The sequence below is a fragment of the Maniola hyperantus genome, chromosome 9, assembly GCF_902806685.2.
Source record: "Maniola hyperantus chromosome 9, iAphHyp1.2, whole genome shotgun sequence".
Classification (NCBI taxonomy): Eukaryota; Metazoa; Arthropoda; class Insecta; order Lepidoptera; family Nymphalidae; genus Maniola; species Maniola hyperantus.
In genome coordinates, this window is record NC_048544.1 from 7,212,149 (window position 1) to 7,752,741 (window position 540,593).

General features: G+C 37.6%; 32 protein-coding genes, 2 long non-coding RNA genes and 1 other non-coding gene across 57 annotated transcripts in view; 17 read left to right on the forward strand and 18 right to left on the reverse strand.

The window, feature by feature from the left end:
* LOC138402809 (uncharacterized) overlaps window positions 1-1,890 on the forward strand; it is a 10,336-nt gene extending 8,446 nt beyond the window's left edge. For all 8 annotated transcript variants that reach the window (XR_011237160.1, XR_011237158.1, XR_011237159.1 and 5 more), the window contains one exon: window positions 1,572-1,890. Coding sequence is in view for 1 of the 8 variants with exons in the window: in XM_069501060.1 (XP_069357161.1) it covers window positions 1,572-1,687 (116 nt within the window). In the remaining 7 variants the exon portion in view is untranslated. The remainder of the gene's footprint in view (window positions 1-1,571) is intronic.
* Window positions 1,891-1,892: 2 nt separating this feature from the next.
* LOC117984963 (phenoloxidase 1-like) lies at window positions 1,893-19,787 on the reverse strand. Its single transcript, XM_034971638.2, has 12 exons — window positions 19,533-19,787; window positions 13,294-13,489; window positions 11,475-11,583; window positions 10,363-10,483; window positions 9,658-9,866; window positions 8,380-8,632; window positions 7,893-8,045; window positions 7,319-7,453; window positions 6,282-6,463; window positions 5,668-5,810; window positions 4,909-5,144; window positions 1,893-3,485 (listed from the first exon to the last, which is right to left on the reverse strand). Exons 1-12 carry the CDS (start codon window positions 19,641-19,643, stop codon window positions 3,255-3,257), a joined length of 2,079 nt encoding a protein of 692 aa, XP_034827529.1. The 5' UTR covers window positions 19,644-19,787; the 3' UTR covers window positions 1,893-3,254.
* Window positions 19,788-22,199: 2,412 nt separating this feature from the next.
* Window positions 22,200-71,334, forward strand: LOC117984992 (very long chain fatty acid elongase AAEL008004-like). 3 transcript variants are annotated; one of them, XM_069501057.1, is made up of 9 exons: window positions 22,200-22,241; window positions 22,485-22,689; window positions 22,968-23,097; window positions 52,602-52,679; window positions 55,950-56,140; window positions 57,823-57,963; window positions 59,816-59,921; window positions 69,702-69,835; window positions 71,087-71,334. In XM_069501057.1, the coding sequence occupies exons 4-9, from the start codon at window positions 52,619-52,621 to the stop codon at window positions 71,255-71,257; spliced, it is 804 nt and encodes a 267-aa protein (XP_069357158.1). In that variant the 5' UTR covers window positions 22,200-22,241; window positions 22,485-22,689; window positions 22,968-23,097; window positions 52,602-52,618; the 3' UTR covers window positions 71,258-71,334. The 3 variants fall into 3 exon arrangements, with proteins under 3 accessions (XP_069357158.1, XP_034827564.1, XP_069357159.1); XM_034971673.2 differs by lacking the exons at window positions 22,200-22,241; window positions 22,485-22,689; window positions 22,968-23,097 and adding an exon at window positions 45,354-45,404; XM_069501058.1 differs by lacking the exons at window positions 22,200-22,241; window positions 22,485-22,689; window positions 22,968-23,097 and adding an exon at window positions 51,184-51,205.
* On the reverse strand, window positions 24,094-33,133 carry LOC117984964 (phenoloxidase 1-like). The gene is made up of 12 exons (XM_034971640.2): window positions 32,886-33,133; window positions 32,240-32,435; window positions 31,637-31,745; window positions 31,437-31,557; window positions 28,423-28,631; window positions 27,929-28,181; window positions 27,632-27,784; window positions 26,962-27,096; window positions 26,668-26,849; window positions 26,041-26,183; window positions 25,501-25,736; window positions 24,094-24,947 (listed from the first exon to the last, which is right to left on the reverse strand). Exons 1-12 carry the CDS (start codon window positions 32,994-32,996, stop codon window positions 24,720-24,722), a joined length of 2,076 nt encoding a protein of 691 aa, XP_034827531.1. The 5' UTR covers window positions 32,997-33,133; the 3' UTR covers window positions 24,094-24,719.
* On the forward strand, window positions 29,620-31,853 carry Dph1 (diphthamide biosynthesis 1). Its single transcript, XM_034971662.2, has 2 exons — window positions 29,620-30,209; window positions 30,416-31,853. Exons 1-2 carry the CDS (start codon window positions 29,969-29,971, stop codon window positions 31,429-31,431), a joined length of 1,257 nt encoding a protein of 418 aa, XP_034827553.1. The 5' UTR covers window positions 29,620-29,968; the 3' UTR covers window positions 31,432-31,853.
* LOC117984988 (sn-1-specific diacylglycerol lipase ABHD11-like) lies at window positions 34,341-36,218 on the reverse strand. Its single transcript, XM_034971669.2, has 3 exons — window positions 35,698-36,218; window positions 34,975-35,342; window positions 34,341-34,627 (listed from the first exon to the last, which is right to left on the reverse strand). Exons 1-3 carry the CDS (start codon window positions 36,121-36,123, stop codon window positions 34,489-34,491), a joined length of 933 nt encoding a protein of 310 aa, XP_034827560.1. The 5' UTR covers window positions 36,124-36,218; the 3' UTR covers window positions 34,341-34,488.
* LOC117984972 (uncharacterized) lies at window positions 38,704-43,268 on the reverse strand. The gene is made up of 5 exons (XM_069500599.1): window positions 42,816-43,268; window positions 42,333-42,700; window positions 40,186-40,498; window positions 39,068-39,438; window positions 38,704-38,880 (listed from the first exon to the last, which is right to left on the reverse strand). Exons 1-5 carry the CDS (start codon window positions 43,248-43,250, stop codon window positions 38,745-38,747), a joined length of 1,623 nt encoding a protein of 540 aa, XP_069356700.1. The 5' UTR covers window positions 43,251-43,268; the 3' UTR covers window positions 38,704-38,744.
* A 1,515-nt stretch (window positions 71,335-72,849) lies between the features above and the next one.
* Window positions 72,850-88,922, forward strand: Es2 (ess-2 splicing factor homolog). The gene is made up of 9 exons (XM_034971655.2): window positions 72,850-72,935; window positions 78,420-78,624; window positions 79,438-79,591; window positions 80,345-80,485; window positions 83,803-83,996; window positions 84,244-84,414; window positions 84,760-84,956; window positions 85,435-85,563; window positions 87,959-88,922. The coding sequence occupies exons 2-9, from the start codon at window positions 78,469-78,471 to the stop codon at window positions 88,281-88,283; spliced, it is 1,467 nt and encodes a 488-aa protein (XP_034827546.1). The 5' UTR covers window positions 72,850-72,935; window positions 78,420-78,468; the 3' UTR covers window positions 88,284-88,922.
* Window positions 88,923-88,977: 55 nt separating this feature from the next.
* Window positions 88,978-97,605, reverse strand: LOC117984981 (uncharacterized). Its single transcript, XM_034971661.2, has 6 exons — window positions 97,425-97,605; window positions 95,860-95,980; window positions 92,773-92,979; window positions 91,139-91,375; window positions 90,634-90,920; window positions 88,978-90,087 (listed from the first exon to the last, which is right to left on the reverse strand). Exons 1-6 carry the CDS (start codon window positions 97,435-97,437, stop codon window positions 89,690-89,692), a joined length of 1,263 nt encoding a protein of 420 aa, XP_034827552.1. The 5' UTR covers window positions 97,438-97,605; the 3' UTR covers window positions 88,978-89,689.
* A 1,554-nt stretch (window positions 97,606-99,159) lies between these two features.
* LOC117985005 (fatty acid synthase-like) lies at window positions 99,160-128,923 on the reverse strand. Its single transcript, XM_034971686.2, has 39 exons — window positions 128,800-128,923; window positions 128,490-128,644; window positions 127,737-127,929; window positions 126,853-126,973; window positions 125,938-126,141; window positions 125,234-125,350; window positions 124,502-124,683; window positions 123,874-124,016; window positions 122,971-123,174; window positions 116,444-116,630; window positions 115,677-115,839; window positions 114,984-115,153; window positions 114,384-114,535; window positions 113,949-114,281; window positions 113,176-113,360; window positions 112,931-113,050; window positions 112,739-112,848; window positions 112,376-112,566; window positions 112,009-112,163; window positions 111,613-111,870; window positions 111,200-111,317; window positions 110,868-111,119; window positions 110,360-110,791; window positions 110,107-110,256; window positions 109,812-109,927; window positions 109,365-109,515; window positions 108,181-108,352; window positions 107,466-107,578; window positions 106,597-106,761; window positions 105,620-105,792; window positions 104,538-104,687; window positions 103,481-103,684; window positions 103,276-103,378; window positions 102,686-102,836; window positions 102,394-102,544; window positions 101,504-101,651; window positions 100,526-100,702; window positions 100,153-100,255; window positions 99,160-99,837 (listed from the first exon to the last, which is right to left on the reverse strand). The coding sequence occupies exons 2-39, from the start codon at window positions 128,637-128,639 to the stop codon at window positions 99,230-99,232; spliced, it is 6,975 nt and encodes a 2,324-aa protein (XP_034827577.1). The 5' UTR covers window positions 128,640-128,644; window positions 128,800-128,923; the 3' UTR covers window positions 99,160-99,229.
* Window positions 128,924-132,694: 3,771 nt separating this feature from the next.
* Window positions 132,695-169,150, reverse strand: LOC117985221 (fatty acid synthase-like). Its single transcript, XM_069501034.1, has 39 exons — window positions 169,003-169,150; window positions 168,600-168,792; window positions 167,336-167,456; window positions 166,460-166,663; window positions 160,556-160,672; window positions 159,361-159,539; window positions 159,031-159,173; window positions 157,982-158,185; window positions 157,158-157,344; window positions 155,253-155,415; window positions 154,591-154,760; window positions 153,378-153,529; window positions 152,338-152,521; window positions 151,994-152,142; window positions 151,723-151,907; window positions 151,101-151,220; window positions 150,698-150,807; window positions 150,340-150,530; window positions 149,838-149,995; window positions 149,337-149,585; window positions 149,112-149,229; window positions 148,687-148,938; window positions 148,175-148,606; window positions 147,936-148,085; window positions 147,376-147,494; window positions 146,270-146,420; window positions 145,139-145,310; window positions 144,716-144,828; window positions 142,889-143,050; window positions 141,670-141,845; window positions 140,469-140,618; window positions 139,801-140,007; window positions 139,503-139,602; window positions 139,240-139,390; window positions 137,914-138,064; window positions 137,244-137,391; window positions 136,932-137,108; window positions 133,765-133,867; window positions 132,695-133,287 (listed from the first exon to the last, which is right to left on the reverse strand). Exons 1-39 carry the CDS (start codon window positions 169,147-169,149, stop codon window positions 132,710-132,712), a joined length of 6,936 nt encoding a protein of 2,311 aa, XP_069357135.1. The 5' UTR covers window position 169,150; the 3' UTR covers window positions 132,695-132,709.
* A 4,407-nt stretch (window positions 169,151-173,557) lies between these two features.
* LOC117984998 (uncharacterized) lies at window positions 173,558-176,416 on the reverse strand. The gene is made up of 3 exons (XM_034971678.2): window positions 176,285-176,416; window positions 175,339-175,401; window positions 173,558-174,256 (listed from the first exon to the last, which is right to left on the reverse strand). Exons 1-3 carry the CDS (start codon window positions 176,318-176,320, stop codon window positions 173,759-173,761), a joined length of 597 nt encoding a protein of 198 aa, XP_034827569.1. The 5' UTR covers window positions 176,321-176,416; the 3' UTR covers window positions 173,558-173,758.
* A 9,604-nt stretch (window positions 176,417-186,020) lies between these two features.
* Window positions 186,021-187,803, reverse strand: LOC117984996 (uncharacterized). Its single transcript, XR_011237076.1, has 3 exons — window positions 187,658-187,803; window positions 187,110-187,254; window positions 186,021-186,711 (listed from the first exon to the last, which is right to left on the reverse strand). It is a non-coding gene; the product is annotated as an uncharacterized lncRNA (long non-coding RNA).
* A 118-nt stretch (window positions 187,804-187,921) lies between these two features.
* On the forward strand, window positions 187,922-189,360 carry LOC117984991 (uncharacterized). Its single transcript, XM_034971672.2, has 4 exons — window positions 187,922-188,082; window positions 188,159-188,208; window positions 188,463-188,494; window positions 188,573-189,360. The coding sequence occupies exons 1-4, from the start codon at window positions 187,990-187,992 to the stop codon at window positions 189,217-189,219; spliced, it is 822 nt and encodes a 273-aa protein (XP_034827563.1). The 5' UTR covers window positions 187,922-187,989; the 3' UTR covers window positions 189,220-189,360.
* Window positions 189,361-189,615: 255 nt separating this feature from the next.
* Window positions 189,616-209,245, forward strand: LOC117984970 (uncharacterized). Its single transcript, XM_069500601.1, has 14 exons — window positions 189,616-189,715; window positions 190,751-190,890; window positions 191,259-191,400; window positions 197,019-197,221; window positions 198,063-198,199; window positions 199,243-199,404; window positions 200,025-200,215; window positions 201,149-201,363; window positions 201,746-201,949; window positions 202,375-202,649; window positions 205,498-205,553; window positions 206,146-206,363; window positions 207,819-207,878; window positions 207,957-209,245. Exons 1-14 carry the CDS (start codon window positions 189,631-189,633, stop codon window positions 209,118-209,120), a joined length of 3,252 nt encoding a protein of 1,083 aa, XP_069356702.1. The 5' UTR covers window positions 189,616-189,630; the 3' UTR covers window positions 209,121-209,245.
* LOC117985355 (T-box transcription factor TBX1-like) lies at window positions 208,128-246,062 on the reverse strand. Its single transcript, XM_034972051.2, has 9 exons — window positions 245,894-246,062; window positions 224,744-224,862; window positions 224,329-224,445; window positions 223,569-223,810; window positions 222,407-222,563; window positions 215,436-215,591; window positions 214,908-214,975; window positions 211,949-212,089; window positions 208,128-211,058 (listed from the first exon to the last, which is right to left on the reverse strand). The coding sequence occupies exons 1-9, from the start codon at window positions 245,943-245,945 to the stop codon at window positions 211,001-211,003; spliced, it is 1,110 nt and encodes a 369-aa protein (XP_034827942.1). The 5' UTR covers window positions 245,946-246,062; the 3' UTR covers window positions 208,128-211,000.
* A 10,086-nt stretch (window positions 246,063-256,148) lies between these two features.
* Lnk (SH2B adapter-like protein Lnk) lies at window positions 256,149-270,092 on the forward strand. Its single transcript, XM_034972318.2, has 5 exons — window positions 256,149-257,086; window positions 258,229-258,460; window positions 259,743-259,936; window positions 260,649-260,837; window positions 265,512-270,092. The coding sequence occupies exons 1-5, from the start codon at window positions 256,355-256,357 to the stop codon at window positions 265,662-265,664; spliced, it is 1,500 nt and encodes a 499-aa protein (XP_034828209.1). The 5' UTR covers window positions 256,149-256,354; the 3' UTR covers window positions 265,665-270,092.
* A 43-nt stretch (window positions 270,093-270,135) lies between these two features.
* Rad1 (Radiation insensitive 1) lies at window positions 270,136-278,112 on the reverse strand. Of its 3 annotated transcripts, XM_069501055.1 has the most exons (8): window positions 278,049-278,112; window positions 277,641-277,778; window positions 275,672-275,842; window positions 274,651-274,788; window positions 273,656-273,759; window positions 272,497-272,728; window positions 271,034-271,165; window positions 270,136-270,380 (listed from the first exon to the last, which is right to left on the reverse strand). In XM_069501055.1, the coding sequence occupies exons 3-8, from the start codon at window positions 275,762-275,764 to the stop codon at window positions 270,264-270,266; spliced, it is 816 nt and encodes a 271-aa protein (XP_069357156.1). In that variant the 5' UTR covers window positions 275,765-275,842; window positions 277,641-277,778; window positions 278,049-278,112; the 3' UTR covers window positions 270,136-270,263. The 3 variants fall into 3 exon arrangements, with proteins under 3 accessions (XP_069357156.1, XP_034828210.1, XP_069357157.1); XM_034972319.2 differs by lacking the exons at window positions 277,641-277,778; window positions 278,049-278,112 and adding an exon at window positions 277,503-277,639; XM_069501056.1 differs by lacking the exons at window positions 277,641-277,778; window positions 278,049-278,112 and adding an exon at window positions 276,979-276,998.
* On the forward strand, window positions 276,754-421,711 carry pasha (partner of drosha). Of its 3 annotated transcripts, none has more exons than XM_069501039.1 (11): window positions 276,754-276,759; window positions 411,519-411,780; window positions 411,916-412,044; window positions 413,006-413,148; window positions 413,685-414,424; window positions 415,455-415,570; window positions 416,137-416,259; window positions 416,622-416,806; window positions 417,697-417,834; window positions 418,355-418,474; window positions 419,058-421,711. In XM_069501039.1, the coding sequence occupies exons 2-11, from the start codon at window positions 411,522-411,524 to the stop codon at window positions 419,337-419,339; spliced, it is 2,235 nt and encodes a 744-aa protein (XP_069357140.1). In that variant the 5' UTR covers window positions 276,754-276,759; window positions 411,519-411,521; the 3' UTR covers window positions 419,340-421,711. The 3 variants fall into 3 exon arrangements, with proteins under 3 accessions (XP_069357140.1, XP_069357141.1, XP_034828316.1); XM_034972425.2 differs by lacking the exon at window positions 276,754-276,759 and adding an exon at window positions 409,067-409,414; XM_069501040.1 differs by lacking the exons at window positions 276,754-276,759; window positions 416,137-416,259 and adding an exon at window positions 409,066-409,414.
* On the forward strand, window positions 279,529-314,572 carry LOC117985222 (uncharacterized). 4 transcript variants are annotated; one of them, XM_069501035.1, is made up of 11 exons: window positions 279,529-279,955; window positions 289,840-289,950; window positions 291,152-291,268; window positions 291,958-292,096; window positions 292,831-292,996; window positions 293,476-293,587; window positions 295,234-295,338; window positions 296,744-296,887; window positions 301,271-301,339; window positions 301,520-302,639; window positions 303,219-314,572. In XM_069501035.1, exons 1-11 carry the CDS (start codon window positions 279,794-279,796, stop codon window positions 303,287-303,289), a joined length of 2,316 nt encoding a protein of 771 aa, XP_069357136.1. In that variant the 5' UTR covers window positions 279,529-279,793; the 3' UTR covers window positions 303,290-314,572. The 4 variants fall into 4 exon arrangements, with proteins under 4 accessions (XP_069357136.1, XP_069357137.1, XP_069357138.1 ...); XM_069501036.1 differs by having other exon boundaries at window positions 301,553-302,639; XM_069501037.1 differs by lacking the exon at window positions 296,744-296,887.
* Osbp (oxysterol binding protein) lies at window positions 315,013-344,630 on the reverse strand. The gene is made up of 14 exons (XM_034972317.2): window positions 344,397-344,630; window positions 342,004-342,192; window positions 341,457-341,730; window positions 340,236-340,404; window positions 328,981-329,102; window positions 328,360-328,437; window positions 327,709-327,819; window positions 327,078-327,189; window positions 325,942-326,128; window positions 324,111-324,198; window positions 322,966-323,139; window positions 322,009-322,197; window positions 320,598-320,740; window positions 315,013-320,219 (listed from the first exon to the last, which is right to left on the reverse strand). Exons 1-14 carry the CDS (start codon window positions 344,537-344,539, stop codon window positions 319,868-319,870), a joined length of 2,331 nt encoding a protein of 776 aa, XP_034828208.1. The 5' UTR covers window positions 344,540-344,630; the 3' UTR covers window positions 315,013-319,867.
* Window positions 345,537-351,800, forward strand: LOC117985100 (apoptosis-inducing factor 3). Of its 2 annotated transcripts, none has more exons than XM_034971779.2 (4): window positions 345,537-345,679; window positions 346,001-346,093; window positions 347,340-347,674; window positions 350,354-351,800. In XM_034971779.2, exons 1-4 carry the CDS (start codon window positions 345,637-345,639, stop codon window positions 351,650-351,652), a joined length of 1,770 nt encoding a protein of 589 aa, XP_034827670.1. In that variant the 5' UTR covers window positions 345,537-345,636; the 3' UTR covers window positions 351,653-351,800. The 2 variants fall into 2 exon arrangements, with proteins under 2 accessions (XP_034827670.1, XP_069357066.1); XM_069500965.1 differs by lacking the exon at window positions 345,537-345,679 and adding an exon at window positions 345,771-345,822.
* Window positions 356,528-357,246, reverse strand: LOC117985101 (large ribosomal subunit protein mL63). The gene is made up of 2 exons (XM_034971780.2): window positions 356,942-357,246; window positions 356,528-356,752 (listed from the first exon to the last, which is right to left on the reverse strand). The coding sequence occupies exons 1-2, from the start codon at window positions 357,113-357,115 to the stop codon at window positions 356,606-356,608; spliced, it is 321 nt and encodes a 106-aa protein (XP_034827671.1). The 5' UTR covers window positions 357,116-357,246; the 3' UTR covers window positions 356,528-356,605.
* Window positions 372,095-376,454, reverse strand: MEP-1. Its single transcript, XM_034972316.2, has 2 exons — window positions 376,222-376,454; window positions 372,095-375,508 (listed from the first exon to the last, which is right to left on the reverse strand). Exons 1-2 carry the CDS (start codon window positions 376,241-376,243, stop codon window positions 372,870-372,872), a joined length of 2,661 nt encoding a protein of 886 aa, XP_034828207.1. The 5' UTR covers window positions 376,244-376,454; the 3' UTR covers window positions 372,095-372,869.
* Window positions 378,913-382,165, reverse strand: unc-45 (unc-45 myosin chaperone). The gene has a single exon (XM_034972315.2). It carries the CDS (start codon window positions 381,986-381,988, stop codon window positions 379,172-379,174), a length of 2,817 nt encoding a protein of 938 aa, XP_034828206.1. The 5' UTR covers window positions 381,989-382,165; the 3' UTR covers window positions 378,913-379,171.
* Window positions 396,124-404,267, forward strand: LOC117985387 (BRCA1-associated protein). The gene is made up of 11 exons (XM_034972084.2): window positions 396,124-396,409; window positions 396,988-397,225; window positions 397,808-397,972; window positions 398,139-398,314; window positions 398,660-398,830; window positions 399,858-399,960; window positions 401,229-401,320; window positions 401,576-401,762; window positions 401,889-402,038; window positions 402,487-402,604; window positions 402,881-404,267. The coding sequence occupies exons 1-11, from the start codon at window positions 396,331-396,333 to the stop codon at window positions 403,031-403,033; spliced, it is 1,632 nt and encodes a 543-aa protein (XP_034827975.1). The 5' UTR covers window positions 396,124-396,330; the 3' UTR covers window positions 403,034-404,267.
* Window positions 421,712-421,743: 32 nt separating the features above from the next.
* Gld (Glucose dehydrogenase) lies at window positions 421,744-456,301 on the reverse strand. Its single transcript, XM_034972419.2, has 11 exons — window positions 456,174-456,301; window positions 437,710-437,859; window positions 434,349-434,469; window positions 433,714-433,859; window positions 432,856-433,114; window positions 432,374-432,635; window positions 430,673-430,908; window positions 429,461-429,704; window positions 423,854-424,118; window positions 423,205-423,345; window positions 421,744-422,370 (listed from the first exon to the last, which is right to left on the reverse strand). The coding sequence occupies exons 2-11, from the start codon at window positions 437,857-437,859 to the stop codon at window positions 422,281-422,283; spliced, it is 1,914 nt and encodes a 637-aa protein (XP_034828310.1). The 5' UTR covers window positions 456,174-456,301; the 3' UTR covers window positions 421,744-422,280.
* On the forward strand, window positions 424,850-429,416 carry LOC138402810 (uncharacterized). The gene is made up of 3 exons (XR_011237161.1): window positions 424,850-427,541; window positions 428,033-428,224; window positions 428,778-429,416. It is a non-coding gene; the product is annotated as an uncharacterized lncRNA (long non-coding RNA).
* A 6,271-nt stretch (window positions 456,302-462,572) lies between the features above and the next one.
* TRNAV-CAC (transfer RNA valine (anticodon CAC)) lies at window positions 462,573-462,645 on the forward strand. Its single transcript has one exon. It is a non-coding gene; the product is annotated as a tRNA-Val (tRNA).
* A 1,835-nt stretch (window positions 462,646-464,480) lies between these two features.
* On the forward strand, window positions 464,481-486,621 carry LOC117985645 (clavesin-1). 4 transcript variants are annotated; one of them, XM_034972420.2, is made up of 8 exons: window positions 464,481-464,539; window positions 464,776-464,828; window positions 468,259-468,397; window positions 470,852-471,005; window positions 473,754-473,912; window positions 475,291-475,384; window positions 475,764-475,980; window positions 486,357-486,621. In XM_034972420.2, the coding sequence occupies exons 3-8, from the start codon at window positions 468,265-468,267 to the stop codon at window positions 486,509-486,511; spliced, it is 912 nt and encodes a 303-aa protein (XP_034828311.1). In that variant the 5' UTR covers window positions 464,481-464,539; window positions 464,776-464,828; window positions 468,259-468,264; the 3' UTR covers window positions 486,512-486,621. The 4 variants fall into 4 exon arrangements, with proteins under 4 accessions (XP_034828311.1, XP_069357153.1, XP_069357152.1 ...); XM_069501051.1 differs by having other exon boundaries at window positions 464,492-464,543; XM_069501052.1 differs by lacking the exon at window positions 464,776-464,828 and having other exon boundaries at window positions 464,482-464,539.
* Window positions 486,622-492,593: 5,972 nt separating this feature from the next.
* On the reverse strand, window positions 492,594-507,802 carry Cpr57A (Cuticular protein 57A). The gene is made up of 4 exons (XM_069501059.1): window positions 507,650-507,802; window positions 495,149-495,338; window positions 494,019-494,219; window positions 492,594-493,412 (listed from the first exon to the last, which is right to left on the reverse strand). The coding sequence occupies exons 2-4, from the start codon at window positions 495,336-495,338 to the stop codon at window positions 493,234-493,236; spliced, it is 570 nt and encodes a 189-aa protein (XP_069357160.1). The 5' UTR covers window positions 507,650-507,802; the 3' UTR covers window positions 492,594-493,233.
* A 1,920-nt stretch (window positions 507,803-509,722) lies between these two features.
* LOC117985646 (clavesin-1-like) lies at window positions 509,723-517,639 on the forward strand. The gene is made up of 7 exons (XM_034972421.2): window positions 509,723-509,795; window positions 513,018-513,156; window positions 513,833-513,986; window positions 514,394-514,501; window positions 515,060-515,207; window positions 516,178-516,394; window positions 517,104-517,639. Exons 2-7 carry the CDS (start codon window positions 513,036-513,038, stop codon window positions 517,256-517,258), a joined length of 903 nt encoding a protein of 300 aa, XP_034828312.1. The 5' UTR covers window positions 509,723-509,795; window positions 513,018-513,035; the 3' UTR covers window positions 517,259-517,639.
* A 2,561-nt stretch (window positions 517,640-520,200) lies between these two features.
* On the forward strand, window positions 520,201-534,201 carry SppL (signal peptide peptidase-like protein). Of its 3 annotated transcripts, none has more exons than XM_069501043.1 (10): window positions 520,201-520,414; window positions 522,167-522,295; window positions 524,880-525,034; window positions 525,946-526,062; window positions 526,151-526,336; window positions 526,558-526,720; window positions 527,690-527,826; window positions 528,273-528,388; window positions 528,844-529,002; window positions 529,401-534,201. In XM_069501043.1, the coding sequence occupies exons 2-10, from the start codon at window positions 522,225-522,227 to the stop codon at window positions 529,473-529,475; spliced, it is 1,179 nt and encodes a 392-aa protein (XP_069357144.1). In that variant the 5' UTR covers window positions 520,201-520,414; window positions 522,167-522,224; the 3' UTR covers window positions 529,476-534,201. The 3 variants fall into 3 exon arrangements, with proteins under 3 accessions (XP_069357144.1, XP_069357143.1, XP_034828044.1); XM_069501042.1 differs by having other exon boundaries at window positions 520,203-520,414; window positions 525,946-526,065; window positions 526,154-526,336; XM_034972153.2 differs by having other exon boundaries at window positions 520,203-520,411; window positions 525,946-526,065; window positions 526,154-526,336.
* Window positions 534,202-534,638: 437 nt separating this feature from the next.
* Window positions 534,639-536,217, reverse strand: LOC117985440 (coiled-coil domain-containing protein 86). The gene is made up of 2 exons (XM_034972158.2): window positions 535,892-536,217; window positions 534,639-535,121 (listed from the first exon to the last, which is right to left on the reverse strand). The coding sequence occupies exons 1-2, from the start codon at window positions 536,041-536,043 to the stop codon at window positions 534,818-534,820; spliced, it is 456 nt and encodes a 151-aa protein (XP_034828049.1). The 5' UTR covers window positions 536,044-536,217; the 3' UTR covers window positions 534,639-534,817.
* A 3,891-nt stretch (window positions 536,218-540,108) lies between these two features.
* The window catches only part of Arpc3A (Actin-related protein 2/3 complex, subunit 3A), a 4,508-nt gene continuing 4,023 nt past the window's right edge, over window positions 540,109-540,593 (forward strand). Inside the window, exons 1-2 of the mRNA XM_034972157.2 lie at window positions 540,109-540,229; window positions 540,371-540,544. Coding sequence (XP_034828048.1) covers window positions 540,224-540,229; window positions 540,371-540,544 — 180 coding nt within the window. The 5' untranslated portion in view covers window positions 540,109-540,223. The remainder of the gene's footprint in view (window positions 540,230-540,370; window positions 540,545-540,593) is intronic.

Here is a 540,593-nt window from a genome sequence, read left to right on the forward strand (position 1 = left end):
TGTATTAAGACTATTCAGTTTAGAAAAAAATTATATTAGAAACCTCAATAATATTTTTAAATTTATCCATAGGTAGATACATCAAACACGTATGTATGGGTTTGATGAAGAAAATTTTTTTGTGTTTCAGTACTGAGTATGGGGAATCCCAAAAATTTAAAGTTTTTTTTTTTCTATGTTTGTCCCAAAATCTTAATGCGGTTCACAGAATACATCTATTATAAATACTATCTGTCCCGGCTTACTCACGTGTGTAGTCGACGTTAGCCCGACTACACACGTGAGTAAGCCGGGACAGATAGTATTTATAATGGAAATCACTCACGGTAGTTTAAACGCTAGAATACATCTACTTACCAAGTTTCAACAGTACTTACCTATAGTTCTTATCTTATAGTTTCGGAAAAAAGTGGCTGTGACATACGGACGGACAGACAGATATGACGAATCTATAAGGGTTCCGTTTTTTGCCATTTGGCTACGGAACCCTAAAAAGGAGCCGGATTTTTTCTTATCCTAGTGTGTGGGGTATCATTGTTTAGAGCTCATTGAGTAGAGTTACAAATAGGTACTTACCTAATTTATCTTTAACTAGCTTATGCTCGCGAGTTCGTCCGCGCGGACTTTACAAATTTCAAACCCCTATTTCACCCCCTTAGGGCCTTTTTTTATATGTAGATTAGGTACTAACTTATTTTTCAGGTAAAAGATTTTTAATAATTTAACTACGGGCGGGATCTTTGACACTTGCTGCGATCACGATTCACGTCATGGTACATGGTAGGTACAGTGAATATAAATTCCTAAGTTTGTTTATTTGAGGACCCCTCACACTTTGAGAACCAATTACTTTTATGACCTGTCTTAAAAACCCGAGTCGGCTTATTTTTACAAAGCTTTTTCGACAGCGCGTACGTGCGTTAACGGCACTCGCTAATGGCTACTTGAGACACATAATTATACATGTAATAGGCACAGGATCACCATCGTAACACATTCTTGTAGTAGGCACATGACATGTGGCATCCTGCGAAAAATAAGGGCAGTTGAAGTGTAAACTAAATTCACTGACTATCCTTTTCCACAGGGAACATAAAAGATTAGTATCACTACCCATATTATAAATACGAAAGTGTGCATGTTTATGGGTTTGTCCTTCAATCACGTCGCAACGGATAGATGGTTTTTTTTGCATGGGTATAGTTAAAAACCTGGCGAGTGACATAGGCTACTTTTTATCCCGGAAAATCAAAGAGCTCCTACGGGATTTTTAAAAACCTAAATCCACGCGAACTAAAGGTATTGCTATCCCTTTCATAATGCTCCCTGAGGGAAAGAGTTGCACTAAATTTAGACTTGTCAGTCTAGTTTAGAGATTGTGTACCACAGAATTAGCTACATTGAGTATAATTGAAGAAGTTTATTTATGCTGATAAATAACACGAGCCGAAAAAGTGTTTATTTGAATACAATTTGATAACTAATGATAGGCCTGAACTATTATTTTAGAAAAATGAAAACTCAATCCTAAATGGCATTTACCTAACAATTGAAATTTATTTGATTTACAGGTAACCAGACTTACATGATATTAGCAAAAACTCCTGAAGGACATTGTTCGCGCCACAGAGTCGAGAGAGATGCTCAGGCACAGACCAGTCAGGCAATCGTCAAAAAGGCTATCTAGATAGCCCGGGCTAAGCGGGGTCCGGACACTGACCCCAACCTAATTAAGTCTGTACAGTACAGCTGGATTATGACAAGTTATTTGAGCTGACTGATGGCATTATTGAGGCGGGCCGTCGGTTGACACGCGAATCAAGCATGAGTGATCGCATAAATGTTAAAATTGGATTTAATTGAAGTTTAAGAATAAAACAATAGGATCAATGCTTAATTATTTATTTATCCATGTTGATAATTATTTAGTTGGGGTCACTTAAATATAGCTTAGTTTAGTTCAATAGTTTAATCACGTCGGTTACACATTACGTACTATATACTTCTATTTATACATTAGCCTAGGTATTTAATTTTTATTATTATTTTATTTTTAATTTACAAGCTTATAGTCATAAACAGTGTGCTTAGTATGACAAATTGTACCCTATTTGCTTAACTTTAAAGCTTAATATAAGTTCGTCTAGATAGATGATTCGATAGGATCTATCTAGGAATTGTGAAATTAAAATCGGTGTTACTGAATTTTTAACTTTAAATAAATAATATTTAGGTTCATTTATCTCCGGCAGAGTTCTACCAACGTGGGTGATATGTTAAATCTCATACTAAGCACTCAGCTGAGAGCGAAGGGGTTCCAATAATATCTATAAAAACGTTTAACTCTCTTCGGCATAACTAATGCATTTTGTAGTATAGAAGCGCACGTGAAGTTGGTAGTTGGCGTCAGGTAAAAATAACTCACGACAGTGAAAAGGATGTCAGCGGATATAATATACTTCTGCTCAGCTATTCATTCGCTAATTAAGTGTCAAACGATGAGTGACAGCCATCAAGCTCATTTGAAATTGGTTGGATCTACATTGCTGCTTCACTGAGTAATATATAAATAATTTTTCGTTGAAATCCTTCAATGGATTAGAAATAAATGTCAAAAGAGCTCTGTGACTATCGTTAACAAGATCATTAATCGTTGGACCTGAGTTAGCGAATCACCCGAAGCGATGACTGGAGGTTGAGGATTGAATCGCGGGGCGGAACGTCCACCGTCTTGTATAACCAAATCGATCGGTAAAGCATGCGCTGCGCAGGTTCAAAGTTAGTCTTTTCCAGACGACAATACCTAATTACTACACACACGGCTTTTACTTCATTCGTTGTGATATTATGCCGCGTACAAATCTGAATGTGTGTGTGAAACGTATGAAGCGAAACCAGGTTCCGCAATGAAATAATTAATTGCAGTCCATATTGTTGCAATGCATATGATACATTGCAGCAAGTGGAACAGGACAGGCCGTGAATGTGGAATCCACAAAATGACTAATTAGGTTCTTAAATGACGCCAGTTATTGATGCAGTTCGTGCGCGTAGAATGTTACAGAGTTTGTCGGAAATAGACGCGTGTAGGTAGAGGTACGAACGATCGGGTTTCGTGAGCACTGCGAATGTTTTTGATAATGAAGAATAATTCGCATGTTACGTTTTACCAATCGGTACGCAGCATTACTCGAGATCGCCAGCGTTAATGAGTGAAAATTATCTCAAACCCCTTCGTCTCCACTCGAAAGCTTTTAGTTTTTAGGGTTTCTTGGATTCTGTTCCGTGATATTTTGAAGACGGATGGTGATGTCAGTCAGTGACATGTTAGGTAGGTTCGCGAAGTCCTGAATATTGGCGGCCGTGGTCGAAGGCCGGTCGAACGGATATCCCATGTTGCGTCTGTCGGGGTACAGTCTGTCCTTCAATCCGCAGAAGCTGGATGCCTCTACACATGACAACTGTTGACCTTCGGGATTGTTTATCTGAAAATGGAAACAGGTTAGTATTCGGTAGTGGGCAACATTTTAGTTCAAGGTTTTGAGGACTGGTTGTAATCCGAAAGGTCGTATATATATAGGTTTATAGGTTTAAAATCCAAAGTTAGTCTATTAATTAATTAATTATTATTGTAGTTCTTATTTTAGCTGCAGTTGGCTGGTATTTGCCTGACTAATAGTATATCATCGTCATGATCAACCCATCGCCGGTTCACAACAGAACTCAGGTTTCCTCTCAGAATGAGAATGGTTTGGCCATAATCTACCACGCTGTCAAGTGCGGTTTGGTAGACGTCACACACCTGAGAACGTGATGGAGACTCAAGCTAGCAGGCTTCCTCATGATGTTTTATTTTACCGTTTAAACACGTGTCACTTAATTTCTAAAATTAAAGATGGGCGTTATTGGCTATTTCTGGCAACGGTTAATCAACAGTTATTTAGTTTCAATACCAATATTGATAACCGTTGCCGAATATCAGTATCAGAGTTGTGTTTCAACTAATTTAATATGCGCAACGCGCAGCGGTTTCCGTTGTAGTAACTAAGCTAGCTGCCGTATCAATAACGGCTGTATAGCTAGCGCGCGCATATTCACTAAAATAAAACCAATTTTACTTTCATGAATATCGTGAAGTAATCACAACCTTAAGTTCATAGCAGCAAAGTTTAATTATAATGATCATTGACATAGGTCAAACTATAGTGGACTCCTGCACGAATAGTTTGCCACAATCCAGTTAACCAAAAACATTTCACGAAGATTGATAAACCAAAGAGGACCTTATCTCTATTACTCTAAGGCTAACTGTATTAAGATTGATAGATCAAAGTGTAATGGACAAGTACTTGTACAGTTAAGCCTTAGCGTAATAGAGATACGGTCGGCTTTGGTTTATCAAGTTCTTAGTTACTAAGCCGGTAGCCAATAACCGCTCCTTCTCAGCTTTCAGTGAGAGAATGAAAGAGAAGGCATAATTATTGCGTTTCTAGTTACCAAAAAACCAAACAATGCATTGTCAGTTGCCCGTTGGCAGCGTTGCGTTGTCAGGTGGTTCGTCATAGCTGATGTTAGCTGATAACCGTTGCTAGCTACGACAATAACGCTACGGTACGCTATAGGCACGGCAGCGGTTTTCAGTTAAGTTAAGCTATAGCGGACACATGTCTATCTAAGATAGCTCTGATAAGTTAGAAATGCGTGCCCGAAATCGAACCATGGACCACCCAACTAGGAGGCCGATATTAATCACTAGGCTATTACCGGTTTTTTGTCGTGCATAACTAGCTACCTAGCTGAAAATACTTAGTTAACTTACGCTGGCCATACACGATCATTTTTACTGGACGCCGTAAACTTGATCGTGTATGGCCAGCATTAATATATACCAAGCAAAAAAAAACTTACGCTGTCAAGATCGTAATTGGAGAGCATGACGAAGAGTTCGTACTGCGCACCGGGCTCCGTGCCCTTCGGTACCAGCATGTGCTGTGGCCAACCACAGCCGCAGAAGTTGAAGCTGGCAAGACTCGGGTTCCTCGCGTCCGAGCCCTGAGCGGAAAGGTCGCGGAACGTCTGCTCGAACGGGATAGTCAACGACGACTGTGTCGACTGGCGGACGATTCTATTCTGACCCGCGTTCACTGCGAAATTCAATATTGGAAATGTGGGTAGGTAACCTAAACAAGCTATCAGTGGGGAGTGGAGACTGTCCATAGAAGTAAAAACTTTGGTTTTTTAGGATTTTTAAATTTCATTTTTGTAGGTAAATATAAATCATTATCATTAATTAGTTGGGTCTATAATCTACATTCCACATCTATCGGCACTCCGAGCACTATTAACATCAGCATGTCGGTGACGCGACCTTGAAGTTTTTACCCATTCCAAGATCGCCCAACGCGCCTATAGAAGTTTTCACTCCGATAAGAGGGTAAATAGGTCACTTAATTGACAAGGTCATAAGCAATTACCTAGGCTTCCAGGGACACATGGCCTTACCGAGACTTGATACCTAACTCAAATTCATCATGATCAACCCATAGCCGGCTCACTACAGAGCATGGGTCAGTGGGTTTGACCATAGTCCACCACGCTGGCCAAGTGCGAATTGGCGAACTTCACTAGCAATTTGCGCAAAATCGGGATTAAAAAGGCTATAATTACATGGCACAACGAATCTGTCCATCTCGATGAACATTTTGCGTTGATCGTTGAGGATCCACGGCAGGTTGCGCTCGTCAAACTTCGGAGACATGAAAATGCGGACCGTGGTGCGTCGCGCGTTACCGGTGTTATTAGCGTCAATCCTGGAAAGAGATAAGGTATAAGAAGATGTTCTTGCCTAAATACACTTATCCTACACCACCTGAGCTCTTTACCCGACACTAGCTGAGCTCTTTTTACCTTACGCCAACTGAGCTCTTTTTATCTCACGCTATCTGAGCTCTTTACATGACGCTGAGCTCTTTTTATCTCAAGTCATCTGAGCTTTGTGAAATCGAAATAAAACTTACACGTATTGTGATGGGTTTGACAAATTCAAATAAACCGCGGCGCCGTGTATGCGCGCTTCACCCATTACAATACAAATCCAAACTTACACGTAGGTACTGAGATGGGTGGAGCGCGCGTGAACGGCGCCGCGGTTGAAGAAGTTGAGCTCGCGGGAAAAATCGAAACAAAACTTACACGTACCTATTGTGATGGGTGAAGCGCGCGTACACGGCGCGCCGCGGTTGGAGAAGCGAGTCCGCGGGACAAATCCAAATAAAACTTACACGTATTGGAACGGGCGATGGTTGAGATGGTTGAAGCGCGCGTACACGGCGCCGCGGTCGGAGAAGTCGAGCCCGCGGGACATGTCCACATCGCTCTGCATCCAGAACGTGTTGAGCGTGTTCGCGTCGCCCGTGGCGCTCTCTACTCTCACTCCTGTTATTTGAACACCTGGGTTCTCCAACTGAAATGGTAAAATGAGATAGCATGACCTCCCCGGCGCAGTGGTGAGTGGTATGATGGTTGTGACCATTGCTGACATGAACGTTGGAGAACGAACATTGATGAAGCTATCTCAACAGGAATGGTCAGGCTGGTAACCTTAGTTTTACGTGTTTTCGAAGACCTCCTTGACACGATGAGGAAGTAGATGCTGTGGTCTCATAAGTGGTCACGGATTATAGATTCCCGGCAGAGGCAACTTAGGAATTTATAATTTCTAATCTGTCGCTGGTCTTGTTTAGTGGGAGAACTTTCTTTTCTTTCATTTAAAATCCGTGTTACCACTCGATAATTGATTGCAAAAAAAATCAGTGACCCTCCTTTTTAGGGTTCCGTAATAACAAGGAACCCTTATAGTTTCGCCATGTCCGTCCGTCCTCGGTTAATCTCAGAGATTATTACTGCTAGAAATCTGTAATTTGGCATGGGTATAAATATTAATCACGCCGACAAAGTGGTGAAGTAAAATTGTAATAAATATTTTTTTTTAGGGTAGCTCCCCTACATGTAAAATGGGAAAGAATTTTTATTTCTTGTCTACCCTATAGTGTAGGGTATCGTTGAATACGTCTTAAAAATACTGTGGGCGTGGGAACATCATTTTTCGATTTCTAGATCCGTTTGTAAAATATGATGTTTTAAAGTGCTAATTTTTATTAGAGTCAAGTGTCCCCCCAGCTTAATCAGCCAAATGGTAGTAGGATTGATGTCGTTCGAATAAATATATATGAAAAAGTGGATATAGTATTCATGTGGATGATAGAAGAAAAAGTATTAGGTAGGTAGGTATGTACCTTCCGGAATCTGCAATAGCTACCTCAGAGCGCGTGTAAGGACGAACGTTGGGAGACTCCTTGAATCGTTGGAAAAGATCGTCAACAAATGCGTGCCAGCGGTAGAAGAACGGATCACGCATGTTTGTCGCCTCGTCAGCCATTACTTGGAACGATTCCTGAAAATATACAGTGCTATTGTAAACTATAGACTATAGTTAGGCCTACTTTTTCACTCATTCACTCTTGACTTGGAGGTACCTTAACCTATCATCGAGTCACTCGATCACCGGGACAGCATAAGATGACTAAGTAGGTAATATTTTATACAGGCATATTATGCCCTCATCATAATCGTCAACCGATACATGTTCACTGCTAGGCATAGGTCTCTTGTAGGGATCTCCACACGCCACAGTCTTGCACCGCCTGAAACCAGCGGTTCCCTGCCGATTCATTTGATGTAGTGTGTCCGCCTAGTGGGGGTAATCCATTCCAACATTGCGCTCTCCGGTGTGAGGTTGCCATTCCAGCACCTTGGGTCCCCAACTTGGGCATATTATGTATCTGGTGATCCAGCTTAAAATTTAGTATAATTTAATGTTTAACTATGATTACCAGATAGCGATTATTCGGATCGTGCATGTACCCAGCGAAACTGTGGCCATTGTTGTGAAGTGAGCCGTAGAAGTCTCGGTTGGGAGACAAAATGCTTGACTCTATGATGTTGCCTAGAGTATCGATGTCCAGAGGCTGTGTGGAACCATTGGGCTAGAAATAAGAATAAAATCAGACCATAATGATATAGGTAGGTACTTAATGTATTAGAATGAGAATTTTTTTATTCACAGGAATTTATTTAAAACCGTGCAGTATCTAGTCAAAATCAAAATCAAAAGATTTTTTGTGATGATGCAGTTTAAGATTGAAGCGGACAAATTTGGTAGGGCAGTTTCATTAAACCCATAACCCTGATCGGTGTCTACGTGGAATGCTAAATCGCATGGTGGCAGGGCTTTGCCAGTAGGTTGGTAACTAGTTAGGTCTGGTCTGGTCCCACTAGGGGAAGATCATCAAAAACACGTAAAACTAAGGTCACACTCACCAGCCTAACCATTCCTGTTGAGATAGCTTCCTCAATGTTCCTTCTCCAACGGTTCATGTCAGCAATGGTCACGACGAGGCCGTCCACGGGGCGGTTGAGGTCCGACCAACGCATGTTCGCTTGCCGGGGCGGCCAGCCGCGCGATGTTGTCAAACTGTCCAATTTCGGGAAATATGCTTCCGCAATAGGTTCATTGAAATCGCTGAACTTCTTTACTCTAGCTAAATTGTTAAGTAAACGTTCTCCATTGTATCTGAGAATGAACAAGTAAAACTTTTAAATAATATTTACCCACAATTTTAATTTGTAACCTGCAGGGCTAGGTAATTGATCCTCTCTCCTTTTGTTTTCATGAGTAAGTATAATCCTGTAATAAGTGATCGTGAAGGTAGAACCAGAAGCTCGGTGACAAAGTCTATAAGTACTCATAATCACTTTGTCGGTGATAAAAGGTCCTGACTTACTGATCAATCAATGCACAGCCTAAAATACCACTGAAGTAAAACTTGAAATTCTGACAGTAAGTAGCTAGTTCCTTTTATGACATGACAAGGCACTCACTAAGAAAGAAGTTTTGAAAATTCCACCCCTAAGGGGGTTAATATGGTATGAAAGTTTGTATGCAAGCCCGGCATTTTTCAAGTTATATCTACGAAAATAGTTTTTTGGGCTTTCGGTTAAATAAATGAAGAAATACCTATTAAGTGTTTCAGGATTTTTGGAAATTCCATCAAATGTACGAAATTGTTTGCTAAATAAAACTATCAACGGGGCCCTAGGGTGAGTAGATAAGTGGTGACAGGGGGAATTGTAAGAAAAACCAGCCAAGTGCGAGTCAGGTTCGCGCAATGAGGGTTCCGTACTACAGTCGTATTTTTTCGACATTTTGCACGTTAATTCAAAAACTATGATGCATAAAAATAAATAAAAATCTGTTTTAGAATGTAAAAGTGAAGATCTTTCATATGATACCCCACTTGATATAGTCACTCACTTCGAAAGTTGAAAATACTAATTATTAGTTCATGACCACAATTTAATTTTTTTTGTGTGATCCAACCCTAAATTCACGGTTTTCAGATTTTTCCCCAAATGTCAGCTATATGATCTACCTACCTGCCAAATTTCATGATTCTAGGTCAACGGGAAGTACCCTGTAGGTTTCTTGACAGACAGACGGACAGACAGACAGACAGACAGACAACAAAGTGATCCTATAAGGGTTCCGTTTTTCCTTTTGAGGTACGGAACCCTAAAAATGAGTAAGTAAGTAGGTACCTGGCAATCACTTGCTGATGCATGTAGAAAAATAGTTCACCACGACGATCTTTTGCAACAATTTCGCGTTGGGTCGACGAGAATGGATAGACAAGATGCCAATGCCAGTGGTGAAGATTTATGCCCATGTCTTCTCTCCAATAAGCCAGCCTGTGCTCAATATCCAAATCCGTAGCTGTGTAATCTCTTGGAATGATGATTGGGATACGCTGTAATTATAATTGTTCATGATAGACAATATTGCGTATACTTAATTAATAATTTTTTAGTAGTTAATAGTAAAGAGGAATAGCCTAGTGGTTAGACGTCGGCCTGTTGTCCGGTGGTCCGAGGTACGATCCCGGGTTAGGCAGCATGGAAGACTGGCTAAACGTGCTTAGTAGATGTTGATGAAACTTGGGACGGCGCTGTGATCAGTGCTATGTTCTTATAAGCTGGTCTCAGGTTTAACTCCCGGTGGTTTTCTTTGGAATCAATGTAAATATTATGTAAATAATTAAGCCCGTGTATTTTTGTAACTACCTACTTACGAGAATCTGCCAAATCACAAACAGACGTTTTTAAAACGGAGCTACCATTGAGTTTATTTGGTTGCTATTCAAATGAGGGTCAATCTATGTTGGTCCCTATGGAAAGCGATAGGGAGCGGGCTAGGGTAACTTTTCTGAAGAAAAAAAACAGTTGATAGGTGAGGTCTTTACTTACTGGAGCTCCTCTGCTGGCAACAGTAGCCGACTCTCGAGCTTTAGCGAAAACTTTTGAATCAATGAACTTAGAAGGAAAAGTTTCAGCGAAGTTTTGGATCGGAATATTTCTAGTATCACGTCTGTAACAAAATGGATTGTTAGGCAAGTATTTTATGTCCTACTAGATGATGCCCTCCTGATTTTTTCTCTTCCTTCCTTATTCGGTACGCTATGTGGCCATGTGGGGTCGGCACAACAATATGTCTTCTTCCCATAAATTAAGGAACCTTTTTCCACTCGCTTCTGTCACCCGTCAACGCATTCGTATCTCACATTGTATATTATTATTTATTATTATTTATTTATTTATTATTTAATTAGAACGGCCATAAAGCCAATTACACTAATTAAACTACGAGTAAAAACTAACATAAACATACTTACAAAAATTGTTAAAATTATAAATTTTAAAAAGCAAAATTATAAATTTTCACAAAAGTGCAAGATCTGACCCATGAGGTCAGCCCATTTGTCAGCAAATATGTCACAGCGAGGGGACTCCTTCAGCAGCGCGTTGAGCGCAGCCAAAGTGCGCGGTATGGGTGACCTGGAGCGCGCTACCGTGCGACTAAACGGACTTACGAAAAATTTGGAGCGGTGGCGGAGATAGATATATCGACCTTTAGAAAGAAATGGCGGTTTTGTGGAGCATTGTCTCTGTCGTTGAGACCGACAAAACGTCACATAAGTATGAGTGACAGAGACAACGCTCTACAAAGCCGAAATTCATTCTAATCCGATGTACCTACCTACATTATTTTCTGCCGCGTACTGTAATGAATTACCTATTCGACAAGAGGGAGGAGGAGTCACTAAATAATTTTAAATACATATCAATAATTTCAGTAGTGAGTTAACATACATATCACCAATTTCGTCACTGGCAGTAAGCGAGACCGTGGCCGAGTGGTCAAGGCATCGGGCGCGAACCCAGAAGATGCAGGTTCGATTCCTGTCGGTTACGCAATTTTTGATATGTATTTAAAATTATTTAGTAATTTCCTTGTGTGTAGGAAAGGTGTAGGTAAAACACTAAAAAATTATAAAAAACAAGAGGGAGTCAGTACGAACCTGTGCATCAATGCGACCGAGTAGCTGTAGTTGAACAGTTGCGGGTTGAGGTTAACTCGGGCAAATACGCAGGTCGAAAGTAGATCTTGTAGCTGGTTTTCCGGTACAGCTGCAAAAAAGTTGTTAATCATGATAAGCTATAACTTAAATATTAGGAGTAGGTACGTAAGCTCTTTTTCATTTGATAAATCAAAGGTAGATAGAATATCTCAAAGGTAACGAACACGAATGTTGGTAGGTATAGGTATATCATCTATCATCTACACATTGATATTATACTTTGGAATTGGATAAAGTACTGTTGTACCAGCCCTAGTGCATTTTAAGGGGGGACAACGAAATACTGGTCATCACTACCCATATTATAAATGCGAAAGTGTGTGTTGTTTGTTGGTTTAATGTTTTTTTTTTTTTTTTTTTTTGTTTATTTGAAAGTAATCAACAGCGTAAATACATAATTATTATTTAAATTTAAATCTAGGTATAACAGAAGGCCAAAAGAGATTACTTAAAATTATAATTAAACTATTTTAACAGAATAGAGTTAGAATAAATGTAGGTATATACAATAATAAAATAAAATTACAACAGTGTGTGTATGATTGTATGTGTGTGTGTATGCGTGTGTGAGTGTGTGCTTATGAGTATGTGTGAGCGTGTGTGCATGTGTGTGTGTGTGTAAATGGGAGTGTATGATTGCATGCATATTTAGATGTTAGCTACTTTTTTTTTTGATTTACGATGATAGTTTCTTAATTCCTTTTTAAATTTATTGTTTGATAGGTAAAATAAGTCAAACTCAGCGAACTGATTGTTATAAGTACGTACCAAGCGTGGAATTATAGAATTTCGCGCATAATTTGAGTTAGATTTGGGAACACAATAAATGTGATTGAAGGACAAACCAACTTTTGTTGGTTTGTCCTTCAATCACGTCGCAACGGAGCAACGGATCAGCGTGATTTTTTGTATGGGTATAGTTTAAGGCTTTTTATTCCGGAAAATCATAAAGTTCCCACGAGATTTTCAAAAACGAAATCCACGCGTACGAAGTCGCGAGCATTAGTTAGTTTTGTAATAAAAAATAGTTATGTAGGGTGATTTTATCGGTATAGGAACTTCACACCCAAAATCTATAGATCCAGGTTATCTCACTGTAAGCAAAAAGCGGTGATAAGCTAGTGGTTAAGACGACGGCCTCCTACTCTAGGAGTCCGGGGTTCGATACCGAATTCCGCTAACTTTTTGGAGATATGTGCGTTTTAAGCAATGAAATATCCCTTATATTTCATTATCCCTTATATATCATAAAATGCACATAACTCCGTTTTAACGGTGAAGGAAAACATCGTGAGGAAACCTGTATGCCTTTGAGATCTCCATGTGCCTACCTATACCTACTCAAAGGTGTGTAAAACTGTAAAATCGCCAATCTGCACTTGGCCAGCGTAGGTAGACTATGATCGAACCCTTCACATTCTGAGAGGAGACCCGTGCTCAGTACCTACTGAGCCAGCGTTGGGTTAATGATGATGATGCAAAAAGAGCTCACAAACTATTCAATTTATTTTAAAAATATTAAAGACTAGCCTTGTCCCGCGACTTGTCCCACGTGATATAAATTTATCGCCCTCGAGGATAATACAGCTATACCTACCTATTACCTAGTACCTACCACAGTTTTACGATCTATTCGTAAAACTGAGTAAATACCCACATACTTAGTGAAATAACTTTCAGAATAGCATCATTAGGTCCGGAGATTACTCTCTACATCTAAACTTACACATTTTTTTCTAAAATTAGTGTAGGTAAATACCTAAAAGCTCAGCAATGACTTCATCTGCCATTTCTTGGTGTGCAGGCAGGAACACGGAGAATTCAGAATCTACGGGCAATCTTTTGGCCTTTGTAAACGCTGGCGTTCTTTTCAGACTTTTCAGTGGAACAACCCGCGTGGCATCTTCACCAAAACGATTGTTGATCTCGATACCATTGTTTTTGTAATTGTCTCCCTGAAAAAATAGGCTTAAGGTAAGATACGGTAAGGTATCTGACCATCTATAAAATACCGAAAGTTTGTTGTGGACTCTTCTCAGTTTTCAGACCAGGACCCGTTTGCAACCCTCGTAGAACTTTGTTTTTAAGTTTAAGTAGGTTATTAATTATTAACATAACATAATTTAAATAATTAATAAGCCGTGATAGCCTAGTGGTTAAGACGTCCTCCTCCTAGTCGAGGGGTCCGGAGTTTGATCCCTGGAATGCACTTTAACAGCTTTTCGGAATTACGTGCATTTAAGCAATTAAAAGTAACACTTGCTTTAAAGGTGAAAGAGAACATCGTGAGGGAACCTGCATGCCTGAGAGTTTTCCATAATGTTCTCAAAGCTATGTGAAGTCTGACCATGAGCACTTGGCCACAGCGTGGTGAACTATGATGGCCTAAACCATGGATATAATGATGCGCCCGCGCACTTGCTTGACAATTTAGGTAGGTAGTAGATATACATAAATATACAAATTTATATACCTAAATGATTTTCCTTAAGACACAATGAAACCAGTAATTAATATTATTATTTTATCATAATATTGTTGACGTATTCAGGATAAATGTAGGTAGGTACAGAAATAGGGAAGAACCTGTTTGCTCACATATATATATCATATCATTTTCGATATGTATCTTTTAAAATGTAAAAAGTAGTTATATAGACATTACTAAAATAGTTGGACATAATATGGTCTCGCAAAGTTTTTTGTAGATATTGATATTATGTTCTTTAATACCTACTGTACAATATTTTTTGTAAGACATTTTATGGCTATTATTTATTGATAGGTGTACTTGGAGGATTCTTGTAGCCAGTAAAACTTCAGCCTTCTATATTAAAGACACTTTAATTTCTATTTCTATTAATAATTAGGATACACGACAAAAGCATGGTTGCACTTAGTGCAGACCACAGACAACGACTGACTTAGAAATTCTGAGTTGCCATAATACAGTTCAACACTCCTCCTCAACCCTGAATTTCTTCAATCTCTTACTTCTACACACTATCTTAGTTTTCTGACATTTTTACCTAACTTTACTTTTACAACTTTCATATTCTGACTTTTTATATCCTTCTGTTATTCTATACTTTTTAATCTTTGACAAAAATATTCTTTGACAATTAAGTTTTGACAATTTAATCTAAAAAACAACCAATAATGTAAACAAATAAAACGATATTTATTCTTTAAATTGAGTAATACTAATAACTATTAATATTTACTAACACTCTTCTATTCCCATACAGGTTCTAAAATAATTAAAAAGATTTTTGTGCAGCGGTTTAGTCAACACATCTGCAACTTGTTCTGAAGTGTTAATATACACCAATACAATAACATTCTGTTCTATTAAGTTTCTAATAAAATGATGCTTTATATCAATGTGTTTTACTCTTTTGCTATTTTCTCTATTTTTAGCTATGTGGATACAAGACTGGTTATCTTCAAAAATAATTATACTTTCACATTGAATTTCAAGATTATTCAAAAGTCCTTTAAACCACACTGATTCCCGTGCTATCATACTTAGAGCCATATATTCTGATTCGGCAGTTGAAAGAGAGACCGTTTTCTGTTTTTGAGTAGACCATTGTACAATATTTCCATATAACAGTAAACAGTAACCTGACACTGATTTTCTATCAACATCAGCTGCCCAGTCAGAATCACAATATCCCTCGGCTACATTCTTACATGGTTTATTCTTATACACTAATCCATAATTTGCCGTCTGCTTTAAGTATCTCAGAACTCTTTTCAGGTAGGTAAAATGTTTATCGGATGCATTGTTCTGATACCTACTAAAATAGCTCACCGCAAAAGACAAATCAGGCCTAGTACAAATAACTAAATATATCAAACACCCAATTAACTCACGGTAAGGCTGGGTACAAGTATAACTTTCTGGTTTTTCTAGTTTCAGTCCAACTTCACAAGGAGTAGCTACACTTTTACAGTCCTTCATGTTAAACTTTGTAAGAACTTTTTCTATATAACTTTTCTGATGAATTTTAATCATACCTTTAGAAAACTCTCTTTCTATTTCTATCCCTAAAAACTTATGAACTTGACCCAAACTAACCATTTCAAATTGTTTTTCTAGTTTAAACTTAAGGTCTTTAATTTTCTCTTCACATGCACTCATAATTAAAATGTCATCCACGTACAGAAACACATACACACTTATCTCACCATTTTCGTTTTGTAATAAGTATAAACAACTATCATAATCTGAGCACTTGAAGTTGTTTGCACACATAAACTCGTGGAATACTTTATTCCAACACCTTGGGCTTTGCTTCAAGCCATAAATTGACTTGTTAAGTTTGCACACTTTTTCACTATTATGCTGACCTGGTAGACTCATGTATATCTCCTCCTTAAGTATGCCATGGAGAAAAGCAGTTTTCACATCCAACTGTTCTATCTTTAGATTGTTATGATTTGCAATTACAAGCAATGACCTTAACGTTGTGAGTCTTCCAACAGGAGCATATGTTTCTTCATATTGTGAAGTCTGGAAACCTTTTGCCACTAACCTGGCTTTGTAGTTATTATCTGATTTCTTTCGAAATACCCATCGACTTTCTATGACTTCCTTATCCTTTGGTCTTTCTACCATAGTCCATGTTTGATGTTTCTCATGTGACTGCAATTCGCTATCCATTGCTTCTTTCCATCTGTCACTTTCTACGCTTTCCACTGCTTCTTGTAATGTCCTTGGTTCATCATTTATAAATTCTTGAGAAATGTATGCAGCATGGAATGTCTCATAGTCTTCTAACCATACTGGTCTTTTTCTTTGTCTCTGTTCCCTTTCTGTATCATTTATTTCTTGATAAGGTTCGGTAGATGTCTTTCCTGTACTTTTTTTCTCAGTACTACTTATTGATTGATCTTGCTGGCTCTTTTCTCTACAAGGCAATGGCAAGTTTGATGGTAAGTCATCTTCTTCTATGTATGTAAAAGTTTCCATGTTACTTCTTGGTTTTTCATTAAATATTACATCTCTACTTCTAATAATTTTCTTCAGCTCGGAATCCCAGAGTCTATATCCATTATCACAGTAGCCAACCATGTAATACTTCTTTGATTTCACATCAAACTTTCCATTTCTGTGCTCCTTGCCAATATGTACATATGCCTCAGTACCAAAGGCTTTTATTTTAGAATAATCTGGACTTCTACCATACCAAATCTCAGCAGGTATGACACCTCTGCTGGTTGGAATTCTGTTAATTATGTAGGTAGCACTGTATACCGCTTCTCCCCATAATTGTTTTTCCAAACTTGTGTCGGCTAATAAAGTTCTTGCCTTTTCTACAACAGTTCTGTTGAATCTTTCTGACTTCCCGTTTTGCTGGGGTGTGTAGCTTATTGTAAATTCAATTTTTATTCCCTTTTCTTCGCAATAGCTTTTAAATTCTATGTTGTCATATTCCTTCCCATTATCGCACCGAAATCTAGATATTTTCTTATCAAATTGGGTTTCTACCAAATTTACATATTTCTTGAAACACTGTAGCACCTCCGTTTTGCTTTCTAACAAATAGACTGTTGTAAAATGGCTGTAATCATCAACAAAACTTAAATATATTTCTTGTTACCATATGTCGCTGGATTAATTGGACCGCACAAATCCGAATGAATAACTTCTAAAATTCTCTTACTTTTGTAATTATATTCTGCAAATGGCAATCTAGTCTGTCTTCCCTTTAAACAAGGTTCACATAATATTTCTTTATTTGAGTTTTCAAAAGATATTAGTTTTCTAGACTTCAATTTTTCTAACTTTCCTTTTGAAGCATGTCCAAGTTTTCTATGCCAATCATTCTGAGTTTCTGAAATGCTATAAGCTTTCTGTGCACATAATTCTTCATCTTTCAAATTTAGGGTTAATCTGTATAACTTATTTATTTTATTACCTTTTAGTATTGTTTTGTTATTCTTGTGAATAGTCAACCTATTATTTTCAAAGGTTATCCCAAATCCGGAGTTTTCAATTTTATTTACTGACAGCAGATTACACCGCAGGTCTGGCACAAACAGCACATTTTTCAATTTAACCTCCTTTGTATAAATAACACCTGACTCATATGCATTTAACACCTCACCGTCCTTGGCAATATTAATTTTAATAGGGGTCTCTAACTTCTCGATCCTACTAAAATATTCTCTTTTGTTAACCAGATGATCCGTAGCCCCAGAATCAACTATAAACTCTATTTTTCTGGAACTTTCCTGTGTTACTAATGCTTCTGAAGATGTCATAAAGGAAACCTCATCTTCTCTTTCCTTCTGAACAATATTAGCTGAGCCTTGTGCTTTTCTAAAACGGCACTGAGCCTTCCGGTGGCCCCGCTTCCCGCAATTATAACAGTTAAATGGGAAACTGCTGGTGCTGCTGCTTGGCGAATTATTAAATTTCTTATTATTCTGTTTCTTTCTTTGATTCAATATAAATGCATCACTCTCCTCTTGAGTTCCAAAACCTATTCTTTTAATTTCTTCATCTAATAATCTTTTCTTAATAAATTCTAACGTAATATCTGAACTATTTAAGGTTTCTATCGCCGTAACTACATATTGGAATGCCGGAGGCATAGCCAATAACATGTAGCAACAGACTTCACTCTCACTAGGTTGAGCGCCCGATTCTTTTAATTCTCTTACCAGTTTTTCAAAAACAATGAAATAGTTTTCAAGACCTTCCACTCCATCATATTTCTGGGTTAACAATCTTTTTCTTGTAATTAACTGTGACGCTATACCTTTCCTTGCAAAAGTATCATCAAGTTTCTTCAATAATTCTTTTGACGTTTTACACTCCTTGATTATTTCCAAATGAGTATCACTAATGCATTGGACCAGAATGTCCATGCATTTTCCTTCCTTCGTAGAATCCGGCTTTTCTTCTGATTCTGACGAAAATACGTAACTGTATAGATTTTGCGCTTGCAATACAATCTTTATTCTAAACAACCAGTTACTATAATTTGAGCCGGCAAATGGCGTGACGCCATACTTGTTCTTTTTGTCGTGTTCCTCCATTTCGCGGCGTGGCGTTCTTTTCTTTTCTTTTTTTTAATTTCTTCTGGCGTGACCTGGGTCCATAACCATGATAGGTGTACTTGGAGGATTCTTGTAGCCAGTAAAACTTCAGCCTTCTATATTAAAGACACTTTAATTTCTATTTCTATTAATAATTAGGATACACGACAAAAGCATGGTTGCACTTAGTGCAGACCACAGACAACGACTGACTTAGAAATTCTGAGTTGCCATAATACAGTTCAACATTTATATCTACCTTGGGATACATAATTGAAGTTTTAGTAAGGATCCCTAATCTTTTCTAGTGATGTTATATATAAATATAGGTCTAAACTCTTGAAAGAATTTTTGAAATCGATCCAGTAGTTTTTGAGTTTATTCGTTACAAACATACAAAAACAGGCCAAGTGCGAGTCAGGCTCGTGCAACGAGGGTTCCGTACTACAGTGGTATTTTTTCGACATTTTGCACGATAAATCAAAAACTATGATGCATAAAAATAAATAAAAATCTGTTTTAGAATACACAGGTGAAGCCCTTTCATATGATACCCCACTTGATATAGTTATCTTACTTCGAAAATTGAAAAACTATTTTTTAGTTCATGACCACAATTCAATTTTGTTTGTGTGATGTAACCACAAATTCACAGTTTTCAGATTTTTCCCCTGATGTCTGCTATAAGACCTACCTACCTGTAAAATTTCATGATTCTAGGTCAACGGGAAGTACCCTGTAGGTTTCTTGACAGACTGACACACAGGCAGACAGACATTCAACAAAGTGATCCTATAAAGGTTCCGTTTTTCCTTTTGAGGTGCGGAACCCTAAAAATACAAATCTTTCCTCTTTATAATATTAGTGTAGGTAGATGTTGAAAAATTACCTAGGTAGTAGATTTCATCAAAGATTAAGAGAAAGAAAAAAACCACAAAAACTTACCAAAAACTGTTCAGTGAGTTGGAAGAGTACTTTCTTGTCGCCCTTTGTTGACACCATAGGTTCGTTTGGGCGATCGAAGAGGAGCATGAAATTTTCAGTAAGGTCAGCCATTTTTAATCCCTATCACCTCCAAATGGAATTAAAAATAAAAATAAATAAGTACTTAAGTAATTCTATTACATAGACCCACTTCACAGGGCCTGTGAAGTGATGTGGTCAGTATTACGATATTCCATATAATTTATACTTATTTTCCTAAGGATCCGAGTGCAAAAATTGCAAATATACCACATACAAAACTGCACATAAACAACGGTGAACATAAACCACAAATGAATTGATAATATTGGCGTGAGAATAAAAATATTAATCATCAATAACAACTCATGTTTACGGAAGTGGCTTTAGGGGTTAGCCGAAAAAAAAACCGGCCAAGTGCGAGTCAGACTCGCGCACCGAGGGTTCCGTACTACAGCCGTACTTATTCGACAATAATAAACAAAAATCTGTTTTAGAATGTACAGTTAAATCCCTTTCATATTGTTGGAACTGGCTGTAAACTAAATTGTTTATATTAAAATATATTCTTATTCTTATTTTTTCTAAAATCCTTTGTTTTACGTTCGATGACTTATTAACTCACTTCAAATATATATCTCAAACAGGACGTCCAAGTTTTTCCTTTTACTGATATTTTTCCTATAAAATCAAAATATCCCAACACATATGAAACCCCACTTGGTATATTAATCTTACTTTGAAAGTTGATAATATTTGTTCATGAACACATTTTAATTTTTTTTTCAGGATGTAACCACAAATTCACAGTTTTCGGATTTTTCCCCTTAAGTGTGCTACCTACCTACTTGCCGAACTTGCATGATTTTATTTCAACGGGAAGTACCCTCTCTCTAAGTTTCTTGACAAGACAGACAGACAGACAACAAAGTGATCCTATAAGGGTTCCGTTTTTCCTTTTGAGGTACGGAACCCTAAAATGAACAAGTATCTAGAGTCTGATTTAGGTACCTTGGTAGTTAGCCTACCTACTTACGAAGTTGTGAACAAGACTATATAGCTATAAGCTATTATATTAATCTGTGCTATAAGCTAGGTATGTAATGTACTATTGAACTACCTCGGCCGGATTTTATAATAATTCGGTAGGAACAATTTCGACAAGTATAGCCGTACAGCCATGATAGCCTAGCGGTGACCACTTTCGCCTCCTGTTCAGTGGAGGTCGGGGGTTCCATCCACTCTAACTTTTTGGAGTTATATGCGTTTTAGGAAATTAAATATCACTGGTTTTAACGGTGAATAAAAACATCGTGAGGAAACCTGCGTGCCTGAGAGTTCTCCATAATGTCCTCAAGTCTGCCAATCCGCACTTGGCCAGCATGGTAGACTATGGCCAAATCTTTCTCATCTGAGAGGAAACCCGTGGTCTGTAGTGACTAGTGAGCCGGCGCGGCGATGGGTTGATCATGACGATGATGATGACCTAATTATGAAGTTATTCAATGTTCAAGAATATAGCTAGGTATTGCGGCCAGATTTTACAAGTCGATAGGAACAACTTCGAGAAGGAGGGTAACATAAGAATTCATCAGGGCTGGAAAGCTACGTCTTCGAATCCGTCGGGCTTCAATGAATGTTTCTTATATCTAGTCCTATGGTAGTGACGTATGGAGTGAAAACGTAAACACTGACAGTTGGCCTCATCAACAAATTAAAAGTCGCCCAGAGCGCTATGAAGTGAGCTATGTTGGGTATCTCTTTCAGGGATAAAATCCGCAACGAGAAAATTTGTAAAACAACAGCGACCGACCCAGCTCAAAGGCTTAGCGAGCTGAATTGGCAGTGACTATGTCTGTCACAGAACCGACGGCCGGTGAGGCCGATGTTCTGATGTGTAGAGTAGAGTACACCCTGTACCGTTACGCGCAGTGTAGGATGATCTCCAGTGCACTGGACCGATGACCTTAAGAAGTTGGTGGGAAGCAGGCTGGTGAGGACAGCGGAGGACCATGTTTGATCGCGCTCTTGAAAAGAGCTAGGTCACGCAGTGGACGCACACAGGCTGATGGATTGGATTGCACAGGGGGCTAAAATCACGAAGTAGAAAATATAAGGGAATCTGTAGGCTATTTTACGTCGTTACGGCGGTTACGCAATCATCCGAGTCCGTGAAAATACGTTCCTTTTTGTTTTGTATGGGAGCTTATGACATACCTATGTCGTAGATAACCGCATGTCTTCTCACGGATGACGGATAGAACTCGGATGACGGAAGTGCAGTGCGTAATCGCCGGGGTGGAATTTTCAAAAATCCTTTCTTACTGTCCACGTCTTAATAGCTATCCACATTCTAAATTTCAGCCAAAATTGTTCAATAGTATGAGGCATGAGCTGTGCGTTGTGAGATCAGCCAGTTAAGTAGTCAGTTTGCTTTCCTTTTATATTATTACAGATTATTATGGAAAGTAGAGGTTCCGTACCTCAAAAAGAAAAAAGAAACCCTTATAAGATCACTTTCTGTCTATTTGTCTGTCCGTTTGTTCTTTTGTCTGTCGTGACTCGTGTCCATTGATGTTGGAATCCCCCTCTACTCGTGTCTGACAAAAAAAACCTAACTTAACAACATCATAGATGGCGCTGTCCATCATTAACTGGAGGCGTAAAAGCTCCAGAATTGTATTTTCATGGGTAAGTCTTTAATAATTATTTCATCGCTACCAACCGCGATTTTTACTCCGAAAATCGCTGAAAATTAAAGATTTGCATATTATAAGTGTAATCATCTCGTGATAAAGTAACAAATTACGTTTCGTAGCGTAATTTAATATTTATTAAATGCATTCTTTTAGGACTCATTTGTAGTGATGTGTGTACATACTTTATCGATAAAATCAAGTTTATCGTTTTAATAATATTTGCATACTTTTGTAGATTTCCAAAATGTCCTGAAATTAGAAATGCCACACATTTCTAAATAATCAGGGCCATAAAACGAAAAAACTGGGAGCCAAAGAAATATTCTCGAAATATGTTCAAAACATTTAGAAAATCCTGTTAACTATATTTTTGGTTTAAAATAAAGAAATTAGAATTAGATGCAGTACCAGTACATTTGAAGGATATCCTAAATAATTAGGTAGGTACTATCAACCAGTATGGACTAAGCACTTTCAAATTGTATGTAGGTAGCCGGTAGGTGTCTACTACTAGATAAGTAGCACATTGCAATTTTCTTGATTTGACCATAGTTAAACAAAAATAGACCAACTATTAATTTGCAGTTTTGAGGAAGTAAATTATTTCTTATGCTTTACAGTTTTTTTTTTTTAATTTTGTTAAAAATGCAAAAATCCCTATGACGATCATAGGGATTTTTGCATGTTTAAAAGCATGACAAATAAAATTTTATTTCAGGTTATAAAGAAACTAAATCACGTCAGAGCTGGCTAATAGTGAAACCAAAACGAGTCGAACTTTATGTACCTTAGAAGCCTTGGGTCTGCTGATTGTGAATAGATACTAGGCTACCCAGGCTGGCTGCCAGGTAGGTATAAACTTTGTAACAACTAATCACTAATCCAACTCCTCAATGTCATGTTGCAAGAGTAGGTAAGTAGTTAGGTAAAGACTGTTATTGAGGATAATTTTTTATTCAATTATAAACTTTTAGACGTTCTTACTTTTGAATCGTCAAATGCATCTATTTTTGGTCAGTAATAAGAAAAATAGAACTTACCAGGGCCACTGTAGTTCATCGTGAGTCTTATAGCTTTTTAATTTTATTACTTGTTTTTTTTAACAGATTGTAAAGAGAGTCGCAAGACCGTGGCGTGTGGAAATCCTATCCTAGAGAGTATCGAGCAGCTATAATATGCCAGCTGATCTCAACTTAGATCTGATTTGTTTCACGTATAAAGACGATCCTAAAACAAGTCACATTTCTTATCTACCTACATTTGAAGCGGTGGGAAGTAGAACCAACAAACTGTTTGCCTATCTTCTTTCTACTCAATAAATTGATTTAAATTAATTAAAATGTGTTTCCTTTTATACTAAGTACTAGCTGATGCCCGCGACTTCGTCTGCGAGGATTAGTACCTTTTCTTTGTTACTTCTCCGTCCTTTCAAATATATCTATGCCAAAAATCAAGTCGATTGGTTGTTTAGTTAGGGCGTGAAGGAAGGACAAACACACTTTCGCATTTATAAATAAAAAATATTCGAAGAGATTTACTGTTTTTTAATGAATGTGTTCCGTCATCTGAACATAGAGAATTAATTTAGCTGTAATATCGATATCCTTAAAAAATTCGTCGTCCCAACCGTAGATGGGTGCACACAGTGACAAGTTGACGCACGCACACTTGAATGAATTGACAATCATTTGGAGCTTAGTATCCATCGTAATCATTCATCTAAAGAGACACCATTACATAGACCAAGAGCTAACTTCTGCAACTTGCTAGTGAACACTGGACACGTCAAAAGAACCTTGTTGGAATTTGTAACATGGATGAAAAAAGAAAATACCTATATTTTTTTATTTGCTTTATTAAACTTAAGATATATTACAGAGTCACGTTGTACATAAAATTAGCTCTAAAAATTATATACCTATGTAACTACAACACTTACAAATGCATTAGACTTTAGCCTATCAGCCTTTCACACAGTTAATCCTAGAGATAGTAGCATATTATAGCTATTTGATAATATTTATTTTAAGTTCTTATAGCTTGAACTTTTTTAACATATTATAATAACAGTAATTCATTGAAAAAACTATTTTTTACCCTCTTTGTTAAGGAGTTACCATTGTTGTTTTAAGAGACGGCGAACAGATGGCTTTTTAAGGTTATTACAGTTACAGTCTACAAAAAGTACAAAGTGCACAAGGTTATTTTTAAAAATCACTATAATTTTACATTATTTATGGCTTTATTACGTATCTCGATTGCAATCATAGCAATCATTAATTCAGTATCATATACCTATTGGCCGACCTTGATGCATTGTCTATGGTTTTACAGCCTACAGGTTCACCAACTTAAAAAGATAACAAGCCATAATTAAATATTTGCGTTTGGACTTAATGACCTTCTTTAATAATATACAGTACCGATTTGTTTACCTTCCCATGTTTACAACGTTTGCTTATTTTTTGTATTAGTTTGTTGCATTTTTGGGATTCATTTCGGTGACATTCTGCAAGCGAATGGTGATATCCTGGCGGAACATATTGGGCAGGGTAAAATCGTCGATGTTGGTTGCGGTGCTGGAAGGTCTGTCGAAAGGATAGCCCATGCTGCGCCTGTCCGGGTATAGCTTATCCTTCAAACCGCAGAAGCTGGATGCTTCAACGCAGCTCAATGTGGAGCCATCTGGATTATTTACCTAATAACGGGAAAGAAATTATCGAGGGTGGTAAGATCAAGTTATGATGATAAATCATAAATTGAAGTGATTGGAGAGTATTAAGTGAAAGTGAAAAATGGTGGTGATAATAAAATATATTTCTATTAGCTTTATTACAATTTTATTATTTGTTACACATTTAAAATATAATTAGTATATATCCTGTATCAAAACCAATAACCATGTGAGTTTATAAACAAGAAGTGACATTTAGTTGCAGCTCTAAAAACATAAAATAATCACTCTCTCAGCTTTAATTTTTTGTTTGGAATTAGCAGAGGAATGGCTATGACTATATGAAATATAATAAAGTCGAAGACAACTAAAACCCATGCGTTAAAAGTCTATGTCGACCCTAGCTTCTTTCGCTTGCACAAGATATTTTCCACCGAGCAATAAATATCACGGCATGCGTGAATAAAGAGCGACGCTTTATAAATGTACTGATATGTAAGGAGAGGCATGGTTATCTACCTATACTTGTTTAATTGCAAACGCTTTTAACGAAATAAAAAGTAATTTGTGAACTTACGCTGTCAAGATCGTAGTTGGAGAGCATGACGAAGAGATCGTACTGTGTACCAGGCTCCGTGCCCTTCGGTACCAGCATGTGCTGCGGCCAACCACAGCCGCAGTAGTTGAAGCTGGTCAGGTCAGTCTGGCGCGGGTCATTGCCCTGCTGTGACAGGTCGCGGAATGTCTGCTCGAATGGGATGGTCACGGATGACTGCGTCGATTGACGGACGATAGTGTTTTGGCCGGCGTTTACTGTCATATAAAATTGAAACTGTAAGTCTACTTACAATCGTCATTGCCTATATTTTGTACGGAAGTATAACATGATACCTATATGTGGTTTACTAATTAGGCCAACTAAGATGAAAAGCTCTACACTAGAAGTGATATTATAATTTTATAGAGAACTTTATTCACCCTTCCACCAAATAAGACAGAACACCACAGCCAGTAACTGCCTCTATGCTAGATAGCAATGTTTAGTGACAATAATTGACCAAAATATTTACATTTTCTGCGCATGTGTTGGTGAGCAATAAAATGTAAAAATAATTACGTGGAATGACGAATTTGTCCATTTCAATGAACATCTTGCGCTGATCGGATAGCACCCAGGGTAGGTTGCGTTCATCGAACTTGGGCGCCAAGAATATGCGCACGGTCGTGCGCCGAGCGTCGCCGGTATTGTTCACATCAATACTGAAAAATAACATACTTAAATGAAAAGCGACACAGAAAACAAACTTCTCTTCAGTTTTTAAGTATTCGACTAGGTCCGGAATGCTTAGCTCAAACGACTCGCGCACATCAATATTTCCATACTTTGGGATATTGATGGAAGTGAAAACGCCAAAACTAATAATTTAAATCTGTAAGTGTGTATGTCTGTTACACTTTCACTAAATGAATTTAGAAGAAATTTGCTACAGATATACCTAGCTTGCATTTTGGAGACGGAAGTAGGTTAATTTTTCTACCCGTAAATCAAAGAGTTAAGATATCAGGAGAGGTTTTTAACAATTGAAATCCACACAAAATATAGTTATTTATATCGTACATGCACAACTGCACTTTCAGCTCAAAACAAAAATTAGCTGAAGGTAGAGCATGGATAATAATTATTAATCATCGTTAACGTTTAAGTGAAGTAACGCGGTTAACGTTTAAGTTTGGTGTTACTTACACATATTGGTATGGACGATGGTTGAGGTGGGTGAAACGAGCATAGACGGGACCCCTGTTGGAGAAGTCAAGACCACGCGAAAGGTCCACATCACTCTGCATCCAGAACGTGTTGAGAATATTCTGGTCACCTGTGCTGCTTTCAACTCGCACGGACGTTATTTGGACCCCTGGATTTTCCAACTAAAATAATAATAATTAGGCTTTCTTAGTAATTGTTGTGTCTGAAGAGTCAAATTTAAATGTACGTAAAAAAAGTTTAAAGGGTAACGTTAATCATAAGGGTTTGAGATACCTCAGATCGCGTGTATGGTCGTACGTGAGTAGACTCCTTGAACCTCTGGAAGAGGTCATCAATGAAGGCATGCCAGCGGTAGAAGAAAGGATCGCGCATCGTTGTTGCTTCGTCAGCCATAACACTGAAGCTTTCCTGTGACAAACAAATACATATTACTTTTTTTCTAATAAATAAATACTAAATAATATACATTTAATATATTTTGGTGATGATAATTTGATAATTTTAATTCTATTCTTATTGTATATCAAATTTCAACCTTTTATTGGGGCTAATTCTGAGCACAACCTAATTTTAGAGTATTCGCATGCTCTTCTTACTAATGTAATATGAAAAGGACAGACACAGTTTGACAGTTTTAAATTTAATTTTTAGATCGTAAAACCCGTGATTTTAGCACGCACTCGCGAACCTACTGTTTAAATTTGTATTGTGCACTAAAATTTAGAGTCTTTAAGTGTGAAAGTCATGTTTCGTTCCTTTTTTAGCATTAGTTAAAAGAAAAGAATGCAGATACTCTAAATTTAGTTTAGAGAGAGACTAGAGAATCGGGGCCTGTGTATCTTTAATCCTTATAATTTTATTATAAGTATATTAAGCTTTAAGCACATATGACATATCATCAATTAATTTACATAAAACCTGTAAAAAAGAAATCAGAACTCACGAGGTAGCGATGATTAGGATCATGCATATATGCAGCGAAGCTGTGTCCATTGTTATGCAATGCACCATATAATTGTGGATTGGGAGACAAGATGCTAGATTCTATTATGTTTCCCAGTGTATCAATGTCTAAGGGTTGCGTTGTTCCATCGGCCTGAAAAAATTAAAAACACAACAAGTTATAACTAATTTTTCATTAATTTTAAAACACTATAATTGAGTAGGTTACTAGTATTGAAATGATAATTTAATTGTTACTTGTCTTGGAGTTCTCTTTTGTAATTATTAAATCACTTACTCTTTGCACCATTCCAGTGGCAATAGCTTCTTCAACGTTCCTTCTCCACCGTTGCATATCAGCGACAGTAATATTGAGACCATCAACGGGCCGGTTGAGGTCTTGCCAGCGCATGTTTGCTTGCCGTGGAGGCCATCCGCGCGATGTTGTTAGACTGTCTAGTTTCGGGAAATAGCCTTCAACGATTGGTTCATTCCAATTACTGAATTTCTTGACTCTAGGTAAAGAGTTGTTGAGACGTTCGCTGTTATATCTGTAAAGAAAAACAAATAAATACACGTTAAAAGATAAAATGAAAATACTATAGAGAGTTTACAAGTTGGCACCATAAAAATTTATTAATTAAACAAAGAAGTTTTTACAGGTAACGTTACATAAATATCAAGATAACGCTTTATGCTTTAGGTCAGATTGCTACTAGCCCAAGCCCAAAATCTGGCTAAACATAATTAATTATTCGTAAAATGGTTAATATGTTACACGAAACGAATTACCTGGCAATAATTTGTTGGTGCATGTAGAAAAATAATTCTCCTCGTCGGTCTTTCTCAACAATTCGACGTTGTCTAGCGGAGAAGGGATAAACCAGATGCCAGTGCCAATGGTGAAGATTAACGCCAATATCTTCCCGGAAATAAGCTAATCTGTGCTCAATATCCAAGTCCGTTGCAGTGTAATCTCTCGGAATGATGATAGGAATACGCTATAACAAACATTTATGATGATTTACTTAACAAATTGGTTTGTTATTATGTATTTTATGTATTAGTTCTCGTAAGTAAGTATGTTTAAGTGTACCTATGTTTGATCAATAAATAAAATAATAATAACTATAAAGCGAAAGCGAATCATAAGCGTGGCCGATGGACACCGAACGCTCGCTTGCCCTCGCTATTGTAAAATCAGCGAATCGGTAGGGGAGACCGAGGATGTTTGTGAGAAGGTTGTTAAGAAGTAGACCGTAGACCATCTCGACCTATCGCACACCTAGTTACTTAGTTTAAAATAGTAGGTAAACAATGAATCCGCTAACCGTAACCAAAAGCTTAATTTGCTATATCCGCTGAAAAAGATCTGTTTCAGAAGATTATAGCAAATTATTTTTAGTTCATTGTATACCTACTATTTTAAACTAATTATGGATTTCCGCAAAATAACGCTTTTAGTACTAGTTGGTATGTTTTATGCTATAGAAACCCCCATAGCAAAATACTATACTCTATACCTATAGCATATAATTTGATAATTGCTAAGCTATTAGCATACGTAAATAAAATAATATTTAAAAAAAATTATATCAAATACAAATATATCAAATGGTTTATTGTTATTTGCTACAAAATCCGGGGATACCTAACTACAGATACTATTTTTTTTAAACTTGCCGCTTTCACTCTCAACTTTCATTGGCTTTCAGTATACTCAGTAGACTGTAGTGTAAAGGCTTCTTCTTCTTCTCTTAATATATGGCTTTTTTCAGTGCCATGTCAGCACAATGCACTTTGCCAGTCTCAAGTAGCTTGAAGGAGACACAGAGGAGATTGGCAGTGTAAAGGCTACACCTCCATGTACAGCCTGACAGATGTGAAACATTATGATAGCGACGATTGTAATGCATATTGTATTCGTATTACCAACTTCATGTTTTTGTGCTCTGTGGTCTTGTAAAATTGCTATATAGTCTGTAATTGCGTTTCATTACATGCACTTTGCACAAGAATTAAAACTGAATTTTAAAGATGAATAAATATGATTTTGTTAAAAAAAACATTTAAATTTTAAAGAAAAGTAATAAAAATAAAAATGTTAAATTAATATTATTCAATGTAAAAGATATTTTTCTAAATAACAATTGAACAATCTACGAAAAACCTATGCGAAAAATGAATACTTACGAAACGTATCTTCATGCGAAAAGTCACGTAGGCCCTCAAAATTATTCGCGCGTGTTGTTTACATATTATAAAAATATAACCTGCGACGATACGTATACATTTAAATGAATGAATTAATAGTATTCATAACAATGTGTCAGTAAAAATGGAGGATTTAGAACTGAATCCTAACGTAATTGTGGTTCGAGCTAAGCCAGAAGGTCAAAGGAAAACTTTTAAACCTAATATTCGTTCAATAAATAAAATTCCCGACGATTTGCTGAATGATCCTCTAATTAACAGAGCGTGTGAAGCATTACCACAGAATTACAATTTCGAAATACATAAAACGATATGGAGGATAAGATCTTTAAAATCGAAACGAGTGGCTCTTCAATTGCCAGAAGGTTGGGTTTGTTTACATCCATAGTTCTTAGTTTATTGTTTATCCTTAAGAGCTCGACTTCATAGTCGTTCGTGTACCTAGGCAAAACGAATGCTTTTTACCCGACTGCATTAAAGCCCAAAGGAGGGTTATGTGTTTGTTAACGTAATAAGTATGTGTCAAGGTTCTCAGATGTTCAAACTTATTTAAAAGATTGGTTTTTTTCAGGTTTGACGATGTTCGCAACTACATTGTGTGATATTATTGAGACATTTACTGAAGCAGATACTGTGATAATGGGCGACGTTACTTATGGAGCTTGCTGCATAGATGACTTCACTGCAGTTGCACTTGGGGTTGATTTGCTGGTGCACTACGGGCACTCCTGCCTTATTCCCATAGATCAAACAAGTAGTATAAAGGTGCTGTATATATTTGTAGATATTAAAATTGACCCGTCACACTTCTTAGACACAATTAAGCTAAATTTCCCCAAGAGAACACATCTGGCTATAGTTAGTACAATTCAGTTTGTAACAACTTTGCATTCTGTGGCAAAAGTTCTTCGTACTGAAGAATATACTGTTACAGTTCCACAGTCAAAGCCTTTGTCGCCAGGGGAGATACTTGGCTGCACTGCACCTAAACTATCGTCTGATGCTATAGTCTACCTAGGTGATGGAAGATTTCATTTAGAAGCTATAATGATTGCAAATCCAAATATTCCTGCCTATAAATATGATCCATATGAGAAGAAGTTTACATCGGAACAATATGAACATGAGCTAATGCAAAATAATAGAAAGAAACAAATTAAAATGACAGAGAATGCCCAAACGTTTGGATTAATTCTTGGTACATTAGGAAGACAAGGAAGTACTAAAGTTTTAGCAAATCTAGAGAAGCAAATAGAGAACTCTGAAAAGAAATATTTAAAAATATTGCTGTCGGAAATATTTCCCAGCAAATTAGCACTATTTAACTTGGACGCTTTTGTCCAAGTTGCATGTCCTAGACTTTCGATTGACTGGGGCACTGCATTCTATAAACCTTTGCTCACACCATATGAGTTCTCAGTGTCTCTTGGGAATAGTAAATGGTTGAAAGAGGATGGCACATATCCTATGGATTTCTATTCAAATGACAGCTTAGGGCCTTGGACACCTAATTATAAGCCTGTCTTCTGTTCAGGAACAGACCAAAAATGTGAAAACTGTTGTGGTGGTAAGGAAAAAGAGAAATGACTTACAGGACCTCCTTGTGCTGACACAGCTGCAGTCTCTCTTGCTTGACCAAATACTTGAGAGTCCATAAATTTAGATGGGAAGGTCTCTGCAAAGTTCTGGATGGGTACATTTTTTGTGTCATTTCTGAAACAAAAATGATGATTTAATGAAAAATACAGTGTTTGTATAATAATTATTTTAAGCACTTTTTTACCAAACTAACCTGTGCATAAGTGCAACAGAATAACTGTAGTTAAACAATTGTGGGTTAAGATTCACACGAGCAAACACACATGTTGATAGGAAGTCTTGAAGTTCATTCTCCGGTACAGCTGTAAAAAATAACTTGTTGTTTAGAAAATCCCTTTATTGTAAATTGTAATGATACAATTTTATTTATTACATAGTTATTTAGACAATTAAATAATATCGGAAATTGGTGTACGTATAAAATTAGTTTTTTTGTCATTCCATAACCACTGATAATTGAAGCCAAAACCAGGGTTAGGTAAGTTAAGTCTTCTCACTGTTGTCTCAAATTTGCACACTTTTATACAAAGCAAGCGATTTTATTTGGATAACAAAACTGACACTGAACTAAAACTTTCTCACTAACAATAAATTGATATTTTACATTTTAAACAATTAAGATGAATTCACATTAAACTATCAAACAACTTTACAAAACGAAATACGAATCCATGCACAAAGGGCACCTAGGACACAAAACAGTAATTGATAGGCATGTGCACAGTATAACATGAATCCACCTTTATTTTTATACTAAGGCATGGCAAAAACTACATGTTTATATAATACACTTTACATAAAAGTTCATCAATGACTTCATCTGCCATTTCTTGGTGTGCAGGGATCAGTGTTGAGAAATCGGCATCATGTGGTAATTGCCGCGCTAGAGTGAATTGGGGCAACGACGGCAACTCCTTCAATGGAATAATTTCATTCGCCATATCTCCAAATCTATTGTTGATTTCAATGCCATTGTTCATGTAGTCTTCACCCTAGGATTTAAGTTAGGTATATATTAATTACTACATAATTACAATTTAAAATCTTCTGAACTGATTTTGATGAAACTTGAATAGACCATAATATTGGCTAAGTATATTATTATTTTGTAAGCGTCAAAAAAATATCAATCAATCAGTCAATCAGCGTGTTCGCGTCCTTTGCTAGATATAGGCTTTCCCTAAAGCGCGCCGACACAAGTATAGTCCTCCGCTTTCCTCATCCACCCACTTGCGCCCCGCCAATACCACCACCGCCAAGCCATCTTCATATAATTTACTTTGTGGCTACCTTTTTATGTCCAAGTAACTGGTGGTCGTCCCATGGTCTATTTGCCAGTATGCAGTCTCCATTCAAAACACTTACATAATATCTATCTAATAAAATAAAAGCTTGAATGTTTAAGGCTTAAAATTAAAATAGAACTTTGAAATTTAACTCACCAGGTATTGTTCAGTGACTTGGAAAAGTGAATTGTTGTCGCCCTTAGGTGAAACCATAGGTTCGCCTGGGCGATCAAACAGCAATTTGAGACTGTTCTCCACATTAGCCATTGTGAAATCTCCTACGAATCTTATACCAACTTTTTTCCTAAAACGTAATAGGTAACCCCTATTTCTACTTCACAGTGGTGAAGTGAATACTTGTATACCTACTTCACAATGACTGTGAAGTGGGAATGAGATTACTCATGACCAAGATATTATATACTGGTTTCCTACAAATAGTTACGAGTGCAACATTGTATGTTTCAGAGCACAAAACCACAAAACGAAATGATAAGATTGCTATGAGAAATTTGTTTTATTTTCACACTTCCTAATAGTTCAAGGATGTGGTTACTATGATAAATATTTTTTAATTATTACATAGGTAGGTTAGATTTATTTGGAAGTTTTAGAAATATTTGATACAACAACTCTATATAGTTCATTTCATTGCAAGTAAACCAGACCTCCTTTACTTCCCACTCGTTTTCCTTAGCTTACTTAAAAGATAAATCGCAGAAACCTCGAAAAAACCCATAAGCGATTTGCACGTCGCTTTAAACCTGGAGTTAAATTTTTCTCTTGTATCATGATTTAATTGTTAGTTCACAGTAACAAGGTTGTATGAGCTGCGTATAGTGCACCTGTTTTCAGCATGAAGTTAGTTGTTTGCCTTGTAAGTAAAATAAGGAAAACTAAAGTAGATATACCTACATGACAACACCAAATGTTATATCATTTACAAACATTTATAAATAAGCACAAATAATATTTGTTATATATTTTCCTGGGCTTGACAAATGTTAGGTACTTAGTTAATATTTAAGTTTTATTGTAATATTTTCATTAAAAAATATATGTATATTTAAGCCAAAATAAGCTCATTTTTAGGGTTCCGTACCTCAAAAGGAAAAACGGAACCCATATAGGATCACTTTGTTGTCTGTCTGTCAAGAAACCTACAGGGTACTCCCGTTGACCTAGAATGGCAGGCAGGTAGATCTTATAGCTGACATTTAGGGAAAAATCTGAAAACCGTGAATTTGTGGTTACATCACACAAAAAAAATTAAATTGTGGTCATGAACTAATAAATTAGTATTTTCAATTTTCTAAGTAAGATAACTATATCAAGTGGGGTATCATATTAAAGGTCTTCACCTGAGTATTCTAAAACAGATTTTTATTTATTTTTATATTTCATAATTTTTGAATTATCCTGCAAAATGTTGAAAAAATACGACTGTAGTACGGAACCCTCATTGCGCGAGCCTGACTCGCACTTCACCAGTTTTATATTATTTTATTTACAAAGTAACCTTAGTTTTGCTAAAAAGGAACTTGACTTCAATAGCTGTAGATTATCTATAAAATACTGTTCAATTATTATATTATTAAAAATCATAAAAAATATCATTTATCATCTCATATATTTAATTAATTCATATTTGGTAAAATTAAATTTCAACACCTAATAAATTTTCCTAATAATAACTACTTAAATATTTCATAAAATTGGCTAATCAGAACATGAATGAGCTAAGTTTATTATCACTACACTATTTTTCTGTAAGGAAACTACATGCAACATGAAGGAATTTCTCAGGTTTCTGACTGTGTACCCAATGGCCTGCTCCTTCAATAAATTGTACTTCAGCTAGTGGAAAGTATTCTTGAATTTCAGCCAGATCATTTTTTCTAAAAATAAGAAGTGTTCATTAGTTTTTATCAGTCATAATCCATACTAATATTATAAATGCCAAAGTGTGTCTGTCTTTCTGTCTGCTAGCTTTTCACGGCCCATCTGTTCAACCAATTTTAATGAAATTTGGTACAGAAATAGCTTGCATCCCAGGAAAGGACATAGGCTACTTTTTATCCCGAAAAATCAAAGAGCTCCCACAAGATTTTTAAAAACATAAATCCACGCGAACATATTCGCGGGTATCACTTAGTCACTTATAAAATGGATTTTTTAGAACACTTAGCGACTGATGTAAGGTTGGGATTGAAATAATTTAAAAAAAAATAATGTTATTTCATACCCAATATAATCAGACAATGAACCTCCTATGAAGAGTGTTGGCCCACTGTACTGAAGACCTTTCAAACTTGATGGAAAACTTGCAATATTTTGCTGGAAATTATCCTTCAGTGCCTGTATATTTACTCTCCATGAGTAAGACCCAGTATTGGTTTGTATCAAGTTAGTAATAAGGAAATTCCTTAGGTTTACGTCAGGAGTAACCGCTTTTAATTGTTCATCAGCTAGCTTTCTCGCTTTCGACATGGCAATGCCTGATCTGATAGAGACAGCTGCCATTGCATCAAAGATATTCACCATTGAAAATATTTGTGGGCTTGTCTTCACTGGTGATATGTCTACAACAATCAGGCTTGATACCAGATCCGACTAGAACAGAAACAAATCTTTTTATCATCAACATCATCCATAAAACAGTGCTATCTGACTGTTTGTTTAGATATATTTTAATTGCTTACTTATTAATAAGGGAAGATAATAATTGAATCAAAGATATAATAAGGTAAAGGGTTGAAATTCTAACTAGAATAGGTACAATACCTACTGTTTTAATATGATGTGACAAAACTGTTACATATCTCTGTTTTAATAAATCATTTATAATTAAAATACTTGCCTACTTATTTAATTTTATATTCAATACATAGTAGTAGGTACCTACTTAATTAAATATATTGTAAAAAGAAACAGTTTTAGTAAAATATGAGAACTATGTACAACTTACACAGAGCAATGACAAAACCATGGCAGTGCGACCACCCATACTATGCCCTAGAAGAGAGATTTTAGATATCTCTAGTTTCTTTAGCAGTTTCATCACATCGTGGGCCATATGTAGATACGTGTGCTGAGGAGAATGCTTACTGTCGCCATGGTTACGAGCATCTATGCTAATCACTTTCCTCCCGGTTGATTTATGTATAGCTTTGCTCATACTGTTCCAGTTATTCTTTGATCCCAATAATCCATGTAATATTACTACAGGAGGTTGTGCAGAAATCTCATCATCAGTACTTTCATAAGAAGAATACGCTAAGTCCACAGTTTCTGCATAGCTGGAAGTTGTGCTCACGTATTGTGGAAACGAAATTGATAGTATTTTTGGGCATATTTGACAAATACTTGTTGTATAGAGCTTTTTAAGTAGCATAATTTTGTTTTCAAAATAAAGTTTTGTAGGTTATAATTTTGACATTTCGAATCATTTCGAATGACTACCACCGACGGGACCAGAAATAAAAGGCTACTAATCAGTAATCACAGACTAATAACCACAGATCACTATATACTAGTCTCACGAATCTATACTTATGATCATAGATTATCTACTATATTACTTATGAAGTTATGATACCTACTAATCTCTACCAATTTCGTGACTAGCGTAGCGTAGATAGAATAATAAAGGTAGATTGAAGTACTGTGTAACCGCGTATGAGAATGCGATATCATGACGTAACGATGAATAACACGACAATTTACCATTGTTTAGTAGTCAATATTTTTATTAACCGATCAACAATTTTTGTATTAAACGTTTTTTATGTGAAATCCATCCATCCATCCATCAGCCTGTTTGCGTCCACTGCTGGACATAGGCCTTTCCAAGAGCGCGCCACCAAACACGGTCCTCCGCCTTCCTCATCCAACCGCTCCCCACCACCTTCTTCAGGTCATCGGTCCAGCGGGCGGGGGGTCGTCCTACACTGCGCTTACCGGTACGCGGTCTCCACTCCAGAACACGTCTGCCCCATCGGCCATCGGTTCTGCGACAGACATGGCCTGCCCATTGCCACTTCAGCGCGCTAATCCTTTGAGCTATGTCGGTCGCTTTTGTTCTTCTGCGAATTTCCTCGTTCCGGATTTTATCCCTGAGAGTGATACCCAACATAGCTCGCTCCATAGCACGCTGAGCGACTTTTAGTTTGTGGACGAGGCCAACTGTCAGTGTCCACGTTTCCGCTCCATACGTCATCATTACAATTATGTGAAAACAAGTAAATAACTAATGAGAAATACAATTACGCCACGAATTCTCATGGTTTGTTTTGCAACTAAAGTTGCATTCCTTGGATGTATTCTTGAAAAAAACCGCTTACACGATAAGGGACAAAAAATAGGTTAGCTGCGTCTCTGTTTATCACATTAGTAACTTTATCTGTGCTCTCTTTTTAGTGTGAATGAAATAGCAAACGTTCCTGTATCTAACTTTATTACTCTATCTACGGTGATTAGTCTAGACTCTAAGCTTTCGGGTCTGTTGACGTCGTAGTAGGTACCTACATGGTGAGTACATGCAAGTCATAGAGGATGTCACAATCATTCATCCAAGATGCAAGTCATGTTCTTTGGGTCTGTCAGTTTCAAATAAATGTCAAGTCTCAACTGTCATACTGCGAAAGAAGAAGAAGAAGGGACTGAAAAAGCGCTGTTTTGAATATCAGTATGGCAGCTCCAAACTTAGTACGACCCGAATAACCTAATTTGATACCTACTTTAGAAATGACCGCGCATTTCCAGTCTCTTCGTTAGCCAGTGGTTAGCCAGAAGCTCAGCCATCTTGCACATGACGTCTATGACTTGTCTATGGCTAAGGAGTAAGGCGCGAGACGGGTAACATTGGTATAGTAGCGGGGTTTTTAGGATGCCTCTAGATTTTTATTGCCCAAATGTGGAAATAATAATATTATGATTTAGAAAACTTCAAGAATTAAAGGGGGGTATCACTCCATCCCGCCGCACCACTGGCTACTAGGTTTTGATTTTTTTTTTCAGTTTTACCACTTAGCCCATAGACAGTTTATTAAAACTACCTACTCTTAAATTAAGTACAAAACATTTATTTTTCACTTGCGGGAAATGCGGTCCTCGCATATATCTGGATTGTTAAAGTGGTCTTATTACTACACTACCTGGTGAGCTTTCAAGTGTAAAGTTTCAACTTGCGAAGAGGCATACCGCATACCTCTACGCAAGTTAAAACAAGGCAATAAGGCAATAGCGAAACCAGGAAACGAAGAAGACTAATTAGTTATTAAGGTAGGTATGCGCACAGGCTATATCTGTATGTAGGTATGGCACATGCATCGCGATTTTTCTCAAAACGTAGGACTGCGGGGTAGAGGCGGATTAAATGTAGAGAGCGCCCTAACGGCTAACAGCTAAAATTTTACTAACTAATTTCAAAAGAACGAGGAATCGTCTTTTTGCATAGCATTGGTTGTTGGTGATTATACTATTTATATGTAAACGAGAGAAGAACATAATGTCATGAGTCATGACACTTTGCTATATTAAAGAAGAGGCTATTTCGGTCACTCGGTTACATAAGATAATGATACTTAGTATAGGGTCAGGAAGGTCAGGTAATGGAACTCTATATGATGACGCGCCCTGGGCTGGCGGGGGAAGGAAGGAATGAAAATCCGAAAGGGGAAAGGGGAATATTAGTATAACCGTACTATTATATTATTCTGTGGTATAACTAATATTAGTTTGCAATGTTTATCATAATTTTTTTTGACTACCAACAAAATAATTACATGCATCCACGGAACCCTCAGCGAGTTGCGACTCGCACTTGACCGTTTTTTTTTTTTATTTTAACAGAATAGAACCGAAAAAATGCATACAGTTCAAACACATAACCCTCCTTTGGGCTTCGCCGCAGTCGGGTAATAACAGATAAACTTCTTTAAATTTAATGTCACATTTTATTTATTTTGTATCAAAAATTATAACTTTTACTACTAGTTACCTAATTACAATAAATCAAGTAGTTAAAAATTCTTTTACTAGTCTGAGAAATTCAACAGGACTTTCGGCGTGCACATTGTGACCAACACCTTTCACATATTTAAGGTTGGCATTAGGAAATATTTTTTTAATACCCGTGAGATCGCTAGGCCTGGAAAATAATAATAAATAGGTAAATATTAAACCAATGGAGCGTATTTAGACCATCGAAAATGAAATACCTGTAACACCTACCTAATTATTAAAAAACGCAACATATCGCGACCTCTGTAGGTACCTACTATAGGAACTACAGAAGTACAGAGTGGATAAGCTTTATTCATGTGACAAAAACTTACGGAATATAATTAGATTGATCACCCCCAATAAACAAAGTTGGCCCCATATACTGTTTCTCAGTCATCTCGTTGGGAAAACTTGCAATGTCAGTAAAATGTTGTTTCAGCACATCTATGTTACACAGCCAACCAATTGACTTGTCTTGCTTCACGCCTATGTTCATTAGAATAAATCCAGTGGAATCAGCATCCATTATGCCTGAAGCGACTAACTTCTCTTTAGCGACAGATCTAGCGTTGACGACATTGGTAATGTTTCTGAAATCAACTGTTTTCATCGCATCTATAAGTTTTGGGAAGAAGTTGTTAAGAATGCGCGCGGTTGACACTGGGGATATGTCGACCACTAATAACTTTGATATCTTAGAGGGCTGAAATTTGAACAAAAGGAATTATTAGAACGCTTAACGGGTTGCGAAGCTGAAATGGCAATGGGTATATCGGTTTATCGAACACCTAGTTCGAAAAACCGATAGACGTTGGGTTCCCAAGGTGCTAGAATGGCGACATCGCACAGGAAAGCCCAGCATTGGAAGAACCCTCTCCTCCCCCCACTAGGTGGACAGGCAACATCAAAGTAGACTGTACAGGGAACCTCTGGATTCAGGCGGCGCAATACCATAACGTGTGGAAGTCCCTATAAGAGACCTACATAATATTATGTCCAGTTGTGGATGTCTAACGGTTGATAATGATGATGATGATGAACTATTTGAACAACTAATTGCTAGTTAGATCATTATTTTTATGTATAAAAAACTTATTAACTTATTAGTAATTTTGTAATAGGGAAGTCGGTATTGGTGTTAGTATTAGCAGAGAATTAGGTACTTTCTGCATGTGGAAATTTTCTTGTAGGTAACTAATAAATAATATAACTTATAGTCTTCCATAAAGTACCTACTCATACCTAAATCTTGTTTTATAATAATGTCACTGTCCAGTGATTTATTGCAAAATTACCTACTAAAGTGAAATTTACTTGGTAGATGCATCTGACGATTCAAAAATACTTGTAAAAGTTTAATTCAATAAAAATATACTTTTTACTTATTTAAATACCTATTTATTTATTTATTTTATTTAAAAGCTAAAGTAGGTAAAAAACAGCGCCCGACCTCAGACAGTGCTAAAACCATGCCAGTTCTGCCTCCCATACTGTGGCCAATAATTGCAGCCTGTTCTATGGATAGTCGAGTTATTAGACTAGACACGTCAGAAGCAAGATCTGGGTAAGTGTGGCTGTTGGCATGAGGACTTTCCCCGTGATTCCTCACGTCCACGGCAATTACAGTCTTTTGAGTTGCGGCATTGATTTTCTTGGACATACTTTCCCAGTTTTTCTTAGACCCCAGTAGGCCATGGATAACGATGACAGGCTCCGCACTGCTCTCTAGTGTTCCATGAATTTTATGTGCTAAATCAACAGCACTTCGTACATTGTTTTTTTTTATTTTAAGACATGACACTAGATTCAATTTTTTTTCTAGACATTTCATATCTAATCAATTAATCAAATATAAAAATATTCATGCCGAAATATTTTGTAAATATTACGTGTTTATTATCAAATTATTTTGTGAAGTTATGATATGATATTATTCTGTAAGCAAAAACAAAGAACCTAGGTACTCAGTCCGTAAAAAATGACCCCTCACGCGCCGTTTTTAACTTTTTGTGTCAAAGTACAATTTTAGTCCTTAAAAGTGAACCGTACTTTTGACATGACAGTTGACCCATAGAGTTAAAATGGCGCGTGAGGAGTTATTTTTTACGCATTATATACTCAACCACAGTCCACAACATTTTAAAGATAATTGACAACAATTCAGCCGCGCTGAAGCATTGTTGAACGTCTTTTTACTTTTAATTTTTACGTTGACATATCCCCACCCAAGGCCCCACCGCATAGCCCTTAAAATACTGACTTCTTACGTGCGTGATATTGCGGACGGGTGCGGACCAGCCCGCTCTGACGCATCATGGTGGTTCCCATGGGAAGAGTATCTAGTCCGTAGTAGCGCAGACACGCCTTCGTCGTCGTCCGAGCCGTGTCAGCAAGGCAGCCTGCGACTGGCCTGAGGGGTTATACAAAGATACTAGTGTTTCATTATAACCTCCCTGGGCCACCAGCCTGCTCAAGAGCGCTGCTCTTCACCGAGTGGAGACTGAGTCACCTGACGACCCTGGCAGTGGTGAACACCGACCGGCGAGAACTACTTAGTGCACGTTCGGGGCATCCCGAACATTATGTGCGCGGTGCCTGGCTGTCCGTAGTCGTCGGCCGTGCGTAGCTTACCTACCTATATCCGCTCAATCACGCACCGTGGGAAGCCAGTAGAGGCTAGATAACTAATAACTATGTAGAATAAAACTATTACTGTGAATAAAGCTTTATTTATTTGTCCTTAAGAATGCCATGGCGATTTCTAAAAAAGTTTTAGGGTCTTCCACGTGCAAATGATGTCCGACTTGCGGTATAAAAGACACGACAGCGCGGGGAAACATTTCACGGATTCCGGACAAATCGTCAGGGCTGAAAAAGAGTCAATGGAGTTCTATTTATAATAATTTTTGGCCAATATATATATTTTTATTTTTAGTATATTTTGAACCTGATGTTGTGCAGGAGTACCTTAATCTCTATCTCTCTCTTATTTATATATAAAAAACAAAAATGTTTCTACGATGTGCCTCAAACCGGTTACATTAGAATGGCAATAATGCGAAGATGGTTTTAGACCAATAAAAATGCATTAGGCAGTTTTTTTAGCGTAGGTACGTAATAGCACGCCGGGTATCTGCTAGTGTTGACATAAACCGCAAGGACAGAGTTAAGAAATCTAAAATAATAATAATATGACAGACTATCTGCCGATTTTATAAATTTATTTAAAAGTACGAGTATTTCGGAAAATAAAACGATGAGGTAATTTAGGCACTTTGATAATTAATTTTTAACTTAAAAGTTTATATTCATATTTATTTAAACGTTAATAGGCTTGACCAGAAAAATAAGTGCGATCTATTGGAATGCGCTATCGGCTATCGGTACGCATCGGAACATTTTCGCGTAAATAAGTTACGAAACAATTTACCTAGGTACTTACTTTCCGATTGATTCTCAGGGTTTTTTTGATCTACTAGAAGAATATAAGTAACATTATTTGCCTTATCTACAACCTAAACCTCATAGTAATATTATATTTACGGTGAGACTAATTTTTAAAATATAAAATTATGTTATGTATTTGTGAATGCTTACGGAAGATATTCTGATAGCTGCCCGCCGATGAATAACGTAGGGCCGTAAAACGTTTTTTTCCTCAAGATTTCTGGAAACGATGCTATGTATTTAAAATGTTTTATCAAAACGTCTATATTGCATGCCCATCCGACTTTATGATCTGATTTTATTTTTATATTCGATAATATTGCCTTTAGTAGAAGATCATCTTTTATACATTTTTTTAGCTGTTTTGTAGCTTCTGTTTTTGCATCACTTATTTTTTTGGATTTTGTGAAATCTATTTCCTTCATAGCCACGAGGACTTCTGGTAAGAAATCTGTTAAATGTCGAGCGGCCGATATTGGCGAAATGTCCACGACCAAGAGACCGGCTATTTTGTTGGGCTATAAAGAAAACAAATCTTAAGAAAATAAGAAATTATAGAACAGAGTTACACAAAGTAGTTTATTATAAAGAATAAGAAAAAGAAGTATTTGAAAGGTTTAAAGGTATACTTACTGCTGTAAGAGAGACACCCATTACAGCTTTGCCGCCCATGCTGTGTCCGACAAGGCTAGCTCGCTTTATAGACAATTTATCTAGCAGTTTCAGGATATCAGCCACAAGGTCTTCGTACTTGTGTGAGTTAACGTGTGGACTATCACCATGATTTCTTAAGTCAATAGATACTACTGCTTTCTTCATAACATTTACCATTGTCTTGCCGATACTGTCCCAATGCTTTTTGGACCCTAGAAAACCATGGACTAATAATATTGTGGGCTCTTCGGGATATGTAGCAGGTTCTCCATAAATTTTATATGACAAGTTAACTGCAGTCTTAGTTGGATTTTCTGGAATCACTTTGAAGTTTGCTTTATATCGGATATTGCTAGTAAATATGGGTTCAATTTTAATCAAAAGTGCATATTTGTTTAATTTTGAGGTTATCATGTTGTGACAAAATAAATGACATTTAAATTAAATTAAATACCACCTTGGATGTAGGAATCATGGATGTAACAAATAATAATTCTTGGTCTTCCTATATGGTAAGGACATCTATGGAGGCATTTTCTCGTCGCATGACTAAAAGTTTAAGCTGGTAGGTATAGCTGGTATGGGATTGTGCACTAAGTAAGTAATAATATGAAGCAAAATCTTCCCCCGGAAGATTATTGGTGACGTAATTTAGAATATTGCCTACTAAGTAAATGTGGTAAACTTTTTTCTTGCTGGTTCTTCTCAGTAGGAAAGGCATTCCGAACCAGTGATGGATGTATTTGACGATTCAAAAGTAGGTACCAACTTGTAAATGTTTATTGGATTAAAAAATTATTCTATTGTATTCTATTCCAGTCCGTGCCGTTGCGTTGCGTTCCATTCTATTATATTCTATTCCAACAAGCGTACCACCCTACACCCTACACCTACTTAACCGACAGCAAATTGCACTAGCTAGCTATCATCCTGTTGTCATGGCGGTTGCCTATGCAGCAAACATTGGAAAGGTTCTCAAGGCGTACCTAGGAGTTCGCCCGAAGCAGTCAGTTAGTTACCGTAATCGAAAGCGGCCTGGAGTACCTAATAGTCCGTTATTTTGTAGAGTCTAAACTCTAGTCTAGATACTGTTTTTCTAATGGGTAGGTGCTAATACTATTCGTCGCTAAGTTCTAACACCACGTATCTAATTTTTGGCGCTTTTAACATTTTGAAGCCATTGCTAGAGAATCGAGAGCCGCATTCTTTCGGCCAGCTAGAATCTTAAAGAAATTAAAAATCAACTGCACGGTATCCGTAACCTTACGAGCACTTACCAACTCAATGGCCCGATTGCTCAGCACTAACTTTTAATATTACTCTCTCTATGAATCAATCAATCAATCATCATCAATCAATACTTATAATAAAACTGTAACAGGTCAAATTCTGTACATTGAAGATATTTTGAAAATTTTTTTTCGAGGGCACTCTATAATCGAAACAACCCAAAACTGTAATTTTTTTCATTTTTGTCTGTCTGTCTGTCTGTCTGTATCACGGCCGCGCATCACGCTGAAACTACTGAATGGATTCCAATGAAAATTGGTACGATTTGAGGTCATACTATGAGGAAGAATATAGGATACTTTTTATCCCGAAATTCAGCATGGTTCCCGTAGGAGAGGGGACGAAAGTTAAAATGTATACTGAGTTGTAATTCATTAACGCGTAGTCCGATTTCATTCATTCTTTTTTTGTTAGAAAGGGGATATTTTAAAGATTGTTCCGTAAATATTTCAAGGTCATCGGTTTTTAACCGACTGTCAAAAAGGAGGTGGTTCTTTTTTCTACATCGATTTTTTCGAGGTTTCTGGACCGATTTGCAAAATTTTTTTTTAAATCAACAAAAAAAGTTTACGTCGTGGTCACATAAAAAATTCTGGATTCAACTCCTTAATCCTGATGCTGCAGGGTTACTGCCCGCCTGGGTTATCAAGATTCAGGAAGTGTTCATAGTGAATTCATATTGTAGGTACCAAGCAACGACAACAATCCCGAAAAATCAAAGAGTTCCCGCGGGATTTTAAAAAACGTAAATCCACGCGGACGAAGTCGCAGGAATCAGCTAGTTTCTAAACTATGTACCTATGTAAACTCTGTCTCGGTATGCGATTTGGCGTCCCCGTAAGCATACCGAGGATATTTCTTAGTAAATCAATGAGAAAAAAATCAATAACAACCTAAACCTCTGGAAACAGCAATTTTTGTTGCTCTCCTGTAAAGTTGCTAAGTTACTTAAGTTGTTAAATAATAATGACTTGGTGTTAGAACTCAAACAACGTAATAATTCATATACGAGCAGTGGGCTATTTAATATTATTATTCTGTGTAGTTTCGACGGATCTCCGATACCTATTTTCGATCTCATACATATTAATTTCTCCATAGTCATCTATGTTTCAATATCCAGTATGAGTTTCATATTATTATGTACCTGCGTATGCTTAGTAGGCAAGTGTTTAAATTTTAAATAAACAACTGCCTCGGAGGTTGTTTCGACGCCGAAGCAAGACGCTCAATCTTGAAACTTGTAGTGTGTGGTGCGTACGTCAACATTCAAGACAGGTAAATCGAGTATTCAAAATATATTCTTTAAAAATTACCGCATAAAAGTGACAGTGATTTAAAATTTGTGTTAAATTATAAAAGTGAGATTATAATATTAGAGTGCGTCTATAAAGTGCGTCTTAAAATAAAAATGTTACGTCTCAGCTAACTCTATCTTAGGAATTTATTTATACGATTTCCAATAAGTATAAGAGATTTTAAATTCAGCACCTATTTTTCTTGGTACAGCAGGCTTACAGTAAAACTTCGTTTATCGTATCGTTATTTGAAATAATAACTACGGCTAAATTTATATTAGATGCCCATGAAACAGTTAAAAATATTCATAAATTTCAGTTTACAGATAAAAAATCATCGCTAGCGAAAATTTTGCTAGTCAAATAAGTAGGTAGGTACTTGCCGGTGTATAATATATGGCTAAAAAAGTGACTAGAAAATTAATAATATTAAGTTTGCCAGTAGGTACCTACTGTACATTTCAATTTTATAAAAACCAATTTTTCTTCTATAATGAGCTTCTTACCTACTTTGAAATTGCCTAATTGTTTATCTTTAATTGAGAAGATTTTTTAAATAGTATGTAATTAAGAATCCTTAACAATAACAAGTGATACCTATTATCGCCATTAAAAAACAAAAAAATCACACTCCCCAAAATTATAGGCGTACTGCTTTTCTTTTTAGAGCTTTGGGTGACCTTAGCTTTTTTTTGATGTCGGTTCCCCGTTTCTGAGCCACTCTATCAAATCTCGGATTAGTGAAAGATCATAGGTAGTTTCATCGTCCGTCACAATCGCGCTTTCCCGGCATTTCCCGGCATTTTTCAGCCGGGTGATGCACCCTCTTTTCTTTTAAGTATATATATGCTCTATAGGTAGGTAGGTCTATTGGTGAAAACTTGGTAATTTTCGTTCAACACTTCTTAGGGTTCTTTACCCGAAGGGTGCCAACGGGACCCTAATTACTAAGTCTCCCTTCGTGTCATCATGATCAACCCTTCGCCGGCTCACTACAGAGTACGGGTCTCCTCTCAGAGTGATAATGGTTTTGGCCATAGTCTACCACGCTGGCCAAGTGCGGATTGATAGACTTCACACACCTTTGAGAACATTATGGAGAACTCTCAGGCATGCAGGTTTCCTCGCGATGTTTTCCTTAACAATTAAAGCAAGTATTATTTAATTAGGTACTTAAAACGCACATAACTCTGAAAAGTTAGAGGTGCGTGCCTAGGATCGAAGTCGAACCCCCTACCTCCGATTAGGAAGCGGACGTCCCCTAACCACTAGGCTATCACAATTATTTTCTTCGGGTGCGAAACCCTAAAAATGTATAAGTATAATATTAATAAAAAATTCTGAACAAATAACATTATAATTTTCAAGTATTTATTTACTAAAAACATGATACTAGGTTCAATTTAAGTTGTGAATAATGTTTTACCAACCATAATTTTTTTTTAATAATAATAAAAAAGCCTTTTATTACTGAAAATATAAATTTACAATATTATTTCATTTACAATTTTATGTAGTTAGAAACATGGTTTTAGGTAGGTATACATAATTTAATTAGTATTAAAAAAACAAGCAAAAATGTACCCATTAACAGGCGTGTAAATACGGCAAACACATTTATGGCATCATGATTAACCCATCGCAGCTCACTATAGCGCACGGGTCCGGAGTCTCCTTACAAATTGAGAAGGGTTTGGCCATAGTCTACCGCACTGGCCAAGTGTAGATTACCAGACTTCACACACCTTTGAGAACACTGTGGAGAACTCTCAATTATGCAGTTTTCATCACGATGTTTTGATAATCGCACATAACTCCGAAAAGTTGGAGGTGCGTTATAGGTAGGTACCCGAGATCCGAACAGGAGCTAGACTAAATAAATTTAAATCAGTAGGTACATATCAAAAATTGTGGATCGGCAGGAATCAACCCGCGTCTCCAGGGACCGCGCCCGACGCTCTGCCACTAAGCTACGGCTCGCTTGCTGCCAGTGACAAAAGTGATAACATGTATTTTCACCTAGTATTGAAGCAATTATTTAGAAATTTCCTTGAAATGTAGGTAAAACCCTATAAAAATTATAAAATACTAGCTGATGCCTGCGACTTCGTTCCTGTGGAAATCCCGTGGGAACTCTTTGATTTTCCGGGATAAAAAGTAGCCTATGTCACTCTCCAGGTCTTTATCCCATGCAAAAAATCACGTCAATCCGTTGCACCGTTGCGAAATGATTGAAGTACAAACCAACAAACAAACACACTTTCACATTTATAATAAGGGTACTGATAGGAGCTATACTAGCCTATCACCGCTTAGGTTTACCTACCTACCTACTTTACATTAAGTTCGGTCACCGACACCTTGCATGTCATGGGATCCCGCAATGTAACGCTCGCTTCTCTCAATGATTACATACCTACCTACTTGTATAGTATAGTAGTAATTAACGCTAATGTAAAGCTTTCCTTATTGATATTATATACTTACCTACTGCCAGCATTATACGGCACGTTGACCAAATGCACCTATAATACGCGACAGGGGGAGATGCCAATCGGGGAGGGAACGCCCCGCACACCCTCATAGCCTCTGCGCTAACCCGGTGCGGGCGAGCGCGGGTGACGTGCGGGTGTGCAGGGCATCCCCCCGCCTCATACCCCGATTGCCATTTCAACTTGTTGTGTATAGTGACAAACCAACATGCTTTTCTTTTATGCACGTGTACGCGCGACTTCACCCGACTGCATTAAGGTTTTTTAAAATTCTGTGGAAACTTTGATTTTCCGAGATAATGACGTCCGTAATTTCGTCGTGGAAAATATTCGATTTTTTGGACAAAAAGTAGCCATGACCGTCCCCGGGATGCAACGCTGTAGAGTACTGCCCATACTGTGCAAAGCCAGGGCAAGATAGTTAATATCAACAAAATAATATGAACTGCAGTTCAACAAATAATATTAATTAAATCTCCGTCGGGGGATAAAATAGGTAGGTACGTACCTATAGTATGCGACAGATTGAGATGGCAATCGGGTAGGAGACTTCTCGCACACCCGCACAGCCCCGCGCTAATCCCTTGCGGGCGAGCGCGGGTAACGTGCGGGGCGTCCCCCCGCCTCATACCCTGATTGCCATCTCGACCTATCGCGACTATAGTTCATGCTGCTGCGGTTGTTTCTTTTAATGAAATGTCTAGTTGCCTAATTCCTTTGTTATTCGGTTGCTTCACGAAAAATTTGGCTAAGTAGGTAGGTACCTACAGTTGGAAATCTTAGCATAATATATTTAATCAGTGTTTTAGAATGTACAGGTAAAGCCCTTTCATTGATACCCCATTTGGTATAGTAGGCACCTACTTAATCTTACTTTTAAAGTTGAAAATAAGTACTAATGATTTCTTCATAAGCACATTTTAATTTTATTTTGTGATAAATTCACAAATTCACGGTTTTCGGATTTCCGAAATCTTAGTTTATATTTATAATATTATAATGTTATAATGGATTAAAAAATAACTTATAAAGGATACGTTATAGATACGTTACGGATAAAACTTATAAATGATACGTTACTTATTTTAACAGAATATTTTAAAAATCTATCTCATTCTCTCGCAAGCTAAATCCTTCAGATGTATAGATTTGTCTTTTTGTAAAGTCGGTTATTCGTTTCATCGAGCTTCAAATGCAACGCATAAAGAAGTTTTCATTTAAAAAATATTTCTATTTATTTCATTTCTAAATATGTACAGTGTTTCTTGTAGGCTAAAGGTGCGACAGGTCCAGATGGCAATTGGGGAGGGAACGCCCCGCACACCCGCACAACCCACGCGCGAATCCGGTACGGGCGAGTGTAGGTGACGTGCGGGTGTGCGACGCGTCCCCCGCCTCATACCCCGACCCATCTCGACCTGTCGCGGACTTATACCCTTGCACTGCACCCTGTTCGATAAGCCTCGGTTCTACTCAGAAGCTCAGCTGAGCAAGATACGCGCCGAGTTTCACCTAGGTACTTACCTACCTACTTACTGAAAAGTGGGTTCAGCCACGTTCATTGTTCCATTCGGCGCGTAATTGTTTGGAAATGGCCAAATACATACTCAATTTATGTTCCGGACTTACCAAATCCGTTGGACTTCATCCGATCGTTTGTTAAGGCCATCACAAAGGATAGGTAACTTTCCAGTACAGAATCTCCAATTAGGATGTCCTGCAGTAGGATGGACCGGAAACTAAATAATAATATAAGTATTCTTAATAAGTCATTTAGTAAAATCCCTCTTAAGGGTGGTAAAATAGGGGACGAAAGTTTGTAAAGGAAAGTTTTATTTATTGTTTTATTATATGAAAGTACCTACGGTAGAAGTTACGTACGTGAAAATGGGCATTTAGGTACTAAGTACTAGCTTTAAACATCGATGGCTTTAAATAATAAAAACCTTTATAAGTTACTAGCTGACCCTGCGAACTTCGTTTCGCCTAACAGTCGATTCAAATTTTTTAATTTTTTTAAAAATATCAATTCACTATCAGAAATTCTAAAATCCCCACGATTTAGGACTTCAGTACTTTGCAGCATCAGAATTGAGGAGTTAGGATCCGAAGTTCAATGATGTAGCCTATGCTTGGTACCTAAAATAATTTTGCATCATCCGCAGTTCCTGAAACATTATAGTTTAGGAGTGCTGTACCCTACATCATCAGGGTTGAGGAGTTGAGACTTGAAGTCTGAGAATAAAGTCGTTTCTTGGTACCTACAATATGAATTCACTATGAACACTTCCTGAATCTTGATAACTCAGGCGGGCAGTAACCCTGCAGCATCAGGATTAAGGAGTTGAATCCAGAATTTTTTATGTGACCACCACGAAAAATTTTTTTGTTGATTTAAAAAAAAAATTGCAAATCGGTCCAGAAACCTCGAAAAAATCGATGTAGAAAAAAGAACCACCTCATTTTTGACAGTCGGTTAAAAACCGATTACCTTGAAATATTTACGGAACAATTTTTAAAATATCCCCTTTCTAACAAAAAAAGAATGAATGAAATCGGACTACGCGTTAATGAATTACAACTCAGTATACATTTTAACTTTCATCCCCTCTCCTACGGGAACCATGCTGAATTTCGGGATAAAAAGTATCCTATATTCTTCCTCATAGTATGACCTCAAATCGTACCAAGTTTCATTGGAATCCATTCAGTAGTTTCAGCGTGATGCGCGGCCGTGATACAGACAGACAGACAGACAGACAGACAGACAGACAGATAGACAGACAGACAGACAAAAATGAAAAAAATTACAGTTTTGTGTTCAGTATCGATTATAGAGTGCCCTCGAAAAAAAAATTTCAAAATATCTTCAATGTACAGAATTTGACCTGTTACAGTTTTATTACAAGTACAAGTATATTGATTTTGGAAAATACCCATTAAGTGTGGTAAAATAGGGGATGAAAGTTTGTATGGCAAAGTTTTAATTGTTGTCATTGTTAACTTGAAATTTGGAAGGTAGGTTCTTTTTTAGGGGCAAGTTATAGCTAAGAAAAGATTTTGTGAAAATCCTCACGTATAGGAGTTGGAAGATTGTATGAAAGTCGTAGGTAAGAAAACCTACCTACAGTAGCTGGCGAGAATTATTGTACATCGATGAGATTAACTCATGTACAAATTATATGTGTGAGACTGAATGCAGGTAAATGAAGCCTTTTGCAGCGGGCAAATTTCGAATCTCATAAGAAACCAGAAAATTTTCGCGGATGAAGTCACGGGCAACTAAAAGGTAAGCCGGGGCTGGTCAACTAGTAAACAATACTACAGTTTCTTGAGTTCGTGTTTAAAATGATAATGCGGATTTTTATCGCAACCCAGCCGTTTGTTTTGATAGCGTGCTGTTGTTACTCAAGACGTTGTTATTAACTTGTTTTCGTGGGCTTCACAATATTTCTATTAGGTGTTTAGCAACAATTGAAATATGCCTTCTCATTTGCATATTTTTCTATTTTTACGCATCAAAATCCATTGGTCTGTTTTAGTCTTTCGCAAAGAAGAGAAGGCCAGAAGTAGATATACTTAAGTAGATACTTATTAATTTATAAATCCATTCTAATATTATAAATGCGAAAATGTATTTGTCCGACGGTCTGTCTGCTAGTTTTTCACGGCCTAACCGATAGATAGCTCAGTCCTAGGGACGGACAGTCGTACTTACTATAGTCGTACTATACTTAGGCTAATTTTGTACCGAAAAATCAGAGTCCCGGAATTTTTCAGAACCCAAATCCACGCGGACGAAGTCGCGGGCATTATCTAGTATTTAAAAAGTTGACCCACCTCGATTTCCTATCGGTGATCTTACCTTTTGTGTTAACTCTATAACATAAAAGGAAAGCTAACTGACTGACTGACTGATCTATCAACGCACAGCTCAAACTATTGAACGGATTGGGCTGAAATGTGGCATGCAGATAGTTATTATGACGTGAGTTTGAAAATTCAACCCCAAAGGGGGTAAAATAAGAGTTTGAAATTTGTGTAGACTACGCGGATGAAGTCGCGGGGATAAGCTAGTAAATTAAAATATTACAATTAAATCAATAAGGCTTTATAAGGGAGTTATAAAGTTGCCATACCCCTTCCAAGTCAGCCCGCTATCATCTTAGCTTAGACTGCATCATCACTTACCACCAGGTGAGATTGCAGTTAGTGGCTAACTTATAATTTACAAGTTGCTTTCCAAGTTAATTTGGATAAGTGTCATCCGTGAGTTTCCGCGGGAAGAACTTTAAAAACCCCAGCAACCAAATTGTTTTACACGACCTGCCCATATAAAGCAGTGTAATGTTTTCAGGGTTCATGTAGATACCTATGTATGTGTACACTGTACACTGTACATACTATGCGAATTTCTTTATTCCATCATAGCTTCTAAATGCCTGAACAGATTTGGATTGTATGTAATATCGTTAGAATCCTTATATCATCTATATATATAATTTTAAAAAAAATCAATATGGTGGCTGTATGGTGCCATTTGCAAAAGTAAAAATTTAACTTTTTAGTTCTTTCTTCATACTTTTTTTACGTTTTTGGCGGGCCAGTTATGTAGGTAATTTTTTTTAAAGTTACGACTTGTTAGTCTTTTAGGTAAGTATAACCAATTGTTATTTTTGTTTCAGAGGAAGGGGTCAGCGAAATGGGGACACTAATAGCAAACGTAACGAACTATTATAACTACCTAAACGATGACTTAGCGGGTAAGAACATTTGATTGTACCAAATACGACTATATCGAGGCCTATTAATATTAATTTATGAAATACTATGTGTTGCGTCAAAGGTCAAACTTGCTTTGAATTTCAAATATTCGTTAACCCGTTTATTGAAATAACGTAGTACGTAATAATAATAATATTATAATAATTGTTATAAATATGATAGAATCTGGCGTAATACAACATTCTAGGCCATAAATCTTCGGCTTCTGTCAGGCGGATTTTCGAGTTATCTTATTTTTAAGATAAGAGCAGTTACGCACTCATCCGATCCGAGTCCGTAAAAATACGGATATTAAAAACTTGGACCGAACTGGGATATTGCTTACGCACTAATCCGATCTCTGATCGAAATCGTAACTATTCAGTAGGTAGGTACACATCTTTAATATATTACGTTATATGTATGTCCGATTTGAATCCGCGGCAAATCAGAGATATTTTCACGGATGTCGGAGAGAACTCGGATGACGGATGTCAGAGCTAGTGAGTAGGTAAGCCACCATACAAATTGTTCTTGACTACTTCGGAACATATTTTCACGGATTCGGGCCGGATGCAATCGCCCGCCGAAATGCAATTTTAGAAAACGGACTTTTGACTTGGCAGTAATGAATCATATAGGTACATTTGTGACTTATCAAAATAATATGAAGACCTACACACGTAACCTACGAAGCCTCTGCTTGGCCACTACTTAAGAAGGCTGCAGCTGCTATTACGTAATCATATATCTGTGAAAATTATATTATGATCAAAGATTACCTAGGTAGGTGCCTTTTTATGGATATCGTGGCATAAAGGCGATGGCACTATTTGATCATACGAGTACTATTACGATGATTATTACCATTATAGCGTTAATGTACCTCATAAGGTACCTACCAGCCGTACTCCTTAAAGGTTGGACTGAGGTAACTTTGAAATACATAGTAGGTAGGTACTAGGTATCCTTAAGTAGGTACCTACTTATATTTCGAATAATTAGATACCTATTTTTACATTTCGCTCCCATGGCAGCCGATACAGTTTGATAAAAGTCAGTTCAGTTGGTATTTTATCACACGCAGCGGTCAACCGCATACGATAACATTATAGTAACAATATTTCTTGAATTCCCCATTGTTAAAACTCCAAAATACAAGAAGTATTATGTAGTTTATATGTAGGATAAGTACCTACCTATTTTAAGTATAACTCTATGATGGCCATGACTTTAGGTTTTTAGGGTTCCGTACCTTAAAAGGAAAAAAGAAACCTTATAGGATTACTGCGTTTCTGTATGTCTGTTTGTCTGACTGACTGTCTGACGTGTCTGTCAAGAAACCTAAAGGGTACTTCCCGTTGACCTAAAATTATGAAATTTTGTGGGTAGCTAGGTCTTATAGCACACTGCACACGTAAAATGTAAATGGAAAACTATGAATTTGTTGTTACATCACACACACACATACATGTGGATTGCTTTAGCAATAAGTCCGCCTTTGCAGCCTTTTGTATACCTAGTTCTTCTGTATCTTATATTGTTATCTGTATAAATGTTGTATGTGCAATAATGAATCCATACTAATATTATTAATGCGAAAGTGTGTCTGTCTGTCTGCTAGCTTTTCACGGCCCAACAGCTTAACCGATTTTGATGCAATTTGATACAGAGTTAGCTTACATCCCGGGGAAGGACATAGGCTACTTTTTATCCCGAAAAATGAAAGAGTTCCCATGGGATTTTTAAAAAACCTAAATCAACGCGGATGAAGTCACGGGCATCATCTAGTTTTAAATAAACAAAAAATAAAGACAATCAAAAGTTAACTTAAAATGTAATTGGTTGCCTGTGGTTGCCGAGACCACTCTGACCCGACCCGAATGCCGAAAACTAAGTTCGAAATTAAAATCAGGTTTCAATGTTTGCCAAGTCAAGTACAAGTCATACAAGTCACAACTAATGCAATCTCACAATGAAAGCATAATTATGAGCAATAGTAAACTACTTAATTAAAAGCAGAATTGCTGAAAAATAGTTAAAAACACGGTTTACTGAGGAAACAGTGCAAGATATGAAGAATAATATAAATGCGAAAAGTGTGTCTGTCTGTCTGTCTGTCTGATAGAAAGAAAGAAAGAAGACGTTTATTTACAAAACTGTGCCACACATCCACGCTTTTACGCGATAGATTTTTACGGGTCAACTGTTTTTAACCGCTATAGCCGGGATAATTGGGGATAGCTTGCATATACGTAGGCTATATTTGTGCCGGAAAATTAAAGAGTTCCCACGGGGTTAAAAGCTTAAATCCCCGTGGATGAAGTCGCGGGCAATTTGGGACAGACAGATTGCATCTTTGTGACGGATAGGAAACTTTTTATAAGTACCTACCGGAAAATCAAAAAGTTCCCAAGGGGTTTAAAAAATACTAAATTCACGCGGTCGAAGTCGCGGACATCATCTAGATTCTAGTTAGTCATGAGTCTTTACCTTCCTTTTATAATATATATATAATACGTTATACCTACCTAATACTAGGGCTTACTTAGAGAGGCTGCCCGGTCCATGTAACCATGTTCAATTTCCATAAACTACATCATATTATGTACAAAGTATTATGGATACCCAGTTTGGGTGTTTGTATATTGCTAAGTAGATATGAATCATGTAGGTAATTTCTTCATCACCGAATGATTTTATTAAATTATTCAATCTATGTATAGCTATTCAGCGCAGTTGGCAGGTCTAGAATTAATTTTATTAAGATTATTCGCACCACGCAATGATACGGTTATGGTAATTTTATAAAATTCCAATCTTGCTTTTAAAATATATTCTATATATAATATTTCCTTAAATACACATTCTTCTTGAAAATATGTTCTGAACTAGCTCATGGCCCCGAATTCGTTCACGTGAATTCGCAAATTTCATACCACTATTTCACCCTCTAATGGCTTCTAATTGCTTAGGGGTTGAATTTTCAAAAATCCTTTCTTAGCGAATGCCTACGTCATATCTATCTGCATGCCTTTCGGCTCGATCCATCCAGTGGTTTGAGCTGTGCGTTGATAGATCAGTCAGTCAGTTAGTCAGTCAGCTTTTCCTTTTATATTATGTATATATAGAAGATACGTTACAGATAAAGAAAGGATAAACTGGCTGACTGACTTAACCTGTACTTTCATTAAAGGCGATTTTCCGTTATTTAGCCAAAATAGAAATGGTGAAGATGGTGAAAAAATTTCACAGAGTTTGTTTTTCAGATCCTCGAACGAATAGTTTTCTTCTGGTCTACAGTCCGGTTCCGGTGCTGACTATCATGTTTCTGTACCACCAGTTCGTGCGATACTGGGGTCCCGCTTTCATGGCCAACCGACCAGCTTACAAACTGAAGAACGTCATCATACTCTATAACATTGTGCAGATCTTCTTATCAGGACTTTTAGCAGTACAGGTAGGCAAGGCTGACATCTATTTTCTTATTGCTTATAATGTGCTTAACTGCAAAAAGTACCCAGTGTTTGAGCTAACGCCAAAAAAGAAAGAATTTTCAAATACTGTCTGCAGAAAATAATGCCTAGGTAGGATCAAACTAATAAAGTAAAATGAAATGATATTAGTATAAAAAAACTTAATAATGATGCAGGCAATAGTAGAGACGTACTAAGTAATAGCTAAAAATAATAAGTTAGGTAGGAACCAGGTACCAGTCATCGCAATTCACACCACTCTTCCTCATCAATCTAGATTCTAGAGCATTGATCAGACCAAAATGAAATCGTGGGGCGTAGCCTAACCTGAGCAAATAAGTAGAAATTCGACTCGCATTTAGTTTTACAGAAACGAACTCACATTATATCAATGAAGTACCTACAGTAGTTATTTCACTACGAACAGTTTCTGAATCTTGATAACTTAGGCGGGCAGTAACCCTGTAGTATCAGGATTGAGGAGTTGGATCCAGAAATTTTTATTATTATTAATTAAATGATAGTGGGGTATTATTTAAAAATGATACGCCACTAAAGTGATCTTATTTTAAAAGTTGAAAATACTAATTATTTGTGCATGAACATTTTAATTTTTTTTGTGATGTTACTACAAATTCACGATTTTCGGATTTTTCCCTTTACGTGTGCTATAAGACCTATACCTACCTGCCAAATTTTATGATTCTAGGTCAACGGGAAGTACCTTATAGGTTTCTTGACCGACAGACAGTCAACGAAGTGATCCCATAAGGGTTCCTTTTTCCTTTTGAGGTACGGAGCCCTAAAAATAAATTACTACCCTTTATTCAGCGAAATAAAATAGCATTTAAAAAATACAAACAGATAGAGTACCTACCATAGTCCCCGGGGAACCAATGAGCCAACCAAAGTATATGGTTCCCCGAGACCCCGGTACCCACTTCTTGAAACTAACATAATATCTATTTTGGCTGAACAGGACGCGCGGCCTCAGCTTGATGCGGCAGTCAGTCGACTGCATAGAGTAAAGTAGGTACTGTCGACTGCAGCGCTGGATTTTAGGCATGACTTCTAGTGATATAACGGGCCGATCGGGAGCGAGGCAGTACCTACTTGTATAGTGATTGTAGTAACTCATGTATGAGTCTTTAATTATAGTGTGTAAATATCGGCTCGACCATCTCACTGTCCACGTCTTCACTGTGCGGGTCCGAGCCATAGATAATATACTAATACGGGTATCCGAGCTCAACTGACTCCCTCCAGTACGATAACCCCACCCACGCACACTGCGTGGGGTGTAGACTCGAGACCACAGTGTCTTGAATGTAGTATATGTGTTAGTATGAATGTAAGTTTGTATGTATTATTTGCCTGTATGCTACAGTGATAATTCTGTATGGCCAATTAGTCCGGAAGCATCGTTGCTATATTGTATCGAAGTGTAATACGGGATTAGGGAATTATTTGCACTTATTTAATAACGCCCTCCAGCACGATGGACCGACGATATAATGAGGCTGGCGGGAAGTAGCTGGATGAGGAAGGCTGAGGACCGGGTGTGGTGGCGCTCTTTAGGGAAGGCCTATGTCCAACAGTGGACATCCACAGGCTGATGATGATGATGATGATGATGATTCAATAACGAAAGTTTTCTTTTTGCCAGTGCCTAAGATGGCTGTACCTGCCTGGCTACTACAGTCTATGGTGTCAGAAAATAAACTATGAAGACACCGAAGTGGAGAGAATGGTTATCGACTACGTGTGGCTATACTATTTTATAAAGATCGTCGATTTACTTGATACGGTAAGTAACATTTAGTTTTTTCTTCTTTTATAAAATAGGTAAATATACCCATGGCCGTAGCCAGGAATTGATTTCAGGGGGGGGTTATATCAGGGCCTCAGCCGCAAATCCTTTTTCATCAGAAAAAAAACTTTTGCTCGACTTGTTGGAGTTAGTGAAAGTAGGTACCTACTCACTTGGTTTTTGGAATTTTACCTTTCGATTTGTCAGTAAGTTAGAACCCAACGATAAACAGGAGCGCGAGCGCAGCAAGCGCAATTTTTTTTGTTTCAGTTGGTACAGAAAAAGTGAAAGGGAAATGAGCCCAGTCACAACAATTTTTTTTTGTTTTAAAGCTCTCTTAATGAGAAAAGTAGAGTGCGATGAATTCTCTATCGATACATACTTACTGGTATTATGAATGCGAGTGTTTTTCTGTCTGTCTATCTGATACGTTTTCACGATCCATCTTCTTGACCAAAAGGTACTATTGAGAGATAACTTTCATCCCGAAAACGGACATAGGCTTCTTTTTCGGAAAATCAAAGACAGAACTCCTTCGGTATTTTTAAAAACCTTGGTAAATCAATGCGGATGAAGTTGCGAGCATCAATCAAAATAAAATAAAAGCGCGAGCGAAGCGAGCGCGGAATTTTTAAACAAAAATCTATGTCACTATGAAAGTGTATCCATCTTTTACCTTTTCAAGACCCATCTTCTTAACCAAAATGTGGTAGGTACTATTCAATGATAGCTTGCACCCCTGGAAGCGGACGTAGGCTTAATTACCACTCGAGCGAAGTCGGAGCGGGTCAGCTAGTATCTAATCACATAAACATACGACAACACACAAAGATAGATTCATTAACTTGCACCTACTTATTTAGGTTCAGTAACTTCAGCAGTTCTTTGGTTCAATAAAACAATAAAATCCCGCGCAAATCAAAAAAATCGGCCAAGTGCGAGTCAGGCTCGCGCATTGAGGGTTCCGTACTACTGTCGTATTTTTTCGACATTTTGCACGATAATTCAAAAACTATGATGCATAAAAATAAATAAAAACACAGACAGGCAGACAGACAGACAGACAACAAAGTGATCCTATAAGGGTTCCGTTTTTCCTTTTGAGGTACGGAACCCTAAAAATCAATAGGTATATAAATTAGTAGGTAGTGTACCTACCTACCTACTTAGTGGTACGGGACATTGAATGTATAAAACTTCCCAAAATATATTATTATTCTGTATAAATGTGATTGTTCTTGTTTATTTACATACATTACTAACCAACAAGAATGTAGTGTAACACGAATTTGTAACTTTTATTTATAATTTATTTAAATTAGACACGGCCACAGATAAGTGATATTTATATATACGGCCTAGCCATATAGATTAGGGGGTCACAACAAATTTGGTAACCATCACCGATATGGATTTTATTGGGTTCGAAGGAACTCTCTAGTATGGGCAAATCCTTCTCACACTGAGAGGAGACCCATGCTCTGTAGTGACCGGGCGATGGGTGGACCATGATGATGATGATGATGAAACCTAGTCAGCTGTTAAATTATCCTAGATGTAGTAGATAAGTAGGTAGATACGTAGTACATACTACTACCAGGTAAGAATTAGGAATAATACGCGACCAGTCGAGATGGCAATCGGAGCAGTCCCCGAGCGAACGCGGTGCGGGAATGCGCCGGTGACGTGCGGGTGTGCGAAGTATCCCCCTGCGTCATACCCCGACTGCCATCTCGACCTGTCGCGTACTGTATGTGCTAGCCTAGTAACTATTCAAATACCTACATAAAACTTTTTAAAGTGCTTATAGTAGGTACTTTAAAATTAAAAAATGGTGTTTACTTTACAGGTATTCTTCGTACTCCGTAAGAAGTTTAGCCAGGTATCATTCTTGCACGTCTATCACCACCTGGGGATGTGCTTGCTGGGCTACATCGGCACCAAGTATGTGCCGGGTAAGTTATACTTATCACTTAAGTTAACTTTAAGGTAAACTACGGATAGATGCCACAGTGGGATAGACGCCACACTTTCAAAAAACCTTTCCCAAAATCGCAACATAGAATTAATAGTTTAAATAAGTAGCTTAGGCACCACACACCTAAGTTCTCGTAGGGTCGTCTTGCAGAACAGATGCGTTTGGCTTCTGCGTGTGATCATCTCCGCAGCGAACGCGACTAACGCTTGATAAACTCAAACATAAGTAATTCACTATTTCATAACATTATAAATACTCCATTCTGTTTTTTTTATGTCAACACTGAACACACTGATTCATAAAGTATGTACCTACAAACCTAGGTGTTAATCTCTCTTTAGTATTTAACTTAAAAAAATAAGTACTTACATCTGTCCCTATCAAAAAGGATAGACGCCTCGATTTTTCGCGGGATAGATGCCTTTAGGGGCATCTATCCCCCATACTATTTTAAAAAGAATCACTAACTGAGTTAGTACAGTAGCTACGGGTAACTTTAGAAAAGTGTCGCTTTTTGAAAAAGTGGGCTGGGTCATCTATGCGTACTTTACCCTAGGTTTTATTGTGCTCGCTCGCGTGGAATATTGACCTTGATTAATTTTTGATTGAAAGCAAAAATGCTGTTTTGGGTGCCACAGATCTACGTACAAAACTGTTTTTTTAATTCTCTACTAGCCCACGACTTCGTACGTGTGGATTTAGATTTTTAAAAATCCTATGGGAACTCTTTGATTTCCCGAGATAAAAAGTAGCATATGTCACTCTCCAGGTCAGGTTGTATACCCATGCAAATAATCACGTCGATCCGTTGCTCTGTTGCGACGTGATTGAAGGACAAACCAACAAACCAACAAACGAACACACTTTCGCATTAATATTAAGGGTACTGAGGTACTGATAGGCACACGCTTGACCACGATCATACCTGATGGGAAGTGATGATGTGGACTAGGATGAGACGGTATGCCTAAAACGTGCCTAAGTATTCATTCTTGTTTTAAAAATACCCGATATTGATAGAATTGCTTGACGATTGCTTAAACACGCGTGAATCGTGATATCGGAAAATAAACCTAATAAACATTATTATTTATACAAGCAAATAATTGAGAAACCTCTTAATTGGCTTCTAAAACTGACTGCCATAATAAATAACGGGTTTAAACCATGCGGATAAAAATAAACGAGCCACGACCACTAACTATTTAAAATGTCAGTCATAGACCAATATGAGTAATATGGGTAGCAAATAGCAATAAGCGTCGTTTCTATAATGTAAATAAAAGTAGCGCTCGCTTCGCTCGCAATGACGTTGTTTTCGTTAATTTATGGGGCAGCAAACCTTATCGGCTTGCCTTTTTTAACTATGGGCTACAATACAATGCTGAAAAGAATAGGTAATAAATTCAGCCAATCACAACAATTTGGATTTTAATTTTTAATTCGAGTAGGTATACGAGATTATAACTGATGCAGCTTTTCCGGAACCGACCGTCTGATGGTAGATTTTAATAGCCCAGAAAGAAAACTGGTCACCCTGACTCCAGGCAGATCTATCCTACCGTTAGATATGTAGGTAGGAAGCGAAACTACGAAACCGAAGTGTAGTAAAGGCGGGAGATGGCGACGATATCTGTAGCGAAACAAAACAAAGTTCCCAGTAGGTGTTGAATGAAGTCACGAAACGAATATTCCGGCGCGGTCGCGTCGGTAGCGGTAGCCCATTTAAAAAAGTTGATTGATTTTGATTTTGATTTGATGATTTTTTTATTTTTTTTATTCCGATACAACTTAGCCCTTGACTGCAATTTCACCTTGTGGTAAGTGATGATGCAGTCTAAGATGGAAGCGGGCTAACCTGGAAAGAGTAAGTATGGCAGTACTTTACTAAGCCTTTGGTTTCTACACGGTATCGTACCGGAACGCGAAATCGTTTGGCGGCATGGCTTTTCCATTAGGGTGGTAACTAGCCACGGTCGAAGGCTCCCACCTGATAAAAGACTGAGACATTTCAGTCAGCAACATAATATCTTTATTACTACTTATGTCAGTTTATATAAAAATATAACAAGAACCTATGCAAGTGAAGTTCACAGTAAAAATTTAATGGAGATCGCTTTGAATAAACCAATTAACATTTTAAACATAGATCGTTTCCCTCTGTGTTGGGGACAATAATAATATGCAGAGAAACTTTCAGCTTTTATGAATTAATGAAGGTCTGGCACGCGCTGGCTCTTAGTCCATATAGGATGCTCCATACTAATATTATAAATGCGAAAGTGTGTCTGTCTGTCTGTCTGTCTGCTAGCTTTTCACGGCCAAACCGTTCAACCGACATTGATGAAATTTGGTACAGAGTTAGCTAGCTTATATCCCGGGGAAGGACATAGGCCACTTTTTGTCCCGGAAAATTAAAGAGTTCCCACGGGATTTTAAAAAAACCTAAATCCACGCGGACAAAGTCGCGAGCATCATCTAATGCTTAGTAAAATAAATTATAAATCCTAATCATAATAATATTATAAATGTTTAAGTGTGTATGTTTGGATGTTTGTTACTTAATCACGCAAAAACTACTTGACGCGGATTTGGCTGAAATTTGGAGAGATAGATTACTTATACCCTGGAGAGTGACGCTACTTTTTATCCCGGAAAATCAAAGAGTTCCCGCGGGATTTTTAAAAACGTAAATCCACGCGGACGAAGTCGCGGGCATCAGCTAGTACTTAATATTTTTTTAAATTACCAATGGATAGTAAGTAGACATTAAATTTTGTAATGAAAAAGTCAATGGTACCTATTAGGTATGTATATCATACCTACAGGGTTCCATAATAATATTATGTCACGATCCCGTTAAGGGGTAATAGTAGGACTATCTATCAAACGAGTAGATTAGTACTTAATTGATTTCTTTCAAACAAGTCTATGGTATTCTTCTTCTCTAGGCCCAAGAGTAGGTACTTAAAAGTAAGTAATTTTTAACATAAGTTCACGGGGCTAAGGTTGTTGCCAACTCAAGGCTTAAACAAACTGTCTTTTGATTGCATTGCTTGTTTACTTACTCACCAGTCACCATATTAGGGAATCGAGATTCAAGTAGTTTATATTATGATAGGTAGATACTACCAGTGGCGTGCACAGGAGTTCAAGCCAGGGTATGCGTTTAGGTATAAACTTATTTTACGGCCGGTTATAATGAAAAATAAGCATTGATTTATTACAATGAGGGTAAGCAGTGCGTGTAGCCTCTACGTTTTTGTAACGACACATCAAACAAATCATCCGTAGGTAATATCAGAGTAGGTAGTATAATGTTCTTACCAAAGAGAGAAACAGTTAAAGTTCCTACTTACCTACTTATTCATTTCAGTTTCTTCCTAATATCTATAATTAATATAAATTAAAAAACCGCCCAAGTGCGAGTCAGACTCGCGCACCGAGGGTTTCGTATACTGTACTTAGGTATTTTTTTGACATTTTGCAGGATAAATCAAAAACTATTAGGTATGCACAAAACAAATAAAAATCAGTTTTAGAATGTACCTATACAGATAAATTAAACCGTTTCATTATGATACCCCACTTGGTATAGTTATCACTTATCTTACACTAGCTGATCCCCGCGGCTTCGCCCGCGTAGATTTAGGTTTTTAAAGATCCCGTATAGCCTATGTCACTCAGGAATAATGTAGCTTTCTACTGGTGAAAGAATTTTTAAAATCGGTTCAGTAGTTCTAAAGATTACCCCCTACAAACAAACTTAACGACATTACCTCTTTATATAATACTAGCTGATCCCCGCGGCTTCGCCCGCGTAGATTTAGGTTTTTAAAGATCCCGTATAGCCTATGTCACTCAGGAATAATGTAGCTTTCTACTGGTGAAAGAATTTTTAAAATCGGTTCAGTAGTTCTAAAGATTACCCCCTACAAACAAACTTAACGACATTACCTCTTTTATATAATACAACGGGCCGTGCAGCAGAAATCGTAATATTTTAATTTCGCCATAACTTCAAAACCAAACGTCCAATTTTAATCATTCAAAGACCAAATATTATCTCCATAAACTGTTCTTAGTGATGAAATCATTTATTTTGATAAGGATTAATAGCATGAGTAAAATAAACGCGTTTAAATGTAGTCCAAAAAAAATTCAAGATTTTTAAATAAAAAAATGGTTGCTGTGCCTCACTCGACATAGATGGGTATAGTGTGTCGCGGACTTTTTTGTAGATATTTATAAGATCTACAATTAATTAGAACATTTTATGGTTCTATCTTTTATAGTTTAGGCAGCGTACGCAAAATAAGTAACTTTTCTGGTTGATTTTTTACACCTTGTGTCCGAAAAACCCAAATATCTTACGGAACCCTATTTTTTTCCAAAATAAAATATAGCCTATGTTACTCGTGGATAATGTAGCTTTCGAATGGTGAAAGAATTTTTAAAATCGGTCCAGTAGTTTTTGAGCCTATTCAGTACAAACAAACAAACATACAAACAAAGTTTTCCTCTTTATAATATTAGTGTAGATGTAGATTACATATTAAAAAAAATGCCCGGTTTTTAGGGTCCCGTACCGCAAAAAGAAAAACGAAACCCTATAGGGTACTTCACGTTGAGTTAGAATCATGAAATTTGGCAGGTGGTTAGGCAGGTCTAATAGCAGACCTAAGGGGAAAAATTTGAAAACCGTGAATGTAGGGCTACATCACACAAAAAAAAATTAAATTGTGGTCATGAACTAATATAGTATTTTCAATTTTCGAAGTAAGATAACTAAGTATATCAAACAGATTTTTATTTATTTTTAAGCATCATAGTTTTTGAATTATCGTGCAAAATGTCGAACAAATACGACTGTAGTATGGAACCCTCGGTGCGCGAGCCTGACTCGCACTTGGCCAGTTTTTTTGAGCTAATCTTGGTGTTCGCGGGTGTCCGGCTAATAAGTAATTAGGATGAGTGGTCTGTGGTATATAGCAACCTGTAGGGTTTAAAATATTCTAACAATGCTAATTACTATTTTCCTTGAAGTTTTTTCTTCCTTTGCTCTTCTGGTTTTTAATTTTTTATTATACTGTAAAAATAAATTTAATGATCTTTCTTAACCTGACGTATTTATAATACATAGTATAAGATGCTTAATAAAATTGAAAATTCTAGTACAAAAGTGATTGTAAAATAGGTAGAAGTACCTACTTAAGTACGTAATAAATAAACAATAAAGAATATTTATCTACCTTGATAAAAAATTATAAACATAAACTAATTTGTATGCTAACTATAATATTATGGTAATTTCTGTATCAAAATAAGTCGGTAGTAACTCTACCTTCTAATACCTACCTACTGTATAATAATATGTAGGTACCTAGGTAGGTACCTACATATTATTATACAAAATTTGTTCTAATAAGTAATTAAGTTAGAATTAAAAAATGTAAGCAGGTAATTCTAATGGTTTGCTATTTTATCTGTAGTCTTCCTAATACTTACGAGCTATTGCCAAAATAAAATTGATTTAAGTATTTTCTGTAATCAGTCGATCAATTGCCTAGTAGGTAATAGGTATAGGTACCTAGTTAGCGAGGTCTTTAGAAGTTTCCTAAACTGTCGTCGGTGTGCGTCGGTCCTTGGCGTAGGTACTTATAAGTGACAGCGACAGGTCGAGATGGTAATCGGGGTATGAGGCGGGCGGACGCGGACGCCCCGCACACCCGCACGTCACCAGTTTAGCGCGGGGGCTGCCCTATTTTGACTAAAATTTAATAAATTGTATAGATTTTTGACAAAACGTTAAGCTTATTTCACACTACGAGATATAAATTAGAATATAGTCCGATCAAAATAGACATTCAAGGTTACAATAATAATTTGCATAGGGCTAAAAATTCGTTTCAATTTTTAGCCCTATAATAATAATAATAATTTAGAACGAGTTTTCTACTTGCTACCTATCTAAATTGCTTCGGACAAAGCCTTCGTATAATTATAGCACTTCACTTACAGGTAAGTTCGTTTAATCATTAATAATTACGAGTATATCCCGTAGTGTGAAATAAGCTTTATACTCAGAAACTGTCGATTGTTTATTATTTGGCCGTTAGACATTCCACTCTTACACAAAGATAAAAGTTAAGAACAAAAAATTAGACCAAACAATTAGTTGGCTTGGAAAGGGGTAACTTCTTGGCTTTTGGCCTATAGGAAATTTTCTACCACTGACACATCTAAATAGGTAGGTACTAGTGATGTAACGAATGTCATATTTAGGACATTTGCGGATGCGAATGCGAATATCTGCTGCCAACATTAGCGAATGCGAATGCGAATGCGAATACCTATTGAGTTTTTGTTTGAATTTGGCGCCATTTGTCTATGGCTTGGTGACCTTGGCAGCAGTTCCGTTACCAAAATATGATAAAGAGATGACTCATAATGTGATTATGAGGTTAAGTTTTTATTACATTAAAACATAAGAAATTAATGGATTTTGTTCTCAAATCAAAAAAAATACTCTCAAAACATTCGCAGTAATTTCGCGAATGCGAATGAGAATATGCAAAAATATGCGAATATCCGCGAATGCGAGTGCGAATATTCGTTACATCACTAGTAGGTACCTATACCTATAGAAACATTACTAATCTAATAATTATATCAGTCTGTCGTATACGTAGGCCGATTGATAGGTATTTGGCCTTTGGAATTCGCTGGTATTTAGCTGCTGACTATTTAAACCGGTACCGATATTTTGTTACAGTAATTTTCCGCATAAACGAAATAGGGTATTTGGCAGCATGTAAAATTAGGATCTATTGATGGCGTCCGTATTGAATATGAATTTTGGAAACCAACTACCTACCTACTTATTTAGTCAGTTAAAAAGTTGTATATTTGCAATATAGGTATATCTTAACTTTTACGAAACTATTAGATTTTTTAATATATTTTTTTCGCGTTTTTTTGTGGTAAGTACCTACCTATCATAATATCAGTAATCATCATTACTATCACCTGTCTTTGTTTTTACCAGCTGCAGCGTTCTGGTTACACACTGTGGAACGTAAAATATACATTTTCTATAGAGTCCTTAGACATTAGTGATTAACGTAGAACCGTAGAACAGTTTTTAAAAACCTATCAAATACCTAAATTTTGTATTAATAATTATCTACACTTACATAATTATATTCGTATCTATATAGTTCACAGATTTTGTGGGGAAGAAACCTAAGGAAAATTGCAGTGCACGCTAGCTCTCTATGTCATTGATTGACATGCCCTAAACATTAAAGCATAGCTCATAATATAGGTATTATTTTTCATCAAGTTATAAGATTTTTTAGTACCTAGATTTTTTCGCGTTTTTTTTTGTGGTATCATATCAGTAGGTAATCATCAGTAATATCATCTGTATTCGTTTTTGCTAGCGTTCTGGTTGCATCCTGTATAAGCCAGAGTCGGAAAACACAATTTAGTTTTTTTAACCGACTTCAAAAAAAGGAGGAGGTTCTCAATTCGTCGGAATCTTTTTTTTTTTTTTTTTTTTATGTATGTTCCCCGATTACTCGAAAACGCCTGGACCGATTTTGAAAATTCTTTTTTTGTTTGAAAGGGTATACTTCAAAGTTGGTCCCATTTCAATTTGGTGAAGATCTGATGAACATCTTCGAAGATAGATACTGGAACTCCTCAACGGATAAGAGTAAATTGCTCGCGATCAGTGTAAAAGCTTAGTAAACAGTAGATTTTTAACCAGTCATAGCATAATTCCATGGGGCCACTAAAAATTGTGAAATAAAAAAATTTTACAAAAAAAATAAAAACCGACTTCGTTACACAAACACTAAAAATTGAAAAATAATTTAATTTATTACCGATTATATTATGTATACAAGAGTTAATATAGTTCCATAATAATATTTTTTGGGGTCGGTGCCAATGAGGTGCCATTGTGGAGTCCCATAAAAATATGAAGTCTAGACGATTCGCGCAGCTAAAGCTAATTGGCACCGGCACCAAAAAGTATTATTATGGAACTATATTAACTCTTGTATACATAATATAATCGGTAATAAATTAAATTATTTTTCAATTTTTAGTGTTTGTGTAACGAAGTCGGTTTTTATTTTTTTTGTAAAAATTTTTTTTGGTTTAAAACATGCTTATATACCTACCTACCAAATAAAAAAATCAAAACACTAATGCCCACCCTGGATTTCGCTTTTTTATTTTTCTTCAGTTCTTTTATGGGTGAGTTATTGAATACTCTCTATTTGACTGTCTGAGTGGCAGTTTATACTAGACCGTGCTCGAACTGTGCCATGGTCACAGAATATAATAATTGCCATGGTGCCGTACCATCAAGGGTAACTGTCAAAAATTTGTAGTTACCTAAGCATAGTCTGCGACAGGTTGAGATGGCAATCGGTGTATGAACCGGGGCGACGCCCGCACACCCGCACGTCACCCGCGCTATCCCGCCCGGGTGCGGGTGTGCGGGGTGTCCCACCCCGAATGCCATATCGACCTGTCGCGTACTATAGACCTACGTACTCACCTACTTGCGTAACTTTTCGCGATGGTTTCATCTTATCAACTCAAAATGGTAAAGTTAAAGCATCATTGACTGGACTACAAGACTGGATTACCTACTTTGTGATGAAATATGTTGTATTGTATCGCCAGTGTCAGTTGACCTGTTTTCACTGTTACATTGCCTTCACCTGAATCTAGATGCATTTTTATCGATTACAGACGTTTGCACTTGACCATAATGTCAACTGATGGCTCTTGGCCCCCTTAGCACCAAATTACTAGATTGCTATGTGATTAAAGTGGCCTACCGCCACAGTAAACAACTAGTAGGTACAGTTGAAATAAAACTAGCTTTTGCCCACGACTTCATACATACCTATAGTACGCGTCAGGTTGACAGTTGGGGTGGGGACGCCCCGCACAGTCCCCACGCTAACGCGGTGCGGGTTAGCGTGGGTGACGTGCGATCTGCGGGGCATCCCCCCGCCTCATACCTCGATAGCCATCTCGACCTGTTGCTGTAATATATAGCCTATGTAAGGCCGCGATTACAGCTGTACCAGTACAGGTGCATCCGCGGCCTTACATCCGGATGAAGTACTTAGTTTTCTAATGGTGAAAAAAACCGGCCAAGTGCGAGTCCAGACTCGTGCACTGAGGGTTCCGTACTACAATCGTATTTTATCGTCATTTTGCGCGGTAATTCAAAAACTATGATGCATAAATATAAATAAAAATCTGTTTAAAGAATGCACAAGTGAAGACCTCTCATAATATGATACCCCACTTGATATAGTTATCTTACTTCGAAAATTGAAAATAGTAATTATTAGTTCATGATCACAATTTAATTTTTTTTGTGTGAAGTAACCACAAATTCACGGTTTTCAGATTTTTCCCCGAATGTCAGCTATAAGACCTACCTACCTGCCTCATGATTCTAGGTCAACGGGAAGTACCCTGTAGGTTTCTTGACAGAGCGACTTCTTGATCCTATAAGGGTTCCGTTTTTCCTTTTGAGGTACGGAACCCTAAAAATTATTAGAATCATGATCAACCCATTACCGGCCCACTACTGAGCTGGGTCTTCTCTCAGAGTGAGAAGGGTTTAGACCAGTACAAGAATTTTAAGTATTTAGGTGCATTTATGCCACGATATCTATTGACTACCTACATGACTAATTGGTGCCAATTTGTTTTGCAGGTGGGCATGGCATCATGTTGGGCTTCATCAACTCCCTGGTGCATGCAGTCATGTATTCGTATTACCTGATTTCCATCGTTCGACCCGAATGGGTGAGGATATGGTGGAAGAAGTACATTACACAGCTTCAAATCGTGAGTACTTTACATTTTACCTACTGGTTCAATTGACTGTTCACTGCCACCCCCAACTTATTAACATTGTATGCAGCCTAAAGAGATACGACTTATTTCGATTTTAGGTACACTGTGCTATCCGAAAGTAGGTAGGTACCTTACTGAACGTGAGTGTGACTGATTGACAGTCAATACACGGCCTATTTAAACAGCCTAATTTGCAAGACAAGACTTTAAATAACATAGGTAGGTCTAGGTACCTACCTAAATCCACGTGGGCATGTAGATGCGCAGCGGTGTCGCTACGATGCAATTCGGCTGCTCGATTGCGGAAGAATGACAGCTACAATGTCACGATCGCAATCACCTCTGATTGATTTACGCTTACTCACTTTTGGTTACAATACATTGTTGCAACAAGAATAGCATAAATTCAGCCAATCACAACAATTGAGATTATAATAATAATTAATGCAGGTTTTACGAAATCAACCTACGGTGCCGTACCTCTGTGTTTTTAGTATTGGTTCTAGTTACTACACGGTCAGTGCGTTGGTACTGGCTTAGAGCATGGTGTTCCACCGCACTAACCTTTCCCGTCTCGTATGGTCCCAAGTCCGTTCCGCGCGCGTTGCGGCGCCGCGACAGTGCGCATCATGTAGCACGGTACAGTGATTCCTATTTAAGATGACGAAGCGGCACAGTTCAGACGCCGAACCGCCGATGTAACGCATCGTGTTGCGTTACTCTAAATCACAGTACAATGCCATACTATGCGTTTGACGCCGCCGCACCGCACATGCAACGGACTTGATATGGAACCAAGAGAAACGAGGCGGCGAGAGGTGATGCTGTAGGTATATTCTCTGCCGGAGCGACGACATATCTATATAAAAACAGGAAAAGCTGACTGACTGACTGATCTATCAACGCATAGCTAAAACTACTCGACGGATCAGGCAGAAATTTGGCATGCAGATAGCTATTATGACGTAAAAATCCGCTAAGAAAGGATTTTTAAAAATTCCACCTCTAAGGGGGTAAAATAGAGGTTTTTTTGTGCAGTCCAAGTCGCGAGCAATGAACATAAGCTAGTTAAGCTATATATCAGTACGTGTGTGGCATCCAATACTTAGTTGAATTATTAATTACTTTATTGCGGTGCCGCACGGCGCACTGCAACGCACCGGAAACGCATCAAGTGACCTCAGTCTATCTAGTTAGGAATAAATTTAACACATTAGTAATGAAATGACGCATTTGTTACAGTTGCAGTTCCTGCTTTTGATTCTCCACTTCGGCCACATAATATTCGAGCCCTCGTGCGGATATCCCAAATGGGTATCATTCGTATTTTTGCCACATAACATATTCATACTGTTTCTATTTTCCGACTTTTACATCAAAGAGTACATTTTAAAGAAAAAGAAGCAGCAATAAATAACAAATGTATTATCATTTATCTCTCCTAGTTAATTACGATTTAAACTTTAGTGTAATAAAGCAATTAATTTATTTCTTGATATTTTCTTTATGCTGTCATAGCACCACACTTTAAAATATCGATCCTATAGTCTTATTACTAGGATTTAGATTTAGCTAGGATTCAAACCCAACTACTCCTAGACGAGGATCTAGATTAGGGCTGCCATAATTGCTGAAAGGACGACCGGCGGGGTGATTACGTAAAACGTTGCAGTAGCGACAGCAACGCGACAGCAGTAGCAATGCGAGAGTTCATTTGCTGTCTCTCTTCTTCTTTTTATTATTTTGCTTTGTGGCTATTGCTGTCTCTCTCTCTAGCCGGACGTTTGACAGCAATGATCGCTAGATTTACGCCTGTGGCAAGCCTTGTCGCATATTGGCGAAGTAAATTGTGCCGTGGTGGCACTACCAAAAGCCACTAAGCAAGAAACAACAACAAGCCTTGTCGCGAGATAGGTACGTAATCACCCCGCCGGACATCCATCCATATTATGCATAAGCATACTGATACTGTAAGTTCGAAAGTGTCAATCTGTCTGTCTGCATTTGAAAACGACTTGTTATCCCGGAATATTAATAACGAGTTCCCACGTGATTAAAAAAAACTAAATCCATGTGGACGAAGTTGCGGATATTAACCAGCGTTAAAATTAAATAAAAGCGCGAATGTCACGACATAACATTTGAATAATAATATTATGTAGTTTAATCGTGACATCGATGCTAAGGACTGTTAGAAGTAGCCCTATTGTGACACTTACTGTTAGAGTGAGATAGCTAAATGCATTTAAGCTCTTGTTAGAACGTGACAAAATGATTATGTTTTGTCCTTATCACCGTGGCCACTTTTTTTTGTTTGTCAAAATGTATTTGTACGTGAGTATTTGACAAACAACGTGAAGTGTAGAAGGAATGACATTTCACAAGTAAGAAAATCTGCTTGAGCGAGAGGGACTGAGGGGCCACGCTAGTTGCAAATCTGACATATCTGTGCATCGATGTAACAATAAAAGTTTATTATAATATAACCATAGAATAATAGAATAAGTACTTACCCAAAGTACTATATAGTCCTTGTTCTGAGGTAACAATCATTGCCGATATGCTCAAAAAGGCTAGAACCCAGAGCCGTAAAACCAGTTAAATCATTGCTGATTCAAAAAAGCTAGAACCCAGAGCCGTAACACCAATTTAAAAAAATGCCGATCTAGGCTCAAAAGACTAGAACCCAGGGCCGTAAAACCAGTTAAAAAAAAAAAAAAAAAAAAAAATATCACTGCCGATTCAAGAGGGGTAGAACCCAGAGCCGTAAAACCAATTTAAAAAAATTGCCGATCTAGTCACGATCTAGGCTCAAAAAGGCTAGAACCCAGAGCCGTAAAACCAGTTGAAAAAAATCATTGCCGATCATTGTCTTACATCTAATATCTGTGATCATTGCTGTAGTAACCCCTCTGTAACCGTGCATTGTACACCTATATTCATACTCTGTGCCTATATTCAATGTACTCTGTGGTGCATTGTAACGTTGTAGGCCTTAAAGGAGTGTTATCCAGGGCCGTAAATAAATTAAAAAAAAAAAAAAAAAAAAAAAAAAATTGTAACGTTGTCAAAAACAAATAAAAGCTTTATTATGGTTTTATTAGAATCCAAGGAGCGTTCTTTGGTTGACGCACGTATTAGAGTGATTTCGGTGTTTTTTGGCGTTTTTACTGTGAATTTCACACTATAAATAGTTGTTATTTGGTATTTATGTGAATACTAACCGTATTGGTGCTAGTAAGTAGGAAGATATGTGCTAACTAGCCTGCGAAATGAACATACATCCACCCAGTGAACCTCCCGATCCGGGAGTTTCAAATCCTACATCCCGCAAACGTCAAGGAGAGGATGGACCTGTTCCTTCCGCCTCTAAAAAAACCATAACGGACCCTACACAGACGAACCCTTCTGTCCAAAATTTCTATGTTCACCCCTCCTTCTCCGAAGGCCCCAAGTCGTACTCCATTGATGACAAGGGACCGTTTATCGTCCAAGTCGCGCGTGAAGTTGAAGACCCATCCTCAGGTGCCTCATTGAGGGCCATTACTTTTGGCCAATTCCTACACAAACACAAAATTGGCTCAATAATCCATGATGGCGTTAAAAATATCGGCCGCAATAAGGTTACAGTGGAGTTTTCGACCGCTGCTGCAGCCAATAACTTCTTGACCAATCCCATTCTATCCATGTGCAAATTCAAAGCCCACATACCATCATACAATGTAACCAGAATGGGTTTGGTCAAGGGAGTCCCTGTGGACTGGTCGATGGGCGAGCTCGTTGACTCAATGGAGCTACCCCCAGGCTGTGGGGAAGTAGTAAAAGCCAGACGATTAAATCGAAAAGTACTAACCGATAACACTACGACATGGGTGCCTACTCAATCCGTGGTGTTAACCTTTAGGGGGCAAATGCTGCCCTCTAAAGTTTACTCTTACCACACGTCCCTGCCCGTTGATACTTATAAACTGCCGACGATACAGTGCCTGAACTGCTGTCGGTTTGGGCACACCAAAACTATCTGCAGGTCAAAGCCCAGGTGCTACAAATGCACTCAACCCCACACTGGTGACTCCTGTGAAGCTGACAAAGAGTCAGCCACTTGCCTCTACTGCTCTGGTAAACATTTTTCCACTGATAAAGCCTGCCCGGAATTTTCCAGACAGCAGTCAATAAAAACCGTCATGTCCCAAGACAACATCTCATACATGGAAGCGGCATCCCAGTTCCCTCCTGTCAGACGCTCTTATGCAGAGATGACAAAGGAGATGCTTTCCCCTCCCGCTTTCTCACCCCTCAAGACCCCCTCCCGTCCCTCGCATCAGACTTCAAACAAGTCATACAGGCAAACCATTATCCGCCCCCCTCGTCCCCGAGCTCCTCTAGCAAGGGGATATGACAAACGAGCTCACCAAAATATTGTTGCTGACCCTTCTTCATCCCTTCCTAATGGCAGCGTTATAAACAATACCAACTCTCCTTCTGGAAATCTCCCAATGTTGGAGCAAATCACCTCCCTTCTCTTGACCCTTCTTTCGCCATGTAGTGAAATACCCCTACCGCCCAACGTTGCCAACAACTTATCCCAACTGTTTAAGATCCTCCAAAACGGCCCCAATAATCCTATTGCAATGGAACAGTAAGAGCTTACGTCCCAAAAAACATGAATTATTATCTCTTATCAACCTGCATAATCCTGCCATCGTTGCCATCTCGGAGACATGGTTGTTGCCTGGTTCTCGGTTCCGGGTGCCCGGCTTCACCTGTTTAAGGGATGACAGGAATGATGGGTATGCAGGCAGTGCCGTCTTTGTCCGGCACTCCATCTCCTATTCCCAAATCCCTCTTCCCGCCCACAGCGATCAGATTAATGCTGTCGCTGTCCGTGCACTAAACATCTCTTTTGTATCTCTGTATATTCCTCATCCTTCCCCCTCCATTCTCCCTGAGTTACAGTCTATTCTTTCTTCTGTTCCTAGTCCTATCATTGCCATGGGTGACCTTAACACTCACCACACCATGTGGGGGTGCTACGGCTGTGATGGGTTTGCCTCGCTATTGATTGACATTCTTGATGATGTAGGTCTCTGCATCCTCAATGATGGCTCTCCAACCCGCAGGGTATTCCCTAATCAGAATCCAAAAACTGCCGTGGATCTTTCTCTCTGTTCGCCTAACCTTGCCTCTCAAATTTCTTGGAAAATCCTCCCGTCGACACACGGCAGCGACCACTTTCCCATTGTCCTTTCACTAAACAATAGATCCCTCCCCCAACCTAACCATGACCCTCTTCTAAAATATAACCTTAAAAAAAGCTAAACTGGGCAGCTTATGCTCAATCCGTGGATTGCATGATAGACTCTCTCCCAGGGTTGGAAGGTGATGAAAGTGCTTTGACTTGCTACAACCTATTTGTAACATCTCTCAAATCTTCGGCCGATTCCCATATTCCTAAAAAACATCCACCCAAAAATCATCTGCTTTCCTCTCCCTGGTGGGATGAGGAATGCAGAGATTTATTTGGACAAAGAACTGCTGCTGAGGAATTATACTCAAACTGCATGACCCAAGACAACTTTTGTAAGTACCAAAGACTTGATGCCAAAGTTAAAAGATTAGTTATTAAAAAGAAAAAATCAAGCTGGATCCGTTTTTGTGAAAATCTTAGCCCTCGTTCCCCTTCCACAATTGTCTGGACAAATGTTAGAAGATTCCGTCGCTCCCTAAACCATTCTGATCCAACTTCTAACAATCCTTCTGATTGGCTCAACAACTTTGCTGACAAACTGGCTCCACCTTATGTTCCCTATGTGGATTCATTTCCAAATTCAGCGCCAGCTCCAATTACAGATGAAATGGATGCCCCCTTTTCTTTTTCTGAGCTTCAAACAGCTCTTAACGGCCTCAGAGATTCAACTCCAGGGGAAGATGGCGTTCCATATTCCTTTTTGACCAACCTAGATGACAAAGCTAAATATTATTTCCTTAACATAATAAATAAATGTTTTGAAATCGGTATTATCCCGGACTCTTGGAAATCCCAAATAGTTATCCCCATCCTAAAACCCGGAAAAAATCCTTTAGATCCAAATTCTTACAGACCCATAGCTTTGTCATCTACTTTGGCAAAAATAGTAGAACATCTCCTTAAAAACCGATTGGAATGGCTAATAGAAAGCAGAAATATTCTTCCCTCCTCCCAATTTGGGTTTCGGAAGGGCTTGAGTACTACAGACAGTCTCAGCATACTGACAACAGACATTCGGTTAGCCTTTACAAAGGGAGAGTACCTCGTGGGTATATTTCTAGATATTGCTTCTGCATATGACAATGTTTTACTTCCGGTGCTCAGGCAAAAATTGCAAAATCTGAGTATCCCTCCGAGGTTAATCCATCTCATATGTAATCTGCTGTTCTGCAGATCCATTCTGGTCAAGCATCAGTCTACCTACCTTCCCCCCAGACTTGTCTGGAAAGGCCTCCCACAAGGCTCAGTCCTCAGCCCTCTGCTATACAGCATATATACCCATGATCTCGAATTGTCGGTCAACAGTTTTTGTAACATCTTACAATATGCTGATGATATTGTCCTCTATCACAGCTCAGGCAGTGTAGAGGAAATATCCTGTCGTATCAACTCTGCTTTGTTTTACCTAGGCCAATGGCTGTCTGGCCATGGCTTGTCTCTGTCTGTGGGCAAATGCCAGGCAGTAGTGTTTTCAAGGAAAAGGTCCCTTCCCACCTTCCACTTTTCATTTGAGGATCAACCAATCTATCTTGCAGACAAATCTAAATTTTTGGGTATTTATCTAGACAACAGACTGACTGGACTTGCCCACTCTGAACACGTGTTGAAAAAATGCGAAAAGGGTATTAACGTTATACGCGCAGTAGCGGGAGTATGGTGGGGTGCCCACCCTTATTCTTTAAAATTATTGTATAACGCTCTAGTACGAAGCCACATGGACTATTGTATGTTTGTTTTAGATCCCTTCAATAAATCAGCTGTGGATAAACTTAATAAAGTCCAATATAAGTGCCTTAGAATTATTCTAGGTGCTATGAAAACTTCCCCTACCAATGCCCTGCAAGTGGAATGTGTTGATCCTCCTCTAACCATTCGTCGCCAATACCTCTGTGACCGCTTTGTCAGCAAGATGTTACAGCTGTCATCTCACCCCCTTTGGCCTCGACTAACCAAACTATCCAAATTTCCTCAATCCCGCAACACTTCTTCATATTTGTTGGACAGCTTTTTAAAATATACCAGCCTTCCCCATCCCATATCAACTTTTCCTATAAATCCATTATTTTCTACCCCCTACAAAGCTCTGGTATTCAACCCTCCCATCATTACAGATATTGGTTTGACTAAAGGGTCTCCAGATACTAATGCCAAACTTCAAACCATTATTCATCAAAATTGGCCAAATCACCTTCTCATCTATACTGATGCATCAAAGCTGTCTCCTAGCGGATGTGTCGGTGCGGCTTGCTGGATCCCTAGATACAAAATAATTTTGAAATTCAAATGTCCCCCCGAAACTTCGGTGTTCACAGGAGAGGCCACTGCTTTATTGGAAGCAATCCTGTATGCACTATCCCATAACATACAACAAACAGTTATTTTGACTGACTCTTTAAGTTGCCTAATGTCTATTAAGGAAAATCCTTTCCGTAGTAAATCAAGATCTTCCATCGTTTTACAGATCAGGGAAGCTCTGTTTTCATGTAATCAAAAAGGATTATCTATCTTGCTGGTCTGGATCCCGGGTCATTCAGGTATCCCTGGAAATGAGACTGCTGACTCTTGTGCAAAAACAGCTATAGAATCTGGTTCTCTGGAACACTTCAAAAATTCGCCACAAGATTTAAGTGCCCTAGCAAAATCCTACATGGATAAATCCTGGAATATGTGTTGGAATAAATCAAAATTAATCAAGGGTAAATTTTATGCATCCATCCAGCCAAACATCCCAAGACGACCGTGGTTTTTTTCGCCATAGATATGCGAATCGTTGGATCTCCTCTACTATCTCCCGCTTACGTCTCGGTCACTCTTGTACACCTGTCCACCTGGCTAAACTTCGGATAAGGGATAACTCACTCTGCGAGTGTGGCTTACATGAAGGCACTGTTTCTCACATCCTCTTCAACTGTCCCAAACTTCTCCATCCTCTCTATGATGTCCTCCCTCACAAAGTCCCTCGTCCTATAAATGTTGAATGTTTATTAATGTTTGTGTTTAGTCCATATTGTAGATTTTTATGTAAATATATAGAATATAATAAAATTAAATTGTAAATATTATTGTGTTTGTCTCCAACTAATGTTTTAAATCTAATAGACAACTAATCATTTGTGTTTTTTTTTCTAGGTTAAGGACTAACAAACTAACAAACTACCAAAAAAAAAAAAAATTTTAACTATTTTGTAGATATTCAAAATTTAACTGTACAACAGCTCTCACCGAACAATCTCCTTCGTGCCTTCTCCATAAACGTGACACTGGCGAAACACTCTGTGCCCAGCTGGCACACCTAAAAGCCAATAATTGGGAATTGAATTGAATTGAATGGTTTTATTATAAACTCAAGATTGTAAAGTTAAACAAATGAAGTGAAATGACCCAAAAAAATAATGAATCGCGTCCAGGCGTAGGGGCGTTGCAAAATATGCAGCTACTGAAGAAGGAAAGTACTGTTTTCAAAGTTCCTAAAGTGCCTTCCCAGAGAGTGATTAAAAAAGCCAAAGTTCTAGACGAGGAAGACTATGTAGAGGTAAATAACACATTTTAATGCTATTATTATTCTTACTAAGTAATAGGTAGGTAGTCTTAGCGTACCTATCACGATATTGAGTCAAACCATTGTAGAACCACTAGTCCAGGATTTTGTTCCAACTTTGATTTCCAACTTATTATAGTATTTTATTTATATTTATGAACTCAATTTTTTCAAATTTTTTCTTTCATTTGACATCCCACTCGATACAAAAGCAAAAAAAAAATTAAAGACCCCCACTTTATTGGACGTAACATCCATCAGATTGATTTTGTTTATATAAAACTAGCTGATGCCCGCGACTTCGTCTGCGAGGATTTAGGCTTTTAAAAATCCCGTGCGAACTCTTTAATATTCCGGGATAAAAAGTAGCCTATGTCACTCTCCAGGTCTATATCTATACCCATGCAAAAAATTACGTCAATCGGTTGCTCCGTTTCGACGTGATTAAAGGACAAACCAATAAACCGAAAAACCAACAAACAAACGCTTTCGCATTTATAATATGGGTACTGATGTAGCCTATATCACCCGGACCATACCAACGAATCAATTGACACCTCATTCATCAAAATGGGGCCAGTAGTTTAGCCGCTACAGTGGAATACACAGATACAAACTGGTTTCAATAAATTATTTTACCTACAACAATATTCAACCCCTTTAACTCAAAATATAACGTTATTAATATTTTGTAATTGTCTTTTTTTTATTACACAAAATATAAAGGATTATATTCTATTGTATTAGGCCATTTTTGGTTTTTCGGACGATATCGCTGTACACTTAATTAACATTTGGAACTTGCAGGGTATTGCTAAAATAATACAAAGAGACTTCTTTCCGGACTTGGAAAAACTGAAGGCACAAAATGATTTTCTGGAGGCACAAGAAAATAGAGATTATGCAAGACTTAGGGAACTCACAAGGAAGTACAGTGGAAGTCGGCCACCTACAGAACCATGTTAGTGGAGTTAATCCCGGTTTTTATAATTTCCCTGGGTCATGTACAATATGTTAGTGAAAACTTTGTGAATAGGTTGCACTTAATGCTTATATAATGAAATCATAAATAGGTACTAGTCTCGATGGTTTACTAATGTAATTTATGAGAACGCAATGTATCATGAACAACAACACTCCAATCAAAATTCATGGAAAAATGTTGAACATTTCTCCTAAAATAGATATTTTTACAGACACCATTTTGAATTTCTTTTGTTATTGGATCAAATTCTTTCAAAGTTTATACCTACCTATCTGGAGTTTGCTGTGATCATAAAAAAATGAATCTTGACAAAATTTAAAAAAAAACGGCCTAGTGCGAGTCTGACTCATACACAGAGGGTTCATACTATAGTCGTATTTTTTCGTCATTTTGCACGATAAATCAAGAATGCATGAAAATAAATAAAAATCTGTTTTAGAATGTACCTACAGGTAAAACCCTTTTCATATGATTTCCCAACTGGTATATTAATCATCTTTTGAATCCGAAAACCGTGAATTTGTTTTGAGAGGATGGATAGACAGACAGACACAACAAAGTGATCCTTTAAGGGTTCCTCTTTTCTTTTGAGGAACCATAAAAATTACCACCGGGCACCAAGTAATGAGTGTGTTACAAAAATAAACCACAATATTTCACTTCTTTGGTATGTACCCAAGAGATGACATCCAAACATTTTTTTAAATAAAAGTTATTATCACATTTCAGACAACTCACCAGCAACATTTGATACCCCAGGAGTGGACAGACCATATTCTCCATCTGTAGAAGACTGTCAACCTGGCTCAGCCACTGCTGACAATAATGTAACAGAAAAACCTAAAGATATCACAGAAAACCATACATTAGGTAACTAACTACCATATATAGATATTAATCAGTAAAAATACTTCACTACCCACATTACAAATGTGAAAGCGTTTTTGTTGGTTTGTCCTTCAATCACGCGGCAAAGGAGCAAGGGATCGACGTGATTTTTGCATGCATATGGTTAAATGCCTGGAGAGTGACTTAGGCTCCTTTTTATCCTGCAGGCCTAGCATGGGCCGGGAAATTTTCTCCCCGAGGAAAGGATAAAATTTTTATCCCCTCCGATAGTTATTTCCACTCTCCGAGCATGGGCACAGGGTTGGATATAATTATCCCCGGTGATAAGGCGGGGAAAGACTAGTCCTCGGTTAATGTCAAAGTGTTATTATTTTTTATCTGTGCTTTTGATTTTGCTCGTTTTCGTTACTCGTAACTCGTCTGTGGCTGCTTTTTATTTTAAAAGAGCTAGAAGCCGGAGCCGTAAAATAGTTTAAAAAACATTCACAGAAGATTATGCACGTAAGTATTGTTATTGTTTGTGTTTACCTAACCTAACTCCACTTTTGAATTATCCAAATTAAAAAATAATCGAATAGTTGAAATTCCTAGCTATCACAGTAAGTATCACAAAGACAATTTGTGTTAGTCAGTACACAAAATTGAAGTGATAATATATTGATATTGTTAGCGACAAAGAAATGCATAAATTGTTGTTTTATTTGCAGACATGGAAATATGTACTTGAAGAAGGGCACTGGCCACTGACTGACAAGTATGATGAGGCAGCTCGGGATGTAGGACCACCGGGAAATGTCTCAATAGTGCCGTCGGTCACATATATGAGCACATAAGTGTTCAATATTAATTATCACTGTTGGGCATAAATGCTCAACAGGAATTGGACCTGAAGACTCCATAATGGGCCAGCCAGAGAGATGCGTGTATTAATTTAGTTCTATTAAATGTGTGTCTTTTATAACAAACTCAAAATAACTTTAGGTACCTACCTATTGGAATAGGTAAGTTAGGTACACATCTTATCAACATAAAATATTTTCATTATTGTTTGAGATGATGATAAAACTAACAGTTTAGCATACTGCACTGAGAAGAGTTCAATATCACTTAAAATTGGTTAAGCTGGTATGGTTTGAGCTATTAAACTAACCTAATTTCTTTATAAGCATGTCAAGCCAATGTTTTTTATCTTATGGCAGGAAATCTTTGAAGTGTCGGTGGTGGACTATGGTGAGACTGTCGTTTCACCCACTTTGTACACAGTGGGTACTTTATAAAACCAATAGCCCCGAGTAGTTTTCCTATAAATGCCAATAAATAAATAAAAAGTAAGTAGAGGATATGTACATTTTTGTAATTTGTAAATAGTTATGAATATAGGAAGTTATTCTATGGCAGTGTGGTTTGATTGAACATTAAAATTGTTACTTCCTTTTCTTAAGGATAATAGCACTACTTTTAGATCTGTTATGTTAACATCAGAGATTTGTGTACATCCAAATAAGCATTGTTTTAATTGGTATTCCTAATATTATGCCTAAGAGTTTGTGTTTGTTACTCAATCACACAGAAAGAGTACTTAAAGCAAAATTATTTTTTGAAGAAACTTATTTTTTGTTATAGCAGCAATAGAAATAAGTACAAAATTTCAACTTTAACCTGTTACGTTTCAGGAGACAGACAGATGGAGAGCTGAGACTGTAATAGGGTCCCATTGGTACCCTACAGAACCCTAGTAGTAGTAGTAGATATAAGGATGGGTTTGCACAAGGTGGTTTTAGGTAATAGGTACTTAAAGAAATATATTTTAATGCAAATATGTATTTATTATTCCATCCCTTTTTCCCTTTTATTGTCGGGCAACAGTTAGCAGTCTGGTTTGATCCATAGATATGTGAGATTTCTTTATTTGTTACATTTTCTAGTCTGTCCTTTGGTTGTTCCATTGGAATTCTGAAACATACAATTTATACATTAATGATTTTCAATAATAATAAATTAAGAGTAAGAGGATATACTGAAATGGTCTATAAAGTATAATAGGCTAACATATTTACTCTTACAAAACACTTATGATGAACCATTATAATTTGTAAAGTGTTATTGTGTTTGTGTATCATTATGTATTTAACTATGATATAGGTGTGTATTTTAATTTAAGAATTGTTTTGTTAAATTAGACTCCTGCCTATTTTGTTCAAATAAATGATTTTATTATAATGAGTCATTGTGTTATTTTATATTTCCAATAATCCATACTAATATTATAAATGCGAAAGTGTGTCTGCCTGTCTGTCTGCTAGCTTTTCACAGCCCAACAGTCTAACCGATTTAGATGAAATTTAGTACCTACAGAGTTAGCTTACATCCCGAGGATGGACACCGGCTACTTTTTATTCTGGAAAATCAAATAGTTCTCACAGGATTTTCAAAACCTAAATCCACACAGATGAAGTCGCGGGCAATAGTCATCCCATGACCTTGACTTGTATCTCACTGGTAACTACCATCTGCCAAGAGTCTTATAGATGTGAGGACGTAGAATAAATAGATAATAGCCGCATGTAGGACCTATTTGTAGGTACCTACTACCTACCTAAGTAGGTACCTATTCGTTTGCACAAGATGGTTTTAGGTAATAGGTAAGTACTTAGGTACTTACTTTTATGAATCCATCCATCGAATTAATCGGCTTTAGTGCTTCATTAAGCTGCTCGCACAAGTACAGCACATAATATTTGTCCATCCGAAACAAGTGTCGGAACTCAGCGTCGGGAAATTCAAAGGGATTACTTCCATCACTAATTACGTGCTCATGTTATTTTCGTTCTAAATTCTCTATTTCAAACTAATAAAAAAAGCGCGAGACATGTTTTTTGATCTTTTAATAATTGAGTTAAAGTTCTATGAGCATTATACCCACCTCAAATCTCGAGGATAAAATTATCCCTCTCAAATGTCAAAAAAGGACAGTTTATCTTCTTTTATTTGGCCCCATGCTATAGACGGTGGATAAATAGTCCCCCGAGTCCCCGTGAAATGTCAAACGGGGATAAACTTCTCCTCTCCCCTGTTGCCGTGCTCTGAGGGGTGGAGAAGTTAATGTTATCTCCTGTGCAGTGGATAAAATCGGGGGATATAATTTTTATTTTCGGCCCATGCTAGCCGTGCTGGCCAATTAACAAGTCCCACTTCCATACCCCTTCCAAGTTGGCCTGCTACCATCTTAGACTGCAGCATCACTTACCACCAGGTGAGATTGCAGTCAAGGGATAACTTGCATCTGAATAAAAAAATAATTAAAAACAAATTACTAATAAACAGCTATCAACCAACAGATTCATACCTTGCAAGTCACACAAGTGAAGACAACGCGAGCTACGACCGTGTGATAGCACTTGAGGACAAGAAACGAGCTACCAAGCTTGTGTCTCAGCTGCAGTCAGAAATTTCCTCCGCAGCCCTCGCAGATTCTGCACTCGCGTTACCCTCCATAGAACAACAGGCGGACCAAACTGAAAGACCAGAAGAGGTAAGGGTACACTTCTAAATCATTTGTAGGTACTCACCCCTGCCCGAATATCCTTTTCGTTTTCTTCTTCTTCTTTGGGGCTACGCAACACATATTATACTACTTAGTGTGCTGATTATGTAAATGTCATTTTCAAATTAAAAATGAAAATGACTGGGTATGTTGTCTAATTGGTTCTAATTAGGCATATAAACTGAAACAACCTCAAGAAGTTGCACTTGCACACACCCGGCCAACATTTTTGCAGTTTGATACTTGGCGATATCGCGCGAAGAACTTTATAATGTACGTACCGGACGGCGCGGCGCAACCCATGACGCCCAAACCGGAGCTGCAGCACCACAACACTCGCCTGCGCGCGCAGCCCTTCGACTACGCCAAGAATAAGGAGACCATCAGCGCCTTGGCCAGGAGTCAAGTTAGTATGTTTTGGCTTGTACTTCTAGCTATAATTATTTTACTGTGTGAAAGTTTGTGAGTAATTTTGATGATCGCCACAATGACTGAAATTGGCTGAAATTTACTGAAATTGGCTCAAATACTAAACTAATAACATGTCAAGGAAATCAAAGAGCTCCCACGAGAAGTTGAAATACCTATATCCAGTATACTAAATAGGTTAGAATGAATATAGGTATAGTACCTATTCAGATGAGTTTGTGTACCTCGAGAGATTCAGGGATTCAAGTTTTCAGGGATTGTGGGTTGTTATTGCATACGGATTGTAAAATTCTTTGATGATAATAATTCGATTTATTCCCAGGATGCGAGTATTAAAGGCAAGATAGGTGTGGACGGAGTGAGCATTACGTGCGAAAAGGGTGCGGGTGCGGAGTACTTGCCCGTGGGCACGCCGTCGCCGCGGCCGGGCGCCGGGCCCGACTGCTCGCCGCTCATGACGTGGGGCGAGATCGAAGGCACGCCTTTCCGACTCGACGGCGGAGACACGCCGCTGCCGGCGTGAGTAACAGTTCACTTTAGAACGTGCGAGAAGGTTGCGGGTGTGGTGTACACACCGTCGCGGGTGTGGAGTACACACCGTCGCGTCACTGCGGCCGGGCGTCGAGCCCGACTGCTCGCCGCTCGCATTGTCATCTAGTTCTAATTTAGTATGCACTAGCTGATGCCCGCGACTTCGTACGCGTGGATTTAGGTTTTTAAAAATCCCGTGGGAACTCTTTCATTTTCCGGGATAAAAGTAGCCTACATATGTCACTCTCCAGGTCTTAAACTATACTCATGCAAAAAAATAACGTCAATCCGTTGCTCCGTTGCGACGTGATTGAAGGACAAACCAACAAACAAACACTTTCGCATTTAAAATAAGGGTACTGAATACTGATATAATATGGGTAGTGATAATATAAATTACATACATAGTAGACTAGGATATCACCGCTCAACCGAAAAGGCAATAAAACAAAGTAATTCCCCGTAGGTTGGGCGCGGGCGCCGCGTACCACATGCTGGAGGGTGGCGCGCGCGAGCGCATCGGCCTGCAGCTGGCCGAGCAGGTGGCCAAGCGCCGCAGACCCACCACGCCGCGAGTCACAACACCCTCACATAGGTGAGTTCTTTTTAGTATTCCGTACCTCAAAAGGAAAAAAGGAACTCTTATAGGATCACTTTGTTGTCTGTCTGTCGTGGCTGTCAAAAAACCTATATGGTACTTCCCGTTGACCTAGAATCTTAACATTTGGCAGGTAGGTAGGTCTTACATTCAAGGGGAAAAATCCGAAAACCGTGAATTTGTAATTATATCAGTGGGGTATCATATGAAAGGGCTTCTTCCTCGCTCTGGGTTGGTTTCCGCACTTAAACGTTTCTGTCTGTTGTGCGTGATGAAAGGGCTTTACTTGTACATTCTAAAACAAATTTTTATTTATTTTTAGGCATAATAGTATTTGATTTATCGTGCAAAATGGCGATAAAATACGATTGTAGTACGGAATCCTCAGTGCGCCAGTCAGACTCGCACTTTTTTATTATCACAGCAGATATGTATTCGATCCAATGACAAAAAAAATCAAAATGGTGTCTTTAAAATTATCTATTTTAGGAGAAATGTTCAACATTTTCCATTGAATTTTGTTTTCAGAGTGTTGTTATACCTGGATTGACATTGGTTACTTTTTAACCCGTAAAATCTAAGAGTTCCCTCGTGATTTTTTAAAACTTAAATCCACGCAGACAATGTCGCGGGCATCATCTAGTAGATAATTTGAAAGAAGATGCGTCGTGTGTGGTACTAAAATGGACTCCACTCAGCATTTCTTGTTATTTATTTCTTATAATTTATTTATTTTGTACCAAAACGTATTCGCCGATTCTGTTGTCTTTCTCTAAACTGAGAACATCTTTTTTTAATATTGCTTAAAAAGGACGGAACATGAAGTTTACATTTAAAGACTTAAAATTTTAGTGCGCCCTACCAATTTAAACAATAGGCTCGCGACTGGCAATTTAAATTTAAAACTGTCAAACTGTGTCTGTCCTTTTCATATTACATTAGTAAAAAGAGGATGCGAATACTCGTTGTGTTGTGTTGTGTAAGTTGTGCTCAGAATCAGTACCATTGACTGTTTTTATCTCCAGCAATACTGCGATAAACATATTACAGTACCAATGCTAGAGAAAGAGTAGGTACTACAGACCATTAAACTTTTTAATTCTTAAGTGACATGATTAAATTATCGAAATAAATAGACACACAAATGACAGATTATCTCTTAAAGAGATTTCTACCAGAAGCTCTAGAATGCTAGAATGCTATTGCATTTGCTAACTGTGATGGGAACACACGCGTAGTGCTGGTCTACCTTGTTTTTCTTTTAAATATTTTTACGGCCCTGGCTCTATAAGTCTGAATGGGTATTTACTTTTAATGTTTAGAATATGGAAGAAACTTGTGTATGAATTATAATTTTATTATAAGTCTGTAGATGTCATTGGGCCGATGACTTTATATAGAATGTCTTTTTTATATATAGCAGTAATAGTATAGGCCCTAACGCATATGAGCCGCGCTGAGCGACGCGGCGCGGCGAATATGGTATCACTGAAGTGATCTTTTAAAGGCAACCCAAGTGTATGTATGATAGCAAACATGAGGAAACATTAAAAATACAAGAGGTAGTTTTTTAGTTAAGGACTTAAAAAACTACAAAAGTGTTTCTAAGTTTTACCTAGTTTCTTTTAACATTAAAAAAATATTGGAATTAAAAGGAAATGTTGTCAGTTCAAGAACAAAGATTTTGGCACTAACATCTGCCATGGAAGTAAGAACATTTCAATAAGGTGACAGCTCAATTTTTAAAGTAAAACCTATAATTTTATTTGCTCAGTAATGTACGCGGCAGAAAATATTTTACATCGACCTTTAGAAAGAGATAGCGGTTTCGTAGAGCGTTGTCAGTGTCGTTGAGAACGACAAAACGTCACATAGGTATTAGTGACACAGACAATGCTCTACAAAGCCAAAGTCTCATTCTAAAGGTCGATGTACAATATTTTTTGCCGGCTTAGAAAGTGTGTCTGTTTTTGTACTAGCTTTGCAAGGCTCATCTGTTTAACCGTTTTTAACTTTTGGTACAAGAGATAGATTACATAGGAAGGACATAGGCTACTTTTTGTTTCGGAAAATTTAAGAGTTCCCATAGGACACTTAAAAACCTTAATCCACGTGAAAAAAGTTATGATTATCATCTATATGGTACAGTAATAGCTTGCATTTTGGAGACGGGCATAGGCTACTTTTTATCTCGGAAATTGTTCTCACGGAATTTAAAAAATTAAATCCACGCGGATGAAGTGGCGAGCATCATCTAGTAATGTATATAGCCTGACCAGGAATATAAAATATAATAATTAAATAAATATTTTATTTTTCTGGTCAGGCTTTAATAAATATAATGTAAATGTGCTGATGTTGCAATATGGCTATATCAATTTACACTTTAAAGTTTCAGAACAAACACCGAGCGTCTGGCGAGCATGTCGCCGGCAGCTAGGAAGTTGGCGGCGAAACATTTGCTATCTCCTAGACTAAAGTTAACTCCCAACGACATGGGGATTTCCCACACGACTCCTAAACGGACCCCCATGCTGAAAACGCCCTTAGTTGCGACCCCTAAACCTTCCGACTGCGTCAAAACGTCACATCCCTCAAGCTCCGGCAATGTGAATAATAGTACGAATTTGACAGAAAACAACAATATCACAGATAACCTATTGCAAATTAATGTCGTGAAAAGAACGAGGCTAAAAGCCCAAGATTTCTTTAAGTGATTGTTATTTAATTATCTTATAAAAATATAAACTAAATGGGATTCAAAACCTGTCTTTTACTGTCGTAATTTTTTATCTGTAAGTATATGCTAACTAAGGTGATTACGGATTTAACGGAGCATAAGCCTGACCTGCAAGTGATGATGTGACGTAAGATAGAGGGCTTAGATAGACGAGAGAGGATAGATTAGACGCTTTTTCACTCTTTACTTGAAGGTTACCTATATTGAAACTGTTGATGGAAGGGCGTTCCATATCGTAGCGGTTTGGTTTAAAAATGAAGCATACAGCTACAAATGTGTCTGTAGAATTTCGACTACTAAGGGCCGGTAGAGTATAATCAAACTATTATCAACTTTACTTTCGTTTAATTAATATCGAAAATACGACGGTGTTCCCACTAGATTTTAACATGGGGTTATTCAAGGGCCGGAACAAGTAACAACAAATTCCTGAAAGGCCAGCAAAGTGTTGGCGGTCCCTCTGGTGCTGCAAATTATGGGCAGCAGTAATTACTTACCATCAGGTGACCCACCTGCTAGTTTGCTCGCTATTTTTATAAAAAAAGCAATGGTATATTCGGCCCTGTAAAGCAAATTTTAATGAGCTAGGAACTGTTGTAATTTAAGTGTTTGGCACGATTGAATCGAAATTATCATAGCTGTTATGAAAAGTAGAGAAATAAAAACATTGATTATCAGTACCTAAGTTTTATTAATAAAATAAAATTTATGTCAGAAACATTTCAGAAATACTTAGGGTCTATACAGACGGACTGCATTTGGACTATAAGCTATCATCAAGCATCCTGACTGCTATTTTTTAGTCAGTTTGCAGTCGAAATGCTGTCCGTCCGTATATATACACTTACATAACTGAATCGATTTTAGAATTAAACTTAATATTATGATATGCAATACTAGTATAGCTAAATACACATACAGTGTAATAGTTTTTAAAGCGTTTTTTTTCTGAGCGTTATAATAATAATAATAATTTCGTAGGTATATTAAGTAGATGCATCTACGTTTACCTATAGGTATGGTATGGAACAATGGACGTAGGTTCAAAAGAAATATTTATAATTTTCTAGCTCTACGTCGCACCTATAGTACGCGATAGGTCGAGATGCCATCGGGGTATGAGGTGGGGGACGACCCGCACACCCGTACGTCACCCGCGCTATCCCGCCCTGGGTTAACGCGGGGGCTGTGCGGGTGTGCGGGTGTCCCCACCCCGATTGCCATCACGACCTGCCTGCCTGCCTCAAAATCACGAGTGAACAGTGGGGCTAGGTGGGGGATTAAAAAACGTTATTTCTTGTACGATGGTACGGAACCCTTCGTGCGCGAGTCTGATTCGTACTTAACCGCTTTTTTTCTTAGGTATAGTTAGGTAACTTAACTTCACCATATTATAGACAATAGTTCTTTGTATAACGGGGGCGGCGGCTGATGATAGTAGTAAGAGTTAGGTCTAGGCTCCTCGTGATCTATCGGATCTTCCACAAAGATATTCACGTAAGACTTTATCACACCAAATCTAAAGAAAGCCATGTATGGGAAATATTTCATCAAGAGTAAACTGAATTTGAAATGCAGATTGAAATATATGCGGCCTAAGTATGATGTGTACAGATTGGCTATCGTCGTTTTGAGTCTTAGCTTATATTTCGCCCCGAAAGAAAGCCTTTTGTAGGGCGGCACCGTCTCTAATCTATCATAGTCGTGGAGGTAGAGCAAACGCAGTGGATTGTTGGGCAGATCGAATGGAGCTTTCGATATAAAGCTTGTAGTGTCCACACCTGAAAATAATATTTATTTGTAAACAGTAGTCAAGTAAGCTCAGTGTACTTCAGTGTATATCAGTTATCATACCTAACATATAACCCTCTCGGTGCGAGCGCAACTTCGTATGACTAGGGGGCCGGTGCTCGATTCCGGGCATGCACCTCTGACTTTTCAGAGTTAGGTATAGTCCGTGACAGATCGAGATGGCAATCGGGGTATGAGGCGGAGGACGCCCCCCACACCTGCGCTCGCCCGCACCAGGATAGCGCGGCTGCTGTGCGGGTGTGCGGGGAGTACCTACCCTCCCCGATTGCCATCTCGACCGGTTGCGTACTATAGTATGTGTATTTTAAGCAATTACTTAAATATCGCTTTAACGGTGAAGGAAAACATCGTGAGGAAACCTGCATGTCTGAGAGTTCTCCTTTATGCTCTCAAAGACGTGTGAAGTCTGCCAAATGCCAATTCGCGTTTCGCACTTGGCCAGCGTGGTGGACTTTGGCCAAACTCTTCTCAATATGAGAGGAGATTGATTGATGATTCGTGATATGGTCACTTACCAATGTCTTCTGATTTCCCTTTCAACTGTTCCCGAATTTTATCTTGCAAGTTCATCCTCTCCGCTTCAGTGTAGACAAATCCGGGCACATCGCCCAAGTGTTTTGCCCAGTATATCATGGAATCGAGATGAACGGTCGGGTTGACACACCACATGCCGTCTAGCATCACCCGAGCCATGTGCTCGAAGTATTCAGGCACGTTTTCCAAGCATGGGGTGAACACTCTACGCAGGAGAATCTGACACACTTCCCGAGTCTCTTCGATATTCCTTCGGCATATGTTGTACCTGGTCAGAAGTACACAACTAAGTATTTGACTAAATATAGGAATATACTAATAAAGCATTTCTTTTTAGAATGTCTTGGCTACTTCATTTTTGTCTCTACCAAAATTAAAAATACTAATTCATCCCAAAAAAAATTTTTTTCGTACGCCTCAGACACGTAAGCCTCAGTAAGCGTAGGAGAAATACTGGCTTATAACGTATTTTGAAATATATTTTACCTGTCTTCCAAACCGATGGCATGTCCAATGACGCTCCAGAAATGATTGTATGCCTCCCAATCGCCATCCTCATTCTCTCGTATTCCGAATTTTTCGGGCTTGAGCACGGCAAAGCCAACGAAGCCAAACTGCGTTAAAGCCAGGTCTCGCTGCGAGACGATACCCTGGCCTTTCAGGTTGGCTGAAAGGCTGGCTTTGATGTGACGAGCACGTACTGCCAGTAGAGATCTCCACGATCTAGTACACGTAAAAATCCTTTTCAAAAACTAATGTCTAACGCCAGTAAAAAAGCATATTTTTTGTTATTTATTTACGTATATTGAAGTCGGGTGAGAGTGTCTGCGTCAGTTACGTCGTAGGTATGTTCATCCGACTTCAACATAGGAAAATTGTTTGCGAAATACAAAAATAGAAATTATTTTGTGGTAGGTATTTTGTAGTGGCGTTTGAAGTTCCATAACTTGACGGAAAGTACCCCTTCAGCGTCAGTATTGAGGAGTTGAAATTTTGACTTCAATAATAGAGTCGGTGCTTGGTAACGACATTATCAGTTCACCATCTGCATTCTGCAGTTTCTTAAGTCCCACAGCTTAGGAGTCCCAGCAGCATCGAAATTGAATACTTGGTACTTGGTTGAATACCTACAACATTAATTCACCACAACAGTTCCTGAATGTTCATAGTTTAGGACTGGGCTGTATCCTGCAGCATCAGGGTTGAAGAGTTGAAGGAGTTAATCACTATCAACAGTTCTTGAATCCCCATAACTTAGGCGGGCAGGACACCAAGATTTCGATTCCGAAATTTTTATAGTAATATCTGGCAAACTTCTTTTATTGATTAAAAAAAATTAAACTTGCGAATCGGTCCGGGAATCTCTGAGGTTTCGATATACGTACGAGTACCATTGAAAAAAATCCGGGCTACATTAGACTTTACAGTTTAAAGATAAAATGTAGCCAAATTAGGCGCAAATCTTTCTAATATTACCTAACTTTTTGTTTCGCAAGGTGTCAAGTAAACCTGTTCATAATGTCTATGACCGCAAACTAAATATAGAATAGTTTGTAGGTACCCACTAACAACTTGATTATAGTTCTAGTGTGTAAGGATGACTACGTAATGTATAGTACGCGACAGTTTGAGATAGCAATCGGGGTGGGGGCGACCCCCACACCCACACAATCCCCGCGCTAACCCAGTGCTGGCGAGCGCGGGTGACGTGTGGGTGTGCGGGGCGTCCCCTCGCCTCATACCCCGTTTGCCATCTCGACCTGTCGCGAACTATAAGATACCTAATAATATAGCTACGCCCGGGCCCGAGGCTTCGTGAATCGTGATAATATAAGTGCCTCGGTATTAGGTAGGGTATCTCGGATATCGATGTATTGTACACTGATATCAGTGCATTGGCCATTGGCAGTGTCATGACTCAAGTCACTCAAATTACCTCCCTATTGATAAGTAGGTACATAGGTAGGCTTGTTCTAGCAAGGTTTTTAACACAAAGCTCCTAATTTGTAATGTATACTAACGGTACTCGTAACTTTGTTGACCTATCTAATATTTCTTATAGGTATCATTGTCCTGTAAACCTGGAAACTAGGGCTCAAATAAAAAACACAGCTACTTACATGCTACCAGGTATCAGATCATTCTCGAACCAAGAGACTGTGTGTAATAAGGTGGAGAGATATCTTCTATATGCCGTGTATGTGGAGTTGGAGCGATGGGAGCCGATCAGCACACGCAGTATGGAGGGAATCGCGAACACCGCGACTAGGCCCAGAAGCATCGTTGACGTCATTTGGAAGCAATTGTCCCAGTAAAAGCGTCGGGCCCTATAAAGGTAAACATTGATATAACAACAACCCCTGAGACCTGAGAGCCTGCAAGAAACTTTGTAAACTTTTCGTAGGTAAAAATACTTACCTGCGAAAGGTTAGGTAGGTACTCATTAAATTTTTTTAACTACTAAGTTATAGTACCTACCTACCGTGCTTAAACGTATTTGGTACTTTACAGATTAACTGTCATCGTAGATTATCATATTTAACGATGTTAACTGTAGCCATGTTTGAGCATTGTGATTTCAATAACTTGGTCTTGAATATCTTCATATTTTTGTTAACTTTAAAACATAAAACCGGCAGTGTAGGGTTCCGTAGTCACAATCCTCGAAAAACAGATATAACTCCTTAACCTGTGAACTCTACTTAGCCATGATAGTTTTCCTTTAAAATTTATTATATATACTACTGCTGTGAATTTTTTACGTTCCTATATACTACCATTTGGCTGATAGGGGGGGGGGGGGGCACTTGACTCTAATAAAAACACTTTAAAACATATTTTACAAACGGATCTAAAAATCGAAAAATGATGTTCCCACACCCACAGTATTTTTAAAAGACCTATTCAACGATACCCCACACTACGGGGTATCGTTGAATAGGTCGTCGGGGACGAGAAAAAAGAATTTTTTTTTCTCGTCTAGCTAGTAGCTCCCCCTACTTTACATGTAAGGGGAGCTACCCTAAAAAAATATCATAATTTTATTTCACCACTTTATCGGCGTGATTAATATTTATACCCGTGCCAAATTACAGATTTCTAGCACTAAAAGTCTCTGAGATTAATAATAATAATAATAATAATCTGATCTGGCTCACGAGGTTTCCGACATGTGGCATGTGGAGTCCACTGAAATCATCCCAATCGTCATATCTGCGAATGGGTTGATCCCAGTCAGCCTCGCTCAACATCTGAGGCGACTGGGGTTCCGTGGCAGTTCGCTCGCAGCCAGGATGCAAAAAGCGGTCTTGCTGGACTCGGCTAGGATAGTCCGCCGATTTCTTCACCTGTAGCCCTGACCCCCGGCCGTTTGGTCTCCCCTGCCGGGGTGTAATCCTCCGCCCGGTACAAATATGTATGTATGTAATGTTTATGTAGGTTTATTTATTTTTATGTATGTAAGTAGGTATATTATAAACTTTTTTGGCTTTTATATGTATCTATTTTGTACACGGGCGTGAGAGCACATAATATATAATAATAATAGTTTTTTATTGTCAGGCATAAAACCCATAAACACATTTAAAAATTACAATAAAATAAAATACAATTTACATTACAAAGCATACATAAAGATACCTTACAACTAACTGAAATGGTTAAAAAACTCATTTCAGATGTCACAGGTCACATGTATTACTTTCTGTTCTTATCCTGGTGTACAGATAGCCAATAACTAAAAATAGGGCTGGGCATCCCTTCACAAACGACCTTGAGTATTGCATTGTTAGAGCTCCGAAGTCTTTCCCAAAAGGATGCCACGCGAGCTCAACCGAGGAAGGACGGACGAACGGACATGGCGAAACTATAAGGATTCCTTGTTTACTAAGGAACCCTAAAAAGTAGCTAGGTATGTCATAATCGAAATCATCGATTATTATGATTGTGGTCGATCGATAACCATAATCAATTCTAACAATACCTACTGTGTATACTGTCGCGTACTATAATATGTATAAAGTATTATATATTTTTACTAGGTAGGTTGGATCTATGATGTATACCTATTTCATAATAATATAAGTAGGTACTGTCATGTGTCATACCTACTAACGTAATAAGTAACTCATAAGTATAATTCATAATATTATTATATCTACTTATAAAAATTTATTATAATTGTAGATTACCGTCCTTCTTAGTTTATTTAAGTACCTACGCTATCAAATTTATTTATGCCTTCACTAACCTTTAGATTATAATAATAACAACAGGTAGGCAACCTATTCAAGTTTGTAGCCTGACCAATTAGCACCAGTAGATATCAGTTTTTCTACTCGTATAATATATGAATAGAATATTATAGGTAGGCATTATATTAATACTACAAATATATCACTAGTCACGCTTTTTTATATAATTAAATAGGTATGTTACGCTCAAAGACCGAACACGTTCATTGAGCGAAAAAAAACCGGTCAAGTGCGAGTTGGACTCGCACACTAAGGGTTCCGTATCATCGTACAGGATATAACGCTTTTTGTTTTCGGATTTCCCCCTTTTCTTACGCTTGGAAGTAGGTAACCCTATAGATTTTGATTCCCTTGACAGGTATTGATAGACACGACCGACACACAGACAACAAAATGATCCTAGGGTTCCTTTGTCTTTGGTAAAATGATACGGAACCCTAAAAAAAACTCACAACTCATTAGAGATTGATATTAAAAAAACCGGCCAAGTGCGAGTCAGGCTCGCGTACCGAGAGGGTTCCGTACTACAGTCGTATTCTTTCGACATTTTGCACGATAATTCAAAAACTATGATGCATAAAAATAAGTAGAAATCTGTTTTAGAATGCACTGATAAAGCCCTTTCATATGATACCCCACATGATATAGTTATCTTACTTCGAAAACTGAAAATTTGTTAAATAAAAATTAATTAGTTCCTGACCACTATTTATTTATTTTTGTGTGATCTAACCTTAAATTCACAGTTTTTAGATTTTTCCCCTAAAGCCAGCTATAAGATCTACCTACCTGCCAAATTTCATGTTTCTAAGTCAACGGGAAGTACCCTGTAGGTTTCTTGACAGACCGACAGACAGACAACAAAGTGATCCTATAAGGGTTCCGTTTTTCCTTTTGAGTCACGGAGCCCTAAAAATAAAAAATGAAATAGGTATTACGTAGGTAGCTACTTACTTATTGTATTGTTTTTCATCGTACCATTCTGGTATTCTCATTTCTAGATCTTCGGGTTTTTTACTGTCAGATGGTTGCTTGAATGCTTCATCGGAGAACAGATTCTCAATGAACTCGTCCACTGAAATTAAAGTAGGCATTTTAATTACTTGCTATAACCAACTTACAACTGCTGAGTTTCTTGGCGGCTCTTCTTAGTAGAATCTTCTTTCCGAACCGGTGGCAGAGTCGCAGTGTCCTTACATGAATAATAAAGATTTTGATTCGTGACTATGGCGCGGAATTCTTGTTTTGCCAAAATTCAAGATATTTTCCCGTAGTAGATAGAAGGGGCCGCGCCGCAAACAGACATACATATACAGGTGTAATCAGAACGCTGCAGCGTTCTGGTTACACCGCGCGAAATTGAAACAACAAAGCAGAATAAAAATGAAAATAATAATTTTCAAACTTGCTGAGATTTTACTTCCTGTTTTTTTTTTTGCATATGCTACCTACAGTACGCGACAGTATAGTATAGCCACCGAGAGAATAGCTATCGGGGAGGGAACGCCCCGCACACCCGCACATCCCCCGCGCTTCACGGGTGCGGGTGACGTGCGGGTGTGCAAGGCGTCCCCCTTCCTGATACTACTACTACTGTCCCATCTCTAGTCAATGATAGTGTATAAATAGCACCTAATTATCGTGTATAGTAATTAAGTTTCTTGCTGTAGATAATATTTGCAGACTCTTAAACTTATCATAATATGTCATGTACCTATGTCCTATGTATGTACATATGTTTGTCAGTTATCAGCAATGTAAAGTCTGTCAATAGTGCCAATACGCACTTGCCAGGACTTGATGGCCTTCCCATTCTAAAAGGAGACCCGTGCTCAGTAGTGGGCCAGCAATAGGTCGATCATGATGATTAAACTACTAATTTTATCACATACATAGACAAGCGAATTACGTGAAAGATAAAATTCATATTTTGTGTTTAATTTAAAAGATAATAAAACAAAAACAATCCTGATTGATTATATTTATTACATTAGGTAGAGGAAGTTTATATTCGTTAAAAAATTTAGTCGGATGAGGCATTATTATTATTATCAACACCTATAGATTTCATAGGTCCCTACGTAGACAGATCCCAACAAAGTTTTTAAAATTTTTGTCTGTGTGTGCACTCATCACGCTTAAACTAGGTAGGTACTTAGGTACTAAGTTGATTTGAACTCGGCATACCTACCTACGTATTACGTAGTTATACTAATCTTGTTTTTGGGATATAAGTATACTAATAAGTATTAGTATACTTATATCCCAAAAAACTAATAAAATAAAAGTTATAAAAATAGAAATACCTATTAGGTATCATCCAAATTATAAATAACATAAGCTTATATAATGTATAACTGCATACATAAAAATATTAGGTAGGTTAACCGTACAAAATAGAAGAAAATCAAGAAAACAAGCAGTGAAAGTAGTATTGAGGACAATAAACTGCACTGTATATTGGCGATCCCTACTTAGGTATATGTAACAGAGTCAAAAATAAATCTCTCTAAACTCACCGTTTAAATTCATTGCAAATTTTCAATCACGCTCTCATAAATAAGTATAATGTGGAAACCTTGTTATACCTATTATACTCTCTGAGAGAAAACCGGTATTTTAATCCACATTCATAATAGCGCACAACGTAATACCCCGACCGGTACATGCGTTCACAAACAACTGTTTTCTATTGAGGCTATCCGCTATTGCCATTGCCCATTTGCCATATTTTCCGCTAGGTAGGTACACCACAGATTATCGACTAAACAGAGACGACGCTTATGCCATCTATTGGTGACTTTACCAAAGTTTAGCAGCTATGGTTGGTACATTCATAGTATCCTAGTATACTGCCTCGTTGGTGTAGTAGGTAGTTAGCATCTTCGATTGCGGGTGACGAGGTCCTGGGTTCGATTCCCGGGTCCCTGTCGGTTCAAAAATAGTATTTTTCTGCTAAACTAGCCCGCAGTAATGAAGCCCGGTGGTGCTGCTGAAGCACCACCGGGCTTCATAACCGGGGGTGAACCCCCGTACCTCAGAGAACACGTGAAGCCATTGGTCCTGCGTCTGATCTCTTTCCAGTCGTGTCCAATGAGTTATGAGAGTGAGGGAATAGAGAGTTCATCTGTGTTTGCGCACACACATGTGTACACATAATATCTTCCGCGCAGTTCTCTACGGAGTACCCAGTATGGTAAGATTGGCCACCGTGGCCGAAGTTAGGTCGGGACTTAGGACATAATTACTATTATTAGTATTCTAGGTATGTAAAATCCTTTTGGGGTTTATTTCAATTTAAAACTTTGAAACTTCATTCAGCTCAGCTTGCCTGATTTATTACTTACTAGATGTTGCCCGCGACTTCGTCCGCTTGAATTTAGGTTTTTAAAAATCCCGTGGGAACTCGTTTTTTTCCGGGATAAAAAGTTGCCCATGTCAATTTCTGGGACGAAAGCTGCCTCTGAACCAAATTTCATATCAATCAATGAAAGTAGGCTATGCCGTCCCCGGGATGTAAAGCTAACTCTGTAACAAATTTTGTCAAAATCGGTTTAACCGTTGGGCATTGAAAAGCTAGCAGACAAACAGACACACTTTCGCATTTATAATATTAGTATGGATTCGTAAAACAGTCAGCGCCCGCCAGGAAGTTATCCTTGGTGATAACGTTGACCCTTTGACTTGGTGACTAAGTTGCTTTATAATAGCAACTTTAGCGCTGAGTTTGAACTTCGGCAGGACCCATGTTTCTTTAAATATCCTATAGGTATATGCGTAACAAAAGTCTATAATTGTTCCGCTTTGAAGCTCCAATAGTTTCTAAATAAAACGTCTGTGACATTGCTCCGTTTCTCACATCCACACTAATATTATAAAGAGGAAAGATTTGTATGTTTGTAATCAATAAACTCTGAAACTACTGAACCGATTTTAATAATTCTTTCACCATTAGAAAGCTATGTTATTCAGAAGTAACATACATACTAATATTATAAATGCGAAAGTGTGTCTGTCTGTCTGTTTGTTTGCTAGCTTTTCACGGCCAACAGTTTAATCGATTTTGATGAAATTTGGTACAGAGTTAGCTTACATCCCGGGGCCTTCCGGAGACATAGGCTACTTTTTATCCCGGAAAATTAAAGCATTCCCACGGGATTAATAAAACTATATCCACGCGGACGAAGTTGCGGGCATCAAAGTCGTGGGCTACAGCTAGTTTAACTTTAAGTACTAAACAATAAAAAACTGATTATGCTTGAATAAAAATATTTATTTTGTATACATATTATTTAGATAGCATTAGTATACAATAACCATTCATTTAAAATAGATAATCATCAACATTGTCAGTAGTGGTCATGAAGGAGTCTGCGTTTATAATATAAGTTTCGCACAAGTTTCTCTTATCGAAGTCCTCTATCAGATCGTTGTCTAGATGTCGGTTAACAATGGCAGCGCAACGCAAATCTTGTGCTGCGTACGCCAGAGGAGCTTTCAGTTCGTACTCTATCACTTGTTCTTGCGAGTAACTTTGTAAAGAAAGGGAGTTAACGTTATTAGATGAAGATAACCATGGCCGTATAGATATAAGGAGGGAGCGCAGAGGACGTGGCTCTGAATGATAACGTCGTATCTGCACTATCCTTGCGTAAGCAGCTTCGATGAGTTCTCGTGCATACTGAATCGAGTAGTCTATACGTCCACGCAGCTTCTGGACACAGAAATATACTTTTTGTTTCCATGAAGAGATTCTCTTTAGCTCATCCTCTAGATCTTCTGGATTATCATCATTAATAATCAAATTATACATGTGGCGTGCCACTGCAACTTGCAGAGCTTCTTCAGTTTCGAAGTTAGCAAGCTTTTCTTCAAATTTCGCGAGAATTTCATCCGGTGAGCCACCAATGCAGAATACTTTACCAGTTAAACCTGCGAAGTAAAAGATAAATATTGTTTTATTTGCTCGAATATAAGAGTACAATAAAGATTTAGTGATTTAGAATTTTTGATATTGGGATTTGGTTTTGGTACCTACGTATTTTCTGAATTTTATTCTGTTCACTAAACATCAAAAACAGAAAATTTTTTTACATTTTACAAACGAATTTACATTGTAACTAAAGCATTGTTTATACGAAGCCATCGCTAGCTGCCAGCTAGCTGAGAGAGACTTTGTATAATAAACCATACTTAATACATTTGTTATGCCAATCCCATGTTATGTCTTATGTCAAATTGTCTTACCATGATCTTCAAGGATTGCTGCCATTTCCAACGCTACCAAAACTCCACTTTCATATCCAAGAAGATAAAAGCGTTCCTTCAGTTGAGTCCTTTTTAGAAGAATCTAAAAGAATATACCCACACAATTTAAATATAAGATTGATGAATTTCTAATTCGAACCGCTTGGATATAGAACGCCCTTCCTGCATCAGTTTTACTCTTTCAATTTTAGTATGGCTACCTGCCAATCATGCTTTCTTATTATGACATGAGATCCGTTCTTAGTAATTAGCCGGCGATGGGTAAGTGATGATGAAGTACTAAACTACTGCAAAAACATTTATCTTTGCAAGTTTCGGATATCTACCAATACGATGCCAAGTGCCAACTGACCTTAGCGTATCTTTGCGCCATTTCTTGTATAGTCTCATGTGGTCTGTCGACGCCTGGCTGCAGTACGAGTGCCGGTAACTTGAGTCGCTCACCAAGTTCGCGGAATCGTACGTGTAGTCCTTCGAGACCCGGTACTATACACAGGAATGTTTGGCTTACGTCAAATTCGTCATCCCTCTGAAAATTTTGATAATTTAATAACAGAAACAACAAAATAAATAAAATATCAGAAACAACAATAAAAAACCGGCCAAGTGCGAGATAGGCTCGCACAACGAGGGTTCCGTACAAAAGTCGTATTTTTTCAACATTTTGCACGATAATTCAAAAACTATGATGCATAAAAATAAATAAAAACCTGTTTTAGAATGTACAAATGAAGACCTTTCATATGATACCCCACTTGATATAATAGTTATCTTACTTCGAAAATTGAAAATACTAATTATTAGTTTATGACCACAATTTTTTTTGTGCAATGTAACCACAAATTCACGGTTTTCAGATTTTTCCCCTAATGCCAGCTATAAGACCTACCTACCTGCCATATTTCATGATTCTAGGTCAACGGGAAGTACCCTGTAGGTTTCTTGACTGACAGACAGACAGACAGACAACAAAGTGATCCTATAAGGGTTCCGTTTTTCCTTTTTGAGGTACGGAACCCTAAAAATAACATAAACAACAGAAAATAAAATAACAGAAACACTAAAAAATAAAATAACAGAAACAACAGAAAAATAAAGTAACAGAAACAACAACAAAAACATCCCACTAGCAGCGGAGTAGGACCCAAGCTGCCAGTAGTCAGGGCTGCAGAGTGAGGAACCTTTTCATAGGGCGTGCCGTCTCAAGAACCACTTGCTTCTGTATCTTACCGTTGATCCAACAGTTAAGCCATAGTTTTAAGAAGTTGGTCGAAACTATTCGCAGTAATTCCGTGAACTGAATAATTACAATTTATTCATTATTACTTACCATTGTAGCACTTGTTGTAAGTGTCGGCACAAATACCATTTCAGTTGTAGCTAGGAGTTCATCTGGGTCGATGTGAGAGAAAAATGTGTCCAAATCTTTGGTTTCAGTAAACACTTTTGTTAATGTCTTGTCTTCTAATTCCCGTATTCTGCAAGAGTTTTAGATTGTTTATTTTTTGCATGAATTTCTCCGTGCCAACTGCCCATATCTATATTTATAACTATTGTTTTATCAGGAGCTTTTTCTGCTATTTATGGTTATTTTTATAAAATCAACGTTTTACACGACACACTCTTTACAAGCTTTTTTGTTCGTATCTTGTGGTTCTGGTCATTCCTTCGAAATTGGTAATTAATTTTTAGCTACTTTCAAATTTAAATTTTACAAGGTTCAGTTGACGACAGATAATAATGGTATCTCCACCAACAGAGAGTCCCATTAGGACCTCTGCCGTTGGAGATATAAATGGCATGACAGTGGAGTTTGGACTCATTTCATGAGTACTTTTTAAGAACACGTATTAAACAGTAAAAACATATTCTGATACTAAGAAGTATTTACCTAATGTGCCTATAAGTTTTTTAATGTCATAGAGAATGAAAATCTAAATATTAAAATCTAGTGTCCACATCAATCATTTATCGATAAGTTTTTTCAAAATTTCTGAAACGAAACCTCAAGCTTTATTTATACTTTATTATTTCTTTTTAAGTTAAATAAAAAGTTTTGATTTAAAAACTGTTTTTTACATTTTACTTATATTTTTCTAACATGATGTAGATGTAGGTACAAATTACAAATTATGTTTGCTAGAGTTATACGTAGGTACATACAATTGTATGGAAGTTAAGTATCTAATAAGCGTCTCCTGGACTAATTGAAATACTTACTTTTTAAGTGTTAATAATGGAATGATAGTATCTTCCAGTAATATATTATAAACATCGCGCAAATAAGCTCGAACAATTTTAGATTTTGATTCATCCATTCCCAGATCTTTTAGTGTTAAATCTTGCGGCGTGCCTTTATTGACTGATATATCTATTAGAATTGAACAAAAAAAATCATCATGTCTTAACAGATATCAAAGATCAAAATTAATTTTCTGATAAACAATTTGTTGGTATTAGGTAAATAACTACCTATCAAAATGAGTGAAAGATACAAAAAATAACTTTTTACCTGCTACGTAAGCAACTTCTTCTAATAAATTGCTATTAGATTTTTTTATATCATGCGCTGCTATTACGCGCTGTTTATAGCACAATGATTTTTCTATGGCATCAATATCACGACTCACAGAAAAGTATTCTTTATCTTCAACATTGTCATTCTGTAAAAAAAATGCGATGCCTTAAACATTCTTTGTTGGCTATAATAAAAGTGATGACGGCCTACAGCTGAGATATGTACATGTACCACCTCGCAGTAATTCGCCGCCAACGTAGGGAAGTATGACACGACACGACTGAGGATTCCAATTATTTTTATTTATAATAATTATTGATTGGTAAAATTGCCAACGTATGCATTTAGGAAATGCACAAATTAATAAAATTATTTATCAAAGCTAACTAAGTAAGTAAGGCTGGTTAGACTATCTCGCGTCGGTGTAATTATACTATTATATAATTTCTAATAATTTCTATGCTCTATGGTATGAGCGAAAATGGATTTTCATACGCCATGTAGATAATAATTATATGAACGTGTTTTGATTAAAATGTCTTTGGCTGTTGCATATTTTTCGATACAAATAAAAACGGACTTACCAATGTTAAAGGTAGTAATTTGATGGTAGTAAATTGGTCGTGAGGTTTTGTTATTTTTATGTGATCGCCAGTCTCTTTCCTAGCATCGATTAACGCGAAATACCTGAAAAGTTGGATTGAGTATCATAGTAGAAATCTACTGCTCTCTTTATAGTGTAGATACTAGATGGTGATTGATTTCCTAAACAGCGATTATAATATTTACCTTATAGACCAATTCGAACTGCGTGTGGCCAAAGTCAAATTTTCTAAGCATTTTGAAATATTTTCATTTTGCTCATTAGAATTCAAAATACAATATATTCCTTCGACGTTTTCTGGTGTCTTGCTATTCAATAAATTGAAAATGTTTTCATTCCACGTATTCCCATAAGATATTGTACATTGAACTCCTCGTTCCTCCCAGGACCTGTAAAACGATCTGGATGACACAATTGTTGGTTTTTAGGGTTTTGTGCCTCAAAAGGGAACAGTAACCCTTACAGGATTACTTTGTTGTCTGTCTGTCCGTCTGTCGTGTCTGTCAAGAAAACCTATAGGGTACTTCCCGTTGACCTTGAGTCATGAAATTTGGCAGGTAGGTAGGTCTTATAGCACAAGTATAGGAAAAAATCCAACCGTGAATTTCTCGTGGTTGCGTCACAAAAAAAAATGTTGTATTTGATGTAAAAGTTAGTTTAATAAATCACATATAGGTAGCGCAGTTGCAGTTGCAATGCAGTTACGATTTCGCCGAAATTTGGTAGGTACAGAGATACTATAGCTTGATCCCGGATATGGATAAAAATACTTTTTATCCCAGAAAATCAAAGTTCCACGGGATTTTTAAAAATCGCAACTTACGCGGACGAAATCGCAGGTGTCATCAGTAACTCAATAATTTCTTACTAAAATATCGTAAATGTCAGCTTCCGAACACCTTCAAATCAGGTTACAATGGCAAACGCAATTTAACACCGTTAATGGCCCCGATTCTCTAGTCTCTGTCTAAACTAAATTTAGAGTATCTGCATCCCTTTCTTTTTACTAATGCTAAAAAAGGAACGGAACATGACTTTCACATTTAAAGACTCTAAATTTTAGTGCACAATACAAATTTAAACAGTAGGTTCGCGAGTGCGTGCTAAAATCACGGGTTTTACCATCTAAAAATTAAATTTAGAAATGTCAAACTGCTTCTGTCCTTTTCATATTACAATAGTAAGAAGAGGGTGCGAATACTCTAAAATTAGGTTGTGCTTAGAATCGGTGCCATTACTTACCTTAGTTTAAACAAAAGACTGTTTGATTTTTTGGAGCAATGCAGTACTAATTTTCTAGCACCTCTGCTTATCAACCTTTCCGCTAATTGCATCCCCAAAGCATCGTTCTCTGACAACAGCAGGTGCAATCGATCAGCCGAGCAATTTATTCTGAATTAAAAGAAATTGTAAATAAACATTTGTATTTTAAGAGCCCGCTTCATCGAAGCAACAACTCGTTGGCGCGTGGAGCCTAAAATAGTGTTTCCATAGATGATGGAAAAAACGTTATCGTGTGTCACCCTTTCCCTCTAACCGCATCTCACCCCGAGAGAGGCCTGGCGAGTGAATTTTGCTTGATAATTGAGATACAAGATTTTTTAGATAAAAACGAAAAGTGAAAATTTCAAATCGACGTTTGGAATTACGCCTATTTTTGGAAAATTACATACAACACAAATAAACTCGGTGCTGCAAATTTGCATGAGCGGCGCGGCGGTAATCACTTAACATCAGATGACCCGCCTGCTCGTTTGCTCGCTATTTCTGTTTACAAAAAACGTTGTTTTTTTGTGTTGTATGTTCATTTCATGAAAACTTTTCGAAATCATATAATCATTACAGATCAGATGCTATACAGGGTGTAACCAGAACGCTGGCAAAAACGAAGACGTGATAGTACTGATGATTAGTGATATGATACCATAAAAAACGCGAAAAAAAATTAAAAATCCTCTATTTTGTAAAATTTCACGATATATTGCAAATAAAACATCTGACTGACGCTAGAGGTCAACGAACGTTCCGTATGTACTATGTAGGCCACTCGGAGTCAATGCCACGTCGTAGGCGGGGCATTGACCCGAGTTTTGCATGCATTGCGGGTTTGAAAAATACTAAATCACTAAAACTACAAAACGAGGCAAATGGTTATTAGTATTGGATTGTGTTTAGGTAGTATAACAATAACGGTAAGTATTTGCTAGCGTTCTGGTTACAACCTTTAGTGTCGCTACACTCGCAGGCGCACTTTTTATTTTGAAGCGCAATGTGTGAATGTATTGTACATTCTATCTCTTGTGAACATGGCTATAAAGTCTTACTTATGCTGTGTGTAAGACATATCTTCTTCTAAATGAAGCAGCACTCGGCCAAGATGTTTGCTGCCGGCTTGCAGGCGTAGAGCACGTGACGCGTCACCTGCTGAGTACACCACGCGGGACAGTGGTCGGACGTAGCCACGCGCAATTCCTTCGCTCACCATTACTTGCAGTCTCTAATATCGATATTGAAAGTATAATCAGCAGTAATTATTGTTATTACTTCTTCGAAATATATTTTCTTCTGCTAGAGTTATTGAATTTACTGTTTATAGCCTCGAAACTCCAGTAACCGCCGTTCCCACTTGTCGTTTGTCGTTTATCGCTTGATGTTCTAGTGGCAGTGCATTTTGATACAATAATCGGTTTCCGACAAGTGTGAATAGCTTCATAAAAAATTCATTTCTGCCACTGGAACATCCATAGGGCGATTGCGGGAAAACCAAATGTAACCAAATCGTCCATGTGTAGGTACTAATTAGATTAATATACGGAAAATAGCGAATACGTACCCGATTACTACGATTAAAACTAGATTTTTTCAGTTTAGTAATCTAGTAAGTAGTAGAGCTTGTAGAGCTTGTTGCACAAATCATCATCATCATCATCAATCGATAGATGTCCACTGCGGGACATAGGTATCTCCGGGACATCTTGTTGGGACTTCCACACGCCACGGTCTTGCGCCACCTGAATCCAGCGGCTCCCTGCGACTCGTCTGATGTCGTCTGTCCACCTAGTGGGGGGTTTTCCAACGCTGTGCCTTCCGGTGCGAGGTCGCCTTCCAGCACCTTGAGACCCCAACGTCTATCGGTTTTTTAAACTATGAGCCCTACCCATTGCCACTTTAGCTTCGCAACCCGTTGAGCTATGTCGGTTACTCTAGCTGTCCTACGGATCTCATAATTTCTGATTTGATCAGGTTTTACAGAACTAGTATCTATTTAACCTTAACCAATCTTCCATCATGAAGTACTTACTTTTAAGTCTTCTACATTTTGCGGTTCAAATAGTGACGAAAACTGCAGTGTACTGAAAGAGACAGCTGCCAACAAGTTAAACATCCCAAAGTTGTAATTTTCACTGTCCAATAGAAGGGATGTATCAACTACAGATCCAAATGCTTTGCAGCAATTTAATGAAGCCTGTAAATTGTAAAACAGCAACTAAATATGTATTTAATAATAAAATATGTACTATTAATATTTAAGTTAGAATCTTGGGAATGAGTTGCTTAACGACAGCTTTGATACTTCCGATACTTCCAATAAGTTAAAGTAATTTTCTGAAATGGTGATAGTTAGAAGGAAAACCCGGCTAAGTTACGTTTGTTGTGGTCTCAGACCACGGCGCGTTTGGAACCCTCGCATAGCTTTAGTTTTGAATTTGCATATTTAATTATCACCATAATCATTATCTACCATCATTATCTTACAAATTCAACGATTGAAAATCACAAAGTGTAGGTAGCTACATTGGTATTTAGTTTGAATAAATGCTTTGAGTTTGAGTATATTTAGCTCACTAGTCTACACAATTGTGGATTAGTTCAGCTGCTCGATTGCGGGTAAACTGCATCAATCATTATTACAATTACAATAGTTGTGATTGGCTGAATATTTATGGTTTTCTTGTTGCAACGATACATTGTAGCGAATAGTGAGCGAGCATAAACCAATCAGAGATGCTTGCGATCGTGACATTGTAGCTACCATTCTACCGCAATCTAAATTGTTGATCGTACATGATAATATCACGGTTCAATGGTAGTTTGTCTGTTGGTTTATAAATAATTTGAATATAAAATTAATAAAAAATTAAAGATTGGTATCAAAACTTTACGACTTACGCTTCTTAAGTCTCCTTTGACTGAATTGATAACAATGTCGCAACCTCTTCCATTGGTAGCTTTACGAACCATATCTCTAAAACTGCTGTCTCGAGAGTAACCGATATGATCCTCTAAAAAAAAAATTAAGATGATACATTAAACTTCTCAAATCTTTTTTTGAAATACAAATAGCGAGCAAACGAGCCGCCGCCCGCCCAAGGACATTCTTAGCACCCACAGTTAGCACCAGAGAAACCGCCAATGCGTTGCTGGCCTAACACTAGGCGAATCACCGGAGCGGACAGCGCGGCGTGTTCTGAAACCGCTTGGCAACGTTCAAGTTCTGGGATAAATTTGAATTGAATAAATATAGAGGAGTCCTGTTCAAAACCAAAATTTTGCAGGTTCTCTGTAGTACTTAAAGACATATTACCATTTAAAAATTATGTGCTAACTTTATTATTAAATAATTCGTTTCATTCGTTTTATTTTAGCTTGTCTCAAAATTTTATTTGATCGAGTGAAGTACATCCTATCGTGTAACAAATTAGCGCATTCTTTAGACAATGTCTTTAGGTATATTGTATACTTTTTACAAGGCCGTTATTTAATAGTAGGTAAATACTTCAAATATTTGATCTAGCAAACCAGTTTTCTCCGCTTAGCCTCCGGTGACTCGCCTTAACAACGTTCAAACCAAATATTCTTTATCATTATTAAAGGAAATACCAACCTTTAAGTTCTGGGAACAATCTGAGCAAAAACTTTTTTTTCCTTATATTGCTCACGGTAGTATAAATATCGCAGTTATGTGCTATGGCGATAGAGATGATTGCTTGGCCCAAAGCTCCCGTACCTCCATGCACAAGTATACTGTTATCACGGTAAAAACGACTCTTGAAGCACTGTAAAGATAATTAATAGATATACTTTAAAGCTAAAAATCCGGTCAAATGCGAGTTGGACTAACGCACAAAGGGTTTCGTACCATCGTAAATGAAATAACGCTTTTTAAGGTTCCTTACCTCAAAAGAAAAAACCAAGTGCGAGTCAGGCTCGCGCAATGAGGGTTCCGTACTACAGTCGTATTTTTTCGACATTTTGCAGGATAATTCAAAAACTATGATACCTACATAAAAATAAATAAAAATCTGTTTTAGAATGCACAGGTGAAGACCTTACATATTATGATACCCCACTTGATATAAGTAGTTATCTTACTTAGAAAATTGAAAACAATATTATTAGTTCATGACCACAATTTAATTTTCACATAATTTTTGTGTGACATCACAACATACATTTGTGGTTACATAACCACAAATTCACAGTTTTCAGATTTTTCCCCGAATGTCAGCTATAAGATCTATCTACCTGCCAAATTTCATGATTCTAGGTCAACGGGAAGTACCCTGTAGGTTTCTTGACAGGCAGATAGACAGACAACAAAGTGATCCTATAAGGGTTCCGTTTTTCCTTTTGAGGAACGGAACCCTAATAATCACGGTTTTCGGATTTTTTCCTTTATTTGTGCTATAGGTAAGGCAGTGCCACAGTTCACGGCAGTTATAAAACTTCTAACAAAACGTGAAGGATTCCCTAACCTACACTGGCAGGCGTTAAATGTTACCTACATTTGACGCTTCGCTATGAAACGACTAGGCTTTTGGTTAAAAATGAAAAAAAACGTGCTTCAGGATTTTTTGACATTTTCCCCCAAGAGGGTTAAATAGGAGATCAAAGTTTGTATGAATGTCCGTCATTTCTCAAGTTATAATGCTATAAGTTATATAAGTAAGTAGGCTTTCAGTCACAAATAAATAATTTAGGATTTTAGAAAATTTCACCCCCTCGCCGATTTTTGAAATTCCACTCAAACGAAACAGAGGCTGGCCAGCTAGTAAAAAATATAATTACCAGACAATAGAATGCCAGGCAATAAGCTAGAGGAACAGTAGCAGCATCCTCTAGAGTCCAATGTTCGGGTACAGGCCACACTAGTTCAGGCTTTGCTACGACGCGGGAACGGATTGATTCTTCTTGCACGATACCCATTACACGTTCTTTTCTAAAAAAATAAATGGTCTAGATTTTAGTATCCATATTTTAAATTTATACTGCTATGGCCTGTGGGCGGTCCCTTGCACGAGCGTACCAGGTTATCTGCCAGCAGGGAGAAGTTGTGAATGCTCGATAGGCGCATAATATCTGCCCTAAAGCAGTGTTGGCATTAATCGATTCATTTTTAATCGATTAGTTAGTTTGATTAATTTTAATCAGGTCAAATCAATCGTGATCAAACTTAATCCTGATTAAGTTAATCGCGATTAATCTTTTTGTAAATTTACAAAAACATGGTCATACCTTTCAGTAGTGCCACTGAAGCTATATTCAACTAGCTTTCTATCATTTTTGTTTTCTGTTGCTGCCACTCCTAATACTTTTTTCACATAAGCATCGTTCAAACTAGCGTAGTGTACCTAAAATGGTATTATACGTTCTGTTATAGGTACTTTTGATGTAAAAAAGATAGCTCAAAAAATGTACAGTCAAACCACAAACAACGTGAATGGCCAACCGTATCACAACACCTACGAGTAGCTGTTAACGAATGCTTCTTCAATCTCAATCAAATTGGTATAATGTTCATATTTCATACCTTTATTGGAATGCCTGGATGACTAGACTCTGTCGCTTCTATCCAACGCATTGAGTCTATATCACCTAATCGTGTCATTTCCAGCGCCATTTCTTTGCCTTTTACTATTTTTCCTTGGATTGGTAAGTAATATTCGCCACCCCAAATTCCCTAAAAATAAATACCAAAAAAAATTGAATGCTTCTATTTCAATTTTATTAAAATTACACTTAAAAGTTAAATAAAATCACAAAATTACATACAAAATACTTACGTGGTCTAAAATACTAACAGTCAAGTCTGTAAACGGCATTTGACTTAAACTTTGTTCTTCGACAAGTTTGTGATTGATAATCACAAGATTAATTTTACGATGATCTTTATTTCTCCACTTTTTAACAATATCTTTCAAACCATCAAAAGCTGGATACGACGTCAATATTACAAGTCTATGTTTTGACGGAAGTGTGGACAGTTGAGCATCAAGTTTAGTAAGGTCAGCTGGTGAAAACATAGTTACAGCACTAGTCCCGGCCGTTACATCAGAAGGGTGCCATATATCTAATTCCAGACGTGAAGCACCAATGGTATGGGCGCACATAGTGCGATACAGTAGAGAAGGACGAACGGTCGACAAATCTGCACACATCTCTTTATTGATCAGCAAAGTATCTCGATCGAGTAACCGGTGTAGCACTTGGCACATCTATTAGAAAACAACACATTGATAAATATAGTCAAATTTTCACGTTTTAAGAAATTAAATATTAAAGATGACTTACATTATCATCGGAAGCTAAATTTGTTATCATTAGCGCATCTATCTCTTTGAAGAAATCATCAGATTTTTTCGCTAAGTCATCCCGACAAATTTCGAATAAATTGATCTTTATTTCAGGTATATCATGAATAATTTTTCCAATGTTTGCGAAATTTCCTTGATTTTTATATTCAACAATATTTGCAATATTGATCTCCTGTTTATTTAAATTTTCTGCTAATATTTGCAAAAGTATATACAATGTAGAATTTTCCTGTAAAGAAGCAATGGTAATGATATAAGTTCTCTCCATAATTGTGACAAAAATAAATCTTATTTATTTATTGTACTTACATCGAAATTGTTGGTAGAGACATGAGGAACAAATTTTAGTGTTTTTAAAGCAATTTGCTCTTTGTTCACTGATGGCAGGTCATAGAATTTGATGTTTTCAACCAAGACACCACCACACCTGAACAGAATAAAACAGTTTACCAAAAAAAAATTGTCCTTAAATTTAAACTTGACCAAAATGATTAAGATAAGAGATTCTTCTTTCCTCGACATCTAAGGTGCTTAACTTATGCTCGTTGTAGATCCGACAATAAACCACTGGGTGGGAATTTAACCTACGACCTCTCGCATTTCAGTCCACCCTCTAAACTGTTTCCTATTGTTTTGAAATGTTATGTAACCATCAAAATAAATCTTACCAAAATAAACCCTAGTCTATTTGAATGCAAGAAATGTAAAAACAAAATAAATACCTGGTTCTGTCCAACACCTCACACAGATGAGCTGACATGACATTGGCATTATCTACCACTAAAGTTTGATCTCTGGTATGCTTCTCAACATCTATTACGATTCTTCGAATAAAATTAGGTTGTGAGACGCTTTCATGAATGCGCTTAAGTGCATTTAGTTGGATCATGCCATCAATGAGTGTCACCCAATTGTTTTCCCACAAAAGATGAGCTTTATTCAATGATAAATTAGCCTTGTAAATACTTCGAAATTCATTCCTAAAAAGTAGGTATTAAGATTAAAATCGTACAATGGTACAATAGTAAATACCTAATAAGGATTTTATATATTTTATAAGATTATGTAGTTGGTATAAAAACTCAAGAATATCATGTGATGGCACATTTAACACTTACGAGTAATTATAGTCTCTAGCGCTCAATAATTGGTAAATATCCTCTGATTTCAGCAATAGAACTTCCTCAGACTGCAATTCTTCCTCTGATGATATGTGTTTGTCTATTTCACTAACAATAAAACCGGTTGCAACTTTAATGTTGTCATCTAAAACCTAAAATATTTGTAGAAAGTTATTTCAATTCAGCTGTATTTTGCGTTAATATTAGTCTGCGTCTACGTCTTCAGCCTTATCGCAAATCAAATCGCTGAAGAAAATTTCCGCGGCAAGTTTTCATTTTTCCGCTTGCTAAATGACGCTAGATACTATGTCACTGGCCTAAGTCTCCATTTCAGCTTCACTGTTTAGGTTTAGTGAAAGGTTACCTCGAATTGGCCTCTCCCCCTATGCACAGTTATGTTCAGGCGCAGCTGTCTTTGATCATGAAGTACAGGTTCTGAGTGCAGGTACACATCGCGAAATTCCACGGAGAGTTGCTTCTTGGGCACTCCCAAGACCATGGCCAATGTATCCCAAACGGCTACTAAAGTGGCAGCGAAAGGATACGTGTTCTTCTCTAAAATTATTTTTAAACATATATTTCTCCAAAAAATATAAATAAAAAACTCGCAAAAATAAATATGTGGTATTTCCGTGCGTCCTGGGAAAATATAATATACTTATTGGAAAATTAAACATGTGTAGGTAGACGCGTTTCTTTTAAAATTACTGTTTAAAGCGCCTGTTACCTCTTATCACATGCCCTTTCAAGTATCGATGGTCGTCATCATGGATGGATAGGACATGAGTGCATGCTGCTGCAGTTTTTCTGTTCGCTGATACATACAATGGTACATTCCTGAAATCATTTATTTTGAGAACAACTTTGCATTAAATATTTATGATGTGATTATTTATATGCTAACTTTGGATTAACTTACCATGCTTCATTATGTGCCCATTCCAATAAATGTGACAGCATGGGTGTTCCAGTGGAAACTGGAAACTCTACTTTCGGATATAGCGCTTGTATTTGTGGATTATATCCTTCCATATAGAGACTGCAAACATGAAAGAACGAATAAAACCCAATCGTTGATTAAGTTCGTCGAGCAAACAACATCTTAGCAAAATGTCCAAATTAAATCTACACGTGTTAAAGTTTTCTTAATTAAAAAAATCTTACTTTCCAATAGCTTCTAACAAGAACTGTGCATTGTCGGGATGGCCACGTCTTGTCAGTGGTACATGTTTGCAGGATTCAGGCAGAGAACGCTTGAGAATAGCCTGTAATAGACCATGAGGAGCTATCTCTACTACCACTGCATTTGCTGGGATGAGCCTTGATGTCTCTTCAAAAAGCACTGAGTTCTGCAACAAAATTAACCTATTCAGGGGTTAAAGAAATGAGTAAGATCAGTACTTACGTAACTTTTGAACTTAGAAATGTAAAATTTGTTATAGGTACTTATAAAGCTCCTGTTTATAAATAAAAGTCAATTTTATTGATATTTTTAGAAAGATATTCGCTAAAGGGGCGAGACGTTAAACAAGAAACGAATTTAACCGTCTTGGATTAAAATTTAAAATTCCATGCTTCCAGATCCACCAGTTTCGGCTGTGTGTTGCCACTCAGTTAGTCAGGACTCCGGCGCAGAGGGCAAGGGGAGGAAACGTTACCCGAAACTAACATTATTGCGTAAAGTATTATGCTCTTGAGATATTGCGATGGTATATTCCATCGGGCGTACGGCTAGTCTAATCCATACTAATTCATTATAGTGTCTGTCTTTAATCTTTTTAACGGTCTGTTTAATAAATTTGATACAGAAATTGTATCCCGGAAAGGATATACAATGGCTGCTTTTTTCCCGGAAAATCAAAGAATTTCCACAAGGTTTTAGAAACCTTAATCCACTCGGATGAGGCATAAGCTAGTTTAAAATAATTAAAACTTACAAGTAAGTTATTCGTGTGGTATTCCGCCGAGGAGTATTTTGCTTTCGGGTTATTCCATTCCTCTTGGGGCACTGAAGTAGACACCCAGCGTTCACTGCGTTCTTTGGGTGACTTAATAACTTCACCCAAATATTGGAGTAATCCTGGACCTGCTTCAGCTATGTATCGCGAATGATACGCAATATTCGAGCACGGCACTTCTTTCGCAAAAATTTCTTTCGCAGTTAGTTGAGCCACGAATTCTTTCATGATATCAGCGGGTCCAGAAATTGTACTGGAATCGGGGCCATTGTGGCAAGCTACTTCAATCTCAGGTGGACACATTTTAGATATCTGTAACAAAATGATCATTTTTTGTTATCTTCTGTTGGATAGTTATAAAATATTACGTACTGACCCAAATGAAAACTGAAAAAAACGAATATACATATATACCTGTTGGTAACCAACTCCGACAGCCGCCATTGATCCACGTATGAAAGGCGTCTGCACGGAGACCAGACCGCGGCTGTAAGCAGACAGTATCATTTCCTCCGCGGTAAAGCACCCGTCTGCGTAAGCGCAGCCTAGCTCACCCACACTGTGTCCTGTACAAAACGACAAGTTCATGAAAATATTATGCTAGGGCCCACTCGCACTAAATTCGTTAAACTGGTTTAGTTTAATTTTTAATACTTACTGTAAATTAACAAGTTTATTCCAGGATTGACAAGAAAAATTCAGGGATAGAAAGTTTAACATAAAAATGTTTAAAAGATTTGTGCAAATCGTGATAATTTTATAAAAAGGGCTTTAAATTAATATTACTAATATCACCACTATTGAACTTAATAATATCGTAGAGCTTTTAATGCAAGAACAGTTGCCATCTACGAGTATAATGTATATGCACATAAAAACAAAATTAAAATCTGTTCATTCGTTTAGGAACTACGATGCCACAGACAGATACACAAACACACGTCAAATTTATAGCACTGCGTCAAATTTATAGTTTTTGGGTCGGGGGTTAAAAACAATAATTATTGTACCTACCGATAATTTTGTCGGGTACAATTTCCAATGCACGTAAAACATCGGTTAGTCCAATTTGAATAGCAGCGATGCCGACAAAGGAGTTGAGAATGTTGTCAAATATAGTTTTGTCTGGAGATGTAATTATGTGAATAATGTCCACTCCTTTGGGTTCCAAAACACGTCGGCATCTGTTAGTGTGGAAAAAGAGAAATTAATTATAAAAAAGGTCAAGTGCGAGTCAGACTCGCACAGAAAGGTTGCGTACCATCGTACAAGATATATAACACTTTTACGTGCAACACTGCAAGTTAATTTCGGACAGCGCTATCTATGTGTGGTTTAGGAAACTAATTCAGTTTTCGGATTTTTTTCCGTGTCACACACACACACACATATTTTGTTCCTCTACTTGTGCCAATATCTTCTGTGGTTGTGCTATAAGACATATCTATAGTCCGCGACAGGTTAAGATGGCAATCGGGGTATGAGGCGGGGGGACGCCCCGCGCACGTGCACGTCAACCGCGCTCGTCCGCACCGGGTTAGCGCGGGGGATGTCGGCCTGTCGCATACTATACCTGCCATTCTACGTCCACGGGAAGTAAGTAGGTTTTGTATTCCCTTGACAGACACGACAGACAAACGACGAAGGTTTCCTTTTTTCCTTTAGAATGTAGCAGAAATTAAAAAGATATCAAGGCTAAATACTTACTTTTCAATGGCCGCAGCAAACACAGGAATTCTCATGAGCTGTGCGCCCATACCGGCCCACTGGGAACCCATTCCGCTGTATACGAACCACAGAGGCCGTGTAGCATCGTCATAATAGTTTGCCTTTTCGCTTAGACTTACAGTTTCGTTCTTTTCATTTGTGTCTTCAATAAACATGAAAAGTAAATTAAGAATTATTGTATCACATGACTATACGGTAACTAAACTAAACAAAAAGAAGTAAATATTATGAGTACAAAATGACTTCTCACGCGCTGTTTTAACTTGATGTGGCAATTGGCATGTCAAAAGTACGATTTTAGTCCTCATTTTAAAAGTAAACCGTACTTCTAAAGGTAAACCGTACATGACAGTTGACCCAGAGTTAAAATGGCGCGTGAGAAGTCATTTAGTACGGTATATAACGTAACAGCGCTATACTAACTTCTTTCCATGGAAAGAGTATAATTATATGTACTAATTGATATAATAGAGCGGACAGGTTATAATACCGACTGTAACCGCAGAACGCTAACAAAAAAATGCCCCATCTACGACGCGGTATTGACTCCGAGTAGCCTACTTACGGAACGTTCGTTGACCTCTAGCGTCAGTCAGATGTTTTTTACGATATATCGTGAATTTTTACAAAATATAGGTTTTTTTTTGTGGTATCATATCAGTACTCATCAGTAGGTGATAGCACCTGTCTTCGTTTTTGCGTTCTGGTTACACCCTGTATTATTCTAAGCATCTGCTCAAGCTCACCAAGAAGAATGAATCCTCTCCCTAAATGACCTGCAATCCTGGCCTTCTGAATGTTGTGGAGCAATGCTATTTCCTCGGCATCAACGGGACGAGATTTTAAATCGTGAAGTATTTTATTCACCGACGATTCCTGTCGGCCTGATAGGAAAACTAAACGAGGAATATTGGCTTTGTACCGTGAAAGATCCTAAAATATAAAAAACACACAAAACTTTAATCTAAATATATAAAAGGAATAGGTGACTGACTGACTGACTGACTGACTGATCTATCAACGCACAGTTCAAACTACTGGACGGATCGGGCTGAAATTTGGCATGCAGATAGCTATTATGACGTACGCATCCGCTAAGAAAGGATTTTTGAAAATTCAACTCCTAAGGGGGTGAAATAGGGGTTTGAAATTTGTGTAGTCCACGCTGACGAAGTCGCGAGCATAAGCTAGTTTATCATTAAAAGAACCGGCCAGTTGTGAGTCAGACTCGCGCACCGAAGGTTCCGTACATTTTTTCGGCATTTTCCACGATAAGTCAAAAACTATTATGCATAAAAATAAATATAAAGCTGTTTTAGAATGTACAGGTAAATCTCTTCCATATGATACCCCACTCGTTATATTAATCGTACTTTGAAGATTGAAAATACTAATTATTTGTTCATGAACACATTTTTTTTGTGATGAAACCACAAATTCATGGTTTTCGGATTTTTCCCTTACGTGTGCTATAAGACCTACCTACCCTATCTGTCAAATTTTATGACTGTAGGTCAACGAGAAGTACCCTATAGGTTTCTCGACAGACATGACAGACAGACAGACAGACAGACAACGGAGTGATCCTATAAGAGTTACTTTTTCCTTTTGAGGTATGGAACCTTAACAATAAGCTTTCCTCTCTCTCTCTCTCTCTCTCTCTCTCTCTCTCTCTCTCTCTACGTCGTCTTCCTCATTTCTGAGAGCGCACAGTTCAAACTACTGGACGGATCGGGCTGAAATTTGGCATGCAGATAGCTATTATGACGTACGCATCCGCTAAGAAAGGATTTTTGAAAATTCAACTCCTAAGGGGGTGAAATAGGGGTTTGAAATTTGTGTAGTCCACGCGGACGAAGTCGCGAGCATAAGCTAGTTTATCATTAAAAGAACCGGCCAGTTGTGAGTCAGACTCGCGCACCGAAGGTTCCGTACATTTTTTCGGCATTTTCCACGATAAGTCAAAAACTATTATGCATAAAAATAAATATAAAGCTGTTTTAGAATGTACAGGTAAATCTCTTCCATATGATACCCCACTCGTTATATTAATCGTACTTTGAAGATTGAAAATACTAATTATTTGTTCATGAACACATTTTTTTTGTGATGAAACCACAAATTCATGGTTTTCGGATTTTTCCCTTACGTGTGCTATAAGACCTACCTACCCTATCTGTCAAATTTTATGACTGTAGGTCAACGAGAAGTACCCTATAGGTTTCTCGACAGACATGACAGACAGACAGACAGACAGACAACGGAGTGATCCTATAAGAGTTACTTTTTCCTTTTGAGGTATGGAACCTTAACAATAAGCTTTCCTCTCTCTCTCTCTCTTTCTCTCTCTCTCTCTCTCTCTCTCTCTCTCTACGTCGTCTTCCTCATTTCTGAGAGCCATAACCTCTTTCCATTACTAACATTAGTAAGAGTTTCCTTGGGATAATAGGGGGGCTATTATTAGCTGATATTAGTGATAATAACCAGGACCGACGCGACGGCTGAACGCGCTTCATGAGGCAAGGAGGAAAAGAAAAGGTCAATTTCGGCATTTTGCAAGTCGATTGCTTGTCTATGTAGTTACTCACCGACTTCGATCAACTTTCTACAAATTCTATCAAATACCTACAAATACTATACAAATACAAATTTCAAATTTTTGAAAATTAAACTCCTAAGTGGGTAAAATAGGGATTTTACCCACTTAGAGGAGTTTAATTTTCAAAAATCCTTTAGTAGCGAATGCCTATGTTATAATAGCTATCTGCATGCCAAATTTCAGCGGGGTCCGTCCAGTAGTTTGAGCTGTGGGTGCTGCTGAGCTGACTGACTGATCTATCAGATCAGTCAGTCAGCTTTTCTTTTATATATTTAAGATTTATCAATAATATACTTAATGATTTTATGTGTAAATAAAATAGAATTGTGCACTAATAACTTTTTAATTAATTTAAATAATTGTTACAACTTAACAACTTGTATATGCCAACGTAAGCGTCCAGAGATCACACTTGAAAAGTAGAAGGCATTGAGCCATAGGCACAGTGCTATAACAATGAGTACGGGTAACATTAGTAAGAGGCTTCAAATTTTACATCTAACACTCCCACTAAATTTAAGCCTTAAACAACAAAATAAACTGTAACAAAAATTAAACAACAGAATGACACATTTAAAATTTTAAGTATTAAGTGTTACCAAGCCAATCTTTTCTCTTAACAATCAAAACTTGTCTCTACTCAAAGTTTTAGTAAAAATATCAGCGTACCTACTGATTACTACTGCAAACATACTTTAATTCAATTACTTTATCATATTACTTTTCTTTTACAAAATGATACTTAATATCGATGTGTTTGCATCTTTTATGAAGATTAGCATTTCTTATAACACTTACAGCACTCTGATTATCTAAATTTAGGCACAATGTCTGTTGTTTATATTCACCAATATCACTTAATAACTGTTCAAATGGCTTCTTTGGTAGCTGCACAGGCTGCCATGAATTCAGCCTCTGTTGTCGATAGAGCTACAGTTTGCTGACGTTGGCTGGACCAAGTTACTGCTGCTCCGTTCTTTATGAATACATAGCCCGTGATTGAGCATCTGGTGTCAACATCATTGGCATAGTCTGCATCTCAGTAACCCAGTATTTCTTGCATTTCTCTATTTGCATTCCGACAAAATTACTAACTGAGCTTGTTTTTATTTCAAAAATTGTTTGCAAGTCACTGATAAGCTGATTTAATACAGACTTATTCGTAGAAAACAATAGGCCGTCATCCACATATAAACATAAATAGCATTTTGTTCCATTTACATTGCCCATATAAACACATTGGTCGGCTTTGCTATTGACAAGCCCACATGTTACTTTTGCAGGTTAGACCTACTGGTGGAGACATAAATATATTCTCTTCTAATTCTCCATAGAGAAAAGCAGTTTTAACATCCAATTGAATAATTTCTAGATTATATTCAACAGCTAAAGACAATAATAAACGGATTGAGTCATACCTGACTGTCGGAGCAAAAGTTTCCTTGTAATCTATACCTTCAGTTTGTGCATAACCTTTGGCACAAAGTCGTGACTTGAAGCGTGGACCCGTTGGCTCGTCTTTGATTCAGAAGACCCATTTACATCCAATTACCTTGGTGTCTGATGGTTTTTCTACCAATGTCCAGGTTTCGTTCTTCTCATGAGCCTCAAGTTCTTCACTGATAGATTTTCTCCATTTATCTGCATCGCTTGAACTCAATGCATCACTATTATGTTTCAGGAGCTGTACAGAATAAAACATCTTCACTGTAGCACAGGTAAGTATTCTCTGGTTTCCTGGTACTTATTTTATTTCTAGGTCTCAATGTAATGTGTGAAACCAGCGGAGACTCTATACTAGACTCACTACTTTCATCAGGTAAGTACTCGCTTTCCGATTTATTTTCAGTAACTGTGTCTTGCGAGCTGTCCGAGGAATCCTCTTCACTATCACAAGAATCACTCTTCTGGTAAGTTTCTGTTGCATTCAACTCCACGGGCACATAATTTATTTTGACAGTAGATTCTAGGAAAGTAGCATCTCTACTTTTAATCACGGTCTTGGAGTTGGGTACAATAAACCTGTAACCTTTGGTATTATCACAATATCCAATGAAAATCATCTTCTGAGCTTTAGAATCCCATTTCTTTAGTTTTTCTTTAGGTAAGTGAACCATGGCTTCAATATCAAACGTTTTCATGTGACTTACATATGGTTTTCTACTTGATTTCTGAATTCCTTTACTTTTTCTACAACTTGTGTTTTGTTTTGTATAAATTGACAAAAATCTTCTTAGATTACATTCAAAAATGTTAAGAAATATCTACTACCACCCAGTGATTTGGTTTTCATAAGACCACAGACATCTGAGTGTATGATAGTCATGTTTGCTTTCCTTCCTTGCATGTTGCACATGCAAAACTAACTTTCTTTTCTGATAAGCAAACACCTACTGTATTTTCTTTCGTTTTTCTTTAGGTAAGTGAACCATAGCTTTACATCCAAACGTTTTCAGTATTTTGATCCGATGATTTAACTGGTTTTCTACTTGATTTCTGAATTCCTTTACTTTTTCTACAACTTGTGTTTTATTTCATTTAAATTGACAAAAATCTTCTTAGATTACATCCAAAAATGTTAAGAAATATCTACTACCACCCAGTGATTTGGTTTCCATAGGACCACAGACATCTGAGTGTATGATAGTCATGTTTGCTTTCCTTCCTTGCATGTTGCACATGCAAAACTAACTTTCTTTTCTGATAAGCAAACACCTACTGTATTTTCTTTCGTTTTTCTTTAGGTAAGTGAACCATAGCTTCACATCCAAACGTTTTCAGTATTTTGATGCGATGATTTAACTGGTTTTCTACTTGATTTCTGAATTCCTTGACTTTTTCTACAACTTGTGTTTTATTTCATATAAATTGACAAAAATCTTCTTAGATTACATCCAAAAATGTTAAGAAATATCTACTACCACCCAGTGATTTGGTTTCCATAGGACCACAGACATCTGAGTGTATGATAGTCATGTTTGCTTTCCTTCCTTGCATGTTGCACATGCAAAACTAACTTTCTTTTCTGATAAGCAAACACCTACTGTATTTTCTTTCATCTTTTCCAGACTATTTAAGTTCAAATGACTCATTAAATGGTGCCACAGGTAAGTATCTTGCTCGTCAACTTCAGACATGCATGCATAGCCCTTAGGGGTATTCAGCCGGTGCATGTTGTTGATTAAGCTGGCAGTTGCCACTCTCTTATTTTGGCTATACAAAATAACACAGTCCTTATTATTAAATATTACTAGGCCACCATAATTATTTGACTTACTGATAGTAAATTTGTAGCAGGTTCCGGCACATACAAGACATCTTTAAATAAAATTTTGTTTCCTTCGCCTTTGTCATTGCTAACCTCTAAGCAAATTTCTCCTGAACTCATAACAGGTAAGATTTTTCTTTCATTTTTTCAGACTATTTAAGTTCAAATGACCCATCCGTTGGTGCCACAGGTAAGTATCTTGCTTGTCAACGTCAGACATGCATGCATAGCCCTTAGGGGTATTCAGCCGGTGCATGTTGTTGATTAAGCTGGCAGTTGCCACTTTCTTATTTTAGTTATTCAAAATAACACACAGAAATAATAAAATAGCAAATTACAAAATGTTACTTGGCCACATGAGTCATTAAATGGTGCCACAGGTAAGTATCTTGCTTGTCAACGTCAGACATGCATGCATAGCCCTTAGGGGTATTCAGCCGGTGCATGTTGTTGATTAAGCTGGCCGTTGCCACTCTCTTATTTTAGTTATTCAAAATAACACTCGGAAATAATAAAATAGCAAATTATAAAATGTTACTTGGCCACCATTGTGATTTGACTTACTGATAGTAAATTTGTACGAAATTTCGGCACATAAAAGACATCTAAGACTAAAATTTTGTCATTGCTAACCTCTAAGCACCTCTGACATCTTACAAATGTTTAGACTTTACGGAGTCTGCCGATATTTGCATACCTGAGCTCTCATTTGCTATCATCATAGGCTTATAGTATTCAGGCAGACCGGAGAGTAGCGATGTTCCCAACCACTCATTATCCACTTTTAAGCCTATATTTCTTAGCTTATGAGCTGTCGTGATGATCTTGCTTACGTATTCCTTTACGTTTTGGCATCGGTCAAGTGTCGTAGTGCACAAGTCACGCAGCAGACCTACTCGGCGTGTCAGCCCGGAGTCGTCAATGGCACGTGATAATTTATCCCAGACCTCTTTGGCTGTCTTCGCTTCTTGAATGTGTACGTTATCAATTGTATCAACCAATGTGAGTGGATTAGCCGAAGACATTTTTGTGAAAACTTATAATAAAAGTTGTGGGGGCGTGGCACACGTTGACGCGAGGTTATGTTCCCGACAATGTTCACTTTGATTCTACTATCCAGGGCTTTCCGGGCCCTTAACCTAATGATTTTATGTGTAAATAAAATAGAATTGTGCACTAATAACTTTTTAATTAATTTAAATAATTGTTACAACTTAACAACTTGTATATGCCAACGTAAGCGTCCAGAGATCACACTTGAAAAGTAGAAGGCATTGAGCCATAGGCACAGTGCTATAACAATGAGTACGGGTAACATTAGTAAGAGGCTTCAAATTTTACATCTAACAATACTGATTAGAATATTAGAGGTGTGCCTAAAATAAAAACAAAATATAATATCCTACCTTAGGTTTGTAATGACCATTTAAAAGGACATGAGCATTCACTCCACTCACGGAGAGACAGTTTACAGCGGTGTAAGATCGTCCAAAAGTCGTATGGTCAGTAACGATGCGCATGCGGCCATCGCGAAGAGCCGCTATGTCTTTTCTAGGCGAGTCACAATTTAAATTGCCTGCTAGCTGCCCAGAGTGATATCCTAAAATAACCTGTTGAGAAAGTAACCACTATTATACACCATCGTTTTTTAATTGCCCTAAATTATGTTATCAAAATATTGTGGCTGATTCCGTTGTACACAATCTCTAAACTAAACTAAAATGACACGTCTAAATCTATTTCTATCCCTTTCATAATGTTGCTTGAGGAAAAGGATAGCACTAGATTTAGACCTGTTAATTTAGTTTAGTTTAGAGACAGCGTACAAGAGAATCGGCCCCATTGTTAGCGTATAAGTCACACGCAACTTTAAGGTCACAGCTCATTAGTCTTCCTGCACCCGACCTGCACCGCCTCGATTCACGCATTTAGTATTCTTAACCGACTTCAAAAAAGAGGAGGTTCTCAATTCGTCGGAATCTTTTTTATAATTCACGTATGTTCCCCGATTACTTGAAGACGCCAGGACTGATTTCGAAAATTCTGTTTTTGTTTGAAAGGGTAAGAGTAATTTCCAAGGTAGTCCCATATAAACTGATGAACTTGAGTAAATTGCCTGTATGTAACAGATGTACCTGCTACCTACCTAACTAAATCTATCTATTTTTTTCTCAATAAATTACCTTTTTATTATGTATATCGTCGTTAAGTATTAATAATAAAGTAATTTGCTTGTCTAGTTTTCGATAAAGAAATATCTAACTAGAACCTGTATTTTTAACAAAGTATGTTGATAGGTATCTGTTTACCTTTGTAATAGCAGATATTCCCGATGCAGCTTCTCCATATCCTATATTTGACATTACACTGCCCACCAAAAGTGGATCATTTCTGTTATCACAAAACACTTTTTCAAAAGCTTCAAGTTCTGCTTTATCAGCTTCCGGTACAGCTGTAAAAAAAATATTAGTTTATTTAGTAGACGGTGACCTTGGCCTTACTTATTATTTTAAGAAAAATCTAATAATTAAAAAAATATATAATAACTGGATGATGCCCACGACTTCGTCTGCGTGGAGTTAGGTTTTTTAAAATCCAGTGGAAATCTTTGATTTTCCGGGATAAAAGTTGCCTATATCAATTTCAATGATGCAAGCTACCTCTGTACCTAATTTCATACACATCGGTTAATGTCGGATAAAATCGGATGGGCCTTTAAGAAGTTAAGTTCCCTGTGGGAACTCTTTGATTTTCCAGTAAGTTGCCTATATCAATTTCTTCCGGGATAAAATGTAGCCTATGTCCTACCTCGGGATGTAAGCTTACTCTGTACCAAATTTCATCAAAATCGGTTAAACTGCTGGGCCGTGAAAAGCTAGCAGACATACAGACAGACAGTCATACTTTTGAATTTATAATATTAGTATGGATTACAACCTGAACCAAAAGCTTCTACATATTCAACGGCTTGTGGCGGTATCTGTGCTTCTTCATAGAAATTACTTATAAAGTTGGCCATGTTTTCAGGATCCCGATAGAAACCATACTTTGGTCCTCTTGTTTCGTCTTGCGGAATAGATGTAAATTCACATTTTATGTGTACGACTTCGGCGTAAATTCTGGAATAATAATGTATTTATATGAATTTCTATGATATTATGCTATTAGTCCAGCAGCCGCCAAGGGATTTTTTTCTGATTAATAACAACATGATTCTTCGTCTATAGGTTCGATCGTTCGAGACGCCCAACTTTAATTCTGTAAAAAGTCTCTATACAGGTAGCTATTGTACTGCGCAGGTGCTTAACTTGTAAATTTGGTGGGTAGTTAAAATTGTCTGAATAACACTTAGTATTTTTTGAACATTGAGATAATTGGATAATAAACCCGGAAAAACAATTGTCCTACAAAATAAATGGTATGACTCTTGCCGAAATTTGGGCAAGGCCCTGGACGGTGCCTGTTCACTCTTGCCTTGAAGGTAGGTACATATTTAGGTTATACACGGATGCTGGAAGAACATTCCACGTCTTAGCGGTTTGTATCAGAAAGGTTAAACAAAAATGTTTCGTATGAGTAGATTGGATGTCGTCCACATAATCCTTTCACGGTTTCTCGCTGTTCTGTGGCAAAACAGACTTTGTAACTGTACTTGTACAGGTAACTTACCTCAGGGCATCTTTAGCTTTTTGAAGAAATAGGACGTTGATAGCTTCAGATTTAGCACACCCGGCAGCTTCAGTATCAAATGATTTGGTCTTACCGTCCATACTTAACTTCATGAGTCTAAAAGAAAATAATTATTTTGATAACACTGAAATAACTAGTTTGAGTCAGCGGTGATAGCCTGGTGGTAAAGACGTCAGCTTTCTATTCGGGAGGTGGGGTACGCACTCCTAACTTCCGGATTTTTGTGCGTTTTCTTTGTGCAACAGTGAAAGAAAATATCTCGAAGAAACCTGCATGCGCTTGAGTTCTCCATTTCTGAATTTGATATTTATTTTAGAACCCAAATACAGTATTTTTTTTTAAATTCCGATACCAGGTGAGATCAGATCAGAGAGTAGTAAGTGATGATACAGTCTAAAATGGAAATGGGCTTGGAAGGGGTATGGAAGTTTCATCAAACCCGTACCCCTGATCGGTTTCTACGCGGCATCGTGCCGAAACGCTAAATCGCCTGGCGGCACAGCTTTTGCCGGTAGGTTGGTAACTAGCGACGGCCGAAGCTTCTTGCAAGACCAGACTAGAGACACTTTAGAAATTATAAATTCCTAAATTATTCCCGCCGGGAATTGAACCCGGGATTTCCACTTATAAGACCAAAGGGCTCACCACTGCGCCAGGGAGATCGTTGAAGTTTTGTTTCGTACCTTCCGTAATGAATAGAGGACTGTGGATGCAAACAAAGACACGACCCTCCGACGATGGCAGCCTCGCACTCGCCGCGGCTGATGGCGCGGTAGGCCTGCTCCAACGCTCCGGTGGAGCTGCAGCAGGCCTCGTCAATTGACATTGAAGGGCCTTTGGCGTTCAACCAGTAAGAGATGCGGTTAGCAAACATGGATTTACTGCATCTGTAATGTATAGGATATTATTGTAACTTTTTACGTAATACTGTAGACAACAGTTTAAAAAAAACAGTCAAGTGCGAGTCGGACTCGCACTTGGAGGTTTGGATTGCCTTATTGGGTCTTGACAGATACGACACACAGATAGACAGACAACGAAATGATCTTATGAGGGATCCTTTTTTCTCCTTTTCTCGTAGGAACACATCTGTTCCTACGGAACCCTAAAACACGACTGCCCTGCCAAAATCTTAAATATTTTTCCAAAAAAGTTATAGCCAGTGTCACTCGGGATGATACGAGTAAAAGGGTTCTAACCATAACGATATCCAATACATCCAAATCTGTTCAGGAATTTAGAAGTTATGGTGGAATAAAGAAACCCATATACATACATGAAACCTGAAAACATTACACTCCATTTTTTGGGCAGCTTTGGATTTGAGTATTGAGTGTCACACGGGCACTGCGTTGCCGCTCCGGTAGAGTATGGCGTTGCACCACCACACCCCTCCCCACCTCGTCTCTGGTCCTACACTTGTTGCGCGTGCGGTGCGGCGCGCCGCACGAGTTGCAACTTGCAACGCAGCGCATCATGTGGCATGGTACAATGATTTCTAATATTATACTCGTAAGATGACGCAGCGGCACAGCTCAGGTGCGCCGCACCGCCAACTCAGCGCATCGTGTCGCTTCATTCTAAATGGCCATACGTACCCTGCAATACCGAAACCTGTCCTGGAACCTGCTACATAAAAGCAAGCTTTGTCGGTTTCAGAAAAACAACTTCCAATGTAGACTCCTATTTTCTTTCCTGAAAGTTCTTCGGGACATACACCTGGATACAGAAAAATAATGTTACCTGCATATTTTTTTATAATACCGACCTAGAGCGAGTCAGACTTGCCAAAGGGCCTTGTGCCCAACGGGTAAAACGGGACCCTATTACTAAGACTTTACCGTCCGTCCGTCTGTCTATCCGTCTGTCACCAGGCTGTGTCTCATGAACCGTAATAGTTAGAAAGTTTAAATTTTCACGGATGATGTAATTCTGTTGATGCTATAACAGCAAATACTAAAAAGCAGAGTAAGATAAATATTTAAGGGGGCTTCCATACAACAAACCTCGATTTTTTTGCTCGATATTAATAACAGCAGCAGGTAGACGCTAGAAATACTCACATAATATATTTAGTTATATATTCACTTTAAAAATAAATAAATAAATTAAAATAAAATAAATATTTTATGGGGCTCCCATTCAACAGATATGTTTTTTTGCCGTTTTTATAGATAACTAACTGCCCCGGCGAACTTCGTACCGCCTAACAGTCCATTCAAATTTTTAAAATTTTTCTCTCCGTAAGAACCACCCTCGTACTTCAAGAAATAAAAAAAAGAATTAGCGAAATCGGTTCAGCTGTTCTCGAGATTTGCGATTAGCAACACATTCAGCGATTCATTTTTATATATAGAGATGGTACGGATTACGGAACCGTTCAGGCGCGAGTCCAACTCGCACTTGGCTAGTTTTTTTTTTAAACTTTATTGCACAACCAATGAGTTATATAAATCAATCAATATTTGTGAAATATTCTCACCAGCATCATAAATAGCCTGATACGATTGCTCTAACATCTTGCGGGCCATAGGGTCCATGTTATTGCCGAGACGGTAGTGGACTTTGAAAAATTGAGCATCAAATAGCTTAAGTCCAGGTACTTTGCCCGTGTATTGAGCTACTTCGGGATGGTCATACTTCCAGCGAGAGTTTTCCTTATTCACTGGGTTAATCTATGAACATAGCGCTATCTAAGTATATGACAAAGCTGCAACTGGATGATTTCTATACATTAAAATATATATTTTAAAAATTGTAATCGGTAAAAGCATTAGATACTAGCCATTTTTTTAGAAATTCAATAGAGTTTCAGTGGGGCCGATTCTCTTGTACACAATCTCTAAACTAAACTAAATTAACAGGTCTAAATCTAGTGCTACCGTTTTCCGCAAGCAACATTTTGAAAGAGATAGCAATAGATCTATACGTATCATTTTAGTTTAGTTAAGAGATTGTGTACAACGGAATTAGCCACATTATCATTCAAAATATACCAAAACGAAGTTTATATGTGTGTACTTATTGTAATTTAACAATTCATATTTGTCTCGGTATACATAAATAAGCACACCCCCTGCGAAGGCGAACATTGAAAATACTGTTTTATCGATAGCAGCTAGGTAAATTTTCTGAATATATGTAAATCTTTGGTGAAGTATCCCTGACTTTGTTTTCGAAATCAACCGTTATAGGTAGATAGAATAGTCAAGAGTAGATAGATTAGATCACATACCTTGTTATAAAGAATATTTGATAAGTCCTTCACACTATGGGACTCTGGATATAGACCCGATATTCCAGATATAACAACTTTCTTGCCAAATGTACTGTCTACTGGGTTTCTTTCCTCCCACGAGTGTAAGTTTTTTGGCGTAGGTGCCATTTCTTCTGCAACGACATGAAACATGAAATTATGTATTTTCTTTAATGAATTAGAATAAATTCTATAATTCACTGTTCATAATCGATTTTTTTATCCACATTTCATTTATTTCAATTACAAAAATCAATTTACCTACCTACTAAATAAAAAATACTTCTACCTGTTAACTGAGACTTCAGGCTTGCTTAACTAACTTGTTATAAAAATGGGCCCATACTAAAACTTTGTAGCTAGCGTAACAATATAAATAAACTCGTAATAGATTCAAATATATTCAAATTTTTAATGAATCATTTACGAGTACATCTAACCTTTTAATTTATAAACATTTTTACAATAAATAATGGAAATGCGGGGATATTAGTTTTAGCAGAGAGAATTGGTCAACAAGTTATTTTGTAAAGCTCTAAACACTTACTTATTATTCTATTTTAGGTTTTAGGTACGTATTCAGTTGCTTTTTTCAGTATATAAGTGCCTATTACAATTCCAATATATAGGTATAAAAAACTTAAAGTGTTTACTTTAAGTTTTTTGTTGGATGGATTAACATTAAATTTTTATTTTATCAATTGTGTTTTAAGTAAAATTGTTATAAGTATCATAAATAACGTAAAGCAAGGATAAAAAATCTCAGAAATGTGAAGTGAGATACGGAACACTAAAAAGGAATTAGTTGAAGCTATAAAAAATTTAAATAACCATTTTAAAACCTAGCTTTTAAAATTTTATAAACTAGCTGGTGCCCGCGGCTTCGTCCGCGTGGATTTAGGTTCAAAATCCCTTGGGAACTCTTTGGTTTTCCGGGATAAAAGTAGCTTACTCACTCTCCAGTCGAAGGTCTTTAACTATATCCACGCAAAATAATCACGTCGATCCGTTGCACCCCTCGCGCCTCTCTATAAGTCTCTACCCGCCTTCTCCACTCCTGTCCCGGTGGCAAGTAACCAGTGATGAGCAAGTAATATACCGATTTCAAAGCATAATCAACTCAAATAGGAATGTTAGTAGGATTTGGCCACTAATTGTGTATGTAAAAGTTTATTTCTTATTTTTGTAAATCTTTCTATTTCTAATTTGCCCGCGTATTCATCCCCCTGGGTTTCGATTTATAAATCTCTTCCCGAAAAATACTTACGTAATTTTCCGGGACAAAAGAATCCGTCTCGGATGAAAGCTAGTATTTTTGTGCATTTCGTCAGACAGTTCATCGGTTGAGCCGTGAAAAGGTAAACAACAAAACACCTTCCCATTCATCATAATATTAATATGGATGGCATAGATAAGTTATGAATGGATCTGGATTGTCGGGATAGCAATTCTGTGGGCGGTTCTGTGACAAAAAAATGTATACCTAGCACAGTAGTAGGAATCTGCATTTCAGTCTTCATCCGCGTATATTTAAAATGTCCTACATGTTAAATGTGAGAAAATAGTACCTATACTTAGGTAGGTACGTGTATGGAATGCATTATGGAGATTTTATTGTAATAGGCAAATGGTCACAGTTGAACTTTGCATAAACACTTGTATTTTAATTTCCTACTTGCGTAATTTTTCAGAGTTCTGTGTGAAATACAAACACAATAAATAAGTAATAATGTATTTTTAAATCGATGATATATCGATAACAGCGATGGTAATAATTGATGAATGACATGATGAGTGGTTAAAACTTCGACCTCTTATTCGGGAGACAGGGGTGTCGACCCTGGGCTTGCACCTCTAATTCAGAGCTATGTGCGTTTTAAGTAATTAAAATCACTTGCTTTTAACGGTGAATGAAAACATCGTAAGGTAACCATAATGTTCTCAAAGGTGTGTTAAGTCTGCCAACCTGTACTGGGCCAGCGTGGTGGACTATGGTCTGACCCTTCTCATTCTGAGAAGACACTCATTCTGAGAAGACACTCATTCTAAGAAGACACCCATGCTCAGTAGTAGGCTGGTGATGGGTTGATCATGATGATGATGATTTCTAAATCTCGCTGGGCTACACAGCAGTAAAGCTGATGTAGGTACAATCTTTATTGCTGTGTAGCCCAGCGAAGTAGCTGGCAGGAAGTATTGTACGTCGACCTTTAGAAAGAGATTTCGGCTTCGTTGAACGTTATGCCTCTGTCACTCATAGCTATGTGACGTTTTGTCGGTCTCAACGACAGAGACAACGTTCTACGAAACCGCTATCTCTTTCTAAAGGTCAATGTACAAAATTTCCTGGCGGGTGCAATCATGCTCGATTGCGGTAGGATGACAGTTACAATGTCACGATCGCAATCAGCTCTGATTGGTTGATGCTCGCTCACTATTGGCTACAATCTATTGTTACAACAAGAATACCATAAATTCAGCTAATCACAACAATTGCGATTGTAATAATGATTAATGAAGTTTTCCCGCAATCCAGCTACTGGTGTACGTTTCATGGTGCTGACTGCTATTGGTCTTTTTCACGAGTGAATGATGAGTCATTGAGTCTTCTTGTAATTTGGGCTTCTAAATTTTTTCTTTTATCATGACGATTTCGGTCATCAGCCGGTGAATCATAATTTAGAATACCAAAATGATTTTGCGAATCTATAGACGTATTTGTAGGTACCTAATCTTCTTTAAAAGCTGACTGACTGACTGATCTATCAACGCACACCTCTAACTACTGAACCGATCAGGCTGAAATTTAGCACGCAGATAGCTATTATGACGTAGACATCTGCTAAGAAAGGATTTTTGAAAATTGAACTCCTAAGGGGGTAAAACAGGGGTTTGAAATGTATGTACCTACTCACGCGGACGAAGTCGCGGGGACAAGCTAGTAGCTCAATAAAATGTAGTTTTAAAGTAGGGGAAATAACTCAAACATAAATTCAATTCTATATATTTATTATGGGGACGATCCTTAGATCCTACTGTTAATTTAAGTTCTGTAAACTACGATAAAAATCAGTTATACTTTTATTTAAACCTGAGTCTTTTTACGTAAGTAGATATACACTTGTAAATGAAAGAATTTAATCATAATATATAAACATAAATATTCAAATATTAGTTGACCTTACTTTTAAAATGTAACCTCATATTGGTTACCGTTTTAATTATTGCTAACGACAACGTATTGTTTCTTGTAAGGTAATCTGTACCTACGTGCGTTTGCATTTATATTTTTTGACTTTGCTGTGGCATGATTATTATTACATTACGATTTAATTAATAAAAATAAATGGGTAAGTCTTATTAGAATGTAGATTTGAAAATGAGTCGTAGTACCTATGTAAATAGTAGAGCGTAGCGAAACCAATAATTAATCTATATAGGTAAATAGGTATAATATTTAGAGCTTTTAATCTATGGTACTATAAACTTGGTTCTTTAAAACACCTCGGTAAAAGATGGCGGCCTCTAAACAGCTGTTCTATTTGGAGGCCATATTTAATACGAATGGAGGTAATGCTTTACTTCCGTCCTAAACAAGATCTGAGTTACAGTCAAGGCGCTCCTAAAGAAGTTTCCCTTCAACAATTTTCAAAATAAAGTACTTTCACGGAATTATGGAGCAACATCGCCAAAACATTTTCATCCCCTATATCTAACTTTTCGGAGTTATGTAGGTCTTAAGCAATTAAATATCAATTGCTTTAACGGTGCAGGAAAACATCGTGAATAAACATGCGTGAGAGTTCTTCATAATGTTCTCAAAGGCGTATAAAGTCTGCCAATCCCCACATGGCCATCATGATGGACAATGGCCTAAACCCTTCTTCTTCTCAGAGGAGACTCATTCTCACTAGTGGGCTATGGATTAAGACTCGAGGTGATGATGTTTCCTGTTGTATACTTAATCACGTACTTAGTATAAAATATTGTATCATGTAGGTAGTTCAGGAATAAAGCAGTCATTATCGAGCAGCTGGTCGTTTTACTAAATGGAAAAATAATAATGACTCCAAAACCGCATTTTTTATTAAATCCTTACATCACATAGTCACATAATATTGAATTGTTTTAATGTTAAAATATACTTAATTAATGTAATAATATTATTCTTCTACTAATTTTAACTAACAATGCCATTCTCACTCATCTTTGATTATAAAACAATCAGGATAACTGATGTAAGTTTCGCACAAGTTTTTGTTTGCAAAGTCTTTTAGTAGATCATTGTCTAGGTGGCGGTTTACAATTGAAGCACAACGTAAATCTTGTGCTGTAAAAGCCAAAGGCGTTTCCAGAGCGTACTCCACAACTGGTTGTTGCGAATGATATTGTAGGGAAGCTTTGTTTGACGCAGGTGACCATGGTCGAATAGATATTAGGAGAGAACGAAGCAGACGCGGGTCTGAATTATAGCGTCGTACTTGTAGTATTCTCCCGTAGGCCGCTTCAATACACTCTTGTACATACTGAATCGAGTGGTCAAAGCGTCCCAGAAATTTTTGCACACACAAAGATATTTTTTCTGTCCAAGTACAGTTGCTCTTTAGCACGCACTCCAGGTCTCCCAAGTTGTCATCTTTGATCAACAAAGCAAACATGTGCCGTATCACTGCAATTTGCAATGATTCTTCTGTTTCAAACTCAGCTAATTTTTCTTCAAATGTAGCTTGAACATCTTTTGGTGAACCACCGAGACAGAATATTGTTCCAGTTAAACCTGCAAATGAATTTATTGTACTCTACTTGCCTTTAGCCTTCAGCAACTCCCGCATGTAATTCATGCCATGCTGTATTTACGGACTTTTGATCCAAGTTATACAAGTACTAGACAATGCCCGCGACTTCGTCCGCGTGGATTTAAGTTTTTAAAAATCCCGTGGGAACTCTTTATTTTCCGGGATATAAAGTTGCCTAGCTCCTTCCCAGGGATGCAAGCTATCTCTGTACCAAATTTCGTCAAAATCGGTTGAACGGATGGGCCTTGAAAGGCCAGACAGACAGACACACTTTTGCATTTATAATATTAGTATGGATTATGTCTGATATATTTTCGAACTGTTACCAACGTTTATCGGTTTTACAAACTATACTTTTACAAACTATATTGCCACTTCAACTTTGTGATTCGTTGAGCTATGTTATAAATTTAATTATCAATATAATCAAATACATTTTAATTAAATAATTAATTCACCATGCTCTTCAAGAATTGCAGCCATTTCAAGCGCTACCAAAACTCCACTTTCATATCCAAGAAGATAAAATCGTCCCTTCTGATGAGTCTTGTGTTGAAGAATCTATAAGAAAAATAAATATCTTATCATAAGAACTGGCATACGTCCTATATATATACTTTACACGCATTTCTGTAGCGTCTTAGGACGATATTTTGTATTCAAATCTCGAAATTTCTCGAAAAGGCTGAAGTTTTGTATTTAGACAATGTTTTACTTTCCAACTTTATCTAGCTAGGTGCCTAGTTTCCTATATTATGCAATTCAGGCATAACACCAATAAAACCTGACGATGCCTATATGCCCATCCAACATATGCTTTATATTACGTAGGTATATATATCAAATTATACCCGATACCATCAGATGAATATTTCCGGAGCTGGAGGACGGAACTCCTTTCGAATGGTGAAAGAATTCTTAATTTGGATGAGTAGTTTCAGAGATTACCTCCTACATTCAAACTTAGAAACCTTACAATAAACTGAAGTCTGTCGGATCCTTGCCCGAGCCTGTTCTCACGAGTGTCTTTGGGCTTCCTGGACTTTATTTCAGCCCTTTTCAAAACGGACTGAGACCGCGCCTATTATTTGGCATCGGCTTTGAGGCAATAGGCTACTTGACTCATATCTACTTTCGTCCAATAAATGATTATTTATTATAGTATTTTGCTTAAGACAACGAAATATATCAATAACAATTATTAAAAACGCAGGATGGATATATAAATCCAATTTAAAAAAATACAGTTTTTATTTTTATTTGAAACGCAGAAAACGCTGTCAGCCATGATGTGACGTCATTAAATATATAAACAAAGAAATGTCATCCCTATGTCACGCGGGGACTAACGTAGTATCCATATATATAAAATTTAAAGTCCTGACTAACTTATATATCAACGCACAGCCTAAACATCTAAACAGCTGGTCCTAGATACATGAAATTTAGTGGGTGTGTTCTTTGTAGGTAAAGAGAAGGTATCCACTAGGAAAAGATTTTTTGAAATTCCACCCCTGAGTGGGTTAATGGGGGTTTGAAATTTATGCAGTCCACGCGGGCGAAGTCACGAGCATAAGCTAGTTTTTATATATTTCTAAAAACTCATAGTAAACGTAAAAAAATATCGTTTCCTCTTTATAAATTGAATAAGTTATTAAGTAAGACTTACAACAAAGTGATCTTTGCAAAAATAAATTTGGGTTGAAGTCGTTAGTCATATAGGATCCCTTTAAGCAAGTCTTCGCGTGTTACGTATATTTATTTCACTGGGCACTCTAATCCACAACTTTCCTGTGGTCTTTATCGATGCGTTTTTACATTCTCGGATGATACAATAACGATATTTACTATATTTTTCATGTAAACTAGTATAGAAGTCATGTTTATTAAACTTTGGGAGGTTATGCTGTTGTTTACAAATGGATGACGTCAGAGCACAGATAATCTATAGGCCAAACATGGCCGACAGTGTTTTCAGCTGTCTAAGAAAAATATATTTTTAAATTTAAGTTTTACGGTTTTTAGGGCGCAAAAAAATATAGTGTTAATTTTTTTGATCTAATAGGACAAATATTAACCATTTAAGACCAACTTAAAAAAAGTGTCAACTAGCCTATTGGATTCATCTCTATGTTGGTGCTTGGTGTAAAATTTGGTGATTTGGGTGTCCAGTGGGTGGGGTATCGTATCCGGTAGTCGGGGTGTCATGTCCGATGCGTCGTCCTCTTCGTCGCCTACGTTGGGAGATGCCTACTTTGGGAGGCGCCGTTCCTATTGGACTCTTAGGAGCTCACAGGAGTGGGGACATCCTTGCGGTGGTCTCGCTTGTAGTGGGGCTGTACCGTGGCTGTGTTGACAGGCATTTATGTCTGCGCGAGCGAACACAGTGCATGTGAGATGGTGGATGAACTCCTCCACGGTTGGTGTCCGGGTGTGCCTGTGAATTACGTAATACTACTACTTGCTACTTGACACTTTTTTTAAGTTGGTCTTAAATGGTTAATATTTGTCCTATTATATCAAAAAAATTAACAATATATTTTTTTGCGCCCTAATAACCGTAAAACTTTAATTTAAAAATATATTTTTCTTAGACAGGTGAAAACACTGGTCGGCCATGTTTGGCCGATAGATTATCTGTGCTCTGACGTCATGCATTTGTAAACAACAGCATAACCTCCCAAAGTTTAATAAACATGACTTCTATACTAGTTTACATGAAAAATATAGTAATTATCATTATTGTATCATCCGAGAAAGTAAAAAACGCATCGATAAAGACCACAGGAAAGTTGTGGATTAGAGTGCCCAGTGAAATAAATATACGTAACACGCAAAGACTTGCTTAAAGGGATCCTATATGACTAACGACTTCAACCCAAATTTATTTTTGCAAAGATCACTTTGTTGTAAGTCTTACTTAATAACTTATTCAATTTATAAAGAGAAAACGATATTTTTTTACGTTTACTATGAGTTTTTAGAAATATATAAAAACTAGCTTATGCACGTGACTTCGCCCGCGTGGACTTTATAAATTTCAAACCTCCATTTAACCCACTCAGGGGTGGAATTATGCTTTCCTAGTGGATACCTTCTCTTTACCTACAAAGAACACACCCACCAAATTTCATGTATCTAGGACCAGCTGTTTAGGCTGTGCGTTGATATATAAGTTAGTCAGGACTCTAAATTTTATATATATGGATACTACGTTAGTCCCCGCGTGACATAGGGATGACATTTCTTTGTTTACATATTTAATGACGTCACATCATGGCTGACAGCGTTTTCTGCGTTTCAAATAAAAATTAAAACTGTATTTTTTAAATTGGATTTATATATCCATCCTGCGTTTTTAATAATTGTTATTGATATATTTCGTTGTCTTAAGCAAAATACTATAATAAATAATCATTTATTGGACGAAATTAGATATGAGTCAAGTAGCCTATTACGTACGTATCCCCGAGCTCCTACGATAAGGCGAAGGCATCTGTTCTGCTGGACCTGGAGTTGCTTCTTCTGATACACAGCGTCAAATAACATGACTAAATTGTTGTATAGTAAAACAAGATGAGTGATATCAATATCCTCAAAACTCACGAAAGAGTATGCAACTGACCTTAACGTATCTTTGCGCTATTTCTTGAATAGTCTCATTTGGATTGTCGACGCCTGGCTGCAGTACGAGTGCGGGTAACTTGAGCCGCTCACTAAGTTTACGGAATCGCATGTGTAATCCTTCGACACCCGGTACTATACACAGGAACGTAGGTCCAACGTTGTATTCATCGCCTCTCTGCAACATTTATTTCATTTTTGTCTGTCATTAATTGATACCTTTACATAGCTATTATACATGAAATAAAAGACAGTTGTCATAATTTTAATTGTGGCTGTAATCAATAAACACAGCATCAATAAAATTGCTTACCAAATCAGCACTTATAGTTAAGGTTGGCAATATTACTATGTCCGTGGTAGCTAGGATGGTATCTTGTTCAACGTATGAGAAGAAAGTTTTTAAGTCTTTTGTTTCAGCTAAATCTTTCCTTAACACTCCATCTTCTAACTCTCGTATTCTGTAAGATTTTTGGATGCTACGATTAATCTATATAATTTCATAAGTTTTGATCAAGTATCTATTGAAGATCCATGAGACCATATTGTTCATTATTAAATGGCAACATTTTCTTTAATATTATCTATTCCATGATAACATATAACATCTACATAAGGTATTATCATCATCATGATCAACTACTAAGCACGGGTCTCCCCTCAGAATGAGAAACGTTATTATAGGGTAGGTATACGTATTTTTAGAATCTTATAAAAATCAATCAATAATTATTAAACTGAACGTACCACTTTATTAATTATATCTGTAAAAATTAATAAATATATTCATTCAATTATTATAAATACTATCTGTCCCGGCTTACTCACGTGTGTAGTCGACGTTAGCTTGAAAAAGGACCCCGGATGGGTTCGAAACTAGTCGGGCTAACGTCGACTACACACGTGAGTAAGCCGGGACAGATAGTATTTATAATGGAAATCACTCACGGTAGTTTAAACGCTAAAATTCAATTATTACTCACTTTTTGATAGTTAATAATGCTATTATATTCTCGTCCAGTAATACATTGTACTCTTCACACAAATTAGTCCGAATAATATGTGATTTTGCAACATTCATTCCCAAGTCTTTCAGTGTTACTTCTTGTGAAACATCATGCGGTATTTCTATATCTAATAAAAAAATCTGTTAGTAGTATTATATCTATACGAGACAAATTAGAAGTAATTTTGAACAATTAAAAAACGGGCCAAGTGCGAGTCAGACTTGCGCATCGAGGGTTCCGTACTACAGTCTTATTTTTTCGACATTTTATAAGTACGATAAAACAAAAATTTTCATAGATGTCTCTTGAATACTAACTTGAATATTTCACATAGGTCGCCACGAAAGAGCAAAAATACTATCTATGCCACAGATCTATGCCTTTTAGAATTTATGTCATGTCAATCAATGGCATATTTAGTATTTACGTACCTAAGGGCGATTATAGGTTACAGATCGATTGAGATAACTGACGATAATGATTTTAATGATTCTTAGATTTTCTTTATGAAGTTGAGGTCAGAATTGGCCGAGGAATCAAGTACTCGTTGGTAAGTGTTTAAATAGCTACTCTTTGGTTGTTTTATTTCTTCTCAGAGTAACTGCAGCTGATGTACACGTAGTAGTACATACAAATTCTTTGGATGTACTTCACACGAGGGCGTGTGCTGCTAAGGACAGGCGTGTCGGAGATACTCGGCAGTAATCGGGACGTTGTCTAGTGACGTTGATCGAGTTTGCGCATTATGACACAATCTGGGTTACCAATCTGGGTCCAGGGTTCGATTCCTGGCAGGGGTTTGGAATTTTATAATTTCTAAATTTCAGGTCTGGTCTGGTGGGAGGCTTCGGCCGTGGCTAGTTACCACCCTACCGGCAAAGCCGTGCCTCCGAGCGATTTAGCGTTCCGGTACGATGCCGTGTAGAAACCAAAGGGCTATGGGTTTAATAAAAACTGCCATACCCCTTCCAGGTTAGCCCGCTATCATCTTAGACTGCATCATCACTTACCATCAGGTGAGATTGCAGTCAAGGGCTAACTTGTATCTGAATTAAAAAAAAAACCAAGGAGACGTAAGAAAAACAATATGGTTTGAAGATGGTAAGAGAAACGACTTGTGTACTTGTATAGAATCGCATCCCGCGTTCCTATTAAGCCAACATAATAACCCTATAGATAAACGCCCAATAGAAGGAAATAAGATGATCCTAGTGCTCTCTGCCGACATATAAATATAAATAAATGAATAAATGTTAATAATAGGAAAAATGGAAAGGTAAGTAGGTACCTACTATAATTTACCTGCTAAATCAGCCACTTGTTGTAATAAGTTGCAACTAGTATTTGGTGTAACATGCACTTCAACAAAGCGGTGCTGAGAGGATACCGCTTTTTCAATAGCATCAACCGCATTATTTATTGAAATAAAGCCTTTATCAAATTTGTTTTTAATCTGTTTCAAATAATAAAAAATATGAGTAAATAATAGATGTACAGAAAACTTCACTATAAAACCTGACCTTAAGTTAAATATTATAAATTGCAGGTCAGTCTTTTCTACTTACTTCTTTCAGTGATGGTAATTTGATAATCGTAAAAACTTCATGAGGTTTTGTGAGGTTTATTCGCTCAACATCTTTTCTAATATCAATTACTGCGAAATACCTGCACATAAAATTACTATTATCAGAAAAGTCAAAAGACTAACAAAGCAGTCAAAACACGATTAATTAATAGGCTAGTCAATTTCCAGTGGGATCGATGGGGACTTTTCACAATTCATTTATAATGGTGTTCCCGATTTTGTACCTATTTTTAGCTCCATGAGAATTATTGTAAGCATTTTGACTGGACTATAAATACCTTAGAGCTGTATTCGATGTTCGAATCGTAGAATTCAAAATTTCCAAGCTTTGTAGAACATTTTCATTTCGTACATTCGAATTTAAAACGCAATATATTCCTTCAACTTCGTCAATGCTCTTATTATTAATTAATAAGTCAAAAATGTTTTTACTCCAAACATTTCCGTATGACACTGCACATTGAACGCCTTGTTTCTCCCAGGTCCTGAAAATAAACCATCCATTAAATTAAAATCCATGCTTAGAGGTATGATTCCGAACCACGCTGCACGCAACAGTGCTGCCGCAACAGTGCTGTCACCAGCTGTCACAGTGCTGTCGCGGCACTACTGTGGCCCTACCGCGGTTGTTTGACAGCTACAATGTCACGATCGCAATCATCTCTGATTGGTTAATGCTCGCTCACTATTGGCCACAATGCATTGTTGCAACAAGAATCGCACAAATTCAGCCAATTAGAACAATTGAGATTGTAATAATGATTGATGCAGGTTTTAGACAATCGCCCCGCAGCAGGTCCCCATACCATCTCTATAAGCTTATAAATATGACATTACATTCCGAGCTAGGCAGCAATGTTCAGCTACATTGATGCCGCGACATTGCTGCCTAGCTCGGAATGTAATATTAGGATAGGATAGGATAGTAATATTATAATAACTTTACCTCAGTTTATACAATATGCTGTTAGTCTTACTGAGACAATGCACTACAAGTTTTTCAGCGCCGCGGCTTATCAGCCTATCGGCCAATCGCATTCCCAAAACCTCATTGTCTAACAACAGAAGCTGCAATCTATTAGCAGAGCAGTTTATTCTGAAACACACAAATTCAACTCAACGTAATTTAGACTTAATTAGGACATTGTTAAAATTCCGGAAATACGAGTTTTTTAAATTCAGGATAGGCAAACGCTTGATCATAATCTCACCTGATGGAAAGTGATGATGTGGCCTAAGATGGGACGCGTTTACCCAGAAGATGCCTATTCACTCTTGTTTTATTTGTGATACCCGGATTGTAAATGGATATATACAGGGTGTAACTAGAACGCTGGAAAAAACTTTGCTTTATTGTTATACTACCTAAACACAATCCAATATCAATAACCATTTTCCTCATATTTTAGTTTTTCTGATTTAGTATTTTTCAAACCCGCAATGTATAGCGGACAAAATTCGGGTCAATGCCCTGCCTACGATGCGGCACTGTCTCCGCAACTACTTACGCAACGTTCGTTGTCCTCTAGCGTCAGTCAGGTAAACATCTGCAATTGCAATATATCGTAAACTTTTACAAAATTATAGGATTTTTTAATATTTTTTTCGCGTTTTTTTTTGTGGTGTCATATCAGTAGTCATCAGTACTATCACCTGTCTTCGTTTTTTCCAGCGTTTTGGTTTCATTCTGTATATATTATGTTGCCAATTAGGACTTCCTAAAACATATCAAATTAACCTAAACTTGATGAAATTGCTGCCATCCATTATATCAATGGGATCATAATATTAAGGAACAACTAATAATACTGTTCTCGATTAGTTTAACATTCGTTCGATCATTATCAAATGAGCGTATCTAGCATATTATATTATAATCTCTATCATCATTAAATACCTAAATAGATGCACATCAAGGGATGATTTATGCCGACACGTGGTGGGCACGAGCCGTGCCACGTATGAGGCGCGGACGAGGCACGGATTCAAAACGTCACGAACATTTTATATGAAGCAGTTTATTCTTCATTTAAAATGATTTCATAATATGAAGATTTATGCCAACTGATTTTAAATGATGTTTATGCACGCGGCGGGCGCATGAAATTACAGTCGAAGGTAATACAAAATTTGTGAATAGTGCATACTTAGTGTCGGTGCAGCACAACGTATTATCTTGCAGGTGAAGCAGCACTCTGCCGTAATGCTTGCTGCCCGCTTGCAGTCGCAGCGCGCGTGTCGCCTCCCCAGCCGGGTACACCACGCGGGTAAGTGGTCGAACGTAGCCACGCGCGATTCCTTCGCTCACCATTACTTGCAGCTTCTGATTATTTTAAAATCGGTATATTAGTTAATTAATGCTCAAAAAGGGGTTTAGAGCGCATGGAGGGGACAGAATTTTTTACTTCATTATAATGAATCAAAAACTAAGTATTAGTTAATATGGTAAAAATAAATAAAAATTTGTTTTAGAATGTACAGGTGAAGCCCTTTCATATGATACCCCTTTTGGTATAGTAATCTTACTTTGAAAGTTGAAAATACTAATTATTTTGTTCATGCACACATTTTTTTTGAGATGTAACCACAAATTCAGTTCTCGGATTGTTTCCCTTACGTGTGCTATAAGACCTACCTACCTGCCAAATTTCATTATTATAGGTCAACGGGAAGTAACCTATAGGTTTCTTGACAAAAAAACAGTTAGACAGACGTACAGACAGATAACGAAGTGGTCCTGTAAGAGTTCCTTTTTCCTTTTGAGGTACGGAACCCTAAAAACTATCCTAAATGTAAACCCGGAGTATTAGCTATACATGTGTCAACTGTCGAGTTACGTTCAATCCGTTCAATCCCATTTAGTAGATTGTCAAAAATTGAAAAAAAATATTGTCTTAAGTTCTTTATCGATAATATACCACGTTATGGTCTTCTGATTCAAATTTTCATAATACATTAATGTACAAATATGGTCCAGCTGTTAAAGTTTTAAAGCAAGACGTATAACATGGTAATAATAATCAAAAAATTGATCCTCACGCGCCATTTTGTGTTTTTTGACAAATTTCATGTCAAAAGCACAATTTTAGTCCTTATTTTAAAGGTGAACCGTGGCCCTACCGCGGTTGTTTGACAGCTACAATGTCACGATAGCAATCATCTCTGATTGGTTAATGCTCGCTCACTATTGGCTACAATGCATTGTTGCAACAAGAATGGCACAAATTCAGCCAATCACAACAATTGAGATTGTAATAATGATTGATGCAGGTTTTAGACAATCGCCCTACTGTACTTTTTACATGACAGTTGAGCCATAGAGTTAAAATGGCGCGTGAAGATTCATTTCTTACGGAAAATACTTACATTTAAATCCATTGCGTTTTGAGGTTCGAATAACGTGGAAAACCGCAGTGTACTATAAGACACAGCTTTATCTAAGCAATGCATCTCAAAGTTGTCTTCATTAGCCATTGTTACTCCTGTGTCAACAACGAATCCAAACGCTGTGCAGCAATATAGTGAAGACTGTAAGTGGTAAGATCAAAACAAATAGTGGTTCGCTTCGAACTAATAAGACCTCGCGGTATCCCATAACTCCTAGATAGTTTTAACTATATGTAACTTTTAACATTAGATGCAAAAGTGTTTTACAATCACTTCACAACAATGTTGATAGCGTGATTAACATTATTGTGAAGTTATGTTGCCTATTAAAAATTATGTAATTTCGTTTCTTTTTAATATTTATCTAATTTTAGTATTTGTTGTTCAAGTACAGGATATAAGTGAAATTATAAACAAGTTTCAGTTTCTAATATGTTCGTTTTTGACTTAGAGCGTCGAATTCAATCTCCACTTTAAAGCCCCCATTTCGTATGGGAGCCCCCTTGAAATAAAGCTTTTTATATATTTCTTTGCAATATTTGGCTGAAGGCCATCATTAGATATGTTTAAAAGAAACCGACCATCTATCTCCCTTACATCGTTGGGCCCAGAAATAATAATAAGATGACTAGTGAACTGTTTAGATTGGTTTCCTTTAAGTACATAAAATAATCCAACAAATAATCATACCAAATTCTATTGTACACTATCCCACTATACAATTATAGCAATAATCTCGACAAAAACACAGACATTTCCGTAAATATTTTTCTATATGTAGCAACTATAAATTCAAATTCTTTATTGTAATTTTGGTTTATCATAGAATTAAGGATTTTCTTCAATTTTTTTTTCTGTAACAAGACTGGGCCCAAAACTGGTCGGTCTCCTGAAGTAATAGTTCAGGAGTTATAAGGCTTTGACAGACAGACAGACGGACAAGTGCAATTTCACCCCGCGATTTCGTCCGCGTGGATTTAGGTTTTTAAAAATCCCTTGAAAACTCTTCGATTTTCCGGGATAAAAGTAAAATATATGTCTCTTTTCAGGTCTTTAACTATATCCATGCATAAAATCACGTTGATCTGTGGCGGCGTGATTCAAGGACAAACCAACAAAAACACACTTTCGCATTACAGGTAGTGGTCCCGTTAGTAGGAAAGTACAAGCTTGAAATTCATTACTTCATTTTTCTGTGCATCACTAAAATCTTAGGACAAGAATGAACAGCACTACTTACACGTGTCATAAATACGAAAGTGTGTTTATTTATTGGTTTGTCCTTTAATCATGTCATGTCTATCTATATGCGATCAGCCCTTGGACTATAAACAGGTTTCATTTCTGGTTCTTAAATGTTCACAATTTAGGCTTTACTCATCCAGCGATGTGACATTCCTTCAAGATGAAGTAGTACAGTACCTGACAGGAAATATTGTACATCGACCGTGTACAATACATCGTGTGTTGTGTATTGTGATCGAGAAAGAGATAGCGGTTTTGTAGAGCGTTGCCTCTGTCGTTGAGACCGAGAAAACGTCACATAGGTATGAGTGACAAAGACAACGCTAGTAGAACTAAAAGTAGTCATAAAACTATTTGTATGGTAACTTACGCACTACATCCGACTTCCATCATCCAATATCTCTCCGTCATCAAATAGGACATAATATGACGTCGATATGTCAAAGATGTCCAGTGTGTAAGCAATATCCGAATTCAGTCCGAGTTTTTTATATTTACGGATTCGAATCGGATATTCGGATATCGGATTTTTAACGTTTGTAGATTATATTAATGACTTACGGTTCGTAGAGTTCCCGAAGCGCAACTAATGACAACATGGCAACCTTTTCCTTTGGTACCCAAAAGAACCATATCTTTAAAAGTGTTATCTCGAGAATTACCAATGTGATCCTCTGAAAGAATAGAATGTTAAATTTATTCATATTTTATACGTGTACCTACCTAATGTTCGATAAGAAATATTTTATCTAGCTTATGCCCGCGACTTCGTCCGCGTGGACTACACAAATTTCGAACCCTTATTTTACCCGCTTGGGGGAGAATTTTCAGAAACCTTTCTTAGCAGATGTCTACGTCATAATAAAGTCATAATAGCTATCTGCATGCCAAATTTCAGTCCGATCCGTCCAGTGGTTTGAGCGTACATAGATCAGTCAGTCAGTCAGCTTTTCCTTTTATATAATATTATATAGATATAGATACCTTTTAGCTCTGGGAACAACTTGAGTAAAAATTGTTTTTTCTTGATATTGCTGACTGTAGTATAAACATCACAGCCAAACGCCAGTGCGATAGATATGACCGCTTGACCCAGAGCTCCGGCGCCTCCATGCACGAGAATACTGTTGCCATGGTATAGCCGACTTCGGAAGCACTTTGAAGATAATAAATAATATAATTATAATTTATCGTAAAATATTAGAGACAGTTAGATCTATGCTTACAAGAAACTAGTTAACCTGCCCCGGCTTCGCACGGAGAGCTTACCTATACCATAAAATAATATTATTAGAATACTTACATATCAAACCTTCACCCTAAAATGTTCTGAATGATAACGAAACCTGTTTTGTATTGCACCGAGACATTTAGTTAGTTGCCTGTACTTCGCAATAGGTCGATATGGCAATCGGCGCGGGGTAGGGACGCCCACGCCCCACACACCCGCACAGCCTCCGTGCTAACCCGATGCGCGATAGCGTGGGTGAAGTGCGGGCGTGTGGGGTGTCCGCCTGCCTCATACCCCGATTGCGATGTAGACCTGACGCGAACTATAGCTACCAATTTATTTTTACATATACCTATCATTATCATTATAGATTATGTATAATACATAACTATATACATACATACTAACATAGCTGTGGTAGCCTAGTGGTAAGGACGTCCGCCTTCCAATCGGAGGTCGGGGGTTCGATCCTGGGCACGCACCTCTAACTTATCGGAGTTATGTGCGTTTTTAAGTAATTAAAATATCACTTGCTTTAACGGTGAAGGAAAACATCGTGAGGAAACCTGCATGCCTGAGAGTTCTCCATAATGTTCTCAAAGGTGTGTGAAGTCTGCCAATCCGCACTTGGCCAGCGTGGTAGACTATGGCCAAAACCCTTCTCACTCTGAAAGGAGACCGTGCTCTGTAGTGAGCCAGTGATGGGTTGATCATGATCATGAATATTAAACTATACTTATTTATGTATAAACCTTCCTCTTGAATCACTCTATAAATTGATGAAAACCGCATTAAAATCCGTTAAAAGATCTAAGCGTACATAGGGACAAACGGCGGAAAGCGGCTTCGTTTTATCCTAGGTAAGTACGTAGACATATACTTACAAGACAATAGAATGCCAGGCAATACGCTAGAGGAACAGTAGCAGCATCCTCCAGAGACCAATGCTGGGGTACAGGCCACAATAGTTCTGGCTTCGCTTTGACACTGGTGCTGATTGACTCTTCATGAGCAATACCCATCACGCGGACTTTGCTAATAATAAATAAATAAATAAAGATTTATTTAACTGCAACATACACTATACGAAGAAAAAACCGGCCAAGTGCGAAACATGTCTTAGAATGTACAGATAAAAGCCGTTTCATATGATACCCCACTTGGTAAAATACTAATTATGTGTTCATGAACACATTTTTAGGGTTCCGTACCTCAAAAGGAAAAACGGAACCCTTATAGGATCACTTTGTTGTCTGTCTGTCTGTCCGTCAAGAAACACACAGGGTACTTCGCGTTGACCTAGAATCATGAAATTTGGCAGGTAGGTAGATCTTATAGCTGACATTTGGGGAAAAATCTGAAAACCGTGAATTTAGGTTTAGATCACACAAAAAAAATTAAATTGTGGTCATGAATTAATAATTAGTATTGTCAACTTTCGAAGTGAGATAACTATATCAAGTGGGGTATCATATGAAAACCTCACCTGTGCATTCTAAAACAGATTTTTATTTATTTTTATGCATCATAGTTTTTAATTATCGTGCAAAATGTCGAAAAATACGACTGTAGTACGGAACCCTCATTGCGCGAGCCTGACTCGCACGTGGCCGGTTTTTTTTTGTAATATAGCCACAAATTCACGGTTTTCGGATTTTTCTTGAAAAGGCTGAAATTCTGCAGTATTTAAATACTTGTAGCTCTAATTTCCAGGCCTAATGTGGCGTCACGACCCGAAAAATAATATATAATGCAGGCTAGAATTTCACTCTAGTAGGTATTTTCATGCATGATGGTAGGTAAGTCTATGTAAGAAGAATAAAAAGGTAAGTTCTTAGAAGAATAGGAAGGTTAATTCTATGTAAGAGTATAATAATTGTTTTGATGAAATAAGTATATAATTAAAAAACAGTTCGTGACTGACTCACAACAAACTATAGTAATACACACAATTTAATTAGATAACGAGCATATTATACTTTTGTTATACCTTTCCGTAGTACCACTGAAGTCATAATATTGGATCCGCTTGTTATCAGTATTGCTATCACTTACAGCATTTCCTAATACATTTTTTACATAGACATCGTTTAACCCTACGTATTGAACCTGAAATGAGATGAATTAAGAGAGAGAAAAACTTTATCTACCAGATAAAGTGAATCTGTCAAAATATCGACAGATTCCCAATACAAAACTGTCATAACATCAAAATTCGTTAGATAAAGTTTATCTGGAGGTTGTGAAACAGGTTCTAACTTAATTAAACGAAAGTAAGTAAGTAACTTAGAGCCTATTTCAACAACGTAAAATAAGTCTTGTCCGAGATTAAATTTGATATTTTGGCAGATTTTGAGTATAAGTCCCACAAATTGCTATTGAGCTGGAACCATGTCTCAATATCGATATGACGTCATTTTGAAGACAGCCGAAATAAAAATATACCTACCATTAGCTCGAAACTTCAGTCTAGTGCTGACGTCACTAAAATGGCGGCCACTTACACTACACGGCTATTAGCAATTTGCGGGTTGTTTTTAAACATTGTACCTTCACAGGAATGCCTTGATGGTTAGGCTCGGTTGCTTTTGTCCAATGCAAAGAATCTATGTCACCTGACCGCCATGATACCAATGACATTTCTTGGTCGATATTTATTTTTTCTTGAATTGGCAAGCAATACTCTCCGCCCCAGATGCCCTATAACAGTAATTAATTATATCTAGGTAGGTATATTCAATTGAATGTTCGTAATAAAACAAAACTTAATAGAATTACAAAATACATACGTTGTATAAAATATTTGTGACCAAATCTGTAAAGGACATTTGATTCAGACATTGTTCGTCAAATACTTGATGTCTATTAATTAATAGATGAATTTTACGGTTATCCTTATTTCTCCATTCTTTGAGTAGATCTTTTAATCCAGGAGGCGGTGGGTCCAACGTTAGTATGATAAGTTTATGTCTTGGAGGCAGTGAGGACAGTTGAGCATAAAGTTTGGTGAGGTCAGCTTGGGAAAATATAGTGACAGCACTCGTTTCAACAGTAACATCAGAAGGGCGCCAGATATTAAGTTCCAGACGTGAAGAGCCAATGGTGTGGGCACACACATTGCGGTAAAGTAGAGATGGACGAGTGATTGAGAAATCAATACTTTCCTCTTGATTAATGAGGAACGTGTCTCGTTTGAGTATCCGATGAAGAACTTGACACATCTATTAGAAGAAAAACACATTTTGTTATAAGCATAATGAAGTTTTTCCGTTATAGGCTATCAATATTTGAGTAAACTTACATGATCGTCAGCAGCTAAATTATTTACCATTACTGCATCAATATCTTCAAAGAAATCATCAGACTTTTTGGTTAAATCATTCCGATAAACTTGTAATAAATTGATCTTTACGTCAGGTATATCGTGAATAATATTTCGAACAATTTTGCATTTTTTCTGCCCTTTGTATTCAATAACTTCAACAATATTAATATTTGGTTTATTTAAATTTTCTGCAAGTATTTGCAAAAATACGCACATCGCAGAAACTTCCTGAAAATTAGTGGTCATCTAACTTTTATCGTTATTATGGAACTATTGTGAAATAAAGTACACACAATCAAACAAGATGTAAAAATAAATGATAAATATTGCCTGGGCATTATTGGTCATATGTATAAAAATAACACTAAACTAAACATGTCTAAAAAAGACACTGCACTCACATTAATACTGTTAGTGGAGTTGTGGGGGACAAATTCTAATGTTTTTATTGCGATTCGTTCCCCATTCGTCGACGGCAGGTTACGAAATTGCAGATTTTCAATTATGACGCCTCCGCATCTGAACAAGTAAGTATAATATGATATGTTTTCCATCAAATAATCGAAACACCTCGAAAAACTTTTAGTGTATCGTAACGTGTATCTTAGTTTTAATTAGGTACGTACCTGGTAACATCAGATACGTTTACTGGCATAGCAATAGCGTTATCTATAAAGGTTTTATTTGAGGTAATATGATTCTCTATGTCAATTTCGATTCTTCTAATAAAGTGAGGTTGCGAAACACTTTCATGAAGTTGCCTGAGAGCATTGAGTTGGATCATCCCATCAATAAATGTAACCCAATTTTCTTTCCACAGTAGATGAGCTTTAGTAAATGATGTGTTAGCATTATAAATACTACGGAACTCATTCCTGAAATATTTCAAAATTTCAATAAAGTTTCTGATGAATGAATTGCTTTATCCAGGTTGAAATTCCTTACTAGATAATGTTTATGAGCCAATATCAAGTATACCTATTTATATTGTTTTTTAAATAGGTACCTATGTCTAGATAATACGTTAGTATTTTTGTGTGATTTCAAATAAGGGTGGGCTAGATATGGCTCTACTGAAAACAATAAAAAAAATACTCGGACATATGTGTTTGTTGCTTACAACTTACCAGTAATTATAGTCCCTAGCGTACATTAATTGATATATATCATTTGATTGTAATTCCATAACTTCCTCAAACTTGACTTCTTCTTTGTACAATATTTTCTCTTTGTCTAATTCACCAATAATAAAACCTGTTACGACTTTAATATTGTCGTCCGTAACCTAAAATTTACAGATAAGTAGTTTTATATCAGAAATCTGTATCTATCTATTAATAAAATTTTACTGTGGCTGATTCTATTCTGCCGTCTTTTACTTAAAAAGCCGTTAAGGGAAAATAGTTTTTGAATAATCGCCAAAAAACTTGAGAATTTTCGAAAACGTATGTTTCTAAAAAAGAATGAAAAAGAATTCTGACTGACTGATCTATCAACGCGCGGCTCAAACTACTGGACTGATCGGGCTGAAATTCGGCATGCACATAGCTATAACATAAAATTGGTAATAATAATAATTTACTGCAACAACAGGTAAATAGTACCTAGTAGAAGATATTGGTGAATTACCTCAAAGCGGCCATTCCCTCTGTGTATTGCTACGGTCAGCCGCAATTGTTTGTGGGCATGCAGCGCAGGCTGTGAGTGCAGGTGTAGGTCGCGGAACTGGACCGAGAATTGCTTCTTTGGCATTCCTAGGATCATAGCTAGTGTATCCCAAACTGCTACAAGGGTAGCAGCGAAAGGGTAAGTGTTTTTTCCTAAAATTAAAATATCCAGGATCAATCGGGATATTAGGTACCAAAATTAGTTTGTACTCCAACGTCCAATAATTGTATAATTTAAAACTTGAAGTTAAAATTAACAGCTCTTCTCGTCAACTTTATGGTTTATAATAGATGCATCAAAAAATTAGCGTTGCTGTCACCTCTTATCACATGCCCTGTCAAATAATGATGATCGTCATCGTGGATGGATAGGACATGCGTGCATTGTGCTGCTATTTTTCTAACAGCACTGTTATAATACAGCACATTCCTGCAACAATAAATATACATCAGTAGGTACCCTTATTATAAATGCGAAAGGGTGTTTGTTTGATGGTTTGTCCTTCAGCCACGTCGCAACAGTGCAACGGATTGACGTGATTTTTTGCATGGGTATACTGGAAAGTGACAGACATGACTACTTTTTGTTCCGGAAAATCAAAGAGTTCCTACGAGGTTTTTGAAAAACCTAATTTCACGCGGACGAAGTCGCGGGCATCAGCTAGTACTTAATAATGAAATAACAAAATTGACATGGTATTCTTTTAACATTGGAATCTTTACCAGTTTTCATTATGCGCCCATTCTACTAAATGTGACAGCATTGGTGTTCCAGTGGAAACTGGAAATTCTACTTTCGGGTAAATCGCCTGCACGTGTGCGTTATACCCTTCCATGTAGAGACTGTAACAATAAGATATCAAATTAGTAGGTACATTACTGGCGAGGTCGGAAATAAAGCAATTGCTGGCCGAGTGATATTGAAAGGACGAGGTGAAGCCAAGTGGGTACTTACTAAGTGATTTTAAAAGGACAAGGTTCCAGCGGAGTCCTTTTAAACTAAACGAGGTCATTAAATACCTAATATTTCGGCCAAGACCTTTCTCTCATTTACGAGGTAACAATAAACAATTAATTAATTAAAGAAAAAAGTAAAATTGCAGTTTATACATTTTGGTTTTTCCAAATCCAAATTCAAGCAAATAGGAGAAAAGATTTTATTATATAAATTGCGAACTCCACGGATGTGAAGTCGCGGGTTTACTTGCAGGTGTGTATTTGGTGATAAGCTTTTACGGCGGGGAAGACTTAATCTCATGGAAAATAAAAAAATGTACCTACTTACGCGGTTGAACTCGCGAGCACAACCGCTGGTTTACCAATAAATTTTAAAAAATCATCTTACTTTCCAATTGCTTCTAAAAGAAACTGTGCATTGTCGGGATGGCCACGTCTTGTCAAAGGCACATGTTTGCAGGATTCAGGCAGAGAACGCTTGAGAATAGCCTGCAATAGACCATGAGGAGCTATCTCCACCAACACTGCATTTGATGGGATGAGACTTAATGTCTCTTCGAAAAGTACTGCGTTCTGCAATAAAAGTTTTAACTTTTTATGCTTAATTTTCTCGAATAGCATTTATGAGGACGTTTAATGCCGAGAATGAAAATACTAACAAGCATATTGTGCGTATGATATTCTGCCGATGAATATTTGGCAATCGGGTCATCCCACTTTTCTTCTGGCACTGATGTAGAAACCCAGCGTTTACTGCGAGCTTTGGGTGTTTTGATCAATTCCCCCAAATACTTGAGCAAGCCTGGACCTATGGACAGTTGAATGGAAACTTTTACTGATTGTTAGTTTAATATAATACAACAAAGGTATACAAAAAAACACAATAGTCTCTAAAATTAATCGCTGATATGATTTTAGATTTTGATTCTCCATCACTTTTTGGATACGCAGTCGAGGTCACAAACGTCAGCTTTGTAATATGGCTAATAGCTAATTGGCATACCTGCTTCAGCTATGTATCGCGAGTGATATGCAATATTTGAGCACGGTACTTCTTTGGCAAAGATTCCTTTCGCTGCTAGTTGAGCCACGAATTCTTTCATGATATCAGCGGGTCCGGATATTGTGCTAGAGTCAGGACCATTGTGGCAAGCTACCTCAATCTCTGGTGGACACATTTTAGATATCTGTAACAATTCAATCAACACTGATGTTTGCTCGGCTGTAGCTAATAGTATAGACTATCGGCTCCTGTAATTACTAAGTACCTACGATTAATATACAATTAAAGATACAAATTTTAAATTTTTCATCAAATGCAAGTACAGGATTTGCATTTGATGAAAAATTACATAATAATATTACTTTTAGCATTAGAGACGCTTAACGCATTAAAATTTATACAAGCTTATTTAATTGCTTTGCCAGCTGGCAACTTCCTGTCAGACGCCCTTAAAAATGCCACGACACGAAGTATTTGGCAATGGGATTTCAAATACTATTCCGAAGAAAATGTTATAAAAGTAGACTTTAATGTAATTTTTTTTACACCTTTATTCTGTTATCTCGTAAAGCCACCATGATCCAAACTTCGTAGTTGCTGATCGTTCCTCCCTGTGTTGGGGACTATAAGCAGAGATACTTTCTGCTATTATAAAATAACGAAGGTCTGGCATGCGCTGGCTCTCTCTTTCTAAAGTACTTAGTACTAACATATTAGTATAGACATTATTTTCTGTTTTCAGCGACATATTATAAAACTAGCTTATGCTCGCGACTTCGTCCGCGTGGACTACACAAATTTCAAACCCCTATTTCACCCCCTTAGGGGTTGAATTTTTAAAAATCCTTTCTTAGCGGATGCCTACGACATAATAGCTATCTGTATGCCAAATTTCAGACCGATCCGTCCAGTAGTTTGAGCTGGGCGTTGATAGATCAGTCAGTCAGTCAGTCAGTCACCTTCTCCTTTTATATATTAAGATATACTATCACGCAGCGTGTTCGTGCCTTATATTCGTCTATACTTATAAACTATAATACCTGTTGGTAACCAACTCCGACTGCCGCCATTGATCCACGTATGAAAGGCGTCTGCACGGAGACCAGACCGCGGCTGTAAGCAGACAGTATCATTTCCTCCGCGGTAAAGCACCCGTCTGCGTAAGCGCAGCCTAGCTCACCCACACTGTGCCCTGTGAATAATGAATTTATTTTTGTTTTAACCCCACAATATTGAAAAAAAAGAGAATTTCCTTTTTCAGAAAGACAGAATAGGTAAAATACACGTTATTTAGAGTTTACACATATGTATAGTCAAGATGGCAATCGGGGTCTGAGGCGGGGGGAATCCCCGCACATCCGTACGTCACCCGCGCTCTTCCGCTCCGGGTTAGTGCGGGGGCTATGCGAATGTGCGGGGCGTTCCCTCCCCGATTGCCATCTCGACCTATCGCGTACCTACTATACCTACATATTTACTAAACTGAAAGCTTATTTAATTGCGTTGAGCGATTGATACAGAAAATCAATTTAAAAAATTTAACTTTTTAAAGTGAAAACTGCCTCACCGACATGCTAATGTTAATAGACAATACTTAGTATATCTATAGATATAAGTTATGACGTTTTGCGCGTATGATAATAATTGGGTATACAGGGTGTAACCAGAACGTTAGCAAAAACGAAAACAGGTGATAGTACTGATGATTACTGATATGATACCACAAAAAAGAACGCGAAATATTATGTAAAAAAATCCTACACTTTGTAAAAGTTCAGAATATATTGCAAATAGAACATTTCACTAACGCTAGAGGTCAACAAACGTTGCGTAACTAGGCCGCTCGGAGTCAATGCCGCGTCGTAGACGGGGCATTAACCCTAGTCTTACATTGCGAGTTTGAAAAATACTAAATCACTAAAACTACAAAATGAGGCAAATGGTTATTAGTATTGTATTGTGTTAGGTAGAATAACAATAACGCTATGTTTTTGCTAGCGTTCTGGTTACGCCCTGTATAATTATATTCGTATATACATATAAAAGCATTGACTGACTGACTGATCTATCAACGCACAGCTCAATCACACTACTGGATGGATCGAGCTGAAATTTGGCAATTGAAATTTAATTTTTGATACCTTCTACAATTAATTTGAAAATCCAAATTAATTATGAGGAGGAGCGCAATAACTTAGCTTATTTCTTCTACTGCAAATACTAGGCAAATTAAGTAAGAAAAAAATATTTTACCAATAATCATGTCGGGAAAAATTTTCAATTCCCGCAAAACTTCCGTAAGTCCAATTTGAATAGCAGCAATCCCGACAAAAGAGTTGAGAATATTATCGAATATAGTTTTGTCTGGAGATGTAATTATGTGCACAATGTCCACTCCTTTGGGTTCCAAGACACGCCGACATCTGTAGAAGACGAAAGAATAATAGAATTTTAATGAATCACCAGCATTGACTTGCATACAGGAGTAAACAAAGTAGCCAACATAATTTATACTATACTCATAGGTATTAATTGGTAAGCATCTTCCAATGTAGCGCGCGCTACCCTGGTGTTTGTTTGAAAAAATGTGCACCTCGATAAAAAAATGTGTCTTTTAACATTAATTGCATTTCGCAATGTTTAATGTTAGGTATCCCTTCTTTTAACGGCGAAAGAAAACATCGCGAGGAAATCTGCATGCCTGAGAATTCTCCATAATATTCTCAAAACTGTGTGAAGTCTGCCAATCCGCACTTGGTCAGCATGGTAGACTATGGTCAAATCCTTTTCATTCTGAGAGGAGATCCGTGAGCTAGCGATGGGTTGATGATGATGATGATGATGTTTTAGCAGCAAACACAATCCCAAAAAGTATTAGGAAATTCTTAGACAAATGTAAAAAACTGTTCACGAACCTTTCAATGGCCGCAGCAAACACAGGAATTCTCATGAGCTGTGTTCCCATCCCGGTCCACTGGGAACCCATTCCGCTGTATACGAACCACAGAGGCCTTGTAGCATCGTCGAAATAGTTTAGCTTTTCATGTAGACATACAGTTTCGTTATTTTCATTTGTATCTTAAAATAATCATTAAATTGTAATTAATCATCAATCACAGGCGCTACTGTAGGACGCAACGTGCGTTTACATATTGGTCCCGTGTCATATCAGGGAGACAGCATTAAGACCGGAAGGCGCAGCAGAAATGGCTGAAAACAGCGAGTGGCACAAGTATGCCTCTCTAATCGAGAGTTACATTTTGGTCCGTTTGCCGTGGAGACCGTGGTCACAGAATATGTAATAACCGTGGTGCCATGGATTCTTAGCGCCAAAAAACTTTTACGAGATAGTTCAGCGCGATTAATAGCCTCATCTGGTGAGAGACTGGCTCATATTTTGCGCAACGGATCAGCCTGGCTGTCCAGCGTAGAAATGCAGCCAGTATTCTTGGCACCATTCCACGTAGGCATGATTTATAAAGTAATTAGATAATATATCTAATTAGAATAATTAGATAGATAGATAATTGTGGATAGCTTTAGGTATTTAGGGTTCCGTACCTCAAAAGGAAAAAGGAATCCTTACAGGATCACTTTGTTGTCTGTCTGTTTGTTCCGTCGTGTCTGTCAAAAAACCTACAGGGTACTTCCCGTTGACCAAGTAACCTTAAAAAAAGTCAGTTCAGCTGATTGCCAACCAAAATGCCTGTAGACTGTGGCATAATATTTTCCAGGTGTTTTGGCCATGGAAAATCTACTGATGATGTCAAGGAATTAAGGCTATAAAGAATTTGAAAAAATGTTTTGAAGCTGAGGTAATTTATTAAGAAGTAGTCAAAGATAACAAAAGATTCACCCGAGAATGTCATTGGCGATGCAATAATAGCCCTCGTTGCTACAGAAAACACGAGGAAGATGGAAGAACAAAAATTACAAGAGGAACCAGGGCACGATATTGTGAGTGGTGAAAACATGAATTATAAATATTACAATTCTACGAAAGTTACTTATTTTGTTAAGAGCGAAATAGAATAAATAAAAAGTTTAAAAATAGACCCTTTGCTACATACATAGAGGCCTACTAGATTCTGAACTTGTACCAAGCACGCTTCAAATTAGGTCGTATTCAAAAAAAACCGGCCAAGTGCGAGTCAGGCTCGCGCAACGAGGGTTCCGTACTACAGTTGTATTTTTTCGAGATTTTGCACGATAATTCAAAAACTATGATGTATAAAAATAAATAAAATCTGTTTTAGAATGCACAAGTGAAATCCTTTCATATGATACCCCACTTGATATAGTTATCTTACTTAGAAAGTTGAAACTACTAATTAGGTATTAGTTCATGACCACAATTTAATTTTTTTTGTGTGATCTAACCACAAATTCTTGGTTTTCAGATTTTTCCCCTTATGTCTGCTATAAGACCTACCTACCTGCCAAATTTCATGGTTCTAGGTCAACGGGAAGTACCCTGTAGGTTTCTTGACAGACCGACAGACAGACAGACAGACAACAAAGTGATCCTGTAAGGATTCCGTTTTTCCTTTTGAGGTACGGAGCCCTAAAAACGATGCGGTTAAAAATATCAAAATGGCAGAAGTATGGTATGTATAGCCCGCGACAGGTTGAGATGGCTGTCGGGGTATGCGGCGGGAGGACGCTTCGCACACCCGCACGTCACCCGAACTCACCCGCACTGGGCTAGCTATTCCATTCCCGATTGCCATCTCGACCTGTCGCATACTATAGGTATGTATTGATTACTTTTATCTTGCCCAATATCATGCCTACTATAAAACAACTATAAAACACTCCACCAAGAAGTATAAATCCTCGTCCTAAATGACCAGAAATTCTGGTTTTGTGAATATTACGGAGTAAGGCCAATTCCTCTGGATCAATAGGACGAGATTTCAAATCCTGAATTATCTTCTCAACAGAAGATTCTTGTCTGCCTGATAAAGTCACTAATTGCGGAAAATTTGCCTTGTACTTTGAAATATCCTTTAAAAAATGTTATGTCAGGTTAGGCTAAATACCTAATAATGTACCTATAGGTATATTTATTAGAATTTTCCTCAGACAGGAATAGGCTGTCGCCATCGTCCCTTTTCAAAATAATAGCTACAAGTTAGACTTCTTTTGGATGATGCCCGCGACTTCGTTCACGTGGATTTAGGATTTTAAAAATCCCTTGGGAACTCTTTGATTTTCTGGGATAAATAGTAGCCTATGTCCTTCCCTGGAATGCAAGCTATCTCTGTTCTAAATTTCATCCAAATCGGTTGAACGTATGAGCCGTGAAAGGCTAGCAGGCAGACAGACAGACACTTTCGCATTTATAATATAAAGTGTGGATGTAATAAACATTAACAACTACATAATAATAAATATTTGGCAATAGCTTCAGCCGTAACGATACCTACATAAAAGTTTAATAGTTTTGACAATCATGTGGTATACTTTAAAATAAAGTTGTACCATGGCTGAAACATAAATTACAACACAACAGATTCACATAAATAACCTACAACTGAAATTTTACAATACATCGGTCATCGTTACAATATTTAAAGGTAGGTATTTGTACAAGTTTACCTAATTGGATAAAAAATATTTTGATTTTGATTGAGTTAGTTACCTTAGGTTTATAATGACCATTTAGCAGGACATGAGCATTAACTCCAGTTATAGAGATATTATTAACAGCAGTGTATGTCCGTCCAAAAGTCTGATGATCGGTAACAATGCGCATACGTCCATTACGCAAACCATCTATATCTTTTCTTGGTGAATCACAGTGCAAATTGCCCGCGAGCTGGCCATAATGATATCCTAAAAGGACCTATTGAACAAAAATATAGTTCTGTAACTCTCACTAATAATAGGAGGTTTTCTCGGGACAATAGTGTTAGTACATCATTCTATAAAATACTGAGGCGCGCCGGGAGAAGGTCCAGGGGACACAAAACTCAAGTGGAGTTCCCTATAAGAGACTAGTCTGACTATGTCTAGCAGGTTGACGACGGTGCGGTACCGAAAGCTGTATGCTTTCGGTAGCGGCGTACTTCCATTCAAATTGGACCTTATTAGATTGCGTGCGGTGGAATATAATTATTTCTTAACTCACCACGACAGGATATCGATTTTTATAAAACGACACTTGTCGTCGTCTAGAAACTTTCTATGTTTTATATTTCTATCTAGCTTATTCCCACGACTTCGTCCACGTGGACTACACAAATTTCAAACCCCTGTCGGGGTTGAATTTTCAAAAATCCTTTCTTAAATGTCGGATGTCTACGCCGTAACAGGTATCTGCATGCCAAATTTCAGCCCGATCCGTCTAGTTTGAGCTGTACGTTGATTGATCAGTCAGTCAGTCAGCTTTAAATTTTATATACATAGACTAGTTGCTGGTAAGTAAAGATAACAGTTGTTCAGAGTGGTTCAACTGTAAAGAATTTATGGCAAAAAGAATAATTTTACTTAGGTACATTAACCGTAAGTTCTATCTGTATCTTGTGGGCAGCTAAATGCAAAGACGACGGCTTCTATGCATGATTGTGTTAAGAAAGTCATAAAAATTGTGTTATAACTTTGATTGAATAAATTATTTTATTTATGCTTCTGCAAAGAAAAACTCCCTTTTAGAATAGCAAAAAGATCATAGCAAGCGTTTCTGGTCACCTTGGTGATTGCTGCTATCCCGGATGAGCCTTCGGCATAACCAATGTTTGACATAACACTGCCCACTAAAAGAGGATCACTTCTGTTTTTACAGTAAACTTTTTCAATTGCTTCTAATTCTGCTTTATCAGCTTCGGGTTCAGCTGTAAGTAATCAATTACTAGGATAAAGGTATTTTCATATTGTGATACAGGTATTTATAAGTAGGTACATTTTATTTCGTCCTATTTTCTTATTAAGTATAAGTACATATGTATTTGCAAATTATTGATTAATCTTTTGTGGTGTTTTTTATCTAAATGATTTTTTATTTTACTAGTTATTTCATACCTGAACCAACGGCTTCTACATATTCGACAGCTTGTGGCGGTACTTTTGCTTCTTCATAAAAGTGTCTTATGAAGTTGGCCATATTTTCTGGATTTCGATAAAAACCATATCTTGGACCTGTTTTATCTCGAAGAAGTGAATTAAATTCACTTTTCACATGTACAACATCGGCGTAAACTCTGAAATAATGTTAATTTTCACACCACTCGCTCTAGAATACCTTATTACAAACCTGTTAGGTAAGGGTAAAGTACGTCATAACTTTCCTACGACTTAGCTGGGTTGTAATATTGTTGACTGAAATCCATTTCGTCTTAAGGGATGTAATGTAATTTGAATTTAGAACATCCCGCATCCGAAGCAAATTCTATTCTTTACAAGCAGTTTTTAGTTCAAGCTGCTGTCTCGCTTCGACGTATAATGGCATCCCTCTGATTCACAATGGCCTCATAGATTCAATAATCTATGAGACTATATGGCGAGTGAGATACTTGGTCCAAAACTATCTCCGAAATGTTGTATTATGGCGTTACTTATTGAATATAATTATTTATTTAATTTGAAATAAAAATGTCGAGTGATGAGGACGAGTAGCAGTACTTGAACTCCGAAAACTATTAAGGCTCAAAGTGTAACAAACGATTTGCTCCCAGAAAGTTCTAAAGACACATAGGTAGGCACCTATTTAATCATACGAAGATTTTGATCTTATTATCTTGCGAGGTGGTGAAAAGTAGAGTATTGAACTTGGGGGTAATACTGTCTTAGACTTGGGTGCCTCTAAACCCCGCGCTTCACTCAGGATTCTAGATGCAACACCCTCGCTACGCTCGGCAGTTACTATAAAATCCCTCGTTACGCTTTATCCCGGCTCCCGTGATAAATCCAATGGCGGCGTACGTTACTCCCATTTTTAATAATCTACTATTACACCCGTATTCACAATCATTAGGTACCTGCTATAAAGAAGGTACTAGAATGATATTGATGACCATCGCACTTTATTATTGAGTAAACTGATTAGTGGAACTTATAGTGTGCTTTCGGATACCCTGTGAGACTTCATAGTAATAACTGATTGTGAATACGGGCATGAAAAAAAATTATTACAAGTGCTAGAGCAGATTGTGTACCATAAAATTTGATATCTTTAATATTATATGTACCTATATAGTTTTTTTTTTGCGTGACGTACCTTAAAGCATTTTTGGCTTTCTGAAGGAAAAGAATGCCGATAGCCTCAGATCTAGCACAGCCTTCAGCTTCAGTATCAAAGGATTTTGTTTTACCATCCATACTTATCTTCGTTGTTCTAAAAAATAGGACATTTTTCATTGTGGATCATTGAAAACTAGCGGTGGTTAAATTAAGATGGTTAATTTTGCTAGGTACTTAATAAATAATAATAAACATCGGTAACCATGTTCATGATAACATTGATAACCTATGTAGAATGTAGACGTACTAAAGCGACCATCTCCCATACATCGTTGGGCCAAGAAAATGATGAGCTGTTATAAGTTCTAAATAAGTGATGATTTGTTACATAAAAATATCTCCTTTAGACTGCTTTAGATTCAGTTTAAGTGATAATTGCATAATCAAAATATATGAGATCAAATCCCTGGTTAGGTTGTGTTAGATAATGTGTTATTTGAACAATGTTTTTTCAATTATTAATCTAGTAATAATAATTAGACGACTGGGGTACTGTTTAGATTTCTTTCCTCTATGTATATAAAATAATACAACACCCTACTGTACACCAACCAACTATACAATTACAGTAGTAATCTCGACAAAACCACAGACCATTAACATTTTTCTATGTTTAGCAACTGTAAATTCAAATTATTTTTTGTGATTTTCGTCATCATAAAATAAAGGATTTTTGCAATATTTTTTCTGTAACAAAACTGTGCCCAGGACTGGGCCATAAACTGGGCGGTCTCCTTTAATAAAATATCTTAGAGTACAATTTAATTACGACGTGATCTATTGTATCTGTTCCTAAGGAAATTACAAAGTATTTAAGGGGTCGTATTTAAAGTGAAGTGAACGAACGGAATACAGGAATGCATTAAAGCAAACAATATAGAAATAGAATATGTCGATGAATACGTTTATCTCGGAGAAATTGTCTCAATGAAAGATTCGATGAAAAAGAAAGTAGAACGACGAACAGCAAATGCGTGGAACAGATATTGGATGTTAAAAGAAGTAATGAAATCAAAAGAAATGCCGATGAAAAACAAACAACAAGTATTTGATAGCTGCGTACTGCCTATACTAACCTATGGTAGCCATACCTGGGCCCTGACACAAAAATTAGAACAAAAATTAGCAATCTGCCAGCGTGCAATGGAACGTAGTATGCTACATGTAAGAAGAAAAGATAGAATAGCAAACGAAACATTAAGAAATAGAACTAACATAGTAGATATACAAGTACAAATTAGAAAACTAAAATGGAAATGGGCCGGACATGTTTGCAGACAAAACCAAGACAGATGGGCAAAAACAGTAACAGAATGGTATCCTAGAGACGGTAAAAGACAAGAGGGAGACAAAGAGTTAGGTGGAATGATGATTTTGTGAAAATTATGGGAGCAACATGGCAACGATTGACCCAAGATAGAGAAATGTGGAAACGACTGGAGGAGGCCTTCGTCCAAATGGGGCGTACTGAAAAATAAAAGTGGAAGAAGAATGTATATACCTAATAAAATATGAAAATTAGTAGTGATATACAGAATAGTATTGTGTACATATTAAAAAATGAAAATATATACAGTAAGAATTAAAAAATAATTAAAAAAATAGTGATGACATAAATAATAGTGATGATATATAAATATAAATGTAAATAAGTATTAATGTATAAGTTTTGTCTTTTGATTCTATTAAAATATTGTATATACTGAATATTATAATAAAATGTAATTGCATGTAATGTTTCAGTAAATAAAGGCTATATTATTATTATTATATATCATTTGCTCTCACGCCCGTGTACAAAATAGATACATATAAAAGCCAAAAAGTTTATAATATACTTACATACATAAAAATAAATAAACCTACATAACATTACATACATACATATTTGTACCGGGCGGAGGTTACACCCCGGCAGGGGAGACCAAACGGCCGGGGGTCAGGGCGACAGGTGAAGAAATCGGCGGACTATCCTAGCCGAGTCCAGCAAGACCGCTTTTGCATCCTGGCTGCGAGCGAACTGCCACGGAACCCCAGTCGCCTCAGATGTTGAGCGAGGCTGACTGGGATCAACCCATTCGCAGATATGACGATTGGGATGATTTCAGTGGACTCCACATGCCACATGTCGGAAACCTCGTGAGCCAGATCGAGATACTTGCGCTTTTTCTCCGTCTCAGCTCTCACGAGGTTCTCGTCATACGGAATGGTGATGTCCACCAAAAACACCCTCGACTGTGCCCGGTCCACCACCACGATGTCAGGCTTATTCGCTAGAATAGTCCTGTCCGTGATGATGGACCGGTCCCAATAGAGCCGGACTCCGTCGCGCTCGAGTACCGGCACCGGTGTGTACTTGTAATACGGCAGCCTCTCATCCAGGAGACCGTACTTCAGAGCAAGCTCTTGGTGAAGGATTTTGGCTGCTTGGTTGTGTCTGTGCAGATACTCAGTGTTGGCAAGCGCTGAGCATCCCGAAAGCACATGTCTGAGTGACTCGCCGGGATGGCGACAAGCTCGACAGATGTCGTGAGTGCCATCCTTCAGAATGTACTTTCGGTAGTTCCGCGTCTTGACCACCTGATCTTGTATCGCACAGACAAAACCCTCGGTTTCCCCGAAGAGGTCACCAAAGCGCAACCACTGCACGGACGCTTTTTTATCTACGTGTGGCTCATTAAGAGCTTTAAAAAAGCGTCCGTGCAGCTCCTTCTCCCTCCATACGGCCTCCCGGTCAGAGGTGCTAAGTACCACCGGTTTCTGCCACTCGGTTTGGGCTAAGGCTAGTGGGGTGAGTCCTTTATCACATTCTATGACCTCTCTATGCATGGGGGACCCCCTCATCGTCTCAAAGTAGGTTCTGAGGTTGGCTATCTCCCGGTTATGCATGGTCTTGACGCTCAATACGCCTCGACCACCACACTTCCGGGGGATATACAACCTCATCACAGACGATTTGGGTGGTGCATGCGATAAAGAGTCATAGTTGTGCGGACTTTTCTGTCCAGGGCGTCAAGTTCGGTCTGAGTCCATCTGAGCACGCCAAAGGTGTACATGAGAACGGGCATGACCCAGCCGTTATAAGCTCGGATTTTATTGGCGCCTGACAAATAACTTTTACAGATTTTTGTCAGACGGCCAAAAAAGGCCTCGCAAACAGACTGTTTCACGTCCGTCTCTTTTACCCCTAGCGACTGTGACATGCCCAGATACCGGTATGACTCAGCTTCAGAGAGGGTTCTGATGGTGGACGGCTCGAGACTCATCTCAGCCGAATGAGTTACCTGTCCCCTTTCCACATGCATGACCGCACACTTGTCCAGCCCAAGCTCCATCCTGATGGAATTGCTGAAGTCAGTGGTGACATTCAGCAGCTCCTGCAGGCGGGTGGCATTGGGTGCCAGCAGTTTGAGGTCATCCATGTAGAGAAGGTGAGGCACTTTTGTCCCTCCTCTCCGAAACTGAAAGCCTGTCCCCGAACCCTCCAGCAAAGTGCTGAGTGGGTTCAGAGACAGACAGAACCAAAGCGGGCTCAGACAATCACCCTGGAAGATACCCCTTCCTATCCTTATCCGGTCATCGGCATCCGCCAGCCGCTCGCCATGGAGACACAGAATCGTACTCCACTGCCCCATGCATTCTCCGAGGAAGTCTCGAACTGTACCATCGACTTTGTACAGCTCAAGGACCCTCAGGAGCCACGAATGGGGCACCGAGTCGAATGCCTTTCTGTAGTCGATCCAGGCGGCGGAGAAATTCCGACGGTTGCGTTTGACCAGTTGGCCCGCAACGGAGTCGATGAGAAGGAGCTCCTTAGTACCACGACTACCGCCCCGACATCCGTTTTGAGCCCCAGATATGATGTTATTCTCGTCCACGTGACGGGAGATCTTGAGGCTCAAAACAGATGTCAGTGTCTTATAGATGGTAGTAAGACACGTAATAGGACGGTACTTAGCCGGATCAGTGGTATCGGTGGACTTTGGAGCTAAATGAGTGATCCCGGTAGTGAAAAGGCTCGGGAGTGTCCTCTGCTCGAGAGCCTCTTGAAATTGTCGAGCCAAGGTCGCATGGCAAACCGAAAAACCCTTCAGCCAGTAGTGATGCAGTCCGTCAGGTCCCGGGCTTTTCCAGTTCGGGGCCCGCCTTACTGCACCAGCTACATCCTCCGTAGAGATGGCGATCGGGTTCATCGGCTCTATTGAGGCACATGCTTCCTCTATCGCCGCAATCCAAGGGCCCTCCTCATGCTCTACCTCCCTCGACCACACACCCCGCCAAAAAGTGACGAGGTCGGCCGGGTCCAGTCGCTGAGAGGTAGAGCAGACTGCTGGACACTCCAGTCTCTTGTAGAACCTTTTCTGATCACTCAAGAAGAGACGATTTTGCTGAAATCGCTCAACTCTTTCCGAGTATCGTCGGATGCGGTTCCCCCATGCAGCGATTTTCTGCTTCAGGTCGTCGATGCGCTCTGTTAGCTTTTGCGCAATATCGGGCTGGTCCAGCCTGACTCCACACCCGTTAAACGCAACTCTAACAGAGCGCACAATCCTTGGCCTAGTGTTGCCCGACCTGAAGCTTTGCAGTCTGCCAATGAGGACTCTGGCCAGAGTGATACGGCGCTCTATTCTCTTCTTCCAGGCCGGTTCCGCGCTGCGCCTTGCAGCAGCAGCACGCCCCGGTCCCGGAGTCTTGGCCCCGATAAATCGGTGCACGGCGAGCGCCGCGCCGAAGAGGATAGAAGCCGTATCACCCAGGCCGGTGCTGCTTTCTAGATGTTGAGGCAGCATTTTGTTTATGGCCTCAATGACATCCCGCGTCGCTACATTTAGCGTGAGTCGGGAGAGCCGCGGACGATTCTCTAGAGGAGCGCTCCTGATTTCAGAAATCGTCTCTTCTAGTATCCTTCTCATCCGCTCTATATCAAGGGAGACTGTTTCTTCAGTGTCTTCCTCCACTGGCAAATCTTGTGAGGTGGTAATTGTCTCCTCGCGGACAGACGGCCGCGCCGCCTGGGAGACGATTTGCTCTGTGGTAGGCGCTGACACTTCTGGAACAGCCTCACGTCGCAACCGCTCGAGCTTGGTAGCGTTAAAGATGTTAGAACGCTGAATATACCGAGCCCGATCTGCCAGGTTTTGTTCCGTGACAGTTAAATTCGGCTCGAGCAGCAGGAACTCGCGGTACATTGCCGCCCGGTAGCCAGTCCGTCCGGTTTCCCCCCCTGTCGCCCTGTAGTACGCACGCATGACATTCTCGTTCATGAGAGACGTCCATCTCATGCGGCGCACTCCACCAGCGGCGGGCGCCGAAGATTGGGCCCTGGCGGACCCTGTCGGAGCCAAGCCATCTGGTGGGGATGATGGATGTGTCGACCGGCTAGGTGGTGGTGCCGGTCGACTGGTGGTACTGGCGGCCCGTATGCTGCTACGCCCAGCGCCAGCTCCAGGCGCGCCCTGGCGACCCCCAGGTAGCGGCCCTATTCGCACATTCCTTAATTCGTTTTCCATCATCATAAAAAAAAAGGGGGGGGTGAGTGGTGGATACATCACTCGGGGTCCACTCAGATCCCCGAAGAGGCTGTTTCTATGGCCAGCACGCCAGATTTCGGGGAACTTGGCTGACAATAATCAGCTCCCCGATTCCCTAAGTCGCCTCTTACGACACCCACGGGATGAGAAGGGGTGGCAACATTCTCCTCTGCTGGTGCCACACGGCCAATTATTATTATTATTATTATTTAAAGTGACTAGCAGACTCACAGACAGACACACTTTCGCATTTATTGTAAACTAAATATTTGGATATTATATAAATATGGAAATGTGGATAATGCTTTTTTAACAATATAAATAACATTCATAAAATTACAAGTACCTACCTTCCATAATGTACTGTAGACTGAGGATGCAAGCAAAGTGATGATCCTCCGACGATAGCAGCTTCACACTCGCCACGTTTGATGGCGAGGTAACCTTGCTCCAAAGCTTTGGTGGAACTGCAGCAGGACTCATTGATGGTCAAAGAAGGACCCTTCACATTTAACCAAAAAGAGATGCGGTTGGCATACATACATTTAGAAATTCTGCAAGAAAAGAATGATATAATTATAGTGATCTATTTGACTGCATCTGTTTTGGCGCGCACAGTTGGCACAAATAAAAATAAGAACAGTTTTTTTTAACTGGTTTGAACTGCCCTTTCTAGCGAGAATAACTAGAAAATACTTAGCAGTTGTTCTTTCCAAATATTTATTTTACAATATTATGCCATAGAGATTCAATGTATTATTAATACATGGCGTATTATAAGTAATTTCTGTGCACAGCATTTCTGGAGCTGCGAGTCAAATCCATATTCTTTAATCTTTAACATAATCTTGGATTGTCTATACACCGCACATGCACACGCATGGAATGTTTTCGAGCTGAAGTTTTGAAAATTTTCGGCTTTGGAAGAAAGAATACTTATTGTTGATACTGAAGTTTTTAAAATAGTTAACGGCGTTAAACGCGCTAGTGTTTACAAGCATTTTTGATGTACAGGCACATTGTTGTATTATACATATACCTGCTTTTTCTAAGTGAAGCCTTACAATTCAGAAGCGGGATATGACTTATGTTGCCTTAATTTCGCTTTGGTATCTTTTTGAAAACAACCCACAGTTGATTAAAAATTTTAGTGAGTTTAGGATGTTTATGATAATAATGATGATTATAACAGGTTAATAATTACATATTTTACAAGTCATACAAACCCTAACAAACCGATTCCTGACTTTGACATATTCTTATCAAAAGTAACTCTTTCTGTGTCAGAATTATCGTTACCAACGTAGACACCAACTTTCTTTCCAGAAAGCTCTTCCGGACCAATACCTGTCGGTGAAGAAAAAATAATGTCAAAAAAAAACTAATTAAAAGCTCGCCTAGTGCCTACGAAGCAGCGACCTGCAAGACCCCCAGAGATATTGTCAGCAAGTCGGCGCTGACGACCGTAACCTTTGCTAATGTTATCAGTACTTTATCGCTACGAGATCATTATCGATAAAGTATACGTGTTCGGTCGAATTTAAAACACGCATTCAGTATTGAAAAATGCGCTGTCATGCACGCTGAAATGTCTCCCCCTGTAGCGACTTCTGCGCCTCCTGTGATTCTTGCGGGTCATCTCTTTTAAGCGATTATTTTTAACAGGCGATTTCTGATTGTTTCATTTTCCATTAAAATTAAAATGTCAATGACAACTATTGTATTTCTTTTTTCTTCCCGTTTGCATTTCATTCTTCTTCTAAGGATTGATTGTAAGGAGTTGCTGGCGGTAAAATTCTGGACACATTATCTAGGACAGAGCGTTATTACCGATAAGACCGCTTTTGCAGGCTGTGAAGTTCTGTTTTTTCGTTTTTTGTATCTCTTCTTCTGTTTTTCTTATTGTATGCAATAAAGATTTTAAAATACATAAAATAAAGTAAAAGATATGAATAATATGAACCCTGAAAACATCACACTCCTTTTGTTTAGGCAGTCGTGTAAGCCTTTACTCATTTTTATTATTTAAAACTAATAACCTAAAATATGCCGATTTTCACGTCTCCAACTTCAAAAACAAAGGACTTTCGTATAACTTTACTACCCCCATTTAATCCTCTAGGAATTTTGCAAAATCCCATCTTATCAAGCACCTTAACCCTAAAAGAGATCCTTATGATTTGTGTGGAATATGCAAAAACTTATGGTCCATGTACCTACCTAGTTAGTGTCAAAGATTTTGTATTGAAATTGCCTTTTATCTTCTAAATATTATGTAAATTTACCAAAAATTTATTGTAGGCAATAAAATTGCCATTTGATATTAAAGTATCGCTAAGAATATCTTCATTTTTGTAATAATAAACCCATATATTATATTATATCACCGTCAATCTATATAACCCGACTGTATAGAATAACCTGTGCATTGTATAGAATACCAAAAATATTCACCATAGCCTTGATAAACAGTAAGAAAAATATTCTCACCAGCGTCAAAAATAGCTTCAAATGTCTTTTCTAACAACTTGCGGGACATCGGATCCATGTTATGGCCAAGAAGGTAGAACACTTTGAAGAACTGCGCATCGAATAAATTAATCCCAGGCACTTTGCCCGTATACTGTGCTACTTCGGGGTGGTCATAATTCCACCGGCAGTTCTCGTTGTTGATTGGGTTTATCTATGGGCATTAGAATATTTAGAGTTTTTAGGTATCAGCAGTTTCGCTAATTCAGTCTCTAACAGCTTACAGCACTGAATGATAGCCAGCGAGCTCATTTGATATTTAGTTTTAATACATGATTTTTCGACGAATAATAGGTATTTAATATCAAAATATATATCAAATATATATTTTGTAAATATATATTTATCAATTTATAGGTTTTACCTTGTTATAGAGAATATCTGATAGGTCCTTCACACTATTGGAATCTGGAAATATACCCGCCATTCCAGATATTACGATTCTTTCATCGCATCCATCATTCCCGGTTCTCTCCTCTTTTAATGATAAGTTTTTCGGAATTGGTGCCATATCATCTGAAACATCATAACATTTAATTGGCGTCAGGTAAAAAGTTTATCGTAGTTGTAACTTGTATTATAAATAACGCAGTTTGAAATTAATTTAATAGCTTGGCAAAATTTTATTAAATCTGACTAATGAGTCAGATTTTATAAAATTTTGGAAAAAATTGCAAGCTATAAAATTAATTTTGGTTTGCTTTAATTAATTCTATTACAAACAGCAAAAAACGTACCTCTAAAATCTTAGTTTTATGTTATTGCAGGTGGTCGTTAAGTAACCCTGTAGGCATATTCACATAGACAGACACGGAAAGCTTGAGGAGTTATTGTCAACTGCTCGAGCAGTCGTTTTCAGCAGCTGGAGCAGTTGATAATAATCCAACGACGAGTTACGTGCTACGAATTGCTACGATGGGGACAACTGCGCCGGAGCAGTCGAGTGCAGTCACTAGTCAATGTATATCTTACAACTGCTCGATCGTGTATATCTTTTTATTGTTTTTTTATTCAGATACAAGTTAGCCCTTGACTGCAATCTCACGTGGTGGTAAGTGATAATAACTAAGATGGAAGCGGGCTAACCTGGAAGGGATATGGCAGTTTTTATTAAACCTATACCCCTTAAGTTTCTACACGGTATCGTACCGGAACACGCTAAATCTCTTGGCGGCACGGCTTTGCCGGTAACAAGACCGCTGCGCCAGGGAGGAATCTCATGCTGCTGACTGCTCGGAGTAGTCGTGACTGCTCAAGCGGTCTTGTGTATGATAATGTAAAAAATAATCCATACTAATATTAGAAATGCAAAAGTGTGTCTGTCTGTCTGTCTGCTAGCTTTTCACGGCTTAACCGTTTAACCGATTTTGACGAAATTTGGTACAGAGATAGCTTGGATCCCGGGGAAGGACATAGACTTTTTATCCTGAAAAATTAAAGAGTTACCACGGTGTTTTCAAAAACCTAAATCCACGCGGACGAAGTTGCGGGCATCATCTAGTGTAGTAATAAAGCTATAGGTACGTGTCGCCGCTCATAATTACAAGATCATCACCATCAATCAACCTATAAACGACTACTGCTGGGCTGGTCTCTTGTAGAGATATTACGGTCTTACGACTTGTTTGATGTAGTCTGTCCACCTAATAGAGGATCTACCAGATTTCTGGTGATTCACTCACCGTCGAGTGAGTAGATCATCATGATCAACCCATCACCGGCTCACTACAGACTACAGAGCACGGGTCTCCTCTCAGAGTGAGAATGGTTTTGGCCATAGTCTACCACGCTGGCCATGTGCGGATTGGTAGACTTCACACACCTTTGAAAACATTATGGAGACCTCTCAGGCATGCAGGTTTCCTCACGATGTTTTCCTTCACCGTTAAAGCAAGTGATATTTAATTAATTAAAACGCACATAACTCCGAAAAATTATAGGTGCGTGCCCGGTATCGAACCCCCGACCTCCGATTAGAAGGCGGATGTCCTATACACTTGGCTAACACAGTACAGAGTGAGTAGATGCTTATCAAAAAAAATCTGACTTACCCAGGTTATTTTAAATATCAAAATGTACCTGTACGAAACCTGGATTTATATCTTATGATACCAAAAGCACACTGAACTGCATTTCTTTTTTTTGCTTCATATATACATGTTGTTTTTATTTTAAATTTGTACTATTGTATTCCATTAGCATTTTTAAGTAATTTGAATAAAATTACATCCATATCCATTATAATCCATATCCGCGGACAATACTATAAATATTATCAATACGAAAGGTTTGTCTGGCTGCTGCTAGCTTTTCACGACCCGTCCTTTCAACCAATTTTGATGAAATTTGGTACAGAAATAGCTCGCATCTCAGGAAAAGACTACTAGAAATACTCTAGGCTACTTTTTGTATAGAAAAATCAAAGAGCTCCCACGGGATTATTAAAAAATTGAATCCACATACTAATTCGTGGTCATTATTTCCTTAGTACAGAGAAAGCTATTGATACGGATGGACATAGACTATTTTAAAGGATAAAAAGAGTTTCCACACGATTTTTTAAAACTTAAATTCACGAAGAGCATGTCGCGGGCATCATCTAATAATATATACCAAACCGCCTATAGTAGGTACGCGACAGGTTGAGATGGCGACCGGGGTATGAGGCGGGGGGACGCCCCGTACACCCGCACGTCACCCGCGCTCGCTTGCACCGGATTAGCGTGATGTCTGTGCGGGTGTGCGGAGCGTTCCCTCCCCGATATTATGACTAAAAATTGACAAACATTTCATGCTTCATTTAATGATTATTTATTGGGTAATATTCTAAATGCAACAGTGTGTTTGTTTGTTGGTTTATTGATTTGCCCTTCAATCACTCCGCAACGGAGCAACAGATCGGCGTAATTTTTTGCATAGAGAGTGTCCTAATGACGGGATTTTAAAAACCTAAATCGCAGAAGTCGCGGTCATCAGCTAGTACCTATCTAAATAATTTATTTTAATTTTTTCATGATCAACCGATTGCCACCCCCCTTCTGAGAACGGGTCTCCACTCAGAATGAGAAGGGTTTACTATTGGCCCCAACGTTGGCAAAGCTAATTTCCCGATCCACACGTCGCGTTGAGCGATCAGTGTTGGGGCCAACGTGTGGAGCCGGCGTTAAACTTGACTTTTAAGTAAACAAATCGCAGAAATGTTCTTGGTGAAACGTGTAAGCGATGCAATTAGCCCTGCGCTTTAGATCTTCTGGAGATAGGTTTTCACTCGTATCGTGATTTCATTGTCAGTTCGGGGTAACAAGGTCCGCCTATAATGCGCCTCTTACGCATTTCAGCGAGAAGCTACGTGTTTAAGTACTTAAGCTAAAGAAAACTATGTAAAGTATACTTAAACCTCAGGACAATACATGTCTAAAAGCAATCAATTTACAAGCTTTGTTTAAACTTCTGATATAGTGTTCTGCTTTGGTTTGCATACTTGTATTAATCCATCCATACTTCCATACTAATATTATAAATGCGAAAGTGTGTCTGTCTGTCTGTCTGCTAGCTTTTCACGGCCCAACAGTATAACCGATTTTGATGAAATTTGGTACAGAGTTAGCTTACATCCCGGGGAAGGACATAGGCTTTTTATCCCGGAAAATCAAAAACTTCCATGGGATTTTTTAAAAACCTAAATCCACGCGGACGAAGTCGCGGGCATCGTCTAGTATGACAATAATTATTGTTAACTAGCTGACCTGCCCCGGCTTCGCTCGGGTGGAGTTTAGAAAATTGAGGGGGAGGTTGAATTAAATTTTTCTCTCCGAAAGAACCATCCCCGTACTTCAAGGAATATTATGAAAAAAGAATTAGCGAAATCAGTTCAGCTGTTCTCGAGATTTGCGATTTGCAACACATTTAGTGATTCATTTTTATATTATAGAAGATTAATATTACCTATGTTTAGTTTTTTAGAATGAATTAGACCCTGACAGACGGACAGGCTGGCGGACGAACAAAATGCAAATCCCCCAACAAGAGTCCAAGACCTTGCCTCGCTCGATCAATGATCCACATAATTTAAGTGCATGCTTTTGCATAGGTTTATAATTTATAAAGTAACTATGTGAATATTTTTCGTTTGCTGATTTACATACAATAAAATATTACCTTGACTTTTCATGAATTTTTAACCGTAGGTATTATTTAGCGCAAGAATGCAAAATTATACCTAGTACTTTTTTTCGATAAGAAATTAATGATTGATGGTCAGTCGCTTACCAATTGCCGATGGTAAACGATAGGTACCTCGCATCTACCTATTAATATATTGAAACAGTTACTGGATACTTTTTCTATATTATATTTATTTACGCAACTAAAAATCCTGATTTACCTCAGCTGCAATTCGGATCATGCCATAACTTTCATCACTACGTAGCGGTAAACACTTGCACAATTGCAGTTTTTATAATGAAAAAAATAATTATTGTAAACAGCACGATTTAAAATTAAAAAATAGGCACTTTATGAGATATACCTATTTATTCACGTATACATTTTTAAAATGGAAAAAATTCAATAAAGCGTTGTTCTCTTAACATAATGCTTACCTATTGAACATCTCTCAAAGCCTCCTTATTCGGGGACTCTTAACTTCGACCCCGGGCACGCATCTCTAACTTTTCGGAGCTATGTACGTCACTAAACCATCGTAAAGAAACCTGTATGCTTAAAAGTTCTCCATAATGTTCTCAAAGGTGTATGAAGTTTGTCAATCCACACTTGGCCATCATGGTGGACTATGACCTAAATCCTTCTTGTTCTGAGAAGTGACCCATGCTCAGTGGGCCCGCGATGGATTGAGACTTGAGATGAAGATTATGATTTCAAAGGATTTTTGGGGAAGTAACAGGAAAAATAAGAGTGAATTCAAACCCACAGATATTTTTATTAAATCCTAATATCAAATCGTCACATATTGTAAGAGAGAGTGTGAGAATTTAATGAGATCGCAGTCAAGGGTGTAATGCAAAAAAATCAAAATATGGACTATCATAACATATAATAAAGCATTTTAAAAGCAACATCAGTACATTACATATAAGTCGAATACATCTGAAACTATTTAATCAATCTGAAAATGTCTTTGTCAATTTATCCACAATGATTCTTGTTCTTTCTGATATGTACTGATCAATTTTACCAATAACTTTGACAACTTGCAGCATCTTCTGAACACCTTTTTTGAATCTCTCCATTCGTTCCGCGCTCGATTCTTCTTCTTCATACCTTAATCGCCTAAATGACGTTGCTGGTCCTATTTTAGGTGCTTTCAGGCCGTGTAGTATCGGTCTTAGTTTTGGCACATCTAACTTTGGTGTGCCGAGTCTCGAAGGCCTTAGTTTAGGGAATCCTGGAGGAATAAAACCTCTCGGTGGGGCAACCGTTACCGGGGCCACTATATCGCTGTGACCAACTTGGTCAGCTTCTGGTACAGTTACGAACTTTCCATTCTTGACCGCCTCCGGGATCGCGCGGTGAATCAAATCGCAAAACGAGTTGATGTCGAAGCGTGAATTCCTTCTCGAAAACTCAGCAGACCTGGATTTTGGCACGTACAGAGAATCCTGGAACGAAATTATTAGAACCTTAATTAAATAAATATCTACTTTATTATACTGGTTTTACACATTATTTTTATTCGCACGTCAATTGTTACAAAGCTTTATCTACAGTAGCTGGCAGGAAATATCGACAATTAGAAAGAAGTTTCGGCTTCGTAGAGCGTTGTCTCTGTCACTCATACCTATATGACGTTTTGTCGGTCTCAACGACAGAGACAATGCTCTACAACCGCTAGGTATCTCAAAGGTCGATGTACGATCGACCTCAGAACTCGAGTAGCAATTCCGCAAAACTATTGCATCAAACCACTCGCTCTTATGAATTTTTTCTATAAACACACTACACAAACACTCAGACGTGCGCATAACCGTGGTGTGCGGTGCAAGTGAATTCGATCATTAAGGTGACGCAGGACGCTCGACCGAAATTGGCAGCGCACGTGGGTAACATGTTTGCTTTTCACTTGACATTGTATGAGAAAGTTGAGAGGCACGATGATTTTCACTGAAATCAAGCGCGCGAAAAGGGTTTAGGAAAAGTATTTTTGAGAAAAAACTGCCGAATTTATGTTGGCAACGTAAAGTTATTTCAACTAATGAATAAATAAACAACGTCTAATGATAAATTCTTTTAGAATTTTCATATCCCTAATCTTATTTATTTACGCCCAAAGTTGTCATTAATTTAGTGTTAAAATAGGAATCTTTTGAGCCTCGTAACTTTTAAATCAATATTTTTTTCAATATTTTATATATCAATAAACCTAGATAATGACGAGATAAATCGATATAATTCTTAGTTTTGTGCGTACAATATCGAATATTGTTGTATTTTCCCTCCTACGTTTGTATGGAGAAAGCTCCGAACTGAGCTACCTTAAGGTGTCAAACGAGTTTTGGCCTTTGACTGTACAACATTTTCTGCTGGCTACTGTACAAGTTTGTTTGCAAGTTGTGTTGTGTTGCTTTCAGTGGATTTCAGCAAATTAAGCTTTTGTATCATGGGTATTCCGCAAAGTAACGCCTGCTTCTATACAACATTTGCAAGTTATGAAGTTAGTTAATAAGAAATCACTCGGTCTCACCTCTCCGGAAGTACAATCAATCGTCACTCGTTGTGGTGGAGGAACACATGCAGCAAGCGCCAACTAAAAACAATTTCTATGATTTTTTATTTTATTTTATTGAACTACCAACAAAATTATACAAAAAAATACATTATTCAAATCCTAGGTGCCAAGTTATTATACAATTCCAACTATAGGAAATATAATAAACAAAACAATCGTTATAAAAAAAAGGTTGAAAGAGGATTTTATACGAGGTGATGATTATCATATAAAATCATCACCATATATGTAATTTTTATATGATTTTATATGATCATTTATTTAATTTATTGCAAACCAAAAGCTACTTTGTCTTTGATTTGATTTATTACGCAAACTAAGTAAATATTAGGAGTTTTATTAATATTTAACAAAAGCATCCTAGAAGTAGTGTAGGGTCAAGGTTTGCGACACCTTGCTTATGACAATAGTGCCTATAGATGTAAAAACTACACTAATGTTAGTAGTTTTAATTTACAAATCATGAAATTTTAGTTTTTGATTGGCACTACAAATTATTTTAAATAAAACACTACAAAAAACACTATTATTTCAGAGTTTTAAGTTTTCACTTCTGTCGGCAGTCCCCACTGACTGTGTCAATTTTTTTATCAATTAACAAATAATAACTTTATAAACAGCCTCTAAAATTAAATTGTTTGCACTCTCATATCAATATGGCAAGGTGTTAACGGGTGACTACGGGGAGGGAACGCCCTGCACACCCGCATAGTCCCCGCGCTAACCCGGTGCGGGCAAGCGCGGGTGACGTGCGAGTGTGCGGGGCGCGGCGTCCCCCCGCCTTATAACCCGATTGCTATTTCTAATTGTCGCGTTCTATACTGTCACTTGTTCAAGGCCTTGCTCGTCTTCGTCAAGGTCACTAAAGCACTATTAATTTTGGGAGGAATTAAATACCAACCACCACTAGTGAGAGAATCGCCACCAACTGACACATGTTATCCGTATTGAGACCGCGACATTTTTACTGGCATTCATCAAAATGCGAACAGTCACGTTCAATCCGTCGGAAACAGCAGCATCAGCAAGACACGATGTATGTTTATTCATAACACATATAATTAAGTTAGGGTTTCCATTCGTAAATTAATCAAATTCGGACTAAGAACAGAATAAGTAGGTACGTGTCTACTGAATAACAATAAATTAAGGGAATTGCATTCGCTAATGACAGTTCCCGTTTCACCTTGAAACTAGCAATTTTTGTTTTGGCGTTTGGTTTTGGCGCAATTTATTGACATTTGATCAGCTGATACTAATTACTAACACGCACTTTTAGTACTTTAACGTACTAGGGTAAAGGACTCCAGTAAATGAACGAATACGAAACCTCGAAAAAATCGGTGTACCTACATACATTTAAAAAACGGGCCGAATTGAGAACCATCTCCTTTTTGGAAGTTGGTTACTAAATACGAAAGTGTATTTGTCTGTCTGCTAAGGCTAATTTTTAACCCGTAAAATTAAAGAGTTTCCACGGGATTTTCAAAAAGCCTAAATCCACCCCCACGAAATCGCGGGCATCATTTAGTATTTTTTTATTATTTTGTGTATCTATATATAGTCATAAATTATTTAATAATCAAAAAGAGCAAAAATAATGCGGGGTTAATTATTATTATACTTATATTGTTTTAATTTAACAGGAAAACTTACAGCTAATTGGAAAAGTAAATTGATAAGAACAGAAGAAAATTGAAGCTGATGACAAGTTTCACAAATAGAATTTATATAAGACTAGCTTATGCTCGCGACTACGTCCGCGTAGACTACATAAATTTCAAACACCTATTTCACCCCCTTAAGAGTTGAATTTTCAAAAAATCCTTTCTTAGCGGATGCCTACGTCGTAGATAGATAGAAATACTTTATTGCACACAAAAAATATTACATAACATGACAAAGAAACTAAAACGAAAAAAAAAATTGTATGCAAAGGCGGCCTTATTGCTCACAGCAATCTACCAGGCAACCTTTGGTGAATGGAGAAACTAGGTGTGTTGGATAGTACTTACACGCAATACAGAAAAATGAAGTAGTATAAAACAATATAATATAATTAATTAATAAGTACCTAACTATTTCAGTAATACATACATATAATAACTATCATACATATACATATCTATTATAAATATCAATATATATACAATCCATATATATATATATATCAATATATATATATATATATTACTCGACTACGACGACGATAGGTATATACCTATCATCGTCGTAGTCGTAATAGCTATCAGCATGCCAAATTTCAGCCCGATCCGTCCATTAGTTTGAGCTGTGCATTGATAGATCAGTCAGTCAGTCAGTCAGTCAGTCAGTCACGTTTTCCTTCTATATATTAAAGATAAAAAAAAAAACTCGACTGAGGGAGAGAGAGAATAGAGGCAAAACTAGTAAATGTTTGTCGTATACCGTCAATTGTAACACCTACAGTTGACGATTGATTTTTTAAAAACCTAATTCTACGCGGACGAAGTCGCAGGCATCACCTAGTAGTTTATAAGTCACTTAGGACCTTTGTAAACAGCGTCATACTTACTCATAGGCGAGCAAAATCCGACACGATTTTATTCCGAACGTAGAGGGCTGGCAAATCGAACCATAAGGGTTCCATTTTTAGGGTTCCGTAGCCAAATGGCAAAAAACGGAACCCTTATAGATTCGTCATGTCTGTCTATCTATCCGTCCGTATGTCACAGCCACTTTTTTACGAAACTATAAGAGCTATACTGTTGAAACTTGGTAAGTAGACGTATGCTGTGAACCGTACTAAGATTTTCACACAAAAATAGAAAAAAAACAGTAAATTTTGTGGGTTCCCCATGCTTACAACTGAAACTCAATAAATTTTTTTCATCAAACCCATACGTGTGGGGTATCTATGGATAGGTCTTTAAAAATGAAATTGAAGTTTCTAATATAATTTTTTTCCAAACTGAATAGTTTGCGCGACACTTCCAAAGTGGTAAAATGTGTGTGTCCCCCCCCCCCCCCCCCCACCCTGTTACTTCTAAAATAAGAGAATGATAAATCAAAAAAATATATATGATGATATTACCATGAAAGTTTGCTTTCACCAAAAATTGGTTTGAACGAGATCTAGTAAGTAGTTTTTGATTTATCGTGCAAAATGTCGATAAAATACGATTGAAGTACGGAACCCTTAGTGCGCGAGTCTGATTCGCACTTGGCTGGTTTTTACGATTATGGTACGGAAACCCTTAAAAACTCTTATTCATAAAAATTTGTATCAGCTGGTTTAATTCCTGGTAGTTTTTATTTATGGTAAAAACCTGTGATTTGTTCATTCACTTGAGTCTTTTACCCTAGAACCTGATTAAACCGACCGCCCCATATCGAAACCCAGTAAATGACATTTTTTGAAAAATCGTTATATTATGTCATAATTCTTACTTCAATAGTATGTCCCATTATTGTAAGAAAAACAGCATTAAAATCTATACTTCCACATCCATATCTATACTCCATACCTACTTAATATTATAAATGCGAAAGTGTGTCTGTCTGTCTGTCTGTCCGTCCGTCTGTCTGTCTGTCTGCTAGCCTTTCACGGTCCATCCGTTCAACCAATTTTGACGAAATTTGGTACAGCGATAGCTTGCATCCCGGGGAAGGACATAGGCTACTTTTTATCTCGGAAAATCAAAGAGTTCCCACAGGATTTTAAAAACCTAAATCCACGCAGACGAAGTCGCGGGCATCCTCTGGTTTTCCATATAACAGAAATTTTGATACCTCTAAAGTCTAAACCTACAGTACGCGACAGGTTGAAAAAATGGTAATCGGGGAGGGAACGCCTCGTATACCCGCACAGCTCCTGCGCTAACCCGGTGCAGTCGTGCGCCTTATGACGTGCGGGTGTACGGCGCGTCCCCTTGCCTTATATCCCGATTACCCTCTCAACCTGTCGCAGGCTATATATAGTAAGTGCACCTTATACAATGAGAAAACCAATTCAAAGCCTAGTAAGTCGCTGTGACCATTTTAAAAACATAACCCATGATCTAAAATCCAAATCAAAACAGTAAAGACGTTTAATAATGCATTAAATGTAAGAATAGGAAAGGCAATAAGCTCTATAGTACGCGAGATGAATGATGAGAAAATGACAGAGGGAAATCGGGGTATAAGGCGGGGGTCGCCCCGCACACCCGCACAGCCCCCACGCTAACCCGGTGCGTGATAGCGCGGGTGACGTCGCCACCCCGATTGCCATCTCGACCTGTCACGTACTATAGGTACATGTTAAATGTTTGCAAGGAAAATACTTTGCATACAATAATGTTTTTTCTGCATTATTTAACAAAGTCTAACTACTAGAAAATCTACTGAAAATACTTAGTCTTAAAATAAAATAAATTAAATTATCTCCCTGCGATCTCGTCTGATGTCGTTTACAGGGTTTGGATTTTAGGCAGCCGAAATGTCACTGTTGACGCTATCAGAAGACCTAAAGCTTACGCTTGAACACAGAACTGTCATAATTCGTGTTCACTTAACCTAACGTCTCTCAGAGAGCTGAGAGGCAATAAATCTTTTTCTTATAATCCATACTAATAGTATAAATGCGAAAGTGTGTCTGTCTGTCTGCTAGCTTTTCACGGCCCAACAGTTTAACCGATTTTGATGAAATTTAGTACAGAGTCAGCTTATATCCCAGGGAAGGCTACTTAGGCTACTTTTTATCTCGCAAGAGTTCCCAAGGGATTTTAAAAAACCCAAATCCACGCGGACGAAGTCGCGGGCATCATCTAGTTTTAAATATCATTTTAATTTGAAATAGCCTTAATAATTATTATTAAGGCTTCAAGTTAACAGGTTATGCCAGATGCTTTCAAATTATTATTATTTTCAAAATTTAAGAAGAAGAAGAAAGGCATAATCATCATCATCATCATCATCATCATCATCAACCGACAGACGTCCACTGTTGGACATAGGTCTCTAATAAGGTCTTCCTCATGGCAGTCTTTCACCGCCTGAATCGAGCGGCTCCCTGTGACTCGTTTGATTCGTCTGTCCACCTAGAGGGGGTCTTCTAACGCTGCGCTTTCAGGTGCGAGGTCGCCATTCCAGTACCTTGGGAATTGGGATCGTATTTTGTAAATATACATTGGCTTTTCGAATTACGAGCGCTCATTACCACTTGAAATGAAATTAATTTAAATGAAATGAAATTCAAATATGGATCTGACACATAGGTATAATACTTACTTAGAAAATATTACTGTCTGTCAACATAATCTATGACAACCTCACAACTAGTACGTAATACTACGATAATTTTAAAATAAATTTGAGTAGTGAGCAGGCTTCATTTTGAGATAAATAAATCCCTATTTTATTATTCAACCATTACCAGTACATATAAACACAACTTTCATTCAAAAATAATAAGTTTATAGCGTAATTTTACGAAGAAATGGCGGCGCGCAGCTCCGCCCGCCATGAAAGCCAAAAGGCTACTGACAGGATTTAGCGCCTGCAAGAAAATGAATAATTTCCGTTCGTTTTAGATTATTTAAGAAATGAAAAACATTTAGTTTAAAACCAATAATTTAAAATGATAAGATAACCTAAACATATTGTTTTGTGACAGTTTGAATTTAACACGTTAAGCCGTTAAAGAAAAAAACAACAAAACAAGTTGATGATAGCAATGTTTTCAACATCAGTTCTTCAAAAAACGGGATAATTTGAACAAATGTGATATAGGTCATTATGATCTTCACAAATTGAAGTTTTTTATTACATGTATTTAATAGCTGTTAATGCTTTAGGAAAGAAAATCTTTTTCTTCAAATTTACAGCATTTTCGCGATTTGACACTTGCTTTCCCCTTAAATTACGTTCATACCATAATGTGTATTTAATTCGTGCTCAGTGATAAGTTAGGCAGAAGATACAAAACGCGCAAGAGTAGAAGAGCTAAAGCTCTACAAAATAATATGTGACCCAGAGTCGTAGTTTTATGTATTTTCTTTAGATACGTGAAGCTTTAGCGTCACACCGCCTATATTTATGTACCCGAAAGACTAATCTAATACTAAAGCACATTAATTAGTTTGCTTTGCCAACTTCTGCTTGTGGGTATTGGTAATCCCTAGGCCCGTCTCTGCCCTATAACCCCGCAGAGTTACTCCATCTCCGTCGATCAACTGTACGAAATATCTGCAGCTGTTTTAATATTACAAGTATGTAAAACACCATTTCAATAACTCAGCCATAAGCGATTAAAGGCCTAGAACATTTTTTCTATTGTGAGATAGACTTGCGCGTCACGACAATCATGCTAATAAAAAGCAATGATGAGGTCTAGATTGGAGTGCGCTTGCCTAGATGATGCCTATCCACTCTTGCCTTGAAGGTACTTAAGTTACTACACTGGAAGGGCAAATTGTAGACAAATCTATGAAAGTTCTACAGGAGTGCGACCCTACTTCTGAATTACCAAGGTTATATTGCTAAAGATTACTAAAAGTTAGTAGTAGCTTATCTATCTTACGTGATAGCATCCGATGTGCTGAGTGGTGTATATGTAGTCGGATAATTTCCTTGGAAAATGCAGTGGTTTGTCAGCGGGTGCTACGCTGGTAGCTTGTTATTATATCTTTTAACTAAGTATTACTTTGAAAATGAATTTAAGGAAACATTTAACTTGGGTCTGCGTGGTGCTGGTTGCTGTGTCCGCTGCCAAGGTTTGATGTTTTTACTACTTTTAATATGTTGCTAGAAAGTAAAAATGGTTTCTAGCGACATATCAGCACTCGTTATGCCTTTTGAGTCAAAACAATTGATGCATTTTCTATGGCTAGAAAGACTACAAATATCGGACTGCGGACAACACGTCGTGGCCGAAATTAACAATCAATCTTTCCATAATCTGTCGTTAGTGACAACATTTTTACTTTTGACAATTATTAAAAACGTTACTGTATAACTTATCAATAGATTACAGATCGGATGGATTATTATTAATTTTAACCGTTGCTATATTCCTGATTATATTGAGTAATCTCAGTGGATTGGTGTGTTATAGGGTGCCCACTGCCCAGACCATCCCAGACCATTATCATTCGATTGTCAGAAGTAAACAAAGACACAACGCGCAACGTTTGAAAATTAGGGCAATGTCAACTGCAACTGTTCTTCGAAATTTTTACAGCACTCAATGTAAACTTTCGCTTATTCATCTAAACCAATTGTATCGATTACCTTACTAAAATAACCATCAAAAAGCGAGGTCTGGACATTTCCCTAAAGATTCTTGAGCTGGATTTAGTTTAATCTACTGAAGAAGCCGTACCTACTTCCAATTTCGAGATTATTTTATAGACTACTAGCTGATTCGCTGAAAATCGGAGAGGGGGGTGGAATTTCCAAAATTCCTGAAATTACATGGTACGTAGGTACCAATTCCCATAGATACAACTTGAAAAGTGACGGACTTTCATACAAACTATAATACCCTACTTGAGGTGAGCCTCATCCAGGAGCGGACCTTTTTTGCTAATAGGTAGGTACATTATAAGCAGTGGCGTGCAGTTCATAGAGGCATAAATGCACTGCTTACCCCAGTTGTAATAGCTTAATGCATATTTTTCATTATGACCTGCCAGTGAACAGGCTCCTACTTAACTAATGCCTACCCTGGCTTCAAACCCTGTGCCCCTAGAAAAGATGGGGGGTAATAGGCTGGCATGGTATGGACATATAATGCGGAAAAGAAAGCCATGTCACTAGAAGAATGTTAAGTATGCATGTGGAAGGAAAAAAGAGGAGAGGACGACCAAATAAAAGGTGGATGGATTGCGTGAAAGACGATATGCGTGAAAAAGGAGTGGATGATATGTTGAGAAATGACAGGAGTAAGTGGAAGAAGAAGACATGTTGTGCCACCCCACGTGGGATAAGGTAAAGAAGAAGATGAAAAAGGAGTCGGAGCCAATAAGGTGCCAAACAATATGAAGAGTAGATAGATGGTTCGTGCGACTAATTGGCACTGGCTCAATTTAATTGGCCGGCTTAATTGGTAAAAACTAAAAAGAAGCCTATGTCCGTCCCCGGTATTTAAGCTAACTCTGTATCAAGTTTCATCGAAATTAGTTTAACGTACGGGCCGTGAAAAGCTAGCAGGCAGACAGATACACTTTCGCATTTATAATATTACTAGCTTATGCTCGCGTAGACTACACAAAATTCAAACCCCTATTTCATCCCCTCAGGGGTTGAGTTTTCAAAAATACTTTCTTAGCAGATGTCTACGTCATAATAGCTATCAGCATAACAATCAGCCCGATCCGTCCAGTAGTTTGAGCTGTGCGTTGATAGATCAGTCAGTCAGTCACCTTTTTCTTTTATATATTTAGACATTAAACTAGATGATGCCCGCAACTTCGTCCGCGTGGATTTAGAGTTTTTGAAAATCCCGTGGGACTCTTTGATTTTACGGGATAAAAAATTGCCTGTGTCGATTTCCGAGACGCAATCTACCTCTATGCTAAATCGGTTGAATAGATAGGCCTTCAAGAATCCCGTGAGAACTCTTTGATTTCCCGGAATGAAAAGTAGCCTATGTCCATCCCCAAGGTGTAAGCTAACTCTGTACCAAATTTCATCAAAATCGGTTAAATTATTAGGCCTTGAAAAGCTACCAGACAGACAGACACGCTTTCGCATTTATAATATTAGGTATAGTATAGTATGGATAAGTAGGCATGGATCTGTTGTAATTAATCTATTTTTGTTTTAGAGCAGCGTAGTGACAAAGAGGTCGCTGCTAAGCCCCCTCTTGTCTGACAACTGCTTCACGTGCAAGGCGGACGAGAGGCCGTTCGCGTGGCCCCTCATGCAATATTTCACCAAGTTCAAAGACGCAGTGGTGCGCGCTGTCAATTCTGTGGCGGACAAAATTAGAAACTAGTTAGAAATAAGAGAGCCTATTTAGATTAATAATTATTTTTTGTAGTTTTAAATATATTTATTTAATAAATTAATAACTAACAATGTTCTAATTGTGCGTTTTAATATTATTTCGGAGATTCATAACGTAAATCGATCGATTCAAGCTATCTGCCTGTCAACGTAAAAAATTTGTATGCATGTCGTGATCTCGAGACTCTTGCATAATCTGTAATCTGAGTTGTTATTTGTAAACAAACAAAATTACTTATCGACAGATTACCTACAGATAGATTATTAAATTATTAATTTCGGCCTAGATGTATAAGTACACGATAGGTTGAAATGGTACGTGGTACGTACGGTGGTGGTAGTGGTGGGAGGGAACGCCCCGCACACCCGCACAGCCCTCGTGCTAACCCGGTACGAGACCATTGCCATTTCGAGCTGTCGCGGACTAAGTATAGCTTAAAGAATACTGAGGGGTGAGGCACCATGTACCTAAATATATCCCAGCCCGGTAGGTATAGGTACACTACATTCAAACGTCATCAACATGGTAATATTTTACCTAGAATAAGCATCTATTTTTGATGTATGTAAATAAATTTATTATTTATAATACTGGTTATTTTATTTCAAACAAAACATTTACTTGTTGATGAATGTAAATAATGAATTGATGAATTTTATGGATGTTATACGTACCTATCAGATTCTTTCATCGTCGCCCAATCATCTGTTATGTCTATATCCCCACTCATCATGATCATGATCAACCCATCGCCGGCTCTGCAGAGCACGGGTCTCCTCTCAGAGTGAGAAGGGTTTAGCCATTCTACCACGCGGGCCATGTGCGGATTAGTAGACTTCACGCACCTTTGAGAACATTATGGAGAACTCTCAGGTATGCAGGTTTCCTCATGAGGTTTTCCTTCACCGTTAAAGCAAGTAATATTTAATTACTTAAAACGCACATAACTCCGAAAAGTTAGAGGTGCGTGCCCGTGATCGAACCCCCGACCTCCGATTAGAAGGGGACGTCCTAACCACTAGGCTATCTCAGCTGTATCTATATAGCTACATATATAGCTATATCCACACTGATAATAAATAATGAAAGTGTTGGTAACTGTGGTGGCCGCGACTTCGTCCGCGTAGACTTAGGTATTTTTTTTAATCTGCGGAAACTTTTCTGGAATAATAGTAGCCAATGAGGCTATGTCCAACTATGGGATACAAGCTCTCTTTAACTTTTGTCATAAAATCAGTTAAACGGATGGGCTGAAAACCCCGTGGGAACGCTTTTGTCTCCTGCGTTAAAATGTCTACTTTGTTCTCCGGGATCCAAACTATTTCTTTAGTCTACCAAACGTCGAAATCAGTTTCACGCATTGGCAGGAAGATAAACACACTTTCGCATTTATAATATTGCATAATATGGATTGCAAACACGATAGGTAAGCCTAAAAAAATTACTCTCATCTTTCATGTTCAGGAGGCATTCTGAAATAATCTCTTTTTTTGAACCAAATGCTACGTGTACGTGTAAATGTACGCAAAAGCTATGCTTACGTCTAGATATTGTGCCAAATTTTAGCTTTATAGATTTAATTGTTTCGGAATAAAATTGCTGTGGCACAAATGAACAAACTGGAGGTCACTTGTTGTTGTCGGGAACCCTGAAATCTCAGGGGTCAAGAAATAAAAAGCATTTTCTTAATCTATAATTTACTACCACAACAGACGTTTCTTAAATCTTATAAATTCAGGCGTCGTAAGTGATCCATCCTTTCTTAGCTTCAGAAGCTTTTCTAAAATATGTCTTTTTAAATTTGGAGCAGGGACCCTGATTGGTGCTATTTCCGACCCTAAAGCTCTTAATCCGCTTTTACCTATGATAGGTATTCGAATAGGTTTTAGCACTTTGGGCAATCTAGGTAATATTGGAGGCAAAAGGGGTATTGGGGGTAAGATTGGTAACAAAGGTAATAATGGTAGTTTTGGTATTAAAGGTGGTAGTAATGGAGGTATTAAGGGTAATAGGGGTAATTTAGGTATTTTTGGAATTTTAGGTATCTTTGAAATTTTGGGTATCTTTGGTATTTTAGGGATTCTTCGCAACTTTGGCAATTTAGCTAATTTTGGTAATTTATATAAGCGAAGGGGCTTAATTTTAAGAGATCTTTTCGTTGCTTTTATCGGAGACGGTATTTTAGATAATTTTCTTTTTAATACAGGTGGGAATACAGCTGGTAGTTTTGGTATTCCGGAATTTAAGTTTATAGTCACTGGAGAGTGATGTGAGATCTTCCTAATACTTATAGGATTCGTTGTACGCTTGAGATCGCCTGATATTAGCCCCAAGTTGAGACCATTTGAAACGTGTATCTGAAAAAAAATACAAATAAAAAAATCTGTTCAACTTGCAATATTTATTTTGAGCAAACAAGTGATTCGTAAATAAAGGTGATAAAAACCTACGCACTAATAGGTCTAATAACAGCAATAAATTGCGATCAAATTGAAATTTAATCACTTTAGGTAATTAATGAATGAAATATGTTTTATTGTAGGTACATCAAAAGATAAATGCAAATATGCAAAATATAAACACAGTGAGAATTGGTAAGGTACTTTATTATTAGCTATTTTAATTTTTATGAAATCAAACTTTTTTTATTGAATTTGCCAACAACCTCTACTCTGCAAAACCCCATGCAGTCATTTTTGTGGTAGGTACTACGCGTGATCCTCTTTAATCATAATCAAGAAAGTAAATTACTCACTAAAATCAGAAGCCAAACAAATCCATAAATAATGTTACTTTGAATTTTTTGTGCCATCGTAGAACTTTTAGCCATATTTATTGAATGGCTGTGAATCGACTGGTCTTTTTCTGTTACAACTGTTCTCAGTCTGTTATCTCGAGATCTAAACAAGATTAAACACGTTATGCAAGTATTAAATACTAATCTTATTATAATTAACCGCCAGTTTATATGCAATTAGTTAAATGATCTAAATCATCTACAAAAAGTAAGTACCTACAGTACGCGGCCGAAAGTAATAGGTAGGTACACATCGAAGATAGCAGATGTGTAGAGCGTTGTCCCTGTCGTTGAGACCGACAACACGTCATATAGGTATTGGAGACAACGCTATAAAAAGCTGAAATGTCATTCTAAAGGCCGATGTACATTACTTTCGGCCGCGTACTGTACACTATTCTAATTTTGACTTTTTTTGAAAAATATTGTTCTTGAGAGTTATAAGGTACAAAACATATGATCAATTTTAGAAGAGCCAAATACATACCTATACCTTCAAAGGTTACCTTGTTTTATTTATGGATTGAATTCTTGAATTCAACATTGTGATACATCATTTCATGAAACATTTAATTTCATTTAATTTTTTTAGGTTCACAACACAGTAGGTAGGTATCACACAAGATATCGATTCAACTGAATTGCTCAATTTAAATTTGAAAATCATTTATCACCACGTATGATCTTATCAAACAAAGCTTACAAAATATATCACAGTAAAAGTTATCTTTGAACCACAATCACGTACCTATATTATGTAAAATGCACTATAAAATGCTTAGGTATATAGCTAACAACTAAATATTTTTAACACACTTGATTTTTACAGAAAGCGAAAATGAGGGGACAAAAAATTTTTTGGTCCACCCTTTGTGTAATTATGCTCACGTCAAATTTTGTAATAGCCTGCGACGAAAAGGGGTTATGTTTGGTGCGTAAGCCTTGATGTTAATTTTCTAAACATTTTAAAAATTTTAAACTTATACACAACAAAAATATTTTTACAGATGGAGGCATTAAAGGAAATGAAGGAATGTAGAAAATCAGTACTGTCATCGTAAGTAACAAAATATATTATGTTATACTTTACGAATCTAAATAATATATGCAATTATAAAGTAGGTACAAGACAGGTCGAGATGGCAAACGAGGAGGGAACGCCCCGCACGGGTGACGTGGTGTGTGTGCGGGGCGTAGCCTCGCGTCATGTCCCGATTGCCATCTCGACCTGTCGCGGACTATAGGTACCTAATTTATGTATCATGGTAAAATGATTTTTGTCTGATGTGAGATTTTTAAATCGTGTTTCAGGTTATTGAAACCTTTACTGGAAGCTAAGCTTGGTATGTTGTATATTATAATTTTACCTATTTCTACTCTGTCTAAGGTAGTTAATATTTTTTTGTTCCTTTTATTTACAGAAAAGAAAGAAAAGAAAAAGTGCGATAAATGTGAAAAAGAAAAGTGGCTCGCTAAAAAGGCTCCACCACCACCTGCTACTATTGTTTTGGTGCCGGCAGCACCACCACCGTGTCTACCACCGCCATGTCTACCACCCCCGTGTCTGCCACCAATAATTTTACCTGCCCCTGCGCCTGCGCCACCTTGTCTACCCCCTGCTTCTTTAATGCTACCTCCACTGATGCCGACAGCATCATTTTGCTTCCCTGCCGCAGCTCCAGCACCAATTTGTCTTCCTGCTCCACCACCAGCACCGATTTGCCTTCCCACTCCTCCACCGCCACAATTTTGTTTCCCTGCATCCCCACCTCCTTTGATATATCCAGCCCCAGCGCCCGCGCCTCTAGTTATCCCTGCACCTCCTCCACCACCTCTGTTCCTGCCAGCTCCCGCTCCAGCACCATTTTGCCCTCCTCCGCCCGCTCCTGCACCTATTGTGATATCGTTAGTTCCTCCGGCACCTCCTCCACTGTGCCATTTACCACCACCGTGCCATCTACCACTACCAGGGCTGCCTATGAACGCATTTATGTTACCAGCGCCAATTCCTATTACTCTAGAACCTAAGCCTCTCGAATTACATTCCCATTGTGGATGCCATTATTAATTTTATTGTAATTTTCTTTAAAAAATATTTATTGGATTTTATTTATTCATAATTGTTATTATTTTTAACCTTAGTTTTTAACATTGACTAGATTAAATTTTTGTTAAAGTTTGAAAATAAAACATTACAAATAAAATATGACTTTTGCTACATATAATTTTCAATAGCCCGAAGATTATCTTTATCAACCCCTATCATTACGTAGAGTCGCAAAAGGTAGTCATTTAGAATGTTACGTCGAATGCAATTCATGTAAAATGCAAACCTGAAATTGCCTTTTGTCTTCATAATACCTATACGTAAGCATTTTGAAGACCTAAAGCTGGAACGATATATTATTTGATGCATTCTTAATTACCTGGCTCCATATAAATGCGGTCTCTGAATAATTTTTTTTAGTATTTTGTGATAATGATGTTAGTTCGAGCCATAGCAGAGTTATTCAAATATAAAATGGTCGGTAGTATCATAGTTTTAGCATGTTGGTCGCCTCATGGTAAGAATGTATCTATTAGACCATTATTAGACACATATTTTCGCGCGTACGAGCGACGAGCGTCAAGGAACTATGCTCCGAGGTTACACTATATTTGTAACACATACACTCGGATATAAAACAAAGTAAAAAACCGATTATAATAATCCAAATCGTTATAAAGGGACATACACCCACAATCAAGCAAACCAATCGCCATCGTTCCATACCATTCCATCCATCGGATCCGTTTCATCGGAATGAAGAGGCTGCTTCTGGTGCAAAGTCCAGGGGTGCCTCGGTGGTAAAAATATACAAGCTGCTACAAATTGACGCTGTACTTTGATTCTTTCTTATTCTCTGATTATTCTGAAAATTGGAGAATAATTTTCGCGCTTACTGCGCTCCGGCTCGGAGTTGTTGTTTTCTGTAAAAAATTGCATTCGTTTCGCTCACGCTGTAGTATCTTTTTAGTAAGTAGATAAGGTCATAGTGGACCTGGCCTCCAGGTTAGTTGCCCCTAATAATAATAATCTACCAGAAGTTAAAGAATGTTGATATTTCTCTATGCTTGCACTGTATTCCCATCCTAGTCGCCATAGACCTAACCAGACCAGACCAGACCTCGCTCTATCACAAAAGTAGCTGCTTCTTCGTTCTTCTTGGGAAAAATGAAAGAGAATTTGGTAGTGCAACAGTCTATTAATTAATTATCTAAATCTAAATATATAAAAGGAAAAGGTGACTGACTGACTGAATGACTCACTGACTGACTGACTGATCTATCAACGCACAGCTTAAACTACTGGACGGATCGGGCTGAAATTTGGCATGCAGATAGCTATTATGACGTAGGCATCCGCTAAGAAAGGATTTTTGAAAATTCAACCCCTAAGGGGGTGAAATAGGGGTTTGAAATTCGTGTAGTTCACGCGGACGAAGTCGCGAGCATATGCTAGTTATTATTATAAAATTTATTGTAAATAGGCTTACTTCCATTTTCATTATACTAAAATACTTACATTCATTATACTAAGTATATTTGCATTTTTGTAGACAAAATGTTATTTTCTCGAGAACTCTTCAAATATGATCTTCTTGGGACTTTCTCATGTGACTCTGCAGTTCTCGAACAAGCGTACTTACAAAAACTTCAAGGAGTCTTGTATATTCCAACCAATCATTCATTACACAAGGTAAATGGCAATCATGACTTAAAATATATACTTAGTTATAATTATTTTGAATAAAAATCAGTACCCTTATTATAAATGCGAAAGTGTGTTTGTTTGTTGGTTTGTCCTTCAGTCACGTCGCAACGGTGCAACGGATTGACGTGATTTTTATCATGGGTATAGTTTAAAACCTGGAGAGTGACATAGGCTATTATATTTTTATCCCGGAAAATCAAAGAGTTCCCACGCGATTTTTAAAAAACTTAATTCCACGCGGATAAAGTCACGGGCATCAGCTAGTTTAAAGATAAATTCTTTGTCTTCCTGAGATAAATCAAATCATGTATCATCAGGTATCATATTATTTTTAAGTATGCTCTTTACTGCAGATGAAACCTGAATATTTCTGTGGTTGGTATAAGTGGGTGGTAGTTGCTAACGATTTGCCGAATAACTTTAACACCCTCCGTTATGATGCTGATGTTCTGTTGATCAACCAACGTTGGAATAATTCTGAGAACTATAATAATGGTAATCATTTTAATATATGCAGAAAATAATAATAATGTCCTAATCGAAATTCTGTAGGTATACTGTAGGAAATTCGGTTAGGTATTTTATTTATTTATTTATTTTATTTATTTTATATCTAATTAGAACGGCAGTGCCACTTACACTAACTAGATGATTAATAATAAATTTAAATACAAATAAAGGTACAAGAAAAAAGACATAAAATACAAAACGATAAAAGATCAAAGAATTTTGAATATGTACGCTGAGAACATTGAATGACATATTCATGCAATGCTCTCAGCGTACTTCAGTAACTCCCGAACCAGTATTATAGACCCATCATTAAATGGGTCCCATTGAGCATTATTGTCCAAAAGCGCGTTGAATGATGCTAATGAACGGGGTATAGGTGACATAGATCTAGCAATAGTGCGATGATGTGGGACCACGAAAAGTTTATTTTTTCGTGGACGAAGATTACTGTTGGATTCAGGGACACGTATGCGACACAGTTGGTTATGAAGTTCTGGAGCATTAACATCTCCTCGCAAAATTTGACACATAATTTTGAGTTGGTCGCAAATGCGTCTGACCTCCAGGGAGTTGAAACCTAAGCAACCTAACAGAAATTTGGTTGGGTATAGGAAAGGATAATATCCATAGCAACGTTTATACAGGTATCTTAGGAAGGCCTTTTGTACTTTTTCTAATATAAGCCCGTACTTTGCCTCGTACGGATGCCAGACACAGGTGCTTGTTTCGAGCTTGCTTCGGACTAAGGCGTAATATAGTAATCGTATTACCAAAGGACTATGGAACTCCCGAGAGTTGCGTAGTACAAATCCTAATCTTCGAAATGAGTCAGCTGCTACGGTGTTAATATGGTCATGGAAGGTCAATTTTTTATCAAAAATTACACCTAGGTCTTTCATGTTCTGTACTCTGGGAATAGGGATTCCATCCATTTTATATTCATGTATCAAAGGATACCGAACTTTACCAAAGGTCATAACTGAACATTTGTCACGATTGAACTCCATTTTGTTCGCTTTACTCCAGTGATATACAGCTGTAAGATCGCATTGCAACTTGAGACAATCTTCGATAGAAGTAATTTCGAATATAAGTTTTAGGTCATCTGCATATAGCAAGCATTTTGCATATTTTATAGATTCTGGAAGATCGTTTATCATGATTAGGAAGAATAGAGGTCCTAAGATAGAGCCCTGGCTTACACCGGATCGCGTATGATATGGTTTAGACTCATATATGCCATATCGAACGAATTGCTGACGGTCACGGAGGTAGTCTGATAATACATGTAGGAGCTGAGGAGAAAGACCAATAGCACTGAGTTTTTTTAGAAGAATTATTAACTCTATCAAAAGCTTTGCGGTAATCAAAATAAAGTGCATCTGCTTGATGGCCTCTATCTAGGCAGGACGATATGTATTCAGTAGCTGTTAATAAGTTGGAGTTGACAGACTTCTTAATCCTAAATCCATGCTGTTCGTCACATAGTAAATTACTGATTTGCCGGCTTATCTCTCTATGCACAATTCTTTCAAATACCTTGGCAGGCGTTGAGAGAATAGCTATGGGCCGAAATTCCTCTACGGACGTCGTACCGGTTTTTTTAGGTATTGGTGTAACTCGGGTCAGCTTCCATTGAGAAGGATATTGTCCAGTCTTTAAGATTAAATTAAGTACATGACAAAGAGGGAGACTAAGATATTTACTACACATTTTCAAAACATCAGCTGGTAAGTTATCTGGTCCAGTTGCGCAATTTACCTTCAGTTTATCAATGCCATATTTTATGTCCGTCACTGTAAACTTTGGGATGTGGCATATAGTACTATTTAGCTTGCCATCATTTAGACATGCCTCAACTACACGTAACTTTGGTACATCAGGAAGAAATACGTTTGCAAAGAAATTCGCAAAAGCTTCGGCCGCATCTACTCCTTTATGCATAGAACCATTAAATGTAACGTTAGGTTCAAATCCACCTTTAGACCGCAAGCTACTGATATAGTCCCAGAAACATAGAGGATTGGTTTTAATGCTTCTCTCAGCACGCCTTATATAATCATCATATGCTTCTGTGATACAAGCCTTCAAATTTGACCTAATTTCTGAAAACCTGGAGTAAGTTTCAACACATTTGGTTTTAATCCATCTTGTATGCAATTTTAATTTCAATTTTGTATCGCGTATAATACTACTTGTAAACCAAACTGGATAGCGTTTAATAGTACTTTTTTTTCTACTCTTTTTAGAGATGCACGAATCAAAAACATCATACATGATGTTATAGAAACAAGTTGTCGCTGACTGTACATCAGTTGCGCCCAAAAGACCATCCCAAGACACTGAAGATAATAGAGTTACAAGTTGCTCGTGGTCACATTTTCGGAAATTCCAATCTCTGGAGGAGCTTATATTACTAGGCTCCAATCGTTCAGAGTGTTTGGCTGCACGAGTATTCATTTTGATGTTAAGAGGAGGATGATATAAGTCAGGTGGAACCATTCCCTCCGTATCAGAGACTATTGCTTCAACACGTTCTTGGACAAGTACTACATCTAGAATACTCCCGTGAGAGTTTACAATGTTATTTCTTTCGGATAAGCCACAGAGAGATACAAAATAGGAGTAATAATGAACTATGTTGGAGGACGCACTGTTCAAGTTTAAATCTCCCAAGATTACCACTGATCCCTTTAATTCAAGAATAAAGCTTTCTATTTTACAGAACAAGTTCATGTAGCCTTCGTCGGAGGCACTGGGTTTTAAGTAAACGACACATATAAACATAGATCGACCCTGTATGTTACATGAAACCCATAGATCTTCACCATTATCGGTTTCAAACTCACGTCGTCGTTGTATAAGTATACCGGGACGAGCTACGATCAGGACGCCACCGCACGGCGAGCCTCTGTCACGGCGCAATACGCTCCAGTTGCCGTTGGCTATTTCTGCGTCTTCAACGGTTTTGTCGAGAAATGACTCCGTAACAGCTACTATGTCACAAGCTTGCAACAGAAGATTCATAGTCCAAGTTTTTGTTTTTGTTTTAAGACCGCGAACATTTTGGTACAAGATGTTAAAGGCAGCATGGTTTCTTGAGCTATCCATGCTGCTGTTAGTTTGGGTTACGAAAGGGCTGACGCCTGGCTTCCAGGTTGCCCGAGTTTCCTGAAGATTTAAGAAAATTAGTCCAGATCTTGATCCTTGCATTGATCGGCCATACATCTTCTGACAGACATTTATCGTAATCAGCCAATGGAACTCCTATTTTGAATGACTTGTAATTACCTTTAGGTACTAATTCCTCCACAGTGCAGATATCCGTAGAATAAAGTTGCTGTAAGTATTTCAATATATCTTCAGCACCCGACTTCATGTTCCACAGGTGTAGGTATTTCCTGGGTTCAACTGCTTTTAAAAATGTCGCAGATGATTTTGAATGACTTGTAATTACCTTTAGGTACTAATTCCTCCACAGTGCAGATATCCGTAGAATAAAGTTGCTGTAAGTATTTCAATATATCTTCAGCACCCGACTTCATGTTCCACAGGTGTAGGTATTTCCTGGGTTCAACTGCTTTTAAAAATGTCGCAGATGAGCTCGCGGTGCCACAAATAATGTTGGGTTTTCGGGGCTTCTTCCTGCGGACTTCTACCCATTGTTCAGAAGGTTCTGATCCCTCCTGTTGTGTTGTAGTTTGAGAAGCCGGTGGATATGGCACATTATTTATCATCGACGGTGTAGTTACGGATGATCGAGAGAGGCGTGAGGGGCACTGCCCGGCGACTTGCCGATAACTTCGAGATTTAGGCGGGTTTGGCACAAGATTATTGATTGGTGAGAGTAGCACGGCAGGTTGAGGAGTCGCATTCGGTACACTGGCAGTCTCACCTTTCTTAGACTGCGCCTGCTCATCTTTGCTGTTTGCCATGTCATACATTTTAGACTGATCGCCAGTGTGAACAACTGCCGCAACAGTATCTAGGCGCGAAAAGTAACTATCACATTTTGTGTGGTATGATACCAGCAAAGACATCGCTTGACTCAGTTGATTTTTTAAGCCAACAATCTCTTCACGCAGCTCTTTAATTTCCAGATGAAGGTCATCAGTATTTTGTATTTCTTTCTCATCCACGTTGGAAGCGATAGCAGTTGCCTTTTTTCTGTAGGTAATATTGTTATTGGCGGATGAGCCTACGTGTGTCAGGCTGTTATCACCGCCCCTCTTCGACATACATGCACATTCGGGACAGGTCCATGCATCAGCATTCACGGAAGCTAGTTCTAAAATACCTGTACAGAGTTCGTGATATGATTTTTTGCAGTTGCTAATCATACATTGTAAAAACGCTTCTCCAGGAACAATAAGCTTGCAACAGGCTGCACAATCCATTTTAATATCTTTCTTCTTACTCGAAAATATATTTTCAATAATTTCAAATATTTAATTATTTAAATATGTTGTTTATATTTTGACATCGCTGTCATGATATAAACAATAATATTATAATGATGTAATGGGTAATCTTTGGAACTAATGATCTGATTCTGAAAATTCTTTGAATAATTAGCTTTATTATTCACGAGTAAAATTAAAATATCACGTGTGCGAAGCCGCGGGAAAAGCTAGTATTCCAACAACATGGTACGAAATATAATATTGTTCACAAATATTTTATTGATTTGACAGTAGATTCAAATCAATATCAGAAATAGGTATAGGTACATGGTAGTCAATACTAACAAATACTAGCAAAAAAATAAATATATAAATCTGTTTTAGAATGTACAGGTAAAGCCCTTTCATATGATACCACACTTGGTATAATTATCGTACTTTGAAAATAAAAAATAAGTATTAGGTAGGTAATTATTTGTTTTTGAACACATATAATTTTTTTGGTTCTTGTGATATAACCACAAACTCACGGCTTTCGGATTATTTCCTTCCCTCGTGCTATGACCTACCTACCTGCCAAATTTAATTTTATTCTATAGGTCAGCGGCTGTAGGTTTTATTGACAGACACGTCAGACGGACAGACAGACAACGAAGTAATCCTATAAGGGTTCCTTTTTATTTCCTTTTGAGGTACGGAACCCAAAATAGCAAATAAATTTATCCATCTCAGGATGCAAGCTATCTCTGAACCAAATACATAGGTGATGCCCGCGACTTCATCCACGTGGACTTAGGTTTTATAAATAACATTTTGATTTTCCGGAAACAAAAATTATGTCTATGCCTATGTCCATCCTCCGTAGTAAGATATAATACGCGTGGGGACGCACCGCAAACCCGCACAACCCCCGCGCTACCCCGGTGCGGGATAGCGTGGGTGTGCGGGGTGTCTCCCCGCCTCATACCCAGAATGCCATCTCGACCCGTCGCGCACTATAGGTACTTACATACCCGGGAAGCAAGGAGGGAACCGAATTTCGTCAAAATCACCGTACGTCAAATGGACCGTAAAAAATTAACAGACAGAAACACTTTTGGATTTATGATATTTGAAATGTAAAAGATTTTGCTACATTTGCTACTTTAATTTTCAACTCGTGTGCGAGAAAATAATTTTTGTTTGTATTTGTCACAGATAATACAAGCCAAGAATTTCTTGTGAACACCACTGACGTTGCTTACAATGTTAATGACGTCTATAGTCACCCGAACATCAGCTTTACCCTGCATCCCTGGGCGATCTGGACTGTTGGTAGAGGCCTGCAAGTTTTGTTTGAGCGCAACAGAATCTTGAGACGACAGAATCTTAAACATTACCCATTAAGGATCGCAACTCCAGTAAGTAGATGTTAATTAATTAATCCCATTTACGGACTAGCTAATATTATGATGTAGTGTGGATACTGGATACCTACGTATAGTACGCGACAGGTTGAAATGGCAATCGGGGAGGGAACGCCCCGCAAAGCCCTGCGCTAACCCAGCACGGGCGAGCAGGTGACGCGCGGGTGTACGGGGCATCCCTCCGCCTCATACCCCGATTGGCATCTCGACCTGTCGCGGACTATAGGTATAACGAAAACAATGCTAGAAAACCTTTGGACGTATAATCGTATTCATTGCTGAGGGTTGTTATTTAGTATCTTCTAAATATATAAAAGGAAAAGGTGATTGACTGACTGATCTTTGCCCCCCGACCTGTCGAATTATTTCTTCGAGCCCTAGGGCTCACCCCCCGGCGGAGCTCCGCGCTCGCCAACCCCTCCGGTGACGTTGTAGCGGCCAGTAGGGCCTACGCAGCATAGTCAATCCGAAACAACAAAACTGACTGATCTATCAACGCACAGTTCAAACTACTGGACGGATCGGGCTGAAATTTGGCATGCAGATAGCTATTATAAAGTAGGTATCCGCTAAGAAAGGATTTTTGAAAATTCAAGCCCTAAGGGGGTGAAATAGGAGTTTGAAACTTGTGTAGTCCACGCGGACGAAGTCACGGGCATAAGCTAGTTTAATATATTGCAATACTAGCTGATGCCCGCGATTTCGTCCTGTGGATTTTGAAATGGCTCAAGTCCCAATTTAGCCCACCGGAACAGATACGTTGGTGGCACTGTAAGCAGAGTCACTTTCCTAGCTTCATTGACAGCTTAACGATTACCTTCTTTTCAATTTCTAGATGGGTTTATATTCTGATGGTCGGTATAATGGAACGTTTATAGAATACTTGTTAGATATGACAATGGCCCATCGAGATATAGGGGTGCGTTCTGGCTACGTAAGCTCGAGGCTTATGATCGAATGGCTGAATGCTTCGTAAGTGTTTTGTCATTTTAACATATCACTGCATTTTAATATTTTTATTTATTTAAATGCAATTTGACTTTTTAACAGACTTGAAAAACCAGTCAAGTGTAATTCAGGCCTCGCTATTTTAGAGTTCCGTACATAATAATTATGAACATCATATTTTGGGCGACAAATATTTCTTTTCCGAGCTAGAACAACGCAATAAACCGTGTAAGAAAAACCCAAAAATGATCGTTTCTTTTGGTCACAGCTTACAAACTTACACACTATTTTCTAAATCGTTGATTTTCAAATATGGTACATAATATACCGAAATTTCATATTCCTAAATAATAGTTTGAGATAGCCGCCGTCACGAAAATGGTCTACAACTGTCAAATTTAACAGCCCCCATTTCCTCATTTTTAAGATAAAAAATAATAATAAAAATATTTGTACTCTACTCAATGAGCTCTAAACAATGATATCGCACATTGCTAGAGTAAGAATATTTTTTTTCATGTATGGGAACAAAAAAAATATTTAAATGAATTTCTAATTCGTTATTTAGTTTTGGGTCAACGTTCTACCCCAAATGCCAAAATTGCAGGTTTGTAACTCATTTCGTCTATGAGCTATTAGAGACCTGTGACACGCGGACTGACAGACAGACAGCAGAGTGACATTAATAGGGCTCAGTTTTTACCCTTTAGGTACGGAACCCTAAAAAAGGAGGTCATGTATTCAACCCGTATGTATATTATAATATGTGTATGTTTTAAATGTTTATATTTTTGGGATTATTTCGAACACTAATGAACTAATTTCGATGTTTTTTTCACTAACGTAATCTACTTACTTTACGCGTGGATTTAGGTTTTTGAAATTCCCGTGGGAACTCTTTGATTTTAATAAAAAGTATGTTACACTCCGTCCTTTCACTGTCTCTATCACTATCACTATCTCTATCCCAAAAATCAAGTCGATTGGTTGGCTTAGTTAGGGCGTGAACGAAGGACAAACAAACACACTTTCGCATCGCTCACTTATTATGTCTTATTGTTTTACAGTGATGTACTGGTCCCTACGATGCTCTGGGGAACAGAGGTGAACAATAGCAGTATGATGTTGAAGTTACGATATGGCTCCTCAGACCTTGGCGCAGGTGCTCTTCGAATGATGCCAGACCGTTTTCGAAAGCTAGACTACACTATGCCTATTTGGCCTTTCAAGTAAATGAATAAATTATAATATTTACTAGCTGATGCCTGCGACTTCGTCCACGTGGATTTAGTTTTTGAAAAATCATAAAAAATGAAAAGTAGTAGTAGTTTCCGTATGTTTCTTTAACTATGCCCATGCAAAACATCACGTCCATTAGTTGCTCCGTTGCGACGTGATTGAAGGACAAAACGATAAACCAACAAACATACACACTTTCGCATTTATAATATGGGTAGTGATTCAATAATATACTTACCTGACTATATTTATTCACGTACAAATCATTCATTGCAATCAAAGATACACAAAGGTGTAAAAATGTAAAGTTGAGAAAAACAAAATACCTGTACCTACTTAAGTAAATTGTAAAAAGTAAAATATTATATCCTTTCCTGTCGATATATCATCTACGGAGAGTCGTAGATTTTACTTATATTTTGTAATATTACGAGATAGTACATATGAGATTGTCAATAGAGAAGATATACATAGAAAACGTATTGGTCAAAGATAGTACCTAAGCAATCCGATTCATCTAGCTAAGTCTAGTTAGTGTGCCTGCGCCAGACTGTGCCCGAACTAGATCAATCTAAGTTGAGACAGATGTAAGTAATATTTCTTTATATAGTGTTGGATTCACATACCTCGCTGAACGCGAGAGCAGCAGTAATATGTTCCTGAAACCCTTTACCATCAACGTCTGGTGGTGCACATTGACCCTCTTGATCGTTCTGGCGCTAGTCCAAAGAATCACAGCCAAACAACCAGTAGAGAAAGAGGGGGCATACATCGCTGCTCTTGCCACGTATTTGCAGCAAGGTAAGCAAAATATTGGCTAGCCAATATGAGGTACGCTATTACCTACTTATTACTTTCTTTGCTAGCTCGACATAAATATCAAACCGTCAAAGGATCTCATCGCCTCGCTTTGTCGCCTCGCCGCACCGTCAACGAATGCCTCCATTCGTAATCGCGGCTCAACACCGCCACGTCCGCGTCTAGCATGACGCCGCCGCCATGTGGTTCAGAAGTTTGTCCTGAGGTGATGCGACGCTGTTACAACTCTGAAGTGTCGTTGAAGAAGTGCAGTAAGTAATTTCATGCGAAGAATACTGAAAGGCTCAGGCGATCCATTTCCGAGTTGATATCGATATGTCTGCGATAATATCAAATCCGATCGGCCACTAGACAGGGGCATTGCCTGCTTTATATGTATCAATACGAGTATTTAAGTACCCCCTTTAGTCACAAGCTATTCCGAAGGTTTGCTTTTAAAAATCTTTAAGTTAATATTAGTTCACCCTGCGCCCATCTTTATTGTGTTTTCAAAAATTAATAATTGATTTCTTAACTATTTTCTTTCGGATTGCGTTATACTGCTGGCCCTACTGGCTGTAACAGCGTCACCGGTGGTTTGGGATTTCTTAATACCTACCTACTTACTCTCTTCGTCCTTCAATCACGTCGCAACGGTGCAACGGATTGACGTGATTTTTTGCATGGGTATTGATATAAGACCTGCAGAGTGACATAGGCTTTTTATCCCGGAAAATAAAAGAATTCCCACGGGATTTTTAAAAAACCTAATTCCACGCAGACGAAGTCGCGGGCATCAGCTAGTAAAACAGAAATTTGATTTTACACCAATGTTTACCTGTATAAAGCGGAGCAATTTCTTTGAGGTGAGTCTCTGTGGTTCTCTACACTAAGTGGAGCTTTTTGTGATAACCAGTTTGATTTACCTATTGACAGATGCCAGCGCGGTACCAGAAGGAGTGTCGGGTCGTTGGTCATTCTTGGTGTTGTCCATATCGGCGATGCTCATCCACGCCTATTATACCTCTGCCATAGTATCCGCACTAATGAGCGCTGGCAGAGGTGGACCGGACACCCTGAGAGCTTTGGGTGACTCGAAGTACGCAATCGCATCGGAGGACTACGACTACATACGATATTTGATGTTTGATGTATGTTCTTAATACATGTAAATAGCAACGTTCTCAAGAATGTAATCATGCTATATGAAGTCAATTAACATAAAGGAGTTTAGTGAAAGTTTTTTAGGGAATTTAAATATATTGCGACTGCTGACAGTACACAGGGTCTAAAAAAATCTTACAAAACAGTTTTTTAGGTTTCCGTACCAAAATGGTTAAAACGAACCCTATGTGAGTTTTTTCCAAGCTACGAAACTCTCGATGGACGAATCTGACTCGCACTTAGTCGAACATGTTTCTTCAAAACATGTTCCTTACGCACTAGGCGAGATTTTGTGGCCCAAGCTTGCCAATCTTTTTCAGTTTTTTGCTCTCTTTTCGTTAGTAGAAAATAAAGATTATTTACTTTTAGGTACAAACTAACTGGGATGACTTAGAATATTTAAAAAAGAAAAAAATGACGTCAAGGTTCTATCAGGATATCTACACAGGCGTGAGAATGTTACAAGAGGGCCAGACGGCCTTTCATACTGAATTCAACCAGCTCTTTCCACATTTGAGAAGCTTTACTGATGAACAAATCTGCAAACTGCAATATATTGATACCATTCCAGAGGTACCTATATCTATGCCCACCTACGCTATCCCGAAAGAATCCCCTTTTTTAGTATTAAAAGTAGCCTCATTAGGTAAATAAATCGTGGCGCGTGGAAGTTCCTACAAGAGACCTATTTCCAGCAGTGGACGTCTATCGGATGACTGTGGTGATGATACAGAAAATTTTATCGATCGTCGTTCCGTTGCTGCATGACAGGGCAAACCAACAAAATACACATTTATCGCATATTTCGTGGACAGTATGGATGTTAGGACCTTTGATAGAATAATTGTAGAGCATTTTTACCTAAGTAAATACGCGTGCCGCGTTTGACTGCTATTGCACGGCACAGTTTTCAGAAGTAAATGGTCAATATCACTACAATTTTGATATGTTCCGATACATTTGAAACTTCGTTATACAATAAACACTTTCTTTATTAGGTATTGACCTGGGTAACAGCAACAAAAAACGGTCAATGGACGTCCACATTCAAGATAGCTGGGGCTTGGCTGCATGAAACGGGCTTAGCAAAGTGTTGGGTGACCCGCCTTCGCTTGAAGCCACCTCCTTGCCGCGCGGCCCTCCTCGCTGAAAGAGTCAACATCGACGATGTCGCTCCAGTGTTGATGCTCACCTTAGCCGGAGCTGTGGCTTCCTTAATGTTACTGGGGGTTGAAATATTGATTGCTAAATGGAAATGGAGGATGACATCCGTGTAGCGAATTTACGTGTAAATGAAATGAACGCTTCTAGTATTCGTAAGAATCTTGCTTCGAAGTTGAGTTAGTATTTTTTTGCCAACTCAAAACATTTAAAAAAATTAAAAAACATTTTAGAATTCGATGAATGATTTTATCAGAAAAATGTTAATAAAAAATGATCAAATTATTTTTTTGTTATTATTTAGTAACTAGATAATGCGCTCGACTTTGTCTGCGTGGACTTAGGTTTTGTTTAATTAAATCCTCTAGACTCCGATTTACCGAGACAAAAATTAACCCATATCCTGGGAGACATGTGTGTATCAAATTTCGTCAAAATCGCTTAAGCAGATGGGCCGTGAAAAGCTAGCAGGCAGACTGACAGACTACAGAGAGATACACTTTCGCATTTAAGTTTAATATTAATACGGAAACATTAATGGAATAATTAAAATAGGTGCCATTGAATATTTTGCAACGAGATAAATCTGTATTATCATATCATATTATATTCTCATCATCATCGTCTGCTGCAGTAAAGAATTATTATCTTACAAATTGAAGACGACAATCATATTTTAGTTTCTAGATTGTTCCGTACTTTTGATGTATTTATAATCATAGCACAAACCAGCGTCTTTTCCAAATTCGTAGACTTATTTTTATTACAATCGGTCGGGGTTTACCTATGTGGCCGCTTACTAAAACGGCAACACTACAGCTGTCAGTCGAAGTTGACATATACCGCGGACGCTCAGCGAGAACGCGTGACACACACCAGAACACAAGCCTCTAACGGCTATCATCAAAAAAAGCAAAACTTTAGACGCGAAGTTCATCACCCTTCGACCAGATCATCAACCCTGGACCTTACCAGCGCATCGTGGGGGCCCCCATCATCGGAGCGCGTTCCCGGATCCGGTAAGTGACTGCATTACAAACACTGACCGTCCATTAGCTTTTCTTCTAAACATAGATTATAGAGTATATATTAGTCTATTTTATTAGTATATTGGTATTATAAATATTATTTAGTAGATGTATTAGTGGTTTATGTATTAGTATGTATCAGTTATTTGAATGTATGTATATTGGTATATTACACACCACCTGCAGTCTAATCTTCCTCTGAATATTTTCCTATTAAAGTTGCCTGGTAGAGATCGCTAATTAGCGATAAGGCCGCCTTTTGTATCTTTCTTCTGTCTGTGTTTTTTATTCTTTAATGTAATCCTTCTTGTGGTTGTGCAAATAAAGTGTATTTATTATTATTATTATTATCGTCAGCCCACTACTGAGCACGAGCCTCCTCGCAGATCGGGAAGAGTTTTGGCAGACTTCATACACCTTTGAAAACAATATAGAGAACTCCCAACATGCACGTTTCGTCACGATGTTTTCCTTCACTGTTACAGTAAGTAATATTTAATTACCTACTTAAAACGCAAATAGCTCCGAAAAGTTAGAGGTGCGTCCCCAGGATTGAACCCCCGACCTCCCATATAAGAGGCTACCGCTTCTTCAACATACTTTCCTTTCTACCACGCAATATATGCAAACTGTGGAATCAACTCCCTTTGGCGGTGTTCCCATTAGATTACAACATGGGATTATTCAAGGGGTGGATCAACAAATTCCTGAAAGGCTGGCAACGCATTGGCGGTTCCTCTGGTAGGTACTGCAAATGTTCATGGGCGGCGGTAATCACTTAACATCAGGTGACCTGCCTAGCTGCTCGTTTGCTCGTTATTTTTTTTAAATATTCTCCCATTATCTATGTAGGTAAGTTACACATACAGAAATTCGCTCCACCACTACGCAACTAAGTATATTTTTCAGGTTTCACTCTGACACCGGAGCTTCAAAGACCGTGCTTTGTTGAGACAGCTTGTGCATCAAAGACTTCTGCAAAATACTTGACGCCTATATCCAATGTTACTTATCATGATTGCCTCATGTAAATTTTACAGTCTAGAAAATTTATGTAGGTATCTACTTAGATATTAAACGTCTTAAAAATCATTATTCTCACGCATCAATTACAGTCTTTATCAAGAAAAAGCTTATCAAAATAATAATCGTTGACTTATCAAAATCACGTAGTTAGGTACAAAAGTAAGCAGAAAATATTTTATTTAAATATAAGTATGAAGAAACAAGATAGAAATAAATTAGTTAAGTAATGCATACGCAAGACCATACACCAGTGAACTTGTAAAATGCATACGTTTCTAATCATAATTAGTGCAATCGGAGTCAGTTATGCAACGACGCCTAGTTGTCACGAGTTACATAAATCACAGGTAATAATAATTATAACTTCGTCCGTACGAATTTAGGTTTTTAAAAATCCCGTGGGAACTCTTTGACTATCCGGGACTAAAACTAGCCTATGTCCTTTCGCGGGATGCAAGCTACATCTATGCAAAATTTCCTCAAAATCGATCAAACTGATGAGCCGTGAAATGCTAGCAAACAGGCGAACAGGCACACTTTCGCATTTGTAATATTAAGTTTAATTTAAGTATTATGAATAGCGTAAATTATTTTGTTTAATTTTTTTCACAGTACATAATGATCGTTTTGTTTTTAGCTGGCTTCACTTAGTGAACGTATGAATCAGGTGTTAAGCTCGCTTTACACACGTAAGTAAACAAAATAAGTGGATTACTAAACATAAGGGCGTTTCTGCACGAGCCACCGCACGGCACGATTTGCGCTCACGACAGCCACACGTGACACTGACACGCCACACAAACACTCACATCGCACAACCGTGCCGTGCAGTGCAAGTGAAATCGATCATCAAGGTGCTAAACGAGTTTTGGCCTTTGACTGTACAATATTTCTTGCCTTCCACAGTACGTCCTGCTTTGCGGTGTCGTTGAATGAGTACATAAATAACACACTATTTACAAGTAAACGGGTTATATGGCGCTCGGAGTCGTCACCGCATTTTGTCGTGCCGTGCGGTGGCTCGTGCAAAGATGCCCTTATTAAACTGTTTTGCTGACACCAAAATATATATATCAAGACAATTAGTTTATTCCTCTGAGAATTTTTGTCACAACATACCTACTAACACGTATTTAAACAAAACGTCAAGGAATATGCAAAGTTATAGAAAAACCCGGCCAAATGCGAGAAAGACTCGTCCACCGAGTGTTCCGTACCTTGGAAAGAAACATAATTATATAAATGGGTTTTAGATTAATTCCCTTTTAATTGGGACCGCAAAACCTCAAGTTCGTAAAGTTTTTTACAAAATTGTACCAGTTGTACTGTACGGAAATCTGGGTAACCACAGACACATGACAAAATAGATAAGCATCTAAAACGCATTCTACACATTAAGATCATTTATTTGGAGCGCACTATGAATAAACTAAACCTCTTAACTTTGAAAAAAATTAGATTACCAAAACTCATGATAAAACTGAACCCTTTTAAAAGCTTTTACGCCATGGAATTTTATAATTACTTTATAACACGTTTTCTCTCCGATTTCAGCAACAACATCAAAAGCTGAAACGAACACGACCCCGCCCGCTCCAGCCAATTCACCTGCATTAGCTGCTGACCAAACAAAATTTCCATACAACGCATACTATCCCTATCCGCCTTATCCTTCTTATCCCATATCTATACCACAAGTTGTGTACATGTCCCCAACACAGTATCCACCACAACCTGCATCTTTTCTACCACCAGCCCCCGTGGAGCCAAGTGTAAAACCATTTAAAAGTCCTATTGGTCACCCATTTGAACTAACTTACCCTGGTTCAATGGATGTATCGTCTCCTTGGTCTAATTATTATGACCGTCTTCCTTACACCCAGTATCCTTCATCACAATATCCCCCTGTTTCCACCCACTATCCATCGTCTTATCTTTATCCTGAATATTCAGTGTATCCAAATATGCCCCCGTATCCTCCTTACCAACCACCTCCTCCAGCTTATCCTCCCCTACCAATTCCGTATCCATTACCACCACTGTACCACAATTAATTTTCCGAAATACGTACGTCCTACACCGCCCACATTACATTTATGACCAATTTAAAATAAATGTTTGTTTACATGTGAATTTGTAACGCGTTTTTATTTAATGTGAAAATACTCGTTTTGTATGTTAATCTATTTATTATATTTCATAAATAAATAATTATAAATAAATATAATTTGATAAAATTTTATAATTTTATCAAAGTTACTTATGAGTCCATTTCTAAACCATCCAAAAACTATCTCAAACATCACCACCATCATCAAATAAAATAACATTTATTTATTTATCTCAACCCATCGCCGGGCCATTACTGAGCACGGATCTCCTTTCAGAATGACTATGGTATAGGCCACTGTCCACCATGCTAGTCAAGTGTGGTGGAGGTTTAGGCCACTGTGTGTGGAAGTCTGCTAGACTTCATACACCTTTTAGGACGCTATGGAAAACTCTCAGGCACGCAGATTTCGGCACGATATTTTCCTTAACCGTTATAAAACAATCAAATTGATATTTAATTGCTTATAACACACATAACTCCAGAAACGTTTAAAACTCGTGGCCGGAATTGAACCTCTGACCGCCCGAATATAGGAGGCACACGTCTTAACAACCAGGCCATCATCGCTTTTAACTTCTCAAACATAATATTATGCATTAATTAGACCGCAACCGCAACGTAAAAACTTCAGTTCGCATATCGTATACCTACTAGCTTATTGCCACGACTTCGTCCGCGTGAACTACAAAAATTTCAAACCTTTGTTTTACATCCTTAGGGGTTGAATTGTCAAAAATTCTTTCTTAACTTAAGTGTACGTCATAATAGCTATCTGCATGCCCAGCCCGATCCATCCATTAATTTGAGCCGAGGAATATAGGTACTATGGTTTGAGCTGTGCGTTGGTAGATCAGTCAGTCAGTCAGTTTGTCAGTCAGTTTTCCTTTTATATATTCAAATGTAAGTTCATTTTTGTAATCAAAGACTTCAAAAGTATAGAGTTCTGTTCTTTAAATACTACATTTTACCTAATAATGATCATTTACTCAATTCGATATTACCAAGACCGTACTATCAGTGTGAGAAATATATATTTCATCGTAATTGTTAAAACAATTGCCCAACAGTGATAATTTATTTTATATATATAAAATATGTTACATTTGTGACTTAGTCTGACTTAATACATTCCAACATGGCAACTCTGTACTTAATTTTAGCTTTATTGATTCAGGTAAGTATATTAAATAATTACGGTTTTTGTTAAACTTTTTGATTTGATTTATTTAACTGATGCATAATTTATCCACAGAACTCTCTAACAGAAACGATTTTAGAATATGACGGTAATTCAATCGAATCTGGTGAGGACTTCAATACAACCGACGTTGATGATAATATTATGACAAGAGAATTTCAAACAGGCTCCTACGACTGGATGGACGCGTTCATTGGGTCAAGTGATACAGTTTTCCCGACATCCTCTGCTACTTTAATGACTCAAGCCACGAATTCAAGTAAGTCACCTGAAGAAAAACTCGAAGATATTAAAGAAATTGTTAACCAAATAGCAACATCCATACAAAGTGAAATGGCTAATCTTCTCTCAGACGCGATATCTTGTACCGCTAATGATGAAACTGACAATAAACTCAGAAAAAAAAGATCTATCGAGACACCAATGGATAGTACACAGCTAGTCAGAAGATTATTGAGGCACATCAAATCTAATAACGAATATCAGAATATCGCAATTGAAAAAATGATGAGTGCTCAAGAAATCGCTGATAAATATGGAATCAACTTTACTCCTGATCCAGATACACTCTCTGATCTCGCTTTGGCTGCAAATGAACAAGCTAAGGAAATGTCTGCCATTCTTAAAGATGTTATCGATTTGCAAAATGTAACCCAGAATGAACCTAAACCAAATGAAAAAATAGACATAGTTGAAAATATCCAGATCGATTCTACCAAAACATTGAGTGAAAGCCTTGAACAAAACGAGAATAACCAGTACAATTCAACTGATCATCTTTTTGATTTCAAAACACCTGAAGAGAAAAATCTTACTGAAAATACAGCTGCTTCTGATTACGACTACTATAACAGTTCAATTGAAACACAAATAGTGGCTCCTGTTCCTCAGCATTATGATGCACCTGTCAGTCAGCGACCAAGTTTCTATGATCTCGTTTCAGATAATCCTACGCTAGAATATTATTGTTCTATGGAACCCGCCACAACTACTTTAATTCTGTCAAATGATGAACTAACGCAAGCGGAACCGGAATTAGTAGCTGAAGAATATGAGGAAACAGTATCTTCTAAAGTGTACATAAATCACGAGGAAGAACCTAATGTGTCTACTGTCAACCATGTTATGAGTTATACAATATCCGAGAAAGCTCATTTTAGAAGACCCCACATCGAAAGTTTACCTCAGCAAATGCAATACTACTTTTTCCTAATGTAACAAGTTCATAATATTTTAAGTGATAACATTAGATAGGTACAATTTTTTATGATCATTATGCTTTGTGAAAGAGGTTTTACCACAGAAATTTTAATAACAAGCAAACATTTTAATAATTTTAATAATTTGTATTAGGATTTCTGTCTAGTTTAAGTATTGTTTATGTATATAATAAAGACCTTAAATTAAAAAAGTTTTATTATACCTATTAAGAAATATACAATAATATCTACAGTATATTTTACCTTTGGGTACATTTTGGCACTTAATTACTGACTGGCACTCAACTAGGTACTCTTATGTAAATATTCTTATGTAAGTTATTTAACAATATAAATATTTACCTACTTAATAACTGTTACTTTTTTTAAATAAGTACATCTTTTTTTAATAAAGTGCTTCTTGTTATGAACGCATTATGTGCCAACGCGCAAAGTTCTATGAATAGGTTGTATAACATAGGCAAACCAATAGGTAATGTGACAAAGGGTACATAATATTACAGTCAGGATAAACATTGCACAAACGATTTTATCCCTTATTTATTTGATGCGCCATTCTCATTGGCAAATTGTAATGTCTTTTTATGCCATTTAATAACTGAATAAAATATTATAGTCTTATTGTAAACACGGTCTACAAGGGTAAACAGCTAATAAGGCACTTTTTTCAAATATTAATAAGTACTACCTGCTTTATAATTTCTTACTTACTACGTATAAAATAGAGACTCGTCATAATTAACATATAATTATTTTCAATTAAATCCTTTCATTTATTAAGGCACGTCGTTATATAAATAGGATTATTTTGCCTATACATTGAAATAAATATATAAATGATATAAAGAAATAAGTAGGTACATAAAAATATCTCGGTTTGAGATATCTAATATAATTTTTGGTTTCTTTGGTTTTCTAAATATGCAGGTAGGAAATTGACTGTAAAATCAAACTCTAAAATATTCATGGTAACTTCACAGCGTGGCGTATCATGACTATATTATTATCATCATACATCACGGAAAAAGAGTTCAAGTAAACTTGAACTCTTTTTCCGTGATGTATGTCACAAGTTTCACACTAAAGTGAGTGATTTCCATTATAAATAATATCTGTCCCGGCTGTACTCGCGTGTCTAGTCGGGCTAACGTCGACTAGACACGTGAGTGCAGCCGGGACAGATATTATTTATAAGAGTAAACTATCTTTTAATGTAAATAAGTATTTTAGTAATCCGAAATCATTTCAAACTTTCCCGACCGAAAAAATCCGATCTCTTGGTTCAGATCAAACTAGTGCGCCCTTAGGCGCTAAGGCTAAGGGCCACAGTACACACGATGCTTTTAGCATCAGCGATCGGCAATTTAGTTGCTCGATGACGCGATTGAACGCTCCTGTCCACACATACTTAATATTACAACCTCCAGTTGTATTGATGCAGTCGCAAAATCACCAATCGCTGATGCTAAAAGCATCGTGTCTACTGTGGCTCTAAAGAGCTTCCGAGACGATCAAGTGGCTTGACGTCAAGCACGTAGATTTTTGCTTGTTACAAGCCTTTTGACCGTTTACAAAGTTTGCGTGATGCTTGAGTCAAGTATTTAGGTGCTTGACGCGTGATTGATGCGATTTTATATTTTTGCTTGATGCGACGTTCGGACAGTGTTCGATGCATGAGAAAAGTGCCGTTTGCTTGATCAAGTCGCTTGACGGGCGCATAAAGCGCGCATCAAGCAGCTTGATCAAACAAAACTTTACGTGCTTGACGTCAAGCCGCTTGTCGCGGTCGGAAGCTCTTTAGGCATAAATATTAAATAAAAATTTTGTTATCTTTACAAACTACAATATCACATTACTATAGTTTCTATACTATTAATTTTATCTATGCGCGTAGTAAGCAGTGTAGGCACTATTGTGACCAGTGTGTGGTTGGTACCTGGAAAAAAAAACGGTTGGTGATCATTGGGAATTTTCTAGTAAGTAATTTAACAAAGACATTATTGCTGTATTATCTCTCTCTTCTTTATTGAATAAAAGGCATTGACTTATATATTACTTTGTATGGACAGGGTTATTGAACAAATAAAATGGCACCGACTCATTGGTGCTATAGCACCAATGCAACCTCAGCGACGTCTGGATTTCAAACGGGTCGTTCATTAGTATCTAAGAGGTGGCGCTGAATTATTTGGTTTCTAAACCGTGAAAAATTTTGTTTGCTTGACCATATTATTATCTTGTCATTTATATCGATGATAAAAGGTGTTTGCAGAGCAAAATAAATTTTTAGTTTCATTTAAGTTCCTGTTGAAGTTCGTCTGTCTATAAAATAAAATTATAATAAAATAAACTAAACTAAGCCCAATATGACCCATTTATCTACCCCTATACCTATAATTTAGAACAATTAAAATTGGCATATCAAAGTCGAGCAAATAATAGACACCTTTGACAAAAAAATATCAGTTAGAAGAAGGTTTTAAATCTAAGCCCCCCTGGTTTTACGCAGTCTTATTTGTCTTACGTGGAGTCGGGGTGCTTGGATTTTGTTCAAGACGGCATTCGACCTAATATTACACCCTTATGCGTTATTTATGAACCATTTGCATTAATTATGAACGTTTACTTATCATGATTTACTCAAGCGGAAAGTTTTGAGCGGAATTTCATTCAAAACTACTTTTGACCAAACTCTATAGTCAAAAGTAGAGGTAATTTTGAGCGGTTATGAGCACAGATTAACGAAATATTCCTATGATTATGTATAGGTATGGCTTATGATGACTGTCAGTAGGTACTTATCACACATCAATAAAAGTATCTCACCGAACTGTATGCGCGTGCGCAGCGTAAAGAGGGCCGCTCGCGCTTGGGTCCCCCGCGTAGGGCTGCGCTAGTGGGTAGGGCTCTACTGGTGCTGGATCACGGCGCCGCGGGGTGCTGCGTTGCGAGCTTTGTTCCGGGGGGCTGTGAAAAAATATTTTATTTCTTGAATCAGGACATTCTTCTGAAATCGGGTACCTACTACAAAACAGTATCTAACTAGAGCTGGTAACTGGCCGTAGTTAAATCTTCGGTTGTTTTTAATTAAAAATATTAATGGTAGCGGTACCTACTTAAATTAAAACATAAGGTGTCATAATTACGGAGTGGAATACTGAAACCTACCTACAAAAGACTCACACATGTAATCTTGTAAAAAGAGTAGGTAAACGTTATCTTATCTTACGCCTACTATAGGCGGAGTCGAATTACGCGTTAATACCGTTAATACTATATTTTGACAAGCAACGACAAATGGTGTCATATATTATCCGGGATATTAATCGATTTTACCGGGAAGTCACGGCATCGTAACATTTTTTGTCTCACTCGGGCCCTGTTTGTTCACATGGCGAATGTTCGTTTGATTAATGAATCATTTGTTTATCATGGGATTTCTGACTCACAAATTGATTACTAAAGAGCTGTTTGGATCCTTATCGTTTTCACTAAGGAATCAAAAAAATATATAAGAAAAATATAAGTAAGTATAAAATTAAAAGATCTCTTTAGAAGAAAGTTTTGGAAAGAGCCTTAACTATATCTGAGTTTGAAGTCTGAGTTTAAAGAGACCGACCGAACCCTGAGTTTGCGTGAACTTTATGCCGACAAAACTGACCCGAGCCAGCCTTTAAAGTCATCTTCCTTTTTAAGGTTCCGTACCCAAAGTGCAAAACGGCCCTATTAATGTCTGTCTGTCTGTCTGTCTTTGATTTGTTTTATAAAGAAAGTAGGTACCTACCTACACCTTGCCCTCTTACCTACACAATATCTAGTGTCTGATGTGAACTTATATTCCCACTAGCTGATGCCCGCAACTTCGTACGCATGGATTTAGACGCTTAAAAATCCCGTGGGAACTCTTTGATTTCCCGGGATAAAAAGTAGCCTATGTCAGTCTCCAGGTTTTTAACTATACCCATGCAAAAGATCACGTCGATCCGTTGCTCTGTTGCGATGTGATTGAAGGACAAACCAAAAAAGCAACAAGCCAATAAACACACTTTCACATTTATAATATGGGTACTGTATAATGTGGGTACCTATTGATTACGTCTGCCCAGAAGTTAATCTTTGACGAAATTATTACGACGTGGGTAGTGGTATAAAACTCTTATTGGCCAGAAAACAGATGATAAACAATACAACGCAACGCGTATGTAAATATATTGAAGTTTACCAAAGAACAGACTACTCCAAACCACTGATACAGTAGGTACCTACTGAAGAAATGAGCCAATGCAGTCACTGGGAAAGCTATAAATCTACCTAATGTAAACAATTCGGTAGGTACATTCTGAAGTATGAACCAGCCCTAACCTATTTTAGTGAAGTAAGTATAGTAAGTTTTGAATATTTATAATAGTACTAGTTGATGCCCGTGACTTCGTACCCGTGGATTTAAGATTTTAAAAAATCCCGTGAGAACTCTGAATTCCAGGGATAAAAGGTAATCACTCTCCAGGTACCCACTATACCCATGCAAATAATCACGTCTATCCGTTGCTCCGTTGCGACGTGATTGAAGGACAAACCAACAAACAAACACACTTTCGCATTTATAATAAGGGAACTGATTTTTTTGGATTTTATCAAACTTAAAAAATGTTGGAATTCTCAAAATCAACAGCCTTGATCGAAAGCTATTATTATGAAGAGCCAAACTCTTGACTGTATTCTACTAATGTACGTAAGACTTTTCACAGACTCTTCGCCCATCTTTCGCCTTAGTAATCTCCTTTTCGATTAATAATCTGTATCTGTATATTATAAACCGCTGGTCCTAGAGACGTAAAATTTGGGGGGTGTGTTCTTTGTAAATCCATTTTTCGACATTCCACCCCTAAGTGGGTTAAATTGAGGTTTGATGTAGTCCACGTGGACGAAGTCGGGAGCATAAGCTTTTGCAAATTAAGTAAACTTCCGAATCAGTGTCGATGGCGTATCCACGTCGAAATATTAATGGCCAAGTAAACGAAACCACATTTTTCACAGCCATCCGTGTCACAACATGGACTATGAATCAAGTGAACGCAAATGATTATATTTTATGTGTACCACCGCTTCAGACGTTCGGCTCCATTTCAGCAGCCGGTGACAATTTACTTTTACGACTCGGCCATAGACTAAAGAGTTACGTGTGACAGTTATAGCGGACGTGCCGTGTTTCCCGCCAATATACTTACGTTACATCTGCATACTTACTGCTTATTATTTTGTTTTACAAAAAATTGTTTGTTTAATTTATTGTCATTTTTATGTCTTTGAACACCGAAAATATTAGACTTTATTTTAAATTGTTAAAATATTTTACAAAGTACAGACCCATTTGATCAAGTTATATCATTTTGCACAATCTACATAATATATAACACGACAGGTCGAGATGGCAATCGGGAAGGGAACGCCCCGCACATCCGCACAGCGCCCGCGCTAACCCAGAGTGAAAAAGTGAGGTATCATGTGACACTTTACAAAAGTAAAACTACCCACAGCCCTCTCACTACTCAGAGTGAAATGAATTTCAATGCTGGTTAGTGGTTACCATGGAACTATTAGGGATCAGCTTAGCTAATAAGTTATTACTAAGCATATTATTTTGTCCTCAGCCAGTTACCTACTTTTTGCGAGTTAGATTCTCAACTCAAATGTCCGCTAGGAAGCTTCGGTTCAAAAAATGCCTACACATACCTACTTAAGTACTTAAATGCAATGAATTACTTATTCCATTTGAATCACTTACCAATCGTCGGGATCGCAGTCTCTGAAGCCTTTCGCGAATGGGTTGCTCGCTATTTTTAATTGTGTTATCTGTAAAATAAATACGATTTTAAATTATGATAATTATTATATGAACTGTGTTTTTTAGAATCTGCACTATGTTTATTTTCCGTAATTTGATACATAGGTATAAATCTTTCTCTATAATGCATGACCCGATTTCTAATACATTTCGGAAGAAAATATAAAAAAAATTACACTTTATACTTTGACGTAAGATTTTTACACCTTTATTACCTGTTATTATCCCAAAGCCACTATGGTGGCTTTGGAATCCAAACTTCATAGTCCCTGTTCGTTCTTCCCTGTGTTGGGCACAATACGCAGAGAAACTTTTAGCTTTTATAAAATACCGAAGGTCTGGCACGCGCTGGCTCTTATTCCAGTACCGTTTGATCTCGAACAATTTGAGTGCTTATTGCCGTAAACCTACAGGCTGATGGAATGGCAATTTAACAGAAGCAGGTTTTCGTAGTTTGGCTAAACTTACCCTGTGGTTCTGGTAGGCTGTAACAGCAGTGAAGCCAGTTTCAGGAAAGATGAACGTCCGGTACGGGACAGTGCCCGGGGCTGTGCTCTGTCCCTCCCCGGGAAGGTACACCACGTGCAACCTTGGCTGGTAGCGATGCATAGAGTTTAGAATTATCTGTTTCAACACAAAAAATGCAAAGTTGTTAATGGATGAATTTTAATATTGTAAAATTTGAATAATACGTTATTTTGCATGCCACTCCATGGCAGATTGTTGCTACTGTACCTACCCATAAGCATGACATCTATTGTACCTATATATGCAAATATATGCAAATAAATCAATACTTATAATAAAACTGTAACAGGTCAAATTCTGTACATTGAAGATATTTTGAAAAATGTAACAGGTCAAATTCTGTACATTGAAGATATTTTGAATATTTTTTTTCGAGGGCACTCTATAATCGATACTGAACCTAAAACTGTAATTTTTTCATTTTTGTCTGTCTGTCTATCTGTCTGTCTGTCTGTATCACGGCCGCGCATCACGCTGAAACTACTGAATGGATTCCAATGAAACTTGGTACGATTTGAGGTCATACTATGAGGAAGAATATAGGATACTTTTTATCCCGAAATTCAGCATGGTTCTCGTAGGAGAGGGGATGAAATTTAAAATGTATACTGTGTTGTAATTCATTAACGCGTAGTCCGATTTCATTCATTCTTTTTTTGTTAGAAAGGGGATATTTTAAAGATTGTTCCGTAAATATGTCAAGGTCATCGGTTTTTAACCGACTGTCAAAAAGGAGGTGGTTCTTTTTTCTACATCGATTTTTTCGAGGTTTCTGGACCGATTTGCAAATTTTTTTTTTAAATCAACAAAAAAGTTTTCGTGGTGGTCACATAAAAAATTCTGGATTCAACTCCTTAATCCTGATGCTGCAGCGTTACTGCCCGCCTGAGTTATCAAGATTCAGGAAGTGTTCATAGTGAATTCATATTGTAGGTACCAAGGAACGACTTTATTCTCAGACTTCAAGTCCCAACTCCTCAACCCTGATGATGTAGGGTACAGCACTCCTAAACTATAATGTTTCAGTAACTGCGGATGATGCAAAATTAATTTAGGTACCAAGCATAGGCTACATCATTGAACTTCGGATCCTAACTCCTCAATCCTGATGCTGCAAAGTACTAAAGTCCTAAATCGTGGGGATTTTAGAATTTCTGATAGTGAATTGATATTTTAGGTATCAAGCAACGGCTTCACGATGACACTCCCAGTCCGAAATACTCCACCCGGGCGAAGCCGGGGCGGGTCAGCTAGTAAATGAAATAAAATGAAAAATAATCATACCTACTTATCCATTAATTTCTTCAATGGAAAGCTGTATAGCGCCGTACAGCCGCATATTGATTTTTTTGGAAAAAAATATAGCCAGTGTTACATTAGGTACATACATCCATACTATTATATCCATTTGTACATTTAGAAGTTATAGTGAAATTGTTATAAAGTAAAACGACCGGGCTATGCAAACACCTGTTTATTACTGGCTTATTACAGTTGCACTCGCGCGACGGTGGCGGCGCTGCGTCTTCGGTCGTCGTAGGTACATAGACAGTTGTGCATATACATCATTCCTCCGCCTTAATTTGCAAACCTAATAAATTAATAATTAAATTACAATTTGAATTAAAACTTATAATCTATCTTACGTCTGGGACGTAACTGCTTGCGAGGCGTGGGTGTGAGCGACGGTGCCATCACCGCTGCGGGCGGGGACACCGTGCCCGCCTCCCGGCTCTCCTCGGGCGGTGCCGGCGCCGCCTGGCTCTGTGGCATCTCAGGATGCGGGGAACTATCAGCGCGTGGGGGCATGCTCGCAGACCCTCGCTCACACTCGTCCTCTTCTACATTATCCTCTAAATTACTATCCTCCCCCATCGCCACCGCCTCGTCTACTCCGTGGCTCGCCGCACACTGCTGAGCCTGTGTGTGCTCAACAGAACCGTTAGATGATAGTCTAGGGGCAGGTGGAGAAGAAGGGGGACAATATGTTGACATCACTTCACCTAATTCCTGGGAAGTATCTCCGGTATATCTAATAAGCTGGTCTATATGTCGGATAATATAACTAGAATTATCATTTACTTTTTGTAATTTATACATTCTATTTCCTATTAGATCTATTATTGTACATAATTCCCAACTTTCCTTTCTTGCCCCGTAACTTCTAGCCCAAACTATATCTCCCCTTTCAAAAAATCTTTTCCTTTCACAATTAGAATTCAAATTATATTTTATTTTGTCACTCGGTAACATTAAATCTAATCTCGTTCGTAGGTTACGGCCGAACATCAACTTAGCGGGCGTTTCTCCGGTTGTACAGTGTACAGTATTTCTGTAGTTGAACAAGTATGCTAATAATTTTTCGTGTACAATATGCTGAGAAGATGACTCGCTCAATATACATTTTAACATCTTTTTACAAGTGCGTACAGAGTTTTCCGCTTGCCCGTTACTCGCAGGATGGTAAATAGGTGACGTCATGTACTTGATACCATTGTTGGAACAAAACGTATTAAATTCTTTACAGTTTACCTTAGCGTCGTTGTCGGAGACCACACAGTTCACAATTCCAAATGTGGAAAAAATATATTTCAATTTAGAAATTAGAGCTTGCGATGACGTTCCATTCTGCATGTACAAACATTCCAACCATTTGCTGTATGCATCAACAACAACTAGGTATACGCGCTGGCCTATAGTCATATAGTCGATGTGAATGCGCTGCCAGGGCCCCGAAGCGGCCGGCCACGGCGCCGGTGGCTCCCGGGGCGGCGCGGAACGCAAGCTAGCACACAATCTGCACCCGCCTATCCAACGCTGCAGATCTGTATCCAAATTAGGCCACCAGAATCGTTCCCGCGCATTATTCTTACTTTTAATGATTCCGAGGTGGGTACTGTGCAGTTCTGTTAATACGCGCGGCCTCAACGCCATTGGAATTACGACCCTATGTCCACGCAGTAGAATTCCTTGTTCGAATTGAAGGTCCGCCTTGCATTGAAAAAAAGGTAAAATAGATTTACAGTGTATTTTTCTCGGCCAGCCTTCCGACATGTATTTGCGTACCGTTTGAATGGTTTTATCCTCTTTAGTTGCTTTAATTATATCTTCTACCTTGACTGCGGGCACGGCGGCGTCTATAAATTTCATTGACACATACGAATCAAATTCCCTATCACTTTCGCATAAAGTCTCTTTTAACGGTGCACGAGAGAAAAAATCTGCAACAACATTATTCTCACTGGACGTACAGATCGCGCGGCGAGAGTTTGGCTTTGACCTTCGGGTGGAGGGGATTACTGCGCATGGGTACTGTCACGCACACAATACTTTTCCTTTTTTATGTACCAGGTTGGATATTTGAGTGGGTCAAAATTCATGTACAGTGGTAATAATGCTAGAAAATAATACGAAATAGATAAACTTCTTCATTTATTAAAACTATTGATAGTTATTTTACTTATATAAAATGTTTATTTCCTTTTAAAGTTTACAGAGACAGCGATGAAAATTCTAAATAATTGTTTTTTAATAAAATTATTTATTCCAAGATACATGTAAAATTGGTACATACAAACAAAAGAAAACTTAAAATAATTATTAAATACAAAAGTTAACATTAAAAAAAAGTCTTAGCAGCAGTGCTATTCAGATTCTTATATAATAAACAATTAACGAAAATAGCAATTCACTTGTGAACGTGATTGTACAAACAGAGGCAGGGAACGACTGGAGCAGTGGAGCGCCAATCAGAGCACCGCGTGCGCCTACACACCCGCCCCGCACCCCACTAATTGCCCGTTGATACCCAATTTCTGATTTCTGCGCAATAACGGTCAAAGCCAAACTCTCGCCGCGCGTACTGTATATTGCACTACATAATTATATGCCGAAAGAATGATCGCATATCTTTGCAAACGTAGCGCCGTAGTTACCGAAATGCCATTTTTGTTATTAAAAATCGACACTAACGGACGATGATCTGTCTTTAATATGAAAGGTTGGCTGAGGCCGTACAGATATTGATGAAACTTTTTTACTCCAAATATTATGGCCGTAGCTTCTTTATGAATTTGGCTATAATTTCGCTCACTCGCTCCTAGCGACCTAGACGCAAAGGCTATGGGTCGTTCCCGACCTTCGTGATCGCGTTGAGCGAGTACCGCGCCCAGTCCCGCCGGGCCGGCGTCCACGCTCAACACGAGCTGCGCGCCCGGCTCGAAGTGCGCTAGGACGCGCTCCGATGCCAGCTCGCGTTGTACGTGACGCACGGCCGCGCGCTGACGCTCCGTCCACTTCCACTCTGCGCCAGCGCGCAATAACTCATGCAGTGGTTCCATCACGGCGGACGCGTTCGGAATGAAACTCCTATAATAATTAACTATACCGAGGAATCTTTTTACCCCCGCGACGTTGGTCGGCTCCGGCGCATTTAATATAGCCTTCACCTTATCTACGCTAGTCTGAAGCCCGCTACTATTAATAGTGAACCCGAGATAAGTAACACTAGATTTAAAAAATTCGCATTTCTCTTTTCGTAAGCGCAATCCCGCATCATCCAGCCTACTCAAAACTTTTTGTAGTCGTTCTAAATGGACTTTTTTATTTGGTCCTGTTATACAGATGTCATCGAGCCAACAACTGACCCCTTCGATGCCCGATAGGAGTGCTTCCATTGATTTTTGAAAAATGGCTGGGGCATTTGCCAAACCATAAACCAACCTTGTATATTGAAAAAGTCCTTTTGAAGTATTAATTGTTGTTAGGCTACGCGATGAGTCACTGAGCACAAATTGATTGTAAGCATTTTTTAAATCCAATTTAGAATAGTGCTTCCCCCCACCTAATTTTGCGAATACCTCCTCGATTCGAGGCAAAGGATATTTGTCAATTATTAAGTCTTTATTTAAAGTAACAGAAAAATCCCCAGCTATTCTCACCGTACCGTTTTCTTTCAAAACAGGTACGATTGGCGTTGCGTATTCGGAGTTACTAACTGGCACTAGAATGCCTAAGCCTACTAACCTCTCTAATTCCTTTTCGACCTTTTCCTTTAAAGCGAATGGAACTGTACGCGCTTTAAAAAATTTTGGAGTTGTATTTTCTTTTAACACTAAATTAACCTTGAAATTCTTAAAAGTACCTAATTCATCGCGCCATAAATCAGAGAATTGTTCCAACAATGATTGTACTTCCGTATCGTCACATAAGTTGTTTACTTTCACTGTTAAAGCCAGATTAAAAGCAGACATGAAATCTCGGCCTAATAATGGCGGACCACCATCTTTTACAACAAAAAATTTAATCCTTTTGGTCTCGCCATTATACTGTACATTTGTTTCAAAATATCCTAATGGTGAGATTTTATGTCCGTTATATAAACACATTCTCAGGGCACATGGGTTTAATGCGAAACTTGTAAACTTTTCGTAGTATAATTTGTCTGATATGACCGATGCCCCCGATCCAGAATCTAGCTCCATAGCAATCTTAACTCTGTCTAACATTACATTAAGTTTAATAGGCTTAACATACCTTATATTAAAACTTTGACACAGGAGTGGATAGCAAAAGTGAATCGGAAGCTATGTGTTGTGAGGACACAACACATAGCTTCCGATTCACTTTTGCTATCGATATTATGAACCCGTGAAACCGCACTTTTACACATCCTTTTTAAATGACCTTTGACACCACATCCTCTGCACTTATATTCCTTAAATCTGCATTATCTCCAGCATGCTTCAGCCCACAAACAAAACAGCCTGGAGCAGTATTCCGCTCGCTCGATGAAGACGCCCGGCCCGACCGGCCCTCACTGCCTCCTCTTCGCGAGCCTCCACCACCGGCATTCTTGCTCTTATAAGTCGCCTTATAAATGGGTTCCTCCTTGATGACGACCGCACCCGTGGTAGTCGGTATACTCTTCGCCTCCCTTGCACTCTCTGCTTTTTGCGCCACGTCTAATGCATCTGCCAGTTTCAAGTTTGCCGCGTCCTGCTCGAATAACTTGTCACGTACTGGACCTGGACCCAAACCCAGGACGAAACGATCGGTGAGATTCTGCTCCAAAGCAGTGCCGAAACTGCAGTATGTCGCCAGACCACGTAACCGTGCCGCCCATTCTGGCAAGGTCTCTTCTGGCTGTATTACCGCTCCGTAGAACTTTGCCCTCTCGGCATACGAACACTTCCGCGGTTTAAAATGAGTGTCGAGTAGTAATATTAGCTGCGTGAACGAATAATCTTCCAATTTAGTGGGGTGCGCGAGATCTCTAAGAAGACGGTACGAATCTTCCGTTAAATGCGTCAGTAGAACTGCGCTCTTTTTAACGTCCGTCACATCGTTAACAATAAAAAACTGATTTAGTTGACCCTTAAATACGGCCCATTCACTTGATTTATAATCAAAACAGCCTAATTTTCCGATATACGACATCTTAACTTCCTTGCACGCGTCTTGCATACCCTATCCCGCACTCGGCGCCAATGTTATAAAGTAAAACGACCGGGCTATGCAAACACCTGTTTATTACTGGCTTATTACAGTTGCACTCGCGCGACGGTGGCGGCGGTGCGTCTTCGGTCGTCGTAGGTACATAGACAGTTGTGCATATACATCAGAAATAAAGAAACTCACATACATACATAGGTACATAATGTGCATGGACCCTAAAACATTATTTACCTACTTACTCCATTTTTGGGCTATTGTGTAATAATAAATATTGATAACTTTCGAGCTTTTCTGAACCTTTAAAAATCTGAGGAAAAATAGCTCAGTGCATGTACCTACCCTAAAATGAACAATTGGAAAGGGAATAGCATTAATGTATACCCCTGCATACGAAGGAAGGAAGGTTTTGTCGGATGATTCTAATTGTTAGGCAATGCTAGTGGTCATAGACTTACATGGCCGTTGTCGTCGAGCTGGTTGTTGGTCAGTTTGAGCTTGTCGAAGGAGACGAGTTGCCGCATCCAGTGCGCGCCGGCGGCCGGCGAGTCGGGGTGGACGTGGATACGCGGCGGCGACACCGGGTCCGCCTTACCCGCTACTACCCAGCTCGAACTGCATAACATAATAAACCCCTTTCCATTCATCTCAAAAAAAAATTAAGCCTTTTGCGGGCAATTTTTTTTTAGTTGAAAGATTTAATTATATCTCAAGCCCAAAGTAAAGCACTGAAGTCCTTAAATCTGAATTTATTGACTTTAATGAAAGACCAGTTTAAAGCAAAGTACTTACCTATACGCCACAGGTCGAGATGGTAATCGGGATATGAGGCGGGGGGACGCCCCCACACCTGCACGTCACCCGAGCTAACCGCATCGGATTAAGCGCGGGGGCTTTGCGAGTGTGCGGGTTGTCTCCACCCCGATTGCCATCTCGACCTGTCGCGTACTATACTCAAAAAGTTATAAATTATTTTGTCAAAATACACGGGTGGCCTTCCAACATCAATGTCAAAATATGACTCTCAGATAAAAAGTAAAGTAAAACTTATAATAATTTTCAGTCTTCGATTCCCAAGTAGGTAACCAACGTGGTGAGAAAAAACCGGCCAAGTGCAAGTCAGGCTCGCGCAATGAGGGTTCCGTACTACAGTCGTATTTTTTCGACATTTTGCACGATAATTCAAAAACTATGATGCATAAAAATAAATAAAAATCTGTTTTAGAATGTACAGGTGAAGGTTTCATATGATACCCCACTTGATATAGTCACTCACTTCGAAAGTTGAAAATATTAGTTCATGACCACAATTTAAATTTTTTTATGTGATCTAACCCTAAATTCACGGTTTTCAGATTTTTCCCCAAATGTCAGCTATAAGATCTACCTACCTTCCAAATTTCATGATTCTTCAGGTCAACGGGAAGTACCCTGTAGGTTTCTTGACAGACAGACAGACAGACAGACAGACAACATAGTGATCCTATAAGGGTTCCGTTTTTCCTTTTGAGGTACGGAATCCTAAAAAATAACACATTGCAGTAAGATTACAGTAAGTACATAGTATTTATATCGATGAACACTAAAAAGGCTTTGCCAAATCATTTAAGGTAGGTATACCTATGAAAAGCATATCTATATCTTTTATCGTCGAGCGGCACAAAATCCACTAGCAGCAAATAGTCAGCGCTGGGCAGTAGACCTGACAACCGCGCTTGTAGGGCAGGGAACATCCTGCGCCCGGCTTTGGTGACTATCATCTCAGTGCCGAGCTCGTGGAAGCTCCTCCACAACGTGGCCAGTTCGAGGGTTGCACTGCAGCGAGCTACTGCCGGATGCAGCGTTACGTTTTGGTTGGATACCTGTGTAAAAATACCTACTGTTAAATCTCTAGATTTTTGTATGTTCATTGTCAAATATTTTATTAACCCTTCAAGCAAAATATCTCCCGTAGAACTTCCTTGTGGCACAGAAACTCCCAATTAATCCATACTAAGTAATAATAATAAATAATGAATAAACGTTCATTCGCTGGAATGTGGGTACATGTAGGTGTTACATCAGTTGAGTTGCCTTACACATTCTACCAGGTCCTGGTGTGCAAATGGTAATAATATTATAAATAAATAAAAGTAATAATATTAGTAAATGCAAAAAGTCTGTCTGTGTTACCTTTTCACGGCTGATCCGTTTAACTGATAACCAGGGCTCTGCCTGAAAATCAGCGCTGCAGTAGTCAAATACTGCAGCATCATGCTGAGGCAGAAGCCCCTTCAGCTCAAACAAGACATCATTTTTGTTTTTAGTAGGTAGCGGTAGACGTCGTTCCAGCAGGAAGAGTCCTCGAGTTGTAAACCGTCCGATAACTACACACGAGTACCTGCATTCTGGGCGGTGGTTGCGGCGGCGGTGGAGCAGACTGCGCGCCGTGGTCGCGGCATGTGCTTTCGCTGAGTGCTTGCAGCGGAGAGTACGTGCTCCGCGAACACACTGCACTCTAATGAACAAAAACAAAATACAAGTACAACATTATTTTTGAGCGATTTCAAAAAAGGAAGAGTTTCTCAATTCGACGAATTATTTTGGCTGTCAAATGACGTCGAATCAGGTCTGTCGCGATTAAATTTCTCTAAAGATCTGATGTATTCATCAGATTATCTATATTACTAGAAAATCAGGCCGATTATTTTGTCGACTTTTAAATCATCGATTTTTTGTAGGACGCGTACGTTTCAATACTGCAATCAGTAATCTAAGAGGAGGAGTTAAGTTAAGAGTTAAAGAGTAGAACTTACGTCTCGAACAGCATTGTGCAGCGGGGGGAGTACTGGCAGCTGATCCTGGTCACGGCTCACTCGTTCCGCTAACGAGTGCAAGTGGAAACCGCCGCGCGGAAACTGTCCCGATACCACTCCTGCAACAAACCATCATCCTTACTATCCATACTTTACTTATTTATAAACTAGCTTATTCCTGCAACTTTGTCCGCGTGAATTACACAAATTGATTTCAAGGTGGCTATTTTTTCCAAAATATTAATTTACAGAGTTGATGATAATAATACTTATAGGTAAGTATAATGTTCTAACATAAATTTAACAAACGGAATTTAAAACTGCGTAAGTACGCCCATCACCAACAGTAGGTACCAAAATATCAATAAATAATGATGCTTACTTTTCCAAAGTATTTCACAATATCACTGTAGTTCTCCTGAAAAAGCCACTTGAAATAAAAAGTGCATAAACAGTCCCATAAAAATCCACAGCGTCCATCCAACAGCGGACATCTCACTCAACTAATTGGTGTAATGGCGGGAAACTCAAAACGCATCTGAAATGGCCGCAATAATTTCATCGGGTGACGTCAAGATGGTATTATAAATAAGACGGGTGATGAAAAGTATACTAACGTAGAAACGACAATGATCTTCGCTTTATTTTAGACGTGAATTTGTATGTTTGATTCTTGGTCGCAACAGATGAATAGACCTATGTATTACTTACGACTTTCACCAACATTGGTCTATATTACTTACCTAATCTTACTGTTACTTACTTATCCTAGCTACATAGTTTACATTTTCTATTCTCTGGTCTATTTCTCTGTTTCCTTTGTGACAAGTGTTAATTCTGGTGTATTTTTGCTTAATAAACATACTAATATCTTCTTGCGTCATTTTTTCTATCTCAGTTAGATTAACCCTTCGCAAGCTGTAGGTAGCTACCTATAAAATATAGAACTACAATTTATGCAGAAATCAGAATACCTGTTTTCAGGTACCTACCTAATTGTAACCTGTTATGGATGTCCCAATTAATTTAATAATTTTAAAAAAATCTGTTTAATAACTTTGTATTAGGTACTTATAATCTTACCAGGGAGCTATATTAAAAGCTAATTCCTATAGTAGCTAATAAGTATACCCAAAGTATGGTGTAGAGCCTAGACTTGTAATCGCATTTGTCCTACATCGATTCGCTATCTCACCAAAAGGTATGTCGGATAATAATAATATGACATAATTTGGTGTGATAGGGCCAAATTCTGATATCAGATATTATAAATCCTATTTGCATATCCTACTAATAAATTCTTTGCTTCTTCCAAACCATTGTAAAGGTGAATTATATTTTCAATGGTTTTTGTATCTTATTTTCAGTCTGTAGTTAGTGTCGATCTCGAATTGCCTGATTTATAGACAAATTATTTTATTATACCTATAAATTAAATTCCTACGCATCTAAATTGTGGTGTTTGACACATTGGTTCCACTCTAATTGCCATAATGGCAGTGTTCTTGCCAAATGCATCGATACAATGTCGATTTCTCAGAGACTCCGGGTCTAGTTTATTTTTCAGTAGGTGACTTTCTTATTGGAATAAAGAAGAAAATAAGGAAAATAAAAAGAGAACAAACAACAACTAAAGCTAGGAGCTAATTAAGAAGTCAGAAGTGGAGTCGAAGCCAGAAGCTATCTATCTGATAATAATATTCTAATATAACAATTGTATCTACTAATCTACCTTCATTTTTTATATTATTCATGCACAACACCTACCCTATAATCTACTGGAAAATGTAAGTTTATCCATACTAATCTACACTAGTGCTATAAATACGAAAGTGTGTCATGTTTGTCTGTCTATTGTTACCTTTAATGGCTCAACCGCTGAACCGATTCTGACGGCCACAGAGATTGCATCCTGGCGACGGGCATTTAATCACGGAAAATCAATTGAGTCTTAATAGTCTCCTAAATCTTCACCATCATCATCATTATCAACTGGTAAATGTCTACTGCTGGATATAGGTCTCTTGTAGGGACCTACACGTTTTGTGCCGCCTGAATCCAGCGGCTCCTAGACTCGTTATCGATGAACGATGTTATCTGTTCACCTAGTGTCCTAAATAATTAGAAGAAAACCTAAATCTACGCGGAATAAGTCGTGAGGATCACCTAATAGTAAAATACAAGTCCATCGAACAAAAATACAAACAGTAAGTAGTTACATTACAGCAACAAGATATGGAATTGTTGTGGTACAAACTGAGGTGCGCAATTATTATTTAAGTATCAAGAAAAGCAAAACAAGTCCGCGAAAGCAGCAATTAATAAATGAATAGAAACGTTAATGTCGCCATAATAAGAATGTAACTGGTGCTCAGGTGGTGGAGTGTCCAATTATAATAGTGGTGCTATTATTATCTGTTGTAACAAAAGGAGGGAACGCTTCCTTAACAATAAATCCGCATTGATTGACCGCAATAAATCTAGCTGCTCCGGCGCCGCTCCGGTTGCAGCCGTTAGGGGTGACAACTGCGACAACTTAGAAGACCTAGGTTCACAATGCTATAGAAGTAGTGGTAGCAGACGTTACTTTGCGGAAGTCTATGATTTACGAGGAACCATAAGCTTAATTACACAGCGAGCGATGGAGAGAGCTATGCTTGGAGTTACTCTACGTGATCAAATCAGATTTGAGGAGATCCGTAGGAGAACCAGAGTAACTGACAATAAGTGGCAATGGGCAGGGCACACAGTTCGAAAAACTGTTAGGTTAGTTACTGTAACTGTCGAAAAAAGTAGGTAGCTATTGGGGTCCCAATGTGCTGGAATGGCGACTTCGCACTGGAAAGCGCAGCGTTGGATGACCCCCCACTAAGTGCACCAACGAACGACATCAGGTGAGTCGCAGGGAGTCGCTGAATTCAGACGGCGTAAAACCGTGGCGTGTAGAAAGAAGCCCCTACCAGAGACCTATGTCCAGATGTGGACGTCGGTTGATGATGATAATGATGATAAGCTTAATTTGCTATAATTTTCCATATCCCCCTGTCGACCTTGGTTGCCATCAACTCCCGGTATACATGACTAATAGCTCTGAGGCGATGTCGATATGTCGGACATATTTTAGCGAAGAGAGGAAGGGAAACGCTGCTGAAGTGGCCAATTTTTTTTCGGACTGTGTTATGCTGCTGCCCCTACTTGCCGTTCAGCGTCACCGGTGGGCTGGGCGAGCGCGAAGCGCTCGCAATGGAAAAGTGGGTAGCTAATATAAAAAGTGCAAATACCTATAGTACGCGACAGGTCGAGATGGCAATCGAGGAGGGAACGCCCCGCACACCCGCACGTCACCTGCGCTCGCCCGCACCAGGTTAGCGCGGGGACTGTGCGAGGGGCGTCCCCTTGCCTCATACCCCGATTGCCATCTCGACCTGTCTCGAACTATACTTGTATTGTATAGTGCCGCAAGTTAAATTTGGTGGTGGCAACCCTACAGTGTAACAACATGTGTAGTGCAGCTCTGAGTTTCTGAGACGCGTTTGATTTACGCACCCTCATACGATACATATTACCCGAACAAATATAAACAAATTCCTTATTAAAATGCTACGTCCAAACAAACCATCAATTAATTTGTGTTTGTATTTGGGCTTACAAACTTCTGAAACTAACTAACCAAGTTGTGTGCTTTAAGCTCAAACAGAAGAATGCCTATTCCAAAATTTAGGCAGGTGTTTAGTTTTTAAGGATTTGTAGACACCTATTTAGGTATACAATTAGCACCAACTACAACCGGCAAGAGATATTGTAGGTACATACTTAGACCTCTAGAATATGAGATCTCGGGGTTTGTAGAGTATTGTCTCTACTCTCTGTCATACCTAACAGACGTTTTGTCGGTCTCAACGACAGAGACAACACTCTACGAAACCGCTACCTCTTTCTAAAGGTCGATGTACAATATTTCCTGTCGGGTACTGTACATTAAATTGTTCTCGGAATTTTTTCACAGAAAACAAGAAAAGAGTGCACTTCTAAAACTAATCAAGTTGTGTGATTTAAGTTCAGAAGCTGAAGTATTGGTGTAACTGGCCCAAAAGCTATATGCAATGCAGGTGTTTAATTTTTCAGAGGTGATAAATATACAATTCTGGTTGGTGTCGTAATTTTAGATAAGAAAAGAGTGCAAAACAAGAAAGGGAACTTTGTTTAACTACATTAGCTATTGGTACCAATTCTGTTGTTCACAATCTCTAAACTAAACTAAATGGGCAGGTCTGTTTGATTTATGCCAGTACGTGGCAAAACAGGTAGTCCAATCTGAACACAGTCATTAAATTATTGTCTAAACACGAGGTGTTTATGATTGCGCATTATACAAAAACAGATCTCAGATGACACCCAAACCACCATGTTGCAACTTCAGATTGGACTAGGACCTAGGTACTTGTTTTGCGCGTACTATGCAGCTATGTAGTAGTGGCAAACGTAGATACATCCAAACCAAACTGCAATTTTGCAGCTAATTTACAATCGAAATATTATCCGTCTGCATAGATCTTCAGAGAAAATCCTAGAAAATTAAAGCGAAAAAAGGACAACTCTCAATGAATGATGCTAGCGCTAGCTACTTTACTGGTCAACTATCAACCTTAATCAACCACTTATCAAGAAGACAGTCCGAAATACAAACATTAATGAGTACTCCTTCCAAGAACCTCCTATCACTATGAGCACTCAACGGATACGAGTAACTCTGGTGAATACAAATAGACAATGTAAAGACTAACAAATTAACACGGCGTCTTACTTTGATCACCCTTGATGTCAACATCGCGAGCATTGCTCGTTAACAAGCCGATCGACACGCGTCACTGAGAAAATGCCAGTGAATAAGCGACTATTTTTATCACACTGCAAATTGTAATCATTAAACTTGCAGAATGATCTCGAGCGACTAGGCCCTACGCCAATCCTTAGTTGAGCATGAGAAAGACGGAGGCCACTAAGTATAAATGCTGAAAGTTCTAAAAATTTTCAATCACCTTTATAACGGGGAGTTGTGTGACCTTATTCCACCTTCCTTTTTCCGGAAGCGTTGCGGCGCACGGCACGCCACCGTTAGCAATTTTACCCTCACCATCTGGGTGCCTGGTGCACTTCAGCCACCCGCTGTGCCCGATCCTTTTTTCACGTACATGAACACTGTGGATCCAACTCCCTTTGGCAGTGTTGCCACTATATATATAATGTCGGGTTATTCAAGGGGCGGATCAACAAATTCTGGAAATGCCAGCCAAGCATTGGCGGTTCTCAGGTGGTGCAAGTGTTCATGGACGGCGGTAATCACTCCAAAAATCACCAGGTGACCCGCCAGCTTGTTTGCTTGCTATTTGTATATAAAAAACCACCCAAGTATAAGTCAAACTCGCGCACCGAGGGTTCCGTACTACAGTCGTAATTTTGCACGACAAATAAAAAACTATTATGCATAAAAATAAATAAAAATCTCTTTTAGAATGTACAGATAAAGCCCTTTCATATGATATCCCACTTGGTATGGTAATCTAACTTTGAAAGTGAAAAATACTAATAAACCTATTAGTTCATGAGCACATTTTAATTATTTTTTGTGATGTAACCACAAATTCACGGTTTTCGGATTTTTCCTTTATGTGTGCTATAAGACCTACCTACCTGCCAAATTTTATAATTCTAGGTCAACGGAAAGTACTCTATAGGTTTTCTGACAGACACGACAGACAGAGAGACAGGTACGGAACCCTAAAAAGTGTCGCTGGACACAACACAAGCGGCTCGTGCTCTGTGGACCTAGGATCACCAGTGATAGTCTAGTGATTGAAACGACAATGAAAACGAAAACAAGTTTGAGAATATGATGTAACCTCCTCAGTGAATTTTATTAGAAACCCAAATTGCAGGAGTTTCTTCTAAAAATTCCAAATAGCACAAAAATTAAGCAGGCATTCAACCAACATGTTTTATGGTTTTACCAAATTGTGTGCCATAATGAGGTCAAATTATGTAAATCTTTATTTTTTTCAATGTACCTACGTATTTATCTCAGCATCTCTATGCCGTTCAAACAATTGCACGAAATGGCTGACATAAACATAGGCGTAATCAGTACAACAGCAGCTAATGTAGCTAAACAAATTTCGCTTTCCTGTTTCGAGTTCAGATCCATAGATGTTCTAGGAACGCTGGATGCACGGTAGATGTCCCTGTCGCTTCCCTGCGATGTTTTGACCGCTGATTGACTGATGCTGCCAACCGCGGGCTATTCTCGGCTTCGATATTCGCGATTAACTTCTCGATATCTTCAGGGCTGCCAGATGTTTCATTCTTATGTAATAGATCAATAAGATTAAGAGCTTAATACTTGGCCGACTTGATTCTTTTAACTGACTGCAACAAATAGGTAGATATGCTGTAACGTTTTATATAGACTAGCTGTGTTCTTCATAATCAAAAATGTATTGAGTTAAACTTTGGTTATAGTAAAATTTGTATTTACAGCTAGATCTTTATAAAATAAAAAGGATTTGCCCAAATTCCCAAAGGAATTTTTTAACAGTGGTTGCATCTTACTCTCTAGAAATTCTAAGCTCGATGAAATACCAGGGTTCACAGTTCACACTTCGAGGAGTTAGTTATTTTGTGAACACTACTGCAAAACAAGTGTAATTAAACACGGCTGCCCTACTAAAAAACTAAAATGTTTTCATGTTTGAACATGGTGCCGTACAGCCGCCATAGGTACCTATTTATTTATTTTTTTAATTATAGCCATCACCCGGGATGATATATTCAGAACTCTACACAATCAAATCTGTTCAGACATTTTAAAGTTTTGATGGAATAAATGAACTTACATTGGTAATACTTGAACCCTGAAACATTACCCCAAAAAAGGTAGTAGCTTTTTTGGTCAATCGTGTAATAAAACATTTGAAAAGATGAAAGGACATTAAAATTCCAGCTTGCTAAATTGCCAAATCACTGTCGGATCCACTAACAATATATAGATTAGGTGGTGATAGCCTAGGGGTTAAAATGTTGGCCTCCTATTCGGGGGATTGCGGTTTCTTTCCCCGGCACGCACCTCTGACACATCGGATTAAGCAATTAAATATTATTTGCTTTAACGGTGAAGAAAAACATCGTGAGGAAACCTGAGAGTTCTCCATAATGTTCTCAAATCCGTGTGCAGTCTGCCAATCAGCACTGGGCCAGCCTGGTGGACTATGCCTAAACCCAACTCATTTTGAGAGGAGACCCGTGTTCAATAGCGGACCAGCGATATGGGTTGATCATGATGATGATGATGATAGATTTGGCAACATTCATTCAGCAATCACAATAGATAGTTCTGTTTCTTTCAACAGTCTACCGGCAAGCCATTTGTACTGTTCACGCCTACATCTCAGCCAGGAGACACCGATTTGATTAATGAGTTACAATTAGTTTTAAAACGAATGTGGCAGTCACATCGACGACAGTTCGATGTCGAGTCGGAAGGCTAATTTTTGTGACAATCGCTATTTGCCTTGAAGCTTGGTTCAATATTGTGAGACCTGTGATATCTGTCTGCGTTTAGTTTTTTAACTACATATCTGTATAGTACGCGGCAGAAAATAATGTACATTGGCCTTGAGAATGACATTTCGGCTTTGTAGAGCGTTGTCTCTGTCACTTATACCTATATAACGTTTTGTCGGTCTCAACGACAGAGACAATGCTCTACAAATCCGCTATCTCCTTCTAACGGTCAATGTACATTATTTTCTACCGCGCAGGTACTGTAACACCATATCGCTCACCATTGCGCCCCTCAAATCAAGAAGTAACGTAAAATAAGGCCGCACAAATCAAGAAGTACCTAGTGTAAATCATAAGTTGAGTAGTCTATAGGTATCTAAAGTAATAAAAACGTACAAGTAACAAGAAACTACCCTACCTATTCATTGTGTTTTCGCGCATCGCTCACGGTCCGTCGCGAGCACTAATGGTGATTTGTGTTTCGGGCCTCGTTAACTGTAACCGATCCCTTACGTTACACTAGCCAGTTATTTTAAGAAATACAGAACTTAACTTATTATAAAGGGATATAAGGATAAATGAAAATTTAAAAGTAGCCCACTACCGTCTACAGCCACTGCCCATAGTGAACCGAAAATTATTGCCAATGAAAACTTCCACATCTAAACCAATCCAGTTGTTAGGAAATGGGAAATAATTTCATTACTTAATTACGACGTAATACTTTTTTTTCTACATAAGTAATGAATTTAAGTACTTTTCTATTTATTTATTCCGATACAAGTTAGCACTTCGACCTTATGCGATCTCACTCAGGTAATTGATGATATCCATGTATAAGATGGGATGGAAAAGCCTGGAATGGGTATGGGTATTAAAAATTTGAAAGTAACTAACGGTAATTGTAATATCTAAAGTTGTACCATGATTAATTAATACTTACTTTAGATATTTTTAATCTAGTCCGTCGCGCTCTGGCCACTGCCTCCATTCCAGCTCAGCTAGAACCTTCCGGCTTGTTCAGGGATGACGGCAAGAGGCCAGATGGGATGACTATAGTACCATGGTCGATGGGGCGTGCGCTGGTGTGGGATGCGACCTGCGTCGACACGTTGGCAGCGTCCCATTTATCGGGCACGTGCCAAAAAGCGGCTGCAGCAGCCGAGTCAGCTCAAGAGCTTAAGCGCCGTAAATACTCAGTCATTAGTAAGGACTATGTATTTGCGGCGCTTGCGTTTGAGACTCTGGGCCCATGGTCATCGGACACGAAAGCTTTTACAAACGTCGTGTCCCAAAAGCTGATCCACGCGTCTGGTGACCCAAGAGCTGGTGCTTATTTCGCTCAACGGTTGAGCCTTGCCGTTCAGCGAGGTAATAGCGCCAGTGTTTTGGGCACAATGCCCATAAATGACCATTTGGACGGCGTATATTTTTTGTAAATATAAATTTTTTAGTAATAAATTTTTCTGTATGTTTAATAGACTAGAGATAATCATATTAGTTATAATAATCTAGAATGTCATAGTGGAGATTTATAAATTTCTGATTTCAGTAGGTACAAAAATAACTACTTACATTAAAACTTAACTCCACGCTGCAATTCCAGAAGGTTAGGTATTCAGTCTTTAAATAATAATAAAATTATGTCACGACGTAAAATGAATCTTAGTTCTAAATAAAGATGCCCTAAAATAAGTGTAACCTAAGTGCAAGAGTTTTATTTATTCCAATATTTTTGTTTATTGGAACAAATTCCACTAAACGTCAAACTAATAAATCCTCCCCGCTCTACAGTCAAAATATAACTTTTGGAACACTTAATTACGGGGCTAAGTTAATACGGAAAGGGCTTCAAGATTTTTTAAATATATGTGGGATAATTCACGGATTTGATGACGAAAACTCACTTTTACACTGAAACTTCTTTATTTTTGTTACGAGAAAATTAAAACGTCTTACATCTTTACAATCTGACAAGTGACAAGACTATTTTTGAGTTTGACAGTTCGAAACTTCATAATCTACGTTCTTATGACACTGACATTTGGTAATACCAACACAAAAAAAGTATTATTTACTACTAATTTATCCCACATATACATATCCATACTAATATTATAAATGCGAAAGTGTGTCTGTCTGTCTGTCTGTCTGCTAGTCTTTCACGGCCCATCTGTTCAACCGATTTTGACGAAATTTGGTACAGAGATAGCTTGCATACCGGGGAAGGACATAGGCTACTTTTTAATCCCAGAAAACCAATGAGTTCCCACGAGATTTTAAACCCTAAATCCATGCGGACGAAGTCGCGGGCATCATCTAGTATTACAATAAAACTTAAAGCTAGCCTTATCTAAATACTGTACAAATCATGCCCGCGTGGAATGATGCCAAGAACTGGCTGCCTTTCCGCGCTGGACAGCCAGGCTGATCCTTTGCGTGACAAATGAGCCAGCCCTTCTGTCACCAGATGAAGCCATCAATCGATTTACTATGTAGATAATTAATTAAAGATTGAATTATGCAAAGAAGCCTTAAATATAGGCGTTCGGTAGTCGCTAAATAAGTAAGTTGGATTCCATCTTCATTGTAATGTATCTATTAGGTATTAACTCCCAACGCTAATAGAGGGTTAGGAAACACTTTTCCATACTTGGTGCTCGCCGCCGGTGGAGTTATGACGTGAGGCGGGAAGTGACGACCTGTCCGGGACATAAATCAATCTGCCAGAATGCCACCCGAACATTTTACAAATTGCAGCACATTGTTCCGATATGGTTAGTTATAGGTAAATACTTATATTTTTTGCTGATTATATTAGTACTAGCTTATGCCCGCGACTTCGTCCGCGTGGTACACTAGGTACACTTTCAAACCCCTATTTTACCCCCTTAGGGGCATAGGGGTTGAATTTTCTAAAATCCTTTCTTAGCTGACGTCTACGTCATAAAAATAGATATCTACATACTAAATTTTAGTCCGATCCGTCCAGTAGTTTAAGCTGTGCGTCAATAGATAGATCAGTGAGTCAGTCAGTCAGTCAATTTTTAAAAACTGGTCAAAGCGAGTCGGACTCTCCCACATTATGGGTCACGCTCACGTGCCATTGTACAAGAAACAACACTTTAATTTATTTTAATTGCAAAGTAATACAACGGCGGCCATTTTGTAATTTTTTTATTATTCGTCGTTGTCGCTATGGCAATACACTCTGTGAAAATTTCAACTCTCTAACTATTCCGGTTCATGAGATATATAGCCCGCTAACACACAGATGGACAGACGGACGGACGGGCAGACGACGGACAGGTGGACGGACAGCGGATGCTTAGTAATAGAGTCCCGTCGGACCCTTCTGTGCTTCGGGTACGGACATCGGAACCCTATAGAGTATAGACCTACATATGTACTTAATTATAGCGGTTATGTAAAGAAATAAACTAATGTATAGGTAGGTACAATGCACCATGTGTTTAATATAAGCATATATATCATCCGCAGACACTCTTGTGAACCGAGTTTGTTTACTTTACTGATTACTGTGAACCCAATTACCTACTTAGTTACGGAATTATAACCTTATGTGTCATGCAGTTATTCCTTGATATACTTTTGCTATGTCGCTGGCTTACTCTAAGCACAGGTCTCCTCTCAGAATGAGAAAAGTTTGGCCATAACCAACCACGCTGGCCAATTGCAGATTGACAGACTTCAAACATCTTTGAAAACATTAGAGAACTCTCAGACACACAGGTTTCCTCACGATGTTTTCCTTCACCTCTATGCAAGTGATATTTAAATGCTTTAAGCGCACATAACTCCGAAAAGTTTGAGATGCATGCCTGCCCGGGATCGAATCCTCGACCCCCGAATAGGTGTCCGACACGTCTTAATTACTAAGCTACCACTGCTGCTTAAAAAAATTAATATACCTACCTATGCAATATAAACAATCGATACATTCACCGTAACATATCGATACAAACCCAACCGAACGCGACGATGCGCTGTTAGGTACCTACCTATACGAAAATGTGGAAAACTCTACAAAGGGGTATCAACAAAGCGCGCCAAAGAAACAAACGTTCAAAACGGATACTTCAAAGCTCTCCCGCCACTCAGAGCAGGCGGATTCAAAATTAAATATTAAAATAATAAACCTACGACCGTCCAAACGTTTATTTTGCTTAGCAATATCGCGGCACTTCGAAGACGCACTGGTTCTCATGGGGTGCCCATTTTTTGATAGTACCTACATTGGATAACGATAAAATTAAGTACCTATTGCTGAAAATTTATTGATTAAATACCTACCTGCTTATTTTTTCCTATGCAGCAAAATAAATTTTATGCTGAATTTTGTTCACAGCATTTTTCTAAGGGTTGAAACTTTTCATAGTAAATATCGGTAGGTATCACGGTACCTACTAACGGCCGAAATTAATAAGCTATCTGTCCACGATTTGCCTTCTTAAGGATAGATTTGTGGTAGCTTGTATGGAGTTTATGCCAAATTTGTATCTTTAGTAGAGCAAACCGTGGATGGATAGCTTATTAATTTCGGCCTTTAGAGAATAGTCATTAACTTGTATTATTAAAGACTTGCTTTTAATTTGCACATGCAGCATCAGATTGAAAACGGCATACCTGTAGCCAAGCAGTGGCGTGCACAGGGTTCAAAGCCAGGGTAAGCAGTAGTTAGGAAGGTACCTACTTATATTGAGCATTAAGCTATTTCAACTAGGGTAACTATTTCTTGGGTAAGCAGTACTTTTATGCCTCTATGAGCTGCACGCCACTGTAGCCAAGGTACCTATTCAATATTACGGACTACTATTACCTACTAAGTACTACAACTTAGTTCATTGCAATTATTGTGCAATTATTGGAAGTCTACATCTAGTGAGGATAATCGGTATCGGAATGAAACGTACTTACATTAAATGTGTTTCAAAAGATTTGTGCAGTGTTGTGTGATGGTTGTGTGTATTGCTTGCTTGGTTAATCGCTTTTCCTGCATATTTAGTAGTGGGAGGGCGGGTGGTGCCTCTCGCATCCTGCACGTTGTACCGTACAAATTTGTCTGTTTTGGCGGATTATAGTGAATTAATCTTCTTGTTCCTTGTGTAAACAACATAGTTACAATAAGGTCACTTGATGAAGGAAAATATTTATGGGCACCCTACACGCCATACATTTCATATAAAATTCTATAAAGACAAGTTTATTTCAATCACATCTCAATTTTAATTTATGAAACGATTTCGATAAACCTATAGTTGGAAAAACAAACTTTCTTTACCAATTTATGGCGTGTTTGTGTTGTTACTTCACGTTGTAATGGAAGAACAAAGATACGAAAATAAATTATTAATTATTAATCAAAAAATAAACATTATGTTTTTTGAAATCGATGTATAAATATTTTGAATATTTTCATTTTAGAAAACAATTTCGTGTTTTTAGATCATAAACATGATACTTACCGTATTATTATTCTCAGATCCAAGAACACGGTGTTTACAAAAAAAAGGCGAAACGTGTTATCGGACGCGGCTTACGTGTTACCACCGCGGTTTGTAAGTATGTGGATACAAAATATAAAATGTCTACACTCAACTGTGAAAACTATCGGACGTAAGTAGCGGACCTAATCTTGAGCGCTCGGAAGTCCGATAGAATTCTGGCCCACTGGATATTTTTGGAGACCGCAAGCAACGCGAACGTCCCAAACAACTGTGCACACCTATTTATCGCTGCTGTCAGTAACGGACACGTCCGATAGTTTGTTGTAGTTACCATACCAGCTACGTGCAACTACCGTACGTACTTATAGGTATCTAATAAAGCACTTACACAGCTGCAGCGGTGATAGCCTAGTAGCTAAGACATTCTATTCGAGAGATCGAGGATCCCCCCCCCCCCCTTTATCAGCCAAATGGTTGTATATAAGAACGTAAAAAAATACACAGCAGTAGTATATTATATAATTAATTTTAAAGGAAACTATCATGGCTAAGTTGTGACTACGGAACCCTACACTGCGCGTGGCCCGCCACGCACTCGGCTGGTTTTCGTTTTATAATATATTTAGAAGAAGATTACTTACTCCGGTTTTCATTATATTAAAATTGGGTAACCCTAAACGATTTATTATTAATTTATGCATCCATTGTTTATTTTCATTTGGCTTTCGTCCGGCCGCCGGGTTTTTGTTTCAATGTGACTTTAAATAGTTATTTGTATTTTGGTTGGAAGCGTGAGAATTTGAATATGGGTTTGTAAACGTAAGACGGCTGATATTATTTGGATGAGTGAATTTTGAACAAGGTATCGGTATCTTACCTATGGCACAATTAGATCACTCTGTCTATGGTATAATATTATAAAGTAGTTATTAAACGTACATCAAATACTCTTATTATAGGGTGTACCTAATTAGAACGCTAGAGAAATTAATTTAGCGCTATTAATATACTACCTAAACACAGCCCTATACCAATAACCAATTGCCTTATATGAACTTGTAGTTTGTGTGTATTTATACCTACACTTATCTAGCCACTATGCAGAATCCTAATTTTCATTTTCATTTCTATACCTACGAAGAATTACATTTTAGATTCAAAATTTACATTAGGTTATTTTGAAAGGTAAATAAGTTATTTTTAGAGCGTTTTAACTTACAAAAAGTTGTAACAATCAGTGAACATAATTTTAAAGTACAAAAAATAAGTAAACTTTTTACGAAAACTTTTTACAATAACATGTTTCCCTGATAAGATAACACGAGACGAACATGGGGCCTGCAACATGTCTGCTGATTTTACAGCTGTCTTGTCATTTTATTATAATAGATAAGAACTATGTCGTTTGTACCTACTACTTCCTTAGGATCTAAGTTTTTATTTAAATTTTGTGTTTTATTTCTCTAGGTACAAAAGTTAGATTTTTCAATTACTGACAATTTAAGTGTTTTTGTTTTGTTGTACATATTATCCCAAAAAATTAAGTTACGGGCTAGGGATGATTTATGCTAGACCATGCCGGGCCCAAGCCGTGCCACGTTCGAGACACACAGATCAGAAAATGTATGAGGTCCCATCAGAACGTGCCATGTCCGAGTGTCGTCCGTGTTACGTTACTTTATACAAAAATCCGTGTATCGTCTGCGCGTCGGACATGCCTCGAACGTGGCACGGCTCGGGCCCGGCACGGTCTAGCATAAATCATCCCTTGAGCACAACGCACTCCCTCAAAATAGTGTGAAGCCGAGACACAGTTTAGAAGAATCAATTGTAGTTCCTTCAAGGGCAGAGTATTTCTTGATATTCTTATTAAAAACTTAAACTAAGCTTTATTTAGTTTGATGTAACATTCGCCCAGGTGGGCTACGCAGGCTACGCTGCGTGTAGTACCTATCCGCCGCGTGTTATTTTCAGTAGGTACCTGTATACCAATTACAAAATGTATGTCAAAGGACTTACATAAAGCTGAGTAGGTATGAATTGTTATTATTAAAAATTCCACTTTGTTTCACACGCTGTATGCGTCAGCATTGCTTACAAGCTTTTTATAGGTAGTACCTACCTACCTATAGGCATAGACCTATAAATAAATTATTATGCAATTTTTGTTTTTTTTTTCTATAAAAATGTTAATTGCTGGTACTAACGTCGTTATTATTATTATTTATTAATCTCGTCTCGCTATGATGCGGGCTGGAAAAGTTTTTTTTTTCAAGACCCCTCGAGTGGGGTATCAGAATAAAGGGCTTTAAAAGTCGAGTAAACAAATATATATCTACAATTTATATGTTTGAAAATAATTGCAGTGGAAAATCCGTAGGAACCGGTGGAAAACGCCCGTCCCTATGTCCGTTCGTAATTACACAATGGCTTAACCTATTTTGATAAATGATACGTCACTAGAGTGGTCTTTGTGTTTATGTCCTTATCAAATTTTATTTTATAGAATGCAAAGCATGTTTTTTGCTTTTTACTTTCACCAGTTACTATTTATTAGCAGTCGGGTTTTTAGTTTTTTTTAATAAGTAATTTTATATCTGCAGTCACACGTGTTAAATGTAGTCTTAAGTGCTTAAAAAAATAAACCCCTCAAAGGTAACGGTAAGGGTTGATTTATGAGACTCCAAAACGTTCGATATACATCGAGATATGGAGGGGCAAAACTTATGCATAGGCCCTACTTATATAACTTTCCAAGTAAACTAACGCGACATACTTAATTACTTACATTGCCGTCATTAGTAATTAGTGCGCATAGACGGACCAACAACGCCGTGATTGGAAATATTCATAAAGTTTTAACAGATTCACGTTATTTAGCTTGAAAAGTTGTAAACGTAATCAATGGGGCCGATTCTCTTGTACACAATCTCTAAACTACTAAACTAAAATGACACGTCTAAATCTATTGCTATCCCTGTCATAATGTTGCTTGCCGAAAAGGATAGCACTAAATTTAGACGTGTTAATTTAGTTTAGTTAAGAGATTGTGCACAAGAGAATCGGCCCCAATATTTATATAGCACGCGACAGGTCGAGATGGCAATCGGGGAGGGAACGCCCCGCACACCCGCCTCAACTCCCGATTTCCATCTCGACCTGTCGCGGGCTATAGGTACCTATGTACCTATTTCGTTTATCTCTTGTTGCACTACCGTAAGAGACGAATCATAATATTATAATAAAGATAAGTACGTCTTATAGACAAAAATCACGACTGGTGTCCCTTGACTTTGAGATCAATCAACTTGAGTAATCGGTAGTTATAACTTTAACTCTAGGCCATATTCTGTATTCTAAGGCCATATTATATTGCACGCCTATAACGCTCTAGTAATATTATACATCTCTCTGCCTACAATCTACATTATTTAGCTACATCGAAACCTACGAATGATTATTATCGTATAAGTTAAAAACCACTAACGGTAAAATTACTACTACTGCTATAATATGATGACAAATATTGCGTATCTAACGTAGTATATGTAAGTAGGTAGATCTTGAAAAGTGTTTTGTAATTGATGAGTACAAACACTTTTAAATGTTTCTACAAAGAGATACCTAATACAGTTCACAGTATAAGCTGTTCATAAAATCTCATTAGTAAATTGACTCTACATTTCTTAGTTTTAATTTTCGCATAGTCATCTTACAACCACCCACGTCTAATTCTAGTCTATTTTAAAGAATTACCTAAGATTTATTATGTTATCTTTTCTCTTTAGTACTACTTAGTAAAGCTAAGTAGTTGGAAAATTTAGGTTAGGTTAAGATTTATTATATATAATTATAATAACTATGTATTTATGATATAATACACTAACCACCTAGAGGGAGTAAGTAGTTTAATGAAAACCTCTTCAGACGCGACGAATCAAATCTAACCGACTCAGTCTGAGTTAAACAGCTCTCCATAGATGTAGATAGAATAAGTAATCGATACTAATTTTATGAATGCGAAAGTGTTTCTGTCTGCTAACTTTTCACGACCCAACAGCCCAACAACCCAATTTTGATGGAATTTGGTACAGAGCTAGCTTACATCCCGGGAAAGGACGTAGTCCCCACGGGATTTTTAAAAACCTAAATGCACGCGGACGAAGTCGCGACTCGCGGGCATCATCTGGTATGATACTTAATATATGATGAGAAACCAGCCATTGGGTAGTTTTTATTGCTTTCTTAGTATCTAGGTTAGCCCGTTTTCATCACGGACCACCAGGTGAGATTGCAGTCATAAGGGCTAACTTGTATCTGAATAATTTTGAAAAAGTATTCAGCTGAATTAAAACTTACCTACCTACTTATGTCAATTACCTACCTATCTAATATCTATTTAAATTTCGTAATAATAAATTAGTATCTATACTTTATTTCTTTAACTCATTTCGGCGGTGTTCCCATTAGATTACAACATGGGGTTATTCAAGGGGCGGACCAACAAATTCCTGAAAGGCCCTCAACACATTCGTGGTACTGCAAATGTTCATGGGCGGCGGTAATCACTTAACATCAGGTGACCCGCATGCATGTTTACTCACCATTTTTATTTTAATAAAAACCTAGTAGGTACTTCATTCAAGCTTTTAAGTAAGTAAGTAATTACAATAGGTAGGATCTACATTTGAAACAGATTTAAAGTAAGTATAATTACCTAACTGAAATCTTTATGACTGTTATTGTATACAAATAAGCAGAAACCAATAGCCCGTTCTCAGGCCATGAATCTTAAGCGGAGTCGAGTGTGTGCATAACATGCCAATGTAGATTAATGTGTTGCAGGGTGGGCGACATTTTTTGTGGTAATTAGGCGAGCGGACGGCGGCCGTGAGCGTTCCAAATACTCGGGAACTTTACTAAATGATGATTTAAATTCTACTAATTCTCTACGTCAAAAGTGTAGGTACATACATATCGCTGGTTACAGGATTCCTCTTCATTCATCATCATGATCAACCCATCGCTGGCTTACTACAGAGCACGGGTCTCCTCTCAGAGTGAGAAGGGTTTTGGCATAGTCTACCACGCTGGCCATGTGCAGATTGGTAGACTTCACACACCATTGAGAACTGGAGAACTCTCAGGCATGCAGGTTTCCTCACGATGTTTTCCTTCACCGTTAAAGCAAGTCATATTTAATTGTTTTAAAAACGCACATAACTCCGAAAAGTTAGTGGTGCGTGCCCGGGATCGAACACCCGACCTCCCGAAAAGAAGGCAGACGTATTAACCACTAGGCTATCACCCCGTTGTAGAGTATAGATTAGACTATAATCAATAATTTGTTGATGATGAAAATAAGGAATTCCACGTCAATCGTCGCGCGGATGCGCTTGCGTTCGGCGTTGATGGATTGATGAACAAAGCCAGCGTAGAACTGTGCATCGCTAGTCGAGACCCGATGAGTTTGTTTTAAATAACAGGACAGAATAATCAGTGGGAAGAAGGTAAGTAGGTATGTTTCTTTCAGTAAGTATAATTCCCGCAAATTGCTATTGCGCGTGGCCGCTATTTTAGTGATGTCAGCACTAGACTGAAGTTTCGAGCTGATGGTATAGGTATTTTTTTATTTCGGCTGACGTCAAAATTACGTCATTTCGATGTTAATGAGACATGGTTCCAGCGCAATAGCAATTTGCGAGACTTATAGTTGACGACAATTTGTTCCATAGGGAAAAAATACGGAAGTTTTTATTGAATTGTGATATCACAATTCTTCTAGATAGGTAGGTAGGTATTTAAATACCTTAGGCTCATCCGTATTCGGTTCGTACTTCGTATCCGTGATTCTTCGAAGCGGTCGTCATACAAATACGTACATTCGATTTTTGACAGATCCGTAAAAATCACGGATGAGTGCACAAACGCCCAGAGAGCAGCAGTATATAAATTATCTAGGAAAAATTAAGTAGGATGAAAAATTGATTTTGGTTTTATAAGATTGAAAATTCAAATCAATACTCAGTTTGTCGGTCCGTCAGTCAACAACACTTTACAGCACAGAATACTAACTATAGACTGGAACTGTATAGTTATTGAAGGAAAATAAAAACTATTGTTGGTATGTATAAGTAAGTATATATCATATTGTGATTTAAGTACCTACTGACATAATATATAGGTATCAAGTAAAATGAAAAATTTAAGCACACCGATGTTCTTCATTGCTGTAGGTAATTTAATTATGGTAATTGCTTGAAAAGCATCTTACTGCAACCGTGCATTTTAGTCTATCTCTAAGATTATAGAACCTATAGGTAGTAGGTACCTACTATCTAGTTAGATAAAGAGAGATTTAGATAATAATCCGAAGTGACTGTTCATTGTGATCACTGTAACAGCTATCAAATTTTAGTAATAGAGCTATTCGATTTCGTTTATTCATGAATATAAAATTCCAAGATAAGTATATACCGAGGAGGAAATTCCCCAAAATCCGTTTTGAAATTCTACCTATAGGTATTATAAACCGTCAGGACATCGCGGAAACATCCCAGAAAAACAATGGATTAATCTATATAGGATTTTCATAAAATTTATATGCACGCAGATCAAGTTGAAGGAATTTTTAACCGACTTCAAAAAAGAAGGAGGTTCTCAATTCGTCGGAACCTTATTTTTATTAAGTATTTAGGAATGGGGGAAGTCAACCCACTGTAATACAGTGTTTACTATACTAGTACAGGGGTTGTCACGCGGCCTATTCGTACGTTCTTACTATGTAACATTGTACCTAGGTATATTGTTGAGGGTATAATATTATATAAGATTTAAGATTTAAATAAATAAATTGATTGAAAAGATGTGTAACGTTATTGTAACGATTCTTAGCATGCCTATTTTTTTGTAAAAAGCTTTAAAGTATAGGAATCGCGCGTCAATCGTCAAACGAGTACGCTCGGGCGACTGTGTTGATGGATAGATAAATGAACCGAGCAGACGATGCATAAGCACGATGCAAAACTCGTCCAATAGAATGAATCATACTCATTTGTGTGCCTACTGCCTCTGGACCTACCCAAATCTGAAAAACTGGCCAAGTGCGAGTCAAACTCGCGCACCGAGGGTTCCGAACTCGAGTATTTTGTCGTCATTTTGCACGATAAATCAAAACTATTATGCATAAAAATAAATAAAAATCTGTTTTACAATTAACAGGTATAGTTACCACTTGGTATAGTTATCTAACTTTAAAAATTGAAAACACTATTTCATGAACCTGAGTTCATGAACACATTTTATGGTAGGTATGTAACCACAAATTCATGGGTATTCCTTTATTTGCTATTAAACCTGCCTACCTGCCAAATTTCCTGATTCTAGGTCAACGGGAAGTACCCTATAGGTTTTCTTGACAGACACGACAGACGGACAGACCGAAATGCTCGGAAATATTGGTATTCTGTAGATTTTGTAGGCTATCCTATTATTTCAGAGCAGACGCTGTCAAAAATGGAAATTCAGTAAAGATCTTTTTAATCTGTATTTTTGAGGAATATTATTACTTAGGTCTACCTACGTCCATGATTTTCAAAGTTTCGAATCGACCAGTACACAAGAGCTCTAGACTTTATTTGAATTAAAATTTGAATTTATTTATTCATGTCAAGACTCTACCACTACATAGTTTGGAATAAAGATTCTACTGAGAAAAAAACGTACAAAAATTAAATAAGTTGTACACTTAGTCAAAAACATTGTAAACGGTATCTTTGTGAATATAATCTTATTTTATCTTGCTGTAAATTGGTTTAATGTGCAAAATCGATTTATAGTTAAGTTTTCAAAAACTTATTGTATTTGAACGTTGATGAACGGATAAAAAAGATAACTCCATAATTTATTAAGTAGGTAAGTACATGATCATTTTATTCAATAAAAATTCTCATAATAGGACCTACCTACCTAACGACCGTAGAGTAACTTATTCAGTAGCCAGTAGATGAAAAGTTATTTACCAGATCACTCATCACTGAAAGACATCGCTATTTACACCGTTCACTCGACCAAACAATTGCTACTCGTATACACTTAAGGCATGCGTGAAAAAAGTGACACTGACCGTCCATCTGGCGCGGCTGGTGCCAGTCGTCGCGCCACTCCTGGCCCTCCATCACATCTCCTAGCAGCTTATTATTTTTTCAACGGGACGTTATAAATCAGTTTTCTGTACGTTAATCTAACGCGCGTCCAGTGGCGCGAGGCGAACGCTTCTGTCGTCGGCGCGCGGTTTCAGCAACACCGCCCATCCACGCCCACCGCCCTATCGCGAGAGCTTTGTTCACGCTTTATTTATTTATTATGTACGCGGCTATTTGTTATACCTGATAACATATTGAGTAGAGGATTTAGTGAGACGTTTAACTCGGGGTTAGGAGTGTGTTTCATAAAATACCTACCTACTCGTTATATCTAGTGATGTTCAACGCGAGTTTTTACAGAAAAAAAAATTTTTGTGACAATCCTTGCATATTTACGTAGGCTATCGTAGGATTCCATCTAGTGAGGGTTCTACCAAAGCTGCAATTTCCAGTGCGAGGTGTCATTTCAGTAAATTTTAGAATTCAACGACTATTAAACAGATTTGGTTTCTTAAATAGGGACTCGAAAGTAGACGAAGATCGTAATACAAATATGTTAATCGTCCTAATGCAATTTGTACAAAAACTGTATGTACCTACAGTCCGCGACAAGTCGGGGTGTGAGGCAGGGGACGCCCCGCACACCCGCACGTCACCCGGTTCGCCCGCACCGGGTTAGTGCGGGTGTGCGTTCCTTCCCCGATTGCCATTTCAACGTGTCGCGTACTACACTTACCTACCTAGCCTACGTCGGTAGTACGTTTTTCTTTTCTTGCAAATATAAAAACCCACACTTAAAATAACATATAATATCCATACTCTACTAACAAATACATGACTAAGACTTTGATATTAACAAGAAAACATACGTTAAAAGCCACGTTGCTCTTCAAGAACTCAAATGATTACTTACCTATAGGTTTATTTTATACGAGTAAAACAGTTCACCTGAGTTTATGAACTCAGTATCTACTTACATACATCTATTTTACTGCAGGCGTATCTATCAACACTGGTGTAAACAAGAACAACGTGTGAAACGAACAGTCCTGTAGATACCTTACCTAACGTTCTTGTAGTTAGAGTCCCGTATTGGAATGCTGCAAGCCACTTGAATATTCTGAAGTACAATCTATATATATTAAAAGAAAAGGTGACTGACTGACTGATCTATCAACGCACAGCTCAAACTACTGGATGGATCGGGCTGAAATTTGGCATTCAGATAGCTATTATGACAGGCATCCGCTAAGATTTTTGAAAATTCAACGCCTAAGGAGATGAAATAGGGTTTGAAGTTTATGTAGTCCACGGGGAAGAAGTCGCGAGCATAAGCTAGTAATAATATAATATTATTTTAATTAATAGGTTGCACTCCCACTCAGCGCTTTTTCATTTTTTTTATGCGGTCTCTGTAACTGTATTCCTTATCTAAACACCTATGAAATGGTTATGTTAGGTAGCTAAGTAGTAGGTACCTACATTTAGTCTGTTAATTTTATTATTTATTGATAGTTCTAATAAGTAAGTATAGCGATTTTGTAAAGTGGTGATAATAAAAAGAATTAATTCCCGGCTGAGTTTGTTGTGGGCTCTTTAAAGCCTCTCTCTCAGATCTGGGCGCGTTTGGAACCCTCGTAGCTTCAGATTTAACTTTTAAGTTTATATAGGTAATTAATTATCAACACTACATCATTATATTATTACAAACTAAGTAGCTGATGCCCGCGACTTCGTCCGCGTGGATCTATACGTTTTTCAAAATCCCGCGGAAACTCTTTGATTTTCTGGGATAACAAGTGGCATATGTGTTAATCCAGGATATAATCTATCTCCGTTCTAAATTTCAGCCAAATCCGTCCAGTAGTATTTGAGTGGAGTAACAAACATCCAAACATCCACACTTTCACATCTCTTATCTATCTTCTATAATATAATAAAAAAAATTACAAAAAAAAATAAAAACCGACTTCGTTACACAAACACTAAAAATTGAAAAATAATTTAATTTATTACCGAATATATTATGTATACAAGAGTTGATATAGTTCCATAATAATATTTTTTGGTGCCGGTGCCAATTAGCTTCAGCTGCGCGAATCGTCTAGACTTCGAATTTTTATGAGACTCCACAATGGCACCTCATTGGCACCGACCCCAAAAAATATTATTATGGAACTATATTAACTCTTGTATACATAATATATTCGGTAATAAATTAAATTATTTTTCAATTTTTAGTGTTTGTGTAACGAAGTCGGTTTTTATTTTTTTTGTAAAAATTTTTTATTTCACAATTTTTAGTGGCCCCATGGAATTATGCTATGACTGGTTAAAAGTCTACTGTTTACTAAGCTATTACACTGATCGCGAGCAATTTACTCTTATCCGTTGAGGAGTTCCAGTATCTATCTTCGAAGATGTTCATCAGATCTTCACCAAATTGAAATGGGACCAACTTTGAAGTATACCCTTTCAAACAAAAAAATAATTTTCAAAATCGGTCTAGGCGTTTTCGAGTTATCGGGGAACATACAAAAAAAAAAAAAAAAAAAAAAAAAAAAGATTCCGACGAATTGAGAACCTCCTCCTTTTTTTGAAGTCGGTTAAAAATGAATCACTAAATGTGTTGCTCATCGCAAATCTCGAGAACAGCTGAACCGATTTCGCTAATTCTTTTTTTATAATATTCCTTGAAGTACGAGGATGGTTCTTACGGAGAGAAAAATTTAAAAAATTTGAATCGGCTGTTAGGCGGAACGAAGTTTGCAAGGGCAGCTAGTTTTTAATATTACTAGGATTAGGATTCAACAACTGTCAAACAAATACAAAAAAAAACACAGTTGAATTGAGAACCTCCTCCTTTTTTCGAAGTCGGTTAAAAGGAGTACAATAGTAGGTACCCAATTTGAATAAATGATTTGAATTTTAAATTTTATGAAACCAAATAAGTGGGTAGGTAGGTACTTAGGTACATAATAATTTTTCAGATGTTTAGGTAAAGATGTGGCACCTACATATAATTTATTAAGTATCACCAAGAGGTAGAGTTTGTAAGTTTGGATGTAAGTAGAGGTAGGTATACTTAGGTAATCTCCGGAACTAATATACTTAGGTAGGTAGTCCGATTCTGAAAATTCTTTCACTGGACCCGAGTGTAAATTAGGTCAAGGGGACGAAGTCGCGGGAAAAGGCTAATAGTAATAAATAATACCTACCTTATTGTGGTAGTAAGTCGGTGCCTCCTATTAAAATGTATCCTGTTATACTTACCTGCCTAAGTATATACTGACTTTAATTTTCAAAGAATAAAGATCTTTCGAAATATTGGTATTTCATTTCCGTTGGCTGTAGAGCTACGCAATGGGCGTGGCTTTTCATCTCTTTTACTGCTCTAACAAATGAGTCTGGCGGGAAAGAGATAAATATAGATTAGGCGGAGCGTAGGTTTTTGGGTCGCGGCGAGATCAACCCACAGCAGCTAAGAAAAACGAAAAGCTCAAGAGAAAATAAAAATTGACCGCTAATGACTCACCCATTTAGTGCGGGCACATGCTAATAGATTTTAATCCATATTATGATTATAGAGGCATGCTTTTCAATGTTCCAGTCCAGCTGGATATAAAGAAGACTAAATAATGCCCGCGACATCGTCCGCGGGTTTTTAAAATCCCGTGGGAACCCTTTGATTTTCCGGGATAAAAAGTATGCCTTTGTCCTTCCCGGGATGCAAGCTATCTCTGTACCAAATTTCATTAAAATCGGTTGAACGGATGGGCCGTAAAAAGCTAGCAGATAGACAGACAGACAGAAAGACACAGTTTCGCATTTATAATATTAGTTTGAAACTATGGATTTACTTTTTTTAATTTCAGGTACAATAATGAAATAAGAGAACCGGTAGGTAGGGTTTTGACGTAGACGTGCACTAAGAAAAGATTTATTAAAATCAGATATACTTATTATTATGATTTGATTTAAAACTCAAACCTTAATCCGCTAAAAAGGATAGAATTTAAGTTTATCGAAATACCAGCTGATGCCTGCGGCTTCGCCCGCGCGAATTTAGGTTTTTAAAAATCCCTTGGGAACTTGTGATTTTCCAGGACAAAAAGTAGTCCCGTCCCCGAGAATCGAGATGCAAAATATCTCAGTACCAAATTTCGTAAAAACATTTAAACACATGATTCTTTAAAAATCCCGTGGCATCACAACGATTTAAGAATGCGACTCCTTACAGCATCAGGGATGAGGAGTTGGGTCCTCGAGTTCAACGATAGTCTTCACATGGTAGGTAGGTACCTACCTCCAGTATCAATTTATAACCGACAGTTTCTAAATTCCATCAGTTTAGGTGATCAGGTCCCCTGCAGCATCAGCATCAGGATTGAGGAGTTGGAATCCAAAATTTTTATGGAACAATGTTACCTACAAAATTTCTCTATCGATTAAAAAAGAAACTACGCAAATCGGTTCTGTATAATCTCGGAGATTTTGGTGTACATAGGTAGAAAGACACAACTCCTCCATTTTTGAAAGTTGGTTAAAAAAGTAGCCTATGTTACTCCCTGGTTAATCCTCTACTTGTCTGTGAATGTCCCGTCAAAATAGGTTCAGCCGTTCCGAAGATTAGCTCGTTTAAACAGACAGACAGATAGATAAAAATTTAAAAAATGTGTGATTCAATTATAGTAAGTACAGTTCAAATAACCATAATGAGCACTACGCTAAAATTACTGATTTACACTATTTCGAAATTACAGACAAACACTTCAATTTTATTTATTAGTATGGATATAAAAGGAAAAGGTGGCTGACTGACTGACTGACTGACTCACTGATCTATCTATCAACGCACAGCTTAAACTACTGGACGGATCGGACTAAAATTTAGTATGTAGATATGTCTGTGGTAGATACCTACTAGATAGCTATTATGACGTAGGTACCTAGGCCTCCGCTATGAAAAGATTTTTGAAAATTCAATTCCTGGAGGGTGAAAAAGGGGTTTGAAATTTGTGTAGGTAAGTAGTCCACGCGAAGAAGTCGCGAGCATAAGCTAGTAATTTATAATTTTCATAAGGTAAAAATGTACAATAGTAGGTAGGTATGTATTCTTCAAAAATTTTAATAATCGCTCACAATATTGAATATATCTAGTAGGTAGATGTTACCAGTATATATAATGTACTCTGTGGATGTTACCTGCTTAGGTAAAATAAATAAATTATACTTAGGTACAAGTTTTCATGTTTGCCGAAGTTTAGGTTGTACTTAGGTATAAGCTCTCTCTTAGCTTTTATAAAGCTTATTTTATTAAACTTGGTTAATGCTGAGATCTATAGAGCGAACTTTGACTTTTGCTCAGACTAAAAATAAGACACTGTTAAAATGACATAAGAGCTATATCGCGACATAAATCAGTCTCGTTTTCGCTGAAAGTCTGAGAAAAGTCAAAGTAGGTAGGTAGGTAGGTACAGTAGCCGGCAAAAAATATTGTACATCGACCTTTAGAATGAGATGTCGGCTTTGTAGAGCGTTGTCTCTGTCACTCATACCTATGTGACATTTGTCGGTTTTAACGACAGAGACAACGCTCTACGAAACCTATCACTTTCTAAAGGTCGATGTACAATATTTTCTGCCGCGTACCTACTGTGGGTACGCTCTATAGATCTCAGCCTAACTTCGTAGCAGCTTTATAAGTGCATTTCCGTAAAGAAAAATCTCTGGTACCTATATTTACATTGGCGGCGCAATGCGCGGGCGACGACAGCGCTAACGACGCCATCTTCCTGCCGCGCATTTGTCTGTCAGCGGGCACTAGCGCGCGCCGGATGCAAGAAAAACGTTCACTAGCTGTGACCATCATTTTGAGACGATAATAGTAAGAAATAATAGTTAAGGTGTCGATCCCATAGAGTTATTCTACAGGATATAATATTTCGGAGAATGTGCCCAAGAAAGACCCGGGTCGCCTTCACCTTTCTAACGTAGGTATCGTATCGTATCGTCAAGATCTGGTAGTACATATCGCAGAATTTCAACTGTGTAGGACAAGAAATACGTAGTTGAAATTCCGCAGACACGTACGAATACGAATGGATTTGCTTGCTCATTTTCTAATTCGAAATGCTAGGATGGGGAACGCCCTTTCGGCATCAGTTTTCCCCTCCACTTTTGATATACCTAAGTACTTAGATACCTACCTTCAAGACAAGAGTGATTAGGGTCTAATTATAGTGCTAGGCTAGATAGCGCAGACCGACAATAAATAAGGTAGCTATACCTTAGTACTGATTTACGTAAAAATTAGTGAGTAAAAAAATTGCACTAAGTAAGTACACTAGAATAGTTGTTACTACAAGAGCTGATGGTCACCCTAAACGTCTATACTTACTTTCACTTCAAACAAAACAGTAGCTTTGTTTATTGGAACTCTGAAGAGATCGTAAACTGATGCTTGAAATCGAGCTTATTTTATAGATTAAAGCTTGTTATACTTATGGTAGATACTTACACTTATCAACTAACTAGACGACGCTCGCAACTAGGTAGGTACCTACGTCCGCGCAAATTTAGGTTTATTTTAAAATCCGTGGGAACTCTCTGATTTTCCGGGATAAAAAGTAGCCTATGTCACTCTCCAGGTTTTAAACTATAGGTACCCATGCTATAAATCACGTCAATCCGTTGCACCATTGCGACGTGACTGAAGGACACGTAACACACAAAGTAACCTATGTCATAGCTATCTTTGAACCAAATAACCCGGTGCAGGATAGCGCGGGCGACGTGCGGGTGTGCGGGGCGTCCCCAACCTCGTACCCCGATTGCCATCTCGACATGTCGCGTACTACACTTTGTAACAACAAAATTAAAAATTAAGTTGGTCAAGGTGCTTATTATTTTTATCTGTGCAAAATATAGAGTGATAGAGGAGCTCCATAAAACCATCGTCGCCGTTCAGGTGAACGGCCGCGATGCGCGCGCGTCGTTCGCAACATGTCTCCCATATTTCCGTCATCGATGCGTCTGATGCGCGCCAAAATAAGATTATTGGAAATTTGACACACGAACGCGCACAGGGTTGCAACAACCACGTTTTCCCTATATATCATAAGTCTATATCCATCCGTCCATACATTATTATAGGTATCCGGTATTAAGAATATCTACCCTCATCTGTTATTAATTACCTAATAGTGATAGAGAATAGGTATAATATGTTAGATAATGTGTACATTGATACATCGCACATAGGTTGCCTAGCTAACTCACGTGCCAATGATAGTAAAAAATAAAATTAATATTTTTTTTCGATCAACTTCCCATATTAGTTATTTATGAGTCGAGAATCAGCTGAAAGATTATTCTATATTTCCATGAAAATTTAAAAACTTAAATCTACGCCAACGAAATTGCGGGCATCATCGATTTGGTACCTACAGAAATAGTTTGCATCCCTTATATGAGGGAATCAGCGAACGAGGATATGACGACCGAAGAATGGCGGGATAACCATTCCAAATGGCTTGGCTTTAAATAACACAGACCAGAGACGGGCAGCAGCGTCACTGGTGCGAAATGGCCTACAGCCCTGCGCTGACCAACCCGCCTGCCCAGCGTGGTCAGTATGGGCATTACTTCTAATGAGCAGCGCCAACAGACAAAGGCCTCCAATTCCCGGCATTCCTGCTATTCCCGATTAAGGTGGTGGGGAGCGGGTGGATGAGGAAGGCTAAGGACCGTGTTTGGTGGCGTGCTCTTGGAAATGCCTATGTCCAGCAGTGGACGCAAACAGGCTGATGGATATGAGGTAAAGCTGTGGTAAAAAAAAAGCTGTGGTAGCCTAGTGGTTAGGATATGCGCCTTCTAATCGGAGGTCGGGAGTTCGATCCCGGGCACGCACCTCTAACTTTTCGGAGTTATGTGCGTTTTAATTATTTAAATATCACTTGCTTTAACGGTGAAGGAAAACATCGTGAGGAAACCTGCATGCCTGAGAGTTCTCCATAATGTTCTCAGTTTCTCACAGGTGTGTGAAGTCTACCAATCCGCACATGGCCAGCGTGGTAGACTATGGCCAAAACCCTTCTCACTCTGAGAGGAGACCCGTGCTCTGTAGTGAGCCGGTGATGGGTTGATCATGATGATGATGATGATGATAGGAGGCGGGAAGCGGGTGGATGAGGAAGGTGCAGGATCGTGTTTGGAATTTGGATGGCGCGCGTGATCGATTGGATTCGGTTGGATACGGCTATATATGCAACTTTTTGTCCCGGAAAATCGAAACTTATGTTCTTTCCCTCCCTGGGATACAAGCTATCTCTACCTACATAATATATCAAATTTCGTCAAAATCAGTTAAACAGATGTGCCGTGAAAAGCTAGCTGATAAACAGGCAGACCCACTTTCTTACTTATAGTAATATTGTTGTATGGATATTGTATAGTCTCAAATCTCCAATTTGCCAGCAAAATAGTAAAATTGGCGATCGAGATTTGAGACCACGCAATGTGCGACATCAGTCATCTCAATAGGTCGGTACATTACGCGGCAGAAAATAATGTACCTACATCGATCTTTAGAAAGAGATAGTGCTTTTGTAGAGCTTTGTCTCTATCGTTGAGGCTGACAAAACGTCACATAGGTATGAGTGACAGATACAACGCTCTACAAAGCCGAAATCTCATTCTAAAGGTCGATGTACCTAATTATTTTCTGCCACGTACCTACCTACTGTACAAAACTAAAAAGTTGAAAACAAATTAGGAAACTATTGAAATCTTTCCTATTTACTGAATTAAAATATTAACAAAAAGTAACAGCCCTACAGATTTACGATCCTTCGCCAGGTCCGGGCCTTCCAATAGTGATGATGCATCTGAGTGGTCCTCAATATTTCTGGTTCAACGGAACTATTTTTATTAGCTCCCGACTACGATGAAACCATAGAGCGTCCTTTAGCAGTCTATTCTAAAAATATAATAATATAATGTAGGTACATACTTATGCAGTGTTTTATATTATGAATTTCAATTAACTAAGTATTTAAAGGCTTATATGTTTCCGGTTTTCCAGGAAAAGTAGCCACTGCACAGTTAAATGTTACTCTCCGTCCTTTCAACTATGTATCTCTATCTAAAATCAAGTGGATTTATTGCTTAGTTAGGACGTAAAGTAAAGGCAAACAAACAAACACACTCTCGCATTATAATCCATACTACCTAATACAAAAGTGTGTCCAAATGTGTGTGTAAATGCAAAAGTGTGTCCGTCTGTCTGCTAGCTTTTCACGGCCCAACGTTTAGGTAATCGATTTTGATGAAATTTGGTACAGAGTTAGCTTACATCCCGGGGAAGAACATAGGCTCCTTTTTATCCCGGAAAATCAAGAGTTACCACGGGATTCCTAAAGACCCATCCGTTTAACCGATTTATATGAAATTTGGTACAGAGCTAAGTACCTTGCATCCCGGAGGCAACTTTTAATCCCGAAAAATCAAAGAGCTCCCATGGGATTAAAAAAAACCGAAATCCACGCGGACTAAGTGGCGGGCATCATCTAGTATTAGTACCTAAGTATCAGACTTAATCCTATTTTTCGGCTACCAACTTCCTATTGTCCGATTGAGTTGTTTGGCAGATGCCGGTATTTGCAGATGCAGATATTTTAGACGATTATGGTTTCATGATAGAGTTGGGAGTTGAATAAATTGAAACTAATTAGATATGTGATGGCAGGAGTGCAGCACAGTCGAATTTGTTTTTGTAAATATGTACCTACTTTTAAAAAAATGACAAGATCCTGATGATAGAGATTGAAGGTGGGTAGAAGAACTCCCTACTTAATAAGCAATGGTAATAGGATTCAATTTGAGTTGAATCATTCAACTCAACGCACAGTTGGTAAATCTTACGTTTTACTGGAAAATTCTAGACATTCACACTATCACTAAAAAAAGTAATTAATTAAAACCCCGCCTGCCGCCAAATACCCGTCGCCGTCTCTCTGTAATTTTCATGAATTTCCGCTTCCGTATAAAGTTTTTGTGAGCCACCAATAGGTGGCACTCCGCACTAGTATAGATGTAGATTTTTACCGATGTTAATGCTCTGAGAAGAGAATTTTTGCTAATAGTCACCCTGAACTGGATACTTATTAAATTACTATTATAAATTATTTAATTTTGCTTTTTAACAAGGCAAATCGACATTATAATTATTTGTATATTTCCAGTTATAAATTATTTTACTGATTATGTTTTACAAAATAATTTTATGACATGGCATCATGGATCATGGCAACAAAAGTAAAGTTGTTTTCACTAGATATTGAGAGCATCACAAATTTTATTTTGATTGGAAATTAAAATAGAAATAGATAAGATAGTAACTAGGTATTCAGTATTTTACCAAGGCACTGTGTTTATGTTTTATGTGTATTAAATACTCGTTACAAGTGGAGCTCATAAAGAAGCTGCTCGCCATGGCCGGCCCGTCCGACGGCGACCCCGACGGATGGGTCGAGTTCTGCGAGCGTCAGGCCAAAACCGCTGCTCAGGACTTCGCCAAGGCGTGCTTACAGTACATACAGGCCAACACAAGTGAGCCAGTAGTCCGGCCGGTCTCACAAAAAGAGATCCTCAAGAAATTTGTCGAACATTTTTCGGAACATTTCGATTTCGAGTTCGGTAAACTAAAAGCTCAGCACAAGTTACCGAACGGCACGCACACTGGTCACGATGAAAGCGATTATTCCGAAGACACTGACTCGCCCAAAACTCAACACAAACCCTTCTTTAGAAGGTTATCTTTCAAAGGTTTACGTCGCGGTAAGGGCTTGTTCCATAAACAACATGCGGAAGATGCGGAACAGTCAAATCTAAATAAACACAAAACAAAGTTAGCAAAAATTGTTGTTGAATGTCGGAAGGAAGGACTCGTAAATTACTTGACGCCAGAAAGCCTGGAGCAGCCGAGTGGTCCACAGAAATGGGAGAGATGTAGGCTGGCCTTAGTGAAAACTGTCGGTGGTTACATGTTAGAGTTTTATTCACCTCCGAAAGCTCAAAAACCTCGGAGTGGTGTGTTTTGTTTCCTTATATCAGAAGCACGGGAAACTACTGCCCTAGAAATGCCAGACCATGAAAACACATTTGTGCTGAAGGTATGTAAACATCTTAGTAAATATCTTATTGGAATAATAATTTTCTAATGTTTGTATGTCTCCTATTCAAGAGATTCGATCCACACACCTCTAACTTATCAGACTTATAATGCATTTTAAGTAATTCAATAACACTTACTTTAATGGTAAGGGATAACATAGTAAAGAAACCTGCATGCCTGGGAGTTCTCCATAATGTTCTCAAAGGTGTGTGAAGTCGGCCAATCTACACAGCGTGGCAGATTATACCCTAAGCCTTTCTCATTCTGAGAGGAGGCTCTTGCTTAGTACTGGGCATTACAAGCATTAATTTGAACAAGGTTTTGCTTTCTGCTGAACTAGTTTATGATTTTCTAGTATGATATTACAAGTATGTAGAAACCAATTAAAGGGTATGAGCACTATGAGCCTGATACAATTGATGACAGTTGAGGTATGAACCCCTTCCATGTTAGCCGGCTTTCAACTTGAACTGTATTGTCACCATAGATAAAAGAATTGTCACTTACAACCAAAAGAGATCACAGTTGAGGCCTTATTTATCATTTGATAAAAAAATTGTATCTCTACATAGTATAAAATAAAGTAGCTTCCCGCTGTCTGTATGTTAGCTTCGATCTTTTAAACCACGCAACCGATTTTAATGCAGTTTCCACCAATAGATATTCATTTAAGAGGAAGGTTTATATCTACATATGGTTTAATATTGTTTCATCTTTTTTTTAATTACAACTCTAAGCACCTAAGTGAAGCTGGGTCACTATTAAAATTATATAAAAAAGTATAAAATGAAGTAAACTTTTTTTAAATAAAAATAAACTTTTGCAAGTGCTTTTGAATCATCTAGTGAATCTACTACTGGTTCAGAATGCCCTTCCTACTGGGAAGAACCAGCTAGAAATCCACACAGTTGCTTTTCAAAAATTGAACTATGACTTTTGTAATGGGCTTTGTTTGATGCACTTGTCTGAAAGCAAATCTAAAATTGTGGAATTTGACTATAAAAGGTTTCACTTGTTCAGACAAATAACTTTCATGCTTTCTAAAAACACGGAGTAAGGAGTTATGTGCCCTATTTTGATTTCCAGATTGTTTTTTGATCACTCATTTTTTTGTAACCAAGAATGTTTTGTTATTTCCAGGCAGACAACAATATGGAATATGTAATAGAAGCAGCAGATGTTGATGACATGAAGTCATGGTTGGCCACAATAAAATACTGTATGCGGTCGCCACCCACCACACAACCACCTCCTGACACTTTGGCAGGCTTGTCAGAACCAGCTCCACCTGATCTGCCTCCTCGAAGGGACCTGCCACCCAGTACTAGCAATGCAGACTTAACAACTGACACACCTGATGATGCTGAATTAGGTAATAATAGTTTTTAATAGGTTTTTAATATTAAAGAATAGGTAACAATACAGACAGACAAATATCCAGTGGTAAGGCAGGCAAAATTTACATCAAAAATGTTAATGGCTCCACTTCTTAAATCCTTCCCTGGGTCCTGAGGATCAATTCTACCAAAGGGAATAACTTGATCACAAAATGCTGAATAAAGTGCCTTACAGATATTAACAACTAAATATCTAGGAAACTCTGTAACTTCACAATAATCTAAAAATGTATAAACAAGATAGTATTGCAATAAACAATCGAATAATGTTGATTTCAGTTTATAAAATTACTAGCTGATGCCTGCGACTTCGTCCGCGTGGATTTACATTTTTCAAAATCCCCCGGGAACTCTTTGATTTTCCGGGATAAAAAGTAGCCTATGTGTTCATCCAAGGTATAATCTATCTCCATTCCAAATTTCATCTAAATCCGTTCAGCTGTTTTTGCGTGATTGAGTAACAAACATCCAAATATCCACACTTACACATTTATAATATTATTAGGATTAGGATATAATGAATTTTACTATCATCATCATGATTGGGTTGATCACCGGCTCACTACAGAGCATGAGTCTCCTCTTAGAGTGAGAAGGGTTTTGGCCATAGTCTACCACGCTGGCCATGTCTGGATTGCTAGACTTCACACACCTTTGAGAACATTATGGAGAACTCTCAGGCATGCAGGTTTCCTCACTATGTTTTCCTTCACAGTTAAAGCAAGTGATATTTAATTACTTAAAACGCACATTACTCCGAAAAGTTTGAGGCCTGGGATTCAACCCAGGGGAAAAGTTAGAGGTAAGTGCCCGGGATCGAACTCCCGACCTCCGATTAGAAGGCGGACGTCCTAACCACTAGGCTATCACAGCTTCTTTTTACTATAATTCATTTAAAAGATTTCATTTTTTATTTGTTCTACAAAATATTCTAAATGCTTGAAGCTGATAGCGCCATGATGAATTCCGACTGTTACGTCACATGGATTGAAGTTGTAATGTATTTCACTATTTTTACCAATCAGTGTGACGTCATGACAGCTCATGAACCTAAAAAGATTATGGGTAGGTAGCGTTTTCGCGGCGAAATTTAAAATGCAAAATGTAAATGCAATTTTATTGTACTTATCGATTGAATAAAGTTTTTGTAAGTTTTTTGGTAGTTTATTATCTCTTTAGAATCAAATTAAGACACTATTAAAAAAAGGGGTAAAATACCCTATTCATTGATTGATGCAATAAGATCGGTGGGGACAGGTTCAATAGCAGAGGAAGCGTGCGAGTCCTCGCCGCGGCTGTCACTGGCGGAGTGGCCGTGGTTCCACGGCACACTGGCGCGCGCGGCGGCTGCGGCCGGCGTGCTGGCGGGCGGCGCCAACGCGCACGGCTGCTACCTGGTGCGCCAGAGCGAGACGAGGCGGGGGGAATATGTGCTCACCTTCAATTTTCAGGTACAAACACCGCTATCAATTGAGCTCGCAAACAAAACGGTATTGCATGAAATAAAATTTTACGGAGGGAGGTTAAAAACCTGAATGAAAGCTGTTAAAATTTACTGTATAGTCCACGACAGGTTGAGATGGCAATCGGGGTATGAGGCGGGGGGATCTTGGCGTCACCCGCTCGGCTTGACCGCACCGGGATAGCGCGGGCGCTATGCGGGTGTGCCCCTGTGGGAGTACCCTTCCCGATTGCCATTACAACCTGTCGCATACATCTAAATGAACTTAATTTTAAGCTGTTTTGCTTAAAAATGAGTTCAAACTTGTATGCAGTACTGAGTAGAACAAAAACGTCCAGATTAATTAAATAAATTAAGGAATCAGTTTATCAGCTGACTTAAGTGTGCTTGATATGAGATTTTACATCTCACCAACGTTGATAGAATTCGATCGTCGAAACACAATAACGTCAGAGTAAAATGGACTTACATATCATTGATTTAAAATCTCTTGTATAAGTCCCGCAAACTGCTATTACGCTGGAACCATATCTTGACATCGAAATGGCGTCATTTTGACGTCAGCCGAAATAAAAATATATCATCAGCTCGAAACTTCAGTATTGTGCTGACGTCACTAAAATGGCGGCCACGCGCATTAGCAATTTGCGGGACTTATAACTAAGAATATAAGATTGAGATGATGATGTTAATGTGTCCAGGGGCGCGCGAAGCACCTGCGCATGACGCTGAACGAGGCGGGGCAGTGCCGCGTGCAGCACCTGTGGTTCCCCAACGTGCACGACATGCTGGAGCACTTCCGCGCGCATCCCATCCCGCTGGAGTCAGGCGGCACCGCCGACGTCACGCTCACCGAGTACGTGGTGTGCCACGACGCCGCGCGCCCGCAAGTGAGCCGTCGCCCGTGACCCCCCCACCGCCCGACTGTCTAGTAGCACACAATACTTTATAGTACCTTCCAGGTACAGAAAGATCGCTCCGCTAACACGTTTAAATAAATAGAGATTCTTGTTACGACGCAATAAATTGCAATTCAGCTCGCACAGCGCAGCGCGAAAATTCTAGCGTCTAAAATTGAACGAATGCCTCTCTTTCAATCGCGTAAACTTTTATCCCTTATCTCTTCCTCATGATCATGCTCATAAACACTGTACATTAGTTAAAAGTAGGTACCTATTATTGTGTTCGATAGGATCAATTAAAATAGTATCTATTCTCTAAGGACTACAAAGAAAAACATTAGAAGTAGTTCTGAATACTACTTTCTACGAAATACTAGAACTGCTAATTCAGACGTCTCGTAAAATACACATTTGGTACCAGATTACACATTGGCACATTGCATCCATTTAGACTAACACAGCGAGATGAGACTAAAATATTGTGGTATGCACATTTTACAGAAATCTGTGTAATAACATCTTCATAAGAACAGAACAACAAAATTGAACTAACCAAATTCAATAAAGTTAATTGTTAATAATTATTACCCAAAACATATTTTACAATTACAATTTAAGTAATTAAATATCACTTGCTTTAACGGTGAAGGAGAACATAGTGAGGAAACCTGCATGCCTAAGAGTTCACTATAATGTTCTCAAAGGTGTGTGAAGCCTGCCAATCCGCACTTGGCCAGTATGGTAGACTATTGCTAAAACCCTTTCATTCTGAGAGGAGACCTGTGCTGTGTAGTGAGCCGGCAATGGGTTGATCATGATGATGATCATGACTCAAAACATGAAACTAACAAACTATTTTTAATATGGATGTTGAGGCTTAATATCCCACCGAGTCTAACTTTTTATTTTTATACAATAAACAAACATAATACATAATTTTGTAGCTTTTTTCATAATATAATTATTTCAACTTGTGTATTTGATGCTATTTACAATGATTCTGTAGGAATTAATTTAATGAAGTCATAATCTTGTGCTTTGAGCCATGAGTACATTGAAAAATAATAAATTCAATAACAATATTTTTTAAACAGAATATTAGCCAAGTTTATCATGATGACTAATATTACCCTTTCCCCACCAACTAAGCGTAAAGCTTGTGCTAGAAGTAGGTACGACAATAGTGCAACGGGTGGGGTTTGAAGCGGCGACCTTTCGGATTTTAGTCCGCTCCTTTAACCGTTGAGCTATCGACTCGAGCTCTATTTAATAGTTTAGCCAATAATATCTGGAATTCGATTTTGCAAAACTTAGTCTATCGGGTCGGTGCTGTTTACTAAATTGCAAGCGATTATATTGATGAATAGACAAAAGTTAGCAATGGTTTTCCAAGACAAAGTTATAACAATTTGTTTTCTGTATTTGTCATGGCAGTCGCAGTAGGTACTAAGTAAATTATGTGCATAGCAGCATACGACTGTACATTAGCACAGCTATACGATATACCACATGTGCAACGCCTTTGACGTTGAACGATGCCGCCGCTCGTGTAGGTTTTTTTTTTGTTCTTCTTCTGGCTTTACACAGATTAGCCAATGTCAGGTTTGTTATTTATTAAAGTTTAAAGTTAGAGAAACAATCCTTTTCCAAATTGAATTTACAAATTAATAAAAACAAAGCACGAAAATTCACGTCCGCCAAGTACGAAGTTTCCTCGTGTAGGTATATACGCTGTCCTACGCAAATATGCAAGGGTTGTCACAAAATTGGGATTAAAATCATTTTTGTTATTAGTGTTCATTCTCACATTATTTTTACTAACCTTTATATTATCATGTACTCTCATAGGTTAAAAAATAATAATTGAACAAAGACAATTTTTTTTGAGTTCCACGCCCAAAGGGTGCCAAACGGGACTTATTGACATGTACAGTGTATAAAGTTTCTTGAGAAATAAGCTTGATATTAATTCCAGTACGATTTTTGCCCCACTCATAACACAAAAATATCTAGTGTAGTTTGTTTCTCAAGTTTTTGTTTATTTTGTTGCTAATCGTTGTTCATTGTTTTCTAAGCTTGTGTATATAGTCTCTTTTGCTTTTGTGTTAATAGCGGCAATATATTTTGTTTAATCTATATAGGTGGCTACTGTGTAAACACTACTTTTACGTTTTTCTAGAAAATCATTATAAAAGTCATAATTTGGTATAAAATTAATGACAATAGGTATATTCTGTATAAATTAGTTTGGAAAATCTCCCTTTAAGGATGGTAAAATAGGGGATGAAAGTTTGTATGGGAAAGTTTTAATTATTGTTATTGTTAATTTGAAGTTTGAAAGGTAGGTTCTTCCTAGAGAGTAGGTGTTAGCTAAGATTTTTTTGTATGAAAATCCAGCCCCTAAAATGATAGACTGGGTGTTGAAAGGTTACATAAAAATCCTATGTTTTTTCATTAAAAAACCTGTATAAGTTATTTTGGAAAATCCCCCCTTAAGGGTGGTAAAATATGGGATAAAGGTTTGTAAGGGAAAGTTTTAATTATTGCTAACTTGGAATTTGGAAGGTAGGCTCTTTTTAAGGGGTAAGTGTCAACTAAAAAAGATTTTGCGAAATTCCACTCCAAAGGGGGTGAAATGGGGGTTGAAAGGTTATATGAAAATCTTATGTTTTTGAAGTTAGAGATATAAAAATCGGCGTTTAGGTACTCTGGGTTCCGTGCCTTAAGGTAAAATTGAGTGAGTAGATAAGTGAGGCCTTTTGCAGCGGGAAAATTCTGATCGCATGAGAAACCAGAAAATTTACGCGGACGAAATCGCGGGCAATTGCTAGTTATTCATATATGCCAAGACTTTAAAACTCGAAGTTGTGTTCACTTGTAAATAGGTTCTATAAGTAATAATTATAAGATGTATGAAGGTACAAATTAAGCATAATATTATGATCAAACTAATTAATGAATGAATGCTTACGTCACTTTTATTGTTAAACATTTTATTTGTATAGTAGTTTTTAATGTGAACCTATTTGAAAAACTATAATGTAAAGATCAAAATTAATAAATGACGTAGATTAAATTTTCCCCTAACGATTCCTGAATATGCATTTTAATTAGGAACAATTTACTTTATTTTATCATAAATTAGGTAGTAAATTTAGACTTCTACTACTTTAAGAGAGGTGTAATTTTTGATTTGAGGTAATAATTGTACCTTTATATTAAAAGCAATGTTTTAAACAAACCCAGTATGAAACTGGTTTATTGCCAGCCAGAGCTAATTTATATTTTTTCATAAATATTCTAATAAGATTTACATCAAATTCGACTGTTATTTTTATTACTAAATTAGCAACGTAGAATTTAATATAATATGTTTTAAACATTAACAATAATTATTTTTTTGTTAATATATTGTACAAAAGTACTCATTTTGGAGCTTTAATCATATTTCATGGTTGTACATATTTTTATTATTATTATTAAAACTTATTTTGCTGAATGGCTTCGTTTTTTATTTTGCTGATTTTAGTTTCATGCCTGTGTTTGCTGTTTGTAATGTGTATTCACCTTCACAGGTAAGTTGACTGTGTTCCTTGCTTTTAATATAATAATATTAATAATGTAACACAACTATCTGGAGCAATTATTTAACAAAGTTTTTAAGAAACTAAAACTCGCTTTACTCTTCTTTGATGAATTCTAAAAAATACTAAAATATGATACAATCCTTTGATTTATTAGTATACAAGTAATTAACCTTTAAGTTACCTAGTAGGAACATTCGTCAGTTGTATATTTGTGCATGACTACTTTTTACTACCATAAAAGTATAAGAGTGAATACAGCTGGATAGGCTATTATTATAAAATGTGCATATAACTTAACAAAGTTATTAAACTTTATTTTATTTTTAAAAACCGACCAAGTACGAGTCAGACTCGCGCACCGTGGGTTCCGTACAACAGCCGTATTTTTTCGACATTTTACACGATAAATCAAAAACTATTATGCATTTAGAAAATCTATTTTAGATGTACAGGTAAGCCCTTTTATATGATAACCCACTTGGTATACTTATATTTCTTTGAAAATTGAAATACTAATTCATTTGTTCATGAACATATTTTAATTTTTTTTGTAGTGTTCTTTACTTGTGCTATAAGACCTACCTACCTGCCAAATTTCATGATTCTAGGTCAACGGAAAGTACCCTATAGGATTTCTTAACAGACACGAAAGACGGACGGACAGACAGACAACGAAGTGATCCTATTGAAGTTCCTTTTTCCTTATGGGGTACGGAACCCTAAAAATATAAATAAATGTGTGGGCACTATTATTACGCCGCGGAAACTCAATAAAAATTTTTAATCGCGAATTCTAAGAAAATTGTTTATATGGTAATTAAAATTAGTGGTGTACTGGGGCCGATTCTCTAGTACACAATCTCTAAATTAAACTAAATTAACAGGTCTAAATCTAGTGCTTTCCTTTTCCGCAAGCAACATTATGAAAGGGATAGCAATAGATTTAGACGTGATATTTTAGTTTAGTTTAGAGATTGTGTACAAAGGAATTAACCACATTGTGTAAGTAAAATATATAGTTATAAATAAATAATTAATTAGTAACTACAGCATCCTTATATTATGTTGTCCGCAGTTGGGTGTGTCCCACGGGAGCGACGTGCGCATGCGCCGCGCGGAACTAGAGGCGCTGCTAGTGGCCAGCGGGGCGCACCACGACATACGCGCAGTCGACAACCAATACGTGCTGTGCAACATGCGGCCATCAACTATTGAGCGCGGGGCATAAACAGTTTAAATACACATGTAAGTTTTCAGATTGAATGTAAGACTTTGTCCAGATATGTATCATTTGCCCGATCCGATCACCATATCCGTATCGCCGACGCGTATCATGATCTCATATGAGGGCGGGTGAGATACAGATACAGTTAGATCGTGAGCTGACACAGAACTGGGCAGTTTAGTATGTGATCATGATATGATACGGATATAGCTGTATTATGTCAAAAAGACAAGGGATAATTCAGTACTGAAAAACTGGTTGGCTGGAGGGGGCAGTCACACTTTATACCAAGTTTAAAAAAGCATTCAAATTGAAAGCTTTATTATGTGTGACAAAAATCCGCAATGCAACTAAGAGGGTCCACTCCCCTTCCACAAATAAAGCCTGCATTGCAATACTTTTATGTAAGCAGAATTTTTATAGTTATAATGTGCAATGGCTGGTAGTTTAGTCTAAAGGGTGATCCACACCTGCTAACCCGCACGAACCGTGCAGAGAACACGCATCATAAGAACATAATATGGACGTGGTTTGCGATCGGTTCGCGTGCCTGTTGTAAGTACATGTCACGCGGCGTGCATATATTTGTCAGTTTTTGGGAGTTAATATAAACATCTAAATATATAAAAGGAAAAGGTGGCTGACTGACTGATCTATCAACGCACAGCTTAAACTACTGGACGGATTGGGCTGAAATTCGGCATGCAGATAACTATCATGGCGTAGGCATCTGCTAAGAAAGGATTTTTGAAAATTCAACCCCTAAGGGGGTGAAATAAGGGGTTGAAATTTGTGTAGTCCACGCGGATGAAGTCGCGAGCATAAGCTAGTTATATTATACGCGTTCGCGACATGCACGCGCGCACAGAGACTGACGCGTTCGATACGCGTTGTGCGCACGGCTCGTGCGCGTGCGCAGGTGTGTGGATCCTCTTAATAATGTTATTTATATTTTGTGTGCAATATGCAATTTGTAGAAATGTTATAGGTTATTAGGATCAATACGGCTATGCAAATCTAGGATACCTTCTCAGTAAAAACTGAAAAGTAAAAAATGGCTTGGCCGATTTTTATACTTAATTTCTATGTTAGCTTAATAATTGGTCGTTGTACGTCGCGGCGTCGGTTTGGACTGTATACGTCCTTCCTTCCCTGTACAGAACCTTTACTTAGGTCCACTTGCACCAAGCTGCTTAAACTCCAATGCTGTCACTTTTTGACAAGTTTAATCCCAGGTTTGAAAAGCGAAGAGATAAAAATTTAACTTAAACACACCTAAAAGTTTGGTGCAGGTCGACCTCAAATATTTAATTTAAGTAAGTCAAATGTTTTATGCTTAGACTGGTGTACAAAACGGCTATTCTAGGCCGATTATTTATTATTATTATCGTCGAAATAAATTGAGAGTTAACATTTAAGTTACTAATGAAAGAGAAAATATCCACTTCAGGTTTTTGTAACTTTTTAAAAATAAGCAAAAAAGCTAATGTTTTATTACCTACTGTAGTGTGCATTCAATTGCCAATAGAATATTTTTTAGGGATCCGTACCTCATAATGGAAAAACGCTACCCTTAAAGCACCAGATATCATTCTGTCTGTCCCGGTGAATGCGGTCAAAGGTCTCTAATTACTATCAAGTTAATTTCAATAAAAGGTTACAGCTTTTCAAAATGTCGCGTCATCATAACCTACACTACGGGCTATGCTTATAAGCATATACTAATAAGCATTTCTTCTTCCGTGACAGAGTACCTTCCGTTGAACTATAATCTTGTTTTGCACGGTAGTTCTATTTGGCACAATTAAAGAAAAACATCCGAAAATCAATCGACAAACTGATAAAGGATTTACTAAGAGTTCCGTACCATTATCTATAAAAACGAGCAAAAAAAATCACGTTTTTTGAATGGGAGCCCCCTTAAATACTCATTTTATTCTGTTTTACAGTATTTGTTGTAATAGCGCCAACAGAAATACATCATCTGTGAAAATTTCAACTGTCTTACTATCACGGTTCATGAGATACAGCCTGGTGACACACGGACGAACAGCGGAGTCTAAGTAATGGGTCCCGTTTTACCCTTTGCGTACGGAACCCTAAAAATTAATGTTATGTTTCTTTGTCCTACTATAACGTACTACGAAAACCTATAGCGTACTTCCCGTTGACTAGAGAGAGATAGCACAAGTAAAGGGAAAACTCCGAACACTGTGAATTTGTGCTTACATCACAAAAATACAATTAAAATGTGTTCCAAAAAAAATTAATTTACTAAATCACATCTAGATGGCGCAGTCTATCATTCACTTACAGTGTTCTACATAAAAGAGTTAGGTATATTATCTTGTACGATGGTACGGAACCCTTCGTGTGCGAGTCCGACTCGGACTTACCGCATTTTATATATTTAAAAGAAAACTCATTTTCTCAGATGATACCTATCTATATAAACTTGTAGAGTAAAATATTCGCTTATTATACAAAATTTCAACGTTCGTCGTTCGTCGTTAAAGCCATTTCCGAGAAACCAATAAGTATTTATACCTAGTACCTAAATATATAAATGATAATTCTGAACTGACTTAAAGACTAATATTAGGGTAATATTAGATCAAATGTGTAGAAAATCAAACCAATAAACAATGTGAAATCGTTTTGAATGTAAAAATATAGAATAAAATGTTGTTGGAATTGAATATCTATTAAAAGTATCCTTTGAAATCTTGGAAGAGTTATCATAAATGTTAAGCTTTTATTGTAAATCTTCAAAGTATAAGATATCCTCTTTTCATTATGAGTCACGCGTTGATTTGGGTTTTTTGATTTTCCGAGATAAAAAGTAGCCCGTCCCCGAGATCCAAGCTGTCTCTGTACCAAATTTCGTCAATATCGGTAAAAAGATAGGTTCCCCCCACGTTGGTAACCAGCTACGAAATAAGACTTAAACTTCGTCTTTTTGTAACTGGTTATTTAGGTGCCGGGCTTTTATTAAGAATATTTTATCCGGGTTCGTAACGGAATAAGATTAAAATTACGTAGTATCGTACAGTTCTTGCAGTTCACGAAGGCGAATGGACTTTACTAGCAAGCGTTCGCAAACGCACACATTCAGTGTACGTTACTTATACCGATACGACTTAAACACAAGCATGAGCCACTCGCCTTCATGAATTGCAAGAACTGTAACTGGTTAGGTACTAATTAAGAATATTTTATCCGGGTTCGTAACGGAATATGACGTTATTTTAATCTTATTCCGTTACGAACCAGGATAAAATATTCTTGAACTTGATTAATAACCAGTTACGAAAAGACGAAGTATAAATCTTATTTCGTAGCTGGTTACGAAACATTGGTTACCAACGTGGACGGAACCGAAACGGCTAAGCCGTGAAAAGATGGCAGACATACAGACACACACTTTCGCAGTTATAATATTAGTATGGATTATATGTAGACCCATAATAATTTAGTCTAATATATTTGAATTTAGTACATCAGTACACTAAAATTGCAAACACATTGCACTGTGGTGTGTGTCACTTTCGACCAATTGGCGCGCGCCTCGAGCACCACGGGATACTAAAAGTATTTTTTTAAATTACACAAAGCATTTTGTCATTGAATCATATCAGTCTGTTTATCCCAACACTTATTTATTTTACGGAAAAAACTGGCAACCTAGAAAACGTCAATTTGCTTTGTTTAAAAATATAATGTGCCTGTCTTTATGCGTGGCTCCACTCTGTCGCGCCACGAACACCCCAACAGGGTAAGGTTTCCTGTAGATGAAGCTGGAGCCGCACCGGCGTCGTTCGACCGTAGGTTTAGTACGCGACAGGTTGAAATGGCAATCGGGGAGGGAACGCCCCGCACAGCCCCCGTGCTAACACGGTACGGGTGTGCGGGGTGTCCCTCGCTTCATACCCCGGTGCGATCTCGACCTGTCGCGAACAACAACACTCACCCACAACAAACTCAACTATACTAATTCTACTAACTTATAGTTAGTGTAGCTGAGTTTGTTGTGGGCTCAGACCTGGGCGCGTTTGGGACCGTCGCGTCGTAGCTTTAGTTTTACGTTTACGTAATTAATTATCACCTTTAATTATTACATTATCTTACAAATCTAACAATTGACAATTTAAAAAGTGTACAATAGTATCTACTTTGAATAAATTATTTGACTACGTAAACAAAAATAAGAATGCCATAAGAGCTTTGCCGACGCCGCGCCGCAACCGCTGCCGCATCGCATTCCGGGATTTTATTACGTGGAAATAGTGGCGAAAATAGAAAACAAAATGGCGGCTTAGGACCGATGCGGCCCGGCTTCATGTATAGGAAGCCTAATGTGATTGCGCCTTTAGTAAGTGTTATTTTCGTTGTCTAAATAAATAAATTAACATTCCGTATCTAAGATGCATGTAACATACGGTATAAATTTAAAATATAGACTAATATACATATATTTTGCACAATATTTAGTTTTATTTGAAAACCCCTACTTACAACTATTACAAAATTATCGCGACGAAATGTACAAATGATGGCGACGGTCTCCACATTATAGTTATTGCTATTACTATTAAGTATAAGTCAATAATCATCAAGTAAAGGCACAATATGGAATTCCGAAAACATTTGCCGTTGATCATCCTTTTCTAATTTCAATTGAAGAAGCAATAGTCCGTTTGAGCTGCATCTTAGCACCACCTATAAAAGTATTTAAATACAAACCTTTAAATCCGTGTAACACCCATTGTCCGTCTGTCCGTTGCGTCTCTCAACAAAACCTATAGGGTAATTCCTATTGACCTAGAATCATATTTGGCAGGTAAATAGGTCTTATAGTACAAGTAAAGGAAAAATCCAAAAACCGTGAATTTGTGGTTGCATCACAAAAAAACAATCAAAATGTGTTCACGAAAAAATATTTACTAAATGACTTATAGGTGGCACAGTCTGTCATTAACATAATGGTGGAACCCTACGTGTACGAGTCCGACATTTACTAAGAGCGCTAGGAAACCCCCCAACCATGTGATTAGTGAAAACTAAAAAGTGGTCAAGATTCTCAGCGACGCAGAATGCGCCGAAAAAGATAGTATTTTCATGACAACCTCCCTAGCGCAATGGTGAGCGCTATGGTCTTATTAGTGGGAGGTCTCGGGTCGGGTTCGATTAACGACGGGAAATTTGGAATTTTATAATTTCTAAATTTTCTCTACTTTGGTCGGGTGGGAGGCTTCGGCCGTGGCTAATTACCACCCTACCAGCAAAGCTTACCGCCAAGCGGTTTAGCGTTCTGGTACGATGCCATGAAGAAATCAAAAATGAATAAAAGAAAAAGTACAAGATAAACTAACCTTAGAGGAAATGGCCAGAGCTTTCATGATAAGTCTGATATGCGGCAACTGGTACTTGAGCGTTACCGCCGTCGAGCAGCTGAAGCTCTGCATCATGTCCGACGACTTCGGCACTTCGATACAGGACCTGTCCTGGGGTACACACAGTAAACGTCAATAATCGAATCGGGCCGAATTGAGAACCTCCTCCATTTTCGAAGTATGTTATAAAGACTTCCTGAAAAAGACAGTCCTGATTGACTGATACATTGACGCACAGCCTAAACCACTGGGATTCGAAACCTGTTAAAAATTCCAAAAACCCTTTTTGGAAATTCTACCCCTAAGAACGTTAAATAATAGGAGATGAAACTTGGTATTTGGGTTTTCGGTCAAAAATTAAAGGATTCACTTGCATCCCATAGGTAATGATGCTAACGTTGGGATGGTCTGGCGAGAGGTTCAGCTCCGTGATGTAACAGGAGCGCTCCAGGCCAGGTCCGCCAGCAGGCCGAGTAAGGCGCTCACCTTCAGCACTTGCTTGGCAACCTCATCCCTAAGCTCGACAGAGTCGGCTGCTTACCGGTGAATAAGGATTCATCTGCATTCCGTAGGTAACGATCCTAACGTTGGGATGGTCCGGCGAGAGGTTCAGCTTCGTGACGTCACAGGAGTGCTCCAGCAGGCCTAAGGCGCTCGCTTTTAGTCCTAGCTTGGCGACCTCGTCTCTAAGCTTCACAGAGTTGGCTGCTTACGGGTTAATAAGGATTCACCTGCATTCCGTAGGTAACGATGCTAACGTTGGAATGGTCCGGCGGAGGTTCAGCTCCATGACGACACAGGAGCGCTCCAGGTCCGCTAGCAGGCCGAGGAAGGCGTTCGCCTTCAGAACTTGCTTGGCGACCTCGTCCCTAAGCTCGACAGAGTCGGCTGCTTACGGGTGAATAAGGATTCACTTGCATTCCGTAGGTAACGATCCTAACGTTGGGATGGTCCGGCGAGAGGTTTAGCTCCGTGACGTCACAGGAGTGCTCCAGCAGGCCTAAGGCGCTCGCTTTTAGTCCTAGCTTGGCGACCTCGTCTCTAAGCTTCACAGAGTTGGCTGCTTACGGGTTAATAAGGATTCACCTGCATTCCGTAGGTAACGATGCTAACGTTGGGATGTTCCGGCGAGAGGTTCAGCTCCATGACGTCACAGGAGCGCTCCAGGTCCGCTAGCAGGCCGAGGAAGGCGTTCGCCTTCAGCACTTGCTTGGCGACCTCGTCCCTAAGCTCGACAGAGTCGGCTGCTTACGGGTGAATAAGGATTCACCTGCATTCCGTAGGTAACGATCCTAACATTGGGATGGTCCGGCGAGAGGTTCAGCTCCGTGACGTCACAGGAGTGCTCCAGCAGGCCTAAGGCGCTCGCTTTTAGTCCTAGCTTGGCGACCTCGTCTCTAAGCTTCACAGAGTTGGCTGCTTACGGGTTAATAAGGATTCACCTGCATTCCGTAGGTAACGATGCTAACGTTGGGATGGTCCGGCGAAAGGTTCAGCTCCATGACGTCACAGGAGCGCTCCAGGTCCGCTAGCAGGCCGAGGAAGGCGTTCGCCTTCAGCACTAGCTTAGCGACCTCGGACGCGTCCTCGTCTCGGAGCTCCAGAACAGAGTCTGCTGTTTGTGTGGAGATCTCACAGTCTGTCATCACGTTGGTCACTGATTGAGGCTGCAAACTAATTCAATGTACTTCCTTTAATAATTATTACAGTTGCAGCCTGTTGTATTTATTGGTCACGTTCTTTATTTTGAAGTGAAACTTCTTTTTCCGCGTAAAAAGACAATACCTGGAGCGTGCGTGATGATTTTATGATAATGGTTCTAAAGGAAATGCACTATGGAACTGAAATAATGGTAACGGATGTCGATAAGGTCTACCAGTGTCAACGGGTCCCTATTACTAAGCCACCGCTGTCCATCCGTCCGTCTGTCTGTCAGTGGGCTGTATCTCGTGAACCATAATAGGTAGAGAGTTGAATTTTTTACAAAACATGTATTTCTATTGCTGCTATATAACAATAAATAATTGAAATTTTAAAATGGCCGTCATGAAAATAAATACGATGGTACGGAACCCTTCGTGTGCAAGTCCGACTCGCACTTGACCGATTTTTGTATTGCTAGTGACCTCTTGTCTAGAATAGTGCCGAATTTTAACTTTCTTATCATTCCCATGCTTTCAACTAATAAATTACAGTAGCAAGAAATATTGTACATCAACCTTTGGAAAAAGATTTCGGCTATGTAGAGTGTTGTCTCTATCACTCATACCTGTGACGTTTTGTCGGTCTCAACGAGTAGACAACGCTCTATAAAACCGCTAACTCTTTCTAAAGGTCTTTTTTTTTTAAAAAATATTCATTATAATATGCGCACGATCGATCACACCTGATGGGAAGTGTTGATGTGGCCTAAGATGGGACGCATTTGCCTAGAACGTGCTTATTCACTTGTTTTAAAAATACCCGGATTATAATTGGCATTAATCACTGATTTCGGAAGAGTATACCAGATATTCTAGGTTGATGTACAATATTTTCTGCCCCATACTATAGTGTGCAAAGGAGTGAGATTATAATAAAATAAGCTAAAATTTTACTTACACAAGTAATAATGGGGATCCCTCGCTCCTGTAATACATTTTTAAACTAGACTCTTCACTGGCACCAAATATGTTGAGACATTCAGTGAGTACTGCTATGCTTATCTGAAAAAGATTACCATGTGTTTTATTGATAACTAGCTTATGCCCGCGACTTCGTCCGCGTGGGCTATACAAACTTCAAACCCCTATTTTGCCACCTTAGGGGTTGAATTTTCTAAAATACTTTCTTAGCGGATGTCTACGTCATACTATCTGCATGCCAAATTTCAGTTCGATCCGTCCAGCAGTTTGAGCTCTGTTTTGATAGATCAGCCAGTCAGTCAGCTTTTCCTTTTATATATTTAGATTAACTTTTTCCATACTAATCATTGTTTTCCTCGAAAAAAAAATATAAGTTTCCCATTCACCCGGATCATCGTCTGTCCATTCGCTGTGAAAGTTTAAATGAAAGTTCAAATTTTTTTGATGAACATTGATATTTAGAATTTCAGTTAAAAATGAATAAATACGTATTTTACGATTTTTGGAAATTCTACCCATAAAGGGGTTAAATAGGGGATTAAAGTTTGTATAAAAGTCTGTCACTTCTCATAAATCTCAGGTGACATAGATGAAAATTGCTATTTAGGCTGTCCGTTACTGCTGAAAAAGTCTGTTTCAGGATTATTCAGAAATCCCACCCTCTTATTGATTTTCAAAAATTCTAGGAAGAAGTAGCCTATGTTTGTCTCCACAGGATGCAAATCTCGTTATAACTGGCTTAACAAGATGGTCAAGAAAAGCTTGCATACAGACAGACACACTTTAGCGTTTATAATAATTATTAAGTAAGTATTAGAAATTAGAAATTCTTTATTTGCATAATGTGTGTTACAAAAGATAATAATTATTATAAAAGTTCAACACATAAGTCGTAGAGGCGTACAAATACTGTGGTAAGTAGGTATACAATTTTAATTTTTTTTTGTAAATGTATGGATATGAATTTCTTACTTTAAACATGACATCAACATCATCTCTGACGTGATACTCTGAGAAGTTGTCAGCAGGAACATAAGCGGAGGCCTGCACACATTTACCCTCCTCCACTGTCAGTTTGAGCCCCTCGGACATTGCACAGAACACTGCACACTGCAAACATGAATAAAATTATCATCATGAGCAAACCATCGCCGACTCACTACAGAGCATGGGTCTCCTCTCAGAGTGAGAAGGGTTTTAGCCATAGAACTTTCAGGCATGCAGGTTTCCTCACGAAGTTTTCCTTCACCGTTAAAGCAAGTGATATTTTAGGTAAGTACTTAAAAAGCACACAACTCACAAAAGATCGAACCCGAATCTCCGCTTAGGAGGCGGACGTCCTATAACCACTAGGCTATCACAGCTTACGGGCAAACACCAACAAATACATAGACCTCTTTTAGTACCTACTCATAAGCTTCTTATATATAAACAGTGACTGAGTGACGACTTTAACCATGTTTACTAACTGTATGAAGTCTAAATATAATAAAAGAAAAGGTGACTGACTGACTGATCTATCCACGCACAGCTCAAACTAGTATTGGGCTAAAATTTGGCATGCAGATAGCTATTATGAGGTAGAAGTCATCCCCTAAAGGAGTAAAATAGGGTTTTGAAAGTGTAGGTAGTCCAAGTGATATTTAATTGCTTAAAAGGCACGTAACTAGTGAACTAGAAAAGTTGGGGATAAAAGAAGGCTAATGTCTGTCACTGCTTAATATATTTTAGACGTGCCATTTTTTTGTAAATCATTCATTAATATTTTTAAGTACAAACTTCTCAAAAAGCCAGCAAGTGGGAATACCTCTACACGTTCCTGAGATAAAGGGTCTCGACAGACAGACAACAACCAGTGACTCTATAAAGTTTTTTTGCTTTTGGGGTATGGAGTGCCGAAAATTACTGAACAAGTTTAATATCACACCAGAACCATTAAATAATTCCACCCTTTTTCTTTGATGAAGTAGGTAAATAAAATATACAACAATACCTCTTGGAATTGAATGGCTTTTAATAAGCTGTACAAAGATTTCCCAGAATCCATGGAAGCAGTGAAATAATACTGAGAAGTACCCTCAGACATATTGTCATTCAATATCAAACATAGACTGCACCAACATCAGGTATTGTTCCTGCGTCACCTCCCTGTCCACTGTTTTACCTGCAAAATAATAACATTCATACATTCAAGGGACAAACTATTAGAATACCTATGAATCTCAAGCAAGAGCATCGCTATATTATTTGTAATGTAAATACGAAATTTCATTTGTTCTGCTTATTTCTTAGTAGATGATATTACTGCTGCTGGGAGAAGTGAGAGAGAACAAATTAATCTCTTTCTCAGTTCACTTCACTTCTGCTGGTTTCAGGGTATGCCCTGGTGTGCATTGTTGCCAAAGACTATCCGCCGATAAGACGCATCCGCTAGTTGAGCACTATCTACTCCCTCATGCCAGCTTATGCCCTAGCCATACATCGTTAAATCACCCACTGCGCAGGTATAAGGTCAGAGGCCTTTTAATTTAAAATATCATCAATTACTGTAGTTAACAATTTACATGAATAAAGTACCAGCTAGAGCTAACATGTGCATAGTTACACAATATGTGGTAGGTACTCACAAGTCTTTTTAGGGTCCCGTACCTCAAAAGGAAAAACGGAAACCTTATAGGATACTTCCTGTTGACCTAGAATCATGAAATTTGGCAGGTAGGTAGGGCTTGTAGCAGACATTCGGGAAAAATCTGAAAAACGTGAATTTGTAGTTACATCACACAACAAAAATTAAATTGTGGTCACAAACTAATAATTTGTATTTTCAGTTTTCAAAGTAAGATGACTATATCAAGTAGGGTATCATAATATGAAAGGTCTTCACCTGTACATTCTTAAACAGATTTTTATTTATTCTTATGCATCATAGTTTTTGAATTATCGTGCAAATTGTAGAAAAAATACGACTGTAGTACGGAACCCTCTTTGCGCGAGCCTGACTCGCACTTGGCCGGTTTTTATTGCTGGTGATTAGACCCTGTAGTCGTATGGTAGGCACTCTACACAGAAGTCACAACTGACGTGGGATAAGTAAGGGACAAGTTGGCAGTTTCTGCAACCCATCTATTTTACTCTGGCTTTTGAATTATTTTTTAGGAGCAAAAAATTGTCTTTTTGTATTCTACTATATTATCCCAATCCATCTTTACTGAATACTTAAATAAATTAAAGACAATTTTTATTATTTAGGTTTCTGTACCTCAAAAAAAAATGTGTGCACAAACAATAATTTGTACTTACTTTCAAAGTAAGATTACTATACTAAGTGGGGTATCATAATATGAAAGTGCTTTCTTTCCATTCTGTAGGTACATTCTAAAACAGATTTTATTTATTTTTATACAAACATAATAGGTAGTTTTTGATATATTGTGCAAAATGTCGAAAAAATACGACTGAAGTACGAAACCCTCGCTGCACGAGTTTGACTCGCACATGACCGGTTTTATATAGGTACAAGAGTATCTATATAAAACCGGCCATGTGCGAGAAACTATCACAAGAGTCATAGTTTTCCAAGTTTCAATTAAATCAAAATTAATTTATTTCATGTAAGCCAACAGCTGGTGTCTCTTATACTACATCAGTGACTCTACCACTTGTTCAGAATGCAGATTCTACTGAGAAGTGCTTGCAATAAACTCAGCAGTAGCTTTTTCAAATCATAAAAAATTACAAAATTATCAATGTAACAATTCTCCACCTTATGGGCAACTGAGCTCAGCTCATAAGCTAGTTATGTACAATTAATGTCAAATATTTACCTGAAATACTAGCAATTCTTCCAACTAAAACATGCTTGCAAGTGATCTGGCATCTTTTTTCAATAACTTGATGTCTAAACGCACGACAAGGGCAATAATTCATACGTGGGAAGATTCTGTAGCATCGGTCGTTCTCACCTTTAATTTCTATCAAAACTCTACCCCTCTTGGCAGTGGAGTAGGTTTCAACAAATGGGTGTTTTTCCAAAACGTCTAAAGCGCGTTGAAAAACTGATCCATAAACTGAATGTAGTGTCAATAAATCTTCGTCTGAAACTGCAATTTTATTATTTGTATCAGTAAATGTTTTAATTTAAAAGAATATAAAGTAAGTATAACTAACAATTCTTAGTAGTGGAATTTTGAATACTCTTTTCCAGGTATTCAAAAACTGTGTCCGCAAACAATTTTGTGCAGGGATAACTATTGTTCATTATTAAATATCCGTCAACATTAAGTAAAAGAATAATAAAGAAACTGATTCTTCTTCTTCTTATTTTGCTTTGTGGCAGAAACGATTAATTTTTATTTAAATGAAATACATACAGCCTATCCAAATATTCATTAATCCCATTTGCCGCGCACAAACGTAGTGATTATATACTCTTTGGCGCACAACTTTTGTTTAACTGGTTTTACGGCTCTGGGTCTAGCCCTTTTGAGTTGGGCGCACAAGTCACATCACCAGCAAAGAGTAATTATAAGGTAATTATAATCACTACATAGTAGACAAAACGGAACCCTTATACATTCATTATGTCTGTCTGTCTGTCTGTCCGTCCGTATGTCACAGCCACTTTTTGCCAAAACTATAAGAGCTATACTGTTGAAATTTTTTTTTCATCAAATCCATACGTGTGGGGTATTTATCGATAGTTAGGTCTTCAAAAATGATATTGAGGTTTCTAATATAATTTATTCTAAACTGAATAGTTTGCGCGAGAGACACTTCCAAAGTGGTAAAATTTGTGTCCCCCCCCCCCCCCCCCCCCCTGTAACTTCTAAAATAAGAGAATGATAAAACTAAAAAAAAAATATGCCAGCGTTCTGGGCACCCTGCCTCGTTGCGGTGGTTTAGATGATATTTTCGATCTGTAATTTTTATGTTCAATTGTTTAGATTCGTTTTACGAATTAAAGAGACATAATAGTGAAAAAAATATCTGATGTATAACTAGTTACATTACCATGCAAACTTCCACCGAAAATTGGTTTGAGCGAGATCTAGTAAGTAGTTTTTGATTTATCGTGCAAAATGTCGATAAAATACGACTGTAGTACGGAACTCTCATTGCGCTAGTCTGATTCGCACTTGGCCGGTTTTTTTCAACTGGCTTTACGATCTGGGTTGTTACCGTAGACGGAGTAAAAAATCTAGACAAAGGAACGTTTGCTTTCTCATTCACACTAAAACGAGAGCTCTGATAAAGTTACTAATGTGATAAACAGCTAACCTATTTTTTGTCCCTTATACACGTTACTGATTTTTTTCAAGGAATACAACTTTAGTTGCAAAACAAACTTTGAGAATTCGTGGCATCATTGTATTTCTCGTAAGTTATTTACTTGTTTTCACATAAAAAACGTTTAATACAAATGTTGTTGATCGGTTAATACAAATATTGACTACTAAACAATGGTATATGTCGTGTTATTCATCGTTACACCGTGCTATCGCTATCTCAGTTGCGGTTACACAGTACTTTATTATAGCTTTTTTACTCAGTCTACGGTTGTTACTAACCAACAAGCTAACCAATATGTCAAGAGCCCTGTAAACGGTCAAACATGTTTGTCAAATATTACGTGCTTGTTAAATTATTTGAACGTCTGCGGGCGTGTTTGATGCAATGGATGCATTATTCAAACAACGTGTTTGGCAAAGATTAACGGCGTGTTTGTGGACGAACATGTTTGACCGTTTACGGGGCACTGGGGGCACTTTATTACAGACTTGGTCAGTTTTTATTTGTAATCTGTGTTTATTTGTGTATAGCCTATAATCTAGGTGTCCGTCACTCAGAACAAGTCACAAATTTTTCGAAGTAAAATATTGTGAGTGTGAACTTGTGTGATGTGAATTTGAATTGTGGAAAATGTCAGGAACATAGGAATATGTCGAAAATGATGTGTTCGTTTTTGTGGATTTTTAGAACTTTAGGTATAATGCAGATGTCTACCAAAATGGTCTAAAACGTAAATTGTTTAATATTTTAATTAGAAAGAGGTAGAGAGTGATTTTAGTGTGTAAAAGTCATAAGACTTGTGTCATCTGTCTACTCTTCCTTCAAGATGGCTCCTCCACCGGAGTATGATAAGGAACCGAAAGCCCCGGATAAAAGCATAACAAGTAATTCTGTCGAAGATTCAAAATTAGTGTACAACCACGTAAAGGATCAATCTGCAAATACGGAACACAAAATTACGACTGTGGGGGCCAACTTTGACGTAGACGTGAGTCGACCTTTTCTTTTATTTATTCCACCAGCGGTATTTAAATTGCTTAGTTACTCCTTATTTAACAATAATTAAAGCCATATTCAATTATTTTACAGCTAGTAAATCAAAATTTAAAAAAATATTGTTCTTTTATGAAATAAGTTTTCTTTGACTAGCGATGATGGCGAAGGAAATGTCAAAAATACACTCGTATTTTTGATTTATCTGAAACTAGCCGATACCCGCGGCTTCGCCCGCGTGGATTTAGGTTTTTAAAGATCCCGTGGGAACTTTTGATTTTCCAGGACCAAAAGTAACCTATCCATACCAGCCCATCCCCGTGATGCAAGATATCTCAGTACCGAATTTCGTAAAAACATTTAAACGCAATTATTCTTTAAAAATCCCATGATATCACCACAATTTAAGAATTCAATTACTTACAGTATCAAGGCTGAGGAGTTGGATCCTCGAGTTCAAAAAGTCTTTACTTGGTAGGTAGCTACTACCTACCTCCAATATAATCGCACTGCGACATAATCGCGTTGCACATACGGACTGCCGCGGCCGTCGCCATTATTTTAATTTCGTGACATCTCCTGAGATATTAATCTAAATGAAATGATACAAGGGGCAATTTTGGTCTAAATTAAACACTTGAGATAATGAAAAATTTTATTTTGATAAAGATTAATACTATTATAGTAACAGCCCCGAAAGTAAAGCTTAGACCACATTTCAAAACCATAAAAAAAAAGATTCCGACGAATTGAGAACCTCTTCCTTTTTTTGAAGTCGGTTAAAAATGGTTATTGTGAGCCTACTGTAAAAGATAGATATATGCTATCGCGGACTTTTTTTAGAGCTGTTTAAGAGAAACAATTTCACCGAACATTGTTTTCGTGTAACTTTAACTATTTAGGCAGCGCACACCACGGAAGCTCACAGGTGAGACTTTTTTCATTTTATTGAAATTTTCAAAAGGATCTCTAACTTTTTTAATAATAAAATATAGCCTATGTCACTCAGGAATAATGTAGATTTCTACTGGTGAAAGAATTTTTAAAATCGGTCCAGTAGTTCCAAAGATTACCCCCTACAAACAAACTTAACGACATTATCTCTTTATAATATTAGTATAGATTTACTTGAGCATTTGTATTTGTTATGGTCAGAACATCAACTTTTGATCAACATCACTTGATGTTGATCAAAAGTATTTTTAACTAAAAATATTGGTTAATAGTTCTTTTTGACTGAAAAGCACTGGTTATAAATAGGTTTAAATCTAAGCCCTTTGACTCACTCCTTCATTCAGCTTCACTTATTCTACCTTAGTTATGGAGGTTCTAGTTTGCTCCACTTGGCCTCATAGGCTTGCGTTATTCAGGATTTCATTTGTGAGCTTTACAAAATAGTGGTAAGACAGATGCAACTGCATAATATAATTTAGGTGTTCTGATATTTGACCTAATCTTACATACATTATGAACATAATGCTGATTTACTATATATTTTTTTTTTTATGTTAGTGTTTTTACCTGCATTGCAAGGAAATTTCTTAATAATTTTAAATACATATATCATAAATTGCAGAACTATCAGGATTTGAACCTGCATCTTCTGGGATCGCGCCTGACGCTCTGACCGCTAAGCCACGGTTCGCTTGCTGCCAGTGACGAAATATGTGATATCTATGTTCGCTCAGTACTGAAGCGACTGTCTGCAATTTTTGATAATATCTGTTTAAATTTATTTAGATAATGGTGATTTATTCCGGCAGAGTGTTCAGATCAGAATTTCAGTCAACATCTCTTTACTAACTAACATCTAAATCAAAAGTGTACTATAAAATTTATTATAGAATAAATTTATTATTTATTATTTATTTATTTATTTCGATTGCGGTAGGAAGAATGACAGTTGACAGCTATAATGTCACAATCACATTCACCTCTGATTGGTTGACGCTCGCTCACTATTGGCTACAATGCTTTGTTGATGTTGTTATGAATAAATTTATTATTTATTTATTTATTTTATTTATAGAGTTTTTTGCAGTTAAAAGTAGTTTTGACTTGATAAGAGTTAAAGTATGGATCTTTATTCTTCATACCTGTTATTTTGCCTTTATTCAATGTTAAGTAATTCCTTTTTAGTGTTCCTTACCTGCAAAGGAAAAAGGGATAGGATCACTTTGTTGCCTATCTGTCTGTCTGTCAAGAAACCTATAGGGTACTTCCCATTGACTTCCCATAGAATCATGAAATTTGGCAGGAAGGTAGGTCTTATAGCAGACATGAGGTGAAAAATCTGAAAACTGTGAATTTGTGGTTATGTAACCACAAAAGGAAAAACGGAACTCTTATAGGATCACTTCACTGTCTGTCTGTCTGTCTGTGTCTGTCAAGATACCTAGAAGAGGGTACCGTCCGTTGATCTAAATTTATGAAAATAAATATAAAAAGATAAAGGGAAAAATCCGAAAACTGCGAATTTATGGTTACATCACAAAAACAAAAATTAAATTGTGAAATAGATGGAGTGATCGCAATAGAGCCATACCTGCCTTATTTTCTGAGTACCAAAATGTGTGGGTTAGAATAGTGTTTGTACGTACCTTAAATTTTCGTATATTTGCTAGCTTGAGCCAGGGGGCAGTTGAAAAATATCAGCTGCTAAAGGTACGTAAAAACATTACTCACTTTTAAGTCTGAGTGCTGATTTTATGTAGGTTTTACAGAATACTGTCAATCCATACTAATATAAATGCGAAAGTGTGTCTGTCTGTCTGCTAGCTTTTCACAGCTCATCCGTTTATTTTGATGAAATTTGGTAACAAAAATAAAAAACAAAAATAGCTTCCATCCCGGGGAAGGACATAGGCTACTTTTGATCCCGAAAAATCTAAGAGTTCCCACGGGATTTTTAAAAACCTACTAAATCCACGCGGACGAAGTCGCGGGCATCATCTAGTAGTAAATAATAATTAATATTGCCGTTTTTTTTTTTAATATAGACGTTTTAAAGCAGCCAAAAAATAACTTAATCTTACTTAGTCTGAGTCTTAATTTTTATAATATGATGCCCAGGGAACTATTTTAATAGTTTTTGTAAGCAGCCAGAACAATTTTAGGGGCCAAACATCTGCCATACACAATTTATATTATAAATCAAGGGTATGAGGTTGCTGACAAAAAAGTGTTATTTTTTTGTACGATGGTACGGAATCCTTCCTGTGCTAGTCTGAATCACACTTGACTGATTTTTAGGGTTCCATACCCCAAAAGGAAAAACGGAACCCTTATAAGATCACTTTGTTGTCTGTCTGTCTGTCTGTCTGTCAGTGTGTCTGTCAAGAAACCTACCGGGTACTTCCCGTTGACTTAGAATCATGAAATTTGGCAGGTAGGTAGGTCTTATAGCAGACATTAGGGGAAAAAATCTGAAAACTGTGAATTTGTGGTCACATCACATAAAAAAATGTGGTCATGAAATAAAATAATTAGTATTTTCAATTTTCGAAGTAAGATAGCTATATCAAGTGTATATCTCAATAAACAAAACAAATTTTTATTTATTTTTATGCATCATAGTTTTTGAATTATCGTGCAAAATGTCGAAAATATACAATTCTAGTACGGAACCCTTGTTGCGCGAGCCTGACCCGCACTCGGCCGGTATTTTATTACTTGTATTATATGCTACCTTTTAGCTTTTTGTTAGTGCTAGTACCTAATGGGGCGCCCACTAGGTAGTATATTTGACTATTCAGTTTTTTTTTATCCCATATTATGGCGTCTTTAGTAGTAAGCACTTGAAAGTTTGAGACAAATCTATTGGTAAAAGAATCATCAAAATAAGTCCACAAGTTTAATCTCTAGAGCGCCACAACGGAACAAAAGCAGCTTTATATTTAAGTACCTATAGGCTGATGAACACAACACCTCGCGTCGCGTAGTCGTGAAAATACTCAATTTGTATTGTTTACCTTTGTAACAACAAAGTGAAAACTCAAGGTTCTCATTTTCCTGAATATCTGACGTCATATTATACTATGAGGGTGGGTCACAGGCGCTTGCAAAGGTCACGGTCGAGCCAGGAGCGAGCGAGGACATCCGGGAGTCGAGAGATCGATGATGCGCCGCTTTATCTCATCATTTACCTAATCAGCCTTGTGTAACATAACTATCACTACATACCAAACACAGTCCCTTCGCCGAGTTTTGTTTTATTTTGATGGTTGTTTTATACAATTTTCACCAATGGAAAGAGTAAGACGGTGTCTGCGAACGTCTTAGACTGGCTGATTAAAATATATAATACATATAATCTGATATAACGCGAGAGGTTTAGTCCTGGCGGTTGCATGTACCTATTTAAATCCATACTTAATATTATAAATGCGAAAGTGTGTCTGTCTGTCTGTCTGCTAGCCTTTCACGGCCCAACAGTTTAACCGATTTTGATGAAATTTGGTACAGAGTTAGCTTATATCCCGGGGAAGGACATAGGCTACCCGGCTACTACTACTTTTTAACCCGGTTAAAGAGTTCCCGCGGGACTTTTGGAATACCTAAATCCACGCGGACGATGTCGCGGGCAATCATGTAGTTATATATATTATTATACAGAAGCTGTGATAGCCTAGTGGTAAGGACATCTGCCTACTAATTGGAGTTCGGGGGTTCGATCCCGGGCACGCACCTCTGACTTTTTGGAGTTATATGCGTTTAAAGTAATTCAATATCACTTCACTTCACCGTTAAGGTGAAGGAAAATATCGTGAGGAAACCTGCATGGCTGAGAGTTCTCCATAATGTTCTCAAAGGTGTGTAAAGTGTACCAAATGTGGTTTTGGCCATAGTCTACCACGTTGGCCATATGGCCAACGTGGTAGACTATGGCCAAAACCCTTCTCACCGTGAGAGGAGACTCGTGCTCTGTAGTGAGCCGGCGATGGGTTAATCATAATGACGATGATTATTATTTTATTCTCATCATAATACTGAGGGCGATTCTCTGGTACACGATCTCTAAACTAAACTAAAATGATACGTCTAAATCTATTGCTATCCCTTTCATAATGTTGCTTGCGGAAAAGGATAGCACTAGATTTAGACCTGTTAATTTAGTTTAGAGATTGTCTTCAAGAAAATCGGCCCCATTGTCATGACAACGAACGGTTAGAATAAGAAAAATAATGTAGAACCTGCGCGTGGGTCCTTGAGTTAAATGATTCAGCATCCAATCGACCGGAACATAATTACGGAATTAGTTACGCGTCTGCAGCAAACACTGGTTTTTAGCATTTTCTATAGTCACTGAACCTTTGACCCAATTCCTTATTGATTAAAACGATACCTTATAGGTATAACAAAAAAAACGGTCAAGTACGAGTCGGACTTGCACACGAAGGATTCCGTTCCATCGTACAAGAAATAACACTTTTTTTAGGGTTCCTTACCTCAAAAGGAAAAACGAAACCCTTATAGGATCACTTTGTTGTTTGTCTGTCTATCTGTCTGTCAAGAAACCTATAGGGTACTTCCGTTGACCTAGAATCATGAATTTGTCATCATGTCATGTCAATCATGTGTATTCACAAATAAAATTTTAAAATATGTGTTCATGTTAGTATTCACAATAATTAGTATTTTCAATTTTCAAAGTAAGATTAATATACCAAGTGGGGTATCATATAAAAGGGCTTTACCTGTATATTCAAAAACCGATTTTTATTTATGCAAAATGTCGAAGAAATACGACTGTGGTACGGTACCCTCGGTGCGCGAGTCTCATTCGCACTTGGCCTGTTTTTTTTAAATTCCATTACAAAATAGCTCTTGACTGCGATCTCACCGTGGTAAGTGATGATACATTCTAAGATGGTAGCGGGCTAACTTGAAAGCGGTGTGGCAGTTATTTATTACACCCATACTCCTCGGTAATTATAAATTCCCAAATTGCCCCTGCCGGGAATTGAACCCGGGACCTCCCCTCCCATTTACAAGACACCTCTCACCATCGCGCCAAGCAAGTCGTCAAAAACTAAAGACTGTCAAGATCCGAATGCCATACCATACGAAGCCAGCGACACCCTCGATATGAATAAATGCCGTGCGTGGCCTCGACTATGCTACCTACAGTCCGCGATAGGCTGAGATGGCAATCGGGTTATGAGGCGGGGGGACGCCCCGCACATCCGCATTTCACCCGCCCCCGCCCGCACCAGATTAGTGCGGGTTGGGCTGTGCGGGTGTACGGGGCGTTCCCTCCCCGATTGCCATTTCGCGTACTAAACAATACGTTGACCTGAGTCAACAGAACTTGGAGCTTGAAGGATATGTTTTTCATACGCTGACCTTGTCGCTACGTTGTCAGTGATATAGAATAGTGATAGCTGATATCACACTACGTACAGCTAATTCTATTCGCCATAATTAAATTACGTAACTGTTTGTTATCGTCATTTTATGGTAGTGTTAACATTTTCCATATTTATCGAAGTTTGTACAAGTTTTTGTCAATAATATTGGAAGTCATTTTAACTAGCTTTTTTAATAGAGATAGCGAGTAAACGAGCAGGCGGGTCACCTGATGTTAAGTGATTACCGCCGCCCATGAACATTTGCAGCACCAGAAGAACTGCCGATGTGTTGCCGGCCTTTTAGGAAATTGTTGGTCCGCCCCTTGAATGCCCCCTTGTTGTAATCTAGTGGGAATACCGCCGATGGGAGTTGGATCCACAGTTTGTATGTGCGTGGAAAAAAGAATCTGGCACGACGGACGGTCGAAGTCCAGACACCCAGGTGGTGATGGTGAAATTGTTTACGGTGGCGCGCGGTGCGGTTGTAGAAAAAGGAGGGTGAAATGAGGTCAAAAAGCTCTTCAGAGCCTATGGAACGCCCTTCCGGCTTCAGTTTTCCTATCCATTTTTGTTATAGGTACCTTTAAGTCAAGAGTAAATAGGCGTCTTCTAGACTAGCGCGCTCCATCTTAGGATGCAGCCAAGGGCTGATTAAAAAAAAGCTTTTGACCGCAGCTTATTGGCTTTAGGTTTTTAAAACACCTTTGTCTTCCCGAGATAAATAGTAGCCTTCTTACCTATATCTAGTCCTCTATCTTTTTTTTAAATAGAGATAGCGAGCAAACGAGCAGGCGGCATGTTAAGTGATTACCACCGCCCATGAACATTTGCAGCACCAGAGGAACCGCCGATGCGTTGCTGGCCTTTTAGGAATCTATCTATAAAAATTGGAGCGACCGTTACGAAGATTCAACTGACTCGATGATAAAGCTACAATCAACTAGGATATTAACTTAATGTCTATTCCCCGACTAGTGAATTTTACATTTTTATCCATACACTAGCTTATTATAGCAGACTACACTAATTGCAAACCCCTATTTCACCCCCTTAGGGGTTGAATTTTCAAAAATCCTTTCCTAGCGGATGCCTACGTCATAACAGCTGCATGCCAAATTTCAGCCCGATCAGTCCAGTAGTTTGAGCAGTGCGTTGATAGATCAGTCAGTCAATAACATTTTCCTTTTTAAATATATTTAGATTGCAATAAGAGCCTTACTTATTTACAGTAGCCAGCAAGAAATAATGTAGGTACATCGCATCGACCTTTATAATGAGATTTCGGCTTTGTAGAGCGTTATCGCTGTCACTCATACTTATGTGACGTTTTGTCGGTCTCAACAACAGAGACAACGCTCTACGAAACCGCTATCTCTTTCTAAAGTTCGATGTACAATATTTTCTGCCGTGTACTGTATGTCATTGACTGAAAGCAAAGTAACCATCAAATACAAGCTAGTTAAACATAAGTAGGTGATTGTTTTCCAAATGGAATAAAACTATGACGTATAGCATCTTGCCGCAGCGTGAGTTATTTACCGCATTAGCTCACCTTCTGTGAGTCGGGGCTTTGACCTATAATGTTAAATCAAAAATACAATAGGTACCTAACTGGTAAGTGGTAACTACCTAATATAGAGTTTCGCAATCTACCTACTTAAGTTATTAATTTTTGTTTTCGACACGTAATGAACTAACTACATAAGCATTAATTAACTGCTTATCGTACCGTCTCCATGAATCTGCGGAATATAATTAAGGCCAAGTCATACACAACGCGATGCGACAGCGATTTGAGTCGCTGCGCCATAGAAGTTCCTTTATGCCGCAGAACTGTCTGATTGTAGCCAAGCGCTAGTCTATAAATTAAAAAAAAGTGTTCACTGCTGAGTCGCACGAAGAAGCCGCATTACCGCCGCAGTGTGTTGGAGAGTTTCTTGTCTGACGCCTCATAAAAACTTAATTCCACGCGAACGAAGTCGCGGGCATCTTTTAGTATCATAATAAAGCCATAATGGGGAATTTAATTACTGATTTATAAGCACATAATATATCGTAGAAGTGAAATCACTGAATAGTTCTTAGTCCAAAGTCCTCTGAAGAAACCATCCACGTAATAATGACTTGTAGGGCCGAAAATGCGATTGGTTTTATTTATTTTTCAAGAAATTCTCAGTAGCTCAGTAGCCCGTTACGACTCGGCGACTCGTAACTGCGTCTAGTGGCTAGTGGTATAATCACTAGTGGTTGTGTTTAGTGGCTGGCACGAATGGCCCAGTGGGCGGCAGTACTAACGTCTTGTCGTGCTACTACCGATGCACGTTCTGTTCGACCAGGACTTTATTGTAGGATGTCTCTGTTGGCACAACACAAGCCATTAATAAATAAGTGTAGTGACTAGTAACTGATGAGATCCCACATGTATCACATACTGGGATTCATTTTGTCTGATGTATTATGGCAAACATTTTTTTTATTGAAAAGTTAATATTTATGATGGTTTCTTCAGAGGACTTCGGACTAAGAACTATTCAGTGATTTCGCCTCTACGATATAATATTATGTGCTTATAAATCAGTAATTAAATTCCCCATTATGGCTTTATTAAGATACTAAAGGATGCCCGCGACTTCGTTCGCGTGGAATTAAGTGTTCAAAAATCCCTTCAGCATTATTACTTCGGGCATATTTTCCAGGAAAAAATAGCCTACGTCTGGCATCGAGAACGAGATGCAAGCTATATCTGTACCAAATTTTGACAAGATCGGTTAAGTTTAGCGGCCATGAAAAGATAATAGAAATAGACAAATAGACAGATACACATTCCGCATTTATTATAACTACTAGATGATGCCCGCGTGTATTTAGGTTTTAAAAATCTCGGGGAACTCGTTAATTTTGCGAGTTAAAAAATAACCTATAACTGAGTCCAGAATGGAAGTTACCGTACGCGGCTGATAATGCTGCGAGAACGACAGAGACAACGCTCTACATAACTGCTCATAAAGGCCCATATTACAATACAGCTCTCCGCAAGTTAAAAAAAAATTGTGTTCGCCTGACATAATGTATTCCAGCAGCAATAGCTACTCGTAACAATTTCCTCTAAATATATAAAAGGAAAAGGTAACTGACTGACTGATCTATCAAAGCACAGCTCAAACTACTGGACGGGTTGGGCTGAAATTTGGCATGCAGATAGCTATTATGACGCAGGCATTTGCTAAGAAAGAGTAAGAATTTTATAGAGAACACTGTTTCGTTGTCGGGTCGTGACATTAGGGCTCTGTCTGAAAATCAGCGCTTCAGTAGTCAAATACCGCAGCATCATGCTGAGGCAGAAGCCCTTTCAGCTCAAACAAGACATCATTTTTGTTCTTAGTACTGTCAAGCTCGTAGTTTTAAGCTTAACTTTTTTTAATTTGTAACATTTGGCTTATATGTTTCTTTTTTTTACTTGTTTTGTAAGCTGAATAAACTTTTATTTATTTTATTTATATAAAGACCTATTTGAAAACTTTTGTTTCAGAACAATAAACACGTGGAGACCCTCGACGACGGGCAGCTGCGCGCCTTGCTCGATGAGGCTATCACATACAAATGTCCAAAAGACCGCGAGGGCAAAAGTAGTCTTTTTAAGGTTCGTGGTCAGTGAAAAGCTAGCAGGCAAACAGACAGACAGACAGACTTTCTCCTTTGAAGTATTCAGTATCATCATCATCATAAACCCATCTCCGGCCTACTACTGAGCACTTGTCTCCTCTCATAATGAGAAGGGGCTTTGGCCATAGTCCATCACATTCGCACGCAGTGTGCGGATTGGCAGACTTCACACACCTTTTAGAACATTATGGAGAACTCTCAGGCATGTAGCTTTCTTCACGATTTTTCCTTCACTGTTAAAGCAAGTGATATTTAATTTCGTAAAACGCACATTACTCCAAAAAGCTAGAGGTGCGTGCCCGGAATCGAACCCCCGACCCCCCGAACAGAAGATCGATGTCTTAACCACTAAAGTAAATTTTTATCCCAGAGACTAAAACGACAGCTAGCAGTGGCACCGATTCTAAGCACAACCTAATTTTAGAGTATTCGCACCCTCTTCTTACTATTGTAATATGAAAAGGACAGAAGCAGTTTGACATTTCTAAATTTAATTTTTAGATGGTAAAACCCGTGATTTTAGCACGCACTCGCAAACCTACTGTTTAAATTTGTATTGTGCACTAAATTTTAGAATCTTTAAATGTGAAAGTCAGGTTCCGTTCCTTTTTTAGCATTAGTAAAAAGAAAAGGATGCAGATACTCTAAATTTAGTTTAGAGAGAGACTAGAGAATCGGGGCCAATGTCAACCTAAAAAATACCAGCCTAACAAAAATAGCTTTGTCCACAAATTCACGGTTTTCGAATTTTTCCCTCGAAATTTAGAGTATTTTAGGTATTTTAGAGTTGTTTTAGAGTATTCGCATCCTCTTCTTACCAATGTAATATGAAACGACAGACGCAGTTTGACAGTTTTAAATTTAATTTTAAAATGGTAAAACCCGTGATTTTAGCGCACAGTCGCGAGCCTACTGTTTAAATTTGTAGCGTGCACTAAAATTTAGAGTCTTTAAATGTAAAGTTCATGTTCTGTCCCTTTTTAGCATTGTTAAAAAGAAAAGGATGCAGATACTCTAAATTTAGTTTAGAGAAAGAACGGAATCGGTGCCAATGAAGTGATCCTATCAGGGTTCCTTTTTTCCTTTTGAGGTACGGAGCCCTAAAAATAGACCTTAGGTATCACTTATTATTATTTATTAATATTAGTATGAATACAAAATGTTTGATGTAATTACAGGAATTATTGGAAGAAGTTGAGCAGGACGAGCAGGCGTGCGAGGCGGCGGCGCGGGTGGGCGCGGGCAGGAACACGAGGCGCGGTCGCGCGCGCCGCGAACATCACTCTAGTCTACAAGTGAGGGAGGACAACGGTTCTAATTGTTGCCCACAATCTCTTAGACTAAGAGCCAGCAACGGCCAGACCTTCGTTATTTTATAAAAACTGAAAGTTTATCTGCGTATTGTCTCCAACACGGAAGAATGATCAGCGAGTAACATTTTTTACAATTTTGATACCTGTTATCCCCTAAAGCCACCATGATCCAAACTTCATAGTCGCTGATTGTTCTTCTCTGTATTGGGGTCAATGCGCATAGAAACTTTCAGGTTTTATACTGTAACGAAGGGCCGGCCCTCACGGGCTCTTAGTCCAATAGCACTATTATAACAACTGTCAATTTAGAGATAGCGTACAACTGAATTTGCAATAATCACTATCAAGTACTACTAGGTAACCACTTGTTTGTAGGCCGAAATTAATAAATAATGAAATCAATCGACTCGCGCGCTATAACAATAATTGAACAATTGAAAAAAATCGGTTGTTTTACTGTTATTTCTTATCGAATAATTCGATTCGGGCGATTCATTCGAGAATCGAAATCGAACAGTTTATTTTCATTCCAGTGAATCTCCCATTGCTGTAGAATACTAGCGCGCGTTTTGACATTTGACTAATAGTTGCTGACTTGATTAGCTGGATGCTCCCCTAAGTTATGGTAGACTATACTTACGATGTAGTTGTAATGAGTGGTTTGGTGGCAGGACCTCGTGGCGGCAATGGCGGGCGAGGCGGCGCCGAGGCGTGGTCGCGCGCACGCCGCGCACGCGCCCACGCCGCCCGCCGGCACCGTGTCTGCGCGCGCGCTGCACGGCGGCAGCCTGCCCTCCGGCGTCGACACCTGTGCGTATCTCGCCTTATCCATCTTAGCGCGACAGGTCGAGATGGCAATCAGGGTGGGGACAGGTGATGCGTGGGTGTGCAGGGCGTCTACCTTCTTACCCCTTACCCCTGTCGCTTACTATAGCTGTTTGTACTCTCGACGAGTAGCTCACGCAAAAAGAATACAAAGCTAGATTAATGAGTTTGTTCGAAAAACTATTAGGTATAATTTCGAAATGTACCAGAAGTAAATTTAAAATGTTAAACTTATAAAAGCATCATTTTTTCGTAAAGAAAAGCAGTCGAACTAAACTCTGTAAATGTAATCGGTTTCTACACAGCATCGTACTAGAGCGCTAAATTGTATGGCGGCTATGACTTTGCCCGTGAGGTGGCAACGAGCCACGGCCGGAGGCACTAGACCTGGCTGGAGACACCCTCTGTCTCCAGCCAGTAGTCGTACGTAGTCGAAAGGGAAAGTGAAAAAATATCTCAAGTGCGAGTCAGACTAGCACACTAAGGGTTCTGTACCATCATACAATAATTTAATTTTCATGTTGGCAATTTTGAAATTTTTGTTATTCGCTGTTATAGCGGCATTAGACATTGTGTGAATATTTCAACTCTACCTATTACGGCTCTCGAGATACAGCCCCCTGACAGCCAGACGGGTGGTCGGACAGCGGAGGCTTAGTAATAGGGTCCCGTTGGCACCCTCAGGTACGGAACCCTAAAAAAGAGTGTTGTGTTTGCAGCGTTCCTGCTGGGCGAGGAGACAGGCGTGGGCGCGGTGCGCGGCGGATACCTGGCCACGGTCCGCTGCGTGAACCCGCCGCCGCTGGCCGAGCGCCGCGTATCCACGGGCGACGCCAGCCCGCCGCAGCAGCCGCCGCCCGCGCAGGAGCTGGACGTGCTCTCCAGGTACACATCTAAGGCTGATTCAACAGTCGGCCAACATGGATATAGGCCTTTTCGAAATCGTGCCACCGAATGAAGCCAGGTCCAGCGGACTGGAGGTGGAAGTGGTGTCGTCGATTGCCGTCAACACGCTCTGGCGGTTTATAAGAAACTAGCTTATGGCCGCGACTGGACTACGCAAATTTCAAACCTCTATTTTACCACCTTAAGAATTGAATTTTCAATAACCTTTTCTTAGTGGATGTCTACGTCATAATAGCTCTCTGCTTGCCAAATTTTAGCCCGATCCGTCCAGTAGTTTGAGCTGTGCGTTGATAGATCAGTCAGCCAGTCAGTCAGCTTTTCCTTTTATATATACAGATATATTTCCATAAAAATTTAAATAAATCAAAATATAAACTGTTGGAATTTGAACTTTACCTTGTATTATAAGTAAAGGTAAGGCGTATTATGTATGCGTGAAAAGGGAAAATTGTTTACAGAAGAAGTAAGCCGACGTTCCCGATGACGTACACGGCGCGTGCGACTCTCGAGATCGGCAGCGGCAGCGTGTGCTCGGGCCGCGCGGTCACCACCACCACCGCCTCCAACCAGGTGCGTACCGCGTCCCCCGCCCCCCGCACCCCCGTCCCCGCGCCCCGCCCTGTCTCCGATCAGGCCCGCCTCATGAGCGCGCTGTGCGTCGCCGGCGCGGCCCGAGCAGGCGGTGGTGCACGAGCCAGACCGCGCGGCCCGACCATCGCCACCAGGCCACGCTTCCCCAGCTCTAACCGCAGCGAACCCGAAGAACTGAATAATGCCATGTGGGTCAACACGGTCAATAATTGGTACGAAGGCTTAGATCGTTATTCTTATCGAGCATCCACAAGCTTTGAAAATGAGAACAGTTTTGCGAGACAATGTGGTGTAACATCAATGAATAAGAATTTATCTGTACAGAGCAATATTAATATTTTTGATAATAATATCCAGAAAATAGCACCTGCCCTCACCGAAGATCCTATCAGCTATAATGATATTGTAGTTAGGAGTATGGAAATTTGCAAAAGCAATAAAATAAATAGCAATAACGATGAAAGTTTATGGTTAAAGTATACACCCATAGATAAACTTAAGTGTGATAATACTGAAAATAAAATTGTTTTTAATGATAATGAAAGTGATATTCATGCAAAAAGAATGTACAGAAAAAGAGTAGGAAATGATTTAGTAGCACCTAAGAAGATAATAGAAACGCCAACGAATTTTAGAAAGTTAAGTATAGGCAAGCCGTTGTGCGCCACTAATGACACGTGCAAAGATAGAAAACCAATCAAAAAATTGCATAAAAATACCGAAAATGCAGTAAAAGACAAACAGTTAACTAAAGTGAAAGATTTGAAAAAAACTGTCGAACACGGTGGTATCGAAAAGGAGTCGACACCTACCGATGTTGAAAAAATTAGCTTGCCTTCTAAAGTCACCGAAAAATGTAGTAGTTTAATTGTTGAAATTGTCAAGAGGTCAGATTTAGTTGAAACTTCAAAGACAAAGACTGATTTTGAACTGGTTGAAATTCCTTTTAATAGTGAAGCTATAGACGACTCAAATTCTTTTACTGAATATGTTGCACACCAAAAAAAACTTATTAAAAAATTGGAAATAAATAACAACGATGACAATTGCAATGCAAACTCGGATATTGTCAAAATATCTTCCTCAGAAGAACCTATATGTAAAATAAAGTTTCAAAAATTAGAAGTAAAAACAACCATTGAAAGAAATGAATCTACTAATGAAGTTACTACAGTATCGAATTTTGATGTCGATACCATCTCGAACGACACCTTCCCATCAATGATGGCTGAACTTCCAAACGACGCTTGCATCCTTCTAACATTCCCTAAAAGCTTTCAAATTCTTACAGACCCTTATAAAAAAAATGAACCATCACCTAAAGTAAAAGAAATTGTTAGTGAAGTTAAGTCTACTAACGCAGCCGTAGATTGCAATGAAAATAAACCAACTAAAAAGAACAAAAAAAAGTCTAAACAACCGCAAGCTAGTGTTATTGCGAAAAAAGAAGGCTTGAACAAAAACGCCCTTAGAGTCCTACTCTATAGTGACAGTCCAGAAAAAACAGATTGCATAAGAAAGAAATTGTCTTCTTTCAAGGATAAAGAGGTAGGAATAAATTAGTATTGTCTGTGAACAACAACTATTTTTGCCCGTATTTAAATAATGATTGTTTTACTTTGCAGGTGGATTCCGCCATACCCTTTAGTTGCATCACAACACCTGAGGTTGTGGCCAGTTGCAACACGACTTCCTCTACCTCCCAATCGGCGGTCGTGGTCGATTCCAAGGTACATGAGTTATTCGACGTGCTCGTAGTACACTCGTGCGTCCTAATAATCACCTTGCTATTGTCACACCATTTGCAATATTGTTCATTTCGAAATGATCCTAGTGAGGAAATATTGTACTATTTGTTGCATTCAAATATTTTTGAGCATAATACACATTTATCATAAATTTTGTACTAATGATACTTTGATTATTTATTATAAACATAATATTATATTATAATTGTATTTATATAAAACAATTATTACTATGAAAACACATACACTACATCTCTTTACATGCTTGCCATATATTATACATAATTTTATATTCATCATTTATTTATTAATACAATTTTTGGAGATTAATGGAAAACTTAAAGATATCTCTAGCATTTTTTTAAATAATAAATATATTAATTTTTCTAGTGGGCCTTTTTTGTTAATATTTTTTGATAAAATTATCCTTAGCAATTCTCTGCTATCGCTAACCAAAGTGAACTAATTTGCTTCTAAATTAATAAGCTTATCTAATAATTTCTGAATAAATGTTCCAGTTTCACCGTTTTTTGTTTCATGGCGTTTTCTTTTGTTTTTTCGTCATATTATCTCTTCAACCGTGGCTAAATACACTTAATAGCTCTGTCTTTCGTGTACCTTTCACCTCTTACGACGGTTAATTTCTGGTCAACATCAATAAAAATTTGCATTATGCGTCGTTTTCGGTGAAAATTATTGTTTGTTCACAATCAACGCACGCGTTCTAATCAATATTCGACCATCAGGAATGTGTGCTGCTTCGTATTTTATTTTGGTCACAACTAATGGATATTATATTCCCGTGCACAGCTGGAGCATCCAACACCAGAGTATAATACCAGGTGTGGAAAAAGAATTCTTTTTGCGACTAAAATACGTACCACATCTATGATAGTAAATACTATATGTATAAAAAGAGGCAGATATGTTAAATACACGTCTAAAAAGGAAACTGCCAACTCAAACACATGCCCCATCTTGTAGTAATTTCGCCTTCAACGAAGGTAAATAAACATGATCCCCATTGATTTATTTATATAAATATATATTATTTTATTTATTTAGTAAAAATGCTATTGTGTGCATTTAGCAAATGCACAAATTATTATCAAAGAAAACTAGGTAAAATCACAGTTAAGTATTGTATTATATAATTTCAAATTATTTATATGCTCTATAGGCGAGAACGCATGTCATACGTCATGTACCTAATATAAACGTAACATGTCTCGGTAAAAACTCATTGCGCAACATGGATCATCACGAAGCAAATCTTTATTGATGTTACCCAGTTAGAGGGTGAAGGGTGTGTGAGTGTGGTGGTGGTATTTTGGTGTCGGTGCTCGCGGGTTGATGATTACCAACACCAAAGTGCTGATGTGCGCAGCCGCTGCAGCTGGTCTCCAGTTACCGCGCCGTGGCGTGCCTCATGGACGGAGCCTGCGCGCCGGTGCGCCCGCCCTCGCCGCCGCCGCTCGCGCCCGGCGCGCCCACCGCGGTGCTCGCACACCCCGCCTCGCCCGAACGACAGGTACTGCTCCACGAGCCATTCATTTGTTTCCACTGTACACCGACTCCGAGGCGATCCTTCTACACAATGCGACTGGCGTTTCCAGAAACGCCGATTCGAAGGAATGGGCAGGGATCCACAGGCAAAACTGATCTCAGAGAGCGCGCCACAAGAGGTCTAATACAAGCCGTCATCTTCATAGTTTCTTATTTATACTAAGGAGGTTTCATTCATGAATTTACATGACAATATTTTTTTTTTTAATGCGTTAGGCAGCTTACTATAGCTGGTTCCACAGATGATACTACTTCTTCTAGGAAGTTCGCTTATGCCCCACCTGTCGGAATAAATTGACTGCCAATTGGATTCCCATTAGTAGCTGACTGTAGTAATCTACTATTATGAATTACCTAATATAAGTCCCGCATTTTGCTATTGCGCTGGAACCATGTCTCATTAACACAGATTGACATTAATTAGCGTGACGTCAGCCGAAATAAAAATATACCGTCGGCAATTTTTTTTTTTAGAATAGTTATAATAATTTATAAACCTAGCAGTAATCGTAAAATGTATTGTTAAGTACAATTTATTACTTACTAGATGATGCCCGCGACTTCGTCCGCGTGGATTTAGGTTTTTAAAAATCCTGTGGGAACTCTTTAATTTTCCGGGATAACAGCCGGGGTAGCCTATGTCCTTCCCCGGGATGTAAGCTAGCTCTGTACCAAATTTCATCGAAATCGGTTAAACTGTTGAGCCGTGAAAAGCTAGCAGACAGACACACTTTCGCATTTATAATATTAGTATGGATGGATATGGATTATTGGTAAGTATATTAGTTTTAGCGTTTAAACTACCGTGAGTGATTTCCATTATAAATAATATCTATCCCAGCTGTACTCACGTGTCTAGTCGACGTTAGCCCGACTAGTTTCGAACCCACCCGGGGTCCTTTTTCAAGGGAGTCCGTTCGCGCACGCGCCGCAATTTTGACTGCGGGCCGCGCGTGCCGCTGCTATTAGTTTTATTTATTTTTCCTTTTAAAATACTTTATATTAAGTAGTAAATGGGGCCGATTCTCTAGTACACAATCTCTAAACTAAACTAAATTAACAGGTCTAAATCTAGTGCTTTCCTTTTCCGCAAGCAACATTATGAAAGGGATAGCAATAGATTTAGACGTGATATTTTAGTTTAGTTTAGAGATTGTGTACAAAGGAATCAGCCACAATATTTGTGTACCTTTGTATTTAACAAGTAACCTGACTTTGGTTTTATTTTGGAGTAGTTGTAACATTTTTATTCAAATTCGCGTGGAAATAACCAGGTCTTGACTGGTGTCAGAGGCATTTTTAAGCGATTGAGTGGTATTCTGAAGTAGTATTTTTGAATCCTATAACTACCTAATTCAATCCAATTGTGAGCTCTTTTGCAAAATCTCACGGGCACGACTATTAATTATTTTCCTACTCATATTTAACCCAAAAAGGAAACAACAACTAAAACAAATTACTACAACTACTCTATCGACAGTTTTGTCAACGGTACTGGTTGCTCGACACTTCAGTCTAGTGCTGACGTCACTAAATTGGCGGCCACGCGCATTAGCAATTTGTGGGACTTATAGTACATTACTGCCCAGGTCGAAATAAAGCAATTTACGGCTGACTAATATTGGAAAGAGAAGCGAAGCTGAGTACTTCTGAAGTGATTTTAAAACTAATAGTTGGGGAGGCGAGGTAGCTAAATGGCGTAATTCAACGGCGCCGCGCCGTGGAGACCTATCAAAATCGAAAGATAAAATAATTTCGAAAAGAAAAGCTCGTATGGTAAAAACCATTTTAGCGGTGGGTTTGGCGTGTACGGTTTTTCAAAAATGTTTAAAAAAAACAGTTACTTGGGCATTCTCGAGCGCGTCAGATATTCATACTACGTATGCCCCAAGTGCCTCTGATAACAACGGTATACTAATCTGCCGGTTTGCGTGGTGGGGCTAGGCATATAAAGTAGTCAAAAATGCAAAAAAAACAAAAACTCGAGCGCGTCAGATTTTCGGAAGGGGTGTTGAGTAGGCCCCAAGGAGCTCCCTTTAAAAAAACTGACGATTTCGGCGCGACGATAAGTTACGATGAATTTTTGAAAATGCAAAAAAAAAAAGTTTTTTTGAAATACTCGAGCGCGTCAGATTTTCATAGGGGAGGTTTATCTCGGTATCCTGAAAGCATATTTTATTAATCTGACAAAAATGTTGGTGGGTTCTCTTAATCTGACCGAAAAAGGTTTTTTGTTTCTTTTTTTTCCTTTCTTTCTCCTTGATAATTGAAATTAAGGAAAAATACTGGTAGGACGGCATATTTCCGCGAAGCGCTCAGTCTGTATTACATGTTTATGGCAAATTCCTCTTTTTTGCTTCAATTCTTCACTTCGTTTTGCTTACGGTACGTCCAAAAAACAATTTGAGGATCAACAGGCTATTGAATAATATACATACATGAAACTGTACATGTTAATGATACTTTTGTATACAGATACGCGTAACTTTTCCGAGTCCACGAAAATTGTCGAGAAGCTTTAGAAAAAAAAATTGAGATATAATAAAAGTCACATAATTTAAGTATGGTTATTTCAATTTTTTTAACACCCTCAGTTTTCGAGATGTACTCAAAAAACCGGGAGTTTGAGTTTTTATGATGCTTCAAGTCAAAAAGTTTTAACTTTGGACAAAAATGTAAAGAGACCTTTTTTGTGTAAAATAAAATTACCTTTTTTGTTTATTTAAACTTTTTTTTGGTAAAATGTATCGTTCGCGACTTATATGCCGCAACGCGTTTTTCGGAAGACGAAATGGCTCCTACACACTTCCGGTCATGCGGAAACCGGCAGATTTTGTATTTTTAGTAAGTTTTAGATTATATTCTTCAAAATAAAAAAATAAAAAATCGCGCTCGAGAATGCCGGATTAACGTTTTTTTTTTACAAGTTCGCGACCCTATAACTCGGCGGCGTCAAGGACTTATCGTCAGATTAGTTAAATTTAGTCTTAAAACACTAAAATCAACCCCCAATATCTTAATCTGACGCGCTCGAGTATTTCAGACTATCGATTTTTTTTTACTAATCTGATCGTCTATCCTAGGCGCGCGTCACTACATATAGAGCTAAATACTTTACAAGGTTGTTCTATTAGGTCTAAGGTATCTCTCATATCTTAAACTGCCACGCTCGAGTATTACCGAAAATTCCCCTATTCGCCTCCCTAACTATAAACGAGTCTGTAAATTGCTATTTCGGCCGAAACTCATACTGTACCTTTTCTATCATTTGCGAGGAAACCAATCTATACTTCTATACTATTATATAAAGAGGTAATGTCGTTAAGTTTGTTTGTAGGGGGTAATCTTTGGAACTACTGAACCGATTTTAAAAATTCTTTCACCAGTAGAAAGCTACATTATTCCTGAGTGACATAGGCTATACGGGATCTTTGAAAACCTAAATCCACGCGTGCGAAGCCGCGGGGATCAGCTAGTTAACAAATAAATACAAGAAACAGTTACAGTTTTTACAGGATAATAATTAAACACTTTTGCCAAGTAATATTTACTTATATTTCTTCCGATGAAGTAAGTACTTCGTGTTGGACAGTGATGGCTTGCGTATAGATTGTATTTGTTTTTTTTTATAATGACAGAATTTCCGAGCAAGTGAGACAATAGTACATTAACGTCCAGGCCGGAAATAAAGCTACTTACGACCCAGAAATATTGGAAGGACAAGGCGAAACCGAATACTTCCAAAGTGATTTTAAAAGGACGAGGTTGTTCATTAGTAATTACTATATCCGGCCGAGATTTGTATAGTACTTTTCTCTCATTTGCAACGTAACAACAAATAAATTCAAGAAAAACTTACATTGCAGCGTGTACAGTTAAGGCGGAAACAAACTACGGGACGTGTCATCGCACAGTCGTTTGGGACGCGTCTTGCGAAATATCTATCGGACGTCCGAGTGATCAAGGTTACGTCCGATCGCTACAGTTTTCACTTTTCAGTGTACGTTTAATTATCCAGATACCTATAAGTCGCGACACGGCGGTCAGACGCGTCCGATAAATAGTTTGTTCCGCCCTTTAGACAACGGTTATAGCCTTTTTGAAACACAAACAACTTTCAAATACAGTTTTAATTTTTTTATTCGTTAAAATGAATAGGTGCTCATTTTTATTGAATAACTGAAAATTGTATTCTTACGAAACGTCCACAAACCAAACATTTCAGGACTCGGGCATCGTTCTTTACAATATTTAAAATTGCAAATGGTATGACTAAACGGTACATTACAATATTTATAATTATTAATTTCAAAATGAGACTAATGGTTTGTGTGTCGCCGCGGCGCAGCCTCGCGGTGCGGCGGCGAGCTTCAACGGCCTGCCGCTGTCGCGCCCCGCCGCCGCCGACGAGTACAAGGTAGGCCTGTCGCACCGACTCCGCACCCATCCTGGCTCGCTTCGCACCGACGTCATCGCACTATCACCTCACTCGCGCTCTTCAATAGCTACGATCGAATCGATCATTCGCAATAACACCAATGTGTGATCTACTCTGTGTTCTAAAAATTCTAACATCAATTTTTTCCTTCCTATTCAGGTTCCTATACTCACTGTGCACTACCGTTTACAGAAATCTCTCGATGAAAACGGCAACGCGGTACAAGGATTCGGTTCGCCCCTCTCGGGCTCCGGTCAACACAAGAAACCGAGGAGAAAGAAGTCGTCTAAAAACGAGACCGTCATCAAATCGCATCAGATAGACGGCTACCAGGGCAACAAAGACATCAACGAAGTGTTGCGCTTCATCGAGTCCAACGCGGAGGGAGGGCGCGCGCCCAAGCTGCGCGCCAAGCACAAGGACGACGGCGACGACAAGGCGGCCAAGAAGCGCTCCACCGAGCGCCGCAAGGACAAGGACGCCAAGCCCAAGCGCGCCTCCTCGCTCGAGGAGCTCTCGCGCACTAAGCTCGAGGACCTCACCGACAAGCCGCGCGATCCTGCGCCCGCCAAGCCCGAGCGCCGCTCTTGGGGCGCCGACGCACGCGCGCTGCTCGAGCCCGACGCGCCAACCGAGCTGGCCGACTTCCAGACCGTCACCAAAAAGCGAAAGCCGCGCCGCCGCGCCGACGAGGCCGAGCGCGCGCCTTCGCCGCCGCGCCGCGTGCGCGCGCCCTCGCCCGCGCGCGCGCCCGCCTCCGCGCCCGCCTCCGAGCGCAGCAACGATTCCAACGACGACACCGACTGCGCGCACTCGCCGCCGCCGCCCGCGCCCGCCGCGCCGCCGCCCGCCTGCGCGTCCTACGCCGACATCGCGCGCACGCGCCACAACATCCCCGACCTCATCGAGTCGTGCAACTTCTACGCGGAGGGCGACGAGCGGCCGGCCGCGCCCGCCGCCGTCACGCCCGGTGACGAGTACCCGGCGCTGGCGGCGCGGCGCCGCGACAAGCCGACTGAGCGCAAGGAGCCGCCCGCGCCCGACGTGGTGGCGGATCGGCGGCCGCCCGTTGTGCTGCTGGCGGCAGGCGCGGGCGCGGCGCGCGAGCTGGACGGTGTCACGTTCGGCTTCGACGTCAACGAGCAGCTGCTGGGCGCACGCTGCGACCTGCTGGAGCGCGCCGTGGCCGTGCGCGCCGGCTGCGCGGCGCTGCGCTACGTGCCGCCGCCGCCGCCACCCGCGCGCATGCTCACCCAGATCGTCGACTACGTGGGCACCGGTGCGTATACCGCGTCGCTATTCCGAGTGTTGACTAACGACAATTATGAATTAAAATACCTAGGTTTAACGTTTAAAATATGGTTCATTATAAATGACCCATTAAGAGCATACATGTTTTCAAAAATATTCGAATCCAATCCGAAAACGTTTTCAAAAACATGCGAAATTCAATTCGAAGAAATACGTTTGTGATTGGTTGGTCAAAATGGTTAATGGCCACTGAGATTGTTGTCTCTGTCATTTGTATGGGAGAGTGAGCCCTATACGGTAGGTACGCGGCAGAAAATAATGTACATCGACCTTTGGAATGAGATTTCGGCTTTGTATAGCATTGTCTCTGTCACCATGTCATACCTATGTGACGTTTTGTCGGTCTCAACAAGAGAGAAATGCTCTACAAAACCGCTATCTCTTTCTAATTGTCGATGTACATTATTTTCTGTGCCGCGTACTGTACTTACTTCTTGCCTTGAATAGACGTTAGATGAAGTTATTGGTGGAACGGGCAATGCTAAGTCAAAGGAAGAAACCAGGTGAACTTACAGTACAATAAAAATGATACACGTTTATTTTCCAGCGTGGGAAGACGTGATGCGCGGCGGCGGCAAGGCGCACTACTTCAGCGAGTGTGCGGCGCAAGACAACTAGACACTCGCTACGGACGAATTCGATGCGTGCGCCCAAAGTTATTATAAAGTGAATTATTCGAATACTATAAAAGTGGGCTACGTCAGTGTGCTAGTGTTGTTATCGCCTACGATGTCGGTGTGAGCTGGTGTGAGCAATCAAGTGACAAACTCCTGCGACGAGAATGAGTGTAAGGTGCGTAACTCGACTAACGTGAAGGTGTGATCGCACGGCGCTCGCGGCCGCTGTCTGCGGGAATGCTACGGAAAGCGAAGCCCCATGTTGTCGACCCGATAAATATAAAATGAGACTATATAGCGTTAATACTAAAATCGATTTCTTTTAAGCTTTGTATATACGATAGATGGTCTAGAGCATTTAATTCTTATTGTGAATATTTTAGCAATTTGAAAAAAAAGTAATTTACAATGGCTTTTATTGTAATTATTATTTTATTCGCCTATTTCACATAGAGGCTGGCGAGTAAGGCAGATCAGTCAATCGAGCTCTATCTTGTTCAGTAGTTGCATCTGAAGGCCTATTCCATATTCCAAAAACTTTGGTTATTCACTACTAAAGGCGTTAAACAAATATATTGTGTTAGCGTCCATGTAATTACTATTGGTGCTTAGCATTCAGTGGCTATGAAATTGATAAGTGCCTAACAAATAACAGACAAACTCTTAATTTGTTACCAGCTAACTTTGGTTTAGGTTTGGTTTGGTTGGTCAGCCAAAGTCAGCCAGTAGCAAATTAGGAGTTTGCCTCTTATTTGTTAGGCGCTTGTCATAGTGTACAACTAAATTTCATAGCTACTAAGATGTTGAATAAGCCTGCTGGTCTGCCTCTTTGCCTGCCTCGTAACTGGCGACTGATGGCGACGATGCAGTGGCTACAGAGCTCTCGGCTCAGTCAAATGGAGGATTTTTATACAGAGCCCTGTAGAGCCTATAGAGGTTCTAGCTTAAGAAAGTCCTATTATTCTTACCATAATAAATTAAATCCTTTAAATTACATAATAGAAAATACTCCATAGAAACATTCATTTTGGCCAATTATGTTGTACATAATCTATAAACCAAACTAAAATGACAACTAAATATTATGTTGGTATTCGTTTCTTAATGCTCCCTGCTGCGTTTTAGAATAATAGTCATTTTAGTTTAGATATTACATACAATACACAATCTCTAAACTAAACTAAAATTATACATCTAAATCTATTGCTAACCCTTTCATAATATTGCTTGCGGAAAAGGATAGCACTAGATTTAGACTTAGAGATTGTGTACAAGAGAATCGGCCCCATTGTTTTGCTAATATTAAAATCCATGCTAGTGCTGCTAGTTGCTACCCCACAGTTGTACTATCTTCCACGTAAAACAATAAATCCACTACAGTCCGCGGCAGTAGAAGGAAATAGCTGTTTTGTAGAGCATTGTCTCTGTCGTTGAGACCGTCACATAGTTATGAGTGACAGAGAACACGCTCTACAAAGCTGAAATGTCATTCTTAAGGCCGATGGACATTACTTTCTGCTGCATACTGTATTCTACTTTAAGTTTAGACCCAAGGTTTCAAACCATTAGATGTTTAATAGATGTTATTTTATTTTTTTAAATGCTAGATTCCAACCACTTATCAAATAAATCCTTCTGAACCGAGAGGCTAGTAGTATGGATGACTGTATTATCCAAATGAGCAGGTGCTAACAAATTATTATAGCATTAATGTAAAAAGATTGTATTCAGATGTATGAAAATTTCTCCCGATTAGCTACCAAGGATTCTGTTAATGGAATGAGTGTAACAGGCACAGAATGTTTTGTTTCTGTTAATGTTTGTGCTTGAGTTTGTTGTCTTATTCACGATTATAGATTCTCTCTAACTATTAGCTATTTGTATTTCATTTGTTATGTAATTTTTAAGTCATACTGTTTTACACTGTACATAAAGTAAACTGTAAACATTACATTACATAAGTTATAACTGGCAGAGTGAGTGTCCTAATATGTCAAAAATTAACTGTAGTATAACGCGTAAAATTTAACTCCTCACGCGTCATTTTAACTTTTTGTGTCAAACTTCAAGGCGTAGTACCTTCAACTTAGTTTAAAGGTGAACCGTACTTTTGACATTACAGCTTTGACCCTTAGAGTTGAAATAGCGCGTGAGGAGTCATTTTGTACGGACTATACTGTATCTTGTTTTCTATTGGTTAGGTTGTATAATGCAAAATGAGTAAAGTTGTTTTATTGATAATGAATTTAGCAAGGTTTGTACACTAATATAGTTGATATTTTATGTTATTATTTTTGCATACAACCAGTGCTTGTTTTTACATAGTTGTCACAAAATAATAGGTTTCAGTTTGACAAAATATATTATATGCTTAAAGAGACCATAGAGACGTAACTAAACAAATCGATAACCAAAGAAACGGATTTTTACGACAACTTGATTCAAATTATGTCGATATAAATGTCGAAACAAGAGTGAATAGGCATCTTCTAGGTAAACGCGTCCCATCTTAGGCCACATCATCACTTCCCATCAGGTGTGATTGTGGTCAAGCGTATCCCTATAATGAATAAAAAAATTAAAAAAAAATATATAAAATTGATGTATAATAAAGTTAAAGTCCATACACTGAACCTACCTCACTGTACACTTTCAAATGCTTTTCATAAACCTGTTCACAGTGCTGGGATAATTAACAAGGATTATTTAAGAAACGTTTGATCAATTATTGTGTAGTTCCAGTTGTGTCATCAAGGAAACCTAAAACAAACATTTTGCGTACAATGTGCTCAGAGATTGATAAACTGTAGTATATTCAGAGAGCCCGTGCACTGATGATGGACTTAGTTGAAAAGCATGAATTAGTGACAACTTAATATCATACAAATGACAAAAGACAAAAAGTCAGTGGGCGTTAACCATTTTGAGTGACTAACCAATCACAACGCAACTATGATTACGAATTGAATTTCGAATGTTTTTTGAAAACATTTTCGAATTGAATTTCGAATATTTTTTGAAAACATGTTTGTGATTGGTTGGTGACTCTAAATGGTTAACGACCACTGGGATTTTCGTCTCTGTTATTTGTATGGGATTACGTAACAGAGAAAGAACTTTCCGTATATAGAGTAAGTTAAAAAGTATCCAATTTCCCGATTGTTTAAACAAAATTAGTAATGCTCATAAACAAAAAACGTCAAAACTGGCCTATTATTTTGTGACAACTATAATTATTGTTCTTTGTTTGAAGTGTCAATTTGTATCTTATATTTGATTACATTTATGTGTTTTGTGCATTAGGCGCAGCTCGTATGTGCGAATGCACTTTATCTTCGCGAACTGTCTTGAATGATTTGAGATTCTTGCATTTAAATCCAATGAGTTTACCTCTAAACATAGAAAACGTAAAATATATAATTTTTTTGGAGCATTAATGGTTACCCGAAAGCAACTGAAACTTTAAAAGCCGTGGAGTTAAAAATCTGCAGTAAAAATTCGACTCAGCTTTGTGAGTCTCAGACAGACCCGCGAGATGCGGCGTGCCCTTTTAAATCCATCCATTATCTTCAAACATGTATCAATATTTTTTGAAATTCCACCAATTATTAATTGCACCAAAGCGAGAATAAAGTTTTAACAGGCTGCGTGTACTATCAAAATTGTGTTAACCTGCTTGTGTGAAGAGATGATGCTATTTGATAATAACTATAATACTTTTAAAGACTTCCATCTATAGGTTTCGACTAATATGTCAAGACCTGCAATTAGAGCTCCAATACAATTTATATCCATAAACTACATCATTTTTTGTCTTCCAAATATAAATACAAAAAAATCCAATTTGTAATGCGGAAACCTGCAAGCTGCTATTCGAATATTAATATATCAACTACTAAATTACCCTAATTAACTGGAACATTAATTGATGAGTATATTATGACTTTTCGAGGTACAGTAGAGACCACAAAACGTTATACTTGTTATAATGACACTCTGTGATGTTCTCACGAAAGAAAACAATTTTAAAATTATTGTGTTTTTAATTTTGTTGTATGATTCAAAGGAGACTCGAATTATTTTTCTGAAATTGTTTTATGAATATGAAGACGTCTATTTCTTATAAAAATACACTGCCGGGAGCTATTACATAAAAGTAGTCGTATAGTTCGCGACAGGTCTAGATGGCAAGCGAGGAGGGAACGCCCCGCACACTCGCAGAGCCCCCGCGCTAGTCCGGTGCGAGTGACGTGTGGGTGTACGGGGCACCTCATACCCGGATTGCCATCTCAACCTGTCGCTGACTATAGGCATTTTCTCAAAAATGTTCCAAACAAAATCCAGTAAAAATCGAGGTATAGACCGGACTCCCAGTGGAGTTCCATATGCAAAATAATCATATCAGGAAACGCCTCTGTGCGTGCGATACCTACATATTTTGTACGCGTGTGATTGATTTGTTTGCGAATAACTGCAATGTAGGTATAAATTCTAGGTATCTACTTTATTTAGCTCGTTAAAGTTACTGTATTTTAAATGCAGGCCCTCTTATTTTGATTCCTCTACATTTAATATGTAATGGTACTTATATATTTGTAACGGTAAACTCTGTGGAAGACTCTAGAGAAAAGCTAGTGTTTATTAGAACATCAGATTGGTGCTAATCTGGTTGTACACAAATCAAAATAAACTGACTTGTCCACAAGTAGCGCCATCCTATTCCGGAGGGGACTTGTGGAAGAGAGCAGTGTTCAGAGATTTGTGTAACATAATTAGCACCAATGCTATCTTAAAGCTTAATTATCTTCGCCTAAAGGAGCAAATATATTACTGCGTTGTGTGTGACTGTGACAGGAAATGGAACGTATACGCACATTTTACGGTCAGTGCACACTGAGCAGCAAAGTTTTCATTGATAAATGAACTAGATCACAATTAAAATAAAGTTCAAAATAGCGCGCAACACATAATTCCTTGTGGATTTTCTCTTGCACACTATTTTTAGTTCATTAATCAATTTATCAATGAAAACTGCTTGGACATTTTGATGCTCAGTTCGCTCTGACCCATAAATAAAAACGTGCTTACTAGCCTGTGTGGCGGCTGGAGCAGTGCGCGTGCGCTCTCATTGGTCGATCATGGCGCCAGGTTACGGTACTACAACACAGTAACATGTTCGCGGCGTACCTAGATCTTGTAAGTCAGCTGCCTGACTGACACTTGGCTGAATGTGTAAGACCCAATGCTAGTCCAAATAAAAGAAAACAGAAATGTATTTTTGTGAGCATAGCATTATTGATTGCTTATAAATAGTAAATATCCTTTTAAGATTGTACGGTTAGTATTTAATATAATATTGTCATAATATTAATATACTTATCACAGTAAGCCTTTTAACTATAATATTATATGTTTGTCGTCAATGTACATAAATATGAAAATTCCTTCACATGTCTTTCAGTACAGGGACTGGTTTGCGCACCAAAACTGGTTATTCCTGTATTATTTATTTGATTATGTTAAGATCGTTTCCACCCTATCTAATCAAAAATAAGCATGTAGCTAATAAGACATTGCGAACTATATCAAGTGAAATCAGAGTTCACAAGTTTGTGTCCTCACAAAACAGTTTTTGTCTGCAAAGATAGGGTGTATGCTGACGTTGTTGCTTAGCTCGATATTATTGACGGCCGCTACCGGCCGGATAGTGTGTAAACGCTCTGAAGCTGATGCGTGGCATGTGTTATCCGTTTCAACTGTGAATACCGCAGATCTATTCCAAAAAGACGCATCCATCATTATTAAAATCTAAATTGCTGTGATTGGCTGAATTTATAGTATTTTTACTGCAACAATGCATTTTAGCAAATACGTAGTCAGTAGCGACAGAGCAGAGTCGGCCAATGACAGGTGACTGCGATCCTCGCACTGTGGCTGTCGAACTACCGCGGCATCCAGTATGTATGGAGGTTGACAAAAAATAACCCGAAGAAACAATTTGTTTAATGCTATACTGTAATAAAAAGTTTGTTTCATCAAATATTTTTAGAGAAACTTGATAAAAATAATATTTTAGAGAGATTAAACCAAAAAGAAGTTTACAAAGAAGAAGTTTTAGTTTAGTTAGGTACCTAGTACAAAAGCGTTTAAGTATTAGAATTTGTAATTCATCTTTCGAAACCCCTCATTATCCCGTTTAATTTTTAAAACACATGTAAGTATTAGCTGAATGCTGAAGTAATAATGAAAAAACATGCGATTCAAATCTCACACACGCATAAATTCATAAGTTAGTCGAAATTTTGTAATAGAAATTTAAAATATTTCTTATACAAGAAATTTATTTAGTTTTGTAGGCTATCTTATATTATGTGTAAAAACATTAACAAAAAATTTGTTGCTGGCGGTACAATTTTGAAAGTTAGGTCGGTAACCGAGTGCTATTGCCAATTGTCTTCACAGTTGAAACAGATAATGCATAATTCTTATTAACGAAATTGTTGTTGGTGTCAAAGATTATTATGTAAATCATAGATAATAGAATATGCTAATAGTAGTAACATAGTTTTGTACGTTATGGAAATTCATACCCAGAAAAGGCTGTTTATAGAAATGTGTTACAAAGTTATTTTAAAATTCTTTAAATATTTTTTAATTTCTTTCAGAATTGTAATTCGCTTTTGGCTGACTTGTTTAGTTGAAGAATATATTTTATCCATTTGTGGTTTTTAATTGTTGAAATGTAAACACTATATAAATCTTAAAATTAAATTTTAGGGAATTGGTATATTTCATTAAACAGGCTAGTTTTAGAATTACAAATTGTAAGCTTGAGGAACTGAGAACTCCATTTGTGAATTGTAATTTCTGATGTCTGCAGATCGGTTGTACATACAGATTGTGTTACCAAAATTGACATAAAGTTATGTATTCATGTGTAGATTGAGGTGATTTTAATTAATCAGACGTCAGTTATCAAAAAACACTAAGTAAGGACGATACAGAAATAAATTAAAAAGATTTCAGTTGGCCGTCAAAAAACCGCGCAGTCTCACTTTGTGCTTTCACCACACAATTAGATATAAAAATTAAAACACACTTTAGTTTTCCATCATAAATTCGGTATAAAATTAGTCAATAATCAAGTCAACGTAATGTAAAAACCGCTCATATCAAAAGTATAGAAATATTATTTATTTCGTTTCCTTGTAAAAAATGTAAATAGATGTGCAAACATATTTTGGGTTTTGTTGTTATAGTGCGTTTTAGAGATTAGAGATAAAAAGGTCTGAGCTAATTACAGTGGATTTGATCTGAGGATCTACAACCTGATATGCTACTTTGGATAGCTGCAAGTCACTTAAATATGTTTTAGCTTATTTGTACGATGATGATTGTGGAAATGTACGAGTTTTCAGACTCGCTTACACGGTTTGAAAAGAAAGTAAAACGCTAGTATTCTGTAGCATACATGGTGAGGTACCTCGCTCTTGCAGCGTCGAGTGAAATTAACAAAGAGTGTGCTCCTTGGGCTTTTCGCCTGAGCTTCATAAGCCATTGTGTACTACTATCTTATAATAGCTGCAATATTATTATTCATTATATTTATTGAAATATTTTTTATGCAAATGCCTCGAGATCTAAATAGTTTACTTGTGAGAATATAAATAGTATTTAGGTATGAATGAGCATTACATCCTTTTGAAGTAAGTTGTTCGGTTCCTAAGAACTGAAATGATAATGCTTAGAAAATATTGGCAAAGTGTAAATGTATAGATAAATTATTGCAGAAACAAAATTTATATGCAATTGTCTCAATTTCCTAATATAATTTTGTTAACTGGCATACGTTCAAGATGGTAAATGTCGAAACTCATGATAGCCACTAGGTACCAATAATATTTCTCATTATGGGCGTAGTAGAACAAAACTTTACTAGCTAGCTATCAGTTTTAGACAACTTATTGCGATCGTATGTAGTGTATACAAGTTTGTGTATTAAACTGCAGATACTTGTTTTTTTTATATGACGGCTAAACTTGATATAATAAATCAGTGGCCCTACCGCGGTTGTTTGACAGCTACAATGTCACGATCGCAATCATCACTGATTGGTTAATGCTTGCTCACTATTGGCCACAATGCATTGTTGCAACAAGAATCGCACAAATTCAGCCAATCAGAACAATTGAGATTGTAATAATGATTGATGCAGGTTTTAGACAATCGCCCTGCTGAGTTATTTAGCACCGTTGTTATTTGTCAAAAGTTATCTTTTTTGACAAATGATGTTGCTAAGTAACATATCGACAGATTACAGATAGATTGACTAATTAGTATATTACTATTATCGAATTTACTATTAAATGATTTTTTTAATTTGGAAATCGAGGCAATCGTGGTGTATCATATTGTGTAATAATATAATATAAAGTATATTTATCTGCTTTACTTTTAACTCAGCGGTCTACATTTTTATTCTGTTACAAATTTTTATAAATGTTTTTAGGGTTCCGTACAACTACTTTCTATTTTCTCTATCTTCTACTAACTATTTTCAACTTTCAAAGTAAGATTACTATACCAAGTAGGGTATCACATGTTAGGCACCTGTACATTCTAAAACATTTTTGTTTATTTTTATGCATAATAGTTTTTGATTTATCATGCAAAATGTCAAAAAATTACCACTGTAGTACGGAACCATCGGTGCGCGAGTCTGACTCGCACTTGGCTGGTTTTTAATTCCATCTTCATTATCAATATGTAAAAAAATCTATTAAAATAAGTAATAATATTGCTCTAATTAAATTTAATCTATTATGTTAATCCTTATGATCTTTATATTTTGAATAGTTTGAATATTCAATCTAGCCGTCAACCTATAGTCCGCGACAGGTTGAGATGGCAATCGGGGTATAAGGTGAGGGGACGCCCCGCACACCCGCGCTCGCCCGCACCGGGTTAGCGCAGTGGCTGTGCGGGGCGTTCCCTCCCCGATTGTCATTTCGACCTATCGCGTACTTAGCAACGTTTTTTTGGCAAAAGTTGTATCTATGGTCTTTTTTGACAAATAATAAACCTTGGTAAGCAACTTATCGTTAGATTACAGATTGAATACTGAAACTCAACATATTAAGCTGAGTACCCACAAAGTTGGCAAAACAGTAGCGCGCCCCTCAAATGGGGAAGCGAACGTCTTTGTTTCCCAAGAAAGGAATACCGGGCTGTGTGCCCGGGGAGTCCTCAGCCCGATCTAGACCTGTCGCGTACTATACATAGGCAGATAAAATTCCACCAATATGTAACAAACACCTCGAACATCCCTATACTTTTTGTATAGGTAACAATTTACAATACATCGAAGATGATTGCAGAGCGACGACGGTCGCCGCGCGTAGTAGGATACCCAGCTTAAGACTAAAAAACCGGCCAAGTGCGAGTCACACTCGCGCACCGGGAGTTCCGTACTCTGGTATTTCTTTCCACATTTTGCACGATAAATCAAAAACTATTGAGCATAAAAATAAATAAAAATATGTTTCAGAATGTACAGGAAGCCCTTTCATACAGGGTGTAACCAGGACGCTAGCAAAAACTTAGCGTTATTGTTATACTACCTAAACACAATCCAATACCAATAACCACTTGCCTCATTTTGTAGTTTTAGTGTTTTTCAAACCCGCAATTTATAGCGTCCAAAACATTGGTCAATGCCCCGCCTACGACGCGGCATTGACTCCAAGTAGCCTACTTACGCAAAGTTCGTTGACCTCTAGCGACAGTTGGATATTTTATTTGCAATATATGGTAAACTTACAAAATTATAGGATTTTTTGCATTTTACTTCACTTTTGTTTGTTCTGGTTACACCCTGTATAATACTTGATATAGTTATATTACTTTGAAAGTTGAAAATAATAATTATTTTTTCATGAACACATTTTATTGTATTTTTTTATGATGTAACCACAAATTCATGATTTTCGGGTTTATTCCTTTATCCGTGCTATATAAGATCTACCTACTTGCTAAATTTCATGATTCTAAGTCAACCGGAAGTACCCTATAGGTTTTCTTGACAGACACGACAAACGGACAGACAGGCAGACAGACAACGGAGTGATCCTATTAGGGTGCCTTTTTTCCTTTTGAGTTTCGGAACCCTAAAAACTGGTCAAGTGCGTGTCAGAATTCGCACGAGGTAGGGTTCCGTAGTCGTACTTATAGGACGTCTTACCGTAAATCAAAAGTTATTTTTTGTGTGATTTTTGGTCTCGTAGTCTGGTCCTGTACATAAGGACTGACATGGTGGCGTTTTCGTATAAGCACTTCAGCACTTGGGTATACCGGTAGTCGATCCAGCATCTCTGTAAAGTTTCCACCGAATCGAAGGCTTTCTCATAGTCCAAAAACGCCTAATAGTTAGGGAGGCGAGGTAGCTAAATGGCGTAATTCAACGGCGCCGTCGAGACCTATCAAAATCGAAAGATAAAATAATTTCGAAAAGAAAAGCTCGTATGGTAAAAACCATTTTAGCGGTGGGTTTGGCGTGTACGGTTTTTGCCGGTTTGCGTGGTGGGGGTAGGCATATAAAGTAGTCAAAAATGCAAAAAAAAAAAATTACTCGAGCGCGTCAGATTTTCGGAAGGGGTGTTGAGTAGGCCCCAAGGAAGCTCCCTTTAAAAAAACTGACGATTTCGGCGCGACGATAAGTTACGATGAATTTTTGAAAATGCAAAAAAAAAAAGTTTTTTCGAAATACTCGAGCGCGTCAGATTTTCATAGGGGAGGTTTATCTCGGCATCCTGGAAGCATATTTTCTTAATCTGACAAAAATGTTGGTGGGTTCTCTTAATCTGACCGAAAAATGTTTTTTGGTTTCTTTTTTTTCCTTTCTTTCTTCTTGATAAGTAAAGTTCACTCGTCTTCGTGAATTGCAAGAACTCAAACAATACTGTGGTTTTCAGTTAAATTATATTAGCTTCTAAAATGGCTGTGACACACGGTTAGACGGACTGGATGAAAATATGAAAATTCTTTGTTATAGATACTACGGAACCCTAAAAAGTATATCCTGATCAGTCTAACTTTCAATTGAAGCTCCCGTGCAATGCTTCAGTTTGCAAGCAACCTCAGCATTTATTTATTTTTTGGTAACAGAGTAAAAATATAGCAGCGTTTAACTGTAAATGATTTGTTTAAAATAAACAATTATGTAACCAACTGCTATTTACAGTACTTTTTCACTGTTTCAGTTTTCTTAATAAAAATGTTGAAATTACTGGCTGTTTCAATCACCCGAAGAACACCATAGTCTAGCGCTACTTGACCTATCTTAAGCGTGCAACATTCAATTAATTACCTTCCGTCAAAGATGTAGACAACTCTTAAAATAGCCTGCACGTACGAAGGATAACACTAGGGTACTTTTTGTCCGTCAAAATAACGCACGTGCGACAAGGTTCGTGTGACGAAAATCGGGACTAATGCCCGCCATCTTGTGAAGTCACGGTGTCCCATTGCATGCGGTGTTGCTGAGTAAAAACTTCTGAAAATCACTGTTTTTGTTAAATATTAGAGCCATTACATCTACTTCATCACGATATATTCTGATATTGTACATAATATAAATATAATTTTTTACTTGCTCACGTGACTTCATAAATTTATAACTAAAGTACCTAGTACCTATTGTATTCAAGTACCTACAATGAAACGAAATTTTAGTGAGAAATTTTATTTTTTCAATCAACATGATACAGAGATTATGGCTTTGTATTCAAATATTTTCTATTAATAATAAAATATTAACAACTTATCTTACATTCACTTGAAAATATACAATTCGTAATAGGTCTTACTAAATACTCTAAACCACTGCAAGTCGATATCAACAGTACAACTTGTTTCGAAATACGAATATACTTTGATATAAACTTGAGTTCATTTTAACACTTATGAAGTTATGATAAACCATTGCTCTTACGTTAAGGCATTACAGATAAGTTTATTGGCGGAAGCCCATGACTTTCGCCTCAAAATGCAACTATCTTCTACAAAGTTTACGCAAGAGCAATTTTTATTACGTCTTGGAACTGTCATGTCACATAAATAAGTAATTATTTTCAAAGGAAAAGCAACAACTGTCCTCTAGTTCTGCGCAGGGTATGCTAACTTTAGGCTCAAGGTCGAGTCGACGCGTCAACTCATAAATACTTTAAAGAAAATTGACCTTTTCCTTGACCTATGAAATAAGAAATCAACTATGTGGAAAAAAAAATTGACGCAAGCAAAACAAAAACAATTCCGAATGGAAATTTCCTTCACGAAGTACATAACGTGGGTAGTCGTTTGAAATTGATGCATCGACTCAGTAAATATGCCTCGAGACTTACGGCCGAAATAAAGTATAATAAATAATTGTTTTATCAATAAACTCTCTGTAATCTGACGATAAATTACTTCGCAACAAGATTATTGATTTTTGTCAAAAGTGTATGATATTTTTTACACAAATTAAAACAAAATTACCAAATAACTTATCGACAGATTAATTATTTTAGCGTTAAAACTAACGTGATTAGCCGGAGTATGCCTGACTAGTTTATACTAGCCATTAGTTAGGTGTAGTAAAAGAGGCAAATTCTGATATTTATGCCGGTTCTTCACCGGCGTGCTAATCGCGGCGCGAAATAATGGATGGTTGTTGTTGAAGAGCTGGCTTAACTAAGTTATAATCAAAACTTGTTGCCACCTTCTGCAGGTAGTCATATTAAATTACAACACTAAATAATGTGGTGCTAAATCTGGTGTACACAAATCGCTTGATTAAATAATAATAATAGTGCTATCCTTTTCCTCAGAGAACATTGCAACATTGTCAAAATCGTGTTCTGTGTACAACTGAATTACTATGCGTGCACTAAAAGATGAGACCTTTCTTTTTGGGCAGCGAACAACGCACTTTGGCTTTGGACAAGATATTTTCAGTACATTGTATGTATTTTTACGCATAGTAACGTTGTTCCACCGAGCTAGGTGTCAGGTTATCCTGCCAGCGTTATATCACCAATAGTCTTGACACTTTCCTCATATAGTTAATTTTAATCTTCACAAAATTTGTTACAGAATTAACCTGGATAAAAGCCAAAGCTTGTGATAGTGATGATGATGATGACTAATTGCAACCAAAATCCTTAAAACAATTTTATTTTAAATCTGTTATTTGCATCTTAGTTTAACTAATAACGCAACACTTATGAACACTATGTTACCGAATTACGAAACGAAACTAAATAGCCAATGTACTCGTCGCAAAAACTGAAACACGTGTTGAATATTTTTACATAAAGAATATATGTATACATTTCAAAAATATTTAATGGAACGAAGTTATAAGCTTGTTTTGTTTAGTCGTCATCGCAAAAACATGGTCACCCCAAGTGAGCGTATGACGGCTGGCGTCGATCATACGGGCTCCCGCTTGCACTAGTCGAATCAGCTGGTGCATGCGGTCATTCAACTAGGTGTCCAAACTTGCAGGATTTTAAAGTATTTTTTGGTCAAAATATAACATTGTAAAAATGACTGCAATCAATTCTGTTACTGATTCACACAAAACAAAGCGTTTTAGCGTTCCGGTACGATGCCGTCGGTAATAAAACTGCCATTCCCTTTCCAGGTTAGCCTGCCTTCTATCTTAGACTGCATCATCACTTACCATCAGGAGAGATTGCAGTAAAGGGTTAACTTGTATCTAAATTAAAAAATACTTTCAGGTTTTGCATATACTAACACTAACGTATTCTGTTGTATATAGCATTATTACTATCCCTTGTGCTTCTAGTGCGAGATTGTACGTGCACATATTACTGTGTAGCTGATACTTGATAGTTATCGTGAATTCCGATATTAATGACAATTGACATCAGAATAAAATGGGACCTACCGATACTCGTTTAAGTCTTCCGTTTTGGTATTTAGTTACTACAAGTTATGTGGTTGTTTCACTTACATGTCGCTAATGGCGCAGGTGGAAGATTAATAATAATATAAATTTGGACGTTTCCGACATCAAATATTTTATAGAAAAACGACAAAAACACGTACTAGAGGCACAGATTACAAAATGCACCTTTTCTATGAGCCTTCAAAATTTTGCAATGAATTTACTTATTTAATTGATTATTATTTATTTTGTATTTTTTATAATTTACTATACAGGTTCTAAATAGATTTCCGTGCCCACTATTTGATTTCCTATCATAATATCTAAAAAATGGAAACGTGAATAGCGCGCTATTTAAATAGAAATAGCACCTCATTATACTTTTATCTCGTCTTTTGAGTTAAATACGGTATGAAGCTAAATAATCGTGTTAATCTGCACAAATATTACAAATGAGAAAGTGGTGTGTTACTTTTTCGTGGCCCATCTGTTTAACCAGTTTTGACGTTTCCTACAGAGATAGCTACCCCCGAAAAAAGTTCGCATGGGAATTTCAAAAACTTTAGAAGAAGTCACAGGCTTATCTAGTCTAGTACTTCATATTTTTTACAATTTCATTTTTATTATAATAAGTGTTCGGACAGTAAATGTCTCAAGAGAATTTTTTATAAATAACGTAATATTGTATTCTCCTGTTTTCCCAAATTACTTTTTGTCATATAAAAATGTAAATCTCTTTACTGTATGTAAGTATGCCGATAATTGAATTTCGTTGTCACATCACACTAATATTGTAGCAATCAAACTGTTAGTTATATTGGTATGCATGGAGACTAAGAGCGATCACGCACTCATCCGATCCGAATCCATGAAAATACGGATATAAAAAATGTCTACGACATATTATGTCATAAGCATAAGCTACCATACAAATAGTTCTATGACAACTTCGGAACTTATTTTTACGGACTCGGATCGGAGGAGTGCTTAACCACCAGATCTATAGTGCGCACTTTGACTTTGCTCAGACTTACGACACTGTTAAAACAAGACGTTATACGCTGATATAAATCTGTCTCTCTCATCAGATCTCACCTAAGAGTCAAGACATATTGAAGCAGTATCAAATCAACAACACAATATTAACCTTACACTGAAGGTGTGCTTTTTACTCAACAGTTTTTTTTATATTACTTAGTAGAGGAGACGTAAAAAAAGGCGTCTCGGTTTGACTGTCGTCCAATATGCCTTGACCCTTAACCTCTATTATTAATAGGATAACTTCTTAGAGCAAATGATTACAGTCATATATACTAACAATGCAATGGCGTTTAGTGAGGCATAAGAAGAGACTGCCTTAACCTACTATTTATTATAACACCGTTATTTTTTATTTGACATAAATAAATTACAAAAAACAAAAGTATGTATTTCATATATGAATATAAAAATTATTAATAATTATTTTTTAGTATTTTCTAGAATACTTATTATAAAAAAAATTTTAGCTGGGCAGTAGTAGATAAACTAACTAGCTGTATCTTTTGCTTGATCGGAACATGTTTGCACACCACGGTCCACGGCTGTATCATGCAGAATACTATTTGCTCAGTGATTAATAGCTTTAAAAGGGTTTTTCGTCACATCATTCATAGTCAAAAATAGTACGATACTATATACATTGAGTTTTACAATTAGTCTATATTATGTGAGTCGAGTTTTACTGTGTAAAACTTAGGCACAACGCACACTCACAGAATAGATTGGGGCCGGAGTGCAGCGTTCTCAAAATCAGATATATTTACATTTGCTTGCGATTCAATCTGATTTAACCTGATCGTCAAAGTATATAAAGCTATGTTTAATTTTCCATAAATATAGGTAATACAGAAGAAACGCCTAACTTTCATCAACACCTCTTTAAAACCTATGATCTCACAGCATATTTCAACATATTTTTAAAATTAATAAATACAACCTCAACATACTTGGCAGAAAACAAAGAATCCGGATGATAGAATATACAAAGTAAATGGAATGAGCGCCAAAAAAATTTAAAAAATACATTCCGCGTAGTGTTAACTGTTAGTATGTACAAGTTTATGAGACTCAATAATAACTTAAAGTCACATCACACTGCCACTCAAGTTCAAACATTCGCGACTTTTACTATAACACTTCCAAAATATGAAACCGAATAAGGGTTCCTCCTTCGCTTCCTACTTATAGGCTAAGTAAAGTCGAAGTTAAAACCGATGCCACGAGGAAGCGCATAGCTGTTACGCATCTAAAGCTTAGCGAAGGGCAATGGTAACACATTCATATCTATAGATTTAATTGATTTAGCTTCCGTGTGAACCGTATGTTCATTTAATATATAATACATAGTCGACGTGAACTCAACGGTTGACAAGTAGGAAAATATTTCAGCACAAGGCTTGTGTAGCTATATGAATATAGTCATGTAAAATCACAGTAGCTGTCCATAGCTATATATCTGCCTCAATTTGAACCATAAACAAAACTGTTTTATTGCACTGCACCTGCGTAATATAAAGTCGTTGTGTATTAGAAACTTCCATACCGAGTGGGTCACATTGGCACACGTTCGGCCGCTCAGCGGCGGCGCTAGAAGATGTCGGGGCAGGCGGCCCAGTCCTGGTCGCGCTTGGCCTCCCAGTAGCGGTGGCTGTACAGGTGCCGCAGGTGCGGCTGGCCGGGCGCGGCCTGGCGCGTGAACCACAGCGGCGCGGGCGGCGCAGGCGGCGCCACGCCGCGCGCCGCCGCATCCTCGGCCGCCGCCTCGAGCCCGCGGCGCGCGGCGCGCTGCTTCTCCTCGAGGCGCAGCTTCTCGGCGTTGGCCTCGTCCCACAGCCCCTCCTCCATGAGGCGCTGGTCGGGCCGCAGCCGCGAGTCCGTGGGCGCCACGCCCGGCTCCGGCTCGTTGAGCTGCGCCGCCAGCAGCGTAAAATTGTAACACCTGCAATACGGGACCGGCCGCGCATACAGTAGCAGTTTTAAATAGAAACATGTGACGTCATAAACATTTAATGTACTTTTTGTAGTTTAATCAATAATTTAAAATATTAATTTATCAACCTTGCAACTTCTGGTAGTTTTACAAACGCAAATTTTACAAAAATTGCCACAATGGACGACACAGACGAGTTTAAGTTACGAGAGTCTTTACTTGATAATACATCAATTTCCATCCAAAGTATTAATTATGTTAGCATAATTTTAACATTTTTTCAAACAGTTTAGCAGGTTTTCGCAGTTTTAAGTCATGTACTGACGTAATGTATTTTGAGGTCTGACAGCGTTGTATGGTAATGCCACTTGGTCATGTAGTACGTACTTGTCGGAGTCGGGCGGCGCGGGCACGCGCTGCCAGGCCAGCACGAACTTGCCGGTCTTGCACACGGTGTTGTCGGGCGACGCGGACGTCACGGCCGCCACCTCCACTCGGCTGTCCCAGTGCCCCTGCAGCACGTACCGCGGCTGTAACCGACAAATTCAATTACATTCTAATTATTTATTCAAAGTAGGTACTATTGTAGGTACTCTTTTTGATAGTCAGCTAATAGATGATAGTGGCACTGATTCTGAGCACAACCTAATTTTAGAGTATTCGCATGCTCTTTTTACTAATGTAATATGAAAAGGACAGACACAGTATGACAGTTCTAAATTTAATTTTTAGATGGTCAAACCCGTGATTTTAGCCCGCAGTCGCGAACCTACTGTTTAAATTTGTATTGTGCACTAAAATTTAGAGTCTTTAAATGTGAAAGTCATGTTCCGTTCCTTTTTTAGCATTGTTAAAAAGAAAAGGATGCAGATACTCTAAATTTAGTGTAGAGAGCGACAAAGGAATTGGTTCCATTGGCGATAATTTTAATTACGTAAACTTAAAACTATAAGCTGTGATAGCCTAGTGGTTAGGACGTCCGCCTTCTAATCGGAGGTCGGGGGTTCTATCCCAGGCACGCACCTCTAACTTTTCGGAGTTATGTGCGTTTTAAGTACTTAATTAAATATCACTTGCTTTAACAGTATAAGAAAACATCGTTAGAAAACCTGCATGCCTGAGAGTTCTCTATAATGTTCTCAAAGGCGTGTGAAGTCACCAATCTGCACATGGCCAGCGTGGTGGACTATGGCCAAAACCCTTCTCACTCTGAGAGGAGACCTGTGCTCTGTCACTACAATCCCATCGCCGGCTCATTAGCGATGGGTTGATCATGATGACGATGAAACTTAAAATTAAAGCTACGAGGGTTCCAAACGCGCCCAGGTCTGAAAAGATCCCACAACAAGCTCAGTGGGGTATTCTATTTATAATCACCACTTCACAAAATCACACTTATTAGAACTATATATCTTCAAGTCAAGTCAAGTCAAATGATATATTCAAAATAGGTAATAAATTACTCATATTGATGGTCTGGTATGGTGTTAGATTTTTAAGATATAGTGGTGATAATTATTACGCAAACTTAAAACTAAAGCTACTGCTCTAGCAACTCATTCCCAAGCTTTCTTATCATTTAAATAATCCTTCAGGCTAAGGCCACATTATATGTTTTAGGCTTAGAGATAAGTTAGGAGCTATCCTTGGGTACAAGATACACAATGGTCACATACAAGGCTCCTAGCTTGGTGACACACAAGACATTACAGTTTAAGAGTGGCGGGAAGGGATCGTGCCCGTACGACGCCACAAAGCACTGAAACGCATCACGTGGCCTCAGTGTAAGGAGTCATACCACGCCCTGCGGGTCCTTGATGACGCCGGTGACCTTGCGCTGCGTGTCCTTGCTGAAATAGCCGTAGGGCAGGTACTTGAGGTGCGCCACGTAGCCGGCGGCCGGGCCTGCCTCACCCGCGATGTCCATATCGCCGTGGTTGTCCACCCACAGCTTGCCCACGATGATGTTGTGTACCGTCGTCGTCACCTGTACGCGAACACAATATAGTGCGTACGTTTTGAGAACTCACTCGCTATTTTTGCTCTTTGTGTCAACTGTCATATTATTAAAAGTAAGATTTTAATCCTTAATCTAAGGGTAAACCGTAGTTTCGACTTGACACATAGAGCAAATAAGGTGAGTGAGTTCTGAAAATGTATGCATTATACCACTTTTTTATTGCAAGATTGGCTTGCGCTTGCCTAGAAGATGCCTATGCACTTTGACATGAAGGTATAAAGGTAACACGGATGCCGGACCACAGGTCATATGGACTGCAATTTCTTTTACAATACTATTGCTCATAAAGTGTTTTACTTCTCTGGTTCCTACTTCACCGCTATTAAAGTAAAGTAGACCTGTACCACATAAGATAAATCTGCCTCGTCTTAATTCTTAGTCTGAGCAAGGTCACAGGGCGCTCTATAGGTTTCAGCCTAACTCACCTAAGCCTTTTCCTGTACCTAGACAGATTTGGGATCGCCTGCAAGTGTGAGACGGTGTAACGTGTCGCCAAGGATTTAGCGTTCCGGTACGATACCGTGTAAACACCAAAGGGTATAATAAGGGCTAAATTGTACAGTACGCGGCAGAAAATAATGTACATCAACCTTTACAATGAGAGTTCGGCTTTGTAGAGCGTTGTCTCTGTCACTCATACCTGTCACATAGGTATTATGAGTGACAGAGACAAGAGTTTTGTCCGTCTCAACGACAAAACTCTTGGATTGAAAAAAAGTTTAGCGGTGTGCCTACCTTCCTCCAGGTGTACTTGTTGCCGGAGGAGGGGAAGGCCGCGAAGGCGCCGCCCAGCGGGATGACCTGCAGGTACTTGCCGCGGAACTTGGTGGTCATGGTGAACTCCTGCCAGCACTGCCAGCCCGCCGCACCCTCACAGAACTGCGCCACCATCGGCGGGTGGTGCGACACCTGCGCCACACACCATCATTTTGAATTTCGCACCTTTTGCCGATTCATTGTCTATAAACTTTTTGTACTTAAGAGCCTGCGAGGACTTAACCTTCGTTATTTTATAAAAGCTGAAACTTTCTATAAGCATTGTCCCCAACACATATAGTAACGATCAGCGACTATGAAGTTTGGATCATCGTGGCTTTGGTAGATAACAGGTAACAAAGGTGTATAAAAACGAAATTGTCTCTCAAACTCACAGACTCTCTTTATTTCGAATCAATCTCTATACTTAATGACAAATCTAAATGCATTACTATCCCTTTCATAGTGCTCCTTAAGGAAAAAGACAGTGTTAGATGTAAATCTGTCAATTTAGTTTAGTTTAGAGATTGTGTACAACAGAATTATCCACAATTACTAAATCTTGTTCCACAAGGATGGTACACCAATGCCAAGTCGAGAATTTAAACAATGGCCGGTGCTGTAAGGAAATGGAAAAGCAAGGAATAGACACAAAAACACAGAGCCAGGGGCTCTGATGATAATGATTAATTGAAACCTTTCAAATTATATGAACATCAAAAAACCGACTTCCAAAGCCATTACAAAGATAATTTATTTTTTGTTTCAACGCAATTCATTTTGAAGTAGTAGTAAGTAAAGAAACTAGAAATCGACGCGTGATGCTTCTTGCCATTCAATTTCACTCAATTCATAATTATATGAGATGATACCATGATATAGGTACTAGATACAAATCATTACCCATATTATTAATGCAAAAGTTCCTCATTAGGTACTAAGTTGATTGCAATATACAACCCGGTCACATTATTTTTGCACCTGAAGTCGATAACGTCACAAATGCGAGCGAGCGGGAAATGTATACGTGAGACAGAGCGAGAGAGCGAAAGGAACGCATTTTATTGGGGTACACACTACACAGGTAATTCAACCATGTTATAAAGTATAGTAAACGACTTTACCTGTTCCGAGATGGCTCGCCAGCCGAGATCTGTCATGCGGTCGCACTCGTATGTCTCGCCCAACAGCGGATTGAATGGTTTCGTTGTTCTGGGACAGTACACATGTTTACTAGGTGGTATATTAAGAAGCAGGAATAGCTTAGTGGTTAAGACATGGGCTTGATATCCAGGGGGTCCTGGGTTCGATAATCGGCTCCTTTCAGTATGAGAAGGGATTGGCCATAGTCCACCATGTTGGCCATGTGCGGATTGGCAGGCTTCACACGCCTTTTGACAATATCATGTAGAGCTTTCAGGCATGCAAGTTTCCTCACAATTTTTTCCTGCACCATTAAAGCGAACGATATTTAATTTCTTAAAACGCACATAGCTCGGAGAAGTTGGAGGTGCGTGCCCATGATCGAACCCACGACTTCGAGAATAGGAGGCGGACATCCTAACCACTAGGCTGTACTTTAATTTATTGTCTGCTAGATAATACCCACGACTACGAGCGCGTGGATTTAAACCAAACCTAAGTATAGAAACAAACTACAAAAATAAAATGTATAGAGACGCGATTGATACGGGGCCATTGAGTAATTAATGCACGTTTCATGTTTGAATGTAACTAAAACAGGCTGACACGCAGGTTAAAGTGGCAAGTGAGGACGTGACCCTGTGGAACGGGCGAGCTATTTGTGAATCTCTTCATTGAGACAATCACTGCACTTATTACGGCCGAAATTTATACTATCATTATAAATGCGAAAGTTTGTCTGCTGTCTGCTAGTTTTTCACGAAACATCCGTTTAACCGATTTCGACGTATGGTACAGAGCACAGATATATGCCAACAGATATGCAACGTAGTGTGAAATGTTATTACTTCTATTTTACGTTTGCTTCAGCTATTGTAGCCTAGTGTACTGCAACCCACCATATTGCACAATAACTTCAAAACCAAAAAACAACAAACAAATCAATTATTTCTTTAAAATACTTGAGTCAACATAACCTCACGTTGTTTGTCAAGATCTCACATACAAAATACATCTTACGAACAAAAAAAGTGGCCACAGTGTTGGCCACAAGGACAAAAAATAATCGTTTTGTCACGTTGTAATAAGAGCTTAAATGTATTTAGCTATCTCGCTCTAACCGTAAGGTATTTATTCTGAGGTACAGAGATTGCATCCCCGGGATGGACAACAGACATAGGCTATTTTTGTCCCGGTAAATCAGAGTTCCCGCAGGATTCTTAATAATCCAAAAACCTAAATCCATGTGGATGAAGTCGCAGGCAATTCGGAACAGAGATAGTTTGTATCGAGACACGACACCTACCTACAAATTCATGACGTTTGAAAATTGTTTGCAAAATATAGGTAACATTGCGAAACAGGATTTTTTTAAATTGTGTTACTTTTCTGTAATTTGTCGATAAGTTAGCTTAGCATAGCAAAGTCCAAAGTGCCATTAATCACTATTCTTATTAATAATGCGAAAGTGTGTTTGTTTGTCCTTCAATCTCAAATTGAAGCCGCAATAGCTCAACGGGTAAAGGAGTGGACTGAAAACCGAAAGGTCGAAACCCCGCCCGTTGCACTATTGTCGTACCTACTCGTAGCACAAGCTTGATGCTTAGTTGGAGAGGAAACAGGAATATAAGTCATTTAACATGGCTAATATTGTTTTTTTTTTAATAAAAAAAAATCATGTTGCAACGAAGCAGCAAATCAGGTCTATGATTTGATTGAAATACAATGTAGACATTTATATGTATTTTTTCTGTTGCAAAATTACTGTATTCAATTGTTAGTCAATAAAAACTTGAATCCCGGAAGGCGTACCTGCAGGCCGTGGTGGCGTAGGAGGAGACGGTGAAGGCAGCCACATAGGCCAGCTGTTGCGCGGGGTCGGAGAACTGCGCCGCCTGGTCGAGGATGGCGGAGTACTCGTAGTCCTCCGTGAGCCGCTGCAGCATGGACAGCGGCTCGCTGAAGTTCACCGGGATCGGGATCTTCGACAACTCCTTACCTGTGTGCCACAGAATAAAAAGGCTGTTATTGATGTTTTAAAAAAGAAAAGATTTATTATTATTATTATTATTTATCACTATGCACACTGTACTTCTAACCTGCCCCCCAATTGTGTAAGAATAACCATTTCATGGCTATCGCAATCAATCGTCAAGAAATTCTGCCCTTTGATTGGTTGATTCGCTGTTTACATATTTTCACAGCCAATCAAAGGGCAGAATTCTTGACGATTGCGATAGCCATGAAATGGTTATTCTTACACAATTGGGGGGGCAGATTGTCGCATCAAAGGTGTCTACTAAATAAATTATTCATCATCATCATGATCAACCCATTACCGGCTCACTACAGAGCACGGGTCTCCCTCTCTGAGAGGGGTTTTGGCCATAGTCTACCACTCTGGCCATATGCAGGTTGGTAGACTTCACACACCTTTGAGAACATTATGGAGAACTCTCAGGCATGCAGGTTTTCTCACGATGTTTTCCTTCACCGTTAAAGCAAGTGATATTAAATTACTTAAAACCCATATAACTCCGAAAAGTTAGAGGTGCGTGCCCGGGATCGAACCCCCGACCTCCGATTAGACATCTATCTTGATATTAAATGGGTTATTTGTTATTAATAATAATTTATAACAAACGTTTTAACTTTAAGGGTATCAGACAGGGAGTTGCCACGGCACGAAGTGTCTGGCAATGCATGACGTGATTTCTACTACTGTTCCAAAGAAAATATTAAAAAATTAGACTATACTTTGGCGTAAGATTTTTTACACCTTTATTACATGTTATCTCCCAAAGCCACCATGATCCAAACTTCATAGTCGCTGATCGTTCCTCCCTGGGCTGGGGCCAATATGCAGAGAAACATTCAGCTTTTATAAAATAACGAAGGACTGGCACGAGCTGGCTCTCTCTCTATAACTCTAGACAGCTTACACTTACCAATGCAGTTCTTCATAATGGACCAGAGTGAGAGCGGGTAGTTGGGTTTGTCGGGGACGCGCGTCCGCCGCGGGTGCCCGTCCACCATACTCGTGGCTTCCGACGCGTGAGGCTACAACAGTGTGTTATATTGTATCCCATACATATAAAAGGATAGGCTGACTGACTGATCTGTCAACACTCAGCTCAAAACCACTGGATGGATTGGACTGAAAGGAATGCAGATAGGTATTATGATGTAGACATCCGCTAAGAAAGGATTTTTGAAAATTCGACCCCTAAAGGGATAAAAAAAGGGTTCAACCCCCTATTTTACCCCTTTAGGGTTCGAATTTGTGTAGCCCACATGAAAGAAATCGCGGGGATAAGCAAGTGTTTTATAAATTACTAGCTTCTGCCCGCGACTTAGTCCGCGTGGACTACACTAATTTCAAACCCCCTTAGGGGTAGAATTTTTAAAAATATTTTCTTAGCAGATTTCTATGTCATAATAGCTATCTGCATGCCCAGCCAATCCGTCCAGTAGTTTGAGCTGTGCGTTGATAGATCAGTCAGTCAGCTTTCCCTTTTAAATATTTAGATTGTATGTAATATCAGTTTCTGCTACTTATTTAGAGCTAGTCTCACTCACCCATATCATAATTTCCTGTTTCTCTTTGTTGTCGGTTAGCTTGCTAGCCGTGGCTGCCTCGGCTCCACCCATGGCGCTTTCTGCCCTCTCTTTATCTTCCACAAATATAACCTAAATAACCATATTCTATATATATATATATATATATATATATATATATATATATATATGTATATAATCAAAATTTATTTAAACTTATTAATTATAAATAAGAAGCTGGTAAACCAAAACAGTGTAATTGCTGTGTAAATGTAAGTGTAAATGTATCTCTGACTACTTACTCCAACTGCTGTCGTTATATGTCGGAATATACGAAAGACATACTTGTACTATTGCTTTTTAAACAATAAACGATTTATAATTTATTTATTTAATTGCATAAAATAAAATTTTACAGAAGAAGCAAATTCTGGTGAAATTTTTCTGTAATTTTTTTGGATTGTATTTTTATTGAAATCACGAACTTTGGACTCAATTTTAACACAGTTTTAAGCAGTGTTGCTTGAAAATGAGTTCAATTTTGTATTCATTTGGCCAAAAAATGACCAGATTAAAGTAAGAAGTATTTTGATCAGAAGTGAAATTACACTGTTCTGTTCACCAGCACCTCAATTATTGTATTTTAAGAAAGTCATCAGAAAAGGAGCACACCTGTTGAGTTTCAGTCACAGTTTCACCTTCCGACTCATCAGAACTTTCGCCACTTTTCACTTTATTTTTTCTATTTACCTGTAAAACATAAAATCTATTTTAACAACTTCCATTGGATATAAGTTCATAATAATTTACGTTCCACCAAAACGTAATAATTCATATTGCAACATAAGACAAGGTTGACTCATGTAATGAACAGAATACAAATTAGCTTATTAATGTGAAAGTACCTATTCGTTTTTGAAGCCAAAGCCTAACCACGTTATAAAGGTGACGAAAGTGTATGTCAGTTACCTTTTCAATCGTTAAAGCAATCTTGACGAGCAATTATCTGAATATTGACTATGAACTGGTAAAGGTCCTATCTCAATTTTTTTACGATTTCACTGTATACTATTTCGTACTCTGCAGTGCCTCAGTTCACGACATTTATCTAGTTGGGAAGAAAAATTTCAGAAAACATGCATACAAGCAAGACTTCACACAGCGGCGTATACAATCACTGCAGCTGTCACAAAAGAAGAAAAGAAAAGTTCAAGCAATCAATACATGAATTTCACTGAAAACGTCAAGGACATTAGCTGATGTGATGACATAATATATCAAGGGTAAACTCACAGGCACTTTAATTACGAATGAAGTCTTGTCCTCCATAGCAGAGGAGACTCCTTCTTCCATAGCGTCAAAGAACTCATGTTCCTCATCCTCTGTTTCGTTTCCTTGCCCCGAACCAGTCCCACCTGAGTACAAAACAAATGTATTTAAAAAATTACACTCGAACCATATTTGTAACACGACCCCATTCCCCGCACAAACACGTGTGTTTCTGGTTACAGAAAATATTATAATTTGAATTGACTTAATTAGTGACATCTGGTGAGAGCCTTAATTTGAGGACCCAATCCAAAATCCATACTAATATTATAAATGTGAAAATATGTACCTGCTACCTGTTACACGTCCATCCGTTAAACCGATTTTGATGAAATTTGGTAAAAATATAGCTTGCAACCTGGGGAATGAGGATGGACATTAGGCACCTTTTTGCACCTTTTTGCACCTAAGTCGCGGCCATCATCTATTTGGTACAGAGATAGTTTGCATGGAGATGCATATAGGCTACTTTTTATCCCAAAAAATTAAAGAGCTCCCATGGGATTTTTAGAAAACCTAAATCAACGCAGACAAAGTCGCGGACATCGTCTAGTATGCCACAGACTAATATAAATGATATAATAACATCACAAAATATTTACTTTTTGTTACAGCTACTCCACAGTCCACATAATAACTTTCCGACTAAGTAATTAAGCCCACTATTTATCTGTGTGACCACTTTGTCACAAAATTGCTTTTAACTAACTAGCTTATGGCCGGCCTGCGTTTCTCGCTCCATATTGTTCACTGATGGTATTATGTTATAAATCTTGACGCAAGTGCCGACAAGAACAGTACAAAGTTTCAACTCAATAAGATGAATGATGCATGAATGCATAGGTAACAAACAAACAGTGGACTTGGTTTGTTAGTTTTTTTAAGAATTAAGGTCTTCAAGATATGATTCAGAAATTCTAATAAGAGGTTTCAGTATCATTCAAAAACATTTCAAGTGCATTTTAATTTCTAACCAAAGTCACAAAATATTGATTAGAATAGACTTATTTATTTGTGAATTTTTAAATTTTATAAACTTATGTACAATAATGCTCAATATCCTGCAATATAAACAAAAGACTAGCACTGTTATAAGTTATAGCTTATAATAATAAACAAATAAATGGGATAGCATTGTAACATTCATTAATACTGATGATAATGATGAAACTGATGAAACAATACTTATTACTTATATTCCCATGGCAAAATTACTTACACATAACTATAACTTAGTATTTTACAAAACAGTGTACTATGTAGGTACAAGTTAAGTCTATTACAAATGAAATACTGTTAAACTCTTTATAACAAAACTCAAGGGACGGATTATTAATTTTTTGTTATCTAGAGAGTTTTTGTTGTGTAGAGAGAATAAAAAAGTATCTATATTACACAAATTGGATTTATTTATTTATTTAATTTTTAATATTTGTTTAAATAGGTACATGAATTTTCTTTTACTGGCCATGTCTAAAATTGGTTTACAACTGATAATACAATAGGTACCAGTCTGTTTGGTAACTCAAATCAAACTCTCCTAAAGACAATGCAACCCCAGAATTATGACTAGCATAATATTATTGTAGGCAATTAACTTAAACTAAGGCAGCTGTTTCTTAGCAGCATTTTAAAGATTTGGTTGCGAGTCTTTTGTAAACCAATAACAAAGATAATAATAATAAAATTGATAATAATAATACTGATAATAAATATTTATTGACATCTTAATATTAACGCTGCGTCTTCCCGTGCGAGGTCGCCATTCCAGCACCTTGGGACCCCAACATCTATCCGTTGTATGAACATGTGCCCTGCCCATTGCCACTTCAGCTTTGCAACCCGTTGAGCTATGTCGGAAGACCCCCCACTAGGTGGACGGACGACATCAGACGAGTCGCAGGGAGCCGCTGGATCCAGGCGGTGCAAGACTGTGGCGTGTGGATGTCCCTACAAGAGACCTATGTCCAGCAGTGGACGTCTATTGGTTGATGATGATGATGAATCATTAACGTAATAGAGAATGGCTATTCTACACTAATATTATAAAGAGGTTTATAGTTTGATATAGTTTGTAAGTTTGTTTGTAGGAAGTAATCTCTGGAACAGATCCGATTTTAAAAATTATTTCAGCTACATTATTCCTGAGTGATATAGGCTATATTTTATTTACAAAAAAAATCTAGATCCCTACGAAAATTGTAATAATAAACCTGTGTGAAGCTGGCGCGGGTTGCTATGTGTTATAAAGAGTGTTTGATACACTCTATGAATAGGCTTTAGGGTAAATCAACCAAATTAAACTAATGTGAATATTACAGACACTTTTTCATTCTAATCATTAGAATGAAAAATTCAAATAAAGAGTTTATGCTGTACTTAACGAAATAATGTAATTAACATGATGATGAAAAAACATTAGTGTATGCAACCTTTACAAGTAAAACTTCTTTGATGTTCTGGCAGATACTATGATTAAATACAGCTACAGCTACAAATACAGCTGAGTCTTCATAGTCCGAACCCCAGTTAACGCTTCTGTAATTTAAACCCCTACCTCTTTGCAACTGCTGTTTCTCAAAAATGCAGGTCCTTGTCGATCAATACAAGCTTTATTTTATTATTTATAATAGACTAAGCAGCTTTCGCCGATGTGTATATATATCAGATGTGCTTTGAGTTTTCCAAATGTTTGTCCTTTATACACATCATTGAGCAATTTATTCCACATAATAGTATTAAAATTTTTAAAGGGTGATTAAAACTTTTAAACTTTAATATTATTTAAGTATGTATAGCATTTTGGCATGCTTGTGCTTATTTGAGTAATAATGTAATTATTGGCTGGTGATGAAGACTGCTCAGTAATTTCAGCATAATGTGCAAACAAACAGACAGACAATTTTTTTATTTTTAAATACTATTTTGTACTCTATATCGATAATAAAGCTTCCACCGATAAAATTTTCAAAATACAGAAATTGTCTAGTTGCTGTTTTATTATAAGTATAGATTTACATCATCTCGATAAAATATGGCCGCTAAAACAGCTGTTTGGTGGTCATTTCAAATATGAATGGATAGAAGTAACATTCACTAAGAAGTAGCTTCCATCTGAAAAAAGATTTGAGTTACTCTCAAGTCACACCTAAAGAAGTTTTACTTTAAAGTTTATGTACGACAAGCATTGAACAGTGATATTATAGTAGCTTACATTGAATAATGCAATTTCTATTGATCAAAACATGAAAAAGCATAAATGATTTAAAGTGGTGGGTACATCACTTTGAACAGTTGCTGGATACAATATTTGATACAGGTAATTTACACACCAACGGAACAATCCAGACATTTCCTCTTAATTGAGGAAAAATATTTTCACTCCTACAAGAAGCATAACAATTTTTATCTTTTTTTTAGGGTTCCGTACCTCAAAAGGAAAAACGGAACCCTTATAGGATCACTTTGTTGTCTGCCTGTCTGTCTGTCTGTCCATCTGTCTGTCAAGAAAACTACAGGATACTTCCCGTTGACCTAGAATCATGAAATTAGGGGAAAAATCTGAAAACTGTGAATTTGTGGTTACATTACACAAAAAAAATTAAATCGTGGTCATAAACTAATAATTAGTATTTTCAATTTTCGAAGTAAGATACTATATCAAGTGCGGTATCATATGAAAGGTCTTCACTTGTACATTCTAAAACAGATTTTTATTTATTTTTATGCATCATAAGTTTTTGAATTATCATGCAAAATGTCGAAAAAATACGACTGTTATACGGAACCCTCGTTGTGCAAGCCTGACTCGCACTTGGCCGGTTTTTTAAATATTAGAAAAATAAAAAATATTATTAACCTTTTATACAGTCAATATAATCTGAATTTTGGGTACATTTTTGTAGACTGTCTTATCCATTGAAACGTCAAGTTATGTGATTTTAAGCTGTTCTGTTAACATGAAACATTATGTTTTGTAAATAACAATATCAATGTGCAACAGATAAGTATTTCTGGTAAGTCAGAAACACTTGCTGTTGCCTGTAAACTGAATGATTGCATACAGTGCCAATTCCAGCGTGGAAGTGTGACAATAATTATAATTTGCAAAAAAATTATGTCAGCATCTTCTAAAACTAACACAAATCATCTTGCAGCATTTGTTATTCACTTACCGCCCACAGTGAATACCATATTGGAGAATTATGTACCCGTCATTGCAAAATAAGCAATCAGTGCTAATTTTTTGCCAACCACTAGATACACAAGGCCAAGATCACGAAACACATGTATTTCACCAATATATATAGGTACTTATGACTGTAGGCAAACATCACTTCTTTACTAAATACCAGGCGAACGATAATTAGGTAAATAAATAAGCAACTCGCCCATTGTACCAATTAATTAATGAAATTTTATTCTAATCGTACACAACCTTCAACCTTGAGACACTCAAAAAATAAAATTATAAAACGAATGATCTCCGAAACAATATAAACGATTGCGGTATTACGTACCGAAACCAAATGTGTATTTATTTTCCGACACACATTTTTTATTTCTATATATTGTATCGCACTTTTAATTTAATTGCACTAAGTTAAAAACAAATCAGATTTATCAATAAGCCTCGCCTGAAATCGCCAATAAAATTAGCCCATGGTATGCTATCTTAGAACTCTGCTGCTAAACTAGATTAATAGCGCCATCTAGGAGCTGGATTTAGAAATAATGTTCCAGTGTTAACATGTAAATTATTTTTAATGACAGTGTTAACATAATAAAAAATACTCAAGTTCCAATATTGTGAAAAATTAAATTAAAAACATACTTTCTTTTTATTTGGAAAAAAGAAATATTCAATTATTATAAATTTTGCTAAAATTAAGCTTTATTTTTAAAATAATAGTTAAGTTCTTCAAATTCTAGATTTTCATATCTATGGTCAAGAAAACTGGGTGACAAGTGTCAAAATGTTTGAAATTTGAATTCATTTCATAACGAAATTCTACGGTGGTTCTACAGTTTTGGGAGTAATTTTATTTGATATTAAAGATTTCACGACTTTTGCTTTGCTTTCGGACTCCGACGATCCCTACGTTTATTATTTTGGCTTGTTTTTTGGACTACTGTTTCTTGTGTAAACGATAACTTGGCATTCCCCCTGAACTCTGTTGCAATCTGATTTTGTTTAGTGGTTTGGAAGTTTAGATTTGTAAAATGTCTCAAAAAGTATGTTGTGTGCCTGGCTGTTCAACTGTTGCAGGCGATGGTAAGTAAATTCGTTCTGTTTTATATCAGAAAGTATTGCTTGCTGCCTCATATACTCAATTGATTCAATCGGAAGATTGCCCTTGAAAGTTATCATTTCAAGGATGCAGTGATGCAAGGATGCCTTTTTGACAAGATGCGTTAGCTCTAGCACCACAGTTTTGTTTAATTGCAAACGTGAGATGTAGGTACTAAACCCTAAAATGTTGATGTTTGAACAGTGACTTAATGTTTTTAGCACTTTTCTCAATAGAAATAAGCTATTAGTCGGATCACTATAATTAGATAAGCTTGATGTTTAATATCTTTACTTCATTATGTATTTCCAGGTATCTCACTGCACCGTTTCCCCAACCCAAATCAGCACATTGATTTGTTTCAAGTGTGGCTGAAGAAGATTGGGGGTCATGTAGCGGAATTAGATAAAGATTACATTTACAGCAACAGAAGGGTCTGTCGTAGACATTTTGAGGACATTTATTTGTACCCAACAAAGTTGTGTTCCCTAGCCATCCCATCACTCTGTTTAGCAGGTTGGTTAGACATTTTTAAAGTACCTTTGTAACTAGCAAATATTTTCACTTGCTAATTGGTATATTTTAGATATTATGTAACTTGTCACAGAATATCAGACAGCTATGGTTTCAAGTTAATTATTTACAAGAACTTTTTATGTAGAAACATGGACAAGTCTTACTCTCTAATGTGAATAATTCATATCTCAATGTATTTACTTTATTATGGTTTTGATATTGATATTTTTATTTTAGAGAATATGGCTGCTGCTGAAGCAATAATTGTTTCTGAACCGCATACTAGCTCCAGTTTCATATCAAATTCTAATGAAATGGAAATGGCACCAGGTAATTATAAATCTTAAATCTAAATATATAAAAGGAAAAGGTGACTGACTGACTGACTGACTGATCTATCAACGCACAGCTCCAACTACTGGACGGATCAGGCTGAAATTTGGCATGCAGATAGCTATTATGATGTAGGCATCCGCTAAGAAAACATTTTTGAAAATTTAAATCCCTAAGGGGGTGAAATAGGGGTTTGAAATTTGTGTAGTCCATGCGGACGAAGTCGAAAGCATAAGCTAGTTAGTATCCTATAATTTTAAATCGCCTTTAAGTTTATTTTTTAACATGGCAGATATGTATATGCCATACAATAGGAAATGCAAAAAAATAGTGTTTTTGATTTACATGATCATATCATTTCAATTTAATTAGATACTAATAGAATAGTGTAGTATAACTTAAATGAACTACTGATGTGAAAGTTTGATACCTTTCAAATCAAACATCATTTTTTCATTTCCATTGTTGGTAGCTTTAGTATTAACTAGTGACCTTACCTTCGCATGGGTAGCTTATTACAGTTTTCATGTGGATCTCTAATTTTTTGAAAATAAAATATAGCTTATGTTACTCAGGAATAATGTAGATTTCTACTTGTAAAAGATTTTTTTAAAATTGGTTGGTATAGATTATCGTATTATTATCTCATGTGTTATTTTTGGTATTTTGCAGGACTTGTTGCAACATCAAGTAAAGCAGTACCTGCAGTTGCTATTAAGTTAAACTCAAAGGACAATTTAAAAGGTATATCAGAATCCTTCGTTTTAAACTAAAAAGTTTTTATAACTTACTTGGATTAGTTAAATATTATAACTGTGGTGATCATGCCATGCTTCATACTCTGTCTGTAGCAGACACTTTTAAAAACAAATTCATGTGGACAAAGTCTCAGGCATATCAAGTTGGGATCAATATTTTTTCTGCCCCAAAAATGCCAGGTTGTCTAAATAACTCTGTATAATATGACTTCAAGACAACAATATTATACACGGTCAGAAAGACTAGCAGCAGAATAACAGTAAAAAGGCTCTATTTTGATAACCCTAAGAATTTATTGCTCATTGATAATATCTTTAGTCATGATCATCTCATTGCCAGCTTATTACTGAGCATAGGTCTCCTCTAAGAGTGAGATGAGTTTAGGCCATCGTCTGCCATGCAGGTTTCCTTAAGATATTTTTTCGTTCACCATTAAAGCAAGTGATATTTAATTTCTTAAAATGCACATAACTCTGCAAAGTTAGAATTGATTGCACCCCCAACCTGTCGAAAAGTCATAGCTACTAGGCTGTTATACGATTGCACTGAATGACGAACCATGATTAATCATGATGGTACTTAATGAACAGCAATTTTAATATTTGATGTCATTTTACTTTCAGCTAAGAAGTGGGTTCTCACCAAACAAGAGAAGGAACTCTGCAAAGAAATTTCAAATATGAGACATCAATTAAAAAAATGTCGAATACAGAAAGACTACTTTAAGAAGAAGGCTGCTATTAAACTTAAAAAGACCGAAGCATTTGAGCTTTTGATGAAAAATATGAGTGAAGAGACAAAAACTTTTTTTGCTATGCAAGTCACTCAATTTGGAAAGAAAGCAAAAGGAAGACGCTTCACAATTAAAGAAAAAATTCTTTCCCTTGCATTGTACAAGCGCAGTCCAAAGGCATATAGGTTTCTAAGTTCTTTTAGTGTTTTGCCTAAGAGAAAAACACTTTCTACTTTATTACAAAAAATAAACCTCAAGCCAGGTAAAACCGTGGAATTATTTGAAGAATTAAAGAAACCTGTAACAAAGTTAAATGACAACCATAAGTTTTGTACGATTATCTTTGATGAAATGGCAATTTCACCAAATTTAACCTACTGCAGAAAAAATGATGAAATTATTGGTATGGTGGATGACGGTGAGGAAAAAAAGAAGCAAATTTGTGACCATGTTTTGGTGTTTATGGTGAGAGGTATCATAAAAAAATTCAAACAACCAGTTTATTTCACATTTTGTAGAGGCTCTACTAAAGCAGACAGCTTAAAGGCACAAATAAAAACTGTCATAAAAGAAGTAGAAGCCACAGGTTTAAAAGTTGTGGCCACTGTTTGTGACCAGGGGGCATCAAACCGAGCTGCTATAAACAGTTTACTAAATGAGACTAGAATAGAATATTTAAGAGACAACAAAGAATGGACTGGTGGGTTTTTTGAATTAAATAAAAAAAAGATTTTTCCTTTATTTGATGCACCCCATCTGATGAAGGGTATAAGAAATAATTTGTTGAACAAAAATTTAATGTTTACCCAAGATGGGAAGCAAAAAGTTGCAAAATGGCAGCATTTAGAAGAAATGTACCACAGGCAGCCAGGCTATAAAGGTGTCCGCTTGGTGCCTAAATTAACGGCGCAACATGTTGTGCCCAAACTAATACCTAAAATGAAAGTGAAACACTGCACTCAGGTATTCAGTCGGACAGTCGGCGTTGCTCTTGGATATATGGCAGGTACCTACTTGATTTGTATACTGATGTACATTGCTCTCTTTACCATTGTCAAAGTTGGTGGATTTTACTCTTTATGCAAGGTTTTCTACTTCATCATGATCATCATGATCACTCCACCGCCGGGTCACTACAGAGTAGGAGACGACGTCATAACCACTAGGCTATCCAGCTTATTTGTGTATTGTGTTCCATTCTTATTAATTAGTAGAATAGAATATTTTAATTTTTACTTATTATAATTTATTTTATGAGTATTTAACATGTCCTTTTTTTCTTTTTAGATTGTGGGCAACTTCCAGCTGAAAATAAAGACACGGCCGATTTGTTAATATTGATGGACGAATTATTTGATTCTGTGAATGGGAGTTACAGCAAAATAAGAAATGGTAAAATTTATAGAACTGCTGTAACTCCCAAATCTCCTCATCACCAGTTATGGAGAAAAAGTTTGCCAGTATTGAAGTCCATGGTCTTTGTTACAAAGGATGGGAGAAAAGCCTCTGTTCCATCAATTTCGAGCTGGATAAAAACAATTGAAGGGTTCCAGTTATTAATCAATCATTTAAAGTCCCTCAATGTAACTTCACTTTTGTTACGACATTTCAATCAGGACCCCTTGGAAAACTTTTTTGGTGCAATAAGAGCACAGGGCCATTCAAACAATATGCCAAATGCATATGGGTTTCAAGCAGCATATAAGACGTTAATGGTAAATAATTTAACATCTCCTCATTCTGTCGGGGCAAATTGTGAAAAAGATGGGGACTTTTGCCTAAACAATTTAAAAAATCTTATAAAAAGTAGCGAAAAGAGTAACGAAGAAAACATAGAAAATATAGAAATAGATTTTAATGATTTGAACATTGAAAATATAAATACAAATAAACTAATTGAAGGCAAATCTCCGACAGATGTAGAGAGGTGTGCGGCAGTAGCATATTGCAGTGGATGGCTTGTGACAAAAGTGCAAAAAAAAGTTTTCAAAAGTTGTCCTGAATGCATTGAAGTGTTTAAAAGTAAGGAACTGGAGGCTTTTCATAAACATATTAAAATTAGCGAATACAATGACAAAGGATGGCTATGTTATCCGACGAGAAACATTTTTGATTGCTTCGCTGAGATCGAAAATCACGTAATTGAAATTTTGAAAAACAGAAGTAATAAAAATAAAATACAAGAGTACGTAAAATTAATACTATTATCAAATATAAATTTTAACTTTATATCATGTAGCTCACATAGAGACAAAATTATTAATTTTTTGACCAAGGAAACTGTCATTTTTTTTATAAATAACTGGTGCAAAGATATTAATTTTATTTTAAATGGAAAAATTCACTTTTTTGATTCAAGAGATCCACTTAAATGTGATGCTGATATTTATTATAAAAAAAAAATTGAAAAAGTTTAAATAACTTATAATAAGTTGTGTTTAATTTTTGAATTAAATTTGATTGGCGGGAGTTAAATGCCATTGTGATATTGGTAATTATCAGTATTGCCAAGATAAGTACCATTATCCATTCAAAACTCCCGCAAATCAAACACCACATTCCTACCTAATTTAAAAAACTATAAAGTATGTATATAGGTAGGTATATATACTGGGTATTGGCTGTATTTAGTACCAAACCCGTCTCCTAGATGGCGCTTTTCAAGTGGGCGCCTTGACGGCCCGACTTACCAGTCTATCTCCCTATATACACTGTAGTCTGTGAATTAGCCGTCACGACTCACGAGTCATACCTAAAGTCAATGTCAAAGAGTATATACAACAATATACAATCACTACGTTTGTCTTTTTTTTTATGGATTCACGGCTTTGAATTCTAGCTTTTTTGACAGCCTTCAATTGAACCGCAGACGAATAACATAGGAGTCACCTAAAGAGTAAAATCAATAACCTCCGAGATTTCTGAACCGATTTGCGTAACTTTTTTGTTAATCGATAGAAAAACTGCGATATTGTCCCATAATTTTTTGTTATTCCATCTCCTCAATCTTGATGCGGTATGGAACCTGACCTGACCATCAAAACTGATGGGATTTAGAAACTGTTGGTTATAAATTGATATTGGAGGTACCTAACAAGTAAAGACTTTTTGAACTGAAAACCCAACTCCTCAGCCCTGATGCTGTAAGGATCTGCATTCCTAAATCGTGGCGATCCCACGTGATTTTAAAAGAATCATGCGTTTAAATGTTTTTACGTGGTGGTGCTGAGATACCTTGCATCCCAGGGACGGGCTACTACGGAGAGGCTACTTTTTGTCCTAGAAAATCAAGGTTCCACAGGATATTTAAAAACTTTAAATACACGCGGGCGAAGCCGCGGGCATCAGCTATATGAGGTAGTTACTCCGATTTTGTCTGTCTGTCTGTCTGCTAGCTTTTCACAGCCCAACCGATTTCTATGAAATTTGGTACAGAGTTAGGTTACATTCCGGGGAAGGACATAGGCTACTTTTTATCCCGGAAATTTAAAGACTGCCCACAGGTATTCTAAAAAACCTAAATCCACGCGTACGAAGTCGCGGGCATCATCTAGTAATTAATAAAAACCAATAAAAGAAGTCATTACCTGAATGCGGCGTGCTTCTAGCGGTGACGGTCTTCTCCAGATTGTCGTGCTGCCGTGCCAGTTGTTCCACCACCTCTTGCAGCCGCATCTTCTGTTCACGTTCATGCTGCAAAGCCCGGCTCATACGCGCACTGGAAGCTGCCGCTGCGCTCATAAACTCTGAGCAAGCCTAGGTAACAGAAATGAAATAATATAGTTACATTAAATCCCTTTGGCGGCTGACAACATCTGCGAGTGTCAAAGGTGTCATATTTATTTCCTAGCAGGCACTTAGCATTGCTCTTTTTATATCAAAATAATGTACGAAATGTATTTAAATGTGGCTTTGTACCAACATGTAAAGAAAATATACTTTGAACGTTTATGAGAAAACAAGGGTGTAAATACTCAACATTGTAACTGTTTGTTTTATGGGCAATCGATTTGGTTTGCTACTTTGTAGACTGTCAAAAGCTGGCGCTTATTTCGCTCAACGGTTAAGCCTTGCCGTTCAGCGGTAGCTCCAGTATGCTCATTTGGACGGCATATTATTTTTGTAAATATAAAATTGTTAGTGATAAGTTTTTTCTACATGTAAATATATTATATATTTTTCATGTACTTACCGTTATAATGGGGCAGATTCTCTTGTACACAATCTCTAAACTAAACTAGGTCTAAATCTAGTGCTATCCTTTTCCGCAAGCAACATTATGAAAGGGATAGCAATAGATTTAGACGTGTGATTTTTAGTTTAGTTTAAGAGATTGTGTACAACGGAATTAGCCACACTGTATATATATTTAATAGTAATAAAAGTATACTTTCTAGACTAGAATTGTTTATTAACAAGAAACTTACTTTACTTTTGTTTAACTTTGTAAACAAGAAATTTACAATCATATTCTAAAATGTTTCTGATTTATCTTTGAGTATAAGGATATAATTTCGTTTTTAAAAATAACCAATGTTAAAAGTAATATGTTTATTGCACAGGCTTAAAGATTTACATACAAATTTATGAGCCTATCATGATTAACCCATCGCCGGCTCACTACAGAGCACGCGTCTCACCTCAGAGTGAGAAAATCTTTGGAGCCTATGTAGCTTTGAAACTGAAGAGTGGGTCAACTAGTGTAACAATAAATATATGAATGTGCTTCTTGGATCTAGATAATATGACGTGTAAATTGGAGGTCATGTAATAATACAATATAGTTGCAAAACAATACTAAAACTTACATTCATCATTGCATTACAAGATATCCTAAAGAGAGTAGCACGCTCTGAGACTTGTTTTGTAGTGTCGGTGGGAGGTATCTCTAAGTCTACAAGAGAGCGTTGTAGAGCTGCCCCATGCCGTGCAACCAGCTCTGAGCAAGTTCGCAAGTCGTGAAACCGTGCTGCCAACTCCCGGGCTATCCCACCTGCGTCTTCTGTCTCACCATCTGTCCCTCCCACATGTGTGGGTCCTGAGGACATCTGATCTTCATCATCATCAGACTCCTGCGCCCGACTGTATAAAATATAAACAGATTGCTTAGTCATTAAGACTTATTATCAAGCTGTATCCTTAAAAAATATAGAGATAAAAAGTTGCAAGTTTGACATTTGTCAGCAGTAAATATTTATTACTAGATGACGCCCGCAACTTCGTCCGTATGGTTTTGGTTCTTTTTAAATCCCGTGAGAACTCGATGATTTTCCGGGATAAAAAGTAGCCTTTCGCGTGACACGCTTTCGCATTTATAATATTAGTATGGATTATAAGTAAATGTTTTTCACTTACATGGCTTTGGCCTTTGCTAGTTCGAGTGCTGTGACCCAGCTCTGTCGTTCCACCTCATCATGGGCGCGTATGTGGAAAGTCTGTGTGCCACCATTGCTGATGACAAATGTGCAAGAGTCTGCTGTGTGAATTAATGCACCGAGCAGTGATATAGTGCCGCGACACGTATGGGACATCTCTGCTTGGTTTCTGAAATGTAAAATGTATGCCTTTAACTAGCAAAAATCATTATAAACTGGCCAGTCGTCGAGTCTGAGTCGCCCACCGAGCGACGGTTCCACAGCTTAGTAGGAAAACATACTTAAATATTTATTTGGTGAAATTAATCTACTGTTTAAAATGCCAAATTCCTTTTATTTGGGACCTCAAAACTAAGCTTCTTTGTAAAGATTTATAGCTGACTAGCTTATGCTCGCGACTTCGTACGCGTGGACTACACAAAATTTCGAACCCCTATTTCACCCCCTCAAGAGTAGAATTTTCAAAAATCCTTTCTTAGCGGATGCCTACGTCATAATAGCTATCTGCATGCCAAATTTCAGCACGATCCGTCCAGTAGTTTGAGCTGTACGTTGATAGATCAGTCAGTCAGTCAGTCACCTTTTCCTTTTATATATTTAGATTTCTAAAAGATTGCCAGTTTGAGAATTTATTTTAGAATTTCTCCTATAAAGTTGACAAAAACAGTGCAAACTTCAGAGATGATAAGTGAATGGTATTTTTTTGTTATTCCTATCATATAAGTATATCATCATAAGTAAAAAACCGACCAAGTGCGAGTCAGGCTCCCGCAATGAGGGTTCCGTACTAGTCGTATTTTTTCGACATTTTGCACGATAATTCAAAAACTATGATGCATAAAAATAAATAAAAATCCGTTTTAGAATGTATAGGTGAAGACCTTTCATATGATACCCCCACTTGATATAGTTATCTCACTTCAAAAGTTGAAAATACTTATTATTAGTTCATGACCACAATTTTTTTTTTGTTTTTTTTTTTAAATTCACGGTTTTCAAATTTTTCCCCAAATGTCAGCTATAAGATCTACCTACCTGCCAAATTTCATGATTCTAGGTCAACGGGAAGTACCATGTAGGTTTCTTGACAGACAGATGGACAGACAGACAGACAGACAACACAGTGATCCTATAAGGGTTCCGTTTTTTCTTTTGACGTGCGGAACCTTAAAAATTAAGAAGTTCAAAAAAAAAAACTATTTTATAGTTTGGAAATGAAGCCCAATCATATTCTACCATTAGGACCATTAGTTTTGTCACAGAATATATAATGTTTTGTTAAGTGATATCGTAAGTCGTCAATTTGGTTGACTTAGGCTTTGCTAAGCGCGCACTTAGTACAACTTCGAATTTAGCTCTATAAATACAGATGTAAAGTCTGAGAAAAGTCAAAGCACATTCTAAAGATCTCAGCTCAAATCCAGCTGGTCGATTGTGGAAAACCTACATCAATCATTATTACAATCGCATAGTTATGATTGGCTGAATTTATGGTATTCTTGTTGCAACAATGCATTTTAGTCAATAGTGACCAAGCATCTAACAATCAGAGGTGATTGCGATCGTGACATTGTAGCTGTCATTCTATGCCGTACTATCCTTTTCTGCAGTGAGAATAAAAGGGATAGCAATACATTTAGACCAGTCATTTAGGCTTTATTATTATTATCCTCCCCGGCTATACAAAAGTAAGGGTTTCAATAAGGGGCATGCAGCAAGTAAGAGTGTGCATTTTAGTATCACTTGCAAGTGTGAAGGAAAACATCGTGAGGAAACTTGCATAGCTGAAAGTTTTCTATAATGTTCTCAAAGGTGTGTGAAGTCTGCTACACTGCACTTGGCCAACATGGTATACTATTCCTAAAACTATTCTCATTCTGAAAGGAGACCCGTGCTCAGTAGTGAGCCAGCGGTGGTTGATAATGATGAATGGGTCAGATAGGGTCAGTTTTGGCATTTTAACCTCATAAACACTAGACAGTTTGGCTTACAAACACTAGACAGCTACATAGAGATTTTAAGCATGATTTAAAAAGGGATGAAATTAAAAGGATTGGAGGTACATAAGAGTTTATGCACGAAGTGTAAACATTGGTAATTCTGAAATTGTTAGATGATTATCCACTTTTTATTGTTCCGGATTTTGTCATGTATTGAATGAACAATACATTATTCGTGCATATCTATAGCATATACAAAATAGTAACTGATTAAGTAAAAGATAAAATCAATCAACAAAAATTTCGATTAGGTGCGGTAGGTTTTATTTAAAGATATTGCTTGAAGAACAAGTATTTTTGGCAGAGATCGTATTTACAAATAAACTGTAAAATCTTCACATTTTAATAGGTACCTACATAAGTAAGATTTTACCTGTAATAAGATAATAATCCATTTGACAACACGAACCATCTTCGCTGATATCCTTTAAGATAATTCGTCCACTTGAACAACCAGCCCTTTTTTTCGGGTTCGCCGGGAGCAGGTTGACCCTTGGGCACAATTGCGTCGGACATTTTTTACATATAAAATTTAGTTTACGAAGATGGAAAAAAACATATCACACCAACAAGGCCGAGCCACGTTCAGTTTGGTTCAGTTGCGCCGCACAGACCACGCACAGACTAATAACATATAGGACACATATAGGACAATATAAGATAAACAACGTTCGGTTCGGCTGCAGTAGGTACCGTATTATATACAGTGTGACAAGGCTATCTTGGCGCATGGCGAAAATCAGAACGATAACTAACATTGTCAAGTTTCCCCTTTGTCTTTGTTCTCGTCAGACCTTGATTCTTAATCTGAGGAATATTCCGAAAATTCTAAGCCTTTTCTAAGCTCAGAATAAGGACTGTTAGAAGTAGCCCTATTGTGACACTTACTGTTAGAGCGAGATAGCTAAATACATTTAAGCTCTTGTTAGAACGTGACAAAATGATTATGCTTTGTCCTTATCACCGTGGCCACTTTTCTTTGTTTGTCAAATCTGCTTGAGCGAGAGGGACTGAGGGGGCCACGCTAGTTGCAAACCTGTGATTCTAAGCCTTTGTTGGCCTTTGTTCACCAACAGCGCCCCCCTGTCAGTGTCATTCAAGTGCCAAGAGCTTTCGTATAGCAAAATCATTATATGAAATGGATGACTGAAATGGACATAGAAGCAACCACAGAATAATAACTTAGGTAATTCTCGTAGATAGAATAATAGGTAGATGTAAGTACTGTGCAACCGCGTATAAGATAGCGATAGCACGACGTAACGATGAATAACACGACAATTACCATTGTTTAGTAGTCAATATTTGTATTAACCGATCAACAATATTGGTATTAAACGTTTTTTATGTGAAAATAAGTAAATAACTAATGAGAAATACAATGACGCCACGAATTCTCAAAGTTTGTTTTGCAACTAAAGTTGTAGTCCTTAAAAAAAACGGTTACACGATAAGGGACAAAAAATAGGTTAGCTGCGTCTCTGTTTATCACATTAGTAACTTTATCTGTGCTCTCTTTTTAGTGTGAATGAGAAAGCAAACGGTTCTTTGTCTAGATTTCCCCTTTTATTTCTGTCGGTGTATAAAACGTCAATAATGTACTCTGTGGGTCCATGTTTGTAAAACTGTGTCAAATTGTACGGCGGGTTGTTCAAGGTGACCATTCTATTTCTAAATTGGATCTAAAACATTTTGTTTGAACCTTAGTGGTTAGAACGTAAAATTCACACTTTAAAAAAATTATTAATTACAATTTAAAAAACCGACCAAGTGCGAGTCGAACCCGTTTTACCCTTTGGGTACGGAACCCTAAAAATTAGCTTTTCGAGTGTCAAGACTTTAGACTACACTGTCTGGACCTCCTGTCGACACTCGTAGTTTTCCTAAAATATCACTTTAATTTCTGTTATTATTTTTCATAAATAAAATTTCAGATCTTGGTTTCACTTAATTCAATTTCTTGTTTTTTGGAACTAGGTCATCAGATCTCTTCTCGTAACAAAATGGGAAGCTCCTACTCAAGGTCCTATTCACCAAATTGTGGGCCAACAAAAAATGAATCGGAAAACCGTGAGTATAGCCAATATGTACTTAGAATTATATTATGAAGATATAATTTTATTCCTTATTCTTTGATTAGAGTAGGTACTGCTTGGAACCTCTAAATTGGTACAATGGTTTTTGTATAATGCATAACAAACAAAGTAAGTCAGTACCTATTATAAGAATAATGCCCTTAAAATGCCTGGAATGACTAGAAATTACCAATAATCCTAAATTTCACTTAAGGTGACGCAGGACGCTCGACCGAAATTGGCAGCGCACGTGGGTAACATGTTTGCTTTTCACTTGACATTGTATGAGAAAGTTGAGAGGCACGATGATTTTCACCTAAATCTAGCGCGCGAAAAGGGTTTAGAAAAAGTATTTTTGAGAAAAAACTGCTGAATTTATGTTTGCAAAGTAAAGTTATTTCAACTAATGAATAAATAAACTACGTCTAATGATAAATTGTTTTAGAATTTTCATATCCCTAATCTTATTTATTTACGCCCAAAGTTGTCATTAATTTAGTGTTAAAATAGGAATCTTTTGAGCCTCGTAACTTTTAAATCAATATTTTTTTCAATGTTTTATATATCAATAAACCTAGATAATGACGAGATAAATCGATATAATTCTTAGTTTTGTGCGTACAATATCGAATATTGTTGTAATTTCCCTCCTACGTTTGTATGAAGAAAGCACCGAACTGAGTCCCCTTAAGAGTAAAATATGAAGCCCTCTTTTGTAAATTTACAAAAAGGGTCTATGGTATGAGTAGCAGTCCGCTTTTTCCTTTTATATATTATATTATAGAAGATTATAATCCAAAGCTGAAATGCCTACTTAATTGGCCTAGCCAAAGAAGAAACCCAGAAATGTCCAGAGAGCTTTGCCAAAGCCAAAACTTTGGCTGCTGCCTAACTTTTTAGGCGAATTTCTTAGTCCAATACTGAAATTCCAATTTGGCTTTGGACTAGGCAATCCTGAATAATGACCGAGTTACTCTTGACGGTTAAATAATAATGTAGGGTAGTATGTAGCAGAGCATAAACATCATTATTGATTTCCAAGTCCCAACTCCTCAATCCGGATGCTTGCAGGGTACTGCACTCCTAAGCTGTGGAAATTTGTGAATTGATATTGTAGGCACCAAACATTGACTTTATCATTGGACTTGGTTCTTCCTCTTCAATCCAGATGATGCACATAAACACATTATGCAATTTTTTTTAGAAATTTTTAAAAATGACTATTTGTTATTTTTTACTAGGTGGAACAATATCACGTACTGATTCTACATGCCAATATGTGGAGTCTGTGGTATGTAAAGTGACTGACCTCAAAGAAAATGAGATGAAGGTATTTGATGTAGGTGAAGAAGGGAAAGTGCTAGTCATCAAACAGAAGGGAGAATTTAGTGCTGTAGGTACTAAATGTACCCATTATGGAGCCCCATTGGTGTCTGGAGCCTTGGGAGATGGCAGAATAAGATGCCCCTGGCATGGAGCCTGCTTCAATTTAAAGACAGGAGATATTGAAGACTTTCCTGGTTTTGATTCTCTACCATGCTATCAAGTCACTGTCTCTGAAAAGGGTGAGGTTAAGGTAAATAAGCAGTTTTTATATTTTACTAGCTGATGCCCGCGACTTCGTCCATATGAAATATCCCATGGGAACTATGATTTTTCAAGATAAAAAGTAGCCTATAGCATTTTCCAGGCTTTTAACTATATCCATGCAAAAAACACATTAATCTGTTGCTCTGATGTGGCGTAATTGGAGGACAAACGAATAAACAAACACATTTTCGCATTTATCATAATATTATATTATGGGTAGCGATTGTTTTTTATTTTGTCACTAGCTGACCTTGCCGGGGTTTGATTGAGTGGAATTTTTGAAAATTGGTGAGGGGGTGGAATTTTCAAAAACTTATAACACAATAAGTATTTCTTTATTTTGGACTGAAAGAAGCCCAAATGCCAATTTCCAATGATATACCTAACTTAAAAAAACCGGCCAAGTGCGAGTCAGGCTCGCGCAACGAGGGTTCCGTGATTCAGTCGTATTTTTTCGACATTTTGCATGATAACTCAAAAACTATATTGCATAAAAATAAATAAAAATCAGTTTTAGAATGCACAGGTGAATACCTTTCATATGATACCCCACTTGATATAGTTATCTTACTTCGAAAGTTGAAAATACTAATTATTAGTTCATGACCACAATTTAATTTTTTTGTATGATGTAACCACAAATTCACGGTTTTCAGATTTTTCCCCTAATGCCAGCTATAATTTACCTATTTAGGTTTAATTTACCTATTTAGGTTATTTACCTTCCTGCCAAATTTCATGATTCTAGGTTAACGGGAAGTACCTGTAGGTTTCTTGACAGGCAGACGGACAGACAGACAGACAGACAACAAAGTGATCCTATAAGGGTTCCGTTTTTCCTTTTGAGGTACGGAACCCTAAAAATTATGGACATTCACATAAAATTTCATCTACTATAAATTTAACCTAACCTTTTCAAAAATCGTGAAACACGTCATATTTCCTCATTTTTAAACAAGTCTCAATAGCAACCAATTTCATGGATATAAACTTAAAAATACTTTCATCAAACTTTAATCCCCATTCAAGACCCTTAGGGGTACACGGGGTACAATTCCCAAAAATCCTTTCTTAGTGAGCGACTGTCTAATAAAAGAAACCTACTTTTAAGTTCCTAATCCCAGTGGTGCTGTGCATTGATAGATCAGCCAGTCAGAACTGTCTGTATGAAGTCTTTTTATATGTACGGTTATGTACTCATAGATTAATTAGTAACTATAGTCCGCGACAGGTTAAGATGGCAATCGGGGTTTGAAGCGGGTACCCGCACACCCGCGCTCGCCCGCACTGTGTTAGCGCGGGGTTGGTGCGGGTGTGCGGGGCGTACCATCCCCGATTGCCATCTCAGTTCTAGACTTGTCGCGTACTATACCTACTAAGCAAGTACTTAGCAGATTGCAGAGATTAACCTAGCATTTTGCTTCGCTGATAAAGACAAACTTTTTAATGCCTTAGCAAACTAAATACCTAATGTAAATTGGTATGTGACTAATAAGCTGCCAGTGAGTAATGCAATGTGATCACACCTTTTTAAAGTTTCAATTTGTCCTTGACTATTATAGGTAGGTATCTACTGGTACTAGGTATGGTACTATCTTGTGATATCTCTCTTTGCAACCGAAGCTTTTTTTTATAAAACTACGGACGATTTTTTTAATAAAACTAATGATGAAAATCGGCTATAGACTCTCAACGTTTGGTAGAACCGAATAAACCACCATTGCATGATAATGATGCTAATTGAATAGAATATAGACTCAAGACTGTTTGTTATGCTTTTATTAAACTCATCCACGTTAGCGCGTTTTTTTTTCTATTTTCCGTTGAAACCCCATCAGGAACTTTTTGATTTTCTGGGATAAAAAGTAGCCTTATTAATTCAGGGTATATAAGCTGCCTCCATCCCCAGCCCAATGGGTTCAATGATTTTTGGCTGAAGGAGTAACAAACATCCAGTTTCACATCACTACCCATATTATAAATGCTTAGGTGTGTTTGTTTGTTGGTTTGTTCTCCAACCACGTCGCAAGGAAGCAACCATCGACGTGATTTTTTGCATGGGTATAGTTAAAAACCTGGAAAGTGACATAATCTACTTTTTATTCCGGAAAATCAAAGAGTTCCCACGGGATTTTTAAAAACTTAATTCCACGGAGACGAAGTCGCCATCCATACGTTGCTGCCAACGTCGATCTTGTTGCAATACATATCGAGTGGGTACACCATCTTCTTTGACGTGGCATTTCCTTTTTTTTTATTAAACAAATACAAATAATATGCTTTTCGTACTGTAAAAGCGCTTAGAGCAGTTCAATTTCTGTATCGGACATCTTCACGTTGGCTCTGACGGGACAGAAATGTATTAATAGCCAACATGTGGATGCCTCACGAAAATAACGAACCAACGTTTGTACGAGCGTTGGCACCAACGTGTGGAGCCGGCGTTACATGTCTCGAAGCCGCAACCCGCAGCATAAAGACACTCGCAGTAAATTATTGTAGTAACTGGGAAATGAATTACTTCAAAACCAACTCGGTAATGCTTCTTATGTCATTACAAAAACTATTACTTATGCCGGTTTTGATAACATTCGACATACTAGTTATTTATCCCATCCTTGTAACTTCTAAAACAAGTCACTCAAAGATTTTTTTTCATTTTCAGGTTAGAGCTAAACTTAGCGATTTGAAGTCTAACAAACGAATAAAAGATATGGGAATGTCTTCATCTCAGGATGAGTCATCTGTCGTAATCGTTGGCGGCGGGCCGTCCGGCGCTACTTGCGCTGAAACATTACGGAGCGAAGGCTTTACAGGTCGTATTACTGTAGTCGCTAAAGAAAACTACTTACCATACGACAGAATAAAGGTGTCCAAGATCGGCACAGCAACAGACATAGAAAAACTGCAAGCTAGATCTCAGCAATATTATCAAGATGCAAATATACAGATTCTGAATGGAGTCGAAGTGACAAAAGTTAATGCAGATGACAAATCTGTCGAATTAAGTGATGGCTCTAAACTATCATACAGCTCCTTATATCTTGCTACTGGCTCAAAACCTCGTGTTCCTGATATACCAGGCATAGACTTGAAAAATATATTTACAGTTAGAAACTTCGATGACTCTATGAACATACTCCAAACATTGGGCAAAGAAAAAGATAAAGATGTAGTTGTCTTAGGTTTAAGTTTCATTGGTTTGGAAACTGCATCAACTTGTGTCTCGAAAGCAAAGTCGATGACGGTAGTGGGGAAAGACGTTGCGCCGCTGGGTCACACATTCGGAAAAGAAATAGGCCAGAGCCTACAAAAATTATTTCAGGACAATGGAGTATCATTCTATTTTGAAACCACAATTGCCAAATGTAATGGTGAAAATGGTGTCATTAAATCAGTACAATTAACCAATGGCACATCACTTCCGGCTGATATGTTAATTTTGGGCGTGGGAACCACATTTTACACTGAATTTCTCAAAGATAGTGGCATTGCTATGAAACCGAATGGTGCGGTTACCGTCAATGATAAGTTGGAAACGAATATCAAAAACGTATACGCCGGCGGCGATATAGCATTTGCTCCAGTTTTCGCCCTTGATAATGAACCAATGTCTATTGGCCACATTGGCTTAGCACAATATCATGGTCAAATTGCAGCTAAGAATATTTTAAAGAAAGAAACAGTCCTTAAAACGGTGCCATTTTTCTGGACAATGGTATTTGGGAAGTCTATCCGTTATGCAGGATGCGGTAAACCAGCCAGTTTTCAAATTGAAGGGGATATATCATCATTGAAGTTTGTCATATTTTTCTTTAATGAGTCAGAGAAAGTCATATCTGTGTCATCGTGTATGAGAGATCCTGTTGTATCACAATTTGCAGAACTGCTTTATCAGGGAAAGACACTTTATAAAAAGGATCTGAAAGATGATCCTTTTGCTTGGATAAAAAATATAAATTAGTTACCAAATCACTAATGCCCACAAAATCACAAAACATTACATATATTATTATACCAGTATTAATGTAATATCTATATTTTTATTATAATCTATATATATATAAAAGGAAAAGGTGACTGACTGACTGACAGACTGATTTATCAACGCACAGCTCAAACTACTGGACGGATCACGCTGAAATTCGGCATGCAGATAGCTATTATAACGTAGGCGTCCGCTAAGAAAGAATTTTTCAAAATTCAACCCCTGAAGGGGTAAAAGGGGTTTGAAGTTTGTATGAAACTCTGTCAGTTTTGAAGTGTCTATAAAGAAGTTTTGTAGTTAATATTTTTGCAAGTAGCAGTATTACATTACATATTTTATTAAGCTCATATGTTAAAATCTCATGGTTAAAGATCAACCCCTACCCTCTAACAAATAAACCAGCCCCCCAATTGTGTAAGAATAACCATTTCATGGCTATCGCAATCGTCAAGGAATTCTGCCATTTGATTGGTTGATTCGCTGTTTACATTTTTTCACAGCCAATCAAAGGGCAGAATTCTTGACGATTGCGATAGCCATGAAATGGTTATTCTTACACAATTGGGGGGCTGGAATAGCGGTGGAATAGTTATACTCTGTTTTGTCTTTCTCTGTCATCAGTAATTTGACATTTGAAGGAAAAAGACAAAACAGAGTATAACTATTCCACCGCTATTCCAGGTTTATTTGTTAGAGGGTAAGGGTGTAAAATAGGGGCTTAACATTTGTGTAGTCCACGCGGACGAAGTCGCGGGCATAAGCTAGTAATACTATAAGGTGTATATGTATGTGTTGCAAACTTTGCTGTGTAACTAAGTACTTAAGAAAAATATTATTATTTATTGGCACTGTACAATTTATAGATAGTCCTTTTAAAATAATTTTATGTTTAATGTCTTTATCGCTTGTAAAGTCTGACCCAGAGGTCTCTAAATTATTTTAAAAGTTGTAAAAATACATAAAACTTAAGATCATAGGATTCAATCGTGTGAATGATGGGGAAAAGTTGACATCTCTATAATATAAAAATGAATCACTAAATGTGTTGCTCATCGCAAATCTCGAGAACAGCTGAACCGATTTCGCTAATTCTTTTATATAATATTCCTTGAAGTACGAGGATGGTTCTTACAGAGAGAAAATTTTAAAAAATTTGAATCGACTGTTAGGCGGAACGAAGTTCGCCAGGACAGCTAGTTTAAGATAAAACTTAGTGATAATTGCAATTAATTTTCTTTGATGACCCCTTGACGTATATTTTCAATCGCCAAATAAATTCTAGGAATAAATCTAACATTTTTTATATCAGTGTCAGATTTGTATTTCACAAATCTGCCAAAATGATTCGGTTACCTCACAGGTTACCTATAGTTTATTAGGCGATTGGATAATGCGGTCCTTAGTTGAATATAAAGCAAAGGGCATTCCAAATAAAATTTTGAACTTATGTGCAAAACTTTTTTTCTGTCTGTGTCTGAACCTAATTTCCCTCTTTCTTTAGAAGCTTAGTCACTTAAGTCTTAGTGAATATGTCGCTTCGTAAATTACACAAAACACAAAATCACTAAAATCTTACCCTCTAATCTTAAAATAATTTTTAACTAGGTTTTTTAATAACTTGATCACTTGCAGGGAATGACAAAATGGTAATAGGTACAAGTAAAAATATTAAAATTAGAATCCATACTTATAGTACAAATATGATTTGAACCATTGAACCTTTTCAGTTTAAAAACTATATTGCCTGTAAACTGTAAAAGTAGAACATTTCCTACATATTGTAATTTGTAATACTTGTTAGTTCCTGGAATCAAGCACACATTCAGGCCAGCATTTTATAAAACATGCCAGTGGCATTTGTATGCTAAGTATGGCTTTGTGAACTTTATTGCCATTAACTTACAGAAACTAATCTATACTTAATATTAATGTGATAATATATTTGTTAGGTATAATAATTGTTTGAATAAATATTTTAACTATTTTTGTAATTTTTAATACCATACATGATAAATCGTAAAAAAGGAACCCTTTTATTAACCGACTTCAAAAAAAGGAGGAGGTTATCAATTCGACTGTTTTTTTTTTGTATGTTTGTTACGCGATTACTCCGTCAATTATGAACCGAATTTGATGATTCTTTTTTTGTTTTGTAGGACATACTTCCGAGGTGGTCCCATTTTAATTTGGTAAAGATCTGATGAATATCTTCGGAGATGGAGAACGGAACTCCTCAATTAATAAGAGTAAATTGCTCGCGATCAGTGTAATAGCTTTGTTAACAGTAGGTTCTTAATTCGAATGTATGTCTTTTTGTTGTATGTTTGTTACGCGATTTCTTCGCCAAATATGAACCGATTTATAATGATTCTTTGAAACAGTAGGTTTTTAACCAGGCATATCATATTTTAATACAATGGGGCCACTAAAAATTGTGAAATAAAAAAATTACAAAAAAAAATAAAACCCGACTTCAATAACCACCAACACTAAAAAGTAAAAAATAATTTAATTTATTACCCAATATATTATGTATACAAGAGTTATTGTAGTTCTATAGTAATATTTTTTGGAGTCGGTGCCAAAGTGGAGTCGCAAAACACTATGAAGAGTAGATAGACGGTTCGTGCGGCTAATTGGCACCGGCTCCAAAAAATATTACTATAGAACTACAATAACTCTTGTATACAAATATATTGGGTAATAAATTAAATTATTTTTTACTTTTTAGTGTTGGTGGTTATTGAAGTCGGTTTTTATTTTTTTTTGAAATTTTTTAACACGAGTAGATATCCTTTTATGGTGTGACTGTCTGTCCATCTGTCACACCTGCATATTTTAGTAACTAATGTTAACTACCTACTAGGTAAATCATCATCATTATTATTATTATTTATTTATTTATTATTTAATTAGAACGGCCATAAAGCCAATTATTACACTAATTAAACTACGAGTACAAACTAACATAAACATACTTACAAAAATTGTTAAAATTATAAATTTTCACAAAAGTGCAAAATCTGACCCATGAGGTCAGCCCATTTGTCAGCAAATATGTCACAGCAAGGGGACTCCTTCAGCAGCGCGTTGAGGGCAGCCAAAGTGCGCGGTATGGGTGACCTGGAGCGCGCTACCGTGCGACTAAACGGACTTACGAAAAATTTGGAGCGGTGGCGGAGATAGCTGTAATTAGAGGGTGCATAAACGCAGCAGAGCTTGTTGTGTAGTTCAGAGCAGTCGATCACACCCCTAAGAATCTTGCAAATTGTACCAATTTGGTCGCAGTCTCTTCGGGTTTTGAGCGAGTGGAAACCCAAGTGCCCTTGGAGAAATTTTGTGGGATATATAAATGGGTAATACCCGTGCAATTTTTTATATAAATACCTTAGAAAGGCTTTTTGAACCTTTTCAAGTAGCAAGGTGTAAGGTGAGTGCTTTCATATGGATTCCAAATACAAGCGCTGGATTCTAGCTTGGCACGAACCAAAGCGTCAAATAGTAACTTTATCGTGTATCATGATCAACCCATCACCGGCTCACTACAGAGCACGGGTCTACTCTCAGAGTGAGAAAGGTATTTAGTTTGAAATAGAATGTGGCCAAAAGACGAGCAGAAAAACACCTGTGTATGCCTGTTTCCTTGATCTCTCAAAAGCCTTTGATTTAGTTTCTTACGATATATTATGGCAAAAGATTCAACGACCTCCCTGGCGCAGTGGTGAGCGATGTGGTCTTATTAGTGGGAGGTCCCGGGTTCGATTCCTGGCAGGGGTTTGGAATTTTATAATCTCTAAATTTCTCGTCTGGTCTGGTGGGAGGCTTCGGCCGTGGCTAGTTACCACCCTACCGGCAAAGCCGTGCCGCTTTAGCGTTCCGGTATGATGCCGTGTAGAAACCAAACGGGAATGGGTTTAATAAAAACTGCCATACCCCTTCCAGGTTAGCCCGCTATCATCTTAGACTGCATCATCACTTACCACCAGGTGAGATTGCAATTAAGGGCTACCTTGTATCTGAATAAAAATAAAAAAAAGATGAAGGGGCTGGTGTACACCAAGAGATGCTTAAAATCATGCAGTTTCGGTATGCAAACCAAACGAATAATGTTAGGTGGGGGAAGGAACTCTGATTCATACAGACTGAAGTGCGGGGTGAGGCAGGGGGAGTTCCCGAAAGCTGGGCGGGCGATGTGAATGGGCGGCAAGCCAGTAAGTAGGGTGTTGGATAGATAGACGGCGTTTGTATAACCAACAGTTATGCCGACGATATGGTTGCTAGGTCCCACAGCTGGTTTGATCAGGGAGCTACTGATCTAGACTACGGAGCAAACCTGCCAGGAGTATACTGCCAGACATGGTAAAACATAGGTATAATGTGAACGATCTTTTGGGGCCCCTCATAAGCAGGTGCAATACAAGCTAAGAAATTCCCTGAACCGGGTTGCGCTCACACAAGTGCTGCAATACATTTACTTGGGCCACTATGTTGCGGAGGACCTTAAAATCTGTTCTGGCTTTATACTTCGACGTAAGATTTTTTACAATACCTGTTATCTCCCAAAGCCACCATGATCTATACAAACATTCCTCACCGTGTTGGGGACAATACGCAGAGAAACTTTCAGCTTTTATAAAATAACGAAGGTCTAGCTCTTAGTCCTAAAATATTGTGCGTCACATGATAGTCCTACAAAGAAAGTTGGGATATTTTTACCGTCCGTTTCCACCCTCATACAGATACTGCTATTTAATCAATGGGAGACCAAGGGATCTATTTACTACCATAACCATGAGTGGAGGCAGTGAATAGTTGCGGAGAAAAATCAGTTTTGTTTACATAACACTAAACTTCATGCTATCACATTGTTTTACTACTATAATTTAATAAACAGAATTAAATATAGAACTACAATCAAGATATTGTTCATCAATCCCAACTTTCTTTTACACGCAGGTGCTGTAGCCGCTCATATAAAGTGACATCCTCTTTGAACATTCTTCTGCTAGTTTCCTCAAACCGCTTCTTCCTAGCTTCATGTTTACCTAATGCCTTTGCATGTCCATAACTTTCTTCCTGAAAACAACCAGAATATAAGACTAGTTTTAATACCTAAATTGTAATATTTAGTCTCTTGGTACTATTAGCCCGAAATAGGGTAGGTATGTAAAAATTATAATTTTTTATAGTACCTACCTACATACATTGTACATAAATACTATGCATTAAACATAATGAAATAAAATTATCCTAAGTAGTAGGTACCTCTGTAAGGTATGGATGTCGCAAATAAAACATATTTTGCTCTTCAATAGCAAAATTTTGTTCCAATTTACGAAGATGTTTGGGTTCTACTTTTCTGACCAGACGGTCCTTTCCTCGAAATATATGACCATTTGGAAGCCGATTACGACGAAATAAACACAAAGTTAACTTCATTTTTTTGAAAAATGAGAAAATGCAACACAAAACGCACGAGCACGATCTTATTTCTGGTTTTCCATATGTTAAAAGTACTCTGTGTTCTGGTCTTTCTGGTCGGTTTTAAAAGTCGGTGACCACGACGTGGATGGATCCACAGACCAGTAACCTGTGCCAGTGCCCAGTAACCACCAATGTAAATGTACTCTGTGCCAGTAATCCGTAGAGATCAGTAGAGATCAACATGAGATATCAATATCTGTGGATATCACCCCAAAGATCAACCCACAGACCTTGCCACAGACTACAGTGTATAAACACTAAACTGAGATGGATCAAACCACCATTGAACCCGTAGATAGAGTAATAAAGGTAGACAGAGGAACGTTTGCTTTCTCATTCACACTAAAAAGAGAGCACAGATAAAGTTACAGATGTGATAAACGGAGACGCAGCTAACCTATTTTTTGTCCCTTATCGTGTAACTGGTTTTTTTCAAGAATACATACAACTTACATACAAGGCATGCAACTTTAGTTGTAGTACATGCAATGAAACACACTTTGAGAATTCGTGGCGTAATTATATTTCTCATGAGTTATTTACTTGTTTTCACATAAAAAACGTTTAATATAAATATTGTTGATCGAATACAAATATTGACTACTAAACAATGGTAATAATTGTCGTGTTATTCATCGTTACGCCGTGCTATCGCTATCTCATACGCGGTTACACAGTACTAAATCTACCTATTATTTTATCTACGATACAACCACAGCAACACCACAGCAAAGAGTGTATACACTGTATACGAAGGTGTATACATACACATACTAGTAAAGCAAAGAGTATATATGTTGGTAGTTGATTCAACTACCAATTGTTAAAAGAAAATACGTAAGGATATTCTTCGTCAGTTTTTATTTAGTTGACATGTTGATGTGAACAGCAAACAAAAGAGAATGACATTTATTATTGAGCTTATAAATAAACCTAATACCTACGAAGAAGTATTTATTCTAACACTCCTCCTTATATTCATAAGCTCGTCACTTACTCATTCTAATTTACTATCACACATTTGCACTCTATACTCATGCATCATCTAATCCCATTCCTCTTACACACCATTCAAATTTACCTCTCATCAATCCTTTCGTTAACACACAACCATACGTGAGGTTTCTTTATAAATCAGAGAAATCTCACCATTTTCTATTGCTTCTCGAATAAACTGATATCGTACATCTATATGCTTAGTACGTTGATGGTGTACAGGGTTTTGTGCGATAGCCATAGCTGACTGACTATCAGTGTATAGAGTTATCGCTTCACAAGGTTTCCGTGTTAGTTCAGCCATGAACCGTCGAAGAAATACAGCCTCTTTAGCAGCCTCCGACAATGACACATACTCTGCCTCTGCAGTAGATAATGCTATTGTTTTCTGCTTCTGACTATTCCAGCATATAGCTCCTCCTTGGCACAGAAAAACTGATCCCGAGTATGACCTGCGATCTCGGTCTCCGGCGTGGTCGGCATCTGCGTATCCCACAATCCATTCTCTCTGTACTGCTTCTCTAGAGTACTTAAGTTTTAACGATTTGGTTCCTTTTAGATATCGGAGAACTCTTTTCAATGCTATCCAATGGCAATCATCATAACACTCGTTAAACTGACTCAGACTATTCACTGTATGTGCTATGTCTGGCCTCGTGCACACGGCAACATACAAAAGTGAGCCAATTAATGCTTGATAAGGTACATTAGGTGATACATGATCGGGTCCAGGTTTCTCTAACCTCTGCCCTTGAACCGAAGGTGTGGTCACTGGTTTAGCAGCTTCCATTCCATATGCATGTAATAACTTGCCTATGTAATCTTCTTGGTCAAGACTTATCCCATCTTTCTCCTGTGTTATGTTAATTCCAAGCATAAGTTTAGCGCTTCCCAAATCTTTCATTTCGAAATTCAACGTTAGCTCTTCTTTAACCTTCTTCATTTCTTGCTCTTCATTCCAAAAAATAAGTATGTCATCTACATACACTGCAAGTATGATAATTTTTGCTTGTCACCTCTGTAATAAACACATGATTCATTTTTGGATCTATGAAAGCCAAGTTTTTCTAACGTCTCATTGAGTCTTTTGTTCCATGCTCTAGGAGCTTGCTTTAAACCATATAATGCCCTGTTCAGACGACAGATGTAATCTCCTTGCTCTTCAAAGCCTTTAGGTTGGTTCATATATACTTCCTCTTCAAGATGTCCATTTAAGAACGCCGTTTTCACATCCATTTGATCTATATGAAGTCCTAGTTTAGCTGTCAAAGCTATTAGTAACCTTAACGAACTGTGCCTGACCACGGGCGCAAAAGTTTCGAAGTAATCAATGCCTCTTCTCTGACTGAAGCCTCTTGCAACTAAGCGAGCTTTATATCTTTTTCCTCCCGCCTCTTCTTTAATTCTAAATAACTATTTAGAATCTACTATGTTGCATTTTCTCTCAGGTGGCTTCACCAAAGTCCATGTGTTATTCTTTTTTAAAGCCTTCAACTCCTCCTGAATTGCAGCTCTCCACATGTGACTGTCTTCTCTTGACAAGGCTTCTTCTATAGTCAGTGGCTCATCTCTAGCTACTGCTACTGTATGATATAGAATACAATCTTTGAACACTGTAGGTGTACGTTCTCTTAAAGGATATCTCCTACCTTCATCAACGTTCTCCATTTCTGTTTCTGGATTACTCTCTATAACCCCAGATCCAGGTTCTTCTCTCGTCTCTATATCATTCTCCATCTGAATAACTTCTTCTGAACTAATTGGTATTTCTGGTATTGTGGGTATATCCTGCACATCCGGTTCTTCTATATTCCCTAGAGGTATTATTACTTCCTCAACTACTCTCTCCTCATTTTTAGATGTGTCGATATCTTTAGAGTTTTCGAAGAATACAACATCTCTAGATTTGTATACCTTATGAGTTTTCGGGTCTAATAAACGATAACCCTTTGTTGTTTCGAAGTAACCTACAAAAACTAACTCCAAACTTTTTGGATCAAGCTTTTTCCTCTTTTCATCTGGAATGTGCATGTATGCTTTGCACCCAAAAATACGCAGAAAACTCAAATTTATTTTCCTTCCAGTCCAGGCTTCTTCTGGAGTATTTCCTTTAACCGCCAGTGTAGGTGATCTGTTTTTCAGAAAAACAGACGTTTGAACAGCTTCCGCCCAATACACTTTTGGTAAGTTTGCTTCAGCAAGCATACTTCTTGCTCGTTCCACAATCGTTCGATTGGCTCTCTCGCTCACTCCATTTTGAGCTGGTGTATAGTCCACAGTTAGCTGATGAACAATACCATTTTGTTTTAAAAACTCACTAACTCTTTTATTGACATACTCGGTCCCGTTGTCGGTTCTAATAATTTTAAGCTTTCTGCCAGTTTGTGATTCAGCTAAAATCTTAAACTCAACCAACACAGAAAAAACTTCACTTTTTTCTCTTAAAAATAAACGAAGGTTTTTCTTGTTTTATCATCAATAAAAGTAATAAAATATCGTTTGCCTGAGAATGACGGAGTTTCTATAGGTCCACAAACATCACTATGTACTAACTCAAGAATTTCAGTAGCTCGCTTCGCCTTCTTCTTTGGAAAAGGTAGCTTAGTCTGCTTACCTTTCAGACACGAAACGCATTGTACTTCTTCGGCATCCTTAAAGTTAATACCTTCAGCCATTTCGTCTCTCAATATCTTCATATAGTTGAAACTTAGATGACCGAGTCTCTGATGCCATAATCTAAAACTATTATCAGCAATTGTGTTCAAAGCTGAAACATACGAGTTATATGTACAAGGTTTTGATCTAAATTTATAGATCCCTCTCTCTTCCTCGCACATCTTTTTCCCAGAACCTTTTATCTCACAATCATTCTCTGCATACATCTCACAACCTCTCTTTGAAAATACTACTACAATACCTCGATTAACTAACGTACTTACACTCAATAAGTTCACAGTTAAATCGGGTACATACAAAGCTTCACTCACCGTAAACTCTAACTCTCTAGTCGAACATACATCACCACGACCTCCTCCATTTATTCTACTCCCGTTCGCGCATGTAACTTGTACAGGCTTCTCTAGCTCTACATAGTTTCTAAACCAATCCTTGCGACAAGTCATGTGAGATGACGCGCCCGAATCAAGGATCCACTCTCCTTTGCATGAACTCTCTGTAGTAGATAATGCAGTGAAATTGACTTGATGACCATCTTTGTTCGTCTTCTTTTTCGATGGGTTAGATGGACAATTTATTGCTTTGTGGTGTCCTTTACAAATGAAACATTTCAGTATTTTCTGTTGTTGTTTGTTTCTGTTTATCGAAAAATTGGTTTTCGTAGAAACTAAGGCACTCGTAGACGGCTCCTCATTGTCGCCTTGCTCCTTCTTCTCCAATTGTAGAAGCTTCATTTTTACGTAATCAGTAGTTAGTACTATATTACTGTTTTCCATTGCCATTCGTAGAGGTGCGTATTTTTCTCCTAAACCTTGTAACATGAGCGCTGCTAACAACTCGTCGTCCAGCTCTTTTCCTATATCATTCAGTTTTTGAGCGATACTCATGATCTCAGTTACATATTTTTGTGAAGATTCGTACATACTGAGTTTCTGACTAACATCGATTATTTACGCCTCGATCTTCGAAAGTTGAGCACAAGGCATCCCAGCACTCCTTTGCCGTTTTTGATTGGCGAACGTGAATTAAGCAGTGTGGTTTTAGCGTTAAGCAGATTTTTGCTCTAGCCTTCTGATCCTTTTTAATACCTTGTACATCGGTAGCACTTGGTGTTGTCGCTGTGTATTCCCAAAGGTCTTCATGAATTAGATGTAGTTCCATTTGGAACTTCCATGTTCCATAATTCGTACTACCGTCCAATTTTTCCATACTTGGAAGACCTGACATATGGTAACTTTGCGATCTCTCAACATCTCTCGTTTCCATCACGATTTCCTTAGATACTGTATGCTATGCTATGACCCATAACCTGTTGGTAGTTGATTCAACTACCAATTGTTAAAAGAAAATACGTAAGGATATTCTTCGTCAGTTTTTATTTAGTTGACATGTTGATGTGAACAGCTGCGCGATTGCGGGAGAATGACAGCTACAATGTCACGATCGCAATCATCTCTGATTGGTTAACGCTCGCTCACTATTGGCTACAATGCATTGTTGCAACAAGAATCGCACAAATTCAGCCAATCAGAACAATTGAGATTGTAATAATGATTGATGCAGGTTTTACGAAATCGACCTACAAACAAAAGAGAATGACATTTATTATTGAGCTTATAAATAAACCTAATACCTACGAAGAAGTATTTATTCTAACAATATAACATTAACATTTTAAGCACAGATACATATGTCAGATTTCCAACTAGCGTTGCCCCCTCAGTCCCTCTCGCTCAAGCAGATTTTCTTACTTGTGAAATGTCATTCTGTTGGTAGTTGATTCAACTACCAATTGTTAAAAGAAAATACGTAAGGATATTCTTCGTCAGTTTTTATTTAGTTGACATGTTGATGTGAACAGCAAACAAAAGAGAATGACATTTTTATTTTTGAGCTTATAAATAAACCTAATACCTACGAAGAAGTATTTATTCTAACACTCCTCCTTATATTCATAAGCTCGTCACTTACTCATTCTGATTTACTATCACACATTTGCACTCTATACTCATGCATCATCTAATCCCATTCCTCTTACACACCATTCAAATTTACCTCTCATCAATCCTTTCGTTAACACATCTGCAACCATACGTGAGGTTTCTTTATATATCAGAGAAATCTCACCATTTTCTATTGCTTCTCGAATAAACTGATATCGTACATCTATATGCTTAGTACGTTGATGGTGTACAGGGTTTTGTGCGATAGCCATAGCTGACTGACTATCAGTGTATAGAGTTATCGCTTCACAAGGTTTCCGTGTTAGTTCAGCCATGAACCGTCGAAGAAATACAGCCTCTTTAGCAGCCTCCGACAATGACACATACTCTGCCTCTGCAGTAGATAGTGCTATTGTTTTCTGCTTCTGACTATTCCAGCATATAGCTCCTCCTTGGCACAGAAAAACTGATCCCGAGTATGACCTGCGATCTCGGTCTCCGGCGTGGTCGGCATCTGCGTATCCCACAATCCATTCTCTCTGTACTGCTTCTCTAGAGTACTTAAGTTTTAACGATTTGGTTCCTTTTAGATATCGGAGAACTCTTTTCAATGCTATCCAATGGCAATCATCATAACACTCGTTAAACTGACTCAGACTATTCACTGTATGTGCTATGTCTGGCCTCGTGCACACGGCAACATACAAAAGTGAGCCAATTAATGCTTGATAAGGTACATTAGGTGATACATGATCGGGTCCAGGTTTCTCTAACCTCTGCCCTTGAACCGAAGGTGTGGTCACTGGTTTAGCAGCTTCCATTCCATATGCATGTAATAACTTCCCTATGTAATCTTCTTGGTCAAGACTTATCCCATCTTTCTCCTGTGTTATCTTAATTCCAAGCATAAGTTTAGCGCTTCCCAAATCTTTCATTTCGAAATTCAACGTTAGCTCTTCTTTAACCTTCTTCATTTCTTGCTCTTCATTCCAAAAAATAAGTATGTCATCTACATACACTGCAAGTATGATAATTTTTTGCTTGTCACCTCTGTAATAAACACATGATTCATTTTTGGATCTATGAAAGCCAAGTTTTTCTAACGTCTCATTGAGTCTTTTGTTCCATGCTCTAGGAGCTTGCTTTAAACCATATAATGCCCTGTTCAGACGACAGATGTAATCTCCTTGCTCTTCAAAGCCTTTAGGTTGGTTCATATATACTTCCTCTTCAAGATGTCCATTTAAGAACGCCGTTTTCACATCCATTTGATCTATATGAAGTCCTAGTTTAGCTGTCAAAGCTATTAGTAACCTTAACGAACTGTGCCTGACCACGGGCGCAAAAGTTTCGAAGTAATCAATGCCTCTTCTCTGACTGAAGCCTCTTGCAACTAAGCGAGCTTTATATCTTTTTCCTCCCGCCTCTTCTTTAATTCTAAATAACCATTTAGAATCTACTATGTTGCATTTTCTCTCAGGTGGCTTCACCAAAGTCCATGTGTTATTCTTTTTTAAAGCCTTCAACTCCTCCTGAATTGCAGCTCTCCACATGTGACTGTCTTCTCTAGACAAGGCTTCTTCTATAGTCAGTGGCTCATCTCTAGCTACTGCTACTGTATGATATAGAATACAATCTTTGAACACTGTAGGTGTACGTTCTCTTAAAGGATATCTCCTACCTTCATCAACGTTCTCCATTTCTGTTTCTGGATTACTCTCTATAACCCCAGATCCAGGTTCTTCTCTCGTCTCTATATCATTCTCCATCTGAATAACTTCTTCTGAACTAATTGGTATTTCTGGTATTGTGGGTATATCTTGCACATCCGGTTCTTCTATATTCCCTAGAGGTATTATTACTTCCTCAACTACTCTCTCCTCATTTTTAGATGTGTCGATATCTTTAGAGTTTTCGAAGAATACAACATCTCTAGATTTGTATACCTTATGAGTTTTCGGGTCTAATAAACGATAACCCTTTGTTGTTTCGAAGTAACCTACAAAAACTAGCTCCAAACTTTTCGGATCAAGCTTTTTCCTCTTTTCATCTGGAATGTGCATGTATGCTTTGCTCCCAAAAATACGCAGAAAACTCAAATTTATTTTCCTTCCAGTCCAGGCTTCTTCTGGAGTCTTTCCTTTAACCGCCAGTGTAGGTGATCTGTTTTTCAGAAAAACAGACGTTTGAACAGCTTCCGCCCAATACACTTTTGGTAAGTTTGCTTCAGCAAGCATACTTCTTGCTCGTTCCACAATAGTTCGATTGGCTCTCTCGCTCACTCCATTTTGAGCTGGTGTATAGTCCACAGTTAGCTGATGAACAATACCATTTTGTTTTAAAAACTCACTAACTCTTTTATTGACATACTCGGTCCCGTTGTCGGTTCTAATAATTTTAAGCTTTCTGCCAGTTTGTGATTCAGCTAAAATCTTAAACTCAACCAAGACAGAAAAAACTTCACTTTTTTCTCTTAAAAAATAAACAAAGGTTTTTCTTGTTTTATCATCAATAAAAGTAATAAAATATCGTTTGCCTGAGAATGACGGAGTTTCTATAGGTCCACAAACATCACTATGTACTAACTCAAGAATTTCAGTAGCTCGCTTCGCCTTCTTCTTTGGAAAAGGTAGCTTAGTCTGCTTACCTTTCAGACACGAAACGCATTGTACTTCTTCGGGATCCTTAAAGTTAATACCTTCAGCCATTTCGTCTCTCAACATCTTCATATAGTTGAAACTTAGATGACCGAGTCTCTGATGCCATAATCTAAAACTATTATCAGCAATTGTGTTCAAAGCTGAAACATACGAGTTATATGTACAAGGTTTTGATCTAAATTTATAGACCCCTCTCTCTTCCTCGCACATCTTTTTCCCAGAACCTTTTATCTCACAATCATTCTCTGCATACATCTCACAACCTCTCTTTGAAAATACTACTACAATACCTCGATTAACTAACGTACTTACACTCAATAAGTTCACAGTTAAATCGGGTACATACAAAGCTTCACTCACCGTAAACTCTAACTCTCTAGCCGAACATACATCACCACGACCTTCTCCATTTATTCTACTCCCGTTCGCGCATGTAACTTGTACAGGCTTCTCTAGCTCTACATAGTTTCTAAACCAATCCTTGCGACAAGTCATGTGAGATGACGCGCCCGAATCAAGGATCCACTCTCCTTTGCATGAACTCTCTGTAGTAGATAATGCATTGAAATTGACTTGATGACCATTATTGTTCGTCTTATTCTTCGATGGGTTAGATGGACAATTTATTGCTTTGTGGTGTCCTTTACAAATGAAACATTTCAGTATTTTCTGTTGTTGTTTGTTTCTGTTTTTCGAAAAATTGGTTTTCGTAGAAACTAAGGCACTCGTAGACGGCTCCTCATTGTCGCCTTGCTCCTTCTTCTCCAATTGTAGAAGCTTCATTTTTACGTAATCAGTAGTTAGTACTATATTACTGTTTTCCATTGCCATTCGTAGAGGTGCGTATTTTTCTCCTAAACCTTGTAACATGAGCGCTGCTAACAACTCGTCGTCCAGCTCTTTTCCTATATCATTCAGTTTTTGAGCGATACTCATGATCTCAGTTACATATTTTTGTGAAGATTCGTACATACTGAGTTTCTGACTAACCAGTTTGCCCAGTAAATAGCATCGATTATTTACGCCTCGATCTTCGAAAGTTGAGCACAAGGCATCCCAGCACTCCTTTGCCGTTTTTGATTGGCGAACGTGAATTAAGCAGTGTGGTTTTAGCGTTAAGCAGATTTTTGCTCTAGCCTTCTGATCCTTTTTAATACCTTGTACATCGGTAGCACTTGGTGTTGTCGCTGTGTATTCCCAAAGGTCTTCATGAATTAGATGTAGTTCCATTTGGAACTTCCATGTTCCATAATTCGTACTACCGTCCAATTTTTCCATACTTGGAAGACCTGACATATGGTAACTTTGCGATCTCTCAACATCTCTCGTTTCCATCACGATTTCCTTAGATACTGTATGCTATGCTATGACCCATAACCTGTTGGTAGTTGATTCAACTACCAATTGTTAAAAGAAAATACGTAAGGATATTCTTCGTCAGTTTTTATTTAGTTGACATGTTGATGTGAACAGCAAACAAAAGAGAATGACATTTTTATTTTTGAGCTTATAAATAAACCTAATACCTACGAAGAAGTATTTATTCTAACAATATAACATTAACATTTTAAGCACAGATACATATGTCAGATTTCCAACTAGCGTTGCCCCCTCAGTCCCTCTCGCTCAAGCAGATTTTCTTACTTGTGAAATGTCATTCCTTCTACACTTCACGTTGTTTGTCAAATACTCACGTACAAATACATTTTGACAAACAAAAAAAAGTGGCCACGGTGATAAGGACAAAACATAATCTATTTGTCACGTTCTAACAAGAGCTTAAATGCATTTAGCTATCTCGCTCTAACAGTAAGTGTCACAATAGGGCTACTTCTACTTCTAATAGTCCTTGTTCTGAGGTTTTAAGAGACCGGACCATAGAGTAAAGTAATATAAACTGACCGGACTTTCATACAAAACCGAAAATATATGCATGGATTTGATGCTTCAATACCAACATTATCACACTAACACTGTCAGAAAGACAGTACTGCCAGTATCAGCAAACAAGTACCTAACTCCTCTACAATAGTACCTTGTTCCACGACAGGAGAAAGCCTTTTATTTCTGGTGGGAGTGGGCTCGGTAGGAGAAAGTGACCGATTACTACGAGGGTGTAGTTTGAGGCCCGAGGCCGTAGGCCGTAGGGCCGCAATACGCCCGAGATAGGAATCGCACTTTCTCCCGAAGGGATGCATAGTGCCTTATACTACTTACTACACCTACGAGGATAGAGTATTTATATATCACGAAAAATTTTCTAGTAAAGATTCTGTATTCAGTTTAATTTTACTAACAGATTCGTCTATAGTATATTCGTCTATATTTAATTAGGTTAATTAAAATTATTATTTTATGACTTAGTTAGTATTATATTTTTTTGTTACTTAGTTATTAGATATTTTTAAGTCTTGTTTCGACAAACAATCGAAACATGACATAAAAAGTACCTAATATTTAGTATCAAAAATTTAAAAAAAAAGCACATTAGTAGGTAATGGATTTTCATCACAGATCTGTCATTTTCATACATCTTTTCAGCCCGCATCCCATAGAGATAGTATACAATCATTCATCTAAGCCGCATCCGCATATTTGTTTGACAGTAATGACGTACTTTGAAGTTGACTTTCATTATGAGACAAACCAGAAGGTATTTTCCGAGCTGGTGTAGTATAAAGAATTTTTACGTCGTATAAGGATTATTACCTCCTATGTCGATGCTCCTCTCCTCTACTAGGGTAGGGCCGCCATACGTCCGTCATTATTCTAATTCTGTGTCCCGGTCCCAGTGAGTCCCGAACCGGGACGGTCAATAAGTTGTCCCGGTTTGGCAGTTACGGCGTTTGTCCACAACTTTCGTATTTATAATAGTTATTAGTTACATAATATAATACCCACAGATTTTTTCGTAAATACTTATGTCAAAAAATTCCCGCTCGCTTCGGTTGCGCTTTTCTGTTACCTACGTTGATTAATGCCCACAACTGAAAAAGTGAAAACTGATTGGCAGACAATACTATTTACGTATAAGTTACCGGAGTTATAGCTTACAGAGCTACATTGAATCTATAACCGCTGGGTCTAGAACTTGAGATTTCGGACGATGTTTCTCCAATAAAGAGCTTCCGAGATGGTCGGCTTGACGTCAAGCACGTAGATTTTTGCTTGAGTCAAGCATTTTGACCGTTTACAAGTTTACAATGTCTGCTTCATAGATTAATTATTGGTCTCGCTTGGTCTGCTTTATGCTTGAGTCAAGCATTTACGTGCTTGATGCGATTTTATACTTTTTTCTTGACGCGACATTCGCGTCGGCTTGTTTGAAAACTTAGAGTGACCAATCATAGAAAATAACTACACTGGTGGTTACCCTAAAAACCAGGAAATAAAATTACATAATTTAAAAAACTAAAAACCCGACTGCTAATACACAGGTACCTACTTAGTAAAAAACAAGCTTTGCATTCTATAGTCCTAAGTAGGTAGTTAGTTGCGCGGTAGCAATACTACTGTAATATCTGCGCAAACGCTAGTCTGTCGAGGGAGGAACACAGGTTTTAGTGGGTGCAAGTCCCACATAACCCCTCCGTTTCCCCTGACGGAGGGGTATGCGTCAGGCATTTCCTGTGTATAAAAAAAACCGGCCAAGTGCGAGTCAGGCTCGCGCTACGAGGGTCGTATTTTTTCGACATTTTGCACGATAATTCAAAACTATGATGCATAAAAATAAATAAAAATCTGTTTTAGAATGCACAGGTGAAGATCTTTTATATGATACACCACTTGATATAGTTAGTTATGTAACTTCGAAAATTGAAAATACTAATATTAGTTCATGACCACAATTTAATAATAGGGGTTAAAGTATGAAATTGCCGTTTTATTGTAATAGGTACTTCGAATTGACATAGAACCTTCATGGTTTGAGATTTTTGAGTGAAACTTTTTTCATACGGTACCTATGTAGTTCTTCTTTTAAAAAATGTGCAACATTCGATTATCAACTTTCAGTTGTTTTTTTTATTCAGCTTAGACAATAAAGATGGATACTTCGAAAATTCGTGTGAGTTTTGAATACGAGTTTCGACGCGGAACTAACGCGGCAGAAACAGCTCGCAATATTAATGTTGCGTTTGGAGAGGGGACTGCTAATGAACGCACTGTGCGATTTTGGTTTAAACGGTTTCGTGATGGAAACTTCGATTTGAAGAACGAACCACGTGGAAGACCGCCCACACAGGTGAATAACAATGATTTGAAAGAGATGGTGGAAGCCGATCCGTGCCAAACTACCCAGGAATTAGCGGCATGGTTTAACGTTACCTTACCAACAATATTGACTCATTTGCGTCAAATTAATAAAATAAAAAAATATGAAAAATGGGTGCCTCATGATTTGACTGATCTGCAGAAAGAAACGCTTGTTGAAACTTGCGTTGCCTTGTTGAATCGATACAGAAATGAAGGAATATTGGATCGAATTTTGACATGTGATGAAAAATGGATTCTTTACGATAATCGTAAGCGGAAAATGCAATGGCTGACCCCAGGTCAAACGCCGCAACAGTGTCCTAAAGCAAAGCTTTCCAATAAAAAGGTAATGGTAACTGTTTGGTGGTCTCAGCGTGGTGTTATTCACTATCACTTTCTCCGGTCTGGTCAAGCAATAACGGCAGATGTCTACTGCGCCGAACTCCCAACAATGATAGCGAAACTAGCAGTGAAACAGCCCCGACTTATGAATCGATCTTCACCATTATTGCTCCATGATAACGCGAGACCTCATACAGCACGAGAAACCGTTTTAACTCTACAGGAACTGCAATTAGAAACCATTCGTCACCCTCCGTATTTGCCAGACCATGCTCCAACGGACTACCATTTTTTTCGTGATTTGGACAATTTTCTGCGTGATAAAAAGTTTTCTTCTCAGGAGGCAGTGCAAAATGCTTTCACACAGTTTGTCGAATCTAGATCACCAGAGTTCTATCGCAAAGGCATAAATGAGCTTCCTATTAGATGGCAGCAATGTATAGATAGGTAATAAGGGTTATTCCCATTGAGTCACACCCCCGTGTGTAACACTGTGACACAAGGTACCAAAAATTTCAAAACATTCCCGTTGAGTAACACTGTTACACAACGGGAATTTTTAATGGTAATTATTTTGATTAAATAAAATTTAAAAAAACGTTTTTTTATTTTTCAGTACAAATCGGCAATTTCATACTTTAACCCCTAATATTTTTTGTGTGATGTAACCACAAATTCGCGGTTTTCAGATTTTTCACCGAATGTCTGCTATAAGACCTACCTACCTGCCAAAATTGCCCATCGGCGGTGTTCCCACTAGATTATAACATGGGGTTATTCAAGGGGCGGACCAACAAATTCCTAAAAGGCCGGCAACGCATCGGCGGCTCCTCTGGTGCTTCAAATGTTCATGGGCAGCGGTAATCACTTAACATCAGGTGACCCGCCTGCTCGTTTGCTCGCTATATCTATTAAAAAAAAACATGATTCTAGGTCAACGGGAAGTACCCTGTAGGTTTCTTGACAGACAGAAAGACAACAAAGTGATCCTATAAGGGTTCCGTTTGAGGTACAGAACCCTAAAAAAGTAAGTAGTTTTTTTTAAATGTTTGTACACCGATTTTTTCGAGGTTTCTGGACCAATTTGCAATTTTTTATTTATTTAACAGGTGATGTTTGCCTGGTGGTACCATAAAGATTCTGGATCCAACTCATCAATCCTGATGCTGCAGGGTTACTACTGCCCGCCTAAGTTATCAAGATTCAAGAAGTGTTCATAGTGAATTAATGTTGTAGGTAAAAACGACTTCATGGTTGGACTCCAATTCCCAACTCCTCAACCCTGATGATGTAGGGCACTTCTAAACTATAGTGATTCAGGAACTGTGGATGATGCAATATTATTTTATTACACATAAGTCAGAAACTCCAACGGGATGTTGGAGTTTTTCAAATCCTTGGATGAATATCTCTATGCTCAAACCTAAATCTACGCTCTACAGCCTACGCGGACAAAATCAGTTCGTTGAACCAGTAGGTAATAAATAATACCTACCAATAAAATAATTATGTTTGTAAGTAAAGCTTTCTTAAAAAGGAAATTATTAAATTAAAGGGACAAGTAAACTTAAGAGTAGGTAAACTTTTAAAATAATCAAAAAAAGTAAAGTATCATTTATTTAAAGTCGAACAAAAAATGAACATACTGCATATTAAATACAAATTTAGTTTTATATTTTACGAACGTGATTTATAAATTGGAGTACAATTAAGTAAAAAATAATAGTAGTTTTAAAAATAAATTATCAATCAGCTTCAAATGGTCTGTTTTTTATTACATAAAAAAAAAACATCATTTCTGTTCTGTAAGTACTTTAACAATTTAGTAAACTTTTACCAAATCAACACTCCAGACTAGCCTGATATTAAAATAAATAAGACAGATGTGACAATATTGTGGCTAATTCCATTGTACACAATCTCTAAACTAAACTAAAATGGCACGTCTAAATCTATTGCTATCCCTTTCATAATGTTGCTTGCGGAAAAGGATAGCATTATATTTAGACCTGTTAATTTAGTTTAGTTTAGAGATTGTGTACTAGAGAATCGGCCCCATTATTGATGGATACTTAATATGCAAAAAATGATATCCAAAATGCAAGCACTTTGGTAGGGAATTGATGGATTAGGAGATTGAATTGACAATAATTCTATGTACTTATAATTAAATCTACGATAATTATTATTATTATCCTATTGCTAACACCTTATTCATATTACATTTTACATTTATCATTAATGTCTACCAATATTTTATTTTTATGATACATTTTCTGAAATAGTTTCAGATGATATAAGTATTATTATCATAATAAAACAGGCAGACAATAATGTATGGTTTGTCACAGATTATACAAGAATGGTTGCAAATAAATTACTTAACAATTATTACTGGAAACTATAAGTCTATTTTGCACAGGGGCACATTCATAACTTTCACCAATAATAATTAATAATTATACAGCTGAGATGCAGATCTTATCTTTTGAAATTTGTGACATTACAAATCACATGCACATCACACAAGTCACAATCACACAACAAAATGAATCTAAAACATGGAAGGATTACAAAATCATTTTCAAGATTATATTGGATTTATACACTGAATTTACACCTTATTCTACTAACTCTTCTTTTAAAAAAAATAACATGTTTGCTTGATTAGTGAAAATAGTCACAATATCCTCTTATGAATGGTGATACATAGCTTGTTTATTTACACAATACTACCTGAAAATTGAAATCATGGAAGTGCACCACTGACATATTATTATGTCAGGCAAAACAATATTACGGGCTACAACTCAGTTTCCACACTTCCAGATTCTAATGTTATTTACCCTTAGCAGTTATGGTCACTGATGATTTAGCAGGTTGAGGTATGATAGTGATCTCGTCACTTATTTTTAATGGCTTGAGCAATGGATCTGTGTCTGTATTCTTAGATGGAGGGGCCGTTGTCTTCTTGTCTATTACACGCTTGGCCACTACACTGTGGGCAGAATAAACATGATTCTCAAACTGCTTGTACATTCCAAATGTTGCAGTGCACACTGTACATTTGTAGGAGAGATGAGCAGGCTTCAGAGTCATATTGTGGTCTCTAGAAACATGATTGAGCAACTTCCACTGGTAAACTCTGCCACATACAGGACATCTACCCGCATCCTTGCCTTTGTTAGCAGCTTCTTGCATAGAACTCGTGACCAAACCGTGCGAGCCCAACAAGTGCCTTTCCAGACCCTGATCTGTGAAGAACCTAAACTGACACTTTTGACAGTTAAGTGGAGGTCGGTTATAAATCATTTTGGGGTGGATCTTCACCTTGTGTATCCATTGCATGTGATTTCGTAGTTGTTCCAGATCCTTAATATACCCATCACAAATTTCACATATTACAAATGTAGCCTTGGAATTAGGAGCTGTATTTGATGAAGAGGGCTGTGGCGCGCGTGGTAAGGGTGTTATTGATATCTTAGGTGTAGCCGATTGATTTCCTTGATTATTCGGTAAAATTGGGTAGTTAGAAATTGTGGTCCCCGTAGGAGGATTATTGTGCATGATCATAACTCCACTACGAATGATGGGCACCCCAGAGACTGGGGTGCGTGCGGGGCCAGCGAGGGGAGGACGACCTCGCGGGCGCCCTAGAACTGGCATATTTGGTATGACGGGAGTGGACATATTGAGAGGCGGCCGTCCAAGTGGACCCATTCCAACTTGTGACCGATTGTAACTTGTTTGATATGGTCCTACAATATTGTTACGAGCTCTGCATAACTTTGGTATTTTTGCTGGTGGCTCCCATTCAAGGGGCGGCCCGAGGTTGAATTCAGGCTTAAACTTTTTGGCGCAAGCAATAAGATGACGTGCCAGCTTAGTTTTGCTGTTATCCTCAAAATGACAACTAGGACACTGCTGATAGGCAGGTGCTCGTTCCAGTCTGCCCCTTATATTGTGCTCCGCCTCCATGTGGTACAAGATGTCATGCGGACTTCGTATCTCAAATGGACACGTGTTACATTTGTAGATGTTGTTCTTCATATGGGGTGCTTCTAAATGATGTGACATAACTAAAATAGATTCCGTTTTGAAGCTACAGAAATCACACCGCTTTTGCTCGAGAGCATAGGGTGCATTGAGTTTCTTACTGTATGCCAAATTCTGATTCAGAGAAGCGATTGCAGTTTCAGTGGCTTTAGTGCTGCGCCCTGACTTCTTTTCCTTGTACAGCTTCCTATTTTGTGATTTCAATAAATCATTTTGAACATATTCCTGTACCAAGTTCAGTCCAATGTTTATGAAGAACTGTCCCAATGAACAATCAAAGTAACTGTCAGTTTTACCCTTAATTCCCTTAACTATCATATTGATTGGGTCTTTTATCTCTTCTTCTTTCTCTTTAATTACAACCATATCACAATCACTGATGCCTTCTTCCTCTGACTCACTGGAAGATTCCCCATCCCAGGAATCATCGTCTTCTTCAGTTCTGCGCTTCCTTCGTTGTTTTTTCTCCAACTTCTTGTCTGTTGCTGCCTCCTCAGCAGCTTTTTTCTTACTCTCCTCTTCACTGTTAACTTCCTCTTCAACTTCTTCACCTCTCTCAATTTTCTCTAGTCTTAGCTTTTCTTTACTTTCTTTTTCTGCTTTCTCTTTTTCTAATTTTTCTTGCTCCTCTTTTATTTTTAATTCTTCGAGTTCTTTACCTAGTTTATCTACAAACTCCCTGAATGGTTTGACTGATGGCTTTTCATAAACATAAGGAACAATGAATGAAGGTGCTTCAACAACAAACATGTCATCTGTTAAAGATGGCAATATATTAGGTTGTGCAGCCGGTACATTGTTTTGAGTAGTTCGAACAGGAGTGGACTTGCAACTGATAGGTGTGATAGTTGTGCCTCTAGCGGCAATGCTTTGACACAAGTTCTGTGCATCCATTGTGCTTGAAGATGTTTTACTTTGGACTGGGGTTGACCCTTTACCTGATAGAATTGAATTAGTGTCAATAATAACAACTGTGGGCTCTTTGACTTCTTCATCATTACTGGATTCTGCTTGTTTTGTTGTTGATTCTGAGAGGTCTTTTGTATCATTGATAACTATCGGCTTAATCTTACTATGAGATTGATTTAGAGGGTCGTCAATCAAAACTTCCTCCACATCAGATTCCTCGCCCCCATTTTCTAATGGTTGTTCATCTTTTTCTTTATCACGATCTTTATTGCTTTGCTGTGATCCTTCAGAGCTATCATTAGAGTCAGAGCTAGAGTTTGAACTGTCATCATCATTTGTCACTACACAATCTTCTTCATCGCTGGTTATTTCATGGATTTCAGGGCTGTCTCTTCCGATAGAAACACCATTTTGGTTTTGAATTTCATTCTCGATTTCATTATCTGAATCACTGCTGTCATCCTTGGGTTGGCTGCCCTGTGAGGTATCATCATCACCCTCTGTGCGTTCATCTATAAAGTTGAAAACAAACTGCATTAAAAAACAAACTAAATCAAAATTTTAAGGCTCTACTTAACACATTTTGGATGCCTCAATTTCCAATAAGTGACTGTGTTTAAATGCATTTTTACATTTTTAAGATTATGAGACAAACAAGCTTTTGTTATAATCTATATCATTATTTTTATTTTTCAGTTATGAAACCATGTAATTCTTAACTTTAGGAATAGCAACAGAATACATGAATTTATAAAATAATAGGTAGGTACCTATATTATGAGTACCACTTTTTAATAGATTCAGATGATTTAAGTATAATCAATCATAACTCTACTCAGTAAACAAAATAAAAGTTGCAGGTTGCAGGTCTTTTTAGAAGCGTGAATGTACGTTTAAAAGTTGTCCATGTCCGGCGTCAGCACTCTGCAGACGCCAAAAAGTAAAAAAAAAGTAGAATATAAAATTAACCTAACGTAATCTGAACTACGAATTAACCTATAAATTAAGGCAGACTAGGAGAAAACTATTGGTTCCTAAGTTGGACCCATTACTCAAATGCATTTTTTTCGTTACGTAGCGTCATTAAATCATGTGGAGTAAGGACCGCCATATGGGATTCCATAGCATTACTCCGAAAACACAGTTCCATCATGTTTGATGATATTTATATTAGAATACAACATAATTTTAATTATATGAACGAGTATTTAATCAGTTTTGGTACCTGTAGCCGTAGATATAGACATTTTCTTGAGATATTTAACGTAAAACCAAAAAAATAGCACAATAGCACAGCGGAAACCAAACCAAATCAAGCTGTCAATCTAAAAGGTTTTTAACAACGTCATTTTCTGCCAATAGAACCTCAAATAGAACAGACGCCTCATTCTCATGCCGTTCAACATTAAATACGAAGTTGTAATTTAAAAAAATGTTTTACCACTCAAGAAAATACATAAGGAATATTCATTAGCATTTTATTTTTATTGAGTAGTTATAAGAACTGTATTATAATTCTAAATTACGATTTTAAAAATGTAATATTCTGGATCGAAATTGACATAGAAAAGACCGTTGCTTAAATAGAGGGGAATGGAAGAGTCCTCAGAGGGGAAAGGACGCGGTATTCCTAATGATGGGAAGACTGAACTAAAAGAAGCGCTATTATTCAAAAAGTCAGTAGGTAGGCTCATCTAGTAGGTAACTCGGGTATATTATACTAGAGCTCACAGAGAGAGTATATTTCTTGGAGTAGAGTAATAAAACTAAGGAAAAAAGTAGGTACCTACCCAGTAATAGAAAAACACAAATACTTAACTAATTTAATTAACAATGTCGACATCCCGAAGGAACGTACTACACAAAAACTTTGGGATTTGCCATTGGTTCAACTGACACATACGAATTTGGTTCAAAATCTTACAAGTGACAGAGATCGTGCCAGGCTTCTAGCATTATCCGAAAAGGAATCTGGGTATTGGCTGCATGCCTTGCCATCAAAAAATCTCGGCACACTTTAAATTAGATAACGAAAGTTTTCGTGTGGCTCTAGGTCTCAGATTGGGAACACCACTGTGCCATCAGCACAGATGTCCGTGTGGAAAAGAGGTTGATAAATTTGGAATCCACGGACTCTCTTGCCAAAGGAGCTCCGGTAGGCTGTTTAGGCATGGCTCTCTTAACGATACAATTAAAAGAGCTCTTGCCACCATAAATATTCCTGCGCTCATTGAGCCGGCAGGGATTAGTCGGGATGATGGCAAGAGACCTGATGGATTGACGCTGGTTCCCTGGGAACGGGGACGGGCGCTAATGTGGGACGCAACTTGCGTTGACACATTGGCCCCGTGTCATATCAGGAAGACAGCATCAAGACCGGGAGCCGCAGCAGAAACAGCTGAAAACGGCAAGCGGCGCAAGTATGCCTCTCTTATAGAGAGTTACATTTTTGTGCCGTTTGCCGTGGAGACCCTGGGGCCATGGAGTCTTAGTGCTAAAAAAATTTTATGAGACATTTCACCGCGATTAATAGCCTCAACTGGTGACAGAAGGGCTGGCTCATTTTTTGCGCAGCGGATCAGCCTGGCTGTCCAGCGCGGAAATGCAGCCAGTATTCTTGGCACCATTCCACGCGGTCATGATTTATATAGTAATTAGATAAGGCTAGCTTTAAGTTTTATTGTTTAAAAAAAAAAAAAAAGTAAAATTTAAAAAAAAAAAAAATTGATTTAATTTTTAAATTTCAAAATAGTTTTTGGTTTTTGCAAACTTAAAAAGAAAAACCGGTCAAGTGCGTTATTTTTCTTGAAATTTGAAACGTAGGTTCTTTTTAGGGGGTAGGTATCAGATAAGAAAGGATCTAACTAAATTCTTCCCCTAAAGGGGTGAAATGGGGGTTGAAATGTTATATGAAAATCCTATGTTTTTGAAGTTAGAGATATGAAAATTGGCATTTAGGTATTCTGTGTTCCGTGCCTTAAGTTGAGACTGAGTGAGTAGGTAAGTGAGGCCTTTTGGAGCGGAAAAATTTCAGATCTAATGGAAACTAGAAATTTTACGCGGACGAAGTCGCGGCGGGCAACTGCTATTTTTTTATATATTTTGACCCAAAAATGTTTTCATTTGTTTCGGTCACAGCTTTCAATCTACTTTATGAATACTATATATTGTTGTTTAAATACGGTATATTGTACATAATATACCGAAATTTCATATTTCTTACTAGTTTAGTTTTTGAGATAGTCCCTGTCACAAAAATGGTCTAAAACTGATAACTTTGACGGCCCCCTATTTCTTGATAAAAAAATATTCGTACTCTAGGTACCTAGGTATGGAAGGCACCCTAAAAAAAATATTTAATTAAATTTCTTATTTAATATTCAGTTTTAAGTTACCGTTTTACACCAAATACCAAAATTTCTCTGTAACTCATTTCGTCTTCGAGACTTGTGACACGCGGGCAGACAGCAGAATGGAACCCTAAAAGACGTTAGCCGGCCTAACCCTAGTGCGAATTGAGCCTCGTTTTTTATGGTTCCGTTATAATTTTATTATGAACGGTGAACAACATAATAAATTGTACCTAGTTTTGAAATATTCCTAAGGGCGTTCGTATTCGGTTTGTCATGAAAATACGATTCGAAGTGGCCGTCACACAAAACGTACGTTCCTACGCATGTGCACTCATTCGATTCGTGTTTTGACGGATCCGTCAAATCACTAGTTTAGTTTTGAGATAGATCCAAATCCCGTCATAATTCGCGTTTATATTGTTAGTAGATGTTGTTAGAGGGTGGATCTTACGAAATAAGAATAATTCTTGGAACTATGAAATTACCTATGTGGGTTGTATCAGCTGAATTTATTTATTTTTGAATTCTTTAATTTTCTCAGGAGAAAAATAAAAACAACTATAACTTGATGAAAATTTAATATGTGATTACCAGTAAATATAGGTATTATTATAAAAACATAAGTATAACTTACATTTAATTTTAACACTTACAATAACAAACATAGAATAAAATTTAGTATAAAAACTCTTTTTATGACTAAATCCAAAAATCTATCAATACTTTTTTACTCGTACTACAAAAATCTCACACTAATAATACTACTATAAGACACTAGCTTTGTTTGCAAATCCTAGTAGATAACCAATTTGTATGCTAGTTTTAATCTTCGTTAAGTTGTTCTTCCTGAACAGATCCACTAGGCGCTCCATCATCTGGCTTTCTAATGACTCCTAAATTTTCAGCCGCTCCTAAACATTTTTCTGCATATTCTTTGACTCTCTTTTGTTCAAAATTATCTAATTTAGTCAGAGCCATTAATATTTCCATTACATCAGTTTCAAATATTTTTGCAGCGGTGTCTCTGTCACCATTTATTATATTATAAAGCATGTAAACACCTCTGTATTGAATTTCATGGTTTGGATTTGCTAATAAGCATCTTAATGATTCAAGCCAAGAATTGAGGTCTAGTAACTTTCTACAGCAAACTTTGCTGATGGAGGTCAGGACACATAAGGCACCAGCGGCAGCCAGGACTGTATCAACATCTTCTTCCTGGCAGAGCAAATACAAATATTTCGTTTTATCATTATTGCTTTCAAAGGCTTTTACAACCTCATCAGATTGAACTAAATTGCATATACACTGTGCTGCAGCTCTTGTCAGCATTACATGGTCTTCATACAAATAATGTTCAATTTTTGCTAAACCACCTTCTTTTAATATCCTGTTTCTTGTAGTATCATTCATGCCTGCTAAATTACAAAGTGCCATCAAAGCTTCAAAGTTTTCTAAAGCAGTACAATCAGGATGTAGCAAAGCTACCAAAGGTCTTACGACTTCTAGGTTTCTTTGACCTGGGAATGCCACTTCAGGGTTAATTGTAATGCCAATTCGCGCCAAAGCTTGTGTAGCTTGTTTCTTTCCATTTTTAGTCCCTTCCAGTGCTAAAGGGATAAGAACTTTTGCACCACCCTGTTGCACTACAATACCCCTTAAGTCTTGTAAGCTGCATATTGCATTAAAAACTCTAGCAATCAGCTCCCGAGAATTGGGACTTTCTGTTTTGGCCAATGCAACCAATCCAGTTGTTACTCCAGCTTTACAAAGAATTGTCAGTCTTTTGTTTACAAAATCTGGATCATCTAATTCATGCTGCTCTGGAATATGATGTTTCGCAAATTTAGCAAGTTCCAACATTTCTGGCATCATTTCCTGTTTTTCATATGCATTACACAAATTAACTAATGTAGTGACTACACCATACAAGCAAGACTGATCACCTAACTTTGCTAGTTCAATGAGTGCCTGGATAGCTAGTTGATTATCAACCAACTTTTCTTTAACATCAGCATCTAAAGTGAGATAAGAGAGACCTTCTGCTGCCCATTTCCTCATGTCTTTATCTTTAGCTGGGTTTACCAAAAATTTGATACAAGCTTCAGCCAATTTCTTTGTTGAACCATCAGCAAATGGCCGAATAGATGCATCGTCACCTCCAAAGCTTCCAATCTTACACAAACCAACTAATGCTCTAACTCTGACTGCATCATTTTTACTTGAATACAAGCTCTTTAAAATATCAACACCTTTGTTAATAATAGCTCTGGCTTTATCTTTTTTTGAAGCTGCAGCGACCAAGCATTCGCAAGCAACTTTCTGCTGTAAAGGATCATCTGTTTGGGCCATTACTAATATCATCTCCATAATACCTTCTTTTGAAATAATATAGTTTCCTACATCAAGAGGTCCACGTAACAGTGATGTTATAGTGACTGTCACTCTAACTTTTGACTCCAAATCAGGGGTCAACAGCTTATCCTTAACAAAATCATCAACTTGACTATGGAACTTTTCTCTCGCTTGCTCATAGTACATGTTCTCATATATTCGGGCCATACAAGCTGCAGCTACTGTCCTAGATGATGCTGTGATATTCATTGCAGATTCATATTTATATTCTTCCAATTCACTGCAAACCTCAAGCAAACGTTGGAGTCCTCTAATCTCTACAAACCTTTCAGCCCAATTGAGAGTACTATAGTGGCAGTTTCTCATAATCAGTTGTATAATAGCATCTCTAGCTAAACCTGTAATAACTCTATTGGTAATTGAATATGTCAAACATGTTAAAAGTGTGTCAATTTCACTCTTGTATTGCTCACATAGTGAAGGATCAGGCTTAGTATCCTTTTTGGTATCCATGCCTGAAAATGTATTCAAAATAACTTGCAAGCAATATTGAGCACTGTTAACTCTCGCTTCATTTTCACTGTCAATGATTTCTAAAAACCAAGGGATTCCAACTACCTTTATAATTTCTTTTGTTCTATCAACACTTCTTTTACAGAGTTGGCCGATCACCCTTATAGCATTTACATATATCTCCATATTTTTCTCTACTTTGACAAGCCGTTGTATTTTATTGACAACGCCACTTTTCATCATTGCTTCTGCACCCGTGTTTTCCTTAGCCAATACAAGTAGGTTAACCATGGCTTTTTCACGTTTTTCTGAGTCTTCACTCATTTCAAATGCAAGCTTAAACATCTGCTCTACTTTAGAAGTTGTTTGTGACGCTTTCTTAACTTTTTCTTGAACAATTGCATACAATCTCGATAGTACTGGTTGGATGGCTTTATTACCAGGATCGACAGTGAATATGGTTTTAGCATCCCTGTAAGCCTCCTCAAATCTCTCTAGACTTTCTAATGCTTGAGAACGTCGGAATAACGCTTTTGGATCTTCATGGATAATTGTTAAAGCTTCATCACAGTCTTTAATCACTTTGTTATATTCTTTCATCTTAAGGTATGCTGCTGCACGATTCTTTAAATATGTAGCGTATTCACGTGTATCCTTCTGAGCTAAATTGATAGCCTTACTATATAGGGATATGGCTTCTTCATAGTTCTCCGACTTAAAGGCTTCATTGCCTTTATTCTTGAAACTTTCCGCTCCCGTTTGGTCTATCATTATTTTTTTAGATTTTCGATACTAATTCAATATTAAATTAGACGAGTCTTAATCGGCGCTGATTTTATATACTTGCTTCGCTGAATTTTCTGGTAAGTTCTCGTACATCTCAAAAAATACGAAAATAGAACATTTATTTTTGTAAAACTCAAGAAGAACCCCTATATTCAATGTACTCTGTGATTTGAAGTTTTTTTTTTTTAAATTTATTTTACGGCCCTGGATAACAGTCTTTTAAGGCCTAATTTGAAGTTAAAACGACATTGAGAACCATAGATTATCTACTATGTTGAGAACATGGTAGAGATAGTGAGAATAATGACATTGTCACTTGTTTTTTTTAACTGGCTATACGGCTCTGGGTTCTAATGGATTGCCAATAAGTGCTTCAACATAAGTGCAAGTGTTAAATGCATGCCAACAGAAAGGCCTAAATGTTACACTGGCCTGGATCCCGGGCCACTCCGGAATCTCCGGCAATGAGACTGCCGACGCTAGCGCTAAACTTGCGATCGAAATGGGTAGGTACTATGAAGCATTTCATAAACCACCCCCAAGATTTCCGTTCCCTAGCAAAAACTGATTTGGAAAGCTCTTGGAACTCAAAATATGCTGAATCGATTTCTATCAAGGGTAAGCATTATGCTTCTATCCAACCTAACATTCCACGACGGCCTTGGTTCTTCTTTCATAAAAAATCGGCTCGCTGGGTTACCTCTACTATAAGCCGTCTACGAATTGGTCATGCCTCCACCCCTGTCCACTTGTCAAAATTAAGAGTGCGTGACAACTCCCTGTGTGAATGTGGTCTAGACGTAGGATCAGCCTCCCACATACTCTTCTCCTGTCCCAAACTCCCCTTTAAACTTTACGATATCCTCCCTGTTGAGTTTTATTGTATATTAGTTTTTAATTTTACGGATCATTAAAATGAAACCATTTTACTTGGCGTCCAATAGACCACAGACAACTTTATTTTTCTTAAATATCTTAAACTAACTCTTTACTCTATTACCATAGATTCGCTTAGATAGACTAGATATTTTTAAAGGCAAAGGAAATAAATTAATTTCTATCACACTCCCCTAATTTTGTTTCCTTTGTCTTTTACACAATTTTCTTTTTTAACACAAAAACAATTTTTTTCTTTTATACTAAGTTACACAGAAATTACTTATTCAAAATTTTAACAATGTTGGTTTTTTCACTTATTTATTAAATGACAATTATATAAACAAAAAGTTGTTTTATTTTCCTTATACATAGTTTTTAGTTTAGTTACTACATTTACTAAGTTATTACTTATTACTAAAACATTCTTAAGATAAAGTTATACAATTTTAGATTAAAACAAAAGTTATATAGAATTCCTACTTTGAATTAAGTTTTAAGCAATATTTTTAAATTTTAAACACAGAATTTAATTTATACAACAATCTTATTAGCATGATAATTAAATTTGATTCTGGTTAGTACTTTAGTAAAAATGTCAGCTGTTTGTTCACTAGTTGGACAATATTTTATCATCAGATCACTGTTTTTCACTTTTTCATGGATAAATTTGAATCGAACGTCTATGTGTTTGGAACGTCTATTTATAACTCCATTCTCAATTAGTCTAATTGCACTTTGATTGTCTATAAACACTGTCACTTTAACACTAGTTAAGTCCAAGAGTTCTTGAATCACTGATTTTAAGTATAATAGTTCTTTGCAACATTCAGCTGCGGCAATGTATTCAGCCTCAGTGCTAGAAAGTGCTACTATAGGTTGACGTCTCGTGCACCATGTTACTGGGCAGTTGCTCAGGAATATTATATATCCCGTTGTGCTTCTCCTTGTTTCAGAATCTCCAGCATAGTCTGAGTCACAATATGCTGTTAGTTCGATATCTTGTTTCTCTTTCTTGTAAATAAGACCTTTCTCTTTAGATCCTTTGAGATATTTCAATATCTGTTTCAAATTGTGTACATCTTGATCGGTTGGGTTTTCTACTTTTCTGCTGCAGTAGTTAACAGCAAAACTTATGTCGGGTCTAGTTTTATTTGAAATGTATGTTAAACTTCCGAGTAGTTCTCTGTAAGGAAATTTAGTGTTCTTTGGTGATTCTATTACTTTACTCGATTCTATTGGTATCTGTGATATTTTTGTTTCCATCATATTATAATCGTTTAAGAGGTTTTCTATAAAATTTTCTTGTTTTAAGTTTAACTCATCTTCCTTTGTATTATTTCCATACCAAGGTACTTTTTTGGGTTGTTATCTACTTTAGTTATAAATCTGTTTCCTATTTTTCTTATTATTGTGTCTATTTCTTTTTCATCTTTCCCAATTACTATTCCATCATCTACATGGATGCCTAAAAATATTGAATTTTCCTCATTTTTGAAAATACATGGTTCTGTTTTAAGTTGTAATAAACCTTGACTGTTCAAATAATTTGTAAATGTTTTATTCCACTTAAGAGGAGCTTGTTTCATGCCATACAGGGCTTTCTCTAATTTGCATATACCGTTAATATTCATTCCCTCAGGTGGATACATATAGATTTCTTCATTGTCCAATCTGCCATATAAAAATGCAGTTTTAATATCAAATGTTTTGATTTTTAAATTGTTTAGAGCAGCAATTGCTAAAATCATTCTTAAAGGACTACTGTTTATTACTGGACTGAAAATCTCATTATAGTCAATTCCCTCTCTTTGCTCAAATCCTCTGATCACAAGACGAGCTTTGTATGTGCCATCATCTTTAATCTTTAATACCCATTTATTACTTAGAATCTTTTTTCCTTTAGTCTCTTCTTCACTTACAATTTTCCAAACTTCATTTTTAATCAAAGAATTCTTTTCATCTTCAATAGCCTCTTGCCATTTATGTTTGTCTTTACCACTAATTGCTTCACTATATGTAATCATAACATAATCTTCATATCTTTGCGGTGGTTTTCGTTGTCTTTTACCTTTTGAACTTTCTGTATTGTCATCATCCTGATTTGTATCTGTTATGTCATCGGGTATATTTATTTCTTCTTCATTTGTTTTTGGTTCTTCTTCATATATTTTTTGGATTTCATTGTCTGTTTGTGTCTGTGTTGTTTCATTGTTCTTAGTGTTTTCTTCATTCATAACTTCTTCTATTTCTTTTTCCATATTTTCTTTATTTTGTAATGAGCTATGAGTTAATTCAACTATATCTTCATCATTTTCTAGGTTATTACTTTTTACTTCTTTTTTGCTTTGAACAAATTTGACATCTCTTCTTATTATTATTTCTCTGTTTTCAGAATTCCAGAGTCTATATCCAGTCGGAGCGTATCCAATCATTATAAGTTTTTCACTTCTCTCGTCTAATTTTTTTAGGGGTTTTAATATTTTTGTATAGACTTCTGAACCGAATATTTGAATATTTGTCACATTTGGTTTTTTATTTGACCACATTTCTATTGGAGTTAGTGTTTGATTATCTCGTGGAGTTCTGTTTAACAAGTAGGTTGCTGACAGTACAGCTTCGCCCCACATTTCAAATTCTAGGTTAGATTCATATAGCATAGCTCGTGCTTTCTCCATCAAGGTGCGGTTAAAACGTTCAGCTTTGCCGTTAAGTTGTGGACTGTAGGGTATTGTATAGTCTATTTTTATACCTTTGTTTTTACACCATTCTTTCAGGTTATTACTAGAATATTCTCCACCACCATCGCAGCGTATGATGCTGATTTTTTGGTTTGTGTGTCTTTCCATTTCTTGAACGTATTGTTTTAAATACATAAATACTTCACTTTTATTAGATAATAGATAGACTTGAGTATAATTTGTATAGTCATCAATAAATGTTAATATATATTTCTTTTCATCCCACGTTATGGGTGAAATCGGCCCACACACATCTGTGTGTATTGTATGTAATTTTCTTTCAGATTTTTGTCTAGTATGAAATGGTATTCTTGTTTGTTTTGCCTTCATACATATGTCACAAGTAGAGGTAAGTGTATCTATTTCCTGACTTGTTATATTTATGCCATTTACTGATTTAATAATATTTTTCAATGTTTCTTTTCCAGGATGGCCATATCTACGGTGCCACTCTTCAGCTGTTTCTTTTTTATATGAAATCAAGACATTTTCTTCAGTATTTGTGTTGATATTTATGTTATATAAACCTTTAATATTTTTTTCGCCTTGTAGTATTATTTCATCGTCCTTTTTAATAATAACATTATCTTTTGTGAATATGACAACTCCGTCTTTCTCCGTTATAGCATTAACTGACAGTAAGTTTTTTTCAAGTTTTGGAACATAAAGCACATCATCAAAGTTGCAGTTTTTAGTTTCTATTGTGCCTATATTACTTGCTGTTATTGTGTTATTCTTTTCTGCGGTTTTTATTTCTATTTCACATTGTTTTTTATTATGTAATATTAAGTCGTTATTTGTCATGTGACTGGTACAGCCTGAATCGATTATGAAATTTTCATTGACGGCCAGAAAAGATACTTGTTTCTTTTTCCAGAAGCAATCTTTTTCTTGATGATTGTTCTTCTTACAGACAGTGCAAAAAGGTTTCTTGTTTTTATGAAAGCAGTCTTTTTCTAAGTGATTATTTTTATGACAAAATTTGCAAGATTTGAACTTTCTATTGTTATTGTTTTTATTATAGGCTTTAAATGCAACATTTTCAGTATTATTCGTGTTTGACAAGCGCTTTTCTTCAGCTAATATTCTTGAAATTAAATTGTTAATAGTTTTGTCAGAGGTTATAGTTGATTCCCATGCTGTTATGAAGCTATTGTACTGCTCAGGTAATGTGGACAGAATTTTTGAAATGAGCATGTTTTCATTTATTTGTTCACCAAGACAATTCAGTTGGTATGCTATGTTTTCAAGCGAGCTAATATGGAAGGTCATATCATGTTGTTTGTTATAAGAATATTGGAAGAATTCTTGTAAAGTATTACATTTTTGTTGGTCACTTTTCTTTTCGAAGATAAAGCATAGCTTGTTATACATTTGAGATGCAGTACTGCATGATAGTAATAATGGTAGGTGTTTACGGTCAACTGTACTGGTGATAATTTTTTTAGCTTGGGCATCTTTTTTTATTTCTTCTTTGGAGGTGTACGTTTTGTCTGTCGGATCAAGTGTGATTTCATACAAATCAGTACTTCGGAGATGAATATCTATTTGAAATTTCCATAAGGTAAACGTTTTTTCATTTGTAAGCCTTTGTATACGAGAAATTTCGTCTTTTTCCTCCATTTTGGTTTTCACGAGTTTTCACAACTCACAACTTTTTCTTACACAGTTTTATGTTTATTATTTTTACGGTATAGGTGTTTTATTATTTATTTTTACGTTTATCGGAACCACTGGTCTGCTACCATGTTGAGTTTTATTGTATATTAGTTTTTAATTTTACGGATCATTAAAATGAAACCATTTTACTTGGCGTCCAATAGACCACAGACAACTTTATTTTTCTTAAATATCTTAAACTAACTCTTTACTCTATTACCATAGATTCGCTTAGATAGACTAGATATTTTTAAAGGCAAAGGAAATAAATTAATTTCTATCACTCCCTCCTAAAATTCCCCGCCCTCTGAATGTTGAATGTGTTTTAATGTTAGTGTATAGTCCTTATATTAAGTATCTATGTAAATTTTTTAAAATTAACAAACTAAAGCTATAATTTGTGTATCTATGTTTCTCTGTTGGCCTTCCCATGTGTGTGTCTGTTTATGTGATCCCAGTTGTAATATTATATGTAATAGTTATATTATGGCACTAACAATAAATTAACCCTTCTATTACAGTAAACAGTTTAAGATCTTAACTGCACATTTTTACCGGCCAATCTCCTCTGTGTCTCCTTCAAGCTACTTGAGACTGGCAAAGTGCATTGTGCTGACATGGCACTGGAAAAAGCCATATATTAAGAGAAGAAGAAGTGAGAATAATGACATTGTCACTTGTTTTTTTTAACTGCCTGTACGGCTCTGGGTTCTAATGGATTGCCAATAAGTGCTTCAAAAACGGTCACACTTAGAACAAAAAATATATACATGTGCAGGCTCAGAACAAAATACCTCTATAAGGTGTCCTATTGTGACTTTAACGTTAAAGCAAGATAGCTTTATGCATTTAAGCTTTTATTAGAACGTGATGAATAATTAATTATTTTATGTCCTTGTCACTGTGGCCAGTATTTTTGTTTGTCATTTGTATGTGTCATTGTATTTTGTACGTGAGATTGCTATAATAAGTCAATGTGAGATTGTGACAAACAACGTGTAGTGAGGTTATGTTGATTCAAGTATTTTAAAGATAAAATTGATTTGTTTTGAAATTGAATACCTACAATTTTTTCTTTTTCTGAAAAATGTTAGGGCCCAGAGCCTTAAAGCCAAGTGAAAAAAAAATTTGTGAGGCGTGAACATCGTGCGTGAAGGATCAAAAAGACTAGAGCTGTAAACTGTAAAGCCGGTCTGTGCTGGCGGTCGTAATGTTTTCTGATTTTGCTATTTTCAATACCTTTTGTAACTATTTAAAGCCAGTTTTTAGTGATTTCACGCTACGTTTAGCAAACCAGTGAACCTAACCCACGCTAAGTAAGCTGTCAGAGATTCTAGTGTTTTGAGACCAAAGAAATTTTAAGTTTTCCGTACCCATGTTTGAAACAGAGACTTCCAGTGTTTTGAGACAGGACTCCAGTGTTTTGAGACAGAACTCCAGTGTTTATTTACGAGACAGGACTCCAGTATAGTTGTAGTTAGGTACTAGTTAAGTTTAGTGAACATTTCTTACAAGAGGGGCTGTATTCCAGGCTGTTCAGGTTCACTGCAGGTTTGTAAATGCCATTGTAATACCGTCATAGGTATCTACTTTAATCCTTGAATGCAATTTTTATTAAATTCCTTGAACTTGATGACAATATGGTTCACGCATAGGTTTTTCTTTAAGTATTGGGCGTTCCGATCCAGTGATAGATTCTCTTGACGATTCGAAAGCACCTATTTACAAGTTTATTTGAATAAAGAAGTAGGTATTTCTTTAGTTTTTCTAGACCAAATTCCTATCATGATCAACACATCGCTGGCTCACTACAGAGCACGGGTCACTTCTTAGAGTGAGAAGGGGTTTAGCCATAGTCTACCACACTGGCCATGTGCGGATTGGTAGACTTCACACCCTTTGATAACATTATGGAGAACTTTCAGGCATGCAGGTTTCCTCACGATGTTTTCCTTCACCGTTAAAGCAAGTGATACTTAATTAGTTAAAACACACAACTCTGAAAAGTTAGAGGTGCATGCCCTAGATTGAACCCCCGACCTCAGATTAGATGTGATTAGATTAATTGAGTCAGATTTAGTGAACATGTTATGAACTTGTGACCATACTAAGATACTCATATTTTTACTTTTCAGGTTTAGAAAATGTCCTGCATGAATTTCCAAATCGTGCAAAAGATTTGGATCTTTTTATGACCTGGATTCATAATATTGATATCTTGAAACTAAACTACTCGGCACCAGACCCCAGTCCTCAGGCAACTTTATAAACTGTTTTAGGATAAGGAAGAGTGATTAGGATTAATTTTGGTAAAAATAAAGATTAGAATCCAAAAATTTCTATTATTTAAAAATATGTGTTCAGATTAATTATTATAGATTTTTTTTAAATTTACATGATATGTTAAATTGTAAGGGAGTCAAATATTAATAAATAATTAATCTGAACACAATCCTACCTTCCATAGCAGTCCTATATGTATGTATTATATGTATAGGTATGAACCTATAAAGCAGTCTATATATATAGGTAGGTATGTACATATTATTATGAATATTAGTTCCGTTCGTCAGATACAGATGGCGCTACTAAGCTGTTGCCACTATTAGCTCGCGAGATAGTACTCTATTTCCATATGTTAAAAGTACTCTGTGACTCAAAGATTCGGCACTTGGCACCACTTGGCACTTATTATTGTAGCCAAAGCCCCAAAGAGTATAAGTGCTACCATAGATTAATATGTACCTATACCTCGTCAAATTTTATTTCTTAGAAAGCAGCGCCATCTAGTAGTCATAGACAAAACTCGATATTATTATAGGTACTATATATAGCTCAATTACCACTGACTGACTCACTCATTGACATAATTGTTCTCCTAGAAAGAGATAGAAAATGATATAATAATGTATGGGACATATGTTCAGGAGTGGGATTCGAGTAGGGAAAAATTATGACATTTCAGAAAAACAAGATGGCGGCCGACCTGACTTTTGTAACTTTTTTGTTTTCCAACCGATTTTGTTTAAACTTGCAACAATTGAAAATATTAGCAAACGATTTTTAGAAAAAGTGTAAAAAATTGAAAAAACAAGATGGCGGCCGAGATTATCAAAAAATTTCCTCCTGTAAAATTTTGTATGAAACTTTTTTTTTTCACTAATACTTTCGTGCAGAAGACAAAAATTCCTTTAGAGCAACATATGGAGAGACCTGATGATTGAGGATTTTGGAGGCGGGTGAAGGGCACGCTCAAGGTATTGAAGATAGGTAGGAGGTGCTCGAGCAAATGTCATTCGAAACCTCATCCAATTGCCAAAAATTAAAAAAAAAATTCAAAATTCCGAAAAAAAGATGGCCGCCATACAAATTTCATCGGCGTCCATCTCGGAGGGTATGAAAGATGGAAGAGTGGTTTCTTGGCAAGAGATGATCAGGATCTAAAGGTCTATTCGATGAATGGAAAAAAAATTCAAAATGGCGGAATTTATTTTTTCATACAAAATTTAAAACTTTTTTTATTTATTCAAAATGGCGATTATAGACCTCGAGAGCTGCTTTAGCAGCTCGAGCAGCGAGCAAAATACTAGTATATGTATATACCTACGTACTATATTGAATACTCTTAAAATGTCTACTATAGATCTAATGAACAGTGAAAATGGTGAAATAAAAAAAATAGGTTGTGACATCGGATTAACTAGGAAAACGTATTTGATACTATATCCCTAGTTAATCTGGGAATACACAACTTATTTTTTTGATTTCCCACCATTTTCACTGTTTCCATTAGACTGACTTTATCATTATTATTAATAAAATGGAGGGATTAAGGAAATTAACAAAAACAATAGATACTTTTTATGATTTATTTAACAATAACACTTATGGCTAGCCTTATTTTTGGCACTACGCCGTGGCCTCAGGGTCTCCAGCTCCACAGCAAATGAGACAAATAATAATATGTAATTCTCAGAGAGGACACTGCCAATGTTGTGTTCCATATTAAGGGTCCTTCGCTGTTTTCAGGGAATTAGCGTCAATCCATCGAGACTCATGCGATCATCCCGAAAGTGCAAGAATAATTTTATGTGGCAAGAAACCTGATTGTATCATTAAGAGACTTGTTTGCTATCTTGTTTTCTGCGCACTTGTTTCTTCAACTTTGTAATTATTTCCTTCAGCTTCGGTTCATTTGGCGTCAAAACTGTAAAAAAATTAATATTTTTTTCAAAATTAAATATCCTGCTAACCGAATTCTGCCTATGGCCATCTTTGCGCAACTAGAGGCGAGATCAGGAACAGGAAATACAGCTGTATGTGGTCCTCAGAGGTACAGGGGTGTTACACCTTAATTTCCCAACTTTGCTTAAAAATAAAAAAAAACCTATTTATAAGAATGTAAATGAAACCCTTTCATATAATGTTCCACTTTAAAGTCGTACATTTTGCAATTGCATTGCATTATTTAAAACTATAGTCATTTCAAGTTAATAGCATAAGTAGATACTTGTAATAAGCAGGTGTGACAGACTGTATGTCTGTCACACCTACTTAGTCATAATAATAAAATAGAAGTATTGCTTTTTTACATTTTTGGTACAAAACCTTAACAATTATATTATTATGTTAGTTTCAACCGATAGACTTCCACTCCACAGCTCGGTGAAGGTGAAGCAAAACATTGTGAGGAACCTACATGCCTGCTAATCCGCACTTAGCACTCTGCATCCAATCCGTCGTCCGTCCGTCTGTCTGTCAGTCTGTCACCAGATTGTATCTCATGAACTGTGATAGTAAGAGAGTTGAAATTTTCACAGATGTATTTTTGTTGCTGCTATAGCAACAAATACTAAAAAACAGAATAAAATAAATATTTAAGGGGGCTCCCATTCAACAGACATGATTGTTTTGCCGATATTATAGATACTGGTACGGAACCGTTCGTACGCGAGTCTGACTCGCACTTGGCCGGTTTTTTTGACTTTGCTAAGTAACTTATCGACAGATTACAGGTAGAGTGATTAGGTATTACTTGAGTTCAGCCGTTAATAAAATAAACAATCAAAACATTTACCTTGTCCGTGTATAACAAAGCAATTTGACATCTTGATAATATTTACATACCTACTTATACTTAAATATGAAAATGAGTCCAAAATCTCTAAAACTGTTTGTGCACTGAACTTAACACTGAATAGGTATTAAATTTAATAAAAGAAGTCCGAAATCTCTAAAACAGTTTGTGTAATGTACATATTCGTCCAAGTTTGTGCACTGAATTTAACCCTACGTACTTAGTATAAAAAGTAGTTCAAAATCTCTAAAACAATTGGTGCGCTGAACACTTTTGAGGATAGTTCAACTCGACGCGAATTAGCAATGAAATCACACCAAAATTATTAGAAAAATAATCACGGATTAAATGACAGCAGATACAAATACAAATGGCGGCATGGGCGGTAACCACAGAGTTAGAACACTGGCACCGATTCTAAGCACAACCTAATTTTAGAGTATTCGCACCCTCTTCTTACTATTGTAATATGAAAAGGACAGAAGCAGTTTGACATTTCTAAATTTAATTTTTAAATGGTAAAACCCGTGATTTTAGCACGCACTCGCGAACCTACTGTTTAAATTTGTATTGTGCACTAAAATTTAGAGTCTTTAAATGTGAAAGTCATGTTCCGTTCCTTTTTTAGCATTAGTAAAAAGAAAAGGATGCAGATATTCTAAATTTAGTTTAGAGAGAGACTAGAGAATCGGGGCCACTATAAGGCTAAGCGCGCACAGCGAAAATAAATCGTTGCAAAAAAAAATCGCAAATCTGTGAACCATCAAAATACATTATCATCCACGCACTGCGAAAAAAAATCGCGTGCGATTAATATTCGTTACTGCGGTGCGATGCGAATTTGATAATGATCAAAGAACTTCCTGTTATATGCACGAAGATCATTTTGTATTTTTCTTCTTCAAATTCCTTTTATGTAATATTAAGTAGTAAATTATGCATATTTTCCTTGGACGATCTAACCTATGGACTTGTAACGCGCCTAATATTACGAATAAAAATTTCTGTCACTTTTGGTGCGGGACGAGGAAACACTACATAGACAACTTGACACACTTACTTAACAAAGTTTTGTGTCATTATTAACACACACATATCTAAATCTTCAACACTACTACATTTTACGCACACTACTAAGTTATATACATCAACATACAAAGACATTACGAGTGTAAGACAGTCAAATTGATTTGCGATGCTACCGTATCGATATTTTAAAATATATCGATAGTTTTTCAGAAACAAAAGTAGAAGTAAGAATTTATTACTCGTATTTAATTACTTAAAACCAGTGTTTGGTCAGCGTAGCGTATTCTTGCATACATTCACCTCACTTAATAGGTAATTATCCCAAAAACTAATAATGCAACGTAAAAATAAGAAAAATATTTATTTAAAAAATATGCACATACTTTTTTACTTATTTTATATCATTTTTAATCTTTTGTATTTTTTTATATAACGAAATTTTCATTTAAAATTTCTATAGTGAAAATGTGCTTATTAATGACCTTGGACGTTCTAATCTAGGTTAGATCGTCCAAGTTAATGACTTATATTATTATATAATACAAAATAAACCTGACCGCGCAAAAGCCTACCAAACATAATTAGTAGGTATATCAATCAATAAAATGTTTTTTTCTTTCCAATCAATCATTTATTTATTGCGCATTGGGTTTACATGGTAATTCCAATATGGTGTACTCTTTGTCCAAAAAAATTAAATGTAAGTTATTAAATATTACACGTATTGCCCTTACAAATTAGCAATGCAAAAATTTTCTCAATAAGCGGCAGGCGCTTTTACCCCACAGCAAAATTCCGTAAGACAGATATGATACTATGAAAATAAATTAGTAAACACACACGGTGGCCTCTTCTATTTTTAACACGTCATTATTTACCATTAGGTTAATGTTATGTATATTCTTGGCGATTCTCTCTGTAAAAATATCGAAATCTGTAAAAATAAAACGATTATGATAAATTATTACCTAATCCTCATCCTTGAGAAAGGTACACCTTTTAGCTACATATTACCCAGTTCAGAGGCACCCTACCCCGTTTCGCGCCTATCACTAAAATTGCGTTGCTTTAATATTTTTTTAAATGTATTAAGTACGTGAAATCACAGAAATCGACTAGTTTTATTACAAGTATAGGTAGCGAAAAAATTGTGGTAATTAATAATAACTATTCTTTACTTGACTTGAAGACGGTAATTTAGTCGTTAATAATAAAGAAAATGTTTTCATCGATATCGATAATCGAACCGCAATCACTATCACATGATTCTTAAAAATCGAACCTTATGTCCTACGCAATTAAATCTAATACTGAAAAATTTTGTAAAAATAACACTATAGTCTCGTGGGGAGTGCGGTATACTATAGACGGAGAGCCAGGACCCAAAATACTGTTTGAATTTACTAAGGCTAATTTTTATATAGTTCATTAGAATGGTTGCGTACACAAACATACTGCGGTCAGTCAAGTGAACCTGAGAACAGTGACTCAGGTGCGCTATCAAAGGTGTCGTACCTGCGAGGTAATAAAATGAATTTACTAAGGCTGAAAATTGTTATATAACTTGTATATTGCATATAAATAAAAGTTGTAATGGTTAGTCAGCAGAATATGGGGACAGAGCTGGTCAGTATGCGCAAAAAATTAGCCTTAGTAAATTCAAACAGTTTTTTGAGCGCTGGCTCTCCGTCTATAGTATACCGCACTTCCCACGAGACTAGTGTTATTTTTACTACTACGTAATTTCATGCTGTTCACGCGTATTCAAATTTTAACCTAATTTGTATATATCGAGGGTTGCAATTGTTTAGAAAAAACAAAATATAGTCTCGTGAGGAGTGTGACTCGTTTCTACCGAATTATTACGTACTCAATTACTGAATCGGTAAAGTTCTCGATTGTTATTTTATTATAATAATTTATGTAATTTAATTTATAGAAAGCGTTTATTACACCAAAAATACTTACTTATGAAATGAAATTCCATCTTTTTGTAAATTTGATGTGTTTGATTTGTTCTTGCACTCACTAACGGCACAAACAGGCATTTTTCACCCAGCGTGTAAAACGTCGTCACACATCGAAAACGATTCTGACAATGACAAAATCGATTCCGCAAACAGTGTTTATAAACGCAGTGGATTAAAAATCCATTACTATTGACAGAGGGGAATAATCATGCGAGGCGCGTCCTTAGGTTAGATCGTCCAAGATATTTTCTTTTTTGAATCCATATTTAAATGTTCACTCTATTTGATATAATTTATTAAATGTTCTTCATGTCTTGTTTTCATGGTGGTACAGTAGGTATTCACTGATTTCGGCTCCCTGTCTTTCGTGGTATGCAAATAAATCATGGTGCGCGTAGGAATAATAATATTGCGATTAAATTTTGTATTGAACATGTGGACAAAAATCGCATCGCAGTGCGCGCTTAGCCTTACTCCTACCGGACAATGGCGGCAGTGGGCGGAGTGGCTATTATGACAATGTGGCCACTAAAAAAATTAATTGAATTTTTAAATATAGTAACACTTGCAAATAAAAATGTCTATGACCACTAGTTGGCGCTAGTTATTATAGTCCGAAGCATAGAGATAGTAATCATTCATCCATAGATTATCTACTATATTACTAGAGCTAGAGCATTCATCTAAGGTCCGAAGAGATTTCTTCGAAGACGACATAGCATGAGTGCTACCTTCCACCCAGTAGGTATATATAATGTACTCTGTGCCTTCCACTAAACCTGTGCATTTTGGTTTCTCTTTTGTTGTGATTTCGAAGCAATTTTGTTAAGTATATTTTTAATCGCTACGGATATTGCTTCTTTTGTAAAATGTACGGATCATACGGATAATGAACGTACGGATTTTGTAAATTACGGATTATGTATTTGAAACAACTGTTTCCTTTGTAAAATTTTGAACGATAATATTGTTTAAATGTCTGTTTCTTTGTGTGTTCTGCGTATTGAAATTGATGAAGAGCTACCCGAAATGGGCGATTCTTCAGCTGAAATAGGTCTGTAAAGTGAATAAATTTGTATTAATTTATAGTGCTTGTGAAAACAATATATTGGGAAGTTTAGTGATTGATTTTTCATTTTTTGCTTCAACAAAGGACAAGACAAGTGCATCATATTATTGTAATATTCATCATGGAATGTTTTTCACTAAACCAAGTCAAAAAATTTAACTTTTTGTCTAGTCTTAAAATAATAAAATACTGGTACTGATTCTGAGCTCAACCTAACTTCTTACTAATGTAATAATGAAAAGGACAGACGCAGTTTGACAGTTTTAAATTTTATTGTTAGATGTTAAAACCAGTGATTATAGCGCACAGTCGCATGCCTACTGTTTAAATTTGTAGCGTGCACTAGTCTTTAAATGTAAAGTTCATGTTCTGTCCCTTTTTAGCATTGTTAAAAAGAGGAGGATGCGGATACTCTAAATTTAGTTTAGAGAAAGACAACGTCTACAACCGTGCCAATACTTGGTTAAAGATTTATATCTTTTGCCCTTAAAATTTGTATTAATAGCAACGTTATTTGCATATGGAGCAAGAGTATTGCACATTCAATTATTTATTCTATTCAGAATCTGCCAAAGAGCAAAAGAAAAGAGATAGAGGTGAGCGAGACTCCAAGACAATAACAGTGGAGACATATGCCAGTGTACTAATGGGCCCAAACACTGATACTGGCATCCTACCAACTAGTTCTCGCCTGTCACCTCCAGAGACCAGCATTTCAGAGGATAGCGAGTCAATAAGTTTTTTCTGTGGCAACCCATTAGTTGAAGTCACTAAAGGGGTCCTCCATTTATATAAAGAAAAGTAAGTTCTATGTGTATTGTTGATTTTACTATTGTGTTTTGCTCTGCCTGAATAAATGGGGTTGTTCGTATTAAGTCACCCTCCCGTAAGTAAAAGTGTGACTCAGTGGGAAAATAAAATTCCTCTTGAGTTTCAGTATGACTCAAGAGGAATTTTATTTTCCCGTTGAGTCACATGAGGCAGGATTTTCAGACCACATGGATTTAGAATTATGACATCCATATTACTACAATCATTTTATGTACTGTAAAAGTGGATTGAATGAAATATTTTTAATTTTTTTTACAAAAACATAAATAAGTCATAATACTTGCTTTTAATATTCAATCAAAAAATTATGTGCCTTTGATTTTGTCCATGTGGATATAGGTTAGTTTAATAAGTCTGCAGGAACTTGGTAGTCTGTTAATTTGGTGCATGAGCTGTCTCTATTCCAAAGTTCAGCCCTGACCTCCATTCCAAGTTTCAATCATTGTAGTGTGAAGGAGTAACAAATATCCAAACTTACACATTTATAATATTAAGTAGTAAGATTATATTACCAATGAATATTTTTTAAATTTTAAATGTCTGTTGTTACAGTGAGTTGAAAGAAGCAGAAGAGGCCAAAACACTGTGCCTACTTTCCGTGCCAGGTGCTCTAGGTGCAGCTGATCTGTTGGCATTTGCTGCGGCCTGCCAAAATGATGTCTCACATGTGAGAGTTTTGAGGGATGGATCACCAGATCACTATATGGCGTTGCTTTCGTAAGTTATTGTGATTTTAAATATGTCTGTCTACCCTTTTGTTTGGACCCACAGTGTGTTTTAGTTCTCTAATACAGCTCCCTATTTTTCAAGGAAGGGAAATAATTTCTTATGTCATGATGTGACTAGTTCTATAATTATCTGTATTGTGTAATATGCTCTGCAGATTCCGCACATGTCAGTCAGCCCGCGAGTTCCACGCGGCGTTCTCTGGCGTCCCGTACAGCAGCTTGGAGCCTGAGGCACTGTGTCACATGGCGTGGGTGTCGCGCGTGGAGTGGGCGCGCCATGGCAGTCCGCCCGCTTCGCATACTGAGCTGCCCACCTGCCCTGTCTGTCTAGGTATCGTAGTCAGCTCGGGAGTTCCCCGCGGTGTTCTCTGGCGTCCCATACAGCGGCTTGGAGCCTCAGGCACTGTGTCACATGGCGTGGGTATCGCGCGTGGAGTGGGTGCGCGACGGCCAATCGTTTTCCACATATACTGCGCATTTGCCCACCCTAACAGCCTAAAGAGATACTTCATACAATCGCAGGACAGAGACGCCTAGACAGCAATCCTGTGGGATCATTTCTGCATTCACAATTTCTAGCTAACTGGCGATTGTAAACCTCCAATGCGATCGGTTTGTCTCACGGTCAATCATGTGGTTCCTTTTATTTGAATATTGGAATGTTCTGTGATTGCAGAGCGCATGGACGAGAGTGTGGCGGGGGTGTTGAGCGTGCAGTGCGCGCACGCGTTCCATGCAGAGTGCCTGGTGCGCTGGCGCGATGCGCGCTGCCCCGTGTGCCGCTGCGCGCAGACGCCCGAGCCCAGGGAAGACGCGATCTGCTTGCAGTGCGAGAGTGACGCCACAGGTATGTACACCATGACACTGTTAGTACCTTCCTGATACAAAAGGATGACTACGACGCCATTTTTTATTAAAATGTAATAAACGGCTCTATCCCTCTCTCTCTCCCTCCCTTTCCCCTCTCCCTGTCCCGACCCTCCAAATAATACCTCTTTAACCTCTTTTAATAAAATTCTACCATAAATATATGAAAACTATGCCATCAACGATCGTAACTAGATTCTAGAGGTAGTTACAGAACATGTGCAAGTGTTGGGATGTGGGTAAGCAAAATGTGATGCAAATAAAAGCAAAAGTTAATGTAATCAATCCAAAATACAAATAAACTTACACTACGTTTTGTATACATATACAGGGTTACAGGAAAAGAGGACACGATCCCGTTAAGGGGTTATAGTACTGGACAATAGCTATCAAACGACCCCTAAAGTGCTTATGCGAAAGTGTACCGTTTTCGAGTTATTAATTTTTTTATTTTTTTCTTGGTAAAGGGGTGTTTCCCACTTTAAAAATTAATAAAAAAAAGGAACAATGTATTTCATTAGATTTTTTTTTATTTCTTGCTAGTACATATCCTTGTTAATAATAAACAGTTATAAAACAACAAAAAAAATCTTCAAGCATTTTAAAATTACAGCCCAAAAACTGTACAAGTTTTCGATTTTTAAATTTAATTCTTTGAATAACTTGCAAATTTTCTGTAAAAATTACTATGGCACTTATCCTGCGGATTATTTTAAAAACATCTACGTTTCGTTAGCTATCCATTGGTACAAAAAAATTACAAAAAAAAGGGACCAGGTAGAAAATTCTAACAAATGCTATTGCCAAAGAATTAAATCAGAATTAATCCAAGGTAGCGAGTGACTTAGCTGTTTGTAGCATTCCACTACTGTACTGAAACTTAGTTTAATTTATGTTTGTGGTTTTGCTATGAACAAAGATTCCATTCTATCGTCTAAGCGCCCTTAGTTTTGTAATGACGAAACCCTTAATGATGTGTTTAAAGTGTTGATATCTCTGATGTACAGAGGGCGACGGCGATGAGTCCAGAGAAGCCACGGGCATAGCGGAGGGTTTGGAGGCGGGCTCTCTGTGGATCTGCCTCATCTGTGGACACGTTGGCTGCGGCAGGTAAGTAATATCAACCTTAACGAGTTTCTTGCCGGCTCTTCTCAGTATGTACTTAGAACCTTTTTTCCAAACTGTAGTGGGAATAAAAGCATTCGGTTGCATATTGCAAGCGAATATAGGAATTAGTATTAGTATGTACACATCCGTATTAGGATGGTTTCACACGGCATTAACACCGCACGTTTTTTGTAGGGTAAATCTTATCGAATACGTAAACTATGCATACATTGAGTGTAGAACCGTTCCCACCATTAAAACTGTACGTTTTTTGTAGTACAAACAACGTGTTAACGAATCTACATAATACACTCAATTTATTATAATACATACTAATATTATAAATGCGAAAGTGTGTCTGTCTGTCTGTCTGCTAGCTTTCCACGACTCAACCGTTCAACCGATTTTGACGAAATTTGGTACAGAGGTAGCTTGCAATCCGGGGAAGTACATAGGCTACTTTTTATCCCGGAAAATTTAAGAGTTCCTACAGGATATTTAAAAACCTAAATCCACGCGTACGAAGTCGCGGGCATCAGCTAGTTTATAATAAACGCCAGTCCGTATTCGGTAAATTTATCGTGCAAAAAAAATATTGGTGGTCAATCAGGGAGACTAAGACCAGTCTTAGTCTCCTGATTTGTACTTCTGGCTCTGGCCTGGATGAAAAGTGTGATTTTTTCCATTAAATTTTAAATCGAAATAATTATTTAAAATTTTATACTAGCAACATTATTAGTTAGTCATTGAAAGTATAACGCATATAATTTAACTCCTCACGCACTATTTTAACTTGGTGTTAAAAAGTACGATTACTGTATTTTTGACATGACAGTTTTTTTTTTTTTTTTAAATTATTAACATAGAGAATGTTTAACAAATCCAATTTAGACACAGCAAAAAACCAAGAAGGTTTAAAAAGTGTGTCATTCCGTCTACTTCTTAATATATAATAATAATAGTAGTGTTTCTATTAGTAGTTGACCCATAGAGTTAAAATGGCGCGCGAGGAGCCCTTTTGTACCTATGTTTTGTACTATATCTACATTTATTGTCCATGATTGATCACTATCACTCTCTGAACCTCTTCCTTTCAGCTTTTGCATCCACCATTTTTTATCAAAAATTTTCTTTTATGAAGTAAAGATAATTCTGTACCGTTTAAAATAAGATATAGTCATTAGTCACTGTAAGTGTAATAAATAGAAAATTTAAGGATGGCTATCGAAACCAAACCAGTGTTTTATTCACTGACTTAATTTGTATTTCAGATACGAAAAGGGTCACGCAGCTAAACACTTTCTGGCTTCAAATCACACCTACGCTCTGCAATTGGGATCCAATAGAGTTTGGGATTATGCAGGTAAATAAATAATAAATAGGCCTAATAAGTAGTTTACAGGTACAGAAGGCTCTGCAAAGATGAAATGAATAGCGACTCTTGTTAAGATGATTAAGAGCACGGCTCACACAGCACTGTGGCACATAATAGAGTGCATCATCATTCATCAATCATCCATATAACCACCAGGTGAGTTCGCAGTCAAGGGCTAACTTGTAATCGATTAAAAAAAGTTACTATAGAAGCGTTTTCACACAAGGAGTCATTCACTTGCAGGGGACAATTTCGTTCACCGTTTGGTTCAAAACAAGGCGGATGGTAAGCTGGTGGCCGCTGAAGGGGGCTTGGCTTCGGACGCGGCGTGCGGCGGTGAGAAGCTAGACTCTGCGCAGTTGGAGTTCACATACATACTGACACAACAGCTCGACAGCCAGAGGATGTACTATGAAGAGAAAGTTGCAGAGTTAGTATAGTATTGAAGCGAAGCTTCCTTTCGCACGTTATGCGCTTGGATTTTACGCATTTTGCGCATGTATCTTTTTAGATATTTCTCGCTTTGTGTAAAACATCCTATTTTTTCATTTTTAAGGCTAGAGTCAGATCACACGGCTCTGCACTGTGCTGCAGAGGAGCGCGCGTCTAGCGCCGAGGCGGAAGCGGCGGCGTTGCGGCAGCGGGTTGCCACGCTGGAGCGAGAGAACAAGCAGCTCGAGCGCAAGCTGCAACATCTCACTACCAAGTCAGTACTTCCTGCAAAGTATTTCCATTTGAAGACCAAAAAAATTACAAGCGACAATATTGTGTTGGACGACAAAAAGGAACCAAAATTATTAATTTGAATGAAAAAAAAGAGTATTTTGCCTGAGTTGAATGTGACGTCATCCACCCCCCGAAAAGTAGGTAAAAGCCAATCAGGTTAATAAAAAGGTTAGAGTTTTAAAAGCTTTAAAATTAAAAAATTAACCTTCTCCTTATTTTAATTTTTCTTTAACAATTATTATTATTATGTAAGTAAAATCACATTAAGCAAGATTATCGTGTAAAAAATCGGTCAAGTGCCAGTAGGACTCTCACACAAAAGCTTCCGTACGATCGTACAAGAAATCTGTAGCGATTCTCCTCTATCTGGGAGGTACTACTAAGTATTCTGTGGCTATAACCTTGTAACATGCGTCGGCACTCGACAGGGTGTCGTCTCTGCAGAGCGAGGCGTCGGAGGAGCGCGGGCTGGCGACGGCGCTAGCAGCGTCGCACAAGCAGTGGCAGGAGCGCGCGCAGCAACGCGAGGAAGCTTTCCTTGCCGAGGTGACTATGTATTCCTGTGTTAATGTATAGCACGAATGACGTATGGTACCTGCCATTTACATCCGACAAGGTGACGCACACGCCGCAAATTGAAATAAAGAGGTATTGCAACCAATGCCGGGCATGAGCTAGTTGGTATTAAACCTGTGTCACACGGTGAACAAATTATTGACATAACTAATGTTTGAAAATCCCGTCTATTCCTCATTAAAACACCACGATGGACGAACGGTTCATATGGGGGCAAAGTTTTCATAAATCTCGCTTTACCTGCAGGTGGCAGAACTGAAAGAGCAACTGCGTGATGTGATGTTCTTCGTGGAAGCGCGTGGACAGCTGGAGAAGGTGGAAGGAGCTTCCCAAGACGAGATAGCGTCGGCCAGCGTCACCGTGCAAGCGCCTGTCAAGCCGCGCCGCAAGCGACGATAGAGTACACTCGCCTTTATGTTAGGGCCGGTTCAAACTGATGATTCTCGATAGATATTTCTGATCTCTTAAATTTTTTAAAATTTAATAAAATTTTGTCAAATTATTATTACAGTGCGTGTAAAAAAAGTAGTCCAATCTGAAGTTGCAACATGGCGGTTTGCGCAGTTCATAGACCAAAGATTAAATACGCCTCGTATACGGACTAGACTACTTGTTTGCTTTAGACTACTCGTATACGGACTAGACTACTGATTGACACCTAGCTGATCTTACGATCAGTACACACCAGAGCCAGAGCACACATGGTTCCAAAAAGGCGCGCTTAGTGATTGAGTCTGTTATCTTCATAAGTAATCACCTAATTAAAAGTGAATTTTCCAAATTTTTAAGCTGGTTGCAGACCAACAGCTTAACTATGTCAAAGCTAAGATAACTATAAATAAACTAGAAATTAGTAGAGTGGATGTGCAAAGGGATAGGAGACACGGGAGCGACTTTGCTTGACTCGCGTAGCATTGGCATACACAGCTATCTTAGCCTCACATAGTTAGTTTACATTTTTAGGGTTCCATACCTCAAAAGGAAAAACGGAACACTTATAGGATCACTTTGTTGTCTGTCTGTCTGTCAGTCAAGAAACCTACAGGGTACTTCCTGTTGACCTAGAGTCATGAAATTTGGCAGGTCTTATAGCTGATATTAGGGGAAAAATTTGAAAATCGTGAATTTGTGAAAAAAAAAAATTGTAGTCATGAACTAATAATTAGCATTTTCAATTTTCGAAGTAAGATAACTATATCAAGTGGGATATCATACGAAAGGGCTTCACTTGTGCATTCTAAAACAGATTTTTATTTATTTTTATTCATCATAGTTTATCGTGCAAAATGTCGAAAAAATACGGCTGTAGTACGGAACTCTCGTTGCGCGAGCCTGACTCGCACTTGACCGGTTTTTTAGCAATATCTCATTTCGGTCCGAGTTTTTTATGTCCGTATTTTTACGGACTCAGATCAAATGAGTGCATAACCGCCCTTAGTCCATATTTTTGCAGGTCAGTGACCATCTGTAATCTGTATACTCTACTAAACTTTTTTTGTATTTTAAAGTTAGATTTATTTAAAATTTGTAAATATAAATGTGTTTAGTTACTAAGCAAAATCAATTAATAAAAATAACTTTGTAGTACAATTTTTAAAATATCATCTATACTAATAAATAAAATTGAAGTGTCTGTCTGTAATTTCAAAATAACTAACTCATATGGTCTTGTGCTCATATGGTTATTTGAACTGTACCTTATATTCTCATGATTATTTGAACTGTACCTCATATGCTCATTATGGTTGTTTGAACTGTACCATAACTGAATCACACGTTTTTAAAATTTTTGTCTGTCTGTCTGTTTAACAGGCTAATCTTCGGAACGGCTGAACCTATTTTGACGGGACTTTTACATACAAGTAGAGAATTGACCAACGAGAGACAAGCTACATTTTTACCGACTTTCAAAAAAGGAGGAGTTGTGTTTTTCTACCTATATACACCGAAACCTCCGAGATTTCTGAACCGATTTAAGTAATTTTTTTTAATCGATAGACAAGCTTTGCGACAGTTATCCCATAACAAATTTGGATTCCAACTCCTGAATCCTGATGCTGTACGGGACCTGACCACTAAAAGTGATAGATTAGATTTAATTTTAGTATTTATACAAATTATAAAAAATATATTGGAGGTATCTACCAAGGAAATACTATTCTATTCCACTTTTTGATACGCCTTACTCACAACCTTGAATGGGAAGCTGAAAGAAATCTCTGTTTAGACAAGCATTTCTAATGTAACTTAATTTATTACTACTATGTAACTACAATTTTGGTAGGTACATAAAAAATAAACAGACTTTTTTGAACTCGAGGACCCAACTCCTCAGGCCTGTGTAAGGAACTGCAATCTTAAATTGTGAACCATACATTTAAATGTTTTTACAAAATTTGGTACTCAGATATCTTGCATCTCGGAGATGGGCTACTACCATATGTAAAAAGTACTCTGTGGCTACTACAGATAGGCTACTTTTTGTCCTGGAAAATCAAAAGTTCCCACGGCCGTAGGTATTTTCTCACTATTAGTGACTATTAGTTCTAAGTACTCTTTATGGCTCTCTGTCAAAGAGTATCAGTAGGGTGATTGCCACGAATCTATACTAAAACCGGATTTAGTACTTAAGGATATCACCGAAAGAAAAATAGACTATACCATTGTGATAAAAGTTATTTTCCTATGATATAATCAACTGGAGAAAACGTGCGGAGCGAGAGCCACAAATCTGTACAACGGTGTCCCACTCGCACGCTAGAGTAACCATGATTTTGGGTTTTACATAACAGACTCCAAAAAAATGTAAATTTAAGAAATATAAAGGGCAAAAATCAGTCAGCAGCAGATTTCTATCACTGTTTTTCCAAGGCTAAAACTTGTGGGGCTTGACCACGCTGGAATTGGAAAGGTATACGTCAACTGGTCACGACTACGAGGGTGTGCGACGCGGCGTATCTTGCAAAGTTTGTTTTGCGTCAGCGATCTGCCACGTGTAAGTACGTCGTGAAGATTGGACATTGGCTTTTGGAGCGTTAATTAATCGGCATCATCACAATGTACCTACCGTTCGAGAAATTGGAAGGTATTAGTAACTACAATATCTGGAAATTCACACAAGCGCCACATCTTGATCATACATGACTTATGGTCATGTATTGAAGGTACAGAGCCCATTGACCCATCTAGAAAGGAGAATGGGCACTTTTGTATGAGTTGCGTCCCCAGAGTGTATCAAGTTGTGATATATGTCATTTCAAAGGTCATGATAATAGCTTCATTTTATTGTATGACACCAACAATGAGTTGCGTGCAGGGAAAGAATTAGGAAGCATTTAATTTCATTAATCCAGTGAAAGTCTGAATGAAATAAAAATATATTTTATTCAATTAAACTCTTACAAGTACTTTTAAATCGTCATATGCATCTACCACTGGCTCGGAATGCCTTTCCCACCGAGAAGAATCAGCAAGAAACTCGGCGGTTGCTCTTTTAAAGATTTGACATACATTGGGGCTGATTCTCTTGTACACGATCTCTAAACTAAACTAAATTAACAGGTCTAAATCTAGTGCTATCCTTTTCCGCAATCAACATTATGAAAGGGATAGCAATAGATTTAGACGTGTCATTTTAGTTTAGTTTAGAGATTGTGTACAACGGAATTAGCCACAATATTATGCCATAATTATCTATATAAAAAAGTTATTGCAGTTCCGCTAAAACAGTGTTATACGTTTTTACATTTATTATGTTTTTTAAACAAAGAATATTGGACTTTTAGTTTGGCTTATATTTGGGTGCTGGCATACCGTGAGGTGCGTACCTATTCGTACGGTGCCGGGGCGGGCTTGTGGGGGACGGCGTCGCGGCGTGTTGTTACTTGTTGTGACTTGTCCCTGTAGTCGGTTACTAACGCGGCGCGCATACGCACACACATTTTGCTCTTTCAGATCCATACTTTTTTTTGTATTTTTGACCTCTGCACGTTTAAAGGACTTGAGTTTCTACTTATACTTTGCTTGTGGCTAGTTTTTATGGACCAATTAGCTGATTCCCGCGACTTCGTCCGCGTGAAATTAGGTTTTTTAAAAATCCCGTGGGAACTCTTTCATTTTCCGGGATAAAAAGTATCATTATCTATACCCATGCAAAAAATCACGTCAATCCGTTGCACCGTTGCGACGCGATTGAAGGACAAACCAACAAACAAACACTTTCGCATTTATAATAATGGTGCTGATTGCAGGAGGATTGGATACGTTGTTAAGATGGCAGAACTTGTGAATCATTGTTATCATCCACATTGTGTTAGATGTGGCCGTTCCCTGGCTCTTGTCTACTGAGCCGGTGGCGATCTCGCTGTCAACAGCGAGAACGCCACCGGCTCAGTAAACAAGATTTAGAGGCAAGACCTGGATTTGCAGAATATGTATGGATCAGTTACGTATACAACAAGTAAGTTCATATTTTATTTTACAATGTCAAAGCACATTTCACTTTGCACTTTTATTTGTGAAATACCTACGTATATTATAAGTAGGTATTTCATACGTGTAAACACAAATAAAAGTGCAAAGTGATATGTGCTTTGATATTGAAAAATAAAATATGAACTTACTTGTTGTATACGTAACTGATCCATACATATTCTGCAAATCCAGGTCTTGCCTCTAAATCTTGTCTACTGAGTCGGTGGCGTTCTCGCTGTCAAGCCAGGGAACGGCCACATCTAACACAATGTGAATGATAGCAATGATTCACAAGTTCTGCCATCTTAACAACGTATCCAATCCTCCTGCAATCAGTACCCTTAATGCGAAAGTGTGTTTATTTGTTGGTTTGTCCTTCAATCGCGTCGCAACGGTGCAACGGATTGACGTTTTTTATTGCATGGGTATAGATAAAGACCTGGAGAAAGACATAGGCTACTTTTTATCCCGGAAAATGAAAGAGTTCCCACGGGATTTTTAAAAAACCTAATTTCACGCGGACGAAGTCGCGGGAATCAGCTAATTGGTCCATAAAAACTAGCCACAAGCAAAGTATAAGTAGAAACTCAAGTCCTTTAAACGTGCAGAGGTCAAAAATACAAAAAAAAGTATGGATCCGAAAGAGCAAAATGTGTGTGCGTATGCGCGCCGCGTAACCGACTACAGGGACAAGTCACAACAAGTAACAAGAACAACACGCCGCGACGCCGTCCCCCACCAGCCCGCCCCGGCACCGTTCGAATAGGTACGCACCTCACGGTATGCCAGCACCCAAATATAAGCCAAACTAAAAGTCAATATTTTTTGTTTAAAAAACATAATAAATGTAAAAACGTATAACACTGTTTTAGCGGAACTGCAATAACTTTTTTATATAGATAATTATGGCATAATATTGTATATCAAAGCTTTAAAAGAGCAACCGCCGAGTTTCTTGCTGATTCTTCTCGGTGGGAAAGGCATTCCGAGCCAGTGGTAGATGCATATGACGATTTAAAAGCACTTTAAGAGTTTAATTGAATAAAACATATTTTTATTTCATTCAGACTTTCACTGGATTAATGAAATTAAATGCTTCCTAATTCTTTCCCTGCACGCAACTCATTGTTGGTGTCATACAATAAAATGAAGCTATTATCATGACCTTTAAAATGACATATATCACAACTTGATACACCACTGGGGACGAAACCGCCCATTCTCCTTTACATGCTCTTGCTCGTGTGCAATATATTCGAAATGCAAACACAGCTAAGCAAGCCTGGGATGAATTAAGCGCAGTGTTTGAAGATGAAGGATTTGGAAGACGTGTAGCTTTATTAAGACCTATAGTATGAATGCATACTTTATTTTTATTTTTTTATATATACTTTGAACATGTAACGACTCTTGTCCAGCAGTTGGCAGAGCTATTGAGGATACTGAGGTTGCAGAGATTATCTTGAGGTATAAATCATATTTTATGCAAATATGCTTACCCTAGTTAGCAACTGTGCGAGTAGGACACCGTCCGCTTCCAGACTTCTCGTTCGGGCCCGTTTTTTGTGAAAGGTCCGCCATCCGGTTTTAGTATAGATTCGTGGTGATTGCCTAAAACCTGCATCAATCATTATTACAATCTCAATTGCTGTGATTGGTTGAATTTGTGCGACTCTTGTTGCAACAATGCATTGTAGCCAATAGTGAGCGAGCGTCACGGGCAACTCTATATCTCTTTGGACAAGGCTCTCTTCTGAGCATAGCTTCTGAGGCTCTCTTGCTTGGACAGATCTTCTTGCTTGCTTGCGCTTGGCACGGCACTTCATTGACATTGACAGGAAGGCGCAGTTGCACGGTTGGCTCAATGACCTAGGAATAGTTATTGTTTACTCATTGGGTTGGCTATGGGTTGGCTGCTTGTTGGCTGTTTTTTAAAACTGGTTTTACGGCTCTGGGTTCTAGGCTTTTTTGTTGGCTGTAGTAAATTTGTTCCCTGTGGACAATTATTATTAACATTTTAAAATTAGCCTTTTAATTGAAATTTGATATTTCTGTATTGCTGTTCTTCATTAGATATATTTAAACCACAGCCATAATATTTTTGATTAGTAATTATAATTCACGTTTCTAAATTCTAACCTAAAAGTAGGCCATCGATCGATAGACTATATTTGAGGTGGCATTTGGCAGAGGTGCTGACGCCTGCGGCCTGACAGACTACAGAGCAGAGTACATTGATCTGGTGAAGAGAAGAGACACATCCTGCTTGCTACGCCAACATTCACAATTCAAGCATACCATTAGTAGGTGAGGTGAAATTTGTCCTTACTCCCTTGTAAAGCGGTCTTTGTGCACTGCGAATAATTTGACACATTTATCGATATGTTATAATTGGTTAAAACTTTAACAGAATTAATATTACTACTGTTAGGCCATTGCGTGTATTTGACGTGTGTTCTTTCAGGGACCAGGGTCCAACTTGAAATATCTGCATGCGGCCAATGTGGACGATGTTTCTTTTATAACGGCATTGCAAGAGATTTAACTCTGTAATCCCTTCAGAGTAGGTCTCTCGCAGCTCCGTATTTTTCATCGCTTTATTTGTACCATGGCTATTACCGAGTTAAACAGCGAAAGTCTGCAGCTGACGATGGAAAAAGTCCAAATGTTTGCTTTCTTTGGATTTTTATGCTATCGTTATTTGTGGATGATCTTTCGTCTTCTAGTTTAATTCACTCAAACCAGTAAGGTAAACCATTTATTTTAAAAGTCTCAAACCATGGAAGTTCTCTGCAAATCTATTAAAGACTTGCTTTTTCCTGCTATTTCATCTGCGTGGAAGAATTTATAGCTTTTAGCACATTGGGGATAATAGTTTAGCTACCTATTAGTGCAAGAGTTTTCATAATAAGATCATTAATCATTAGTTCTGAAAACTACCGCCACATCAAAACTCAACAAAACATACTTCATTATATTTTAGTAATAGATAAGCAAGCATTTATTATCTACTTTTTAAAAATAAATGTTCAAAACTGATAGTTTGATGGATATTTTATAGACATTAAGTTCATTATAGTAAAGTAAGGTAGAAGAGAAGCCATTTGTGACGATCAGCATTTATATACCTTAGAGTTATGCAGAAGATCACATTTCTCTCGTAACTTGATATTTAGGATACCTAATTTAATTCATTTAAAGAAAAACTTTTTAAACTTTGTCTGTACAATAGTGTCAGATACCTTTTCAAAACATAAAATGATAGTAAGAGAGAAAAATCCAAAATATTAATTTTGATTCTAATAATTCTTGTTTTTGGTTTATGGTAAGGTTTTTATTAGTATGAATTATGACTACTGTCTGTTTGAAATAAACTTTGTAATGAAACTATTCAACTGAAAAATATCTGTATATTAGTAATAGTAATATGTATATATTTTGGAAAAATTTAAACAGGAAGTATTATTACCAAAAAAAAAACCGACGTCAATAACCACAAACACTAAAAATTTAAAAATAATTTAATTTATTACCAACTATATTAGGTATACAAGAGTTAACGTAGTTCTACAATAACATTTTGTGGAGCTGGTGCCAAATTAGCCGCAGTGATCCGTCTACTCTTCATATTGTTTGGCCCCACTGTATTAAAATATGCTATGCCTGGTTAAACACCTACTGTTTACTAAGCTATTGCACTGATCGAGAGCAATTTACTCTTATCTATTGAGGAGTTCTGTTCTCCATCTCCGAAGATATACGTCAGATCTTAACCAAACTAAAATGGGACCACCTCTGCCCTACGAAACAAAAACAGAATTACAGTAATCGCGTAAATCGCAACGGTAAAAGTAGTTCGCGCAGTAAAGCGCAAACTAGCGCCGACGAAAACTGAATGTACACCAATCTATATTTTATAGACCATATTGCTTGATTTTAAAATTTTAAAAACAAGAACAGAGACCTGTGCTATCTCACTCATATTTCGCGTGGACAAACATGGCGTGTAGTTAACATTACAACCAATAGCGGACGAACGCTCACTATTATTGGTAGATATATTTTCGCACTATTCTAAAATAAGATTTCTGCGCAGGTACATTGGTGTAATTTATAAAAGTGGGTAGTACTGTATCAAATTAATTGGATCTCTAAAAGTAAATTGGGAAGAAATATTCTATTCTATTACTAGCTGATGCCTGTGACTTTACCGCGTGGATTTGGGTTTTTAAAATCCGGTGGGAACTCGATTATCCAGGATAAAAGTAGCCTGTGCCACTCTTCAGGTCTTTAACTATATCCGTGCTAAAAATCAGTTACAGCGTGATTGAAGATCAAACTAGCAAACAAATACTTTCACACTTTTTGATATAGTTAGCCTGTGTCACCAAAGTTTTGCCAAATTTTTAAGGGAATGAATGAAATGAATGAAGAAATTGAAGCAGTACCTCCACCAACAAAGAAACAAAAGTTTGATGATGAAAATAGTCATTCAGAAACGGACTTCACAGATGATGTTGGAGATAGTACAGAAGTTAGTAAAAATAGAAATGACACAGATTACAACAATGTCAGTTCTGAAGATATGCAGAAACTACGAGAGTTCAAAGTCTTGGATGAGGTGAAGTCTAATGAGGAAGACAGCAATGTTGAAGACTCTGATAGTTCTGATGGTATTTATGTACAAAAAACCCTATTTATTTTCATGAAATCTTTGTTTGTTTCAAGAAATACATATTTTTAATGAATTGTATAAATTATAAGTTATGACAAATTATAGGAATATAAAGAAGTAAATATTTTTTTAGATAAATCAGAAGGTTTGCCAGATGAGGAAATTGAAAAAATGTTAGAGGAGGATCTTCCAGAAGATTTTAAAGTGGAACCTAAGCCTAAAGAAAAGCCGTACATTACACGTTCGAAAATTGTGCTTGAAGGTAACTTGCTAAATATAGGTATCATTGAAAGTTACAAATCATTTTAAAAGAAAATATCAGCATGTGATTTTTTCGAATGTTATTATGTTTTTAAAATTCCGTATCTCCAAAGAAAAAAGGAACCCTTATAGCGGTTTGGTTGATGCATCTGACGATACGAAAGCACTTGTGAAATTTTACTTGAATAAAAAATATTGATTATATTATTATATTACGCACTTATCCGATCCGAGTCTGTGAAAATACGAATATAAAAAACTCGGACCAAACTCGGATATTGCTTACACACGATCTTTGATTCAAATCCAAGCTATTGAGTTGACATCTACGTCATATTATGTCCGATTTGATTCCGAGGTATGTACAACCGAGATATTCTCACGGATGACGGAGAGGACTCGGATGACGGAAGTTCAGTGCGTAATCGCTCTTACGACGGTTACGCACTCATTCGATCCGAGTCCGTGAAAATATGTTGCTTTTTGTTTTGTATGGGAACTTATGACATATGTCGTAGATAATCGCTGGTACCTATTCTCACGGATGACGGATAAAACTTGATGACGGAAGTGTAATCGCCGTTATAGGATCACTTTGTTGTCTGCCTGTCTGTCTGTCATGAACTGTTAAGGGAATCACAATCTATAGGGTAGGTACTTCACGTTAACCTAGAATCATGAAATTCGGCAGGCAGCATTTTTTTATAGCACAATGGTGGTTTTTGTTTTTTTTTTAATGATGATAACATCGCAGAAAACCTAAAAAATGTTATTTTATGTACGATGGTATGGAACCTTTTGTGAATCCGACTCGCACTTGACCGGTTTTTTTAACACTGTTAACCATTTTAAAAATGTGGCGATTCTGTTACCAAAATATAAACAAGTAGGGGAATTGCTTCATGTAATATCAAAAGCATTATTAAGGACATTGTTTCAAACTTACAATAACTCTATTTCAGAAAAGGGTGTCAATCAATTCGAAGTACTACCTTTAGACTGGATGATGGTGAGGCATCACAGTGGTATGCCCATTTACTTGCATAAGGGTTCGCGAGTAGTAACACTGTCGAAACCATACTTCCTTGGGAAAGGAAATATCAGGGTGAGTTGGGAACCATTTTATGTAATCTTAATATAAACACGGACATGTATTTGTTGGTTTGTCCTCCTTTCATGCATCATTGGAACAACAGATTGACATGGTTTCTATAAGGGTCATATGAGTGTCATACATTACTCTTTATCCTGGAAAACTAGTTATTTCTACAGGATAACCTAAATCCACTTGGATAATGTTGTGGGCGGTGGTAGAACTTATTTATGACGTTAATTTAAGTTATTGCACTTTATACTAATTAATGATTAAACATGGATTAAACTAACTTACCTGGAAGTGAAGTTCTATTAAAATTATATGAAGGCTTTGTCCGAAGAAATTAGCATGTTAACTACATAATATGTAAACATGCTAATTTCGAAAAGCTTGAGGAATAATAATAATATAGTTATGTCTATATTGGCCCCACATGTATTTAGAGCAGGCTTTCTGGTGAGTAGCCAGATAGTAATAGTAGTCTTTCAAAAATTACAATAATTTGTGTACATGTGAACCATTGAATGAATGTAAATGATTTTCAGAGACACGACATTCCTATCAGCGCAATACCCTGCTTGGCATACCGACGCGCGTTGGAAGAGGAAGAAAAACAAAAGGAAATAGACCGTAAAGTGGAACAACAAATTAAAAATCTATCAAAAAAAGCGGCTAATCAAAATTTAGAAAATAATCTTAAGAACAACCAGCATAAAAAGCTTTTCTCCTTTATTGATCAACAAGCTACTTTGAATGTTAGTTCAAGTACTAGTAACAATATTCGGGGTAAATGTCCGTTTAAATCTGACACTGAAAATGGAGAAATAACTAAAAAGATTCATGAAGAAAATGTTTCAGTGGAAGTAAATGATAATGAGATGAAGAAACTTGCGGAAGATAACGATTCAATTATTGATAGTGAAATTGCAAATGAAAATGCAGAAAATAATTTAGCTGATCCTGTAGAACCCATAGATGATAGTATGTTGAAAACTGTAGAAAGTGGTGATGTAGGAGCTACTGGAACAATTGAAGATGTTACAATAGGGGGTACAATAAAAGAGAATAATGATGCAGACCAAGAAGAGGTGTGTGATGATTCTTCAGATATCGATATACCTCTAAACAGACAGCCAGTAATTTTGCCGAGTGGCGAAATAATGGCAGCGCCGCGGGTAGAGTCCGTCAACAAAAGTTGGAAAACGCAGAATTTGTCACCTGAACAGTTTAATAACTACTGCAAAAGTCTTTTTAAATTTAAAACTGTTAATATTATGCAATTTAGGTAAGTATGTATGTCTCGTCTCTATTACTATATTAAAATTAAATTAGTTTTTCTGTGTATTTCTTTGTGCGTGCATCACGCTATAGAATAGAATATATTTTTTAGCAAGTAAACTTTTACAAGTGCTTTGAATCGTCAAAATAATTTACCACTGGTTTGGACCGCCAGAGGCCGGAGAACCAGCAAGACACTCGGCGGTTGCTCTTTTCAAATTTTCAATTTACAATAATATTATGCCATACCTACATACAATGGTCTATACAATGGCTAAAACTATGGTAAAACCTCCAAAGCTGTTTAAACGAAATTTCGAAAATCGAAAGTATTTTATTCAGATTTTTAGTTTTGTATCAGTATGTTTTTCGCCATAAACAAAATCAGTTCATCAAAATGTGAAGACCATAATGTGAATCATCATAATTTTTCATGTCTACGTCATCATCATGATGAACCCATGAATGAGAAAGGTTTTGCCACAGTGCACTATGCTGGCCAAGTGCAGATTGGCAGATTTTATACACCTTTGAGAATGTAATAGACAACTCTCTGGCATACATGTTTCCTTACGATGTTTTCCTTCCCTGTTAAAGCAAGTGATATTGGTGCTGATTCTGACAACTAAATTTTAGACTATTCGCATCCTCTTCTCACTAATGTAATACGAAAAGGACAGACACAGTTTGACAGGTTTAAATTTAATTTAGAGCTGTCAAACCTCGTGATTTTGACCTGCCTAGTCGCGTTTTTTGTAGCGTGCACAAAAAATTAGAGTCTTTAAATCTAAAATTCATGTTATGTCCTTTTTTTGCAATATTAAAAAGAAAAAGATGCAGATACTCTTAATTTAGTTTAGAGAAAGACACCAGAATCGAGGACATTAATTTGTTAAACATACACTCCTAAAAGTTAGAGGTGTGTGCCTGAGATCGAACACCAACTCCCTGAATAGCAGGCCAACATTTTATTCACTGGGCTATCACCACCATTCATGTGTACATAGCTTATTTACTTATATTTGTAAAAATTTTAGTCGTTGGGCTGATCGTCGTAAATATGCAAAAGCTAAGAAAACACTACAATACCCGACTCTGCCTGAAGGAACAAAACTCATCACGATTCCTGTGCAGAATTCAGGCCAGGAGAACGGTAATGTTCATTAGTAGAGTGGTGGAGTAAGATGTATTTCGTTGTTCTCATGCCTTCTTCTCATCTTTTGCCTTGTGTATGTTGCGTGTTGCAATATTGCACTGTACTGGTGCTTGGTTGCAGTGCTTTGCTACAATGAAGCTTTGAAGAATTCTGATGTGTACAGTGTGACTACAGCATATACGATATGAAAGCGCGCCAAACGGGCGGCGTTTAAAGTCCTATCCTGATTAAGTTTTAAATAATTATTTTTTGTATGTCTACAGTCTTAAGTATACACACTATGATGATTAATATAAATTATCTAAATATATAAAAGGAAAAGCCGACTGACTGACTGATCTATTAATGCGTTAATAGACCAGTCAGTCAGTCAGTCAGTCAGTCGACTCAAACTACTGGACGGATCAGGCTGAAATTTGGCATCCAGATAGCTATTATGACATACACATCCGCTAAGAACGGATTTTTGAAAATTTAAACTATACGGGGGTGAAATAGGGGTTTGAAATTTGTGTAGTCCACGCGGACTAAAAATATTGAAAAAATATTGGTTTGATATACAGGCGGGAAAGGTGCTAAACGGGACTGGGTGATGAACGTGAACGGAGGCAGTTACCTATCCGTGTTCCACGAGTATGTCTGCCGAGCGCTGCACAAGCAGCCCGTCTACGAATACAAACAGCTTGGTGACGTATTGAACACTAGTCGTTCGCTCTGAACTTGGATCTCGCTTTAAAACTTTTCCTTAGTCTAAGGACAAAGCTGGCGGAAAAATGCGCGCAGAGTGTCACTGCAATGTCCGCGCCATAACTGGCGTGTGCCTCAAAATATCTTGACCGATTTTCTCGACAACTTTCACGCTTGATTTTGTCCTTGGCCTTGCATATTTTATATGTCATGAGTGAAGCTGTTATCAGTATCTTGCTGTTTAAGTTCAGGATATGACTTCATTACACAAAAGTTCCAGTTTGTGAGAAAAGACCATTATCGAGATAGAGACCTGAACCAGCTTCGCTCAGTCCAATATAATTATTAATTTATATTCCAGAAAATGCATCAACTCCTTACCAAGCGTCGGTGTATATCGGCGGCATGCAATACGGCGTGGGGCACGGCTCCAGCAAGCGGCAGGCCAAGTACGCCGCCGCGCGCGCTTCCATACAGGTCCTAATACCGGAGATGCGCCAGCACATAGACTCCGCCGCGGATAAAAAGGCTGACGCGGACTTCAGAGTAAGTGTAATATTATAGAAATATACTAGCTAGCAGCGAAATGCGTCGCTGCGCGATCGGCAATAGGTATAAATAAAAACATATTATTATTAGGTACTAGATGATGCCCGCGACTTCGTCCGCGTGGATTTAGAACTCTTTGATTTTCCGGGATGAAAGTAGCCTATGTCACTCTCCAGGTCTTTAACTATACCCATGCAAATAATCACATCGATCCGTTGCTCCGTTGCGACGTGATTGAAGGACAAACCAATAAACCAACAAATAAACACACTTTCGCATTTATAATAAGGGTGCTGATGTTTCTCGGGTCGCGTGACCAATTAGTGAGCCCGGCCTGCCAAAGATCCGGCCATTATGGCACGGTCATTGATGAGATCAGACGCGCGGCTTACCGCCGTACGCGCACACTCGCCATATTTAGCGTACGCAGCGCGTAGACTTGCGTTCATACGTATCATAGAACCCCATGCCATTTGGTAACATTTAAACTCTAACGCTGAGATCTATAGAGCGTACTTTGACTTTGCTAACACTTCAGTTTCAATTAAAATGAGACAGATTGATATATATAGCTATACTGGATGATGCCCGCGACTACGTCCGCGTGGATTTAGGTTTTTAAAAATCCCGTGGGAACTCTTTGATTTTCCGGGATAAAAAGTAGCCTATGTCCTTCCTCGGGATGCAAGCTATCGCTATACCAAATTTTGTTAAAATCGGTTGAGCGGATGGGCCGTGAAAGGCTAGCAGACAGACAGACAGACACACTTTCGCATTTATAATATTAGTATGGATAACACTATCTCGTTTTAACAATGTTTTAAGTATGAGCAAAGTGAATAACTGTGGATAGTGAAGCTCAACCTAATGTGTGGATCGTTTGTCAGTTCTTTGACTTGATTGGTATCGAAGACCCCCGCATCGCGGAGTTCTGCGCGGCCACGTGCGAGCCGTCGCCGCACGCCATCCTGCGCACGTGTCTGTTGAGGAACTTCGGCGCCAGCGACCGCCATATCCATACCGAGGTAAGGCCACAGAATACTTAATAGTACCGTATAGTTAATAATAAAAAACCAAGATGGCCGGCATGCTAATTTTTTTTTTGAAAAGAGTGTTATAATCTTCTACGTTGGTACGGAACCCTTCGTGCGAGTCTAACTTGCACTTGATCGGTTTTTTTACCCGACTACGGTAAAGCCAAAAGGATAGGTTATGATTTTAGCAGTCTATGTATGTATGTTTGTAACTATTTTTTGTGTTCCACGATTTTAATGAATCAGGTGTCAATCGATTCGTTATTATAGCCCGGGTGTCATAGGATACATTTTATACAGACAAAATTGATCCGACAGTTGTTACATCCAAAAAAGTGGGGGTCCCCAAAAATTTTAAAGATTCTGCTAGACAATTCAAGCCTGGGGGTACTCAAAGAATATACACACGCCGGCATATTTCCATATTTCAAACCAACAAATACCTTGCAGAGAGGGAGATGTTAATGTGATAAGCGACGACAATTTGTTTATTTTTATTTTTAAACAATAGATGAAAAAGATGGCGTGGCAGGAGATCGAGCTGACGATGAAGGTGGGCAAGCACAGCGCCACCGTCGTCTGCAAGAACAAGAAAACGGCCAAGCAGCGCGCCTCGCAGGTTATTCTGCAGGTACAAACCCCAGTGCCTTCTTGTAGAGTACCAGAAACCGTCCGCAGCTTCACTCGAAACTCCGGCCGTATTCCTTGTCTATATTGAGCGTGCAAAATTTCAGCTTTTTAGATCCAAGAGTTTGGGTCGGGGTTGATGTATTAGTCAGTGAGTAATCTTTTTAAAAGATTTGTATTAGGTTTACCTATATATTAATCTGATAAAAAATCTATCATGTTGGCATTCTATTGGTGCGGGTCGGTGCCTTATGGAGCCGATTCTGTTGTCATTCTCTAAACTAAAGGAGTATCTGCATCTTTTTCTTATTAATTTTGTTAACTCTTTTAACAAAATTAAAAAGAAGAAGTAGAGGTTAAAATATAAAATAAACTTAGTCACAATTTTATGATTTTGAAGTAAACAAATATAAATACCTTCATTGAGGGAATAGTAGACATGCTAATACATAGTTGCTTTTGGAAAATGTTGGTCATAAACAGGTAACACAGAATAATTAAAAAAAAACTTACAGACCTTCAGCTTTGTCATTGTTTTGGGGATGAATAAAACATTTCCAGCTAGTAAATAATAATAATGTCCGCAGGCGTTGCACCCTCACGTCCGATCATGGGGCTCCCTTCTTCGTCTTTACGGCTCCAAATCTGTGAAAAGCTGCAAGGAGAAGAAGCAGGAAGAACAACAAATAACCCTGCTTCAAGACAAAGCTCGTCACAACGAGCCCAACTACGCAGTGCTAGAGAAACTGCGGAACGAGATGAGGAAACTGCGGGAGAGAGATGAGTCCGTAGTCCCGATAGGAACCTTATTGTTCACAGAGGATCTCCCAACACAGTCGGGATCCAACTTGAACAACGTTGACCTGTAAATCGTAATCCTAATCACACCACACTATAATATTATAAAGGTGAAAGTTTGTATGTGTGTATGTTTGCTACAATTTCACGCCACGATGACTAAATCGATTTGGCTGAAATTTGAAATGGAGGTAGCTTATACCCTAGCTTATCATAGGCTATGTTTTATTCCGGAAAAGTGTTCCAACTGGATTTAAAAAATCAATATCCACATTCCGAGACGAAGTTGCGGGCATCAACTAGTAATTTTATAAATGTGCAAGTTTGGATAGTTGTTACTCCTTCACGACACAGTAACTGAACCGATTTAGCTGAAATTTGGATTTCTTATACCCCGAAATTAACACAGGATTTATATCCCGGAAAATAAAAGAGCTCCCGTGGGATTAAAAAACGCTTCACGTTAATGAAATCGTGGGCATCATCTAGTTAGGTATATATTAGAACGAGTTTTCATAGTTTTCGAAAACGAAAGTGACGTAGCGAATGCTTTGATTATTATTATTTATATATTTTGTTACGGCGATGTGATCAATTATCTGCCAATGTGGTAGTAGTGATAAGTAATAATTTAGGCAATAAGATCAAGATGTATGTATTCTAAATATATCAATATTAGTCGTGCAACTTACGTGTCAAAAATTTGAGTAGATTTACCTACACATTATTTTATGGACTATAATAATGATATATAATATGATAATAAAATTGAAAAATTAAATTTAATTAATCTTCATGTGATATTGATATTATTAATATAAATAATACACGATTGTGTAATAAACAATTGTATGTTATTTCTGTCTGTGTTTGGATAGAGATAATCCGGTATTTGACAACTAGTCACTTCTTCAGTAACTTCTTATCAAACGTTAAAACGCGCTTAGTATGCGAGATTCTATGAAATACCGGCCTGTGACGTCACAATCATTTGACATATTGTTTTTTATACTTATACTTTTTATATTTTAAAATGGTTAGGTATTACATTAAAACTAACAAAGCACGTGGATTTTACGTATTTAGGATAGTTAATAATTACTGAGAAATAATTTTATATTTTAAAATGGTTAGGTATTACATTAAAACTAACAAAGCACGTGGATTTTACGTATTTAGGATAGTTAATAATTACTGAGAAATAATTTATTATTGATATAGGTCAATATCCAATTATGTCTACCTACCTAAGGGTAATTATCTCTAGGGTCCAAAAAACGGAAAATGGACTAAAACGCTATGAAAATGCGTCTGACTTTACAATAATGTGCACTTTGCCCCTTGGATTATGCTTTGCTCAGTTAAAACGAGACAGAATTATTTCACTGCACTGACATGTCTCTATGAATTCCACTGACATGTCTCTATGAATTTAGTAAACTATGCATGTAACCTCTGACTCGGTATAATGCGTACAAAATGAGTTTTCACGCGCCATTTGAACTTTATGTGTCGACTGACATGTCAAAAATACGATTTTAGTCCTTATATTAAAGGTGAACCACCGTACTTTTGGCATGTCAGTTGACACTAGGTTAAAATGGCGCGTGAAAACTCATTTTCTACGCGTTGTATTTATTATTATATATCAGAGGTTACATACATAGTTTACTAAATTATGCTCGGTATGCTTACATCTCCGCCAAATGTCTATATGCGATTTGGCGTAGATGTAAGCATACCCAGGATTAAATCATGAAAATCTGCCCGTTTTAACTCGCCTTAAAAATCAAAGTGCGCTCTATCTTTGGCTCTATGTAGATCTCGGACTTAATAAATTTCACTAGTCGAAAATGGAGAAGTTTCATGATGTTGTTAATGTAATATTTAACGCAATGGAATTAAAATATAGATCAAAAGTCAAAACTAATAAATTAGGGATTATATTTTGTAAATCTATCATCATTTTATAATGACAAAATAATTATACAAGTTTTATATTTTAACGCACAACGATTGCGGTTTCTCACTAGTGTGACGTCATTTTATCTAGCCGAGATCGTCGCACTCATTCGCTCAATAGTTTCTAATTCGTGAGCGCTCGCGCTGTTCTCAGTTTTTTTACGTCTGACTGCTAGATTTTTCTTAGTAGTATTATTTTTAATTTCACCACCATAAATGAACGCGTTGGTCGCGTGTTATATTTTAATTATACACATAGAGTGACGTCACATGCTGCAGCGCCGCGTAAAATGAAATTATTCTTGCAAGCCTAACTTGTTACATAACTTTTTCATTTATTGACATATTTTAATGATTCATTCATATTTTTGTTATTTTTTATTTAATTGTTTATACATTAATCAAAAAAATGGAATCTTCATTGTGAAATCATAAAATTTGTTAATGGGCTAAAATAAATAACATGTAGGTATTTACAAAATTATTTTATTTATAAATATACCTTAATCTCTTAAAAGCGCAGTACTATTACAATTATTTATATAGTTAGTTAATTACCTATGTACATTCTATATTTTATTAGCGTCAATAAAAGTTTTACTATTAAAAAACTTAAGAAGGTAGGTACTAAAAATTTGTACACGCGCAGGTCACACTGACAAGTTATGCCGAGACAAAAACATCTACAATAGCCGGCAGGAAATATTGACATCGACTAGTATAGAAAGAGGTTTCGGCTTCGTATAGCTTTGTCTTTGTCACTTAAACCTATGTGACGTTTTGTCAGTCTCAACGACAAAACCGCTATCTCTTTCTAAAGGTCGATTTATAATATTTTCTGCCGGGTACTGTAGGATGTATTGAAATTAATCGCATGGCATTTTATATTTTTACCTAGTCTCTATAGAAGAAACCGAATTTGTATGAATTTTCAATGCAGCGCTTCCATCTCCACCACTGCTGCCTCGCTATTTATTTACCAGCAAAATTTTATAAATAGTGAATGATCCGGCAGTTTGCTATAATATATAGGTGGGTATGAAGGCTCAATCAGCCCCAGAGTTGCCATCCTGGATACCGGCTTTCACTCACTGATAGCAAGTTTGATACTCCACCGTCGCTACTCACTGGGTAGGGTGCCTGAAAAGACGGAACATTTAGGTACATTTATTATAATCTACCACAAGTCTTTGATATGAAGTTAGGTTCAAGACATTATCTACACCCTGCGCCCTGTGGAATAGAATAAGACATGGGGACGCCACATAATCTACGTTAAATGGCTGATTTTTTTTCTCTGCAATTAGGTGTACACTACACGAGTTGAGAACATTTGGCTTCCATGAACGTGTCGAGCCGCCGGATTTGCGGTGGCTTTGACAGATAGGCAGTCCTATAGAACTGTACAAAGAAGGTTTTGCGCAGCAAGTTTGCAGTTTGCACCTTTGCTAGTTAACTACAGTTCGTGGTAGCAAATGTTCTTACCTCATGTAATGTAGGTAATTGTTTGTTTATGACGTAGGTATGGCTTTCAAGGGCTCTTAGACCAGAAGAAGAGTAAGGGCGGTTTCAGACTAGCGTTTTATAGGCGCGTATGAGCTCGTTTTTGGAAGTGCATGTAGGTGCGCCTTTTGGCACACGCTCAACTCGTACGAGCGTTGACGCGCTTCTAAGCACGTATAAGCGCGAGCCGCGAGAGACACCTCCCCGCAACAGCACCGGTTCGAGCGTACACGCCGAAATATGCCCGTATACGCGAGTCCGGTTTTTTGAAGCGCGTAATGTAGCGCGCGTGTAAGCGCGTATGCTGAAACGACCGTATACGTGCAACAAAATACGCTAGTCTGAAACCGCCCTAAGCGATCGATGTGAAATGAAATGTCAATTTTGGTCGATTGTGGCGCCAACATACACAGTAATGTGACAGCAGCTTAGATTATATAGTTTTGGCTGTACTTAGTAATTACGACTCACATTGGTTGCTCCTAGCCATCGTCTTTTGATGAAATCCGCAGCGCGCTCCCCAATCATAATTGTAGGGGCGTTGGTGTTACCCGAAGTTACCGCCGGCATGATACTCGCGTCTGCCACGCGTAGTCTGTCGATGCCTTGCACCTGGTAAAATATCGCTACATTAATAATAATTTTACTACGTTCTATCTGCTATCATTTTCACAACCTTCCTGGCGCAGCTGTGAGCGATTTCTTCCGGGGTCGATTCCCGCTAAGGTCAAGTTTCGGAATTTATATAATTTTTAAATTATTATCCCTAGGAGGGTCTGATAGGAGTTTTCGGCCGTGGCTGGTACCACCTTGGCGGCAAAGCCGTGTAGCCAAGCGAGCGTTTCGTTTTATTATCTGCTATCTCCCAAAGCCACCATGATCCAAACAAACATACCTGCAAACAAACGTTCCTCTCATTGTTGGCGAATATACACAGAGAAGCTTTCAACTTTTATAAAATAACGAAGGTCTGGCACGCGCTGGCTCTCTCTCTCTATGCCTAAAAACATCCTAAAATACAGATGTACCATGCAGTCAGGTTCAAGTCCCGTCATTTGCGAAATTATTGATACATATATACTTATTAAAAAATGAAGTAGAAGCAACTGTTTTCACTGACCTGAAGTAAATTATCCACTACAGCAGTAGGATCGCCCCTTGGGCCCATTTTGCAGGAGCCAGCCTGATGGTTCTCAGGTGCGGTCTGCATCCGCACCGCGCACTCCCAGTACGCGTCGCATCCAAACTTGATCTTTTCGCATCCTTTTACTGGTGTTCTGTCGAGTTTCATTCCATATTTCTTGAGAGCTTTCGTCTCTGACAGTTTTATCGCGAACTTGATGCCCTCGACTAGTGTTTTGACGTCGTCCGGGTGAGTTAGGTAGCTGTAAATATTTTATGAAAATAAATACGTACCTATAGGTAGCACACATGCAATAATTGCTATAGTCGACGCATTTTAAACTGAGTCGTCGAGTTATCTGTCTGTTTCGCTCGCACTTACAGGTCGTAGGTAAGTGCGAGCGAAATAGACAGATAACTCGACGACTCTGCAGTTAGAAGGTACAGGAACCTTCAAGCTACGAGAGACTGCGCATTTTTAGTGGGTGGTAGGCGCTACCTAGTGAAATGCGCACAGATTGCGTTGCTTGCGTGTCAGGCGACTCTTGCTCCTCCTGTGGGGCTGGAAACCCTTAATACCTACCTACTTATGTTGATTGCACACCACTTATTTCGGGGCACCTTATAAGTAGGTACGTACATATGCGAGGTGTGATCTCATCAGTTCTTAAAGTGTTCTTGAGACACAAAAATGAAACATGGAAAAAACCAAACGAGGACCTACAAAGTTGCCGCCCATCCATTTAACGGCTTGGAATAACTTTGTTTAACTAGCACAATCGACAGATAGATATAGTACGGGACAGGTTGCAGTGGCAATCGAGGAGGGAACGCCTTGCACACCCGCACAACCCCGTGCTAACCAGGTGCGGGCGAGCGCGCGTGAAGTGTGGGTGTGCGAGGCGTCCCCCGCCTCATACAGTCATACCCCGATTGCCACTCATCCTGTCGCGGGCTATGGTTATCTTGGCATATGATAAAACGTAACCAAAGGAGACTGCCCACCACTGGTATCGCTATAGATATAGCTGTACACCGAAATGGTGAAATTAGTAATTCCTGTTTTTAATTTTAAAAAACATTTAAAATGTTACGAAATAAAAAAACAGCCGTATAATTAGAAACTGACCGAAATAAAAGTAGTTGTTTTGTTCATTTTCCTGACATTAGCAAAACATGTAGTGACGCGAATCAAGGAATCGATAAGCTTAGGTCGATTATGATGACGTCTTGCGATTCCGATTATTACTTTCATGCATCAATCCTTATTACAATCGCAATAATTGTTGTGATTGGCTGAATTTTTGGTATTCTTGTTGCAACAATGCAAATGCATTATAGGCAACAGTAAGCACGCCTCAACCAATCAGAAGTGATTGAGATCGTTACATTGTAGCGGACATTAATTAACAAAATCGAAACAAAATCGAGCCCCTGTCGTTATTACAATAGTAATAGAATTATTATGTTATAGTCCGCGACAGGTTGAGATGGCAATCGGGGTATGAGGTGAGGGGACGCCCCGCACACCCACCCGCATTCGCACGCAACGATTAAACACGGGGGGTGGGGGCGGGTTGCGTTCCCTTCCCGATTGTCATTTCAACCTGTCGCGTAGGTACTATATTCATATTGCAATGCATTGTAGCAAATAGTGAGCGTCAACAAATAGGTGATTGCGATCGCGACATTGTAGCTGTAATTTCACCGTAATCAAGAGGTTGTCGAATGTCAAATCTAAATGGTGAATCTTCAAAAAAAAGATCGATTTTTAGATCGATTCGAATCGAAATCTGAGGAACGGATTAAAAAAAACCGAGGTCTGGAATATTTATTAAAGATGGGCGTTATTGGCTATTTCTGGCCACGGTTATTAAACCGCTATTTAGTTACAATAGCGCTATTGATAACAGTTGCCTAGTATCGGTATCAAAGCTGTGTTTCAACTAATTTAATATGCGCACCGTTTTTGTTTGTAGTAAGTAGTAACTTAGCTAGCTGCCGTATCGAATCCGTCTGTAGGTATGGCTAAAGTTTCAAGTCGTGTAAGTGCATTAGAATAATATTGACGATTTCCCTTCATGCTTTTCTAGGCTTAGGACTAGCACAATTTTCAAAAACGTTTAATCAAAGTTTTGTACAACACTAATTATATCACTTAAGTACCTAAAACTATTAAAACTTTATTTTTTATCTTAACACCTTTTTACAATTTTATACACCTACTAAGTTATTTACAAATTATAGTCAATCGTCAATATCACCCACACTACAGGCAAAAGCTACCTAAATAAAACAAAGCAATATCTCAAGACAAAACTTTAGTATTTACTGAATACAAACACCGCTCAAACTATCTAATTAGGTATTAAAACTTTCATCAAAAGTCAAAACAAACAAACGCGCCGTAACACCACCTGATCTGCGCGCGCATATTTCACTAAAATAAAACCAATTTTACTTTCATGAAAATCGTGAAGTAATCACAACCTTAAGTTCATATCAGCAAAGTTTAATTATCATGATCATTGAGGTCAAACTATATTGGACGCTTGCACGGATAGTTTGCCACAGTCAAGTTAACCAACAACATTTCACAAAGATTGATAAACGAAAAACGACCTTATTTTTATTAGTCTAAGGCTTAACTGTAATAAGCTTGATAGATCAAACCTTAATGGACAAGTACTTGAACAGTTAACCAAACAAATTAGCGCCTTAGTGTAATAGACATAAGGTCGTTTTTGGTTTATCAATTTTCGTGAAATGTTCTTAGTTAAGTTACTAAGCCGGTAGCCATTAGCCAATAGCCATTAGCCAATAACCGCTCCTTCTCAGCTTTCAGTGAAAGAAAGAAAGAGAAGGCATAATTATTGCGTTTCTAGTTACCAAAAAACCAAACAATGCATTGTCAGTTGCCAGTTGGCAGCGTTGCGTTGTCAGGTGGTTCGTCATAGATGATATCTGTTAACCGTTGCTAGCTACGACAATAACGCTATGGTACGCTAAAGGCATGGCAGCGGTTTTCAGTTAAGTTAAGCTATAGCGGACACATGTCTAATATTTATTTCGCAAAAATAAATCTTCGATTTTTTTCGATACCTATATTTTAATTATTAAATAGTTCAATTGAATTAAAGGTAAAACATGCTGTAAATTGTTTAATGACATCAAATAATTACTAATCATATTCTAAAACCCTTTTTTAAAATAATATTATACCAATGTTACCCATGTGTAGTATGTTTAATATATGTACTTATTTTATTTTAGTAGTTGTTTACTATTTTTATATTGCTTCTTTTTTACTCTGTTTGCGTGAACTCAATCTAAAATAAAGAAGCAAAAATCGGAACGTAGATCGATTTTCTTGTCACAAAAATAGATTCTTTGAAAATCGATATCGGATCGATATGACATCCCTAATGTCAAATAAATTGTTTGTTTTTAATTCGTTCTCTGTGGTTGTTCAGCTAAAGCACAGAACACTATTACTGCTGTTTAATTTTTGTTTAATCACTATTTAATAATTAGACAAAGTGATCTAGGAATCTACAGACGCCTAGTTAGTTGTAGACATAGATAATACACATATTATGTTATGGAAAATCCATCATGTCGTCATCCATTCCTTCCGGGACTCTCCACTGCGACTTTTGGATCTTGGAATTCACCTGCACCAGTAGGTAAGTAATAAATAAATAATTATTTGGTTTATAAGAGTGTTAGGGCAGAGTGAAGTAAAGTGAGGAAGCTCTCGGCTTGATTCTGAATCGACGATATGTCAAATAATAGGTTAAGGTGACGTGAAAACGGTAAATCATGGAAAATAGGGCTACATTAGAGCTATTTGCGTGATGTCGAAGCCTCGACGTTTTATTAGAAGTAACCTTACTGTCGTGAAATGTGGTTAGAACACCTTTTGAGAACATTACGGAGAACTCAAGCGTACAGGTTTCCTCACGATGTTTTCCTTCACCGTTAAAGAAAGTGATATTTAATTGCTTAAAACGCACATAACTAACAGTTGAGTTGTGTCTTTGTTTGTGTTGATTGTGTGAGTCGTTGTATCTTATCATTATTCATTTAATTAACTGATTAAAAACAATTAACTGATCAAAGAAGAATTGCAAATGCTTTTGAAATTATCTAATATTGTAAATATATGATTTGACAGATTTCACATGAACATGTCATTTGCATGGAGTGTTTTGGTTCATCACAAAAAGCTCTCCGAGCCGGGCTAGCACCTGCTGCTTTATTTGGACACAGAGTGCGAGTTATGCATGTGGCATATCTCTACGTCCTCGCACAGCCTTCAGACTCTGAGGAAAGAAATATTATTCTGCGTTGGATTTCTGCACACTTGGTATGTATAATAATGAAAAGTACTACTTACCCATTAGACAGCCTATACAGATGAAGTGGCATATGCAGATATGTTACCCGCTTAAATACCTGTATTTTACCAGTCATAGTACCTATACTATGTACATTCAATCTGTACTGTATAAACTATTATCTGTACATGTTGCAATTTATTATCTGTACATATAGTTATGTATTCTGTGTGTGTTATTTCGATTTGTAACTAGTAATTACTTAATCATCATCATGATCAACCCATCACCGGCTCGCTACAGAGCATGGGTCTCCTTACAGAGTGAGAAGGGCCATAGTCTCCCATGCTGGCCAAGTGGATTGATTGGCATACTTCACACATCTTTCAGGACAGTATAGTGAATGCATGCAGGTTTCCTCACGATGTTTTCCTTCACCTTTAAAGAAAGTGATATTTAATTGCTTAAAACACACATAACTTACACAAGTTAGAGGTGTGTATACCTATCTTATCATCATTCAATTCACTTAATTAACTGATTAAAAGCAATGTTTAACATATAGTTATGTATTCTGTATAGGTGACGCCTCGCTGTGGCATGACGCCGCGTGCATCGCTGCGGGCTTAGGTGTTCCACGTGAGCGCGAGGCCTTCTACACGTCACGGCTAGACGCGGTGCCTATATGTGTGCTACCAATGCCAGTGCGCAGCTAGCGGACACCCATAGTATGCGACAGGTCAAGATGGCAATCGGGGTATGAGGCTGGGGACGCTCCGCACAGCCGCACGTCACCCCGATTGTCATATTGACCTGTCGCGTTCTATAGAATGCTGCCGCATCGTTGCCGACGTAGGACGAAAGCGTCAAGCTAGTGCCACCTGAGTAGGTACGACAGTAGTGCGACAGGTGGGGTTTGAACCGGCGACCCTTCGGATTTCAGTCCACACCTTTTAACTGTTGAGCTATTGAGGCTTCTATAATACAGATTTCTTTAGAAATATATTTAATAAAGAGAAATATTTCAGTAAAACGTAAGTTAGCAGCGAATTAACAGTTTCGAAAATTCTAATTTCGGAGGTCGTTCTTCACCATATTTCTGCGGAATCCGGTGGTTTAGATTTTTTTTTAATGTGTAATTAAATGTAATAAAACTATCCTAAAAATTAAGCTCTATTTTATTAGTGGACAACTTATTTGGTAGCGATACTGAGTCCCATAGTCACTTGGGCAATGTCCTTTAAATCTAGGCGTGGTTAACTTACTTGGCATAGATTTTGGGATAGGCAAATGGATCGGCACTGCCTATCTCAAGTCTGCCTCTGCTCTTGGGATGCAAAACGGCGGGGAACATCTGCACACTGCGAGACCCGTCTCCTAGTTTCTCCCCCACCATGCCCGTCTTCGCACAGTCTGCCAGGAAGCCGCCGAAAAAGAGCTGTACATCAGGGTTGTCTTCAGCTGGGTCTGAATACTTGGTGTTGATGAGTGCTGTTACTTCAGAAATACCTGGAAACGATACGCAATAAGTATAGGATCATTACGTTTGGCAAAAAAAGCGGTGATAGCCTAGTGGTTAAGCATTGGCCTCCTATTCGGAGAGTGCGGGTTTCCGTCCCGGGCCTCCGACATTTCGGAGTTGTACCTACCTATGTGCACTTTAAGCAATTACATATCACTTGCTTTAAAAATGAAGGAAAATCTTAAGGAAACCTGCGTGAGTGAAAGTTCTACATAGTACATAGTAGTATTTTAGATGTTTCTACGTAATGCTTATTCTTATGATTGTTGAGATGATGATGATGACGTTTAGCAAATGTGGGTTAACAGGCTATATCTAGCTTAAAAAACCCGGCCAGGTGCGAGTCAGACTCGCGCACCAAGGGTTCCGTACTACAGAAGAAGTAAAAAGGTAAGATTCACTTTTACCGAACCGCAAAACAAACTTTGTTTGTAGAGGTTTATTGTTAATAAAAACTATGATAGCGTTGGTTTTATTTTTCCTGTAAAATATACATTTTTCTATTGACTATGATTAAGTATTTCAGATTCTTAGATTGGTAAACTTCGGAAATAAAAGGGTAACGGTATTTTTTTCGACATTTTGAACGAAAAATCATAAACTATATTATTATGCATAAAATAAATAAAAATCTGTTTTAGAATGTACCTACAGCTCAAGCCCTTTCCTATGCTGTGGGGTAGCTTGGTAAAGTTAGTTATCTTACTTTCAAAATTGAAAATACTAATTATTATTAGTTGTGACGTAACCAAAAATTCACGGTTTTCAGATTTTTCCCTTTGCTTGTAGGTACTATAAGATCTACCTTATATCTGCCAAATTTCATGATTCTAGGTCAACCGGAAGTACCCTAAGTATACGTTTCTTTACAGACACGACAGATAGACAGACAACAAAGTGATCCTATAAGGTTTTCTTTTGAGGTATGGAAGCCTAAAAATAAATGAATACACACCAGTTCCAGACATGAGTCCATCTCTAAACAGCAAATACTCCATGGCGGTGGCCCAGTTCAGAGGCGCCGTATTGTTATCGTTAACGTGGAAGTTAAGAAAGTGGGCTACGTGGTTGTGCAGGTTGCGGCCCACTGCTGGCAGTTTGTGGACCACTTTGACCCCCGCACGGGACAACACTTCAGGGTCGCCTATACCGCTTAGTTGAAGAATTTGAGGAGACGCTACTGCACCGGCGCTGGAAACATTTCATTTGTTATAGACACCTCCCGTGAAAGACGGACAGAAAACTCACAGCCTACGGGTGGTAAGGTTGAAATAGCAATCGGGGAGGGAACACCCCGCATACCCGTGGTAGCCCAGTCATATATGGTGGCCCAGTGCGGGCGAGCGCGGGTGACCTGCGGGTGTGCGGGGCGTCCCTCCGCCTCATCTCGATCTGTCGCGTACTATAGTTATAGGTAGGTACACACACTTCTTCCGATATGAGTTAATATTATGTACTTAAAATCCAATGATATTAGAAGAAAATAGGTAGATACGTTATACGCGGACCGCAAGTGGCACGTTAAAACTAAGCTAATTAGCAAACCTGAGCTCAGTCGCCCGCTGTCGTCGCGCTATCGACGACGTCGTTGATAGTAATGTGTATTTTGTTTTCGTCTCCCAAAACAACCGAAAATGCCGTCGTGTGTGATGAGATTCTGCACAAACTACACAAGCAAGGTTTCCAAAAGTCAAGGAATCACATTTCATTCGTAAGTAAAACTATTTCTTTTATATAATTCGTATTTTTCACTTATTTAACAATAACAAACTCGTGCACGTTCGTGTAAAATGCAACTCATTGCAATTTCGACCTTATGTCACATGCCATAAGTACGTATCAAGTTATCGTTGTACGTATTTTAAAGTTTCCGATCAAAGAATATAAAATAAACAGATAGGTTTCTTCTGAGTATTGACAATTCAAATAGTGTGCATATTTCCTGTTTTAGGGAAGGATTTAATTTAATTTAATTTTTATTATTTTTGTTATAGCGGCAATAGAAATACATTCTGTGAAAATTTCAACTGTCTACTTATTACGGCTTACGAGATACAGCCCGCTGACAGATGGACGTACAGACAGCGGAGGTTTAGTAATAGGGTCCCGTTGGCACCCCTTGGGCACGGAACCCTAAAAACGAGCGGAACCGCGGGAAAAAGCTAGTTCGTAATATATTAAATACCACAGTATAAGGTTTTTATTTTACTATACAACTACAGTTGTAGGCATAAATCGGCATTAGCCGAAAAGACTTCACGGTTTTTTTTTTTCTTTGGAGTTTCTAGTATACCGTCTCGTTCCGTCTCTTTTACGCTCGCATTATTAGGCATATATCCGTCCTTCTTCCACTCTTCTGTGCAGGACGAGGTAGTGCAAAATATAACCGTCTCTTTTTCGTGCGCAACTGAAGCTGAGGTTATTAGTTCACCGTCCTTTACTCTCTGTTGTGTGAGGTTAAAATACTATCTATGCGTTTATGTGTGTTGAGTCTTTCGGCGCTGACGCAGCGTGCCATTAATAAACATCGAATTTGATATAAGTAACCTATCTACCTCTTTTTCTTCTAATATCATTGTTAAAATCTATATGTTTTATATTATTTTCTGATCTGGACACTATTAGGTACAAGTGATGAGTAGGTACATCATCATACCTCACAATAATTTCATTGTTGGCAAATATAACTTCGGTGCCGCCAAAGCTGTTCCTCACTTCCACCGCGTAAGCTTGCCTGGTGGTCTGGTTGATCAGCACCTTAGTGACAGTGGCGTTCAGCATCACGTGCAAGTTGGGGCGGTCCTTGGCTGGGCGGAGGAATGCTCGGGCTACACTTAGACGGGATCCGTTGCGATTGGTCGTCTGGGCTATGGAGAAGCCTGTGTGATGCTCGCCGTTTAGATCAACGACTTTGTATCCTGTCAAGTAGAATTACATTTTGGTCGGTCTCTATGTTCTATGATTACGGCATCTGTTCATGCAATAAATAATAATTCTTATCATAATTAATTATATATAAAAAATACCTACCTAATAAAATTTGTTTCTGTAATAAATATTAGGTTACTTAAATATAATTGGAGTTACAAAGAACATAAGAACTGCTTAAAAATTCCTATTGGATGTATTATGTCATACCTAATTCCTCTCCAGCTTTTATAAGACTGTAACTCAAAGGAGGATGGTACGGGAACTGCGACACTGTCAGAGGTCCACCAGTGGCATGGTAACCCCTGTCCATTTCTTCGATCTGTTTATTGTCTTCAGACTTGAGGAAGTAAGGCAGCACGTCTTCGTACGCCCATCCTTCGTTGCCCGCTGCCGCCCAGCCGTCATAGTCCTTGTGGGATCCTCGCATGTACATCATGCCATTCATTACTGAGGTACCACCTAGCACCTGATCAGAAAATAAAATGAAATTTATGAATGAATGAAACTTGAAAATGATACTTATTACTAAGGTCCGATTTTTGAATTACTTTTATTTATTTACTGAGGAACGTTTTGACAGCTCAATTGCTTGGCTGAGTATGCTAGGTAGGCTTTCAAGTAGTCAGTCACAAGGCCTGGGCTGGGTTCGATTAATGAGTGATCAATTTTTAGTGATTTTACTTAGTCTGGTTGAGACGCTTTCGTGCCAGTTATTGCCACAATCATATCGACAAAGCCGAATGTATACTACAAGGACCTGCGAATTGCGATATCTAAGTACGTTGATTTTAAATTTATAAGATGAGAGACAGCTATTTATTATATAGTCCGCGACAGGTTGAGATAGCAACCGGGGTATGAGGCGGGGGACGCCCCGCACACCCGCATGTCACTCGCGCTCGCCCCGCCGGGTTAGCACGGGGGCTGTGCGGATGTGCGGGGCGTTCCCTCCCCGATTGTCATCTCGACCTCTCGCGTACTATAGTTATTATTTCTAATTTGAATGTTTTTTTTTTCAAAAAAGTACAATCCTCTTTACGGAACGGATGTTAAAGTTACGAGTACCTTTCCTCTGGGCCAGTAGCATTTTTTATCCTTTTCACCAAGACAAGCTGCCGGTTCTGGCTCCGTTTTGTATCCCCAGTCTATACTCGATCCTATGAAGTTCAGGAACATGGAAGGCACTTGGGCGCCTGTAGGCTCGTCGAAACCTTGAAAGGTTTTTTATAAAATTTAAATTATTTTAAGGTTAATTTAGTAAAAAGATTCGTGGTACCTAATTGTAGTTTACAGTTTTGAATCGCAGAACTCCTGCTGAAAGGGAGCCTGTGAATTAGTGTAGACTAGCTTCCGCCCGCGACTTCGTCCGCGTAGACGAACGACAAACCCCTCCGGGGTTGAATTTCAAGAAATCGTTTCTTAGCGAAATGTCTACGTCATAAATAGCTTTCTGCATGCTAAATTTCCTACCTCCTTTGAGCTGTGCGTTGATAGATCAGTCAGTCAGTTAAGCAGTCAGTCAGTCAGTCAGTCAGTTTTTTCATTTATACATAGATTAGGTATAATATAGATAGTAAGTGTGTTTGTCTGTCTGCTTGTTACCTATTTACGGCATATTCAATTCAAACGACAGCTTCTGACCGGTTAATTTTTTTATGACGTTAGGTTTCATATGAATATTTTAAAAGAATTTTCATTACCAGCTTCTAGTAGTAGAACTCTCCACTCTGGCACTTCAGACAATCGCGCTGCTACGACGGAGCCAGCTGACCCACCTCCTACGACTATAAAGTCGTACACTGAGTCCATGTGACGACGGAACTGTGAACAACAATATACTTAGTAAGTAGGTATATATATGAGTCATTTAGTTCAGACACAGAATAAGTATATTATAATAGTACTAACGGTTCAGATACATATTATTATTATTACAGATATTGCCTATAACACATTTTTTATACTACTACAATATACGCGCATTTATCAGTAGGTACCTACCCATATTATAAATGCGAATGTGTGTTTGTTTGTTGTTGTTGGTTTGTTGGTTTGTCCTTCAATCACGTCGCAACGGCGCAACCGATTGACGTGATTTTTTGCATGGGTGTGGATGGTTAAAGACCTGGGAGAGTGACATAGGCTACTTTTTATCCCGGAAAATCAAAGAGAGGGATTTTTAAAAACCTAAATCCACGCGGACGAAGTCGCGGGCATCAGCTAGTAAAAAATAAATTGATCCCGGAACCACAACTACGAGTATGTCCACCTGATTAGTATCTGTTTGCCCTCTGGCAAAGGCCTCCTCTAAGCCTTTCCATACATGTCTATCCCTTGCCTTCTTTCATAGGTTTTGCCTGCTATATCATCATGATCGAAATATTCAGGATTTCTTCGCTTATTTTCAGTGAATTGAAGTAAGTAGTGTAGTTCTTTACAACCTTTTTAACTATCGACTTTAAAAGTTTAAGGTTTTTAACCGTACTGAAAGATATGAATCAGCGGTTTGTTAATTTGTTTCGAGGGCTCTAGTCTTAAGTCTCAAGGTTGTCACGGATTTCATTAAATTAATTACCTTATTTCGATGCCAAAGTACTTAAATTAAAGCTTATTATCAAGTATTTTATCTTCCAATTTTATTTCCGTAAGCACACTTCCCGGTAATTGTATAACAATAACTGAAGATAAAATGCTAATGTAATAATGCGATAAATTACTGTTACTGAGATTTAATTACGTATTTTCATTCATAAGCATCAACATTTCACACAACTGTATGAAAGATTGTAACTAGAGTTACTTACTTATATCGTAAAATGTGCGCCAGTCTTGTATCTACAACCAACATTAAATAATAAAGACAGAGCCTGTGAGGGCCAGACCTTTGTTAGTTTATTAAAGCTGAAAGTTTCTCTGCGTATTGTCCCCAACACAGGAAGGAACGATCAGCGACTATGAAGTTTGGATCATGGTGGCTTTGGCAGATTACAGGTAACAAAGACGTATAAAATATTTCGTCAAAGTATAAAATCTATTTTTTTTTAATTTTCTTCGGAATAGTATTTAGAAATCACGTAGTGCATTGACCGACACTTAGTATCGTGATTCGTGGCAACCTCCTGCCAGACACCCAAGACATAATATTAAAGTTTAGGGGGATCCCTTTAATTATACATAATTAAAATAAAAAATAAATATTATAAAAAAGGCAGTCGTGTTATTAATTTATTTTAATTAAGTAGATACGATTTGTTTCTTCTTAACACCTTGTCTAAAATATTGGATGTGTTATATTTTGATGTGTTGGATGTCTTGGTGGTGAATTTTTGAACTTTATTAGGTAAGTAGGTAGTAAAGTAGTAGGTAGATACGTTGCTAGTATTATGCCAGAAACCTCCCTGTAAGTCCGAAAAACAACTGTAGGATTATGACAGACAGACCGTTGTCTGTCAATGATCCTATAAGTAAGGGTTCCTTTTTTTCTGGAGATGCGGAACGGAACCCTAAAAATGCACGATTCGTTAATTTGTTAATCGCCGTATCGTACGTTTATAGGAGAATCACGATTGGATAAAAAGTTTCTGGGCCACATCGTAATCGGTTGATCTAGTATCCGAGCCAAAATAAACATCGCGAATTTTACATAACAACGCCAATTACGGAAGAGATTCGGAACAAAAGATAAAGTTGTCTCATTGCTATGCCGTAGGCTTGGCGTGCAGTATTGCTATAACGTAATAGGCCATCAGGGATGCCTAAGAATGCCTAAGAAAAAGAATAATTTATTTTTATCATTATCTAGGTATCTTTTCTTGGGCTAACTATGGGCCTCATAAGAAAGCTCAGTCCCTCAGCAGGCGATAGAGAGAGCTATGCTTGGAGTTTCTCTACGTGATCAAATCAGAAACGAGGAGATCCGTAGGAGAACTATAGAGTAACCGATTTAGCTTAACGGGTTGCGAAGCTGAAGTGGCAATGGGCAGGGCACATAGTTCGGAAAACCGATAGACATTGGGGTCCCAAGGTGCTGGAATGGCGACCTCGCACCGGAATGCGTAGCGTTGGAAGACCCCCCACTAGGTGCACGCGGATGACATAAGATGAGTCGCAGGGAGCCGCTGGATTCAGGCAGCTCAAGACAGTGGCGTGTGGAAGTCCCTACAAGAGACCTATGTCCAGCAATGGACGTCAATCCATGGATGGATGGATGGATGGTGGATGGATGATAATGACGATGATAAAGGTATCTTTTCTTACCCCCTCAATACAGAAGTAAGTACATTACTATCAAAGTAAGCTTTTTCAATCTCTGTAGTAACTTTCGTACAAAGTTTAGGTTAACCAAAAATTTGAAACCTGCATGCGTGTGAGTTCTCCATAATGTTCTCAAACACCTTTGATTGACTTGTGAAGTCTCTCAGTCCAGACTTGGCAAGCGTGGCGGCCTAAACCTATTCTCAACTTGAGAGCAGACCCGTGCTCGGTAGTGGGTCGACGGTGGGTTGATCATGATGATATCTTTCCTGATTTCCGATTATTATTGCAAGACCATCATTCATAGCTCCACACTACAGTCCACAGCCCTATTCTGTTACATCGCAACAAACCGCTGGCGGCGAAGATTTGCGGTTGATTTGACTCAGTGACTGCCGTGACCCGGAGTGATCAATAATGTAGGATACACGTAACGTTTATCTACTTTTGTGGTGGATGATAGTTAAAACCATTAAGTGAGGCATTGATCTCAAAAGAGAAGGCGTAGCCTTTTCTAAAGTTTTTCTGAAGTTATTTCCTTTAGCTGGAAACCTATATCCTGGTGTGCTAATTTTATTATCTCTATTTACACCAAGATGAATTTGCTTACATGCTAAACAATCCTTTTTTGCTTAACTCCGTGTGAATTTATAACTTTTGAAATCCCGTACCTAGTTTCGTTTACGTAGTTTCTCAGTTCCCTTTCATAATGGGGGTCGACGATAGATGAACGATGACGATAGTCGTTCACGTTGAAAAGCCAAGCAGTTAGTTTCTCTTTTATGTTTATAGACACCTATATATTACCTGTGCTCTTCCACAAGGGTCCTCCAAGTCGCATTGGCTTCTTAGGAATACTTCCAGCAGGCCCATGAACAGCATGAAGGCACCGCCCCCACACGTCGCGGCTAGCGTCGGCCCCGGCTGCGCCATAGGACAGTCGCAGGTTATCGCCATCTAGGACCACGATAATATCATAAAATATATAGGTAGGTACTTAGTAAAGATTATTCCGGTTATATTCACGTGTTTAGTCGACGTGTATAGAATAAATCTACTAATATTTTATAATGGAAATCACTCACGATAGTTTAAATGCACAATAATATCCTCAATTTAAATAAAATGATTTTTATGACAAGCTTTTATTTAAGCCGTGTATATACCTAAGTCGGTCGGTAAGTACCAAACACGACGGAATTATAATGGATAGGTAGGTACCTATAGTACGTGACAGGTCGAGATGGCAATCGGGGTATGAGGCGGGGAGGGGGGGACACCGCACACCCGCACGTCACTCGCACTGCTCGCACTGTCTAGAGCGGTGGTTGTGCGGGTGTGCGGGGTGTCCCCATCCAGATTACCGTCTCAACCTGTCGTGCACTATGCATACTTGAGGAGTGCCTATGACCACCTCCCGGCTGTCTCATGAGAGTTCGTTTCATCGTCTACGTCTATAGTAGGTACTTGTCAAGACGTATCTAACGAGCTCAAACACGACGGAGTTACGTTGAGAAGTTGAAAAGTTCTTATGGCGACCGCCCGCCTCTGTCGTGAGACCAGCCTCATAGTACCATATTTCTGCATCGTCATCGAAAATATGTTTAATGTTCCTTACTAGGTACTTAAATGTGCTCCACAACTCAATTGGTTGACGGGAAGATTTGACCACATACCTACCTACTAACAAAGCAAGTTAAATAAAGGCTTATAAAAGGACTTAGGTACCGGACCCATACACAATTCTAGGTTCTTGGTAGGTAGGCAGGATCAGGCAAACTTTCCAATAAGTACCTACTGCATTTGAATTTTTAAGTCAAGCTGCTACGCGTTAAAGTAATGTATAATTTCATAAAACGTAAAATGTATCTAAGTACATGAAAATTTTTGGTAAAAAGTGATTAATACCTACGTATAAATAACGTAATTATATTTAATATTGACATAAGTATAAGTTACAAAAGCAGTTCAATAAAAAAACAAGTTAACCTCTGTCCTTGTGATACATAATATTAGAAACTATTAAAATATATGACCTGTCATCTCGAGGCGGTTTATGTTCGAGTACTTTCATATTGGGAAACTTTGCCCCGGGCGAGGGGCTAAGGTAAACATCTAAGTAGAATATCAACCCATGTGTTAAATACCTAAGTAACTAAAGAAGTAGTAAGATTGCTCTACCCTACCAATAACAATCATGGGGTTTTAAGAAATAAGTCTGAACTCCGCGGATGTTTGAAATGGTAGACCCAGCCAGGGCTATCTATGTCTTTTGAAAGCGATTTTCATCCCCGGAACAGGATGCGATTCTGCGATCATGTTTGCCCCAACAACCTTTTGAATAAGTTCTCATTTATCAGTTTATCTGTTTCTAATTAAAAACCAGTTTAATTTCTACCGCAACGAAACTAGACTTTTATTGCTAACGATAATTAAGGTGCAATTGCTCAAACGTTTTGCAGTTATGTTATTTATTAACCTCAAATCAAAGATATTAACCTAATTAATGTCTAGTACTTAATCTTTAGTAGGTACTTATAATTTTTTTTAAATAAATAAATTAAGTTAGATCCAAATTATGTGAGCAAATTTCATTCTACCTAGCTACGCGATCATTTTGTATGATACTATCAGTTATTATCACACACAATAGACTAAATAAGTACAATTTTTTGGAAACCAAACTCATGCTTAGGTACTCACTTACTTTTATACTTATAATATTTTTTCATCTTCACAATCTTTAATGTTCATACCAAGTTCATAGGTGCTATGGATTACTTTGGTACCTACCAATATTTGTAGCTTATAGGTCATTAATGGCCTCTAGGCTAGCTACTGTTTTTCCACATAGGTAGGTCTACCTATAAAAATATAAGTAGGTAGGTAGTAGATAATAATTCAGTGAGTAGGGACGAAATAAACTACAGTTCGAGGCAGAAAAGAATGTTAAATATAATAATGTTTAGAAAGAGATTTTAGCTTTGTAGAGCGTTGTCTCTGTCACTGATACCTAAGTGACGTTTTGTTGGTCTCAACGACAGAGACAATGCTCTACAAAACCGCTATCTCTTTCTAAAGGTCGGTGCACATTATTTTCTGTCACGTACTGTATTATTCCGTTGGACTATTAACAAAACATAAAATTAATAAATGTTTAAATTCTTCAGAAACATGAAAGCATTCTGGATACATACATTAGAAACGTAATCTACGTTTACAATGTCTAATGTATACTTAAGATATACTTACCTACCATGTTTGATGATAAGAAAGCCAGATAATAAAATCTTGCTGTTCAAAACGCATATTAAGATTATGAAAATAATAAATGAGTATTTGACCCCAGGCCGGTATATTAGAGCTACATATGTAGGTCAACTTTCGCGTAATCGCTTTAAATTATTTGCACTCGAGCTTTATCGGATGATTGCTCAATTGGATTGATATTAACGATATACTTGCTTACGAGTACCAAAACAAGGTCGTAGCCAGGACTGATTTCATTGGTTTTATTAAGTGCTGAATTTTCATCATACCCACGACTTCATCCGCGTGAATTTAGGTTTTTAAAAATCCCCTGGGAACTCTTTGATTTTCGGGATACAAAGTTACCAATATTACCGCGACGTCGTTCACATAGATTTAGGTTAATTAAAAATCTAACTCTTTGATTTTCCTGGACAAAAAGTAGCCTATATCCATTCCCGGGATGTAAGTTAACTCTGTACTAAATTTTATCAAAACGTTTGAACGGATGGGCCGTGAAAAACTAGCAGTCAGAAAGATAGAGACACTTTTTCATTTATACTCGTAATAATATTAGGTAGGTATAATAAATATGGACGATTATCCCTTGTCTCGAATAATAATTAATAACTCGTTAATCTCGTATATCTCCAAGGTTCCATAATGTATGTCCTAATTAGTAATTAACCATATTTTACTTTTTAAATAAAATTGAACCACCGGGATACCGAAGGCGAAGATCTATTTCTTTTTTTGTTTCAGTACAGTTTACATACATTTTTATATGTTATTTAATATTAAGCGATGCGGAAGTAACAGTAAGATGTAATGATATAAACAGGTCACATACATGCGTAATATGGTTAAAAGATGCAGTCAGACCGGTACCTACCATGCGGAAATGCAGCTACGGCCAAAACGGGTGTGTGAACCGCAAAAGATTAGAGCATTTACACTTACCTAAATGGTATATAGTTCCACTATCAGGCTTCGGCAAACGATTCAAGTTCCGGCAAATTTTACCATAGTTTAGCATTCGGCAAATCAACTATACTACGCGACAGGTCAAGATTGCAATTAGGGTATGGGTCGGTTTACGCCCCGCACACCCGCACGTCACTCGCGCTATCCCGCACCGGGTTAGTACGGGGGCTGTGCGGGCATGCGTCCCCACCCTGATTGCCACCTCGACCTGTCACGTTCTATATCTACATTATTCATGATATGGCGAAAGTTCTCCATAATGTTTTCAAAGTAAAATGTGCCATTCCGCACTTGGCCAGCGTGGTGGTGGCTTTACGCTTTTCATTCTGAGAGGAGACGCATGCTTGGTGGTGGTCCGGCGTTGGTTCGCTGATGATGAAACATAAAGCCATGTCTCCGGCACCACTTGTGTAGACAGTTGACCTAATATAGGTATAAGCGCTGGAGCCTGGAAATACTGCGAAAGTTTTTACTTTATTCCTTTACTATAAAGCCCATTTAAACAGACAGACAAAATTTTTTAAAACGTGTGATACAGTTTAAATAACCGTATGAGCTTAATATGAGGTAGTTAATTCGAAATTACAGACTGACACTTCAATTTTACTTATTTGTATAGATTGTTGTCCATTTTGGATCTGACTACAGCCAATAAATGTGCTACATTTACCCGTAGCAATGTTACAAAAAGGGATAATGTCATGTGCTCTATAAGATCTGGTGTTAAAAGTACCTAGTTTTAAGTTGCATTAAGCTCGTGACTCATACGGTCGTACCAAGATTGTCGTGAGAGAAAAGTTGTTCTGGGCTTTTTTTTTTTTTTTAATATTCTTTATTGTACACCAAAAAAAAAAAAAAAAAGACACAAAAAGAAACATGTAAAAGAAGAACATACAATCAGCGGCCTTATCGCTGTGAAGCGATCTCTACCAGGCAACTAGGTTGAAGAGGATTTAAGGGCTAGTGAAAACTGTGTTTAAGGTGTACGTAAGTTGTTAGGGAACATAAAGATAATAATTATAATATAAGTAATATGTATATTAATAGGCACAGAAATGCCTTAATAATAATATATAGATAAAGATATACACAGGTACATGTATAATACATAATATATATACATATATTAATATATAATATAGTGATAGATGAATAATAAATATACAACAATAATATTATGAGTAATATTGATGTTTTAATTGTAGGATAATATATTTAATAATGTGTAATTACATAGAAGGGTTCTGACATTTTAGATAGTGTTTATATACACGAGTCTTGAAAACGTTAAGAGACGGAGCTAGTCGTACCTGCTGAGGAAGGGCGTTCCATAGCCTGATTGCTGTAACAGTAAAGGAATCTGAATATAGCGCCGAGTTGTGTTTCGGGTAAGCAAGAATATCTATATTTGAGGAACGCTGAACGCGACCTAAGGAGCCAAAGGGTTTAAAACGTTCTTTCAGGTATATAGGAGAGCATGGGTCATTGAGAATGCCATAGAGACAGGCAAGAACGTGCGCATTCCGGCGATACCGAATATTGAGCTGAGGCTTAACCCCTGACATTGCATACCTGGTTCATTTGTTTTAAGCTTGTCACTATTTTATAAGAATTAAATCCCTTAGGTATTTGTTTTATGATACAAAAGACATGATATGTTCAAAAATTTTTTTTTTTATTATAGCCTGTTATGCATTTTGGAGTCATGGTTAGGTACTAGGATACAAAAGCCATAATAAATTAATATGTTTATACATGACTTATGTCATTGTAAATTATGTTTAGTATCTACTATCTACTATGTATGTAAATGATTTGACTGTAAGTAGTTTCATTTTCAAGCTCAAAAGGAAAAACGGAAACCTTATAGGATCACTTTGTTGTCTGTCTGTCTGTCTGTCTGTCCGTCTGTCTGTCAAGAAACCTACAGGGTACTTCGCGTTGACCTAGAATCATGAAATTTGGCAGGTAGGTAGATCTTATAGCTGACATTTGGGGAAAAATCTGAAAACCGTGACTTTGACGTGATAATTCAAAAACTATGATACATAAAAATAAATAAAAATCTGTTTTAGAATGCACAGGTGAAGACCTTTCATATGATACCCTACTTGATATTGTTATCTTACTTAGAAAATTGACAATACTAATTATTAGTTCATGACCACAATTTAATTTTTTTTGTGTGATCTAACCCTAAATTCACGGTTTTCAGATTTTTCCCCAAATGTCAGCTATAAGATCTACCTACCTGCCAAATTTCATGATTCTAGGTCAACGGGAAGTACCCTGTAGGTTTCTTGACAGACAGACAGACAGACAACAAAGTGATCCTATAAGGGTTCCGTTTTTCCTTTTGAGGTACGGAACCCTAAAAAGAAAAAAAAAGCTAAAGATGTGCATCTATCGATGACAATGCGAGCGAAGGTGCGAGCGTAACCTAGCATAAAAGTATGTTTGTCAAGTCGTACAGGGACTTTGTGTTTGCGGTGATACATTTTAACAGTAAAATTTTTTACAAAAAAAATAAAAACCGACTTCGTTACATAAACACTAAAAATTGAAAAATAATTTAATTTATTACCGAATATATTATGTATACAAGAGTTAATATAGTTCCATAATAATATTTTTTGGTGCCGGTGCCAATTAGCTTTAGCTGCGCGAATCGTCTAGACTTCATATTTTTATGGGACTCCACAATGGCACCTCATTGGCACCGACCCCAAAAAATATTATTATGGAACTATATTAACTCTTGTATACATAATATATTCGGTAATAAATTAAATTATTTTTCAATTTTTAGTGTTTATGTAACGAAGTCGGTTTTTATTTTTTTTTGTATAAATTTTTTATTTCACAATTTTTAGTGGCCCCATGAAATTATGCTATAACTGGTTAAAAATCTACTGTTTACTAAGCTATTACACTGATCGCGAGCAATTTACTCTTATCCGTTGAGGAGTTCCAGTATCTATCTTCGAAGATGTTCATCAGATCTTCACCAAATTGAAATGGGACCAACTTTGAAGTATACCCTTTCAAACAAAAAAGAATTTTCAAAATCGGTCCAGGCGTTTTTGAGTAATCGGGGAACATACATACATTTCCGACGAATTGAGAACCTCCTCCTTTTTTTGAAGTCGGTTAAAAACAAACTCAATATCACTAACATACAACATAACGCAAACGCAGAGCTTATGAACGCGGTTACAGAAGAAAAGAGCATGAAACTTTTAGCTATAGTTTTGTTATTTGTGGGTATCGTTTAGGTACCTACTCATTGTATTTTTTCTTGGTTTTATAGTGGGTTACAAGCAAAAATTAAAAACATGACTTCTTTGCCATTTAGAATTTTTTTCAAAAAATTGATAGCTGGTGTCACCGGGGGTCAGGATGTAAGGATTCCAACGATACTCCATCCAACCAAAACCCTTCTAATTCTGAGAGGAGATCCGTGCTCTGTAGTGGGCTGGCGAGGGTAAATAAATGATGATGATGGTACTAGACCTGAGTCTTTTGATAACGAGATGTGGAGTATCAATTTAGAATTCTTGAAAGGTATTCGTAGCCCGTAGTACATAGTTGTTTTAAATCTGATATTTCTAAGAAGCTTTTAGGCTAAGAAGCCTATCCAGTTAAAATTATTATTTGAAACTAACCATTTTTTTTCTTCCACAGGTCTGGTTTCAAAACAAGCGGTCCAAGGAAAGGCGTTTAAAGCAACTAACGTCAATGGGAAGGGGCCCTTTCTTCGGCTCCTCCCGCAAGATGCGAGGCTTCCCCATGAACTTATCCCCGAATTAAATTGTGGTCATGAACTAATAATTAGTATTTTGAACTTTCGAAGTGAGATAACTATATCAAGTGGGGTATCATATGAAAGGTCTTCACCTGTGAATTCTAAAACAGATTTTTATTTATTTTTATGCATCATAGTTTTTGAATTATCGTGCAAAATGTCGAAAAAATACGACTGTAGTACGGAACCCTCATTGCGCGAGCCTGACTCGCACTTGGCCAGTTTTTTTGTGATATAGCCACAAATTCACGGTTTTCGGATTTTGTATAGGCTATACCTGGTTGCACCTCCTGCAAATATTACGGATTTAACAGTTATGAATGATCTTATAAATGCATCTCGCTGCTATTTTATAAAAGGTAGATCTACTTTTATGAGAACAATTTTGCATTATAGCATGTTTCATGTTACTGTTACTTGTAAAACGTGGTTGTGGAAACATTCTTATCTGACACACAAGCCCTGGAAGATTTTTAGATTAAGGTACAACGCCGTGTGGTTAGATAAGTTCATTTCATGTCGGGATATTATGCAATTCGCACATATAGGTACATACTGCAACTGGTAACATGGTGCAGTGTTAAGGAAAAAGGCTACATTAACATGGCTGTACTAATATGAGTTGCTGTATGTTGTAAGAACAGTGATAGTCATCTAGAATCTAGATGATAGGTTAACACGTCGGCCTCCATTTGGGGAGTCGGGGGTTCGATCCCGGGCAAGCACCTCTAACTTTCCGGTAAATTACTTATGTACGTTTTATACAATAAAAAATTCACTTGGCTGTAACGGTGAAGGAAAATTTCGTAAAGAAACTTGCATGCCTGAGAGATCTCCATAATGTTTTTAAAGGAAGGCGTGTGAAGTCCGCACTTAGGGTAGTGGACTATGGCCAAATCCTTCTCATTCTTAGAGGAGACCCGTGCTCAGTAGTGAGCTGGCTGGCTGGCTGGTTATTTTTATGATGATGATATCTATGTTTGAAAAGAATGAGTATATAGATTTGAACTAAGCTCAGCTATTTTTTAAGTTGATATGAAGTGCAAGGTTATTTGCTTTATTTTACTCAATGTAAATTAATAAAATTGTTACAGTTACCTGTAGTAAATTCTATAGCATTAACAGTATGACGTGCTTTCGGATTATTAAACGCAGTTTAAAAATTTAAGAGGTTCCGCTTTCTATTCAAGCTGGTGTGAAATATGATTGCAAGCTAATGATATGCAAGATTTCACGGAAAAATTGTAATCATAAATCTTTTCTAGGTATATATTTATTAAAAACGTAATAAATACTTTAAAAAACCGTTCTTTATATTATTAGTCGACTAGTTTAAAATACCGAACCAATTCTAATGCTATTAATAAGGAGCTTATTCAAGAGTTTTATCGATTTCTGAATAAAAGAAAAAGTACTCAAGGAACCCTAGGAGAAATCATTGTATAGTCCTTAAAAAATTACTCCTCACGCACCATTTTAACTCTATGGGTTAACTGTCAGGTCAAAAGTACGGCTCACTTATAAAATAAGGACTAAAATCCTCAGGGTGGCTCTTCCAATATTTATGACAAAAATCGTACTTTTGACATAACAATTTGACAAAACAACATGAAAAAAGTTAAAATGGCGCGTGAGGAGTTAAATTTAACGCGTTATACATGTATGAAGAAAAAACATAATAATATTATAGGCGGTGGTTTAGATGATATTTTCGATCTGTAATTTTTAGGTTCTAGAATAAGTTTGGTATGTTTATTGTATTTTCATTTGAATCTAAAAATAAATTTATAAGATAAGAAAAAAAAAAAAGATAGGTAGGTATATAAAGAAAAAAAAATTGCATTAAAATTACTCTCCTTTTATTTTGAAATTGGTTAAAAGTTATATTGGTTAAAGGTTATTAATTATTATACTTAAACTGAAATCGTAACTCACGTAATTTTTGGCTGTTACTCAGCAATATAAAACAATACAAATTACGAATGTTATCTCAGTACCGTGCGAAGTGGATCACGGGAACGAACCCAATGTTCTTTTAACACTGTTATGTATGTTTATTATTTTCGTCACCTTTTACCAGTTGGCAAAGTGTATATGCTTTGGAGAATTTTGTTTTTAATTATAGCCTAGCCTTATATCCGTTGCACCGTTGCATTGATTGAAGGATAAACCAACAAACCAACAAACAAACACACTTTCGCATTTATAATAAGGGTGCTGATAAGGGTACTGATACAGTGTGATATGCAGTTGTTAGTCTAAACTTTTAGCAATGTTTATTATTCAATTGCTTCTTCAGATTATTTGTTATTAAAAATAATATAGATTTCCCCCGCTGTACTACTCACGTGGTTAGTGGGAGTATCTAGATAATTATAATGGAAATAACTCACGATAGTTTAAAAACATGGTTCAAGCGCTAAAATAGTATTCGCTAGGTATCACGATCTTTGACCGCAGCAGCAGCTGCTGAAGTAGTATTGCTTAGTAGGTAAGTAATTTTCCACAATTACGTGTATACCTAATTGCTTGTGGCGTTTAATATATGAGTACTTATACGCAATGGAAACGTAAAATTTAATTTAAGCCAGTAAAATACCTTACAAAAATAACTTAAAACCACGTCTAAATAGTGCACGGCGTTAATACCCTACCTTTTACCTAATTTATTTTCCGTGAATTCAGATTCTTGTGGAAATTATATGGTGTTGTAGATGTGGCATGACAAAAATAAAATGGCAAAAATAATTTGGTTTCTCCTTGAATATTGAATTTGATTTTGTCAAAAATTGAATAAGTAGATATAATAAAATGTGGGGAAAGTAAATAAATATGTTCTGATATTATTTTAACTTTTAATTTCATCGGACTTTATTATAATGTATCTATGAAAAGATTATACTTTCCGTTGAGCTAACAGTTAAATAATATTAATTTTCACTTGCTGCAACCGCATTCATTAAGGTAATTTAGGCCCATTACTCGCGTAATTCGTAGCTGCGGACTGCGGTCCTTGTAGAATATAAATGTACTTGTACTTGTTCTACCTACTGGTAATTTTCACATTTATTACTTGATGACGTGATTGAAATGGCTAGTTTATTTGGCTGCAGATCAGTTCTAAGTTCGAACCCCGGGTCAAGCCAAAAAAGTTATTAGTTTTTTAGGCTTCCGTACATCCGAATGAAAAACGGAACCTTTATAAGTAGGATCTCTCGTGTGTCTGTCTGTCTGATCGCCTGGCGGTGACAGAATTTGTTTCGAACCTACTTGACCGATTTAGTTGAAACTTGGTAGATACACATTTTAATTTCTGTGACCCAAACAAGGATATGTAACTTAAATTAATGAATTTTGAACATGGGGGTTACTTTTAGAGGGCAAATTAGAAAATTAAAAAGAACAAGTTTTGCTAACTGTACCTACCGTGGTCTGTGTGACATTCATTATTTTTTGTCAAGGACTTTCCCTGGTAGGAAGAGAAACACGGTTGCTTTGTACCTACCTATATACTTGCTACCTACCTACCTATACTTTACGAAAAATGGCTACGAGCTTGAAGAAACCTAAATTTACGCGGACGTGGGCAAACATTACACATATGGACATGGGTCTGTAACATTAAAATTTGTAAAAAGCTACGTGTTTCATTATCGTTAAAGTTGTTCCTTTTGATTATTGAATTTTAAAAGTTTTAATCAGAACTGTAGAGCTGGAAGCGCGTTGAACTCTATTTTAGTAAGTGAAATCACGACGCCCACAGCTTCGTTCCCGGGGGAATTTTAAAAATAGAACCTCTGCGCAAAATTTCAAAAGTTTAGCGCTAAAGCAGAGTCTTCTTTTTGGATTTGATGTATGTAGTCGGGTAAAAATAGGTTAATAATTGACAACCCTAACAGCTCCAAGTTCGAGTGAACGTAGATGTTCGTGTAATGTCAAGGAGTTGCAATCTCCCAAGGTACTTTTGGCATGTTTAGTTTTGATGTTTCAAAAGCTTTTTTGTTAGATCATAATTTATATCTGAACCACCTCCTTTATGGAAGTCGGCTAGTGACTAGCGAGGCCAACTCGCATAAAGTAGTTAGTTCCAAAATGCCTGGCTGTACAGCCAGTAAATTCAGCCAGTAGTTTTGGCACCTAATTCCACTTGATCATTTTTATAATAAGTAATTAGGTACTAGATAATAATCCGCGACTTCGTTCCCAACTTTCTTTTAAAACCCCGTGGGAACTATTTAACTTTCCGGAGTAAAAAGTAGCTGGTAGCGGGTAGCTGGTCTTTAATAATTATATCCATGCAAAATATCACGTCGATCCATTACTGCATAGCGGTGTGATTAAAAAACAAACGAACACACTTAGCATTCATAATAAAATAATAGTAGTAAGATATTAGTAGAACGTGAGTAGGTTCTTAGATTGATGCCCAGTTTTTCTTAAATTCTAAATGACTCGTATAGCAATCAGAATATGCACGGGTTTAACATAAAAAAGAGGCCAGGGCTTTAAGCTTATTTAAAACATTTTTCCAGTAATATATGCGTTTATTTTGGGTCAACATGTTTTGAATGTAATGTAAGCAATCTTGATTATTGCAATTTGTTTCGGCCAGCGTAATTTTGAGAACTAATAATGAGTTTATTTACTAGTTTTGAACGGTAATTCATCTAATTTCTAGGAAATAATAGATTAAGGGTCTATCGTGGATTGAGATTACATTTAGAAGAATTTTTCAAATTAAAAAATCTGAATGTCCTTATTAAAAAAATTTAAGTTAGGTACAAAGCAAGGTCAAAGATAGAAATAAGAGCATTCGGTTATCAAATTTTTATAACAATAAAACTTCCTGATAGAACATATTATAAGAGGTAGTGCGAATGATTGTTGAACAACTATTTTAACAATTAATAATAATAATCGTTGTACCTATTTTTAATATTTTCGAATGTAATTTACAGACTCTTAACAACTCGGCCAAAATCCTGTCATGACACACAACAGTCAATTGTAAATGTTAAGAACAACATTTACCTATTAAAATAAATTTAAAATGGGAAAGTATATCTATTACTTGACTCATTATAAGTCGGTAAAGGTATTGAAGCTATAAGTAATCTTCAAAAATCTTGAAAAATGAGCAGCGGACAATACGTACAAAAGGACGTGTTTGGTGCATAGCGCATAAGAAAATTTCAGGTATCTAATCTAGGTGTGACATCTGCGTTAGTTAGGATCAATTACACAAGCAACAATGGCGTACACACACGTTTGAGTTTTGAAATAAGAGAAACAATAGATCTTTTGTAATAGAACTGTCAAGAGCTCAAGTCGATGCTAAAGTTTCAGAGAAAACTCACAGTTTTGCGATTGTATTGATTCCACATTACTATTTGCCAATAATTTCGGTATCCGTTCATCAAAACATTTGTGGAGTTACAAATTATTTTTTTAATATTAATTTTACAGTGCGGCGCGGCGCAAGAACGTGGCGAGTGGAAGTCCCTACAAGAGACCCATATCCAGCAGTAGACGTCTATCGGTTGATGATGATGATGATGATGAATTTTACTGTAAATATTCGAAATCACGAATATTTTTTTTGATGGTAATATTAAATAATATATTAATGGAAGTATTGAGTAAATCTTTAACAATATTAACTATTATAATTGTTTTTATTTGTCGTGTGTTTGTTTGTTAATTTCTTCTTCAATCACACCGCAGTGTAGCACCAGATCGACGTGATTTTTGCCGGGATTTGCGTAAATGATATTTAATATTAGTAAATATTTGAAATATACTAAGTAGCTACGTCCTAGACTGAACCTGCATTACCTACATGCCCATGGTTTTTGCTTGAATTTCGTAAACCGTAGTGCACGAACGTAAGCGAAAAAATATACATCAAACTCTTGATAAACTTGCAAGCCAATATAAATCTTAGCGCCGCTACATCTAGGGTGATACTTCCTTGGGAGGATAAATGAATGGAGTAAATATTACGTGTGGGAAAATTGTTGCACCGTGATGTACTGATACGTTGACAAAAACTCTACATTCGGCGTGGGCTTAATAAATTATATTCAACTATCGCTTTTACTTGTATAAAAATAAGAGCTAAGGATGTAAGACATACGAACTAAGGGAAAAACCGTAGGAGATATTGCAAAAATGCGTTTGAAAGGAAAAGCCATTGACAGAATCTCGTTAGATTTTGTGATAAGTAGGTACTGTTTCAATCCCGTCGGAATGGTATCTGTATATCAACAAAAAAAATATGAAAAATATTAGTTACATTATCTAATAAGTAGGTACCTACAACAAATTACAAGTTTACCTACTTTGATTTGTAATTTTGTTGGCGAACCGGATTTCCTCCATAGTTTTGAACAATGATGTTAATTTTGAATTAATATGACTTAGTTAGGTAATTCCTTAAATAATTTACAGATTTTGAAATACCTTTAATAAAATTTTTGTCCTGAAAAATGTTTTAGGTAAGTCAGTCAAGGCGGATAAAAAATTGCTACTGAGTCCCACACACCCGCCCTTGTGCGGGATGCATAATAGCATTTTTTACCAGCGAAAAAAAAGGTCAGTCAAGAGATCGATTTCATCCTTGGTAAATCTCATTTATGGAACTGTGAGGCTACGTAGGAATATGACAAAAAAAATCTATTATCCAAATGTAATAAAAAGAAAATTCCTGACTCACTAACGCCTTTGAATTAGTTTGAATCTAGAAAGCTTAAATTTTTCAAACAGAGATTTCCTCTAATGTATACAGGGATTGTCGAAATTCCCCACGGCAGTGTTGCCGCGGGAGGTCGCTAGTATTATAAGTACAAGTATAGTATTATAAGTTCAATCTAGAGTGAACGCGTGGTTCTGGATTGGTACAGCGTTGATTTTGGATTGGCTAAAAAGTGGTTTTTATTTAAAGTAACGAAATTCAATAGTGCTATTTCAGGTGTATACGAAGCTTTCAGTCTCTCTCTGGCATTATTTTTAGAATCTTTAAACTACCTATCTGTCTCGAGTGAACTTTTTAAAATCTATACTAAGGAATGCCTTAAGTAACGATTAAACGTCTCTGAGTGCGGCTGTTAAAGTACCTAGTACAAGATCTGCCAATTTAGTTTAGAAATTATGGACAACCGATTTAGCACCAATGTCACATTTTCTATCAAACAAAGATTTCTTCAAAACAAATATTAACTTCCGCTGTTCTAAATTGTCCCGACCCATTTTTCTTATAATATTAATCGTGATTCAATTAAAATTAGATTTGTCAAGGTAACTAGAAAAATTAGTTTGCTGTCTAGCGTTCTAGTACATGTCTCCCTATTTACGTTATAATGATTTGTTAAAATACTTATAGTTTCTAGATAAATAGATTTAAATAGACTTTATATCACTCTTGGACTCCGACATTTAGCAAACTGTTAAAGAAAGAATTGTTCATGCATTTGTACCACATAGTTTTTTGGTCTTTGATTTTGATGACAATTTAGCCTCTGACTGCGAACTGACCTGGGCTGTAAGAGATATTATAGGTAGTCTAAAATGAAAGCTGGCTAACCTTGAATAAGCTATGGTAGTTTTATCAGACCCATACCTAGTTTCTTTATAGCATCTTACTAGAACACTAATACTCTAAGCGTACTATGTAACGTGTAATTGGAATCAGTTTCTTACATAGGTTTCTTAGCTTGCAGCACGTTCTTGCTGGTAAAGAAGTAAATTGTCAAATTGTCAAAGTCACTGTCAAAGTTGGAGACTTCTCACTAGACAGTGTTTAGAGATTCAACTAACCAAATACCAAAACGTGATAGTCAAAGCTTTACACAATGCTCTTGTTTTTGTAGCAAATGATTAATTACAAATTTTCCCATCGTTAACACCTATTTTGATGTCTGTTTAGGATTAATTACAGTGCGCCATGGTTTTTTTGACTACGGTCGCAATGACAATGTGGCAAGTGATTTTATTTTAGATTTGTAATTGAGCGCGTGGGAAATGTATCTTTACTTTAGGATTTTAACCTCACCACAAATCAATCAAACCTTTACAAATACAGAAATTTTGTGCTTTTAGAGCAAAAATCATTAAGACATCAGTTTGTCAATAAATAATTTTTTGAAGTCTACTTAAAATTAGCTTGATTTTCTTCAGTCACAATTTAAGTATAGTAAGTCGGTGTATTAGCTTTCGACTCCTCAATGTATTTCAATACGGCTTTCATCACGATTTGGCATTTTTTAATGAGAATGGTTTAAAAATATGTACCTACAACGTACCACATATTAATAGGTATTAATGGGTAGCACCCCACCCCACCCATGCGCAACCGGGTCAGTCTAGCTCTGCAGAGTAATGTAATTATGTTAGTTATTTAGGCTCTGTTGGAATCCCCGAGATTTTTGTGAATTAGGTAAGTATAGTATTATTGCAAACAGACTTGAAATCAAATGAAACATAACTAACAACATTATTAAGGTCAAGAGTTTTATTTCCAAGAAATATAATAAGTGATAGACAACTGCTATTGAGTTACTCTGAGGTTACCCTACATTTCGTACACTATACAGTGTACGAATATATTTCGTACACTATACCTACTCGTTTAGTGATGAGTTTTCAAAAAACATTGAAATAGAAATGTACAAGTACGTGGGAAAAGGTGTGCCATAATATACAAATACACTCAGAATTTTATAACCTTTTAGTTTTATATTGTGCAAACAACTTTCAACCCAAGGGTGATAAACCTATTTTATGGTCGATGTGTGCCATTCGAAGCCTGACGCCCCGAGCGTATCGCATGTAAGTTGTAACACATTTTTATTGCGGAGGCCATAAAATGCGTGTGACATCAGTAAGTATGTAGTAAGTAAGATTCTGTCACATTGGGTGCATCGAAGAAGAAAAAAAGAATACCTACACCAGTTGTAGCTGTTGCTTTGGCGGCCCGCCTGCTGCGTGTGTTTCGCGACCGCGAACTCTTCACAAAGATTTAGACGTACTTACTTATTACTTTTATTTGGTGATGACGCTGATGTTATAAAAGATTAACCCAAATGCTTTTGATGTTATACTTAATGATAATTGCACAATTTTATTGTCTGAGTTCGCAAACGTAGGATCAGGGGTCAGGGTGATTTTGATTCGTGACTATAAGGTTTGTAGTTGATCATCGATAGATGTTTCCCTTTTCAAAAATTCTTGTGGGAATCGGATTTTCTTAGATTAAAATATCTTACATTTGATATCCAAGAAAATCCGATTTTCAGGAGCCTAATATCTAATTTAATAAAAGATATGTCTTCTTTAAAATAAAATAAAAATATGTTAGGTATAGTCGACGATTAACAAGAATTTCCAGTAAATCAAAATTTCAGACAGAATTTTATAAATAGATTTTTCAATGACTTATGACAGCAATTTTCAACCCAAGGGTAGTAAAACAATTATAATTTATAATATTATGGTCGATGTTACAGTTGTAATTACTATAATGTTAGATAGTTAGTAAATACCTAGCTACACAGTATGGTATTCTACGAATGGTCTATCGGTTCAAGCTGTTCTGGTTCTTCAAGTATTGAGTTAAGTAGTATTTTTGAGTGAAGATTTTCATTATGTTCGTACTAGCTTTAGTAGATTTGAACAAAGGTGAATAAGACAGAAAAATTGAAAGGAGCGCTATGGCTCGAGGTTAAAGCGTTCTTCCTCAGACCTTATGCGATATCGATTTTGATGTCATCAAAAATAATTGGATCACTTATTTAGTGTTAGCTTTGTATTAGAAAATAACATTTAAGTGAGACCAGAATGCTTTTAAGGACGTCACTGGTACTTAGAAAAAAAGGATTACGTACTAGTAGTAGGAGACAACAAAGTTTGTAAGTCGACTACGGTGCTGAGGTTCTGTCTATGTTTATGTACTTAATAATAAAATTGTACCATTTGGGTTGCATATATTATGAATTCAATAGCTGCACAGAAGTAACTAAGTAGCTTTGCTTTTCAACAATCTAAATTCTATTCCACAAGCAAATATACTACTAATAAAATTGTATCACTTGAGTTGCATATATTATTATGAATTCGTAAGTTGCAAGAAAGTAATTAATTAGCTTTGCTTTACAACAATCCACAAGCACATACTTACTACGTATAATAGTACTAAGGAGATAGTAGGTAAGGTATGATGATTCTTTACATTGATCTAGCTATTATAACATGTGGCATTTTAAAAAGAATAACACTGCTAAGATTAATTGCCAGCTCATCTCAGTAGTAACTACTTTCTGAACCGGTGGTAGAGGAATCTTAGGAAGATCAGCATAGAATAGGAAGATATCTACATGAAATACCTATATATTTTTTAATTTTATTTTAGTTTTATGAAGGTATCCCCTTAGAACTTTTCATGTCAGGTTTAAACTAGTCTGATTAATTTTATTATTGAAAATGAAAATGAAAATGAAAATCTTTTTTATTCGTATAAACTTTTACAAGTGCTTACGAATAGTCGGATGCATCTACCACTGGTATCATCATAGTACTTACTTAATACACAAGCTGTGATAGCCTAGTGGTTAGGATGTCCGCCTTCTAATCGGAGGTCGAGGGTTCGATCCCGGGCAAGCACCTCTAACTATTCGGAGTTATGTGCGTTTTAAGTAATTAAAATATTACTTGCTTTAACGGTGAAGGAAAACATCATGAGGAAACCTGCATGCCTGAGAGTTCTCCATAATGTTCTCAAAGGTGTGTGAAGTCTACCAATCCGCACATGGCCAGCGTGGTATGACTATGGCCAAAACCTTCTCACTCTGAGAGGAGACCCGTGCTCTATAGCGAGCCGGCAATGGGTCGATCATGATGATGATTATAAAAAGTTTAAAGTTACGTACAATTTTACTTCCGTAAAAATAAATATTTTTACTACCTACTCACTTATCCTAAATTTGTAAACTTCGGAGCTATGTGCGCAATTAAATACCTTTTTTAGGAAAACATTGTGAGGAAACCTGCATACCTAAGAGTTTTACATAATTTTCTCGAAAGTGTGTGAAGTCTACCATTTTATACAGCTACATTTTCGTTGGTCAGCGTGGTCAAGCCCAAACCCTTTTCGTTCTGAGAGGAAATCTGTGCTCAGTAGTGAGCCGGCGATGGGTTGAGATGATGATGATGAAATTTTGAAATATTAAAAAAAACATACCTTATCGAATAAAACCACAGGCACGGGCACATGCAATAAAATTCAAAGTTTGGATCAACGATGAAACTGAAAGTTCCAAGTTCACACGCAACGTCCAAAAAAGGTTCGCGTGCGATTCCCGCGCGCCGTAGCCACAGACTGCGGCTCTGTGCCGGTGGTAAATAGTAAATACTTCTTTATGTAATCTTATTTTTCAGAGCTGAATGAAAGATTGCTAGATTTAGCTTGGTTTGATTAAGACACGAGTATGATATAATGATGGCTAGCGCGGTTATTTAGCGGCGGCATAATTAAAATTTAACTAGCCTTTGCCCACTTCGTGCGCGTGATATAATTTATAGCAGCACTAGGGTTATATTTATATAGGGTTAGGGTAGTAGGGTTTATACTTGAGTTTATAGTAGAAGTGGAAGAATGAATGAATATACCTACTTTTATTGTACACCATAATATCACTACAGACAGACAACAACGCATATAAAAGTATATAGGCAAGTACAATTTGGTGTCCATATCACTACCCAGCGATCTCTTCCAGGCAACCCAAAAATATCTTCAGAATCAGATCATTACTTCCGCAGATTGCCCCCTACATACAAACTCACAAACTAACAATTTTATTATTATTATAGTATTAGTATAAACTAGCTTTTAGCCGCTACTTCACTTCGTCTGCGTGATATAATTTATAGCCTATACCTAGCACTAGGGGATAATGTAACCTATCATATAATATTATAGTAGGTAAGTAACAGGATTTTCAGAATCAAATCAATAGTTTTGGAGGTTACCCCCAACATAAAAACTTACAAACTAAAAAAACCTATTCATATAATAGATAACCTGTTGAGTTTTCTTCATGCTCCTTGAGTTTGCAAATTTAATTTACACTTTTACCCTTATACGGGGGGGTAGTGACTTAAGGTGTCTATATATATAATATATGGTTGTTTCATCGGTTCCCTCTTGAGTGCTAAAACTAATCATTATCTTTTGATAAGTGAATTGACTTCGCCATAACGATCCTCATGTAAGCTATAAAACGTCCTAAAAAGTGGTTATAAGCAAGTCCATACACACCCTAGAATACCAAAATTATCTTTCTTCAATAGAAGGTGATACGGCAAATGAAGTTGTTTACCTGCTACAAAGTTAGGTTTTTCATTTACACAGTAGGTATAAACTATCGCACATAATTTATCGACTCAATAATCAATAACGAGGTAACGCTGCCAGCGTTCTGGGCACCCTGCCTCGTTGCGGTGGTTTAGATGATATTTTCGATTTGTAATTTTTATGTTCTAGAATAAGTTTGGTATTTTTGTTTTTTGTATTTTCATTTGCATTAAAAATTTATTAATAATCAATACCAACTCAAAGTAATGTTATGGAAAAGACATCAACGCGCGCCAAGCTGTCGGCATTTAGCGATTCACCAACTCGCGCTTATTAAATTACTAGCTGATGCCTGCGGCTTCACCCGCGTGGATTTAGGTTTTTAAAAATCCCGTGGGAACTACTGGTTTTCCGGGACCAAAAGTAGTGACCAAAAAAAGTTGATGAATGAATACATTTAGATATTTTTTATTCGTTAAAAGAGAAGATCTTTTGAATTGGAAGCAAAATCCCAGAAGACCATTGAAAAGATGGGAAGACGACCTCCCGAAAGCGGGTAAGACTTGGAGTACGCTGGCCAGAGATACCTGGTAAGTAGGTACATGAAATATAATGGAAGAGGATTTTACTGCCATGGCTGCCCTACATACTTACAAGTCAGTTAATAGTAATGTAATCTTAATTTGTTTTAGAGATTAGGTTATTTTACTTGTTTAGTGTAAACCTAAATATATAAACCGGCCAAGTGCGTGGCGGGCCACGCGCAGTGTAGGGTTCCGTAGTCAAAAATTTGCTGGGTCAGCTAGTATAACAATAAATCAATCTAAACTAAATGAAACGAATAGAATTACGATCAATCACAAATACAATAGATACAATAAAACTATAATATACATTAATATGCAACTCATAATATCTACGTACAATAATTAACCTCGAAAAACAGATATAACTCCTTAACCTGTGAACCCTACTTAGCCATCATAGTTTTCCTTTAAAATTGATTATATATACTACTGCTGTGAATTTTTCACGTTCCTATATACTACAATTTAGCTGATAAAGGGGGGACACTTGATTCTTATAAAAATTAGCACTTTAAAACATCCTATTTTACAAACGGATCTAGAAATCAAAAATGATGTTGCCAAATCCACAGTATTTTTAAAATACCTATTCAACGATACCTCACACTATGGGGTAGACGAGAAAAAATCATCCCCACTTAACATGTAGGGGAGCTACCCTAAAAAAATATATTTATCACAATTTTACTTCACCGCTTTGTCGGCGTGATTTATATTGATACCCATGCCAAATTACAGATTTATAGCACTAATAATCTCTGAGATTAACCGAGGACGGACGGACCGACAGACGGACATGGCAAAACTATAAGGGTTCCTTGTTTACTACGGAACCCTAAAACGAAATATTCATCATTGAATTATTCGCATTTAAAAAGTTCGTGCATTTCGTTGCGGCTTCGATACGAGTTACAACGTATGGAGAGAAGCACTATTTTACAATTACGGACTATTATAACATAAGCGAATAAAAAATATCAGTTTAGTAGTAAAGTTAGTAGGCTTATAGTAAAGTTTTTAATACATTGATAAGTGCAGAGCAACTTTCCACTGAGTTGCGTCACATGGGACATAATATGTGGACGCACCTATATCAGTACGGTCTGCAAAAAAATTTAACCCTACTTTCATTACACAAACGTTTTTGTACTACTTATTAGTTTTCCTCGTTACTTCGTCCGCCTAGATTCAAGTTTTGGAACCTTTAAGACCCTTAATTCCCCCGGGATGAATATTTATATCCTATCTACCTATGTATCAAGTACCTAGTGTTTAAAATAAGTACACTAACTTGACGTGCTCTTTAATACAAAAAGTTCAAGATACCTACTCTTTTTCTGACGGTACAATATCTAATCCAGATCGGTGGAATAGTGATTAATATATCCAGGTAAGTTCTCGTACTTGCACTAACCGTGCATATCTAACCTATTAGGTATACTTATAAGTAAAGGTATAACCTTTCGGTAACCTATTTTAATGATAAAGGTAATTTTTTATCATCATCATCATCAACCCATCACCGGCTCGCTACTCAGCACGGGTCTCCTCTCAGATCAGTCCACCACGCTGGCCAAGTGCGATTTGGCAAACTTCACAAACCTTTGAGAACATTATTGAGAACTCTCGCATGCAGGTAATTTTTTAAGTTTACTTATTGCGTAAAACACACATATCTCCGAAAAATTAGAAGTGCGCTGGCAGGATTGAACAGCTGACCTCCCGAATAGGAAGCCAACGTCTTTAACTACTAAGCTATCACCGCTTTTTAATTTTTGCTCGTCATCTATTCTAAACCTATTTACTGTGTTAATTGTTAGTACAAAACTTTAGGCGTAGCTTAAAAAGACACAAAGCTTATAATCCTATATACAACTACATACAATTTTTGTATAGGACTCTAAAGTTTCAGGAATTTAGAAAATTTTCTGATTTTAAAAAACCACTTGAATATCTAAATATGTACAGGAAAAGCTGACCGAGATTGATCTATCAACGCATAGCTCAAACTACTAGACGAATTGGGATGTTGGCATGCAGATAGCTATTATGACGTAGACATCCGCTACGAAAGTAATTTTGAAAATTCAACCACTAAGGGGGTAAAGTTGTGATTTACGCACACGAAGTCCCGAGTATAAGACAGTACTTTATAAAATAGGCCTCCTAGGCAACAACTAGTTGTAGACAGTGAACGATTGTTACTAACTTTTCACTTTGAATGAGAGAAAAAATATCATCATCATCATCAACCGATAGATGTCCACTGTTGGGCATATCTCTTGTATGAGTTGTAGGGACTTTCACATGCCACGGCTTTGCGCCGCCTGAATTCACCGGCTCCCTGCGACTCGCTTGATGTCGTCCGTCCACCTAGTGACCGTTGGAACCGAGCGTTGGAAGACCCCCCCTGTCTTTCAACGCTGCGGTTTCCGGTGCAAGGTCGGCATTCGAGCACCTTGGCACCCCAAAGTCTATTTGATTTTTCGAATTATGTGCCCTTCGCACTGCCTCTTCAGCTGCGCCCCTCGTTTGTGATTCGATTCAATTCAAGAAAAATATACAAATTACGAATTTAAAACGGTAACCTAGGTAAATGTGACTGTTATGTTTACCACCCAACCACCTTATTGTAACAAGCGCAGTCTTTAAAGTGTGCAGAGTGCAGATGCAGATAAGATTATACTTGTTACATCATATTTTATACATGAAATTCGACTGGGATTAATTGATTAACTGGGAATATTTTGCTAGCCCTGACATTAAAGGTAAGTACTTACTTTAATCTCACCTAAATGTTAAAACCATTAGTTAAGTGAACTGAGTAATAATAATTACCAAAAGCAGTCATCGAGACTGGTCTACTGTGAATTGATTGGGAAGTTAAGTATGTATACTTAGGTATTAATAATTTATCGAGATCAAAATTAAGCTTTATGTATCATGTGTATGTAACCAAATACCAGTTTTAATTTCCAATTCCTGCTTTATTCTTCAGAGGATTTATGATTTAACCGTTATGTAATATGTTGAGTAATTTAGGAGTTACATTGAAATGAAGGAACATAAATATATATCGACTATTAAACTCGTAAGCTTTCGTGGCAAGTTGAAAAGTTTTAATATTTGATCAAGCGTATTCGGTGTTACTGACAATATTATCTACTTAATAATACGGGAATTTAGTAGAACATAACCTGAGACGTAATCGTAATATACCTAATCGTTTTTAATCTGAAATATTTTTTAACAGATTGCAGCAGAACAGATTAAATATATAAAATCACTAGGTAGGTACTAGTAACCCTTCATAGTTTCATAGTTGCCCAACGAAGGCATTGAATTGATTTAAATGAAGGAAATGTTCCAAAATAATCGCAATGAATCAAAAGATTCCTGTAAACTAGAGCATAACGTACGGTATGTATAGGTGTATGTTATCATAGGCAAATCTAAAAAAAAAAATTTATTCTGATGTAGGTATCTAATATCTATAATGATCTAATTTTTTTTTATTTAATGAGAGATAGGTACTGTAGGCATGGAAAATGATCATTTGTATTTTCAAAAGCCTATTTACCTATATCAAATACCTAAAAGCTTTCTTTGAATAAAATAAGTAGGTAGGTAAATAACTGTCTATTCCATGTCGAAAATACGTACCTATAGTCCGCTATAGGTTGAGATGGCAATCGGGGTATGAGGCGGGGGGGACGCCCCGCACACTCGCCCGCACCGCACCATCTCAACCTGTCGCGTAATGGTTCACATAATATAAGAACCGTCCTACGATAGGTAAGTCCTAAAGTAGGTATACAACTATTGATCTATGTATTATTAATTTATTATGATAGTTCAATATACCTAACATACCGGTATTGGAGATTGTATGAGATGACCCTTCGGTATGAGTCACAATACAGTTAAATGTTACGCCACGATGCATCAGTGGTCGAGCACGAGCATCCCAGTCGAGCGCCCCGCTTCCCACGGCTCGTCACTTTCGTTTTTAATTGGATTAGCGTTTGTGAATTGGCGCACAAAAGCCGGGCGCGTGCCAGCTTGTACTTTTAGAACAATACCTAAACCAGGAACTACCAGCTTAATTTGCTATAATCCTCAAAAAGAGACAATTGTGTATGGTACAACGTTCGGAATGCGATATGCACCACTCGCCCTCCCGCTATTAAAGAAGCAGAAAAGCAAGCAATACACACCTCCAATGAACAACACCACACAAATCTACTAGGACCCCTAGACACACGCAACGTATAGGCCGCGTCAAGTCGAGATCGCAATTGGGGTAATGAGGCGGGGGGGTCACTCTGCACACCCGCAGGTCACCCGCGCTATCCCGATTCCCGAACCGGGTTAGCGTGGGGGCTGTGCGCCGTGCGGGTGTGCGAGGCGTTCCCTCCCCGATTGTCATTTTGACTTGTCGCGTACTATACGTACCTATAGTCCGCGACAGGTCAAGAAGGCAATCGGGTTATAAGGCGGGGAGACACCCCGCACACCGCACGTCACCCGCACTCACCCGCACCGGGATAGCACGGGGGCTGTGAGTTTGCGGGTGTGCGAGGCATTCCCTCCCCGATTGCCATTTCGACTTTTCGCGTACCTAATACATTCTCTGATACTTGAGCATCCTCGGGAGATGTAGACTTCAATATGAAAATTTGTTAGTAGCTGGTACGTTTCCGTAGTGTAGCGGTTATCACGTGTGCTTCACACGCACAAGGTCCCCGGTTCGATCCCGGGCGGAAACATTTATATATTTATATATTTTATAATGTTATTTTTTAAAGAACACCCGGATTCTTGAAACCTTAATTTTTTTACGTCAAATTCGATACACAGTTCGATATTTTATTATTTATATTTTAACGCCTTTCTAAATTCAAATCTAAACACATACAGTATTAGGTAATATTGCAGTGACTTTTTTAGCTGGCGTTGTTGTTGTTTTACAATGGTGGCTCAACTCAACCCATCTTTAGTTTGCGACAGGTTGAGATAGCAATCGGAGTATTAGGCGGGGGGACACCCCGTATAGCTAATCACGACGAATCATGATGCATTTAATATTTTTGTAAAAAAATCTGGAAAACTTTTATTTCTAGTCATAAAAAAATTCAATGTCACCATCAGCAATTATTATTTGCCCTTGAATGTGTGTTGTTATACATTTATTACTTATTATGATTTAAACATGAACATAGAAAATTTTTAATAGGTACAACTATCCTAGACTATAATATAAATAGCAGCAATTATAGTCTTGGTTTCGTAACGAGGTAATTTTAATTCATTCCTTTAGACACGCAATTGTGATGATGCACAAGACCTACTCAGTTTATACAAGACTACAGCAAAGCCAAAAAGAAGGATTATTATCTTGGCAGTCTATGTAGGATTGTAGGTATGTTTATATTTATGTATGATCCACTGTAGCGCCTGAAGTACTCAGCCAATTTTGAAGAATGAGATTTAAGCTGATTCGTTACAATAATCTGGGTGACATAGGCTAGATTTTATACGAACAAAATCAATACAACAGATTTACATACAAGAATGGAGATCTTTGATAAATTTTGCTATCGTATCGAATATAATGTCTATAAGGCGGAGATAATTCTGAATTCATCTATACCTATAATAATCTATACCAATAATCTATATCAATAATAAGAACGTAAATTCTCCTACTAATCAATGCTGTCCCGGTCGTCCACGTGGACTCTAGCGGGTCCGGAGCTAACTAGTCAGGGCGATGGCCCTCTTCAATGGTTGCAACACCGCCTGCAACTACAGGCAGGACGCGGGACGTGACCACTGGTCAGTGGTGTCAAGTCCGGTGGTTACACGCTGCAGTGCGATCGAGCCCGCGTGTGCAGTCAGCCAGCGGAGAGGAAGCGATGGAGTCTATCCGGTAGTCAGGTCACGTGGCAGACCTCTTATGTCCGGTGGTGGCCGATGGTACGGCGCGATGCCCTGCAAGTGCTGGGCTCACGATCCATTAGCGCGCGTGAACATAGAGGTGTTGAGGCAGCGTATGTGGTCGTCAAGGCTCTCCATGCGTAGGTCCCTGGAGATGACCGCGTTAGGAGTTGTAGCCTACTGAACGTCACTGAAAGTCAGTTGCCACATATTTGTTCCAAGTTCCCTAACTGTCCTGAACTGTGATAATAGGCCAAAAGCGCATTTTTTTTCTAAAGTATAAGCTAACACAAGATTGTTCGCAGTCAAATTAGCGCGAATGAAAATTAATACTTTTTACAGCTATTTGACCTTTCATGTTAGTTTAATACAATATTTCAGAATTTATAAAAACTAAAAAGAACAATTTGGGTACCTATAGTACGCGACAGGTTGAGATTGCAATCGGGGAGGGAACGCCCCGCACACCCGCCCAGTCCTCGCGCTAACTCAGTGCGGGCGAGCGCGGGTGACGTGCGGATTTACGGGGCGTCCCCCGTCTCATAGGTACCCCGATTGCCGTCTTAACCTGTCGCGGACTTATAGGTGATTATCCTTGCCAACTTATACTTGTCAGACTTGAGGACACGATTCAACAGAACAAATGCTACAAATTCTTAGTGCCACCGCGATTATTTATCTAACCGCACGCATTGTTCGTGAAATATAACATCATTATACATAGTAGGTACATATAGATATACTTTAGTAAATTATAATATGAATAACTCACAATTTATTTACGTAATTCTATATTTAAATCACGTGAAGTATCGTGACTGTGAGGATATAATATTCTATCAGATTTTTGTCCTTCCAAAAATATTTTTTGTTAGGAAAGGATAGGATATAATTTTGTGTTTTGAATCATCTAATTTTTAATTCCAGCTTTGATTTACTTTTTTTTTAATATTTTCAAGTGAAATCCTAATCATAAAAGGAGACGTGACTTCTAGTTTTTTGCAAAACAAAGGTTGGTAACTTGGAAAATCTATCTCTTTTATTTATTTAAGACGCTGGTTTCTTTGGAATATTTATTTCTAACGACACAATTAAACTATCGATTACCGGAATATTTTTTCTACATAAAATAGTAGTTCGATTCCTATGATGCTGCAATTTTTTAAAAATCCTTGAATGCTTATTTTTCTCCAAGATCGAACCTATTTAAAACTGTGATTTAAAAAATACAAATAAAAAAATGACTACACAAACACTAAAACTTAAAAATAATTTAATTTATTACTGACTATATACAACAGTTAATATTAGTAGTTCTATAATAATATTTTTTGGAGCCGGTGCCAATTACCCGCATGAACCTTTGATTGTTTTGTAACTTCACATTGGCACCTCATTGGCACTGACTCCAAAAAACTGGCCAAGTACGAGTCAGGCTCGCGCAATGAGGGTTCCGTACTACAGTCGTATTTTTTCGACATTTTGCACGACAATTAAAAAACTATGATGCATAAAAATAAATAAAAATCTGTTTTAGAATGTACAGGTGAAGACCTTTCATATGATACCCCACTTGATATAGTTATCTCACTTTGAAAGTTGAAAATACTAATTATCAGTTCATGACCACAATTTAATTCTTTTTGTGTGATCTAACCCTAAATTCACGGTTTTCAGATTTTTCCCCAAATGTCAGCTATAAGATCTACCTAACTTCCAAATTTCATGATTCTAGGTCAGCGGGAAGTACCCTGTAGGTTTCGTGACTGACAGACAGACAGACAGACAACAAAGTGATCCTATAAGGGTTCCGTTTTTCCTTTTGAGGTATGGAACCCTAAAAATATTATTATAGAACTAAATTAACTCTTGCAAGTATATATAATATAGTCAGTAATAAGTTTTTTTTTTTTTTAATTTTTAGTGTTCCTGGTTATTAAGGTAAGGGGGTGAAATAGGGGTTTAAAAATTTGTGAAGTGCGTAGGTGTAGGTATTAAGTTTTCCTACACGAAATAAATACATCTCATTTTATTATTTTTTAGGTAAAACAATTTATATTTTTGCTCATAATACAAACGCTTAAAATAAAAGTTAAAACTAATTGCAGATAGAAAAAATAATAACTGCGTACCTACTTGAGTGAACTTATTACGTTGACGTATTCGTTGATACCTATATAAAATGTTTTTGCTGCTTATTGTGCGTATTTTAAGTTAAATATATTGTAGTATGTATAGTAATTATGATGTACCTATAGTACGCGACAGGTCGAGATGCCAATCGAGGTGGGAACATCATGCACACCCGTACAGCCCCCGCGCTAACCTAGTGCGGGATAGCGGGGGTGAAGTGCGGGTGTGCGCGGTGTGCCCCCCCCCCAATACCCCGATTGCCATCCCGACCTATCACGTACTATATTTACATATTTGCGTCGTGACGCATATACCTATAAATTGTAAGCCAGACCACCTCTCTATCTTTACAGTAGGTACAATTTAAGTTATCGCTTCACTGATCGCTCTTAAAATACAACATCCTGTATAATTACAGGTAAAGGTACCTACATCATGCGACTCTTGAACTTTTTTTAAGGAAAATTAGTATCATATCTTGTACAATAATTTTTATTTTTCCTCATAAGTAAAGTAAACGCTGAAGGTTAAAAGATACTTGGCCATCTGCATTATTTGAATTAATAATACCTAAGAATTATTTCGAATAATGCGCAAGTGGTAGATACCTATCTGAATATCTCTGAAGTCCAGTAATCACTATGACATATTATTAAAAAGTCTGTCAAGTACGAGTCGGACTCGCACACACGAAAGTTTCCGTACCGTAGTACAAGAAAAAGCACTTTCTAATATATTTTTAAATTTTCATGGTAGCCATTTCGAATTTTTATTATTTGATGATATAGCAGCATTCCGTGAAAATTTTTACACTCTACATATTACGGTTCATGAAATATAGACCGGCCGTGTCGTCCCTCTGTAACGCCCGCCCGTAACGGATTACGGGACCATATTACTAAGGTAATAAACAGGGTCCCGCGTGGGCAAACTTCGGGTACGGACCAATTGTAATATGTAAGAATTGTCAGTTTAAGTAACATAAAAATGCAACTCCTCAATATATCGAATTAGGTTGCCTGCACATCGGATTGAAAGAGAGGTGATGCAAAATTATGTAGGTTAGGTAGTTAAGCAATAAGATTTAAACAATAGTATGTAAGATTTCTTTATTAGTATTGTTAGTCCATAAGCAAGAGTAGATCATAAGCCGGCTCTCAATAAACATCTTTCACCGTTGCCGCATTTAATTATTACCATACGGCCACAACATATCTCACAATAAATAGTACCTACCTCCGCCGAGTTTGTCTGTGCTGTACGACCTACCTGCCAATCTCAGAAACTACTTTTATTCGGCTTTACTTGTAATTTTCACTAATAGAGTTGACTTATTTCGCTACCAGGTTCAGGCAAGGAATTTATAAAGGTTTAGCGTAAATTGCAGTAGACTATGATAATGGCGTGAATTAGATGCAACGCGCACCGGTGGTGGAATGGAGAAGATTTCCGTACCTTGGAGCAACAAAACTTATTAGTTTTGTTGCTCCAAGCAACAAAACTTATTAGTTTTGTTGCTTAAATTATCTCGGAGGAATAAGTTTGCATTGTAATCGTAAAAAGTAATTTATATTTCGGATTTATTTCTATTCAATGTCCTGTGAGACCTCGCTTCTTGTGTTTCGTGATTTTAGGTTAGGGAAGTACTACTACTTAGTAGGTTTTGATTTATTTGCAAAGTGTTGACTTAGAAGTTCGATTTTTTTACAGCTTTGAGGTAGGTACTTTATTTGAATTTTAACTTCACACCTCCCCACGTGCTCCTGACAAAAGGATTCTAACAGACAAACAGACTACAAAGTGATCCCAAAAAATTTAGTTTCCTTTTGAGGTGTACCTAATCAAATTTTTCTCAATTCTTTGTGCTACTCGTGCAAAGCCGTCGGCGGGTATATAGTAATAGTATTATAGTCTGGAAAAGAACGTATTCGTTCAAACGTTTGAACTAATGATTTTACTACAGTGCACATTATTTTTAACTATGTCGCTCTTAATTGGCTATTATTCTTACTGATCACTACATAATTAAACGCCAATCAACCTTAATAACATTACAGAGCATATAATTTTTATTGAAACAGGATGACATGTCTTTCATATATATCATTACCTACTAGGTGATGCCCGGATTTTCAATACTACATCAATACAATGGCGTTCAATGGAGTGAAATACAACAAGTGATCGCCGCGCACCCGTTTCATGCTACTTTTACTTTTTCTCTCACAATGAGCGGCGTAGTGCGTCCGTGCTAAGGGCGCTTGCTCAAGTCCCTTACGTTCTCCTTTGTAAAATTCAATATTTTTCAGATCATAATGCTTGGCGCAGTTCAACCATTTCTGCTTGAGAAGGAGTATGAGAAAAATCCGGACATTTTGCAGGACGACATCCGGAAATTGAAAGAATGGCTTAAGACTCAACCACATCTGCCTGGAGAACTCTTAACTGGTAACTGGATTGTCTAATTATTTAACTAGCTAATAACACAGGATAGACGTCATCCACTATTCAGTCATACACCGGCCCGTCCTAGGTTGCGCTCAAGGAATAGCTTCTTACACTCAGTGCAGCCTCTCAAGCAGTCCGCTGAAACTACACGTCTTGCTATGTGGAGGTCACGGCTAGGTACCCCGAACCCGAACACCAGCGTAAGGGAGAGACTTGCCGAAGGATACAATCTCAGCTGGCCTGTCTGGAGGTCGCTCAACCGCCTCAGAGCGGGGGTGGGGAGGTCTAGGGTGGATTTGGCGAGGTGGGGCTTTATCTCGGTACATGATACGCAGTGCATCTGCGGTCATCCGAAACAGACCATTGCGCACATGACTGGGTGCCCTGCGTGCCCGACAGCCTGCACGTACGAGGAGCTGTACAACGCTACCGACCGAGCAATCGCGGTAGCGGCTTTTTGGGCTGCCCGTGTTTGAGGTGACCGTCGACTCGAAAAGAAGAAGAAGAACTAGCTAATGCCCGGATGCGTTGCATTATACAACTCTTTTTTTAAAAATAGGTATGCACTTGACTGCAACCACACCAAATAAAACAGACAGACTAGACGGACGGACGGGGAAAGTAGCACCATGATGGTTTCACTTTTACCGAAGTTCGGAACCCTAAAAAGGATAACAAGCACGCGCTCAACTCCACTTTGCTGCCAGTCAGCAGGTCGCCTTATGCGGCGAGTGCATTGAGTTGAGTCGGGTGACTATGTTTTCATAAATTAGGATTTTTTTGGAAAAAAAACCACTGAATCGATATTATCGATAACTACCACGATTTTGCGATAATATTGTAAATGTTACAATTGACATTTGACATCTCAATCTTAAATTTTAAATATTGCAGGTGCGCGAAAAGTATCCCTGTATTTTTTTTATATTTTTTGTGTCAACAATTCTTAAACTAGGTACTAATTATAAATTATTATTCGGTAACAACGTCATCAAAAAGTCCGCCCCTGGTTGCCCCTGGGCCAAAGGTGCCCATCAAGCTGGCAGTATTGCCACGCTGAATCATGAATATGGTGATGGACAATCTTTGGATCAGGTAGGCCCCAGAGCACGGATCGCAGCCTCTTTCCTTTAGGCGCCACCCTACACCCTGTATTCTATTATAAATAATATCTATCCCGGCTGTACTCACGTGTTTAGTCGACGTTAGCCCGACTAGTCTCGAACCCATCCGGGGTCCTTTTTCAGTTCGCGCACGCGCCGCGGTTTTGACTGCGGGCCGCGCGTGCCGCTGCCCGTAGAGCCCGTTGTGAGGCCCCTGTATTCTTATTATTTTTATAAACGTGTGGAATATTAAGAATATTTATAAGCACCTATGTCTTTGCATATTTAAATTGGCAATTAATTATGATAAAACGTAGGCAATTACTAGACGAAACTTAACATTGTTTCGTTATAAATATAATACATATTAATAAACAACTTTTTGCTTCAGATTTAATCTAAATTCTATTTGAATTTTAATGTTTAGATCTTAGATTGACAATGGCCGAATGAGAAGGCAAATGTGTTAAACAATTAGGTATTATAGGTATTATGGCGGGCAACTATGGAAAAGAGCTTGAAAATTGGAGTATTTTCTAGGTCCGGAGTCGGGATTCGATGCTCAGTTCTTTCATCTAAGACTCAGTGCTTCAAGTCCGGAGAAACAAGACATTTTTTCCTTGCAATAGTTTCACAGGCAGACAGATGCAAGGTCTTATTCAGGGGCGAACCACTTTACCTAGTTATGATAACAAAATAGTGGTTTAAATAAATACATTATAAACCTTAATGACGACTCAGACATTTTGTGCATACTTACCTACTCACCTGTTATAAATTGTTACTCGTTTGTCAACATATTACGTTAGTACCTATTCCAAAAGAGCGAAATTCTATGTTTTTCCTGTGAGTCGCGACACTATTATTATTATTATGACAGTACGAGTAGGACCTATCTGCTGTACAACTATACGGTGTCACCAGAACGTTAGCAAAAACGTAGCGTTATTGTTATACTACCTAAACACAATCCAATACCAATAACCATTTGCCTCATTTTGTAGTTTTAGTGATTTAGTATTGCAGCAAAGCGTGCTAAACTTGCGCCTACGACGCGGCATTGACTTCGAGTGGCCTACTTCCGGAACGTTCGTTGACCTCTAGCGTCCGTCAGATGTTTTATTTGCAATGTATCATGAAATTTTACAAAATATAGATTTTTTCCCCCAAGATTTTTTCGCGTTTTGTTTTGTCATTTGTGGTATCATATCACTGATCATCAGTTCTATCACCTGTCTTCATTTTTGTCAGCGTTCTGGTTACAGCCTGTATAGTATTATGTATTAATAATGCGAGTATTATAAGTAGAGTCGTGTAACTTTATAATCATGATTATTCACTGTGATTTCAGATTTAGACCTTATCATCACTTTCCATAGCTGTGACAATAGTGCGCAAGTCACCAAGCAAGTACTGGACCTGCACTACACACTTCGTACTCTCTTCACGACATTGTTTAAAGATCGAGATGTCGACCAGCGGATTATTAATAGTATGAACACTGTGTAAGTCCATCTATAATTGCGTCGTAGTAAGCAATATAAACGCACCCTTACATAGTTAGGGATTGGTCAAACCCACAGACAAATAACGATCATAGTGCGTCCTTTTCACTTCTATACAATTGTGCAAGAGAGAGCGTTTGAAGAGCGTTCCTCTATTAGCTCGACTGAACAAGGCATAAACCGAAGCCCTAGTGTAATTTTTCGAGTTATAAGACACTAGTAATTAATGCCTGGCATGCATTGCACTGCATACTGCAATTCATGATTCACGCGACACTTTAGGCACACGAGTAGGTAGATAGGTACGGTAATGGTACATATACTAGGTAGGTATGTGAGAAGACAACAGCTATAGGTACAAAGTTTTTGTATGTAAATGTGCATACGCATATGTAACGGCGATTACGTACTGCATGCACTTCTGTCATCCGAGTTCTGTCCGTCATCCGTGAGAATACCTCGGATGTGCCTCGGATTCAAATCGGACATGAATCGGACATACCATCCGCGCAGATTGACAGCGGGGCGGGGCGGGGTGTGGGATAGAGAGCGTATAAGTCGCGGCACGTAAACGTCTAGCGCTCAACGAAACGTGGAGGGGGATAGCTATCCTTCTCCACGTTTCGTTCAGCGCTTGACTAGAAGGCAGCGTATGGGTACTGTCGCGCACGCAATACAGTTATTATTTTAATTAATTAATAGTATTTTGATTTATTTTATTTCTTTTATTCATTAATAATATTTAGTTAAAAAACAACATCTCACTGGAAAAACAACAAAAATTGACAGCAATAACAATACAATTCAGAACGCGACTGTGCACTGGACCTGCGCGGGGCATCCCAGCTATATTATACCTATTATATTATTTACTTTTTAACAAGACTGTACTACCTATTATGTAAATTCTGTTCTAATGGACAAAGAGCCAGCGCATGCTAGACCTTCGTTATTTTATAAAAGCTAAATGTTTCTCTGCATATTATCCCCAACACAGGGGTGAACGTTTGTTTGGATCATGGTGGCTTTGGGAGATCGACTAGATTTTTTGAAATGAAGAATTTCAATGAAATTAATCATAATATAAATAGGTAGTTACACAAAATGATAAAATAGTAGTGCCTAGCTAAGTTCTTGGCCTCCAGACTATGATTTCCTGTGCCATGGGAAGCCAGTCTCTCTCTCTGTCCAAACACAATGTGTTTCTAGATAAAAAAACAATAGCCACAAATAATAAAGTTAGTAATTAGCGTTTAAAGTTCAGTTTAAATCTAGGTACCTAGTAGGTAGGTAGGTAATTAGACTCAATAAAAAACAGTGCCTAGCTATAGTTCCTGCCTCCCTAACTCCAGTGATACGATAATAGGTCAATGCCTAACTCGGATTCAATATGCTGCCCGTTGGAACTAAGGGCCTGTGCACACTAAGTTTTTTAACACGTCGTTGACGCGCGTTTTAGAAACGTGCATCGACGGCGCGCTTTTATCCTACAGAGCTTTGTTGTCGTTTGTATCGATACACACGCGCGTTAGCATCGCGTTTGTATCGATTCAAACGCTCGACACCGGTGTGTCTGTATCGATACACACGCGCGTTTGTATCGGTTCAAAATCGCTTGTAAATAGGTGTACCCACGTACATTGGTAATTTTTCTTCTTCCTTTAAAACAAAATTAATAACAAAGCGCATGCAATCAATGCTGTCTCGACCGACGCCATCTTGCTACTGTTGACGAGATTCTGCTTAAAAAATATTCCAGCGCGCGCGTTTGCATCGCTTCTCTATCGCTACACACGCGCGTCTGTATCGATTCGAACGCGTGTTTAAATTTATACAGGTGTGCAAAAATCTACAGGCTGCGTCTACTCGCGTGCATATCGCGAGTGTATCGATCGCTTCTTAACGGACGTCGACGGCGCGTTTAAAAACTGGCACTTGTGTGCACAGGCCCTAAGGCAGACAAGACTGCGTGGAGTCGGGTGCTCAGATTTCGTTCTCGGCCACATATTTTGACCCTTGTGCATTACTAGATGACAGACAGGCAAATGTAATCGCACTTGTATACGATTATTTATACCTGAAGACATTTTTCATCGCGAATTTCATACATTTCCTATTGCTGTTTGAGAATTGTATAAAATTGTTTTAGGTATTCTTTGGAATGCTTAGGTATTATATACATAAACAGAGTATACAGATTGGCAGTAACGTATATAAAAGGAATGGCTAATTGACTGACTGATCTATCAACGCAGCATAAAACAGGGGTTTTACGTGGACGAAGTCGCGGGCATAAGCTAGTACGTACCTACTAATATAAAGGGGTAAAGTTTGTAATAAAAAAGTATAAATATAAGAGCACAGAATATAAGTATAAGTAGCTGAGTTTGTTGTGGGCTCTTCTCAGACCTGGGCGCGTTTGGAACCCTCGTAGCTTTAGTTTAAGTTTGCGTAATAATTATCACCACTATATCTTACAAATCTAACACCATACCAGACCATCAATAAGAGTAATTTATTACCTATTTTGAATAAATCATTTGACTTTGACTTTGACTTTGAAGTACTACGGTAGGAGATAATCTCTGAAACTTGCTACTCACCCGATGAAAAAAATTCTTTAACCATTTGAAAAGGAGATACATTATTCCAGATGGCTGGATACATCAGCTGGCTTCATCTATATCAAAATTCACCCAACGAAGCAGGTCGGATCAGCTAGATAGTTATTGTATATTTTTATTCCAGTTTACTCGCTCCTCTGCCTACGCCTACTGTGAAAGGCTATCGCGCGGTGTTCTGCGGTCTGCTGGACCCTGATGCTCGGCTGTTCAACTTCGCGGACGTCATAAGAACCACCATGATGGTGTTAGACTTGTGGCAATATGCTGAAGGGACATGGCCTGGGTACTTTCTCTACCTTTTTTAGGGTTCCGTAGTAAACAAGGAACCCTTATAGTTTCGCCATGTCCGTCCGTCTGTCCGTCCGTCCTCCCGCCCGTTATTTGGCATGGGTATAAATATTAATCACACCGACCAGTGGCGGATTTGCAGTCTTGGCCGCCCTAGGCTCCAGGATTTCGTAAGTATTAGCCGCCCCTTTCTCAACACCCATCATGGTCGTAGCCAATTAAAAATTTACCTTTTGATTTGTCAGTAAAACTATTAATAAACTTAAATCTAAAAAAAAACAACATTAAATTAAAACTAAAATAAATTAAATTAAATCTAAAACCTCGTCGAGACCACCGCAGCGAGGCATTGTACCCAAGATGCTGGCAGCATTACCCCTTTGGATGGCCAAACTAATTCTTTGACCAAGGTAGCTGCCAGCTCTCGGGTCCCCGGTTGACTCGATAACTCTTTACGCAATTTCTTCAAAAAGAGCTCGAGCCCGCGGGCCCCGCGGCCCCAAGGTCTCCACACCAAAAGGCACGAATACGAAGCTCCCATCGAGGTTTTCATATTTGCGCCTCTTGGCCTGTTCGGCGCTGAAATACAATCCAAATAAATAGGAGCGCAAGCGCAGCAAGCGCTATTTTTTTTGTTACTAAAAAAAAAGTGCTTTATATGTCATGATTGGCCGCCTCTAATATCTAGCCGCCCTAGGCCCGGCCTTAGGGCAAATCCGCCACTGACACCGACAAAGTGGTGAAATAAAATTGTGAGAAATATTTTTTTTAGGGTAGATTTCTAGATCCGTTTGTAAAATATGATGTTTTAAAGTGCTAATTTTTATTAGACTCAAGTGTCCCCCCCCCCCCCCCCCCTCTCAGCCTAATGGTAGTATATAGGAACGTGAAAAAATTCACAGCAGTAGTAGATATAATATAATCAATTTTAAAGGAAAACTCTCACGGCTAAGTAGGGTTCACAGGTTAAGGAGGTATATTTGTTTATCGAGGATTTTGACTCCGGAACCCTATACTGCACGTGGCCCGCCACGCACTTGGCCAGTTTTTTTTCCTTTTAAGGCAGAGAACCCAAAAAAATCACTTTCTTTAACGGTGAAGAAGAACCTGCAGACCTGAGAGTTCTCCACAATGTTTTCAAAGGTGTGTGAAGTCTGCAATCCGCACTTGGCCAGCGTGGTAAACTATGGCCAAACTCTTCTCATTCCGAGAGAACACCCGTGCTCAGTAGTGAGCCAGCGATGCGTTGATGATGATGGAACTAGTTGTTTACTGTATATATTTCGCAAGTAATGTCTGCTTCTATCCAACAAAATTGTATCATTCCGTTTTGCGCTTTGGAATTATTTAAGTGTTTCTTTATTATTTTTCAGGTTTGTCATAATAATTGATATGAACCAAGCAAGCCTAGCACACATTGCAAAGTTGGACATAATGATTCTACGGCAGACCCTATACTTTCTCCAGGTAAAGAAATTTGATAAAATCAAAACGTGAAACTGACGATGCATTTTTATGTATTATGTAGTAAACAGGCTTATGCTTGACGACGATCATACTTGATGGAAAGCAATTCCAGCAATGAGGTCTGGATTAGAACGCGCTTAGTTATATCCTGTCGACTTACTCTTGCCTTAAAGTTCACTCAAGTTATCGATACTTACATGGCATGGAACCAAGAAGGACGTTCCAGTTTCCACACCTGAGCGATCCGTAATAGAAGCTTCGAACAAATACGAGTACGTTTCATGCTTGTTGATTCGACGTCAGATCTTTCATTTTGAGTGAGTTTAAAGTTAAACTGGGATTATGGCTTATCAAAAATTGACTCGAATATATTTTTCAGGAATGTATGTTGGTGAGACTGAAAGAGGTGCATTTTATAAACGCGCCATCATTTATGGATAAGTTAATGATGTTACTGAAGCCATTCATGAAAAAACCGCTGTTGGATATGATACACATACATGAGACAGGGTCGCAAGAGCTGTATAAGTTTATACCAAAGAAAGCTTTTCCGAAAGATTTGGGAGGAGATTATAAGAATAAAAAAGATATAGGAGGTAAATTAAAACACGGCTAGGTACGCTTTATTAGTTAAACGTTGTTAATATTCTATAACATACTTACTTGTGAGTAGGTAGGTATACTTTTCACATAAAAATAAAACCTAATAATATTTGGTGCATTCATACTAATCCATACTATTATTATAAATACGAAAGTGTGTCTGTCTGTCTGTCTGCTCGCCTTTCACGGTCCATCCGTTCAACCGATTTTGACGAAATAAGGTACAGCGATAGCTTGCATCCCGTGGAAGGACATAGGTAGGCAGTAGGCTACTTTTTATCCCGGAAAATCAAAGAGTTCCCACGGGATTTTTAAAAATCGCAACTCCCGCGAACGACGTATGGGCATCACCTAGTATACATTATAATGAAGCTCGTTGAATTATGTTTTTTGTGTTCTAAGCATTTTTGAATTCTGAACGCACCCGAAAAAAACTTTATACGTGTTAGATAGAATCTTCTTGAATTAGAATCTCCTTCACGGTCTGACATGCGCCCTATTAATATAAAAACTTCTTATTGACACCTCCACGGTATGTGACGTTGTAAATTTTGAACTACTAACTAGCGTTTCGCTTTTAATAAAAATCAATTTTGTTCAAAGTATGTTGGTGCCACCTAGCATCAAGGTGCAGAACTACGCGTGGGTCGATGTTCAGAGTTCATTCGAGCCACAATAGATGGCGTTTGCTTCGTTGTCAATTGTCGTAAAAATAAAACAAAATAATTAAATAAAACCATAATATCATTTGTTTATTGTTAAGTCATTAACAAAACGGTTCTTATAATATATCCTTAGGTTCCGCAAATATTCAAAAATGAATTGGCTTCATGATCAAACTAACTGAGAGCGGCCACACTCGGGTTGCGTCTGGCAACACCGATTGGTGAGATTTAGAATTTTTCTGGAGTCAACATGTGAAGACGAATTTTTTCGTTCCAGGAAAATCTCACTCTTTTTCGCCCATGGCTTCGCCTGGGAAAATACAATTGTTATAAATTTAGTCATCCTAACGTATTTCAATGTTTCATCAATTATGGTGAGTGAAAAATCAAGTAATGTGGATTCGACAAAATGGCGGTTTGGTTAGAGAAAATCCTAATTTCATGATTTCCCTTTCAGTTCCAGTTATTTTACCTTCCCAAATAAATGAGGATAATGGGTTGTGGGTGGACTCCTGAAAACCATTGGTGGCCAGGAGTTCAATAGGTGAGTTGTGTTTGATCGGGAAAATTCCACGTGTCGAAATTTTCACACAGCACAAATTATAATCTTGTTTTTCTTTGTTACAGGGTTTCCGTTTGCGTTTCCGTTTTTAGTTTTCGGTTTTCGTATTTCGCTTTCGTTTTCCGTATTTATTTCTTTTGCACATTCACGTTGGCAACTTAATTCTATGGATAAGACTTGGTGAAAATCTTTGTAATGAAACATTTCGGTTGTGAAGAATCAAGTTAAATCGAGTTTTGGGAGCTTGGCCGATGCCGTCCAGCTACCTTGCAGTCTTCGCACCTACAAGTAAGCAAATGTTTGTATCCTGGAACAGTTTAGTGAACCTTCTTAGTGTATGTGTACAGTAAGAACCCTGTCTTTACTACTGAGCTTTTATTTTGAAACAATTTTATGAATTTTACTGTGTCATTGTCTATTCCATGCCAATGGCATCTTAAATTTAAAACATAGATTTTATGTACTATCTACCTAAGGCATTCTAATGTATCTAAATTAAGTCTTGGCATTAAGCTAGAATAACTAAGCATTATTAGCCATCACTATGTATTAAGCGACCCCGGTAAAAGTTACATTAAAAACAATTTTGCCTAACATCTAGCAAATTTCATTTATAACACCTCATATACATTACAAGGGAGTCGACGGCTAGCTTCTATTCTTTACTAGGTAGATAGATCAAGTAAGTAAAGTAAATTATTATTTTCCTCTAATCTTTGTAAGGTGGTAGATTATTCCGTATCCGGGTATATTTCTATTCCGCCCAATTTACCACCCTTTCAAATGGCGCCCGAACGTTTTTTTATATAGTTATTTCAGTATATTTTGAGAAATTTTGTGAATTTTATGAAATGTACTCCGCTGATTGTACAATTTTCTAAGTGGTGACACATTGCAAAGAGCTCTAAGCTGTTTTTTTTTTATGGTTAACTAACTAAATAATAACTAATAGTTAGAAATTTTGTTTGATAGTTTAAGTAATTTTCTGAGTATAGTCCAACAGTGGTTTTTTCTTATTTAATTAACACATTATAAATGGTGTTTATGCCGTTCAATTATGTTATTTGACTTACCTTGGAGGTGTATAAGTGAATGTTTGCCTTCAGTTTAGTAATAAACATTGCTTAACTGAGTTGTTGTTGGTTATTGCTTTCAATAGTAAGTACATCTTATGTTTGAAAATTCCGGTAACTTAGTATAATTAAAGTTTTGAAACGCTATGTCCTGTTAACTAGTTACACACATACATTTATAAATACTAAGAGTTACAACTTGTGAAACTAAATATATAAACTATATTCAGAGATTACATTAAGTTCAAGTAGGAAGTTATGAACAATTTTTTTTCAGTGACTTGATACTTCATTATTTTGTTGAAATTTTGTTTAGAGCTGTGTTAAGGTTATGATAAAAGCTACTTCACACACAAAACATGTTAAGTTTAATTGAATGCTGGTAGTTTAAAGTGACATTTAGAAACAGATTTTGTTGTATTTTAGGTTATGTGTTAAAAGTGTAAAGTAACAGCCATCAAACCATTGCACAATCTCTTTGTTTTTTTGAAAGATAATATGCTAGTCAGAGTTCATTGCAACTTTGTTGCCTGTTTACTTTTGTAATTGTAAAGGTTGTAACACACTGTGTACTCATAAAGGTGATACTGCACCTTACAATCATTTATTCAATTTTGGGAAGTTTTATTTTGTTATATTTTGTTTACTATAGTAATAATATGTGCTTGTATTATTAACAATATTTTGGAATAGGAACATAATTGATAAAATAGTTAGGATAGACTTAAGAATATTGTTTTTGTTGTGTATTTTGCTTGTGTATATTTAATAGTTTAAATAACTTCTTTTGTGTTTGTGTTTAACCAATTTGTATAAGGCTAAACATAGACAGTTACACAAGCTCGATATTTTGTTAAATGTGTTTTGACTTAACACAATGGAACAGACTTTTGCCCAGTTTCATTCACTTTTGAAGGACGAATTGTGTTATGAGGTATCCATTCGTTCCGAAACTCCAGCACCTACAGTGCTAGGTTTAAAGAAACAGTTAAAACAATTAATTCAGGAAATTCCTTCTGAATCAATTTTAGAGACAGATTTCTCTTCTGAAAGTGAGTTAGGGGTTATTACTAAAAAACTTCAAGACTTAGAAGATTTATTAAAAAAGTGTTCTGACACTAAAGATAGACATGCCCTCTGTAGGTCTAAAGCTTTAGCTTCACATTTGTACTTTAGAATTTTGAGAATACAGTGTTCCGAACTCAGCTTAATAAGTAGGAAGAGTGAATTACATACAAAGTTGCAGAGTTTGATTTCCAGATTAGATGCTGACAATGAGTCGTCTCACGACGAATCACTGGATTCCGAGAGTACCGCCGTTGACTGCACTGGTGATAAAAATGTTGCCAAGTGGAAGTTACATTTCAACGGACAGGGTGATCCGCGCAGTTTCATCGAACGCGTTGAGGAATATAAAAGATCTTATGGCGTTTCAGATGGAAAATTATTTGTTTCTGCATTTCATCTTTTTACAGGCCGAGCATTGTTATGGTACAGAGGCAACAAATGTCAAGTTTCGTCTTGGTCAGAATTGAAAACTTTATTTTTAGAGGAATTTGATGCAGTAGATTATGACTACAGGTTGCTAGGTGAAATTCGAGCAAGAACACAAGGCTCTGAAGAACCTGTGTCTATCTATTTCGCTGTAATGTTTGGCATGTTTTCAAGGTTGTCAACACCACTTTCCGAAGAACAAAAGTTACAAATTTTATTACATAATATTCGCCCTTTTTACTCAGAACAATTAGCTCTTGTTGACATTAAGTCTGTCGCAATGTTGAAGGAAAAGTGTCGCAAACTAGAGGCTGCGAGGCAGCGTTCCGCCTTATTTTCTGAGCCTACTAACAGTAAGGCAACTTTAAGTTCAGAGTTTGCTTACAAACAAGTGACAAAACAGATAAACACACTTTCAGTCACACCTGCACCTAAGGTTGATACAAGTAAAGGCACTGATTTTTCGAAAACAAATAAACAACTATGTTACAAGTGCGGCAAGGGTAACCATTCCTTTAAATTTTGCAGGACAGTTCCGAAATTTATTAGATGTTTTTCGTGTGGACGTCAGAACTTTACAGTAAAGACATGTCCAAGTTGTAGTAAAAAGGCGATTAGTAAACCCGCTCCGGACAAAAATTCAAAAAACTAATTAGTAAGAACTGTGCAGAGACACAAGTAAAGAACTTGGTCATTAACAACAAAACATCCCTTTTACCTGACACAGTTCTGTATTCAGTGGATAAACGAGACTTTAGGCCACATTTAAAGGTTTTTGTTGACGGTTTTGAGATTACAGGTTTACTAGATTCCGGTGCTTGCGCGTCAATTTTGGGTAACCAGGCGCACAAGGTTTTTTTGAGATTCGGTTATAAATTGCATAGCAGTATTGATACCACATTTTCAGTGGCAAATGGAGACAAACTTGATTGCATGGGTTATATGTTTATTCCGATTACTTATAATTCCGTAACTCACATAATAAAATTTTTTGTAGTACCCTCTATAATAGCGGATGTTATTTTTGGCTGTGACTTTTGGAAAACATTTCAGTTAGCCCCTGGAATTTTTGATAATTTAGAATTAATTAAGGCACCTTCTCAATTTTACAATATTTGTGCGATTGATAATGAACAAATTCATACCATCACTTCTTTTGAAAACTTATCATCTCAACAGAAAGAATTAGCCCAATCTGTAGTAAATAAATTTTTAGATATTTCTTCAGCGAAAATTGGATTGGGTAGAACAAAATTAATTGAACATGTTATTGACACCGGTGATGCCTTCCCAATAAAAATAAAACAATATCCACTTTCTCCCGAAAAGAAGGAAGCTTTAAGTAAAGAGTTAGATAGGATGCTGGAAATGGACGTAGTTACTCCGAGTGAAAGCCCTTGGAATAACCCAGCAATTTTAGTGAAAAAGGCAAATGGAGACTGGAGATTTTGCCTAGATTGCAGGAAATTAAATTCAGTGACAAAGGGGGATTCATACTCAATACCGTACATTCCACAAATTCTAGATAGCTTGAAAGAGGCAAGGTTTTTATCATCGATTGATTTAAGTTCAAGTTTCTGGCAAATTCCATTAGCTAACGACTCTCAGGAAAAAACCAGTTTTACAGTTCCTGGTAGAGGGTTATTCAAATTTAAAGTCATGCCGTTTGGCCTATGCGGTGCACCAGCACGACAGCAGAGGTTAATGGACCAGTTATTTAATCAAAATTTTTGTAGTGATATTGAAAATGGAATAGTATTTTGTTATATAGATGATATTGTTATTTGTTCTGCTGATTTTGAAACCCATTTAATTTTATTAAACAGAGTTCTGGATAAACTAAAAATGGCTCAACTATCCATAAATTTTGATAAATGTAATTTTTTTAGAAACTCTTTGAAATATTTAGGGTATATAGTGGATGAATTTGGTTTACGCACAGATCCTGGAAAAGTTGCCGCAGTTTTGAACTTTCCGACCCCAAAAACTGCACAGGAGGTAAAGATTTTCCTAGGCACTTGTTCTTGGTACAGGCGCTTTATTAGGAATTTTTCAACCATCGCTGCACCACTCAATAGACTAACGAGTAAAGGAAAGAACGCACCTAAATTTGAGTGGAGCGAACAGGCAGAGGTAGCATTTAATACATTGAAGAATGCGTTGGTAACCGCACCTGTTCTTGCGGTACCGAATTTTGAAAAACCATTCAAAATACATTGTGATGCTTCTGCATATGGTGTTGGCGGTATGCTAACGCAAGAAACCGATGGTTGCGATCATCCCATTGCGTATGTCAGTAGGAGCCTAAATAAAAACGAAAGGAATTACAGCGCGACGGAACGCGAGGCTCTAGCTGTGATTTTTGCAGTGGAGAAATTTCAGGCTTATTTTGGTTCCAAGCCAGTCACAATTATCACAGACCATGCATCCCTAAAGTGGTTCTTAAATTTAGAAAATCCCTCAGGACGACTCGCCAGATGGGGTTGTAGATTATCACAGTATAATTTTGTTATCGAACATAGGAAGGGTTGTGATAATGTAGTTCCGGATACCTTGTCGAGACTCATACACGTAGATGTAGTTGGTGATCGTAATGATAACTCTAGTCAACAAGTTTTGGTAGATGACTGGTATGACAAAACATTTAATGGCTGTAAAATCAATCCAGCAAATTTTCCGAATTTTTGTATTTTGAACGATAAACTATATCGTTACAGTAAATGTAAATACCAGCTTCTCAGTGAGTTCGACTGGAAAGAGGTAGTCCACAAGAACGACATCCTTAGAATTATGCAACAAAACCATGCAGATGCAACTGCAGGTCATTTTGGTGTGTTCAAAACTCATCGCAGATTATCCCTCAGATATTTTTGGCGTGGTATGTATAAGGACGTGGTTGAGTACGTTAAGAATTGTGATACTTGCTCTGCGTATAAACACACGACATCAGCCACTCCAGGTCTGCTAGGGAAGCCTAAAGTCTGCGAGAGACCTTTTCAGGTCATTTCGGCTGATTTAGTCGGACCTTTGCCTAGGTCTAAATCAGGATTTACATTTCTTTTTGTGGTGACGTGTTGTTTTTCGAAATATACAATGTTGTTTCCGTTACGGCGTGCCACAGGTGCCGCTGTTGTTAAAGCGCTAGAGAATTTTGTATTTTTGAACCATAGTGTTCCAGAGACTGTGATTGTGGACAATGGGTCCCAATTTACAGGATCTGAATTCCGTAATCTCATTAAGCGTTATAATATTCCGAAATTACACTACACACCACTGTACACTCCGCAAGTTAACCTTGTTGAGAGGTACAATAAGGTTGTTATGACTGCTGTAGCCGCTTTTGTGAAAGATAACCACAGGTCCTGGGACGAAAACCTGTACAAGGTCCAGTTCGCCATAAACAGTGCGGTTAATGAATCCACTGGATTCTCCCCGTTCTTCCTTGTCCACGCTAGAGAACCGGTTTTAAATGGTTCCTTCTATAAGGACACGGATAAGGAGTACGAGGCCGGAATTCCAAGGGAGGAATACGCAGGAAAGTTTGGAACTTTGGAGGACATATTTGGTCAGGTTAGGAGAAATTTGTTTCAGGCTCATGCAGAGTATGCAACGCATTACAACTTAAGGCGTAGGTCTGCAAGCTATTCTGTTGGGGATATAGTGTGGAAAAAGACCTATCCACAAAGCGACGCTACAAATTTTTTCACAGCTAAGCTGGCACCTAAGTATGAAAAGTGCAGGGTTGTCAAGGTTTTGTCACCTTTGGTTTACGAACTAGTTAGAGTAGCTGACAACCACCCAATAGGCACTTGGCATATTAAGGATATTAAGAAGTAGATATTTGCCATTACTTAGTTTGGTCTAAACTGTTTGAATATTTAAGTTATCAATATTCAATTAGGAATTTGTATGAGTGTAGTGATGTTCTGAATTAACAGTAACATTACCATGGTTCAGTTGAGGATGAATGTAGTGGATGTATGTAGGGATGAATATGTGATGATTGGAATGCTTGTGGTAGACCAACCGGTAGAGAAAGTAAAAATGCAAATATCGTACTTTGGGGATAACGAAAAGGGGGGGTTTTGTGTTTTGTTTTCGTTTTCCTTCTAGATAATGGATCATTTCTGTTATTTTTTCCGATTCTGTTCCGAGATCTATTTTCTAGGAGAGTTATTTCGTTTTTTTTTCTCATATTCCGATTTTGATTCGGTTTTATTTTTCCGAATGGGATAGAGAACGGTTGCCATATCAGATGGACCCGTTCACAACCAGATTTTCCGTATTTGTTGAGTAACAAATATTACGATGGTAGTTTAAAAGAGTGAACCACCGTAGGCCTAGACGCATTCTATCAGTCAGCTGAAGAATGATGCCAAGATGTTTCCACTCAAGTGTCTTAGACACCATGAAGTTTTTTTGTATATATTCTTTTTAGAAGTTAGGGTTGTGTAGTTAAGTATAATGTATAAAACCTTACACTGTTTTCAGTATATTTATTTTGTTAGACAATTTTCCTTGTTAGTAGTAGATGTGCGTTCACGCGTAACTTCTGTGTTTTTTTGTTTGTTTCAGGCAAATTGTTAGTAGTTGTTGGATGACGCTGAGGGCAGCGTGGTTCAACCTGTTGAACCTTTTCGTAGGAGGGGAAGTATTGTGACGTTGTAAATTTTGAACTACTAACTAGCGTTTCGCTTTTAATAAAAATCAATTTTGTTCAAAGTATGTTGGTGCCACCTAGCATCAAGGTGCAGAACTACGCGTGGGTCGATGTTCAGAGTTCATTCGAGCCACAATAGATGGCGTTTGCTTCGTTGTCAATTGTCGTAAAAATAAAACAAAATAATTAAATAAAACCATAATATCATTTGTTTATTGTTAAGTCATTAACAAAACGGTTCTTATAATATATCCTTAGGTTCCGCAAATATTCAAAAATGAATTGGCTTCATGATCAAACTAACTGAGAGCGGCCACACTCGGGTTGCGTCTGGCAACACCGATTGGTGAGATTTAGAATTTTTCTGGAGTCAACATGTGAAGACGAATTTTTTCGTTCCAGGAAAATCTCACTCTTTTTCGCCCATGGCTTCGCCTGGGAAAATACAATTGTTATAAATTTAGTCATCCTAACGTATTTCAATGTTTCATCAATTATGGTGAGTGAAAAATCAAGTAATGTGGATTCGACAAAATGGCGGTTTGGTTAGAGAAAATCCTAATTTCATGATTTCCCTTTCAGTTCCAGTTATTTTACCTTCCCAAATAAATGAGGATAATGGGTTGTGGGTGGACTCCTGAAAACCATTGGTGGCCAGGAGTTCAATAGGTGAGTTGTGTTTGATCGGGAAAATTCCACGTGTCGAAATTTTCACACAGCACAAATTATAATCTTGTTTTTCTTTGTTACAGGGTTTCCGTTTGCGTTTCCGTTTTTAGTTTTCGGTTTTCGTATTTCGCTTTCGTTTTCCGTATTTATTTCTTTTGCACATTCACGTTGGCAACTTAATTCTATGGATAAGACTTGGTGAAAATCTTTATAATGAAACATTTCGGTTGTGAAGAATCAAGTTAAATCGAGTTTTGGGAGCTTGGCCGATGCCGTCCAGCTACCTTGCAGTCTTCGCACCTACAAGTAAGCAAATGTTTGTATCCTGGAACAGTTTAGTGAACCTTCTTAGTGTATGTGTACAGTAAGAACCCTGTCTTTACTACTGAGCTTTTATTTTGAAACAATTTTATGAATTTTACTGTGTCATTGTCTATTCCATGCCAATGGCATCTTAAATTTAAAACATAGATTTTATGTACTATCTACCTAAGGCATTCTAATGTATCTAAATTAAGTCTTGGCATTAAGCTAGAATAACTAAGCATTATTAGCCATCACTATGTATTAAGCGACCCCGGTAAAAGTTACATTAAAAACAATTTTGCCTAACATCTAGCAAATTTCATTTATAACACCTCATATACATTACAAGGGAGTCGACGGCTAGCTTCTATTCTTTACTAGGTAGATAGATCAAGTAAGTAAAGTAAATTATTATTTTCCTCTAATCTTTGTAAGGTGGTAGATTATTCCGTATCCGGGTATATTTCTATTCCGCCCAATTTACCACCCTTACAGGTACTGGCGCCTCTTGTATCAAGCATCTAGCGTTTTCGTCGCTGTAGTGAGATTAAAAGTCGCTACGCTCAGGATTCTATTCAGCCATCCAGGATCCGGGATTCCTGCCGGGCAGCCTGGCTCGGAATTCAATACCAACTCTCGCGACAAAATTACAACTCTGCAGACTTAAATAACAAATAACTGTTATATAACAGTTATTTGTTGGCATACCTAATAATATTGTTGTTAATCAAATATTTGAAAAGAGCAACCGCCGAGATTCTTGCTGGTTCTTCTCGGTACGAAAGGCATTCCGAACCAGTAGTAAATGTATTTGACGATTTAAAAGTACTTTTAAAAGTTCATTTGAAAAAATATTTCTATTCTATTCTAAATGCTTTTCATGGGTTTATATAAGAATATTAAGAAAAACTTTAAATTGCTTATTTAAGTATTTTTTCAGATGATTTGATTCATTGGTTGCAAGACAATAAGCAGTTTTACATTGAAGAAAACAAGCGTCGAGTGAATGAGGCTTTACGACCCGACGGCAAAAAGACTACGATTGAAGACTTATTCAGCATCCAGGGCAGTTTTAAGAAATTAGATATAGATTAACGGGGCGACTAATTCCGCGCAGCAAAAATAAGTTTTTTTAGCAGATATTCATACAAGAATCCAAACATTCGCTCTATTAATAATTATTATAAATGCAAAATGTGCCTGTCTCTCTGTCTTTCTGTCCGTCCGTCCTTACATGCATTTGTTACCTTTTCAAGCAGTTTGAAGAATGCTGTCAGCATGGAAATGGGTCAGTTGTTTTGTAGTCTTTTGGCCTGTTTTATAAAGAATTGATTTAATGCATCCCATTTTCCAATTTTTAGGAAATATACCTATACCAGTAAAAAGTGAAGAGGCGGGATAATTACATTTTTAATTTCTCTTTAAAGGACGTTACTTAGGCTATCATACCCGAAGCTTTATTAAGAGGCTTTAAATAATTGTATTCGTAAATATACAAGTTGCATTCAGTTGGTAGGTACGAGTAGGTTGCAGGTAAAGAGTTCAGTATATTTTGAATTAAATTAATCACCTGCCCTACAACCTTTTAAATAGAACTAGGTCTTCTTGCTAGGCATAGCGCTGTATTTATATGGTTTTTCATTTTATTTGTTAGTGTGAAATCATAAAAATTCTAGGAAAAGTAAGTAACATAAAATAATTTTCGCAAATTATTAGGTTTAAGAATAATAAACAAAGCGTTTATCAACGCTCTGTCGCCTTAAAAAATGAGCGCCCTGAATATTATAATACAAAATCTAAAAATAGTCCATTGTAATTTGTACAGTACGACAGACACATCTAAACTATTATATTACTCAAATAAGTACAATCAATTGTAGCATTTGCTACATGGGAAGTAAGATAGATATTTGTAGGAAACATTTTACTGTATTTTGACTAATATACATGTGCTGTTTATTTTACATCTGATCTATATAAGCTCAGAACGGTCGAAGTTTGGATTACAATACATAAGTAGATTTTGTGATATTCCTATATTAATATACAGAATGAAGTTTTTCGCAATCTTGTTGGCAATTATGGCCATTGCATTAGCAGTTGTGGTAAGTTAAATTTTTTTATTGAAGATACACTTGAACAACATTTTCACATAACCAAAAATAACCTATGTATTTATATTTTTCAATTAGCAAACTATAATTATACCGGTGCGGGCGAGTGCGGGTGACGAGTGGGTGTGCGGGGCGTCCCCCCACCTGCCATCCCGATTGCCATCTCGACCTGTCGCGTGCTATACTTCGGTCAAGCTTTTTCTACTTAGTCTTAATGAAATTATCTGACCCGTAAGCTGATACTCCAGTTGGTACTTTTGGTCTCCTCTCAAAATGAGAAGAGTTTGTCCATAGTCCACCACGCTGGCCAAGAGCGAATTAAGCGACTTCACACATCTTTGAGATCATTATGGAGAACTCACAGACATAAAGATTTCCTCACGATGTTTTCCTTCACCGTTAAACCAAGTGATATTTAAGTGCTTAAAAAACACGCACCTCTATCTCCGAAAAGTTAGGCGTGCGTGCCCGGGATCGGACCCCTGTCCTCCCAATAGGACGCAGGCGTCTTAACCACCAGACTATTACGGCTTTTTTCATATGTTGGGATGACATACTTACAACATACCTTCAGTTACAAATTAAGTATTAACATAAATTATGTAATTATGTCATGAATTATATACTATTTTGAGCCTCAATAGCTCAACCGGTATAGGAGTGGACTGAAAACCGAAAGGTCGACGGTTCAAACCCCGCCCGTTGCACTATTGTCGTACCTACTCCTAGCACAAGCTTGACGCTTAGTTGGAGAGGAAAGGGGAATATTAGTCATTTAAAAAATGGCTAATATTCTTCGAAAAAAAAAAAAAAAAAAAAAAAAAAAAAAAAAAAAAAAAAAAAAAAAATTATCATGGCTGTTTTTTTAATCGTTTCTTTTTTTAATTTTTTATCTGAAGGGCGGTATGAGTACCGCAAAGGCAGGCATAAAGGATCACGATCACGGCCGCGCCGGGTGCAACTGGTCTGGTGGTCCACCACCACCCCCACCAACTAGTAAGTACCTAAAGCCTGATGAGGTCCAGACACCGCACGGCGAGGTCACGATTTACATCTTCGCCTTCGTTTGTGCGGTGAAATGTCGTCTACATTTCACCGCACAAACGTAGTTTCGCGTACCTACTATCGTACGACGAAGTAGATACATGCATCTTTCTCGATATATAATTCTTAGATCAAACCATGTCAAAATAATCATTACAAATTATAATTCTATAAAATAAAATAAAACATAAAAATATGACACATAGTATTTTGTAGTAAATGAGAATTCCTTTTTGATTTGGAGCAATTAATACAAATAAACTGCTCCTCATCATGTCTTTATCATATTTGGACAGTCCAACGGATTTTATGGTCATAAGTCTCATGTCCATAACTTTCTCTTCTCCACAGCTTCATCAATTTCATCTCCCATGGACTATCAGAGCTACTCATACTTGGGTTCTTCGTCAGGGTCTGTCTAACCGTCACTTGACTGTAAAACTTGTCTTTTTCAATGGTCTTTTTACTGTCTTTTTCTCTTTGCTTTACCTTTTTGTTTTTTAAGTCATTTTAATTTTCTTATTTTTTGGTGCATAATCATCTATATCATCATCTAGGTCTAGTCTTTCTGGCATTTTTTTTTTAATTTTAGTTTTTCTGGGCTGTCTACCACGACGAAGGAGCAGCTTTTGGAATTGAACGAATCATTTGTGGTACCTACAACTATTTTCGGTCTATGTCGTAAATCAGAATCTACCGTTGTCACATCCAGATTTTGAGATGTAGAAGCTACCTCTTCTGATTGTCTTAATATTGCAATTGGTTTCTCAGATTTTTTCCTCAGTCAAAATTGATGGTGAATTGGCTCTAGACGCCGCAAATTAATTCATGAATACTAATGCTGATGTTGAAGGCTCTGACTGACGTTGTACAGTAGATGATGAAGGTAATGAAGGAAGGCAGGACGATCGTGGTTACATCTGGAGGTAATACAAAAATATTATTGCCGGAGAAACAACGGGCGAAATTACCCGGGGTAAAGTCTCCTCCCGACGCCAGGGTAATGTCTCCCACCCCACACAAATCTGTCAGTTATTACATTTTTATAAAAAACTATGACACTTAAGTAAAAGCTGTCTGCCGTAAATGTTACTAGGATAATTACACTTACGATGTATATAAATGATATACTAGAATCTATTACTTATCACACACCACCCCGTAATCACACGTTAGTCTATAATATCTAGAAACAAGCTGATCCTTTACATTTCACTGCTTGGACTTATATTTTCACCGGTTCATCGCAGAATACTAACAGTTAGCACCATAGAGTTATCCACATCACTGGTTAGCACAGTTTTACCACAGATATCTACTCATGTGGTTTTACGGTACATACTCGCAATAGGCTCCTGTAAAGTGTAAACTATTCATATTACGACGCGACGACGGCGCGCAACCCCACGCCGCCGCCGCCCTAATGATGATATTTAATAGGTAAGTACTTATTACACTTTAATGAAAGGTAAATTATTCATCATCGTGCGTGCCGCGAGTGCCCTTAAGTGCCTCAAGTCGTTAAAAGTCGGTGCTGAACACATCACAAATCGCTTAGATATTCAAAAAGTGTAAAAACACAGTTTTGATTTTTGGAGACAATTATTGCACCCCTGCACCCGTTATCCATAAAAATCATGAGTAAGTACAAACTACAAATACCATAACTTGTCCAACGAGATATCTGAACGCTGATGTCGATTTTTTTTTCTTTTATTGCAGACAGCACCGGCTAGAATTCTTCAGCAAATTGAGAAAAAACACTATACGACATCGGCGTGACATATTTATTTATCAATATTTAATAAACTTGTGCATTATGAACATTTTTTTATTTAATAATTTTAATCTAATTTTTACTTTTTAACTAGTGGTCTGGCTTCTGCGTGACCGAATCTACTTAAAATAATTGGTTTTTAGGGGTCCATACCTAAAAAGGAACCCTTATAGGATCACTTCGTTGTCTGTCCTACAGACTATACCAGACACTATACCAGACAATCAATAAGAGTAATTTATTACCTATTTTGAATAAATCATTTGACTTTGACTTTGACTTTGTCTGCCTATCGTCAAGAAACCTATAAGGTACTTCCCATTGACCTAGAATCATGAAATTTAACAGGTAAGTAGGTCTTATAGCACACATTAAGGGAAAACTGTGAATTTGTGGTTAAATCACAAAAAAAAGCGTGCTGGCTGACCATAATGGCTGTCGGCCATTCGAGATAATCCGCAGGATCATGCACTGCGCGATACACGCAAAACAAGTAGGTAGTCCAATCTTAACAAGAGGCATGTCGCATTGTACGAAAACAAATCTTGTCTTAGCCAGACTTGTTGTCTATGACCTGCGCAAACCACCTTGCTGCAATTTCAGATTGGACTACTTGTTTTGATAGACGATAGCAGGGGTCATTTTCAGTAGGTATTATAAATGTGTTGCATGACGTCAGTAGGTACCTACTTAACATTATTGCGTCTTATAGAAATAAATACCACGTCAGCGACGAGCTCTACTAACGTAAACAGCATTATTTCGATGCACCCGATGTGACCGATTCGTTGATTCGGATAACACTGTATCGTCAGTATTGAAATAAGCGTTAGGTACGTGCCTGTCTCATAATAGTCCGCCAAAAGTAAACTTATTACTAAAATCAAAAGAAAACCGTCATTTTTATTAAAGTTTAAAAATGTGTATTTATATCAATTTCATTTAAATACTTATGGCAACTGTAAAATATTAGAAAAATACAAAAAATAAAAATAATATTATGGGTTACAGTAGACAGTCAACGTTATACATAAACCTACCTAATAATGGCTATATTAAAGAAAAACCGTAAGTACTTAATAACATCCATGCGATATTATTCATTATTCTCACACTTTGGTCGTTAGCTAGCATTCCATAGGCATCCGGATAAACGACCAGTCGGTAAGTGTAAACGCGTCACATACCCCTTATCTACTTTAGGTAGGTAGTCAAAATCTTTAGGATAAAGTAAAATGTACTAAAAAGTGATCATTTTACTCACTCGCATAAAAATATTGTCGGTCATTATAGGATTTAGGAATCGTGAACTGGTATACCTACGTAGTATTTATTAAGTACGTATTAGTTTATTAAAATATTTATCATATTATTATTTACAAATACAGATTAAAATATATAAATAGATAATAAAGTAATCTTTACCATTCCCTTTAAAAAAATATAACATTCTCAGTTTTACTATCTCGATTATCACGTTTTACTGCTATTCACCGTAATTTTATAATCTAGGTAATATAATCTACTACCTACTAATCTTTTATCTTATTGTCCATGCAAGTCACGTTAATAAACAAAATATTATGATGTATATACTTACTTAGGTGCAGCGATTTCTAATGGTTTCATAACTGATGTCAACTATCTATATGGTTGTTAAGTGATAATTATCTATGACCTCGGCATTGGCAATAAACAGAAGGATAGTAATTTGTAGACTTATGTATTTTACAATATACTTAGGTACAAGTCACTGGCTGGCCCGCTGACGAGACAGCATGGCAATCAATACGAGTATTTCGGCATTTCTAGTCGTACGCGCGCACTGTATGCCCTTGTATAAGTATAAGCGTCTTTACTCTTTCGGTATCCTGCAGGCATGCTAGAAATTCTCTAAAAAAAAAAAAAACGTGTCGAAGAATCCCAAACGCTACACCGGATGAACTGTAACGGCATTTGGATTGGTCTCCACTACGCCAGCGGAGACCAACCCTTAATCTAATGGCATCCCAACAAAATAAATGCAGTACGCCGTTCCTATTCATGTCGTTGTTTCTTTGTTAATATCGGTTTGTTCTTATGCCTATTGTCTATTTGGAACTAATGTCTTAAAAATCTCTTGCCATGCCGTCCTGTCAATGCCGTCGGCCAGGGTCAACGCATACAGACGGAGTGGAGTCGAGCCGAGTCTTTTTAATAACAACTTTAACTCAGCTTTAAGTTATTTGATTTACGGTTGAAATTAGTTTTTTTTTATTTTTATTCAGATACAAGTTAGCCCTTGACTGCAATCTCACCTGGTGGTAAGTGACGATGCTGTCTAAGATAAAAGCGGGCTAACCTGGAAGGGTTATGGCAGTTTTTAATAAACCCATGCCCCTTTGGTTTCTGCTGCTTGGTAGTATGCTGTAAGCAACCTACGACATGAGGCGCGCTTTTGCTAACCGCCGCTGTAATACTAGAATGTAAATAAAGTTTAATTTGAAAGAAATAAAAAATGTTTATTTGGGGTACAGGCAGTAAATAAGTAAATAAAATTAAGAAGGTGCACTTTTTCGACACTGACTGCAAAGATACGGGCCTCCTAGTTTGAAACTCAGAGTTATAATTTTAAAGTTATTTTGAAATTTTGGCTTAAATAAAATTTGTTTCAATGTTTAATAATAATAACTAGCTAAATAAATAACTACCTATTTGAAATTTGATCCCCAGTATGGTCTTCACACAGCATGTGCTGTATCTGTTAGGACACAACGCTGCTGATCACCTGTGAAGCCAGCAATACACATGAAAATTGAGTTTGAGTTGTTATCAAGACACAGCGCTTCGGCCCCACTCCGCTCTGCCGGTATGCGTTGCGCCTAAAAGTTTAACGTCAACAATCATTGTTCGTGTCCAAGTTCCTGAAGTTCCTGAAGATGTAGCTTTTCCTCTTCCTCCTGTTGCAGCAGCTCTCGTTCGGCGGCGATCCTTGCGTGTTGTTCAGCTATCACTTTGAACAGTTGCGCGTGTTTCACTGCTGCCGCTTTTACTGCTTCTGATTGTCTCGGTACTGAAGTTTCTGTAAATTGAATTATGAAAATACTTTAGTAAAATAAATAAACAGATAATAAAGAGAATGCCTCTATGGCCAACTACTCTACATTTCAAAGGTAACTGAAAAACTAAGAAGGAATAAATAGAATAGGCAAGGCTAAAGAATGGAAGCATATTATAACGAATTTAAAATAGGATAGCTAAAGAATAGTTACATATTATAAAAACAACTGACTGAACGAGAAAATTACTATGGAATTAGACGTATTGAAAAGTATAGGCATGGAGCATAGATCAATTATTGGTCTCGCTCCGCTCTACGCATGGAGCCTCAAAGTCATAAATGTAAAAGCATATAGTGCATTTACTATATGCTTTTCTTGAGGTTCCTTGTTTATTTTGATTGCTTCTTCATGCATATAGATTTCATTTTTCAGGGTCCTTACTTTTTGCATAGTATTTTTTGCCATTGACAAGTTTTATTTTATTAAAAAAAACTGGAATTAATTAAACCAACCATCTGTCCTGTAAAACTTATGATATCAATATGTGGTCCAACAGGTGGAATAAGACTCTTCGCTCCCTGACACGTTGAGCTTTCGAGTTGTTATAAAAATAATAAAATTCTCACCGTCAGGATAAGGGTGTTGGGCATGTTCCTCAGCGATCTTGGCATAAAGTTGGTAGTGCCTGTCCTTGGCTCTAGCTACTGACTCAGAGTCCGTCGGGTGTTCAGGGGGCACATCGCTGAGGACTGGGTGGAAGCCATTCTTGTCAGCCACGTAATCAACTGTGCGAACTTTATGACGAGGGTCTACGTAGGAGAAGGTTCCTGAAATCGATACAAGGAGATGTTGAATATTGGACAATAAGGAAACCAGGAAATTTTAACGTCATTAAAGCAATCTAGAAATTAAGTTCAATTGAGATAACTGTCGGGATACTTCCACTTCAAGTCTTTTATTTAGTGTAAGTAGGTATACCTCAATAAATAACTGTTAAGGCCGACAACCTGTCCAACAAAAAGCAAACTAGTACCTATCATCATCACTGCCTCGAATTTTTTATCAAGTGTGTTGTTGTGTTTATGAACAATCGTAAGCAGAGCTAGTACCTAACACATATCCTATGATAATAATTACTTTGTATGAATGTTCGGCCATTCTAATAGCAAGCGTGACTTGTCTTGTCACCATGACAGTTAAGAGGTCTCTCACGGTTCATCACGGGTATGTACGAGTACAGTCTATTGATATTGGATAAAAACCGGCCAAGTGCGAGTCCGGCTCGCGCAACAACTACTACGGTTTCGTACTACAGTCGTATTTTTTCGACATTTTGCACGATGATTCAAAAACTATGATGCATAAAAATAAATAAAAATCTGTTTTAGAATGCACAGGTGAAGCCCTTTCATATGATACCCCACTTGATATAAGGTATCTTACTTCGAAAATTGAAAATACTAATTATTAATTCATGACCACAATTTAATTTTTTTTGTGTGATTTAACCACAAATATACGGTTTTCAGATTTTTCCCCTCATGTTTGCTATAAGACCTACCTACCTGTCAAATTTCATGATTCTAGGTCAACGGGAAATACCCTGTTGGTTTCGTGACAGACCGACAAACAGACAGACAGACAACAAAGTGATCCTGTAAGGGTTCCGTTATTCCTTTTGAGGTACAGAACCCTAAAAAACTTAAGAAGATTATTTTGGGGATATTTTCCTCTGCTTTGATAAAATTGTACGTACCTCTGATAACTCCACTGCCATCGCTAACCTCCGCATGCTGTCTATCCGCGTGGCCAGGAAATCTGCCAGCAGTATACGAGAAAGCGTATGGCCTTGCGGGCGGGGGCTCCGTGGTTATCTCCTCGAGGTGGGCGACGTCGCAGCTGGAGAGCGCCACGCTCGATATAACGAGCAGCACTGTGACCAGCATCTGGAAAAGGAAAATTAACATTTGAAACATTATCTATATGGCTAACATTTCACAAACGCGTAGTTCGAAATTTCCTCAAAAAGAGCTCGAGCCCCCGGGCCCCACGGCCTCACGGTCTCCACACCAAAAGGCACGAATATGAAGCTCCAATCGAGATTGTCATATTTGCGCCTCTTGGCCCGTTCGGCACTGATGGTCGCTGCACCCGCCAGGTCGCCTGAATGTGGGCTGATAATATAATAAATATTTTTTATACTTAATTACTTATACCTACCTAAATCTTAAAAATATAAAAGGAAAAGGTGACTGACTGACTGATCTGTGAACGCACATCTCAAACTACTGGATGGATCGGACTGAAATTTGGCATGCAGATAGCTATTATGACGTAGGCATCCGCTAAGAAAGGATTTTTGAAAATTGAACCACTAAGGGGGTGAAATATGGGTTTGAAATTTGTGTAGTCCAAGTGGACGAAGTCGCAAGCGTAAGCTAGTATCACATATGTTTTCCCTCTATATTTTTGAGTTATCCTAAAATGTTTTATTTTGTAGACTGCAGACATAAAAGTAAAATACAAGTCATTGAAATATAAACCTAATTTAACAATAAATGATGTTAAAAGTTGTCTCATTAAGCAAGATCAAAGGAATGTAGATGGTGCTTCAAACTTGTTCGCACGACCTTTACAGTCTCGGTTGCGTCACACGCACTATGTGCATGCTTTTTGACGGCATAGGAAAATAATACAAGCGAGACCAATAATTAATCTATGAAAAATAACATAATTATTATTTGTACTTACTGGAATCGCTAAAAATACATCGAAAGGGCAAAAAAGAACGCGTCAATTTTACCGCTTACAGTAAAACTAGCTTATTCGCTCAGATTTTGCTCGGATGTAAATTAAGTAGATAGGTACATACTAGACGACGCGATAGAAATTATAAAGATATTATGTAATAGCATAGCTTTATCCAACTTTTCAAATTTTAAATAAATTAAAGTGTTACAGCTTCGAAATCGTGCGTCGGATCCTCTGTTATTCTGTAGGTATTCATGGTTACACATTTATAGTAATCAATAGGTTCAAGTAGATAAGTTCACGACTTTAGAGTAATTGCTAATTTATCTCCGGCTCTACGTCAATGTTGTAGATGTAATAAAATTTAACGGCCATTAACGTATATTATTTCGATATAAAGTGCAGGAATCCAATTTGCTTTAATCCAGTCATAAATCCAGTAAAGCTTATTTTTTGTTTTTCATTTTTCCCAATTTCACATTATGACACCTCACTGATTGAAACTCCTCAAACAGAAGCTTTATGTAAGGCGCCTCTATTATCTTCAATTTTATTAATTTGGGTACCTAGATTTTATTATAATATTACCGAATTCTGTGCAAATATATTTAAGTAGATATACCTACTCAACCAAGGGAGGAGGAAATCCTGATGAATGTCAGCCCATTGGTGGCAGGTCCGACTTCACCATTCAGTGCCCTCAGACTAAAACTTCCTCCTTTCTCTGGCAAATATGCATCGCTTCAGGAGGGACCCTGTCAGATTAGACTTTTACATATCTTCTTTTTTTAATGACCATGTGGGCGAGCGCGGGTTATATGTAGCCTCATGTAGCGTCCTCCCCCCGCCTCATACCCCGACTGCCATCTCGACCCATTGAGGACTAGGTATATATACTTACCTACTCCATATGGGTAGGGTTTTCATTTAAGCCTTACGGAATTTAGTCGTCTCCTTAACCTCTCGTACATTATTTTATTATTCTTTATTATTTACGTATAAAATTGCGCATCCGTGTCCGTTTATCAGATTTATTTATGGACTGGTTTTGCCTCGTGCTGACATCATAATATTATTCTGTTGGTTTGCGACGCCACATGAGAATCACGATTTGAATTATTTTTGTATAATTATGTGATATTAATCAGTTGGTCTCTTGTTTATTGTGTATCAATAGCTATTTGGTTTTTTCATGGCTATATACCTACCTAGTGGATATCTACTGGAACGTTAAGCTTCTTGACGTGGCGAAGCTTGCATTGATTTCATAACCTTCAAAATATTTTACTCAATTTTCACAAAAGCTCCTTTAAACTAAACTAAACTAGACTAAAGAAAAAATCAGCGTTCACAAAACTCACAAATGTGTAACTGACTACACATTTGTGAGTTTTACCTGTGAGTCTGTGACCTACATATAAGTATACTTAGTACAGAAAAACACGGATCACCACTTTATGTAGATTTCCAAACTGATTTAAGTAAGCTTATTTCGTGGTTTAATGGGAAGGAATAGGTAGGTAGGTACCACGATTAATTTGATGAAATCAATCGTGGTATGTTCCCGTTATCTAAGTAGGTAGTCCTACACTACATACCTATATAATATCCCGAACTAGTTCGAAACTTGTCGGTTCAGTACCCGTAGTACAAGATTTTACTTCTCACCAAACCAAACCAAATTCGAGAGTCGAAATACTTCCGCGTTACAGTAAAATGGACCTAAACAGCCTTGAATTGAAGTCAAATATTCAATGCCACTGATTTTAATTTCGCAATGTTTCCACTTGGAGCGCTGGCTGTAGAAGTGTAGACAAACTTGAGCTTTAAAACAAGGCGTTTAAGATCCAGTTTACTGTAACGCGGAAGTATTTCGACTCTCGAATTTGGTTTGGTTTGGTGAGACGTAAAATATTGTACTACGGGTACTGACGCTAAACCGATTAGAATCCAAACTCACACTGATTAAAACATGGCCTCCAATTTTGGTTTCTTTGATAACTAAGAATAAGAATTTTGGTTTCTGTGGTAGGTACTGAACATTGATGTTAGAAGAGCCACCCCTCTTTTATTTTCTATGGTGCTGAATATCCAAAAACACCGGAATTTGATTTTCTTCATGAAGTAGTCAGAATATTTAATCATATTCATAACTAGTCAATGAAGCAATGCAGTAGGTGGATACGCCCGCGCAAATAGGTGTCTACCATTTCAATTTCCAAAGTGCGAAAGTATATGCAATTTGACATAACAGATCAGGTAGCGATCACCTTGACCGGCCACTGTCACTTTCCTCGGCTACTCTTGACCGACATCGAGTGGATTCGGTTACGAATTGCTCCACTTTTTATCAGAGTATGGCGCCAAGAAGGAAGGACAATAGTCTGGTCAATAGTGTTTTAGCTGTACTTTTATATTATATTATGTACAATGTACAATATACACTAATATCAAGAGGTTTGTAAGTTTGAATGTTGAGGGGTAGGTAATCTCCGGAACTAGTGTCCTGATTTCAAAAATTATAATATTCCCGAGTGTTCTTATAAGCTAAGTACTTATAAGTTATTTCACGCGAAGGAATTCACCGGAAAAATCTTGTCTACTTATATTTATTTAGTATTTTTTTTGGAAACCCCCTAAAAATACTAAATACCTACGCGTAGAGATTTTATTTGAGGTTCCGTTTGCTCTTTACGCCTTATTAACCTAAACTAATTATTGTAGATACAAGTTATGCCTGGCTCTGTTGAATGGCGTTTAGGATAGCTAGGTAGGTACCTACTACCTATATACTTACTACTAGCTTATGCTCGCGACATCGTCCGCGTGGACTACAAAATTTCAAACCCCTATTTCACCCCCTTAGGAGTTGAATTTTCAAAAATCCTTTCTTAGCGGATGCCTACGTCATAATAGCTAACTGCATGCCGAATTTCAGCCCGATCCGTCCAGTAGTTTGAGCTGTGCGTTGATAGATCAGTCAGTCAGTCAGTCAGTCAGTCAGTCAGTCAGTCAGTCACCTTTTCCTTTTATATATACTTACTATAAGGAATTCTGTGGCATCAGATTAGTCTGGAAGTCCCACACTTTAGGTAAATGTTTCATCCAGATAATTCCTACCTATGATAGGAATAATGTTTGCTTAAATGAATCGTATTTTTGATGCACGCTTAAGAATAAAAGAAATTAAGCCAATAAGTCGGCACTTAACATGACTTGAGCTGCTGAGCACCTCTTAAAAGAGAGACTTGACTTGAGATCGTTGGTTTGAGTAGTCATGAATAATTTATATGCCTACATTATATAAAACTATAATTGTTGATGCCCGCGACTTCGTCCGCGTGGACTTGGGTTTTATACTTAATATCTACGCGACAGGTCGAGATAGCAATCGGGGAGGGAACGCCCTGCACACCCGCACAGCCCCGCGCTAACACGATGCGGGCGAGCGCGGGTGACGTGCGGGGCATCTCCCCGCCTCATACCCGGATTGCCATCAACCTGTCGCCGACTATTCCTACCTTCCTGTCTGGGAATTAATACTTTACCTTATCAGAAAGCAATGAGGTAACACAGCTTTTTGAATGTACCTACCTCAGTTGAATTAGCGTGAGTTACCTCCAAGTGGCATTTAGTTTGCATCGAAACATTCGCAACACGTCATTTTGACGTCATTTGACGTATATTTAAGTAAAAATATACCATATGCATCAGCTCGAAACTCGTCTAGGGCTGACGTCACTAAAATGGCGGCCACTTGCATTAGCAATTTGCGGGACTTATACGAGCCACTAGCCAGTCGATGTTCTATCTCTTAATAATTATTTTTCTTTATTTTAGTACCTCATTTCATTGAGTCAGTAATTCATGTTCTTCCCTTTTTGTAATTTAATTAACTCTAAATCAAATTTATTCTACAAAATTGTGATAATATTTTTACTAAAAAATTTTACAAAAAAAATAAAAACCGACTTCGTTACATAAACACTAAAAATCGAAAAATAATTTAATTTATTACCGAATATTTTATGTATACAAGAGTTAATATAGTTCCATAATAATACTTTTTGGTACCGGTGCCAATTAGCTTTAGCTGCGCAAATCTTCGTATTTTTATGGGACTCCACAATGGCACCTCATTGGCACCGACCCCAAAAAATATTATTATGGAACTATATTAACTCTTGTATACATAAAATATTCGGTAATAAATTAAATTATTTTTCGATTTTTAGTGTTTATGTAACGAAGTCGGTTTTTATTTTTTTTGTAAAATTTTTTTATTTCACAATTTTTAGTGGCCCCATGGAATTATGCTATGACTGGTTAAAAATCTACTGTTTACTAAGCTATTACACTGATCGCGAGCAATTTACTCTTATCCGTTGAGGAGTTCCAGTATCTATCTTCGAAGATGTTCATCAGATCTTCACCAAATTGAAATGGGACCAACTTTGAAGTATACCCTTTCAAACAAAAAAAGAATTTTCAAAATCGGTCCAGACGTTTTTGAGTAATCGGGGAACATACATAAAAAATAAAAAAAAAAAAAAAAAATAAAAAAAAAAAAAAGATTCCGACGAATTGAGAACCTCCTCCTTTTTTTGAAGTCGGTTAAAAACTGGCATCAGAGAAAACGTCTATTTAATTTACAGCTACCTAAATATACCTAACAATCACTACCCATATTATTGGTTTATTTTAGTTTGTTGGTCCTTCAATTACGTCGCAACGGAGCAACGGATACACGTGATTTTTGCATTGGCATAAGTATTTAAAGACCCTGGAGAGTGATATGGGCTACTTTTTATCCCGGAAAACCCATGAGTTCTTACGGGATTTTTAAAACTTACCGCGATCATTTTGTCTTATTCTTCATGAGTTTTGACGAAAGACATCAAAATAATACCTTTTCCCCTCAATAATTAATCTATGCCTTTTTCATATTACATCTGTGTCTGTGATATCTTATATTTTCAGTTATTGATTTTTTTGTAGAGATTACTTCAAATAGGCTTTATGAAATAAATATTTGAAAGTGTATAACGTAAAGCTTATTTGTCTATAAATGGCTCGATAAATAATGACAATAAACCTACTTACTTAGACTATTGCTCTCAAAGGAAACACAGATTTACAAAGACTCTACTGATGATGAAATATAGATAAAACACTATTGTATGATCTAGATTCTAGAGCACACATTTAATACATTCTACGGAAGATCATCTAAGGCTGTACCTAATGGAGGCGTAAGAGCCATCATAGACACAAGAAGTAAATTTTTTAGTAGGCCTACGTATGCCAGTAACGTCCTCCGCAGCATCGGGCACATTTTAAAAATGCGTGGTAGTGGTAGAGTCATATCAGCGACTATTATACATCTACTGACGTCATGTCGTCAGCTTTACTTAGATGCGGCCAAATTGAACAAAGCGATCCACTGCTGACGCAAAATACATTTTCCTTTCGCGGCACTTGCATACTATAACATTGTATCCCTGGCGGATATTGCCTCTTGGTACACGGATTAAAGTGATACAAGCGACTATAGATATCATAAGTTGCGTAAAAATAAAGTTACAATTTAAGTATTTAGAAATATTGCCTTGGGATTTCCAATTGCTGCTGTATACTGTCTAATACTGTGCAATGAAACTGCCTGTGAATGAATTCTCAATATCATAGTGTTAGGTCCATATACCTACCTACCTACATATAATGCGTAAAATTTAACTCCTCACGCGCCCTTTTAAATTTTTGTGCAAATTTCATGTCAAAAGTACGATTTTAATCCAAATTTAAAGGTGAACATGCCTTAAAACTAAGTAAGTAATTTATTCCATCACACCGCAGATATTCCAGTTCTAATTTTAAAGTGTTTAGTTTGACAAAAATGTTGTAAATGAAGACAGTTGGGCAAAAATCCTAACTTATGAATCATAACTTCAATTGTCGGTACGGACTATGCCTTTACCATATTCAGAATTCAGATTACCTGATCATGCACATCTATAATTTATTATCCAAAGTAGGTACACGTTAAAGGAATTCGACACCTATTATTCCGCCCACCGCGACAAGTCATTCACGTGTATAATTTGTGCCATCTGGCAAATTTCGATGTTTAGCAGTTTCATTGCCGATTGATTGACAAATTATTTGAAATTTACATGGCACTCAAGTAAAATCAATTTACACCATTGATGTTGGAAGAGCCATGACCTACTTTATTATTCTGAGATTTACACCGACCTATATGCATATTCAGAAATATGCATCAGAATTCAAATCAAATCTCTATTCTCTATGCCCTGATTTCGTAGTTTTTGTTTTGTAACGGTTCACATTTTAGATAAGTACATAGTAGAGTACCTACTTAAGCTTAGCAAACACCTTTGTATTGAAATACTACGAAGACTCTTTTATAACTATAGAAATCATTGTCGAGAAGGTAAGTATAGACTAATACATAAGACTGACTCTGATCGTTGTTATAGATTTTAACTTACACAATTTTCTGCAACCCGATCAAAGATAAAACACTTAAAAGATTTAAGAATAAGATTGGGTCTTAAAATTCCATTTAAGTAAGTATAGGTACCTACATTTATATTATTACTACATATAGAAATCCATGACTCCATCCGCGTGGATTTCGGTAAAATCCCATGGAAACGCGTTGGTTTTCCGACATAAAAAAGTACCAAGCCTGTGCCAGCTATCTCTGTACTAAAATATCAAAAATCAGTTAAGTGTGCCGTGAAAAGGTAACAGACAGACACATTTTTGAATTTATAATATTACTTAGTAGGTATGGACTGCACTTCGGATTCCTTTCTCCTTAAAATTTGATCTAAGTTGGTGACTTGATTAAATTTTTCTGAGATTAAAGGACGTGATCTCGACAACCATAGAATCGTCGATAAAACGTTCTATTGTTGTAACGTGGAATATAAACCACTTGCGTAGATAATTGTTCTGTTCAATGAAAAATACTAATGTAAATATCAAGCATGTACCTATGTATGTACGATTTATTTACAAAGTACTTGCAAATACCGCCATAACGCAGCTTATTTACGGAAGATGTTACCGTGCCGCCTACTAGGACTGAGGTGAATCATTTGTTTGCTAACTTGGCTCTCAACTTTGATCCCCTTCAGAACTTAACTATTTGACCTTCACACGCAAAGATTTCAAACTTAACAATGCGACCGTGCCAAATAAAAACTAAGTATAGTTCCGCACATCCAGATGTTATACTACACCTTCTACTAAACCTATTCAAACATCTATTAATGTGAAAGTTTGGATCTTCTCCTTCACGTGCAATGACTGAACTGATTTGGCTGAAATTTCGAATGGAGATCATATCTAGATAGGTATAAGTACCCTACATTAGCACATAGGCTACTTTTTGTCGCGGAAAATCAAAGTTTTCAAGCGGTAGGTACTATTAAAAACCTATGCCCACTCGGATAAAGTAGCGAGCATCATCTAGTAATTTTATAATAATGCAACACAAACATCTATCATGTTTTGTGTGCAATAAAGATTTCTATCTATCGATATAGAAATGGACATAAAAGAGAGACTTTTAGACCATTCTCAAAGTTAAATTTTTATACGAATAAAAATTAATAAGTATAGGTTGGTAAATGAAAAGCGCATTGAGCACTTATGGCAGAATGCGGTATGTACTTTATTCGATTGCAGAGAAACAGAATGCAGTTTTCTGCTGAAAATATAGATCAAATGAAAGTGTACATCACAATGTGTACGAGTAGTGTTGCGCCACGACATTGCTTCACGCATTACTCAACGTCACGGCTCACAACACATTTTCACATCACTATTTGAACTATTAAAGATTGTTTTTAAGGGTGGCCTTGTATTTGAACTAATGTTGTGCAAAAAAAAATATATCAAATAATTTACTATCATACCAAAATTCAAACCCCCCCCCCCCCCCCCCCCCCTGCACTTGCATGCCTTGATTGCAGCACTTGACTGCATTCTCACCTGGTGTTAAGTGATGATGCAGTCCAAGATGGAAGCGTGCAGCAAAAGCTTGTTTTTAAAAGTTTTTTACTTTTAATTTGATTTCAAGTTATAAAGTGTAGGTCGTACCTATGATTCTGTAGCTCAATATAGATCTTTGCTAATAATTACAAGTACAGGTTAATTATTAAACTGACTCGCACCCATTTGGCCTAGCCTAGATGAAAGTTGGCGAGAACATAAAGTATTAGATGGTATTGGCAATACTAAAATACGTACTTATCGCTTATAGTAATCTATTTTCAAAATATATGCTTATTATATTTTGAAGGTCGCTTCGATATAGTAAGCGACAGGTCGAAATGGCAAGCGGGGAGGGAACGCCCAGGTACACCCTTACAGCCCGCGCGCTAACCCGGTGCGGGCGAGCGCGGGTGACGTGCGGGTGTGCGGGGCGTCCCCTCGCCTCATACCCGAATTGCCATCTCGACCTGTCGTGGACTAAAGATATTCGACTGATATATTATCTTGTGTAGGTAACTATACGTAGGTATAAGTTCCGCAAATTGCTAATGCACGTGGCCGCCATTGTAGTGACGTCAGCACTAGACTGAAGTTTTGAGCTGATGGTATATTTTTACTTAAATATACGTCAAATGACGTCAAAATGACGTCATTTCGATGTTAATGAGACATGGTTCCAGCGCAATAGCAATTTGCGGGACTTATACAGTAGAATTTCTACGAAAGTGATTAAAATATCGGTGTTTGCAATTTGTTTTGAAGAACAGATTTTGTATTTTTATGCCTGACGTTTCCTTGTAATAGTAGGTACGTCGTATACTTAATTATTAATATTAAATTTTCTATCATTCTTCAAAGTCATACGAATTATAATCGTACATATCTCAAAATGACATACTATAAGAATAATTTGTTCTCATAGATGATTCCTATTCCTATGAATAGAGTTTCTTACTTTCTTCCAAAGCTTCCTCTTTCAATGAATTACTTATTGTTTTATATATAAATAAAGTAAGTATTCAGGGTCATTTAGCTAGGCAAAACGCACGATTTAGTTGCCATTTATCACTTCGATGAAGTTTGGCGTAGTTAGGTACAAGGACCACCAGGGAGAAGGTGAACCAATCACACATTAATTACACTACGTAGGTATTGCAGACAAAAGGACGAAAGTGGGATACATGCGCTGAAATGTTGCGTCCTTATTATTATAAAAACAGAATACTTACATATAAAAATAAAGGATGAATAGGAAAGACAGAGACAAGAAACCGCCTAATGATAGCCATCTTTCAGACGGAATGCAAAGGTACGATTATTACCTGACATATAGAGCGGAAAAGGGGAGGAGGTTTTTAGTCCATAGGCCGTTGGGCTGCAACCCTAAAAGAGTTTGAGGTAACCAGGAAACATTGAAGTATCCATGTGGATTTTCTCGAGAAAAATAAATTTTTCGTTAACAACTCTATGCAATACTTCTGTTTTCTCCTATGAATATCGAACATTCTTTAAAGACATAAAATACAAGAGGTATCTACCTATTTTTAAATATGCGAAGTTTAATAAGGTTTATTGTGTACCTCTACCTAACAAGCATAGATTTAACATAAATTACTTATATTCCGTTCGCGCGGCTCTTTAAAAAGCTAAACACGTAGGTATCTAGGTATTTGGATTTGGATTTATCGGAGTTGGCTGAAAGACAAAATAAGCTTATAGATTTCGTAATAGTAGATGCAAATTCAATGTTAAAATTCTGTTAGTGCTACAAATTCTGAGGAAAACAATAATGTCAATTTTCTCGATATCGCAGCTCGGTAGGTACCGATCATGTACCAAGGTCCTGACAATAATATTTTTTCAAATCACCTGGAAACACTTAAGTATGTAGGTACCTATAGTACATAACACATAACCACACAAAACCGTTTCGCAGTCGGGTAAAAATAAGATTTGTCTAGATAGGGAAGTCGGGTTTAGATAGCGCTAGATAATATTATGCTGTTATGTTTGATAGATAATCGTTCAGACCAAATTCGGTATAAGTATTTATCACAGTCTCAGCGGTGGAAATCTCAGCGGAAGTTTGGTGTCACAAGAAAGATAGAGAATTAAATATTTTGAAAGTTATCTTAGTAGGGTGTATATTATAATGTTCGGTATCTCTTTCATAATCGCGTCAGTTCTGGATATTTTACCTTTATTAAGTCATAGCCATGTAACATAGTTATTTTTCTTACATTATTAATGGGTAAAATTTGTTAGTTTGTGAGTTTGTATGTAGAGGGTAATCTCCAGAACCAACGATCCGATTTTGAAAATTTATGCACTGATATATAGAGGGCATAAATTATATCGTACGGACGAAGTCGCTAGTCATCAATGACGGACAAAGTATTAGATGGATTAAATCAACTTGCTACTCCGCAGATGACCTTGGCAAAGAACCGGAATAAAATATTTTGTGGAAAATGTAGTAATTTTTTTATACGTAACATTTGCGATTTAAAGATCATACAAATCGATTTCATCGATCACTGGGCTGAATCGATACCTACCTATCTATTATTATTTAAATAAATAATAGGAGTACTAACGACATGTTAATTTAGTTATTTTGAAATCCGTTTTTAGTTGAAATGCTTGCAGATGCGATTATACTTAACCGGTAATATTTATGAACGGAAGTACCTACTTAGCTTTTCTATTTACATAATATTATTGTCTATAATGATAGAAGGGCTGGCTAATTTTGTACGAAAATAATCAATCTGCGTGGGCATAACATTACGTAAATAAATGTAATTAGGCTGTGAGGTTACCTAGAACTAATAAGATTAACTAATAAGAATTATGTAACATTTTCAATGAAAAAATGTAATTCACAAATCTGGTTATGAACTAAATCCGCACATGCGTTTAAATTATTGTTGAGACCTACCTAAAAACGAATAGTCTGGAGTCTAGTATTACGGATTATTTTTGCTAAATCTTGCGATATTACCTAGGTACTAGATTTACAAACATTTGTGTATAATGTGCTCTACTATAGAGAACAGGTAAGTAGGTATTATACTTCGTAACTGTTTATGCAACAAAATTATTTAATGTCTCGCAAGGCGCGAAAAATTTACCGACTCAGAGAATTTATACTTAAAATTTTGAAAATTTTAATAGTGCTAATACGGTTACTCAATTGTATGGCAATGCAAGTTGGTAGTAGGTATCTATACTGAGTGCAATAGCAAGATTTGAATTAGAACTTCCGCAATTATTTAGGTGCACAAATAACACGAATCGTTATAAATTGTGGCTAAAATCACATCAAAAACTTAGATTACTTAACTTTATATTATGAACACAATAGTTTATTTCTAATTTTTTCGATTAACACAATCCAAACAGTAAGTATATATAAAGCTGATACTTATATATTTTACGAACTTAATAAAATACCTGATAAAATAAAATAACTCACCTTTTAATCTGAAGACAGTAAGCGCGAGCGAGCGTCACTTCAAACTGAAGGTAATCCGGTCATGAACGACAGAACGTATGTTGGAAATATTGAGAACGAAAGAGTGAATGTGATCTATTCGACTGATTACCTATATTATTTTATTAGATCCTGGTTTATCTGGTTATTAGAAGGTTTTTCCTTATTGAATTCTGAGTGGACATACGTAGATAATCCTATTTGCTACTCAATCATGGCAAAGCGATCTATCGGATTCGAATAAAATTTTGCAAATAACAACACTAAAGGCATTTTGTTAGGTTCCTAAGACCTAGTTGCTTGATCCGATTTGCAAACCTATATGACCAGCCTAGTCTAGACAGCATTATGCCTATGATAAACTTTTTTACTTTGCTGTGTTCTACACTGTAATAAATTAAAAAAAAAGTTTAGTAGAATTTAAGGAGTAGGTAAAAGTTTAATACAACAGATCTTTAAAATAACAATAAGTATATGTATATGTATATGATTTTTAAGTAATAGGTACCTACCTAATACAGATTAGCAGAAGACAGATCTAGACCTAGACAAAAGATGATTCAGAAATCCATTAAAAATCTCTTATAGCAATGCAATTTATAGTATAATATCTGTAACATTTATATAAGGAGCTTTAACTCCTTTTGAAAATGTTTTAGATACCTCAAGAAGTTAGATTTGCTATTAAATATTTTATTAAAATTTGCACGATAATTCAAAAACTATGATGCATAAAAATAAATAAAAATCTGTTTTAGAATGTACAAATGAAGACCTTTCATAATATGATACCCCACTTGATATAGTTATCTTACTTCGAAAATTGAAAATACTAATTATTATTGGTTTATGAACACAATTTAATTTTTTTTGTGTAATGTAACCACTAACCACAAATTCACGGTTTTCAGATTTTCCCCTAATGCTAGCTATGAGACCTACGTACCTGCCAAATTTCATGATTCTAGGTCAACGGGAAGTACCCTGTAGGTTTCTTGACAGACAGACGGACAGACAGACAATAAAGTGATCCTATAAGGGTTCCGTTTTTCCTTTTGAGGTACGGAACCTTAAAAATAACAAATAATTAGTATTTTCAATTTTTAAAGTACCTAAGATAACTATACCAAGTAGGGTATCATAATATAAAGGGCTTTACCTGTATATTCTAAAACAGATTTTTATTTATTTTTATGTCGAAATTATATATTATCCATACTAATATTATAAATGCGAACGTGTGCCTGTCTGTCTGTCTGTCTGCTAGCTTTTCACGGCTCAACCGTTCAACCGATTTTGACGAAATTTGGTACAGAGATAGCTTGCATCCCGAGAAAGGACATAGGCTACTTTTTATCCCGGAAAATGAAACAGTTCCCACGGGATTTTCAAAAACGTAAATCCACGCGGATGAAGTCGCGGGCATCATCTAGTTATATATATTCAAATGTCGAAAAAATACCCGAGTACGGAACCCTCGGTGCGCGAGTCTGACTCGCACTTGGCCGGTTTGAATAAAAAATTCCGTTGGAAATCTTTGATTTTCCGGGATAAAAGTTGCCCATGTCAATTTCCGGGACGCAAGATATCTCTACCAAATTGCATATAAATCTGTTAAACGGATGGGCCTTTAAGAATTCCGTGGGAACTCTAGTCTATGTCCGTCCTCGGGATGTAAGCTAATATCTGTACCAAATTTCATCTAAATCGGTTAAACTGTTGGGCCGTGAAAAGCTAGCAGACAGGCACACTTTCGCATTTATAATTAAGTAGTAGGAATGGATATGGGTTGTCCACTGACGCATCTTAGTCTTTTTTATTAGAGATACACTTTGATCACATGTTCTTTCTGCACTTCATGGTATATGTATGTACTACCTACTTACAAGTGTATAAGCACAGTTGTACGATATTTAAAAACTGAATACTTAAATCTTCATAACATTCATTAGCGTATGATTTTGGATTTTTTCCCGTACGTCTACCTATTCCGGTTTTTAGTAAGCCACCAAAAGCACAACATACGACCAGTGCAATTTCTCTCATTTTTGTTGCGATTGTGATTCTTACCGGACGTTTACACAGTGAGTGTTTATGTAAACATCTAATTCGGAGTAGATAAATAAATGTAAGTGAGGCTCTTTTTATATAAGAATAATATACGTTGGTAGACGTAGCTTAATAATTAAGTTTAAAAGCGAGTTAACTCAGTTCATTCAGAAAACAGAACAAAACTAAAAGTTCGTTTAACACGTAAGAACCAATTCTAAACATATACCTAAGTACTTAAGAAACAAAACATATAGGTAAGCATGTATTAAGTATGTAGGTACCTATCTGGTTATTAACAATTAATGAAATTATAAGAGTAGGTACATTAATATAGAACTGAGGCATCCTTATTGAAAGGTCTTATAAGAGAAAATGTTTTAAACCTACTTTTATATTATTTCGATGGTAACGCGTGTGTGTGTTTTGAACACTGTATTTGATGCCAACTTTCACCACTCAAGCGAAACGATTTATCTTTGGTTGCGATATATCAACCCAGCTGGCTTGTTTATAACATTAATTATCATCATAACATTAAGTTAAATTAGTGATGCAGTAGAGGAATAGTTAGTTGCCCTTGCAGCTGCTTTACTCAAATGGGACTGGCCAGGTCATGTGTGCCCTTTGCCAGATAACTTATGGGCAAAATCTGCTTCTTTATGGAATCCCCAGAATCATCATCGCCAGTGTGTAGTTATAGTTAGATTACGTGGCACGGAATAGGGAATAATGGAAGGATCGGACAGAGGCCTTTGCCCAGACGTGGGACAGAGCAGATGATTTAGATTAGATTAGAATATAGAGGAATACTCGGTCGATCCATCTGCTGACCTCAGAACTGCTTCGATGTAGGTATGCTGGAGTGTCTTATGTATATTTACCACGTTTTCATTTCTGATCGTTTAAATTTGTTGTAGTATCTCATACTTTCATACAATAAAAAGAAGTCCTGACTCACTTACTGACTGACTCATCGACGCGCCCAGCTCAATCTCTAAGAAAGAAAGCTGAAGTTTGGCACAGAGGTTCCTGTTATAATGTAGACAAGGAATATTGTAGACAATACAAAGGCGTGGACGTTACCACACGGTATTGAAAACCCGTGCGTTTGCTAGTTTGACATTCTACATGGATGGTTTATGTAGGTAGTAAGTAGGTAAGTAAGGACGATAAAACTCCGAAATCATACAAAACTAACGCTTTTGGAAATAAGGCTTGCCGAATACCGTTATACCTACCTAACGACTAGATTTCAAGAACTTGTCTTGCTAGGTGCTTATGGAGCTGATATTTGGACCAATAGATAGGTACGTCAGGGCGTCATTTTTCAAGTTATAGTAACAGGTCCGGTATTAGAAATATCTACCCTCATCTGTTATTTAATCGCGATACGGAATATAATATTATGCTAGATAAGGTATGATACCTACATCGCGAATAGGTTGCCTACCCAAATCACGACGTGTCGATGATGTTAAACAATAAAATAAAAATGAAAATATATTTTTGACCAACTTCCCTGGTTGTCGAGCAAGTCGAGCATCAGCTGAAACTATATACCCTAGAGTTGAAAAAAAATAAAGGTTGCCTACTTTCCCTCTGCGCAACTAAGTATGGGGTTGCCACGAATAAACATACTTATAGATAAGTAAGCGTTATTAATATACCCTTATCTGTAATTAAAGCGAATTTTATATCAAATGAAAGATAACTTCTTCCCCAATCAAACCGTACTAGGTTTCCTACCTAACCTAGTAGGTACGACTTAGAGTAGGAACTCGCGGAACTTTATTCAACCGCACCCGCCGCGGTTGAGGACAGCTGTTTTATTTCTAAACTCACGAGAGCGTTGTTTGTGCGGAAACCGCAGCCGCCGTTTTTGCGACTATCACCCGCATACTTAGGGCGATGATCGCAAGACCGGGCGGTTATTTACAGTTACAACTGCAAAACTGTTTAGTTAGTTTTCAGACTGTCATGGAAACACACCAGAAACGAGCTGTTGCGTTATACTTACTTCAAAAAAAAAGGCCTTAAAGATTTAGGAAAGCGATTGTTATGGCCCAACTATTTATTGTTACGAAGAAAAGTTCTATAACTATTTTAATGACCATTGCTAGTTATTCAGAACTTTTAAGGAAAAAGTTCTTTCGGCGATCGCGTGACTTTCTAGTCTAAAGACGACTCCCTAACCGTTGAGCTATTGAGAATTGACTGAGTAATATTATATAATATTACCGTGGTTATAGCACATGTAGGACGTAGGTATATCTAAGTAACTCTATCTAAAAAACAACCTACGTCAACCGGCTAAAAGTTGGTGGGAATTATCATACCTACCTACTTAATATTCTACAAAGTACCTAACAATTCGTGTTAAAAAATCCTTAATATTTATAGGTACTTACTTAACACATTCATTTGGTTCGTTAAATCATACTATTGATTATTTAGTACATTATTTATTAGCTTTACTAATAAGATATATTATAGAGAACTCATAAAAATAAAGTGAAACAAAAAACTAGTCAAGTGCCTAACAAAACCCGCATTAGAGTTACCCGTAGCCATGCTCCTACCTCCTTTTGAAGAATGGCTAAAAAAATTGGCGATTATTTCACTAAAACCTGTTTAAGAAAATTCATATAATTTAAAAACACCGGTCCATCCGGTCTCACTAGAGGAAGTAAACTAATTTTTTGAGTCTGCTTTTCATGAATAGAATGGAATATATAGGTATTATATTTTTATTCAAATAAACTTTTACAAGTACATTCGAATCATCAGATGTATCTATTTATTTTTAAAATGGCTGTTGAAAATATGACTCGCCAACAGACGTACCTACAGACGGACAGACGACTGCACGAAGCTGTAATATAAGGGTTACTCGTTTTATTACGGAACCCTAATGAGGAAATAAGAATAGTAATTATAACATTATGTACGTACCTACGCAATAAGCACTATAAGTTTTTTAATAACATGTAGTACCTACCTACTAAAGTCCATTGAATAATGAATATTAAATGTATGGAACGGTTATTCTAGTTCGGGAGCTGCCCAAATCAATAATAAATACCTATATACAACACACACCCACACAAACGAGTGTGTGTGTGTGTGTGTTTAAAAATGCAAATAAGTAAATGCGTCTGCATTTACTTATTTGCGAAGCCATTTACGAAGCCATCCTACAGTTTCCAATGCTGAAATTTTTTATAAGTACTTATATTGCTTAAATACTAATTTGCAATCAATTACGGATTTTTCTTAACCGAATACTTCCACATTCCAGATATCACTCGTAATAAACATGGTAGAGATGATATCAATTGAGGAAGAGTGTAAGAAGACGGGAATTAAGCCCTCGGACATCGCTGACCTACGACAGTGGCTGAAGACACAGCCGCATCTACCTGAAAAATATATTACAGGCAAGTTCTACGGACAAATAAGCAGCACCGAAAGAACCGTCAATGCATGAATAAAGCAGCGTAGAGTGGTGCCCGCCGCGGTTGCGGGAGAGTTGTATTATTTTCTATACTCACTTGTTTGTGCGGGAACCGCAACCGCCGAGGTTGCGACCATTGCCCGCAAACTTAAAGGGCGATGATTGCAAGACCGGCGGATATTCACTTCGCCCACACTAACCGGTGTGTAATAATTTAAAAGAGAACACCACCAAGAGGAGTTGGTTCCACAATAATATTTTGCATAAACGTCGCTTCATCTTCGAAACCGGTGGAGATGGCCACCGCTGGATATAAGTCTTTTGAAGGGATTTCTGCACTCCTGTGGCCACTATTTTCTGATGTCAACAACCCTGGCCCTGGTGGATTATAAAATTGCACTTTCGATTGCGGGGTCGCCACTCGCCAATACAGCACCAGCCCGGCGCGCTTGTAATCCCAGCGTCTATCGGTAATCCGAGCTTTGTGCCTGTTGGGTGTGCCATCGCTATGTCAGATATACTTGGTTCTCCTACAGATCTCCTGATTTCCTATTCCAACACTCAGAGATACCTAGTTCGAGACTAGCGGTCTCCGTGAGTAATTCTGAGCTTTCTTATCATAATAAGTTACATAATATAATAGGTTGTTTCGATTCCAGATTATGACCTGTTGCTGGCATACTACTGCTGCTTCAAAAGCTCAGCGGTGGCAAAGCAAGTGTTAGACATAAATTTCACTCTTCGTACGCTCTTCACCAATATATTCCATAACCGAGTTGTTGATGAAACTGTCATCAAGACTTTGGATGTTGTGTGAGTACCTACCTGCCTATAGTACGCGACAGGTCAAGATGGTAATCGGGATATGAGGCGGGGGGGCGCTCCGCACACAGCAACCGCGCTATCCCGCACCCGATTAGCGCGAGGCTGTGCGGGTGTGGGACTTCCCTACCCTGATTGCTATCTCGACCTATCGCGTACTTATATTTATTCTCTAAAATTCACATTAGCATGCGACTGCGTGAAGTTTTTTTTTAAAACAACCATCCATAATTTTTTTGCTTTTCCGCGATAAAAATTATCCTGCATCTTCTCGGAGACAAGCTATCTGTACCTATACCATGGTTCATCAAGATCGGTTGAGGCGTAAAAACGTTACAGACGATACTTTCAAATAGAAGTATGGCATTTTATCTTTACATTTCTAATTTTCATCGCAGATGTGCATTCCCGCTAGAAGTTCAATCGATTGGCAAGAAATATAGAATCATTTACAACGCACTCATGGACCATGATACGAAAAACTTTTTTTTTACTGACGTTATCCGGTAAGTTTTTGAATTGATAAATAATTTCTTACTATGACACTGTAGGTATAGTCCGCGACAGGTTGACTTGACTTGACTACAATCTCACTGGTGGTAAGTGATGATGCAGTCTAAGATGGAAGCGGGCTATCCTGGAAGGGGTATGGCAATTTTTAATAAACCCATACAACTTTAGTCTCTACACGCCATCGTACCGGAACGCTAAATCGCTTGGCGGCATGGCTTTGGAATGGTTAGTAGCCATGGCCGAAACTTCCCACCAGACCAGACAAGAGATTTGATAAAATTCCAAACCCCGCACCCAAGTGAGTGCGCACAATGTGCACTCTCTGGTCCCTTATTCTCATAGTCTGAAGGGACGGGAATTTGACGGAGAGAGAACATAGTCAGCAACAATGGCTTTATATTCTCACCGAGGCTCGGGCTGAAGCCCTACACTATGCTGTATGTATATATTATTATGCTAACCCCATATTATGTAAGTATATTCTATCAACCAGCAGAAGCAACCAATGAGAAGTACAGTGAGAGATAAAATCCCTCTTCCCAATGTTTCAGAACAGCTCTAATGCTCATGGATGTGACGCAGTATAGAGACGGCACTGCCCCAGGATATTTGATACTGATCGATTTGAACGGTGTCACATTGGGGCACATCACCAAGCTTGATTTGCAAACTGTGCAACAGTTGATATACTTTTTGCAGGTAAAATACTACTTATTTGATCTCACACGCTCGGAAAGGCTTTTTTGTCCTTTGAAATCTGGGTGGAAAAGCCCATTTTAACTACTAGCGTATTTAAGTCATGAAAAATTGCTCTGTCCACAATAACTCACATTATATTATTAATTTTTTAGTTATCATTTTAGTAGACACACCAAAGACTTAGAATAGAATACAGTAATTGGTGTCATGTAAAAAGGTATCTCATGGTAGGGAGTGTGCCTACGTATGGTTGTATTTTTATCTCACTTAGAAGGTACTATTCAGTATTCTGTACTTAACAAAGGTTCGACCATTAATTAGGATAGAATACTGACGGAACAATACGCGAAATCACAAAATACATCTTATTTTGTGGTGAAATATAATGGGTGCCCCACCAACGCGACCCCCCAACTCACTACCCATACTATAAATACGTAAGTGTGATTGTTTGTTGGTATATTGGTTTGGCCGTCAATCACGCTGCAACGGAGCAACGGGCCGACTCAATTTTATTTTTGTAGAAGTATGGATAATTGCAAAAGACCGAGAGTGAGATAGGCTACTTTTATCCCGCAATAAAAAGGGTTCCCACGGGATTTAAAAAATCTAAATCCACGCTAACGAAATCACGAGCATCAGCTACTGATCGATAAATCACCCACCGCGCAGGTTCAAGGTCAGAGACCTTTTATCTAAATATATGTATAAGAGGAAAAGGTGACTGACTGACTGACTAACTGACTGATCTATCAACGCATAGCTCAAACTACTGGACGGATTGGGCTGAAATTTGGCATGCAGGTACCTAGCTATTATGACGTCGGCATCCGCTAAGAAAGGATTGTTCAAAATTCAACCCCTAAGGGGGTGAAATACGGGTTTGAAATTTGTGTAGTCCACGCGGACGAAGTCGCGAGCATGAATTTCACTCGTCATCTGTTAAGCAATGACTCGTATTTTATTTCAGGAAGCAATATTAATAAGATTAATGGGTGTACACTTCTTGAACGCACCACCGTTCGTGGACAGGCTGATGATGATCTTGAAGTCCTTTATAAAGAAGGAGTTGATGAACATGGTCTGCGTCCATAGCGCCGGGGCTAGTTCTATTGAAAAAATCATTCCTATTGAAGCTTTGCCGAAGGAAGCTGGGGGAAAATTTAAGTCCTATAAAGAAGCTAAACGTGAGTTACAATTATTTGTTTCCTAAAACGAACCGTGTTTTAAACTTGCCAACTTATCTGACTCATCTATAGTGTGAAGATTTTGTGTCATAAACCTTCGGACGTGACAATCATCTACTTAAATTATCTAATCTAATCTATCTAATCTAGCTAAAATTACAACTGAATCCTTTAATTCCGATTACAAGACATATTTACCATATTAATATTCAGCAAATGTGTCTGTATGTCTATTGTCTGCTAACTTTTCGTGGCCCATTCTTTCAACTGATTTTGATTTAAGGTCAAAATCCACCGAATTGGAGCTTGCTGCCGGGGCAAAGCCCACTTTTTGTCCCGAAAAATCGAAGAGTTCTCACGCGATTTTTAAGACCTAAATCCACGTGGGTGAACTCGCGGCCCGCGGGCATCATGTATTTGTACAGAGATAGTTAGTGTCCCCGACTCGGATATAGGCTACTTATAAAACCTAAAACGACGCGGTTGAAGTCGCGGGCATCATCTAGTAAAAATAGTACGTACCTAATTTGTAAAAAAAATTGAGTCCTTATGAAATGTTAGGTTTATTTTTCTCAAAAAGAACAAACGTTCACTTACATGAGAAATAATCTACCTATGTAGGTATACTTACTTAATTTAATGTGAATTAAGTTGAACTGAAGTTATTTATAGGTTTAATTTATTGAATCATACTTTTTTTTAATTTTAGATGAATCCATTGAGCTACTACTATCCAATAAGGAGTTCTTCGTCAATGAAAACAAGAAACGTGTAGTAGAGTCATTAAGACCGGGGAAACCTAAAACCATCACGGACTTCTTCGGTGGCATAGAAGGCTCTTTTAAAAAGTTGGATATAGACTAATATTAAGATTTAGATAATATAATGTAATAATTTAAATATCATAAGTATACTTAGTATACCTTATACCTACGGGGTCAAGGCAGCCTCGCGAGTGCTTTGTGCAATAATGCCATCGCATCGGTACAATATTATATTACGGGCACGCCGCCGCAACCCTCGGCCTCGATCGGGGGCTGGGGCCCAAACGCATTTGAATCTAGGCAGTCTACACCATGTCTACACTCTACAGGTACCTGGCACGTGTAGTAAGTAGTCTGCAGTGACTACACACCAAGTAGACACCTACTCTGTGGACTACACCAAGTGCTACCAAGTGCCACCAAAGGAAAGCCTCGCGAATTTGCTCTGTCAATTAAAATATTATCATTAAATATAATTATGTTAGAACTACTTTTTTTCTTTATTTAATTAGGAGTAGGTACCTACATAGCTTTTACTTATTGCTATGTACAATGTACATGTCACCCTCATTATAACCCAATATGAAAAATCCAGCCAAGTGCGAGTCAGACTCGCGCACCGAGGGTTCCGTATTACAGTCGGCTTTTTCGACGATTAGTCAAAAACTGTTATGCATAAAATAAAAATAAAATCTGTTTAGAGTTGAATTATTATGTTTGTAGAGTGGTAAAGCCCTTTAATATGATATCTCACTTGGTACACTTAATTATTTGTTAATGAACGCATTTTAGTCTTGTTTTTGCGATGTAACCACAAATTCACCGGTGTACGGATTTTTCACTTTACGTGTGCTACCTACCTACCTGCCAAATTTTATGATTCTAGGTCAACGGGAAGTACCCTACCTATAGGTTTCTTGACAGACAGACAGACAACGAAGTGGTCCTATAAGGGTTCCTTTTGAGATAGAGTAATAAAGGTAGATTGAAGTACTGTGTAACCGCGTAATGAGATAGCGATAGCACGACGTAACGATGAATAACACGGCAACTATTACCCTTGTTTAGTAGTCAATATTTGTATTAACCGATCAACAATATTTGTATTAAACGTTTTTTATGTGAAAACAAGTAAATAACTAATGAGAAATACAATTACGCCACGAATTCTCACTGTTGGTTTGTCAACTAAAGTTGCATTCCTTGTATGTAGGTATTCTTGATAAAAACCGGTTACACGATAAGGGACAAAATAGGTTAGCTGCGTCTCTGTTTATCACATTAGTAACTTTATCTGTGCTCTCTTTTTAGTGTTAATGAGAAAGCAAACGTTCCTGTATCTACCTTTATTACTCTTTCTACGTTAATCTGAAATGGGGACACTTGACAGCGACGTTAGTTCCAATTTTCGCCAAGCGCCAAGATAGCCTTGTCGCACTGAGTGTCGCACTGTACAAAATACCTATGTACCTATTGTTCGCTGCATAGGTACAAAATGGTCGATTTCGGTAAAGTCCGGCCAAATCTAAATATATAAAAGGAAATGGTGACTGACTGACTGACTGAATGACTGACTGACTGACTGACTGACTGATCTATCAACGCACAGCTTAAACAACTGGACGGATCGGGCTGAAATTTGGCATGCAGATAGCTATTATGACGTAGGCATCCGCTAAGAAAGGATTTTTGAAAATTCAACCCCTAAGGGGGTGAAATAGGGGTTTGAAATTTGTGTAGTCCACGCGGACGAAGTCGCGAGCATAAGCTAGTCTCACTATAATATATTATACTAAAACGTATTTAGTATCTCTTTTTATGAAAATTTAGGTAAGCTAGAGCTTATTTCCAATCGACAATAAAGGCTCAAAAGAGCTAGAACCCAGAGCTGGAAAATCAGTTTTAATAAAAAAGAACCCATACTCTTTGGCAGTGTTGCCAATTTAGCAACTTAGTCGCTAGGTCGCTAGATTTGACGGCATTTCAAAGAAGCAAGTGACTTTTTCGCTTTTAGTGACAAAAAACATTAGCGACTTTTCTAGCGTTTTTTGAAAAGTGTCGTTTTTAGAAAATGTTTTACTTATGAAATGGAGATCACGGTCTTGCAGATAACTTGTCTGAGAATAAGTCAAAGTCAGTGCCTTTATGTTCTTATATGACATCCGATCTCCGATCCATGGGATAGTTTCGAATCGACAATGTAGTTTATGGTCAATTGCAACGTGTAAAATTCAAGTTAGTAAATTAAACAAGTAAGTTATTTAAACATGTAACGTACAATCCAATAGGGGTGATGACTACTAGTCAAATCAGCGACTTTTTAGTTTTTATTAAACGTCAAAATGCTCGCTTATTATGGGAGCGAGCTTGTATGAATTAATACACAGATGTGACGTAATACACATATTTTGACGTAACTTGACGTAGGTACTTTTTTAGTTAAAGCGATAATTTAAAATGATCAGCAAACTTAAAACTAGCAGCAATTTAGATTTAATGAATTTTGAAATACCTTTTATTTAATAACTGCTCGCGACTTCGTCCACGTGGACTGTGTAAATTTCAAACCCCTATTTGTCCCCCTTAGGGGTTGAATTTTCAAAAATCCTTAGTTAATGTCTACGTCATAATAGCTATCTGCATGCCAAATTTCAGCCCGATCGGTTCGGTCTGTCCAGCTGTGCGTTGTCAGATCAGTCACTTAGCTTTTCCTTTTGTATATTATATAGTAGATTACCTACTAGTTACGAAATAATTTATTTTTGACCTAACTAGGCATCATGATTATTAACTATATTGATCCTCGTTTTAATTTTTCTCGTCTTATTATCCAGTTAACAATTGTCATTTATTTTGTAACTATTGGTTTCCTATTCTGATTTCAGAGACTCCAAGCATTTAACTTTTTCTACGCATGGTGATTACTGGTCTGTGGTGACATCTGGCGACTTTTCGCAGGCGTCATAGCGACAAACGGTTTTTAAGAATTGGCAACACTTGCTGAATAGCTGTCGAATGTCGATACTCGAAGTCGAATCAAAGAGTATAATAATATGAGTTATGACTCGAATTTTTTAATGTACTCTGTGATGTCGATCGACAAATCAAATGTAAATTATACCTAGATTTTATCATAAATATTTATTTCTAAAAGTATTTACTAATGTAAGCAGAATCTCAATAATTAAAAAGAAGTGAAACATGAAAACAAGGGGCTAAAAGTGTTCAAAATTAGGGGCGGCTTCCGTCCTTGGTGGTTAGTATTATTGTTGTAAATTGTCGTCCTTTCCGTGATAGTAATTAATTAAACAAAGCGTCTAATACTTAATACATACCTCGATATATTTAGTCCTAATATGTTTTTGATGCATTGATATAAATTCTTTCAGTGTAACTTTATTTCTCTAAATGGGCTTTTTTCGTAATAACAAATGTAGGTACAGTCGTTTCCTTTCACTTCAAGTTGTTCTTTTTGTTCGTGCTCTACTTAATTTGAAATATCTTACTTTTGTTATAATATCCGCCTTAAATTTTATTGGCCAAAGAAGTCCAACCAAGTTCATGCTGCCTTGGTACCTTTACATTAAATTTTATAAGTGACCTAATTGAAGAATTTTCTCTAGTTAGTCAGCTAGTTTATCTATAACTAGCTGATCCCCGCGGCTTCGCCCGCGTAGATTTAGGTTTTAAAGATCCCGTATAGCCTATGTTACTCAGGAATAATGTAGCTTTCTACTGGTGAAAGAATTTATAAAATCGGTTCAGTAGTTCCAAAGATTACCCCCTACAAACAAACTTAACGACATTACCTCTTCATATAATAGTATAGATATTATAATATCCGCCTTAAATTTTATTGGCCAAAGAAGTCCGACCAAGTTCATGCTGCCTTGGTACTTTTACATAAAATCTTATAAGTGACCTAATTGAAGAATTTTCTCTAGTTAGTCAGCTAGTTAGTTTATCTATAATATAAAAATGAATCGCTAAATGTGTTGCTGATCGCAAATCTCGAGAACAGCTGAACCAATTTCACTAATACTTTTTTTAAATATTCCTTGAAGTACGAGGATGGTTCTTACGGAGAGAAAAATTTAAAAAATTGCCTGAAAAAGAATCGACTGTTAGGTGGTACGAAGTTCGCCAGGGCAGCTAGTTTGTTAATAAAATATCATCTTAACTTATATTTTAAATTAACTCTAAGTAGGTAGTTAGTTTGGTTCTAATTTTTATTATCTAAACTATTTATTTGGCGATATATATAATTGCATATTATAGTTTAGTGTAGTTAGGAACAATAGCTATAGATTTGTTGCAAATATCAGTTTGTCTCTCACATTTGTACCAAATATTATTATTTAAGATCATCATACACTGACTTGTTATGGAATACATCACTGCCTTTTGATATGTTTGAATATCATGCATAACAGGTCTTTGATTAGGTCTGCAGTTACTTTAAAACTGCATTTGAATGTGAATAAAACATAATTATATTCATCAAACACAATTTCAATTATATTTTATACTAGCTGATGCCCGCGACTATGTACACGTGGATTTAGGTTTTTAAAAATCCTGTGGGAACTCGTTGATTCGCCGGGATAAAAAGTAGCCTATGTCACTCTGCAGGTCTTTAACTATACCCATGCAAAAATCACGCCGATCCGTTGCTCCGTTACGACGTGATTGAAGGACAAACCAATAAACCAACAAACAAACACTTTCGCATTTATAATATGGGTACTGATTCATAAGAATTATAGGATTTTTTAATGAAAAAGTTGTGATCACAAATTTTCTATGTATATCTTTGTCTGTTCGTTATCTATGCTTTCGCTCATTGTTCATTGTCTCGTTTTTTGTTTCGTTCAAACTTTGCGCAGTTGTTGTTGGCATTTGCGTGAGGTTACCATTAATATATAAAAATTTGAATCTGCAATATAATGCTGTCCATTTTTACAAAATATAAAAAAATCAAGTACAAGTAGATATGTATTTTTTTTAGTGAGCTCCAAAATTTGGTCTAGTGAAGTATAGCTGGCAGGGCTCGCAGAGTTTCTGAGATGGCGCAGGTGGGAGCTAATATGGAATATCAGGAGTACAAATGGGCCTACTCAATTATGGACTCTTCTAAGTAAGTAAACATATTGTTAATTTCTCAATGACGTCCACGACTTTGTCCGCTCGGATTTAGGTTTTAAAAATCCCGTGGGAACTCTTTGATTTTCTGGGCTAAGAAGTAGTCTATGTCCTTCTCTGGGATGCAGGCTATCTCTGTACAAATTTTGCCAAAATCGGTTGAACGGAACGTTAGTGAAAGACTAGCAGACAGACAGACACTTTCGCATTTATAAAATTAGTTATTTCTTCACTCTGGGCTGGTTTCCGCACTTAAACGTTTCTGTCTGAAGTCTTCACTCCGCCATCCAAGCTCGCTCCAGAAGCCGAGTAGACTGCCTAGGTTGACGAGGGCTTGAGGAGTGAGGCTGGGGAACCCAAATGGCGTTCGAGTTGTTCTGCCACGCTTGTGCGCTCTAGGAGCACGTGCGTCGGTGTTTCATCATCCTCCAGAAAAAAGGAACCCTTATAAGATCACTTTGTTGTCTATCTGTTGTTGTGTCTTTGAAGACCCATCAACGGAATCAAAAACTATAGGGCACTTCCCGTTAACCTAAAATCATGAAAGCAATGTCTTATTTAACCGTAAATTTGTGGTTACATCACAAAATAAATTAGTGTTATATTATGTGTTATATTTCTTGTACGGTACGGAACCCTACGTGTGCGAGCCCGACTCGCACTTGACCGATTATTTGAAAGTTTTTTATTTAGTTTAGCTCACCAATGTAAACATATTCAATGAAAAGGTAAAAAGTAAACAATAGTAGGATCAGTTCAACGACACTGGTCACTGACTAACACAATCGTTTCTCGTCACAACGGATTTACGCAATATTGGGACAATAATACCTATGTTGTGTTTTATAACCGTACAAAACGTAGTGTAGAACAATGCAATTATTTGCCGCCAGCCTGTAGCTTAAGTAGTAATTATAGTCCGCGACAGGTTGAGATGGCAATCGGGGTCTGAGGCGGGGGGACGCCCCGCACACTCCCACTTCACCCGCGCTCGCCCGTATCGGGTTAGCGTGGGGACTCTGCGGGTGTGCGGGGCGTTCCCTCCTTGATTGCCATTGCGTACTAAGTACCTAGTACAGTTCGTTTTGGTAAATAGCGTATCTGTGCAGTAGATGCTTTATTGATAAATCTTATAGTCCAAACTCAAAGCTTCTTCGGCTTTCTTCCTAAACAGTTATCAGACCAATCTAGAAGTGCCTAGATTCCTTGTCCAAAGACGGGAAAGCTATTACAATACTATCTCTTCACACGGACAAACAGCAGAGTGACATTATGCTCCGTTTTTATCCTTTAGGAACAGAACCCTTAAAAGAGGAGTTGTCTTTAAGTACAGTACCCAGCAGGAAAAACTGTACATCTACCTTTAGAAAGAGATAGTGGTTTCGTAGAGCGTTGTCTCATCGACAAAACGTCACATAGGTATGAGTGACAGAGACAAAGCTCTACGAAGCCGAAAGCTCTTTCTAAAGGTCGATGTACAATATAATAAAACATATACGAACTCTTAGACTACAATTGAACTGCTGGGTCTAGAAACTTGAGATATTGCATTTGGTTTTCTCTATAATATGAATCCAAGAAATGGTTTTAATGAATTCCAAAAGGATTTTTAAAAACCTAAATGTACACATGGAGTGTGGACGTATTGTGGACATCAGCTAATTACCTAATCACTACCCAATACCTATATTATAAATGCGAAAGTGTCGACAAACAAATATGTTTGTTGGTTTGTCCTTCAATCACGTCGCAACGAAGCAACGCGACGGATCGACGTGATTTTTCGCATGGGTATATATATTTAAAGACCTGGATAGTGACGCTAATAATTTTTATCCCGGAAAATCAAAGAGTTCTCACGCAATTTTTAAAAACCTAAATCGACGTGGATGAAGTTGCGGGCATTAGCTAGTAAATATATAATTCCGACAGTGTGGCTAGTTCTATTGTACACGATCTCCAAACTAAACTAAAATGACACATCTAAATCTATTGCTATCCCTTTCATAATATTGCTTGCGGAAAAGGATAGCACCAGATTTAGACCTGTTAATTTGAGATTGTGTACAAGAGAATCGGCCCCAGTGTTGACTTAGCACATATTATTTTATGATACGTACTAAATACTCACGTGTACTGTAACTAGTGTAACCTAAATTAATAGAACTATGATTTGTTATCTCGTCTGCTTCAAATATTTAGATATCAGTACTACTACATAGGTACTCCTAGCGTCTAGGTGACCTATATTATGCCTCTATTATAAAATACCTGTATAAACTATACAATATTTATAATAGCTAGTGGGAGGAAATAAAAAGTTAGTATGAGCTTAAGCTGGTCAATAAAATATTGACTCTATAGCTTTGTTCTTAAATTTTAAGAAATGGAGGTAAAAATTTAAATTCACTTTGTTTTCATGGTTAGATAAGTTTGTAGGTGTATTTTTTTACGTAACAGCTAAATTACAAAAAAATCATAATTGCTAATAAATGATCTAACTAAATTATTTGTAATAAATTATCTCTGCTAAAATATAATCACTGCTAAAATTTTAACCATACTAAAATTATTTTCAGAGTGTCAGCATGCCTTATTTCTATGCTGCTGATAGTCTACGGCAGCTTCCGTTCCCTCAACATGGAGCGCGAGGCACGAGAGAGAGCGGAGAGGGAAAGAGAGGCCAGCCTGCTCGGTGGCGGGAAGTCCACCGCCAGCTCGTCGTGTAACAGTAGTGAGTTGAAGCTGGAAACATATTTCATAGGCCACTAGACCCGATGCCACATCAAACAGCTGCGCGATTGCGGTAGAATGACAGCTACAATGTCACGATCGCAATCACCACTGATTGGTTGACGCTCGCTCGCTATTGGCTACAATTCATTGTTGCAACAAGAATACCATAAATCCAGCCAAACACAACATTTGCTATTGTAATAATGATTGATGCAGGTTTTACGGAATCGACCAACTGGTAGCCGAACTTTCGAGTTCATCGTCTGTAGGTTGATGTAGAGATGCCAATCTGGGAGGGAACGCCCCGCACACCCACATAGCCCCCGCGCTAACCCGGTGTGGACGAGCCCGGGTGACGTTTGGGAGTGCAAGGCGCCTCCCGCCTCATGCCCCGATTGCCATCTCGACCATTTGTGGACTAAACTTAGTCGAGCGCAGTGGCACTAACGTTGCCGATGCCAATGTGCGTCAGTGTCGCTGAGCTCGAGTGACGTCCTATACATTTGCAAAGTACATTAATAAACGCTTTGTCTGTAAAGTGACGCGGCGTCACTGACGCGACAAACGCTCGACAGGGAAGTCCATCTTGAATCAGATAAAAAATTTCTGTGACTACCATCGACGTAGTTCTATGATACCTTTCTGATCATAGAAAAAATCATTAGAAGCGTTAGAGAAATTTACGTAAAAGTCTACTACAGTGCCCGTCAGGAAATATTGTACATCGAACTTTAGAATGATATAACGCATTCGTAGAGATTGTCTCTGTCTGCGAGACCGACAAAACTTACCACAGGTATGAGTGACAGACGGCGCTCTACGAAGCCGAAATCTCTTTCTAAAGTTCGATGTACAATATTTCCTGCTGGGTACTGTATCTCCAGTTGTAAAGATTGTTGATATTTGCAGATGTACAAACGCTGAGCACGATGCAGGCGTTGTGCTTCCCTCTGGGCTCGTCTGTGGCGCTGCTTATCATGTTCTTCTTCTTCGACTCGATGCAGACGCTAGTCGCCATATGTACTGCTAGTAAGTTGCCCCAATTTAGGCTGCAGATGAAGTACCCTTAAGTTTATCCCAATGTACATTGAAACCTTAAATTGCTTATGTTTACCAGTTATAGCATGTGCGGCGTTGGCGTTCCTCTTGACGCCACTGTGCCAGTACGTGGCGGGCGGCGGAGTGGCCTCGCGGAGTGCGCTGTGCGGCCGCTACACCGCGCCCGAACTGGCCGCCGCGCTGCTGGCCGCCGCCATTGTCGCCGTGTGGGTGCTCACGGGACATTGGCTGCTCATGGACGGTATGCATGTGTTCCTCTTGACTTGTAAGCACGCGGCGGGTGGCGGAGTGGCCTCGAGGAGTACGTTGTGCGGCCGCTACTCCCATCCGAACTGGCCGCCGCCATAGTCGCCGGGTGGGGGTGCTCACGGGACACTGTCTACTGTCGCCCTTTGCACGTGGTTGGCGGCAGAGTGACCTCACGGTGTACCTTTGCAACTCACTGTTTCCTTTGTCCCGCAGCGATGGGCATGGGGCTGTGCGTGACGTTCATCGCGCTGATCCGCCTGCCGTCGCTGAAGGTGTCCACGCTGCTGCTCACCGGCCTGCTGCTGTACGACGTGTTCTGGGTGTTCTTCTCTTCCTACATCTTCACCACCAACGTCATGGTCAAAGTTGCTACCAGGTCAGTTGAAAATAATATCATCTCGAATGTCATCTATTGGTGTTAGTTGTTTGCTTATTTTTCTTTAATCCACTTCGTGTAATTTTTTTTACTACTAGATGATGTCCTCAACTTCATCCGCGTGGATTTAGTTTGTTAAAAATCATGTGGGAACTTTTCGATTTTCCGGGATGACGTATGAGTCTCCGGAATGCAAGCTATCTCTGTACCCATCAAAATTGGTTAAACGGTTAACGGATAGGTCGAGGTCCCGAAAGATCAAGAGGACATTATTTTTAGAGTTCCGTACCTCATAATGGCCCCTTTTCGTCATTTTACTATCGGACCGCACGGCATCGTAAATATCTGCACCTCTATAAATTATAGTCGAAATTCCGCGAACGTGATGCGAATTGGTAACGCAAAAAACTGCGATGTGATGAGATATCGCACTTCCAGGTGTCTTGTTGCCATGGTTCGGACAACCATAACTATTTTATTCAGGGGTCGGGATCGGGATGAACAGAATATAGGTTTTTGTTTTAGAGGGTGGAGCTCGAGTTCGAGATTGACTCAAAAATTACAACCTCAACTGGAATTCCCTGTTATGTGGAGAACGTTTAGAACGGAGACTTTGGTGTTTTGCACATTATAAGAAAACTTCTTGTGTCTTATGAGAAAATCAGTCTTCAATCTTATAAGAAATTCAGTCGTATTGGTTGTTATGTGAGATCTTACAAATTACAAGATATTTTTTTCCTGTCGGATCAGGCACGCATACTAATCTTTTCTTGTCTAGTTTCCGCGTCTTATAATGTACAAAAGGCCTGTTGCATTTGTGTCTTTAAAGCAGTGGCAGGTGTATTAAACAAATAGATTAAATTATAACTGAATAATAATTCTTTGACACTCAAGGACCCTGAAAAACAAATTATATAAGGTGGTTTCTGATTAAAATAAAATAAAAAGAATGTAAAATTGTATCTCCAGACCAGCTGAGAACCCAATGAACGTGGTAGCGCGACGGCTGCAGCTCGGCGGCGCGATGCGGGACGCGCCCAAACTGTCTCTGCCTGCGAAGCTCGTGTTCCCTTCCATGCACCATCAAGGACACTTTTCTATGCTAGGTTAGTATTCTAACGGTGCACTCATTCGTATTCGATCCGTTTTAGTGATTCGTTGATCAACTCTCTTCGGCGGTGTCCTTTAGATTACAACATGGGGTTATTCAAGGGGCAGACCAACAAATTCCTGAAAGGTCTCAACGCATTGACGGTTCCTCCGGTGCTCCAAATTTTCATGGTGGTAATCACTAAACATCAGGTGGCGCCTGCTCGTTGGCTCGTTATTCTTATTTTTAAAAAAACTATTTGAAGTGGTTAATTTTATTATACATAGAACAATAAAAATTCAATAATTAGCATAGTAATATGTTTGAAGCGCGTAAGAAGTGTACCCTGTATCCATCTGTATCCTAAAAAGCCTTGAATGTACGTCTTGAAAAAGGGCCTTAATAAAATTGCAGTTTTAAGTAACCGTTACTTTTTATTGATATCTGTTTTTATTCTTTTAGGTCTCGGAGACATAGTGATGCCGGGCTTATTACTGTGCTTCGTATTGCGTTATGACGCCTACAAGAAGGCGAATCTCGTTTGCCAAATGGGACAAGTACCTGGCCCAAGATCTATGGTAAGTTTGTCCAGTGTCCTTTTATTTACTACACTAGGTTGTCACGGTGTCAACATGGATCATATTACCGTGCTGCGAGACTGACGAAGTAACTTACTACGAACAAACTAGATGTCGCCACAAGTATCTTTAAGCTCTCGCCATGAAGCCTGAATCACGCGAACTAAGTTCCGCTACTTAGCACTATACAGTGTATAGTGTTCCATAGCACCCATAGCACCGTACCACCACTTACCAGTATACAGTATACACACAAGCTTAAAGATACAACGGTTAGACCCGCTGGATCCCCCGGCATAACAAATAACAATAGCCCGGAGGATCTTCAAGTTGTTATAGTGGAGCGTTATCGCTTTCTCCGAGACAAGATAATTCCTGCGGCTTTTATCCTCTTTGTCGTTAAACAAAAACCCAAGTGGTAGGATTTGAAAATTATGTATACTTTGTATGTCTAGGGTTCCCGGCTGACGTACTTCCACTGCTCGCTGTTGGGCTATTTCCTGGGACTGCTGACGGCGACGGTGTCGGCCGAGGTGTTCAAGGCGGCGCAGCCCGCGCTGCTGTACCTCGTGCCCTTCACGCTGCTGCCGCTGCTCACCATGGCGTACGTTAAGGTAACGGCTAACTTACTTCCTTTTTTCACTGCTATTTCCTGGTGCTACTGAAAGCGACGGTAGATGGGCTGCGTTGCTTTGAACACCTCAGCCGACACCTACTACTCCCGGAACGCTGACCTGTCCGCACACGATTGGTATCTGGGTAACGTTAGGGAAGGACGACGCTATAAAGTAAGCATAGTGCTTCTCGCTCGCCTTATAACAGGGCGAGAACCGAGTGACGGCAGTAGCAACTACCAGTCGCCGTGCCATCACGATAAATTGGTGGTGGGGGAGTGTGTGTCGGTTCTTTACGTAGTAATAGTAGTATTTGTATCTAGTTATAATAATTGTAGTGATGAGTATGACTATTTTTTGAGTATATGAGATGTGTAAATGCTTATTAATTTCACCAGGGCGATCTCAGGAGAATGTGGAGCGAGCCCTTCATTCCGCCGGCCGGCAAGCTGGGCGCAGACTTCGACGTGTGACTGCCTGTATGCGGCTCGGGGACAACGCTACTGAAGCCTAGACATCTCCAGTTAGTACATCTTCTTTAGATACTACCTATTTTATAATGCGTATTTTAGATAAAATCAAATTGTAAAATAAAACAAACTGTAGATTGAAACTTTAGGAGAGTAAGGATATTGAATTTCTAGGCGTGAGATTAGAAGAGTATTACGGAAGATGCGTTCTATTTGGGTACTGGAGAAGGGATAGAGCACGCACGTTTTGTTATACCTACTATATTGACTCAATTGATATTTGTTTATTTTTAGGGTTCCGTAGCTCAAAAGGAAAAACGGAACCCTTATAGGATCGCTTTGTTGTCGGTCTGTCAAGAAACCTACAGGGTACTTCCCGTTGACCTAGAATAATGAAATTTGGCAAAAAATCGGGGAAAAATCTGAAAACCGTGAATTTGTGGTTACATCACACACAAAAAAAATTGTGGTCATGAGCTTCACTTGTGCATTCTAAATCAGATTTTTATTTATTTTTATGCATCATAGTTATTGAATTATCGTGCAAAATGTCGAAAACATACGACTGTAGTACGGAACCCTCGTTGCGCGAGCCTGACTCGCACTTGGCCGGTTTTTCTTTTACACTTAAATAAACGTTAAAACCCCTGACTGAATTAATACATGTACGCTGGACCTGCCATTGCCGACTTGTTTTTTTAAGCAACTCTATTTTCGCCATTTTGGTGCTGACAGCAGCAGTGAACGTCATGTGAGCGTACTCGGAACCATTTGACACAAAGTGCCAAAAACTCTTGGTAAGCTCGGTGGGGCGCCTCGAATCGGCACAAAAAATTCCTCATTTTGTATGGCACGCTTATTCCAGCGTACTTGTATAATTATGTCCACTTCAGTGGTTAAAAGTTAAAACAGATTTATGTTCAATTTTATCATAAGAAACTCACTTATATAAAGATAATTTATAAACTGAAAATCCTGTACAGTGATTATAAATAGTGATTTGTCATCAATTAATAGATATTTTTCAAAAATTATTCATCACTAGACCAAAAGTATGCATGCACAATCAATCTATCTAAAAAAAAAACCTACCTATACTACGCGACAGGTTGAAATGGCAATCGGGGAGGGGAACGCCCCGCACAGCCTGTATCTAATATTTTTTTTGTTTTGGTAGGAAAATTATGGGCAAGATAAGTAAACCCAATCTAAAGTTGCAACATGATGGTTTGGCAGACTAAGGATAAAATACACAAGCCCGGCTATATTTTGAGTACCTACAGTACTCGGCAGAAAATATTGTACATCCTGCACCTTTAAAAAGAGATAGCAGTTTCGTAGAGCGTTGTCTCTGTCGTTGAGACCGACAAAACGTCACAAAGCTATGAGCGACGGAGACAACACTCTACCGAACATAACATCTAGCTGATTTCTAAAGGTCGATGTACAATATTTCCTGCCGGCTGCTGGGTCTGCATCTTTTTCTTTTTAATATTGCTAAAAAAGGACGAAACATTTTTTCATTTAAAGGCTCTAAATTTTAGTGCACGCTACAAATTTAAACAATAGACTCGCGATTGGCAGCTAAAGTCACTGTCAAACTGTGTCTGTCCTTTTCATTTTACATTAGTAAGAAGAGGATGCGAATACCCTAAAATTTAGTTGTGCTCAGAATCAGTAGGTACCATTACTGTAGTAACTTGCAGTAGGTACGATTTTTAATTCAATGCAAGAAATCTATTCTGACTCTCTGGTTACTATTATTTATCTCATTCTTATTGCATTGATATATTTATGACCTAAGAAAAAATAATAGACATAATTAAGATGCACTTATTTATAGATTAGTTGGTTTGATTTTGTTATGATAAATTTTTTATTAAAAAGTTATTTTTAAGTTGCGAATTGCGATATAAACAGTGGATCAATATATTTTTTTAATTTACACACACTTTTGCAAAAAAACGGTCATCTATACAAATACACTGTACAAGCCCCTATCATAAGCGACAACAGTACAGTAGCCGACAAGAAATATTGTACATCAACCTTTGGAATGAGATTTCGGCTTTGTACAGTGTTGTCTCTGTCACTCATAATTATCAAATTGTTTTTTGGATAAATAACATAAAAATTATTATTTTTAAGGGGCACTTTAATTTAAAAATATAGTCTTTTATCTGTTTTGAATCTCTTTTCATCGAAGCAGACTCGAATATAATTTTGAAAAAAGTCATGTTATTTTGCATGACTTACAAATTCTTTGTATTAGGCACCTAATTTAAGAGAACATGTAATTTCCTGTATAGTATTTTAAGGTAATTTGTGGATAAAACGAACCTTTGAAATAATGAATTGATTGAAAAATAACTCACAACTCATCAAATTATAACGATGCTCAAACTCAAATAAAGGTAGTTATGCAGCATGCGTGTCGTAATGAATTAATTATTTATTACATAAATCTTTTTATCTTCATACAAAGTAACAGATCCTTTAGAATCTAAGATTTATTCTTGTAATATTATGAACAAATTTTGTTATCACTGCCTTAGACTGATGTTAAAAAACAAACTTTTCTATCTGTTAAACAAAATAATATTATAGAAAAATATTAGTCTGAACTAGAATCTAGACTAATAGAATGTTATAAATAAAACAGCAAGAAATGTTGTTGAAAAGTATTTGATGGAATTTAACTATAAAATGTTACTTTATAATAATTATTAAAAATTAAGTGTTTTAGTAGGTGTGATTTTTTCATTTATTTTTGTAAATTTTTATACTTGTCTTTTATTTTTACATTTTAGTACCTATCTAATTATGAAGTTTATTGTGTGAAAGTTATATAGTGAACAGCAGTATTGTTTTGTAATGGTCGTGATAATATGATAACTGTATATTGAGGCTTCTTATACTAGAATGTTTTGAATAATTTTCAGTGTAACAATTTTAATATTTGTGGTAAGGATAATGGGCTAAGAGCCCGTGAGGGCCAGACCTTTATTTTATAAAAGCTGAAAGTTATGCGCATTAATCCAACGCAGGTAGGGACGATTAGCGTGGTCTGTGCCTACAGCTTAACCTTTTGAGATGTCGTCTTAAATCTGCCGGCAGCGTTTAAGGAATAGCGACACCAGTGTATAGAAAATTACCGAATTGGTAAAAAAAATATAACGAAATCGTTATGATGGCGGCTAACCGGCTAATGACTCCAAAAGTTATTCTAATTTCGAAGCCAAGAAAAAAGATATTTTAAGATTTTTGTTTTTGCAAAATGACGTCCGAAAAAAACTCATAAATACGGTATTTGCTCTAATAATACAGAGGTACATTGTACATATTTAGTTAGTATGTTGATTAGGATCTTGTTATATATTATTCAAAACAAGAATCACTATATTATTGATACCTACAATTAATTACACCTCACGGCGTTTTTCGGCTTATTTCTATGTTATAAGTTATAAATAAAATAAGTAATCTCAAAGGGATCAGGCCGTAGGCACCGTAGAGCCGAAATACTCCAAAATGATTTCTTTGGCCAATTATTTTGAATTTGTATTATGGTCATAAATAATAATTATGAATGTTTTTGTCTACAATTATTGTAAAAATGAAGCCTTTATGGTGTGACTAAGTCTGTTTGTCTGTCTGTCTGACTGCTTATTTCAGTAACTACTAATGCTATTGACTTGTTTGGATTAGTTTGAAATAATGCTTGCCAAAACTTATGATGAAAAATTTTAAAAAATATTATATCAGTTACAAAAGAGGCGTGCAGGGGCGTCGGGTATAAAAGCCCCTTTTATTGGCACATTCTAAAATATATAAGTACCTATATTTTTATTTATTTTTGAGCCGCTTAGTTTTTAGATGAAAAATTAGAAGAAAATACCATTCGACCCTTTATCTACAAAGGCGAAAATTTTGAGATGGTTCGTTTAAGATACACACTAATGTGTCGTGTCGCCGTTCTTATTAGAATTTTTTGTCTTGTTAGAACTTTGCGGATACACTGGCCTGTCAATAGAGTTGGTAGAGGTCTATGTAAACTACAGAAATAATAATAATATGAAGTCTCAAACTCACAGATGTTTTAGGAATTAGCAATAAGTCTTTACAATCAAACTTTTGCAATACTATGTAAGTGATTTGTTTTTGATACAATAAATAATAATTGGTTCCAGTCGACCGTCAAAATGTACCAACCCAAAATGAATGAAATGAAAGTGAGTTAATGAATTCCCAAAAAAATTATTAGAAAATCGATAATTATTATGAAATTTTTAAATAACTTAAGAATATCTGACACATTCTTGCTTGAAGCAAAGAGGACAAATTTTTTGAATAATGAGCAATCCAAAGTCAAACTTTAAACACCATTTTCTCAAAATTAATGTAATGTGGCTTCGTACATTTTGGCATAACTGGGTCCAATTTAACCAAATAACTATTTTCCATGTTTCTTTTAAGATACAGAAAGTTCGGTAGGCGAGACTAACTCGCACTTGGCCGTTTTTCATTTTTGTACATACCCACGTAACTAACTTGTAAATTTGATGTAACACAAGTAAGCTGCAAATGTCTCATCACATGTCTAAAGAATGTAAATATTGCCCACACATGACATTCTACTTTACCTAAAAATAGGAAAATGCATTTAATATTTTTATATGTATCTGTGAAAAAATATTATTAACAATACTTAATAAAAATATTAGATGAATGTGTAAATTTTTTATTCATTAATCCTCTTGTCAAATCTATATTGCTTTGTATGTTTGTGATTTAAGCAGCCTCAACCAAACCAAGGCTGTAAAAATTGAGTCTCCACTAAACACAGTTCAGACAGATGCCAAGCGAGAGACCAAGGGTGCCATCCAGTAAAATGAAGCATATCAGTATTCGGAAGACCAAAAATATTAATAAAGATGATTTAATAAACTGATTACGTCATCTCAAGAATTCGATTGGTCACATCACTCCACTCCGTTTCAGTTACCCTTACTGCCTATCAATCAAAAATTTTACAATCATTCTTATCTGTGACCTGCCGATAATCACGTCATTTGTCAAAAATTGTATGGTCATTTTCGTTAAATAACAATATTGCAAAGCAACTTTTCTATAGATTGACTATTAATTTTGGGCATTAAAATAAAATTATTATAATGAATATTTGTAATTGTGTTTTGACAACATTGCTAACTCAAGCTAATCATCAGATTAGATAAGACTGACTGATAAAAAGACAAATTATGGCTGCACTTTTACTTCATGATGTGGCATTTCTCAGGTTGAGGCTACTCTCTCGAAGCTTATATGGATTTGTAAAAATAAAGTCATTTTTTCACTGCTTTTATTTCTTTGTTAGTGTCTCTTTTCTCAATAAATCTTAATTGTTTCTTCTTCATTCTCTTCAGTTTTGCAGTGTTAGTAATAACTTGGACAATTTCTGACTTTTTCTTATTTTCTTCTGTACGTTTCAAATTCTCTCGTCTTCTTTCTTTTCTAACCTGCTCTTTTTCCTTTATCTGTTCTTGAATTTGTTTAGATAATTCTTTCGTTCTTTTTAATTCTAAACGTAGAGCTGTCTTTCTTTGGAAATCTGGTTTTATTCCTTTTGTTTTAACTATAGAAGAAAACCTGTAATAAGATTGTGGGTAAATATTTTTTATTTCACTAGTTCTTTATTGTAATATATAGGAAACAATGATATTTGAAATAACTAGTGTACTTCCGTGACTTCTTCCCCGAGCTACACAAATTTCAACCCCCTATTATACCCCTAACGGGTTGAATTTCCCAAAATTCTTTCTTAGCTGATGTCTACGTCATAATAGCTATCTGTACCGAATTTCAGCCCAATCCATCCAGTAGTTTGAGCTGCGCGTTGATAGATCAGTCAGTCACCCTGCTTTTCGTTTTATATATTACTAGCTAATGCTCGCGACTTCGTCCACATGGACTACACACATTTCAAACCACTATTTCACCCCCTTAATGGTTGAATTTTCAAAAATCCTATCTTAACGGATGCTTAGCTCATAATAGCTATCTGTATGCCAAATTTCAGCCCGGTCCATCCAGTAGTTTGAGCTGTGCATTGATAGATCAGTCAGTCAGTCACCTTTTCCTTTCATATTTAGATATAGATTAAATTATGCCCACTACTGCATGGGTTTAGGTTAGGGTTCCTCGGGAGCAGATTTTCTGGGATATAAAAAGTAGCCTATCTATGTCAGGGAGGCAAGCTACCTTTGTAGCAAATATGTCCAAAATCGGTTAAATGGATGGGCCGTGAAAATGTAGTCGAATAATAGTCGTCGTCTTACATGTCTTGCCCATTTAGAGTCTGACTAGACACTTCATTAAAATAACCAAGTTATAGATTAAGTAAAAGAATAGCTGTATACCTGTTTTTCTTAGATTTCCAAAAGCGCCCTGATTTGGGTTTTCCTCGCAAATAATCTTTTGTTATAGTGTCGTCGATATTTTCATTTGACTTGCTTGATACTTGAACACGTGGTGATGAGCTTTCGGCTTTAATCTCGTTACTGACAGACATTTTCTATATTTGTAGATTTTAACATAGGTTACTACTCATCAAAAATGACTGGAAGCTCCAAATATGCAAATATTATATTATTTAAACAATTTATTTTTAATTTAATCTAAAATTCAAAGTTCCAAGTTACAACCACAACCAAACCAAAATTCACAAACAAAGAGTATGATGTAAATTGTAATTTGTAATGTATATGTGTTTGGAATCACTATTTTACGTAGACGGAGTACTCTGTGGTAATCACTATTTTACGTAGACGGAGTAAAAAATCTAGACAAAGGAACGTTTGCTTTCTCATTCACACTAAAAAGAGAGTACAGATAAGTTGCCAATGTGATAAACAGAGACGCAGCTAACCTATTTTTTGTCCCTTATCGTGTAACCGATTTTTTTCAAGGAATACATCTTTAGTTGCAAAACAAACTTTGAGAATTCGTGGCATCATTGTATTTCTCATTAGTTATTTACTTGTTTTCACTTAAAAAACGTGTAGGCTCGTCAGCACCAGAAGTATGTTATTATGATCGAGATTGAAGACTAAACCACTAAAAGTAACCTTAGGTAATGGTTAACCAGATACGTCAGGAATACAACCTTTAGATTAACCGAGCCTTCGTGGGCGTACTAACATCATTCTTGCACACTACGAGAGATATCACAGACTACCCTCAACTATTAACCTACCGTCAATAATAATGAGTCATGATAACAACGTCTACTATGAGTGTAGACACTGCTAACTAACACTAGCTAAGTCCCTACCTAGCGACCGGCTCCAACCATCCCCATACCGGCCCCAGACCAACCAGCTAACCTAGCACACCACACTTAGTTCAATTAACCTCAACTACAACAATCACGTTTGTCTAATACAAATTGGAACGATACAAGAAGGACTTACCGATACACAGCTATTCAACACACACTATACCATCATTCACACAATCACGTCACTTTCCACAACCTAGTACTGAACCTTTAACAACTGAAACCACATTAGGTCACAACAACAATGATAATAATAAAACCTACAGTACGATACACATAGTATCCACTGAGAAGTGCCCTCGGCAAGAGCCACACGAATAATAATCTCCTCGTACCGCCGCATTCACTTTTATTGTCTCAAAATGACGGTGGGGCGATTACGTAATGTTCAATGAGCAAAGTGTTTACAATTAAAATGGCAGCGCGCCTGCACGGCCATTCTGACATGCGTACGTCCACGTACGCCAAGTATTACAAAGCATGTGAGGTCAAAACCATAACCACAAAATCATTTATCGCTCTTCCATCCTGACTACATTCCTCACACTTCATTTGATTGGAGCTCAATTGCTATTGCAACTTCTAAATCAATTAACTATCTAAACGTTTTTTTTTTATTTGAACTTCTAAATCAAATCCACCACTGGTTCGGAACGCCACGACCCAGCGAGAAGAACCAGCAAGAAACTCGGTAGCGTCTAACTAAACTTATGAACAAAGTTTTTTTTTTTTGTTTTTTTGTTTATGGTTAATTTTGACTGTCACATAGTTTATTGACTCCACAACCATCATTTAACACGACTACGGAGTGTGACTAGCACCATCACGGCCATTCTGATATGCGACCGTCCTCGGGCGCTAGTATGATCAAGCGCGCACAATTTCCAATCATCAAGTACTACAAGCCGCAGTTCTATTCGACCAGGATCAACTATCATCTGGACTGAGCAAGCGTGTCCCTCCAACCAGCTTTTTTGAGCGTGGCCCGGACGACACCCCTCAACCAGGCTAGACTCATAACATCTGGAAGCAGTGTGTCCCCTCAACCAACTCTTACGAGTCTGGCCCGGACGACACTCTTACCAGGATAAACTCACACCATCTGGAAGAAGTGTGTCCCCTCAACCAACTCTTACGAGTCTGGCCCGGACGACACTCTTACCAGGATAAACTCACACCATCTGGAAGAAGTGTGTCCCCTCAACCAACTCTTACGAGTCTGGCCCGGACGACACTCTTACCAGGATAAACTCACACCATCTGGAAGAAGTGTGTCCCCTCAACCAACTCTTACGAGTCTGGCCCGGACGACACTCCCACCAGGATAAACTCCATAACATCTGGAAGGACACTTCCTTACCAGGATAGACTCATAACATCTGTAAGGACACTTCCTTACCAGGATAAACTCATAACATCTGGAAGGACACTTCCTTACCAGGATAGACTCATAACATCTGGAAGGACACTTCCTTACCAGGATAGACTCATAACATCTGGAAGGACACTTCCTTACCAGGATAGACTCATGAACTTACTATAACATAACATCTGTCCTTATTACGACAGGTCTACCTATTCATACAACGATCTAACACCACATGAAGATTGATTTCTAATCTTATGTCGGGAAACTCAATTTGTTATCTCTCGTGGCAAAAATAATTGTTCAGCAAAAACTCATCTACCTACATTACGGTTACTCTTTTACAAAAAGAACACTGAACTGCATCAAAATTTGTTTTTATAACAACGGGCTGAGATTTGCGGGTAGTCTGAAAATTACTGTACTAGATTTTCGATAAGTTTTAACTTTTTGTACAGTAGGTACAGTTTGTGATCATAATTTTTCACACAGTAAACAGCGTGATTGGAAAGTACTATGACTAAGACTACTTTTTATAGTTTTAACCTGCGAATTTAAATTGCGGGTATCTTGGTGAGAAACTTCATGACTAGTGGATGGTTAAGCGTGTTTTACATAGATGTGTTCATAACCTCAATATCAACCTTTCGTGGGCACAACGGAATAAATTCCGTTTTAAAATTGATCTAAAGTCTTATCAGTAAAGTATGATTCGTCGATCATAACAAAGCCTTTTATACAATTTCCAATATACAAAACAAGGTCATGGTTATGCCATCGGTTTGGTTACGAAAATGATCAACCTTTTTACAGGATGCATTAATTAAAAAAACGGGAGCTAAATTTAACTTTAAATTAAATTTAACGCTACTGCGGGTAATCCCATGTGGGCTTAGTGTGGGTAATCTCATGTGGGCTTAGTGTGGGTAATCTCATGTGGGCTTAGTGTGGGTAATCCCACTTCTGATGTAGACTCGTCAGCACCAGAAGTACGTTATTATGATCGAGATTGAAGACTAAACCACTAAAAGTAACCTTAGGTAATGGTTAACCAGATACGTCAGGAATACAACCTTTAGATTAACCGAGCCTTCGTGGGCGTACTAACATCATTCTTGCACACTACGAGAGATATCACAGACTACCCTCAACTATTAACCTACCGTCAATAATAATGAGTCATGATAACAACGTCTACTATGAGTGTAGACAATGCTAACTAACACTAGCTAAGTCCCTACCTAGCGACCGGCTCCAACCATCCCCATACCACCGGCCCCAGACCAACCAGCTAACCTAGCACACCACACTTAGTTCAATTAACCTCAACTACAACAATCACGTTTGTCTAATACAAATTGGAACGATACAAGAAGGACTTACCGATACACAGCTATTCAACACACACTATACCATCAGTCACACAATCACGTCACTTTCCACAACCTAGTACTGAACCTTTAACAACTGAAACCACATTAGGTCACAACAACAATGATAATAATAAAACCTACAGTACGATACACATAGTATCCACTGAGAAGTGCCCTCGGCAAGAGCCACACGAATAATAATCTCCTCGTACCGCCGCATTCACTTTTATTGTCTCAAAATGACGGTGGGGCGATTACGTAATGTTCAATGAGCAAAGTGTTTACAATTAAAATGGCAGCGCGCCTGCAAACGTTTAATACATATATTGTTGTTTGGTTAATACAAATAGACTACTAAACAATGGTAATAATAATTGTCGTGTTATTCATCGTTACGTCGTGCTATCGCTATCTCATACGCGGTTACACAGTACTTCAATCTACCGATATCATAATTCCAAAAATCACCGCGGGACTTTTTTCATGAAAAGGACTTTACTCTGTGCACTTCACCAAAGAGTATAATAATATACAGGCACTTCACTGAGTTAGTTGATTCAATGTACTCTGTGATCACCGTCTTTGATTACAGCTTATTACAGTCTCTCGATTACTGTACCTACTTATTCACATTTTATAACTTCTGCTAAGTAATAACTAAATAGTGAATAAAATGCCAGTAAGTAACTAATTTTGTAATATATATTTTATTTTCTTATCAATAGTGTGTGACCGTCCGACAAGTCTTCTGATGACTAATTAATTTGGATTTTGGATATTATTAAACTACGTACATATCCTAAAGCTTCAGTATTTTCAGGCTTATCATTCGACTTTAGAATACACGCAGTCAATAGGCAATTTGGCTCTATTGCCTATTCGTACTACTTTTAGAGGCCCAGCGCCTACAAGCCCAAAGATTGAATTAGACATTATTGATGAGGCTTTAAATTACTTTAAAGCTAATGTTTTCTTCAGGTTCTATGAAATAAAGGTATGTAGCATTCCTATAAACCATAAACCATTGGTCATATACATCAAAA

Bases quoted from the DNA above. Each gene is read 5' to 3' on its own strand.
- LOC117984963 (XM_034971638.2), bottom strand. From the start codon at position 19,643: ATGGCTGACCTTACTGAAAATTTCATGCTCCTCTTCGATCGCCCAAAC. The intron at 8,046-8,379 runs GTGAGTGTGACC...TCTTATTTCTAG, and splicing joins CAACAGGAATGGTTAGGCTG to CCCAATGGTTCCACACAGCC. The intron at 3,486-4,908 runs GTAAGTTTTTTT...TTCCATTTTCAG, and splicing joins CCAATTACGATCTTGACAGC to ATAAACAATCCCGAAGGTCA.
- Dph1 (XM_034971662.2), top strand. From the start codon at position 29,969: ATGGAGGATTTAGAACTGAATCCTAACGTAATTGTGGTTCGAGCTAAG. The intron at 30,210-30,415 runs GTTGGGTTTGTT...GGTTTTTTTCAG, and splicing joins GGCTCTTCAATTGCCAGAAG to GTTTGACGATGTTCGCAACT.
- LOC117984964 (XM_034971640.2), bottom strand. From the start codon at position 32,996: ATGGCTAATGTGGAGAACAGTCTCAAATTGCTGTTTGATCGCCCAGGC. The intron at 32,436-32,885 runs GTGAGTTAAATT...CTTAAATCCTAG, and splicing joins AAGTCACTGAACAATACCTG to GGTGAAGACTACATGAACAA. The intron at 27,097-27,631 runs GTGAGTTCTGAT...TGTTTGTCACAG, and splicing joins ATCCTAATCATCGCTACCTC to GAAAGCTTCAGTGTTATGGC.
- LOC117984988 (XM_034971669.2), bottom strand. From the start codon at position 36,123: ATGCTACTTAAAAAGCTCTATACAACAAGTATTTGTCAAATATGCCCA. The intron at 35,343-35,697 runs GTAAGTTGTACA...TTTCTGTTCTAG, and splicing joins TGGTTTTGTCATTGCTCTGT to TCGGATCTGGTATCAAGCCT. The intron at 34,628-34,974 runs GTATGAAATAAC...TCTTATTTTTAG, and splicing joins TCATTGTCTGATTATATTGG to AAAAAATGATCTGGCTGAAA.
- LOC117984972 (XM_069500599.1), bottom strand. From the start codon at position 43,250: ATGATAACCTCAAAATTAAACAAATATGCACTTTTGATTAAAATTGAA. The intron at 39,439-40,185 runs GTCGGGCGCTGT...TTCAAATTTCAG, and splicing joins TGGTTTTAGCACTGTCTGAG to CCCTCTAAGATATCAAAGTT. The intron at 38,881-39,067 runs GTAAGTTTTTGT...ATTATTTTCCAG, and splicing joins GATCAATCTAATTATATTCC to GCCTAGCGATCTCACGGGTA.
- LOC117984992 (XM_069501057.1), top strand. From the start codon at position 52,619: ATGGGGACACTAATAGCAAACGTAACGAACTATTATAACTACCTAAAC. The intron at 56,141-57,822 runs GTAGGCAAGGCT...TCTTTTTGCCAG, and splicing joins CAGGACTTTTAGCAGTACAG to TGCCTAAGATGGCTGTACCT. The intron at 59,922-69,701 runs GTAAGTTATACT...TTTGTTTTGCAG, and splicing joins CGGCACCAAGTATGTGCCGG to GTGGGCATGGCATCATGTTG.
- Es2 (XM_034971655.2), top strand. From the start codon at position 78,469: ATGACCCAAAAAAATAATGAATCGCGTCCAGGCGTAGGGGCGTTGCAA. The intron at 83,997-84,243 runs GTAAGGGTACAC...ACATTTTTGCAG, and splicing joins AAACTGAAAGACCAGAAGAG to TTTGATACTTGGCGATATCG. The intron at 84,415-84,759 runs GTTAGTATGTTT...ATTTATTCCCAG, and splicing joins GCGCCTTGGCCAGGAGTCAA to GATGCGAGTATTAAAGGCAA.
- LOC117984981 (XM_034971661.2), bottom strand. The intron at 90,921-91,138 runs GTAAAATATATT...ACTTCTGACCAG, and splicing joins GCCATCGGTTTGGAAGACAG to GTACAACATATGCCGAAGGA. The intron at 90,088-90,633 runs GTAAGTGACCAT...TATTATTTTCAG, and splicing joins AGGGAAATCAGAAGACATTG to GTGTGGACACTACAAGCTTT.
- LOC117985005 (XM_034971686.2), bottom strand. From the start codon at position 128,639: ATGGCACCTACGCCAAAAAACTTACACTCGTGGGAGGAAAGAAACCCA. The intron at 113,051-113,175 runs GTAAGATTTTTT...TCATGTTTGCAG, and splicing joins TTGTTAGAAGCTATTGGAAA to TCTCTATATGGAAGGATATA. The intron at 105,793-106,596 runs GTAAGTACTTCA...TATCGATATTAG, and splicing joins AAAATGTAGAAGACTTAAAA to AGACTGCAAGTAATGGTGAG.
- LOC117985221 (XM_069501034.1), bottom strand. From the start codon at position 169,149: ATGGCACCAATTCCGAAAAACTTATCATTAAAAGAGGAGAGAACCGGG. The intron at 154,761-155,252 runs GTTCGTGAACAG...CGTCTTCTACAG, and splicing joins TTTGCTGCGGCCATTGAAAG to ATGTCGGCGTGTCTTGGAAC. The intron at 148,939-149,111 runs GTGAGTGCAGTG...ACTAATTTTCAG, and splicing joins ACTCCACTAACAGTATTAAT to GAAGTTTCTGCGATGTGCGT.
- LOC117984998 (XM_034971678.2), bottom strand. From the start codon at position 176,320: ATGTGTCAGTTGGTGGCGATTCTCTCACTAGTGGTG. The intron at 175,402-176,284 runs GTTGGTATTTAA...AATTGTTTTTAG, and splicing joins CGATTCTCTCACTAGTGGTG to TTGGCGCTTGCTGCATGTGT. The intron at 174,257-175,338 runs GTGAGACCGAGT...ATTTCGTTCCAG, and splicing joins TTGATTGTACTTCCGGAGAG to GATTCTCTGTACGTGCCAAA.
- LOC117984991 (XM_034971672.2), top strand. From the start codon at position 187,990: ATGAGGGGACAAAAAATTTTTTGGTCCACCCTTTGTGTAATTATGCTC. The intron at 188,083-188,158 runs GTGCGTAAGCCT...ATATTTTTACAG, and splicing joins ACGAAAAGGGGTTATGTTTG to ATGGAGGCATTAAAGGAAAT. The intron at 188,209-188,462 runs GTAAGTAACAAA...ATCGTGTTTCAG, and splicing joins AGAAAATCAGTACTGTCATC to GTTATTGAAACCTTTACTGG.
- LOC117984970 (XM_069500601.1), top strand. From the start codon at position 189,631: ATGATGTTAGTTCGAGCCATAGCAGAGTTATTCAAATATAAAATGGTC. The intron at 191,401-197,018 runs GTAATCATTTTA...TATTTGTCACAG, and splicing joins TTCTGAGAACTATAATAATG to ATAATACAAGCCAAGAATTT. The intron at 199,405-200,024 runs GTAAATGAATAA...TTCTTTATATAG, and splicing joins ATGCCTATTTGGCCTTTCAA to TGTTGGATTCACATACCTCG.
- LOC117985355 (XM_034972051.2), bottom strand. From the start codon at position 245,945: ATGGAGGGCCAGGAGTGGCGCGACGACTGGCACCAGCCGCGCCAGATG. The intron at 224,446-224,743 runs GTAAGTTCTACT...TTTGTTCATTAG, and splicing joins TGCACAATGCTGTTCGAGAC to AGTGCAGTGTGTTCGCGGAG. The intron at 223,811-224,328 runs GTACTCGTGTGT...ATTTTTACACAG, and splicing joins AACCACCGCCCAGAATGCAG to GTATCCAACCAAAACGTAAC.
- Lnk (XM_034972318.2), top strand. From the start codon at position 256,355: ATGTGTATTAAATACTCGTTACAAGTGGAGCTCATAAAGAAGCTGCTC. The intron at 257,087-258,228 runs GTATGTAAACAT...TGTTATTTCCAG, and splicing joins AAAACACATTTGTGCTGAAG to GCAGACAACAATATGGAATA. The intron at 259,937-260,648 runs GTACAAACACCG...TAATGTGTCCAG, and splicing joins TGCTCACCTTCAATTTTCAG to GGGCGCGCGAAGCACCTGCG.
- Rad1 (XM_069501055.1), bottom strand. From the start codon at position 275,764: ATGTCTGAGGGTACTTCTCAGTATTATTTCACTGCTTCCATGGATTCT. The intron at 274,789-275,671 runs GTATTGTTGTAT...TCATGTTTGCAG, and splicing joins AAGCCATTCAATTCCAAGAG to TGTGCAGTGTTCTGTGCAAT. The intron at 271,166-272,496 runs GTGAATCCTTAT...TGTGTACCCCAG, and splicing joins TCGTTACCTACGGAATGCAG to GACAGGTCCTGTATCGAAGT.
- LOC117985222 (XM_069501035.1), top strand. From the start codon at position 279,794: ATGGCTCCTCCACCGGAGTATGATAAGGAACCGAAAGCCCCGGATAAA. The intron at 292,097-292,830 runs GTGCGTATCTCG...TTGTGTTTGCAG, and splicing joins GCCCTCCGGCGTCGACACCT to CGTTCCTGCTGGGCGAGGAG. The intron at 301,340-301,519 runs GTAGGCCTGTCG...CTTCCTATTCAG, and splicing joins CCGCCGCCGACGAGTACAAG to GTTCCTATACTCACTGTGCA.
- Osbp (XM_034972317.2), bottom strand. From the start codon at position 344,539: ATGTCCGACGCAATTGTGCCCAAGGGTCAACCTGCTCCCGGCGAACCC. The intron at 341,731-342,003 runs GTAAGTGAAAAA...TATTTTATACAG, and splicing joins CTAGCAAAGGCCAAAGCCAT to TCGGGCGCAGGAGTCTGATG. The intron at 323,140-324,110 runs GTAAAGTCGTTT...TGTGTGGCGCAG, and splicing joins GGCGAGCCATCTCGGAACAG to GTGTCGCACCACCCGCCGAT.
- LOC117985100 (XM_034971779.2), top strand. From the start codon at position 345,637: ATGTTTGTAAAACTGTGTCAAATTGTACGGCGGGTTGTTCAAG. The intron at 345,680-346,000 runs GTGACCATTCTA...TTTTGGAACTAG, and splicing joins TGTACGGCGGGTTGTTCAAG to GTCATCAGATCTCTTCTCGT. The intron at 346,094-347,339 runs GTGAGTATAGCC...ATTTTTTACTAG, and splicing joins AAAAAATGAATCGGAAAACC to GTGGAACAATATCACGTACT.
- LOC117985101 (XM_034971780.2), bottom strand. From the start codon at position 357,115: ATGAAGTTAACTTTGTGTTTATTTCGTCGTAATCGGCTTCCAAATGGT. The intron at 356,753-356,941 runs GTACCTACTACT...GGTTGTTTTCAG, and splicing joins GACATCCATACCTTACAGAG to GAAGAAAGTTATGGACATGC.
- MEP-1 (XM_034972316.2), bottom strand. From the start codon at position 376,243: ATGTCTATATCTACGGCTACAG. The intron at 375,509-376,221 runs GTACCAAAACTG...TCAACTTTATAG, and splicing joins GTCTATATCTACGGCTACAG to ATGAACGCACAGAGGGTGAT.
- unc-45 (XM_034972315.2), bottom strand. From the start codon at position 381,988: ATGATAGACCAAACGGGAGCGGAAAGTTTCAAGAATAAAGGCAATGAA.
- LOC117985387 (XM_034972084.2), top strand. From the start codon at position 396,331: ATGTCTGTTTCTTTGTGTGTTCTGCGTATTGAAATTGATGAAGAGCTA. The intron at 399,961-401,228 runs GTAAGTAATATC...TTTGTATTTCAG, and splicing joins GGACACGTTGGCTGCGGCAG to ATACGAAAAGGGTCACGCAG. The intron at 402,605-402,880 runs GTGACTATGTAT...CTTTACCTGCAG, and splicing joins AGGAAGCTTTCCTTGCCGAG to GTGGCAGAACTGAAAGAGCA.
- pasha (XM_069501039.1), top strand. From the start codon at position 411,522: ATGAATGAAATGAATGAAGAAATTGAAGCAGTACCTCCACCAACAAAG. The intron at 412,045-413,005 runs GTAACTTGCTAA...ACTCTATTTCAG, and splicing joins TTCGAAAATTGTGCTTGAAG to AAAAGGGTGTCAATCAATTC. The intron at 414,425-415,454 runs GTAAGTATGTAT...TAAAAATTTTAG, and splicing joins GTTAATATTATGCAATTTAG to TCGTTGGGCTGATCGTCGTA.
- Gld (XM_034972419.2), bottom strand. From the start codon at position 437,859: ATGGCGATAACCTGCGACTGTCCTATGGCGCAGCCGGGGCCGACGCTA. The intron at 432,636-432,855 runs GTATGACATAAT...TCTACTTGACAG, and splicing joins AAAAGCTGGAGAGGAATTAG to GATACAAAGTCGTTGATCTA. The intron at 430,909-432,373 runs GTATGATGATGT...AAATGTTTCCAG, and splicing joins AACAATGAAATTATTGTGAG to CGCCGGTGCAGTAGCGTCTC.
- LOC117985645 (XM_034972420.2), top strand. From the start codon at position 468,265: ATGCTTGGCGCAGTTCAACCATTTCTGCTTGAGAAGGAGTATGAGAAA. The intron at 468,398-470,851 runs GTAACTGGATTG...CTGTGATTTCAG, and splicing joins GCCTGGAGAACTCTTAACTG to ATTTAGACCTTATCATCACT. The intron at 475,385-475,763 runs GTAAAGAAATTT...TATATTTTTCAG, and splicing joins AGACCCTATACTTTCTCCAG to GAATGTATGTTGGTGAGACT.
- Cpr57A (XM_069501059.1), bottom strand. From the start codon at position 495,338: ATGCTGGTCACAGTGCTGCTCGTTATATCGAGCGTGGCGCTCTCCAGC. The intron at 494,220-495,148 runs GTACGTACAATT...TATCGATTTCAG, and splicing joins TGGCAGTGGAGTTATCAGAG to GAACCTTCTCCTACGTAGAC. The intron at 493,413-494,018 runs GTGAGAATTTTA...TTCAATTTACAG, and splicing joins CCAACACCCTTATCCTGACG to AAACTTCAGTACCGAGACAA.
- LOC117985646 (XM_034972421.2), top strand. From the start codon at position 513,036: ATGGTAGAGATGATATCAATTGAGGAAGAGTGTAAGAAGACGGGAATT. The intron at 513,987-514,393 runs GTGAGTACCTAC...TTTTCATCGCAG, and splicing joins ATCAAGACTTTGGATGTTGT to ATGTGCATTCCCGCTAGAAG. The intron at 516,395-517,103 runs GTGAGTTACAAT...TTTTAATTTTAG, and splicing joins GTCCTATAAAGAAGCTAAAC to ATGAATCCATTGAGCTACTA.
- SppL (XM_069501043.1), top strand. From the start codon at position 522,225: ATGGCGCAGGTGGGAGCTAATATGGAATATCAGGAGTACAAATGGGCC. The intron at 526,063-526,150 runs CTAGTAAGTTGC...GCTTATGTTTAC, and splicing joins GCTAGTCGCCATATGTACTG to CAGTTATAGCATGTGCGGCG. The intron at 526,721-527,689 runs GTCAGTTGAAAA...TTGTATCTCCAG, and splicing joins ATGGTCAAAGTTGCTACCAG to ACCAGCTGAGAACCCAATGA.
- LOC117985440 (XM_034972158.2), bottom strand. From the start codon at position 536,043: ATGTCTGTCAGTAACGAGATTAAAGCCGAAAGCTCATCACCACGTGTT. The intron at 535,122-535,891 runs GTATACAGCTAT...ATCTTATTACAG, and splicing joins TGGAAATCTAAGAAAAACAG to GTTTTCTTCTATAGTTAAAA.